The following is a 576,716-nucleotide window of genomic DNA, read 5'->3' as shown; positions in this document are numbered from 1 at the left end:
CCCTACAACACTTTGTGTTGGGGGTATTATAAGTTTGATTGGGCCAAAGATTATGTAACACCTCGAAATATTGGTTTCCCACATAGGAAAGTATATATGGATCTTCCTAGCTCGCCGAGCTGAGTCGATCTAGCTATGTATGTCCGTCCGTCCGACTGTCCATGTTAATTTGTAATCACTCTACAGGTCGCAATTATGGCCCTTCACGAAGTTTAGAATGGGGGTGGGGCTAAGGCCAGAATAGAACCCTATTGCTTTTGGAGTTGATCGCATAATATTTAGGGATTGAAATGGACCAAAAACTGAAAAAATTCTTAATTTTGCAGTTGCTCTACAGGTCGCAGTTATTGACCAATCGACGCGGAAGTTAGCATGGGACTAGAGCTTAGAGCTGGGAAGAAGCCTTCCAATTTTGATGGTCATCGGATAATATTTAGTGGGTAAAATAGACCATAACATTTGTGTTAAACAAAAGTCAAATTTTCCATTAAACCGTGAATATTTTAAATCCCGGCGAAATCACAAACAGACGAACAGGTCGATTCTGACCGTTACGTAGATGTCGATAGTAAATATATCGGATATATATAGCGAAATATATACAATTTGTACAAAGGAAGGGGATTTTAGGTAGAATGCTTATATCTCAAGAATGGCTGAGCCGATTTTGACAAATTTTGTCAATTCAGAATGCCTTCTTGGCATAAAGTACAAAATGTAAAAAAAATCGCATAAAAAGATGCCAATAAGGATACTAATATGGATTTTGAAGTATTTGGTTACATTTTTTTATTTATTTTTTTTTTTTTTTCATTTTTTTATCGCATGCGATTTTTTCAATTTGACAATATTTTGTAATATTTTTTCACCTTACAACACAGGTTAGGGTTATTATATACAGATTGCAATTATCGCCTGATCCTCACAAGGGTAGGGTTAGGCTCAGAAGGACTAAGACTATTATTTTCAAAGATGTCCACAATATATTTAGAAATGGAACAACAACTACAATTGTTCCTGAAGGTCACAAATAGTAACCAAAGGACATGCAATCTCGCATGAAATTAGAGTTTAGGACAGCGGGTAGAATGGACCACTACTTTTATGTGAAAAAAAATACCTACATTACTTACAGGCGATATCCGAAAAACACAAAATGCGAACTTCTGGCTTTTTATGCTGATTTCGTTGACGAATATAGCCAAATATCATAGGCAAGCAAATCATATAGATGAGTCTAAACTTTGAGAAACAGAGGGGCCTCTTGCTTTTGGAGACGATAGCAAAATAATTAGGGGTTCAAATGAATTGAAATTGAAACCAATCGACACGGCATTTTGCATGAGAAGAGAGGACAATGAAGAAGTCTAGCGTTTTGGATGACCATTGGATTATATTTAGCTGTAAAATGAACCACAACAACTAACAGCACGACGGAGTGCGTAAATATTGGGTAAATGTCCTTGGTTAAAATGCTAAGTGTAATATCTGGGCAGTGATCTATAACATAATTTCAAAAGCGAAATCTTCTGAAAGGGATTTGGACATAAGGACATTACATACATTTGGACATATTGTAGTGTTGTAGGGTATCACATGGTCGGCCCCGCACGACTATAGGCTTTGCTTACTTGTTTTTAAACTGTAATTTTCTAAAGGTTGGATGATATTAAAAGTTCGATGCAGCCGAACTTTGCTGATGTTTTACTATTTACTTCTTATACAATTTCGTTGACCTCGTGCAAGTTTTGGTACTTATTTCCGGATCAAATGTTCCCTAAATATTTTTCACACAAAATAGGCTCAGTCCTTTTGATCCGATGCAAATTGTGACAAATATTGAGTTTTTACTACTTCTAATTCAAATAGTTTCTTTGAAAATATCATGTTATACATGGACCACTCACTCCGTGCTACAGTATATAAATCTTGTATTCCAATATATCCAATAAATTTCCACTACGTTGTTTTACAAATTCCAAAAATGACAATCCTTTTACCATTAAAATTTCACAACAAAATTCCAAAAAAAAAAAAAATTTCTATTAACATAATTTATAATCATTTTCTTTTTTTCCCTTTCGTTACAGATTTGAACTGAAAATTGATGCACAACGAAAAAATACTAATTATTTACCATACCAAAAAAATCGGAACAAATTTTTGAAAGGTGACAACGACATTTCTCGAACACCTTCAGCCAAGCAAGGAAAGCCAGAATACAAAAAGAGTGGGGAAAGAGTGAGAAAAAACGGGCTATAAATTTATCAGCACCAAACATCAAAAGAATGCCAAAAATAGAGTTACATTTGAGATGAAGAGTGCCATTTAAGAAAGATTGATAGATTCTCGAAAACGGAGACGAAGAAAAAGTTCTTAATTAATAACAACATTTTTGGAAAAAGGGAGGCCAACAACAACAACCATCAAAACAAAACATTAAAAAGAAATCTGGTGACAATTTCTGGTGATCATTAGAGGGAAGACAGAGTTGGGAGTTTCCCCCCCCCAAAACGATAATAGGGAACGGCAGCAGCATCGTCATCATCATTACTTTTGACAATATTACAAAAACAAACACCAACAACAACTGAGCTATATTAACATCAAAACATCATTTGTGGTGGTTTTTGTTGTCATATCAATATTCCATCTATCATTCGAAGACATAGCCCAACCAGCCAGGGAGTCATTCATTTCCAATCTACTTCATTGATCTGTTTGCCTACCTTTCGCGTTAAGACTGAGGCACGGAAAGAGGAGTTTATCTATAATCAAGGGGCGGATGTAAATGGAAGCATATCAAGACGAAGAAAAAGGCGGCAAATGACATAGAAACATTTATGCTTTTTAATGATACTCGAGGAGCGGGTGCCGAACCAACAAAAACATCAATCGCTGCTGCTAGAATATTTAAATATAGATGAGAGGGAACGAACACATGTTGCCAAAGATCACAGCATAGAGGCAGCAGCAGCATCAGCATCCTAAATAACAACAACAACAAAGACATCTCCAACTGAAGCAACAGATCGCATCATAAATTTTGAGCAACTGCCAGAAGACGAAAGCAACAGAAAACGATTCTTTGGAGTGTGTCTTGATTTCTTTCGTTTCTTGCCTTTTGCTAAAGTGGATTTCCGGTGCATTACCCATTGGAAAAGAATAACACCACTACGATCTCCAACACCACCACCAAAGGAGCTAGCCAGGCGGTGAATGATCTCGCGAACAAGGGATCATTAAATGACAAGAAAACATACTTGCAACATATGTGGCATATGACGGAGCCCTCGTACACCCACACCAGCAACAACGCCACAAGAAACAAAACGACAAACAACAACAACAAACCACACAGTTGTCATTTGGAACAAAGGAGAAGGAGGCAGGGAGAGTCCAGCAGAAGTAACAACACAAAAAAAAACCACTTCAAATTAGAGTGAAATTTTGAAGAACAATAAGAACGCAGATCAAGCTGGAAAAGAAGAGGAGGAATAAGACTTCAAGTGGAATTTTTCATAAGGCAACAACAACAAAAGCAAAATATATTGAGGACTAGCATAAAGGACCTAGCAGTTGCAGGCAACCAAGAAAAAGGTTATTTTCCTATCGTAAAGAGCTAAGAGAGAGAAAGAGAACCTTGCGAACCTATTTTTGCAAGGAAATAGAAAATATAAAAAAGGTAAAATTTTCCCCTCGTACATGTCTCAGAGTAAGACGTAGTCTCTGCAAATCTCATTTTGCTCTGCAAACCTATTTTGCCGAGGAAATAAAAACAGATAAAAAGGCAAAATTTTCCTCTCAAAAAAGTCTCAGAACAAGAAGTATTCTCTGCAAATCTCAATTGTCTGTGAGAGAGAGCAAACATAAAGAAACACATTTGTTCTCCCAAAAGCCGCAAAGCGAGAGGAATTCTCTGAGAAATTAATTCGCCGAAAATAAAGCTAAAAAAGGAGCAAGGAGGTAAGGACAACTTAAGATACCAACAATAGAGGAAATATAGAAATAAAGGTCTAAGAGAGAGAGAGAGAGAGAGAGAGAGAGAGAAAGAGGAATTTTCTCATCGAATCTATTTTGCCAGGAAAGTAGAAACATAAAAAGGCAAAATTTCCTCCCATAAAAGTCTCAGATCAAGAGGTATTTTCTGCAAATCTCAATTGCCAGAGAGAGAGAAAGAGAGAATAAATAGAGCATAAATATTTTCTCTCAAAAGCTCCAAAACGAGAGGAATTATCTGAGAAATTAATTCACCAAAAGAAATAATTAAAACAATCAGAGCTCTAGGAAAAGGACAAACCGAGGTACCGAAAAATAGATAAATATAAAAGACCATAGAGTGATTGATGAAGAGACAAGAGAGAGAGAGAGAGAGAGAGCGCGAAGCATATCCTCATAAAAAACGATCAAACTAGCAACGATATTCAGAGTATTTCGCCCACAACCAGATAAGGATCTGTGCCTCTCAAACCCAAAAAGTGAAAATTGGATCCATCCGTGAAGAGAGTAAAAAAAGGATAGAGAAAAGGCGAAGGATAACTCTTATTCAGACTCACTTAAGGATATCTAAACATTGACTCTTTGATCGTGGCCAAAGCTGTCCTTAAATAATTGGTTTTTCTCTTTGAATTTCCTTGAATTCTTTTCTCGAATTTGCCGCACTGGTGTACGGAAAACCTTATTGGACAAATAAAAGAAAGTCAAAGAGTGCCAAAAAATCAGATAGTGAAAAAATATTAGTATTTGAATACCTGTCCTCTCTTCATGATAACCTCTTACTCTCTTTGAGTTTCTCACAGTGATTTACAAAAAAGTCCCGCTGTCAAAAAAAGAGAGAGAAATATAACTCACACCCACATTTATGGCGTCAATAAGGCCTAACAGTGCAAAATATTAATATACCAATACCTCTCATCTCCCTCTACTTAAGATCACTCAGATTCACTCTCAAAAAATTTCCACACAAAGAGAAATCTTTTCCCAGGCCAGAAAAGAGAGAGCTTAGATTTCCAGACAAGTAAACAAAAACACCCATTGTGTGTCCACCAAGGAAGCGAGCAGATCCTACCTGCCACACTCTCTCACAGAGTCTCTTACACTCACTCATTCTCTCCCTCACAAACACCACAGAGTTGCCTTGAGTGAAAAGTTAAAAATAAATCCAAAAAAATCACCTCCTGTGCCATTCAACTCCCTTGCGACCGACACACAATCAAACACTCTCTCGTCGCCCATCATGGCGTTAACAACAAAGTGTCACAGTGTCAAACAAACAACGAAAACGATGAAATTTTTCACTTCACAACGATGCCTGGTCTTTGGCATAGCACTGCTAGTGGGATTTCTGGCCCTGCACATACAATCGGTGGAGGCCATGGCCCGGCGAAACTATCAACCGGAACCCATTGACTACGATGACTATGGATATTCTTCGCCCAATATGGATATACAGAAACGCAGTGATTCGCTGCGTGATAACAAGGATAACAACGATGATGACGGTGGTGGCGGTGGCGGTGTTGCTTCTGCAGACGGGGAACGTGATGCTGTCAATGAGAATGGCGATTTTATGCCACGCTTTAAGAATCCCAAAAATCTTCGCAACATTTTCCCCAAACCCTCGGGTAGTTTTATACAACTCAGCTGTCCTGCCATTGGCCGACCGGAGCCCAACATCACCTGGTTATTGAATGGCACCAAAATAGCCCGCAATATGGGTCGTGTAAAGAAAACCAAATGGGCCATAAATATGGAAGATCTCGTGCCATCCGACTCGGGATTCTACACCTGCAAGGTCTGCAATCCCCTGGGTTGCATAAATCACACCACCAAACTGCACATCAGTGATCGTGTCAATCACAAGCCCATCATTTTAACCGCTCCCAAAAATCTCACGCTCTTCATCAATGAAAGTGGTGAAATGACTTGCAAATATCTCTCAGATCTGTTCAGTGTCAAGAGTTGGACATTTACACCCTGCAATGCCACGGCCTGTTCCCAGAATACCACGGTGGTGGATGGTGATGATGTTTTGAAATTTGAAAATGTCACTCAGGACCAGGAGGGTTGGTATACCTGTATGGAAATGAATGGTTTGGGTAAGTCGTGGAACAACGCCTATTTAAGGGTCTTGGATCCCACAGAAGCAATCGTCCCGAAAGTCATACGATCCCAGACACTGTGGGAGGTGGTGGTGGCCACTGTTATTCTGCTGATGTTACTCCTTCTGGCCATATTCATTTACTATGTCTGGCGTAAAATGAAACACGAAAAGCTGCTGAAACAACGCATTGAAACGGTGCATCAATGGACCAAGAAAGTTATTGTGCTAAAGCCGGCATCAGGTGATTCCTCCGGTTCCATGGATGCCATGATTATGCCGGTGGTGAAAATTGAAAAACAGCGCACCACAGTTCAACAAAGTTCCAACTCCGAACCGGCACCTTTTAATGAATATGAATTTCCCTTGGATTCCAATTGGGAAATACCCAGAAATACTCTCATATTGGGCGCCACCTTGGGTGAGGGTGCCTTTGGACGTGTCGTCATGGCTGAGGTGAATAATTCCATTGTGGCCGTGAAAATGGTTAAGGAAGGTCACACCGATGATGATATTGCCAGTTTGGTGCGCGAAATGGAGGTCATGAAAATCATTGGCAAACACATCAACATCATCAACCTGTTGGGTTGTTGTTCCCAAAATGGACCTCTCTATGTTATTGTGGAGTTTGCCCCACATGGCAATCTAAAGGATTTCCTTAATAAAAATCGCCCCATCAAGGATTATGACAAGGAGGGTAATCTCTCACCTCCCGAACACCATTTGACGGAGAAACATTTAATTTCGTTTGCCTTTCAAATTGCCCGTGGCATGGAGTACCTGGCCTCACGGCGTTGTATACACCGTGATTTGGCTGCCCGTAATGTGCTCGTCTCCGATGATTATGTTATGAAAATTGCCGATTTCGGTTTAGCCCGTGACATCCAAGACACAGACTACTATCGCAAAAACACCAATGGACGTTTGCCCATCAAATGGATGGCGCCCGAATCGCTGCAAGAGAAATTCTATGATTCGCAAAGTGATGTTTGGTCCTACGGCATTTTGTTGTGGGAAATTATGACATTTGGTGCCCAACCTTATCCCACAATTATGTCAGCCGAGGAACTGTATTCGTATTTAATGTCTGGCCAACGAATGGAGAAGCCAGCCAAATGTTCGCTCAACATTTACATGCTGATGCGCCAGTGTTGGCATTTCGATGGCAATGCCCGGCCAACATTTTCCGAAATTGTGGAGAATTTGGATAAGCTGCTGCTCAGCAATGAGGATTATTTGGATGTGGCAGTGGCGAATCTGGAGACACCGCCCTCATCGAGCGATGAAGAGGAATCGGATGCAGAGTCTATGCGTTATCATTATAAATGAGAAGCGGTGTGAGAAGGGGAGTGACTTGATAGCTACTAGGCCTTACCATGCCAGGCAAAAAAGGGTGAGAATTTAGATTTTAAGAGAAAAGAAAAAGAAAGTAAATATTTGTTTTTTTTTTTATATATATATTATATACTTATGGTTGTTTTTTATATATATTATATATTATGTACAATGTAAATACTCATAATTGTTAAACATATATTTTTAATAATTAATTTATTTTTTAAGAATTTTTTATAATTTTAAAAAATTGATACCGAAAGCAATGAGCGATAGAGCTAAGGGAAGAAACAAACCAAAAAATTAAAAAAAATAATTTAAATAATTTTTCAAATCAATTTTTAACGTATCGAATTTGAATCAAATATCATGGCAAAAAAATCCACCTTCAAAAATATAATTTAAAATTTTTTTATAAATATCTAGAACTAGACTTCTTACAAAATTTCCCTTAATGTATCTTGCCTCTCAGCAAAACTACTATGTATATATGTAATATTTTTTAACTGATTATATATCTACAATTGTAAATTCCATTTTATAGAAGCATAGGTCAAAAAAATGAGGACAAACACACAATTAGTTTATCTAATTGGGCGCCATATTCTGAGAATGGCATACATATCCTAATATGTGCACATTATTTTGTTTGGGCGCCATTTCAAAACAAAAATAATAAGAATTGTAACGTTTCTTTGCAAAATCTTCAAACATCAACTTTTCCATATTTGCCAGTTTGAAAACCAGAGCCGGTTTAGTCGGAAACCGGTTGAAAATGACTTTCTTTGACATCATGCCTCTACATACCTACCAATTTTTTTATTTTATTTATTTATTTTTTATTTATTTTTTATTTTTTTTATTATTTTTTTTTTTTTTGATTCAGAACAAAGCTTTCCCCTTGTCGACCTATGTCACTCATCATTATTTTTCTTAAATTTATTTTATATTTTTTTATGAACTGTATCTATACCAAAAAAAAAAGGAAGAAAATACCAAAATTTCAACAGCTAAACAATCCAAAGATTAGTGTTTTTAAGTATAATAGCCATCAATATAACTATTGAAAATCTGAAAAAGTCTGTACATGAATATTACTACTCAATATTTCCAAAGTTAAGAAAACCAAAAATATTATAAACAATTTCATATGCTAAGCCTATATTTATGATGTATTATAATAATTTAATTTTAATTTAATTTACTTTTTATAGTATTAAAAAATAGTTTTAAGCCTTTTTGTTGTAAGACCATAAAGTTATAAATAAACTACTTTTATATGTCTCGTATATAAATCAATGTAATGGAAATGACTTTGAAATATTGCAAAATTTGAGATTTGTGGATTTATTTGAGCTGCATATAATCATACTTTAGGGCCTAATTGGATAATGGGTGTTATGTTTTACTTGTGCTTATATCCATTCTGGACGATCTGAATAAAACCTGTAAAGAATAAAGAGTCCACATTTGTTTTTGGCATTTAGAATATGGGGAGAGAGTTCAGCCACTTGGGTGTCATAAGGTCTGAATAAAATATAAGGATTTGTGCCCATATTTAAATAAATACACTTGTCCTTGAATTTCGGTCGGGATTTAAAATTTTTCATCCTTGGTCGTGTTCAGAACAGACGCTGCCGTAATCATCCTTGGATGAGAGTTTAAGAAGATTAGAATATCTTCTTTCATTTTGGGTCTTATTACTGTGATTTGGGTTATTGGTCGTTATGCCATATTGATATGCTGAGATATTGAAAAATGCGTTCCAAACCTATTGTTGTTGCCTCAAAGAAGTTTCAGGCGACCAAAAAACTAGTTTCCACCTCTTCGTATTTGCAACTGCGGCCGTTATCATTGTATGGGACAGTCAGTCGATCCTGAGAAACATTTTGTCAAAACGTTTACGTTTGTTTGATAGGTATATCTTGATATGCGACATGTTTTTTTTCTATCCATTGCATGTAAAGGAAATGACATACGAACTGACAGCTTCCGGATTTCGTTAGAAGAAGATGCATGTCTTCCAACTTTGTCTTTTTTCCGACAAGACTTTTATGGTCGAGTATTCATGTGAGAACTACTGTTCTTTTAACTATCCATATTTCTAACCATCCTTTCCAATGCTAAGATATCCGCATAGATTTCGAAAAATATTTGGATAGAGTTAGATTTCCATAATGTTGAAGTAAAACGGCCTTACAACCTATAGCAGCTTAAAATTTACAGCTGTGTTACAAGGTACTATGCCTTTGCGCAATTTTTACTCCTTCAGCTATAGAGGGTATATATGGCTATAGAGGGTATATATCGTTGATTGATGATACGGTCTTTCTAGGTCTATTTGGACAAAATCCGTTTCAGGACACTTGGAGTCGATCTAAGCATGAAAACTCTCGAAGGGAGTATCTGATTTGTCCAAATTTGAATCATCGTAATGTTATTATCAAACTTAGTTCGAATTCAGAGATGGGCAATATCGGTCCAGTCCTTCCTCTAACTTTTCCAAAAAAGTTCAAATTTTTCACAGAAAATAATTTACCGTATAGAACAAGAAAGGATCACCCAATCTTGTGTAAACTTTGCAAATCATTATATTTAAATATGTCTTAGGTCAGGTGCGAAAATGGGCAATCTCGGCCTATTCCATCAAGTACCTCCTCCAAGAAATTCTTATAAAATGTGAAATAAGAGTCCGATTATCTTCATATTTAGCACTTCCCAATTTTTTTACTAAAGCAAGATCTGGGGTAAAGATGGAATATATCGGACGACTCCTTCTAGTAGCACCCCCACAACGGGTAACAATTTTGAATAACCATGAAGCTCATAAAACATGAAATGTGCATCCGATTTCTTTCAAGCTAGGCGCTTTCGTCTTGCTTAAAATGTATTGCGCATAAATATGTAAGACGGGACGAAACAAGCTATATTTTAGCTCAAGGTGAGGTACTTGATGGAGTACGCCGAGATTGTCCATTTTCGCACCTGACTTAAAACAGATTAGTATAGGTCAACAAATGAGGACAATATATCAATGAGTTTATCTAATTGGGCGCCATATTCTCAAAAAAAAAACATACATTTCTCAATTCTTGCACATTATTTTGTTGGTCGCGATTTTCTGATGTTATTTATGGCTGAACATGTGGATTTTCTGATCTAAATTTTGTAAAAAAAATTGTTAATAGCACAACAAAAGAGGAGAAGTAGTCAATCAGTACATCTAATTGGGCGCCATATTTTCAAAATTGCAAATCTCATTTTGTTGGGCGCCAGATTGTTTCATCATATATGGCTAGAATTTTGTAAAAAATCATAACGAAAATGATGAGAACAAATCTGTTCACCAAGTTGGGCGCTAAATACCAAGAATTTCGCAATACCTGCACCCCTTTTTGCATTATTTTATTGGGCGCCATATAAATACTTGATTTAAAGGTGTAACAAAAGTTTGTAGATATTTTAATATGTACACTCTTTTCAAACCTCATTTTGTTGGGCGCCAATAGTTATATTTTATATTAGTAGAATTTTGTAAAAAAAAATCTAATAGGACGAGATATGTGGAAAAAAATCAGTTCACCAAATTGGGCGCCACATTATGAGAATAGCACACATAGCCTTATATTTGCAAATCAAACATTATGTTATTGGGCGCCATATATATGGGCAGAGTTTTGAAATTGAAATTGGATAAAATGTGAGGGGAAATAATTAGTTCAACAAATTGGGGCCATGTTCTAAGAATCCCCCAATATCTGCATAATTTTAGCATTATTTTATTGGGCGCGTTATAAAAAACTATAGATTTGGTCTGGGAAAAAATTATACTCAGGAGGTTTCTTCTTATGAGGGTCATCTCCTGTGAGTGGAGTTTCAAACACTCCCAGATCCCAGACCCAAGTTAAAACAACTCATTTTTGTAAAAATTGAAATTCAATTTTTTCCAAATTCTTCCAATAGCCTTATTTGTTAATCTCATATTTCTCTTGGAGTGGAAGTTGCTAAGAGGATAAGACTGATAATTACTCCACAACGGCAAAACGGCAACGTAAGAAATTTCAGTTCAGCCTTATAATAGACTCATGCTCATGTTTGAAATTAGTGAAGGACAAAGTAGGAGTGATGGGCAGATATTGTCTATCTTTGAACTTAATGACTGTCAGGATTATCGTATTGTTTATTTCAATTCACAAACGGTGAATTCTTATTGCGTTTAAGAATACATTCATTAGTGGAGCGTTGCTTAATGTTATATCATTTATTTTTTTGCAAATAAGATACTTGATGATATAAGGAACTATTTAAAAAATACTTCATCTAATTATAGACTTTTAGGTACAGGGAAGACATATCTGCAGTAAATCCCAATTTTTTAAGAGTACATATTTCAAAGTTTTTTTCTCTTGCACACAAGAAATACTTGACTTTTAACTTGTCTTCGAATTTATGAACGCCAACGAATATACAAACATATCAATGATTAGACTTAAGTTAAACATTCTAATGTTTTTTTGTTATATGCTAAAATAATTTATATATATTTTTATTATAAGTTCTAATTTTTATATTTAAATGCTATCGTTAATTACAAGGCTATTTTTAATGAGGTCTTTCGCAAGAAATATGAATTTAATAAGTATTATAACAATTAAAAACTATATATTTTAGGAGTTCGATAAATATAAGTGCCTTATATTGTTAAGTGATAAAACAATGAGATTAAAAACAAAAACTATTTTTTAAAAAATATATTATTCGATATTTAAAAAATAATATTTTTAAAAGAAAAAATATAAATTATTAAATACAAACTAAAAAAAATAAAATAAAAATTCAAACCCAATGTGTATAATTTGAAAGGAATAAGAATGGTAAGCAAAATTTGTGTAGCGTTGGAAATGTTAGAATTCACGATAAACGATTTAAAGGCCAATTGATTAGTATCAGGTCCAGGATGTTTACAAAATATATCTTGCTTGCCGAAAGTTAAGCTTCAATTTTTTTTAGTGCTCAGAATGTACAATTTTTTCAGCATGAATATTTCCTTTTTCGAAAAGAATAATGGAACACTGCTTACCATTTACACCAAAAAGTCTTCAACATCTTTAATCTTGAAATTTATGGAAGAGAATATAAGTAAAACCATTGTACAGTGGACCCACAAATACAAGTTTTCAGTTCAAAACTATTTCAATGTCTCCATATATAACCCTTGAACGCAAGAGTAACCTCAATATTAAATGTCATCTCTAGCCGTTCGCTAAACACAAAATATAGTACTAATATCCAAAAAATCTACATGTCCATCCTAGGCACCAAGAGTGATCCGAAACTAGTACCACATTTGCACAACCAACACCATATCTCAACAAGAGACACAGACGGAGACTTCAATACCAAATTTAGTAACATTTTGTACTTTTCAAAGAACTATAGTATTTATTTCCATACCCGCCTCCAAATCATAACCACAGACACCAAGAGTGGCATATATATCAAATTTCAGGATTTCTGCTCTATTTCTTGGCCCAATATACCTAATTTTGTACTATTTAGCATTTTTCGTACAATTACACAAATCATAGATATCATCAGTAATATAGATATCAATGTTCAGCATTTAAGCTCTATCTCTTCACCCAATATCCAAATTTGTACCACTCTGTACTTTTCAAAGAATTATAGTACACATTTCTAAAACCAACTCTATCATCAGCAATAAAAATATCAAATTTAACAATATTATCTCCATCTCATCACCCAATACCTTAGATGGAACTATTCAGCACTTTTCGTAAAATTGTTGTGATCAATCCAAATTGTAACAAATTTAGTACGTATAAATACAAATGGTCAAAACTGCCTCCATATCCCAATCCTACACTCCGTCATTAATATTATTTCCTAATACCAGCTCAAATTTCAGGATTCCAGCTCATTAGGTTCCTCCAAATTCGAATTGTACAAAGTTTAGTACCGTTTAGTACTTTTGGTATACATGGGTACACCCAATACCAAAAGGTTCACATAATACCAAAAGGTATCAAATGTAGTACATTTTAGTACTTTTCGTACCGTTCTAGCATGAATTCCCAAAAACCCAGCTTTATCTGACTCCTACGGACTAAAATGTTCGGATTTTCCAAAAACCATTTGATGATCCATCATACACTTCTCATTCTAAATTCCAAAAAAAAAACTCTGGTACATCCATTATACGCTCCATTACACACTCTATCAGTGAGTTCTAGTGGTTCGTCAAACATTAAGGCTTCCATATCTAGTACCTTTTAGTAGTTTTTGTAACAATCTAGTGCCAGCCAAATAGATTGTTACGAAAATACCTTGCCTTATCTGATGAATTCGGTTCAAGAGTCACCCTCATCCAAAACAGCGTTACCTGAACAAGAGGGTATATATATTGGCTAATCGAAATTATAGTTTTAGACCCTAGGTCCCTTTGGACCAAATCCGATTCGCGGCATTTGGAGTCGATCCAGCGGGGTCCATCCGTCTGGCTGGCTGGCTGGTGCACACGATAACTCTCCAAGGGAGTATCCAATTTGATCCAAACCTTATACATCGTCATGTTATTGTCGAACTTAGATTGAGTTCCAAGATTGAGGGCAATGTATGTCCACGCCTTTAAAATCTTCACAGAAAATAATATACCGTATAGAACAAAAAAGGATCATGCAATTTACCACAAACTTTGCCAATTCCAATATTTTTATTAGTGCTATCTCAAGTGCGAAAGTGGAAAATATCGGTCCACTCTATCAAGTACCTCCCCCAACAAAGGGTCAACATTTTGAATAATTAGAACTCTTATAAAATGTGATGTAAGAGCCCGATTGTCTTTAAATTTGATATATCGCAGTATTTTTATTAACCCAAGGTCTGCTGAAAATAATATGATTATGTGTTAAGAAATTGTTGAGGAGGTAATAAAAGGGAGGTAAGTGGTGTGGGATTGTGCGGAAAAGGGGTCATCAGGACAAGGAAACTAAAAGGTAATCGAAGGTTGGGAGGGCGGCTAAATGTGCTATAAGCCGACAGGCGATGTAGATTTGAATGGAGTCCTATAAGTTATAGTAGTATTCTTTTTTGTTGAATTCTTGTAGGTTATTGTTGTTGTTCATGAGGCGGATGTTGGGATGGGACCCACAACAATGGGGGTCGGCGGAGATATCACTGACAGCCTTAGAGGGACACATAACACACATCTCAATATTTTCATCAACACATGATATGTTATAAAGATTGTAGTGATCGGACCATTCCTTCTGTTACCTCCCCCATATTGAGTTCATGATTTAAAAAACAAAACCCTCAAAGAAAGTGAAATAAGCATTTAAGTCTATTCGAATTTCACACATACAAACATTTTTGCTAACACAAAATCCTTCTGGTACCTCACCCACAATCGCAATTTTCAATACATATTATCTGGCATAACTTGCGAAACAAGTCAGTGATTCTTTACAACTTGCTATATCTAAATAACATAATATGCAATATAATTTGAGTTCAAAATATTAAACCATACTTGCTAAAAATTATCATAAAAAGATATCCTCTGATCTCGTCCATCTTCATAATAGGTATATATTTTGGTATCGTTCCCATATAGCGGTATCTCCCAGGTCCACACATATGAGCCAAATCTGTGAATTATTATGCTTAAAAAAATATGCATTAATGACTAAAACTACGGTCCGGGGTCAGCTACATCCAAAAATATTTGCCTATATTTATGAAATATATATGTCTTGTTACTCTCCCATAGAAGTTCAAAAATATTGCAAACAAGTAAAAAAGCAGTAAGTTCGGCCGGGCCGAACTTTAAATACCCTCCACCATTTGGAACGAATTAGAAAATTTTCAAAAAAATAAAATCCATTGAAAATTCTGTTAAAATCTTTAAAATACCTAATATCGGAAGGTGCCAATATATATGGGGGGATAAACGATATTGTATACATACACAAGGAACTCCTTGTGTGGAATTTCAGACAATTCAATTGAAAAATGTGGCTTAAATCATCAAAATACCGAATATTGGGGGGGGGGGGGGTACCGAATATTGAGGCTATTCGATATAGTGGACATATATAGATAATTCTCTTTCAAGGGATAAAGTTCTCACGAGGAACTCCTTGTGTGAATTTTCAGACCATTCCATTAGAAAATGTGGCTAAAATCATCATCATATCGGGGGGTTCCGTTATATGGGGTCTATACAATATTGTGGACCTATATAGACAATTCTCTTTCAGAGGGTAAGGTACTCACAAACAACTCCTTGCGTGGATTTTCAGACAATTCCTTTAAAAATGTGGCAAAAATCATAAAAATACCGAATATCGGGGGTACCGTTATGTGAGGACCATACGATATCGTGAGCCTATATAGATAATTCTCTTTCAGAGGATAAAGTACTCACAAGGAACTCCTTATGTGGATTTTTTTTGTGGCTAAAAACATCAAAATACCGAATATCGGGGGTACCGTTGTATGGGAGATATACGATACCGTAGACAATTCTCTGTCAAGGGGTAAAGTACTTACAAAGAACTTCTTGTGTAGAATTTCCACTGAAAAATGTGGCTAAAATCATCAAAATACCGAATATCGGGAGATGCCGTTATATGGGGCTATACGATATCTTGAACCGATATGGCCCATCTTCGAACTTGACCTGCCTGCAGACAAAAGACATATCTGTGCAAATTTTTAGCTTCCGATCTTAATTCGTTTTGACTGTAGCGTGTTTACAACAGACCGACAAACGGATGGACGGACAGGGTTAAATCGTCTTAGAATTTTACGCTGATCAAGAATATATATACTTTCTTGGGTCGAAAATTACTATTTCGATAAGTCACAAACGGAATGACGAACTTAGCCTCCATACTATGTATGGTGGAGGGTATAAAAATGTAAGATCTGATGTGATGATGAATTGATAGAAGAGAGTAGCCGATATGGTTCAACCTTGATACATGCTAAGATTTTGAAAAAAACCTTCCTCTTTCCTTCTTTTACCTCCCCTATAAAATTTTGAATAATTGTAATTCTCTTAAACTAGGAAATATATTTCCGATTTTCATAAAATGTTTTATATTCCAATAATATCTCGTGAATATGGTGCCAACACTACAAAATTCATATAAAACGAATTGAGTATCCGATATGCTCCAAACATGATCTTTGGTAAAATTTATATCAAACTTAGGTCGGGACCGATCATTAGCGATGTTGGCCCTTTGCTTCCAACTTGATAATAAAGAGATGAGATCTAGGTATTTTTACTTTGTTTCAAAAATGTATTTTCCTCTGCCCTTTAACTATTGCCACCATAAATATCATATTTCTTAAATATGGAACAACATTTTGTTGGCTACGAGCAATTGCACGTATATGTGGCATTTGGATAAGGTATATACCTATGTTTATTTGTATTTACTGCCTCTAACATCTAATCCGCCAATTCGTGTTTATATCTATATTTTCTCTGTCATATATTCCATTGTTTAAAATTTATATATGACTCCAGCGTGTCTAAAACTCATTAACACATCTAAAAGTGTATCTGGTAAAAAAAATACAAAAAAAAACCATATCATAAAAACCGATTGACCAACTCCACCCACAGTTGACATGCAATGTTTGGCGGGTTGGAGACCCATTTAAGTCAATGTTGCTAAATAAATAAATAAATAAGCAATTACAATTTCATTAATTTATTTATTAACCATACAAATATATGTTGTTGTAGTTCGTGTTATGCTGATGGTGTTGCAGTGGCTATCGTTGCAATTGTTGTTATTGTTATGGCTAATAACAACAGTAAACAAGAACGACAAAAAAGTGCCGACACTCGGTGTAGAACAACAACTAACTGTGAACAGAGGGATGGACTGTCTAGCAGAGAGACGGACGGACATTTAGACAGACAGACAAATGGATAGATAGATATTTCACAGGCTATATGGCTGACTGAATGAATGACTGACTGCCTGACTGACTGGACAAATGAGTGAAGGGAATGAAAGCTTCGATTGTTTGACTCCGTGATGTTTTCCAGCGATTACTTCAAAAGCTGCTGACGGCTTGTTGATGGCGGTTTCGATTACCGCAACAGACATAGTTGTTGTTGTTGTTGTTACTGTTGTCTTTATGGCACTGCTGCTTCTGATTTAACTCGTGTTGCATGCAATGCCCGTCCGGCGGTTGGGTCCACTGTTAATGACTCCATCATGCCATGGCATTGTTTTAATTTCTCGAATTTGAATCAGCATCCCAGCTGAATTGTTTTCCTTATGGCTCGTGCTGCTGCTGCTGCCGCTGCCGTCGTTGTTGTTGCTATCTCCTCAACTGGTCACATTAAATGGACTCCAATGTAAAGCTAATATTCAAGCTTCATAAAGTTTGCTGCTTTGTTGTTATTGAAATTCGAAACGGAAAACGTTTTGATATTGAGTCGAGTGATCCATGTGGAGGATAGGGATTTACATTATCGAAGATGTTTTTATACCCTCCACCATACTATGGAGTGTATATTAACTTTGTCATTCCATTTGTAACTCCTCGAAAAACTCATGTCAAACCCAACAAAGTATATATATTCTTGATCAGCGTAAAATTCTAAGTCGATTTGGCCATGTCCGTCAGTCTGTCTGTTGTAATCACGCTATCTTTCGAACGAATTGATATAGAAGGCTAAAATTTTGCACACATTTGCATTTACACCATAGAACGGTACCTCCCGATATTCGGTATTTTGATGATTTTAGCGACATTATTCACGGGAATCGTTTCAAATTTGGTATTTGAAGTTCGAAATGGATACTACAGCCTAAGACAGAAAATTGTCTATGAAAGTCCAGGTCTTCGTATAGGCCCCACATACCAGTACCACCCTATATTCGGTATTTTGACGAGTTTAGGTACAACAACCACCGAAATTGTTTGAGACGCTTATTTGAAGTTCGTAATGGATGCTACAGCCTATGGCAGAAAATTGTCTATGCTGGTTCAGGTCTTCATTCTACATTATTCACCATTTATTTCAAGTTTCGAATTCGAATTTCAAGTTTTGAATATGGTAATGACTTATGACAAACAATGCCCATGTAGGTCCACGAACTTACTGCTTTTTAACTTGTTATTGTTAGGATGTTTGAGGGTCTGTCTTGGTTCGAAGGTGTCAGATAAGGCTGGGTGTTGGAAATTCGTACTAGAACGGTACGAAACGTACTAAAAGGTACTAAATATGGTACCCTCTCTATTTGACGATCCGATGGAGCTGGAACTATTTAATTTGTAATGAGCCTCACTGATAAAGTACAGGGTGGATGTACCAAAGGGGATTTAGAAATTCTAAAGGTGTTTTTCTTTGAATCTCGCACTATAAGTGCTTAAATGTACTACATTTGGTACCATTTCGTAGCATATGAACGGTTAGAGCTAAAAACTTAAAATCTGGAATTAGAATCAAGGTTAAGGAGAAGGGTCGATACAAGAAGGAAGTGTGTATTCATGTATACGAAAAATACTAAATGGTACTAAATTTAGTTTGGTATTGGTGAACCAATAGTGCAGGTATCCTGAAATTTGGAAATAAGATTACTGTGGGACTGTGGTATTGCGATATGTAAAAATCTTTGGTACGAAGTACAGGGTGAGATGAAAAAACTGCAACCAATTTCAGACTGATGTCATTTCTAAGTCACTTGTCCGACAGCTGTTAAAATTACTCCAGTGACAGTTCATTATATTGTTTACAAGCGTACAAAGGCATTTTGGTGAGAATTTGCCAGAAAAAAATTTTGTTCGTCATGGAATTCAAGCGTGATAGTATGATTTCTTTATATTTGGCTGGAAAATTACAAGTGGCTATCGTTAGAGCACTCCAGCATTTAAATGTGAATAAATCTTTTGTGTCTCGTACCATCGTTACCGTGTTACTAGCAGCGTAGCCCGAAGTCAAGGAAGTGGACGGAAGAAAACAGCAACATCAGCAGAAATGGTTCGAAAAGTAAAGAAGCGACGAGATCGAAAACCGCGTCTGAGTGGCCGAAAAATTGCTCGTGAGCTGAACATAACGCAATATTCCATTCGACAAATATTTAAAAATGAGCTACCCCGAGCCATTGAAATTCTAAAAAGTGCAAGAACTTACACCGCAAGAGAAAGAAAATAGACTCAAAAGAGCTAAATAGTTGCTTCGCTTGGCCGAAAGTGGTTTCCTCCGGTGAGAAAACATTTGTTGTCCAGCAGCAGTGCATCTTCGGTTGGCCATTATAACTCAAGCGGCGAAAATGGTGATTATAAAAATGAGGTTCCTCGTTTCATTTCCAACGCACAATGGCCAACAAAATCTCCGAATACCAATCCGTTGGACAATTTTGTGTGGAGTATTTTTGGAAGCAAGGTTGGCACTAAAAAATTCCAAAGTGTCGATCACCACAAGCATGCGCTTCGTCGGGAATGGACCAAACTACCACAGAGCAACATTCAGGCAGCTTGTGACGGTTTCTTTGGCCGTTTGAAGAATTGAAGAATTCGTGCCAAAGGTGATCAATTCGAACAAATCTAAACTTATCCTAAAATTTGATGTTTTTTCCGAAATTTTTTGCTTTCATTCAATAAAATTTTAAAAAATATGTAAAAATTATGGCGTTTGACTTTGTTGTAGTTTTTTTTTCTCACCCTGTATGTGCACTAAATTTTGGTAGAATGTGGATTTTGGAAACCGTTTGGGATCTTGAAATCAGGAAATAAGATTTCAACGGATTATATGATGCAGGTTGTTATGGAAATTTGTACTTATGTGTACTAGATGGTACTAAATTTGGTACAAATTGGAATTGTGGGGAACCTATAGAACTGGAATTCTGAAATTTGGAAATAAGATTATTATTTTAGGATTGGGGCATTGACGTAGTTTTAGAAATTTCGAGTATACATAAATTGGTGCATGTAGGAAGTTTTGGAAATTCGTACTTATGGTAATAAATTTGGCACAATTTGTGTTTGGGCAAACTGATACTGGTGGAATCCTAAAATTTTAGAATTGGAATTACTGTGGGAAACTGGGATTGGGGTATGTAGGAAGTTTTGGAAATTCGCACTTATGTGTGCGAAATGGTAGTAAATTTGGTATGATATTGATTTGGGTGACCCGATAGAGCTGGGATCCTGAAATTTTGAAATAAGATTGTGTTCGGAGTGCAGTAATATGAGTAATATGTACCAAAATGTACTAAATTTGAATACTTTGGATTTGAGTGATCTGATAGAGTTGGAATTCTAAAATTTGGAATTACTGTGGGACTGTTGGATTGGGTTATGTAGGAAGCTTTGGGAAATTCGTACTAATGTGTACTAAGTAATACTAAATTTGGTAGAATTTGGATTTGGGTGAACCGATAGGGCTGGAATCCTTCAATTGGGACATAAGATTTCTATGGGATTGAGGAATTGAAGTAGTTGTGGAAATTTGGAGTATATGATTGGAAGTTTTAAAAATTCATACATATGTGTAATAAATTTAGATTTGTGTGAACCGACAGAAATTTAGAGTGTAGGGTTGAGATTTGGAGGTGGTTTTGGAAATACGTACTAAATAGTAAGAAAAGTCGTAAATAGTATTAACATTGTTTTTTGCGGAAGAATTAAAAATGGGTTGATGTAAGGAAGAAATGTGTACTTAGCGTAAATCTGTACTAAATAGTACCAAATTCGGTGGAATTTACTTTTGGGTGAACGAAGGAAGCTGGTATGGAATGTTGGTATTGAGTTTAATGCTGATGGGTAGGCTACAGATAAAGAGTTGGAAATTCGTTCAACAGGCGTACGAAAGGTACTAAATGGTACTGATATTGCTTGAAATCTGAAATTTGGCAATAGGGGCACTGTTGTAAATACGTACCGAAAAGTACTAAATGGTACTAAATTAGGAATTTGGGGAAACATTGAGTAGTAAGTTTACAATTTGCCATTTGGATCACCTTTTGTACAGTTTGATACAGAGTTGATACATGAAGAATCCGAATTTAAACTTTGGAATGAAGTTTTTGATGATGTGAAGAATAAATAAACTAAACGGTTTTTGGATTTTCGAACAATAAATGAGCCAAATAAATAAAAAAGCGCTAAATTTGGTACCATTTGGAATTTTGTGAATGGATAGAGGCAAAACTCAAGAAATCTTAGAACTACCTAATAACCTGCAGAGAAGCGTTCTTTCCGTATCTATATATCCTGGCTCCTTCAACGCCCGAAAAGTGTGGTTTTGCTGCAAAATCGACAGTCTCTAGGCATTTTTTGAACAATAGATTTCGAGGTCAATTCAGAAATATCGCTTCGAAATTCTTCGACTGTAAGCGTTTTTTTATACCCTCAGCCATATGGCTACAGAGGGTATATATAATTTGATACGGTCAAAACATGCCTAGTCAAAATAACGGTTTTAGACCCTAGGTCTCTTTGGACCAAATCCGTTTCAGAACATTTGGAATCGATCTACCGATGTCCGTCCGTCTATCTCTCTGGCTGGCTAGTGCGCACGATAACTCTCGAAGAGGGTATCCGATGTGATCCAAACTGAGCACATCATGAGCAATATTTGCGTCAGTGCTAGGCCAGGTGTGAAAATGGACAATATCGGTCCACTCCATCAAGTACCTCCACCACAAATGGTCAAAATTTTGAATAATTATAACTCTTATAAAATGTGATGTAAGTATCCGAACGTCTTAAAATTTCAAAGATCCCAATATTTAAATAAGCCCAAGATCTGGTGTTAGCATGGAATACATCGGTCCACCATTCTGGTACCTCTCCCACAAAATGTCGAAATTTAGACATGGCACATCTGAATATATCTATAAACACAAGATCTATTATAAAGATGGGATAGATCGAACCATTTCTTTTGATACCTCCCCCATACATAGGGTTCATGATTTTGAAAAACAAAACGCTCAAGTAAAGCGAAACAAGCATCCGACTCTCTGCAAATTTCACACACACAAAAATTTTTGCTAACACCGATCTGTTGTGAAGTTGATATATATATGTGAACCCCTTCTGGCACCTCACCAACAAAGGGTCACAATGTCCAATAATTTTATCTGTCATAACTTTTGAAACAATTTAGAAATTCTTTACTACTTGATATGCCCTAATATTTCTCTCAATCAGAAGCCTGATATGTATATGAAATTTATCGGAATTTATGATTTTCCATAAAATTGGACTTAAATATCCTTTCTTGTAATTTATATTAAATTTTAAACAATCGGACTGAATTTTTTTTGTCAGATTAAAATTTATATATTTTTAAAATTTTAAAATATCTTAAAATTTCCCCACCAGATTTCAGCAATAGTCATCTCTATATAGCAATACCAATGATTAGTCACCTGAATGTGTTGAGTTGGAATTGATGTTAGCTGCAATATTTGTTGTTTTTGTTGTCAATCTCAAGTCACGACAATTGTTTACAATTGTTGTTTTTTCTTTATTTTTTAAAAAGACATTCAAATCCCGTTTAGCTTCACTTAACGTGTTAATATTTTCACCAATTCTATGAGGGGTTGGAGCTAAATATGAAGTCATTCGTTCATTTAAACGCTTCAAATACGTTACAAATTTGTGATAATTGACAGACGTTATCGTTATTAATAATCAAGCGCCTCTCGCAGAGACATCAAAAGATGTCATTGACTAAGCCGACAAATTTCAGTGGAAAACTTATTTTATAATTTTGCCTTTTTTTTTTTTTTTTTGTTTTTTTTTTTTTTTTTGAATACTAAAATCTTTAAAACATATAATAGATATTTAAATGCAATTAATTGAATTTAAATGAAAAGCTAAATTTTACTTTGAAAATTGAAGAGGAATTGGATTGCTATTGGAAAAAAATGATAGCAATTATTTTTTACAAATGCTTGCTCAAAAAAATCTTATTTTCAAAAAACCATTGCAACGACACTCACTTAAATATGCGATAAAAATGTGAATGTGAAAAATAAACATTATTCAAAATATGTGTTTTAAAATTTTCGATTTAACAAGAAAAGCAAATTTTCGTATTCTTCTTCGAAAGAAACAGACCTAATAGTTTTAAAATAAATAACTGACTTACTGATCTAGAATCGACACCCAGACTAAAAGACTGAAGCTAGAATCGTGAAATTCTTGTTGCGCAAGCGTGTGATAAGGCTGTGTTTCGTACTAACAAAGTACGAAATGAATTGAAAGGTACTAAAAATGTAATACTTTGGAATTTGGAGCGAGTGTCACTGATGAAGAGCATGATAGATCTACCAGAGGGATTTGGAAATTCTATCCTTAAGCTTACGTATAGTTCCAAAATGTTAATAAACTTCTAAAATGGTACAATTTAACATAACATATGGTAGATTGTACCATATACAATTAAATCAAATTTAATAAAATTTATTAAAATTAACATATAGAGATAAAAATTTGAATGAGCTACATTCTAAAATATGGGATGGGTGTAACGGTTGCAGGGCATGTAGATGTACCAAAAAGTTTTTGAAAACTTCTAAAATAGCTCCATTTGTTATTATGTGAACAGATGGAGATAAAAACTTGAAATTTCGTATGAGAATTGAAGTTGGAAAGCAAGCTTGATATAATAAGGTGGTTTTGGATATGTGTACAGGAAGTGTACAAACTGTACTAAATGATACTAAATTTGGAAAAGTCTGGTTTGGGTGGACGGTTGAAGCTGGAATTTTGAAATTTTGTATTGTGGTCCCCTATGGTGGAAGGTTTGTGATGTAGAGGTGATTTTGGCAAAATTGTAATATATTTGGTAAAATTTGGTATTGGGTGTTTGAAATCTAAAATGTGGGTTTACGAACTCTGTCCATGTATAATGTGTACGTGAAATGTGTACCGTAATTGTTCGAAAAGTACTAAATGGTATTAAATTTGGTATTGTGTAAAGGGATAAAAATAAAATTCTAAAATTTGATCTTTAGGTCACTGTTGGTATCTGGAATTGAGATACAGAGGTGGTTTGGAAAATGTGTACTACATTTACGAAAAGTATTGCGTGAAGGAATAGAGCTGAACTTCTGAAATTTGATATAGACGCCTGTCTGTGGTAAGATAGGAGGTGGTTTTGGAAATGTGTACCATGATTTTTCGAAAAGTAAAAAATGGTACTAAATTTGGTATTTGGACAAGGGAAAGAGCTGGAATCCCGAAATTTTATATTGAGGTCTTTGTATACACTAAAACGCTGTGTGTTGGGGGTATTATAAGTTTGATTGGGCCAAAAATTATGTAACACCTCGAAATATTGGTTTCCCACATTGGAAAGTATATGTAGATCTTCCTATCTTGCCGATCTGAGTCGATTAAGTTATGTATGTCCGTCCGTCCGTCCGTCTGTCCATGTTAATTTGTAATCACTTTACAGGTCGCAATTATTTCCCGATCTTCACGAAATTTAGAATGGAGGTGGGGCCAGAATAGAAGCCTATTGCTTTTGGAGATGATCGCATAATCGCTGAAAATTTCCTGATTCTGCAGTTGTTCTACAGGTCGCAATTATAGACCAAACGACGCGAAAGTTAGCATGGGACTAGAGCTTAGGGCTGGGTAGAAGTCTTCCCATTTTGATGGTCATCGAGTAATATTTAGTGAGTGAAATAGACCATAACATTTGTGTTAAATAAAAGTCAAATTTTCCAGTAAACTGCGAATGTTTCTAATCCCGGCCAAATCACAAATAGACGAACAGGTCAATTCTGACCGTTACGTAGATGCCCATAATAAATATATCGGATATATGTAGGGAAATAAATACAATGTTCATATACAATAGAAGGGAATGTTAGCTAGAATGCATATGTCTCAAGAATTGCTGGACCGATTTTAAAAAATTTTGTCAATTCAGAATGCCTTCTTGGCTTAGAAGTATAAAATCTTAAAAAGATGCTAATAATGATGTTAATATAGATTTTGAAGTATTTTGTGACGTATTTTTTCATATTTTTTATCGCATGGGGTTTTTTCAATTTGACTTACAATATTGAAGTGTACATTTTGTAAAATTTTTTACTTTGCAACACAGGTTGGGGTTATAACATACATATTGCACTTATCGTAATATCCTAACGAAAATTTTCACAAGGGTAGGGTAAGGTTTTGTAGTGGCCTTTTGCATTTGGAGATGATCGCATAATATTTAGTGGATTAAATGAACCAAAAATAGAAAATTTTTCCTGATCACACAATTGAGATCAATTAGAAGATAGTTAAGACCAGGGAAGAAGTCTAGCATTTTGGATGACCATTGGATTATATTTAGCTGTAACTAACAGCACGACGGAGTGCGTAAATATTGACCAAATGTCTCTGTCAAAAAGCTAAGGCTAATATCTGGGGAGTGCTCTATGACATAGTTTCAAAAGCGAAATCTTCAAAAAGGGATTTGGACATAAGCGTATTGTATGTAGGGTATCACATGGTCGGCCCTGCACGACTATCGCCTTACTTGTTTGGTATCTGAAATTGAGATATGAATGTGGTTTTAAAAATATTGTACTATAATTGTAGGAAAAATACTAACTAGTACTATATTTGGTACTGGGTGAATATATAGAGCTAAAATCCTGAAATTTGATATAAACGTCACTGTTAGTGTCTGTGCTTAAGATATGGGGTTGCTATTGAAAATGCGTAGTATAATGGTTCGAAAAGTACTAAGTGGTACTAAATTGGGCATTGGGTGGTGGGATGGAGGTGGAATCCCGAAATTTAATATTAAGGTTTCTGCTGAGATATGGGATTGAGATGTGAATATAGTTTTGGAAATATGTACTGTACTATACTGAATACTATACTGTTGGTGTTTGTAGTGAGAAAAGAGCTTGGTTTGAATGTATGTGAACTTTCAACATTTTGTGGGGGAGGGGACAAATACTCCCTTCGAGAGTTATCGTGCGCACCATCCAGCCAGACAGACAGACAGGCGGATGAACGGACGTCGCTGGATCGACTCAAAATATCCTGAAACGGATTTGGTCCAAAGCATCCATATATCAAATGAATATACCCCCACTAGCCATACGGCTGAGGGTATAATGAATTTGGCTGAATGGATAAAGATGGGATGTTGAAATTTAGTATACAAGAAGATCGAGGAGTACTAAATGGTACTAAATTTGATCCAGAGTAAAAAAATGAATCGGAATTATGAATTGTGGTATTAAGATTACTGATTAGATTAGGGGACACATTTTGATATACGTACTATAACGTCTACAAAAATCACAAAAAGGTACTGAATACAATATAGAGTACACTAAAAGAGCCAGAATTATGAATATTGGTATAGAAAACACTGTGAAAGTATGGCGTTTAGTTAGGTAAGTGAATTTGGAAATCCATACTATAACGTATACGAAACCGTACTAAATTGGATATTATTATATGCTTACCTTTTATTTAATTCCATATTCTACTACAAAAATTTAAATTCCGATTTCAAAACAAATCAAAAATCTCCAGCAAAAACCTTCCACTTGACATATTATCTTTAAATACACCTGTCACAACGCCAAGCAATTTTTCAATTGTAAGACTATATTTTTCACAAAAAAAAAAAAAAAAAAAAAAAAAAAAAAAACACCAAAACAATTAATTGTATTTTGCTAATTGTCCAATTAATTAAAAAACGAAACGGTCCATTTAAATGTTTTTTGTATTTGGATTAACAAATTGTTACAATTGGCTGTGTTGGTGTGTGCCATGTGGCGTTTTCCCTCCAGCCAATTATTGTGACGTTATTAATGGCTTTTGATATCGTATTGTTGGGCTCGATATATGCAAAAACTGCTCTACATGCAATCCATTTTCATGTGTATATATATTTATATGTTTTGTTGAGTATGTAATATATATATAATTGCAGTTGTCTGTAATCAAAGTAATTTTTATTGTAACTGCATCGAGAACACTTGTTCGCTGTCGAGGAAATTATATTTTATAATAAACCAATTTTTTTTTTTCGAATATATAATCTTAAATATGATGCAATAAAGTTTCGAGATTTGTAGATCGAAATATCGGAATGAAAAAATTATGTATGCAAAAAGCTATCAATGCAAACGGAAAAAGTCACAGTTTTGTACGATTTTTGGGCGGGTGGCATCATGGGACTACTATATCCTACTTTTCAGCACAAAATGCAAGGCGGTGCTACATACCATACAATGGTAACAATGGTCTTCTTGAGAGGCTAGTTCGGTGATTTAACGCCTCTAGATTTTTTTAAGGGCTGTATTAAAGCACATATCTGTGCAGACGAGCCCGCTTAAATTCACGCCTTGGACTATGCAAAAATTGGACTAAGAGGACGGTCCATTTGTATCGCAGTCCCGGTCTACATTTGCATGAAATAATCTTGAAAATTAAATTTTATGGACCGTACAATCGCTTCAAATAAAGACATCATGAATTTTTCTAAATTTTTATGTATTTATACCCTCCCTCGTATATCCCCCATACAACGGTACCCCCGATATTCGGTATTTTGGTGATTTTAGCTACATTTTTCAACGAAATTATCTAAAAAGTTCTTTCTAAGGACTTTACTTCTTGGAAGAGACATGTCTAAATAGGTCCACGATATCGTATAGCCACATACAACAGTACCATTCGATATTTCGATGCTTTTAGCCATATAATTCACCGGAATGTTCCAAATTTCGTATTTACGGTTCGTAATGGAAACTACAGTCTATGACAGAAAATTGTTATGCAGGTCAAGGTTTGCGTATAGGGCCCATATATCACAAACTCCCTAAATTCGGTATTTGGACGATTTTAGATACAATATTCACCGAAATTGTTTCAATTTTCGTATTTGAAGTTCCTAATAAGTACTACTGTAGTAGAAAATTGGTACCTCCCAATATTCGGTATTCTGATGATTTTAGCGACATTATTCTCCGGACTTTTTTCAAGTTTCGTATTTGAATATTGTAATGGCTTATGGCAAAAGCGTCATCGTTATACCCCAATATAACGGCTATATTCGGTATTTCTAAGATCTAGCAGAATTTTTAACAGATTTTATTTTTTTGAAAATTTCAAATTCGTTCCAAATGGCGGAGGGTATTTAAAGTTTGGTTCGGTCGAACTTACTGCTCTTTAACGTGCTTATTTTTTTCTGTAGCTCTTAAAAAATCACCCCTTTTATTCATTGTACATGATCTATGTTTAGTTGAAAATTTTTATATTTTGGTCCTATAGTATGGAGGGTATATTGAGTTTGTCATTCCGTTTTTAACACCTCGAAATATACATTTAAGACCCCATAAAGTATATCTATTTTTGATCAGCATAAAATTCTATGTCGATTTAGCGATCTCCGTCTGTGGAAATCACTCTAGCTTCCGAACAAAATGAAGTAGTTTGATAAAATTTTACTCAAATGTATATTATGTCCGCAAGTATTGAAAATGGGTCATGTTTTGGTATGACCCCCATATAATGGTACCTCTTGGTAAACATTGCCATCGTTCTCTACTAATAAACAAACGTTGCTTTAATAAAGACAACAATAATGGGGTTAAGCCTGACCATTTTGCAACATAAAAAGGTTTCTAAATCTTTCATTCAAGTTTTGCGTTGTGGATATTAGTAAAATCATTGCACAATGAACCCACATCTAATTTTCTGTCCAAAAACTATGTGGATGTCCAAAAACAAACATTAACCTTAGCATCAAATTTCAGGATTTCAGCTCTATTACTTCACCCAATACCAAAATTAGTAACATTTAGTATGCATGTCCAAACCAATCTACATCTCTTCTTCGTAAACACCAACAGTGAATCAAAATCAGTACTTTTCGAAATATTATATTACGACAACGCAAAACCACCACCAGAGTCCTCAATATTAAATTTCAGGATTTAGGTTGCTTAAACATTCACTCAACGGCAAATTTATTACCCTTTAGTACTTTTCGCATTCTCAAGTCTACCTTCTTATCTCAAAACTATGTACCAACAGAGGCCTCAATGCCAAATTTCAGAATTTCCTGATACCCAATCCCATATTTAATTTATTACCATACCTTTCGTGCAGTCATACTACGCATGTCCAAAACCAGCGCCTTCTCCCGACGTTAGATACCAACACATTTCCAAAACCACCTCCATTCCTCAATATCAAATTTCGGAATTCCAACCCTATCACATTTGAGGATGAGGAGATTTAGGACTCATTTCCTAACCACCACCACATCTCAAATACACATACTATCAGTAATGTAAAAATCAAATTTTAGAACTGTATCTCTATCTCTTCACCCGATACCATATTATTTAAAGCTGGAAACTAATAGTTATCGCAATATCAAATTTCAGGATCTCAAATATATCCATTTAGTTCATTGTACCAACTATAGTACTATTTAGTACTTTTGGTGCACTATACATTTCGAAAACCACCTCCATAACTCAATTCCAGGTACCAACAGAGACGTTAATATAATATAGTACCAAATTTAGTACTTTTCGTGCACTTGTAGTACACATTTCCAAAATCACATCTTTATCACAAACCTACCACTAATAAGGATCCCAATACAAAATTCAGTTCATTGGTTCACCTTTAACCAAACTGTTCGAAATTAAGTCCCATTTAGTTCAGTTTGAACACTTAGTACACATCTCGAAAACCCTTTCGTACATCGATCCTGCACATCGCCAGAAACTTCTCATTCCAAATTTCAGAATTCTAGCTCATTCCGTTAGTCCAATACAATGTATTCGATTTTTAGTACTTTTCGTATCCTTCTTGTACGAATTCTTAAAACCCATGACTGAACCTCGTGTAGAATTTCAAGATTATAAGTTTATGAATTCTCAGGCCAGTTTGTCAGTCAGTTATTTCACTACTCTTTTACATATTTAGATTTGTGTGGGTGTGTTTTGATAAAAATGATTGGGAGCGCTTGTAGGTGCGATAGGCTGTGAATTCATAGCGTTCTTTTTTCCACCAAGTCAAAATTTGAGACACGCAGAATTAAAGAAATGATATTCCAATAATTTTTTATTATTTGTGCGGTAGCCATACGTTTTGCGTTTAGAACCTAATGTTAATTTTATAAAAAATATTATTGAAAATTGTTTCTTTTTACTGAACTTCAACGCTATTAAATTCAGTGTTAGCTGTAGACGATCGTACTAAAATTCTATCGTTCGTGTCAATGTGATATTTAAATTAACCATCGATTCAATGAAACACTTACTATGGCCATAAAAATGGCATTATTACTTAAATGGAAATATTACCAGACAAGACAGGCAAAATTCAAAACGATCTCTAGAAATTACAGCTGAAATCTGCATTTAACTAAAGTCGCCACAGAGCGATTTGTAGGCAATTTCACGCCAAAGGGGAGTTGTTGGCAAATCAAAACGTATAAAACACGAACATTATTCTTAATTCTCAGTTCATGTGGGTTTGTTTATTTTTTTTTTGTGTTTTGTTTTGTTAATTAATTAATGTCTACTGAATTGATTTGAACGTTTCATGAATGAAATGTTTCAGAAAAACATGAATGCTGTACAGCAGTGTAGTAAAACTTGATTTCATTCATGGCTAGCGTGTAAAATTCGTAAAAGTAAACATAAAGATAATATCGTGTCTGATAGTAATTTTGTAAACATCTTATGAAGAGAAGCGTTCATCAATGGGTCATATGATATATTTACAACTGTTTTGTATTACAAACTTGACGAAAATAAGAAAAAATTTCCAATTTTATTGGACATCATAATTGTGGTGCTTGAATTTGGCCACAAGTTAAAGTATAAGTCGTTCTTGCCAACAGATATATACCCTCACCTGTCTCAGTTTATAAAATATGTTTTGACTTACATTGTGATTATTCAAAATATTAAGCCTTTATGGAGGAAATACCGAATAAGTGGACCAATATTATACACTTCTCATCTGAACTAATTCTGATTACAACGTGTCCAATTTTGAACGATATCGATGTGGGTTAAATATGTGTGTGGTACCAGATATGGTGAACCTAATCGTTATAAAAATATCTGGATGTTAAAATTTTGAAGAAAATCAGACATCTATAATAAGTTTTTGCGATCTATATTATCTGCACAACGGATATTGTATTAGCAAAAATGTTTGTATGTGTGAAATTTGAAGAGTGTTGAATGCTTATTTCGCTTTCTTTGAACGTTTTGTTTTTCAAAATTCGGAACACTATGTGGGAATGATACCAGAAGAAATGGTGCGATTCCTATCCATATAATAGATGTTGTGCTGATCAAAATATTGAGATGTATCAAGTCTGAATAGAATCGGATGTTAATTTCGCGTTTTATGAGCTGCTTGGGTATTCAAAATTTTGACCCCTTGTGGGAGAGGTACCAGAAGGAGTGGACCGATATATCCCATCATCACAACAAATCGTTTGTTAGTGGAAATAATGGGATGTGTGAAATATAAAGAGAACCTGATGCTTTTATAAACGTTTTGGTTATTCAAAACTTTGACCCTTTGCAGGGGAGGCACCTGAAGGAATGGTCCGATCTCTACCATCTCTTCAACATATCCTGTGTTGACAGAAACATTGAGATGAGCCAAGTCTAAATGGAATGATATGATGAGCTTCATAATTATTTAAAGTTTTGACACTTTTGTGAGGGAGGCACCCGAAGGAGTTGACCGATATATTCCATCTTCATACCAGACTTTGGACTTACTATTGTGATGTGTGTACATCATTTCCATTATAATTATAACTATTCAAAATTTTGATCCTTTGGGGGGAGGTACTTGATGGAGTGGTCCGATTTCGTATATTTTCGCACCTGACCTAGTGCTAATGCAAATATTAGGAATTGAAAAGTTGGACTTGGGGGAGGTACCAGATGAAGTGAATCCATATTGCCCATCTCTGAACTCGATCTAAGTTTGATAATAATATAACCATGTACCAAGTTCGGACCAAATCGGATACTCTCTTCAAGAGATTTCGTGCGCACCCGCCAGCAGACAGACATCGCTAGATCGACTCCAAATGTCCTGAAACTGATTGGTTCAAAGATACCAATGGTCTAAAACTGTTATTACAATGAGGCACTTTTTGCCCGTTTCAAATAATATATACCCTCTTTAGCCATATGGCTGAAGCTATAACCAGTAAAGAGAGGCCCAAAGCCAGGCGAGGCCGACATTATGAACCCTACACCAATTTGTATGTTAAGTAGAAAACGTTTTTATGGGGAATTTATGAATATATGGGAGCTATATCCAAATCTGAACCGACCTCTATAAAATTTAGCAGAGGTGCTGCATCTGATAGCTGAGACCAAATATCGTTGTTGTGGAGAGGATTTTACGGGTGTGAGGAACTTACATACATAATCGGATGAAACTTATATATGGGACCTAGAGTTATATCTTAACGGATTTTCACCAAATTAAATAAACTTTAATCCAGGCTTAATTCGTTCGTACGTGTCAGAATCCAAACCAAAATTGAAATCGAGTAAAGAAATATATATGGAGCTATATCTAAATCTGAACAGATCTCGATAAATTAAAACAGGGGGCTGTATCTGATTTCTGGTACCAAACATAATACTTGTGGAGTGCCTATTACGAATGTGAGGGACATAAACTCCAAATCGGAAGAAACTTATATATGGGAGCTATAGCTACATCAGAAGAGAACCAAATTTGACACACTTTTGCCAAGGCTGAAATCGTTCGTATGTGCCATAATCCATTCAATTCGGACTGATATTAACCCTTTGGCCCGTAATAAACTTAAAATCGATTAAATATATGATTATGGGAGCTATATCCAAGTCTTAACTGATCTCGATAAAATTTGTTAACGAACGCACAATAAAAGGCAAATCGGACGAAGATATATATATAGCAGTCAATCTGAATTTTGACCTCCAATTCAAATAGGGTTCGTCTTGGGCGAAACAAATAATTTGTGCAAAATTTCATATCGAACGAACAATAAATGCGACCTGTACCTTATTTACAAAAATACATGTACAATCAGACATCCGGACGGACATGGATAAATCGACTCAGAATGTGATTCTATGCAGATCATTAAAAGAAAATATGAATCTATCTCGCTTCCCTCTCCATGTTACAAACAAATGCACAAAATCACAATAACCTGACCACAGTGTAGTGTAAAAATTCCGAAAAATACAACTTAAAATGAAAATGAATGAATATGGGGGCTACACGAAGACGTAATTTTTTGTGATAGGCTGTAGTACCCGCTACTAACAGCGAACCATCTGTTCTTCTTAGGAAATCACTCTAACTTCTGAACAAAATAAAGTAGGTTGATAAAATTTTACTCAAATTTATATTATGTCTGCATGACTTTTAGTATTGAAAATCGGCTATACAGGTCCACGTTTTGGTATAGCCCCCATATAATGGTATCTCCCTATTTTCGGTATTTTGGGGATTTTGCCGACATTGTTCACCGGAATTGTTTCAAATTTGGCGTTTGAAGTTCGTAATAGATACTACAGCATATGACAGGATTTTGTCTGTGCAGGTCCACGTATTCGTATAACCCCCATAAAACGGTACCTCCTAAGACAGAAAATGAGCCATGCAGGTCCATATCTTCGTATAGCCCCCATATAACGGTACCTCCCGATATTCGGTATTTTAATGACTTTATGGACATTTTTTACCAGAATTGTTTCAAATTTGGTATTTGAAGTTCGTAATGGATACTACAGCCTATGACAGACAATTGTCCGTGCAGTTCCACGAATTCGTATAGCCCCCATAAAACGGTACCATCCGCTATTCAATATTTTAATGACTTTAGCTACATTATTCGTCAAATTTGTTTTCAAGTTTCGCATTTGAATATTGTAATGGGTTATTACAAAAGTTTCCTATTCAGGTCCACGTCGTCGTATATACGGCTACATTCGGTATTTTTAAGATTGCAACAGAATTTTTAACGGATTTTTTTCTTTTTTTTTTGAAAATTGTTAAATTTTTACCAAATGGTGGAGGGAATTCAAAGTTCGGCTCGGCCGAACTTACAGCTTTTTTACTTGTTTGTGATAAGCTGTAGTACCCGCTACGATCAGCGAACCTGTCCGAGTCCTTCTGTGGAAATCACTCTAGCTTCCGAACGAAATGAAGTAGGTTGATATAATTTTACTCAAAATTATATTATGTCTGCACGACTTTTGGTATTGAAAATCGGTCCTCCCTATTTTCGGAATTTTGGTGATTTTAGCGACATTATTCACCGGAAATGTTTCAAATTTGGTACTTGAAGTTCTTTATCGATACTACAGTCTATGACGGAAAATTGTCTGTGCAGGTCCAAGTACAGGTATAAAGGTACCTCCCTATATTTGGTATTTTGATGATTTAAGCTACATTATTCACCTTTTTTCAAGTTTCGCATTTGAAGGTCCACGTCGTCGTATAGACCCTAATATAAGGGCTACATTCGGTATTTTTAAGATCATAACAGAATTTTTAACGGATTGTATTTTTTTGGAAAGTGCCAAATTCGTTCCAAATGGTAGAGGTACCCAAAGTCCGGCCCGACCGGACAAAAAAAAATAAATCAAACCAAAAACAAATATTTTTGAAAATAACTTGTTATTACCCACTCTTTCAGCAAATATTTTTAAATGCCAACGATGCTGTTTCCTCAATATTAAATAACTGGCTTGGTTGTGACAATGGATATCGAGAAAATTAAAAAGAGTTAAAAACAATTGTATCTACATTTATTTAACACAAATGTAGGAGTTAAATTTGACGCAGAATCGGCCAGATTAAAATTTTATATTACAAAATGGTACCATTTTGTGTAAACAGATCACTTGATAAGAATCCATCCATTAAAATCCATTAAAACTGTGTAACTAAAGCTTAAATCGATTATTGGGCTGTTATACGAATTTAAATTATTTCTCGCCCATAGCACGCCCTAGTTTTGAAACTGTGAAACCCAATGACACATTAACATTCTTGTAAGGTAGCCCTAGATAATTTCGAGATTAAAAAAATCAACATTAACAAAACGTTTTCTGTGATGGAAAGCTGTCAGTAATAAAACCTCAAATTCCAATGATCACTGACTGACTGAACATCAATTAAATCCATATCAATTTAAAGCTACTTTTCAAATCAATTAAAATTAAATTTATATTTATTTACATTTTCAAATATCCAAACAACTAACGACTCGGTATGGAGCATTTATGGGTTTTAGCATCAAGCGAAGCAACTTAAAACGCCATCTCTGATGATTTTCTCCCCATATAAAGACTTACATTTTTTTAACAGCAAAGGTGTTGAATTTAATTGAACATTTCGTTATAATGCTCATTTCATCCTTATCTGATTAACCAGTAGACCACCCAGCCACCAGTGGTTATTGCCAAGCGTCTCCATTTAAGTGGAGTTTTCCTTTTAGTTTATTTGTTTTGCTAAAAAAAACGTCTAAAACCCGAAGAAAGCAAACATAGAAAACCCCGAAAACAAGTACTGTTTAAGCCAAGGCTGTCGTATTAAATTTCAATAACAACAGCAACTGCTCTTCGGCGATGATGCCTAACACAGTTTCATTGGCCAAAGTTGGGCTTAGAATTTAATGCTGTGTGTGTAATAAAACAATTTTAATCAGCTTCGAAGGCTACTCAAACTGTTTAATTTTTTTGAACGAAGATGAGTCGGATGATAGGTTACGTTACGTTGCGTTTGTTTAATTTGATTTTTTTGATGACCATTAGGCGTCCAGAGCATTGTATGCGAGATAAATCGCCAGACCTGTAAATTTCTTTGAGTTTTTAGGTTAATGGGTAAAAAATACAATTTGGGTAAGAAAATCTAATTTAAAGTGTGTGATGTGCCAGGAGAAAGAGTTTACGGATTAAATAACTTGAATGAGAAGGGAAAATCAAACAATTGGGAAATCTTTGATACCCTAAAACCAAATTATAATATATACGAACGAGTTCGGTTTAAAACTATTGCAAGTCTCCATAGGTAAGCCCTAGAAACCAACACTGACCTCAATATCAAAACCACCAGCATGTCTCAATCCCAGATACCAACAGAGAGCTCAATACCAAATTTGAGGATTTCTGTCTTATCCCTTCTCCCAATATCATTTAATACTTTTCGTAGAAATGTGGTACACATTTCCAAACCACCGCCACATTTCAAACAGAGATACCATCAGTAATCTAAATATGGAATTTCAGATGTTTATCTCTATCTCTTTACCCAATACAAAATAAAATACCATTCAATATTTTTCGTACAATTATAGTTCACATTTCCTAAGCCACATCCTTTTTTACAGACACCAAGAGTGACATACATATTAAATTTCAGGTCTTCAGCGCTATGCCTTTAGTAATACTAAATTTTGTACTGTGAGATGAAAAAAGTGCAACCAACTTAAAACTGTTAAAATTATAGCTCACTATATTGTTTACAAGCGTAAAAAAAATTTTTGGTGAGAATTTTCCAGAAAAAAGTTATTCGTGATGGAATTAACTCGATATAGCACTCTAGAATTTAAATGTGAATAAAACTTTTGTGTCTCGTACCATCGCTCGTTACCGCTGCGTTGTCCGACGTCAAGGATGTGGGCGGAAGAAAACAGCAACATCAGCTGAAATGGTTCGAAAAGTAAAGAAGCGACTAGATCGAAACCCTCGTCGCAGTGGCCGAAAAATGGCTCGTGAGCTGAACATATCGCAATATTCCATTCGGCAAATATTGAAAAATGAGCTTGGGGTAAAGCAATTGAAATTCCAAAAATTACAAGAACTTACACCGCAACTGAAAGGAAATAGACTCAAAAGAGCTATAGAGTTGCTTCCCTTGACCGAAAGTGGTGAACTGCCGAATTTGGTTTCCTCCGATGAGAAAACATTCACTGTCCAGCAGTTTGTAAACAAACAAAATGATCGTGTTTACTTGCCAAAGAGGTCATCTGAAAACGTGCACCTTTGGTTGGCCACCAGAACTCAAGCGCCGGCCATGGTGATGGTGTGGGCCGCCATAACAGTCGATGTTCGCTCTCCGTTTGTATTAATCGACTGTGGCATCAGAATAAATGTAGAATATTATCGTGAAAATATTCTGGATTCGTGTATTAAAGCTTTGGGCACGCAAACATTTTGGTCGCAGACCTTGGACATTCCAACAGAACTTACCACGCGTCACACAAGAATGATTACAAAATGAGGTTCCTCTCTTCAATTGCGAACAATGGCCACAAAAATTTCCGGATACCAATCCGCTGGACTATTGTGTCTGGAGTATTTTGAAAAACAAGGTTGGCACTAAAAAATATCAAAGTGTCGATCACCTCAAGCAAGCGCTTCGCCGGGAATGGTCCAAAATACCGCAGAGCAACATTCGGGCAGCGTATAACGTGTGGTTTCTTTTGCAGTTTAAAGGCAAATCTAAACTCAATCTAAAATTTGATGCTATTCCCGACATGTTTTGCTTTCATTCAATAAAATTAAAAAAATAAAAAGTGAAAAAACATTAAGTTCGGCCGGACCAAACTTTTAATACCCTCCACCTTAGGGTAAAGGAAACATTAGAAGAAATGTGGCGAAAACCATCAAAATACCGAATATCGGGAGGTACCGTTATATGGGGGCTATATCAAATCATGGACCCATACATTCAATGTTTCGCCGCCGGAGCTGGAACCCATTATGACCAACAAATACCAATTTTTAGACAAATCCGTGAAAAAATGTGGCAAAAAAATTAAAATACCGAATATCGGGAGGTACCTTTATATGGGGACTATACCAAAACGTGGACCCAAAGATGCAATGTTTTGCCACACGCGCAGGTACCCATTATGACCTACAAGTACCAATTTTCAGACAAATCCGTAAAAAAATGTGGCATAAATAATCAAAATACCGAATATCGGAAGGTACCGTTACATGGGGACTATACCAGAACGTAGACCGATATATCTCATTTTTAATACCAACCATCCTAGACGCAATACACATAGCTCTGCTAGATTTTGACACTCTACGTCAAATAAAGTGGGCTGTATCGTGATTTCAACAGACGGACAGACAGACAGACGGACATCGTTAAATCGACTTAGAATTTTATGCTGATTATGAATATATACTTTATGGGGTCTACGACGAATATTTAAGGATGTTACCAACGGAATGACAAAGTTAATATACCCTCCGTTCCAAGGTGGAGGGTAGAAAAAGTAAAAATTATGACATGTGACTTCGTTGCAGTTTTTTATACCCTACACCACAACGTGGTCAGGGTATTATGTCCTTGTGCATTTGTTTGTAACAGGCAAAAGGAAACGAGACAGACCCATAGTTCCTTTTAATGATCTGCATAGAATCACATTCTGAGTCCGTCTGTCCATGTATTTTTGTAAACAAAGCTCAGTTCGCATTTATTGCCCGATTTTGATGAAATTTTGCACAATTCATTTGTTTGGCAAATTTGTTTAGGTATATCTCCCATATATAAATTCGTCCGATTTGCATTTTATTGTGCACCAAACGTGTAATATCAGCCCGAATAGTATGGAATTTTGCACATACGACCAAATTAGGCCTAAAAATAGGTATGCCAAATTTGATCGAAATCGGTTCAGATATAGCTATAGCTCCCACATATATATATTTCATCCGATTTGTTATTTTTGTCCTCCTCTGCTGTAATACGTACTCTGCAACAACAATATTTGGGGAAATATATCAAATGCAGCCCAGAAATAAATTTTAAATTTTATCGAGATCAGTTCGGATTGGGATATAGCTCCCATATATAACTTCGTCTGATTTATCTTTTATTATGCACAAAACGCCTAAATGGGATGAAATTTGGCACATATGACGGAATTGAGTCTAGATGCTAGTATGCTAAATTTGGTGAAGATCGGTTCAGATATAGCTATAGCTCCCATATATATTGTTCATCCGATTTGTTGCATTTGTTACCCACAGCCGTAATATGCACTCCGTAACAACGATATTCAGGGAAATATATCAAATACAGCTCAGAAATATCTTTTCCAAATTTTATCGTGATCGGTTCAGATCTGGATATAGCTCCCATATATATCTTTATCCGATTTCAAATTAATTGTGCACCAAATGGGCAATACAATTCCGAATTTAAAAGATACAAATGCTTCGGCATATTTAGTCCTTTGAACTTTAAATTATAATCATAGCGTGTATGATTGAATTCTCCCATAAAAACTTTTAATTGTTATGTGGAGCTCTACGAAATTAGCAAAGTGGTCTATGGTATCATAAAGTCGGCCTAGCCCGACTTTAAGACATTCTTTACTTGTTTCTTTCTGTTGCGGTGTAATTTCTATATACCTTCATACAAAACTTTTACAATAATCCAAAACCAAATTTCAAATATAGGAAGCATATACAAACCACAGCCAAATCTCTAAAACACATACCATTAATAATCTTAATATCAAATTTCAGAATTTTATCTCTATCCCTTCACCCAATACCAAATATAGAACCTAATAGTACTTTTTGTACCAATGTAGTACACATTTCCTAAGCCACATCCTTTTTTCAAGGAGAGACACCAACAGTGACATCCATATCAAATTTCAAGTTTTCAGCTCTATACCTTTACTTATATCAAATTTAGTACTAGTTAGTACTGTTCGTACATTAATAGTTCACATTTTGGAAACCACCGTCATATGTCAATTTCCTTCATCCAAAACCAAATTTAGTACCATTTTGTAATTTTCGTACAAATATAGGAATCATTTCCAAACCAAGGCCAAATCTCAACACAGATATATCCCTTCACCCAATGCCAAATATAGTACCGTTCAGTACATTTCGTACAATTATAGTACACATTTCCAGAACCACCTCCAAAAGTCCAGGCCACATATGTACTACCCTAATACCAAATTCCAGATTTCAAACAATAAGTTCGCCCAATTTCAAATTGAACCAAATATAGTACTATTTAGTACTTTTCATGCAGATATGGCATTTCCAAAAACACCTCTTTATCTAAACCTACCACCAACAGGGAGCCCAACCCAAAATTTCCAAATTCCTGCTTCATTCATTCTAAACAAAACTGTTCCAAATTTATTACCTTTTAGTTCAGTTCGCATACTTAGTACATATTTCCAAAAACGATCTTCGTATACATTCATACTTCATATACTTACTTTCCAACATTCACTCCCATACTAAATTCAAGTTGTTATCTCCATCACATAATACCAAATGGGACCATTTTAGACATTTAGTACCATTTTAGAACTTTTTCGTAACCAAAAATATAGAATTTACAAAAAACCCTTTGGTACATCTACACCACTACTACACCATTGACTCTCCTTCCAAATTTCAGGATTGTAGCTCTCTCGGTTCAACACAATTCCAATTTGTGCCTCATTTAGTACCATTTAGTACACATAATTACAAATTTCCAAAACTACATCTACATCTAACAATCAAATAGAAATCTTATTTTCAAATTTCAGGATTCCAAATTCCAAATTGGTTCACCCAAAATCTAAATTGTACCACATTTATTACCATTTAGTACACATTAGTACAAGTTATGTATCCGAATCCTACATTCCAACAGTAATATTATTTCCAATTTTCAAGATACCTGATCCATCAGTTATCCCAAATCCGTTTAGTACCGTACCGTTAGTACACTTTTCCACAACTACCTATACCATAAAATCCAATAGAAATCTCATTTCAAAATTTCAGGATTCCTACTCTAACAGTTCTACTAAAAGTTCCATTTTAACAAATTGTGTACCATTTAGTACACAATTTTTTATCAAATTTAGTAAACATTCCTAAGAATATCCAAAACCTCCCACATATCCCAATCCAATACTCCGACAGTAATCTTACTTCCAAATTTAAGTATTCCAGAACTATCGGTGCACCCAAATCCAAATAGTACCGAATTTAGTACCATTTAGTACACTTAAGTACAAATTTCCATATCTACCTACATCTAACAATAAAATAGACATCTTATTTTAAAATTTCAGGATTCCAAATCCTTCTACCAAAATTAAAATTGTACCAAATTTAGAACCATTTAGTACACATAACTACCCATTTTCAAAACTTCCCACATACCTCAGTCTTATATTCCAACAGTAATCTTCTTTCCAAATTTAGAGTTTCCGCCCTGTCGGTTCAATAAAAATCAAATTATACCAAGTTTAGTACTATTTAGTACACAATCGTACGAATATCCAAAACTTGCCAGTAATCTAACTTCCAAATTTCAGGATTTCAGCTCTATCTAAATTATATCAAATTTAGTATCATTTAGTACACATAAGTTCCGAAGTTCCGAAATTTGGTAATCTTATTTCCAAATTTCAGGATTCCAGCTCTATGGACTCACCCAAAACGAAATTCTACCAAATTTAGTACCATTTAGTACTCTTCATGCTCATAAGCACCAATTTAAAAAACTACCTCCATATCCCAAACCTACACTCCAACAGTAATTTTAATTTCAAATTGTAGGATTTCAGCTCCATCCGTTCCTACAAATTCAAATTATACCGTTTAGTATTTTCGTATACATGAGTATTCACATTCAAAACTAATTCCCTGCTCCTCAACCTTGATTCCCATTCCAAATATCAAGTTTTAAGCTCTAACCATTCACATGATTAAAAAAATGGTACCAAATGTAGTACATTTTAGTACTTTTCGTACACTTATCATATTTAGTACCTGTTAGGACTTCCCGTACAGATTTAGTACGGATTTTCAGAAACCCTTATCTGACATACATGAGTACAGACTTCCAAAACGGTCCCCTTACATCAAACCAACTCCTCAACCTTGATTCCCAATTTCAAGCAAAGATCTAAAATGGTAAAGACTAGACAAAATGTATTTTGAGCAACTTGTTTGTGTCTATACTATCTAGATAACAGCTCATGACAGGACCATGTTAATATAAAAACCCCATTTATAGAAAAATAAGACAAACAAGAATTTGAAATATCCAAAAATTGGGTTTCAAAATTTTACTCCATAGACTTTCCCAGTTAATAGCATTTTGCCTAAGCGGTTTTAATCACTTAACATTGCTAACTATGTTGTTACGATATCATAACAACAGAGGTATTTTCCCAGGGTTGCCATATCTTGACTCTGTCTTGTCCCATCTTTACACTTCTATGTCTTTGTTTCAAGTTGTTAGCTCTAATCGTTCGCATGAAAAGAAATGGTACCAAATGTTGCACATTTTAGTACTTTCCGTACACTTATCATATTTATCATATTTCGTAACTTTTAGTACTTCTCGTACCGTTCTAGTTCAAATTTCCAAAAGCAATGCCTAATCTAACACATTCCGACCAAGAGCGACCGTCACCCAAAATTTCAAGAATCCGAATTCAGTCCCGTTTAGTACTTTTCGTATACATGAGTACATACTTCCAAAACTCTCCCACGTACATCAACCCTACTCCTCAACCTTGATTCCCTTTCCAAATTTCATGATCTTAGCTCTAATCGTGCACATGATAAGAAATGGTACCCAAAGTAGTATATAATACTACTTTTTGTACACTTTCTACACAAAAACCCAGCCATATCTAGCCCCTTCGACCAAGAGTGAGGCTCACCCAAAATTTCTCTATTCTAGCTTCAGCCGTTTCATTAAGTCCGTCAGTCAATCACACTACTCTTTTATTAATATAGAGTTATTTCGAAAACTCTGTTTCCTTCAATATTTTAATTATCAAATTCGTAATCCACCTTCTCGCTCAAAATGAATTATTTCAAACACAACACTCATATCAGTTGACCATCAATCATTTAAATGCTTCATCGATCGCAAATCACAGCTGACGGACGGCATTCGGGACCCGTTGCAGACAGGTACAACACACGTGGCTTCTTAGTCAAAAACAATTCCAATGAAATTCATTTAAATAATATTATTTAATGTATACAAAAATTAAAAAGAAAACTACAACAACAAAAAATCAAATCAAATAAACAATGTACCGATACCCACATTTTGCACCGTTTAATTTTATTTTTAACATTAGATGTGAGTCACTTCCGATTGAAATCGTAAGTACATGTGTATGTGTATGCTGTAGACCGCGTATCATATGGAAATTTTGTTTAGAAATTTCAATCAAAACTACGATCAGTACAAAAGTGTTTTTAAGCAAAAAGAAACAACAACACGTTTCTAATAGTACAATACAGTGTCATAATACAATGAAATGAATGAAATGGAACGGAAAATAATTTTTTTGCAATAATCACACAGGTTATTGGTTGGTTGTTCAGAAAATATTACACCCAAGAAAAATGGTTAGCCATAAAACGAGAAGCAATGGCAGCGTTAAAAATGGAATGGAATTAAAAAATTAATAAGTAAAAATGTGCTAGGATCGAACTTTAGAGACCCTCTACCATGTGGAAAGAACCTTTTAAGGTGAGAGTATGGAAATTTAATATTCGAGAGAGTTAACCGGTAAACTGGAAATTCTAATGAAATCGGTTGGAGAATGCAGTTAGGGTCTTCCAAATACCATACACGACGGTCGAACTCAATCCAAACTCAAAATACCAAATTGGAATTAACTTCGTGGAAAAAATGATTAAAAGCACCTTATTTTCAATGCCAGTCATTCCAGACACAATTCAAACTATTATGCCAAATTTCAAATACATCAAAAATTATGGGCTGCACCTTGAATTCAATTGACGGGCAGATGCACAAATAGAGAGGTAGACTTAGAATTTAATGGTGGTCATGAATATAAATTCTTTATGGGATCTCCGACCAATAGTTTGAGATGTTCATAGGGTACAAAAATTCACCATGAATCCATATTGAGAAAATAGTCTAAAAAATCAAAGAAAATCTTCTTAAAAATCCACAAACAGATTATCAAAAACAAATATCTTAAAAATCGAAAATCTTCCTTATCGACTGTTAACGAATTTTTATTTAAAAATCTGCAAATCTTCCATTAAAAATACAAAGTTTTTATTCCAAAAATCTCCTAAAAATCCACGAATGAATTACCAAAACTCTTCTTAAAAATTAACCAATTTTCATTACGAAAATATTCCTAAAAATCTATGAATAGATCTTTAAAAATCTTCTACAATTTTATAAATTTTGATTTGAAAATTTCGAGTAATCTTTTTTATTAAAATATTTCTTAAAATCAACGAAAATTCCTTCAGAAAATTTTCTTGAAAATTTACGAGAAGATTTTTAAAAATACATTCCTAAATATCCAGGACTCTTACTTCAGAAATTTTTTTGGAAACCGTTTTACACTAAGAAATTATTTATTTATTTATTTTTTTTTTTTTTGGAAAACCTTGGGTAGAATTTTCATTCAGAAAGTACTCTTAACAAATAAAAAGGCAGCTACTACGAACTTATTATACCATCCACCATTCAGAAGGAACATAAAAAATTTGAAGAAAAAAAACCGTCGAAAAATACTTTTCAAACGAAGTCGTGGGGCTGCATAAGTAATTTTTTGTCCGAACTTCAAATATGAAATTTGAAATAAATCCGGTTAATTATCATCAAAATACCGAATATCGAGAGGTACCGTTATATGGGGCCATACGATATCGTGGACCGATATAGCCAATCTTCGAACTTTATGTGAGATTCCTATCTTTATTCCTTTTGACTATAGCGTGAATACAACATACGGACGGACAGAGCTAAATAGTCTTAGAATTTTACGCTGATCAAGAATATATGTACTTGGTTGGGTTTAAAATTATTAGTTCGATGAGTTACAAACAGAATGACGAACTTAATATACCCTCCATATTGTGTATGGTGGATAAAAATCTACAAATATTTTTCTTTAGAAAATATTCTAAAAACTCCACCAATCTTCTTTTATCTTATTTAAAAAAAAAAATCCGCGATTAGACTTTTAGAAAAATTTAAAAAAATAAAAACAATTAAAAAACAGCTTTGTTAGACCGGGCCAAAATAAGTTTAAAAATTCCGCTGTAATTCAAAAAGGGCCCTATAGGACTTTTTTAAACAAAGTCCATACGAAAGCCTTCAGAAATTTATCTTATTCTTAAAAGTCCACGAATATTTTCAGAAAATCTCTTTACAAATGTACTACTCTTAGGAGTTCACGAAGTTTATTTCAGTTTAAATCAATTACTAGATCTTAAAAAATAAATATTCTTTAATTAAACAAATTGTCACTTAAAACCTATTCTATATTCGGGCGGGTCGACCACTTGATAACCAACAATACTACAATTTGCGGTAAAGTTTCTCCAGATATGAAATCCTTTTGACTAGAATGACTATTAACATAAGAAACATCCGCATGTCTACTATAAAATACAAGCAAATATTGAACCTAATTATCTCATATAAAATTCAATGTCTATAGGTCCTTAGTTGACAACATCTTCGAAAACATTAGGATTCTATTCTGATCCTTACCCTATCCTCATGTAAAATTTGGTGAGGATCGGACGATAATTGCGACCTGTATAAAACACCCCCCAACACATCGTATTGTTTGGTGGATAAATTTTACCAAATTTAATATTGTAAGTCAAATTGTTCGGCCCTTCCTAACTTTTCATAATCCTCTCCATTTTAAAGGAACTTGAAAATTTTCAAAAACAAATTCGTTGGAAAATACCTCTAAAATTATACCCCTTGCATGGGGGCTATACAAAGACGTGTTGCTTCATAAGTATTTTTGTCATAGGCTGTAGTACCCATTACTGGTGAAAAATAGCGCTGAAACTATCAAAATACCGAATATCGAAGACGTGGAACTTCATACACAATTTTTTTGTCACAGGCTGTAGTACCCATTACGAACTTTAATGTAAAATCATAAAAATACCGGATTGGGAGGTACCGTTATATGGGGGCTATACGAAAACGTGGACCGAAATGACACATTTACGAACATAATTATTATTCGATAACCATCCGAATTTGCAGACTTCTTACCAGCCCTAAACTCTAGGCCAAGCAAAATTCCGAGTACATTGGTATATTATTGTGGCCCGTAGAGCAACTGCAAAATCAGGAAAGTTTTTTGTTTTGACCTATTTCAACACCTAATTTTTTTTTTCCAAAAACCTCCCATAAAAATATGATTCTATTTTGACCTTAACCCTCCTCCATGCTAAATTTCATAAGGTCATAATTGTGCCCCCTAGATTGATTACAATTTAACATAGACAGACGGACATACATAGGTAGATCGACTCAGCTCAGCGAAATACGAGTACCCATATACAACATACTATGCGAAGGACCAATATTTCGAGGTGTTACATAATTTTTGGCCCTATCAATCTTATCATAGCCCAGACACTTAGTGTCTTGCCACAAAATAGTTTAGCGACGTTCTAGTTCAGGTTATCTCTTGACATTATAAGAGAGTTACAAGAAAGATTGCACCGATATATTATATTTTCACATGTCGTATTGGCGCTAAGTGGAATCTAAATCGGACCCTGTGTGGGGAGGTACAAGTTGACCCTGTGTTGGGTAGGTACAAGAAGGAGTGAGCCGTAGTTGTACATTTTCGCACTTGATCTGAGTCTGATTCAAAAATTATGATGTAGGATGCCTTATCCAAATTAGGGTAGGGTGGAACCAGAAGGATGGGCGTACACCAGGTAGGTGCCCAGGCAGACCGGAATTGATTATTTTGTGCCATATTTTGTATATTTTACGTGGAAAAGTAATTTTTTCCGAATCGGTCCCTAAAATATTAAATTAATTTAATAAATTGTTTTTCTACGTCCCTAGAAGGAGCAGATCGATATGTCCCACCACCGAATAGAAGTATTTAAATGTACAAAGTTTAAAGAAAATCGTTTATTCATTTCGAAATTTATAAGAGTTATGAGCATTCCGATTTGCGTATTTTCTCACCTAAACTATACCTTAAAAATGTGATAATTTTGTTCATTTTTGTCTTCTACAGGAAGGAGTGGACCGATATAACCCTTCTTCGAACTTAATCTAAGTTTGACAAAAATATAAGAGTGCACCAAGCTTGGACCGAATCGATACACCAGAGATGACAGATACATAAACCCTCATTACCCATCCACCTCTGGGTATAAACATTTAAATCTCTAGAATTTTTCCGATTAATGTCAATGATTCCATATTTAGTATTTTTGATTATACTAAAAGTATATAAATTAACTTATTCACAAAATTTCAAGATTCTAGCTTCAAGCCTCAGTCAGTCATTGTCACGCAACTCACTCACATATATAAATGTATACTCTGTTGTGGGCTCGTTGCAGTGTGCAACATTAGTTTTATTTTAACAAATTTGCAGTTGCATTTATTACATACTTCTTATCTTTCCATTATACTTTGTAATTATCATGAATGCTGTGAAAAATCAGATATCCAAATGTATTTTCCAACTGCAACAGACAATCAATCAAGATAATCAATCTCTGAAATATGTTTTTGGCTTCTGTAATTGTCCCGGACCAGTGAATATTAGCCACGCATGCGCTGTCGACTACCAGTGTTGTAATGCGTATCGCATCATCATCATCGACATGGAGTCATGCATCCTGCCACCGTCACTTACTGCGGCGTAACTGAGCTACCACCATTGAGTGCTACTGGAATGAACTACTGTTGTTTCGAACGGCCCAACCGACCGACATATTAACAACATTACTCTACTTTCAAGATTACACGATTCTGATAAATGATAATAAATCATTTTGCCAAAATATTTTTGCGAATTTTCGCAGAGCAAAAAAAAGAGGTTGGCTAAGCCATGCCAAAACAAAAAATCATTATTTATTTCTAATTATGTGATTATTTGGGTCTTAATGTGCGATTTAGCGTTGAGATATAGCCATTCCGCATTATTCGTTCATTCATTATGACCGTTTGACATGCAACATGAAAAAATATTGTTTCAGGTGATCACATCAGCGGCAGCATCTAGTCGCGGTCGTGGTTGTGGTGGTGGTGCTGCTGGTGGAACATTGCATTGGATACTTGTCGATCTGGTGACCAGGTGTTTATAACCTAATTTAGTTGGACATAAACAGCGATTGATTTGATAGCTGAAAGATATATGATTTCGTTATTCGGTTTAACTTTAACATTTTTTGGGGTGGATAGATTAAATTTGCCAGCCTGTTTGGTAGTTGCTGATCGAACAGGATATTGTGGATGGCATATCCTTGACCTAAAAAGCAAAACATATATATGTATATTTATTAATAGTATACTCGTATTTTATGATAGAAAATTGTTAGAAATAAGTTAAGTTATGAATTTTAAAATATGAAAATAATACCAACTATGGACTGCTAGAAATACCACGCAAAGCTAAACACAAAATTGCAATATTGTCGTTTGGGGTTATAACCAGGAATAGGGGTTATGAACAGATGTTGACTAAATTTGACAAAGATATTTATACCCTACAACACTATGTGTTGGGGGTATTATAAGTTTGATTGGGCCAGAATTTATGTAACACCTCGAAATATTGGTTTCTCATATAGGAAAGTATATATGGATCTTCCTAGCTCGCCGAGCTGAGTCGATCTAGCTATGTATGTCAGTCCGTCCGTCTGTCCGTCTGTCCGTCTGTCCATGTTAATTTGGAATCACGCTACAGGTCGCAATTATGGCCCGATCCTAACGAAATTTTGAACGAAGGTGGGGTTAGGGTCAGAATAGAAGCCTATTGGAGATGATCGCCAAATGTTTAGGGGTTGAAATGGACCAAATACTGAAAAAATGTCGGATTTTGCAGTAGCTATACAGGTCGCAATTATAGACCAATCGACGCGGAATTTCGCATGTAGCTAGAGTTTGGCCGGGGAAGAAGCCTACCAATTTAGGTGGTCATCGGATAATATTTAGCGGGTAAAATAGACCATATCTTTTTTGTTGAAAATTTTTTCATTAAACCGTGAATATTTTAAATCCCGGCGAAATCACAAAGCCATGACAAGGTTACTTCTGATCTTTATATTGATGTTAAGATCCAACAAATCGAATATATAGCAAAATATGCGATATATATGTCTATAAAAGAAGATATGTTTGAAAGATCTCATATATGTCGAGAACGGCTGAACTGATTTCGACAGTTCTCATTAATTCAGAATGACCTCTTGGCAAGAAAGAAAATACGTCTAAAATTTTAATTATCGTAATTATCTCCCGATCCTAACGCACATTTGAATGGGGGTTACCGGACATTGCAAAAGGCAAGCAGTTTCGGATGGCCATCCAAAAATATTCAATGTGTGAAAGATTTTGCCATCTTTTGTAGACAAAATACGAAAATGTCTATTCCAGTAACTTTTTGGAGAATTCACAAATACAGGAAAGAGACACTTCTGACTATTTCGTTTATTATAGTGTTGTAGGGTATTCAACGGTCGGCCCCGCTCGACTGTAGCCTTTGCTTACTTGTTTTTTGATGTATCTGAGAACCTTTACTGAAAAATTATTGTTAAGGAGTGCTTATTCTGAGTTGGGATAGGTCAAATATCAAATCGGATGATACATATATCTGAATCAAAGTTCAGAATTTAATCTATATATCTTCAGCCAATACCAATTTTAGTAACATTTAGCACACATATCTAAAACAATCTACATCCTTCCATTTTACACACCAATAGTGATCAAAAAGAAGTACCATTGCGCAATAATCACCAGATACCAAGAGAGGCCTAAACATCAATCCAATCAAAAAAAAATACCTATGAAGCATTAGGTTCTCTTCGTACAATCAAGGTACACACTTTTAAAACAATCCATATCTCAACCGCAGATAGCAATATTGACCTTAATATCAAATTTCAGAATTTCAACTCTATATTTTCACCACATTTAGTACCATTCAGTAAAATTATGGTGTGCATATTCAAACCAAGTTCCTTCTCTCAACCACAGAAACAAACTGTGACATCTATATAACATTTCAGGATTCCTGCTCTATCTGTCCACCCTTTCCCAAATTTAGTACTATTTAGTAATTTTCGTACAACTAAAGTACGCATTTGCAAAATTATTCAAAACAAAATGATATCAAAATAAGATACCAACAGAGACCTCCGTATCAAATTTAAGGATTTCAACCCTATCCCTTCACCCAATACCAAATTTAGTACTTTTCGAACAATTATAGTGCGCATTTTCAAAATAATCTACATATCTCAACCTCTGATACCAACAGTTAAAGCTCTGCAATTTCCTCCGTTGCCAAATTTAGTACCATTTAGTAAAACTATAGTACATATTTCCAAAACCACCTCCATATCTCAATAGATACCAAGAGAGATACCTCAATATTAAAGTTCGGGATTCCAGCAGTACTTTTCGTACAAGAAAAGTAGACATTTTCAAAACAAGTTCCACATCTCAATTCCATATACCAACGGAGACCTAAATATACCAAATTCAGTACATTTTAGTACTTTTCGTAAAATAATAGTACACATTTCCAAAACCTCTATCATATCTCAATCCCAGACACCATCACAGATGACAAAATAAAATTTCGGTATTCGCTATCACCCTATCACTTCAACGAATACCAAATTTAGTACCATTTCGTATTTTTCGTACAACTTTTGGACGAATTTCCAAGTCACCGCCAAATTTCAAATGCTAATGCCAACGTTACAATTAAAGTGCAAATTTCCGCAATCACTTCCATATGTCTAGATTAAACCTATACAGCGACCCTAAGAAAAAATTTTAGATTTCAAGCACTATTTGTTTACCCGATACTAAATTGTTAAATATAGTACTATTTAGTACTTTTGGTGCACTTGTGGTACACATATCCAAAACTTCTCTTTATCACAAACCTACCACCAACAGGGACCCCAATAAAAAATCCAGATTCATCCGTTCACTATTAATCAAACTGTTTCAATATTTATACAATTGAGTACAGTTCTCATACTTGGTACACATTTCCAAGACCATATCCTAATTTCATATACCAACAGAGTTCTTAATATTAAAGTTGAGGATACCAGTCTTATCCCTACACTTAATAACAAATTTTGTACCATTTAGTACCTTTCGTACAATTATCGTACACATTTCCGAAACCTCATCCATATGTCCTGGCTACATATGAACAGCGATCCTAATATCAAATTTCAGATTTCAAGCACTATCTGTACCCAATACCAATTTTTGAAAATATATTACTATTTAGTACTTTTCGTGCACTTGGAGTACAAGCTTCCAAAATCACCTATCCGTTTACCCAATACTAAATTGTAGCAAATATAGTACTATTTAGTACTTTCCGTGCTCTCGTAGTAAACATTACCCAAATCACATTTTTTCACAAATCAGCCACCAACTGGAACCCCAATACAAAATTTCGAAATTCCAGCGTCATCTGTTCACCATAAACCAAACTGTCCCAATATTAAGTATTCGTAAGTTCGAATTTCCAATAATCCTTTGGTGCACATATCCTGCACTACATCAGTGACTCTCATCCCAATTTCAGAATTGCAGCTCCATCGGTTCATCACAATTCCTGTTTGTACCTAATTTAGCACCATTTAGTACACATAAGTACGAAATTCCAATGCTTCCTACATACCACAATCCTACACTCCCACAGTAATCCCAATTCCAAATTTTAGGATTCCAACCTTGTTGGTTCTCCCAAATACAAATTGTACTTTATTTTGTACATATAAGTACATATTTCCAAAACTGCCTATATTTTCCAATCATACACTCCGAGAGTAATCTTATTTCCAATTTTCAGAATACATACTCTATTGGTTCACCCAAATCCAAGTTGTACCAAATTTGGTACCATTTAATACACTTAAGTAAAAATTTTCATAACTACCTACATTATACAGTCCAATGGAAATCCCGTTTTCAAATTTCAGAATTCCAACTCTACCGGTTCACAAAAAATTTGAATTGTACCAAATTTAGTACCATTTAGAAAACATAAGTACGAATTTCCAAAACTACCTACATACCTCAGTCCTAGAATGTAATAGTAATCTTATTTCCAAATTTCAGGATTCCAACTCTATCGGTTCACTCAAATCGGAATTATATCAAATTTAGTACAATTTTCGTGCACATAATCGAAATCTTATCAAATTTTAGGATTCCAGCTCCATCAGTTCCTGCAAATTCAAATTGAACCAAATTTAGTGCCGTTTAATACTTTTCGTATACACGGGTACACACTTCCAAACTACCTCCATACTCGATACTGCTTCACAACCTAGATTTCCATTCCAAATTTCAAGGTTTTTGCTATAATCGTAATGAAATGGTACAAAATTTAGTACTTTCTAGTACTTTTCGTACACTTATAGTGGGAATTCAGATTTAAAATTTTTTCAAAAATTCCAAATTAAGTTTCACCATTGAGTCTATCGTATTCACTTAAAATTCGTAACAACAAACATAAATGCATCTACATGTTTGTGGATAAAAGCATCACCATTCTGTTGAACATACAAACACATACCATCAATATTCGTCTACCCAGCTTACTTCGTTAAAAACGTTCCACTGGTGTCAGGATGAGGTGTAAATGTTGCCATTAACTTTATGGTAAATCGTGTTTTTCGTTACAGTTTCATTGTTATTAGGAGCACCAACTACCGCCGACATCGACATCCTTCTTAGTCACAGATACACACATATACACATGTATGTTAAACTATCATAAACATTAGAGAGAAGATTGATTGGTTGCATCTCAGAGGACACAGTGGTTGCAATGACTTTTTTGATGATGTGATGTATTGCCGGGATTTTTGATGTATAGCCTGGATTTAATTACCATTATTTCCTTAAGACTTTTCTATTTTTGACAAATTTCAATTTATAACCCAGACAACAAATTTAGAATGGCTCTAACATGTCGTGGTCCATAATTCAAATCATGAGGTAATGTAATTTTATAAAAGCTGATTTGTCTCCAAATATCACCTGGAATTTCGACAATTATGCCCCTTGCTACCACAGTGCAATGTTAATAACTAATATTTCAAATTTAAAAGCAGTGCTCTAAAGCTGCTGAAATTACGAACAAAAAACAACAAGACTACGTGCTGATTGCCAACAATAACTTTTAACACAAATTCTGTAACAAATTTTCAAAGAAGGAAATATTAGCAGAAACCGGCAATAAGTGTGAACGGATAATTGTGGATGTGAAGTAATTAGACTTAAATACAATGTAGCCACCTGAAAGTGGCTTTATTTTGTTTGTGGCAGATTATACATTAAAGTCAATACATTGCCAAATAACTGCAAAAATAAAGTACGTTACATTAGTCCGATTTGGTTACTAATTAACAATAGAAAGAACAAACATTGCCAATAAATTTGAATTTCAGACAATTCTAACCGAAAATATTATTCAAATAATTTAGTTTATGAATATAAAATGTTATACTTTCCATGACTCTGTGGAAAGGGTATGATTCCAATTTAATTACAGGTCGTAATTATGGACCCATCTTCACGAAATTTTACCTCCGGCCGGGACTAGAGGCAGAATAGAAGCCAATAACTTTGGAGATGATCACAAATTTTTTACCAGTAAGGAAAAGTCAAAAGTCGGGCGGGACCGACATATGATACCCTACAGAACTATGCATAATTGGGCTGATATTAGAAATTATTTGCACAATAAACCTAAAATCGGATCAAGGATATATATGGGACCTATATCCAAATTTTAGCCGTTCTCCATAAAAGTTGGCAAAGGTATTCCCGAGCTTTATAAGATATCTGTTACCAAACATCATTTTTGACATCATATTACGAATGTAAGCCCCTTAATATTTGGTTCACAATTCGCCCGAAATCGGTTGAGGTTATATATGGGAGCTATATCCAAATCTGAACCTATCTTGACATCCGCTATCAACGATCATTGTTGTGAAATATATGGAAACTATATCCAAATCCGATTTTCAACAAAAAAAATGCAGCACTTGCTTCTGGGCTGAATCCGGTCGGAAGTGCCAGTCCATATGGGCTGATATTAGCTATTTGGTGCACAATAAACCTGATATCGGATAAAGATATATATGGCAGCTATACCCCAATCTGATTCCATCTCCATAAATTTTGACACAGGTATTTCTGTGGAGCGCATATTTCTCATGTGAGGGACTTAAAACCCAAAATGGATGAAACATACAGTGTGAGTTAAAAAAAAAAACTGCAACCAATCTCAGACTGTTGTCATTTCTAAGCGACTGCTGTCCGACAGCTGTTAAATTTTTTCCAGTGACAGCTCATTACATTTTTTACAAACGTACAAAAACATTTCGTGAAATATTAAAAAATGAGCTCGGAGTAAAGCCATTGAAATTCCAAAAAGTGCAAGAACTTATACCGTAACTGAAAGAAAGTAGACTCAAAAGAGCTAAAGAGTTGCTTCGCTTGGCCAATGGTGAACTGCCCAATTTGGATTTCTCCGCTCTCCGATGAGAAAACATTCGTTGTCCAGCAGTTTGTAAACAAACAAAATGATCGTGTTTACTTGCCAAAGAAGTCAGCTGAAAATGTGCACCTTCGGTTGGCCCCCAGAACTCAAGCGCCGGGCATGGTGATGGTGTGGGCCGCCACAACAGCCGATGGTCGTTCTCCGTTCGTATTAATCAACCGTGGCATCAGAATAAATGCCGAATATTATCGTGAAAATATTATGGAGGTTGCATTAAAGCCTAGGACACGCAAACATTTTGGCTGCAGACCTTGGTCATTCCAACAGGACTCAGCACAATCGCACTCAGCACGCGCCACCCAAGAATGGTTAGAAAATGTGGTACCTCACTTCATTTCTAGCGAACAATGGCCACCAAAATCTCCGGATACCAATCAGTTGGACTATTTTGGAAAACAAGGTTGGCACTAAAAAATACCAAAGTGTCGATCACCTCAGGCAAGCGCTATACGAAGACATGGACTTGCACAGACAATTTTCTGTACCAGGATGTAGTATCCATTTCGATTTTCAAATGCCAAATTTGAATTCAAAATACCGAATATCGGGATGTACCGTTATATGGGGGCTATACGAAGACGTGAACCTGCAAAGACAATTTTCTGCCTTAGGCTGTAGTATCCATTTCGAACTTCAAACACCAAATTTGAAACAATTCCGGTGAATAATGTCGCTATAATCATCAAAATACCGAATATTGGGAGGTACCTTTATATGGGGGCTATATGACTTACGAAATTAACCTGTCTACTAGAAAAATAAACATGTGTGCAAAATTTTAGCCTTCTATCTCAATTCGTTCAAAAGATAGCGTGATTACAACAGACAGACAGACAGACGGACATTGCTAAATCGACTTAGAATTTTACGCTGATCAAGAATATACAGTGGGGAGCAAAAGTGATTCCATGTTTAGCATAAGCATGTTCATCAGCTCATAGAACGTAAGCCAATGAACCAAATGAAACAAACTTTTTTTCTCTCGATTACTTATTCAATTTGTAAGAAAAAACCTAAATACTACAGTAATACAAGAAGAAATATAAGAGATAGAAAAAAAAATCAAAAAACAAAAGGCATGTACTCAGTTTTGCACCTTCCGTTATTCGCACTTGTTTTTGCTCTCCCTGTTTTCTTATCAGCAAAATACTTCCAGATTTACCGTTTTATGCCTTTTTCATTCATTATTCGTTGTCATAATTCAGAAAGTCGCACATTTCTTATAGTTCGAAGTAGATTTCATGAATTAAGAAATTAGTCTTCAACTTATATCTTTAAAATGAAGAAGCTATCGCCAGATACCGAAAATAGTATTGTTTCCATGACTAAAAGTGGTTGTTCGACACGCACAATTGCTGAGAAGCTGAAAATTAGTCAGTCAGTGGTGGTCAAGGTGAAAAAAGACAAAATGTTTGTTCCGAAAGCGTGTTGAATGGTCGCCGCCGCCTTCTAACGGACTCTGATGCTCGACTTAAGATGTCCAACATGAAGAAGGATAATCTTTTAATACCAAAAGAGGCTTCTAAGGAGTTAAATAAAACCGTAAGTCGATGGACAGCTAGAAGAGCACTGGGTAGAATTGGATATGTTGCCTCTGTTAAAAAAAATAAACCAGCTCTATCCGAGAAAAATGTTAGAGCTCGGTTACAATTTGCAAAGACGCACAAGAACTGGACTATAGAAGACTGGAAACGTGTTAACTGGTCGGACGAATCCAAATTTAACCGTTTCCAGTCGGATGGCAAGCAGTATTATTGGCATAGACCCGGTGACAAGCTTCAGAGACATCATGTTAAGCAAACCGTAAAGCATGGAGGAGGAAATATAATGGCTTGGGGTGCTTCACATGGTGGCACGTTGGGCCGTTGCACAAAATTGATGGGATAATGCGAAAAGAGGACTATTTAAACATTTTAAAAACCCGTCTTCACAATTTTCTCGATAAGAGTGCCTATCCTGAAGGAGAAATCACTTTCCAACAGGATGGGGATCCAAAGCATACAGCGAAAATTGTCAAAGAAAATTTTAAGGTCATGGAGTGGCCAGCTCAAAGTCCCGACCTCAATCCAATTGAAAACTTATGGTCAATTGTGAAGCGACGGCTCGGGCAGTATCAACTGGCCCCATGCAATCTTGACGATCTCTGGAGACGCGTGGAGATTGAATGGAACCAAATTCCGAAAGAAATTATGCAAAACCTAGTTGAGAGTATGCCAAAGCGCATAAAAAATGTAATAGAGAATAAGGGTATTTGGACCAAATATTAATTTGGTATTTCTTTATAATTTTTCATAAAAGGTGCAAAACTGAGTACATGCCTTCTGTTTTTGTTTTTTAGTTCTATCTCTTACATTTCTTGTTGCATTATTGTAGTATTTAAGTATATTTGTTACTAATGAAATAAGTATTTCGGGAAAAAAGTTTGTTTCATTTGGTTCATTGGTTTACGTTTTATGAGCGGTCAAACATACATATGCTGAACATGGAATCACTTTTGCTCCCCACTGTATATACTTTGTTGGGTCTAATATCATTATTTCGATGAGTTACAAACGGAATGACAAAATGAATACACCCTCCATAGTATGGTGGAGGGTATAAAAAAAGAAAGGATCATCCAATTTGGTACAAACTTTGCAAATTCCCATATTTGTGTCAGGTCAGAAATTGGACAATATCAGTCCACTTCAGGTACCTCCCCCACAAAGGGTCAAATTTTTTGAATAATTGCAACTTTTATAAAATGCGAAATAAGCACCCAATCCTCTTCAAATTTCACACTTCCCAAAATTGTTGATTATACATGATCTGGTGTGAAGTACCATAAAGGTACCAACATTTTGAATAACAAAACTCTCATAAAATGTGAAATAAGCATCCGATCCTCTCAATATATTTATCAACAATAGATTCGGTGAGAGATCTGAAACTCATAAAACCCGAAACTAGCATCCGATTATTTTAAAAATTATCACATCTCAATATTTCATCAACACAAGATCAGGTGTGAAAATAAAATATATCGGTACACTCCTTCTGGTATACTGTGGTTACTTTTCGAGTTTAACTTACAAAACGCCGATTAACGAGTCTTGTAGTTTTAACTCTTCTGTCATAATCTACTTGATTTTCCCTCTAATTATTGAAAAAAAATAATTTTGGATACGGATGCAGGGAGATAGTCAACAGTGGAATATTCAGGGGTTTCCTAGCAGAAATCTATACAATCAAAAGCCTTTGGATCATTTGACATAAAAAATCACTGAACTTGATGACCCTGGACTATTTATGTCAATAGTTCGGCGGCGGCCTTAAAAGTACTGAAATCCTATACCATTCAATTGAAGAAAATTTTAGAATGCAGACACGCCTTGGATCCGTAAAAATCCTTCTAAAATTGGTTGGTTCCAAGTCCATTGCAATATGTTTAGAAACGAAACAGCGAACGAACTGACCCATAGAAATACCAATTCTACTTGCTCAGTGGATCAAGGTCTGGCAACATATTCTGAGGCTATTATTTATAGCCTTTAGTTCTCATCTCCATTTTCAAGATTGTAAGATCTCTATTGCAGAAATAGGAGAATGATAAATTAAATAAAGATTATTTTTGGCCTCAAATTTTTCGCAAATTTTAAAGTTTTTACCTCCTAATTTGAAAATTTTCAGAAATGGAAATTTAAAATTTCGATTATCTTCAGCATCCCTTTTACATCCGTTACTTTCCTCTTAGGTCTGATTTTGGTGACTTTTTTATTCCAAAAATCTGGCATCATCGCATACATAGCTTCAGCATTACACCTATCGAACAAAGTAAGAATAATAACAACTAAATGCCATCAATCTTGGCACTATGACCAACTTACACCTGTTCGTAACAAGATCTATGGCTGGACTCAAACCCCGCTCAGGTTACAGCGCCAGACGAAAACGTGTGTGAACAATTACCTACGAAATGCCACATAATCGCTCAGGCAAATGATTGTGGCGTTTAGCAGGCAACGCCAATGAAAGGAACTCAAATTTCAAGTGAAATTGAAACGCTTACAAAATACATAAAGCATATAAACAAAGTGTGTGTGTCCGTGTATGTTTTGCAAAGATCCAATTTTGAAGCCTTCACTAAATTGCAGAAATAAATTAAAAACTCAATAAACTACTGGTTTTTAACTATGTCGAATAGGAGAAAAATAAAAGGAAGAAAACTCTGTGGAAAACAAATCAGCAAGCTCCTCCAATCGATTAGAAGAAGCACCAATACTCCATACAAAGAAAAACACCGCCACTCTGTCTCATAGGCCTAACTTATGAATGGCCAGAGGCCATTTAGCCATGGTCATCGTTAGAGATGCAATTGTTGTTCTTCTTTTTTGAGATGGTAATCGCTTTTGATTTTTCTTTTTTTCGATTTTTTTTTCTAATCTGAAATGTATAATAAAGACATAGATTTTATATGGAAATAATCATGTTTGCCAATACTACCGCAGGGCATAGAAGGCCCATTCAATATTGGAGGAAACTGTAGGAAATATTTGTAGTTGTTATAAAATACATATGGATGTATACATATTGCTGGAGGTACCAGGAATACGGTCAAAAGGCCGTTAACAATGTACATAAATTGTGAAAACATGCCAAAAAGAATAAACGAATTAATGCGGCGCTCAGGTCTGTAATAGTCAAATATGAGATTTTGATTTGTTTTTTGCAAATAATTGGGGGAAGAAATTTGATTTTTTATATCAAAATTGTATTAGAGTGTTTTTATGAACTACGAAAACAAAAGACTTAAGAACACGAACGCATTTTTGATTCTTATGACGTGGCATTTATGATTCTTGATGGCATGTCCTACAATTCATCTCCCGATATTTATTTTTATGAACCCAATTATTGTTATATAGTTGCGGAAAATTATAAATCCAATTTTTTATACCCTCCACCATTCAAAGTATGGAGTGTATATCAAGTTCGTCATTCCATTTGTAACTCATCGAAGTAATAATATTAGACCCAACAAAGTATTTATATTCTTTATTAGCGTAAAACTCTAAGACGATTTAGCCCTGTCTGTTCGTCCGTTGTAATTACGCTAGAGTCAAAACGAATAAAAATAGCAAGCTAAAGTTTTGCAGGAAGATCAAGTTCGAAGATGGGCTATATCGGGACAGGATATGTTTCAATGGAATTGTCTAAAATTCTGCGGAGGAGGAGTTCGTCGTGACTACTATACCCCCTGAAAAAGAATTGTCTATATTTCCACGATATCGTATAGAACCGTACCTTCCGATATTCGGTATATTGATCATTTTAACCACATTTTTATGGAATTGTCTGAAATTCTACACAAGGGGTTCTTTGCGAGCACTTTACCGCCTGAAAGAGAATTTTCTATATTGGTCCAGGATATCATATACCATACAATGGTACAACCGATTATTGAAAATTTTTAATCTTTGTGGGGGACGTACCAGAAGGAGTGGGCCCATATATTCCATCTTCACAGCCTATCTTGTATTAGTAGAAGTAATGGGATGTGTGACATATGAAGGGAACCGGGTGCTTATTTTGGATTTTAAAATCGTTTTGGCTATTCAAAACATTGATTCTTTATGGGGCAGGTACCAGAATGAATGGTCTGATCTTTATAACAGATCTTGTGTTAATGGAAATATTGCAATGTGCCAAATCTGAATGGAATCAGATATTTATTTCGCATTTTATGAGGTCCATGGATATTTAAAATGTTGAACCTTTGTAGGGGAGGTACCAGAAGGATTGGACCGATATATTCCATCTTCACAGCATATCTTGTAATGGGATGTGTGATATATAATGAAAACCGGATGCTTATTTTGGTATTTTTCAAATCGTTTTGGTTATTCAAAACATCGATTCTTTATGGGGGAAGTACCAGAAAGAATGGTCCGATCTCTTCCATTTTTTTAACAGATCTTGTTTTGATGGAAATATTGAGATGTACCAAGTCTGGAACGGAATCGGATGTTGATTTCGCTTTTTATGAGCTCTTCGGATATTCAAAATTTTGACCAGAAGGAGTGAACTGATATATCCCATCTTCACTCCAGATCATGGGTTAATAAAAATATTGGGATGGGATTCAAAATGTTGACCCGATGAAAAAACTGCAACCAACTTCAGGCTGATGTCATTTCTAAGCCACTCGTCCGACACTCGTTATTTAAATTAATCAAGTGACAGCTCATTTACAAGCGTACAAAAGAGATTTTTCCAGAAAACAAGTTATTCGTGATGGAACTCAAGCGGGATAATGTGATTTCTTTATATTTGGCTGGAAAACCACAGGTGGCTATCGTTAGAGCACTCCAGCATTCTTTTGTGTCTCGTTCCATCGCTCGTTACCGTGATACTGGTAGCGTAGCCCGACGTCAAGGTAGTGGATGGAAGAAAACAGCAACATCAATAGAAATGGTTCGAGAAGTAAAGAAGCGACTTGTCGAAACCCGCGTCGCAGTGGACGAAAAATGGCTCGTGAGCTGAATATATTGCAATATTCAATTCGGCAAATATTGAAAAATAAGCTCGGGGTAAAGCCATTGAAATTCCAAAAAGTGCAAGAACTTACACCGCAACAGAAAGAAAATAGACTCAAAAGAGCTAAAGAGTTGCTTCGCTTGGCCGAAAGTGGTGAACTGCCGACTTTGGTCTGCTACGATTCGTTGTCCAGCAGTTTGTAAACAAACGCTGATGGTGTGAGCCGACATAACAGCCGATGGTGGCTCTCCGCTCTTATTATTCGACCGTGGCATCAGAATAAATGCCGAATATTATCGCGAAAATATCTTGGAGGGCGTATTAAAACCTTGGGCACGCAAACACCTTGAAAATTACAACATGTCCTGAGTTCACGCGTCACCCAAGAATGGTAAAAAAATGAGGTTCCTCGCTGCATTTCCAGCGCATAATGGCCACCAAAATTTCGGGATACCAATCCGCTGGACTATTGTGTCTGGAGGATTTTGGAAAGCAAGGTTGGCATTAAACGAGTAAAGATACCCTACACCACTTTAAAGTTCAAAGGACTAAACATGCCGAAACATTCGTATCTTTTAAATTCGGACTTGTATTGCCCATTTGGTGCAAAATTAATTTGAAATCAGATAAAAATATATATGGGAGCTATATCCAAATCGGAACCGATCTCGATAAAATTTGGCAAACATATTTCTGAGCTGTATTTGATATATTTCCCCGAATATCGTTGTTACGGAGTACATATTACGGCTTTGAGTAATTAATACAACAAATCGGATGAACAATATATATGGGAGCTATAGCTATATCTGAAACGATCTTCACCAAATTTTGCATACTAGCTTCTTGACTCAATTCGGTCGTATGTGCCAAATTCCATCCCATTTCGGATGTTTGTTTGGTATACAATAAAAGGTAAATCGGACGAAGTTATATATGGGAGCTATATCCAAATCTGAACCGATCTCGATAAAATTTGGCAAAGGTATTTCTGGGCTGTATTTGATATATTTCCCCAAATATTGTTGTTACAGACTGCGAAGGACAAAAATAACAAATCGGATGAACAATATATATGGGAGCTATAGCTATATCTGAACCGATTTCGATCAAATTTGGCATACTTATTTTCAGGCCTAATTTGGTTATATGTGCAAATTTCCATACTATTCTGGCTGATATTACACGTTTGGTGCACAATAAAAGGAAATTGGACTAAGATATATATGGGAGCTATATCTAATTTTTTACCGATTATCTCCAAATCAATAGGGTTCGTCCTTGGGCCAAACAAATGATTTGGTGCAAATTTCATCTGGATCGGGTTATAAATGCGAACTGTACGTTGTTCACAAAAATACATGGACAAACGGACGGACATGCATAAATCGACTCAGAATGTGATTCTATGCAGATCATCAAAAGAAACTATGGGTCTATCTCGTTTCCTTTTGCCTGTTACAAACAAATGCACAAAGACATAATACCCTGACCGCCTTGTGGTGTAGGGTATAAAAATACTAATACATGCCTTGTTTGAAAAGAATCGTTGAATTGTTTGGCAACTTATCAGGGATATAAGTATTGAAAATTGTGCCCCTTTATGGTGGAGGTACCAGAAGGGGTGTTCCGATATCTATCATCTTCATACCAAATGGGATACTCCCTTCGAAAGTCCGCCCAACCAGACAGATGGCCGGACGGACTCCTCTGGTTCGACTTCATATGTACTGAAATGGATTTGGTCCAAAGAGACCTAGGATCTAAAACCGTCATTTCGATTAGGCACGTAACCCTCTGTAGCCATATGGCTGAGGGTATACAAATGAGGTCTTGTGGTCCATTTTAATCCCTATGTATATTCAACCATATAATACCCACTACACAAAGAGGTGTAGAATCGAGTTTAAAATGCTGGACATTTGCCCAGCCTGTGATGTAAGGCTACTAATTTAAATTCCATCAACGTTTTGCGAGCAGATTGGAGCAACGATATAAATAATGTCGATGTTGTTGCTATTCATTTCGTTTTGTTGACACATAGGCGCCACATACTTAACATTCACTTAGCATTGTTCTTCTCAAATTAACTGTCATATAATTTGTTGGTAATGTTAAAATTACACTTGTTAAATTAACATTACAACAACAACAACAACGATGACAAAGACAACAACAGCAACAATTGCCATCCAACTTGTTGTAACAAATTTGTTTGCTGACATTCCTGCTGCATTGAACAAACAATGACTGCCAAGCGACGAGATATGCATCGCCAACTTCGTCTATACTCCAGGGTAATGCCACTTGTGCACTTGCGCACAGCATCAACGAATCATTCACCGTTTGTGGTTGTCTAGTCAAGATCTTTTTACCATTTTAGTCAATTGCTGGTGGTGGTAGACAAAAAGTCAGTCAAGCTATGCTGCCAGGCTGCCAGGTATTCAGCCAGTCTGACAATAGCATTGAGATTTCCATACAAATGGAAATGGAATATTTGCTGGCATGCAAATGTAATCGAATAACTTTGACAGACTACAGGCCATAGAGCCTGTGGAGATATCTAAAATTTCGTTAGCTCCTTTTGGCAGAGAATAGTTTTAGACGAGCTTTCCATGTTAGCAATGGCTTTGCTGACTATATCTCCCCAACTGTTGCCCGTATTCCATCATCAATCAGTTAACCTTAAATGGCAACTATAATGACATAATTTGTACACATGGAATCGCAAATATTCCACAATTTAAATTGGTTATATATCAGACGAAAGACAACAACAAAAACAACTCAAACACGACAGATATGTAGTCAAATGTTGGAAGTGGTGGTAAAAGAGTGCGCGTTTAGATAGATACAATGAGCCTTTGTAGGCCTTCAAGTTAACAAATGGTATTTGACAAAGTGGATAAAAATCTGCTACTCGCAAAAGAGAGTAACATATGCTTCCTTGCCTTCCTTTTTTGGGGGAACTCAAACAAAGCCAAACAATGGAACATAGATATTTCATAATAAAATATTTTATTTTTGGAATATATTTCCAAAGTTTAGTTTTTTTGAGATTATGAAATTATGCAAAATTATAGACATGCAATGTTTTGAATGGAATATGTCGTAATATTTTAATATGGTTTATATTTCTGAAAACAAATTCCAAATTGTATTCCAACGTATCATATTTTAATTTTTGAGTTTCGACAAGAGGAGCTTAATGATCTGACATGCTTGCTGTGAAAAGGAAAGTCAAAGAGACACTATCACACACTCACCACTATGCGATGCTTTTCGCATTATTATTTGGATGTAGTGGACGATGGAAGGGGAGAATATATTAGGTACAGTTGTGTACAAAATATTTTCATATGTAAGTTCGGTATGTTGAAACGACGAAGATAACCAACGGTCAGGGCAGTGTTTACTCAGAATTTAACAACGAGAAAGAGAGGGAGGTAGCAGAGAAGCAAATTCAATTTGACGCGGCAAAACAAGGGTTCCACATTCAGTGTAATATTTCAACATCCGAACTCCTACGCAATTTAAATAAAAGGGCCGATCGGTCTCTAAATCGCAGTTAGTTTTCGAGAGGGCTTAAAGGTCCCAATGGATATTGATATCAAAAGGGACGAGAGGTCTCATGTCATCAGTTCCAATTAGTTAAAGTGGGCATTTCAGACTCTTATTCTAAGTTTTCGTCAAAGAGAGAGAGAGAGAGAGAGAGTGATCGAATTACTGACTACATCTCTATACCCTACACCACATAGTGGTAAGGGCGTTATGTCTTTGTGTATTTGTTGGTAACATGGAGAAGGAAGCGAGATAGACCCATATATACTATTAAGGATCTTCACAGAATCACTTTTTGTGTCGATTTATGCATGTCAGTCCGTCCGTCTGCCTATGTATTTTTGTGAACAAAATGCAGGTCGCATTTATTATCCGATTGAGATGATATTTTTAAAAAAACATTTGTTTGGGCGAAGGATGAACCCTATTGAAATTGGTTAGAATCGGTTCAAATTTAGATATAGCTCCCATATATGTCTTCAACCGATTTCGGGTAAATTGTGCACAAATTGTGCACACTCCAACCAAATTCAGACTAGAAACAAAAAAATCAAATATGGTGAACATCGGTTCAGATATAGTTGTAGCTCCCATACACTGGTGAGATGAAAAAACTGCAACAAACTTCAGACTGCTGTTATTTCTAAGCCACTCGTCCGACAACTTTTAAAATTGTTCCAGTGACAGCTCACTATTTCAGGCGTACAAATGCATTTTGATGAGAATTTTCCAGAAAAAAAGTTATTCGTGATGGAATTCAAGCGTGATAGTGTTATTTGGCTGGAAAACCACAGGTGGCTATCGTTAGAGCACTCCAGCATTTAAATGTGAATAAATATTTTGTGTCTTGTACCATCGCTCGTTACCGTGAACTGGTACCGTAGATCGACGTCAAGAAAGTGGAAGGAAGAAAACAGCAACATCGGCAGAAATGATTCGAAAATTAAAGTAGCGACTTGATCGAAGCCCGCGACGGAGTGGCCGAAAAATGGCTCGTGAGCTGAACATATCGCAATATTCCATTCGGCAAATATTGAAAAATGAGCTCGGAGCAAAGCCTTCGGTTGGCCACTAGATCTCAAGCGCCGGCCATGGTGATGGTGTAGGCCGCCATAACAGCCGATGGTCGCTCTCCGCTCGTATTAATCGACCGTGGCATCAGAATAAATGCCGAATATTATCGTGAAAATATTCTGGCAGCAGACCATGGACATTCCAACACGACTCAGCACCATCGCACTCAGCACGCGTCACGCAAGAATGATTACAAAATGAGATTCCTCGCTTCATTTCCAGTGCACAATGGCCACTAAAATCTACGGATACCAATCCGTTGGACGATTGTGTCTGGAGTATTTTGGAAAATTTTGGTTGGCACTAAAAAATACCAAAGTGTCGATCACCTCAAGCAAGAGCTTCGCCGGGAATGGGCCAAAATACCGCAGAGCAACATTCGGGCATCGTGTGACGTGTGGTTTCATTGGCCATTTGAAGGCCATAATTCGTGCCAAAGGTGACCAATTCGAACAAAACTAAACTTATTCTAAAATTTGATTATATTTCCGACATTTTTGGCCTACATTCAAAATTTAAAGAAAAAAATTCATGCAATAAAATTTAAAAAAAATATGTAAAAATTATTGATTTTGACTTTGTTGCAGTTTTTTTATGTCACCCTGTATATAAGTACGAATTCCCAAAACTACCTACATTCCTAAGTCCTAGAACGCAGTAGTAATCTTATTTCTAATTTCTGCGTTTCAGCTCTATCGGTTCAAACAAATCAAAGTTGTACCCAATTCAGTAATATTTCTCGTGCACATAAGTACAAATTTCGAAAACTTCTTCCATATCCCAATCGTACACTCGACAGTAATGTTAATCTCAAATATCAGGATTCCAACTACATCCGTTCCTCGAAATTGTACCAAATTTACCGTTTAGTACTTTTTGTATACCCACTTCCAAAGCTACCTCTGATTTTAATGTTTTTAGCTCTAACCTTTAAAATGATAGGAAATGGTAACAAATGTAGTACATTAAAGTACTTTTCGTACACTTACAGTGCGAATTTCCAAAAACCTTTTGGTACATCTATCATACATTCCATCACTGATCTTCGTTCCAAATTTAAGAGTTTTAGCTCTACGACTTTTTCAAATACAAAGGGTGTCATATTTAGTACCCTTTAATACTTTTCGTATCGTTCAAGAACGTATTTTCTAAAACACAGATTTATCTGAGACCTTCGGACCAAGAGTGACCCCCACCCAAAATTTCAAGATTCCAGCTGTTTCGTCTGGGCGTTGAAGAACCGTTAAGTCTGTCAGTCAGTCATTTAAACAGCCTTATATGACCCCTTCAGACCAAGAGTGACCCCCACCCAAAATTTCAAGATTCCAGATTCGGCTGTTTCGTCTGGGCGTTGAAGAACCAGAAAGTCAGTCAGTCATTTATATTACTCTTTTCAACACAAATCTGTGCAACTTACATTGCTCTTAAAACTTTGGTTGACATCTCAATAAAGTATATGAAATTGATTTTGATTCTTCTAGACCAGATCCTTGTAAATGTATATTCCTATTGAGTAAAACCACCACTCTTATCAACTAATCCCCGCAAGACACAAAATCGTAGTTGCCACTGTTTCCTTTCTTGTCTTCAGCGGAGATGTCACACATGGGCAACTGTCATTAAAATAATTTAAGTCTAAATTAGACATGGCTTAAATGTGTCGAAAATCATGAGCATACAACGTTCCGATCTGGCCATTAAGTGTAGCTGTAGACGAAAACAAAAATGCATTTACATTTGCCGCTGATTCAAGTCTAGCGTTTTTAGTTGTTTACTAGCCCGGAGATCAGGAGTAAAACTGGACAGCCGCTAGCAGCAGCAGCAGCAATTGGCTGCCAATGCACCTCATCATCAGCTGGATCAACAACGGCAGGTTGTTAAAATGCAACAAGGAAACCATTGAAAAAAGTAATGAAACCAAAAAAAAAGGAAAACAAATTAAAGCATAACAAACCGGTAGAGTAGTTACAACAACTAGCTTAACGTCTGTCCGCAAAGCCTGCCTTTTGTAGTATGCAGATATGCTTATCGACTGCGGCATGGAGTGTTGAGCACCAAGAAGAGTTATTGTTGTGAAAACTACCGAAAATAATATTGGACACATTTAGAGCACACAGAGCGAACAGCAATAAAAACCAATCGTGTATTTTGGCCAAAGCCAATAACCAAGAATTTTTGTGTTACACAAATGCAAGTTAAGTACAAGTGAAATTGGCTCTAAACTGCTTACTAGGCCATGAAAATAAACGTTAATAGTTATCAATTTGAAAAAACGTTTCGAGAGCCAATGACATAAATTTTATTAAAATTCTGGAGCAAGGGAAATCATTTTTATCCGATAATGTAACAGAAGGTCTATGAAAACTCCATTTTATTTATTTATTTCTTTTATATTTTTATGTGAAAATTAAAAAAAAATTATAAAAAATACACGATTTTATGTCGGAAGGTCCTTAAAAATGTGATTGAATGATACTTAAGCTTTGTCTACAAGGAATTTTTGTATAATATTCTCTTTAGAGTTCCAATGAAGCGCTTTTATTTCAAAACGCTTTGTTAGAAAAATCCCTTTGTCAAAAAAAAATTTAAAAACCCTACGATTTTCGGTCAGGAGGACCCTAATTTTCATACCCTCCACCATAGTATGAAGTTTGTCATTCCGTTTGTAACACTTCGAAATATGCATTTTAGACCCCACAAAGTATATATATTCTATAAATTCTATGCCGATTTAGCGATGTCCGTCTGTCTATCAGTTTGTAGAAATCACTCCAGGTTCCGAACGAAATAAAGTAGGTTTATAAAATTTTATTCAAATGTATATTATTTCTACTGGACTTTTAGCATTGAAAATGGATCATGTAGGTCCATGATCCATGTATAGCCCCTATATAATGGTACCTCCATTTTTTGGTATTTTGGTGATTTAAGCGACATTATTCACCGGAAATGTTTCAAATTTGGTATTTGAAGTTCGTAATGGATAGTACAGCCTAAGACAGAAAATTGTCAGTGCAAGTTCACGTCTTCGTGTAGCCCCCATACATCAGTTCCTCCCGATATTTGATATTTCGACGATTTTAGCGACATTATTACCCGGAATTGTTTCATATTTGGTATTTGAAGTTCGTAATGGATACTACAGCCTATGACAGAAAATTGTCTGTACAGGTCCATGTCTTCGTATAGCCCCAATATAACGGTACCTCCATATATTCGGTATTTTGATGATCTTAGGTACATTATTCAACGATTTTTTTTTTTCAAGTTTCGCATTTGAATATTCTAACGGCCTCGCATAGACCCTAATATAACGGCTACATTCGGTATTTTTAAGATTTTTAACAAATTTTATTGTATTTATTTATTATTATTATTTTTTTTTTTCTTTTTTTTTTTTGAAAATTGCCAAATTCGTTCCAAATATTCACCATTCAAAGCTCGGCCCGTATATTCAAAGATCGGCCCGGCCGAACTTACAGCTTTTTTACTTGAAATTTTTTGAAAATTGCCAAATTCGTTCTAAATGGTGGAGGGTATACAAAGTTCAAAGTAACTCATAGCTTTTTTACTTGTTTATTTTGAGAATTTTCTTTTTCTTTCCAAATGATGAAAGGTATTAAAATTTCGGCCCGGCCAAACTCAGTTGCTTTTCTTATTTTTTTTTTTTTTTAAATACAGGAATTTCGTTCAGGTGTACATGAACAAATATTCGTAAAATATCCACTATATCCAAGATTTTTGGTTAGAAAGTCCTGTACATAATATTGTTGAAAAATCCTTGAATAAAAAAAAACACAATTTCTGTCCATAAGATTCTTGAAAAACTATTTTCTCAGATTTCTGGCTCCTTAAAAAACATTTATAACCAGTAAGGAAAAGTCAAAAGTCGGGCAGTGCCGACTATACGCATGCATATTACGTGATATGATATGTGAGAGATCTAAACACCAAATCAGATGAAACATATATATGGGAGCTATAGCTATATCTGAACCATTTTCCCCGTTTTAATGTACTTGCTTCCAGTCTGAATCCGGTCGGATATGCCAAAATTCAGATCATTTGGACAGATATTGGCCATTTGGTGCACAATTAACCCGAAATCGTTTGAGGATATATATGGGAGCTATATCCAAATCTAAACCGATCTTGACAAAATTTGATGCACTTTTTTCCGAACTGTATCTGACATTTGGTACCAAAGGTCATTGTGTTGGAATGCATATTACGCTTGTGAGGGACTTTAAATCCCAAATCGGACAAAACATATATATGGGAGTTGTAGATATTTTTGAACCGATTGACACCAAATTCTAATTGCTGGTTTCAAGGATGAATTCAGTAGTAATTGCCAAATTTCAGTCCCTTTTTGGGCGGATATTAGACTTTAGGTGTACAATAAACCCAATATCGGATAAACATATGTATGGGAGCTATATCATAATCTGAACCGATCTCGAAAAATTTGAAAATAAATGAAATTTTGACAGAGGTATTTTCGAGAAGTATCTGATGTCCGGTACCAAATATCGTATTTCTGGAGTGCATATTACATGTGAGGGATTTAAAACCCCAAATTGGATGAAACATATATATTGGAGCTATAGCTATATCTGAACTGGTTTTCCCCAAATTTGATTTACTTGCTTCTAGACTGAATTCGGTGTGATGTACCAAAATACATGTTATTTGGACTTATATTAGCCATTAGGTGCACAATTAATCCGAAATTGGTCGAAGATATATGGGAGTTATATCGAAATCTGATCCGACTATCACCAATGTTTGCAAAACTTCACCTCAATCGGATAATAAATGCGACCTGCATTTTGTTCACAAGAATACATGGACGGACGGACGGACTGACATGCAAAGATCGACTCAGAATGTGATTCTATGAAGATCCTTAAAAATAACTGTGGGTCGTTCTCGCTTCCTTCTCCATGATACAAGCAAATGCACAAAGACATAAACCCGCTATGTGGTGTAGGGTATACATATCAGCTTTTAGCCAATGCCCGTTTTTTTGTATCCTCAGACATATGATATTTGATACGGTCAAAAAATGGTACATCGTAATATTATTATCAAACTTGATCGAGTTCGTAGATAGGCAGTATCGGTTCACTCTTCTGGTACATCCACCACTAAAGGTCAAAATTATAAAAAAAAATAGTTTTCTTCATTGAAAGCGAAAGGATCATTCGATTTTGATCATGCATTGCGATTTAATTTTTATCTATGGCAATGGTAATCAGGTACAAATATGGACGATATCAGTCCACTCCATCAAGTACCTCCCTTATAAAGTGTAACAATGTTGAATAACTCTATAAAATGCGAAAAAAGAGTCAGACTGTCTTCAAATTTCGTATATCTAAACATCACCCAACATCTACAACACAAGATCTGGAATAAAGAAGAGATAAAACGGGTCAAATTTTTGAATAACCATGAAGCTCATAAAAAGCGAAATGAACATCCGATTCCATTCAAACTGGGCACATACCAATATTTCTATCACATCCCAATTTCTGTGAAGATGGAATATATCGGCACACTTTATGGTACCTCCCCCACAGAGGGTCAAAGTTTTGAATAACTTAAACTATTATAAAATCAGAAATAAGCTTCCGGTTCTCTTCGTATTTCACACATCCCACTATTTCTACAAACACCAAATGGGAAGATGAGATATATCGATCCACTCCATCAAGTACTTCCCCCACAAACAGTCAAAATTTCGAATAACTATGTATCTCATTAAACGCGAAATTAACATCCGGTTCCATTCAGACTTGGTGCATCTCAATATTTCCATCAACACAAGATTTGTTATAAAGATAGGCTTATTTGTTCTGGTATCTCTCCCATACATAGGGTTCAAGATTTTGAAAAACAAACGCCCAAAGAAAGAGTAGTAAGCATCGAACTTTCTTCAAATTTCACACATACAAACATTTCTGCTAACACAAGATCTCTTGTAGAGATGATATATATCTGCGAACGCCTTCTGGTACCTCACCCATAAAAAGGGTCACAATTTTCAATACTTTTATCTATGATAAGTCAGCAATTCTTTACATCTTCCTGTATCTAAATATTTCTCTCAACCACAAACCTGAGATGAATATGGTATTTCGGATTTCGCATAAAATTGGAGATAAATGTTAGATTTTCTTATAATTATGAACATACCAATATTTTTATCTGTATTACATGAGGTATGGAAATGGATTTTTTAACATTTTCTAAAAATTATCACGTACCTCACATGAAGTGAAGAAAGTAGTCGATATAGTCCAAATCTGGCAGGTCGCAATATTTATATAATATTTATTTTCGTCCGATACAAAATGGAAAATATTGGCCCATTCCTGCCGAACCTACTCCATAGAGGGTCAACAATTTGAAAAATTATAACAGAAATAAAAATATAAATAATCTAACACTGGCTGAGGTTATATATCTGACAGCAAAACCGACTGATATTTTCTAACTTGTTTTGTCGTATAACTATATATATTCAGCCAGCATTTGCCATCATCTCACACCATAAAAACAGAACTTGAATTCTTCGTTTACTTCCAAGAAAAATATTATAACACCCCCAAAAATACCATGACCAAAAATGCCAAACATACAAAGTTTCAACCTAAAGTGGCCCGGCATAAATACCACTTCCTTTTTGACCACCAGTCATTAGCAACAGCAAAACAACAACAACAAAAATTACATTTACCAAAAAAGTAAGTATTTCTAGGTTACGACTTTGTCTTGAAGTAAAAGGTGAGATATTTAGCACAAATGCATGCGTGTCATGACATTTGGCATAAAATGCCGAACTGAACAGCACTATTTTGGCCAGGGTTCAGTTTTCAGACGGTCTACGAACATTAGCACACACAACATCCAGCTAATACATCTTACATTAAGCGAGACACAGACACACACGTACGAAAAATTATCGGTGGCACAAGGCAATGGAATGAAGTCATTAGCTGTTTTTTGAAAAAAAAAAGTGTCGGATGGTCATAGATGAATGAACGGACGAGCGAACCGAACATACGAACGGACGGACGTACATGCAGACAGTCATAGACATAGTTGTCCAGCGAAACAAATGAGTGGAGTCTTAAGTTGAGGTGTCAAAAGCAACACATTTACAAGTAATAACCAAACAACAACATAATATTCGCTGCCAACAACCAGAAAAGGAAAAAAAATGGAGGCTACAACAAGTTGAGGTTGCACTTAAACCGATTTGCTTAGTATAAATGTCCGATTGTTTAACCCATGTAGGGGTGAGATTCAAATAAACTGTGCTAAGAGGGGATGAAGAAATATTTGAGGAGAAGAGGGAACCTCTACACTAGACTTTTGAAAAGGATGTCAAAGTGATTTTGAAATAAATCGATCTCAAAGATGTTGGCCAGTTCTATTTTTCATTGATAATGAAGGTGTAACGTTCGGGGTGAAAAAATAGGTGGTCTTCTGAAGAAGAAATAAATCGATGCAAGAGAAATTACGATTATCATTTCTTGTTAGACTAAGTCAATGTTGGTGGGTTGGTGTGAATTAAGGCTGGGTTTTTGGAAATTCGTAGTGTATTAAAAGTTATAAGTTATATTTTGTACTGGACAAACAGGATGAATTCAAATTTGGAGTGATAGTCACAATTGGAGGGCAGGATGCCAAAAAGCTTTCAAAGTTTCGAACATGAGGATTACAGAAAGTTCTAAAATGGTATTAAACTTCTAAAATGGTACCAGTTGGTATTACGTGAAATGATAAAGCCAAAAACATGATTTTTTTGTTCATACCCACGCCCCTGTCGACCGAGGGGGCACCCCCTTATGCGTAGAGAGCGCGTACACCGCAAAGTCTTGTTTTTGGAAATTTGGACTAGAAGTGTATTAAAAGTTATATTTTGTACTGGACAAACGGGATGAGTTCAAATTTGGAATTAGAGTCAATATTGGAGGGCAGGATGCCAAAAAGTTTTCAAAGATTCGAACATAAGGATTACAGAAAGCTCTATAATGGTACCAGTTGCTGTTACGTGAAAGGAGAGAGCCAAAAACTCTATACATATATTTATTTATTATTTTTTTTTTTTTTTTTCATACGCACGCCCCTGCCGACTGAGGGGGTCACCTCCCTTTTAGTAGAGAGCGCGTACACCCCAAAGTCTGGACCAAGACGGGTTAGCTATGTTATGAGAATCAAGGTTGAAAAGTAAGCTTGTAGTTTAGGAAATGTGTACTAAGTTGGCGAACTGTACAAAATTGTACTAAGTTTGGAACACTTTGATTTTGGGTGAACGGATGAAGCTGAAATTTTGTATTTGAATCCCTGTTGGTGGTAGGTTTGTGATAAAGCAATGTATACTGCAAGCACACGAAAAGTACTAAATAGTACTATATTTTGTACAATTTGGCATTGGATGAAAAATAGAGCTTTAAAATCTGAAATTTTTCATTAGGTTTGCCGGTTAAGTGCAGCCTTGACATATGGACTTGGTTTTGGAAATGTGTACTATAATTGTACGAAAAGCTCTAAAATGATATCATTTGGTATTATGTGAACGGATAGAGCTAAAAGCTTGAAATTTGGTATGAGAATCCAAGTTGGATAATAAGTTTGATATATGAAAGTGTTTTTTGGAAATGTGTTTTAAATGGGCGAACTGTACTAAATGGTACTAAATTTGGTTTAGGGTGAACGGATGAAGCTGGAACTTCGAAATTTTATATTGAGGTCCTTGATGGCGATAGATTTGTGATAAAGAAGTGGTTTTGGAAATGTGTACTGAAGTGCACCAAAAGTACTAAACAGTACTATATTTGGTACAATTTGTTATTGGGTGAACAGATAGTGCTAAAAATCTGAAATTTGGTATTAGGGTCGCTCTTCATGTGTAATCTGGACAAATGGAGGTGGTTTCAGAAATGTGTACCATATGGTTACGAAAAGTTCTAAAATGGTACTAAATTTCTAAAATGTTACCTTTCGGTATTATGTGAACGGATAGAGCCAAAAACTTGAGATTTGTTATAAGAATCAAGGTTCGAAAGTAAGTTTGATACATCATGGTGGTTTTGAAGATGTTTACTAAGTAGGCGTACTGTACTGTAATTGGTACCAAAATTGGTAGTATTCGTTATTGAGTGAACAGATAGAGCTGGAAAGTTGAAATTTGGTATTAATGTCGGTGTTCATGTGTATCCTAGACATATGAAGGTGATTTCAATAATTATACGAGAAGTACTAAATGGTATTAAATCTGGTATTTTGTGATGTTATGGAGCTGGAATCCTCAAATGTGGTATAAATGTCACTGTTGGTGTCTGTGGTTAGGATATGGAGGTGTTTTTGGAATTGTGTACTATAACTGTTTGAAAAGTACCAAGTGGTACTAAATTGGGTATTGGGTGAAGGGAAAGAGATGGAACCACGAAATGTGATATTGAGGTCCCCGTTGGTATATCGAACTGAGTTATAGAGGTGATTTTGGAGGAGTTATAGAAGTGATTTTCGAAAAGTACTAAGTGGTACTAAATTGGATATTGGGTGAAAGAATAGAGCTGGAATCACAAAATATCTGAACTGAGATATATATGCGGTTTTGGAAATGTGTACTACAAGTACTAAGTACTAAATAGTATTATATTTGATACAATTTGGAATTGGGTGAACAGATATTGCTTGAAACCTGAAATTTGGGATAAGAGTCGTTGTGTAGCCGGGGCATATTAAGGTGGTTTCGAAAATGTGTGCTATAGTACTATTACTATTTTTGGTATTGGGTGAAAGAACAGAGCTGAAATCCTGAAATTTGATATTTAGATTTCTGGTGACATCTGTGTTTGAGAAATTCGTACTATATTTATACAAAAAGTACTAAATGGTACTAAATTTGCTATTTTGTGAAGTTATGGGACTAGAATCCTCAAATTTGATATAAATGTCACTGTTGGTGTCTGTGGTTAAGGAGGTGATTTTTGGAAATGTGTACTATCATTTTTTCGAAAAGTACTAAATTGGGTATTGTGTGAAGGGAAGGACCTGGAATCCCGATGTTTTACATTAAGGCCTCTGTTGGTATCTAGGACTGAGATATAGAGGTGGTTTTGGAAATATGTACCATAATTGCACAAAAAGTACTAAATAGTACTCAATTTGGCCTTAGGTAAAGGAATAGAGCTGAAATTCGATATGTATGTCACGGTTGGTGTCTTCAGTTGAGAGAAGAATCATATTGTACTAAATGGTACTATTTTGGTAATGGAAGCAATTATAGAGAAATTTGATATTAAGTCGTATCTGAAGTTGAGATATGGAGATTGTTTTGAAAATGCGTACATTAATTGTACGAAAATTATTAAATGCTACTAAATTTGGAATTAGGAGAAGGAATAGAGGTGAAATCTTGAAATTTGATATGGATGTCACTGGTGGTGCATCTGGTTGAGAGAAGGAGCTGGTTTTAGAAATGCGTACTATAATTGGACTCAATGGTACTAGATTTGGGAATGGTGGAAATTTCAGAGCTGAAATCCTGAAATTTGATGATGTACTTGAGAGAAGTAGGTGGTTTTGGAAATGCCACAAAATGTGCCGTTGGACATTGGGATAGACATGGAATTGTGAAATGTTGTATCGAGGTCACTCTTGGTGTCTAGGGAGGAGAGAAGGAGGTTTTTTTAGACATGTGTAGTATAACTATACGAAAAATATGGCAATAAATTTTGAGTGGTAGATAGAACTGGAATTCCGAAATTTGATATGGAGGCCATTGTTAGTATATAATATTGAGAGAAGGAGGTAGATTTGGGAAATGCGTACTATGATTATTCGAAATGTACTAAATCGTACTAAATTTGCCATTGAGTGAATGGATAGAGCTTGAATTCCGAAATTTGATGTTGAAGTCACTGGTAGGATTTAAATATGGTGGTTGCCAATTTTTGACTAATATAATTTTAACCAGAAAAATTGAATGTGGAACCATTGTGCAAGGGTCTAGTCCTTTTATAAGGAAAAGAAATGTAAAATGAAAAGATAATAAATAGAAAACATTCTTTCGTTTCATATTTTCATAGAACTCCGTCCGTCCCAAGTGTCAGACAAATTCTGATCTCCTGCATTTGTTCCTGGCCTACTAACTCATCCATATTAAATTTGTGAACTTGTGACCCCAACCTGAGCAAACCCGACATCCGTTGTTTTCTCAAAAAGGATGATCTCATTAGCCAATTAACAATTTCGATTCCTCAATGGGTTAACGTGTTAAATCATTAATTTTGGAGATTTTTTCTGTTTTGTTTTTTTTTTCTACCCGGTTCACCAAAAATGGGGATTTTGTGTTTTTTTTTTCTTTTGGCTACTCACAGCTTTTTGTACCATACAACTGAACATATGTAAGTGGACTACAGATTGTCATGATAAATTACCATAAGCGAAAATTTTGACTTTGTGTCGCTAATTGCGTAAAGTTTTGTTGTTGTTATCCCCCCGCTGTTGTAGCACACTAAACAACATTAACTTGTTAGACAAAATGTTCAACATGCGAATGAGAGGAGACAAATAGGTGGACATTCGGACAGACGGACGGACAGACAAATAAACAAATGTTTGGTCAACTTGGGAAAACAAGAACTCTACGTGATATGTTGTTAATATTGACAATATCAGTATTGTTGCTCACTTATATAGCTCGAAAAATGGTCGGAAATGTATTTTATTTGTAGATCGTTGGAGGTATTATTTGGTAACTCTGTAAAAATTCAGGATTACAATTACGCTGGTCCTCGAAAAAAATATTATTAAGCTAGTTAATAAATCTATTGAATTTTATGCATGTTTATACCCTACACCACATAATGGTAAAGGTATGCATTTGTTTGTAAAATGGAGGATGAAGCGAGATGCACCCATAGTTACTTTGGAGGATCTTCATAGAATCACTTTCTGAGTCGATTTAAGCAAGTCGGTCCGTCTGTCTATCCGTCAGTCTGTCAATTTATTTTTGTGAACAAAATGCAGGTCGCATTTTTTATCCCATTGAGATGAAATTTTCCAAACAATATTTTTTTGGCCCAAGGACGAACTCTCTTGACATTGGTGAGCATCGGTTCAAATTTCGATAATACCTTCAACCAATTTCGGGTTAATTGTGTGCCAAATGCCCATTATCAGTCCAATTGACCTGAATTTTCGCACATCCGACCAAATTTAGCATAGTATGAAATACATTAAATTGGAAAATCGGTTTAGATAAAGATATAGCTCCCTTAAATATATGTTTCATCCGATTTTGGGGGATTTGGGGTATTAAGTCCCTCATATGCGTAATATGCGCTCAACAAAAATGATCTACTGCTCTGAAAAAAGTGCCTATAATTTTGTCAAGAACGGTTCAAATTTAGACATAGCTCTCTAATGTGCACCAAATGACTATTATCAGCCCAAACGGATTGAATTTGGCACTTCCGACGGAATTCAGCCCAGAAGCAAGTACTTCAAATTTCGGTGATTATCGCTTCAGATATAGCTATAGTTCCAAAACATATGTTTCATCCGATTTGGTGTAAAAGTCCCTCACATCCGTAATATGCATAATACCTCTGGCAAACTTAATCGAGATCGTATGAGATTTTACGGTTATAGCTCACCATATATGTAATATTAGCCCAAATTGGAGATTTTTTCATATTCTACCGAATTTATAATTTGGTGAAACTCGGTCCAGTGCAGCAGCTCTGCTAAATATACATAGTGGTGTAGGGTATCATATAGTCGGTCTCGCCCGACTTTTGTCCTTGCCTTACTGGCTTTAGCTATGAGTTTGGACAAATTCGGTTGTAAAGCAGAAAGATGTTTCTAGGCTGAATTCAATTCGATGTGCCGAAATACATCCTATTTGGACCGATTATCACCAATTTCAATAGGGTTCGTTCTTCGGCAAATGTCTCGCAACCAGAGTGAACTGTATTTGAAATTTAAAGATGTTAGCTCTAAATGAATCGAACTTTATTCCAAATCCAACCTTTTATGTTGAACTGGTACCCCGGTACTAAAACCAATTTAAACACGAATTTATATCAAAAATAAATCATTTTAAAAAAATTCACGTTGTATTGCTTCTTAAAACAATTTTCGTATTTCCACATTATGCTTGTCCCTGAAATTCCTAAAAATATTGAAAAATAATTTCTCTTATGGAGTTAAAAAAATATTTTTAAACCATCATGGAATGTCATTCTGTTTGCAGTCCATAAAGCTCTGTTGGTTCTTCAAAAAATCTTAACAAAAAAAATACGAAAAAAACTGTTACTAACTTCAGACTGCTGTCATTTCTAAGCCACTGGTCCAAAATCTGTTAAAATTATTCCAGTGACAGCTCATTATATTGTTTACAAGCGTACCAAAGCATTTTGGTGAGAATTTCCCAGAAAAAAGTTATTCGTGATGGAATTCAAGCGTAACTTCTTTATATTTGGCTGAAAAACCACAAGTGGCTATAGTTAGAGGACTCCAGCATTTAAATGTGAATAAATCTTTTGTGTCTCGTACCATCGCTCGTTACCGTGATACTGGTAGCGTAGCCCAACGTCAAGGAAGTGGACGGAAGAAAACAGCAACCTCAGCAAAAATGGTTCGAAAAGTAAAAAAGCGACTTGATCGAAACCCGCGTCGCAGAGGTCGAAAAATGGCTCGTGAGCTGAACATATCGGAAATATTGAAAAATTAGCTCGGGGTAAAGCCGTGGAAATTCCAAAAAGTGCAAGAAACCAACACCACAATAGAAAGAAAATAGATTCAAAAGAGCTAAAGAGTTGCTTCGCTTGGTCGAAAGTGGTGAACTACCGAATTTGGGTTTCTCCGATGAGAAACCCATTCGTTATCCAGCAGTTTCTAAACAAACAAAATGATCGTGTTTACTTTCCAAAGAGGTCAGCTGACAATGTGCACCTTCAGTTGGACACCAGAACTCAAGCGCCGGCTATGGTGATGGTAGCCGTAACGGCCGATGGTCGCTCTCCGCTCGTATTTTGTCGACCGTGGCATCAGAATAAATGCCGAATATTATCGCGAAAATATTCTGGAGGGTGTATTAAAGCCTTGGGCGCGCAAGCATTTTGGCCGCAGACCTTGGACATTCCAACAGGACTCAGCACCATCGCACTCAGCACGCGCCACCCAAGAAGAATGATTACAAAATGAGGTTCCTCGCATCATTGCCAGCGCACAATGGACACCAAAATCTCCGGATACCAATCCCTTGGACTATTGTGTCTGGAGTATTTTGGAAAGCAAGGTTGGCACTAAAAAATACCAAAGTGTCGATCACCTCAAGCAAACGCTTCGCCGGGAATGGGCAAAAATGCCGCAGAGCAACATTCGGGCAGCGTGTGATGTGCGGTTTCATTGGCCGTTTGAAGGCCATAATTCGTGCCAAAGGTGACCAATTTAAACAAATCAAAACTTATTCTAAACTTTGATGATACTTCCGACATTATTTGCCTTCATTGAATAAAATTTAAAAAAATGTAAAAATTATGGCGTTTGACACTGTTGAAGGAGATATAACTTTGTAGAGAAGTTGAAAGGTTTGACTTTCGCGCGTTGGTATAGATTTTGTTGTTTTTCGAAGCTCTTTGATCTTTTTACCGCACAGGTTTGGAGTTTTAACGGGGGAAATATGTCGTAAGGCTTTTGATCCTTTTTCAGTCAGTCCTTCTTCGATTCGCATAGGGTTTTTTTGAATAATCGCATCAAAAGGAAATTGGATATATATCTTTTTTGGTCCCAAAAAGTAGCATACTTCAGATGCCTTCCAGTTCCTTATTAGGGAGTTGTCCATGGTTGTTAGAGTGAGATCAATGACCTCTTCTCTGGTTCTGGTCTTAAAGCTTCGAACATATTAACAGATTAGATTATTATTCGATTAGGCATATTGATCGAGAATATCAGAGTGGCTCCTTGGAGCCTTTCTCGAGCCCCATTGTCGCCCTGTCGACATTGCTAGAGTTGGGAAGATACATTAAATTAAGCTCCTTTCCTTATCACCACTTCATGAAGCCAGTGTAATTTATATTCCTCAGGAATATATTTATATTCCTCAGAAACCTTTTTATTGTAAATCCAGCACAATAGCTCTGTTAATGCTACAATGTATGCTGATAAAATTCAAGTGGCACCTTTGAGTCTGAAAAAAAAAAAATATGCAGAATTTGGTAAGAAAAAATATTACTATGACAATCCCCATTTCATATACATACAAACAAATTTATTTAAATAACTATATATTAAAAAATATCACCCCAAAAATATTTCGATTAATCCAATAAAATAATCAAAAAACTCCAAATGCAGTTTTGTACAAAATTTTGTCTCAGATGGTCGTAGTTTTTTCCATGGACAGTTCAATTCTTTTTTTTTTCAATTTTGCCAATAAATGAGTAAAACTCATTAGATTATTGTCGTGAGATATCGTCAATGTTGTGTTTTTTTCTTGGTTTTTGTTCGACGACTTTGTTATTTGCAACAAATTGCTTTTCAGTTTGGATTTAAAACGACGTTTGAAAATAAAGACGACGACAGCGGCGCTGTTGGTTTTTCTTGCATTCAATGGAGCTTTTCAATTGAATTCTTTTTTTTTGCTTTTGTTGTTATTTGTGTATGCTTGGCCAGATCCCAGCTCATGTTGTATATAATTCCATTTATGTCAGTGGAGAATTTGTAGATTAATTGCATTCAGCCACACAGTTGGACATTTTGGACGCGATAGCGAAACAGGAGATAGATAGCCAGCCAATGAATGCCGCTAGATGCGGTAAATATCAACCAGGGTATGGTGGTAACTCTCTGGCTGGTGTGTGTGTGTGTGCACTTTATTGACTTCGGTTGACAGGGAGCCGATCGAGTGTTCTTGATGGAGAGCTATTGAGGTAAGGAACAGTGTTTGGAGGAAATTCATTACAATTGGTTGAAGTTTATTCTCTCCATGAGAGGCTTTTAAAAAATGTCCCTCAAAAATAATTACTTAATGAGCCTCCTTTTTTTTAATAAAATAAATTGTTCCTCTTCTATTGAGCTTACGATCTCGTCACTTGGGTAAAAAATGTTTTTTGTCATAGAAGTTATTTTTAAAATAACTTCTGGGGAGAATATCCCAGACAAGAAACAAGGGAACTGATGAGGATTGGTGGCTCTTTCCGAAACCTAGGTATTCCCTGCCTTACCCCCTGGTAAACATTACCATCGTTCTCCACTCATAAACAAACGTTGTTTTTATAAAAACAACAATAATGGGATTTTGCCTGACGATTTTGCAACAATAAAATAAAAATTATATTAAAATAGTTTGAAGAACAATTCTTATTAAAAAAAAACATAATTTATCTCACCACTGTTACCCTGCCGAGGTTTTGCAATGGATAATGGCAAGGTTTCAAACTACAAAAGTTGGTCATATTGCAGTGGTTATTTATTCGGTTAATTAAAAATTATTTTTATTTTCGACGATAAAAGAGAGACATACTCGCTCAAGACAAAACAAGCGGACAACAATTTTGAATTTAAAAAAAAAAAATAACTTTTATTGCGATGACGTCATTTGACCTTAGAAATGCAATAAAGAAGAATCTGTATTAATAAACCAGTAAGGAAGATCAAAAGTCGAGTGGAGCCGACAATATGATACCCTACACAATTTGGGAACTGAATCGAATTCTGAACCGATTTTCAACAAATTTGACGGAGGCTTTTGTACCTCTAGTACCAAATATCATTGCTGTATAGTGCATGATATGCCTTCGATAAGGATTATATTGAAAACTATTTGTTGGAATAATAAATATACCGAACCGAGCTTCACTAAATCGAAAACTTCGGTTGAATAAAAATCGTTGACCGTAAAATCGAATGAAGATGTCTACAGAAGTTATAAAAAATCTGAAACGATCTCAATAAAACTTGGCAGCGCCATTCTCGAGCTGTATCTAATGTCCGGTATTAAATATCATTGTTGTGGTGTACATATTATGAAAGAGAGGTGTACATATAATGATATGGAACTATAGCTATATCTGCACCTATTTTCACCAAATTTGATGTACTTGCTTCTAGGCTGAAGTCGGTGTGAAGTGCCATAATTCACTCCATTTAGGCTGATATTAGCCTTTTATTGCAAGGGTATTTCCGAGCTCATAATATATCTGGTACCAAATATCATTGTTGCCGAGTGCATATTACGAATGTGAGGGACTTAAACAGCAAATCGGATGAAATATATATATAGGAGCTGCAGCTATATCTGAACCAATTTTCACCAAAATTTTGATGTACTTGCTTCTAGACCGAATTCGACCGAATGTGTCAAAATTCACATCATTTGGACTGATAATTTACATGATATTGGACTGATGAAAAAACTGCAACCAATTTCAGACTGCTGTCATTTCTAAGGCAAACGCATTTTGGTGAAAATTTTCCAGAAAAAATTTATTCGTGATGGAATTCAAGCGGGATAGTGGGATTTCTTTATATTTGGCTGGAAAACAACAAGTGGCTATCATTAGAGCACAACAGCATTTAAAATATGAGTAAATATTTTGTGTCTCGTACCATCGCTCGTTACCGTGATACTGGTAGCGTAGCCTGACGTCAAGGAAGTGGACGGAAGAAAACAGCAACACCAGCAGAAATGGTTTGAAAAGTAAAGAAGCGACTTGATCGAAACCCGCGTCGCAGTGGCCGTAAGCTCGTAAGCTGAACATATGGCAATATTCCATTCGGCAAATGTTAAAAAATGAGCTCGGGATAAAATCATTGAAATTCCAAAAGGTGCAAGAATTTACACCGAAACAGAAAGAAAATAGACTCAAAAGAGTTAAGAGTTGCTCCGCTTGGGCGGAAGTTGTGAACTGCCGAATTTGGTTTTCTTCGACGAGAAAACATTCGTTGTCCAGTAGTTTGTAAACAAACAAAATGATGGTGTTTGTTTGCCAAAGAGGTCTGCTGAAAATGTGCACCTTCGGTTGGCCACGAGAACCCATGCGACGGCCATGGTGATGGTGTGGGCCGCCATAACAGCCGAAGGTCGCTCTCCGCTCGTATTATTCCACCGTGGCATCAGAATAAATGCCGAATATTATCGCGAAAATATCCTGGAGGGTGTATTAAAGCCTTGAGCACGCAAATATTTTGGCCGCAGACCTTAGATATTCCAACAGGACTCAGCACCATCGCACTCAGCACGCGCCACCCTAGAATGGTTACAAAATGAGGTTCCTTGCTTCATTTCCAGCGTAAAATGGCCACCAAAATCTCTGGATACCAATCCGTTGGGCTATTGTCTGGAGTCTGGAATATTTTGGAAAGTAAGGTTGGAACTAAAACCTACCAAGGTGTCGATCTCCTCAAGCAAGCGCTTCGCCGGGAATGGGCCAAAATACCGCAGAATAACATTCGGGCAGCGTGTGACGTGTGGTTTCATTGGCCGTTTGAAGGCCATAATTCGTGCCAAAGGTGACCAATCTAAACTTATTTGATGCTATTTCAGACATGATTTGCTTTCATTCAATAAAATTAAAAAAAAAAAAACAGTGAAGAAAGTCCTAAAGTCGGGCGGGGCCGACTTTATGATACCCTACACCACTTTGCTAATTTAATAGAGCTCCACATAACAATTAAAAGTTTTTATGGGAGAATTCAATTATCCACGCTATGATTATAATTATAATTTAAAGTTGGACTAAACATGCCGAAGCATTTGTGTCTTTTAAATTCGGACTTGCATTGCCCATTTGATACATATGGGAGCTATATCCAAATCTGAAACGATCTCGATAAAATTTGGCAAATACATTTCTGATATTGTTGTTACAGAGAGCATATTACGGCTGCGGAGGACTAAAATAACAAATCGGATGAACAATATATATTGGAGCTATATTTGAACTGATTTCGATCAAATTTGGCATACTTTTTTGTAGGCCTAATTTGGTTGTATGTGCAAAATTCCATACTATTCGGACATATATTACAAGTTTGGTGCACAATAAAAGGCAAATCGGACGAAGATATATATGGGAGCTATATCCAAATTTTAACCGATTAATTTAACCAATTTCAATAGGATTCGTCCTTGGGTCAAACAAATGAATTGTGCAAAATTTCATCTGGATCGGGTGATTCTATGCATATCATCAAAAGAAACTATGAGTCTATTTCGTTTCCTTTTTCCTGTTACAAACAAATGCACAAAGACATAATACCCTGACCACCTTGTGGTGTAGGGTATAATTAAAAATCTAAAAAGTAAAAAATGGGGCCTATACGAAGGCCTGGATCTGCATAGTCAATTTTCAGTCATAGACTGTAGTACTCATTACGAATTATAAATACGAAATTTAAACAATTTTACGCTGATCAAGAATATATATGTTTTGTTATGTCTAAAATTATTATTTTGATGAGTTACAAACGGAATGGCGAACTAAATATATAACTAAAATATATATAAATTTAAAGGTGGATTTTTGCTGACGCAGTAGCGGACATTTGCTAGTTATAACTATAAATAAATACCTTGAAAATCCGATGTTTCAAAAATTTTCTGATGGATTTTCAAAGCTTTTAACAATGTGGTTTTTAAAAAATATTTTTGAAAGTCCAATTAATCGTGGATTTTTAAAGAAACATTTCTAAATAACAACTACCTAGTGGTGTATTTTGCTCCTGAATATGCTTGTTTTATGGACTATCGGAATGCTACGCCCAGGACTTTGTGTATGGTAGGCATATATGGTCGTCCTGGGGACCATTCAAAGTCAATCCCTATTTTCCTTCCTTAACAACCTAAAGGTGCTTTAAAAAAGATTTGTTAAAATTAGTTTCCCTTACAAGTATACAACCTCTTTATTGGACAACATCCTCGGAAGTTAAGTAAATTTCCTCTTACCAAATAAATTGAACACACATGTGCGTTGCCTTTAGCCGTCACAAAACAAAACTTGCATTTGCATTTTCCCAATATTTCCACTGAATTGCAAAACCCAAAAATAAAATACAATTTTAGAAAACATAAACTATCTTCTATGGCAAATATATTTATATATATATATATATATATATTTTTTTTTTTTTGGCTGTTATGACCAAAAAAAGCTTCTTCTTCGATTTTGGCAACACCTTCAAAAACTGTCTAAACGGAATATTTACCTCATCTATTTTTCGGCAAATTTCTGTCTGTCCATTAGGTGTTTTTTTTTTTTTTTTTTCAACTGCAGCATGGACTTGCTTTCGGGATCACTATTCATAAATATCATTGCAGTGGTCTCACCGTTGGAAATGGTGGGCAGTTAGGTTGTGAGCATTTGACCAGATGACTGGCCATCATTGTGCGGTGTTACAATGTTTGACCGGACACCACAACCTTCGGTTAACCAATTCATAAAAACAACCTGCTGCTGTGACTTTGGGGTATGAGAGCTACACCGTTTTGGGTGGTCATGATCGAAAAGGTATGTCAATCATGGTCCATATTATTGTCTTGACGAAGGTCCTAGATTTGTGAAAAGTAGCCTTAATTTTTTTTGGCTACACATCTCAAAAAATAACCATTGATTTTTACTAACAATGTTCAAAGCACATCCAAGGCAATAAATGTGATTTTTTTACAAATTATTTTTTGAGGAATTTCAAGTCAATAATTAGGAATTTTCACAGAAGGATGAGGGGTTTAAAGGCAACAATCATGGATTTCCTTCATATAATTTTGATCCTCCGGGCAATAATAGGGGATTTCATAAAGTTAATTTTTAACGGGTCCTTTGGATAATAATCGTGGATGCCTTGCAAAGACGTCCTAAAAGATGATGATTTTACAAATCAATTCTTCCCCCAAAAAGGTCCATAAAATATATTTTAGTACATGCACACAATTTTTGTGTTGAAGGACCTTCGAGGATATAATGGTAATTTTTACAAATAATATTTGAAGGACTCTCAGGGCAATATATCATGGATTTTAACACATAATTTTTGAGAACCCTTCATGGTAGCATTCATTAATCCATATTAATTAGTTTTGAAGGACTTTCGAGGCAATAATCGTAGAAATCACAAATAGATGAATAGGTCAATTCTGACCGTTACCTAGATGCCGATAGTAAATATATCGGATATATATTGCGAAATATACAATGTGTATATAAAAAGGAGGGGATGTTAGCTAGAATGCCTATATCTCAAAAACGGCTGGACCGATTTTGACAAATTTTGTCAATTTAGAATGTATTCTTGACATAAAAGTATAACGTCTAAAAAAATCGCAGAAAAATATGCCAATAATGATGTTAATATAAATTTTGTAGTATTTTGTGGCTTTTTTTATTTTTTCATATTTTCTATCGCATGCGATTTTTTCAATTTGACTTATAATATTTTATAATATTTTTTCACCTTACAATACAGGTTGGGTTATTATATAAAGATTGCAAATATCGAACCTCACAAAAATTTTCACAAGGGTAGGGTTAGCCTCAGAAGGGCTGTCTGCAATATATTTAGGGGTTGAAATGGATCAACAACTAAAAATGTTCCTGATTTTGCAGCCGTTATAAAGGTCACAAATAGAAACCAAAGGACACGAAATCTCGCATGAAGTTAGCGTTTAGGACATCGGGTAGGGACCACTACTTTTGTGTGAAAAAATACCAACATTACTTACAGGCGATATTCGAAATACACAAAAGACGAACTTTTGGCTCTTTTACGCTGATTTCGTTGACGAATATAGTCAAATATCGCAGATATGGAGATGATCGCAAAATATTTAGGGGTTCAAATGAACCAATATTGAAAAAAATTCCTGATCACACAATTGAAACCAATCGACACGCTTGAGAAGAGAGTTAAGGCAGGGAAAAATTCTAGCATTTTGGATGACCATTGGATTATATTTAGCTGTAAAATGGACCACAACAACTAACAGCACGACGGAGTGCGTAAATATTGGACAAATGTCCCTGGTCAAAATGCCAAGGTTAATATCTAAGCAGTGCTCCATGACATAATTTCAAAAGCGATATCTTCCAAAATGGATTTGGACATAACGGGGCTTCTGTAGGGTATCACATGGTGGGCCCTGCAATAGCCTTTGCTTACTCGTTTTTAAGTCAATTTTAAGGGATCTCCAGGGGCAAAATCGTAGGTTTTAGGTCAATAATCGTATACCCAATCGTATACTACAATGGTGCCATTTCATTTGCAACACCTTCAAAATATTCGCCGAACACCCCAACAAGTACATACATTCCTGATCAAAATTATTATTATTTATAAGGCGATTTTGCGATATCCGTCTCTCTGTTGAAATCACGATCGAGTCCACTTTATTTAATCTAGAATTGTGAAATTTGGCACAAAGGTTTCTATTATATGCAGGCTGATTTCTACTGAAAATGGGCTATAACAGGGTGAGGTAAAAATAAAACTGCGACAAAGTTCAACGCCATAGTTTTTACATTTTTTTTTTTAATTTTATTGACGGAAAGCAAAAAAAGTAGGAAATAGCATCAAATTTTAGAATAAGTTTAGATTTGTTCGAATTTGTCACCTTTGGCACGGATTATAGCCTTCAAACGGCCAATGAACAAACTGCCCGAATGTTTCTCTGCTGTATTTTGGTCCATTCCGGGCGATGCGATTGCTTGAGGTGATCGACACTTTGGTATTTTATAAGGCCAACCTTGCTTTCCAAAATACTCCAGACACAATAGTCCAACGGATTGGTATCCGGAGATTTTGGTGGCCATTGTGCGCTGGAAATGAAGCGAGGAATCTCATTCTGTAACCATTCTTGGGTGGCGCGTGCTGAGTGCGACGGTGCTGAGTCTTGTTGGAATGCCCAAACGATTGCGTGCCCAAAGCTGTAATACACCCTCCAGAATATTTTCGCGATAATATTCGGCATTTTTCTGATGCCACGGTCGATTAATACGAGCGGAGAGCGACCATCGGCTGCTATGGCCGGCGCTTGAGTTCTGGTGGTCAACCGAAGCTGCACATTTTCAGCTGACCTCTTTGGCAAGTAAACACGATAACTTTGTTTTTGTTTAAAACTGCTGGACAACGAATGTTTTTTCATCGGAGAAAATCAAATTCGCCAGTTCACTACTTTCGGCCAAGCGAAGCCACCCTTTAGCTCTTTTGAGTCCATTTTCTTTCTGTGGCGGCTTAAGTTCTTGCACTTTTGGAATTTCAATGACTTCACCCTGAGCTCATTTTTCAATATTTGACGAATGAAATATTGCGATATGTTCAGCTCACGAGCCATTTTTCGGCTACTGCGACGCGGGTTTCGATCAAGTTGCTTCTTTACTTTTCAAACCATTTTGCTGATGTTGCTGTTTTTTTTCCGTCCACTTCCTTGACGTCGGGCTACGCTACCAGTACCAGTACCACGGTAACGAGCGATGGTACGAGATACGAAAGATTTATTCACATTTAAACGCTGGAGTGCTCTAACGATAGCCACTTGTGGTTTTCCAGCCAAATATAACTAACACGCTTGAATTCCATCACGAATAAGTTTTTTCTGGAAAATTCTCACCAAAATGCTTTTGTACGCTTGTCACAGGAATAATTTTAACAGCTGTCGGACGAGTGGCTTAAAAATTACAGCAGTCTGAAATTGGTTGCAGTTTTTTCATCTCACCCTGTATTTGTCTACATTTAGGTACAGGCTCCACATAACGGTATCTCCAGATTTTCGGTATTTGGAGGTTACTGTCACAATTTCGAACCAAATTAAATGAAACTTGGTAATTGAGGCTCTCGGTATTTATGTTCTCCCCTTGCAGAAAAATATTCCATTCAGGTCCACTAAGTCGTTGACCCCCCATATAATATTTATCTTCCGATTTTCGGTATTTTGAAGGTTTATGCCACAATCTATAACCAAATCAGCTGAAACTTGACATAAGGGGTTCTTGAAAGGTCTGTTCTCAACTCGAACTCAAAACAAGTTCGATTAAGGTCCACTAATTTGTATTGCCTATTCATTGATATTATTGGAATTTGTATACTTTTAGTGCATTCTCCAGATACTTTTATTTAAAAAGTTTTATTTTTACCAAATGTTGGAGGCTATTAAAAGGGAACTTAATGGATGTGTGAAATTTCCAGAGAATCAGATTTGTTCTTCGCATTTTATGGGCGTTTTGGTTATTCACAAATTTTACCCTTTGTGGGGGAAGTACCAGAGGAAGTGAGCCGATATCTACGATTTTTATGACAGACATTATATTAGTAATAAAAATATTGAAATTTTTGTGAGATATAATAAATAAAAATTTTGGCCCAGTGTGGGGGGAGGTACCAGAAGGAATGGTCTGACATATTCCAGCTTCACACCAGATTTTGTGTTAGTAAAAATTTTGGGTCATGCGAAACTTGAGGTGTATCGGATGCTAATTTTACATTTTAGGAAAGTTATAATTATTACAATTTGTAACCCTTTCTTGGTGAGGTATATGATGGGTTTGGCCGATATTGTCTATCGTCGCCTGACATACTGCAAATATAAGGCTTTAAAAAGTTGAATCATACTTTCGGGTTTTATACGGTAAATTACTTTTGGTGAAATTTTTGACCTTTTGTGTGGACCGATATTGCCCATCACCGAACTCGACCAAAGTTGGACAGTTATGACATTTTCTCAAGGACTTTCAGTTTTTTTGCATACTATTCTGAGTATTTTTTTTTTCAAAGTCGTAATTGTGTATTCATTTTTATTCTCCTTATTAACAAAGACAATCGCATAGTGTGTCTCCCGAAACCATCATTGTCCAAACGCTTTTTTTGGTTCCCCAAAATAAAATTAGAAATAATTTTTCTTGCCAAAAATTGTAAACTTTCTTCTTCGTCGTCGTCGTCGTCATAGACGCCTTGGTCGTCAGCATATTTATGTGGTTTATTTGAAACACTTCAAAATCATTTTTTTTTTTCTCTCCAGCTCGCCAAGTGTTTCGATTTATGTTTGCTGAGGCACAACACATTACTCCGAACAATTTCAGTTCGCTACAAGGCATCCATGCGCTCGAACATACAGAACGACACCTAATGTGCGGTTGTTGTTGTTGCTTATTAGCAAAACTGTTTAGTTGTATTCAGCAACGCAACATTTACGCCCAACTTTCCGGGAGAGACCCAAGGCATTTCTTGTTACTGACGAATGCACCACCATCAACAACAACAAGTCCATCTGTACAAATATGTGAATGAAAGACAATTCTATGATTACCAGCGATCGGCGGAGAGAAAATCGCTTTGCTCTGCCTGAAAAACTTTTCGACCATTTGTTCCATCTATTGACCGGACTGCCAGCTATTTCTGGCGGTGTGTATGGCCTGTCCGCCTGTTCATCCATTACCGACCACTTGTTGCTCTTTTATTCATTCAATTTGTCAGTTTTTTTGAGGAGTTTTTTTCTCATTGCATCTATTTTTTCTTTTTTTTTCTGCATGCACCAACAACAGCAATGGCAACACCTTTAACTAGGAAAAATGTTGCAAATGAAGTGCATTTTCAAGAAGATGAGACATTAAAAATTATGGGTTGAGGTAATAAAAGAACCCACTTCTTGAGGAAGATTATGGTACTTTAATTCATATGGAGACTAAATTTAGAACTATTTTAGTAGTAACGTTCAAGGACAGATTTCTAGACCCTTGCGACTAGTTTTTGTGAGACCTCTGGTAAATTGCTTCTCTAATATTTAAAACATATTTCTCCCGAAACAATGTATACAAGGTGAGATGAAAAAACTGCAATCAACTTCAAACTCCTGTCATTTCTAAGCTACTTGTCCGACAGCTGTTACAATTATTCCAGTGACAGCTCATTATATTGTTTACAAGCAAACAGAAGCATTTTGGTGAGAATTTTCCAGAAAAAAAGTTATTCGTGATTAAATTCAGTCGTGATTTCTTTATATTTGCCTGGAAAACCACAAGTGGTTATAGTTAGAGCACTCCAGCATTTAAATGTGAAAAAAGCTTTTGGGTCCCATACCATCGCTCGTTACCGTGATACTGGTAGCGTAGCCCGACGTCAAGGAAGTGGACAGAAGAAAACAGCAACATCAGCAGAAATAGTTCGAAAAGTAAAGAAGCGCCTTCTTCGAAACCCGCGTCACAGTGGCCGAAAAATGGCTCGTGAGCTGAACATATTACATTATATTCCATTCGGCAAATATTGAAAAATGAGCTCGGGGTAAAGGTATTGAAATTGCAAAAAGTGCAAGTACTCACAATGCAACAGAATGAAAATAGATTCAAAAGAGCTAAGAGTTGCTTTTTCCGATGAGAAAACATTACTTGTCCAGCAGATTGTAAACAAACAAAATGATCGTGTTTACTTGCCAACGAGGTCAGCTGAAAATGTGCACCTTCGGTTGGCCAACAGAACTCAAGCGCCGGCCATGGTGATAGTGTGGGCCGCTATCACATCCGATGGTCGCTCTCCGCTCGTATTAATCGACCGTGGCATCAGAATAAATGCCGAATATTATCGCAAAAATATTCTGGAGGGTGTATTAAAGCCTTGGGCACGCAACATTTGGACATTCCAACAGGACTCAGCACCATTGCACTCAGCACGCGCCACCCAAGAATGGTTACAAAATGAGGTTCCTCGCTTCATTTCCAGCGCACAATAGCCACCAAAATCTCCGTATACCAATCCGTTGGACTATTGTGTCTGGAGTATTTTGGAAAGCAAGGTTGGCACTAAAAAATACCAAAGTGTCGATCACCTCAAGCAAGAGTTTCGCCGGGAATGGGCCAAAATACCACAGAGCAACATTCGGGTAGTGTGTGACGGTTTCATTGGCCGCTAAGGCCATAATTCGTGCCAAAGGTGACCAATTCGAACAAATTTGAACTTTTCCTAAAATGTGATGCTATTTCCGACATTTTTCGCTTTCATTCAATAAAATTAAAAAAAAGTGTAAAAACTAGCATACCACCCCTCGTCATCACAAATATCATTGTGCTGACCAAAAAAAAAAAAAACAACAAAACAAAACACTTGTTGCAATTGTGCCGATATACATTGCTACAAGTCAAAAGGTTATCGTTCAATATTTGAACATTCATGGCACACACAGCATCCAAAAACAGTATCAATGGTCATCAGACTTCCACAACGGCAGTCTGGGCGCATCCGCAACCAAACAAGGCAACTGGACAAATTGAACGAACAGACAGACAGCTCATAAAAGGATGAAGTTGAATTTGCCTTTTTTTCTCTCTTTCTTTCTCTTTTCTTTATTGAGTAGTTATTGAGTGAAGATGCCATACAAGTTGGAGCTGTGTTGCAAAGTCAATTGATCAACAGCAACAACAACTGAAATAACAAAAACAACAAAATTATTAGCCATACTATTTTGTGAAATATTTGTTTTCTAATCTGTAAACACCAATCATATTAGCAATTTGAATATGACAGTCGATGCAATAACAATGCCAAAGCAACAATAACAACAAAAGCAACAACTATAGTTTATAGAATTTAAATAACATAGACACAAGTGCCATATGTGCCACAGTATAGCAATCATATTGAGTTTCATCTTTAGTTATAATGGACAGTGTTTTACTGGGATATGAGAAGAAAATTTTGCCATTACAGTTCAGTGCAGGCTTTCTAACTGAATATTTTTTAGGGAATTTTTAATTAAACATCGTTGGCTTTTTTTGAGATACCGTAGTTATTTTGTTGTTGCAAAATTGTTAAACTTAACTCCATTATTTTTAAATAACTCATTGGGAGAACATCCCCATACAAAAACCAAGGGAACATATGAGGATAGGTTGCTTTTTTCGAAACGATGATATTCCCTGCCTTACCCCCTGGTAAATATTGCCATTTTCTCCACAAATAAATATAAGTGATAAAAAAGTCTTAAAGTCGAGCGGGCCGACTTTATGATGCCCTCAACACTTTGCATATTTAGTGTAGTTTCACATAACAAATAAAAGTTTTTATGGGGAATTTGTGAGAATTAAATCATAGTTATAATTTAAAGTCCAAAGGAATAAATATATGAGAGATAAATTTGAGATAAATATAAATAGAGATAAATATAAATAATATAAAATAAATAGAGATAAATATGGGAGCTATATCCGAATTTTAACCGAACTTGATAAAATTCGGCAATGTATTTCTGAGCTGTTTTTGATATATTTCCCCGAATATCGTTACTACGAAGTGCGTATTGCGGCTGTGCAGGACAAATTCAACAAATCGGATGAACAATATGTATGGGAGGAGTAGCTATATCTGAATCGTTTTTCACCAAATTTGACATACTTGTTTCTAGGCTCAATTTGATCGTAAGTGCCAAATTCCATCCTATTGGGGCTAGTATTAAACGTTTGGTGCACAATAAAAGGCAAATTGAACGAAGATATATATGGGAGCTATATCCAAATCTGAACCGATCTCGATGAAACTTAGCAAAGGCATTTATGAGTTGTATTTGGTATTCTTCCCCAAATATCGTTGTTGAAGAGTGCATATATGGCTGTGGAGGACAAAAATAACAAATCGGATGAATAATATATATGGAAGCTATAGCTGTATTTGAAGCAATCTCGATTAAATTTGGCATACTTATTTTCAGGCCTAATCAGAATTAATGCAGAATTCCATAATATTTTAGTTAATATTACACGTTTGGTGCACAACAAAAGGCAAATCGGACGAAGATATATATGGGAGCTGTATATAAATTTTGACCGATTATCTCCAATTTCAAAAGGGTTCGTCCTTGGCCCAAGGACCTTGGGTCAAACAAATTATTTTTGCAAAATTTCATCTGGATAGGACAATAAATGCGACCTGTACTTTGTTTACAAAAATGGACAGACGGACGGACATGCACAAATCGACTCAGGAAGTGATTCTATGCAGATCATCAAAAGTAACTATGGGTATATCTCGTATCCTTTTGCCTGTTACAAACAAATGCACAAAGACATAATACCCTGACCACCTTGTGGTGTAGGGTATAAATAGTAAGTTCGGTCGGGCCGAATTTTGAATACCCTCCAACATTGGAAACGAATTTGGAAATTTTCAAAAAAAATAACATTCGCCAAAAATTCTGTTAAAATCTTAAAAATACCGAATATAGTCGTTATATTGGGGTCCATACGAAGACGTGGAACTGCATAGGTAACTTGAAAAGAAAACATAAATAATCTAGCTAAAATCATGTATGTAGGCGATATCTTGAACCTATAAAGATATTCCTCTTCCAGGAAGTAAAGTGCTTGGAAAGAACTTCTAGTATGGATTGTTAGATAATTCCATTGAAAAATGTTGCTAAAATCATCAAAATGCCGAATATATGGAGGTACCGTTATATTGGGGATAAACCATATCGTGGACCTATATATAGACAATAATTTTCCAGGGGATGAAGTACTCAGAAGGAAATCCTTTTGTGTACTTTTCAGAAAATTTTATTGAAAAATTTGGCTACAATCATCAAAATGCCGAATATCGGAGGTACCGTTGTAAGGGGGCTATACGATATCGTAGTCTTATATAGATAATTCTCTTTCAGGGGGTAAAGTACTCAAAAGATACTCCTTGTGTTTATTTTGAGAAAATTTCATTAAAAAATGTGGCTAAAATCATGAAAAACCCGAATACAGGGGGGGGGGGGGGGGGGTAACGTTGTATGCGGACTATACGATATCGTGAACCTATGTAAACAATTATCTTTCAGAGGGGGCTATACGAAGACCTGGACCTGCATAGACAATTTTGTGTCACCTATTATTATTACCTAGTATGAACTTCAAATACGAAATTTGAAACAATTCCGGTGAATAATGTCACTAAAATCATCAAAATACCGAATATAGGGAGGTACCGTCTCTTTAGGTCCGAATTTCATTGGAATCGGACATATATATGGCGTGGGTGCATCAAATATATAAAATCGGTCAAAAATATATATGGGAGCTATATTCAAATCTAAACCGATTTGAATATAATTTGACAAATTTGTTTTTGTATCAAATTTAATCACTCATGCCGAATTTCATTGGAATCGGACATACGTATCGTGTTTGGTGCATCAAATATTTGAAATCGAGTGAAAATATATGGGAGCTATATCCAAATCTGAAAAGATTTCAATATAATTTGACATATTTATTTTCTGATCAAATCCCGTCACTAATTCCAAATGTCATTACAATAGAACATACGTTTCGTGTTTGGTGCATCAAATAAACGAAATCTGTGGAAAATATATTAGGGAGCTATATTCAAATCTGAACCGATTCGAATATAATTTGACCAATATATTTTTATACCAAATTTAGTCGCTCATGCCGAATTTCATTGGAATCGAACATACATATCGAGTTTTGTGCGTCAAATATATGACATCGAACGAAAATATATATGGGAGCTATATTCAAATCTGAACCGATATCAATATAATTTGACAAATGTATATTCGTTTTAAATTTCGTTTCACATTCCAAATTTCATTGAAATTAGAGATAAATAGCGTGCTTGGTTCATCAAATACATGAAATCGACCAAAAATGTATATTGGAGCTATATCCAAATCTGAAACGATTTCAAGATAATTTGGCAAATTTATTTTTGTTCCGAATTCCGTTACGCATTCCAAATCTGTAATCGATCAAGAGATATGCGCATTTAAAATCTACACTTTGGGATGTATCTCCGTTTCTGATACTACATCTCCAGTTTCAAGTGGAATTTCACAAATTGGTATAGCCTATGTCACTTTCAGGCGATGTTGTAGTATACTTGAAAATATTTAGGAAAATCTGTTCAGCGGTTTTCGAGTCCATAAATTATAAGCAAACAAACATACAAACATTTTCATCTTTTTATAGATATAGAAGAAGATATAATTATTCCATATTTCGACCCGTTGTGGGGGAGGTAGCAGAAGAAGTGGTCCGATGTATGCTGTCTTCGCACCAAATCTTGTGTTAGTAGAAATATTCGGATGTGTGAAATTTGAAGACAATCGGGCTCTCATTTTACATTTTATAACAGTTATAGCATTTGCAAATTTTGAACCTTTGTGTGGGAAATACTTAATGGAGTGGGCCGATATTGCCCATTATGGCACTCAACCTAGCATTGATAAAAATATTACGATTCGCCAATTTTGAACCAAATTGGATGATCCTTGCTGTTCTATTTGGTAAATTATTTTCTGTGAAAATGTTGACCTTTTATGGGGGAGTTATCAGAAAGAGGCGACCGATATTGTCCATCTCCGAACTCATCTAAGTTTGACAATCGAATACTCCCAAATCGGATTCTCCCTTCGAGCGTTATCGCGCTCACCAGCGAGACAGACAAACGGACGGACATACACCCCTGGATCGACTTCAAATGTCCTGAAACTGATTTGGCCCGATGATGATATATACCCTCTGTAGTTATGAGGCTGAAATTTTAACTAAAATATCAAAATGCCCAATATCAGAAGATATCATAATATGGGTGCTATAGACTATATTCAGATACCACTGGTGGAACCCGTTATAAACGCATAATACCAAATTTGAAATAATTCCGTTTAAAATTGGGTCTAGTTCATCGAAATCTCAAATATCGGAAGTTACCATTATATGGGAGCTATACAAAAAGGTGAACCGATATATCTCATTTCAATACCAACCATCCTAGACACTTTACACATACTTATGCCAAATGTACGTCAAATATTGTGGACTGTATCGTGATTTCAACAGGCATAAAGACAGACAAGCAAAGGGACATCGATAAATCGAATTAGAACTGTAACTTCCTCGTTTATAAACAGGAGGATTCGCGACGGCTTTTTGTGGGTACGAGTCTCCTAGCTGTCGGACGTCTGGAACGCTAGGCTCAATTTGCATTTGCCTGTTGCTAATATGAGAAGCCGCGGTGCATGTCCGCACATTATTGTTGGTGGACGTCAAAACTACGTTCAACCCAAATTAGACTCAATACTCGGAAAAAAGGGCGTTAAAAAGATGCGGCTGTCTCGACCAAGAGGTCTAGTAGCACTCGTAACTTAACGGGAGATTCGATTCTTCCGGGATTACGAAGGAATACTTCAGATGTCATTTTCATCCAGTATTTTGCCACATTAAAGGGTGGTGTGGCGTTAATATTTAAAAAGGATAAAGTTGAATATTTTCGACCAAAATAATCCTAGTATTGTTATTAGCAATTCCACAAAAAACACTATATTCCTAAAATTTAAGGATTATTAATCCGAAAGTTAAAAAAGAAAAGTGGAAGATGCGGAATCTGCTGTCAATACCACTGTGTGATTTGTATCGATTTATAAATGCCTTGTTTTACACATACGAACACACAAATACACCCCCACGGCTGTTATCTATGCTCATGATGTAGTGTAAATATGAATACGCCCTAGTCGCTAAGTGCGGCCACATATGCGAATGTGCCAGGTTGAGGCATCTTATATTACACGAATCTGCATATTACCATATCGGTCATCAGTATCAGTGCATCCATAAGCAACTTCTTTCCTTTGCAATTTTGAGATTGCGTTAAATTACATTGCTCAAACACTCCCCCAGAGATGCCGCTATGTTTGCCCACCATTCGCCAAAAAAAAAAGAGAAAACCTGCGCATATTTATTGAAAATCAGTTTTGAAGTTCTATTTCGGGTTTTCTGTTGTTTTAGCGGCATTCTTCGTTTGGATCCTTAAGGCGACATGAAAAATAAAAGAAAAAAACCACCAAATGGCAAAACCATTTGGCCAACTTGGAATAGATAATCACAAATCGCAAATGTTAACCGATGAACACACTGACTGACTGCAGCACATGTGAAGGTGGGGCGTGAATTATTATCTATTCAATTGTTAAATTTAAAGTGCGGTTTTTCATAGATGCAGACGCTCGTTCATTCATACAAATGTGCAACACCCGCTCATAATTGTAATCGGAGGATATTGGGGTGGGGAGGGAAAATGAGAGGAGATTTGAAAATTAAATAAAATTTGTTGGACATTGCTGATTATTTGGGTGATATTTAGGGATGGAGGGAGTGATTTTTCATAGGCCACCAAAGTAATATAGGCGTGTCTTACTGCCGATCTTATTGAAATAGATTACAGTGTACTTCTTAAAGGTATTGGTCTCGGTAACCCATGCCCTCCAATCGTGCCAGTTTATGGGGGCTAGTGGCTCTCTCACTCTCTTCCTCTTTCTCTCTCTCTCTTTCTCTCTCTCTCTCTCTAAGCCGTTTCCTTTGAACTGCATTTTATACTCTCTCCCTCTCTCTACCATATCCCTTGAACCGCATAAGTCATAGATTAAACAAAGTATAAAAAAGCTTCGTTCCGCCCTAACACACCTGCAATGGTTGAATATTCCTTTAGTCTGTGTTGTAAACGAATTGGACTTGGGAAATGTTTTTGGGGGATTTTCATGCGATTGCTTATTTTCTTCGATTCTATTGTTTGTTTTCTTATTCGGAAACTCTTCTCCAAATCGGAGGTTGGCATTATTAATTGGATAATGTCGCTTGTGGTTCTATTTTGAAAATTTAGTAGTTTTTTAGTAGTCATAGATTTTGCATTAACCGTTGCGATCCCATCATTATTCATGCTTAAAATTATGTTAGGGGAAATAAGATAATTTGATATCCTGTCGGGAAGAATGCATAACAATGCGATATTTTCTAAAGAATGTTAGATTTTCAGGTGTTACAAACCGATGTTGAAACTTTTCATACCCTCAGCCATAAGGCTAAAGAGGGTATACATCATTTGATACGACCATCGAAATACCGAGCTTAGACCCTTGGTCTCTTTGGACCAAATCCGTTTCAAGACATTTGGAGCCGATCAAGCGATGCCCGTCCATCCGTCTGTCTGTCTGGTTGGTCCGCATGATAACTCTCGAAGGGAGTATTCGATTTGCTCCCAAACTTTGTAAATCGTAATATGATTATCAAACTTAGATCGAGTTTGGAGATGGGCAATATCGGTCTACTCCTTCAGGTACATTCGCATAGAAGGCCGAAAATTTCAAAAAAATATTTTACTGCACAGAAAGAGAAATGAATATCCGATTTTGAAGCAAATCCTAATATTTGAATCAGTGCTAGACCCTCCCCCACAAGGGATCAACATTTTGAATAATTAAAACTCTTATAAAATCTGATGTAAAAGACTCATTGTCTTCAAATTACACACTTCACAATATTTTTATTTACCCAAGGTCTCGTGTGAAAAAAGGATATCTTGGTCCACATCTTCAGGTACCTTCCTCACAAAGGGTCAAAATTTTGAGTATACATGGAGCTCATAAAACGCGAAACTAACATCCCATTCCATTCGGACTTGCTACATCTCAATATATCCACCAACACAAGATCTGTTATAAAGATGGTAGAGATCGGACGATTTCATCTGGTACCTTCCCCACAAAGTGTCAAAGTTTTGCATAACCAAAACGTTCTTAAAATGCAAAACAAGCATCCAAATCTCTTCAAAACTCACACATCACAATATTTTTATTAACCGAAGGTCTGGCATGACGATTGGATATGTCGGTTCACTCCTTCTGGTATCTCCCCCGCAAAGAGCCAAAATTTCGAATATCCCTGAACCTCATAAAACGCGAAATTAAAATCCGGTTCCATTCAGACTTGGTACATTTAAATATTTCCATCATCACAAGATCTGTTATAAGATGGGAGTGATCGGACCATCGGGTCAACGTTTTGAACAACCACAATGATCATGAAATCCAAAATAAGCATCCATCTCTCTCTAAATTTCACACATACAAATATTTTTACTAACACAAGATCTGCTATGAAGATGGAATACAGGGTAAGATAAAAAACTACAACAAAGTCAAACGCCATACTTTTTACATTTTTTTTTTTAAATTTTATTAAATGAAAGCAAAAAATGTCGAAAATAGCATCAAATTTCAGAATAAGTTTAGATTTGTTCGAAATGGTAACCTTTGGCACGAATTATGGCCTTCAAATGGCCAATGAAACCACACGTCACACGCTGTCCGAATGTTGTTCTGTGGTATTTAGGCCCATTCCCCGTGAAGCGCTTGCTTGAGGTGATCGGCACTTTGGTATTTTTTACTGCCAACCTTGCTTTGCAAAATACTCCAGACACAATAGTCCAACGGATTGGTATCCGGAGATTTTGGTGGCCATTGTGCGCTGGAAATGAAGCGAAGAACCTCATTTTGTAAGCATTCGTGGGTGGCGCATGCTGAGTGCGATGGTGCTGAGTCCTGTTAGAATGTCCAAGGACTGTGGCCAAAATGTTTGCATGCCCAAGGCTTTAATACACCCTCCAGAATATTTTCGCGATAATGTTCGGCATTTATTCTGATGTCACGGTCGATTAATACGAGCGGAGAGCGACCATCGGCTGTTATGGCGGCCCACACCATCACCATGGCGGCGCTTGAGTTCTGGTGGCCAACCGAAGGTGCACATATTCAGCTGGCCTCTTTGGCAAAGAAACACGATTGTTTTGTTTGTTTACAAACTACTGGACAACGAATGTTTCCTCATCGGAGAAAACCAAATTCGGCAGTTCACCACTTTCGGCCAAACGAAGCAACTCTTCTGGTTTTTTGGGTCTATTTTCTTTGTGTTGCGTTGTAAGTTATTGCACTTTTTGGAATCGATCGATAGCTTTGCCCCGAACTCATTTTTCAATAATTGCCGAATGGAATATTATGAGCCATTTTTCGGCCACTGCAACGCCGGTTTCGATCAAGTCGCTTCTTTACTTTTCGAACTATTTCTGCTGATGTTGCCGTTTTCTTCCATCCACTTCCTTGGCATCGGGCTACGCTACCAGTTTCACCGTAACGAGCGATGGTACGAGACACAAACGATTTATTCACATATAAATGCTGGAGTACTCTAACGATAACCACTTGTGGTTTTCCAGCCAAATATAAAGAAATCACACTATCAGGCTTGAACTCCATCACGAATAACGTTTTTTTTTTTCTGGAAAATTCTCACCAAAATGCTTTTGAACGCTCGTAAAAAATATAATGAGCTGTCACTGGAAAAATTTTAACAGCTGTCGGACGAGTGGCCTAGAAATGACAGCAGTCTGAAGTTGGTTGCAGTTTTTCCATCTCACGCTGCACAGCAATGTTATTTGCATCATAGTTGGTATGATCTACTTCACCTAAATTCCCAAAATAAACTTTCTTGTTACAGGATCTCTACTAAATACCGACCGACTTTGGACATTTCCTTACTGGTTTTATATCAAAAAAATTGCAAAACTAGAAGATTCTTGCAGGTTCTGGAATATAGCAAATATTGGAATTGTGTATAATTTCTAGGTCCATGTGAACTGAGTCTCTAAAATCCACTTTTATCCACCCTCAAGCATAAATACGTACTTAATTGAAAATCAAAAACTTTCTCAGCGCTCTGCAACATTATTTGTTTTCATGTATGGCCAACCAGAATCCATGCGACTCCATCCATACATTCAATGCAACCTCCTGGCTCCAGGCGTTATTGAAACGAACTTCCAATTACAACGCAACCCATAATTTGCCACACTTAAGTACAAAAGGTAAATAAAACAATAAAATAAATTGCTTCATTTCATCAGCGATGATGGTTGTGTGAAAATCTGAAACTGCGTCACAAAGTGCCACATCTCAACGCCTCACCTCCAATGAAGTATTGATTTCGTTTTATTTGCCAAAGGATAACGGCATAATTGTGATAATAGCGTGAAAATAATAACTTTATCGTGGCGAGGAGATACAGATATGTCTCTACACGCGCTGCAAGTACTCACCCGCCAATGTTCATATGTTATATGATTATTAAGCAAGATTGATCGAACACCATCCAGTGTTGACGACCGAAATATGAATGTTGACGCATGGCATCTGGTCAAGAATTTATTATGACATGGGTCAATATTTGTTTATAACAAGTTGAAAAGTAACAGTCGGTTTGGTCGACAGATGTTTACCCTTGCTTTATGATTGTTCAAACTGTTGACCCTTTATGGGAGTGGTTCCGAATGAGTTGGCCAATACTGGCCATTTTGTATCTGATCTTTATCTGATATAAATATTACAACGTGCCAGGTTTGGGAAATATCGACTACATCCTTCACATTTTATGAAATATGTGACAATTTTTGTAAAATGTTGAATTATGCGAGAGGTATTATATATAGCGGATCAAAATATTCCACTCTACCAATACTGATAAAATTAAGTAAATCGAACACTTATTTCCAATTTTATGTAAAAATGGTAAATACTCTCAATTTTTTTTCCTGAGGTAGGTATTTTTACCCTGATTCTGGGAAAATATTTTTTTCTTAGAGGACGGACACGAATTTTGAACAAAAAGTCCGGGTTCAGGACACGGGTTCGATCCAATATGAACAATCGGTTCACCAGAGTTCAAAGACCCATATATGTGGGCCCAAGAGAGCTAATAACAAATATTGTAGTATTTTGAAAAGGTTATAGTGTCAATAACAATCTGGCCCAACATAGGGACTTTTAGAAAAATCCGGGTCCAAAAAACTCCACTCCAATGGCCACATGTGTGATAGGTATTTACATTAGCCATACTGTCCATATCGGTTTAGTAGGTCCGAGTCTATCCCAGGTCTATGACCCGCACTTTCGAGTATCCGGGTCCGTCCCCAAGCCAAAAATATACTCTCCCGGAATCGGGGTGCGAATACCTATTTCTGGAAAATATTTCAAATCAATCCGAGAGTTTTTACCAAACTTGAGCTAAGCCCAGATCTCGGATTAAGTTAAATATTTAGATAAAACTAAGTTTGAAAATTATCGCCGACTTATTTCGCATGCTATGAGAAACATAATTATTCAAAATTATGGGGGAGGTACCAAAAAGAATTGGGTCAATACAGGGTGAGATGAAAAAACTGCAACCAAGTTCAGACTGGTGTCATTTCCAAGCCACTCGTCCGAAAGCTGTTAAAATTTTTCCGGTGATAGCTCACTATATTGTTTACAAGCGTACAAAAGCATTTTGGTGTGAATTTTACAGAAAAAAGTTATTCGTGATCGAATTCAAGCGTGATAGTGTGAATTCTTTATATTTGGCTAGAAAACCACAAGTGGTTATCGTTAGAGCACTCAAGCATTTAAATGTGATTAAATCTTTTGTGTCTCGTACCATCGCTCGTTACTGTGATACTGGCCCGACGTCCATGGAAGTGGACAGAAGAAGACAGCAACATCAGCAGGAATGTTTCGAAAAGTAAAGAAGCGACTTGAACGAAAACCCGCGTCGCAGTGGCCGAAAAATGCTTCATGATCTGATCATATCTCAATATTCCATTCGGCCATTGAAATTCGAAAAAGTGCAAGAACTTACACCGCAACAGAAAGAAAATAGACTCAAAAGAGCTAAAGAGTTGATTCGCTTGGCCGAAAGTGGTGAACTGCCGAATTTGGATTTCTCCGATGAGAAAACATTCGCTGCCCAGCAGTTTGTAAACAAACAAAATGATCGTGTTTACTTGCCAAAGAGGTCAGCTGAAAATGTGCACTTGGTGATGGTGTGGGCCGCTAAAACAGCCGATGATCGTTCTCTGATCGTATTAATCGACCGTGGCATCAGAATAAATGCCGAATAATATCGCGGAAATACTCTGGAGGGTGTATAAAAGCCTGGGGCAATCAGACATTTTGGCAGCAGACCTTGGACATTCCAACAAGACTCAGCACCATCGCACTTAGCACGCGCAACCCAAGAATGGTTACAAAATGAGGTTCATTTCCAGCGCACAATGGCCACCAAAATCTCCGGATACCAATTCTTTGGACTAGAGTGTCTGGAATATTTTGGAAAGCAAGGTTCGCACTAAAAAATACCAAAGTGTTGATCATGTCAAGCAAGCGTTGCACCGGGAATAGGCCAAAAAGCCGCAGAGCAACATATGGGCAGCGTGTGACGGTTTTGTTGGCCGTTTGAAGACCATAATTCGTCCCAAAGGTGACCTATTCAATAAAATTAGAAAAAAAGGTGAAATTAATGTGTTGGACTATGTTGCAGTTTTTTTTTATCTCACCTTGTGTATAACCTCCGACATACTTCCTTAGAGTACTTAAGGTAGTCCCAGAATCTTTGAAATGTACTTGGAATCCTTGTATATCCTAGTAGCTTAGATTGGATACTTATTGCAGTAGTACCCTAGAATAACCTAGCGCCCTTTCATATGCTTGTGGATACATCCCTAAATATCTGTTAAGGCCTCTCGAAGCAGTATCCTTGCATGTCCTTAATCGAGTATCTTTCCAAGTCTCTATCTGTAGAATTCATTACTCGTAATTAAGATCGTTCCCTTGTAAGAACCAAAGTAATTAGCTTGGATCCTAATTCGCCCATCCGTTATCGAGAAATTTCCTTTTCCAAGACAAAGGCATACAAAAAAAATTGAAGTAGATTGGATATTTTGGTATTTTTTGCTCAAAAATTATGTTTTATTTGACCCGCTACATGTTATGTTATGACCATTCCAAATAGAACACTCGCTTCCTGCAAAATTTCGTAAGGATCGCTAGATTGACACGATCGGGGTAATAGTCAGATCGATAGATACCACAAGAAAACATATTTCGATGTGTTACAAACTTTTAGTGCCAATCAAATACATAATACCCTAATAGGTGATACTATGACATCTAGTTGTTGAACCACTTAATTCCTTAAAAATAGTCTTCTCGAACTAAGTTCGTTTCCTAAGTCTTTTGTCTTCAAAGTAAAAACTCCCCACCTCATCAATTTTGAAATTGAACATCTCAACGATTTTGTTGTTTGTTCTCTATTTACTGAAATATTTATGGCATTAGTTTCCCAATGTCTGTTAACAATTTGTTTAGTTTCGTCATTTGTCATTTGACATCTATGACTGGCAACAACAACAACAACAAGAAAGACCACAACAACTTTTGCAGACATTTATGACCGGTGTTTTGCCAACCATCTCATCCATGCGTTTGACTGCAAGTAACCCCCCATTGTTTTTCGCTCCGACAATGTTTGCTTTATTTGCACTGGGCACCCCCTATACTCCACGCAGTATGTTCGTGTGTGTGTGTGTCCGTGTGTTCAATTGCACATTTGGCACAGTGGGATACCATGTCCGAATGCCGACAAATATGCTGTAATAAATTTTCCCTCTAATAAGTGGAGAAATGTTACAAAGATAGCGTCTGTCGTACGATAGCAAGCCAAGGCAGAATTATGATATGATGATCGTCACAGTTAAATGTGTAAAATATTAATTTTTATTACTCTAACAAATTCTGTTATTTAAATGTATATTTGGATGAGGATAGCTGTGGAAGGGGTAGTAAATATTGAACCATGAAGGTTAAGGTGAAATGCACATATGTTTGAAGTTGAATTGTGTTTGTGTGAAATATTGATGGGTAATGTGATAGTTTTCGGAAACTAGGCATTAATATGGGAAGAGAGGTTCCTGAAGAGGAGTATGGCCATAGGGAATAGAGAGGAACATATTTCGCTTGCAGAGGGTAAATTCTCCAAAATTTGGTTACAAACAAGAAATAGATTTTCATAAAATTTCATTCTAGGGTATCCGTAATGGGCTCAAAACTCATCTGCATTATATCGAGGTATATCCATTAAGGAAGATTTTGATTCAGAATCGAAACACATAATTTTCGCTAAAAATGGTAAAAAAATAAGTAACTGACTAACTGATTCATCAACACTCAGGCGAAACGGCTGAAGCTAGAATCTTAGTGTGTTGGGGTGATATAAGACGGGCTTTTTAGAAATTCGGACTAGAAGTTTACTAAAAAGCACTAAATATCGTCCCTCTTAGAATTTTGTGAAGGTATACAGCTAAAATCTTGACATTTGGTAAAAAATTAAATTTGGGAAGTGTTGTTAATAAAGGCAAGTGTTTTTTTTTTTTTGTAAATGTGTTCGAGGTGTAAAAACTGATAAATGGTACTAAATTCGGCACAATATAGTTTTGGTTCAACGTGTTGATTTGAAAATTCAAAATCTTTGTATTGATGTAGGGTAGGGTTAAGATACAAAATTACGTTTGGAAATAGGTTCAGCAAACGTACGAAAGGTACTAAATTTGGTATTACGTGAGCGATTCTGTCCGAGATCTGAAATTTGGCATTAGCATCACTGTTAGTGTGTAGGGTTGAGATATAGAGGTGATTCTGGAAATACTTAATAAAAAGTACCAAATGGTACTAAATTTTATATTTGGGTAAGGAATTGAGTTGCAACTCTAAAAGTTGGCATTAGGATCATCACTTGAGAGGTTTGGTTCATATATAACGGGAGATTTGAAATTGTGAACCAAAAAGTACAAGAAATACATAATAGTATTAACCTTTGAGATTGAAATCCGAAATTCGGAGTATATGATGTTGTGTAGGATAACAATACGTACACCAAAATTACTAAAATGCACTTAATTTGGTACCATTTGGAAATATGTGAACGGATAGTAGTAAAATCTTGAAATTTGGTATTAGAATCAATTTATGAATATGTGTACTAAGTGTAAGAATTTCAATAAATTGTACTAAATATGGTACTATTCCGTTTTGGGTGGATGGAAGAAGTTAATAATTTAAATTTTTGGTATTGGAGTCACTGTTGGTGATGGCAATGTGATAAAGAGGTAGTCTTAGAAATGTACTAAAAGTGTACCGAAAATACTAAATAGTACTAATTGTTCAATAATTGTTACAATTTGGTATTGGCTGAACAGAAAGTGCTTGAAATCTGCAATTTAGTGTTTGGGTGTGCTCTTCATGTGTGGTCGGACATATGGAGGTGGTTTCGGAAATGTGTACTATAATTGTACGAAAAGTACTAATTAGTACTAAATTTGGTATTGGGTGGAGGAACAGAACTGAAATCTTGAAATTTGATATCGAGGTCACTAGGTCTCGGTTGGTATATGGAATTGAGATATCAAGGTGGTTTTTATAAGGTGTACTATAATGGTGCGAAAAGTACCAAATAGTACTAAATTTGGTATTTGGTGAAGGAGTTGAGCTGAAATCCTGAAATTTGATATAGATGTCATAGTTGGTGTCTGTGGTTAAGATATAAAGGGGGTTTGGGAAATGTGTAATATAACTGTACGAAAAGTACTAAGTGGTACTAAATTTGATATTGGGTGAAGGGATAGGTCTGGAATCCTCAAATTTGATATTAAGGTCTCTGTTGGTATCTGGAGGTGGTTTTGAAAATGTTTACTGTAATTGTACAAAAAGTACTAAATAGTACTAAATTTGATATTTGGTAAATCAATTGAGCCGAAATCCAGATTTTAATATTTATATTAAATATATATATTTTGAATGTAGAGAGAGTGTTGGTGTATGTGGTAAGGATATAAAGTGGTTTTTGAAATGAGGTCTATATTTGTTCGAAAAGTACTAAATGCTACTAAATTTGTTAAGGGGGGGGGGGTGGGAATTTCAGATCTGAAATTTGATATTGCGTTATACTTTGGTATTTTAAATTAAGATATGTGGATTGTTTTGAAAATGCGTCCTATATTTGTTGAATTTAAATTCAATTTTGGTACTAGGTGCTGGAATAGAGCTGGAACCCTGATATTTAATTTGGGGGTCACTATTGATGTCTGTGAGAGAAGGAGCTGGTTTTGGGTATGCATATTATAAATGGTACTAAATTTGGTAATGGGGGAATTATAGAGTTGAAATCCTGAAATTTTGATAAGTCTCTTTTGGTTTCTAGGGATTACAACTTTAAGGTAGACTATTCGCTGTCGAAGTAGCGAGCACTTGCTAGTAATATATAAATTTCGGATGTAATTTTCTAAGATACTGTAAACCTAGATATACAATTTATTCTTAGACATATAGTTAAATGTTGTCTTCTTTTGACATTTTCCGCTTAAAACAAAATTTTATGTTACTTTCATGGATCGACTCAAAAAAAGGTCGAATAAAAATGCATTATTTTTTTTTTATTTTTTTTTTTAAATATTTTCAGTTATTTTTTTTTTCTTTTTTTTTGGCCATATTTATACAAATATCTTCTTGGTATATAATGAAAATAGAGCTTTCTTTTCTTTGGGAAGTTGTAGGGAAATTAGCTGAAGAATTTAGTTGTTTTTGACATCATCCTTTTAAAATGATGCTTTGTATAAGTATTTTGAATAAACTCACATGAAGTACGGTTTTAACCCAAAAATGTATTGTTAATGTCTATTAATTCCTGTCGTTTAGGTAAGAATTAGACTTTCGATGTATTCTGGGACCAATAGTAGAATTTTATATCAAATAATTTTGTAGAATATTTTGATTTACTACAATCCCTTTTAAGCGGAGTTTTTAACCATATTTTGAAAAAAGGACCAAAAAACCCCTTTGGTGACTCGCTTGAGGATAGAGTTTCAACCAAAATAATCGTGTTATTGTTTTCAAAAATTTTGCCGAAGTCATTATATAATGCCCGGATTCCAAGTAATCTTAATCCGAAATTTTAAAAAAAAAAACTGGAACTTAGCCTCATGATTTTGGTTACTTTGCAATGCAAAATATCAAAACGCCATTACACGTGTTTTCTATTTTTAGCTCTACTTTCATAATCTACTGAGGCTTTCGGATAATTACTTATTACTTACTTATTTTCTTGCTGCACGTAAAAAAAACATTATTACCACAAAGTTCATTGACCCATTCCCCCACCAAAAAATATTTCATTGTTTTGGCCAAACAACAATTTTGGCTAACCGAAATAAATATTTCATTTCACAAAATTGCTTAATTTTCCCCCCATTCGAACACGTTGGGCAATCATAACTTTTGGTATTGTCGACATCTCACCATTCAACTGTTTGATGGTGGTCCATGCACGCAATTGTCATAAAAACTCCCTCGATTGTGCGTATCATCGCACCAATCAGGGAGTAACCGAACAAAGACGTAGTATCGAGACGCAACATTGCGGAGCATTGGCTCATTAGCACTTCAGTGTGTTCAGAGCCAAAAATGAAAAATCAATGCGAGGAAAGGACAGCATTTATCGCCAAAGAAGAAAAGGAACACACGCATTGGTTCTCACGATTTTGAAAGAAAAAAACTTCAACACGGCGACGATATTACTGGGTGATGATAAAATCGTACGATAGCACATATTATGGTATGATATCGAAAAAAAAAATAAAATAATATTTTTTTAACAAAAATTACTTGATTTAGCTTAACAGTAAAGTGTTTCAAAACCAGGATTAAAGCAAAGGATTTTTAAAACAAAGAAATTTGCTGGTTTACATTGGATGTATGAAATTATATGCGCGAACACGTCGTCGCGGTGATGATGGTCCGTCGACGATTTAAGTATTGTAGCATTTTTATTTTCCATTAAAGAAAAAAATATTACACAAGTCTACAACACTCTACTGACTATTGTCCCTTTAAGACATAATTCAAAAAAAACTATCGAGGGTTAGTTACAGACATTTTAAGAGAATTTAAAAAGTGAGTATTTAAAGAATATTTAATTTGAGAGTGCAAAAAAACATACTAACACTTGAATACTTTGTATTCGACAAATTGAATGAGGTAGAATCCTGAAATTTGGAATGAAAGTCACTGATGGGGCGCGGGATAGATGTACCAAAGCGTATTTAGAAATCGGAATTTTAAGGTATCAGTATTATGGGAACGGATGGAGCTAAAAACTTGAAATGTGTTATCAGTGGTTTTGGAAATGTGTACTAAGTGTCCGAACTGCACCAAATAGTACGAAATTTGGTTTAGAGTGAAATTTTTGAAATTATGTATTGGGGTTCCTGTTTGTGGTAGGTTTGCGATATTGCGATATTTTTGAAATGTGTGCTGCAAATATGCGAAACGTACTAAATAGTACTTAGTTAGTTCTTAGATACAATTTAATATTTGGTAAGCACATAGTGCTCATGTGTAGCCTGAACATATGGTGATGGTTTCGGAAATGTGTACTATAATGGTACGAAAAGTACTAAATGGTACAAAATTAGGTATCGGGTGAAGGGATAGGGCTGGAATCCTCTAGTTGGATATTTAGGTTTCTGTTGGTATCTGGAATTTATATATGGTACTAAATTTGAAACAGTTTGGTTTAGGTTGAACGGATGAAGATGGAATTTTCAAATATCTTATTGGGGTCCCTGCTTGTGGTAAGTTTATGATAAAGAGGTGGTTTTTCAAAATCTGTACTACAAGCGCACGAAAACTACTAAGAAGTGCTACATTTGGTACAATTTGGTATTGGGTAGCAGATAGTGTTTGTAGATTGAATTTATGTATTAGGATCGCCGTTCATGTATAGGAATAGAGATAAAATTCTGAAACTTGATATTTAGATTACTGACGATATCTGTGCTTGAGATTTGGTGGTGGTTTGGAAATGGGTCTTTTATTTGTACGAAAATGGTACTAAATTTGATATTGGGTGAAGGGATGGGGCAGTAATTCTCAAATTTTAAATTGAGATCACTGTTGGTATCTGTGATTGAAATATAAAGGTGGTTTTGGAAGTGTGTATAATAATTGTACGAAAAGTACTAAATTTGGTATTGGGTGATGGAATTGAGCTGAAATCCTGAAATTCGATATAATTCTCACTGTTAGTGGTTGTGTTTGAGATATAGAGTACGAAAAGTACTATGTGTTACTAAATAGGAAATTCTGTAAAAGGGATAGAACTGAAATCCCGAAATTTGATATTGATGTCTCTGCAGGTATCTAGGGCTGAAATATGGAGGCTGTTTTTAAAATGTGTACAATAATTGTACGAAAAGTACTAAATGGTACTACATTTGGTATTTGGTGGAGTGATAGGGAATCCTCAAATTTAATATTGAGGAATATTGGTATCTTGAATTGAGATATTGAGGTGGTTTTGGAAATGCGTACTACAATCGTATGGAAGGTACTAAAGGGTACTCAATTTTATAATGGGTGAGGTGGGTGAGTAGAGATCAAATTAAGATCTGGTGGTGGTTTTGCAAAAGTGTATCATAATTGTTCGGAAAGTACTAAATGGTACTCAATTTGGATAGTTTGATTGTACCTATATCCAAATAGGTACTAAATGTTACTAAATTGGGTAGTTGGTGATAATGATATGGGATTAAGATATGGAGGTGGTTATGGAAATGCCTACTATAGTTGTTCGAAAGGTACTTAATTGAACTTAATCTGGTATTGGGTGCAGGGATAGAGCTGAAACCGTAAAATTTGATATTCCGACAATTCTTGGTGTCTAGGATCGAGATATTGAACTGTTTTGCTAATTAGTACCAAAATTATACGAAATGTACTAAATGGTACTTAATTTGCCGTTGAGTGAATAAACCGAGCTTGAATCCTGAAATTTGATAGATTTGGTGGTGCTTTTGCAAATGCCTACTATAATTTCCCGAAAAGTACTACATGGTACCAACTTTGGATCACGGTTGGTATCTTGGATGTAGAGATGTACATTGTTTTTTATATACGTACTAAATGTTACTAAATTTGGAATTGGGTGATAGTGACGAAATTTTAAATTTTTATATTGATGTCACTTTTGGTCCCTAGGGTTTACATATAGAGACGTTGAAAATTTTTTGGCCAGAAAAATTGGATTTGGATCCACCGTGTAATGGTATCACTAATATCCTTCTGGGTAAACTTCAAAATTAAAGATTTTGAAAAATTTTTGGTCGCAATCTAACATATCTCCAGCACCTCTTTTTGAAATGTCTTTTTGATAATGTTCAATTTCGATCATTTCTACCTTTATTTACGATTATAGATGACGGCAAGTGTAAGCTTTTTATGGCCATTATATCCCGAATGTTGGCAAATCATCTGACTCCATTGTTTTATAAATCGAACATCATTATCGTCTGCAAAAAAAAAAAAACAAGAAACAAGAAACAAGGAAAGTAACACCATAGCTGCTCTGGAGATATTTTGCGAAGTAAGAAGGGCGACCAGAGATTACTTTGAGAGATCACAGATCTGTGATTAAGGCAAAAAACAGCAAAAAAAAAAAAATTGAAAACAATAGTATGTAGCATGGTGCATGGACAATTATTATGAGTTGATATTAACCAAGGGCAAGGTCTTTCTTTTTTGTTCCCAGATGTTGCACTTTTTTACGAAGACACACGATTGCTTTTATTTTGTTCGTACACATGTTGGCACTTTACTCTAGACTGCTAAATTTTATTTTAGAATTGTCTTAGACTAAATCTTTAAAATGACCATAACCTCCATCAGTACATGGAGGATATATTGAGATTGTCATTCATTTAGATTGATTTTTATTTGAGATCTGCAAAGCAACTGGAAAATCAGGAAAATTTTTAGATTTTGGTCCATTTCAACCGCGAAATATTTTGCGGTGATCCTCAAAAACAATAGGATTTTATTCTGACCCTAACCCAAGCCTCATGAAAAAGAGAAAAAAATATTAAAGAATGAAACAAAAATAAACTTATATTAGATTAATAAACCTTTTAATTGGCATATTTCTACGTGATTTTTTAATATTTTTTTCCTTTTCTGCCAAGATGTCATTCTGCATTGTTGAGAATTGTTAAAATCAGTCCAGCTATTCTTGTGTTATGAGCGTTATTATTAACTTAAATTTCTTTTATATGTATAGACTAGCAAATACCCACTACATGGTCAGCCAAAAGTCCATCTTAAATATTAGATTTGTTCAACCAGTTCGCCTTAGGTCTTTTTATGACTCCATATGTAAACCCCAGAAACCAACAGTGACCTCAATATCAAATTTTTGAAATTCGGCTCTATCACTTCACCCAATACCAAATTTAGTAACATTCCGTACGCATATCCAAAACAATCGACCTCTCTTCATCCTAGACACCAGAAGTAATCCAAAATTAGTACCATGTAGTACGCATTTGCAAAACCACCACCAGATACCAAAATTTAGTACAATTTAGTACTTTGCTTACAATTTTAGCACACATTTCCAAAACCACCTCCACATCTCAATCCCAGATACTAACAGAGAACTCAATATCAAATTTGAGGATTCCAGCGATTTTCCTTCCCCCAATACCAAATTTTGTACAATTGGTACTATATTATACACTTTTCCGAAACACCTACAGGGTTGCCCATATTCGACGGACCCATCTGGCAACGCCATAACTTTTGACAGAGATGTCACATCGCTTAATGACATACCGCGTTTGAAGCGTCAGTCCAAGCAGATTTATTTATCGCTATATACAATTTCATGAACCAATACACGCAACGAGAGCGCTTACATCCAACAGAAGAAGTCAATTGTGAAAACTCAACGTGCTTTTAAAACATTAAAAAATGTGAGAAGTGCGCCTTCTAAGAACACCATTAAGCGTTTATACGAAAAATTTTCGACTGGTAAGGCTCTTTCTAATCCGAAGAGGCCATATAAAAGTCGACCAAGGCGATCGGCCGAGAATATCGCTGCCGTACGAGCCAGTGTTGAGAGGTCCCCAAGAACATCCCAAAAACGCCGTTCTCAGCAGTTGGGCATGGCTCGGTCCACTTTACAACGGATTGTTCGCATTGATTTGCATTTGTTCCCGTACAAAATTCAATTGATGTGGACAAGCCTCGTCGATTGGAATGGGCCGTCAAATATTGGCAACCCTGTACATACCTTAACCGCCGACACCAACCGTGACATACATATCAAATTTGAGGATTCCAGTCCTATACACCACCCAATGCCAAATTCAGTACTATTTGGTGCTTTTAGTACGTTCATAGCACACATCTCCAAAATCACCTCAATATCTCAATCCTAGATTCCAACAGATACCTCAATATCAAATTTGAGGATTTCAGCGTTATACCTTCCCCAATAAACTGGGTTAGAACCACTTTTTACTTTTCTACAATTATACACAAATATCCGAAACCACTTCCATATCTCAATTCCAGATACCAACATCAAATTTAAGGATTCCAGCCTTTCCCCTTCACCCAATACCGAAATTAGTATCTTTGTTCTTTTCGTTCACATATAGAACACATTTCCAAACCACCGCCAAATCTCAACTTCAGTAATTTAAATATAAAAGTTCAAAATTTTATATCTATCCCTTCACCCGATACCAAATATACTAATCAAAACTTTTCATACAATTATAGTACACATTTCCGAAACGTCCTCCATATGTCCAGACTTCACGCGAGCAGCGATCCTACTACCAAATTTCCGATTTCAAGCACTATCTATATCAATTTGTACCAAATATAGTACTATTTAGTACTTTTCGTGTATGTGTGATACCCATTTCCAAACCCACCTCTTTATCACAAACCAACCACTAACAGGGACCCCAATACAAAATTCCAGCTTCATCCGTTCACCCAAACCATACTTTCCAAATGTAGTACCATTTAGTACAGCTCATACACTTAGTACATATTTCCAAAAGTAACCTCATATATCAAACTTACTATCCAACCTTGATTCTCACACCAAACTTCAAGTTAGCTCCAGCCGTTCACATAATAACAAATGGTATAATTTTTGAAGTTTAGTACCATTTTTTAAAATTTTTGTAACCTTAAAGTTCCAATTTTCAAAAACCCTTTGGTGCATCCATTCTGCACTCCATCAGTGACTCTCATTCCAAATTTCAGAATATTAGCTCATTCCGTTGGTCCAATACAATGTGTCAATACATTTGAGTACATTTTAGTCCTTTCATACACCCGTCTAAGCACCAAGTCTGGCCCTCGTGCAAAATTTCAAGATTCTAGCTTCTGCCGTTATTTCATTATTATTTTATATGTATAGATTCCGAACACCTATACCATTTTGTCCTGCCTCTAGCATAACATTTTTCTTCATATCTGTTCAAAATGCCCAATATTATTGAATATTAATTTTTTCCCTTATTTTAACCAAAGTTAATCTATTTGCTGTATAAATTTTTAAGCAAATTGAATGTGAGAAAACGCCTATGGACATTAAATGGAGCGTTAAAGAAATTTTCATCACATATTACAATGAAGAGTCAACACAACATGTTCACACAGACGAACACACACATCAAAACAATTGCATTGCACTGGACATCCATCGATCGCCAGTACTGCAAACGAAGGGGCGTTACAACTCTTTCCACAAAATCATTTCTTACACACAATATAAGCTTCGGTTTTTTTTTTGCTTTGTTATAAATTTATGTGCGTAAAAATGAGGGTGTGGTTGTCATTTCTTTTATCCACCTCGTGAGAGAGACATATGTTTGGAGGAATATGTGGCAGAAAAAATTTGCTCTACAACCGGTATGAAGACGGTTTAAACTGGTATGATGATACATGTAAGAACATAGAATGGAAGAACATATATGTTATTAAACCGTGCTCCATTGAAAACGGGGTACATTAATTCTTTCCAACATCTCAATACCCAATTCTGCAGGTATAAGGTCTAATATGGAACATATCGGTCCATAACTTCTGGTACCACCCCTACGAGTGATATTGTGCAGCACAAAAGATAATAATAACGGGGAAAATTCAACAGATTATGAAGGTAGAGCTAAAAAAAGAAGACACATGTATCGGCGTTTTGAAAGTTTACATCGCAAAGTAACCTAACTAGAGGGGGGAAGTTCCCCACTTCCACACTTTTCTAAAATTTCAGATTAAGATTCCTCGACATCCCTGCACTTTACGAAAAAATATTTTGGGGGACAATTTTAACCTCCAAGCGCGTCAACAAAATGGTCTTTTTGGCCCTTTTTATAAAATATGATTAAAAACTCCTTTTAGACGGGACCGTTGCAAGTAAAAATATTCCACAAAATTACTTTTCATACTACTATATGTTGTAGAAGACATTAAATGTCTAAATCTTACCTAAATGCCAGGAATACATTTATATTAAAAACACATTTTAGGGTTAAAGCCGTACTTTGTATGAGTCTGTGCAACGTTCTCATACATAACATCATTCTAGAAGGATAACGTCAAAAACAGATTTTTCCTCTACAAAATTTACCTATAAGTCACTAAAGGTAAGAAATCTCCTAAAATACTTTGTATTTTTTTAATTTTTCTGCCATTTTCGATTTTATCTATGAAAGTAGCATAAAATTTCGTTAATACTAAATTTAGTAACATTAAGTACTCTTCGTATTGATGTAGTACATCTTTTCAAAACCACCTTCTTACATCAACCTTATTTCCAAGACCTGATTCTCTTTACCAACTTCAGACTGCTGTCATATCTAAGCCCTTCGTCCAACAGCTGTTAAAATTATTCCAGTGACAGCTCATTATATTGTTTACAATCCCACAAAAGCATTTCAGTGAAAATTTTCCAAAATAAAAGTTATTCGTGATGGAATTCAAGCGTGATGAAGTGATTTATTTATATTTGGCTGGAAAACCACAAGTGGCTATCATTAGAGTACTCCAGCATTTAAATGTGATTAAATCTTTTGTGTCCCCTACCATCGCTCGTTACCGTGATATTTGTAGCGTAGCCCGACGTCAAGGAAGAGAAAACATCAGCAGAAATGTTTCGAAAAGTAAAGAAGCGTCTAAATCGAAACCCGCGTCGCAGTGGCCGAAGAATGGCTCGTGAGCTAAACACATCGCCAAATATTGAAAAATGAGTTCGGGGTGGAGCCACTGAAATTCCAAAAAGAATAAAAAACGTATACTCAAAGGAGCTAAATAGTGGTGAACTGCCGAATTTGGTTTTCTCCCATGAAAAAACATTCGTTGTCCAGCAGTTTGTTAAAAAAAAATGATAGTGTTTACTTGCCAAAGAGGTCAACTGAAAATGTGCACCTTCGGTTGGCCACCAGAACTCAAGCACCGGCCATGGGGATGGTGTGGACCGCCATAACAGCCTTGGCCACGCAAACATTTGGGCAGCAGACCTTGAACATTCCAACAGGACTCAACACCATCGCACTCAGCACGCGCCACCCTAGAATGGTTACAAAATTTCCAGCGCACAATGGCCAACAAAATCTGCGGATACCAATCCGTTAGACACTGGTCTGGAGTATTTTGGAAAGCAAGATTGGCACTAAAAACTACCAAAGTATCGATCACCTCAAGCAAGCGCTTCGCCGGGAATGGGACAAAATAACGCAAAGAAACATTCGGGCAGCGTGTGACGGTTTCATTAACCGTTTGAAGGCCACAATTCGTACCAAAGTAGACCTATTCCAAAAAATCTAAACTTATTCTAAAATTTGATGTTATCTCCGACATTTTTTGCTTTCATTCAAAAAAAATTTAAAAAAAATGTAAAAATTATGGGTTTGACTTTGTTGCAGTTTTTTTTTATCACACTCTGTACACTTCAACCTTGATTCCTATTCCAAATCTCAAGTTTTAAGCTCTAACCGTTCACACGATACGAAATGGTACCGAATGTAGTACATTTATTGTGCGAATTTACAAAAGTGCGAATTTCCACATGTAAATCCCATTCCCGCGACCCAAACAGCGCCCCCGTATCAAATTTTATCTCAGGTCTATCCCTTCACCCAATACCACATTTAGTAATATTTACTACTTTTCGTACACTTATAGTACATATTTACAAAACCATTTCCATTCCAGATACCAACAGAGACCTCAATAGACCCTTTTTCCTCACCCAAAACCAAATTTAGTTAAATTAAGTACTTTTCGAACAAAATTAGAAATACATTTCCAAACCTGCTACATATTTCAAGTACCGATAACAACACTAATCTAAATATCAAATTTCAGAATTTTATCTATATCCGTTCACCGAATGCCACCATATTTCCAGACTACACATGAACAGCGACCCTAATACCAAATTTCAGATTTCAAACATTATGTGTTTACCAAACACCTCCACACCTCATTTCCAGATATCAGCAGAAACCTCAATATCAGATTAAAGAATTCCAGGAGTTTTCCTTTACCCAATACCAAATTATTTACCATTATATAATCATAATTAATTAATGTCCCAAAGATTTTAAGCCTACAGACACCCATTAACTTGTGCCACAATATTATACGGCAGGACAAGAACTTCTTATTCTTCTCACAATGCCAATGGATAGTAGGCTTCAAAAGCTTTCCTTTGGTACCCACATTGTACCGTCATAACTGTCCTGAAAGGCATAGTTGGTTGTAAACTTGTCCCGCCATATAATATTGTGGTATGAGTTAATGGGTGCCTGTAGCCTTACAATCTTTAGAACATTAATTAATTATGATTATATAATGCATTTTGTTAGCCTTTTTATATGAAAGTAATTAAAAATCAATAATTTTAGGGAAAACGGTTTTCATGTAGCCCTGCTAACGTTAATATAGCTATGTTATTTTCTATGTAAAATTTATGGTTTGTGTCTTAGCTAGTTAAATTCGGAATTTATCGTAATGGACCTAAGATTTATATGTAATTGTTACTCGCATAAAATATGAAATTATTTCTCAGTTCTCTTTAATATTCGAATATTGCAAATATTTCTACAAGTCCAACTTTTATACTACTTCCCCCCCTTCCACCAAAAAAAAGAGTTAAATACTGAGATGTTATAAATGTGAGAATACCGTCTTAAACTTTTAAACTTATTTTCCATTCTTTTGGAACCGACTTTCTAAATTTCCGACTAACTCTCAGTACCTATTTATTATCCGACAATATTGGTTGTATCATCATTGGATAATTGGAAGATTTTCTACCATTTTCCAAAAGACACACCTTCCACTCCCATTTATTGTTCTCACACATTTTCATTTCCCATGACGTCAACTTTGTCTTGCTTCACTGGAGATTTTGTTTGGAAAATTGTTAAACAGTTTTATTGGCAATCATCAATTGATGATCCACTTGTCTTCAGCGTATGATTACTTTTTGTCAGACATCCTCAATTTGCATAAATTTACAATTTTAAAGTTAATGTTTATTTGCCTGCCATGCCATGCCACAACACATCCACTGTTCTCTCCAATGTGTAACATGAACCAAAGTTTTATGATTGTTGGTGGTTGTGTAGATTTGAATTGAATTCCATTTCGAATATAAAAAACAATTTAACATTTAATTTACCATTTCATTATGCCATTTTGATCGACAATGATATGCTTGAGTAAATACATGGTCTCGTTTAATTTGTAGCTTTCTTCGGTGCTGATGTTTTGTTTAAATAACCCAATGCAGGTTATACATTTAAGAAGGAGAAAAAAAAAATTAAAATAACATTTCAAGTTGAACTTGAATCGGTTTAATGGTCGCTCAACAGAGATGTATAATGTAGGTTTTGGTTTGAAACGAACCTATAAAAGACTAAGTGGTTTGACGTCAGTGGATAATAGATCGAGTTTGTGTCTTAAGTCTTTTGTTTTTAAAGGCATGTTTTGCTTGCATTCGACTTATTAAAACAAAAATTTACAAAAAAATTTTATACCCTCAGCTAGAGAGGGTATATATATTTTGATAAGGCCGTTTCAGGACATTTGGAGTCAATCTAGCGATATCCGTCCATCTGTCTGCCTGGATAGCTTGCTGATGCGCACGATAACTCTTGATGGGAGTATCCGATTCGATCAAAACTTGGTACATCGCAATATCATTATCAAACTTTGATCAATTTCGGAGTTGGGCAATATCGGACCACTCCTTCTGATACATCCCCCACAAAAGCTCGAAATTTTCAAAAAAATAAATGTTTAACTGCACAGAAAGAGAAAGGATAATCCGTATTCGCTCCAACTTTGCAAATCTTTATATTTGCATCAGTTCTAGGTGAGGCGCACAATATTTTTATTAATCCACGGTTTGGTGTAAAGATGGAATATATCGGTTTACTCCTTCTGGTACCTCCCCACAAAGGGTCAAAATTGTGAATATCCATGAAGCATATAAAACGCGAAATTAATATCTGATTCCATTTAGTCTTGGTACATATTAATGTTTTCATCAACACAAGATTTTTTATAAAGATGATAGAGATTGGACGATTCCTTCTGGTACTTCCCCCACATAGGATTTAAGCGATTTCTTCTGGTACCTCCCTCACATAGGGTTTAAGATTTGAAAAGCAAAACGCTCAAAAAAGCGAAATAAAGATCGAACTCTCTTCAAATTTGACACATTCAAACATTTTTCCTAACACATGATCTCTTGAGAAGATGACATACAGGATGAGATGAAAAAACTGGAAAAACAACTTCAGACTGCTGTCATTTCTAAGCCACTCGCCCGACAGCTGTTAAAATTATTACAGTGACAGTTCATTATATTGTTTACAAGCGTACAAAAACATTTTGGTGAGAATTTTCCAGAAAAAAAGTTATTCGTGATGGGATACAAGCGTGATGGTGTGATTCCTTAATATTTAGCTGGAAAACTAAAAGTGGCTATTGTTAGAGCACTCCAGCATTAAAATGTGAATATATTTTTTGTGTCTCGTACCATCGCTCGTTACCGTGATACTGGCAGCGTAGCCCGACGTCAAGGAAGTGGACGGAAGAAAACAGCAACATCAGCAGAAAGGGTTCAAAATGTAAAGAAGCGACTTGATCGCAACCCGCGTCGCAGTGGCCGAAAAATGGCTCGTGAGCTGAACATATCGCAATATTCCATTCGGCAAATATTGAAAAATGAGCCATTGGAATTCCAAAAAGTGTAAGAACTTACACCGCAACAGAAAGAAAATATACTCAAAAGAGCTAAAGAGTTGCTTCGCTTGGCCGAAAGTGGTGAACGGCCGAATTTCCTTTTTCTCCAATGAGAAAACATTCGTTGTCCAGCAGTATGTAAACAAACAAAATGATCGTGTTTACTTGCCAAAGAGGTCAGCTAAAAAAGAGGCACCTTCGGTTGGCCATCAGAATTCAAGCGCCGGCCATGGTGATGGTGTGGGCCGCCATAACAGCCGATGGTCGTTCTCCGCTCGTAATAATCGACCGTGGCATCAGAATAAATGCCGAATATTATCACGAAAATATTCCGGAGGGTGTATTAAAGTTTTGAGCACGCAAACATTTTGGCCGCAGACCTTGAACATTCCAACAGGACTCAGCTCCATCGTACTCAGCCCGCGCCACCCAAGAATGGTTACAAAATGAGGTCCCTCGCTTCATTTCCAGCGCACAATGGCCAACAAAATCTCCGGATTCCAATCCGTTAGACTATTGTGTCTGGATTATATAGGAGAGCAAGGTGGGGACCTAAAAATAACAAAGCATCGATCACCTCAAGCAAGCGCTTCGCTGGGAATGGGCCAAAATACCGCAGAGCAACATTCGGGTGGCGTGTGACGGTTTCATTGGCCGTTTGAAGACCATAATTCGTGGCAAATTTGACCAATTCGAACAAATCTATTTCCGAAATTTTCATTCAATAAAATTAAAAAAAAAATGTAAAAATAATGGAGTTTGTCTTTGCTGCAGTTTTTTTATCTCACCCTGTAAGTCACACTCCATATGTTTTTTAGGATTTGGAATTTTGATAGAAGTAATACAATTGCCATCAGTTTTATACCCTCAACCTTTAAGTTTGTTATTCCATTTGTAATATCTCGAAGTATACATTTTAGACCCCAAAAGATTATATATTCTGGATCAGCATTAAATTCTATGTGGATTTTGTCCGTCTGTCTGAGGATATCGCTCTATCTTCCGAACAAAATAAAGACCAAAGTGTCGATCACCTCAAGCAAGCGCTTCGCCAGAAATTTTCTGGCAGCGTCTGACGGTTTCATTGGCCGTTTTAAGGCCATAATTCGTGCCTAGGGTGACCAATTCGAGCAAATCTAAACTTAGTTTAAAATTTGATGCTATTTCCGACATTTTTGCTTTCATTCAATAAAATTAAAAAAAAATGAAAAAATTATGGCATTTGACTTCGTTGCAGTTTTTTTATCTCTCCCTGTATATCTACGAACCATTTCTAGTCACAATTGTTTCACAAGTTATCTGTCGTAACTTGTGAAACAAGTCAACGATTCTTTACAACAAAATATTTCTCTCAACCTGAGATGAATATAGAAGTTATGATTTCTTATAAAATTGGATATAAGTTTTCGATTTTCTTGTAATTTTGCCCATATCAATATTTTTATTTTCTTTAGATGAAGTATGAAAAAGGAATACTTCGGTCGACTATACCTGGTGCCTCACGCCCATTTAAAATTGTCTTAAAATTATCACATATCTCATATTAAGTGAAGGAAGTAGCCAATATATTCCAAATCTGGTACGTCGCAATATTTATATTATCTTTAATTAGATCCAATACGAAATTGGCAATATTTGCCCATTTCTTCAGAACCCACTACATACATGGTCGACAACTTGAATAATCATAACATAAGACAAAATATATTTAAATAATCGAACATTATGTATACTTTTTAACTTTTTTTTTTAAAAATTATCAAGAGCTTATGTAAGCTTTATTTCTTACAATTATAATTTCAGAATGAAGAACATGAGTTGCTTATTTTACCTATGATTCACCCATATCCAAGAAATTAGTTTTTAAGTTCTAAAAAAAATCCTTTCCTAATCCCATTAAAACCCCCTTCCCTAAAATGCAATTATTCTTCGAAAATTTCTCTATTAAACCAATAACAAAATTAACAACAACAGCAATCCAATTACAGCGCCAACTGCATATTTGCATTTTTACAACATTATTTTTTGAAGCTGAAATGTCTGCACTTCCTCTCAATTTAATGGCATTAACATTCAAACGTTTACACACACACATGCACACGCATATAAACATACCCAGCAAGCATTTTTTTGTCGCTAACATAACTAAAAAGTCACCAACAGGCGATGAAAACCCTCGACGGCGATCTCGAATCTTTAACCAAAAAGTTAAACCGTTCGGGAAAAAATGAACCACGCACTCGTTACTTCTTAACATTGACTTTTAAGTGGTGGATGAAATTGACGACTAAGTAACTTTCAGTCGTTACAATAAAGGTAATTTAAGGAAGTAACGAGAGCGTGGTTCATTTCTTCCCGAACGGTTTACCTTTTTGGTTAAAGATTCGAGAATGAGGGCGTGGGTTTTCATCGACTGTTGGTGACTTTATTGATTTGTATGCGATATGCAATGTCTTCAGAACGTAAAGAAGAGCTGGAAATCTTTCAATTAAAATTATTATTTGTATAACTTTATTAATATAATTTCAAATAAATAAGCGTAATTAAATAATATGTAAAACGCATACAAAAGCATAAGTAAAACACAGTTATTAACACAAAATTAAATTTTATTTTTTCGCTAAATAATATTAATTTTTTTTTATTTTTGTATATCACTTCTTTTTTAATTTTAAAAAAAAATTATTTGAACACATACACTGGAAAATACTAAAAAAAGGCACAATTATTTTTCACTAAATAATTTAAATATATTTTTTCATTTAATAGATTTTGTTCACTCGTGCACCAATGCCGATCTCCGACAAACTAAACTCGTTTAATTTTGTTCTCCGTTTTGGGAGTAAAACAAAACAATCGGTCTTTAATCTACGGGAAGGGCCAAAAAAGTTACTATTGGAGATGAAAATTAGTTGACTGTAGTGGGGCAATAGAATTGTTATTGCAAATCGACCAACTATCGACGTTTCACCAGCAGGAAGCGACAAAGTAGTGTAATATTAGGTGATGGAGTTAAAAACTCACATCCAAATGCTTGCAGGGTGTATGCGAATAATTCACAAGTCAAGTGTGTATGCGTGTCTGTGCGAGTGAGCGTGTGTCAACGTTTATGTTATTCAAGCTCAGTGTATAAATAATTTATAACATTGTAAAAAAATTTACGATCTCGAAAAATTGTTAACAATTGACAAAACAAACAAAAAAATGCCAAGCTAGAAATGAACTGCTAAGCCACCAAGGCAAAAAGACACAAAGAGAGGGAGAGGAGGAGGGAGGGAGAGTAATGAAAACCCCCCAAAAACAATAACAGCAACAAGGTTATATTTGGTCTTGTCATTTTAATGCAATAATCTGTAACGAAATGCAGAATATGGAAACAAATAAATAACGAATCCTAGAGGAACTTAAGGGAGTGGTATGATAATTAAGGGGAAAATGGGTTAATTGGACTGAATCCAATTATAAATTAATCACAAAAAAACATGTTATTAACTACAAATACATAAATCAAGGCCAACATTTAGTGGAACTAAAGGGAAAATATGACTTAAACTTAAAAAAAATCATGAAATCTGGCATTACCCTTATGTAGGGACTATACCTAGAAGTGGATCGACATAAACCAGTTTTTTATATCAATGGTTCTCGTAGTAATCCAAAGATCTCTATAAACTTTCAAAGCTCTATTTTAATGTTTCGAAACATATATTAATTAAAGAGTAAGGTGATTGACTGACTGACTGACTTAATGATTCAACAACGCACAGACGAAACGACTGAATGTAGAATCTTGAAATTTTGGATAAAGGTACCTCTTGTTCCGAAGATGTCAGAGTTCCGAAAATCGGACTAGAATGGTATGAAAACTATTAAAAGTTACTAAATATGTTACCCTTTGTAACTGGCGAACCAGTAGAGCTAGAACTCTAAGGAGCAAAATTCGGAAAAAATGCCACTAACGGCTGAGTCTAGAATCTTGAAATTTAGAGTAAGGGTTCCTCTTGGTCCAAATGTGTAAGATAATGCTGCGTCTTTTTTCGTACTAAATATGGTATCCTTTGTATTTGACGAACCAGTAGATCTAGAAGCATAAAACTTAATTTGGAATGAGGCTCACTGTTGGAGTGTGTGATGGATGTAGTACATGGTTTTTGAAAACTCGCACTATAAGTGTATAAAAAGTACTAAAATGTACTACGTTTGGTACCATTCCATATCATGTGAACGGTTAGAGTTAAAAACTTGATATTTGGAATGGAAATCAAAGTTGAACAGCAGAGCAGATGCAAGGAGGTAGTTTTGAAAATGTGTACTCATGTATATGAAAAGTACTAAACGGTACTAAATTTGGTGCAACTTGAATATTGAGGAACGGATGGAGCTGGATTCCTGAAATTTTAAATTAACATTACTGGCAGAGTTTAAGATTGGGATATGGAGGTAGTTTTCGAAATTTGCTCCTATGTTTACGGAAAGTTCTAAATGGTACGAAATTTGGTGCAATTTAAATTTTAGGTAAACGGATAAAATTTCTATTGGATTATATGTAATAGATAGTTACGGAAATGTGAACATTTATGTACTAAATAGTACTAAAGTTGGTACAACTTTTGTTTGTGCGAAACAATAGGGGTAAAATCCTGAAAATTGGAAGTAAGATAACTGTGGAGGAGTTGGATTTAGGTATGTAGGAATTTTTGGAAATGTATACTAAATGGTACTAAATATGGTACAGTTAGAATCTTGAAATTTGGAAATAAAATGTATCTTGGATTGCATGATTTAGGTAATTACGATGCAATTTATATTTGAATGAAAGAAAATATGGGGCTAGAATGCTGAAATTTGGAATTGGGATAATGTGAGACTGCAGGACTGGAGTATGTAGTACTTAATTTGTTGCAACGAGTACTGAATTTGGTAGAATTTGGATTTGGGTAAGCCGATAGAGCTAGAATTTTCAAATTTTGAAATAAGATTTCTATTGGATTGTATAATGCAGGATGTTGTGGAACTTTGTACTTATATATACTAAATTGTACTAAATTTGGAAAATATTCGTTTGAGCAAACCGATAGGGGTGTAATCCTAAAATTTGGAATCAAGATAACTGTAGGAGTGTAGGATTTAGGCATGTAGGAAGTTTTGGAAATTCGTGTGTACTAAATGGTACTAAATTTGGTAAAATTTGGATTTGTATGAACCGATGTAGCTGGAAAGCTGAAATTGGTAACAATATTTCTATTGGATTGTATGATGCAGGTTGTTGTGGAAATTTGTACTTATGTATAAAAAATTTAATGAAATATCTAACTGACAATTCCGTTGAAAAATGTGGGTAAAATCATTAAAATACCGAATATCGGGGGGTACCGTTAAATGGGGGCTATACGATATCGTAGACCTATATAGATAATTCTCTGCCGAGGTATAAAGTACCCACAAGGAACTCCTTGTGTGGATTTTCAGACAATTCCGTTGAAAAATGTGGGTAAAGTTATCAAAATACCGAATACCGAGGGGTACCGTTATATGAGGGCTATACGATATTAGCTAGATAATTCTCTGCCGAGGTATAAAGTACTCACAAGGTGTACAAAATTCTTTGTACATACTTTTGAGTGCGATTGAGGCGCTGGGAAAATGTAGCAATAAAAAATAAATGTTCTAAAATTAAATATTTCCCAGCCGCCATAAAACATCACATGTGAACAATTCGGTGATCTTGTGCGCTGACGCATACGATAATGTGTCAGATAATAAAGGTTATGACCCACACGCACAGATATCGATGCGCTCAGTAGATGCACAAGACCACTAGAATGAAATTACAAGCAGCCCTGCAATGTTCTCCATTCAATATTAGAATAGATAAGAACAATTGTGTGGCTGCGACTAGGTTAAGTTAGATTAGTTTCAGTAGTACGTAAGGAACATGAATTTTAAATAAAATCAGAATTGAAACTACAGCCAAACCATTCGGTTGGTTTTCTTTTCTCACTCATTGATCCTCCGAGCAGGATCCAAAACAGAATTGAAATAACACCCTAACGAAGCGGTCGGTTTTCTTTTCTCATTCATTGGTCCTTCGAGCCGGATACAAAGAATTGAATCAACAGCCAAACCATTCGGTTGGTTTTCTCTTCTCATTCATTGGTCCTTCGAGCCGGATACTCAGAATTGAATCAACAGCCAAACCGTTCGGTTGGTTTTCTCTTCTCAATCATTGGTCCTTCGAAAAATAAAGAATCGACGACCTAAAATTAAATTGGTTTGAGTTATCCCCCACCAGTGGTAAGAAACTCAAAATAACCAAAAAAGAAGTAGCTATTTTTCAAAAAAGAGGAGAACAGCTACAAAACAAAAGTCTGCTGAGACATTTTAAAAAATAGTCGAAGGGATTAAAGTGTTTGAAAAAGCCATAGTGCAAAAATAAAAAAGCCATAGAGGCAGAATTAAAAAAAAAATAAAAACATATTACAAAAAAGACCCGAAGGTCAAAAATTACAAAACACGCCATAGGGGCAAAACCAAAAAAGAAAAAAAAAACTAATTAAAAAAAAGAGATAAGAGGACAACAAAGTCCCAAATAAAAGAAAAACATACAATTTTGAAAAGAGGACATCAAAGTCCCAACTGGAAAAAAGCAAAAAAATAGAAAAAAGCCAAGAAGGCAATATAAAAAAATTTTTAAAAGAGGACAAATAGTCCCATCTAAAACATTTAAATAAAAAATGAATAAAAAAATGGAAGAAAATATCACCACTTTGGCAGACTATTTCCAGCTATTAACGTCGACGTCAGCCTTTGAAAAGGTGAAACACGTCGCGGCATGGAAGGTACTGGTAGAAAACACATATTACCAGTTACGACGGTACTTGAGGGTACACCAAAAATATCTTCCAACCCATATGAAGACATTGTCCTGTGATGTGGATATGTGTATGTTATCAGCAATGAAGCCTTTAGCAACCCGGAGTCGCAATTACACAGGCTTGGACATCGATGAAGAAATCGAAGATTCGATGAAACCTCCATCACGATGGATACTCTCGCTGAAATATGACCATTTAACTTGGGAAGAGCAAGTGGAAGAAAACAGACAACTCAACTATGTCGAAACAAAGGAAGATTACGACAGAGAATTGGAAGATGGTTTGCACGAACAAATGCAAGCCTATGAAAATAATTTACAATCTCTGCAGGGACAAACAATCGAATTGCGTTCTCAAATAATAATCGAAGTGGAAAAAAGTGAAATGATATTGAGAAATGCGAAGGCCCACGAAAAATATCTGCTCGTCAAATCTGAAGAAAACCTGCGGGCCAAAGATGAACAATTCGAAGAAAAACATCGTGTTCAGAAAGATAAAGTGCGACATCTGAAAATGAAGTTAGAGAAAGTCAATGAAAAATTGGCTAGCTCGGAAAGAGGGCGGCAAGTCTTGGAAGCTGAGAGAGATGACATGTCTAAACAAGTGGAAAATTTAGGAATAAAATATAATGCTGTTCAACGAAAACAGATTCCAGTCTTGGAAAATAATTCTGGGAATTTTTTCCCGCCGGCAAGTCCTCATTTTGAGGAACGGAAAAAAGAAGAAGAAATTTCCGCCCTGACCAATGAAGAAACCGAAAAACAAAATGATATTGGAGAAAAGGAAAAAGGAATAAAGGCGCTAAGCACAGAATGTCCCATCATTCCCAACATGTTCGGCGGATGCGGGGAAGATGAGTACGACAACGTTTCTAGAGGAAAAGAATTAATCGAAGAAGTGGTAAAAGACAAACAAAGTTCTCTGTTTCCAGTTCCTGAGGGGTATTGCCTTAGAGAAATCAATACCAAACCTCCAATGGCCGTTAGAACAGAAGACGACAAAGCAGAGCGTACCACGGAGCCAATGGTAATCCTTTCCGACGTAAATGATGGCGGTCTGCATCGATGGACTATGAATGCGGTATGGAGAATGAAGCCGGCAGATAAAGGTGGTGGCATTGGCAAGAAGGATTGGGCAAAGAAATGTAGTCGTTTCCTGGAAGCAGTTACTTAATTGAATATTTATATTGTTTAAGCATATATAGTTAGTTTTCTTTTAATATTTTTATATTTAAATATTTTATAGTATACATTTATTCAACTTTATAAAAATACAGTCCACTATTAACATACGCATTTAAGCCGCCCGGGAGAATGTACAAAATTCTTTGTACATACTTTTGAGTGCGATTGAGGCGCTGGGAAAATGTAGCAATAAAAAATAAATGTTCTAAAATTAAATATTTCCCAGCCGCCATAAAACATCACATGTGAACAATTCGGTGATCTTGTGCGCTGACGCATACGATAATGTGTCAGATAATAAAGGTTATGACCCACACGCACAGATATCGATGCGCTCAGTAGATGCACAAGACCACTAGAATGAAATTACAAGCAGCCCTGCAATGTTCTCCATTCAATATTAGAATAGATAAGAACAATTGTGTGGCTGCGACTAGGTTAAGTTAGATTAGTTTCAGTAGTACGTAAGGAACATGAATTTTAAATAAAATCAGAATTGAAACTACAGCCAAACCATTCGGTTGGTTTTCTTTTCTCACTCATTGATCCTCCGAGCAGGATCCAAAACAGAATTGAAATAACACCCTAACGAAGCGGTCGGTTTTCTTTTCTCATTCATTGGTCCTTCGAGCCGGATACAAAGAATTGAATCAACAGCCAAACCTTTCGGTTGGTTTTCTCTTCTCATTCACAAGGAACTACTTGTGTGAATTTTCAGACAATTCCATTTAAAAAATGTGGCTAACATCTTCAAAATACCGAATATCGGGGGGTACCGTTATATGGGGGCTATACGATATCGTGGACCGGTATAGCCCATCTTCGAACTTGAACTGCCTGCAGACAAAAGAGAGATCTGTGCAAAATTTTAGCTTCCTATCTTAATTCGTTTAGACTGTAGCGTGATTACAACAGATGGACGTGCAGGGCTAAATCGTATTAGAATTTTACGCTGATCAAGAATATATATACTTTGTTGGGTCTAAAATGATTATTTCGATGAGTTACAAACGGAATGACGAACTTAATATACCCTCCGTACTATGTATGGTGGAGGGTATAACAAAAAATTTGATATAACAATCAAGGTAAAAAAGTTTGATATATGAAGGTGATTTTGGAAATGTGTACAAAGCGAATGTACAAAATGGTACTAAATTTGAAACAGTTTGGTTTACGGTGAACGCATGAAGCTGGAATTTTGAAATTTTATATTAGTGTCCCTGTTGAAGGTAGTATTGTGTTATAGAGATGGTTTTGTAAATATGTACAACAAGTGCACAAGAAGTACTAAATAGTACAATATTTGGTATTTTGTGAACATATAGTGCTTGCAGTTAACGATTTGTAGTGGGTCCTAAAATTTAAAATTGAGGTCTGTGTTCATTTGGTATTGAAATATGGAGATGGTTTTGGAAATGAATACTGTAACTGTACGAAAAGTACTAAATATGGTATTTGGGGGAGCAATTGATCTGAAATTTTGAAATTTCATATATATGTCATTGTTGGTGTCTGTGGTTTAGATATGCTTCCCATATTTGTAGGAAAAATTCTAATGGTATTAAATTTGATTATGGGGTCTCCGTCGGCGTTTGTGGTTGAAAGGAGATGGTTTTGGATATGTGCACTATAATTGTTCAAAAATATACTAAAAATCGGATCCTCATGGAGATGGAGCTGGGATCCTGATATTTAATATGGATGTCACTGTTTGTGTCTGTAGTTAAGAGAAAAAGCTGGGTTTGGAAATGCGTACTATAATTGTTCGAAAAGTACTAAATGATACTAAATTGGGTGTTGGGTGAAGAAATAGATATAAAGTTCTGAAATATGATATTTGATAACGGTTGGTATATGAGGTTGGGTTGTTTAGAACGTGGGTTTGAAAATAGTTGATTGAAAGGTACCCAATTGAACCAAATTTGGTATTGGCATCTTTGTTGATGTCTGGTGTTGAGATCTGGAGGCGGTTTTGCTAATTTTGGATCACTGTTGGTGTCTGGGATGGAGACACGTAGATTGTTTCGGAAATGCGTACTGAAAGTTACTAAATTTGCCAATTTCCCTTACATGCGCAATATTCACTCTCCAACAACGATATTTGATACCGGAGATCATATACAGCTTCGATATTTCCACTTGGTAAATCTCTGTCCGTTACATCTATGGACCCAATAAATATTTTTATACCCTACAACACTATGTGTTGGGGGTATTATAAGTTTGATTGGGCCAAAAATTATGTAACACCTCGAAATGTTGGTTTCCCACATAGGAAAGTATATATGGATCTTCCTATCTCGCCGAGCTGAGTCGATCTAGCTATGTATGTCCGTCCGTCCGTCTGTCCATGTCACTCTACAGGTCGCAATTATGGTCCGATCTTCACGACATTTGGAATGGAGGTGGGGTTTGGGCCAGAATAGAACCATATTTCTTTTGGAGATGATCGCATAATATTTAGGGGTTGAAACGGACCAAATACTGAAAAATTTCCTGAGTTTGCAGTTGCTCTACAGGTCGCAGTTATAGACCAATCGACGCGGAAGTTAGCATGGGTCTAGATCCTGGGGCTGGGCAGAAGTCTTTCAATTTTAAACCGCGAATATTTTTAATCCCGGCAAAATCACAAATAGATGAACAGGTCAATCCTGACCGTTACGTAGATGCCGATAGTAAATATATCGGATATATATAGCGAAATATGTACAATACATATATACAAAGGAAGGGGATGTTAGCTAAAATGCTTATATCTCAAGAATGACTGGACCGATTTTGACAAATTTTGTCAATTCAGAATGCCCTCATGGCATAAGAGAATAAAATAGGTAGAATGGACCACAAAGGCGATCTCTGCTTTTTTATGCTGATTTCGTTGATGAATATAGCCAAATATCGTAGACAAGCAAATCATATAGATGAGTCTAAATTTGTAGATGCAGAACGGCTTCTTGCTTTTGGAAATGATCGCAAAATATTAAAGGGCTCAAATGAACTAAAACAGAAAAAATTACTGATCACACAATTGAAGCCAAACGACATGCCTGAGAAGAGAGTTAAGGATAGGGAAGAATTCTAGCTTTTTGGATGACCATTGGATTATATTTAGCTGTAAAATCGACCACAACAACTAACAGCACGACGGAATGCACAAATGTCCCTGGTTAAAATGGTAAGGGCAATATCTGGGCAGTGCTCCATGACAAAATTTCAAAAGCGAAATCGTCCAAAATGGACTTGGACATAAGGGTGCTTCTAACATATTTTAGTGTTGTAGGGTATCACATGGTCGGCCCCGCACGACTGTAGCCTTTGCTTACTTGTTTAATATAATGCTTATCGAAGTCATATCCGCACCATATAGCAATGTTATTTGGTACTAGAAGTCAAAAAATCTCCGTCAAATTTGTCGAAAATCTATTCAGAGTTGGATATAGTTCCAAAATTGTGGCTACTCTAAAGCCACGTTTCGCATTCAACTAAGGTTCATAATTGGTAAAATTTGTAATATTTTTTTTTTAGTGGTGTAGAGTATCATATAGTCGGACCCGCCCGACTTTTGACCTCACATATATGCCTACTGGCATTTTATCTGCAATATTGCAGAAGACACTGTTTACCCAAAAGTTGTAGGATAACAATCTATTTTAGTCCGAAAATTTCAAAGAATTTTTAAGATGGGGGAATCTTGCCCCCTCTATGTTGTTACTTTGCGATGCAAACTTTCAAAAAGGCGATTTTTTATTTATAGCTCAACTGGATTTTTTCTGTGATCATTTTTTTTTATTATATTTTTTGTAGTACTTGAAATCTCTAATCCTAGATTCTTACACTACTCTTCCAAGTAATGTGATAGCTGCAAAGATTTTTTTGCTTCTTCCCCAATTTATCACACCACCCCTCCAATATCTCTGAAATTGAATTATCCTAGGCTCGCCAAAATTCTAAACAACTGGGCAGGGTGCATTATAACATTTCCTATGAAATGCCATGGAGTGAATTGAGTCAACACTAGGCAGGCGCAATGAGACAACAACAACAACAACACCAGCCAGAACAAAGGTAACGCGACACACTCGAACTCGCACTCAGTGCCAAACGACCCAGCGCCAGCACCAGCACTTTGTGGAAAGTACAACCAAGTCGATCTTATGGATTTCATAATATTTTACTTTTTTTGATTTATGAGAGCAATCGGAACAGCAAGTAAATCTGGGGAATATTATGTCGTCGTTATGCCATCACAACAAAAAAAAAACAACAAATTCTTCAAGAAAAAAATTATGTTGCCAAACTTATGGCATTGTGTGGCACGCTAGCCAATTTGATTCTTGTTACAGGCCATTGACAAGACTCATGAAGTTGGTTCGTTGTTGTAGATATGTATTGTTTTTGTTGTTGGAGTTACAATGTCATTGGGTTTTTGTTGGCATAGTCACCATCAGTTTTTTGTCTCTCCTGTTACTGGTGCGTTGAGTTGTCTCACCACCTTGAAACCATTTTTCATATTTTTCGCAACTTTTTTCTCCTTTCGGTTGTCTATTTGGTCTGCAAAGTGATTTGGTTGCACACCATTACTCCCGCCGGACAGTGGGTCTTAGCGGGAGTATCGATGGCTGATTTATTTTTGGAGTATTCTTGTATCGTCGAGAAATGGGAAATTTGATACAAAATTATTAGTGCTTAGCTTTAAAAGAAATGAGAGGGTTTGATACCATCATTGCTAGGAACCTTATAACAGTTTGTGTGGTCAGATCCAATAGTTTGATAAAGGATGCAATAAATCCTTATCAGGGTACCTGTAATGGACAAATTACATACTACCGAGCTTTCTAGATCCGTATTTAATCGAAAATTTCAAACAACAGTTACCTCAAAAATTATTAGTTAATTTAAAAAAAAATACTTGAACCCACTTTGCAAAATTCCGAAAATGAATGACTTAATGTTGTTCTCCAATGACAGAGAATCGAAATTGATATGTTGAAATCTATTCATTCGTTTTATGCCTTTTTTTTACTTTCCAGGTACTCTAAAAGGTTTACATTTTGTAAAAAAAAACCCACCATGCAATGGAGGGTATTTTAACTTTGTCATTTGGTTTATAACTCCTCGTAATATTTGTCCAAGACATAGGACGATATGGATCTTCCTATCTGGCCGACCTAAGTGGATCTAGTTATGTGTGTCCGTCCGTCTGTCCATGTCAATTTGTAATCTAGCTACAGGTCGCAATTACGAAATTTTGCATGGAGATGGGGTATAGGTCAGAAGGAAGCCTATTGCTTGGATGGCCATTGAACAGAATTCAAACATTTCCAGTAAACCGCGAATTTTTTCAATCGCGACGAAATCACAAATACACGAAAAGGTCACTTCTGACCTTTACCCTCATGATGATAGCCAAGATTTCGCATATATAGCAAAATATATAAAATAATATGTATCAAATAAAAGTAAGTAGGTTGGTTAACTCAAAGATGACTGGACAGATTTTGACAATTCTCGTCAAGTCAGAATGGCCTATTGGCAAAATAGATTAAAATCCAAAAAATCGCATAAAAATATAAATATTTTTCCGTAATATTTTGTGATATTTTTTAGATTTTTTCAATTTTCCTTACAATTTTGAATTGTATATTTTGTAATAACGTTGTAAGGTGAACACTATGTGTTGGGGGTATTATATTCAGGTCGCAATTATCATTCGATTTTCACGAAATATTGAATGGGAGTAGGGTTTGGATCAAAATAGACGCCTTTTGTTTTGGAAGATATTCGCAAAATATTTAGAGTTTAATATGGATCAAAAACCTAAAAATTGTCTAGATTTTTGAGAGCCCTATAGTTCTCAACTAAGGACCAATAGACATGGAACTTTTTATGAGGTTGGAGTTTAGGACAGCGATGAATCCTAACATTTTGGATGGACATCGGATAATATTCAGCTGCATGGAAAAAAATGAATGTGAAATGTCTGTTCTTTCCGAAAGAGAGAATTAGATACTTAAGGTAGAAATAACATCTGCTTCGTCAAATACCAAGGTTTTATTTTAAGAAATGGTATGTTTTTAGAAAATATTTATTCCAGATCTATGATGATTATTCAAAAATAGGAGCAATTGGCTTCAACATTTGCGTTTATTATGTAAACCCTTTTGGTTGTAATGAAGATCCCTTAAAAAACAAACTCGTAGATATATTTTTGGGGGGATCATCATTCCAATCGAATGGGTTTCAAATCGACAGAAATTTTATCGTAAATTCTGGCGTTGTATGGTATCAAGTGATCGGCGTGCGCGTCCATAGCCTTTGCTTACTGGGTTTTATTGAACATTTTTAATTTTTTTGAAACTAGACCAAATCAGTGTTGTGATGCCCATTTTCATACTAGATTGTACATTGGAAAATAAAATTTTATTGTATGAATTCTGAGGAAATTCGGGCACTGAGTTATTTTTCCAAAAGTTGACCTTTTGAAGGTGAGATATGATTTTTCTTTATTTACCATTTCCTCTAGATCTAGTGTTGAGAATATTAGGAGAATTATGCTGGTAAGAGTGAGCCGATATGGCTTACTTACCTAAATCTTAAAACTATTACGATCTACGAAGTTTCACCAAATTAAATTCTCCTTAAGAGATTTTTGACTTTTTTCTTTTTTTATTACTTTCCCGTTTTGGAAGACCTTTTTTAGTCGATTGAATTTTGCATAAGCGGTAAAATAGCTTATGTAACAACAGCAGTATATTCAAGTTATATACCAGGTACACTGTAGATCTAGTGATGTCAGATATATTGGTATATGTATGAGAGAGGAAGACCAAAAGCCAATATTTACCCTGACCAAATGCCGATTTCGGACCCTTATGCCTAATTACTTACTATTCACTTGCGAAATTATTAATGAAAAGTTTGGATGAATTGATTTTCAGAGACTATTTCATTCCCATTTCCAAACAGGCTCTACTACTCATATATTGTACCTGAATCGATCAATAGATATGTGCATACGAAATCTCTTTTTTTTTTTTTTTGAAAAAATTCTTATGCTATAATTCCCGTTCCAACATGAATTTGAAAAATATTCATAGCCCATGTTCAGCAAAATCAGTGAAGCGGTTTTGAGTCCATAAACGACATACGAACATTTTCCTCATTTATAGATATAGAAAAGAAATGTAATTTGGCATTTCTAATCCTTGAAGGCTAGGGATCTAGGGTTATTAAGAGCCTGTTTCTGCACGATTATTCGAAAGACACATAGTTCCTTTTGATGATCTGCATAGAATAACATTCTGAGTCGATTTATGCATGTCCGTCCGTCCGTCTGTCCATGTATTTTTCTAAACAAAGAACAGTTCGCATTTGTTGCTCGATCTAGATTAAATTTTGCACAAATCATTTGTTTGACCCAAGGACGAACCCTATTAAAATTGGAGATAATCGTTCAAAATTGTAGATATAGCTCCCATATATATCTTAGTCCGATTTGCCTTTTATTGTGCACCAAACGTTTAATATCAGCCCGAATAGTACGGAATTTTGCACATACAACCAAATTAAGCCTGAAAATAAGTATACAAAATTTGATTGAAATCGGTTCAGATATAGCTATAGCTCCCATATATATTGTTCATCCGATTTGTAATTTTTGTCCTCCGCGGCCGTACTATGCACTCTGTAACAACAATATTTGGGGTAATATATCAAATAAAGCTCAGAAGTACATTGCTAAATTTTATCGAGATCGGTTCAGATTTGTATATAGCTCCCACATATATCTTCGTCCGATTTACACTTTATTGTGCACCAAACGTCTAATATTTGCCCAAATGGGATGGAATTTGGCACTTACGACCGAATTGAGCCTAGGAGCTAGTATGTCAAATTTGGTGAAGATCGGTTCAGATACAGCTATAGTTTCCATATATATTGTTCATCCGATATGTTATATCTGTTACCCACAGCCGTAATATGCACTTCATAACAACGATATTCAGGGATATATATATAAAATTCAGCTTAGAAATACCTTTGCCAAATTTTATCGGGATCGGTTCCGATTTGCATATAGCTCCCATATATATCTTTATCCGATTTCAAATTAATTGTGCACCAAATGGGAAATACAATTCCGAATTTAAAAGATACAAATGCTTCGGTATATTTAGTCATTTGAACTTTACATAATAATTATAATCATAGCGTGTATGATTCAATTCTCCCATAAGAACTTTTAATTGTTATGTGGAGCTCTACTAAATTAGCAAAGTGATGTATGGTATCATAAAGTCGGCCCGCCCGACTTTAGGATTTTCTTTACTGGTTTTTATATGTTACTTACCATTTTGTTTTATTCTATAACTTACTTACCACTTGGGTATGTGTTGAAGTTGGTTTTCTTTGTTTCTCTTTTCGTTGAAGTCAGACACAACAGGAAATGCAATATCAACGGTTGTGACGATTTGTCAAATTGGGACTTTATTATTTCCATTTTTTTCGTTCTACAAAAACATTAGCGTTTTCGTCAAAGACAAAAAATTGAAACACAAAAACCAGTCGCTGAACTTCTCCCTATGGCGGCATACAAACGCATGTATTTACAAAACAGTATTACAAGACAAAAGACTTAGAAAACAAACTTGAATGAATGCAGCTGGAATATGTTAAAAAAATAATTGGTTATTAAATAATGGAGATAGGGCTAATAATTGAATTAATTAGTAAAAACTTCTTCAATTCTACATTTTTAATAGCTCCTCAAGAGCATAATATCATTACACTGAAAAACAAACATAAGGAACTGATTGGTGGCTCTCCCAGACTATGACCTGTTCAACACAGCTCTTCAATAAAATAGGGAACTGTACAATTATTGTGCACTTCCAAAAGAACTTAATATTCGAATATAGTAACAGTAGATTTAAGAATTTACTTTGTATTGAGTGCTAAATAACCCTTTTTTGCAATAAACTTTAAACTTCCCTTAGTCAGCGGTTTAAGAAAAAAATGTGTCTCAATGCTGTCTAATTGTTCAATTTAATTGTTGGTATTATTAAACACCATGAAAAATTGACGTAAATGAAAAGAAGTAAATCAAAATTCTTTCATAACTATATCCGATATCATAGATATAATTACTATATGACAATTATGAACTTAATATGGAAACAAATAAAATCAGATTGACAGAACTTTACCTTGAAAGCCAGACAGTTTTATCGTTTGTATACGTTTGACATAAACGTAAGTGGTAAGCGGAACACGTAAACCGACGACGATCGAAATTACATCTATATAAATAAAAGAGTAGTGAAATATCTGACTCACTGGGAATCAACGATCAGACGAAAGGGCTGAAGCTAGAATCTTGGTCCAAAGGTGTCAGATAAGGTTGGATTTTTGACATTTGTACTGGAATGATATGAAAAGTACTAAAAGGTACTAAATATGGTATGGTACTAGAAGGTAATTTATATATGACGAGCCAGTATAGTTAAATTTGTATGATGGATGTACCAAAAGGGTTTTTGAAATATAGCACTATTAGTAAAATTTCGTATCATGTGAACAGTTAGAGCTAAAAACTTGCTGCTTGAAATGGATATTTAATTGGAAGAGTAAGGAGGGCCGATGTAAGGAGGTAGTTTTGAAAGAAGGTACTCATGTATACAAATAGTATTAAACGGTACTATATATGGTACAATTAGAATTTGGAGGAACGTATGGACCTGGAATCCAAGAAATTGTAGATTTGCGATATAGAGATAGTTTTCGAAATTTGTACGTGCATGAAAAGTACTAAATGGTACTAAATAGAGCTGGAATGCTGACATTTGGATATAGTACTTAATTTGGTACAAATTAAATTTTAAGCGTAACGATAGATTTGGAATCTTGAAATTTAAAAAGAAGATTTCTATTGGATTGTATGATTAAGGTAGTTAAAAAAATTTGAACTTATTTCAAATTTAAATTTTGGGAGAACAAATAGAATTGAAATTCCGAAATTTGAAAATACTAATATTTCTATTCGACAGATAGTTGTGGAAATTTTGTGCTTATATGTACTAAAATATATTAAATGTGGTACAATTTGGATTTGTGTTAACCGATAAATTTGGTATTAAGATTACTGTTGGACTATAGGATTGGGTAACGTATGAACTTTTGAAAATTCGTACTTATGTGCACTGAATGGTACTATATTTGGTACTGGGTGAGCAAATAGTGCCTGAAATATGAAATTTGAAATTTGGTATTGAGGTCTCTTTCTGGAATTAAAAGTATTGGGTTTGTTTAGAGCTGAAATGCTCACTAAGTGTGCAAGCTGTACTAAATGGTACTAAATTCGATACAGTTTGGTTTAGAATGAACGGATGAAGCTAGAATTTTGAAAATTTGCATTGGAGTCCCAGTTGGTAGTAGATTTGTGATAAAAATGTGATTTTGGTAATGTTTACAACGAGAGCACGGAAAGTACTAAATAGTGCTATATTTGGTACAATTAGGTATTGGGTAAACAGATAGTACTTGTAGTTTGAAATTTTGTATTAGGGTCACTGTTCACGTGTCGGCTGAACATATGGAGGTGTTTTGGGCAATGTGTACTATAATTGTAAGAAAAGTACTGAATGCTACTTTATTTAGAATAGGGTAAAGATATAGAGATACATTTCTGAAATTTGATATTTAGATTACTGATGGTATTTGTGTTTGAGATTTGGCAGTGGTCTGGAAATACTTCGTATACATATATTTACAAAAAGTACTATATAGTACTATATTTGGTATTGGGTAAATGAATTGATCTGAAATCCAGAATTTTAATATAGATGTCATTGTTGATGTCTGTGGCTGAGAGAAGGAAATGGTTTTGGGAATGCATACTATAATTGTATTAGAAAATATTTATTGGAGCAATCAATTTACTGGACCGAATTTCACATAATGGCAAAATTCAATTGCATATGAAAAAATATATCTAATTTTGGCTGATATTACATATATGGTGAACAATAATCGTAGAATCGGATGAAGATGCATATCGAAGCTACAAAAATTCTGAACCGATCTCGATAAAATTTGTCCGAGAAATTTTCGAGCAGTATCTGATGTCCGGTGTCAAATATCATTGTTGTGGAGTGCATATTACTCATGTGAGGGGCTTTAACACCAAACCAAATTTGATGAACTTGCTTCTAGACTGAATTAGGTCGGATCTGCTAAAAGTCAGATCATTTGGAGTGATTTTGGCCATTTAGTACACAATTAACTCGAAATCAGTTGAAGATATATATGGGAGCTACGTCCAAATTTGAACCGATTCTCACCAATTTCAACAGAGTTCGTCCTTGGGCCAAACAAATATTGTTTGGAAAATTTCCTCTCAATCGGATAATGCATGGACAGACGGACGGACTGACATACATAAATCGGACACTAAATAAAAATAAAATATAACTTTGTTCATGAATTTACGTAGTTCCCCGTTACAAACTGCTATATAAGGTCAGACGTCCACGACTTGCATTCTCAATAGAAAAAAGTTCAGCTTTGTCTCCAAGAACGCAATTTATTTTCAAAATAATATAGATCATTCATCTGAGCTCATTACGAACACTTCTTATCCGATAATTAAAGAAACAATTAATCCAATTATAGTTGGTGCATATTTGCAGAATATTTAAAACAGTCATTTGCAAGAACATTGGTCCACTTGCGCGAATAAGTTCGAAGTATTAAGACTGGTGTTTTTATTACCAAATCAGTTTGTAGAAAAATATGTTACTCTGGTATTTATGTGTTATCGTGTGTTTCTGGCTATATTGGCTGTGGAGTCGACGAAAATACTATGCATTGATGTTGAAAATACCTGGTCGCATGGGTTATCCATTTCTGGGAATATCATTGGATATGAGTGATCGAATGAAAGGTGAGTGTTCATATAAGTGTATCTGTGTGTATACAGGGTGAGATAAAAAAACTGCAACAAAGTCAAAAGACATAATTTTCACTTTTTTTAAATTTTATTGAATGAAAGCAAAAAATGTCGGAAATACCATCAACTTTAAGAATAAGTTTAGATTTGTTCGTATTGGTCACCTTTGGCACGAATTATGGCCTTCAAACGGCCAATGAAACCACACGTCACACGCTGCTCGAATGTTGCTCTGCGGTATTTTGGCCATTCCAGACGAAGCGCTCGCTTGAGGTGATCAACACTTTGGTATTTTTTAGTGCCAACCTTGCGCTTCAAAATACTCCAGACACAATAGTACAACGGATTGGTATCTGGAGATTTTGGCGGCCATTGTGCGCTGGAAATGAAGCGAGGAACCTCATTTTATAACCATTCTTGGGTGGCGCGTGCTGAGTGCGATGGTGCTGAGTCCTGTTGGAATGTCCAAGGTCTGCGGCCAAAATGTTTGCGTGCCCAAGGCGATAATATTCGTAATTTATTCTAATGCCACGGTCGATTAATACGAGCGGAGAGCGACCATCGGCTGTTATGGCGGCCCACACCATAACCATAGCCGGCTCTTGAGTTATGGTGACCAACCGAAGGTACACATTTTCAGCTGACCTCTTAGGCAAGTAAACACGATCATTTTGTTTGTTTACAAACTGCTGGACAACGAATTTTTTCTCATCGGATAAAACCAAATTCGGCAGTTCACCACTTTCGGCCAAGCGAAGCAACTCTTTAGCTCTTTCGAGTCTATTTTCTTTCGTTTGAGGTGTAACTTCTTGTACTTTTTTAAATTTCAATGGCTTTACCCCGAGCTCATTTTTCAATATTTGCCGAATGAAATATTGTGATATGTTCAACTCACGAGCCATTTTTCGGCAACTGCGACGCGCGCTTCGGTCAAGTCGCTTCATTACTTTACGAACCATTTCTGCTGATGTTGCTGTTTTCTTCTGTCCACTTCCTTGACGTCGGGCTACCTCTGCTGAATGTTATAGAGATTATATCTATATATATTCACCCGATCTCACGCTTATTCGGTATTATGGTGATTTTAGTGACATTTTTCACCGGAATTGTTTCAAATTTGTATTTCAAATTTGTATTTATATTTGAAGTTCCAAAGAGATACTACAACCTATGACAGAAAATTTTCTGTGCAGGTCTACGTCTTCGTATAACCCCCATATAACTGTTCCTCCCCATATTCGGTATTTTGGTGATTTTAGTGACATTTTTCACCGGAATTGTTTCAAATTTGTATTTCAAATTTGTATTTATATTTGAAGTTCCAAAGAGATACTACAACCTATGACAGAAAATTTTCTGTGCAGGTCTACGTCTTCGCATAACCCCCATATAACTGTTCCTCCCCATATTCGGTATTTTGATGATTTTAACCAAATTATTCACCGGAATTGATTCAAATTTGGTATTTGAAGTTCGTAATGGATACTACAGCCTATGAAAGTTGTCTATGCATGTCCAGGTCTTCTTATAGGCCCCATATATCACAACCTTCCTATGTACGGGATTTTGATGATTTTAGCTTATGGCAAACAAAGCCTATGTAGGTTCACGTCGTAGAGACCCCAATGTATCGGCTATATTTGGTATTTTTAAAGTTTTAACAGAATTTTTAACGGATTTTATTTTTTGAAAATTTTCAAATTCGTTGCAAATTTCAAATTCAAAGTTCGGCCCGGCCGAACTTACTGCTTTTTAACTTGTTACATATGTGTTGTTAATAAATATATCCATTGGGGTACGTCTATTCTGTCAAATTTATCGACAGCCTTAAAGTATGCCACAAAATGCAGACAAAGATTTGATAGCATTACAATTGAAATAATGATTATCTGGCCGGGCATTGCTTGACCTTACAAAATCTAACATTTATCTCAAAGGGAAAATGTTGTCATCAGAGATAGTAAACCCATTCCTGGCGAAGACATTTTTCTTTTGATAATTCTTACACCCTCGAATTTTGACCATCTGAATTCCATGATTAAAACATTTCTTCTTTATCTCTTTTGTGTGTTTAAACACACATTTGACTTTATTTTATCTCTTTTCGGTATAATAAGCATATCCAGCTCTGCATGTTCTGTAATTTACCTCGCCAAAATTCACGGCATCGAAAAAAGTTTCGCATCTTGATGCAATGGCTACCAATTTTGACAATTAAATTTTGTCGTTGTTCGGCTAACAACTTAACCTCCAGCTATTTATCTTCCTATGTGATATCTTAGGATTAATAATGTGAAATTTTTTACATTTCTAGATCCAATGGATGTTGTTAACGATATCACCGAAATATATGGTCCCTTGGCTTACACATGGTTGGCGCACTATCCGATTTTTGTTGTAACCGAACCGGATATTATTCGGGACATTTTAACTTCACCGCACTGTACAAATAAAAGTGTTGTTTACAAGCCATTTGAAAAGGGAATTGGAGTTGGTATTTTAACTTCACCAGGTAAATGCATTAAGTCGACCTATATGTCCCTAATCTCCAGCTATTCATCTACTAATACGTTACCTTAAGATTAACGAATTTTCTCACTTACAGATCCAGAATGGAGTGCTCATAGAAAATTTTTAAATCCCGCATTTGACCATAAAGTATTGCTTAGCTTTATTCCGATATTCAATCGAGAGGTGAATAAACTCTTAAAAGTTTTCACTGAAATGACCGAATGCCAGGATGTTATAAATGTATTGCAAGACTATGCATTGAATACAGCTTTGAGTAAGTACGGTTGCGAGTTAAGATCTTGATAGAGTCGTTTTTAAAAACCACTCACTTAAAGGAACAACTATGGGAATCGAAGAGGATGGAGGCAACAAATTTCTTCAAATAAAAACTAATTTCCAAATGTAAGGAAAAAAGACATATGACATGACAAATTTAACGTTTGTGTCTTATTCTCACATCCCCTTTAGAATTATCCCAAGTATAACTGAAATGGTATTCTCGCCATGGTTGGCCATTGATTGGGTTCGGAAAATATTGGGTGTGTACGAACCTTTGAACACTGTCCAGAAACAAAATTATGGAATTATTCGGGAGGTAAGTGAGAAGACTGTATATGTAGTAAAATAGTACCAGTAAAATCGTATCAGTCGGTTTCGCCGATAGATGTATACCCCCAGCCTTTAGTTGTGATCCTGTGTCAGCAAAAATATTTGGAGCTTTTTGTTTTTCAGAATCTTGAACCCTTTTTGTAGGAGGTACCAGAAGAAATGATCCGATCTCTACCATCTTTATAACAGATCTTGTGTTGATGGAAATATTGAGATGTACCAAGTCCAAATAGAATCGGATGTTAATTTCCCGTTTTATAAGTTTCATGGAAAAATGTTAAACCTTTGTCAGGGAGGTGCCAGAAGGGAACCGATATATACCATCTTCACATCAGACATAGGCTTAATAAAAATATTGTGAGGCGAGTAGTTTGAAGAGACTATTTCGGATTTTATAATCGTTTTTGTTATGCAAAACTTTGACCCTTTGTGGGGGAGGTACCAGAATAAACGGTCCGATCTCTACCATCTTTATAGAAATATTGATATGTGCCAAGTCTGAATGGAATCGGATGTCGATTTCGTGTTTTATGAGCTTCAAGAATATTCAAAATTGTGACCTTTTGTGGGGGCGTTACCAGAAGGTGTGATATATTCCATCTTCATACCAGACATTGAGTTAATAAAAATATTACGATGTGCGTAATTTGAAGACATTCGGACACTAACATCACTTTTTTAAGAGTTAAAAATTTTCAAAATTTTGACCCTTTGTGGCAGAGGTACTGGGATGGAGTGGACCGATATTGCCCATCTCTGAACTCGATCTAATATACTCCCCTCGAGAGTTATCGTGCGCAGCAGCCTGACAGACGGACATCGCTAGATCGACCCCAAATTTCCTGAAACGGATTTGGTCCAAAGGGACCTAGGGTCTAAAACCGTAATTTCGATGAGGCACATTTTGGCCGTATCAAATGACATATACCCTCTCTGGTCGTATGGCTGAGGGTATAAAAAGAGTAGTGAAATAACTGACACAATCAACACCCAGACAAATAGGATGAGCCTAGAAATTTTGGACGTGGATCAGTCTTGGTGAGTAGGCGTATGATAAGGCTGGGATTTTTGGAAATTCTTACTAAAAGGGTACGAATAGTACCAAAATGTACCAAATATTAAATTCTTGGTTTTAAACAGAAGGAATGAATTAGAATTCTAAAATCTGATGGAGTGCGGAATATATGTACCAAAGAGTTCTTGGAAATTCTAACTTTATAGTTACGAAAAATTCTAAAATGACACCAGATAGAGCAAACAACTGAGATCTGATATGCGAATCAAGGTTGGAAGGTAAATTTGATACATGAAGTTCATTTTGGAAATGTGTGCGAACCGTACTAAATGGTACCACATTCGGAACAGTTTAGTTTATCATGAACGGATGAAGCTGGAATTTTGAAATTTTGTATTGCGGTCCGTCTTGTGGTAGGTTTGTGATAAAAAAGTGGTTTTGGAAAGGTGTACTACAAGGGCATGAAAAGTACTAAATGGTACTATATTTGGTATTGGGTGAAGGGATAGGACTGGAATCCTCAAATTTCATATTGAGCCTTCTAGTTCGTATCAGGAATTGAGATATGGAGATGATTTGGGAAATGTGTACTCTAATTGTTCAAGAAATTCTAAGTGGTACTAAGTTTGGTATTGGGTAAAGGAATAGGTTTGGAGTTCTCAAATTTGATGTTAAGGTATCTGTTGATATCTGAAATTGAGTTGTGGAGGTGGTTTTGGAAATGTGTACTATAATTGTTCGAAAAGTACTAAATAGTACTAAGCTTAGCTTTGGATGAAGGAGTAGAGCTAAAATCCTGAAATTTGATATAGATGTCACTGTTGGTGCCTATAATTGTTCGAAATGTACTAAATGGTACTAAATTGGATATTGGGTGAAAAAATAAAGCGTAAGTCCTGAAATTTAATAAAGACGCCACTGTTGGTGCCTATAATTGTTCGAAAGGTACTAAATTTGGTATTGGATGAAGGAAAAGGACTGGAGTTCTCAAATTTGATGAAGTATCTGTTGGTATCTGGAATTGAGTTATGGAGGTGGTTTTGGAAATGTGTACTATAATTGTTCGAAAAGTACTAAATAGTACTAAGCTTAGCTTTGGATGTCACTGTTGGTGTCTGTGTTTGAGAGTTGAAAGTGGGTTTAGAAATTTGTACAATATTTGTACGAAAAGTACTAAATAGTACTAAATTGGGTATTGGGTGAAAAAAATAGAGCGAAAATCCTGAAATTTGGTATAGATGTCATTGTTGGTCACTGTCACTGTTGTCAGTTAAGATAAGGAGGTGGCTTTGGAAATGTCTACTTTAATTGAACGACAAGTACTAAGTTGTACTAAATTGGGATAAATTAGGATATAGATGTCACTGTTGGTGTCTATAATTTTTCGAAAAGTACTAAATGGTACCAAATTTGGTATTGGATGAAGGAATAGGGCTGGAATTCTCAAATTTGATGTTGAGGTTTCTGTTAGTATCTGAGATTGAGATATAGAGATCAGTTTGGAAGTTTGTACTATATTTACACGAAAAGTACTAAATTTGGTGCAAGGTAAAGGAATAGAGCTGAAATCCTGAAATTTGATGTAGGTGGCTGTTGGTGTCTGTGGATAAGGTATGGAGAAGGTTTTGGAAATTTTTACAATAATTGTACGAAAAGTACTAAATGAAACTAAATTGGATATAGGGTGAAGGGATAAGGGCGGAATATGGTAGTGGGTTGAGAAAAGAGTACTATATTTGTACAAAAAGTACTAAATGGTAGTAAATTTGGTATTGGTTGAAATTTGTAATTGAATGAAGGGATAGAGCTCTCTGTTAGTATCTAAGATATTGAGATCTCTGTTAGTATCTAAGATTGAGATATGGAGATGGGTTTGGAAATTTGTACTTTTGGTATTGGATGAAGGAATAGAGCTGAACTACTGAAATTTGGTATAGATGTCTCGGTTGCTATCTGGAATCGAGATATTGAGTTCATTTTGGAAATGTGTACCACAATTGTTCGAAAAGAACTAAGTGATACTAAACTGTGTATTTGGTAAAAGGGGTTGAGCTGAAATCCTCCAATTTGATATTGAGGTCTCTGCTGGTATTTGGAATTGAGATATGAAGGTGGTTTTGAAAAATTGTACTATGAACTTTCGAAAAGTTCAAAATGCCACAAAACGTGCCGTTGGTCAAAGGAATATAGTTGAAATTCTAAAATTTCATATTAAGGTTACTTTTGGCCCATTGTGCAATGGTTTTACTAATAACCTCCTCGGTAAACTTCAAAATGAAGGATTTTAAAGACTTTTTGGTATCAATGGTAAACATTTCCCCATTATTCTTCCTGACATAAGAAAAACTTGAATAGTATATAAAACCTTGGGAGTCTTATAGCAGATTTGAGGCTTATTCAATTAATTAATATTTTATTTTTATACCCTACACCACATAGTGGTAAGGGTATTATGTCTTTGTGCATTTGTTTGTAACATGGAGAAGGAAACGAGATAGACCCATAGTTACTTTTGAGAACCTTCATAGAATCACTTTCTGAGTCGATTTATGCATGTCAGTCCGTCTGTCCGTCCGTCCGTCCGTCCGTCCGTCCGTCCGTCTGTCCATGTATTCTTGTGAACAAAATGCAGGTCGCATTTATTATCCGATTGAGATGAAATTCTCCAAACAATATTTTTTTGGCCCAAGGACGAACCCTATTGAAATTGGTGAGAATCGGATCAAATTTAGATATAGCTCCCATATATATCTTCATCCGATTTCGGGTTAAATGTGCACCAAATGTCCACTATCAGTCCAAATTACCTGAATTTTGGCTCACCCAACCGAGTTCGGCCTAGAAGCAAGTATATCAAATTTGGAGAAAATCGGTTGAGATATAGCTATAGCTCCCATATATATCTTTCATCCGATTTGATCTTTAAGTCCCTCACATTCCTACTATGCACTCCACAACCGTGATATTTGGTACCAGGTATTAGATGAAGCACAGAAATAGCTGTTTTAAATTTTATCGAAATCGGTTCAGATTTGGATATAGCTCCCATATATATCTTCATCCGATTTCGGGTTAAATGTGCACCAAATGTCCACTATCAGTCCAAATTACCTGAATTTTGGCACACCCAACCGAGTTCGGCCTAGAAGCAAGTATATCAAATTTGGAGAAAATCGGTTCAGATATAGCTATAGCTCCCATATATATCTTTCATCCGATTTGATCTTAAGTCCCTCACATTCCTACTATGCACTCCACAACCGTGATATTTGGTACCAGGTATTAGATGAAGCACAGAAATAGCTGTTTTAAATTTTATCGAAATCGGTTCAGATTTGGATATAGCTCCCATATATATCTTCATCCGATTTCGGGTTAATTGACCACCAAATGGCCAATATCAGCCCAAATGGCCCGAACCTTGGCACATGTGACCGAGATTAGCCTTGAAGCAAATACAACAAATTTGGAGAAAATCGGTTCAGAAACAGCTATAGCTCCCATATATATGTTTTATCCGATTTGGTGTTTAAGCCTCTCACATTCGTAATATGCACTCCACAAGAATGATATTTGGTACCAGATATAAGATGCAGCCCAGAAATAGCTGTTTGTAATTTTATCGAAATCGGTTCAGATTTGGATATAGCTCCCATATATATCTTCATCCGATTTCGGGTGATTGACCACCAAATGGCCGTAATAGCATCAATTTTGGCAAATCCGACCGAAACCAGCTTAGAAGCAAGTACACAAATTTTAGTAAAAATCGGGTCAGATATAGCTCTAGCTCCCATATATATATGTTTCATCCGATTTGCTCTTTAACTCCCTTACATTCGTAATATACTCTTCACAGGAATGATATTTGGTACCAGATATCAGATAAAGCCCAAAAATAGTCGATTTTAATTTTATCAAAATCTGTTCAGATTTGGATATAGCACCCATATGTATCTTCATCCGATTTCGTGTTAATTGTGCAACAAATGGCCAATATCAGCCCAAATCACCTGAATTTTTGTACATAAGACCGAATTCAGTCTAGAAGCTAATACGTCAAATTTGGAGAAACCCGGTTCAAAGATAGCTATAGTTCGTAAAATGCACGATAGATTTTGATTTTGTACCAAATATCTCATAGAGCTCTGAAATGCCCTGTATTAACCTTTTTACGAGAGCTCTACTAAATATGCATAGTGGTGTAGGGTATCATATAGTCGGCCCCGCCCGACTTTTGAGCTTTCCTTACTGTTTTTTTATTTATTATTTTATTATGTATTTATTTTTATTTTATTTCTTTATTTTTTTATTTTACTTTTTTGACAGATAATAGGAAAGAAATTGAGTGAAACAAATAATGCCAGCAAACGAGATAGCGGACACAAGAATATTTTCATCGATCAAGTTGTTGAACTTCTAAGAAAAGACATTTTTACAATGAAACATGTGGAAGACGAATCGAATACCATCATTGCCGGAGTAATTATAATTGTTTCCACCCCTCCCAAAAAAAATCTTTCAATAATTTGAAATAATTCCAGGCCATAGAAACAACAGCTAATACAATTGGATTTGCACTAATTCTACTTGCCATGTTTCCGAATACCAACAAAAAGCCTACGAAGAGTTACTCGCCATGTTTCCTGAGGCGGGAGAGTTCGAGGTGACCTATGCTGATATTCAAGATATGGTCTACATTGATTTGGTGCTTAATGAAAGTATGCGAATTATTTCACCGATACCTTTACTCGCGCGCCAAAATACCCAAGATATACGACTATCGAATGGCATGGTTTTACCGGCCGGTATGGAAATTGTCATCAATATGTTTGCCTTACATCGACGTAAAGATATTTGGGGACCAGATGCTGCAAAGTTTAATCCGGATAATTTTCTACCCAGTAATATGGAGGGTAAACATCCGTATGCATTTATTCCATTTACGAAGGGGATAAGAACTTGTATAGGTATGTTGGTAATTTTGAGTGGAAAAAGAAATAATACATTTATTTATTTTCACAGGACAAAAATATGGCATTTTGTCTACCAAAATGGCTTTGGCAAAATTGTTGAGAAATTTTAAATTTTCTACGGATTTCAAATACATTGATCTAGAGTTTCGCAATACACTTGTTATGAGTCTGAAACGTGTGCCAGTTTTGAAAATCACCAAAAGATAAAAGCACCAAACCCGACCAAAATATTTAGAAGTAAATAATTTTTGACGATTATTTCAAAGCAAATGGTATATTTATAAAAAACTGCCGTAAAAATTTGGTAAAGAAAAATAAATAAAGTTGTTCTTGCAAAATGTATATGAAGGCCCGTCATTTTACTTTTTTTATTTTGTAACCATAACGTGGACCGATATGATCATTTTCTGTACCAAAGATTCTGGATGTAATCCAAAGATCACTATCAAATTTCAAACCCCTATCTTAAAAACTCGAAATATAAATTTTAGACCCCATAAAGTATATATTCTTGATCAGCATGAAATTCTATGTCGATTTAGCGGTGTTTTTGGTACAGCCCCCATATAACGGAACCTCCCGATATTCGGTATTTTGATGATTTTAGCGACATTATTCACCGAAATTGTTTCAAATTTGGTATTTGAAGTTCGTAATAGATACTACAGCCTAAGACAGAAAATTGCCCCCATATAACGGAACCTCCCTCTATTCGGTATTTTGATGATTGCAGCGACGTTATTCACCGGAATTGTTTTAAATTTGATATTTGAAGTTCGTAACGGATACTACAGTCTATGACAGAAAATTGTCTGTGCAGGTTCACGTCTTCGTATAGCCCCTATATAACGGAACCTCCCGATATTCGGTATTTTGATGATTTTAATGATATTAGACACCAAATTGTTTCAAATTTGGTATTTGAAGTTCGCAATCGATACTGCAGCCTAAGACAGAAAATTGCAGCTCCACGTTTTCGTCCCATAACAACGTTTCCTCCCGACATTCGATATTTTGAATATTTAACGGCATTATTCACCGGAATTGTTTCAAATTTGATATTTGAAGTCCCTAAGGGATACTACAGCCTAAGACAGAAAATTGACTGTGCAGGCCCACGTCTTCGTATAGCCCCCGTATAACGGTACCTCCCAATATTCGGTAATTTGATAATTTTAACGTCATTATTTCCGGCGAATAGTTTCAAACTACGTATTTAGAGTTCGTAATGGGAACCACAGTCTGTGACAGAAAATTGTCTATGCAGGTCCATGTCTCATATATCAGTACCTCCCAATATTCGGTATTTTGACAATTTTAGGTACAATACCCACTGAAATTGTTTGAAATGTCGTATTTGAAGCCTGTGACAGAGAATTGTCTATGCAGGTCAGATATGAAGGTACAACCCTATATACGGTATTTTGATGATTTTAGCTACATTATTCACCGTTTATTTCACGTTTCAAATTTGAATAGTGTAATAGCTTATGGCAAACAATGGTTATGTAGGTCCACTTATAGACCCCAATTCGGCTATATTCGGTGTGTTTAAGTTTTAAAGATAATTTTTAACGGATTTTATTTTTTGAAAATTTCCAAATTCGTTCCAAATGGTAGAGGGTATTCAAAGCTCGGCCCGGCCGAACTTACTGCTTTTTAACTTGTTTGGGATAAAAGATGAAAATATCTCCGTAAAATTTAGTGAAAATCGATTCAGAATTGGAAATGCCTTCCACATATCCTCCAGAACAGCCGATGGTCGCTCTCCGCTCGTATTAATCGATCGTGGCATCAGAATTAATGCCGAATATTATCGCGAAAATATTCTGGAGGGTGTATTAAAGCCTTGGGCATGCAAACATTTTTGCCGCAGACCTTGGACATTTCAACAGGACTCAGCACGCGCCACCCAAGAATGGTTACAAAATGAGGTTCCTCGCTTTATTTCCAGTGGACAATGGCCACCAAAATCTCCGGATACCAATCCGTTGGACTATTGTGTCTGGAGTATTTTGGAGCGCAAGGTTGGCACTAAAAAATACCAAAGTGTCGATCACCTCAAGCAAGCGCTTCGGCGGGAATGTGCCAAAATACCGCAGAGCAACATTCGGGCAGCGTGTGACGGTTTCATTAGCAGTTTAAAGGCCATAATTCGTTCCAAAGGTGACCAATTCGAACAAATCTAAACTCATACTAAAATTTTATGCTAGTTCCGACATGACTTGCTTTCATTCAATAAAATAAAAAAAATGTAAAAATTATGGCATTTGACTTTGTTGCAGTTTTTTTTTATCTCACCCCATATATGTTTCATCCGATTAGGGGTTTTAAGTCCCCCACATTCGTAATATGTATTAGACATCAATGATATTTGTTACCTGATATCTTATAGAGCTCGATACTAACTTTGTCAAGTTTTATTGAGATCGGCTAAGATTTGGATATAGCTCCCATATATATACTTAATCCGATTTCTAATTTATTGTGCAAATAATGACTAATTAAATAAATTTTGGGACGTAGGTTGCCAGTTGGTGGCAAAAATATCTCCGTCAAATTTAGTGAAAATCGATTCAGAATTGGATATGCCTTCCAAATATCAGTACCCTCTGAAACCAAACTTTAATTTTACCGGACAAAAAACACGTTCCCATCTCTGATATGAATACATACAATGTATTTATGGATATAAATCAAATGTTAATGGGTTTCTTGTAAAAAAAAGTTATGACCGTATTTCTCAGGACAAAATATATAAATCATAGATAAAATATTGGAAAAATGTCACATCAATATCACTGAACTTACAACCACACAAGAGTAATGTTACGTCCCAAACGTTCGAGCAATAAACAAAGTTATTTATGCGCTTTGTAGGGTATTGTAATTAAAGGTAATTATGAAGATTAATTAATCTGTTAATGTACGGAGGTAAAACTTCTTTAAATAGTTGTTTCAACTTACTGCACAGCAATCGCATGTATCATTTCGTTCTACTTAGACGTGTTCGCTCGATTCTTGATTTCGGAAATGTTCTTCTGGTTTTTGTGTGTAATCTTGTGTTTCTGGCTGCACTGGCTGTGGACGCGGCGAAAATATTATGCATTGATGTTTAAATTACCAGGACGCATTGGATATCCTTTGCTGGGAATAGCCTTGGATCTAACTGGCACCAAGAAGGGTTTGTAGTTATGAATGATTAAATATATGAATGTATGTGTGAATAAAATAAAACGTAACAAAAGAATAAAACTGCAATATCCATGGCTTAATTAAGATGCTAGATTCTAAAATTGAAAGCCTGGATATGGCACATTGTAATATTTATATCAGTCTTAGGTCAGATGATCAAGTGCTTCGGATCCTCCCCCCATAAAGGGTCAACAGTTTGAATAATCATAACTCAAGGCTGGGGTATACATTTGTCGGCAAAACCTACTAATACTATTTTACTTGTTTCATTCTTACATGTGTGCTTTTAATAAATGTATCCATTAAGGTTTTGCTATTTTGTCAAATTTATCGACAGCCTCAAAGTATGCCACATATAGTGAAGATAAAGATTTGATAACATTACAATTGAAATAATGGTTATCTGGCCGAGCATTGCTTGACTTAACAAAAGCTAACATTTATCTCAAAAGAAAAATGTCATCAGAGAGAGTTAATCCATTCCATAGACAAATTAAGATATAGACAACGAAAAGTTAGTTTTGTCTTTTTATCCAGATGGCGCTCATCATGTTTTCCATAGTCAACATGCTTATTTACGCGTTCAAGCCACTCGACTTCGAAAACACATTTTATCGGTTTTCAAGATTTTTACTTGATTATTCCTGAATTTTTCGATGTCATCACGTACTTTTCACATTTCTTTTATTATGAGACAATTATCAACTGACAAATATCCTACAGTTTTTGTTATTTTTAACATTTTACAATGGAGTGACTTCAAAATGCCCACTCAAACCCCTGAAACGACATATACGACATCTGCTGACCCGATTTTTTTCGAAGATGAACGGTAAGAGCATTTCGTTGTATATATTTTCATTTGTCTATGGTTAATATACCCTTCTTTCCAAAGTGGAGGGTTTCAAAATGACCAAAATATTCGTCAAAGACCTCATAAAGTACATATATATATATATATATATATATATATATATATATATATATATATATATATATATATATATATACAATACAATACGAAAATAAAAGTAATTTGAGTAGTCATCACACAATTTAAAAAATCGGAAGTGTATGTATGCGGTTAAATATTACAAGAAAAAAGCATCTATGTTCGGCAAGGTCGAACTTTTAATACCCTTCACCATTTCGAAGAAACTTGAAAAATTTCCAAAAAAAATTGTCAAAAAATGCCGCTAAAACGAAAAGTGTTACATGTTTGCTATGCGAAGACGTGTTTCTGCGTTAGTAATTTATCATCATAGGCTGTATTATCGATTCAGAACCTTCAATACGAGATTTGAAACAACGCCGTTGAATACTGTCGCTAAAATCATCCGGTGGTGTTGTTATATGGGAGCTACACGAAGACGTGGATTTGCACAGACAATTTTCCGTCATAGATCGTAGTATGATATCATTGATCTGTATAGAAAATTCTCTAATATATACAGGGTAAGATGAAAAAACTGCAATCATCTTCAGACTGCTGTCATTTCTAAGCCACTCGTCCGACAGCTGTTAAAATTATTCCAGTGATAGCTCATTATATTATTTACAAGCGTACAAAAGCATTTTTGAGAATTTTCCAGAAAAAAAGTTATTCATGATGGAGTTCAAGGGTGATAGTGTGATTTTTTTTATATTTGCTGGAAAACCACAAATGGCTATCGTAAGAGCACTCCAGCATTGAAATGTGAATAAATCTTTTGTGCCTCGCACCATCGCTCGTTACCGAGATACTGGTGGCACAGCCCGACGTCAAGGAAATGAACGGAAAAAACCACAGTAAAGAAGCGACTTGATCGAAACCCGTGTCGCAGTAGCCGAAAATGGCTCGAGAGCTAAAAATATAGCAATATTCCATTCGACAAATATTGAAAAATGAGCTTGGGGTAAAGCCATTGAAATTCCAAAAAGTGCAAGAACTTACACCGCAACAGAAAGAAAATAGACTCAAAAGAGCTAAAGAGTTGCTTCGCTTGGCCGAAAGTGGTGAACCGCCGAATTTGGTTTTCGAAGATGAAAAAACATTCGTTGTCCAGATGTTTGTAAACAAAGAGGTCAGCTGAAAATGTGTACCTTCGATTAGCCACCAGAACTCAAGCGCCGATCATGGTGATGGTGGGCCGCCATAACAGTCAATAGTCGCTCACCGCTCGTATTATTTATGTATTATTTATTAACGCGAAAATATTCTGAAGGGTGTATTAAAGCCTTGGGTACGCAAACATTTTGACCACAGGCCTTGGACATTCCCACAGGACTCAGCACCATCGCACTCACTACGTGCCACCCAAGAATGGTTACAAAATGAGGTTCCTCTCTTCATTTCCAGTGCACAATGGCCACCAAAATCTCCGGATACCAGTCCGTTGGACTATTGTGTCTGGAGTATTTTGGAAATCAAGGTTGGCTTTAAAAACTACCAAGATGTCGATCACCTCAAGCAATCGCTTCGCCGGGAATTTGCCAAAATACCGCAGAGCAACATTTGGACAGCGTGTGACGGTTTCATTGGCCGTTTCAAGGCCATAATTCGTCCAAAGGTGTGGACTTCGAACAAATCTAAACTTATACTAAAATGTTTTGCTAGTTCCGACATGATTTGCTTTCGTTCAATTAAATAAAAAAAAATGAAAAAATTATGGCGTTTGACTTTGTTACAATTTTTTATTCCACTTTCATCCGATTTGGGGTTTTAGTCCCTCACATTCGTAATATGTATTCGACATCAATGATATTTTTTACCAGATATCTTATAGAGCTCGGTAATACCTTTGCCAACCGGAAATACCTTTTATCGAGATCGGCTAAAATTTGGATATAGCTCCCATATATACATAATCCGATTTCTAATTTATTGTGCAAATAATTACTAATATCAGCCCAAATTAAATGAATTTTGGGACGTAAGTTGCTATTTGGTGGAACTCGTCTCCGAAATATTTTTTTTATTATAATCCTTCTCGTAGTATTACCATGCACCATTACCATTACTCTATAGCAATGTTTTCTTTGGTATATAAAATAATAATATCTTTGTCAAATTTAGTGAATATCGATTCAGAATTGGATATGCCTTCCAAATATCAGTTCCCTCTGAAACCAAACTATAATTTTACCGGAGAAAAAACACGTTCCCATCTCTGATATGAATACATTCAATGTATTTATGGATATAAATCAAATGTTAATGGGTTTCTTGTAAAAAAAAGTTATGACCGTATTTCTCAGGACAAAATATATAAATCATAGATAAAATATTGGAAAAATGTTACATCAATATCACTGAACTTACAACCACACAAGAGTAATGTTACGTCCCATACCCATTTGAGCAATAAACAAAGTTATTTATGCATTTTGTAGGGTATTGTAATTAAATGTAATTATGAAGAGTAATTAATTTGTTAATGTGCGGAGGTTAAACTTCTTTAAATAGTTGTTTCAACTAACCGCAAAGCAATCGCATGTATCATTTCGTTCTACTTAGACGTATTCGCTCGATTCTTGGTTTCGGAAATGTTGTACTGGTTTTTGTGTGTAATCGTGTGTTTCTGGCTGCACTGGCTGTGGACTCGGCGAAAATATTATGCATTGATGTTTAAATTACCAGGACGCATGGGATATCCTTTGCTGGGAATAGCCTTGGATCTAACTGGAACCAAGAAGGGTTTGTAGTTATGAGTGCTATTGTATGAATAAATATATGAGTGTGTGTGTGAATAAAAGAAAACGTAAAAAAGAATAAAACTGCAATATCTATGGCTTAATAAATCTACTATATTCTGAAACTGAAAGCCTGGATATGGCACATTGTAATATTTATATCAATCATAGGTAAGATGACCAAGTGCTTTGGAACCTCCCCATAAAGGGTTAACAGTTTGAATAATCATAACCCAAGGCTTGGGGTATACATCTGTCGGCAAAACCGACTGATACTAATTTACTTGTTTCATTCTTACATGTGTGTGTGTATCCATTAAGGTTTTGCTATTTTGTCAAAATTATCGACAGCCTGAAAGTATACCACAAATAATGCAGATAAAGATTTGATAGCATAACATTATCTGGTTATATGGCCGGGCATTGCTTGACTTAACAAAAGCTAACATTTATCTCAAAGGGAAAATGTTGTCATCAGAGATAGTTAACCCATTCTGTTTAAAATTCTCACTCGAATTTTGATCTCCCAAATCTTAAAATTAAAGTAATTTGAGAAATCTACTTCTCAAATTCTCCGTTTGAATATGGCCACAGAAAATCCATCACACAATTTAAACATTTTGTAAGTGTATGTATACGGTCGAATATTACAATTCAAGAAATCAAGTAAAAGAGCAGCTATGTTCGGCCAGGTCGAACTTTTAATACCCTTCACCATTTCGAAGAAACTTGAAAAATTTCCAAAAAAAAAATTGTCAAAAAATGCCGCTAAAACGAAAAGTGTTACATGTTTGCTATGCGAAGACGTGTTTCTGCGTTAGTAATTTATCAATCATAGGCTGTATTATCGATTCAGAACCTTCAATACGAGATTTGAAACAACGCCGTTGAATACTGTCGCTAAAATCATCCGATGGTGTTGTTATATGGGAGCTACACGAAGACGTGGATTTGCACAGACAATTTTCCGTCATAGATCGTAGTATGATATCATTGATCTGTATAGAAAATTCTCTAATATATACAGGGTAAGATGAAAAAACTGCAATCATCTTCAGACTGCTGTCATTTCTAAGCCACTCGTCCGACAGCTGTTAAAATTATTCCAGTGATAGCTCATTATATTATTTACAAGCGTACAAAAGCATTTTTGAGAATTTTCTAGAAAAAAAGTTATTCATGATGGAGTTCAAGGGTGATAGTGTGATTTTTTTTATATTTGCTGGAAAACCACAAATGGCTATCGTAAGAGCACTCCAGCATTGAAATGTGAATAAATCTTTTGTGCCTCGCACCATCGCTCGTTACCGAGATACTGGTGGCACAGCCCGACGTCAAGGAAATGAACGGAAAAAACCACAGTAAAGAAGCGACTTGATCGAAACCCGTGTCGCAGTAGCCGAAAATGGCTCGTGAGCTAAAAATATAGCAATATTCCATTCGGCAAATATTGAAAAATGAGCTCGGGGTAAAGCCATTGAAATTCCAAAAAGTGCAATAGAAAAACAAAAAGAAAAAAGAATCAATAGAGCACAAGAGTTTCTTCGCTTGGCCGAAAATGGTGAACCGCCGAATTTGGTTTTCTCCGATGAGAAAACATTCGTTGTCCAGCAGTTTGTGAACAAACAAAATTATCGCGTGTACTTGCCAAAGAGGTCAGCTGAAAATATGCACCATCGTTTGGCCACCAGAACTCAAGCGCCGGCCATGGTGATGGTGTGGGCCGCCATAACAGCCGATGGTCGCTCTCCGCTCGTATTAATCGACAGTGGCATCAGAATAAATTCCGAATGTTATCGCGAAAATACTCTGGAGGGTGTATTAAAGCCTTGGGTACGTAAACATTTTGACCGCAGGCCTTGGACATTCCCACAGGGCTCACCATCATCGCACTCAGTACGCGCTACCCAAGAATGGTTACAAAATGAGGTTCCTCACTTCATTTCCAGCGCACAATGGCAACCAAAATCTCCGGTACCAATCCTTTGAACTATTGTGTCTATAGTATTTTAGAATGCAAGGTTGGCACTAACAAATACCAAAGTGTTGATCACCTCAAGAAAGCACTTCGTCGGGAATGGGTCAAAATACTGCAGAGAAACATTTGGGCAGCGTGTGACGTGTGGTTTTATTGGCCGTTTGAAGGCCATAATTCGTGCCTAAGGTGACCATTTCGAATAAATCTAAACTTATTCTAAAATTTGATGTTATTTCCTACACATTTTGCTTTCATTAAATAAAATGTAAAAAAAAATTAAAAATTATGACATTTGACTTTGTTGGAGTTTTTTTTATCTCACCCTGTATATACAGAATTGGATATTAATTACTCTCAAATGGAATATGGTTCAATCGTACATTTTTTTTAATTTTTATTACACTGAAAATATATGAAAGCTATATTTTAAATATTTCTTAATGTAATTGCATTGACCTAAATTCTAAAACTTTATTACCTGTCTTCCGTTTTTTATTTTCATCTATAAAATCTTCATTTTATGTCTATGTTTGAACTTTAAGCTTTTAAAATAGTCACATATATTTAAATCAACACATTTAATACATTAAATACGTCACAATTACTTATTTTTTGTACCCTCTACCATAATATGGAGGATATTTTAAGTTTGTCATTTCGGTAGTAACACCTCAACCAGTAGAGCTAGAAATCTTAAATTTGCAATTAGTCCACCATAGATTTTATGATGGATGTATCAAAGGATTTTTGGAAATTTTTACTATAAGTGTACAAAAAGTACTAAAGTCATGTGTACGTTTAGAGCTAAAAACTTTGGAATGGGAATCAAGGTTGAAGTGTAGAGTCAATGTAAGGAGATAGTTTTGGAACTGTGTATGAAAGAAACCAAACCGTACTAAATTTGATACAATTTGAATTTCGAGGAACGGAAAAAGCTGGAATCGTGAAATTTGAAATTAGCATTACTGGCGAAGTGTAGGATTGAGATATGGAGGTAATTTAGAAATTTGTGTATGAAAAGTACTAAATGCTATAATTGGTACAATTTCGATTTGGATGAGCTGGAATTCTGAAATTTGGAAATAAAAATACTATTGCATTCTAGGACAGAGGAATGTAGGTTGTTTTGAAAATTCGTTTTTATGTGTACCAAATAGTATAAAATTTAGTACAACTTAAATTTTTGGATAACCAATGGAGTTGGAATCTTGAAATTTAAAAATAAGATTTTTATTAGACTTGTTGATGCAGGTTGTGTGGGAATTTGTACTTATGTGTACTAAATGGAACTAAATTATGTAAACAATGGAATTGTGGTGAACCGATAGAAATTTGGAATGAGAGTCACTGGTGGAGTGTAGCAAATATGTACCAAAGGGTTTTGTGGAAATTCGAACTTTAAGGTTACAAAAAGTTCTAAAATGGTACTAGACTTCTAAAATGATACAATTTGCTATTATGTGAACGGATAAAGCTAAAAACTTGAATTTAGTATGGGAATCAAGGTTGAAAAGTGAGTTTGATACATGAAGAGATATTTTTTTTTAGAAATGAGTACTAAATGTGTGAGAACTGTACTAATTGGTATTAAATGTGGAACAATTTGGTTTAGAATGAACGGTTGAAGCATAAATTTTGAAATTTTGTATTGGTTTCCATGTTGCTGGTAGGTTCGACATAAAGAAGTGTTTTTGGAAATGTGTACTACACAGGTATGAAAAGAACTAAATAACACTATATTTGGTACCATTTGGTATTAGGTGAACAAATATTGCTTGAAATCTAAAATTTGGTATGTTCATGTGTGGCCTGGACATTTGGATTTTGGTTTTGGAAATGTGTACCATAGTTGTACGAAAAGTATTGAATGATACTAAATTTGGTATTGGGTGAAGGAATAAAGATACAATTTTGAAGCTTGATATTAATGTTAGGTGATGGTATATGTGATTGAGATTTAACGTTGTTTTGGAAATGCTTCCCATATTTGTACGAAAAGTACTAAATGGTACTATATTTGGTTTTGGGTAAAGGGATATAGCTGGAATTCTCCAATTTAATATTGAGGGTCGGTTATTATCTAGAATTAAGTATGCTGTAGGTGTTGTAAATGTGTACTATATTTGTACGAAAATTGCTAAATGGTACTAAAATTGATATAGTGTTAAAGCAAAGGCCTGGAATCCCCAAAATTTTATATTGTGGACTCTGTCGATATCTGTAACTAGCTGAACCCGGTGTGCTTCACTACCCCTTTTGATGTTATATGCATTAAAAATTTTATTTACGAATATATGTTGGATAAAAAAACAAATTTAAAAATTAAAAAACAATATTGCACTTCTTTAATGCGTTAATTAACAAAACCATTAGAAAAGCAGTAACATGACATGCATACACGAAGGGTTTGTCCTTTGGATTTATTTATTTATTTATTTCAAATACCAAGCGTGCAGAAAACTGCAATTTTCTGAAGTTGAGTGGCATTTCTATTGCAATTAGTGAATTCGATGTAGCAACATACTTCCCTGTAATAAGCGTATTTCAAATTAATTGTTGTGTTGTTTTTTAGTGTTAGCCTAAGGCGTTGTGTGACAATTATTATTAAACATAATTTATTATTAAATATAATTTAAAAAAAATTACTTTTACATCAAATTCCGCCACAAGTTTCATATTTCATTGAAATTGGTGCGTCAAATATGTAAAATCGGCCGAGAATATATATGGGAGCTATATCCAAATCTTAACTAATTTCCAATTAATTTGTCACATTTATTATTGTAACCAAATTCTGCCACACATTCTGAATTTCAATGGAATCGGTCATATATATCGTGTTTGGTACATAACATGTATGAAGTCGGCCGAAATATATATGTTAGCTATACCCTAACCTCAACCGATTTCAATATAATTTGGCAATTTTTTTCTGGTGCCAGATTTTGTCTCTCTCGCTTTGGGTGCATCAAATATTTGAAATCGGCCTAAAATATATATGGGAGCTATAATCAAATCTGAGCGAATTTTGATATAATTCGTGAAATTTATTTTTGTGCCAAATTTAGTCACTCATGGCGAATTTCATTGGAATCGGAAATACGTATCGTGTTTTGTGGATCAAATATGTGAAATCGGCGGAAAATATATATGAGAGCTATATCCAAATCTGAAGCGATTTTAATATAATTTGACTAATTTATCATCAAATCAAAATCCCGTCACACATTCCCAATTTCATTGGAATCGAACAAACATATCGTGTTTGGTGCATCAAATAATCGAAATCGGTTGAAGTTATATATGGAAGCTATATCCAAATCTGAACAGATTTCAATATAATTTGACAAATGTATATTCGTTTTAATTTCCGCTAAACATTCCAAATTTCATTGAAATTAGAGACACAAAGCGTGTTTGGTGCATCAAATACATGAAATCGGTCGTAAAGATATATAGGAGCTATATCCAAATCTGAACCGATTTCAATATAATTTGGGAAATCAATTTTTTAGACAAAATCCATCACATGTTTCAAATTTCATTGAAATTTGGGATACATAGCGTGCTTGGTGCATCAAATGCTTGAAATCGGCCGAAAATATATATGGGAGCTATATCCAAATCTAAACCGATTTCAATATAATTTGGCAAATTTATTTTTGTTCCAAATTCCGTTACGCATTCCACATTTGGAGACTGTATCTGTAATCGATCAATAGATATGTGCATACAAAATCTAAATTTTTGGGAGGTACCTCCGATTCTGATGCTATATCTCCACTTCCAAGTGGAATTTGAAAAATGTATATAGCCTATGTTACTTTCAGGCGATGTTGAAGTATACATGTAAATTTTCAGGAATATCTGTTCAGCGGTTTTCGAGTCCATAAATTACAAACAAACAAACAAACATACAAACATTTTCCTCTTTTATAGATATAGATTGAGATGTGGAGGTGGTTTTGGAAATGTGTACTACAATTGTACGAAAAGTACGAAATGCTACTTAATTTGGTTCTGAAATTTGATGTTTAAATAACTGTTGGTATCTGAGGTTGAGATTTAAAGGTGGGTTCGGAGTTGGGTGCTCAATTTGGTATTGGATGAAGGGATAGGACTGAAATTTTCAAATTTGATATTGAGATCTCTGTTGGTACTATAATTGATGTTGTTTTGGAAATGTGAACTATAATTGGAAGTACTAAATTTGGTATTGGATAAAGGAATAGAGATGAAATCTTGAAATTTGATTTAGATATCACTTTTGATGTCTGTATCTGAAAAAAGGAGGTGCCTTTAGAAGTGCGTAGAAACGTACGAAAAGCGCAAAGTGCCACAAAATGTGCCGTTGGCTGTTAGGATAGAGATGGAATTCTGAAATTTGGTATTGTGTTCACTGTTGGTGTCTAGGGTGGAGAAAAGGAGATGGATTTGGGAAAATTTGGAGGGTCATTCCGTTTGTAAAACCTCGAAATATTCTTGATCAGCATAAAATTCTATGTCGATTTATCAATGTCCGTCCGTCTGTGGAAATCACTCTAGCTTCCGAATGTAATGAAATAGGTTGATAAAATTTTACTCAAATGTATATTATGTCTGCAGGACTTTTGGTATTGAAAATGGGCCATGTAGGTCCACGTCTTCGTATAGCCCCCATATAACGGTACCTCCCGATATTCGGTATTCTGATGATTATAGCGATATTATTTACCGGAATTGTTTCAAATTTCGCATTTGAAGTTCGTAATGAATACTACAGACTGTGGCAAAACATTGTCTGTGCAGGTCCACGTTTTACAACTCCCATGGTTCCTCCCTATATTCGGAATTTTCATGATTTTAGCTACATTATAAACAGATTTTTTCCAGTTTTGCATTTGAATATTGTAATAGTTTGTGACAAAAGTTGCCTATGCAGGTCCACGTCGTCGTACAGACCCTAATATACGGCTACATTCGGATTTTTTAAGATTTTAAGATTTTTAAGATTTTAACGAATTTTATATTTTTGAAAATTGCCAAATTTGTACCATATGGTGGAGGTTATTCAAAGTTCGGCCCCGCCGAACTTACAGCTTTTTATTTTTTTGGATTATGGGATATGATCTTCCATACTAAAATACAAAATTACAATTTTAGGACCTACTCGATATTATTATTTTTAAACTCCATATACTTTTCAGATATGGCGAAAATATGGACTTATTTTGATTTAATTTTTAAAACGTTTCTTGTTCTAAAACACTGGTGACTACCTGTAGTCGAAGTTCCCATTTTAAAAAATTATGACTAAATAATAACACCTTAGAAAAAGCATTCCACAACTGTGAAATTTGAAAACCACACAAAGTTTGACTTTGAAATTTTGGGTACGGAAGTTGAACTTTGTGTTATATAATAGTTTAGAAACATTTATTTCAGTGCTGGATCTCGGCACTTGTCAAAATATGTTCAAGACTGTTACTTCACAATTGGCATGGAGGGTATTAAAAGTTCATCGCATCAAACTTAAAACATTTTACTTGTTCTAAGTTCAAAGTTTTATTTATAATTTAAATGAATTTATTTTTATTAAAATATTCGAATAAAATGTTATACAAATATATTTTATTCAAAATTATGTTCATGTTCTACTTGAGAAAAACGATTTAGGCCGTCCTTCTCGACTGTGATTGTCACACATTTATATTTGATCTCTTTCGAACATTTACAGTTGATGAATATATTTATAGTACGTCATACAAGTTGCGCTGAATCAGTCGCGTTTATCGATTAAATCTATTAAGACGTGTGCATAGTTGTTTTTGTTTTCTTTTTTTTTTTTAAATGAAATGAAATAAAGAAAAAAGAATCAATAGAGCACAAGAGTTTCTTCGCTTGGCCGAAAATGGTGAACCGCCGAATTTGGTTTTCTCCGATGAGAAAACATTCGTTGTCCAGCAGTTTGTGAACAAACAAAATTATCGCGTGTACTTGCCAAAGAGGTCAGCTGAAAATATGCACCATCGTTTGGCCACCAGAACTCAAGCGCCGGCCATGGTGATGGTGTGGGCCGCCATAACAGCCGATGGTCGCTCTCCGCTCGTATTAATCGACAGTGGCATCAGAATAAATTCCGAATGTTATCGCGAAAATACTCTGGAGGGTGTATTAAAGCCTTGGGTACGTAAACATTTTGACCGCAGGCCTTGGACATTCCCACAGGGCTCACCATCATCGCACTCAGTACGCGCTACCCAAGAATGATTACAAAATGAGGTTCCTCACTTCATTTCCAGCGCACAATGGCAACCAAAATCTCCGGTACCAATCCTTTGAACTATTGTGTCTATAGTATTTTAGAATGCAAGGTTGGCACTAACAAATACCAAAGTGTTGATCACCTCAAGAAAGCACTTCGTCGGGAATGGGTCAAAATACTGCAGAGAAACATTTGGGCAGCGTGTGACGTGTGGTTTTATTGGCCGTTTGAAGGCCATAATTCGTGCCTAAGGTGACCATTTCGAATAAATCTAAACTTATTCTAAAATTTGATGTTATTTCCTACACATTTTGCTTTCATTAAATAAAATGTAAAAAAAAATTAAAAATTATGACATTTGACTTTGTTGGAGTTTTTTTTATCTCACCCTGTATATACAGAATTGGATATTAATTACTCTCAAATGGAATATGGTTCAATCGTACATTTTTTTTAATTTTTATTACACTGAAAATATATGAAAGCTATATTTTAAATATTTCTTAATGTAATTGCATTGACCTGAATTCTAAAACTTTATTACCTGTCTTCCGTTTTTTATTTTCATCTATAAAATCTTCATTTTATGTCTATGTTTGAACTTTAAGCTTTTAAAATAGTCACATATATTTAAATCAACACATTTAATACATTAAATACGTCACAATTACTTATTTTTTGTACCCTCTACCATAATATGGAGGATATTTTAAGTTTGTCATTTCGGTAGTAACACCTCAACCAGTAGAGCTAGAAATCTTAAATTTGCAATTAGTCCACCATAGATTTTATGATGGATGTATCAAAGGATTTTTGGAAATTTTTACTATAAGTGTACAAAAAGTACTAAAGTCATGTGTACGTTTAGAGCTAAAAACTTTGGAATGGGAATCAAGGTTGAAGTGTAGAGTCAATGTAAGGAGATAGTTTTGGAACTGTGTATGAAAGAAACCAAACCGTACTAAATTTGATACAATTTGAATTTCGAGGAACGGAAAAAGCTGGAATCGTGAAATTTGAAATTAGCATTACTGGCGAAGTGTAGGATTGAGATATGGAGGTAATTTAGAAATTTGTGTATGAAAAGTACTAAATGCTATAATTGGTACAATTTCGATTTGGATGAGCTGGAATTCTGAAATTTGGAAATAAAAATACTATTGCATTCTAGGACAGAGGAATGTAGGTTGTTTTGAAAATTCGTTTTTATGTGTACCAAATAGTATAAAATTTAGTACAACTTAAATTTTTGGATAACCAATGGAGTTGGAATCTTGAAATTTAAAAATAAGATTTTTATTAGACTTGTTGATGCAGGTTGTGTGGGAATTTGTACTTATGTGTACTAAATGGAACTAAATTATGTAAACAATGGAATTGTGGTGAACCGATAGAAATTTGGAATGAGAGTCACTGGTGGAGTGTAGCAAATATGTACCAAAGGGTTTTGTGGAAATTCGAACTTTAAGGTTACAAAAAGTTCTAAAATGGTACTAGACTTCTAAAATGATACAATTTGCTATTATGTGAACGGATAAAGCTAAAAACTTGAATTTAGTATGGGAATCAAGGTTGAAAAGTGAGTTTGATACATGAAGAGATATTTTTTTTTAGAAATGAGTACTAAATGTGTGAGAACTGTACTAATTGGTATTAAATGTGGAACAATTTGGTTTAGAATGAACGGTTGAAGCATAAATTTTGAAATTTTGTATTGGTTTCCATGTTGCTGGTAGGTTCGACATAAAGAAGTGTTTTTGGAAATGTGTACTACACAGGCATGAAAAGTACTAAATAACACTATATTTGGTACCATTTGGTATTAGGTGAACAAATATTGCTTGAAATCTAAAATTTGGTATGTTCATGTGTGGCCTGGACATTTGGATTTTGGTTTTGGAAATGTGTACCATAGTTGTACGAAAAGTATTGAATGATACTAAATTTGGTATTGGGTGAAGGAATAAAGATACAATTTTGAAGCTTGATATTAATGTTAGGTGATGGTATATGTGATTGAGATTTAACGTTGTTTTGGAAATGCTTCCCATATTTGTACGAAAAGTACTAAATGGTACTATATTTGGTTTTGGGTAAAGGGATATAGCTGGAATTCTCCAATTTAATATTGAGGGTCGGTTATTATCTAGAATTAAGTATGCTGTAGGTGTTGTAAATGTGTACTATATTTGTACGAAAATTGCTAAATGGTACTAAAATTGATATAGTGTTAAAGCAAAGGCCTGGAATCCCCAAAATTTTATATTGTGGACTCTGTCGATATCTGTAACTAGCTGAACCCGGTGTGCTTCACTACCCCTTTTGATGTTATATGCATTAAAAATTTTATTTACGAATATATGTTGGATAAAAAAACAAATTTAAAAATTAAAAAACAATATTGCACTTCTTTAATGCGTTAATTAACAAAACCATTAGAAAAGCAGTAACATGACATGCATACACGAAGGGTTTGTCCTTTGGATTTATTTATTTATTTATTTCAAATACCAAGCGTGCAGAAAACTGCAATTTTCTGAAGTTGAGTGGCATTTCTATTGCAATTAGTGAATTCGATGTAGCAACATACTTCCCTGTAATAAGCGTATTTCAAATTAATTGTTGTGTTGTTTTTTAGTGTTAGCCTAAGGCGTTGTGTGACAATTATTATTAAACATAATTTATTATTAAATATAATTTAAAAAAAATTACTTTTACATCAAATTCCGCCACAAGTTTCATATTTCATTGAAATTGGTGCGTCAAATATGTAAAATCGGCCGAGAATATATATGGGAGCTATATCCAAATCTTAACTAATTTCCAATTAATTTGTCACATTTATTATTGTAACCAAATTCTGCCACACATTCTGAATTTCAATGGAATCGGTCATATATATCGTGTTTGGTACATAACATGTATGAAGTCGGCCGAAATATATATGTTAGCTATACCCTAACCTCAACCGATTTCAATATAATTTGGCAATTTTTTTCTGGTGCCAGATTTTGTCTCTCTCGCTTTGGGTGCATCAAATATTTGAAATCGGCCTAAAATATATATGGGAGCTATAATCAAATCTGAGCGAATTTTGATATAATTCGTGAAATTTATTTTTGTGCCAAATTTAGTCACTCATGGCGAATTTCATTGGAATCGGAAATACGTATCGTGTTTTGTGGATCAAATATGTGAAATCGGCGGAAAATATATATGAGAGCTATATCCAAATCTGAAGCGATTTTAATATAATTTGACTAATTTATCATCAAATCAAAATCCCGTCACACATTCCCAATTTCATTGGAATCGAACAAACATATCGTGTTTGGTGCATCAAATAATCGAAATCGGTTGAAGTTATATATGGAAGCTATATCCAAATCTGAACAGATTTCAATATAATTTGACAAATGTATATTCGTTTTAATTTCCGCTAAACATTCCAAATTTCATTGAAATTAGAGACACAAAGCGTGTTTGGTGCATCAAATACATGAAATCGGTCGTAAAGATATATAGGAGCTATATCCAAATCTGAACCGATTTCAATATAATTTGGGAAATCAATTTTTTAGACAAAATCCATCACATGTTTCAAATTTCATTGAAATTTGGGATACATAGCGTGCTTGGTGCATCAAATGCTTGAAATCGGCCGAAAATATATATGGGAGCTATATCCAAATCTAAACCGATTTCAATATAATTTGGCAAATTTATTTTTGTTCCAAATTCCGTTACGCATTCCACATTTGGAGACTGTATCTGTAATCGATCAATAGATATGTGCATACAAAATCTAAATTTTTGGGAGGTACCTCCGATTCTGATGCTATATCTCCACTTCCAAGTGGAATTTGAAAAATGTATATAGCCTATGTTACTTTCAGGCGATGTTGAAGTATACATGTAAATTTTCAGGAATATCTGTTCAGCGGTTTTCGAGTCCATAAATTACAAACAAACAAACAAACATACAAACATTTTCCTCTTTTATAGATATAGATTGAGATGTGGAGGTGGTTTTGGAAATGTGTACTACAATTGTACGAAAAGTACGAAATGCTACTTAATTTGGTTCTGAAATTTGATGTTTAAATAACTGTTGGTATCTGAGGTTGAGATTTAAAGGTGGGTTCGGAGTTGGGTGCTCAATTTGGTATTGGATGAAGGGATAGGACTGAAATTTTCAAATTTGATATTGAGATCTCTGTTGGTACTATAATTGATGTTGTTTTGGAAATGTGAACTATAATTGGAAGTACTAAATTTGGTATTGGATAAAGGAATAGAGATGAAATCTTGAAATTTGATTTAGATATCACTTTTGATGTCTGTATCTGAAAAAAGGAGGTGCCTTTAGAAGTGCGTAGAAACGTACGAAAAGCGCAAAGTGCCACAAAATGTGCCGTTGGCTGTTAGGATAGAGATGGAATTCTGAAATTTGGTATTGTGTTCACTGTTGGTGTCTAGGGTGGAGAAAAGGAGATGGATTTGGGAAAATTTGGAGGGTCATTCCGTTTGTAAAACCTCGAAATATTCTTGATCAGCATAAAATTCTATGTCGATTTATCAATGTCCGTCCGTCTGTGGAAATCACTCTAGCTTCCGAATGTAATGAAATAGGTTGATAAAATTTTACTCAAATGTATATTATGTCTGCAGGACTTTTGGTATTGAAAATGGGCCATGTAGGTCCACGTCTTCGTATAGCCCCCATATAACGGTACCTCCCGATATTCGGTATTCTGATGATTATAGCGATATTATTTACCGGAATTGTTTCAAATTTCGCATTTGAAGTTCGTAATGAATACTACAGACTGTGGCAAAACATTGTCTGTGCAGGTCCACGTTTTACAACTCCCATGGTTCCTCCCTATATTCGGAATTTTCATGATTTTAGCTACATTATAAACAGATTTTTTCCAGTTTTGCATTTGAATATTGTAATAGTTTGTGACAAAAGTTGCCTATGCAGGTCCACGTCGTCGTACAGACCCTAATATACGGCTACATTCGGATTTTTTAAGATTTTAAGATTTTTAAGATTTTAACGAATTTTATATTTTTGAAAATTGCCAAATTTGTACCATATGGTGGAGGTTATTCAAAGTTCGGCCCCGCCGAACTTACAGCTTTTTATTTTTTTGGATTATGGGATATGATCTTCCATACTAAAATACAAAATTACAATTTTAGGACCTACTCGATATTATTATTTTTAAACTCCATATACTTTTCAGATATGGCGAAAATATGGACTTATTTTGATTTAATTTTTAAAACGTTTCTTGTTCTAAAACACTGGTGACTACCTGTAGTCGAAGTTCCCATTTTAAAAAATTATGACTAAATAATAACACCTTAGAAAAAGCATTCCACAACTGTGAAATTTGAAAACCACACAAAGTTTGACTTTGAAATTTTGGGTACGGAAGTTGAACTTTGTGTTATATAATAGTTTAGAAACATTTATTTCAGTGCTGGATCTCGGCACTTGTCAAAATATGTTCAAGACTGTTACTTCACAATTGGCATGGAGGGTATTAAAAGTTCATCGCATCAAACTTAAAACATTTTACTTGTTCTAAGTTCAAAGTTTTATTTATAATTTAAATGAATTTATTTTTATTAAAATATTCGAATAAAATGTTATACAAATATATTTTATTCAAAATTATGTTCATGTTCTACTTGAGAAAAACGATTTAGGCCGTCCTTCTCGACTGTGATTGTCACACATTTATATTTGATCTCTTTCGAACATTTACAGTTGATGAATATATTTATAGTACGTCATACAAGTTGCGCTGAATCAGTCGCGTTTATCGATTAAATCTATTAAGACGTGTGCATAGTTGTTTTTGTTTTCTTTTTTTTTTTTTAAATGCTTCATTGGTTTTGGTGTGTAATCGGTTGTGTTTGGTTATACTGGCTGTGGAGCAGGAGAAAATATTATGCATTAATGTTGAAACTACCTGGACGAATGGGTTATCCTTTATTGGGTATAGCCCTGGATTTACGTGGAAGCAGAAAGGGTTTGTAATAAAAAAAAAACAAGTAAAAATGAAGCTAATTTCGGCAAGGCCGAAATTTTAGTACCCTCCACCATTTTTAAGGAATTTAAAAAATTTCCAAAAAAAAAAAATTGAATGAAAAACGTTATATGGGGACCAGCATAGACAATTTTCCGTCATAGGCTATAGTACCTATTAATAAGTTCAAATAAAAAAATTGAAACAATTCGGGGGAATAATGCCGCAAAAACATCAAAATACCAAATTTCGAAAGGTATTGTTATATGTGAGCTATACGAAAGTGTAGACCTCTATAGGCAATTTGGTGCTATAGACTGTACTACCCAACACGAACCTTAAATAGGAAATTTGAAATAATTCCTATAAAAAAAGTTAGCTAAAAACATGAAAATACTGAATATCGGGGGATATCGTTGTATGGGGGCTATACGAAGACGTAGACCGGCATATGTATTTTTTTGTCAAAGGCTGTAGTACCCTTTACGAAGTATTAGTATGACATTTGAAAGAATTCAGGTGAATAATTTCGCTAAAATCATCAAAATACCGAAAATAGGAAGTTGCCGATATATGGGGGCTATACGAAGATGTCGACCTGCATAGTCTGTTATAGCTTGCAGTTCCCATCAGGAACTTCAAAACCGAAATTTGAAACGATTCCGACTAATAATGCCGCTAAAATCATAAAAATATCGAATTTAGGAGGGCACCGTTATATGGGGGCTATACGAAGACTTGGACCTGCATAGACAATTTTCTATCATAGACTGCAGTACCCATAAGTAACTTCAAATACACAATTTTTAACAATTCCGGTGAATAAAATCATCAAAATACCGAATATATAGAGGTGCTGTTATAGGGGGGCTATACGAAAACCTGGACCTGCATAATAATTGTTCTGTCACAGGCTGTTGAACTCGTTACGAAGAAGCAAATACGAAATTTGAAAGAATTCCGCTGAATAATGTCGCTAAAATCATCCAAATACCAATTATAAGAAGGAACAGTTATATGGGGACTATACCTAAACGTGGACCTATATAGTCCATTTCAATACCAAAAGTCCTGCAGACCAAAACATATTTGAGTAATATTTTATCAACCTACTTCAATTCGTTCGGAAGCTAAAGTTGTTGTTGTTGCAAAAATTTTTGTATGCTCTGTTGTGTATATGTAAACTGTTAATCCGATTCTTCTTCGATGTCGAGATTAAAGAATTCTGCACCTTTATGGGCTGTAGCCAGAGATCCTCTGGACGGAGTTGAGTAGGCTTGGCTGGACAATTGAGTAGATGCAACGTATTGGACGGGCATGTGTCGCACGCTGGGCAGGCGTTCCTTAAATCTTTCGTCAATTCGTACCCAATATGAATTGAAACGACTGTACCATCCTGAACGTAGTTGGGCCAAAACTACCCTGGTTTGCCTAGGCAGCCGACGTTCTTCAGCTGCAATGGATGGGGGGGGGGGTGAACTCCGAGGTTGGCATTCATTTTGTAGTTATTAACTACGTCTCCGACTGCAATAAATTGAATGCTATTCACACCCACTTGATAGGCTTCATGATCTAGAGGCTCTCTCTTCATGATCTAGAGCCTCTCTCTCTCTCTCTAGATCATGCAGGTCCTTCCTGAAATTCCTGGGTGGGGGAGTTCTGTCCACCATATGGTGGTTAAGATGACTCCCACGATAACACCCAAGCAGGTACTGCAACGAAAGCATGTGGTTATGCTCACATTAAAAAATAATCTTCGTCTCCTTATGTAAAGGGAGGTGGCAAGCTGTTGCACTTCTCAGGGCGGCATTCTGGCAGGTCTGAATACTTTTCCACTGAGTTGCACTCGGATTCGCAGGCCACACTGTAGCCGCATAGCTAACCACAGACCGACATATCGCTTTATAAGAGGTCAACGCGGTTTTCTTCTCCGCGCCCCAAGTGCTGCCGGCTAGCGCATTAAGAACCTTGTTCCTACTTTTCAATTTATCGAAGATAGCTGTGGCTTGCGAGGACGACTTGAACATGCTGTCGAATGTGACCCCAAGGATGTTTGGGTAGTTAGTGGTCGGAATTATGTGCCCCTCGACCTGCACATTCAGTTGTGTTCTTCTCTCCGCAGTCCATGTGGTAAATAGTGTGGCCGTTGATTTGGTGGCGGATATGTTCATATGGAAGAAGACTGTAAGCTTCCCGAGATAGCTGTTCATCCTGACACATATGTCATCAACTACAGGACCCGACGCCATGATCGTACCCTCATCCGCATATGTTACGATCTCGGTGCCGTCTGGAGCTGAATTCCGGAAAGTTAGAGGTTAAACAGTTCCGGAGATATTACCTCACCTTTGGGAACTCCATATTTCACTCTACGGAGCTTGGATTTCTTGTTCCGGGATTCCACGTACGACTGGCGTCCACACATATAACTGACTATCCAACGTTCCAAACATGGCCGGAGGGTAGTATTCTCAACGTTCTCGAAAAGCGTGGCATGGTTCACCGTATCAAAGGCCTTTAATACTATTCTATTACACGGCCTGTTCTGGTTGATTCTTCGACTGATATGTGTGAATATGGCGTGCAATGCTATTGTGGTACTATGTAATGGGCGGAAACCATGTTGATGGTTAGCAACTGAATAACTCCCTCTGATGCTGGGGAGGAGTAAAGCTTCGAGAGCCTTTACTACTGGCGACAAAGCGAAATTGGCCTGTATGTTCGCCTTTGCTGGCATCCGGGATTGAGGAAGCTAGAGTGATTTCCACACATGGACAGACGGACGAACAGACAGACAGATAGCGGATACTTTGTGGGGTCTAAAATGTATATTTCAAGGTATTACAAACGGAAGGACAAAGTTAGTATACCCTCCATAGTATGTGTATATTTTTACGCAGTGGCCGAAAAATGGCTTGTGAGCTGAACATATCGCAATATTCCATTCAGCAAATATTGAAAAATAAGCTCGGGGTAAAGCCATTGAAATTCCAAAAAGTGTAAGAACTTACACCGCAACAGAAAGAAAATAGACTCAAAAGAGCTAAAGAGTTACTTCGCTTGGCCGAAAGTAGTGAACTGCCGAATTTGGTTTTCTCCGACATTCGTTGTCCAGCTGTTTGTAAACAAAATGATCGTGTTTACTTGCCAAAGAGGTTAGCTGAAAATGTGCACCTTCGGTTGGCCACCAGAACTCAAGCGCCTGCCATGGTGATGGTGGGGGCCGCCATAACAGCAGATGATCGCTCTCTGGTCGTATTAATCGAATGATGCCGTGGCAATAGAATAAATGCCGAATATTATCGCGAAAATACTCTGGAGTATTAAAACCTTAGGCACGCAAACATTTTGGCCGCAGACCTTGGACATTCCAACAGGACTCAGCACCATCGCACTCAGCACGCGCCAACCAAGAATGGTTGCAAAATGAGGTTCCTCGCTTCATTTCCAGCGCCAATGGGTATCAAAATCTCCGGATACCAATCCGTTGGACTATTGTGTCCGGAGTATTTTGGAAAGAAAGGTTGGCACAAAAAAATACCAAAGTGTCGATCACCTCAAGCAAGCGCTTCGCTAGGAATGGGCCAAATTACCGCAGAGCAACATTCGGGCAGCGTGTGACGGTTTCATTGGCCGTTTGAAGGTCATAATTCGTGGCAAATGTGACCAATTCGAACTTATTCTAAAATTTGATGCCATTTCCGACGTTATTTGCTTTCATTCAATAAAATTAAAAAAAATGTAAAAATTATGGCATTTGTCTTTGTTGCAGTTTTTTATCTCACCCTGTATATTATATATGAAACCTAACAAGGTCTACAATTTAATAAACTCCATTTCTTCCCAGACCCAATGCATGTTTTTAACGACATAACAGATAGATATGGTTCCCTAGCATACACATGGTTTGCGCACAATCCGACATTACTGACCACTGAACCGGATGTTATAAAGGACATTTTAAATTCACCGCATTGCACAAATAAAAGTATTATCTATGATCCATTTAAACAGGGTCTTGGAATTGGTCTATTATCTGCAGGAGGTAAACGATGGCCCATTTTAATGAATTTGATATCCCATACATTTAGTCCTTTTTTATAGACCCACTTTGGAAAGTTCATAGAAAGAATTTAAATCCGGCATTTGCCCAAAAAATATTGCTGAGCTTTGTTCCGGTCTTCAATCAAGGGGTGGGCAATCTCTTAAAAGTATTTCAAGAGATGAAGGAATGCCACGATGTGTTTAATGTGTTGCAAGACTTTACAATGAAAACAGCATTGAGTAAGTTCTAATGCGGAATTATTTGGAAATCGATTGAAAATTGTTTTTTTAATTTAAGAGACAACAATGGGAATTGAGGACAACGCAGACAATTCGGCAGCTGCTCAGCTCAGAAATAACATGCATTTGTAAGTGGAAATGGAAACATCTTTAACAGGTCTATGAAAAATAATTATTTTATATTTTGTATATTTTAAGCATGGTCAAAAGCGTTACCAAAATGGTGTTCTCTCCATGGCTAGCGCATGATTTGATTCGCAGATTTTTAGGTGTTTTCGAACCATTCAACACATATAAGAACCAAAACAATGCATTTATTCAAGAGGTAAGTGAAAACGAGAGCAAGTTCTTTGAATTTAACTAACAGAGGGAGATAAAAAAGCCAGTAAAGTTAGTCCTAAAGTCGGGCGGGGCCGACTTTATGATATTCTACACCACTTTGCTAATTTAGTAGAGCTCCACATAATATTTAAAAGGTTTTATGGGAGAATCCAATCATACACGCTATGATTATAATTATTATTTAAAGTTCAAAGGAATAAATGTGCCGAAGCATTTTTATCATATAAATTCGGACTTGTGTTACCCATTTGGTGCACAAATAATTTAAAATCGGATAAAATTATATATGGGAGCTATATCCAAATCGCAACCGATCTCGATAAAATTTCGCAAAGATATCTCTGAGCTGTATTTCACATATTTCCCTGAATATCCTTGGTACGGAGTGCATATTACTGCTGTGGGTAACAAATGTAACTAATCGGATGAACAATATATATGGGAGCTATAGCTATATCTGAACCGATCTTCACCATATTTGGCATACTAGCTTCTAGACTCAATTCGGTCACATGTGCCAAATTCCATCTCATTTGGACAAATATTTTGGTGCACAATCAAAGGTAAATCGGACGAAGTTATATATGGGAGATATATCGAAATCCGAACCGATCTCGATAACATTAATATTCTTGTTACAGAGTATATATTACGGCTGCGTAGGACTAAAATAACAAATCGTATGCACAATATATATTGGAGCTATAGCTATATCTGAACCGATTTCGATCAAAGTTGGCATACTTATTTTCAGTCTTAATTTGGTTGTATGTGCAAAATTCCATATTATTCGGGCTGATATTACACGTTTAGTGCACAATAAAAGGCAAACCGGACGAAGTTATATATGGGAGCTATATCTAAATTTTGACCGATTATCTGCAATTTCAATAGGGTTCGTCCTTGGGCCAAACAAATGATTTGGCCAAAATTTCATCTGGATCGGGTAATAAATGCGAGCTGTACTTTGTTCATAAAAATACATGGACATACGGACAGACGGGCGGATATGCATGAATCTACTCAGAATGTGATGCACAAAGACGTAATACCCTGACCACTTTGTAGGGTATAAATATTGGTATGAGCAATATTATATCATAAATTCCGATAAATTACATATTCATATCAGACTTCTGGTTAAGAGAAATATTTAGATATAGCAAGTTATAAAAAATCGCCGATTTTATCGCAAGTTATGGCAGACATAAGTATTGGAAATTGTGACTCTTTGTGGGTGATGTTCCAGAAGGGGTTGGCAGACGTATATCATCTTTACAACAGATCTTGTGTTGGCAAAAATGTTTGTATGTGGCAGATTTGAGGTGATGGATGGATTTGGATGAGCGATTTTTTCGTTGAGCGTTTTGTTTTTCAAAAATGTGAACCCAATGTTGGGGAGGTACCAGAAAGGAGGTCCGATCTTTATAAAAGACCTTTATTAATGGAAATACTGAGATGTACTAAGACTGAATGGAATCGGATGTTAATTTTGTTTTTTATGAGCTCCAAGGGTTTTCGAAGTGTTGACCCTTTGTGGGGAAGATACCAGAAGGATGGACCAATATATCCCATTTTCACAGAAGATCTTGTGTTAGTAGAAATAATGGGATGTGTAAAATATGAAGAGAATCGGATGCTTATTTCGGATTTTAAAATCGTTTTGATTACTCAAAACGTTGTAGGTGTGGTACTAGAAGCAATGGTCCAATCTCTACCATCTTTTTTAACAGATCTTGTGTTGATAGTAATATTGGGATATGTCAAGTATGGAATGGAATGTTATTTTCTTCTTTTATGAGCTTCTCGGATATTCAAAATTTTGACCCTTTGTGGGGGAGGTACCAGAAAGAGTCGACCAATATATTCCATCTTCACACCAGACCTTGAATTAATAAAAATATTATGATGTGTGTAATTTAAAGACAATCGGACTCTTATATTACATTTTTGTGGAAGAGGTACTTGATGGAGTGGACCGATATTGTCTATTTTTGCATATGACCTAGCACTAATGAATATTATAATTTGCAATATTAAAACAAAATCAGAGTATATTTTTCTTTCTGTGCAGTAAAATTGAGTTTTTTTAACATTTCGAACTTTTGTGGGGGAGGTACCTGTAGGAGTGAACAGATATTGCTCATCTCCGAAGTCGAACTAAGTTTGATAATAATATTACAATGTACCAAGTTTGAACCAATCGGATACTCCCTTCGAGAGTTATCATGCACTAGTATCGCCCTAGGCAGCTAGACACGCAGGCACGATTTGGCCATATCAAATAATGTATACCCTCTCTAATCGTATGACTGAGGGTATAATCTGAATCTGATACTAACTGTATCCAACACTGTTTTCGCAGAAAATATGTCCCATTTTATGAAATGTTTAAACACATTCGAGTCTTTCTTGATCCTGCTGGGCGATTAATAAACTGGAATATTAACGCATTTTCGGTACATAAAAAAAATCTTGTCGAGAGAAAAAAAACGTGACCTCCCTTGAATAAATCATATATGAGTCTTCCCTTAGACTAGTTATTAAGATATATCTTCGGCAATTTTCTAATAGTTTATCAAATCTTTTTCGAATCGCGTTTCAATCATTTATTGCGCTTTTTTAATTTGTTTTTAATCCTTCTACATTCCTTGGATTTGTGCCCTACTTAGGACTATTCGCTGTCGGTTGAGCAAATTTCATGTTCGTCACTCACTGTCATCAAAAATGTCATATCAAAATCTGAACCGATCTTGATACAATTTGGCAGAAGTATTTCTGTATTGTATCCGATATCTGGTACCAAATATCATTCTTGTGGAGTGCATATTACGAATGTAAGTCCCAAACCCCAAATCGGATGAAACATATACATGGGAGCTATAGCTATATCTAAACCGATTTTCACCAAATTTGATGCACTTGGACTGATATTGGCCATTTGGTACACAATTAACCCGAAATCGGTTGAAGATATATATGGGAGCTATATCTAAGTTTGATCCGATTCTCACCAATTTTATTTGGGTTCGTCCTTAGAACAAACAAATATTGTTTGGAAACTTTCATCTCAATCGGATAATAAATGCGACCTGCATTTTGTTCACAAAAATGCATGGACAGACGGACTGACATGCATAAATCGACTCTGACAGTGATTCTATGAAGATCCTCAAAAGTAACTATGGGTCTATCTCGCTTCCTTCTCCATGTTACAAATAAATGCGTAAAGACATAATACCCTTACCACTATGTGGTGTAGGGTATAAAAAGACTCGAAGAAAACTCAGCAAAAATATTTTTAACAGCAAATCTTCCAAATGCTCGCTGGGTTTTACTAATTTTACATAGCTATTTATCCCCATTTTTACCCCCATATTAGTTTTCACCACATCCGGGACCTTGCTAATTTTCTTAGAACAATTATATGAAAGATCTTTTCTTTTACAGCTAATAAAAAATAAGCTGAGCGAAGCTAATAATCCCAGTGCCCAAGAAAATGGATTAAAGAATATCTTCATCGATCAAGCCGTTGAACTTGTGCGAAAAGGTATTTTCGACATAAAGGAGGTGCAAAACGAATCGAATACAATTATTGTCGGAGTAAATATATGGATAACGAAATTCTTGGACATGGATAATTACTATATCCTCACTTTTTCTTTAGGCTTTAGAAACAACAGCCTATACAATTGGATTTGTACTATTTCTGCTGGCTATGTTTCCCGAATGCCAAGAAAGGGCATACGAAGAGCTAGAGGCCATGTTTCCTGAGACCGGCGATTTCGAGGTGACCTATGGCGATACTCAAGATATGGTCTACCTTGATTTAGTTATTAATGAAACTATGCGTGTCCTGGCACCGGCACCGCAAGTAGCAAGAGAAAATACTCAAGATATACAACTCTCCAATGGCATAGTCGTACCGGCTGGTATGCAAATTATCATTAATATGTTTGCCCTACACCGCCGTAAGGATATTTGGGGTCCCGATGCTGATATGTTTAATCCGGAAAATTTTCTACCCAGTAACATGGAAGGCAAACATCCGTATGCGTATATACCATTCACCAAGGGTATACGAACTTGTATAGGTATGTGTGTAGCATGGATTGGAGGAAAATACATGAAAAATATAATTTCCTTATTTTTGCGTATTTTCAGGAAGAAAATATGGTCTGATATCATCAAAACTAGCTTTGGCAAAATTGTTGAGAAATTTCAAATTTTCTACGGACTTTAAATATCAAGATCTGGAGTTTTGCAGTTCACTTGTTTTGAGCCTTAAACACGTGCCAGTGCTGAAAATTGCCAAGAGATGAATACAGTTTGTCATATATTACTTTACACACTTCAAAAAAAAACTCTTATTTTTGCCACCTGAAAAATTAAGTAGTTTTATTTCTATTACAATTAACCACCTGTTCCACGATATTGAAAGAAAATTTTTGCGAGCGAAAGCTAGTCACTCACTTTCGTATTAGAATGCGTTCCACTAACATCCATTCGTTTATTCGCATAGCCTTACGTGATTCAGTGTTGCTAAATACACCTTTGAAAAATTAATCGCGAAATTAAACAAAACAAGTAAGTCGGCAGGCCGGACTATATACTATATACCCTGCACCCTATCCAATTCTGAATAGATTTTCACTAATTTTGACGGATACATTTTTATTCGTCATAGCAAATAACATTGCTATAGAGTGCATATCACTTCGAGAAGGATTATATTAAACAATGGATACAATAAATACCCTCCACCATTTGGGACGAATTAGAAAATTTTCAAAAAATAAAATCCATTAAAAATTCTGTGGAAATCTTAAAAATACCGAATTGGGGCTATACGATATCGTGGACCTATATAGATAATTCTCTTCCAGGGTATACAGTACTCACAAGGAACTCCTTGTGTGAATTTTCAGACAATTCCATTGGAAAATGTGGCTAAAATGATAAAAATACCGAATATGGGGGGAGGGGTTACGGTTGTATGGGGGCTATATGATATTGTAGACAATTCTCTTCCAGAGGGCAAAGTACTCAGAAAGAACTACTTGTGTGGATTTTCAGACAATTCCATTGGAAAATGTGGCTAAAATCATCAAAATACCGAATATCGGGGGGTACCGTTGTATGGGGGCTATACGACATCGTGGAGCGATATAGCCCATCTTCGAACTTGACCTGCCTACAGACAAAAGACAGATCTGTGCAAATTCTTAGCTTCCTATCTCAATTCGTTTTGACTCTAGCGTGATTATAACAGACGGACAGGCGGACTGATGGGTAGGGCTACATCGTCTTAGATCAAGAATATATACACTTTGTTGGTTGTAAAGACATTATTTTGCTTAGTTACAAACGGATGTATGGTGGAGGGCGATTTTCACCAAATACTGAAGTGCTTGTTTCTACGATGAATTTATTCGGAATTGCCATGATTCAGTTCTGTTGGGGTGATATTAGACATTTCGTTCACAATAAACCTGATATGGAATAAAGATATATATATATATATATATATATATATATATATATATATATATATATATATGTATATATATATATATATATATATATATATATATATATATATATATATATATATATATATATATATACATATATACATGCGTAATATGCACTCCACTAGAATGGTATTTGATACTAGATAACTTATAGATCTCTTATGGAGATATGGGTGCTATATATATATATATATATATATATATATATATATATATATATATATATATATATATATATAGCTCCCATATCTCCATAAGAGATCTATAAGTTATCTACCATTCTAGTGGAGTGCATATTACGCATGTGTGGGATTCTAACCCCCAAATCGGATGAAACATATATAAGGGAGCTATAGCTATATAAGAACCGATTTTCACCAAATTTGATATACTTGCTTCTAGACTTAATTCGATTTGGATGTGCCAAAATTCAAGTAATTTGGACTAATATTGGCCATTTCGGACACCATTAACCCAAAATCGGTTGAAGATATATGTGGTAGCTATATCCAAATCTGAACCGATCTTGATAAAATTTGGCAAAGTTATTTCTGGGCTGTATCTGATATCTGGTACCAAAAACAAATCTTGTAGCGTGCATATTACGCATGCGAGGGACTTAAACCCCTAATAGGATGGAACATATATATGGGATCTATAGCTATATATGAACCGATTTTCACCAAATTTGATGTACTTAATTGTAGACTGAATTCAGTCGGAAGTGCCAAAATTTATTCTATTTGGGTTGATATTAGCCGTTTGATGCACAATAAACATTATATCGGATAAAGATATATATTGGTACCAAAGATCTTTGTTGTGAAGTACATATTACGCATGTGAGGGACTTAAAACCCCAAATCGGATGAAATATATATATGGGAGTTATAGCTATATCCGAACCTATTTTCACAAAATTGTACCGATTTTCACGAGGTACTTGCTTCTAGACTTAGTTCTGTTGGATTTGCCAAAATTCAGGATGACATTGACCATTTGGTGCACAATAAACCCGAAATCGGTTGAAAAAATATATGGAAACTATATGTAAATTTGAAACGATTCTCACCAATTTCAATGGAGTTCGTCCTTAGACCAAACTAATATAGTTTGGAAATTTTCATCTCAATCGGATAATAAATGCGACCAGCATTTTGTTCACAAAAATACATGGACAGACGGACTGACATGCATAAATCCAATCAGAAAGTGATTCTATGAAGATCCTCAAAAGTAATTATGGGTCTATCTCGCTTCCTTCTCCATGTTACAACAAACAAATGCACAAAGACATAATACCCTATTCCACTATGTGGCGTAGGGTATAAAAACAGTGGTGCATTACGATTGGATATAGATTCCGCATTGGATTTCAAAATAAATCCGGTACTAAAGAGAAATAAGTTACAAGTTTACTCATTGCGCTCTCAAGCAAGACTAATTATGTGATCTCAACATTTCGGTACCCTACCCCATTTCGGTATATGTTACTGACCTTTTGTGTAAAAAGCCAACATCTATGTAGATGTGCCAACATATAATGCTGTAACAATTGGTACCAACAAATCTAGTAAAACCCATCATAAAATATAAACATATATTTACAATGGTCATAAAGCAATATTGAAACTGGTGAATCAGTGGTTCATAAAGGTTCATATAGACATTGACCAATAGATCACGAGGTTCATATGGAGACATTTGATTTAAAAAGTCAGTAGATCATGAATGTTATCGAAAAAACGTTGGGGCTTAAGGTTAATTGTTCACATTTCATTCGACTTTTGAAACTTTTTACTAAATTTTAAAACCAAAAAAAAAAAAAAAACAAAATTTTAAATTTTTATAAAAATTGTAAACGGCGTAAATTCTTACAGCCTTTGAAAAAGATCTAAGAAATGTAAATTTCTGCATACCAAATCAAATATTGTTATTAATCACCAAAGCAAAAATGGCTAACTAATGATATTGTAATACAACAGAGATCGATTGCATAAAAAGTACCGCAATAGCTAAAATGAGGCAAATGAAAAGATTAATAAAACTTTCAACAATCAACTGAATACGGACATAGTTTTTGAAAAAAAATTGTTAGCTTATTCAATGCAGATAAAAAATGCAAAAAAATATATGAAACGGTCAAAGTAAGCTTTACTAACCAGAATATTTTCGAAGTAGCAGAAAGTTTCGCTCAAATATATAAAACGAATGAAAAAAAGTTAACCCGGCAAAAAGCTCGTACGTAGACAGACATAGATGTCATGCGTGCAATTGATATTAAAAACAAGTAAAAAAGTATCGGTCGGTTTTGCCGATAGATGTATACCCTCAGCCCTCTTCACCCTCTATGGAGTGGGTTTTGAAAGAATGGGTCAATATTGTTCATTTCGAATCGGACCTAAATAAATATGATATAAATATTATTATAGCAGATGGATAAATCAATTGTAAAGAATCGCTGAGTTGTTTCGCAGTTTATGACAGATGAAAATATTGACAATTGTGTCCCTTTGTGGGTGAGGTACCAGCAGGTGTTCGCAGATATATAGCATCTTCACAACAGATCTGGTGTTAGGAAAAATGCTTTTATGTGTGAAATTTGAAGAGAGTTGGATCCTTATTTCGCTTTCTTTGAACGTTATGTTTTTCAAAATTAGATTATTGCTTCCCTTTCTGTGCAGAAAATATATATATTTGTGGGGGAGGTACCAGAAGAAGTGGACCGATATACTCCATCTTTACAAAATGATTAGGATGTGTGAAATTTTAAGACAATCCGACTCTTACATCACATTTATGAGAGTTGTAATTATTCAAAATTTTGACCAATTTGTTGTCCACTTTCGCACCAGACCTAGCACTGATGCAAATATTACGACTTGCAAAGTTGGAGCAAAATCGGATCATCGTTTCTCTTTCTGTGCAAAAAATGTGTATTTTTTGAGAATTTCGACCATTTGTGGGGGAGGTACCAGAAGGAGGGGACGGATATATTCCATCTTAACACCAGAGCTTGGATTAAAATAAATATTGGGATGGCCGACATTTGAAGACAATCGGACTCTTACATCACATTTTATGAGAGTTGGAACTCTTCAAAATTTTGACCATTTGTGGGGGAGGTACTTGAAGGAGTGAACCGATATTGTCCATTTTTACACCTAACGTAGAACTGATGCAAATATTAGGATTTGCAAAGTTGGGGCAAAATCGGATTATCCTTTCTCTTTCTGTGCAAAAAATATATTTTTTGCAAATTTCGGCCTTTTGTGGGGGAGGTACCAGTAGGAGTGGACCGATATGGCTCATCTTAACACCAGACCTTGGGTTAACATAAATATTGGGATGTGTGAAATTTGAGACAATCGGATTCGTACATCACATTTTATGAGAGTTGTAATTATTCAAAATTTTGACCATTTGTGGGGGAGGTACTTGATGGAGTGGACTGACATTGTCCATTTTCACACCTGACCGAGTACTGACGCAAATATTAGGATTTGCAAAGTTGGAACAAAATCGGATTAACCTTTCTCTTTCTGTGCAAAGAATATTTTTTTTTTGCAAATTCCAACCTTTTGTGGGGGAGGTACCAGAAGGAGTGGACCGATATTGCCCATCTCCGAACTCGATCTAAGTTTGACAAAGATATTACGATGTACCAAGTTTGGACCAAATCGGATACTCCCTTCGAGAGTTATCGTGCGCACCAGCCAGCCAGACAGACAGACAGACGGACGGACGGACATCGCTAGATCGACTCCAAATGTTCTGAAACGGATTTGGTTCAAAGAGACCTAGTGTCTAAAACCGTTATTTCGACTAGGCACGTTTTGGCCGTATCAAATGATATATACCCTCTGTAGCCAAATGGCTGAGGGTATAACAACGCCTAATAAATATTTTCAATGCCGACAGAGCTTATTTTCGATGTCGATTTAGCGATGTCCTTCCGTCTGTGGAAATCACTCTAGTTTCCAAACGAATTGAAGTAGATTGATAAACTTTTACTTAAATGTATGTTGTGCATGCAGGATTTTTGGTATTGAAAATGGGCCATGCAGGACCACGTTTTGGTATAGCCCCCATATAACGGTACCTTCCGATATTCGGTATTTTCACGATTTTAGCGAATTTATTCACCGGAGTTATTTCAAATTTGGTATTTGAAGTTCGTAATGGATATTACAGCCTACGACAGAAAATTGTCTGCTCAGGTCCACGTCTTCGTATAGCCCCCATATAACGGTACCTCCCGATATTCGGTATTTTGATGATTTTAGCGAATTTATTCACCGGAATTGTTTCAAATTTGGTATTTGAAGTATGTAATGGATACTACAATCTAAACCAGAAAATTGTCTGTGCAGGTCCACGCCTTCGTGTAGCCCCCATATAACGGTACCTCCCGATATTCGATATTTTGATGATTTTAGCGAAACTATTCACCGGAATTGTTTCAAATTTGGTATTTGAAGTTCGTAATGGATATTACAGCCTACTACAGAAAATTGTCTGTGCAGGTCCACGTCTTCGTGTAGCCCCCATAAAACGGTACCTCCCTATATTCGGTATTTTGATGATTTTAGCGACTTTATTCACCGGAATTGTTTAAAATTTGGTATTTGAAGTTCGTAATGGGAACTACAATCTGTGACAGAAAATTGTCTATTCAGGTCCAGGACTTCGTATAGGCCCCATGTATCAGTACCTCCCTATATTCGGTATTTTGACGAAATGTCAAAAAAATAAAATGTGTGTTTAGGCTACATTGGGGGTAGGGAACCATCTTACATGGGCCTATTATAAACTGTTAATGTATACTTTTTTAATATATATATGTTATATTATTTAGGTTTTTAACACTCAAACTAAAACCTCTTACTGGAAAATAGGATCAGGTTTTTTGAAAGACGTATTTATTTCTATTTAATCGAGTCATCATTTATACTAAAAATTGTGCCACTGATGTAAGCCAGATTTGTGGATTATTTTGCTTTGAAAACTATGCATTAAAGACTAAAACTACGGGCCGGCAACGCGTACTGAGCCAGCTAGTAGCTTAAATAAATTAATACCGAATTTTAATAACATTCGTATTATCTTCTTATCTTATCCTATTATCTATGTACGAAACATGTATTAATTAACCGACTGACGACATGATGTCATAGCCGCAAAGTTCTTTATTGGCAATAAAATTTATGTGGAATGTGTAATTATGTAAACTAATGAAGAAATAATAACGCGATAATACCACTACATATACATCTTAATCATTATCATTAACAATTTATAGACATCTATGTTAACTAAAAATTTTACAATAATTGTATAATATTATCATTGCAATGATCGTCATCACTTAACACTAATTGATCGGATAATTCACAATATACCGTAATTGTAAGACTTTGTATTGTTCTGCAGGTATTTCAATTAATGTAGCTTTCTGCAGCATAGAAATAATAATCCATTCCGGAAATTTCACTGACGTTTTTATACCCTACAACACTATGTGTTGGGGCTATTATAAGTTTGATTGGGCCAGAATTTATGTAACACCTCGAAATATTGGTTTCCCATATAGGAAAGTATATATGGATCTTCCCAGCTCGCCGAGCTGAGTCGATCTAGCTATGTATGTCCGTCCGTCCGTCTGTCCGTCTGTCCATGTTAATTTGTAATCACGCTACAGGTCGCAATTATGGCCCGATCCTTACGAAATTTTGCACGAAGGTGGGGTTAAGGTCAGAATAGAAGCCTATTTCTTCTGGAGATGATCGCCAAATGTTTAGAGGTTGAAATGGACCAAATACTGAAAAAATGTCGGATTTTGCAGTAGCTATGCAGGTCGCAATTATAGACCAATCGACGCGGAATTTCGCATGTAGCTAGAGTAGGGCAGGGAAGAAGCCTACCAATTTGGGTGGTCATCGGATAATATTTAGCGGGTAAAATAGACCATATCTTTTGTGTTGAAAAAATTCAAAATTTTTCATTAAACCACGAATATTTTAAATCCCGGCGAAATCACAAAGCCATGACAAGGCTACTTCTGATCTTTACATTGATGTTAACATCCATCAAATCGGATATATAGCAAAAAATGTTTGACATATATGTCTATCAAAGAAGATATGCTTGAAAGATCTCTTATATGTCGAGAACGGCTGAACTGATTTCGACAGTTCTCATTAATTCAAAATGGCCTCTTGGCAGGAAAGAAAAAACGTCAAAAAATTGCATAAAAATATCTCTCTAAAGATGAAAATATTGATTTTGTAATATTTTCTCATATTTTTTTCAATTTTGTCATATTTTTAGCATATTTTCATTTTGAATTAAACATTTGGTAATATTTCTACAGCTAACAAAACTAAGTAGTTATGACATCAGAATATCATATACAGATCGCATTTATGTCCCGATCCTTATGAAATTTTGCATGGGGACAAGATGAGGGTCAGAATAGAAGTCTACTCTTTTTGGAGATAATCGGCATATATTTAGGGGTTGAAATGGACAAAAAAACTGCAAAATTGTCAGCAAGTCCTAATTATCGCCCGATCCTCACGCGCATTTGATTGGAGGTTACCGGACATTGCAAAAGCCAAGCAGTTTTGCATGGCCATCCAAAAATATTCAATGTGTGAAATAGTTTGCCAACTTTTGTAGACAAAATACGAAAATGTCCATTCCGGTGACTTTTTGGAGAATTCACAAATACAGGAAAGACGCACTTCTGACTATTTTTTTAACGCTGATTTCGTTAAAGAATATAGTCAAATGTCTGTATCTCATATCGATGCGTTTTAGTCAAAAACCAATAATAAATGTTAATCTTTTGCCACTTCTGAGAGATTATAGGTCTTTGGGAAATATTGGTTCCAGATCTAGGAAGACCATTCACGTGCAACATCTACCAATAAATTGGAAATGAGCAAATTAGTTTAAGTTGTTATTATTCGAAAATTAGGGAACGAAACCTGATGGTTTTCTTTTATTATTTGTAACAATATCTTGTGGAATTCTTTCGAGTATCTCGCCTATATAAACGGTATCGTTTATTATAGTGTTGTTGGGTATTCAACGGTCGGCCCCGCTCGACTGTAGCCTTTGCTTACTTGTTTTTATTATACCCTACACCACAATGTGGTCAGGATATTATGTCTTTGTGCATTTGTTTGTAACAGGCAAAAGGAAACGAGATAGACCCATAGTTCCTTTTGATTCTGAGTCGATTTATGCATTCTGAGTCGATTCATGCATGTCCGTCCGTCTGTCCATGTATATTTGAAAACAAAGTACAGTTCGCATTTATTGCTCTATCCAAATTAAATTTTGCACAAATCATTTGTTTGGCCCAAGGACGAACCCTATTAAAATTGTAGATAATCGGTAAAAATTTAGATATAGCTCCCATATATATCTTCGTCCGATTTGCCTTTTATTGTGCATCAAACGTGTAATATCAGTCCGAATAGTATGGAATATTATGGAATAAACGTACGATCAGATTGGACCTGAAAATAAGTATGCCAAATTTGATCGAAATCAGTTCAGACACAGCTATAGCTCCCATATATATTGTTCATCCGATTTGTTATTTTTGTCCTCCGCAGCCGCAATATGCACTCTGTAACAACAAATTTGGGGAAATATATCAAATACAGCTCAGAAATACATTTGCTGAATTTCATCGAGATCGGTTCAGATTTGGATATAGCTCCCATATATAACTTCGTCCGATTACCAAACGTCACCAAAGCAAAGCAAAGCACCAAACGTCTAATATTTTCCCAAATTGGATGAAATTTGGCACTTACGACCGAATTGAGTCTAGAAGCTAGTATGTCAAACTTGGTGAAGATCGGTTCAGATATAGCTATAGCTCCCACATATACTGTTCATCCGACTTGTCATATTTGTTACCCACAGCCGTAATATGCACTCCGTAACAATATATCAAATACATCTCGGAAATATCTTTGCCAAATTTTATCAAGATCGGTTCCGATTTGGATATAGCTCCCATATATATATATATATATATATATATATATATATATATATATATATATATATATATATATATATATATATATATATATATATATATATATATATATATATATATATATATATATATATATATATATATATATAATATATATATATATATATATATATATAGATTTATACGATTTCAAATTAATTGTGCACCAAATGGGCAATGCAAGTCCGAATTTAAAAGATACAAATGCTTAGGCATATTTAGTCCTTTGAACTTTAAACAATAATTATAATCATAGCGTGTATGGTTGAATTCTCCCATAAAAACTTTTCATTGTTATGCGCAGCTCTACTAAATTAGCAAAGTGGTGTAGGGTATCATAAAGTCAGCCCCGCCCGACTTTAAGACTTTCTTTACTGGTTTCTTGTTTATTTTATTTCACTGACGTTTTATTTTTTCTTGATTATTTTTAGATTGGTCAACTTGTCTGCACGAACATTTTAATAGCTCAAAATTGGTTCCCAATGCTTTGTCCGATAATGATCTGTCTCAATTGGTATAACTTTTATGGGGCTAAAAACAGAAACAGCACGTTGTGCCCTTTCACCCTTAGAAGCGTAATTTTATTCGAGTTGCTTTAATTAAAATATGGTTTACATAATTTTTAAAGTTTGCAATTTTAATTTCACTTCGTAAAGATGTATTTATAGTGACCCTTGGTTATTGACGTTGTGTGTTGTCTGTTTCTAATAGATCCACATGTTTTACGTTAGAAAACGCTTAGTTGTTATTCTCAGCTCATTACAAAAAAAATTATGATTAAACAAGTAAGAAGGGCTACAGTCGGTAGTGGTCGCCAATGGGATACCACTACATACTCATCAATCAGATTCTGTGAAAATAGACTTATAGTACGTTAACATACAAAATGTCCACGAGGTTTAAATTCGGCAAAAGAAAATATACATTAAATTTACTGTGATACGTAAATTATCAGCCTTAAACTTGGTAGAGATTTTCATTTCAAAATTATACCTTTGACAATATCACGGAGTGTTCACTTTTATTTTAAAACAATGCATTTTATGCTTTGCGGGTAAATACAACAACTTACTTTATTTGACAATTCATTTTTTAATTTTATTTTCTTTTTTTATCATTTGATACGGCCAAAACGTGCCTCATCGAAACAACAGTTTTAGACACTAGGTCTCTTTGGACCAAAATCTGTTTCAAGACATTTGGAGTCGATCTAGCGTCCGTCCGTCAGTTTGTCTGTATGGCTGTTGCCCACTATAACTATCAAAGGAAGTAGCCGATTTGATCGAAACTTGGTACATCGTGATATTGTTGTCAAACTTAGATCGCGTTCGGAAATGCTCAAGATGGGTCCACTCCTCCTCTAACCTCCCCCACAAAATCTCAACATTTTCAAGAAAACAATCTACGGCACAGATAGAAAAGCGATAATTTCATTTTTCTCCAACTTTGCAAATCCTAATATTTCCATCAGCGCTAGGTCCATCCAGTATCTCCCCCACAAAGGGTCAACATTATGAATTATTATAACTCTTGTAAAAGGTGGTGTAAGTGTCCGATTGTTTTCACATTACACACATCATAATATTTTTATTAACCTAAGGTCTGGTGTGAAGATGGAATATATCAGTTCACTCCTTCTGGCACCTCCCCCACAAAGAATCAACATTTTGAATATTCGTGAATCTCATAAAACACGATATTACCATCCGATTCCTTTCAAACTTGGCACATGTCAATATTTCCATCAACACAAAATCTGATATGAAGATAGTAGGGATCGGACCATTCCTACTGGTACCTCCACCACAAAGGGTCAAAGTTTTGAAAAACAAAACGCTCAAAGAAAGGAAACAAGATAGACCCATAGTTACTTTTGAAGATCTTCATAGAATCACTTTCTGAGTCCGTCTGTCTATGTATTTTTATGAACACAGTGCAGGTCGCACTTATTATCCGATTGAGATGAAATTTTTCAAATAATATTTGTTTGGCCCAAGGACGAACCTAATTAAAATTGGTGATAATCGAATCAGATTTAGATATAGCTCCCATATATCGTCAACCGATTTCGTGTTATTTGTGCACCAAATGGCCAATATCAGTTCCAATGACCCGAATTTTGGCACATCCAACCGAATTCAGTCTAGAAGCAAATACAGGGTGAGATGAAAAAACTGCAACCAACTTCAGACTGCTGTCATTTCTAAGCGACTCCTCCGAAAGCTGTTAAAATTATTCCAATGACAGCTCATTATATTGTTTGCAGAATTTTCCGGAAAAAATGTTATTCGTGATGGAATTCAAGCTTGATAGTATGATTTCTTTAAATTTAAAGGTGAATAAATCTTTTGCGTCTCGTACCATCGCTCGTTACCGTGATACTGGTAGCGTAGCCCGACGTCAAGGAAGTGGACGAAAGAAAACAGCAACATCAGCAGAAATGGTTCGAAAAGTAAAGAAGCCACTTGATTGAAACCCGCGTCGCAGTGGCCGAAAAATGGCTCGTGAGTTGAACATATCGCAATATTCCATTCGAAAAATATTGGAAAATGAGCTTGGGAGGAGCTCCGATGAGAAAATAATCTTCTTCCAGCAGTTTTTAAACAAAAAAAAATAATCATGTTTACTTGCCAAAGGGGTCAGCTGAAAATGGCCACCAGAACTCAAGCGCCGACCATGGTGATGGTGTGAGCCGCCATAACATCCGGTGGTCACTCTGCTCGTATTAATCGACCGTGGCATCAGAATAAATGCCAAATATAATCGCGACAATATTCTGGCACGCAAACATTTTGGCCACATACCTTGGACATTTCAACAGGACCCAGCACAATCACACTCAGCACGCGCCACCCATAAATGGTTACAAGATGAGGTTCCTCGCTTCATTTCCAGCACACAATGGCCACCAAAATCTCCGGATACCAATCCGTTGGACTATTATGTCTGGAATATTTTGGAAAGCAAGGTTGGCACTAAAAAAGACCCAAGTGTCGATCACATCAAGCAAGCGCTTCGCCGGGAATGGGCCAAATTACCGCAGAGCAACATTCGGGAAGCGTGTGACGGTTTCATTGGCAGTTTGAACGCCATATTTCGTGCCAAAGGTGACCAATTCGAAGAAATCTAAACTTATTCTAAAATTTAATGCTATTTCCGACATTGCTCGCTTTCATACAATAAAATTAAAAAAAAGTAAAAATTATGGCTTTTGACTTTGTTGCAGTTTTTTATCTCACCCTGTATAAATCAGAGATTAAATATTGCACATATTACAAATGTTTGTATGAAATATAAACATTTGTATGTATGAAAAATTTTGCATCAATATCACTAAAGTTACAACCACCCAAGAGTCAAGTTATGTTACATACGTTCGAGCAAAATAAACAAAGGTATTTATGCGTTTTGTAGGGTATTGTAATTATATGTAATTATGAAGATTAATTAATTTGTTAATGTACGGAGGTAGAACTATTTAAATAGTTGTTTCAACTTACTGCACAGCAATCGTATGTATCATTTCGTTCTACTTAGACGTGTTCGCTAAATTCTTTTGTTTCGGAAATGTTCTACTGGTTTTTGTGTGTAATCGTGTGTTTCTGGCTGCACTGGGTGTGGACGCGACGAAAGTATTATGCATTGATGTTTAAATTACCAGGACGCATTGGATATCCTTTGCTGGGAATAGCCTTGGATCTAACTGGAATCAAGAAGGGTTTGTAGTTTTGAGTGCAATTGAATTAATAAATAAATTTATTAGCGCGTGTGAACAAAATAAAACGTAACAAAAGGATAAAAAAGGATAATTAAACTGCTAGATTTTAACCGAAATCCTGGATATGCTTAAACGTTTTAAAACGGATGTATAAAATACGAGGTCACCTTAATTATGAGTTTTTTTTTTTTTTTTGAAATGCTACGTATAATAATCAAAGGACAATATAAATATCGCGATTTACGAAAATATCTTCGATGTTGATAATATTCGCGTTTTTTAAAAGTTGAAAATTTACGATAATTTCGAAAAAGATTTCAAAGTTTTTAAATGCAATACATCCCAACCTCGGGAAATTTCTTCATCGAAGAGGCTAAAACACTAAGCTTGTAAAGTTAAATAATAACAGTTATTGTTTCGATAATAACGTCATAGTTCTTACCGAAACTTGGCTTAAATATGATTTTAATAATACTGAAGTGTTTTGCCATAATTTTCAAGTGCATAGAAAGGATAGGCTAAATAGTTAGTCCAAAGTCCAAAAGTTATGACAGATAAAAATATTGAAAATTGTGACCCTTTGTGGGTGAAGTACCAGAGAAGGTTCGCAGATATATATCAACTTCACAACAGACCTTGTGTTGATATATATATAATAAGTTTGAATGAAATCGGATGTCAATTTCGCGTTTTATGAGCTTCATGGTTATTAAAAATTTCATGTTCAGCCATATGGCTACAGAGGGTATATATAATTTGATACGGTCAAAACGTGCCTTGTCGAAATAACGGTTTTAGACCCTGGGTCTCTTTGGACATTTGGTGCGCACGATAACTCTCGAAGGGAGTATCCGATTTGGTCCAAACTGGGTATATCGTAATATTTTTGTCAAACTTAGATCGAGTTGGGAGATGGGCAATATCGGTCCACTCCTTCTGGTACCTCCCCCACAAAAGGTCGAAATTAAAAAAAATATATATATTTTTTGCACAGATAGATAAAGGATAATCCGATTTTTCCCCCACTTTGCAAATCCTAATATTTGCATCAGTGCTAGATCAGGAGTGAAAATGGACAATATCAGTCCACTCCATCAAGTAACTCCCACAAAAATAGTCAACATTTTGAATAATTACAACTCTCATAAAATGTCATGTAAGGGTCCGATTGTCTTCAAACTTCACACATACTAATATCTACATTAACCCAAGATCTGGTGTTAAGATGGGCAAAATCGGTCTACTCCTTCTGATACCTCCCCCACAAAAGGTGGAAATTTTCAAAAAATATATTTGTTCCGATTTTGCTCCAACTTTGAAAATTCTAATATTTGCGTCAGTGCTAGATCAGGTGTAAAAATGAACAATATCGGTCCACTCCATCAAGTAGTAAGGGTCCGATTGTCTTCAAATTTCACACATACCAATATCTATATTAACCCAAAATCTGGTATTAAGATGGGCAAAATCGGTCCACTCCTTCTGGTACCTCCCCCACAAAAGGTCGAAATTTTCAAAAAATATATTTTTGCACAGAAAGAGAAACGATTATCCGATTTTGTTCCAACTTTGCAAATCCTAATATTTGCGTCAGTGCTAGATCAGGTGTAAAAATGGACAATATCGGTCCACTCCATCAAGTACCTCCCCCACAAATGGTCAAAATTTTAAATAATTACAACTCTCATAAAATGTGATGTAAGGGTCCGATTGTCTTCAAATTTCACACATAGCAATATCTATATTAACCCAAGGTCTGGTCTTAAGATGGTCAAAATCGGTCCATTCCTTCTGATACCACCCCCACAAAAAGTCGAAATATTCAAAAAATATATTTTTTGCACAGAAAGAGAAAGGATATTCGGATTTTGATCCAACTTTGCAAACCCTTGTATTTGCGTCCGTGCTAGATCAGGTGTGAAAATGGACAATATCGGTCCACTCCATCAAGTACCTCCTCCACAAATGGTCAAAATTTTGAATAATTACAACTCTCATTAAATGTGATGTAAGAGTACGATTGTCTTCAAATTTCACATATCCAAATATTTGTATAAACCCAAGGTCTGGTGTTAAGATGGGCAAAATCGGTCCACTCCTTCTGGTACCTCCCCCACAAAAGGTCGAAATTTTCAAAAAATATATTTTTGCACAGAAGGAGAAGGGATATTTGGATTTTGTTCCAGCTTTGCAAATTCTAGTATTTGCATCAATGCTAGGTCAGGTGTGAAAATGGACAATATCGGTCCATTCCATCAAGTACCTCTCCCACATAAGGTTCAACATCTTGAAAAACATAACGATCAAAGAAAGCGAAATAAGCATCCCACTCTCTTTAAATTTCACACATACAAACATTTTTGCTAACACAAGATTTGTTGTGAAGATGCTATATATCTGCGAACCCCTTCTGGTACCTCACCCACGAAGGGACAAAATATTCAATACTTTTATGTGTCATAACTTATCAGCGATTCTTTATAACTTCCCATGTCTAAATACTTCTCTCAACCAGAAACCTGAGATGAATATGAAATTTATGATATCGCATAAAATTGGAAACAAATATTCGATTGTCTTGTAACATGGGAACATGCCAATATTTATACCCTACACCACAAGGTGGTCTGGGTATTATGTCTTTGTGCATTTGTTTGTAACAGACAAAAGGAAACGAGATAGACCCATAGTTCCTTTTGATGATCTGGATAGAATCACATTCTGAGTAGATTTATGCATGTCCGTCCGACTGTCCATGGATTCTTGTGAACAAAATGCAGGTCGCATTTATTATTTGGCCCAAGGACGAACCCTATTGAAATTGGTCAAAATCGGTCAAAATTTAGACATAGCTCCCATATATATCTTCGTCCGATTTGCCTTTTATTGTGCACCAAACATGTAATATCAGCCCGAATAGTATGGAATTTGGAACAAACAACCAAATTAGGCCTGAAAATAAGTGTGCCAAATTTGATCGAAATCGGTTCAGATATAGCTATAGCTCCCATATATATTGTTCATCCGATTTGTTATTTTTATCCTCCGCAGCCGTAATATGCACTCTGTAACAACAATATTCGGGAAAATATACCGAATTCATCTCAGAAATTCCTTTGTCAAATTGTATCGAGATCGGTTCAGATTTGGATATAGCTCCCATATATAACTTCGTCCGATTTACTTTTTATTGTACACCAAACGTCTAATATTTGTCCAAATGGGATGGAATTTGGCACATGCGACCGAATTGAATCTAGAAGCTAGTATGTCAAATTTGGTGAAGATCGGTTCAGATATAGCTATAGCTCCCATATATATTGTTCATCCGATATGTTGTATATGTTACCCACAGCCGTAATATGCACTCCGTAACAACGATATTCAGGGAAATATATCAAATACAACTCAGAAATATCTTTGCTTAATTTTATCGATTTTCAGATTTCAGATTTGGATATAGCTCCCATATATATCTTTATCTGATTTCAAATTAATTTTGGACCAAATGCGCAATACAAGTCCGAATTTAAAAGATTCAAATGCTTCGGCATATTTAGGGTGGAAATACATAAAGCGGCTGGCTTCTTCGGAAATGAACAAAGGACCCTAAGGCCAAAATCGAACTAAATCAACCTAAACCTCCTTTGTTCATCTACGAAGAAGCCAGACGATGACTTAAGCCAGCCAGATAAGCGCTTTATGTATTTCCAGCCTTAGTCCTTTGAACTTTAAATAATAATTATAATCATAGCGTGTATGATGGAATTCTCCCATAAAAACTTTTAATTGTTATATGGAGCTCTACTAAATTAGCAAAGTGTTGTAGGGTATCATAAAGTCGGCCCCGCCCGACTTTAGGACTTTCTTTACTGGTTCAATTTTTGCTGTCGGACCAGTGGCTTAGAAATGACAGCTGTCTGAAATTGGTTGCAGTTCAGTTCATCTCACCCTGTATTATACATGGGAGATATATTTTAAACCGATATTCATAAAATATGACAGACTTGCTGTTAGCCTTAATTACTACTGTTTGGGCTATTATTACGCATTTGGTACATAATCAAGACATAACACCTTGTAACAAACAGTGTGGTACAGTAGCGTATAATTACCACAATTTTCGAACCCATTAAATCGTTTTAAAGAATCTAAATCCATAATTAGAATCCCGTGTGTTTATTTTTTCACGTTAATTTAGACATTTGCTAGTTAGAATAATTAACACTATAATTATAGACAGTTGTATGCAACTGCGGCAAAACACAATTACATTATGAAACTCAAGAAATAATGTTAATTGCAATTAAAAGAAAAGCATGTTAGTCATTCGGACATTAAATAAACGTGTTGGGATTGATGTTAATAGACAATTAACTTGAAGTGATTTTAAATGTTAGTAAATAAATGATGCTGGTTATGTGCTTGTTTGGCACATGCTATAGCAGACGAGCTGGACTCATTGCTGTTTTTGATCATTTTTTATAAGGTAACGTTCTGTGTCGAAAATGCATGTGTTCGTCCGTACGTCTGACCATGGTAGTATCTTCGGTTATCCACATGGTAGAAGAAACCAGGTAGATGATTCAACGCTTGGGAACATTGATATGACAAAAAAAATTAAAATGTTCTTTTAAATATAAGTAGATTTTTATATGTTTTTTTTTATTCGACGTTATTCTGAGTTTATAATAATTCGCGTTTTCAACCATTTTTACAAATTTAAATAATTTTTCATTCAACATTTTCAATTCCAAAATATGTTTGACAGTTCCGCAGTTGTGTCCATGCATCTACCTTTATTCTTCTACCATGGTTATCCCAAAAATGTTTAACAATTCTCGTCATCTTCTTCAAGCAGCTGTTTAAGAAATCAACTGATTGAAAAAGACAATTATTATTATTATATTATTATTATTATTATTATTATTATTATTATTATTATTATTAGTATTATTATTATTATTATTATTATTATTATTATTATTATGATATTATTAGTATTATTATTATTATTATTATTATTATTATTATTATTATTATTATTATTATTATTATTATTATTATTATTATTATTAATTATTATTATTATTATTATTATTATTAGTATTATTATTATTATTATTATTATTATTATTAGTATTATGATTATTATTATTATTATTATTAGTATTATTATTATTATTATTATTATTATTATTATTATTATATTAGTATTATTATTATTATTATTATTATTATTATTATTATTATTATTATTATTATTATTATTATTATTATTATATTATTATTATTATTATTATTAGTATTATTATTATTATTATTATTATTATTATTATTATTATTATTATTATTATTATTATTATTATTATTATTATTATTATTATTATTATTATTATTATTATTATTATATTATTATTATTATTATTATTATTATTATTATTATTATTATTATTATTATTATTATTATTATTATTATTATTATTATATTATTATTATTATTATTATTATTATTATTATTATTATTATTATTATTATATTATTATTATTATGATTATTATTATTATTATTATTAGTATTATATTATTATTATTATTATTAGTATTATTATTATTATTATTATTATTATTATTATTATTATTATTATTATTATTATTATTATTATTATTATTATTATTATTATTATTATTATTATTATTATTATTATTATTATTATTATTATTATTATTATTATTATTATTATTATTATTATTATTTTATTATTATTATTATTATTATTATTATTATTATTATTATTATATTATTATTATTATTATTATTATTATTATTATTATTATTATTATTATTATTATTATTATTATTATTATTATTATTATTATTATTATTATTATTATTATTATTATTATTATTATTATTATTATTATTATTATTATTATTATTATTATTATTATTATATGGGGGCCGTTATATGGGGGCTATACGAAGGCGTGGATCTGCACGGACAATTTTCAGTATCAGATACTACACATTATACCAAAACGGGGACCTACATGGCCCATTGTCAATACCAAAAGTTCTGCAGACATAATATACATTTCAGTAAAATTTTATTAACCTACTTCATTTCGTTCGGAAGCTAGGGTAATTTCCACGGACAGACCGACATCGTTAAATAGATTTTGAATTTTACGCTGATCAAGAATATACAAGGTGAGATGAAAAAGCTGCAAACAACTTCAGACAGCTGTCATTTCTAAGCCACTCGTCCGACAGCTGTTAAAATTATTCCAGTGACACTTCATTATATTTTTCACAAGCGTACAAAATCATTTTGGTGAGAATTTTCCAGAAAAAAAGTTATTCGTGATAGAATTCAAGCGTGTGTGTGTGATGGTAGCGTAGCCCGACGTCAAGGAAGTGAAAACATCAGCAGAAATAGTTTGAAAAGTGAAGAAGCGATTTAATCGAAACCCGCGTTGCAGTGGCCGAAAAATGACTCGTGAGCTGAACATATCGCAATATTACATTCGGCACATATTGAAAAATCAGCTCGGGATAAAACCACTAAAATTCCAAAAAGTCCAGCAGTTTGTTAACAAACAAAATAATCGTGTTTACTTGTCAAAGAGGTCAGCTGAAAATGTGCACCTTTGGTTGGCCACCAGAACTCAAGAGCCGGCCATGGTGATGGTGTTGGCCGCCATAACAGCCGATGGTCGTTCTTCGCTCGTGGCATCAGAAGAAATGCCAAATATTATCACGAAAATATTCTGGAGTGTGTATTAAAGTCTTGGGCACTCAAACATTTGGCCGCAGACCTTGGACATTCCAACAGGACTCAGCACCATTGCACTCAGCACGCGCCACCCAAGAATGGTTACAAAATGAGGTTCCTCGCTTCATTTCCAGCCCACAATGGCCACCAAAATCTTCGGTTACCAATCCGTTGGACTATTGTGTCTGGAATATTTTGGAAAGCAAGGTTGGCACTAAAAAATACCAAAGTGTTGATCAAGCGCTTCGCAGGGAATGGGCAAAAATACCGCAGAGCAATATTCGGGCAGCGTGCGACGTGTGGTTTCATTGGCCATTTGAAGGCCATAATTCGTGAAAAAGGTGACCAAATCGAATAAATCTAAACTTATTCTAAAATTCGATGCTATTTCCGACAAAAAATGTAAAAATTATTACGTATGATTTTGTTGTAGTTTTTTTTATCACGCTGTACTCTAAACAAGTAAAAAACGTTAAGTTGGGCCTGGCCGAACTTTTAATACACACCACCATTGAGTGAGAAATTTGACCTGGATGGTCTACAGAAGAAATCGGGTTAAGAACCATAGACCCGAGGCCGCTAGCTAACTGGAAGGTCGCCTCTAGTGTCGCCCAACAGGAAACATAACATATTTTAAAGTGACTCTTGGAATAACTCATATTGACCTCCAAAGCAATTAGCCGCTGCGATATTCCCCATCTCTGATTTGGGTATATACTATAGAATTATTAGTATTCAATTTGGTGGAGGGTAAAAAAAACACATCTTTAATTTCAAATTTTTAATACAATTCCACACTTATTTTTTTTTTTTTTTCATTTTACAGACCCTCTTGAAGTAATGAACGATATCAACGTAAAATATGGTTCCGTGGCGCTCACATGGTTGCTTCACTATCCGCTATTTATTGTCACTGACCCGGATATTATACGGGACATTCTAATGTCGCCACATTGTATAAATAAAAGCAAAGTCTACAGGCCATTCAAAAAGGCAATTGGAGTTGGTCTATTGTCTTCGGGAAGTATGTGAATTTACCTAACATTTAATGAACTTTCCGCTACATACTTTCATTGACTTACAGATCCCGAATGGAGCGTTCATCGGAAACACCTAAATCCCACATTTTCACATAAAATACTGCTTAGTTTTATACCGGTCTTCAATGAAGAGGTAAATAAACTTCTAGAACAATTTCAACAAATGGACGAATGTCCGGATGTTATAAGTGTGTTGCAGGAGTTTACATTGACCACAGGTTTGAGTAAGTACTGTGTTATTTAGTGGCATTAGCGAACAATTGATTTAAATGGCATTTTTTTTTTTGTTTTTGGCATTTAAGGGACAACAATGGGTATTGAGGCCAGTGAACGCGCCATCAGTGCTCGTCTAAAGGCTAATTTCAATGTGTAAGTGAATATGATTATGTTAATGGCATCTTAATAATGTTTTACTTATTTTTCTCTCATTCCCTTTTTAGTCTGGCCAAAGGTTTAATCCAAATGGTGTTCTCACCATGGTTGGCCCATGATCTGATCCGCAAGCTGTATGGTATATATGAGCCATTTAACACACACAGAAAGGATAATGAAAAAATAATTCAAAATGTAAGTGGGAAATGTCATGAAGGCTGTTGTTGCTGTAATTTATAGGTAAAAGCGAGTAAAAACCAGTAAGGAAAAGTCAAAAGTCAGGCGCGACCGTATATATGATACCCTACACCAATATGCGTATTAAGTAGAGCTCCCGTAACAGAAGATTTTATTTGAAATAGATCATACCACCTATCAACATTTGGCTTTAGAGCAGTTATAGTTTGGTTTCAGAGGGAACTATTATATGGGAGGCGTATGCAATTCTGAATCGATTTTTACTGACGGGGGTATTTTTATCCTTAATACCAAATAACATTGCTTCGAGAAGGATTAATAAAGAAAGTCCTAAAGTCGGGCGGGGCCGATTTTATGATACCCTACACCACTTTGCTAATTTAGTTGAGCTCCACATAACAATTAAAAGTTTTATGGGAGAATTCCATCATACACGCTATGATTATAATTATAATTTAAAATTCAAAGGACTAAATATGCCGATGCATTTGTATCTTTTAAAATCGGGCTAGTATTGCCCATTTGGTGCAAAATTAATTTGAAATCAGATAAAGATATATATGGGAGCTATATTCAAATCTGAACCAATCTCGATATAATTTGGCAAAGATATTTCTGAGCTGTTTTTGATATATTTTCCTGGATATCGTTGTTACGGGATGCATATTACGGCTGTGGGTAACAAATATAACAAATCGGATGAACAGAATATATGGGAGCTATGGCTATATCTGAACCGATTTCGATCAAATTTGGCATACTTATTTTCAGAAGTAATTTGGCTGTATGTAATTCCATACTATTCGGGCCAATATTACACGTTTGGTGCACAATAAAAGGCAAAGCGGACGAAGATATATATGGGAGCTATATCTAAATTTTTACCGATTATCATCAATTTCAATAGGGTTCGTCCTTGAGCCAAACAAATATTGTTTGGAAATTTTCATCTCAATCGGATAATCAATGCGACCTGCACTTTGTTCACAAAAACACATGGACAGACGACGGACGGACGGACACATGGATTGACATGCATAAATCGACTCAGAAAGTGATTCTATGAAGATCCTCAAAAATAACTATGGGTCTAACTCGCTTCCTTCTCCATGTTACAAACAAATGCACAAAGACATAATACCCTTACCACTATGTGGTGTAGGGTATAAAAAGTAGCTAAGTTTAGCTAATAGCTAGGCCAGCCCGAACTTTTAACATATGGAAGGAACTTGCAAAATGTAAAGAAAAAAATCTAATATAAAGTGTTACGGTTATATGGAGCCATATAAAAACGTGGAACTTTAATTATATGCCAAAGGGGGAGGTGCCTATTACAAACTCCAAACACCAGGTTTGTAGTTGAAAAGTGTAGCTAAAATCATGAAAATACCGAATATTGGAAGGTAACGTAATATGGAGGCTACACGAAGGTTTGAATTTTGTATGGACAATTTTCTGTATAGGAAGCAGTGCCCACTGCGAACTCCAAATTTCGAATTTGAAAGAATTCCGGTGAATAATGTCGCTAACATCATTAAAATGCCGAATATGGGGAGGTACCTTTATATGGGGGCTTAACGAAGACCTGGACCTGCATTGGAAATTTTCTGTCACAGCCTGTAGCACCTATTAGGAACTTCAAATACGAAATTTGAAACAATTCCGATTAAAATACCGAATATGGGGAGGTACCGTTATATGAAGACGTGGGCCTGTATAAGTATTTTTTTGTCATAGGTTGCAGTACCCATTAGGAACCTCAAATACGAAATTTGAAACAATTCCGGTGAATGATGTCGCTAAAATCATCAAAATTCGGAATATAGGGGGGCTATACGAAGACGTTGGCCTATATGAGAAATTTTCTGTCGTAGGATGTAGTACCCATTGGGGACTTCAAATTCCAAATTTGAAACACAAATTATCAAAATACCGAATATCTGGAGGCAAAGTTGTAAGGGGTCTATACCAAATCATGGACCTATTTGTAAAGTTCTTTGCAATCATGTTTTTTACATCCTGACAACACATACTACCAATTTACAGCTACATCGGTTTAAAAATGTGACTAAGACACCCAAAAAAACATCAATCTGTTGGTAGAGTTATATGAACCCTTTACCAAAACGTGGTTCAATATAGTCCATTTGCAATACCAAAAGCCCTGCTGACCTAAAACACATCTGAGTAAAATTGTATCAACCTACTTTATTTGGTTCGGAAGCTAGAGTGATTTCCCCAGACAGAGCGATATCCCCAGCCAGAGCGATATCCCCTGACAGACGGGCAAAATCGCGATAATATTCTATATGCTGATCAAAAATATATACCCTTTTGTGGTCTAAAATGTATACTTCGAGATATTACAAACGAAATGAAAACTTAAAGGTGGAGGGTAGAAAACTGATTGCAATTGTATTGCTTCTAGCAAACTTTTAAAAACCTATGGACTGTGACTTACAGGTTAAGGAGGAGTGCTCTAACGACAGCCATTTTTCATTTCACCCTGTATAACCTTTAGACCCAAAAGGTTATACTTCGAGGTTTTACAAACGGAATGACAAACTTAATATACCCTTAATACTATAATGGAGTTTATAGAAATGATGCCAATTTTATTGCTTCCACCAAAATTCCAAAACCCCCAAAAATAGGAGATACATGATGGAATATTTTTGTATTTTTTACCCCTCTCTATGCACGTACCTTCTTACTAAACATTAACTTCGTACTAAAGTTAAAGATCAATTACATACACAGATGCTCAATAAAATAATATATCATTAATATTTCAGCTTATAAAAAAGAAATTAGACAAAGCCAACAGTGGAAGCAAGATCTTCATCGATCAAGCCGTTGAACTTTTGAGAAAGGATATTTTTTCAATGCAAGAAGTGGAAGATGAATCGAATACCATGGTTGTTGGGGTAATTATTAAATTTCACACATTCATATTCCAGTTCTTCAACTCTTATTTCATTGTTTTCATATTTTCGTCTAGGCCTTGGAAACAACCACCAATACCATTGGATATGGACTCATGTTACTAGCAATGTTTCCCGAATACCAAGAAAGAGCATACGAGGAGCTATTGGCCATGTTTCCGGAAGGCGGGGCTTTCGATGTGACCTATGCCAACATTCAAGACATGGCCTACCTTGATTTGATTGTCAATGAAACGATGCGTCTAATGGCACCGGGACCTTTAGTGGCTCGTGAAAATACCCAAGATTTACAGCTGTCCAATGGCCTCGTTTTGCCGGCTGGTGTGCAATGTGTCATCAATATGTTTGCCCTGCACCGGCGAAAAGATATTTGGGGCCCCTATGCTGATAAGTTTAATCCGGATCATTTTCTACCCAGCAACATTGAAGACAAACATCCGTTTGCATTCATACCATTTACAAAAGGTGTTCGAAGTTGTATAGGTAAGGCAATATTAAGTGGCAAATTAAAATTTTTAAGGACTCATATTTTGCTTTTTTATTTTTCGCAGGCCGAAAATATGGTCTGATGTCGACGAAGATAACACTGGCGAAATTGTTGAGAAATTTTAAATTTTCAACGGACTTCAAGTTCGAAGATCTGGAGTATTGTGATACCCTTGTATTGACCCTTAAGCGTGTACCGGCATTGAAAATTGAGAAAAGACAAAAAATACATTAATTAATGATAGTGGAAAACCTCATCACACACACTCAATTCAGAAACAGGCACATATAAATTTATCAAAAGTGAAAACATAAAGTACAAAGTGGCAACAATTTTAAAATGTTTATAAATTGATTTTTTGAAATTCCCAAAAAAAATTAAGAAACCTAAATGAAAATCTATAAATATTACAACGGCATTGCTTTTACCAAGGTACCGTATAACAGCAATTGCTGGCAATAAATAAATAAATAAATTAAGAATTATCAATTACTTGCAACTTGTTTTCTTCAAAATTTTACCTTTGACAACATCTCATTGTCAAAAGCTATGTACCCAGATCCTTTTTTGTATTTCGAAAATAAGAACGAACAATAATTAAAATTACACTTTTCTTTATCTCCTAAAATCTTAAACTTTTTCAACTTTTTCCGTAGACGAATTTTCCATTTTTATAACTTTTGCCATTTTGAAAAGTAATATCCCGTTTAGACCAGTCATTTTAAACCGACTGGACTTCGGCCGGTCTGAACTTTTAATAACCTCCAAAATGTTCTGCAGGGCCGAACTTTTAATTTCGAAGAAACTTGAAAAATGTAAAAAAAAAATCGAAAACTACCACCTAAATGAAAACCGTTATATGGGACTATACGAAGACGTAGACCTGCATACGATTTTTTTTTGCCATAAGTTGTAGTACCCATTAAGATCTTTCAATTCGATATTTGGAACGATTCCGGTGAATAAAGTTGCTGAAATCGTTAAAATACCGACTATCGGGAGGTACCGTTATATGGGGCTATACAAAGTCGTAGACCTGCATACAAAATTTTTGGTTACAGACTGTAATACCCATTACTAACTTTAAATACGAAATATGAAATAATTGCGATAAATAATATCGCTAAAATCATGAAAATATCGAATATCGGTAGATACCCTTATATGAGGGCTATACGAAGATCTGGACATGCATACAACATTTTTTGCCATAGGTTGTAGTACCTATTAGGATCTTCAGTGCGAAATTTAAAACGATTCCGGTGAATATTTTTGCTGAAATCATCAAAATACCAAATATCGGAAGGTACCGTTATAAGGAGGCTATACGAAGACTTGGACCTGCATACAAAAATTTTTGTCATAGGCTGTAGTATCTATTACGAACTTCAAATACGAAATTTGAAATAATTCCGGAAAATAACGTCGCTAAAATCATGAAAATGGGGGCTATACGAAAACGTGGACCGACATGGTTCATTTATAAACTTAACCTGCCTACTGGTAAACTATGCATGTATACAAAAAAATTATGTCAATTCGTTTGAAAGATAGCGTGATTATAACAGACGCACAGGCAGGCAGACGGACAGACAGACGGACATCGCTAGATCGTCTTAGAATTTTACGCTGATCCAGAATATATATACTTTGTAGGGTCTATTATGGATATTTCGAGGAGTTACAAGCGGAATGACCAAGTTAATATACCCTGCATAAAATGGTGGAGGGTATAAAAACATTCCATCGAAAAATATAGCTTAAATAAAAACCGTTATATAGGGGGAAATTTGTGCACCTGCAATTTTTTTATAGGCTGTAGTACCGATTCCGAACTTCAAATACGAAATTATAGATAATTCCGGTTAATAACATACTCAGACTCAGGGCTGCATTTCTGTAGTTTTGCTGAGCTGTTCTACCTCCTTATTGTACCATAGTCGCTAATATCATCAAAATACCGAATATGGGGAAGTACCGTAATAAACTTCAAATACAAAATTTGAAACAATTCCGGTGAATCATCAAAAGAGCGAATACAGAGTGAGATGAAAAAATTGTAACCAAATTCAGGCTGCTGTCATTTCTAAACCACTCGTCCGACAGCTGTTAAAATTATTCCAGTGACAGCTCATTATATTGTTTACAAGCGTACAAAAGCATTTTGGTGAGAATTTTCCAGAAAATAAGTTATTCGTGATGGGATTCTAGCGTAATAATGTGATTTCTATATATTTGGCTGAAAAATCACATGTGGCTATCGTTAGAGCACTCCTGCATTTAAATGTGAATAAATCTTTTGTGTCTTGTACCATCGCTCGTCACGGTAATACTGGTAGCGTAGCCCGACGTCAAGGAAGTGGACAGAAGAAAACAGCAACATCAGCAGAAATGGTTCGAAAAGTAAAGAAGCGACTTGATCGAAACCCGCGTCACAGTGGCAGAAAAATGGCTCGTGAAAAATGAGCCCCGGGGTAAAGCAATTGAAATTCCATGAAGTGCAAGAACTTACACCGCAACAGAAAAGAAATAGACTGAAAAGAGGTAAAGAGTTGTTTCGCTTGGCCGAAAGTGGTGAACTGCCGAATTTGGTTTTCTCCGATGAGAAAACACTCGTTGTCCTGCAGTTTGTAAACAAACAAAATTATAGTGTTTACTTGCCAAAGAGGTCAGCTGAAAATGTACACTTTCGATTGGCTACCAGAATTCAAGCGCCGGCCATGGTGATGGTATGGGCCGCCATAACAGACGATGGTCGCTCTCCGCTCGCATTAATCGACCGTGGCATCAGAATAAATGCCAAATATTATCACCAAAATATTCTGGAGGGTGTATAAAAGTCTTGGGCACGCAAACATTTTGGCCGCAGACCTTGGACATTCCAACAGGACTCAGCACCACCGCACTCAGCACTCGCCACCCAAGCATGGTTACAAATAGAGGTTCCTCGCTTCATTTTCAGCGCACAATGGCCACCAAAATCTCCGAATACCAATCCGATGTACTATTGTGTCTGGAAATTTTGGAAAGCAAGGTTGGCACTAAAAAATGTCGATCAAAGTGTCGATCACATCAAGCAAGCGCTTCTCCGGGAATGGTCCAAAATAACGCAGAGCAACATTCGGGCAGCGTGTGACGTGTGGTTTCATTGGTCGTTTGAAGGTCATAATTAGTGTCAAAGGTGACCAATTCGAACAAATCTTAAAGTTATTCTAAAATTTAATGCTATATCCGACATTTTTTGCTTTCATTCAATAGAATGAAAAAAATGTAAAATCTATGGCGTTTGACTTTGTTGCAATTTTTTCATCTCACCCTGTATACGTGTCTGGAGCACTGACAAAATCTTTATTTTTTCTTAGCACGAATGTAATTTTCTTGAATATACTTCACCAACCGGTCTTGTGTCAGTCCAAGAAAACGATTTTAAGTAATTATATCATGTTTTTATACCCTACACCACATAGTGGTAAGGGTATTATGTCTTTGTGCATTTGTTTGTAACATGGAGAAGGAAACGAGATAGACCCATAGTTACTTTTGAGAACCTTCATAGAATCACTTTCTGAGTCGATTTATGCATGTCAGTCCGTCTGTCCGTCCGTCCGTCCGTCTGTCCATGTATTCTTGTGAACAAAATGCAGGTCGCATTTATTATCCGATTGAGATGAAATTTTCCAAACAATATTTTTTTGGCCCAAGGACGAACCCTATTGAAATTGGTGAGAATCGGATCAAATTTAGATATAGCTCCCATATATATCTTCATCCGATTTCGGGTTAAATGTGCACCAAATATCCACTATCAGTCCAAATTACCTGAATTTTGGCACACCCAACCGAGTTCGGCCTAGAAGCAAGTATATCAAATTTGGAGGAAATCGGTTCAGATATAGCTATAGCTCCCATATATATCTTTCATCCGATTTGATTTTTAAGTCCCTCACATTCCTACTATGCACTCCACAACCGTGATATTTGGTACCAGGTATTAGATGGAGCACAAAAATAGCTGTTTTAAATTTTATCGAAATCGGTTCAGATTTGGATATAGCTCCCATATATATCTTCATCCGATTTCGGGTTAATTGACCACCAAATGGCCAATATCAGCCCAAATGGCCCGAATTTTGGCAAATGTGACCAAGATTAGCCTTAAAGCAAATACAACAAATTTGAAGAAAATCGGTTCAGAAACAGCTATAGCTCCCATATATATCTTCATCCGATTTCGGGTTAAATGTGCACCAAATGTCCACTATCAGTCCAAATTACCTGAATTTTGGCACACCCAACCGAGTTCGGCCTAGAAGCAAGTATATCAAATTCAGTGAAAATCGGTTCAGATATAGCTATAGCTCCCATATATATCTTTCATCCGATTTGGTGTTTAAGCCTCTCACATTCGTAATATGCACTCCACAAGAATGATATTTGGTACCAGATATAAGATACAGCCCAGAAATAGCTGTTTGTAATTTTATCGAAATCGGTTCAGATTTGGATATAGCTCCCATATATATCTTCATCCGATTTCGCGTTAATTGTGCACCAAATGGCCAATATAAGTCCAAATGGACTGAATTTTAGTACATCGGACCAAATTCAGCCTAGAAGAAAGTATATCAAATTTAGTGAAAATCGGTTCAGATATAGATATAGCAACCATATATATGTTTCATCCGATTTAGAGTTTTAGTCCCATATATTCGTAATATTCACTCTACAACCGTGATATTTGGTACCAGGTATTAGATGGAGCATAGGAATAGCTGTTTTAAATTTTATCGAAATCGGTTCAGATTTGGATATAGCTCTCATATATATCTTCATCCGATTTCGGGTTAAATGTGCACTAAATGGTCAATATCAGCCCAAATCACCAGTCTAGAAGCTAATACGTAAAATTTGGAGAAACCCGGTTCAGAGATAGCTATAGTTCGTAAAATGCACGATAGAATTAGATAGATTTTGATTTTGTACCAAATATCTCATAGAGCTCTGAAATGCCCTGTATAAACCTTTTTACGAGAGCTCTACTAAATATGCATAGTGGTGTAGGGTATCATATAGTCGGCCCCGCCCGACTTTTGAACTTTCCTTACTGGTTAAGACTGAAATGGACTCGTACTCACATTCTTTGACATATCCATGTTAAGGTAAGAAGCTATTTTGTAAGTAGTTACTGGTGTCAAAATTTAACCCCTTTTTGACTGATGCGATTTTTGACTGGGTAATACCTTCGTCCATAATTTCCTTGATGTGGCTGTTTCAAGAATCAATCAATATCTTATGTGGCATTGTTTCAATAACAATCATTCCGGCGAATAAAATGTTTTGAATATTTGTAGTTGCTTTTTTTGCAACAAAATGAAGGTAGGGCTATGATATACCATATGATTTTATTTTTTTTTTTTACTTTCTCGGCTTATATATAATATACCAGTAAGGAAAAGTCAAAAATAGGGCGGGGCCGACTATATGATACCCTACACCACCATGCATATTTAGTAGAGCTTCCGTAACAAAGAATTTATATTTATTAATTCTAAACCTAAACCTGAAATCGGATGAAGGATATGTATGAGAGGTATATCCAAAACCGAGCCGATCTCGATAAAATTTGCAAAGGCATTTCCGAGGTATATAAGATATCTGGTAGCAAATATAAATGTTGTGAAGTGCATGTTATGGATGTAAGGGACTTAAAATCGGATGAAACATTTATATTAGAGCTATAGCTATATCCGAAACAAATTTTATGTACTTGCTTCTAGACTGAATTCGATCGAATATACTAAAATGCAGGTCATTTGGGCTAATATTGACCATTTGATGCACAATTAACCCGAAATCGGTTGAAGATATATGTATGGGATCTATATCTAATTTTGAACCGATTATTAGCAATTTCAATAGCGTTCGTCCTTGGGCCAAACAAATATTGTTTGGAAAATTTCATCTCAATCGGATAATAAATGCGACCTACATTTTGTTTACAGAAATACATAGACAGATGGACGGACTGACATGCATAAATCGACTCAGAAAGTGATTCTATAAAGATCGTCAAAGGTAACTATGGGTCTATCTTGCTTCCTTCTCCATGTTACAAATAAATGAACAAAGACACAATATCCTTACCAATATGTGGTGTAGGGTATTATGATCACATATTATTACTTCCACTGAAAATATTATCACTTTCAATGACTGACATTTTCCATTAAAAAATACAACTTAAAGTAAGCGATCATAAACATGTCAACGTTTTGTATTACAAGTAGATATAACCCCTTTTTAAATACTTAATAAATACAAGCCGAAATTTATTTAATTAAAATACATTTTATTAAATTAGAATATAACAAAATGCCAAATAAGAAATTTGGTTTTTGCATATTGTGGTGTGGTGTGATAGATGTTTCTAAAATTGAGGATAATTTAACAATAATTCATATAGTAATTCTAAATACAAGTTCATATAGACTAAATTCATACATAATCCTATAAAATAACAACAGAATTCCAGTACATAATAAATTAAATTAGTATTTTAGTAATTTTTCAATTTGTTCTTAGTTTGAAAACTTAATTCAAAACTGTCCCAATGTTTTGCCATTTCTCTTTAAAATAAAAATTAGAACCGGGAGAGTGTGTGGAATTGCGGGCCGCGAAACCGATTGATTGATTTATTGATTCTATGTATAAGGTACTATTTTCATGTGCTTTCATGGTTGCATGTACAAATATATGTTTTATTTCTTAATTCCCTAATTATTTCATTGAATATGGTTACTATTGGATTTGAGGTTTTGTGTGGAGGTCTTAAATTAATATTTGTGATGATGAAAATATTACTTCTCATATCTAGACATTTTCATTTTTTTGTTTTTTGTTAAAAGAAAATCTAATTGATAAAGAATAATGTTTACAAAATAACCTAAACTACTAAAGCTTCTAAATTGCAAAGAGAGCTTGTTGGTTGGTATGTGGGATCCATTAAAAATCGTATAGATTCCATTTTTACTTCGACAAATATTTGTTTCTGGAATAGTTTCCATTGTTACCAAGCTCCCCTTGTTCTCTAAACTATGTATACTCATCATTACCAATCTAAATTCATCCTTTCTAGTCCTTCTTCTCTCTCGAGCAGATTTCCCTAAAGATCAGCAGCATCAGCGTCTGATGCCTCAGAAGAACTGTCAGATGAATGTTTAGATTTTTTATTCTTTGGTGGCGCTGTCTCATCGTCTTCATCCTCTGAACTGCTTGATGAACTATCCGAACTGGAACTACCCGATGCACCAGTGTCACTTGAACTATCAGATTCACTGTCCGATGAAGAACTGGAATCGCTGGATGAGCCTGAACTTGATGAGCCAGTGCCATCTTCATCATCTGACGAAGAATCAGATTCACTGTCCGAACTAGAGGACGAATCACTGGATGAACTTGAAGAAGATTTACGCCGTTTTTGTTTATCTTTCTTTTTCGTGACGGTTACTTCCGTTGTTGAGACTACACCATTGGCCTGGATCTCTGTCGTCTTTTCATGCAATTTCTTTTTCAATTGCTTCGTCCGTGATGTGCGATGTACATATTTACGCTTCTCCTTGCACTCATAGGACCAATGGCCAAATTCCAAACACTTCTGACAGCGTACACCATTTGGAAAAGCTGCCGCTAGCTTGGCATTTCTGCAACGAAGAAACATTCAGTAGATTTTTAACACATGTTTTGAAATAGCTTACCTCTTTTTAATGGAGAGTTTTCTGGCCGCCAACCCCACCAGCGTCATAATCAATAATCTGCGAAAACGTCTGTGGGAGTAAATTTTGCCGGTTTTTTATTTGTTTACTGTATTGCAATCACTGCGACGATATGAACGCGCAGCAGAAAGTTGTTTTGTTTATTGTTTTTATTGCAATTTTGATGAATTTTACAAACTTTAATATCTGATGGTGTATCTTCTGTATATTCGGCGAATAACTTTTCCCAAAAGGGGTAAGATGTATCGAATTATCGATAAATTAATCGAATTATCGTGATACACAACATAATGGGTCTGTCTCTCCACCTTGTTTTCTCAAAGAGTAATAACATGTTCTCAGTGCATTGTTAGGTCTCAAAAATACTTACATGAGTTAAGGGTGAAACAGACAACAAATTCCTTGCTTCGTTGAAGCCAAATTATAAAAAGCAACGACGTAAAAATTCCCGAGTGGGTCTGACATTTCTTAAAAATTTGGCATTTGCGAAGCAAGAAAATAAGCGCTGCTGGCTTTTAAAACTTCTTTAAGACACAATTCGTAATTCATAGTAACATAATTCCTCTCTTTATAGCCTCCTTGGCTTAGTTGTCAAGTCTGCTTTTCTTAAGTATGTGGAGAACCTAAGAGGCCGGGCTATGGTCAGTAACTACATATCACCTAGGCAAAGCTTCGAACCACTAGATATCCATTTACCCAACAGGGATAGACTCTTATGTCACTTCTTTCAAGTACTAAACAACCATTACATTGGAAGATTTAAACAGAACTTGTTAATTGGAAGGTTTTTTGGCTAGAGCCATTTTTTATTGAAACATATCTTAAAACATAAACAGAATGACTTACTGCTAGATAATTAATAAAATAAACTTGCGACATGACGCCACCTTCAACATTAGCGTTAATTGGAAGGGGATGTAATGCCTCAAAGACAATATGGCCGGTGATTTCAGAACGGAGATCAAGGTCGCTCATCTTCATAACGAAATTTGGCCTAAAGCTCGTGGTAGGTTTAATCACAGGTCACTGTATCATAAGGGCAATGACTTCCAGGTGGCGGGGGCGACAACACTGAATACTGCAGGCTTTGTCAGGACGAGGAGGAAACCGGGACGGTGGAGCACTTACTCTGCCGCTGTCCAACTTTTTTCGGAGAAAGAAAGAGGCTATTGGGTAAGTAAATTCTGCCAGACTTGTCCTCCCTCTCCGACATCGATCCAGCGGCCATTCTTCAGTTAGCCAGACGACTAAAATGGCTAAGGACGGCACGCTGAATACACCGTGGATGCAAACCTACTAACTTCTTTACTCTTTATTCAGATTTTTGCTATCCGCTATTCATTTCCTTCTCTTTTCTTTATTATACCCTCCACCATAGTATGGAGGGTACATTAAATTTGTCATTCCGTTTGTAAAACCTCGAAATACACATTTTGGACCCGACAAAGTATATATGTTCTTGATCAGCATAAAATTCTATGTCGATTTAGCGATGTCCGTCCGTCTATCCGTCTGTGGAAATCACTCTAGCTTCCGAACGAATTGAAGCAGATAGATAAAATTTTGCTCAAATGTATGTTATGTCTGCAGGACTTTTGGTATTGAAAATGGGACATGTATGTTCACGTTTTGTTATAGCCCCCATATAACTGTTCGTCCCGATATTCGGTATTTTGATGATTTTAGCGGCATTTTTCACCAAAATAGTTTCAAATTTGGTTTTTGAAGTTCGTAATGGATACTACAGCCTTCGTATAGCCCCCATATTACTGTACCTCCCGATATTCGGTATTTTGATGATTTTAGCGAATTTCTTCACCGGAATTATTTCAAATTTGGTATTTAAAGTTCGTAATGGATACTACAACCTAAGACAGTAAATTGTCTTTGCAGTTCCACGTCTTCGTAGAGCCCCATATAACAGTACCTCTCGATTTTCGGTATTTTGATGATTTTAGCGAATTTATTCACCGGAATTGTTTTAACTTTGGTATTTAAAGTTCGTAATGGATACTACATATAACGGTACCTCCTGATATTCGGTATTTTAATGATTTTGGGGACATTTTTCACCAGAATTGTTTCAAATTTAATATTTGAAATTCGTAATGGGTACTGCAGCCTACGACAGAAAATTGTCTGTGCAGGTCCACGTCTTCGTATAGCCCCCATATAAGGGTACCTCCCGATATTCGGTATTTTGATTTTATCGACATTATAACCGATTTTTTTTAGTTTCGCATTTGAATATTGTAATGGCTTATGACAAATGTTACCTACGCAGGTTCATGTCGTCGTAAAGACCCTAATCTAATAGCTACATTCGGTAAGATTTTAACAGAAGTTTTATCGGATTTTATTATTTTTGATAATTGCTAAATTCGTTCCAAATGGTGGAGGGTATTCAAATTCCGGCCCGGCCGAACTTACAGCTTTTTTGCTTGTTCTGTTCTCATATCTTCTTTAAATTATGATAAACACAATGGACCAATAGGTCTCAAGAGGAGTGGTTTGTTTGTACAAACGCGCAACCTTTAACCTTACCTAACTTCGCAAATTCGAGAAAAATTATCTTTTTCGTATTTCATTTTGAATTCATAATTGATATACACCTAAGTCTGTTTTTACATGGTCTTTTTGTACCCGGTTTTGATATAACACGGTTTGAAAATTGAATATTTTTAATTTATTTACACGATTTTATTCCATTTAGCAAGATTTGAAATTTTATGTACTTAAATTTTTTTGTCAAATTTAATTTTTGCGAAGTATGTTCATATCACAAAAAAGTATTTATGAAAGAAAAAAGTCTGAAACCATCGATAGTTTGCGAACACTAGCTTAAAGTTTTAAGGAATTCCCCTTTAGCGCGTACAAACAATTTTTACTGGTCAAAGCAAATGTGAATAGCACTATGTGCATTCAATAAAATTTACTGGTCAGAGCAATTGAAACGTGTTAATATTTTGTGAACTGTTAATGCAATAAGACGTGTTTGGTAAAGAAAAAAATAAAAATTCTTGTTTCTCACTAATTTTAATAGGTTTTAGAGATTAGGAACAAATCACCCATTTTTTGTATAAGATCAATGTCTTTTTTACAAGTGTAAAAACAGACTTAGGTGTATTCCATGGCAGAAGAATACAGGTAGATGCATCAACGTTTGGGAGCATTGATATGTCAAAAAAATTTAAATGTTTTTTCAAATATAAGTAGATCTTCATATGTTTTCTTATTCGTCATTCGGAGGTTATTATAATTCGCGTTTTTCAACAATTTTTACAAATTTAAATACATTTTCATTCAACATTTTCAATTCCAAAATTGGTTTGACAGTTCATTGTCCCAACAGCTGTGTCGATGCGTCTACCTATTACTTCTACCATGGTGTATTCTTAAGATATAGGAGAAAATTGTACTAATTAGTACCAATATGCCAATTGCGAAAGATAGTATATTTTTGTAAAATAATTCGATTAGTGACTTATCGATAATTCAATTCGATATTTATTTGCAAAACAAACAGATTGGTGAATTCAGCTGATAAATAATTAAGACAAATATATAAAAAAGTATTCAATTAAACTTACAAAAAATAACAAAAACAAAGGAAAATGTTCTGTTGCCTACGGTCTTGTTTAAATGGCAGTATACACCAGTCAAATAAAACCGTGGTGAATCGAGTTAAAGAGCCTGAAATTCATTTGGATGTTGCAAATGCTGGTATGAAAGAAAAAAATAATGAATGATAAGAAAATATCCATTATAAATGCAACAACAATGTTATCTCCCAACAGGCACTGAAGTCATACTGCTGTCCAATTATCTACGGATTACGGGTACTGGAGGTGCTTTGGGCACAGCTCCATTGGTCCAATCGAAATCATATTTCGAAGTGAAAATCCAACAGAAGGGAATTTGGTCCGTTGGTTTGGCGACACGCCAAGCAGATTTAGATAAAAAATACGGTGGTCTGGATAAGGAAAGTTGGTGCCTATGTTCCGATAATGTCACGCGTCACAATGGTGAAGAATATGGTCCGGTTGTGGCCACAACAAATGAACCAACAAAAACCATTGGTAATGGCGGTGATGTTATAATAAATGGTACCTCAGTACCGGGTCTAATAGGTATTGAGGACATCAATGAAGATTTGCTGCTGACAACCGGTCGCAGTGATGGCGGTGTAGAAATAAAAGATTCAACTCAGGAAGGTAGCAGTATACCGAACAAGGAACGAACAAATGAAAACCAATTTCCCGATGAAGGTGATATTGTTGGAGTGTCATTCGATCATATTGAGCTGAATTTCTATTTTAATGGTAAAAAATTGGAGGCACCATTTCAAAATGTCAAAGCCAGTACTGTTTTTCCGGTTATATATGGTAAGTATTGGTGGTATAATTTTCGAAATGAAATTGGTAACGTTAGAGTAATCTATCTCAGTCTGTGAACGAAAGTAGGTTGGTCTGGTTACTTTTGAGCAGGGATTGTCCGGGAGCTTCTTTTTGAGAAAAGTAAACATATGGAAGGAACTCCTATAAAAACATTATTTGACAAAACGAAGTAATTTGTCCGCCATAAAATGAAATGAAACACGTACAAAATTAAAATGAGAGGAAAAACAAAAGAACTTGGCTACCGGTTTTCAAAAAAAGATTTTTTTAAAATTGCTTGTTCAAATATAAATCACTGGAAGAAAGATGCAAGAAGAAATTTGTACAGCAAAAATTGTCGAAAGCCCTATACTTAATCGTTCTTATATGTTTAACTTTAGCGTTATCAGACGACTTCAAAGTTAAAAATTTGCAACAATTATTACAAATTTGCGATAACCAGACACACCTATTACTAATACCAAAGTAAAGAAATGCTCTAGCTTAACGAATCTCACCTACTGAAAATCTGGGACTTCAGAATTTGATCAGATGGCCAAATTACCGTGAAGCCACAAGCCTTTATTTTGCAATATATGGTAGTGAAGATGATGTACCTAGATTAATCTCTTATTTCTTCGACTTTCACACTGTCTTGTGCTGCGAAACATATTTTAGGTGCTTACTTGACTAACATAGGGAATAGGAAATTTTATGCAAATTTTTGCAGGGTTCTACCTTTTATGGTGCACATCGATTGAGTTGAGTATTTCCCTTTACAAATATTCTCTAAAACATATTATTCAATAGATATCCTTTACAAGGAGATTTTTTAAGTTATGATTAGGCAAGAACTTACTTCGAACCTCTTGATATCATCATAACGATAAACAAGTAAAAAAGCAGTAACTTCGACAGGGCCGAACTTTAAATACCCTAACAAATTTGAAACAAATTTGAATATTTTCAAAAAATAAAATCCGGTAAAAATTCTGTTCAAATCTTAAAATAACCGTTATATCGAATATAGCCGTTATATCGGGGCCTATAAGAAGATATGGACCTGAGTAGACAACTTTTGTCATAAGCCATTACAATATTTACATAAAAAACTTGAAAAAATAAGGTGAATAAAGTAGCTAATATCATCAAAATATCAAATATAGGGAGGTATCGTTATCTGGCGACTATACCAAAACGTGGACCTGCACAGACAATTTTCTGTCATAGGCTGTTTTCTCCATTACGAACTTCAAATACCAAATTGTTGTTGTTGTTGTTGTTGTTGTAGCAGTAGTACATGTATGTGTTTGCGTTCTGCTAATCTGGTTCCAGCTCCAGGTTTAGAAATTCGGCTACTTTAACGGGCTGTATCCAGAGATCTTCTGGAGTGAGTTGGGTAGGTTTGGCTGAGCAATTAAAAAGGTGTAGCGTATTGTGCGGGCCTGTATCGCACGCCGGGCAGGCGTCACGCACATCTTCATCAATTCGTGCCCAATACGAATTGAGACGACTACACCATCCTGAACGTAATTGCGCCAAAACTACCCTGTTTTGTCTAGGCAGCTGACGTTCTTCGGCTGCAATGGATGGGGAGTGGACTCCGAGGACGGCATTCACTTTATAACTGCTAATAGCATCCGCGACTGCATGTGTGAATGCCACTCAGACCTGCCTGATAGGCTTCTTGATCTAGAGGCTCTCTCTTGTAGCGCTGGACCTCCCTCTCTAGATCATGTATGTCCTTCCTGACACGCCTGGGTGGGGGAGAGTTATCCACCATATGATGGTTGGGATGACTCTCACGGTAACACCCAAGCAGGTACTGCAACGAAAGCATATGATTATGCTGTAATCCCAAATTGTAAATAATCCCGGTGAATAATGTCGCTAAAATCATAAAAATACCGAATATCGAGAGTCACCGTTGTATGTGGGCTATACGAAGACGGGGACCTGCACATACAATTTTCTGTCTTGGGCTGTAGTATCCATTTCGAACTTCAAATAGCAAATTTGAAACAATTCCGTTGAATAATGTCGCTAAAATCATCAACATACCAAATATCGGGAGGTACCATCATATGGGAGCTATACGAAGACGTGGACCTGCACAGACAATTTTCTGCTATAGGCTGTAGTACCTATTACGAACTTAGCATCCATTACGACCTTCAAATACCAAATTTGAAACAATTCCGGTCAATAATGGTAAAATCACCAAAATACCGAATATAGGGAAGTACTGATATATGGGACCTATTCGAAGTCCTGGAGCTGTTTAGACAATTTTCTGTCATAGGCTGTAGTATCGATTACGAACTTCAAATACCAAATTTAAAACAATTCCGGTGAATAATGTCGCTAAAATCATCAAAATACAGAATATCGGAAGGTACCATTATGTGGGGGCTATACCAAAACGTGGACCTACATAGCCCATTTTCAATAACATTCGGAAAATCTTGAAAAATGAGCCTTTGAAATTCCAAAAAGTGCAAGAACTTGCAACGCAACAGAAAGAAAATAGACTCAAAAGAGCTAAAGAGTTGCTTCGCTTGGCCGAAAGTGGTGAACTGCCGAATTTGGTTTTCTCCGATGAGAAAAAAATTGTTGTCCAGCAGTTTGTAAACAAACCAAATGATCATGTTGGCCACCAGAACTCAAGCACCAGCTATGGTGATAGTGTGGGCCGTCATAACAGCCGATGGTCGCTCTCCGCTCTGGAGGGTGTATTAAAGCCATGGCTACGCAAACATTTTGGCCGCAGACCTTGGACATTCCAACAGGACTCAGCACCATCGCTCTCAGCAAGCGCCACCCAAGAATGGTTACAAAATGAGGTTCCTCGCTTCATTTCCAGCGCACAATGGCCACCAAAATCTCCGGATACCAATCCGTTGGACTATTGTGTCTGGAGTATTTTGGAAAGCAAGGTTGGCACTAAAAAATACCAAAGTGTCGATCACCTCAAGCAAGCGCTTCGCCAGAATGGGCCAAAATACCGCAGAGCAACTTTCGTGCAGCGAACTTGACCAATTAGAACAAATCTAAATTTATTCTAAAATTTGAAGCTATTTCAGAATTAAGATCTTTTCTTTAAAAAATATTTAATCACTTTATTTAACTTATTTTTTATTAATTTAATATTTTTTAAATATATTAATAAACGCGTTCTATTTCTTTATCTTTCAGTTGGTAATGGTGCTATTTTGGACATAATTTTAGATAATTTCCATTATCCTCCACCAAATGGTTTTGAGAGAATAATGCTGGAACAATCTCTATTATAAAACTAAAATTTGCTGACCTCTTTATTTCTTTACTTTATCAATGTGAATAATTAAAAAAAAAAAAAACAAAAACATGGAGAATAATGGACAATTAATCTTAACCATATATTATATTGATCTACAATTCTATCTAGTCTATAGTATTTATTATTATTTTTAAAGAATTCTATATTAATGTATTTATCTGCGCCATAGATTGGTGGTAGTGAGAGTTAGACATTCCGAAAATAACCACGAAGCCGTTCCAATGTCTTTAGAGTTGAAAAAGTTAAGCTATACAACGGTTGCTAATGTTTGCATTCAAATTCCATAAAATTGGTAGATGAGATTCAGTATTTTTATTTTACAACCGATGAAATTGTACAAACCAATATTTAACGTATTCATTTAATTATAAGTTATCCCTGTTATCTCGAAACAATAAGTTATAAATACAATTTAGCCAGTCCATTTCAATCCTATGAGATTCCCGAACACTAACTTTTGGCGAAAACAAAACTTATTCTGATCTCTACTTGCCTTTTTTGTTTATTCTGATCTCTACTTGCCTTTTAACCATATATTTGTGTAAATTTCCGATTCAATTCCCCAATGGAAACATAATGAACAAATTTGCATTTTTTTTCTACCAAAGTTTTATTTAACATTTCCTTTAGTATTTATTTCATGATTGTAAAATAGTGTATTTAGTAGGTAACCTAAATATTATTGTAAATTATGACAACTAAAGTGTTGGTTTATACCATTTTTTTATTATTATTAAAATACAAAAGTTAACAAAATAATGATTTATAAAATATTAATCTTAATAAAATGTATTACTTATAGAAATAACCGAAAACTACTTTTTCGTATTATTATTTAAAAAAATATTCCTTTTTCAAATTATCCAAAATTACTTTACTTAAAATTTGATCTCCTTTTGGCATATTCTTTGTATTTTTTTTGCTATTTATTTTATGATTGTATGTAATACGTTCACTTTTTAATAAATAACGCTTTGTAATTATATACTTATAAATACACATGTCCTTATATTGTATACCTTACTCGCAATAATGACTATAATAAATAAATATATATTATTATAACAACAGTCTCAGTTATTTGGATATTTTGGAGGTTTTCATAGTGTTACTCCAATTTAGATCCATACGCAAACACTGGGTCACTATGATGATGTCTTATCAGTCATGGGGGACGTAAAATAAAAGCAAAATTTCTGTGAAAAAACCCTAGAAGAAACCTTTGTGATGGAGGTACCAGAAAGAGTGTACCGATATATTCCATCTTAACAGCAAATCTTGTGTTAGTAGAATAAATGGGATGTGTGAAATATAAAGAGAACCGGATGGTTATTTCAGATTTTATAATTGTTTTCATTATTCAAAATTGTTTACCATTTGTGGGGGTGATACTTGATGGGGTGGGCCGATATTGTCCATTTTTTCAACAGACCTAGAACTTTCTCTTTCTGTGCAGTAAACTATTTTATTATTTTCGACCTTTGTGGGGGAGGTACCTGATATAGTGGACCGTATTGTCCATTTTCGCACATGACCTAAACTGATGAAAATTTTTGGATTCGCAAAGTTGGAGCAAAATCGGATTATCCTTTCTCTTTCTGTGCAATAAATTATTTTCTTTGAAAATTTTGACATTTTGTGTAGGAGGTAACAGAAGGAGTGGACCGATAGTGCCCATCTCCGAACTCGATCAAAGTTTGACAATAATATTACGAAGTACCAACTTTGGATCAAATCGGATACTACCTTCGAGAGTTATCGAGCGCACCAGCCAGACGTACGACGGACATCGCTAGATCGGTTCTATAGATTTGGTCTAAAGAGACCTAGGGCCTTAAACCCTTATTAAACGGTGTATACAAATTTGAACGAGAATTTTGGTAAATATATTAAAAGATTGCTTTCCTTATTCAAACAGTGTGCCTGAGGTGAAGTTTTGGCCGTTAATTTGGTTATCCTTAAAATATCGAAATTACTTTCATTGCATTTCAAACAAGTTTCAATTCTAAACTTTCTACATTATATTTCTATTAGTACAGCGATATTACTCCATGGAAATACAGGTCTTGTCCCTCCAATATATTAATTTTTTTGGCCTAAGTCAAACCGAAAACTTGATTTAGACTCTTGGTGGGCCTTAGAAGCAATGAGAAAAAAGGGTCTATTTTCGGAGTTTAGAAGCCCATGAATTGAGAAATTTGGGCTTCGGTATGTGCAAGGACTGTATGTGGTTCCATTTTCAAAACGGTTCTCAATATGCCCTTCGCAATCTAAGCGCCAATTTTTCAATTTAGGCTTTATGTACTTTTATATGCAAACTTTTCTAAATTATTCCACCACAAATTCTTCATCGTCCATAATTTCTTCGGAGTCAGTGTCTTCATTGCCACCCTCTTATATATACACAAAAATATGTATATTTCTACATACATTTCCAAATTATTCCATCACAAATTCTTCATCCTCCATATCCTCTTCGGTATCAGTGTCATCTTCTTCCTCCTCCTCTTCTTCACTGTCTGCTACAGCTTTTCTTTTCATAGGCACTAACAACGATTCCAAATCCAATAATTGCTTATTGATACCATCGTCTATGGCAACCTGTTCCGACATGGAATCAATGGGTAAAGTTGAAAATATAGCTGATGGGGTGTCAATTTTAGTTGTTGCAAGGGCCTGCGACGATGTTGTAGGATTCCCATTTTCACGAGAGGAGGTGTAGAGCTCAACTAAATTGGATTTCAATTGTAATTCTTCCACCTAAAGATATGAATTTTAAAACAAATCTTAATTGTCTTCATCTGTGTCCTTACCTTCAAGGTGTTAATTGATTCATTGATGTTTCCCAATAGCTCTTCCAGCGTCTTTTCTATTTTAACCAATTGCATTTGCTCCTTTTGTATGACTTGGATTTTTAATTTCTGGGCTCGTCTCATTTTGATTTTGTTTGGAAAAACAACGACGAATGTAAGATATATATATATATTTGGCTATCCAGCGAACTCCTTCTTATTGTAGAGAGCTAATTTGGCGATCATCAGAATACAAAAGGTCAGGTTGTACCCCAAATTGAAATGAATTATTGATAATAATTCTAAGTAATTTCCAATGTGATTTTTTTAGGAAATTGATTGATATAAACAGAGTTAAATTTAATTTTGGTTCAAAAAAAAAAAGAACGTAGAAGAAGAATCAAAACAAACCGGCTGGTAAAGATAGGGATTTGAAGGTGGAATCCTAACGTATGCTAGGTTTATATAAATCGAGTTTAAAAAGCAGGGTGTGTCAAAACCAATGATCTTGTAGTACGTTTACTCTGCGTTTACACAGGACCAGACAATAGAAAGACAAAGAGAGATGGGTTTTTTCATGGCAGATTTACAAAAGGTAGAACAAAGCTACCCCCTGAATACATTTTTCTTTCTTTTGGTGCCCTTATTCTGTCAAAACATATACAAATTTTGTGTATGTGTGTGTATTGTTTTCAATAAAAAATACAAAAATTTGAAATTATTTCAAATTTGGTTGGAAAATAAATGCATACTTTCGATGTTAATGGGCAACACATTGCACAATATTGGGATAAAACTGTATTGTCCTACTTTTGTAGAATCAATCTTGTAAAATTATCCCAAAGTTCCATTCTTGTTTCGCGAATATAAGAATTTTTTTAAAAAAAAAATTAAAAATAAACAAAACCAACTATTGCATATTTAAAAGTCTATTTGACACTATAACCCCCAGCACAGAGTTGCATTTTTCTTGTTTCTTTGAAGTTGAGCAACCTTTCTTATTGAGCCATGGGCTTTATTAAATTGAATCCTCGATCTAAAACGTGATATGACCGAATACTTCCAAGATATAACCTGTTTCTCTACCCTTCTCAATGAATTCGACCTAAAATATGGGCCCTGGCCTTGTTGTGCTATTGTTATAGGCTTATTAATTAAAGCCTTGAAGTCATGATACATAAGCAGCATGGCATCATAGCATGACATAGTAATATCATATTATTAGCAAATAAGAAGCCAGGATATGAGTGTGGCTCTGATATCCCTTTATGATGTCACAAAATATGACATGTCATGTTTCCAAGGTGCTTGTGCATCATCACTTTCAGGCTAATGAAAATCTTTATATCCTTCTCCTCTGAATCGGTACAATAAAAAGGTATGCTAAAGTTTCCAGATAATTACATTTTTTCTGAATTGGTCCGACTTAATTGTTTTCAAAAACAAAATATTATCCAAACCATTAAAAAAACTTCATAGTGTGCCCGTACTATGGAAGTGAATTATAAAACATTTGGATCCAATTTTTGAAAGAAGTGCAGGAAATTCTTTCATCTTTCACGCGTTTTAACTTATTCAAATAAATGTGAACAACTTTTCGAATAATTCGGATCCACATCCTTGAGCTGTATTTTATTAGTTTTAAGCATGGTACAATCATGGTACAATGAAGAGAAGGTAGGCCAACTTGTCTGCCTGTTTGGCTTGTAATGTCAGAATTAGTATCAAAACAAAAAAACAAAAAATCAAACAACTTGTTGCATTAATTTTGAATAAATAATTGAAAACCGCGAAAACTGAATGAAAGGTCAACACTTTTTTTCAAAACCAGGTTCTATATACCCCTAAAGGATTATATCGCTACAAAAACTCTAGATTTTGTCAATGCATACGATGAAATAAGCATTTTGAAAACATCCGAATTTGAATATTTTCTAAACAAACTTTTTGTTATTGAAAAGAAAACGAATACATAATCAAATCATCTTTATTTGATTATGTATTCGTTTTCTTGCACATTAAGCCAAGAAAATAAAAAAATTAAAATCATATGATGTCATAGCCCTACCTTGATATCATTGTACCCATGGTACAATTCGGGTCTTTTCAAAATGTTTATTTCAACGTATGCATCGACAAAATCTTGAGTTTTTGTAGCGAAATAATCCTTTAGAGATATATAGTACATGATTTTGAAAAGAAGTGTTGACCTTTCATTCAGTTATCGCGTTTTTCAATTATTTATTCAAAATATATGCAACAAGTTGTTTGATTTTCAATTGTTTTGATACTAATTCTGACATTACAAGCCAAACAGGTAGACCTCAATACTTGCAATTTTTTCAAAGTTGGTGTATCGGCGTTTTGAAAGTTTACATAGAAAAGTAACAAAAATAAAGGTGGCAAGTTCCCCTCTCTTCAACGCTTTCGTAAATTTTCGGATGAAGATTCCTCGGAATCCGTACAAAGGTTTATAGGTTACACAAAATTGCAGAGAAAAGTACTAGCCATGGTAGAACTAAAAAAGTAAAGTCATTTTCAAATTTATACATTTGACAACATTTCATTGTCAAAATCTATATTCATAAATCCATTGTATACACACAAAATCAGAGATGGGAACTGTTTTTCATGCATAGAAATTTGACGAGGTAATTTACAGAAAATGCGGGGATGGGAATGCTTATTTGAAATGACTTTAATAGTGGATAGTGACTGGAAATAGTGAATTACGAAAAAAATCACGGATCCTGTATGATTGCAGAGGCATAAACACAACTAAGACTACAAGAAGGGGTTGCAGTTTTTCAGAAGCTCAATGTCAGCACAGATTATAAAATTTTAAGCAATATACAGGGTGATATATAAAAAATTTAACAAAGTCAAATGCCATAATTTTTACATTTTATTGAAATAGCATCTGCGTAATTTGGGCTATTCCCGGCGAAGCGCTTGCTTGAAGTGAACAACACATTGGCATTTTTTAGTGCCAACCTTGCTTTCCAAAATACTCCAGACACAATAGTCCAATGAATTGGTATCCGGAGATTCTGGTGGTCATTGTGCGCTGGAAATGAAGCGAGGAACCTCATTTTGTAACCATTCTTGGGTACTGAGTGCGATGGTGCTGAGTCCTGTTGGAATGTCCAAGGTCTGCGGCCAAAATGTTTGCGTGCCCAAGGCTTAATTGCACCCTCCAGAACATTTTCGCAATAATATTCGGCATTTATTCTGATGTCAAGGTCGATTAATACGAGCGGACAGCCACCATCGGCTGTTATGGCGGCCCACACCATTACCATGGCCGGTGCTTGAGTTCTGGTGGCCAACCGAAGTTGCACATTTTCAGCTGACCTCTTTGGCAAGTAAACACGATCATTTTGTTTGTTTACAAACTGCTGGACAACGAATGTTTTCTCATCGGAGAAAACCAAATTCGGCAGTTCACCACTTTCGGCCAAGCGAAGCAACTCTTTAGCCCTTTTGAGTCTACTTTCTTTCTTTTGTGGTATAAGATCTTGCACATTTTGGAATTTCAATGTCTTTATCCCGAGCTCATTTTTAAATACTTGCCGAATGGAATATGGCGACATGTTCAGCTCACGAGCCATTTTTCGGCCACTGCGACGCCGGTTTCGATTAAGTCGCTTCTTTACTTTTCGAACCATTTCTGCTGATGTTGCTGTTTTCTGAAGTCCACTTCCTTGACGTCGGACTACGCTACCAGTAACACGGTAACGAGCGATGGTACGAGACACAAAAGATTTATTCACATTTTAATGGTGGAGTGCTCTAACGATAGTCACTTGTGGTTTTCCAGCCAAATATAAAGAAATCACACTATCACGCTTGAATTCCATCACGAATAACTATTTTTCTGGAAAATTCTAACCAAAATGCTTTTGTACGCTTGTAAACAAACTGTCACTGGAAGAATTTTAACAGCTGTCGGACGACTGGCTTAGAAATGACAGCAGTCTGAAGTTGGTTGCAGTTTTTTCATCCCACCCTGTATAAGTAATTAAATCTGGATGAATCAGAGCTGATCTTGCAGTCATGGAAGTCGTCGATTTTACCTTGTTCAGCTATGACAAGCTGTTCAGGCAGTTTTAATAGTTCAGTTTACTAATAAGCTTCACCCCGTTTGCAATTTATAAAAATAAAACAGTATTTTCTCTTTTTTCCTTTTAAATTTTTAATTTTATTAAAAAATTATTTTCTATTTTACAATACATTATTACCAATTTAAATTAAAATAAATGTAGAAAAATAAATATATAAACGTTTATAGAAAATATTGCCAAGAAATAATTAAATTGAATACATAAATACATACATTATATATATCTATAGAAAATGGCAAGAAGACGAAGGGGAAAAGAAATATAGATAATATTTATTTATTCTAAAGAAAAATCCATTAACACTTTTAAACGTTGTGGGATATTTTTTATTTTTATTAAAACATATATGTAATTACAACTTATTAATTATAGCAAAGTAGCTGGTAGTTTTTTTCTTTTCTGTTTTTTTTTTTCTATGTTGGTAAAATTAATTTAACAACTGGCAAAAACTAATTCTTTTTTTGCAACACAATTTTTTTTAATTTATTTAAACTTTGCCTCCATTTATATATGTAATTGGTTTTTAATTATTTTGTAAACAGTCTTAGTTTTAAACAACATATATAGTTATGTTTAGTAATTGTTGGTTTCGTTTTGTTAATTTTTTATTTTATTTTTCTACACATAAACCAATTGCTCGAAGTTTAGAAGGAGAAATAGTATATAGGATTTGTTTGTTTGCTTATTTTTAAATTTAATAGTTCAAAAAGGTTCTTTGAATGTGTGTGTGTGGAAAATTATGAATTAATGCCAATTAATATTACATATTTTGAAATCGTTTGAAAATTCTAAACCAGGGGTAGTTAAATTGTTTTTCATTACATTTTCATATTTTAGTGTTGTTTTTTTATTAAGCATAATTTAGTTACTTTAGTTGTTAATATAGAGCATGTTATATGTATGTTTATATATAGAGATTAGAGTAAGACGTTATTTGTAGGAGAGATATGCGTTAGTTGTTACGCATAAGCCTGCAAAGGAGTTGTATCCTTAAAATAGCTTTCAACTACAAGTTGCAATGGCAGATCAACAATTATTATTGTTGTAATTCCTGTTTAATTACAGAGACTAATAAGCAGTTCGGAATAATGTGGGATTTGGTTTCAGGAGTTATACGAAAAGATATCATGAGATATATGTCACACAACCCAATGTAGATAAAATATACTCCCAAATTTATTAAATTATCCAGACATGAGGATAAGTTTTCCAACGTGGAACAATTATCCAGGAATATGCATAAATTATCAATCAGTGGGGATAATTATCATCCATTGGGAATAAGCTCGTCTATACAGACTGCCTGGCCACCAGCTCGTCTATACAGACTCCCTGGACACCAGCTCGTCTATTGAGACCCCCGGGCCTTCAGCTCGTCTATTGAGACCCCCGGGCCTTAAGCTCGTCTATTGAGACTCCTGGGCCTTCAGCTCGTCTATTAAGACTTTCTGACCTTCAGCTCGTCTATTGAGACTCTTTGACCTTCACCTCGTCTATTAAGACTTTCTGACCTTCAGCTCGTCTATTGAGACTCTTTGACCTTCAGCTCGTCTATTAAGACTCCCTGGCCCTTCAGCTCGTCTATTGAGACTCTTTGACCTTCAGCTCGTCTATTGAGACTCCTCGTCTGTTGACACTCCCTCACTTTCAGCTCGTCTATTGACACTCCCTGACCTTCAGGTCGTCTGTTGACACTCCCTGACCATCAGCTCATCAATAGAGACTCGCTAGGCTCCAGCTCATCTATAGAGACTCGCTGGGCTCCAGCTCATCTGTAGAGACTCCCTGGGCTCCAGCTCATCTGTAGAGACTCCCTGGGCTCCAACTCGTCTATACAGACTCCAGCTTGTCTATAAAGATTCCCTGGGCTTCAGCTAGTCTATAGAGACTCCCTGGGCTCCAGCTCATCTATAGAGACTCCCTGGGCCAGAGCTCATCTATAGAGACTCCCTGGGCTGCTGCTCGTCTATAGAGACTCACTGGGCTCCAGCTTATCTATACAGACTCCTCTCTTAGCTCTTTCATAAAGACTCCCTTCAGCTCGACTTACGAAAGTCTAAAAGACTCCCTTCAGTTCGTCTTCTGAAAGTCTAAGAGACTCCCTTCTCATCATATCCTTTCGTATAACACCACCTAACTACCGATTAGCTTAATTATGAATTATAGGTTATGTTTATCTTTATGTTTTCCGATTTCATTAGGTTATCTAACAACAACAATAATAGTAAATTATTTAATGTTTGACGGTTTTGTTTAGAAGAGAAATAGAGAGAGATAGAGATATGCAGTTGGCGGATATGTTGTTGAGAGGAGCGTTGTTTTTCTTCTCTAAATTATTTAATTTTTTGTTTTTAATTTTTCTAATAATTAATGAGCATATACATACTTATAATTTTTGTTCGTATATATTACTACATATATAAATAATTTCGAATTTTCGTTAATATCATTTCAAACTTTGTTGATTTTCATTTGAGCGGACGTCTTGTTTGGTTTGTTTTTTTTTTCTTTAATGGGAATGAATTTTGTTTGTGGTGGGACAATAAAGGCATCATGACCATCCATAAACGAAGCTATATACGAATCTTTAGGCAAATATTTTTAATAATTTTGTATTCGATTTGAAAATTGTGGAATTTTAAATTTTTTTTAAGGATTATCTATCTATCGCAACTAAAACACTTCAGGTTTTGAATTTCCATGTCCCTAAAATGTTTTGATCCTTTGCATAGCTGCTCATAATGCCTGCATCGTCCCAGAGTAGATCGATCATAGATTTTTTTTTTTTTTTTGGTTCACTTTTGCTTTGCCTAAATAACGCGCATAATTTTTTTGCTTTTCTTGTTAACTTATAAATATTCTAATGACAAAATTTGTTTTGGATAATTGGTTGGTTATTTTTTTTTGTTTCAAAAAATATTTTTTTAAGGAATTCACAATTTAAATACTTAACTACAGGCTTAATTCGGGTAATGTGGTCATAGGTTGCTGTTGGGACTGTTGTTGATGCTGCTGTTGGTTTTTCTGAATTCTTAAAAACTCAGCTGCATCGTCCATCTGGTCTTCGCCACTTAATGTCTGCAGGGATGATGATGCTGCAGCAGCTGCTGCCACAGAATCGGATGATGGCACTGGTGTTGACGAAGAAGAAGACGATGACATCCAATTGGAATTGTTACCATCAGCGGCAACAGTTTCTGAATATGAAGTTGTATTACTATTATTATTGTTGTCGTTTTTGTGGCCACCACCCACACTAATATCCTTGGCCTCTTTCATTTGTTGCCCTGTCGTTGTTGTGTTGACTGCTGATGCCAGCGCCTTTTTAACTTCAACATTGTGTGGATAGTTTTGTTGCTGGTATTGTGTGTCCTCTTCATGATAACGATTTCTGCGAATACTATTACCCCGCTCCGATGCTATAGATTGTGGTGACTGTCGCTGCTGCGGCTGCTGCTGTGGATGATGGTGTTGCTGTTGTTGTTGTTGATGTATCATCCTATTGTGGTGATTGGTATTGTAGGCTGGTGGTCTTAAATGTTGACCCATCTGATGAGGATTATAATAGGAATGATGCTGATGATTTACATGTTGCAATTTCCATTTGTTGCGTCGTATATTATTGTTGTTGTTGTTTATGGTGGTACTTGGTGGCCAGCGACTGAAAAGAGAAGAGAATTTTAAATAGATTATTTAAAAATATTTATAAATACAGATTTAAAAAATATGTATTATTTTAGGAGCTTTTGGGATATATGTCTATTTCAACGAATTAAAAACAAACAAGTAAAACAGCTGAAACTTCAGCCGAGCCGAACTTTGAATACCCTCCAGCATTTGGAAAATCCGTTAAAAAATTATTTTAAAATCTTAAAAATACCGAATGTATCCGTTATATTAGGGTCTATACGACGACGTGGACCTGCATAGGCAACTTTTGTCATAAGCGAATGTCGGGAGATACCGTTATATGGGGGCTATACGAAGACGTTGACTTGCACATACAATAATGTCGCTAAAATCATCAAAGTACCGAATATCGGGAGGTACTGTTATATGAGGGTTATATGAAGACGTATACCTGCACAGACAATTTTCTGTCGTAGGCTGTAGAATCCAATACGAATTTCAAATACCAAACTTGAAAAAATTCTGGTGAATAATGTCGCTAAAATCATCAAAGTACCGAATATCGGGAGGTACCGATATATGAGGGTTATACGAAGACGTGGACCTGCAAAGACAATTTTCTGTCATAGGCTGTAATATCCATTACGAACTTCAAATAAAAAAAAAATTGAAACAATTCCGGTGATAATGTCGCTAAAATCATCAAAATATCGAATATCAGGAGTTGCCGTTATATGGGGGCTATACGAGGTCGTGGACATTTACGGACAATTTTCTGTCATAGGCTGTAGTATCCACTTTGAATTTCAAATACCAAATTTGGAACAATTCCGGTGAAAAATGTCGCTAAAATCGCCAAAATACCGAAAGAGGGAGGTACCATTATATGGGGGCTAGACCAAAACGTGGACCTACATGACCCAGTTTTAAATACCAAAAGTCCTGCAGACATAATACACATTTGAGTAAAGTTTTATCAATCTACTTCAATTCGTTCGGAAGCTAGAGTGATTTTCACAGACGGACGGATGCTTTGGGGGGTACAAAATGTATATTTCGAGGTGTTACAAACGGAATGACAAACTTAATATACCCTCCATACTATGGTGGAGGGTATAAAAATATATATCGGAGACAAGTTCCACCAAATGGAAACGTATTGCTGATACGCTGATATTAGTCATTACTTGCACAATAAACCTTAAATCGGATTAAGAATACATATATGGGAGCCATATCCAAAACTGAGTCGATCTCGATAAAATTTGGCAAATGTATTTCCGAGCTCCATAAGATATCTGGTACCAAATATCATTATTGTGGAGAGCATATTTGGACTTAAAAACCAAATCGGATGAAACTTATATATGGGAGCTATAGTTATAACTGAACCAAATTTGATGTACTTGCTTCTAGACGGAATTCGGTCGGATGTGCCAAAATTCAGGTCATTTGGACTGATATTGGCCATTTGGTGACCAATAAACCATATATCGGAAATATATATATATGGGATCTATATCTAAATCTGAACCCATCTTGAAAAAAAATGTAGGCATTCCTTACGGAATTCCTGGCATTTAGGTAAGATTTACAATTTTGACGTCTTCTACAACCTATATTTTATTTGCAATATTGCCCAAAAACACTATATGACTAAAATGCACGGATTCCGAGGAATCTTGATCCGAAAATTTCCAAAAGTGTGGAAGAGGGAGGAACTTTCCCCTTTTTTGAAAACTTGTATACAATTTTGTGGATGTTCTTTTCTAACAATATTTATGAATTACTTTCGTAGCCTATCGGGAGGTTTTCTAATATTTTGCAAAACCTCAAACCATCAATTATACCTTATATTTCTATTATTCATTTTATTAAATCAAAAATACTTTGCTGCAAATTCCTCTACTTACCTTGACAACTTCCTACGTTTCGCCTGGGATCCTTCATAGTCCATGCGATTAGAAATGAAATCGGAATTACCATTTAGCGATGAGGATATCAAACTGGAAACTAAAAATCAAGATACAAACATTAAAAAATATTACAATTAAAATAACACCTCCCCAAGAACATACCATGTTTGCGTTTTGTGCCTCGTGGTAACACGGCATTATTACTTGTCGCATTGGCAGCGTTAACCACTACCGTTGTACGTTTTATTGTACAACTTTTACCTTTACAATTTTTAAGTTTAGCCAAAGTGTCATGCATATACGATTTCTCGGCTTGACTTAGGGAAGTGGCGCGATTCAAGGTTTCAAATGGATCTACAAAATGGAGAAAAACAAAAGAGTGATATTTGATTTACAGGATTTTTTCCACTATGTATTACAAATTGGGTTATCACCGTCTCCCATTTAACACTACCACTCGCTTTATTATCTCTCTCTCTCTCTCTCTCTCTCTTAATAATCTACACTCTTTACTAATTTTCTCTTATTTCTCTTTTTTGTATTCATTATTCATCACATTACTAATTTAAGTTCTGTTGAAGTTTAGAGTTTAACGGCCATAAATTTGTAATGTTTGTGAAAAAATTATTTAAATGGATAAATTAAATAAAAAACATGTGTTTTAATCAACATAGCCCTTAAGGGCTAAGTACATAAGAAGCTTGAAGTCATGGCACGGCCTATTTTGTGACATTTCACAAAGGAATTACAGAGCCGCACTAAAATCCTGCCATCGTTTTTCATTATAATTTGGCATTAATATGCCTAGCCATGACTTCAAGCTTTTTATGCATTTGCAGCCTTAAGTTTTCCATGTCCATACAAAAGTACCTATTTAATTGACGATTAAAAGAATACATTTTGTGTTCGTCATGTCCTTGTTAAAATAATGGATTGGAAACCCTATTTGTAACGAAAATTTGTTTCTATGCTCTTACCAATTTTCAAATCATAAAACGTTATCAATCCGGTGGTAAATTCACAATACAAATAATTGTGGGTGGCATTTATGGTCCTCAGACAGGAGTAGGTGTTATTATTGGCATTCATGCAGAAACAGAATGGACTGTCATTCCACAGGGGGGCGGTACGCCAATGGCTATTGTCATGTGAGAAACAATTCATTTTCTCCGACAAGCATTCCTTTTCAAGACGGGCCTTCTTGATGCGTTTTCTTTCCTTTTTGCGTTGCCTCTCCTCTTTCAATTTACGTCTGGCCTCTCGGGCAATTTCTTTGGAATCTGGATAGCTGCAAGGAAGCATAATACAGGATTATGTAAGAGTCCAATTTTTTTTGGAAATTAAAACCTACTCTGTATCCGGTTCACAATAACACTCTGCAGGTCCTGAAAACTGTGTATTGCCAGTGTCATGCCTGGAATTGTAATAGGTCTCCTTGACCTCTTCCTTTTGGCCTCGGTGTTTGGGTTTGGTCCTTTGACCCATTTCAGAGCTGGATGTTATGCTTTCCAGGGTTGAGCTTGGATAAGCAGACTCCTCATAACTGCCTTGAGAAACTGCAAATATAAACGATTTAGTTAATGTTATCACCCAAAACACTTTAAAACCTCACCTTCCTCCGATGCACCCCGCCATGGTGTGCTTTTCTTTGGAGATTCTGGCAGATTTGTGGTCGAATATGAATTTGGCACTAGCTGCTGGCTGCGATGCTTATTTTTCTGTGTCGAGGTCATTAGGTCCTCATAATTGGTTCTTCTTGACGTTGTTGTGAAATAGTTCATATCAAATTCTGGATGTTCAACATTTGCCTCAATTATTCTTCTCCTACCGCCAGAACTGGCCGGATTACCCATAACTCCGGCATTGTTGTAATGCCGATTATAGCCAGGCTGTTGTCCACGATGACGACCTTTCTGATGGCGATATCCTGTGCCATAGCCATTCGTATTTCCATCGCCAGTATTGTAGCTCTCTCCTCTATTGTTGTTGACAAATTCATTGTTCCAATGGCTACCCTGTTGTTGCTGTTGCTTACTTTCCCTAAGCTGCTTCTTGATATCCTTCAGATGGGTGATTTTATCCTTCAGCACCTTGATGAGCATATCAATTTGTGATCGCGATTTACGCCATGTCTTCTCGTCATCATAAATGACATCGGAACAATTGACCTTGCCGCTCTGAGATTCAATATAACATCGGGTGCCAACACGACCACCTACTTTGGGGAACTTTCCACCCCTTACAAATCCGGCAGAGGTCATCCTCGTAGCTGCAGTCTTGGAGGTACTGTTCACCGTCCAATCATGTTCGACAAATTTCAGTTCTAGAGTTTCCAGGGTATCCTGAATTTCTTGTATTACCTTGGATATGGCATCATTAGAGGCATTGTTCTTCTTGTTCTCTTCACTGTTCAAGGTTTCGGGAGGCTCAAATAGATTTGCAGTCAGTTCCCGTTTGGGTCGGGAGAGCGTTTCTGCCTTCTTCTTGTGCTGTTCCAACAAATGCTGCTCAAGATTATGCAGATTTTTATGGATATCCAGTAGCTCCTCCATTTCATAGGGTAACTCGGAGTGATAGAGCTCTTCAATGTCAAAATTCTCGGTATCTCTTTTGTGGCGACGAGAGTTTTTACCAAAGTTTTGGTTTCTGGAAAAAAATAAAAATTCTAAAATCTAAAAAAAATATTAATATCCTCACACCTACCTCTTCCGAACTTCGGGTTTAATATAGACCACACCATCCGGTGTAAAACAGGCACAATTCCGTTTATTTTGACCCTTAGGATATTTGGAAATTTCTGCCAAATGGTGCTGTAATTGTAACTGTAAGAAACCAAGTCATTACCCTCGAAGAATCTGTCTGGGTCCATAGAACTTACATGGAATTTACACTTGTGTTTCCGCCATCGTCCATTTTCATTCACACATTTCCATTTTTGTCCGGCTCGACAATCTTCCAAAAGACTTGGATCCGAACATTCAGAATTCAGACGCATCATTTTTGTGGTATATGGAGTCAGAGGTAAATTATTATCGAATTTGTCCTGTTGTTCCAGCTCATCATCTGTTGCCTCGTTTTCGTCATCCTCTTCATTTATGGCAGCTGAAGTATCCGTCTCTTCGTCATCAGTCTCAAATTCAAAGTCATCATCGGTGAGATCTTCGTTATCAGTTTCTGGAATAAATAGATAGGGGAAGCTTAAAGGAAGTGTTTGAAAGGGAGGGAGACCTTCACAGCTCGTCTATGAAGAGACGACCTGCACAGATGCCTATAAAAAGACTCCCTGGCCCTTCATCTCTTCTATTGAGACTCCCTGGATTCAGCTCCTATGTAAAGACTCCCTGGCCCTTCAGCTCGTCTATAAAGACTCCCTGGCCTTCAGCTGGTCTATAAAGACTCCCTGGCCTTCAGCTGGTCTATAAAGACTCCCTGGCCTTCAGCTCGTCAATTGAGACTCCCTGGCCTTCAGCTCGTCAATTGAGACTCCCTGACCTACAGCTCGTCTATAAAGACTCCCTGGCCTTCAGCTGGTCTATAAAGACTCCCTGGCCTTCAGCTCGTCAATTGAGACTCCCTGGCCTTCAGCTCGTCTATTGAGACTCCCTGGTCCATCAGCTCGTCTATTGAGACTCCCTGGTCCATCAGCTCGTCTATTGAGACTCTCTGGTCCATCAGCTCGTCTATTGGGACTCCCTGGTCCATCAGCTCGTCTATTGAGACTCTCTGGCCCATCAGCTAGTCTATTAAGACTCCCTAGCCCATCAGCTCGTCTATTGAGACTCCCTTACCCATCAGCTCGTCTATTGAGACTCCCTGGCCATTCAGCTCGTCTATAAAGACTCCCTGACCTTCAGCTCATCAATTGAGACTCCAAGACCTTCAGCTCGTCAATTGAGACTCCCTGACCTTCAACTCGTCAATTGAGACTCCTTGGAACATCAGCACGTTATTTGAGACTCCCTGGAACATCAGCTCGTCTATTGAGACTCCCTGGCCTTTCAGCTTACCTATTGAGACCCCCTGGTCCTTCAGCTCGCCTATTGAGAGTCCCTGGGTTTTCAGCTCGCTTTTTGAGACTCCCTGACCTTCAGCTCGCATATTAAGACTGCCTTCACCTTATCTATAAAGACTCCCTATCTTTTAACTCGTCTATAAAGACTACCTGGGCTCCAGTTCGTCTTCCTGGCCATCAGGTCGTCAATAAAGTATTCTGGACTCTATCAAGATTCTTTCTCCAGCAGGCCTATGAAGATTCCCTCCCCTTCGTCTATAAAGACTCGCTTTAACTCATCTATAAAGACTCCCGTGTATTAAAGACTCCCTTCATCTTGTCTATATTCCCTCCAATGCTCTATAATTACATGTTACCTTTACCATGTTCTCCGAATTGATCCTCCTCCCTTGACTCCATTTCCATGATATCCATGCGTGGCGGTGTTGTTGTCGATGATGATGTTACATTCTCTACGAGATCCTCGAGCAGTGTACTATTCGCCAGTTTCATATTGCTACGTTCGGCCTGCAAACGGGCTCGGGCCTCAGCAATTTGATCGGGTGTTTCACGACGACCGGAACTTTCAATGAGAAATGAATCCGGCCAGGGTTCTTTCATGAATTTCTGTTTATTTAAAAGCAATGGCAGAATGCTGCGGCCATCCATATGGGAGGGTGTTGGAACACCGCCCATATCCAGGAAGGTGGGAGCCAAGTCCACATTTAAAACGATTTCTTCAACCCTAGAAAAGGAATCTCTCTGAATAAAATATATCTCAACACACATTTCCTTTATACTTACACCTTTGAGGGTTGTATTCCGGGACCACGAACCAAAAATGGTACTCTCACATCAAATTCAAAGGGAAAACTTTTACCCTTGATCAAACCGAACTGGCCCAAATGATAACCATGATCGGAGGTATAGATGATGTAGGTATTATCCAATTCTCCCAGCGATTTCAGTTCATTGTAGACTCTTTCCACGGCAACATCTACACTTTGTAGAGTCTGCAGACGTTTGGTCATTAGAAGATTTGTAAAACGTTTATGTACCGGTTCCATGGGTTGGGTAACCCTTAAAATCCATTGTTTATCGGGGTTGGGTGCCAAGTCATAGGATGGCGTGCTGGAAAATGGAAAGGATATTTGTATTATTTTTATATCAGATAAAAGCTGCGCAAAGACTTACTGGTGTGTGGTAACATTGAAAAATAAATGACTATACTGGGGCGCCGAGTCTTCGGGACCATGCGGTGCTGGAAAACTCATTGTTAACATCACAGGTTTTCTTTGGTTTTGTTGTTTTGATGATCTCAAAAATGCTATAGAATCGTTGGCTATTAAATTCGGGTAGTAGTCCTGGTTTGAAAGAAGAGAGAAAGAGTATTAATAGAGATGCACATAGAAAAATATACAGTGAAAAAGAATCATCTGTACGACAAATATAAACATCCACCAGTGATAGGAACTCAGTCAATTCAAATAGCTTTGTTAATCCTCTAATATTTTTTTATGGGAAAAATACGAAATACCTTCCAGTATTACAATAGTGATATTAGGAAAGACCTAATGTTAAATGCAGACACGCTTTTGAAGTATAGAAGTCTTTACAAAAAACATCGACAGTTGACATAATTTTGACCAGTGGATCGAAGAACATTATTCTGGCAAGCTCGGCTAAAATCGGCTCAGTGAGTCTCGAAACCAATATTACAACGTTTATAATCTCTCTAACGAAATCTGAAACAGCTGAACATACGGGTCACGACTTGTCAATGGAGAGGAGGTTTCGTGAGAAGGAACAATATCGATAGGACAGGATAGGACAAAAAACTCGGACTTTTAGCAGTTCACAGGAGTAAACTTACGGTTATCTTAGATCTTTAAGTCGAGTAGTTAGCAGATATCGGCCATTTTATGACCTTCACCCTCAAATAACTTAAATGGCGCCCAACATGTGTCGCTTATTGGAGTTTAAATTCGAGCGTCATTTAAAAATACCTTTCTCCAATGTTTTTTTTTTTTTTTTGAACTAACGATTATTTTATGATCCCAATGGACCACAATATCTCCAAGACGAGTAGTTAGTACATATCGGCCATTCCATGACCTTCAACCTAAAATAACTTAAATGGCGCCCAACATGTGTCTACAATTGAATGTCCCTTACAAAAACCATTGCTTTTTTGAACTAACGCTTATCTTAGATCTTCAAGTCGAGTAGTTAGCACATATTGGCCATTCCATGGCTTTCAAACTAAAATAACTTAAATGGCGCCCGACATGTGTGGCTTATAGGAGTTAAAATTTGAGCGTCCTTTAAAAATACCATTGCGTTTATCTTGAACTAACACTTATCTTATGATCACAATTGCCCACAAGATCTCCAAGTCGAGTAGTTAGCAAATATTGGCAAAAATCTTAAATGGCGCCCAACATGTGTTGCTTATAGGAGCTTAAATTTATGCGTCCCTTACAAATGTCTTTTGACAATGTTTTTTTTTGAACTATCATTTTTTATGATCAGAATGGATCCACAAGATCTCCAAGTCGAGCAGGTAGCAAATATTGGCAACTGCATGACCTTCAATCCAAAATAACTTAAATGGCGCCCAACATGTGTCGTTTATAGGAGTTTAAATTTGACCTCGATTTCAATTTTTTTTGACTAACGCTAATCTTATCCTCACAATGGACGACAAGATCTCCACGTCGATCACATATAGGAAATTACATGGCGTTCAACCTAATATAACTTAAATGACGCCCAACATGTGTCGCTTATAGGAGTTTAAATTTGAGAGTCTCTTATAAATACTCCATTTATTTTTTTGTTTGGTAACTACTCCAAGTCGAGTGACTACCAAATATAGGCAAACACATGGCCTTCAACCTAATGTTGGCGCCCAACATGTGACGTTTTTAGGAGATTAAATTTTACCTTCCCTACAAAATGTCAACATTTTCAAAGAAAATCATTTATTGCACAAAAAGAGAAATGATAATCCGATTTTGCTCCAACTTTGCAAATCCTAATATTTGCATCAGTGCTAGGCCAGGGACGAAAATGGACAATATCGGTCCATTCCGGCAAGTACCTCCCACACAAAGGGTCAAAATTTGGAATAATTATAACACTTATGAATAATTATAACACTTATATCGTCTTAAAATTAAACACATCACAATATTTTTACTAATCCAAGGTCTGGTGTGAAGGTGGAATATATCGGGCCATTCTTTCTGGTACCTCCCCCACAAAAGGTCAAAATTTTGAATAACCAAAACGATCATAAAATCCGAAATAAGCATCCTGTTCTCTACATATTTCACACATCCCATTTTTTCTACTAACAAAAGATCTGCTGTGAAGGTGAGACGTATCGGCCCGATATAATCCAAACCTGGCACGTCGCAACATTTATTTCAAAATTTTTTGATTCCGATACGAAATTATCAATATTGGCCCAATCCTTCGGAACATACATAGAGGGTCAACAATTAGAATAATCATAACAAAAGTCAAATTATATTTAAATCATCGAACATTGGCTGAGGGTATACATTTGTCGGCAAAACCGACTGATAACCCATAACTTGTTTTTTTTTTAATTCTTAAATTTCACCCACACATATTTCGAACTTACCTTTTCATAATCAAATCCATGCTTAATCTTCTGCCCGTTCATGTTGATACTATAATTATAGTATTTCGAATTCATGATGAGTCCACCCCATTCTCGCCAACCCGGTGGTATATAGGAACCATTGTATTTATTGAGATATTTACCAAAATAACCGGTTCTATAGCCGGCATTCGATAGATATGTGGCAAAGGAGCGGGTCTCATGTGTGGCCTGCCACTGGGGACTGGAACAGTTGTCGTTGTTGGTGAAGACCATGTGATTGTGGACATACATGCCAGTCAGCAGCGATGATCTGGCTGGACAACACATTGGCGTTGTGGTATAGGCATGACGGAACTCTGCCCCACCATCACGTAAGATACGCAGAGTGCGTGGCATAAAATTCAACGAACCCAATTCAACATCCTGATCATCGGTGAGAATTAGAATTATATTGGGTTTACGACTAGATGCCTGAGAGTCGCGAGAGAAACGTTTGGAGGTTTGTGGGCCAGGACCCGAGTTACGTTGTCGCGGCTGGCGTTGATGGCTGTCATGATGTGTTGCCGTTTGTGATTGATGATGTTTTTGATGTTGTTGTTGGTGTTGCTGTGGCTGATAATGATGCTGCCTTTGTGGCTGGTGCCGTTGATGGTGTTGTTGTTGCTCTTGATAGTGATGTGCAGTTTTCTGTTGATGATTCTGATGACTTTGTCTCTGATGATGTTGTTCCGTAGCGCGGGAACCAGTTCTTTCCTCCTTTTCCGGTTCATGGTATGTTGGTATGTTTTCTTTGGCCGCATTTGCTGTTGTCGACAACAACAATAAATTCAGCGTAAACAGCAGACATAAGCTGACGCTAATTGCTAACTTATTTATATTGTGGAGTCGCATTTTGTTTTTCTTCTTTCAATTACTCCTGTCTTCTAATTTTTTATCACAGTATCCTTTTTTATTCTAAATTCTCCACGTTATGAGAATAGAAGTTTACATTTCGTATGTTGAGGTTATGTCATTTTTTATGAATAATTGTTTTCCTCTAAGTTAAATGGCAAGTTATCTGCAAAGAAAAAAGAAGATGAAAATTTTATTTGTAAAGAAAATTTTTATTCAAAGACTATCAGTGATTTAAAAATGAATTTTTTAAGAATATTTTTTAGGACTATTAAAGCTATAAACGTAATTTTTTTAAAATATTTTTTAAGGAAATATAAATATTCGCAATTACATGACCTTCAACCTGAATTACATTAAATGGCACCTAACATGTGTCGTTTAAATTTGAGCGTCCCTTACAAATATTTTTCTTCATTGTTTTTTTAACTAAATAATATCTTAGATCACAATAGACCACAAGATATCCTAGTCGAGCACTTAGCAGATATTGACGACATCATGGCCTTCAACCTAAAATAACACAAATGGCGCCCAACATGAGTCGTTTGTAGGAGTAAAAATTTAAGCGTCCCCTACCAATAACTTTTTCGTTATTTTTTTTTTTTTGATTTATTACAATTCCTATACACATATTTCGATCTTACCTATTAGAGCTATAAGCGTTGATTTTTTAAAAAATATTTTTTAAAAACTATAAGAGCTATCAACGTGAATTTTTCAAGAATATTTTTAAAATTCCATCAGAGCTATAAAGGTGGATTTTTTAAGAATATTTTTTAAAAGAGTATCAGAGCTATAAACGTGGATTTTTTAAGAATATTTTTCAAAGACCATTAGATCTAGGACTATCAGAAATATAAACGTGAAACGGACTATCAGAAATATAAACGTGAATTTTTAAGCATATTTCTTGAAGAGCTACAAACGTGGATTTTATAAGAATATTTTTTGAAGGATTATCAGAGCTAAATACGTGATTTTTTAAGAATATTTTTTGAAGGACTATCAGAGTTATAAACGTGGATTTTATAAAAATATTTATATAGGCTATCAGAGCTATAAGGGCTATCAGAGCTAAATACGTGATTTTTAAGAATATTTTTGAAGGACTATTAGAGTTATAAATTTGGATTTTCAAGAATATTTTTTCAAAGACTTTTAGAGCTATAAACGTGGATTTTTTAAGAACATTCCTTCAAAGGACTATCGGAGATATAAACGTGAATTTTTAAGCATATTTCTTGAATGACTATCAGATCTATAATCGCCGATATTTTAAGAATAACTTTTGAAGGAGTACCAGAGATATAAGGAAGGACTATCAAATTATAAATTTGGGGTTTTCAAGAATATTTTGAAAGGTCTATCCGAGCTATTTACGGGGACTTTTTAAGAATATTTTTGTAAAGGCTATCAAAGCTATCAACGAGGATTTTTTAAGAATATTATCAGAGCTGTCAACTAGGATTTTTTAAGAATACATTTTCAAAGACTATCAGAGCCATAAACGAGGATTGTTTTAAGATTATTTTTTAAGGACTATCGAAGCTATAAACGTGTATTTTTTAAAAATATTTTTGAAGGGCTATCAGAGCTATAAACATGGTTTTTTAAGAATAAATATTTAAGGACTATCAGAGCTATAAACATGGATATTTTAACAATATTTTTTCAAAGACTATCAGAGCTGTAAATGAGATTTTTTTTCGGATTATTTTTTAAGGACTGTCATAGCTATAAACGTGGACTTTTAAGAATATTTTTTCAAAGACTGCCAGAGCTATAAACTTGGATTTTTTAAGAATATTTTTTAAAGAGCATCAGAGCAATATAAAATCCGATATTTTAAGAATAACTTTGAAGGACTACCAGAGATATAAACGTGAATTTTTCAGCATATTTCTTGAAGGACTATCAGATCTATAAACGCCGATATTTAAGAATAATTTTTGAAGGACTATCAGAGCTAAAAACGTGGATTTTTTAAGAATATTTTTTTAAGGACTATCAGAGCTATAAATATGGATTTTTTTAAGAATATTTTTTCAAAGGCTATCAGAGCTGTAAATTTAAATTTTGTTAAGATTATTTTTTAAGGACTATTGAAGCTATTAACGTGGATTTTTTAAGATTAAATATTTAAGGACTATCAGAGCTATAAACGTGGATTTTTTAAAAATAAATTATTAAGGACTATCAGAGCTATAAACGTGGATTTTTTAAAAATAAATTATTAAGGACTATCAGAGCTATAAACGTGGATTTTTTAAAAATAAATTATTAAGGACTATCAGAGCTTTTAAGGTGGATTTTTTAAGAATAATTTTTTCAAAGACTATCACTATAAACGTGGATTTTTTTTTGAGAATAAATATTTAAGGACTAAACCAATATTTGGTATAAATTTTATATCCGATTGAGATGAAATTTTCCAAACACTATTTGTTTGGCCCGAGGACGAACCCTACTGGGAATTGGTGAAAATCGGTTAAAATTTAGATATAGCTCCCACATAAATCTTCAACCGATTTCGGGTTAATTGTGCAGCAAATGGCTAATAACAGTCGAAATGAACTGAATTTTGGCACATCCGACTAAATTCTGTGTAGAAGCAAGTATATCAAATTTAATGAAAATCGGTTCAGATATAGCTATAGCTCCCATTTATATATTTCATCCGATTTGGTGTTTAAGTCTTCACATTCCTTATATGCACTGCATAAAAATGATATTTGGTACCAGATATCTTATAGAGCTCAGAAATACCTCTGCCAAATTTTATCAAGATCGGTTCAGATCTAGATATAGGTCCCATATATATGTTTCATCTGATATGGTGTTTAAATCCCTCACATTCGTAACATGCATCCGACAACAATGATATTTGGTACCAGATATCAGATACAGCCCAGAAATACCTCTGTCAAATTGTATCAAGATAGCTTCAGATTAGGGATATAGTTCCCACATATATCTTAAACCGCTTTCGGGTTAATTGTGCACCAAATGGCCAATATCAGTCCAAATGACCTGAGTTTTGGCACATCCAACCGAATTGAGTCTGGAAGCAAGTATATCAAATTTGGTGAAAATCGGTTTAGATACAGCATTAGCTCCCATATATATTTTTTTATCCGATTTGGCCTTTAAGTCCCTCACATTCGTAATGTACATTCGACATGATATTTGGCACCAGATGTCTTATAGAACTCGGAAATACCTTTGGAAAATTTTTCGAGATAGGCTAGGATGTGGAAAAGCTCCTATATATATCCTTAATCCGATTTCTAGTTTATTGTGCAAATAATGGCTAATATCAGCCTAAAATGGAGTGAGTTTCGGGACGTACGTTCCCATTTGGTGGAACCCGGCTCCGATATATTTTATTTCTAATATAATCCTAACATCATGCATCGATTCAGAATTGGATATGCCTCCCATATATTAGTTTCCTCCGAAACCTAATTAGAGTAGCCATTCTAAAGCCAAATGTTGATAGGTGGTATGATCTACTTCAAATATATTCCCAATATAAATACTTTTGTTACGGGAGCTCTACTAAATATGCAAAGTGGTGTAGAGGATCATATAGTCGGTCCCGTCCGGCTTTTGACTATTCCTTACTAGTTTACGAATATTTTTAGAAACATTTGTCACAATATTTTTGATTAAAATAAATCTTTATTATTTAGGGGATATTTTTATTAAAAACTATAAATGATTCAATTGTGAATTTTAAAAATATTTTTACAGCATTTTTTTTTTTTTTTTGAAGAGAAGTTTGCTCCCTCCCCCGTATTTTCAGTAGACAGTCAAAATTGAAAATTTTCCCTTTCAAATTCCTAACTATTTAAGTAAACAGCTTACCAAAGTGACAAGATCTACCCTCAGATTTAATTCTTTAGAAATATTCAAAGGATTTCCGTCCAATGTTAATGTCTACAACAAACTTACAACATACACATGTTCGAAGGAATATTTTTGTGTACACATGTTGTCCTTTCAGTTTTGATTTCATGTTTAAGGGATAAATAGTTTTTCGTTTTTTGAGGAAACCTCAATTTCAAAACAAATTGTACATGAAAGAATCTTGTTTGTAAGTTCTTGTTTCTTGTTCTTGTTTCAGCAAATGTGTCAATAGCAATACATTACTGATATTCGTTCTTACTGGCACACACACATACAGACATACCAACATTTAAGCATCATGTTCATAACGACCTTGAACTGAAATATTATTTCCTTATAAATGTGAACATTGAAAGGATACATATTTATATGTATTTAGTTTTAAATGTTTACAAGAAATTGTGGTGATGGTGAGGAGGGTGAGTTTTATACTTATACGACACGAAAGGCACTTGGTGTTTTTAATTAGGGTCTATTTTCTTGATAGTTTCTTCATTAGATAAGGACAAATGTATTTATGAAAAGGATACTTATCGTTTGGGAACATGAAATTTTGGGAAAAAATTCGATTCACGTCTAAAGGATGCATATTTCATAAAAAAACCAGGTAGTCTCAATAGACGGTCTGAAGGTCAGAGAGTCTCAATTAATGAGTCGGAGGCCAGGAAGTCTTCATAAGCCAACTGAAGGCCTGGAACTTCCCATAGGCGAGCTGAAGGCCAGGTCAAAAGACAAGCCTGACGGCCAGGGAGTCTCCATATACGGCTGAAGGCCTGGGAGCCACTATAGACGAGCTGAAGGTCAGGTCGTCTCCATACATGAGCTGATGTTAGGGAGTCTCCATAGTTAAGCGGAAGGTCAGATAGTCTCCAGAGACGACCTAAAGACCAGGGAGTCTCTATAGACGAGCTTAAGGTCAGGGAGTCTCCATAGACGAGCTTAAGGCCTGGGAGTCACTATAGACGAGCTAAAGGCCAGGAACTCACAATGGATGAACTGAATGGCAATATAAGAACTGAAGTTTCAAGAGACGATCTGTAGGCCAGGAAGTCTAAGTAGACGAGCTTAAGGCCAGGAAGTCTTCATAGGCGAGTTGAAAGTCAAGTAGTCTCTGTAGACGAGCTGACGGCGAGCTGGAGGATAGGAAACGACATAGACGAGCTGAAGGCTGGGAAGCCTCCAAAGACGAGCTGAAGCTTTGGAGTCTCCATAGACGAGCTGAAGGCGAGAGAGTCTTAAGAGACCAGCTGATGGCCGGGGAGTCACCATAGAAGAGCTAAAGGGAAGAGAGTCTGAATAGACGAGCCAAAGGCCAGGGAGTCCAAATAGACGATCTGAAGGCGAGCTGGAGGGCAGGGAGTCAACATAGACGACCTGAAGGTGAGCAAGACTCCAAAGGGGAGGCAGGGAGATGCGCTGAATGTCGGGAGTCGCTATAGATGAGCCGGAGTTCAAGGAGTAGCCACATACAAGGGTGTGTCAACAGACGAGCTAAGACTCATCCCATAGACGAGATAAAACTAATCTCCACAGACGAGCTGAAATTCGTCTCCATAGGCGAGCTGGAGGTTAGGAAGTCTCCATAGACGAGCTGAAGGCAAGGGAGTCTCAATAGACGAGCTAAAGGTCATGGAGTCGCCATAGACGAGCTGAAAGAGGGGGATTCTCAATAGAAGATCTAAAAACCAGTGAGTTTCAATAGGCGATCTGAAGGCCAGGGAGTCAAGTTAGATCTGAAGGTGAGCTTGAGGCCAGAAAGTCACCGTAGACGGTCTGGAGCAAAGGTATTACCCATGGGCGAGCTGGAGGCCGCGGAAAGTCAATGGACAATCGGGAGGCCAGCGAGACCCCAAAGGCGAGGCAAGGAGACGAACTGAAGGTCTGGGTGTCGCCATAAAAGAGCTGATGGTCAGAACGTCGCAATAGACGCGCTGAAGGTCGGGCGTCGCCATAGATGACCCGGAGTTGTGTCAAAAGACGAGCTAAAACTCAACTCCACAGACGAGCTGAAATTCGTCGTCATAGGCGAGCTTCATAGGCGAACGGAAACTCGTCTCCATAGACAAGCTGAACTGAAACTCGTCTCCATAGTCGAGCTGAACCAAAACTCGCCTTCATAGACTAGCTGAACTGAAACTCGTCTCCATAGGCGAGTTGAACTGAAACTCGTCTCCATAGGCGAGTTGAACTGAAACTCGTCTCCATAGGCGAGTTGAACTGAAACTCGTCTCCATAGGCGAGTTGAACTGAAACTTGTCTCCATAGGCGAGCTGAACTGAAACTCGTCCCTCCGTAGGCGAGCTGAACTGAAACTCGTCTCCATAGATGAGTTGAACTGAAACTCGTCTTCATAGACTAGCTGAACTGAAACTCGTCTTCATAGACTAGCTGAACTGAAACTCGTCTTCATGGGCGAGCTGAACTGAAACTCGTCTTCATGGGCGAGCTGATCTGAAACTCGTCTCCATAGGCGAGTTGAATGGAAACTCGTCTCCATAGGCGAGTTGAACTGAAACTCGTCTCCATAGGCGAGTTGAACTGAAACTCGTCTTCATAGACTAGCTGAACTGAAACTCGTCTTCATGGGCGAGCTGAACTGAAACTCGTCTTCATGGGCGAGCTGATCTGAAACCCGTCTCTCCATAGGCATTTTGATCTGAAACTCGTCTCTCCATAGGCGAGTTGAACTGAAACTGGTCTCCATAGACGAGCTGAACTGAACCTCGTCTTTCCATTGGCAAGCTGAACCGAAACTCATCTCCATAGGCGAGCTGAACTGAAACTCGTCCCCATAGCGAGCTGAACTGAAACTTGTCTCTATAGACGAGTTGGACCCAAACTCGTCTTCATAGGCGATCTGAACTGAAACTTGTCTCTCCGTAGGCGAGTTGACCTGAAACTCGTCTCTCCATAGGCGAGTTGATCGGAAACTCGTCTCACCAAGGCGAGTTGATCGGAAACTCGTCTCACCGTAGGCGAGTTGAACTGAAACTCGTCTTCAAGGGCGAGCTGAATTCAGTCTCTATGGACGAGCTGTCGCACAAGCCCCACAATTTTGACAATTCCCATTTCCTCTAGAACCCACCCAATTTTGGCAACTCCTATTTCCCCTACAACCCACCTCGTATTTACTCCAGCTATTTTGCGGTTATGTGAAAGTGATTGCCGATAATTAGTGGTTAGGGAACTTCTGTTAAAATATTCATAGCAAAGTACATTTGTAAAATTATTAGCTGATTACTATTCACCTGACTGTGGGGTTCTCTGCTGATTTTCCCATTTACCCCAAACCAAATCTTATGACGACTGGTTTGCTTCACACACAACACACAGCACTCATCATCGCATTATCATCTTCTATTTGCAGCTTTATTTAAAAGATTTTTCATGGAAATTTTCGTGTTAATAAACAAAACGCTGGAGGCGGTGTTGGTATTTACAAAAGTTATAAGCAAACATGTGTTAAGTAAATTGTTTACCTTCTATCAAGCGGCAGCAATAACAACGACAAGAACAACAACAACGATGATACCAAAACTTTAAATATAATGGACGTGATGCCACCAAATAACCGCAAACAAGGTAGTGGCAACACAACTACATTGTGTAATCATCATCGTCATGCTCATCATCCATGACAGAAGCCAAAAGGCTGGCAGAATTGCCGCAGCCCACACACACTCACACATATACATCCCAAAAGGTCATATGACACCTGTTGGTTGGATGGTTGCAAATGCATTTGATATTTATTATGATGGCTTTGCGCGATCAGTGCCAAGATGCGATAAGGGTTTTTTTGCGGGAAGCTTGGGGGAGCTGTATCGAGTGGCCACATAAATAAAGCCATTGTGCAGTGTGGCGCTTTTTTGGGGTTATGGGATTTCGGTAAACAAAACTGCATCATTGTTTGCCCTTTTTATGTTGGCATTCTCTTTTTTTGTGGCTGCCAATTGACACTCACCTCGCCACACGTATCCTTTTGTATGCCTGCCGTAGTTTTTTGGCAATTTATGTGATTGCTTGCCCAGGGTACAACTATGCTGTGAAATGTCAATTTGGGGTTTTGGAATTTTCAATTTATTTTGTACATGAGTCAAATATTCGTGGTGGCCTGAGAGCATGCCACGGAGGTGAAAAAAATTTAGAGGGGAGACTTTTTATTGCAGCAAATTTCAGGGATTGAATGTAAAATGGACTAAGGATAAATTGGACTTAAAAGGAGAACATCTAAAACTCTCTATAGACGGTATGAGTAGGTCAGCCGAATAAAGCTCTGTGAGATGAGCTAGAGGTGGTCTTTATGAGGCGAATTTCTGAGTGTACAATTTCAGAAATGGGCAGAAGAAACCATCAGGTACTACAGGGCTATGATTGGTGAAAATTAGAAAAAAATAATCCTGATTCACTCATCCAATCATATTTGAAAAAAAAAACTTATTTGATTTGAAATTTGTTTTTCTGAGTTATTATCAGATTTCTTTTCACATTTCTTTTCCCATCTCCGCTTAACTGTCACTTATGCCATTTGGCATTTTACCTGTAACTGACATTCACATATGAAACTTTCTCTAAATGCATTTGGCATTTCAACTTTTGAACTTTGGAATAGAGGAAATTGTAAAACTGCTGCTATGTTCAGAGGCGATGAGTATTTGAAATTTTAACACCCCGCAACCCCTTCCACAAAACTAACTGCATACCTTTGTATGACAGCAAAAGCCATGTGGCAGGCAGCGAGTAATAAAAATTGGCATAACTTGATATTTCACTTTTCAAAATATTGATTTCAATTTGAAATATTTTGTGGGATTTCACTGGCATGTCCTTTTTGTTCGGAAGGAAATGGAAAAAAGTTTGAAATAAACTGAGGAAAAGTAAGGTCTTCATTGAGAAGTTGCAGCCGGGATTCTTGATAAAGGAGCTGGGGCAGGGAAATTTTTAAAAAGAACTGAAGATAGTCTTAAGATGTCAGTCTGAATGGGGTCTAGATGAGCTGCAGTAGGGAGTCTTTCAATAGAATAGAGCTGCAGCAGAGGGTATTTCTATAGACGGAGCTGCAGCAGGATGTATTTCTATAGACGGAGCTGCAGCAGGGAGTCTTTCTATGGACGGAGCTGCAGCAGGGAGTCTTTCTATAGAGGGAGCTGCAACAGGGAGTCTTTCTGTAGACGAGATTCAGCAGCCGAGGGTCCTTCTATAGACGAGCTGCAGCATCCGAGAGTCTTTCTATAGACGAGCTGCAGCAGGGAGTCTTTCTATAGACGTAGTTGCAGCAGGGAGTCATTGCTATAGACGTAGCTGCAGCAGTGAGCCTTCCTATACTGGATGAGATGAAAAAACTGCAACCAACTTCAGACTGCTGTCATCTCTAAGCCTCTCGTCCGACAGCTGTTAAAATTATTAAGTGACAGCTCATTATATTTTTTACAAGCGTACAAAAGCATTTTGGTGAACATTTTCCAGAAAAAATGTTATTTGTGATGGAATTCAAGCGTTATAGTGTCATTTCTTTATATTTTTGGCTGGAAAACCACAAGTGACTATCGTTAGAGCACTCCAGCATTTAAATGTGAATAAATCTCTTGTGTCTCGTACCATCGCTCGTTGCCGTGATACTGGTAGCGTAGCTCGATGTCAAGGAAGTGGACTGAAGAAAACAGCAACATCAGCAAAAATGGTTCGAAAAGTAAAGAAGCGACTTGATCGAAACCCTCGTCACAGTGACCGAAAAATGGCTCGTGAGCTAAACATATCGCAATATTCCATTCGGCAAATTTTAAAAAATAAGCTCGGGGTAAAGCCATTGGAATTCCAAAAAGTGCAAGAACATACACCGCAACAGAAAGAAAATAGACTCAAAAGAATTAAAAAATTGCTTCGCTTGGCCGAAAGTGATGAACTGCCGAATTTGTTTTTCTCCAATGAGAAAAAATTCGTTGTCCAGCAGTTTATAAACAAACCAAATGATCGTGTTTACTTGCCAAAGAGTTCAGCTGAAAATGTGCACCTTCGGTTGGCCACTAGAACTCAAGCGACGGCCATGGTGCTGATGTGGGCCGCCATAACAGCCGATGATCGCTCTCCGCTCGCGAAAATATTCTGGAGTGTGTATTAAAGCCTTGGGCACGCAAAAATTTCGCCGCAGACCTTGGATATTCCAACAGGACTCATTACCATCGCACTCAGCATGCGCCACCCAAGAATGATTACAAAATGAGGTTTCTCGCTTCATTTCCAGCGAACAATGGCCACCAAAATCTCTGGATACCAATCCGTTGGACTATTATGTCTGGAGTATTTTGGAAAGCAAGGTTGGTACTAAAAAATACCAAAGTGTCGATCACCTCAAGCAAGCGCTTCGCCGGGAATGGGCCAAAATACCGCAGAGCAACATTCGGGCGAGTGACGGTTTCATTGGCCATTTGAAGGCCATAATTCGTGCCAACGGTGACCAATTCGAAAAAATCTGAACTATTCTAAAATTTGATGCTCTTTCCGTCATTTTTTGATTTCATTCAATGAAATTTAAAAAAAGGAAAAATTATGCCGTTTGACTTTGTTGCAGTTTTTTTATATCTTACTTGTAGATGCTTGTCTGAATGCAGCCAGGGAGTCATTATAAAGTATTTCTGGATAAAGTGGATTTCTTAAAAATATTTTTTCAAAAAAAAAAAAAATCCACGTTTATTATAGTCCTTGAAAAAAAATTAAAAAACTTACGTTTGCAGTAGCCCCTGAAGAAATATTTTTAAAAAATCCACGTTTATTATAGTCCTTGAAAAAAAAAAAAATTAAAAAACTTACGTTTGCAGTAGCCCCTGAAGAAATATTTTTAAAAAATCCACGTTTATTATAGTCCTTGAAAAAAAAAAAAAATTAAAAAACTTACGTTTGCAGTAGCCCCTGAAAAAATATTTAAAAAAAAAACACGTTTATTATAGTCCTTGAAAAAAAAAAAAAAATTAAAAAACTTACGTTTGCAGTAGCCCCTGAAAAAATATTTTTAAAAAAATCCACGTTTGTTATAGTCCATGAAAAAATATTTTTCAAAAAATCCACGTTTGTTATAGTCCATGAAAAAATATTTTTCAAAAAATCCACGTTTGTTATAGTCCATGAAAAAATATTTTTAAAAAAAAATCCACGTTTGTTATAGTCCATGAAAAAATATTTAAAAAAAAATCCACGTTTGTTATAGTCCATGAAAAAATATTTTTAAAAAAATCCACGTTTGTTATAGTCCATGAAAAAATATTTTTAAAAAATCCACGTTTATTATAGTCCATGAAAAAATATTTTTAAAAAAAATCCACCATTATTATAGTCCATGAAAAAATATTTTTAAAAAATCCACGTTAATTATAGTCCTTGAAAAAATACTTTTAAAAAGATCTACGTTTGTAGTAGCCCCTGAAAAAAATATTTTTAAAAAATCCACGTTAATTATAGTCCTTGAAAAAATACTTTTAAAAAGATCTACGTTTGTAGTAGCCCCTGAAAAAAATATTTTTAAAAAATCCAGGTTTATTATAGTCCTTGAAAAAATATTTTTAAAAAATCCACTTTTATTATAGTCCTTGAAAAAATATTTTTAAAAAATCCACGTTTATTATAGTCCTTGAAAAAATATTTTTTAAAAAATCCACGTTTATTATAGTCCTTGAAAAAATATTTTTAAAAAAATCCACGTTTATTATAGTCCTTGAAAAAATCCACGTTTGTAAGAATACTTGAAAAAATATTTTAAAAAATCCTCGTTTCTAATGGTTTTTGAAAAATTCTTAAAAAATCTTCGTTTGTGAAGTTCCTGGAAAAATATTTAAAAAAAAATACAGGTTTATGAATCGCCCTTGGAAAAATATTTAAGAAAACCCCCATTTTGTCAGAGTCCTTTGATTTTTATATTCTTAATTTTACTTAGTATTTTTATTATTGTTGTCCTAAAAGAACTCTCTAAAAAACTTCCCTCCCATACCTCGTTGAAGAACAAAAAAGCTGCAAAACTTGCATCCTCCAAGTAAAAGTAGTCTGTCTAAGGAGATATCAACAAAAAAGCAAAACAAAAATGACTAAAAAAACGACGACTAAGTGCAGCATTTGAAAGTCTTCCCTTTTTGGACAAGGATGTGGTGGCATCAACCAACAACTATTCTGCAGCTCTTGTTATTGTTGTTGCTATTATTTCGCAGACACATATAAATAAACTTAAAAATCTAAAGTGTTCTTCTCTCCTCCATCTCTACTCCTCGGGACAAGATTCGTGGCAACATGTTGCATTGTAAAGTAAGTTTTTGTTTTGGCCTCTTCGTCGTCATCATCATCTTGTAAAGGAAACCCGAAAAAAAAAACTACCGAAACTAGTTTTTCCAGCTACGTTTTGTTTTTGTTGTAAGTGGACATATAACTCCTGGAGCACATTGTAGAAACATGTTTGCTGTAAAAAGAAACAAGACTGGCAAGAATTAAAAAAGGCATCGCTCAACTACCACCACATGCGGCATTTTGTAGACATATCAAACTGAATGCGTTTAAAGTTTAGGAAAATAAATAAACAAAAGAAAAATAAAAAATAGGAAGACGTTTTACAACAACATTAACAGGAACTAGTCAATAGTTTTTGTTGGTTCGCTTCTAGATTACATGATGGAAGATGTTGTTCGAAGAGAGCCCACAAGGATAGACCGATCATAAAACTAGAAGACCGGTAAAAAAGTCAAGACCATTTTAATGGCTGCCCAGTTATATATTCTGCGAAGGTGGTAGGCCGTTAAGAGAGGAATGTAAGTGGAAACTGAAGAAAAATCACAATGAAAACAGTCGGTGTTATAGGCAATATCAAAGTCGCCTTTATGGACGAGTTCGAACTCGTCTCCATTGACACCAAAGTTGTCTTTATAGGAAAGTTGAAACTCGCCTTTATAGGCGAGCTGAAATTCGCCTTTATAAGCGAGCTGAAATTCGCCTTTATAGGCGAGCTGAAACTCGTCTTCATAGGCGAGCTGAACTGAAACTCGTCTCCATAGGCCAGCTGAACTGAAACTCGTCTTCATAGGCAAGCTGAACTGAAACTCGTCTCCATAGGCCAGCTGATCGGAAACTCGTCTCATAGGACAGCTGAGCGGAAACTCGTCTCATAGGCCAGCTGAGCGGAAACTCGTCTCATAGGCCAGCTGAGCGGAAACTCGTCTCCATAGGCCAGCTTAGAGGAAACTCGTCTCCATAGGCCAGCTGAGCGGAAACTTGTCTCCATAGGCCAACTGAGCGGAAACTCGTCTCTATAGGCCAGCTGAGTTGAAACTCGTCTCCATAGGCCAGCTGAGCTGAAACTCGTCTCCATAGGCCAGGTGAGCGGAAGCTCGTCTCCATAGGCCAGCTAAGCGGAATCTCGTCTCCATAGGCCAGCTTAGCGGAAACTCGCCTCCATAGACCAGCTAAACGGAAACTCGTCTCCATAGGAAATCTGAGCGGAAACTCGTCTCCATAGCCGAGCTGAAACTTATCTCCATAGGCGAGCTGAAACTTATCACCATAGGCGAGCTGAAACTCATCTCCATAGGCGAGCTGAAACTCATTTCTATAGGCGAGCTGAAACTCATCTCCATAGGCGAGCTGAAACTCATCTCTATGGGCGAGCTGAAACTCATCTCCATAGGCGAGCTGAAACTCATCTCCATAGGCGACCTGAAACGCATCTCCATAGGCGAGCTGAAACTCATCTCCATAGGCGAGCTGAAACTCATCTCCATAGTCGAGCTGAAACTCATCTCCACAGGCGAGCTGAAACTCATCTCCATAGGCGAGCTGAAACTCATCTCCATAGGCGAGCTGAAACTCATCTCCATAGGCGAGCTGAAACTCATCTCCATAGGCGAGCTGAAACTCATCTCCATAGGCAAGCTGAAACTCATCTCCATAGGCGAGCTGAAACTCATCTCCATAGGCGAGCTGAAACTCATCTCCATAGGCGAGCTGAAACTCATCTCCATAGGCGAGCTGAAACTTGTTTCTATAGACGTGTTGAGAAACGTCTCTATAGACGACGTTGAAAGTCGTCTCTATTGACGACGTTGAAAGCCGTCTCTATTGACGACGTTGAAAGCCGTCTCTATAGACGACGTTGAAAGCCGTCTCTATAGACGAGCAGAAAGTCGTCTCTCTAGACGACCGGAAAGTTGTCTCTCTAGACGACCGGGAAGACGTCTTTCTAGACGGCTGAAAGTTGTCTCTCTAGATGACCTCAAAATCGTCTTTTTAGACGACCTAAAAGTCGTCTCTCTAGACGACCTCAATGCCTCAATGTCTCTATAGACGACCTCAAAGTCGTCTCTCAAGACGAACTCGAAGTCGCCTCTCTAAACGACCGGATAATCGTCTCTCTAGATAACGGGAGAGTTATCTTTGCATGACCTGAAAGTCGTCATAAAAGTTTCACTTTTTTCCAAAATGTGAAGTGCCTTAAAACCGCATTGCATTTTATTGCTACCGGTTCAGATCCTTATCTCAAGCTGCTGCAGTAGACATGTGTCTGATGTCTGGTGCGTTTTTTTTCTTGCAATTTTAATGTCTGCCATGGATATCATTTGTTATTTGTTGCACTGGCTGTCTTCCGAAATGTTACTTCGTCTGCAACGAGACCCGTCTGCAATTCTTGTTTTTTATTTGTTTTTTTTTTTTTTGGGAAATTAGCCAAAAACCTTTGGGGAAACAAGGATACAAAAAAAAAAAAAAAAAGCAGCCGACGAAGATGCATCATGAAACATACATGATTTTCTGATTTCATTCATGATTGTTAAGCGTTTTGTTTTGTTTTTTTGTCTCATTCGGGCTCTCATTTGTTACCCGTCTGGTAGCTGCTGCTGCTGGAGTTATGCACCGACTGCAACAGGAATATCCCGACAGATTTTCGAAGCTGCCTTTCGATTACTTTAATGTTTTCTGTTGCTTCCTTTATAAGCAAGATGTTGTTGCTTTTGTTGTTGTCATTGTCTTGGCCATTTAAGGTAGTTGTCTAAAAGTTATGACCACAAGTTGGTTCATCTATCCGCTTGCCAATTGCAGTTTTTTAAGGTCAATCTTACATTTATGGTCAAGTTTTATGATTTTGTGGCGGCGGCGATGGTGGCGGCATAGAGTCATTGGCATGGGATGACTATTCGAACAGAAACTGGTAGTTGCCATGTGGAAGCAATGACTGCCTTTTTCTATGGGATACCTTTTACTTTTCGTTTCGTTTGAAGTCATCATTGAAAAATCGACGCGATTGTTTAACAAGCTAGATTTAGAGGGTATATATCATTTGATACGGAAACAAAGTGCCTCATCGAAATAACGCTTTTAGACCCTAGCTCTCTTTGGACCAAATCCGTTTCAGGACATTTGGAGTCCATCTAGGGGTGTTCGTCCGTCTGTCTGGCTGGCTGGCTGGAACGTACAATAACTCTCAAAGGCGGTATCCGACTAGGTCCAAACGTGGTACATCGGAATATTATTATCAAACTTAAATCGAGTTCGGAGATGGACAATATCGTTCCATTGCTTCTGGTAATTTCTATCAACAAAAAACTGTTATAAACATGGTAGAAGTCGGAACATTCCTTCAGGTACCTCCCCCACAAAAGGCTTTATGTTTTGAATAACCAAAAATTTTACAAAATCCCAAATAAGCTTCCAGTTCTCTTCATATTTTACACCTCCCATTATTTCTGCTACCACAAGATCTGGTGTGAAGATGGAATGCTTCGGTCCACTGCTTCTAGTACCTCCCCCACAAAGGGTCACAATTTTTAATGTCTATGAAGCTCATAAAACGCTAAATTAACAGTCGAATCCATTCAGACTTGGCAAATATCAATATTTTTATGAACACAAGATCTGTTATAAAGATGGGTGAGATCGGACCATTTCTTCTGGTACCAAACCCCCTCCCCCCCAAAAAAAAAAAACAAAACGGTGATAATTTTGAATAACCAAAACGACCATTGAGTCCAAAATAAAAATCCAGTTCTCCTCAAATTTTAAACATTCCATTATTTTTACTAACACAAGATCTGCTGTGAAATGGCATATATCGGCGCACTCCTTCTGGTACTTTCCCCACAAAGGGGAATATCCATGAAGCTCATAAAACGCGAAATTATCATCCATTCATACTTGGTACATCTAAATATTTCCATCAACACAAGATCTGTCATAGAGATGGTAGAGATAGGACCATATCTTCTGGTACCTTCCCCACAAATGGTCAACATTTTGAATAATCAAAACGATTATAAGATTCGAAATAAGCATCTAATTCTCTTCAAATTTCACACATGCCATTATTTTGATGAAAACAAGATCTGCTGTGAATATTGGATATATCGGCGCACTACTTCTGGTACTTTCTCCACAAATGGTTCTACATTTTGAAAAACAAAACGCTCATAATGTGCACTTTCGGTTGGCCACCAGAACTCAAGCGCCGGCCATGGTGAGGGTGTGGGTCGCCATAACAGCCGGTGGTCGATCTTTGCTCGTATTAATCGTATTAACTGTGGCATCAGAATAAATGCGGAATATTATCGCGAAAGTATCCTGGAGGGTGTATTAAAGCTTTGGGCACGCAAACATTTTGTCCGCAGACCTTGGACATTTCCAGAGGACTCAGCACACGCCGCCCAAGAACGGTTACAAATGAGGTTGATTTCCAGCGCACAATGACCACCAAAATCTCCGGATACTAATCCGTTGGACTATTGTGTCTGGAGTATTTTGGAAAGCAAGGTGGTACTAAAAATACCAAAGGGTCGATCACCTCAAGCAAGCGCTTCACGGTTTCAGCAGCGTTTCATTGGCCGTTTGAAGGCCATAATTCGTGCCAAAGGTGACCAATTCGAACAAATCTAAACTTATTCTAAAATTTGATGCTATTTCCGACATTTTTTCTTCCATCCAACCCAACTCGTTAGGCCGTTGATTTTGTGTTTTTTTAGATAAAATCCGAGAAAATTAGGATAACAAATAATTTCAAACGTTTTTTTTTAATTCCTTGGATTCCTTCAATTTTTATTCTATAATCCCGTTAAAATATTTCTCCAAATCTTAAAAACCAATTTAGCTTTTAAGTTTCAAGAATCTCATCAATGTTTCGAGTATTGTCAAATTTTGGCAAAGTATGATGACAATGACATTGAATGACTTTAAAATCCTTCAAAGGATTTGGTTGAAATTTCCAAAATAATTTCCCAAAAACTATTGTTGTTATTATTGTTCATTTGCTTAGCTATGTGTTTCAACCAGATAATAGACTTTTGTTCATGTTCTTGGCAGTTGTAAGTATATGAGGGAGAGGATTTTCTTGGATTTCCATGCAATAAGGCAAAGGAGTAAATTCTAAAAACTACTAACAACTACAAAAAGGCTTAAATGAGTTACGAAATATTACCAAGTAAAAGTTTGTTTTCTATGTTTCTCCCCCTCCTCTCCTCCATCATTAAAGTTCTAATGGAAGTCCTTAGCAATGCTGATTCAACACAATTCAAATTAAGGCCTTTATAACAAGTTTTAAGGATGGCCATCACTGAACATCATTTCGATGTTCATAACCATACTGGCCGATTGTTTATGGCTAATGAAGGAAGAAGAGAATGTAGTTGGTTCAGTTCTTTGTTTGATCAATTTTTCAATTTGTTCCGATAACAAAAGCTAAATACATTGTGTTTTTGTGAATTTTCATACAAAGGAAAATTAAGTCTTTTGTGAAAAGTAAAAGAGAATTTTAAAATTGGTTATGAGGCTTATGAGGGGATTAGAAAGGCTCCTATTAAATGGTCATCAAATTGGCAGTATTGGCGATTAAACATAAATTGGCGGAATACATATTTTGATATAAAGAAAGAAATTGAAAATAAAAAGAATGTTTTTTCAATATAAGAACATGCATTCAAGTGGCACACTGTTAAGGTTTTTTAGGAAAACAATTTCTAGGACTATCAGAGCTTTAAACGTAGAATTATGTAGAAAACCTTTTCAAGAACTATCAGAGTTTCAAATGTGGATTTTGAAAGAACAAAATTTCGAGGATTTTCAGAGCTACAAACGTGGATTTTGAAAGAAAAAAATTTCAAGGACTATCAGTGCTTCAAAGGCGAATTTTTAAAGAAAAAATGCAAGGACTATAAGAAAGCAAGGACTATCAAACGTGGGTTTTTAAAAAAATATTTTCAAGGACTATCAAACGTGGATTTTTAAAGAAAATATTTTCAAGGACTATAAAAAGTAGAATTTGAAAGAAAATATTTTCAAGGACTATACATCGTGGATTTTTTAGGAAAATATTTTTAAGGACTTTCAAACGTGAATTTTTTAAGAAAACTTTTTCAAGGACTATAAAATTTGGATTTTTTTAAGGACTATCAGAGCGTTAAACTTCGATTTTAAAAATAAAATTTTTAAGGACTGTAAAAGCTTCATACGTGAATTTTTAAAGAAAAAAAATGCTGCAGGACTATAAGACCCACATTCGAGGATTTTTAATTTTTTTTAAGGATTATCACAGCTTCAAACGTGGCTTTTTAAAGAAAATATTTTCAAGGACTATCACAGCTTCAAAGGTGGATTTTTGAAGAAAATATTTTCAAAGACTATCACAGCTTCAAACCCGGATTTTTAAAGAAAATATTTTCAAGGACTATCAGAGCGTCAAGCGTAAATTTTTAAAGACAATTTTTTTTAAAACGTGGTTTTTTAAGGAAAATGTTTTCAAGGACTATCAAAGCTTCCAACGTGGATTTTTAAAGAAAAAATTTTCAAGGACTATCAGAGCTTCAAATGTGGGTCTTTAAAGAAAAATTTTTCAAGGAATATCAGAGCTTCAAACGTAGGTCTTTAAAGAAAAATGTTTCAAGGGCTTCAAACGTGGATTTTTAAAGAAAATATTTTCAAGGACTATCAGAGCTTCAAACGTGGATTTTTAAAGAAAATATTTTCAAAAACTATCAAATGTGGATTTTTAAAGAAAATATTTTCAAGGACTATCAAACGTGGATTTTTAAAGAAAATATTTTCAAGGACTATCAAACGTGGATTTTTAAAGAAAATATTTTTAAGGACTATCAAACGTGGATTTTTAAAGAAAATATTTTAAAGGACTATCACAGCTTCAAACGTGGATTTTTTAAGAAAATATTTTTAAGGACTATCACAGCTTCAAACGTGGATTTTTAAAGAAAATTTTTTCAAGAATTATCATAGCTTCAAACGTGGATTTTTTAAGAAAATATTTTTAAGGACTATCACAGCTTCAAACGTGGATCTTTAAAGAAAGAAATCAAGGATTATCAGAGCAATATAATGAACAATTTTCAATCACTATCAGAGCTTCATATGTGGATTTTTAAAGAAAACATTTTCGAGGACTATCAGAGCTTCATATGTGGATTTTTAAAGAAAAACATTTCCGAGGACTATCAGAGCTTCATACGTGGATTTTAAAAGAAAAACATTTCCGAGGACTATCAGAGCTTCATACGTGGATTTTAAAAGAAAAACATTTCCGAGGACTATCAGAGCTTCATACGTGGATTTTAAAAGAAAAACATTTCCGAGGACTATCAGAGCTTCATACGTGGATTTTAAAAGAAAAACATTTCCGAGGACTATCAGAGCTTCATACGTGGATTTTAAAAGAAAAAAATGTTCCAGAAGTATCAGACCTAAAATTTTTTTAAGAATTATCAGAACCACAAATTTGGAATGAGAGTCACTGATGAGGCCTCCGTTGGTGTTTGGAATGTACGAAAAGTACTAAATAGTACTAAATTTGGTATTGAGTTAGGAATTCTGAAATTTGATCAATGTTGGTGACTAGGATGGAGAGATGTAGATTGTTTTTGATTTGCGTACTAGATTTTAGAAAATTCGGTTTTGGATGAACTCAAACTCACAACCTTGATTTTCACATTTCTATCGTTCACATATAGAGAAGTTGCAATAGTTTGGACAGAAAAATAGGATGTGGATTCATTGTGCAATGGCTTTGCTAATATCCTCTCTTCGGTCAACTTCATTTTCCTATTATTCTTTCCGAAATAGGAAAATATGAAGGCTTGATTTCAAACTTTTGTCAAACGGAACATATTGTGAATTTTGAGTATTAAAACGCTCACACACGAATTGCTGGAGCGAATCTAAAACTTTGGTGGACTTTCCGCTTTTCTTTTCTTTTTTCCTCCTGCCGGTGAAAGTTACATCTTTATTAAAAATCAACAGCACAAAAGTTTCGGAAAAGCTTATCCCAAACTCATTTTTCATTGCAGTTTTAATCTGTACGCGAAAAAAGAGAAAACCCATTCAACACTTTATCTCCATTGCATAACAATCCCCCCTAAAGAAAAACCAATGAAAAATCTAGTCAATTCATCCAAAGTAATTAGCCATTTTATGATGTATGTGGTGAGGTTCGTGCAGCATTAAATAGCATCGCAGCCATCACTGCCATCATCATCAACTGCCATTTGATTATCACAACAAAACGTCAATGATAGGTAATGATAGATCCATTATTGCAAATTTCCGACTATCGCTCTCTGCATAAAAATAATATTAATCTTATGATTGGCTTGGAGTTTTCATTTACGCTTTGCTATTTCCCAAGCGTTGATTGTGGGCTATTATTTTAATATGACTGGATAGCTGGTTGGCTTTCTGGCTGTCTGACTGGCAAATGACCAATTGTCCAGCCAAGAGATGGGATGAAAAAACGATAACATTTTTTGTTGGGCGGAAAATCGTGGGCAATACACTGCAGAGAAGAAGATAAAGATAAACAAAAAGTATGGAAAGAAACATCTCATGGTCATTTGATATCGGCCAACTAGACCATCCAGCCAATCGTCATCCTTTGAAGGCAGATAAATGAGTGGCGTAGAGTCTAATAAGCGATTTTGAGAAAGACAGTGGTAAAAATAATTTTTAAAAATATTTTCAAGGACTACCAGAGCCACAAACGTGGATTTTTTAATATTTTTTTAAAGGACTATTTTAGGGCCTTAATTTGTTTAAAAGGTTTTTTTTTAAGAAAAACCTTTCAAGGAATATCTTAGCTTCAAACTTGGATTTTTAAAGAAAAAAAATTAAAGGACTATCAGAGCCTCTAACGTGGACTTAAAAAAGAAAAAATTTTCAAGGACTGCATGTCTTCAAAGGTGGATTTTTAGAGAAAGAAGTTTTAAGGACAATCAGGTTTTAAACGAAAAAAAATAAAGGATTATCAGAGCTTCAAACGTGGATTTTGTAAGAAAAAAATGTCAAGGACTATTAGAGCTTCAAATGTAGATTAAAAAAAAATGTCAAGGAATATCAAAGCTTCAGACGTGGATTTTTAAAGAATTTTCCAAGGGACTACCAGAGCTACAAACGTGAATTTTTAAGAAAGTTTTTCAAAGGACTATCAGAGTCGCAAATGTGAATTTGCAAAAAATATTTTTCAAGGACTTATCTTAGCTTCAAACTTGGATTTTTAAAGAAAAAAATTTAAAGGACTATCAGAGCCTCTAACGTGGACTTAAAAAGATAAAATTTTCAAGGACTGCATGTCTTCAAAGGAGGATTTTTAGAGAAAGAAGTTTTAAGGACTATCAGGTTTTAAACGAAAAAAATTAAAGGATTATCGGAGCTTCAAACGTGGATTTTGGAAGAAAAAAATGTCAAGGACTATTAGTGCTTCAAATGAAGATTAAAAAAAATGTCAAGGAATATCAGAGCTTCAAATGTGGATTTTTAAAGAATTTTCCAAGGGACTACCAGAGCCACAAACGTGAATTTTTAAGGAAGTTTTTCAAAGGACTATCAGAGTCGCAAATGTAAATTTTCAAAGAATATTTTTCAAGGACTATAGGAGCCACAAAAGTGGATTTTTAAAGGGTATTTTTTCAAAGGACTATCAGAGCCACAAATGTGAATTTTCAAAGAAAATTTTTCAAGGACTATAAGAGCCACCAAAGTGGATTTTAAAGGATATTTTTTAAAGACCATCAGTTTAACAAACATGTGGTTTTAAAGAATATTTTTCAAGGATTATCAGTACCAAATATTTTTTCAAGGACTATAATAAACGTGGATTTTTTTAAATATTTTTCAAAGACTATAATAAACGTAGTTTTTTTTTAAATTTTTTTAAGGACTATAATAAACGTGGATTTTTTTAAATATTTTTCAAGGACTATAAACGTGGATTTTTTAAATTTTTTTTAAGGACTATAATAAACGTGGATTTTTTTTTAATATTTTTCAAGGACTATAATAAACGTGGATTTTTTAAAAAAAAAATTTGAGGACTATTTTAAACGTGGATTTTTTTTTTAATATTTTTCACGGACTATAATAAACGTGGATTTTTTTAAAAAAAAAAATTGAGGACTATTTTAAACGTGGATTTTTTTTTAATATTTTTCAAGGACTATAATAAACGTGGATTTTTAAAAAAAAAATTTGAGGACTATTTTAAACGTGGATTTTTTAAAAAAAATTTTAAGGACTATAATAAACGTGGATTTTTTTAAATATTTTTTAAGGACTTATTGTGAGCCTTTGGATTTTTTTAAATATTTTTTCAAGGACTATAATAAACGTGGATTTTTTAAAAATATTTTTTCAAGGACTATAATAAACGTGGATTTTTTAAAAATATTTTTTCAAGGACTATAATAAACGTGGATTTTTTAAAATATTTTTTAAGGACTTATTGTGAGCCTTTGGATTTTTTAAAATACTTTTTCAAGGACTATAATAAACGTGGATTTTTTAAAAATATTTTTTCAAGGACTATAATAAACGTGGATTTTTTAAAAATATTTTTTCAAGGGATATAATAAACGTGGATTTTTTAAAAATATTTTTTCAAGGACTATAATAAACGTGGATTTTTTAAAAATATTTTTTCAAGGGATATAATAAACGTGGATTTTTTAAAAATATTTTTTCAAGGACTATAATAAACGCGAATTTTTTTAAAATATTTTTTTAAGGACTTATTGTGAGCCTTTGGTTTTTTTTTAAATATTTTTTCAAGGACTATAATAAACGTGGATTTTTTAAAAATATTTTTTTCAAGGACTATAATAAACGTGGATTTTTTAAAATATTTTTTTAAGGTCTTATTGTGAGCCCTTGGATTTTTTAAATATATTTTTTCAAGGACTATAATAAACGTAGATTTTTTAAAATATTTTTTTAAGGACTTATTGTGAGCCCTAGGATTTTTTAAATATACTTTTTAAAGGACTATAATAAACGTGGATTTTTTAAAATATTTTTTTAAGGACTTATTGTGAGCCCTTGGATTTTTTAAATATATTTTTTCAAGGACTATAATAAACGTGGATTTTTTAAATACATTTTTTCAAGGACTATAATAAACGTGGATTTTTTAAATATATTTTTTCAAGGACTATAATAAACGTGGATTTTTTAAAAATATTTTTTCAAGGACTATTAAAAACGTGGATTTTTTAAATATATTTTTTCAAGGACTATAATAAACTTGGATTACTTAAATATATTTTTTTAAGGACTATAATAAACCAACCACTAATCCCCTGTATCCCATTACCTGCCCTAAAGTGTTGATAACATCCAATTCCATTCCATCATCTTAACAAACGAAATTGTAATAGACTTAATATGTTGATATTACGTAGAAGCTTTTCCACTTCACTTAAATTTAAGCCATTTTTTTATGAAAATGCCAACGCGTGGCATGTCGTCTTCTTCATTTAGCCAATTTGAAAAATACACTTTAAATAAATTGGACAGTTTGCAGACAAGTAAGTCATGCTGCATGATATCATGCACAACAGAACTTGTTGCATTCAACATTTCCAACAGAGACCATTAACTCTAAGCGTCTTGGCAATATCCGGGGCAGATGATATGTAAGCAACAAAATGGAAAAAAGTAGATGAAGTCATTTTCACTGTAATCTGTAAATACGAGTACAATTGTCAGTTTTAATCATGGCGTGTAATAAATCATAATAATTATTTGCAATTTGTTGTTGTTGGGGTTTTTCCTTGTTTTTCGTTTGGCAACTAAAGTCAGAAAATGCCATTTCAACTTCATTTGAAATGAAGCAAAAGACACAGCATGAAATTGGCTGGTGGTAATGTATGTGGAAAGGATCAAAGACAGTGTTTTTCGAAGACAATGAAACTAGCAGATATTTTTCAAAAGTCGAGGTTTTTATACACCTTAATAAATATTTTTAAAAAATGCATGTTTGTGATAGTCCTTGGAAAAATATGTTAAAAAAACCAAGGATGTGAAGAAATCCATTTTTGTTATAGCCCTTGAAAAAATATTAAAACAATCGACTTTTAGTTATATTTTTAAAAAATCCACGTTTATTATAGTCCTTGAAAAAAATATTTTTGAAAAATATTTTTAAAAAATCGACGTTTCTTATGGTCCTTGAAAAAATATTTTTAAAAAATCCACGTTTATTAAAGTCATTGAAAAAATATTTTTAAAAAATCCACGTTTATTATAGTCCTTGAAAAAATATTTTTAAAAAATCCACGTTGCTGTGAAAAAATATTTTTAAAAAATCCGTTTATTATAGTCCATGAAAAAACAATATTTAAAAAAAAATCCACTTTTCCACGTTCATGTATGTCAATGAAAAATATTTTTAAAAAATCCAAGTTTGCGATAGTCCTTGAAAAATATTTTTAAAAAATCCAAGTTTGCGATAGTCCTTGAAAAAATATTTCTAGAAAATCCAAGTTTACTGTGAGTCCTGAATAAAAATAAATTTTAAAAATCCACGTTTATGTGAGTCTTTGAAAACAAAATTTTTAAAAATCCACGTTTAGGTGAGTCCTTGAAAAAATATTTTTTAAAAAATCCACGTTTAGGCGAGTCCTTGGAATTTTTGTTAATTCACGTTTATGTGCGTCCATATAATTTAGTCTAAAAAAACCAACTTTGTTATGGTCCTTGAAAAAAGATTTTTTAAAAAATCCACGTTTAGGTGAGTCCTTGGTATTTTTGTTAATTCACGTTTATGTGCGTCCATAAAATTTAGTTCTAAAAAAGCCAACTTTGTTATGGTCCTTGAAAAAAAGATTTTTAAAAAATTCACGTTTATATGAGTCTTTGTTAATTTTTTCTAAAAATCCCAAAAAAATATTTTCAAAAGATCTACGTTTAGTACAGGGTCAGACAAAAAACTGCAACAAAGACAAACGCCATAATTTTTAAATTTTTTAAATTTTATCGAATGAAAGCAGAAAATGTCGGAAATAGCATCAAATTTTAGAATAAGTTTAGAATTGTACGAATTGATCACCTTTTGCACGAATTATGGCTTTCGAACGGCCAATGAAATGAAAATCGCACGCTCCCTAAATGCTGCTCTGCGATATTTTGATCCATTCCTGGCGAAGCGCTTGCTTGAGGTGATCGACACTTTGGTATTTTTTAGTGCCAACCTTGCTTTCCAAAATACTCCAAACACAATAGTCCAACGGATTGGTATCCGGGGATTTTGGTGGCTATTGTGCGCTGGAAATGAAGCGAGGAACCTCATTTTGTAACCATTCTTGGGTGGCGCGTGCTGAGTCCTGTTGGAATGTCCAAGGCCAAAATGTTTGCATGCCCAAGGCTTTAATACACCCTCCAGAATATTTTCGCGATAATATTCGTCATTTATTCTGATGCCACGGTCGATTAATACGAGTGGCTGTTATGGTGGCCCACACCATCACCATGGTCGGAGCTTGAAATCTGGTGGCTGGTGGCCAACTGAGGGTGCACATTTTGTTTGTTTACAAACTGCTGGACCACGAATGTTTTCTCATCGGAGGAAACCAAATTCGGCAGTTCACCACTTTCGGCTAAGCGAAGTAACTCTTTAGGTCTTTTGAGTTTAGTTTCTTTCTGTTGCGGTGTAAGTTCTTTTACTTTTTGGAATTTCAATGGCTTTACCCCGAGCTCATTTTCAATATTTGCCGAATGGAATATTGCGATATGATCCATTTTATGGCTACTGCGACGCGGGTTTCGATCAAGTCGCTTCTTTACTTTTCGAGCATTTCTGCTGATGTTGCTGTTTTCTTCCGTCCACTTCCTTGATGTCGGGCTACGCTAACAGTATCACGATAACGAGCGATGGTACGAGACACAAAAGATTTATTCACATTTAAATGCTGGAGTGCTCTAACGATAGCCACTTGTGGTTTTCCAGCGAAATATAAAGAAATCACCTTATTACGCTTGAATTCGACCACGACTAACTTTTTTTCTGGAAAATTCTCACCAAAATGCTTTTGTACGCTTTTAAACAATATAATGGAATGTCACTGGAATAATTTTAACAGTTATCGGACGAGTGGTTTAGAAATGACAGCAGTCTGAACTTGGTTGCAGTTTTTTCATCTGACCCTGTCTAGTCTTTGAAACAGTATTTAAAAAGTGAATCCTAACCACTGTCCCACTCCACTTCATATTGCAACAGTTGCAATTCCAAATGATCTTCATTACATTGCTCTTGATTCCACCAACTTAAATACTCCGGCAGACAGCAGAAATCAACTGGAATTGGAGTTGTTGCACTGATAGCTATAGCGAGCTAGCTAGCCGGCTGATTACTACTAATTGGCTAAATGTTATGAGAGCGCGTGGGTTGTATTTGGTTGGTATGTGCCGCCACAAAAGTTAATTGCCAATCTAAGAGACATCATTCATCCTCCAATGGCTGGAAAGTATCATAGCGTCAATGTGATTCCGCCGTTAATTTACTGCTGCCACACCATTATCCCGGTCTTTGTTTGCGCAAGACATTTATTTCAATTTAGTTCGTCATGTCGAAATTGCCAATTCGACATCCTTTTAATTGTTTACTTGATATAATTTGCGCACCGAAATAGTAGTAATCGCCTTCATTAACATCGATGTTGGCAAAATCAAAGTTCATTAAATATCGACTAAGCTTTTGTTGGTCGGACGGTCGGTCGGTATTATGTCGTCAATGAACAGTTCATGTTCAGTGATATTCGATGACTGACTTGGGTGTTGTCGGGTGGGTGGTTGCTTCCGTTTTCAAGGTTAAATGTGAACAAGACCCCGAAAATAATGTAAACTAAAGTTTTACACTACGACAAGGATGGAAAGTTATTTTTCCTCATTTTCTGGTTATTTTTTGCGGGTTGGAGAGGGAGTCACATTTATTTGCCATTCATACGCTCCGTTTAGCCGTGAAAATGTAACAGCACCACGCCAGCAGACAAAAGGTCAAAGGAAAAATCGGTGAAAATAAATGTTAGCAGAGAGAGCGAGAGGGTGTCAGTTTGGAATATTATAGTTGGCTGATTGGCATTGTGCGGCGACAATAGTTGGTTGCAAAGTTGGAGCTGCCTGTGCGTCAAGTTCAAGCAGGAAACGGCCAACATTGAACATTGACATTCAAAATTTTAGGAAAAAAAACTTGGCTAAACACACTTGTGACTGGAAGGACGATGAAAATTAATATTTGAAGAATTATTCATGGATATGTAAGAATAGAGGGTATATTAGCTTTGTCATTGTAACTCCTCGAAATATTCATGTTAGATCCAAAAAGGTTTATATATTATTGATCGGCGTAAAATTCTAAGTCGACTTTGCATCTCCGGGTGTCCGTCTGTCTGTTGCAATCTTTCGAACGAATTGAGTAGGGTAGTAGTAGTACTATACAGGGTGAGATGAACAAACTGCAACCAACTTCAGACTGCTGTCATTTCTAAGCCACTCGTCCGACAGTTGCTAAATTTTTTCCAGTGACAGCTCATTATATTGTTTGTGAGCGTACAAAAGCATTTTGGTGAGAATTTTCCAGAAAAAAAGTTATTCGTGATGGAATTCAAGCGTGATAGTGGGATTTCTTTATATTTGGCTGGCGAACCACAAGTGGCTATCGATAGAGTACTCCAGCATTTAAATGTGAATAAATCCTTTGTGTCTCGTACCATCGCTCGTTACCGTGATACTGTTAGGGTAGCCAGACATCAAGGAAGTGGGCGGAAGAAAACAGCAACATCAGCAGAAATGGTTCGAAAAGTAAAAAGCGACTTGATCGAAACCCGCGTCGCAGTGGCCGAAAAATCGCTCGTGAGCTGAACATATCGCAATATTCCGTTCGGAAATATTGAAAAATGAGCTCGGGGTAAAGACATTGAAATTCCAAAAAGTGCAAGAACTTACACCGCAACAGAAAGAAAATAGATCCAAAAGAGTTAAAGATTTGCTTCGCTTGGCCGAAAGAGGTGAACTGTCGAATTTGGTTTTCTCCGATGAGAAAACATTCGTTGTCCAGCGGTTTGTAAACAAACAAAGTTATCGTTTTTACTTAGCATAGAGGTCAGCTGAAAATGTGCACCTATGGTTGATCACCAGAACTCATATTATCGCGAAAATATTCTGGAGGGTGTATTAAAGCCTTGGGCACGCAAACATTTTGGCCACAGTCCTTGGATATTCCAACAGGACTCAGCACCATCGCTCTCAGCACGCGCAACCCAAGAATGGTTGCAAAATGAGGTTCGTCGTTTCATTTCCAGCGCTATTTCCGACATTTTTTGATTTCATTCAATAAAATTTAAAAAAATGTAAAAATTGTGGCGTTTGACTTTGTTGCAGTTTTTTTTATCTTACCCTGTATTGCCCATATATTTCAATACTTGCCGATACTAAATATTCTGATGGTTGGATCAAGTTGAGTTTGGGCCTATGCTCGGATCATTTTCAAATTTTCCTGACTCGAAGGTATTTTCATTCTGATTACGCAAATAATTTTTTTTTTCATGGGGGAAATACCCGGTTACCCGGTTATTCGACCCGAAAATTTGGATACAAAATCCGGTTGTTAACTGGTTCTACAAAATCGATTTGTACAAAATGGATATAATTTAAAACCTCATGGAAATACCAAGGCAAAGTATTTTTTTCATGGGGGAAACAATCGGTCATTCGATCCGAAAGTTCGGGCACAAAATCCGGTTTTTATCCGGTTCTACAAAATTGATATGTACAAAATGAGTATAATTTAAAAGCTTATGGAAATACCAAGGCAAAGTATTTTTTCGTAGGGAAATACCCGGTTATTCGACCCGAAAGGATATAATTTAAAAACATATGGAAAGGCAAGAGTGCAGGCTATAATATAGTGTATAGACCTTAATACCTTCTAACGGGTCCATTTTCGATTTTTTAGGGTTTTTTTCGAAAAGATCCTTTACAGAAATAATACTTGTACATGATACCCATTTTGTAGAACCGGATAAAATCCGGATTTTGTATCCGAACTTTCGTGCGAATATCCGGGCATTTCCTCCACGAAAAAATTATATTGCCATAATTAGGTTGAAGATACCTACATGTGATAAAAATGTCAGGTCATTCCGAGCATAGCCTCTAAACTCTACTTAAGCTAAAGGCTACTTGAATATGCTGATTATTTCTTATATCACTCATAAAGCCCTTCTTCCGAATATTTTGCCTTTTGGGAATTTAAGCCAAATGTTTTTAACAGAATATTTTCGAATTTGTTATTTGAAACTCGCAAAAGATGACAACTTCTGTGTCATCGACTTTAGGGTATTTCTAAGACTTTTTACCAAAAATTTCACTGCCGAAATTAAGTCGTTTTTATATCCTCAGCCATTTGGCTACAGAGAGTACATTTGATACGGCCAAAACGCGCCTCATAGAAATAAAGGTTTAAGACTCTAGGTCTCAAATCCGTTTAAGGATATTTAAGAGTCGATTTAATGGTGTACGTCCGTCCGAGTCTGCTGGCTGGTGCGCACGATAACTCTCGAAGGGAGTATCCAATTTTTCCAAACTTGGTACATCGCAATATTATTATCAAACTTAGATCGAGTTCGAAGATGGGCAACATCGGTCCACTCGTTCTGAGAACTCTCCCACAAAGGCCGAATTTGTGAAAAAAAAAATATTTTGCAAATCCACGTATTCTTCTTGTACCTCCCTCACAAAGGGGTCAAAGTTTTAAATAACCAAAACTATTATAAAATCCGAAATAAGCATCCGGTTATCTTCATATTTCACACATTTCATTATTTTTGTCAATACTTTCATCTGTCATAACTTGCGAAACAAGCCAGTGATTCTTTACAACTTGCTATATCTTAACATTTCTCTCAACCAGAAACCTGAGATGATATGGAATATATGCATGGAGAATATATGGAGAATATGGAACGCAAACATTTTGGCCACAGTCCTTGGACATTCCAACAGGATTCAGCACCATCGCTCTCAGCACGCGCCACCCAAGAATAGTTGTAAAATGAGGTTCGTCGTTTCATTTCCAGCGCTATTTCCGACATTTCGCATAAAATTGGATATAAATATTAGATTTTCTCGTCATGTTGCCCACACCAATATTTTTATCTGTATTAGATGAAAAATGAAAATGGAATACTTTGGCTATATCTGGTACCTCAGCATTTTCTAAAAATTATCACATATCTTATATGAAATGAAGAAAGTAGTTGTCGGATCATATTTAATTAGGTCCGATACGAAATGGATAATATTGGCCCATTCCGCCATAACCTAATCCATAAAGGATCAACAATTTCAAAAATCATAACAGTAGCCAATATATATTAAAATAATCCAACACTGGCTGAGAGTATACATCTGTCGGCAAAACCGACTAATATTTTTCAACTTGTTTTAATTTCATATCTTTTTTATATGAGTACAGGACACGTAAAACAAGGCTCGAGTGTATCCAAATAAAATAACAATTTTGCCTCAATGCGTTAAATGACTTTGATTGAAGGCACTGATTTATCTTTTCTCCATTTTCCTTTGGCAAAACAAACATAGCATTGACCTTTTCTTTTTTCGCGCCAGGCAGATAACCACCCAGCCACCTAACCGACCAACCACCCTCAAGCGAATAACAAATTTGGCACGTATTTTTAGCGTTAAGTGAATTTAAAATTAAAATTTAAGCACAACAAATAAATTGACTCCATTTAGACGAGCTGATATTACATCAAAGTAAAGGAGAAGAACGAAAATAAGCCAAATGTTAGAGATTAAATAGCTATTAATGGACTGGTGATTTTCGGAATTAAAATAATGAAAAAAAAAAACTGGACTTTGACAAAAGAAGGTCAATGTGACAAAGTCTTAAGTGACAATGTTCGATTATTTAAATATATTTTGACTTCTGTGATGATTATTCAAATTGTTGACACTCTATGGATAGGTTCCGAATATTGTCCTTTTCGCATCGGACCTAAATAAATATGATATAAATATTGCGATGTGCCAGATTTGGAGTATATTGGTTAGTTTCTTCACTTTATATGAGATATGTGCATTAGGTACCAGATATAGTCGACGAGAAGTATTTCATTTTCATACTTCATCTAATACCGATAAAAATATTGGTATGGGCAAAATTACAAGAGAATCGAACATTTATATCCACTTTTATGCGAAATCATAAATTCCATATTCATCTCAGGTTTCTGGTTGAGAGAAATATTTAGATATAGGAAGTTGTAGAGAATCGCTGAATTGTTTCTCAATTTATGACAGATAAAAGTATTGAAAATTGTTACCATTTGTGGGTTAGGTACCGGAAGGGGTTCGCAGATATATATCATCTTCACAACAGATTTTGTGTGAGCAAAAATGTCTGTATGTGAGAAATTTAAAGAGATTCGGATGCTTATTTCGCTTTCTTTGGGCGTTTGGTTTTCCAAAATCTTATGGGGGAGGTTCAAGAAAAAATGTTCCGTTCTCTACCACCTTTAAAACAAATCTTGTGTTGATCTAAATATTGAGATGTACTAAGTCCGAATGTTATCGGATGTTAATTTCGCGTTTTATGAGCTTCATGGATATTCCATATGTCGACCCTTTGTGGGGGAGGTACCAAAAAGAGTAGACCGACATATCCCATCTTCACAATAGATCTTCTGTTAGTGGAAATAATGGGATGTGTGAAATACGAAGCGAACCGTATGCTTATGTCGAATTTTATAGTCGTTTTGTTTTTTTTAAACCTTTGACACTTTGTGTGGGAGGTACCAGAAGAAATGGCCCGATCTCTACTATCTTTACAACATATCTTGTGTTAATAGAAATATTGTCTAAAGTCTGAATGGGATCGGATGTTTATTTCGCGTTTTATGGGCTTCATGGATATTCAAAATTTTGACCCTTTGTGGGGAAGGTACCAGAAAAAGTGGACCGATATATCCCATCTTAACACCTAGCCTTGGGTTAATAAAAATATTGGGATGTGTGAAATTTGAAGACAATCGGACTCTTACATCAAATTTTATACGGGTTGGAATTATTCAAAATTTTGACCATTTGTGGGGTAGGTACTTGATGGAGAGGACCATTTTCTCACCTGTACCTACCCACAAATGGTCAAAATTTTGAATAATTCCAACCATAATTCCATTTTCTCACCTGACCCAGAACTGACCAAAATATTAGGATTTGCAGAGTTGGAGCAAAATCGGATTATCGTTTCTCTTTCTGTGCAGAAAATATATTTTGTTTTGATAATTTCGATCATTTGTGGGGGGAGGTACAAGAAGAAGTGGACCGATACTTCCCATCTCCGAACTCGATCTAAGTTTACAAAAAATATTACTATATACCAAGTTTGGACCAAATCGGATACTCCCTTTGAGAGTTATCGCGCCAGCAAGACAAACAGACAGGCGGACGGATGGAAACAGATTTGGTCCAAAGAGACCTAGGGCCTAAAACCGTTATTTTGACTAGGCACTAGAAAATCTATTTTTATACCCTAGCCAAATGTCTGAAGGTATAAAAATGGATATTATCCACCTTAAATGGGGAGAAAATAAACAGTATTCGCGAAGCTGGTATGTACAAAAAATAATTTCTGGAGTTTTAAATTTTTTTTTTTCAATCCAACATGTTGGGAGAATTGGTTTAGGTAGGGCCTTTCTCGATCATTTCATTTATTCGATTATTTTTATAGCTTTTATGGCCACTCCAAATTTTAATTATTTTTACAGCTTTTATTTTGGTTTCAAGTTCGAAAGGCGACATTAAAATCCTGAGTTTAATTTAAGAAGATTGGTTAAGTTTGAAAGTGATATATTGTAGATTAAATTATTTAAATTTTGGAAAAAAATATTTATTCTTCATTTTAATTTCCTTATTAACGTAAATTTTATTTTCCTCATTAATGGCGATATTGATAATCGGGAATTTATTGAGCCGCTGAGATGTATAAATTCACTCAATAAAAAAATCTTAATTGATTAACAACTTTTCGATATCATTTAGTTTTGAATTTCAGTACACTGAATATATCCTTTTTTCTATGAAGATGAGTTTTGAATACAAAAAAATCCACTCTCATCACTAATCCCTCGCCATTTGCAATTCAATATCCGCACATATTTATTTATTTGTATTTTTTTTTTTTGCACTGTCGCAATATAAAGTGTTATTTCTCGAACATATTGTTTTCAATTATTTTAATTGCTTTTATTTTAGTTGCGAGTTGAGAAACTGACTTAAAAAAAGTTTATTTATTTGAGGGTGGTAGAGCGTGTATGGATGAAGGCCATATCCATGAAAGAAACTTTACTAATAATGTGGGATTAAATAAAACAACAAAAATAAAAGTTTTAAGTTTTTTCTCTACACACATCAACAATGCAATTCTAAAAAAAAAAAAAAACAAACATGAGTTGCATATCCCGCATTGTAATGAGTTGAGAGAAAAATAAAGTTCATTTCCCAGAGCAACAATTAAAATGAGGATTAAAGTTTTACAATTGCGTTTGAGTTGTAGTGAAACATATGTTAAATCAAATGGGGATATAAAATTATCTTTTGATACCCTTTGGAAATTAGGGGGTAAAGGGATATAGGTTTGCATATATATTTCCTCCCCAAAGTAAACCCCTGGATGGGAAGAGCGGGAGGGCTTGAAGAGCACGGGTTTTACACGAAGTTTACTCTCTACTCTTTTGTTTTACATGGCATTGCGCTCACAAGTATTCCTGATTGGAAAATATGAGAGGAATGGAAAAAATAGTGGAGAATTTAATTTATTTTCTAGGCTAATCTATTTTATAGGACACTCTGGCCTTCAGTTCATCTGAAAGGACTCTCTGGCCTTCAGCTCGTCTGAAAGGTCTCTCTGGCCTTCAGCTTATCTGAAATGACTTTCTGGCCTTCAGTTCGTCTCAAAGGACTCTCTGGCCTTCAGCTCGTTTGAAAGGACTCTCTGGCCTTCAGCTCGTCTGAAATGACTCTCTGGCCTTCAGCTCGTCTGAAAGGACTCTATGGCCTTCAGCTCGTCTGAAAGGACTCTCTGGCCTTCAGCTCGTCTGAAAGGACTCTCTGGCCTTCAGCTCGTCTGAAAGGACTCTCTGGCCTACAGCTAGTCTGAAATGACTCTCTGGCCTTCAGCTCGTCTAAAAGGACTCTCTGGCCTTCAGCTCGTCTATAAAGACTCCTAGCCTTCAGCTCGGCTATAACGACACCCTGGCCTTCAGCTCGTCTATGAAGCCTCCCTGGCGAACCATCTTGTCTATAAAGACTCTCTGGCCTTCAGCCCGTCTATAAGGACTTCTTGATCTTCAGCTCGTATATAAGGATTACCTGGCCCTTAGCTCGCCTATAAGGACTCCCTGACCTCCAGCTCGTCTGTAAGGACTCCCTGAGCTTCAGCTCGTCTATAAGGACTCCCTGAGCTTCAGCTCGTCTATAAGAACTCCCTGGCCTGCAGCTCGTCTATAAAGACTCCCTGGCCTACAGCTCGTCTATAAAGACTCCCTGGCCTACAGCTGGTCTATGGAGACTCCATAGCCTTCAGCTGGTGTATGGAGGCCCCAATCCTTCAGCTGGTCCATCGAGACTCCCTAACTTTTAGCTCTTATATAAAGACTCCCTGACCTCCAGATCGTCTATAAGAACTCTGTGGAGACTCCCTAGCCTTCAGCTGGTCAATGGAGACTCCTTAGCCTTCAACCGGTCTATGGAGACTCCATTGCCTTCACCTAGCCTATGGAGACTAACTGGCCTTTAGATACTTACGGAGACTTCCTGGTGTTAGCTCTCCCTAACCTTCACCTCCTTTATGAAACCTCCTGTCCTAGATTTTTCTTAATTTAATTTTGCGTAAAATTTTGTCTTCCAGCAATTTTCACTTTTCTCTTCAATAACAAAGAAATCAATTTAATGATGGTCTTAGTTTCAATGCTGTCCTCTTACATGTAAGTTCCATTATAGCTTTATGTCATGTTGACTAACATATTTATTTAATCTCTAACAGTGACAAATATAATATCCTTAAAGAAAAGATTTTCAATTATTATTTCTTGGAAATTGGGCACAAGAAGAAGAAGAAAGATAGGTAGAGCCAGCAACTGAAGTAGAAGGGAGAAAAAGGGTATTTGAAGAATATTTACCAAAAGGATTTTCTTGTAAATTCTACTTGATATGGCAATCTTCCATCGAATGACCATGGTAATGACACAGACTACATATTAAACAACTTTAGTAGTCCAGTCATCGTAGCTGCTGTTGTTGTCGTTCTTGTTGTTAATTATGACCGGGGGGTAAGAAGGTAAGGCGATATCAGATTTCCATCCCCTTCAAACATGAATGTAATTCTGAAGTGTCTCATTCATCGTTGTCGTAATCGCCATGACTAATTTGGGACGGTACTTAACTTTTATTAATTAAGTTTTGTAACCACAAAATATAAACGCAAATTGAGATTATTCACAGTAAGCTATTGATGATGACCTACAACTACTGTAGGTCATAATAAATTCATTTGTAATTGAGAAAATAATTAAAAAGGGGAAATGTATTTTATTCTTACCTTTATTTCGAATTAGAGATGCAGAACACCTGAAAGAGATAAAAAAAATTGTTTTAGAAAGAAAGGGAAACATTTATAAATAAATTGTGATGGAAGTCTGTAAGGTAATAATTGAGTTGAAGACCAGGGCATAACTGAAGATGAGCTGAGGATTTGTGAGTCACTGAAGACGAGCTGAGGGTTTGGAAGCCTCTACGAGCCAAGAATTAGGGAGGCATTGTGGACGTCTTTATACACCAGCTGAAGGTCGTCTTTATAAACGAGCTGAAGCCCGTCTTTATAGGCGAGCTGAAGACCGTCAGAATAGACGAGTTGAAGGCCAGACAGTTTTTACAGAGAGCTGCTGGTGGGCCAGGGAGTCTTTATAGACGAGCTGGTGGGCCAGGGAGTCTTTATAGACGAGCTGGTGGGCCAGGGAGTCTTTATAGACGAGCTGGTGGGCCAGGGAGTCTTTATAGACGAGCTGGTGGGCCAGGGAGTCTTTATAGACGAGCTGGTGGGCCAGGGAGTCTTTATAGACGAGCTGGTGGGCCAGGGAGTCTTTATAGACGAGCTGGTGGGCCAGGGAGTCTTTATAGACGAGCTGGTGGGCAAGGGAGTCTTTATAGACGAGCTGGTGGGCAAGGCAGTCTTTATAGACGAGCTGGTGGGCAAGGGAGTTTTTATAGACGAGCTGGTGGGCAAGGGAGTCTTTATAGACGAGCTGGTGGGCCAGGGAGTCTCTAAAGACGGCTGAAGGGCCAGGGAGTCTCTATAGACGAGCTGGTGGGCCAGGGGGTCTCAATAGACGAGCTGAAGGCCAGGGAGTCTCAATAGACGAGCTGAAGGCCAGGGAGTCTCAATAGACGAGCTGAAGGCCAGGGAGTCTCAATAGATGAACTGAAGGGCCAGGGAGTCTCAATAGACGAGCTGAAGGGCCAGGGAGTCTCTAAAGACGGCTGAAGGGCCAGGGAGTCTCTAAAGACGAGTTGAAGGGCCAGGGAGTCTCTATAGACGAGTTGAAGGGCCAGGGAGTCTCTATAGACGAGTTGAAGGGCCAAGGAGTCTCTATAGACGAGCTGAAGGGCCAGGGACACTCAATAGACGAGCAGAAGGGCCAGGGACACTCAATAGACGAGCTGAAGGGCCATGGAGTCTCGATAGACGAGCTGAAGGGCCATGGAGTCTCGATAGACGAGCTGGTGGACCAAGGAGTCTCAATAGACGAGCTGGTGGGCCAAGGAGTCTCAATAGACGAGCTGGTGGGCCAAAGAGTCTCAATAGACGAGCTGGTGGGCCAAAGAGTCTCAATAGACGAGCGGAAGGCCAGGGGGTCTCAATAGACGAGCTGAAGGCCAGGGAGTCTCAATAGATGAACTGAAGGGCCAGGGAGTCTCAATAGACGAGCTGAAGGCCCAGGGAGTCTAAGTAGACGAGCTGAAGGGCCAGGGAGTCTCAGTAGACGATCTGAAGGACCAGGGAGTCTCAGTAGACGATCTGAAGGACCAGGGAGTCTCAATAGACGAGCTGAAGGGCCAGGGAGGTTTCATAGCTGAGCTGGTGGACAAGAGAGGCTTCATAGCTGAGCTGGTAGACAAGAGAGGCTTCATAGCTGAGCTGGTGGACAAGAGAGGCTTCATAGCCGAGCTGGTGTACGAGAGACGCTTCATAGCCGAGCTTGTGGACCAGAGAGGCTTTATAGCCGAGCTGGTGGACCAGAGAGGCTTCATAGCCGAGCTGGTGGACCAGAAAGGCTTCATAGCCGAGCTCGTGGACCAGAGAGGCTTCATAGCCGAGCTGGTGGACCAGAGAGGCTTCATAGGCGAGCTGGTGGACCAGAGAGGCTTCATAGCCGAGCTGGTGGACCAGAGAGGCTTCATAGCCGAGCTGAAGGCTATATACCCAATTTTTTTAATTTTAATAATATTCAATATCCTTGATATGTCACCTCCAAATCCTCTTATCCATAATTTTTTTTCAAATTTCCATCGCCATTGCAATCCAAATGGAAATCATTAATAATTGTTTTTCTATAAATGTCAATTGTGGCAATTGTATAATCTGTCATCACTTCGATGGTTCAAGGTCTATGTCGCTCCCCCTCCCACCCCCATGTAGCCACACATATAAAATCACTACATTTACTCTCATTCCATAAAAGGATGCCTGATGGCATCAATTACGTCTAATGGCATTTTTATTTGCACAATATAGCTGCTGCCACCACTGCCACTGCTGCTGATGATGGCATAAATTCGACCTTAAATCAAACAATAATTTCTCATTTGCCTAAGTGTTGGGCGGGGGTGTTGGAGAAAAACAAACAAACTGATTGGTTTAGATTTTATTTGTAATAAAAACTATTTATGACTTACAACATTTTGTGATGTGCCAAAACGAAATTTTGCCAAAATGTTTATATTCTTTATATGTGGCTTATGTGCTGAATATACAGTCGGAGTGAAAAGGAGGTATGCAAATTAAAATATTTAAAATTCCGTAAACAATGAATGCAGAAAATCCAATAACCAATATTTTGTTATTTTTTATACAAAAGAAAACATGTACCCAATTTATGCACTTACTGTATATAAGAATTTCTATCACAGCAATTTTCTTAAAGAAAATTCGAGCAAAACGTCAATGAAAATTAATTAAAATTCTTTCTTTCTTCATGACTAACAATTGAAGATCTTTACTTTATTTTCTAAAATTATGTACCATATATTGGCACTAACTGTAAATCCATTTAATTTGAGGCAAGAAATTTATATTAGATATGTATATTATTCAGAACTGTGTGCTAAAGTTTATCAAGGTTTCCAAATACATTTTGTCCTTAAAGTATACATTTCTTAATTATATGTTCTTTTCTTTTGCTCTTACTGTATGCTCTTACTATAGGCAAATCATCTCGTTTTTCCAAATTAAAAGAATGTACTTTATTTGCACCCTCTCTGTAAATATATGTATTTTTTCTTTTGAAGACCCATGCAATTTTCTCGACTCGACAGATTTTGCATTCATGTTTACAATCTGCCAGTGATGAGTATCGTTATGTTGTTTACATCGTCTTCTTCAAACACAATGTTGTTGCATTGTCGACAGATGGCATAGAGCTTGTAACATTTCAGTTTTTCAGTTTTGATTTCAAAGGAAAACTAACAAATGTTTATTGTAATGTAAAAATTAACAAAATAATAATAATATTGAATCAATTTTAAATGGAAAACATAAAGCTATTTATTGAAACGTATTCACATGAATATAAATATGTTTGTTTACAAAATATTACATACATAAAACCGAGCACGGGTCTCTATAGCTGTGTCTTAAATAAATGAAAAAAAAAAAAAAACAATAAAAAAACATTTTATTCAATTAAAATCCAAAACACCAAATTACGGTTTGAAATTGTAGTGGGAAACCTTGATATTCTTAATTTATGTTAGTAATGTTGCAGTCTTTTATTGGAAACAAATTTGCAAGAAATGTCAGACCTCTCCCGAAAAGTGGAGAGATTAAATAAGAGAAACATATAGGTTGGATTTTCGACATTTAAAATTTTCGATGTCGATGTCTTCAGAGGGTATATATCATTAGATACGTCCCAAACGTGCCTTATCGAAAGAAATGTTTTAGACCCTAGGTCTCTTTGGACCAAATTCGTTTCAGGACATTTGAAGTCGATCTAGGAGTGTTCTTCCGTCTGTCTGGCTGGTGCGCACGATATATCTCGAAGGGAGTATCCGATTTGCTCTAAACCTGACAACTGGCAATATTATTATCAAACTTAGATCAAATTCGGAGATGGGCAATATTGGTCCACTCCTCCTGGTACCTCCACAGAAGGTCAAAATTTATACAAAAAATAATTTACAATACAGAACAAGAAAGGATTGTCAAATTTTGAGCAAACTTTGCAAATCTCAATATTTTTCTCCGTGTAGGTCAGGTACGAAAATGGACAATATCGACTTACTCCATCAAGTACCTCCCCCACAAAGGGTCAACATTTTGAATGGTTATAACTCAATTACTTTACCAACACAACATCTGGTATCAAGAAAGAATAGGACAAAATGAGCATCCGATTCTTTTCAAACGTGGCAAATCTTAATATTTTCATCAATACCCGATCTAGTTTGGAGATGGGATACATCCGCCTACTCCTTCTGGTACCTCTCCCACAAAGGGTCAAAATTTTTAATAATTATAACTCCTATAAAGTTATAAATTAGAGTCCGATTATGTTCGAATAGTTTTGCACATCTCAGTATTTTTACCAACACAAGATCTAGTATGAAAATGAAATATTTAGGACTACTTTTCGGTACCTCTTCCACAACGGTTCAAAATTTTGAATTATTATAACTCTCATAAACTGCGAAATAAACACCCGATTCTCTCCAATTTCACACATGCCAATATCCAAAAATATATGGCATAAAGATGGTATATATCAGTGCCCTCCTTCATGTATCTCACAAAAAAACGTTTTGAAATTTCGAATAATTATATTTCCTATAAAATAATCACAACGCAAGGTTGAGGATATACATTTGTCGGCAAAACAGACATCAATACCAAAAATTCAACTAACAATATCAATATCTTCTAGTGTAGAATCCACAATACAAATAATGTTGACGGTAAAAGCCAAGTAAAAATACCCTCCACCATATGAAATATATGAAAGAATTTGCATATAAAATATTCATTGAAAGATACTGCTAAAATCATAAAAATACCAAATATTGGAAGTTACCATTTTATTAGAGACTTTGCGAAAGGGGTGGACCAGTATATACAATTTTTTCGTAGGCCATTACAATATTCAAATACGAAGCTTAAAACAATTCCGGTGAATAATGTTGCTAAAATCATGAAAAAAGCGAATATAGGGAAGTACCGAGGGCTATACGAAAACTTAGACCTGCATATGAAATTTTCGGTGACAGACTGTAATATCCATGAGGCACTTCAAATAAAAATCATCAAAATACCGAGGTTACGTCATATGCGGGATATACAAAGACGTGAACCTGTGTAGTCAATTTTACGTCACAGACTATAGTACCGATTACGAACTATTATTACGAAGTTTAAAACAATTCCGATGAATAATGTCGCTAAAATCATCAAAATACCGGATATAGAGAGATACCATTATATGGGGGCTATATGAAGACGTGCACCTGCGCAGACAATTTTCACTGTTAGGCTGTAGTATCCATTACGAACATCAAATACCAAATTTGAAACATTTTCGGTGAATAATGTCGCTTAAATCGCCAAAATACCGAAAACAGGGAGGTACCATTATATAGGTACCAAAACGTGGACCTACATGGCCCATATTCAATACCAAAAGTCATGCAGACATAAAATACATTTAAGTAAAATTTTATCAACCTACTTCATTTCGTTCGGAAGCTAGAGTGATTTCCTCAGGTATAAAAAATCCCACATAAGCCCGAGGCATTGCCTTGGCAATGGAAGAGGACATTATTTCAACAAAATTCTGAAACTTCATCCGAAAATTGTAGAAGACATGACCAAAAATAAAAACCTGGGGTAACTTTTTCGAAGGAGAGACATCATTATACTAACGGAATAGAGTCAAAGTCTTCAAGACGCTAGTTGAGTTCATAGTCTATACTGGGAAGGGTGAAAATGGCGATGAAAACAAAACGTCATTAACTTACAAAAGCTATGGTCTAGTAAGAGGATCGGGCATTGGGAGCCTGTTTCAGATCTTAAGATTTTGGATTGGTGTTCGGGGTTGTGGCTCCAGAACAAGATACTACTTAAGAATGGTAGTCAATAACAAGGTAGAGAGAGAGACGATTGTGCTCTCCTTACAGCAGACTCTGACAAGTCCTTGCAATATATTACCTCAAAACCAATGGCATTTAACAATTATTGGCCATTTTGACAAAATATTGGTTATTCCCATTTGCTCTGAAAACCACTCAACTTTGCACAGACCAGTGCATAAATAGTTTATCATAATTTTTCAGCGAAAAATTATCCATTGACAATGCAAACAGATTTATTTGATGCTGTTGGGTGCAAACACCAACCAACAACATAGAATTTGCACCCAACCAATACTCAAACCCCACCAATCGAAAAGTTGAATCTATCCGTGCACATTTTGTTCGGTGTCTGATAAATTTTGTGAACGGAAGTTTGGTAATACTTTAAGCTTTATTACAATAAACAGATTTTGAATTATTGCTGTGACAAGGCAAGCCAAAATGTTTCCTATGGCTGCATGCATTGGTGTAGGTGATGGCAAGTGGGGAGTTTTAGTAAAAAATTGAATGATTTTTGTTATTGGTGGGGTGTCTTGAAAATGTATAACATTTGTTGCAAGGATATTTTATATTTAATATTGTTGGGCAATATCGGTCCACTCCTTATGATATCTCCCCCACAAAAGGTCGATATTTAAAATAGAAAATATTTTACTGCACGGAGAGGGAATGAGTAATCCGATTTTGTCCCAACTTTCCAAATCCTAATATTTGCATCAGTACTAGGTCAGGTGCGAAAAATTTAGAATAATAATAACTCTTATAAAATGTTATTAAAGAGTCCCATTATCTTCAAATTACACAAATCACAATATTTTTATTAACCTAAAGTCTTGTGTGAAGATGGAATATATCGGTCCACTCCTTCTGGTATCTCCCCCACAAAGGATTAAAATTGTGAATATTCATGAAGCTCATAAAAAGCGAAATTAGCATCCAATTCCGTTCAAACTTGGTGCATCTCAATATTTCTGTAAACCCAAGATCTGTTATAGAGATGGTAGAGATCGGACTATTCCTTCTGGTACCTCCGCCGCAAAGGATCAAAGTATTGAATAACCAAAACTATTTTAAAATCTGAAATAGACATCCGGTTCTCCTCATATTTTACAAATTCTATTATTTCTGCTAACACAAGATCTGCTGTAAAGATGGAATATATCGGTCCACTCCTACTGGTACCTCCACCACAAAGGGTTAAAATTTTGAATCTCATAAAACGAGAAATTAGCATCCGATTCCATTCAAACTTGGTACATCTCAATATTTCCATCAACACAAGATCTGTTATAATGATGGTAGAGATCGAACCATTTCTTCTGGATACTTTTTAACTTGTTAACATTTAGATTGATTAAGAAACAAACTGACAGACGGACATGTCCTGAAACCGATTTGCTCATACATACAGAAAGCAGGACTGACGAATATGGTTTGTAGTTTTTCATGTGAATGTCGTAATATTTTCCTAGGTGAATTTTCAGTTTTTCCAGTAATTAACCACTTCTTTTTTTTGTTGTAAATAAACGACTAATTTAATAGCTGTCATAAATGACATAACCTGAAGCAATGTTTAGTTATTAATTTTCATATTTTTTAATTTTTCCAATTTTCCCATTATCTAATATTTACTTCCATATTACGTCCGCCATTTCCCTTTATTTATTAATTTACATAAAATAATTGAAAATTTTTAAATTATTTTTGTCATTTAAATTGCAAAATATCCACAGCGTTTTAGTTTTGACCACTCACCCGGGGGTGGCTCTTTGTTTTGACAGCTACTGACCTTATTCATAATTTGTTTATCAAAAATTTCCCACATTCACAACCACACAAAACATAAATTTCATTAGCATGGAGTGGCTATGACAAACAGTGATGCTAATGATATTAGAAGCCATCATTGTTGTTGGAAACTACCTGCTGTTTTGATTTTAAATAGAGCAGAGTGGGGAGATGTAATAAATTGAATACCAGGGAGTTGGTCAGATTAGCCAAAGGGCCAGGATGTGGTCATTCGGACAATTTTGTGAAATATTAGAGATTTGTATTTGTTTAACATATATTCCCCTTGTTTCATAACACGCTTATCCATTCTATAACCATCAGTATGTAATATGGCAAATTAACTTGTTTTCACTCGACATTTTCAGTTCCCATAACTGATTTCAGGTATTTTAAAAGTATGAGCTAAGTACATTTGCTAATTAATGCAGAGTTTTGAAATGCTAGTTTCCATCTCTACTCTAATTCGATAGGGAATACTCCTGCAAGTAGAAAATGGAAAACGAGCAGATTCCAATCTTGTGGAGTAATCTTTTTGTCATACTATTTTTTTTTTTTTTTGATTTGTTAGTAGATTTGTGCATTTCCTCAAACCACCACAAAAATAAGATAAGAGGAAAAATCTGCAACCAACTTCAGACTGTTGTCATTTTTAAGCCACTCGTCCGACAGCTGTTAAAATTATTCCAGCGACAGCTCATTATATTTTTACAGGAGTACAAAAGCCTTTTGGTGAGAATTTTCCAGAAAAAAAAATTATTAGTGATGGAATTCAATCGGGATAGTGTGATTTCTTTATATTTGGCTGGAAACCCACAAGTGGCTATCGTCAGAGCACTCCAGCATATAACTGTGCATAAATTTTTTGTGTCTCGTACGATCGCTCGTTACCGTGATACTAGTAGCGTAGCCCCACGTTAAGGAAGTGGACGGAAGAAAACAGCAACATCAGCAGAAATAGTTCGAAAAGTAAAGAAGCGACTTGATCGCAACCCGCGTCCCAGTGGCCAAAAATATGGCTCGTGAGCTGAACATATAGCAATAGTCCATTCGGAAAATATTGAAAAATGAGCTCGGGGTAAAGCCATTGAAATTCCAACAATTTAAAAAGCAGTAAGTTCGGCCGGGCCGAACTTTGAACACCCTCCACCATTTGAAACCAATTTGGAAATTTTCAAAAAATAAAATCAGTTAAAAATGCTGTTAAAATCTTAAAAATATAGCCGTTAAATTGAGGTCTAAACGACGTGGATCTACATAGGCATTGTTGTCATAAGCCATTACCATATTCAAATTCGAAACTTGAAATAAACGGTGAACAATGTAGCTAAAATCGTCAAAATACAGACTGATGTTGTATGTATTTTCTGTCACGGACTGTAGTTCCCATTACGAACTCTGAAAACGTAATTTGAAACTACTCCCGTGAATAATGACGTTAAAATCATAAAAATACCGAATATTGGGAGGTACCGTTATATGGGGGGCTATATGAAAACGTGGACCTACATGGCCCATTTACGAACTCATTTACTATCTCAGTTAGTTCGAAAGATAGCGTGGTTGCAACAGACAGACAGTCGGACAGACAGACGGACATCACTAAGTCGGCTTAGAATTTTATGCTGATCAAGAATATACTTTGTTGGGTCTGACATGAGTATTTCGAGGAGTTACAAACGGAATGACAAAGTTAACATACCCTTCATAATATGGAGGAATAGGCCAAAATACCGCAGAGCAACATTCGGGCAGCTTGTGACGGTTTCATTGGCCCTTTGAAGGCCATAATTCGTGGCAAAGGTGACAAATTCGAACAATTCTAAATTTATTCTAAAATTTTTTAGAGATCGGTTCAGATTTGGATGCAGGTTCCATATATATCTTTGTTCTATTTCATGTATATTGTTCGCCGAGTGTACCCAAATGGAATGAATTTTGGAAGAAACTAGCAAATGTCGCCTAGAACCAAGTGTGACAAATGTCCGTTCCGATATAGCTATAGCTCCCATATATATGTTCATCCGAATTTATACCAAAGTCAAGCAAATCTTTATAATACGTTCCATAACATGTTTTGAAGTAGAAATCAACTGGTAACTGACTGATAGTGACATTACAACACAATCTTATATAGGACAACTGTAGTTAAATGCCTAATAATCATATATACATAAAAATATTGATAAGCCTTTAATATATATTAGTGTTTTTTTTTTTACATTTTATTACCAAACATATTATGACCTCTTGGGAGAAATCAACACCAAAAGCAATAAAACCTCAATCAAAATCTCGTCTCGTTTTGGACAACAGGTCCATCTATACACAATTTGGCTAAGTACGTGATGCATTCAATAGTTCATATAAAAATTTGATGTTTATGTCGTCTGGCTGTATAATTTCCATCGCACTTACTTGTGGCTGGTTCGTGTCACGATATAATCATAAGAAACGAAATTTATTATTATTTTTTTTTGTATGGCAATAAAAATATCTTTTGCAAACATCTGTTTTTGGCAAGGGGGTTGGTTATTTAGTTGCAAATTAACAGCTTCATAAACATTAATTGTAGATTATGGTGTTTATATGTGTCTTTAGTTGTTTATTTATTTTTAGTCTTAATCTTGACTCAGCATTTTAGGGGGATATATTTCACGTCGACGTCAGTTTGTTCAAACATGCCGGATGGGGTGAGTAATTAGGTAATTAGAGAATTTTATGAAAGATTGCACATATTGACATAGGTTTATCTATAAAATGTTGTGGTTTTTTATTTTTAATCTGAGACAAGCTGAGTGGATTTTGAAAGGTAATTGGAGCGGCATGTCTAGTGAGTATACATAACATAAGGGTAGTAAAGAAATATTTTCCAAAATCTTATATGCATAAATGATTGCTGTTTACTACTCCACTCCAGGAATGTTTGCTCAATTTGCTATTTCTAGGCCAAATTCCACATATGGCGAATTATTATTTCTAAAGGTCAAAAAGTATTAAGTATATGTTTCACAGGGAGAAAGCTGATGATATCGCCTTTGAATTTAATTATTTTATTCTGATAAAAGCATAGGTAAGGTTTCATACAGATCTAAATATTTTAATACCCTAAGGCATATGGCTAGAGAGGTTATATATCATTTGATACGGCCAAAAAGTGCCCCAACGAAATAACGGTTTTAGACACTAGGTCTGTTAGAACCAAATCCGTTTCAGGACATTTGGAGTCGATCTAACGATGTCCGTCCGTCCGTATGTCTTCCAGCTGGAGTGCACGATAACTCTCGAAGGAATTATCCAAATTGGTCCAAACTTGGTACATAGTAATATTATAATCAAACTTAGATTGAGTTCGGAGATGGGCAATATCGGTGCACTCCCTCTGAAAACCTTCCCCAAAAAAGGTCAACATTTTCAAAGAAAATATCTAAATTGATAGAAAGGGTCAAAATTTGGAATAATTATAAGTTTTATAAAAATGTGGAATAAAAATCCGATTGTCTTCAAATTTCACACATCCAAAGATCTCGTGTAATGATGGAATATATCGGTCTACTCCTTATTGTACCTCTTCCACAACTGGTCAACATTTTGAATAACCATGAAGCTCATAAACAACAAATGAACATCCAATTGCTTTTAAACTCTTAAACATTTTGAATAAGCAAAACGATCATAAAATCCGGAATAAGCTTCCGATTCTCTTTAAAATTCACACATCCCAACAGTTTTTAATAAAACAAGATCTTCGGTAAATATGATGGATATTAGCCGGCCCCTTCTTCCCCACAATTTCTTAAAATTTGAAATACTTATATCTCGCATATCTTCCTCAGCGATTCTTGACCATTTGGTCGATCTAAATATTTACAGGGTTGCCCATATTCGACGGACCCATCTGGCAACGCCATAACTTTTGACAGAGATGTCACATCGCTTAATGACATACCGCGCTTGAAGCGTCAGTCCAAGCAGATTTTTACCATGAACCAATACACGCCACGCGAGCGCTCTGAAATAGTTGAAATTTACATTAAACACTTCTTCTGTTGTGAAAAAAATGTGAGTAGTGCGCCTTCTAAGAACACCATTAAGCGTTTATACGAAAAATGTTCGACTGGTAAGGCTCTTTCTAATCCGAAGAGGCCATATAAAAGTCGACCAAGGCGATCGGCCGAGAATATCGTTGCCGTACGAGTCAGTGTTGAGAGGTCCCCAAGAACATCCTTGCCTGCGGACAAGCATCGTCGATTGAAATGGGCCCAAATGTATTTCAACCTGAGGTCTGATGCCCTCTCCTAGTACCTTCCATACAAAAGTTAAAAATTTTGAATAAAAAATTATTCGCATAAAATGGGAAATATATGTTTTTGAATGATTTTCTTTAAAGTTTGTACATCTCATAAGCATTGGACGAAGTGGAATGCTTCAGTCCACTTCTATCTACCTATCTCGAATGAAGCAAAAGTGGTAGTATATAGTCCAAATCTGAATTTGCAATATTTTTATCAGTCTTAGGTCTGATACAAAATTGACCAATCCTTTGGAACTGCCCCATAAAGGGTCAACAGTAATTATAGCAAAAGTCAAAATATGTATTTAAATAAATGAAAATTGGCCAACAAAATCGACTGATACTTTTTAACTTGTTTATCATGACTTTGAATTCAAAGCACCCCAAAGTATGAATACATAGAAGGACCATTGCAAATGCATAAACATATTACATCAACAAGGAAAATATTTGAAAAATTCTCTTATTGATTGCTTTCGATTTTTTATGCAAATGAGAAAAACATTCTTTGCTGAAACCCCGCCCGCTGACCACAAAAACATAGTTGTATTGAATAATTAAAAAAATATTGAAATAAATCTTTGTCTTACGAAACATATTCTTTGTGGGGCAATAAATATCGTGGGTATGACAATTATTACGCAGACTGCAGAATGGTATACGGTGGGGAAGAACCGTTCGAGTTAGGTTCCATCGGACATTTGATGTATTTGACAATGAATAATAGCACCATACATTACACCTTTATTCTTGATCCAGCTCCTACCCGTTACTTCATCAGCGAAAAGTACACTTTAAAATTTGGGATTCGTTCCAACCGTTGGTGTTAGAACACCAAATACCTTAATATCAAATTTCGGGATTTTACCTTCATCCCTTCACCGAATATCCAATATAGTACCACGTAGTACTTTTCGAGTGCACATTTCCAAGACCACCTCCTTATCTTACCCATAGACACCAACAGTTTCGGAATTCCATTTCACAAAAATCTAAATTGTATAAAATTTAGCACACATACAGGGTGAGATAAAAAAAGGGCAACAAAGTCAAACGCCATAACATTTAATTGAATGAGAGCAAAAAATGTCGAAAAAAAACATCAAATATTAGAATAAGTTTAGATTTGTTCGAATTGGTCACTTTTGGCACGAATTATGGCCTTCAAACGGCCAATGAAACCGTCACACGAATGTTGCTCTGCGGTATTTTGGCCCATTCCCGGCGAAGCGCTTGCTTGAGGTGATCGACACTTTGGTATATTTTAGTGCCAACTTTGCTTTCCAAAATACTCCAGACACAATAGTCCAACGGATTGGTATCCGGAGATTTTGGTGGCCATTGCGCGCTGGAAATGAAGCGAGGAATATCATTTTGTAACCATTCTTGGGTGGCGCGTCTTGAGTCCTGTTGGAATGTCCAAGGTCTGCGGCTAAAATATTTGCGTGTTCAAGTCTTTAATACACCCTCCAGAATATTTTCGCGATAATATTCGGCATTTATTCTGATGCCACGATCGATTAATACGAGCGGAGAGCGACCATCGGCTCTTATGGCGATCCACACCATTACCATGGCCGGCGCTTGAGTTCTGGTGGTCAACCGAAGGTGCACATTCTCATCTGACCACTTTGGCAAGTAAACACGATCATTTTGTTTGTTTACAAACTGCTGGACAACGAATGTTTTTCTCATCGGAGAAGACCAAATTTAGCAGTTCACCACTTTCGGCTAAGCGAAGCAACTCTTTAGCTCTTTTGAGTCTATTTTCTTTCTGTTACGGTGTAAGTTCTTGCACTTTTTGGAATTTCAATGGCTTTACTCCGAGCTCATTTTTCAATACTTGCGAATGAAATATTACGATATGTTCAGCTCACGAGCCACTTTTTTCCGCCACAGCGACGCGGTTTTCGAACAAGTCACTTCTTTACTTTTCGAACCATTTCTGCTGATGTTGCTGTTTTCTTCCGTCCACTTCCTTGACGTCGAGCAATGAAACCAGTATCGCGGTCATGAGCGATGGTAGGAGACACAAAAGATTTATACACATTTAAATGCTAGAGTGCTCTAACGATAGCCATTTGTGGTTTTCCAGCCAAATATAAAGTAATCATCCAATCACGCTTGAATTCCATCACGAATAACTTTTTTTCTGGAAAATTCTCACCAAAATGCTTTTGTACGCTTGTAAACAATATAATGAGCTGTCACTGAAACAATTTTAACAACTGTCGGACAAGTGGCTTAGAAATGACAGCAGTCTGAAGTTGGTTGCAGTTTTTTCATCTTACCCCGTAAAGACAGAATATATATAATCATGTAGCTCATAAAACACGAAATTTACATCCGATTATATTCAGATTTGGCACATATCAAAATTTCCATCAACACAAGATCTGTTATAAATATGGTAAAGATTGGACCATTCCTTCTGGTACCGCCCCACAAAATGTCAACATTTTCAAAGAAAATAATTTACTGCACAGAAAGAGAGAGGATAATCCAATTTTGCTCCAACTTTACGAATCCTAATATTTACATCTGTGCCAGGTCAGATGCGAAAATGGAAAATAGCGGTCCACTCCATCAATAATTACAACTCTTATGAAATGTGATGTAAGTCTCCGAATGTCTTTAAATTACATACATCACAACATCATATCATCATGTGATCGGACCATTTCTTCTGATACCTCCACATAGGGTTCAAGATTTTAAGAAACAAAACGCTCAACGAAACGGAAACGGATTTGGTCCAAAGAGACTTAGGGTCTAAAACCCACTTCACTCCCACTTAGGTTACTGTGCGGTGTAAAATTTCTAAACGCCGATATATGTTTCCTTTATTTTGAGTTCTACTTTCATAATCTGCAATTTATTTTGTGTGATTATTATTTTTTTGTTGCCCAGTGTAATAAAAAATATGCTTTAAATTACAAAAAAATATTGTACACCCCAAAAATTATCACATCCGAAATTGTTGTAATAATTGTTCCATGGAAATAAATCACAATAACACTAAATCACCAAGTGTGCTAAACTAAATTATTTCCACAATTTTTGTGCGGTTGAACATGTATGACGGACACATGGTCGTGTGTTGTAAAGTTCAATGAATGCGGTTTTGTTGGAAGGTGCGAAGAAATAAAAATGAATTCCAAAAATAACCGATTTTCTGGTTTGTTGGTATCTTGTCGAGTGTCATAAATTGACACATTCATAATTTTCATAAGAAGTTGATTGCAGCAGCAGCTGCTGCTGGTGGTGGTCATTGGAACGACAGACAACACAGAAAACGTTCAATGGCCCGAACAAAAAATATTCATGACATTTTGCTTAATAATAAAACATTATTTATATTTTACGGAATTTAAATGTTAATACGAAGGAATGTGGGTTATTTTTGTCAAATGAAAAAAACAAATTATTTATTAATGTGAGTTTTTGTCAGAGAAAAGTGAAGATGACCAGAAATTACAACAACGTAAGTGAAGTGACACAAAAATACAACAACATAAGACTCTACATACACCCAGAAAAAATGTTATAGAATTTTTGTCGGTCATAACCCCCATAGTGGAGTGGGGGTTATGTCCAAAAGAAATCGGTCATAATTTCCAGAAAGTATCGGACTAAATCCCCATTATGGGGTAGGTATTTTTAACCTTATTACGGCAAATTAATTTTTTGGTGGAAGAAACACCCGGTAATTCGAGCCGAAAATTGGGATAAAAATCCGGGTTTTATTCGCGTCTATAAAACTTATATGTACGAAATTTATGTATTTAATTTTCTCCTCTGGGATATGTCCAATTTTTGTAAAGAGCGGGCCTTCAATTTTAAAGTAAATGCTTTCGGAAGTACAAAAGATATCAACACATATTGCTCCATTTTGGAAAGGCAAGAGTCTAGGCTATAATGTAGTATGTAGATCTTAATATCCCATAATGGGGGGAGGGGGATTTGAACAGGACCCTATTCAAACAACTCCATCATATAACCACTTGTTAGATAGGTATTTCCATAAGCTTTCAAATGATACCAATTTTACCAATAAACCCTGATAAAACCAGGATTTTGTATCCGAATTTGTAGCATGTTTTCCCAAGAAACATCCTTGCATATAATTGTCAATATAGGTCTGAGTTTTGGTATAGTCCCCATATAAATGTACCTCTGGACATTCGGAATTTTAATGACTTGTGCCACATTTTTCACCGGATTTATTTCAAATTTGGAGTTCGCAATGGATAATAGTTTTTGTGACAGAAAATAGCCTGTACTGATCCACACCTTCGTATAGCCCCAGTAGTCGGCATTTTTATGATTTTATTACATTATTCACCAGAATTGTTTCAGATTTCGTATTTGAAGTTCACATAATGGACACTACAGCCTATGGCAGAAAATTGAATATGCAGGTCCAGGTTTTCGTGTAGTACCCATATAACGATATCTCCCGATATTCGGTATTTTCATGGTTTTAACAACATTATTCACCAGAATTGTTTTAAGATCCATATTTGAGTATCGTAATACATTATGACAAAACCTGCCAATGAAGATCGACGTCGTCGTATAGGTCCCAATACACCGGTGACTTCCTATATTCGCTATTTTTATGATTTTACCAGAACTTTTCAATGGATTTTAGAAATTTAGAAGTTCAATCATTCTACCCTCAGTCAAAATGTGCCTCATCGATACGGCCAAACGCATCTCATCATTGCTAGGTCAGATACGAAAATGGACAATATCGATTCACTCCATCAAGACCTCCTCCACAAAATGTATTTTTTTTTTAAATTATGCCTCTAAAATGTGATGTAAGGGGCTGATTGTCTTCAAATTACACACATCCCAATATTTTTATTAATCCACGGCCTGGCGTGAAAAAGGAATATATCGGTCCCCTCCTTCTGGTACCTTCCCCACAAAGGATCAAAATTTTGATAATTCATGAATCTCATAAAACGCGAAATTAACAACCGATTCCATTTAGAATTGGTACATCTCAATATTTCCATCAACACAATATCTTTTATAAAGATGGTATAGATCGGATCATTTCTTTTGGTACCTCCCCCACTAAGGGTCCAAATTTTAAATAACCAAAACGATTATAAAATCCGAAATAAGCATCCGGTGCTTTTCATATTTCACATATCCCATTACTTCTACTAACACAAGATGCGCTTTGAAGATGGGATAGATCGGTCCCCTCCTTCCGGTACCTCCCCCACAAAGGGTCACAATTTTGAATGTCCATTAGGCTCATAATAAATTAGTATTCGATTTCAATCAGACATGGCACATGTAAATATTTCCATCAAGACAAGACGTGTTATAAAGATGAAATATATGGGTCCACTAATTCTGGTACCTCACCCACAACGGGCCCACATTTTGAATGCCATGAAGCTCATAAAACGCGGAATTGACATCCAATTCTATTCAGACTTGGTACATCTCAATATTTCCATCAACAAAAGATCTGTTATAAAGATGGTAGAAATCTTACCAACTCTTCTGGTACCTCCCTCACACAGGGTTCAAGAGTTTGAAAAACAAAACACTCAAAGAAAAGAAAGCGAAATAAGCATCCAACTCTCTTCAAATGTTTCATACAAATATTCTTGCTAAAATAAGATCTGTTGTGAAGATGAAATGTATCTGCGAACCGCTTCTGGTATTTAGCCCACAAAGGGTCACAACTTTGAATACTTTAATCTGTAATAACATTCGACTCTTTACAACTCGCTATATCTAAATATTGTTTTTAACCAGAAATGTGATATAAATATGTGGTTTATCGGAATTTATGATTTCGCATATAAGTGGATATAAATGTTCATTTTCCTTCAAAACTTGCAGACACCGAAAATTTTATCTGTGTTAGATGAAATATAAAAATGGAGTAATTCGGTCAGCTATATCTGATATTAGGCATATTTTGCATATTTTGCATATAAAGTATAGGAAGTAGTCGATATATTCCAAATCTGGCACGTTTCAATATTTATATCAGCCTTAGGTCAGATGCGGATTGGTCAATATTGGCCAACTGCTTCGGAACCTCCTATGCAGAGGATCAACAGTTTGAATAATCGTAACTCAAGGTTTGGGGGTATACATCTATCGGAAAAACAGACTGCTACTGTTTTGCATGTTTTAACTGTATTAGATGAAGTGTGAAAAATGGAATACTTCGGTCGACTATATCTGGTACCTCACGTACATTTTAACATTGTCTAAAAATTATCACATAAAGGAAGGAAATAACCAAAGGGGTCCCAACGTGGCACGTAGCAATATTTATATCATATTTATATAGGTCCGATGGAGCCTACTCCATAGGGGGTCAACAATTTGAATAATCATAACAGAAGTCAAAATTTATTCAAACAATCGAACATTGACTGAGGGTAAACATCTGTCGTCAAAACCGAATGAAACTTTTTAACTTGTTTTTTTACCATTTTGCCAATTAGCTTTTTATACCCTACACCACAAGGTGGTCAGGGTATTATGTCTTTGTGCATTTGTTTGTAACAAAAGGAAACGAGATAGACCCAAAGTTCCTTTTGATGATCTGCATAGAATCACATTCTGAGTCGATTTTTGCATATCCGTCCGTCCGTCTGTCCATGTAATTTGTAAACAAAGTACAGATCGCAATTATTGCCCTATCCAGATGAAATTTTGCACAAATCATTTGTTTGGCCCAAGTACGAACCCTATTGAAATTGGAGATAATCGGTCAAAATTTAGGTATAGCTCCCATATATATCTTCGTCCGATTTGCTTTTTATTGTGCACCAAACGTGTAATATCAGCCCGAATAGTATGGAATTTTGCACATAAAACCCAATTAGGCCTGAAAACAACTATGCCAAATTTGATCGAAATCGGTTCGGATATAGCAATATCTCCCATATATATTGTTCATCCGATTTGTTATTTTTGTCCTTCGCAGCCGTAATATGCAATCTGTAACAACAATATTTGGGGAAATATATCAAATACAGCCCAGAAATACATGTACCAAATTTTATCGAGATCGGTTCAGATTTGGATATAGCTTCCATATATAACATCGTCCAATTTACTTTATATTGTGCACCAAACGTTTAATATTTGACCAAATGGGAATTTGGCACTTAGGACCGAATTTAGTCTAGAAGCTAGTATGTTAAATTTGGTGAAGATCGGTTCAGATATAGCTATAGCTCCCATATATACTGTTCATCCGATTTGTTATTTACCCACAGCCGTAATACACACTCCGTAACAACGATATTCAGGGAAATATATCAAATACAGCTCAGAAATATCTTTGCAAAATTTATGGAGATCGGTTCGGATTTGGATATAGCTCCCATATATATCTTTATCCGATTTCAAATTAATTATGCACCAAATGTGCAATACAAGTCCCAATTTAAATGATACAAATGCTTCGGCTTATTTAGTCCTTTGAACTTTAAATTACAATTATAATCATAGCGTGTATGATTGAATTCTCCCATAAAAACTTTTAATTTTTATGCGGAGCTCTACTAAATTAGCAAAGTGGTGAAGGGTATCATAAAGTCGGCCCCGCCCGATTTTAAGATTTTCTTTACTGGTTTTAATTAAGGGAGATTAATCTACCATTAACTCTCTCTCTCGTTCTCCCATATTACGAGACACTCATAAAGCTGACCTCCTTCTGTTTTCCTACAGATTTTACTGGTATTTTTAGTTTTGAATGGAACTCGTTCGAACACCGAGCCGATATTTTCAAAGGGCTTCTTTTCCCACCTGGCGGAGAGATTATGTTTAAAGCTATCAAAGCGCGAGAACTTTTTACCTAATGACACATTGTCACACTTTACTGCACATTATTTTTTCAATACAATTTAAGATTCAAAACAAACAGCTTTTTTACTTCCCAACAACATGCAAATTCCCGTCGTTAGTCAATGTAAATGGCAAAAGCCAGCAAAAAAAAAAAAAACTAATAAAGCAAATCCAATGATTGACATATGTGTAAACCTCAGTTGGCAGGTGACAATGTTGACTTCTATGATAGAAAAAAAGAAGAAGAAAAAAAGAACATCGAACAACATAAGGTATGGACCGCAGGTCAATCAGAGCAGAAAAAAATCATAACACTATCGAAGTGGTCGGGAAAAAAACTAAGAACAATGAAATATTATATAACAGCCGTTTTTGCCAACAGATATGACTATTTACAGATAGACAAATACAAAGAGCTGAGCGGAGTCTCTATCGACGAGCTGAGCAAAGACTTTGTCGACGAGCTGGGCAAAGTCTTTATACATGTGCTGAGCGAAGTCTCTATAGATGAGCTGAGCGAAGTCTCTATAGACGAGCTGAGCGAAGTCTCTATAGACGAGCTGAGCGAAGTCTCTATAGACGACCTGAGCGAAGTCTCTATAGACGACCTGAGCGAAGTCTCTATAGACGACCTGAGCGAAGTCTCTATAGACGACGTAAGCGGAGTCTCTATAGACGAGCCGAGCGAAGTCTCTATAGACGAGCCGAGCAAAGTCTCTATAGACGAGCCGAGCGAAGTCTCTATAGACGAGCTGAGTGAAGTCTCTATAGACGAGCTGAGTGAAGTCTCTATAGACGAGCTGAGCGAAGTCTCTATAGGCGAGCTGAGCAAAGTCTCTAGAGACGAGCTGAGCAAAGTCTCTAGAGACGAGCTGAGCAAAGTCTCTAGAGACGAGCTGAGCAAAGTCTCTAGAGACGAGCTGAGCAAAGTCTCTAGAGACGAGCTGAGCAAAGTCTCTAGAGACGAGCTGAGCAAAGTCTCTAGAGACGAGCTGAGCAAAGTCTCTAGAGACGAGCTGAGCAAAGTCTCTAGAGACGAGCTGAGCAAAGTCTCTAGAGACGAGCTGAGCAAAGTCTCTAGAGACGAACTGAACGAAGTTTCTATAGACGAGTTGAGTGAAGTCTCTATAGATGAGCTGAGCGAAGTCTCTATAGACAAGCTGAACAAAGTCTCCATAGACAACCTGAGCGAAGTCTCTATAGACGAGCTGAAATGAGTACTGAGAGGCCTAATGAAAGATAGTATTTATAGACGACCAGAAGATAGTCATCCTCTATTAAAATCGACCTATCAAGTCGAATTGTAACGTCTAAAAATTTTCATAGATAAGAAGTTTTTTCTTCAATTTCCCTTAATTATCATACTGACCATCCTTTTAGCCACTCTGTTCTCACACAAGCGGGCCGGCCAGTGATCAGCAAACACCTATACTGGAGATAGAATTTCGCACACCTTGCAAAAATCGCTAACACAAGTATGTCTATGTGTGTGTTGTGAATGCACGAGTTTTGTTTCTTCTTTCATGATTTGATACTTTTCTTGGGGAGAACCAAAAAAGAAACCTCTGCTGATACAACAAAGAACAAACACCATGGCAACAACAATGTCATGGCCCGTAAGGAAAGGTAACAAATTAAGAAGATTTTTAGCCGACATTTCAAATGGCCAGACAGGCAGCATTTCTTCCAAAAAACAGCAGCAACAACAACAACGACGACAATATAAGAAACATAAAAATGCAGCTGCCTTGACGATTTAAAGTGAAATTTGTCCGGTTCGAAGTTGTAGCAGTTGTTGTTTTTATGGGTTTGTTTCGATATATGCTGCTATTGAATATAGCATGAAATTTCAAACGGAAGTGATTTAGCAAAAAATGGCTTGCACGTTTCACTATTGAAAATAATTCATATTGAATTTTTCCCATCGAACAACGAGATTTCTTCTTAATCTGATTCGGCAAAATTTTTGAATTTTTTGCCACTCGATTTTCAATTTTCTATAGTGTATGGAGTATATGTACATATATTTTATGGCGTGTGATAAAATGTTTCAAATATGGCAGCAAACTTTTTGTTTTGTTTCACACAACATATTGGGGTATCAGAGGAACAAATATTTGGTCTGATCCAGAACCTGCAAGAATCTATTATTTTTGCAAGTGACAAAGTCTCCAAGCGGAGTCTCAGTAGACGAGCTGAGTCTCTATAGGCGAGCTGAGCGGAGTCTCTATAGACGAGCTGAGCGGAGTCTCTATAGACGAGCTGAGTGGAGTCTCTATAGACGAGCTGAGCGGAGTCTTTATAGATGAGCTGAGCGGAGTCTCAGTAGACGAGCTGAGTCTCTATAGAGGAGCTAAGCGGAGTCTTTATAGACGAGCTGAGCGGAGTCTTATAGACGAGCTGAGCGGAGTCTTTATAGACGAGCTGAGCGGAGTCTTTATAGACGAGCTGAGCGGAGTCTCTATAGACGAGCTGAGCGGAGTCTCTATAGACGAGCTGAGCGGAGTCTCTATAGACGAGCTAAGCGGAGTCTCTATAGTCAGCTCGTCTATTGAGACTCCCTGGCCCACCAGCTCGTCTATTGAGACTACCTGGCCCACCCGGCCGTCTACTGAGACTACCTGGCCCACCAGCTCGTCTACTGAGACTACATGGACCACTTGCTCGTCTATGGAGACTACATGGACCACCAGCTCGTCTATGGAGACTACATGGACCACCAGCTCGTCTATGGAGACTACCTGGCCCACCAGATCGTCTATTGAGACTCCCTGTCCCTCCAGCTCGTCTATTGAGACTATCTGGCCCACCAGCTCGTCTATTGAGATTATCTGGCCCACCAGCTCGTCTATTGAGACTCCCTGGTGCATCAGCTCGACCACTGGGACTCCCTGGGGCTTCAGCTGGGCTATGAAGACTCCCTGGCTCCCAGCTCGTCTATGTAGACTCTCCGGCACCAGCTCGTCTATTGAGACTATCTGACCCTTCAGCTCGCCTAGTGAGACTCCCTGGTGCTTCAGCTCGCCTGTGAAGACTCCCTGGCAACCAACTCGCATGTAAAGACTCCCTGGACAACACCTCGCCTATGAAGACTCCCTGGCCAACAGCTCGTCTACTGAGACTTTCGGCTCGTTTGTAGCGACTGCTTGTAATGTAGCTCGTTTATTGAGACTTCCTGGCATCGAGCTCGTCCATAAAGACTCCCTGGCCCTCCAGCTCACCTACAAAAAGTCTCTGGCCTTTCAGCTCGTCTCTTGAGGCTCCCTGGCATTCAGCTCGTCTATTGAGACTCCCTGACCTTTAGGTCGCATAGTGAGACTTCATAGCCTTCAGCTCAACTATTGAGACACCCTTCCGCTCAACTATAAAAAATTCCCTTGTAGTCTTTTTAAGTTATATCGTCCCATTCTAATATTCTATATTTTTACAAAAATGTCAGTATGTAGTTCGAAATTGTTGGCACTAGTTCAATTCTTTTACAAGCAATTTTGTTTAAATGGCTATAAATTATGGCAATACGTGACAAAAAAAGTTTGTGAATAGTTTACATATATCATATATACCAAGCAAAACAACAACAATAACAATTGTGAAAACAAAATTTTTTTCTCCGGCGCAATATGTGATTTGTTAACGACTTGGGTATAACATGACTTTCGCCAATTTTTGTTTTTGAAAAGTAAAAATTTTTAAGCGTCGAAATGTTAAGAATTTTTGGAACCAACTTTCATGGGGTCTCAAGTGTATCCCCAAGAGCCTCTAAAAATTTTATAGGTAAATATTTAAAATGCGGTTGAGAAAATTTTGGAGTTGGTTTATATAGTCTTGATTTACTGATGATAATTCAATTTTTATTTTCAAATGGAAAATTTTATATTCTAATACTTACGAATCAAGTTATATTTTGTAGCATCAAAAGTTGGCCTAACGTACCTGAAAGGAATAAAAAATTATATAGATTAAAAAGTTGTGTTGCAATCTGAAATATATCAATAGATGTTAATGTAAAGTTATAAAAATCACGAGGGTTCTCCAAAAGAATAGTGAAATTGTGGGAGATGTATAAGCACTTATATTTTTTTTTTATCAAAAGACATTATCTAGGGCAATCTACCAATATAAATGATAATTCCCAGATTTTTCTTGAAGGATAGCCCTTTGATGATGATTCTTCTCTGAATATTTCATTCATATTTTCGTTTCCCAAAAAAATTACCGGTTATGGCTTTGTTGTAAACTACCTCTCAAATATGATATATGGTCAAGGGTATGAGTGTGTGTTTTTATGATGATACCAATCTGGCTACCGGTCTACGCATGAAAGTCAAGATAACAACAAAACCCAAAAAAAGATGAAAAATAACTAGGGCCAAAAATCAAAATGCCAGACACACACGTAACACAGACCGTCCGTTCGTCCATCCATCCTTTCTTCCACCACGAAAACCATGGCGATTTTTTCCATTGAAAATCATCACATTTATCATAAATAAACTTTATCATTGCCAGTCATCAGCAGTGTCTTCATCGTCGTATGCTGGCAGCTGCCGATGCTGCAAAAAAAAAAAAACCAAGAAAACTTGAAACTGCACTAGGGCCAGGGACAATATCATCATTACGGTATTATAACCTCAAAAAATATTTATTTGAGTTTGTGTGCGTGGTGTTTCTGGCTGGTGTTGTATTGCTGCTAATATCAATTTGCCAAATTGATTTCATTCTTCTTCGTCGTTTTTCTAAAGTTTCATTCATGTTTTATTTACTGATATTGTTCTGTGTCCCCTCAATCAGTTAGAAAAAATTGCCTTGGCATGAAAGGAGTCATTTTTTTAAATACAATATTATAGTTATGAATAATAAGTTAGATTTGTTGTTCATAGCGAGATAGTCCTTAAAAATGAAAGAAAATTAATCATTAGGAAGGAAGTCCATATAAACAAGCTGCAGGCTAAGGAGATTTTATAAATGAGGTCAAGGGAAGGCCAGTGAGTCTCTGTAGACTAGCTGAAAGATCCGGGAGTCTCTATAGACGAGCTGGAGGTCAGGGAGTCTCCATAGACGAGCTGATAGGCCAAAGAGTCTTCATAGATGAGGTGGTGTCCACGGAGTTTCAATAGAGGAGCTTGAGGGCCAAGGAGTCTCAATAGACGAGCTGATGGCCAGGAAGTCTCAATAGACGAGGTGGTGGGTCATGGAGCTTCAATAGAGGAGCTAGTGGGCCAGGGAGTCTCAATAGAGGAGCTGGAGGGCCAGGGAGTCTCAATAGACAAACTAGTGGGACAGGGAGTCTCAATAGACGAACTAGTGGGACAGGGAGTCTCAATATACAAGCTGGGTGCCAGGGAGTCTCAATAGACGAGCTGGAGGGCCAGGGAGTCTCAATAGACGAGCTGGTGGGCCAGGAAGTCTCAATAGACGAGCTGGAGGGTCAGGAAGTCTTAATAGACGGGCTGGAGGGCCAGGAAGTCTCAATAGACGAGCTGGAGACGCAGGAAGTCTCAATAGACGAGCTGGAGACGCAGGAAGTCTCAATAGACGAGCTGGTGGGCCAGGAAGTCTCAATAGACGAGGTGGTGGGCCAGGGAGTCTCAATAGACGAGGTGGTGGGCCAGGGAGTCTCAATAGACGAGGTGGTGGGCCAGGGAGTCTCAATAGACGAGGTGGTGGGCCAGGGAGTCTCAATAGACGAGGTGGTGGGCCAGGGAGTCTCAATAGACGAGGTGGTGGGCCAGGGAGTCTCAATAGAAGAGCTGGAGGGCCAGGGAGTCTCAATAGACGAGGTGGTGGGCCAGGGAGTCTCAATAGACGAACTGGTGGGCCAGGGAGTCTCAATAGACGAACTGGTGGGCCAGGGAGTCTCAATAGACGAGCTGGAGGGTCAGGAAGTCTTAATAGACGGGCTGGAGGGCCAGGAAGTCTCAATAGACGAGCTGGAGAGCCAGGAAGTCTCAATATACAAGCTGGGTGCCAGGGAGTCTCAATAGACGAGCTGAAAGTTCAGGAAGCCAGGAAGAACTGAAAAGTCAGGGAGTCTAAATAGAAAAGCTGAAGATTCAGGGAGTCTTCATAGACGAGCTGAAAGGTCAGGGAGTTTCATTAGACAAGCTGAAGCAGCAGGGAGTCTCTATAGACGAGCTGAAGAAGCAGGGAGTCTCAATAGACGGACTAAAGCAGCAGGGGGACTCAATAAACGAGCTAGAAGCCAGAGAGTCTCAACAGGCGAGCTGAAAGTCAGGGAGTCTCAAACGGCGATCTGAGGGTCAGGGGGTCTCAATGCCAGGGAGTCTCTATAGACGAGCTGAAGCAGCAGGGAGCCTCTATAGACGAACTAAAGCAGCATTGAGCCTCAATAGACGAGCTGAAGCAGCAGGATGTATTCATAGGCGAACTGAAGCAGCGAGGAGCCTTCATAGATGAGCAGAAGCAGCGGGGATTCTTCATAGTCGAGCTGAAGGGCCAAGGAGTCTTTATAGACAAGCTTCCCGCCAGGTAGTCTTAGTAGACTAGTTGCCCCCCAGGCAGTTTTAATAGGCTAACTGCCTGCCAGGGATGCTTTTTACACAACTTGGCCGCCAGAGAGTCTTTATAGACGAGCTAAAGGCCCACCGAGTCTCTATAGCTGAGCTGTAGGGCCACCGAGTCTCTTTAGGTGAGCTGAAGACCCACCGAGTCTCGATAGGTGAGCTGAAGGCCCACCGAGTCTCGATAGGTGAGCTGAAGGCCCACCGAGTCTCGATAGGTGAGCTGAAGGCCTGCCGAGTCTCTATAGGTGAGCTGAAGGCCTGCCGAGTCTGGGAGAGAAATGGAGCCAAGAAAGAAATCGGGCTGGTTAAAAACTACGTCTAAAAATCCATTCGTGAAGTTGTTGCCTAGCTGCAGCCTGCAATGTATTGAAATTATCATAGTTTCCATTACCTGCTTATTACATCTTATTCGACTACCAAGCAAAGAAAAAGGGACACCTGTTTGCGACCCTATTAAAACCCCTCTAAACACCTGTTATGGACAATAATATATTTTAATCTTTATTAGGAATAGGTAGGCGAATTATTTTGAGAGATTATAGCCGTATTAGGCGTAGACCCAAAGATGTGTTACGTTTACCATTAAACGACAAGGAATCAAGAGAATGACACCAAGGTGTTTGTGAATGGATTACGAATCAGTAGTTACAGAAGAGTTCCAACCTCACTTTCCAAGCTGGCATTTAAGACACATAATAAAATTTCGGACTAACGAAAGTGTCTTTGCCAATGTTGAAATTGAGAAAATTTGGGTGAGCGTTCACAAAACCAACCTAGCAACAAAACAATTTTTGAGAATTTTTATGTTGGGCGCCATTAAAACACACATCTCTACTCAAAATCTTACCACCAGATACGAGAAAGTCTAGTCATCTCAGTTTCAAGCCGTTTGATTTTTTTTCAATGGAATGTGTTGATGATGTTGGCAGAAAATTTTATGAATTATTTCGAGAAATGCTTACGATTTTTACGTTTGAAACAAAAGAAGATACTTAAGAGCGACATTAAAAAGGTATTAAACGCTACATATGGGTGAATCCATTATTGCTTAGGATTTAAAAAGGGATAAAACTATTAGAAGAATTTTGTAATCCAAAAGAGATAAAAAACAAAAAACATTGGAAAGAGAACATCAGATTGCACAGGTCTCATTTCAGACGATATGCAATGAAAAAGTTGGTAACTTCTTCGACCTCATCCGAAATGATGCTGACGTACAAACAGAAACGCCGACCTACATAGAGAACCATCTCAACAGACCAATCCCGGAGTGTCCCATATGTGAGAAAGCGGAGATACTCAACAGAAAAAAAAATAATACCTAAAACCCATAATTATCATGCACAATAACAACAAAAAAACGTTGCAAGTCTGGAGACAAATACAATAGCAACAATAACAACATTAACCAAAACAACAAAAGCAAGCTCCCAAAAAAATGAAAAAAAATCCAAGCTGGAAATCGTTAAGTGTTCGCATCCATCCATAAAGAATCTGACTAAAGGATGGCAGCATCACCAACCAACCAACCAACACCAGCTGCTGCTGCTGCAATGGCAAGCAGAAAAAAGTCTCAAATTTAGTCCAAGGTAAGCAACTTTTTTTCGAAGATGTTCTAGAGAAAGAGAGAGAGATGAAGAGCTTAGGTTACAGTGGGAGAAATTATGTGAAAGTTTGATATAAGGTAGAACATTGTGGTGGAGGATAAATAAAATACTTGCGAAAAAGTTGAATCGCATCCTTAAGGGGATAGAAGGACCTTATGCCAAGTTAAGACAATCGCTGCGACGCACAATGGGGTGAGATGCTCAAAAACGGAGATTAATTCAGGCAAGCACCCTATCGGGATGATGTTAAAAATGGGACATATCGGTCCACGTTTCGGTATAGCCCCCATATAGCGTTACTTTCTGATTTTCGGTATTTTGAATGTTCCGACAACAATTTTAAACCAAATCGTTTGTAACTTGACATTTTAAGTTCTGAGTCAATATAATCTCTTTATACTAAAAATTTTCAAGATTGCTCTAATATTTTGTATAGGCCCTATATTACTGTACCTCCTAATATTTGGTTTCGAACATGGTACAATAAGGAGGTAGAACAGCTTCGTAAAACTACAGAAATACAACCCTGAGGCTATGCCCGCTTCCAGTCAGAATTATTCAAAATTATAGGCAACGAGTTGTTTTCATGTATTTGATATTTTTTTGTTAATTTTTAAATTGAATCAAATAGCGCGAAAGATGAATGAAATGCCTGGATGTTCTCTCAAGAATATGATCCTAAGAGTTCAGTCTTTCAATTCCCTGGCAAATCTGGTTAATATTATTAATGCGCGCCCCGCAATTTAAGTTTCTTCCAATCATTGTTTTTCAAAATATTTTGTTTTTATTTTTCAAAACAACAAATAACAACACAAAATTGGCAGAAGTCGGGCACACTTAGAAAAAAATTGTAATCAGCTGGGAGCTCTACCTTACCTTTTTATTGTACCATGGTTTCGACCGCAATTCTAAACTCACTTGAAATTTGCAGTTCTGAACTGGCTGAATCTCTCTCTACTAAATTTTGTAAAGGTAGGTCCACTATTGAATATTGATCATATATAAGAACCGTTGTATTATTTTAAAATTTTAGATATTTTAAGAATGTCTCCCTACAAAATTGTGTGCACTCTTATATGTAGGCCCAGTATAACTGTACTTCCTAATTTAAGGTATTTTGAGTGTTTTAGACAGAGTTTTTTTTACCGACGTATAATTAGGTTTTTGCTTTCTCAGTGGATAACAACTACAAAAATTGCCAATATAGATCCACCCTTTAACAAAGGAGTCTGTAGCTCCCAAATGGGGTTGGATCCCCAAAAAACAGATATTAATTCGAAGAAAGCCTTTCCTTGCTCCAATAGGAGGTATATATAATTTGATACGGCAACAACGTACCTCATCAAAATAATGGTTTTAAACCCTTTGGACATTTGGAGTGGATCCATCTGACTGGCTGTCTAGCTAGTGCGCACGATAAATCTCGAAGGGAGTATCCGAATTGGTCCAATCTTGGTACATTTTAATATTATTATCAAACTTCGACCGAATTCAGGGATGGCAATATCGGTGCACTCCTTCAGGTACACCCCCCCCCCCTTCAAAAGACCTAAATGTAAGGATAAACCGATTTTTCCCCAACTTCGCAAATCTTAATATTTGCATCAGCACTAGGTCAGGTGCGAAAATAGACAATATCGGTTCACTCTTTTTGGTACCTCCCCCGCTAAGGGTAAATTTTTTGAATAATTATAGCTCTTATAAAATGTCATGTGAGAGTCCGATTGTCATCAAATTACACACATCCCATTATTTTTAGTAACCCAAGGTCTGGTCCGCGAAGATGGAATATATCGGTCAACTCCTTTTGGTACCCACCCCGACAAAGGGTCAACATTTTAAATGTCCATGAAGATCTTAAAACGCGAAATTAACATCCGATTCCATTCATAAGATTTGTTATAAAGATGGTAAAGATTGATTGGTCAAAGTTTTAAATAAACAAAACTATTATAAAATCTGAAATAAGCATCCGGTTCTCTTCATACTACTACTAACACAAGATCTGCTGTCCACTCCTTCTAGTACCTCCCCCACAAAGGTTTCAAAATTTGAATATCCATGAAGCTTATAAAATGCGAAATTAACATCCATTCAGACTTGGCACATCTCAATATTTCTATCAACACAAGATCCGTTATATAAAATCTGTCTGTTGAGATCGAACCATTTCTTCGGATACCTCCCCCACATAGGGTTTAAAATTTTAAAAAAAGAAAGAAAGCGAAGAAGAAACTTTGAATTTCAAATTTTACATATACACGCATTTTTGCTTATACAAGGGCTGTTATGAAGACTATATATACATATCTGCGAACCCCTTCTGAATATGGAGTTCATGATTTCGCATAAAATTGTATATAAATGTTCGATTTTCTTGTTATTTTGCCCATACCAATATTTTTGTCAGTATTCCACGAAGTATTTAACGATGTCCGTTCGTCTGTGGAAATCTCTCTAGCTTTCGAACGAAATTAAGTAGGTTGATAAAATTTTACTCAAATGTGTGTTAGGTCTGGAAGACTTTTGGTATTGAATTGTTTGGTATAACTGTACCGAGATATTTAAAGTTTTTTGGGTGTTTCAGTCACAAATTGACCGAATTGATTTGCTGTACATAATGGGAAAACGTTCTTCTTATTATGTAAGGAACATAGAACTGTCAATATAGGTCTAAGTTGTGGTATAGTCCTCCTCCAGATATTTGGTATTTTGATAATTTATGTCACACTTTTCATCATAATTGTTTTAAATTTGGTATTATAGCTATTATATCTTATGACAGAAAGTTGCTCATACAGGTCTACGTCTTCGCACTTCCCCATATTCGGTATTTTTATATGTTGATGATTTTAGCGACATTATTCACCGGAATTATTTAAAATTTCGCATTTAAATTTCTTAATGGTAGTACCCATCTGTGACAGAAAATTGCCTATGCAGGTCCACATCTTCGTATAGCTCCCATATAACGATAATACTCTACATTTTGTAGTTTTATGATTTCAGAAGTATTTTTTTACCGTTTTTTTTTTTTTTTTTTTTTTTTTGTAAATTTGTAAACTTCTCCCAGATGGCTGAGGTTTGATAGTTAAATTCAATATTTCAAAAATCTATTTAATATTGACTTTGTCTTAATTTTTACCAGTGTTTCCTCTATCAGTCAAAATGATGAATTACATTTCACATTTGTGGCCAAAATAAAATGCGTTTTACAATTCAAAAGGGTTTCCTATGACGTATTCGCATATATTTGTATATATGTCAACGTATGAAGATACAGCCTAAAAGTATTCATTATACTAAGTGTAGTCGAGCATAACATTTTAAAATATATGAAAGCGATAATAAAATTAAAAAAAAAGAAAAAACAGCCCTATTTTTTTCTTGTAAGGTGGTAAAATTAAGTTGTGCTGGATCCGAACCAAATAATGTTAAAAATCCTTAAAGAGGTAAGCAAAAGCTATAGACGGACGGGCGGACCATAAGAGATATATTGATGCAGTATAAGTATATAAGTTTAGTATAAGTATAATTATATATTGATGTAGTATAAGTGTATAATAATTTCGAAAAAATAGCATTCAAAATTTTGATTCGACAATTATCCAAAATCCTGGGCTTCTTACTCTAAGCTTCTGCAAAGCCTAAAATTTTTTATCCACCTCATCACTAAATATTATCGGAAAATCTCTAAAAAATATTGTACCCTATTCTGACGCCAACCCTGAATATATGCAACAATTTTGATAGTATCGGGCAATAATTGCGACTTGCAGAACTAGATCGACTCAACTCATTTTTATACCCTACACCACAAGGTGGTTAAGGTATTATGTCTTTGTGCATTTGTTTGTAACAGGCAAAAGGAAACGAGAAAGACCCATAGTTCCTTTTGATGATCTGCATAGAATCACATTCTTAGTCGATTTATGCATGTCCGTCCGTCCGTCTGTCCATGTATTTTTGTAAACAAAGTACAGTTCGCATTTATTGCCCTATCCAGATGAAATTTTGCACAAATCATTTGTTTGGCCCAAGGACGAACCCTATTGAAATTGGAGATAATCGGTCAAAATTTAGATATAGCTCCCATATATATCTTCGTCCGATTTGCCTTTTATTGAGCACCAAACGTATAATATCAGCTCGAATAGTATGGTATTTTGCACATACAACCAAATTAGGCCTGAAAATAAGTATGCCGAATCGAAATCGGTTCAGATATAGCTATAGCTCCCATATATTTTGTTTATCCGATTTGTTATTTTTGTCCTCCGCAGCGGTAATATCCACTCTGTAACAACAATATTTGAGAAGATATATCAAATACAGCTCAGAAATACATTTGCTAAATTTCATCGAGATCGGTTCAGATTTGGATATAGCTCCCATACATAACTTCGTCCGATTTACCTTTTATTGTGCACCAAACGTCTAATATTTGTCCAAATGGGATGGAATTCGGCACTTACCACCGAATTGAGTCTAGAAGCTAGTATGTCAAATTTGGAGAAGATCGGTTCAGATATAGCTATAGCTCCCATATATATTGTTCATCCGATTTGTTATATTTGTTACCCACAGCCGTAATATGCACTTCGTAACAACGATATTCAGGGAAATATATGAAATACAGCACGGAGATATCTTTGCTAATTCTTATCAAGATCGGTTCAGATTTGGATATAGCTCCCACATATATAACTTCGTCCGATTTACTTTTTATTGTACACCAAACGTCTAATATTTGGAATTTGGCACATGCGACCGAATTGAGTCTAGAAGCTAGTATGCCAAATTTGGTGAAGATCGGTTCAGATATAGTTATAGCTCCCATATATATCTTTATCTGATTTCAAATTAATTTAAAAGATACAAATGCTTCGGCATATTTAGTCCTTTGAACTTTAAATTATATTTACATTCATAGTGCGAATGTTATGCGAAGCTCTACTTAATTAGCAAAGTGGTTAGGGTACCATAAAGTCGGCCCCGTCCGAATTTAAGACTTTCTTTACTGGTTTTATTATGATTATGATAATCAATATTTCGGGGAATTACAAACAAACTCCTAGGCCAATTCAAACTTATAATCAAACCTTTTCACAGAGTAGTAAAGGGTATGATTAATTTAGTTATTCAATAATGGAAGGTTTTTGTTAAATAAGGCTCATGGGAAGTAAGTTAAATGCAAATGAACCCAAGAATATATTCTTTTATTAAAAGATTATTATAAGATCTTCATCCAAAAGAAGTCTTATAAAAAATCTTCATAAAAGTTAAACATTTTTATAGAAATAATTTACCTCATAGAACAAGAAAGGATCATCTAATTTCTGCAAACTTGGCAAATTATAATATTTGGATGAGTGATAGGTCAAAAAAGGATAATTTCGGTTTACTCAATCAAGTACCTTTCCCTCAAAGGGGTAAAAGTTTGAATAATTATAACTCTTATAAAATGTGAAATAAAAGTTTGATAGTCTTCAATATATTCTTATTACATATCTTTATATCTGGTGTGAATATGGAATGTATCGGAGCACTCCCACTGGTATCTTTCCCACAGAGGGTAAACAATTTGGCTACTCATAACCCTTATAAGATGCGAAACAGGTCAGTGTTTCTCTGTAAACAAAGTATATCTCATGTTTTACTAAACTCGTGATCTGATGTGAATAAATGGGCCGTGTCGGTCCACGTTTTCTTATAGTCTCCATATAAAGGTACCTCCCGATATTCGGTATTTTCATGACATTTAGCGACATTATTTACAGGAATTATTTCAAATTTCGAATTTGAAGTTTGTAATGAGTCCTACAGTCTAAAACAAAAAATTTTGTACGAAGGTCCACGTCTTCGTATAGCCCCCCTATATAGGTAACTCCCGATATTCGGTATTTTGATGATTTTAGTAACATTATTCGCCGGAATCGTTTCAAATTTCGTATTCGGAAAATATTAATGGGTACTACAACATATGGCAATAAATTTCGTATGCAGGTCCACGACTTTGTATAGCCCCCATATGACGGTACATCCCGATAGTCGGTATTTTCATAATTTTTTGTGACATTATTCACCGGAATTGTAACAAATTTCGTATTTAAAGTTCGTAAAGGGTACTACAGCCTATGACAAAAAATTTCGTATGCATCTTCACGTTTTCGTATATCCCCTATATAACGATACCTCCCGATATTTGGTATTTTCATGATTTTAGCGACATCATTCACTGGAATTGTTTCAAATTACGTATTTGAAGTTCGTAATAGGAACTACTGCACATGACAAAAAAAATCGTATGCGGGTCTACGTCTTCGTATAGTACCCATATAACGGTTTTCATTTAAGTGGTAGTTTTCGGAATTTTTTTGAAATTGGTAAAGTTTCTTCCAAATGGTGGAGGATTTTATAAGTTCGGCCCATATTAATGGCCTTCTTTCCAAATGCTGTATTTTCGTAAATATCCCATATAACGGTGCCTCCCGATATTCGATTTCAATAGAACTGTTTCTATGACTATGACATTTCTTAAGCAGGTCCATGTCTTCGTATAGTCGCAATATAACGGTTTTGGCAGAGGGTATTAAAAGTTCGGAACGGCAGAACTTAGCTGCTTTTTGAATTGTTGTTTTTTTTAAGATTTGTATCACAGTTTTGTTATTATGACCAGGCCCATCAAAACAATTAAAATCTATTGTTATGTCAAACAATTGAAAGCCCAAATTTCAATAAAATATAAAATTTGGTTGACAATAGGAGCTAAAATTTAATTTGTGGCAATTTTCCCAATATCTCAATATGAAAAGGATGTGTAATTGAGTTTGGACCACAATTTAGTTAACTCCTCGATACATTGGTCAAGACCACTTTTGGCATATGAATAGTCGTATCTCGATGAGATAAAAAGAACGAACGAACACTTTGGTTCGTTTTCTATCCGTTTATCAATTATCATCTATATTCCCATCAATACCGCAATTATAAACCAATTCTCACGACATTTGCAATATGGGTGGGTGCTGTCTAGAATATAAGTCTTTTGTTCTTGCTGATCACAAAGGGGGTGGATATGGACAAGAAACATAGTATAGTTATATAGGATTGAAGAAAACTGGGACTTTGGTCCGGCCAATCTTCGTACTTTTCGTTTATGTTCATTCGTACACACCTCGATCAGAACGATTCGTTGATTAAGCGGCCTGATGTTGATTTTCACAAGAATTTTTTATTATTAAATGTTACACAATTTTTTTTATATATTTTAGCATTTAAATATATCATCTGCAATCACCATTAAAAATATTTCTATTTTAATATTTTCTTATTTTTTTAATTAAAAAAATTTTAACGATAAAACCTTAAATGACCGTTTCTTTTCTATTGAAACTTCATATTTTTTTTGCCAAGACAGGCAGGCAGAGCACTTGAAAGAAATATTAACTTTTATGGCTCATAAATTTCACTGCACCGTAATTAAGTAAATCCGTTTACATTCGCCACTTACACCTGGATTTTGTTCTGTAATTTTATTTATTGGTTGCTTTTGGTGTTGTTGCAATTTGTTTTTCTTCTCTTGATGGCACAGAACACAGAAAAGAAACACTCTTTTGGTTTAGCACTCATAAATCTATCACAGATATCAGCTCATATTCATGCCACATGCGGCATAATTATTGCACTGCACTGTTTTGCTCTGTGGCAGGGCAGGCAGCATGCAAATCACAATTAATTTGTGGCACAATAGCCGTGGTGGTAGTAGCAGCAGCAGTTCCTTATTGCAACCAAAATGGAAATATTTATGGACACTTGGCTGTTGGCCAATGGGCAAACCCAACCACGAAATGCAATATATTTCACTTATTTTTTTCTTTTTTTGTTGTTGTAATATTTACAAATACAATTTACATTAATTTATTGTGATTTTTACACGAGTCGAGTGAATTTGAAATTTTTGAAACACACACACACACTTGCACGAAAATAAAAACATCAACGCATTACCGGCCATCCGCCGAAAAGAACATGCCGGAGACGCTGTATGGGATTTTTCTGTTTCTGTGATGAAGGCGCAATTTTTTCTGTTTGTTTTTATTATTTTTTTTATTTTGTTTTGCTCCGCACAGCAACAGCGACTGACTGCACCAAACGACCGGTACTCAGTGCAGAAGACGACTACGACAGTGATGTTGTCTTGCCTGTTTGCCTGCCGTTCATGATAGTGTTGTGGCGGCGTTGCCACAGGGATTTGAATGGAAGTAAACGGAAAGTATTTTCATAAAATCCCCAATGTTGAAATAATGGTAAATAAATTCAACTAATTTCTAATCGGGCGCCATTTTATTTTTACAGCTTTCTAATTTTTTCAGACCGGCTAGGTAATTACTAATTGTATATATATTTCTTCAATAAAACTCACAACAAATTATGTTGGGCGCCGCTGAGATTAGGTTTTTTGATTCATTAATAAAAAGCGTCTCGAATGGAATTTCCAAATGATTAGAAGGGCAATCTTTGAGTGAAAATAATCTGACTTGAAATTTTTGATGTGAAATCGTTCAAAACATAACTGCATTATTCCTGATTTATACCCCAGAGCGACAGATGAGTGGAAAATTAAAGGACACATTGCTACCATGAAAAAAATTTACAGGTGACAATGGGAGAATCTGTGGAAAATTTGTATAGGATCGGATAATTGTAGCTGTCTCATGTGAAACATTAATTCCTATCAGAGACTCGTGGATCGACGGATTCCTATCGCAAATGCCGACTCTGGAAACTGTTGTTACACAGACGGCTCAGTGATAGGGATAGAGCGGGACTGGGAGTTTTTATTGATGAACAAAATACTGGGTCGATCATAATACAATCATTCAAACGGAGGTCCGGGCGATTGCATTGTGTCTGAACTGACTTAATGCTAACACGAGACTGGCTACGTAAACGTCCTAACGGACAGTAAAATCGCTATAAAAGCTATAACATCCAAAACAGTTAATTCAAAAACTGTATTGAAATGTATAAACTCAATCAACAACTATTCTCAACACGGCTCAGTACGCATTATATGGGTACCAGGTCATGCGGGAGTAAGAGGTAAAGAGATAGCAAACTCTATCGCCGAAACAGGCAGGGAATTAGTAACCGTAAACTTAGACAATCCAGTGCTGCTCAACTGCAAAAATCCTATGGGGCACCGCAATGAGATAAAAACGAAGAATTATTTGTTACTAGAGAAGAGATTAGTTGGGTAACAAACCTCCTTATGGGGCATCTGGGCCCACAAGCTCATCTGTATAAGATAGAATGTGCAGATAACAGCATATGCAGGGCATACGGGGAAGATGACGAAACATTAAAGCATTTTCTCTGCCAATGCCCAGCGTTTGCAGATCGCAATTCATACCAGACCTTAATCAGATGATGGCAAATTAAATGAAACAGTTAAGGAATTTTGTTAGGGCAACAGAATTTCAAATATAATAGACTGTACACTGCCGGTCTTCTTTCAACAACATGTTAGTCTAGAGCGCACAACAGGACCCTATTGGTGCATCGGGACATGTGGCGATTGTTTCACCACTTAACCTTTCGCCACTTAACCCTACGAAATGTAAGCCGAACAAAACACATATATTTTTTAAAACAAAATAAAGTGGGATCTACCTCCTGTGACAGAACGTTTAACACAATAAAGTAGATATATAAAGGCTCATGTCGATTCACATGTTTCCGATATTCGACATTTTAACGATTCCTTTAACATTTCGTAAAGAATTTGTTAAAATCTGTATTTATAGTTTGAAGTAGAATCTTCCTTCTGTAACAGAACGTTGGATATATTAGTGCAGGTGTTCCTATGGCCCTATATATCCGATATTCGTCTTTTGCCTTATTTTCAACGAAATGTCGAATTTGAAACTCGCAATAGGTATGACCACTTTAGTAGAAAATGATCTATGAAGGATCACGTTTCGCTAAAGACTTGATTTCACTCTATGATATTTTAAAAACTTTAACTGCATTCTCCAATAGATTTGGCTAGAAATTATTTGAATATTTATCTACAAATGGACTCCGTTTGAATATTGACTCCCTATATTTTTATTTTAAAAGTTCTCTCCCTGGAAGGTGTTAAGATTTTTCGTCTGCGCTAACTTAACGCTTTTTCATGTTAAAACTGACTTACAATTACCATGAATTACAATTTTTTAATTGTTTTTTGTACCGAAAGGCTGACGTTCTTAAAATTTCCACAATTCTCACTTATTTTAAGAAATATTGGTGAGAGTATAATAGAATGGTTATTATGGACTCACCGTTGGGCGCCATTTAATTAAAAAAATACATTTTTTCAAGCCAATTTCCGTTTTTGTATTGTTTCACAGTTCGGACCACACTTTTGCCACCACTTCATTATTGTAATCTCTAAATTCATTAATTCTTATGTCTTTATTATTGTCAATAAGAAGAAATGACACGTTGGCTTCAGAATCGTAAATTTGAATCTCACGTTGCATGTTGAGGTGTGGAACATTACATTACCTAAAAACCGCTGGTGTGTGATGTATGAAAGAGGTTGAATAGTCACAACATGAATGAGAATAACACCAAACTCAAAACAATTATTTTAAGATGAAATGATGTACCAAACCTCAATATGCAACATGGAAATTTATGAAGATTTTCGATATAATTTACCTTCCTTCCGGATCACCTTTTTGACACTGTGTTGTTCATGTTCCACATAAGGATGGAGAAACTCCTTTATTCCAGAATATTATATTTAAGTTTCCATGACCGTTATTGAATCACGTTGTACTAATTATGTTTTTTAGTTAATTTAAAGGTAATGAGGATATTTTTTGTGCTAATCAGTTTGAAAAACTTTTTTATATATTTTGACAATTGTAAAATCTAAGTTAATATTTTTTGAAGTATAGAATCAAGGTATCTAGATATAAAACTTTAATATTTTGTACTAAAAATGGCTAAGATGTTCACAAAAGTATATGTTTGACCTCCGATTCTATCAAGTCTTATTTAGATATTAATGAAAAAACTTTATATAACCAATGTACTAGGAATAAGGAAACGTGCATACTGCTAAATCTGAAATTCCATTATTTCGACAATGGTATATCTGCTTCTAGGCTAAGTTCGGTCAGATGTTCCAGAATTCAGGACTTTTGGGCAGATATTCACCATTTGGTGCACAATTAACCCGAAATCGGTTGAAAATATATATGAGAGCTATATCCAAATCTGAACTGATCTTGATAAAATTTGGCAGATATATTTCTGGACTGTATCTGATATCTGGTACAAAATATCATTGATGTGGAGTGCATATTACGCATATGAGGGACTTAAACACCAAATCGAAAGAAACATACATATGGGAGTCATAGCTATATTTGAAACGATTTTCACCAAATTAGATGTACATGCTTCTAGACTGAATTCGTTTGGATGTACCAAAATTCAGGACTTTTGGGCAGATATTCGCCATTTGGTGCACAATTGACCCGAACTCTATTGTAGATATACAGGGTGAGATGAAAAAACTGCAACCAACTTCAGACTGCTGTCATTTCTAAGCCACTCGTCCGACAGCTATTAAAATTATTCCAGTGACAGCTCATTATATTGTTTTACAAGCGTACAAAATCATTTTGGTGGGAATTTTCCAGAAAAAAAGATATTCGTGATGGAATTCATGCGTGAAAGTCGGATTTCTTTATATTTGGCTGGAAAACAACATGTGCCTATCATTAGAGCACTTCAGCATTTAAATATGAATAAATTTTTATGTCCCGTTCATTCGCTCGTTACCGTGATACTAGTAGCGTAGACCGACGTCAAGGAAGTGGATGGAAGAAAACAGCCACATCAGCAGAAAGGGTTCGAAAAGTAAAGAACCGACTTGATCGAAACCCGTGTCGCAGTGGCCGAAAAAAGGCTCGTGAGCTGAACATATCGCAATATTGAAAAATGAGCTCGGGGTAATGCCATTGAAATTCAAAAAAGTGCCAGAACTTACACCGCAATAGAAAGAAAATAGTCTCAAAAGAGCTAAAGAGTTGCTTCTATTGGCCGAATTTGGTTTTCTCCGATGAAAAACAATCGTTGTCCAGCAGTTTGTAAACAAACAAAATGATCGTGTTCACTTGCCAAAGAGGTCAGCTAAAAATGTGGACCTTCGGTAGGCCACCAGAACTCAAGCGCCGGCCTGGTGATTGTGTGGTCGCCATAACAGCCTATGGTTGCTCTCCGCTCGTATTAATCGACCGTGGCATCAGAATATATGCCGAATATATGCCGCGAAAATATTCTGGAGGATGTATTAAAGCCTTGGGCACGCAAATATTTTAGCCGCAGACTTTGGACATTTCAACAGGAAAAATAAGGTTCCTCGCTTCATCTCCAGCGCACAATTGTCACAAAAAACTCCGGATACCAATCCGTTGGACTTTTGTGTCTGGAGTAGTTTGGAAAGCAAGGTTGGCACTAAAAAATACCAAAGTGTCGATCACATCAAGCTAGCGCTTCGCCGGGAATGGGCTTAACTTAACCCTTAATATATATTTAAAAAAATTAAAATACAGCAACTTCCACTAATGTCAACTATATATATGTAGGATATGATATAGTCGGCCCTAACAAACCTTTGTCTTTTTCTCACAATTTTTATATCCTCCTTTATCTTGTTATTCCATTAGACACAACAAAGTATATATATTCTTGATCAGAGTAAAATTCTAAGTCGATTTAGCGATGTCATCTGTCTGTCTGTTGTGATCACAGTAGAGTCAAAATGAATTAAGATAGGAAGCTCTAATTTCGCACAGATCAGTTTTTGTCTGCAGGCAGGTCGAAGATGGGCTATATCTGCCCACTATATCGAATAATCCCATATAACGGTACCTCCTGGTATTCAGTATTTTGATGATTTTAGCCACATTGTTTAATGGAGTTGTCTCAAAATCCACACCAGGAGTTTCTTCTGAGTACCTTATTCCCTGGGAGATAATGGTCTACATAGGTCCACGATATCGTATATCCCCCATATAACGGTACCCCTCGATATTCGGTATTTTTATGATTGTAGCCACATTCTTCAATGGAATTGTCTCAAAATCCACGCAAGGATTTTTTTCTGAGTACCTTACCTCCTGGAAGAGAATTGTCTGAATAAGTAAACGATATTAAATATCCTCCATATAACGGTACCTCCCGATATTCGATAGTTTGATGATTTTATAAACATTATTCAATGGAATTGTTTCAAATTTCGTATTTGAAGTTCGTAATGGGTACTACAACCTATGATAAAAAAATCACGTATGCAGGTCCATGTTTTCGATAGCCCCCATGTTATACGAATAGTACCTGCCAATATTCGGTATTTTTATGATATTAGAGACATTATGGACCGGAATTGTTTCAAATTTCGAATTTAAAGTGTGTGTAATGGGTACTACAGCCTACGACAAATTGCGTATGCAGGTCCATGTCTTCGTATAGCCCCCATATAACGGTACCTCCCGATATTCGTCATTTTGATGATATTAGCGACATTATTCATTGAAATTGTTTCAAATGTCGTATGTATTTGAAGTTTGTAATGGGAACTATATCCTATGATTGAAAATTGCCTATCGAAATTTACCAAAGTTTGACAGATATAAATTGAAATCGGGAAAATATATATATGGGAGGTTTATTGAAATCAGAACCAATTACGCCCAAATTCAATGAGTTTCGTCCTCGAGCCAAACAAATGAGCTCTGCAAAGGTTTGTTGAAGTCGGGAAATAAATATATGGACAGGCGTATGATATAAATATTGCTCTGAGAACTTTAGATGATCCAACACATCACCTCGGGACTTAAGTACAGTCCCCATTTCTCCGAAATATAATACAGAAATTTCGATTAGGAATTCAGACTTGAGATATGTTTAGCAGGAAAATTGTTCGCCCCATTTTTTCTTGATCACACTTCGTACATATAAATTTGACGGATTCTCAGTATTAGTAGAAGATATATATATTTTTGGAATTCTTCCTCCTGAAATTTTGCTCATGAGATTTTGTAAAATAATGTCAGAAAATCCCAAATCGTATGGAAGACACGTCCATCTGGCAACACCATTTCAAGGCGCTCAATACCCATGTCATTGTTGTTGCTGCTTTTTGGCTCAGTTGACGTTGCTGTCATGTTTCATAGGGCGATGTACAAAATTTCAGAAGAATGAACAAAGGCGAACGAACAATTTAACAGAACGAATAATGAGGTGTGAGTGAGTTCATCTAAATGAATTATAAAAAAAGTGAGGCAGAACAAAAGCGGCAGCAACAACAACAGCCATCGGACGACCACTAACAACAATGACGAAACAATTATCAACGCCACAAGCCAGCCAACAGCAGCGGCGAACAGTTAAAAAGTTAGTTTGTTTCAATTACAACCGAAATATAAAACAAAACACAACCGGTGAACAATCCCAGAACATCACGACAACAGCAACAACACAACAACAGCGTGATTTAATTGCAACCAACCAAAACAAAAAAAAAATAACAATAACAAGTTAAACACACTTACAACGCCCACCCACGCCAGTTGTAGTTGCGACGTAACAATAAATGTTGGAATCTCTTGATGCACTCGTTGTTGCAACAACAGCAACAACAAGTGTTGTTGCACCAAATTCGTAACAATATCAGCCAGCTAGCAAAAACGAACTTAATACACACTTACACACACACACACCTTGGTACTTATTATGACTGTCATTCTTTCAGGTACAAAACATAATCTCTGTCGGATTCATGGGAGTTTACTGCTGTTAACAGCGCCGCTGCTACAGCCAACCAGGCATTGTTGTTGTTGTTGCCACTTCTAAGTTTATTGTTTTGTGGGTTAATGTGCTAAAAGTAAATCTAATTGTTGTCGCAGTTCGACTTTGCTACAACACACACACCGGCAGGCACAAGCACACACACTCACACCGAGTTATTGTGGTTGGTTGTAGGATCCTGTATTCAGCCAAACAGTCAGTTCTTCAGCACTTCAAACTACCACCGAAACAATATAAAATGCAAAGTCCTTGGCTACTGTCTCTCTCACTCGTTGATTTACAATGTCGTCTTGCCAGTAATCATACGGATCCAAACACACACACACGTACATGATATTCAAACCCAACTAAATGTTAGTTGCCAGATATGTATGTGTCTGTGTGAATAGTTTTCGTTTTTTTGAAGAGATGTAATTAGAACGGTCACAGTTCACATTCCGCCGCAAACATGCATGTCATGTTAGACAAGAAAATTTTTCAACTAAGGGTTGGAGCCTGAAGTTTCGGTTAAGGTCTTCCCAAGTTTTCCGCATGTAACAATCCCAGGATTATTTGGATAAAATATGGTTTTCTATGAAGTTGTCATTTTTATTGGGCGAACTGCAACTTATTATGCAAATTTTTGTTAATCCCTGTGAAACTTTCTCACGTTACCCAAAACCACCCTCCTATCACAAAGCGAATTACCCGAAAGCCCCTTCTAAATTGTAGGTCTCTGGTAAAAAAAATTGTCATCAGCATATGATATGTTGTGCAGCATTGGGAGCAAGACATTACCATTTTCAACGTCCATGAATTACATGCAACAACATGTTTCAACATTTTGTATGGATCAATTTACAATTATTTTACCCTCCACCATACTATGGTTTATCTAAACTAACAAGTTTGGTCCGATAGTCACGAAAATTTGCATGGAATTGGGATTAGAGTGAGAATAGAAGCCTATTGTTGGGCAGATGATCGCCCAATATTAAAGGCATAAAATTGACCAAAAGATGATTTATTTCTGATTTTTCAGTCGCTTAATGGGTTAAGGGTTAAGGGCATAACAGAAGCTTACCATTTTGAGTGGTCCTTTGACAAAATTAAGCGGGTGAGAGGAAGAATAATTTTTGTATGAAAATTACTGAAAGTCTCTTTCCGACAAAATCTCTAGTACATAAAAGTGGCACAACTGACCTTTATATTTTCTTATTTTGTAGACTTATTTATTTTTTTCTACAGGGTGAGATGAAAAATCTGCAACAAAGTCAAACGACATAACTTTTACATTTTTTTAAATTTTATTGAATGAAAGCAAAAAATTTCGATATAGCATCAAATTTTAGAAAAAGTTTCGATTTTTTCGAATTGGTCACGAATTGTGGCCTTCAAACGGCCAATAAAACCGTCACACGCTGCCCGAATGTTGCTCTGCGGTATTTTGGCTCATTCCCGGCGAAGCGCTTGCTTGTGGTGATCGACAATTTGGTATTATTTAGTGCCAACCTTGCTTTCCAAAATACTCCAGACACAATAGTCCAGCGAATTGGTATCCGGAGATTTTGGTGGCCATTGCGCGCTGGAAAGGAAGCGAGGAACCTCATTTTGTAACCATTCTTGGGTGGCGCGTGCTGAGTCCTCTTGGAAAGTCCAAGGTCTGAGGCCAAAATGTTTGCGTGCCCAAGCCTTTAATACACCCTCCAGAATATTTTCGCGATAATATTCGGCATTTATTCTGATGCCACGATCGATTAATACGAGCGGAGAGCGACCATCGGCTGTTACGGCGGCCCACACCATCACCATGGCCGGCGCTTGAGTTCTGTTGGCCAACCGAATGTGCACATTTTCAGCTGACCTCTTTGGCAAGTAAGCACGATCATTTTTTTTTTTTTTTTGTTTACAAACTATTGGACAATGAATGTTTTCTCATCGGAGAAAACCAAATTCGACAGTTCACCACTTTCGGGCAAGCGAAGCAACTCTTTAGCTCTATTGAGTCTATTTTTCTTCTGTTGAGGTGTAAGTTCTTGCAATTTTTGGAATTTCAACGGTTTTACTCCGAGCTCAGTTTTCAATATTTGCCGAATGGAATATCGCGATATGTTCAACTCACTAGCCATTTTTGGGCCACTGCGACGATCAAGTTCGATCAAGTTGCTTCTTTACTTTTCGAACCATTCCCGCTGATGTTGCTATTATCTTCCGTCCACTTCCTTGACGTCGGGCTACGCTACCAGTATCACGGTAACGAGCGATGGTACGAGACACAAAAGATTTGTTCACATTTAAATGCTGGAGTGCTCTAACGATGGCCATTTGTGGTTCTCCAGCCAAAAATAAGGAAATCACACTATCACGCTTGAATTCCATCACGAATAATTTTTTTCTGGAAAATTCTCACAAAAATGCTTTTCTACGCTTGTAAATAATGTAATAAGCTGTCATTGGAATAATTTTAACAGCTGTCGGACGAGCAGCTTACCGAAGATGACGAGCAATTTTGGAGCAAAATTATCATGTCCAATGAAGCCCATTTCACATTGAATGGGACCGTAAATAAGCAAAATTGCCGTTTTTACGCCACTGAAAATCCTCAGGAGATTCAAGAAGTGCCTCTTCATGACGAAAAAGCCACAGTTTGGTGCGGCGTTAGTGCAAAAACGGTCATTGTGCCGTTTTTCTTCCAAAATGAAAATGGCCATGCTGTTACCATCAATCAGGAGCGTTACCGTGACATGGTGACCAATTTTGTGATGCCAATTATTCGTCGAAAGCGTATGAGACAGTTCTGCTTTCAATAAGATGGCGCTCCACCGCACACAAGTCGCAAAACAATCGATTTTCTGAAGAATTTGTTTCCGGGCCGTTTGATGTCGAAAAGTGGTGATTTGGACTGGCCACCGCGTTCGCCCGACTTGACGCCGCCTGACTTCTTCTTGTGGGGATATTTGAAGTCAAAAGTTTACGTTAACAAGCCAAGGACCGTAGAAGAGCTCAAGGACAACATTCGTGAAGAAATAGCCGCTATTACGGCCGAAATGTTGGCAAAAACGATGGAAAATGCAGCAAAAATGACACAATACGTCATCAACGCCAGAGGCGGCCATTTGAGAGATATCATATTCAAAAATTGATGTAAACAAATCTACTTGGAACAAATTAAATGGTTAAACATTGTGTGTATACGTCCACGCCCCCATATAACGGTATCTCCCGATATTCGGTGTTTTGATGATTTTTGTGACATTTTTTCACGGATTTGTTCCCTGTGGAGGAACATAGTAATATAGGTCCACTTTTTGGTATGGCCCCCATATAACGGTGCCTTCCGATATTTGGCCTTTTTATGATGTTTGCATCAAAACGCATTTTTCCACGGATTTGTCCAAAAATTGGCATAAACAGGGTGAGATGAAAAAACTGCAACCAACTTCATACTGCAGTCATTACTGAACCACTCGTCCGACAGCTGTTAAAATTAGACAGCATACAAAAGCATTTTGGTGAGAATTTACCAGAGAGAAAGTTGTTCGTGATGGAATTCGAGCGTGATAGTGTGATTTCTTTATATTTGGCTGGAAAACCACAAGTGGCTATCGTTAGAGCACTCCAGCATTTAAATGTGAATAAATCTAGCGTAGCCCGACGTCACGGAAGTGGACTTAAGAAAATAGCAACATCAGCAGAAATGGTTCGAAAAGTAAAGAAACGACCCGCGTCGCAGTGGCCGAAAAAAAGGCTCGTGAACTGAACATATCGCAATATTCCATTCGGCAAAATTTTGAAAAATGAGCTCGGGGTAAAGCCATTGAAATTCCAAAAAGTGCAAGAACTTGCACCGCAACGGAAAGAAATTTGACTCAAAAGAGCTAAAGAGATGCTTCGCTTAGCCGAAAATGGCAAACAGCCGAATTTGGTTTTCTCCGATGAGGAAACATTCGTTTTCCAGCAGTTTCTAAACAAACAAAATGATCGTGTTTACTTGCCGAAGAGGTCAGCTAAAAATGTGCACCTTCGTTTGGCCACCAGATCTTAAGCGCCGGCCATGGTGATGGTGTGAGCCGCCATAACAGCCAATGGTCACTCTCCGATCATATTAATCGACCGTGGCATCAGAATAAATGCCGAATATTATCGCGAATACGCCGAATATTGGCTGCAGATCTTGAACATTCCAACAGGACTCAGCACCATCGCACTCAGCACGCGCCACCCAAGAATGGTTACAAAATGAGGTTCCTCGCTTTCCAGAGTACAATGGCACAAAAATCTCCGGATACCAATCCGTTAGACTATTATGTCTGGAGTATTTTGGAAATCAAGGTTGGCACTAAAAACTACCAAAATGTCGATCACCTCAAGCAAGCGCTTCGCCGAGAATGGGCCAAAATACCGCAGAGCAACATTCGGGCAGCGTGTGATACTATTTCCGTCATTTTTTGCTTTTATTTAATTAAATTTAAAAAAAAAATGTAAAAATTATTGTGTTTTCTATATAGCCCCTTTTTAATCCCAAATGTCCTGCAGGCCTAATGTTCGGAAGCGAGTGATTTTTACAGACGGGCGGACATCACTAGATCGGCATACAATTTTAAGCTGATCAAGAATATATACTTTGCGGGGTCTAAAATTTATATTTTGAGGTACTACAAACGGAATGACAAATTAATATACCTTCCATATTGTTAGGTCAATAATCCTGAGACATCCAAAAGATTTCATTGAGTTTTTAGCTCAAGAATCTAGTGAAGTCTGAGGTTCGTTCAGCTAATTTTTGGACGATATACATGTATTATTTAACATCGGAAGGGCATTGATGGCGGAAGAAGAATAGTATTAAGCCTATCCTAACAAAAGCCCTTGGCAATATGGAAAAATATGGCCTGCAGAGGGCAAGAAGTTGCCATCTCGTCAAAGGTACCAAAATTAGATGATGAATACAAATAGTACTCCCGTCAATATCAAGAAGGCAAGTCTAGCCAGCTCAAGGCATTCACTTGCTAATATTGAATCCTTTGTGTCGGACAGAATGACTCCAACACCGTATAAAACTGTTGCTGTACTAATGGTTCTTGACTAGTGGAAAGGTCCGAACTGGAACCCTTAACAAAAAAAATTTATTCAGGCCGAGAAGTTTAAATTAACATTACCACGGACATTCGAATCGGTATAAGGCCAATAACCTACAGTAATATAGGAATAGGTGGTAATAAGAAATATGAAGTAAATTTTAACGATATTTGTAGGAAGAGATATTCTCCCCGTGTGTCTAGGCAAATGCCCTTTACCTAACATGAAACGGCTCATATTCTGCACATCAACCCCAATTGTAGTGGTATTTAGTAATTGCTGTTGGTCGTACTTGTGAATACTTAATTTGACAATGTCCTTTGCAGGCGCACATAAATACCCTGTGTACCGTGTCATCGCACAGGCCACCATCGAGCCAACAACGAAGCTAACACAATCATGCATATTCCCACACACATACACACAAACCGAAATTTGAATATTCTTCGTACGTGATATGTTGTTAGGAAAGAAGGTAATAGAATTGCAACGAAATGCTATTGCAACATAACTAAAAACGACGGCTGGCTGGCCGAACAGGAGGACAATTCTTAACCGCATTGCAATGCAGAATGTTAAGTCATTTCGTCAAAACAGACACACATACAGAGACACCGAAATACACACATACACATCATATGCTATCTGTGTTTTTGTAAAAGGATTTGCGGATGTCATTCACAAAATTGAATTGCTTTTGTTTTGTCAGCCAGCCAGTCTACCCGCCTGCCTGACTTGCTGGCATAATGTCCTTCTCGTCATTACACACACAAAGACATGGAAAGAAGAATTATAATCGTTTAGTATCATCGTCATAATCGTCGTCGTCGTCCTCGTCATCATCAAACCGCACACAATCATAATGAAGTTGTAAATTATCCTGACTTAATGAGATTCGAGAGTTCAAAACTGTTGCGGTTTTTGAAAATCTATGACCACATGTCACAAAAATCCAACGTACGCTAATGTGGTGGTATCTACGTGGGTTTCAAGTCCATTATCCTGTAATACAAAGATGGTTAAAAATATGTGTGGTTTATAATACCACACGTGTATGGGGGGAAACTTTTATAAGGGGTATTTTTCAAAATTCGACCCACTTACAAAAGGGACAAGAAAAAATGTTAAAAAGTATCAGTCGATTTTGCCGACAGATGTCTACCTTCAGTCGATGTCTGTTTTTTTACATATACAGGATGAGATAAAAAAACTATAACAAAGTCAAATGCCGTAAGTTTTACATTTTTATACCCTCCACTATAATATGGAGGGTATATTAAGTTTGTCATTCTGTTTGTAACACCTCGAAATATACATTTTAAACCCGACAAAGTATCAGCATCGGCATAAAATTCTATGTCCATCTCCTATCCGGCTATCCGTCTGTGGAAATCACTGTAGCTTGCGAACGAATTGAAGTAGACTGATAAAATTTTAGTCAAATTTATATTATGTCTGCAAGACTTTTGGTATTGAAAATGGACCATGTAGGTCCACGTTTTGCTATAGCCCTCATTGAACGGTACTTCCCGATATTCGGTATCTTGATGATTGTGACAATATTCATCGGAATTGTTTCAAATTTGTTATTTGAAGTTCGAAATGGATGCTAGAGCCTATGACAAACAAGTAAAAAAACATTAAGTTCGGCCAGCCAAACTTTCAATACCCTCCTACCCTAAGGTGGAGGAAACATTAGAAGAAATGTGGCAAAAACCATTAAAATGCCGAATATCGTGGACCTATACATGCAATGTTTTGCCACACGCACAGGGACCCGTTATGACCTACAAATACCAATTTACACACAAATCCGTGAAAAAATGTTGCATAAATCATCAAAATACCGAATATCGGAAGGTACCGTTATATGGGGCTATGCCAGAACGTGGACCGATATACCTCATTTTCAATACCAACCATCCTAGACACAATACAAATTGCTCTGCTAATTTTCGGCGCTCTACGTCAAATAATGTGGGCTGTATCGTGATTTCAACAGACTGACAGACAGAGAGACAGACGGACATAATTCAATCGACTTGGAATTTTATGCTGATTATGAATATATATACTTATTGGGGTCTACGACAAATATTTAAGGATGTTACAAACGGAATGACAAAGTTAATATACCCTCCTTTCCAAGGTGGAGGGTATAAAAGTGTCTGTGCAAGTCCACGTCTTCGTATAGCCCCCATACGACCGTACCCCCAATATACCGAATTTTTGCCACAATATTCATCGGAATTGTTTCAAATTTGTTATATGAAGTTCGAAATGGATGCTACAACCTATGACAAAAAAGTGTCTGGGCAGGTCCACGTCTTCGTATAGCCCCCATATAACCGTACCCCCGATATTCGGTATTTTGATGATTTTAGCGACATTATTCACCGCAATTGTTTCAAATTTGATATTTGAAGTTCGTAATGGATACTACAACCTAAGACAGAAAATTGTCTTTGCTGGTCCACGTATTCGTATAGCCCCTATATAACGGTACCTCCCAATATTCGGTATTTAGATGATTTTAGCTTCACCGATTTTATTTTTAAGTTTCGCATATGAATATTAATGGCATATGACAAGAGTTACCTATGCAGGTCCATGTCGTCGTATAGACCCTAATGTAACAGCTACATTCGGTATTTTTAAGATTTTAACAATATGTTTAATTTTAAATTGTTTTTGAGATTTGCCAAATTCGTTCCAAATGGTGAAGGATATTCAACGTTCGGCCCGGAACTTACAGCTTTTACACTTGTTTTGTTTTTTAATTTTTATTGAATGAAAGCAAAAAATGTCGGAAACAGCATCAAATTTTAGGATAAGTTTAGATTTGTTCGAATTGGTCACCTTTGGCGCGAATTATGTCGGCTAATGAAACTATTACACGCTGCCCGAATATTACGCTGCGGTATTTTGGCTCATTCCCGGCGAAGTGCTTGCTTGAGGTGATAGACACTTTGGTATTTTTTAGTGCCAACCTCGCTTTCTAAAATATTCCAGACACAATAGTCCAACGGATTGGTATCCGTAGATTTTGGTGGCCATTGTGTGCTGGAAATGAAGCGAGGAACCTCATTTTGTAACCATTCTTGGGTGGCGCGAGTTGAGTGCGATGGTGCTGAGTCCTGTTGGAATCTCCAAGGTCTGCGAACAAAATTTGTGCATGCCCAAGGCTATAATACACCCTCCAGAATATTTTCGCGATAATATTCGGAATTTATTCTAATGGCACGGTCGATTAATACAAGCGGAGAACGATCACCGGCTGTTATGGCGGCCCACACCATCACCATGGCCGGCGCTTGAGTTCTGGTGGCCAACCGAAGGTCCACATTTTCAGCTGACCTCTTTGGCAAGTAAACACCACCATTTTGTTTGTTTACAAACTGCTGGACAACAAATGTTTTCTCATCGGAGAAAACCAAGTTCGGCAGTTCACCACTTTCGACCAAGCGAAGCAACTCTTTACCTCTTTTGAGTCTTTCATTTTGCGGTGTAAGTTCTTGCACTTTGTGGAATTTCAATGGCTTTACCCCGACCTCATTTTTTAATATTTGCCGAATGGAATATTGCGATATGTTCAGCTCACGAGCCATTTTTCGGCCACTGCGACGCGGGTTTCGATCAAGTCGCTTCTTTACTTTTCGAACCATTTCTACTGATTTAAAAATGGTCTCGACGGTCTTATTCCACGATAATTGGTTAGCACTGGCACCGTAGGCTACTACACCACACGATACAGATCATCAAATAGTACTCTTTCCTGAGATAATGTCTCTGGCACCTTTCGAACCCAAAAATTCGGAGCAATGCGAACATCGCACACAAACAGTTGGTAATTTGAAGGGAAGACGTTTAAGGATTATAAATTCGGAAACGAAAGTTAAATCAGAATAATTGTCTCAGATTATTCGAAACATAGCAAGTTGGAAAAGATCGTGGCAGATGTGAGTAGCATTCTCTGCCACAAAGCCACAAAAACGGCCCAAAGAAGAATTTGGATTGTTAAGGATATATATTTCCAACTAAGAATCTGGATAACTTAAAAAAAAAGATAAAGTTTTTATAGAGCCCGAAAAAAAGAGTTTTCACACGCAAATAAAACTTTAGAGAAGAAAAATCATAGTTGCTTAGAAGCTGCTCACCCTGTATATCATTTGATATGGCCTACACGTGCCTCCTCGAAATAACTGTTTTAGGCCGTAGGTCTCTTTTGACCATATCCGTTTCTGGATATTTGAAGTCAATCTCCGTAAATCGTCCGATAACTTTCGAAGTAAGTATCAAAGTCGGTTCAAGCTTGGTACATCTTAATATTTTTACCAAACTTAGATTTGGTTCGGATATGGGCAATATCCACTCCTTCTGGTGGAAGATGTAAAACACTCTACCTTATAGGACATGAAACGATTCATCCAATGTTGTTCAAATTTTGAAAAAAAAAAAAACTCAATATTTTTATCAGTCCTAGATAAGGTATGAAAATGCAATATATCGGCTCACCCCTTTCAGTACCTCCAGGAGTCAACATTTTGAATAATCATAACTCTTACAAAATGCGAAATTAGAGTTCGAATGTTTTCAAATTTCGTGCATCTCAATATTTCTTCCAAGACCAGATCTTGTATGAAGAACGAACCACTACTTCGGGTATCTTCCCCACAACTGGTCCAAATTTTGAAAAATCTTGAAGCTCGCAAAACGCGAAATGAACATTTGATTCGTTTCAAACTCGACACGTCCCAATATTCCTATCAAGATAAGATGAGGGGTGAAGATAAAATATATCGCACCACTCCTTCTGGCCCATCTGTTATGAAGGTGGGATATATAGGTCTACTTGTTATGTTTCCTCATGAAATGCGAAATAAGTATTGGATTTTTTCAATATTTCACACACTCGAATATTTCTTCCAACACTACAAGATCTGCTGTGAACTTGATAGATATCGACCCACCCCTTCTGGTACCTCCCCCGCAAAGGTCAAAATTTTAATATTTAGATCTGTCTTAGTTTGAGAAATAACTCATAGGTTTTTTTTTAGAACTTGGTATATCAAAATATTTCTTTTAATCAGAGATATGATATGAATATGGAATATATCGGCCACTACTTATTGTTCCTATCCCACCAAAGGTTAACATTTTGAGTAACAGTATGGATATATATTAATTTATGATGATTCTGCCATTCAAATATTATTGATTTCAGAATTGGATTTTTGACGATATTTATTATTTAATCGAACTGCGGTCCATAGCATTTACATTGGCGATTTTTTAGTTCATTTCGACCCACCCCAAAGTATTAGCAATTATTATGAAAATACAATTGCACCCTTGTGCTCTACCATACATCTCATCCTGTCACGGACAATAATAGTCAAACTAAATGAAGTAGAGAATTGTTGCAAAAAACGTAAATTGTTAGTTATTTATTCGACATTGATTCGAAACACGGTGGTCTCAAAGCAAGTATTCACTGAAAAATTCCCTCATAGAACACGAATAAAATGACCCACATTCAAAGCAGAACATCAATTACCACTGTGTTTTACAACACAACTTAAAACAATGACAACGTTATAGAGAGAAAATCCATTGTAAAATGTCCTTACCAATCGATGACACACAGTTGGACATCCTCCCAACCAACCATCCATACCAGCAGAGTAGAGCTCGGCATCGTTGGACAATAAATTGCTGCACTTGCTCTTCTTAATTTACCTGCAATATCGCAAATGGTTATAAATTGTCTTTTTGGTCATTGCAATTATTCGTCTCTGTCCGTCGTTGTTGTTGAGATGTGCAAGGACATTCAAAGGGAAATAAAAAAAAGTTCTTTGGAGATCGACTGAGAGAAAAAAGATAAAATAAAAGAAAAATATCATTGGACATCGACTGATTTTATTCGAAGGTAAGGACGTGCTCATTTGTCAAGTAAGAATTGTAACAAGAAAAAGAACCCCCCCTGAAATGAAGCAAACTGAAATCTCTCAACTATTGAGGTGGAAAAAGGTTCAATTTGTAAAATGGATTTCGGAGAAAATATCACACAAAACAAAATCAAGTAACAGAAAAGAAAAGTTAAAAAAAAATAACTCTAGCTAAGGATGTCGCGAGCTTAATTAAAACGATGCAGGAGGAATCAATGTCATTTACTAATTACTGGCTACTCTCGGGTTGGTTAGTGGTTTAATGAGACTGCCAAGACGTGGGTGGGGGGAATTAAAGGTGTCGTGGTGTTTAGAATAGGAGATGTAGGGAATATGTAATTCAATTAAAGTTTGATGGAGAAATAACATTGCTAGGCGAAAAAGTGGACGTAAATTAAATTTTTATAAAAATGGGGCTCAACGTGAAATTTTTTACATACAGGGTTGCCCATATTCGATGAACCCATGACTCTTTGGGCCCATTCCAATCGACGAGGCTTGTCCGCAGGCAACATTCTTTGCGTCAATTGAATTTTGTACGGGAACAAATGCAAATCAATGCGAATAATCCGTTGTAAAGTGGACCGAGCCATGCCCAATTGCTGAGAACGGCGTTTTTGTGATGTTCTTGGGGACCTCTCAACACTGGCTCGTACGGCAGCGATATTCTCGGCCGATCGTCTTGGTCGACTTTTATATGGCCTCTTCGGATTAAAAGCCTTGCCAGTCGAAAATTTTTCGTATAAACGCTTAATGGTGTTCATAGAAGGCGCACTTCTCATATTTTTTTCACAATTGAGTTCTTCTGTTGAATGTAAATTTCAACTATTTCAGAGCGCTCGCGTGGCGTGTATTGGCTCATGGTAAAAATCTGCTTGGACTGACGCTTCACACGCGGTATGTCATTAAGCGATGTGAAATCTCTGTCAAAAGTTATGGCGTTGCCAGATGGGTCCGTCGAATATGGACAACCCTGTACAGGGCGAGATGAAAAAACTTGTCCGACAGCTGTTAAAATTATTCTAATGGCAGCTCATTGTTTACGAGCGTTCAAAAGCATTTTGGTGAGAACTTTCCAGAAAAAAAGTTATTCGTGATGGAATTCAAGCGTCATAGTGTGATTTATTTATATTTGACTGGAAAAACACAACTGGCTATCGATAGAGCACTCCAGCATTTAAATATGTATAAATCATTTGTGTCTCGTACCACCGCTCGTTATCGTGATACTGGTAGCGTAGCCCGACCTCAAGGAAGTGGACGAAAGAAAACAGCAACATCAGCAGAAATGGTTCAGAAAGTAAAGAAGCGACTTAATCGAAACCCGCGCCGCAGTGACCGAAAAATGGCTCGTGAGCTGAACATATCGCAATATTCCATTCGGCAAATATTGAAAAATGAGCTCGGCGTAAAACCATTGAAATTTCAAAAAAGTGCAAGAATTTACACCGCAACTGAAGGAAAATAGACTCAAAAAAGGTAAAAAATTGCTTTGCTTGGCGGAAAGTGGTGAACTGCCGAATTTGGTTTTCTCCGATGAGAAAACATTCGTTGTCCAGCAGTTTGTAAACAAACAAAATGATCGTGTTTAATTGCGAAAGAGGTCAGCTGAAAATGTGCACCTTCGGTTGGCCACCAGAACGCAAGCGCCGGCCATGGTGATGGTGTGGACAGCCATAATAGCCGATGGTCGCTCTCTGCTCGTATTAATCGACCGTGGCATCCAAATAAATGTCGAATATTGTCACGAAAATATTCTGGAGGGTGTATGAATGCCTTGGGCACGCAAGCATTTTGCCGCAGACCTTGGACATTCCAACAGGACTCAGCACCATCGCACTCAGCACGCGCCACCCAAGAATGGTTATAAAATGAGGTTCCTCGCTTCATTTCTAGCTCACAATGGCCACTAAAATCTCCGGATACCAATCCATTGGACTATTGTGTCTGGAGTATTTTGGAAAGCATGGTTAGCACTAAAAAATATCAAAGTTTCGATCACCTCAAGCCAGCGCTTCGCCGGGAATGGGCCAAAAGGTCTTGTGTTGACAGAATTTTTGGGATGTGCCGAGTTGATCTTGTCCCGTATTTGAGCTTCAGAGTTATTCAAAGTTTTGACCCCTTTATGAGGGTGCTACGAGAAGGAGTGAGCCGATAAAATCCATAAAAGTAAAACCAGATCTCTGATTGAGAGTATATGTAGATATACCAACTTTGGATAGAATCGCTGACTTGTTTCGCAGGTTATTAGATATAAATATTGAAAATAGTGAACCTTATGGTGGAGTTACCAGAACGGGTAGGCCGATGTCTACCACCTTCATAACAGATCTTGTATTAGTAGAAATATTGGAATGTGTGAAATTTGTTGAGAATCGGATGCTTATTTCGCATTTTATGAGATTTATAATTATTAAAAATTTTGACCCTTTGTGGGGGAGGTAAATGATGTCAATTTTCGCACCACTCATAGCACTAATACAGATATTGGGATTTGTAAAATTAGATAATCCTTTCTTGTTCTATATTGCAAATTATTTAATACGAAAATTTTGATCTTTTGTAAGGGAGGTACCAGAAAGAAAGGATCGATGTTCCCATCTCCGAACTCGATTTAAGTTTGATATTAGTATGGGGCTAGTTTCGATTAAATTGGATACTTCCTTCTATAACTCTGCTCACCAGTCAGTCAGACAGACCGACGGACGAACGAACAGCCCAAGATCGAAATAGCTTTACAAAGAGCAAGAGTCAATAATCGTATTTGTAATGATTTTTTTTTTTTTGCTTTGTACCCTGAATTTTCCCTTTTAGTGGCCTTAAAATGAACTACTTCTAATATAATTATATCCTTTTTCGATTGGCATGCCCTTTAATTAATAATGTATTATTTTGGAATTTGGGTTATTGGTGGGTAGTACCCCAAATTCTCAATTTACATCCACCGACTCGGGTCACTGCAATAAATTGCAAATGCAATAAATTTCCATATAAATCGTTAAATACCTTTGTATATGTCTTTCTTTCTTAACCCGTCATGTTATGGTATCCACAATAAAACCTCTAACAAATCAACACTTTTTTTTATCAAATAAAAAAAGTAAAATCTACATGACCTCAAGGTTTTGTTGTGAACAAAATATACAGCACACGTAAAACACACACACCCACATACTTTGCATTGCATCCTTTTCATGTTTGTGTTGTTTTTTTTTTTTCAAAGGATTCAACATTATTTGCAAGGTATATGTTCACAGTTTCTCATTCCTTTTTTATTTATTTTTATATTTTTTTTTGTTAAATACAAATATTTACTTGAAGTACTGTCAGTGTACGAATGGGTGGGCGGTTGTGTGTGACATCCGTATTGTTTGTTAAACAATGCAAGAGAGAGACACATCGTCCTTATGTGGAATGCAATGAAAATTAAATTAAAATAATTTTCATGAAAACTTTACAAGGGCAAAAAACTACTGCCTTTCCCTTATATACGTATACATGTTCGTATATATGTGCGTGGTACATAGATGACAAATCTCCACACAAAACACGTTTGACAATATGTTAAAAACCTAAAAAATTAAAAAATTAAAATTGAATTAAATGTTTAGGAATTGTTGAACAAATCATAGAGTGCTGTAAGTGTTAAAGGTCATGATATACAAATGTAACGATAAACGGAAATATTTGTGGAATGTATTTAAAAGGAAAATGCTAAAATTCAGATTAACAGAACATAAGAGATAGTAAATGGAAATTCGCGCCACACAAAATTTGTTAATTTTAAGTGGGATGTGTTCTCCCATTAAAACTTTAAAATTTAAAAACATGTCGAAAAATGTTCGTTGGAAAAAATTGAATTAAAATTAATCAAAATACCAAATGTATAACAATTCAGTTTATCAATATTGAAAATTTTCAACAGGGCAGGTGTTAATCCTTTGGAGGCCGGACTTGAAAAATCAATTTGAATTGAACTCTCGATGGGATGACAAGAGTGTTTTACCACAATATTGTAAAATTTTTTCACCAATAATGTCGAATAATGTTTAAGAGGTTACTTGTTTCTACTTCTTGCTATAGACTCTAGACGTCGGTCAATACATACATACACTGATAAATATTTTGAGGTGTTACTAACGAAATAATATACGAGTTTCGCAGTATTCTTATACCAAAGCCAGAGTCGAGTAGGGAATATTACAGGAGTCGAAATATGCTTTTGTTTTACGATTCATGTTTTAGACGCCCAGATTGTGTTATTTAACACTGGGTTATATATGGTATTTCAAAAAACAAAAAAAAAAAAAAAAAAAAACACAGTAAGGAAAGATCAAAAGCCGACTATATGATACCCTATGCGTATTAAGAAGAGTTCCCGTAACAGAAAAGTTTATATTAGGAATTAATGTGAAGTAAATCATACCAACAAAGGTTCATAGTTGATATGATCTACTTTGAATGAATGCGTATCATGGCTTTAGAGTGGTCACAATTTGGGAACTATATCCAACTCTGAATCGATTTTCAAGTAATTTGACGGAGACCTTTTGTGGTGGACACTTCCACATAGATCATTCCTTATTCATTCATAACACTTAACATTAACCATAATTTGTGTACAAAGCAAAATAATTTTGTCATTGAAACTTATGACTTAGTTCCTTTTGGTTTTACAACGGCACATTTTATTTCTATGTATGTCGGTTTTGATATTTTTTCGGAATCTTTGCAAAATCCTCCATAGGGCAAATTCCACCGATAATTAGAACACTGTATCAACTAATGCCGCAGACCATCTTCAGGAAAATATTAAACTCTTTCACATAATATTCTAAAAAATCCGACTTTTTTCGTTTCTTATGTTATGCATATTTTACACTTTTTCTCCTTAGGCTGCAAAAAAACTGTGAATTGTGGAACTTTTTATTTGTTTTGTTTTGATTGATAGGCCACATCACATACTGCTCTCATTAAGTTCCAACAGAGTTGTTTTATAAATATCGTATGGGCCAGGGTTTGTACTGTACAAACATAATGACACTATCAGAATATAACAAGTACCCTTCGACCAAAGAATACAATATATTTTATGAAAAAAATACTTTCCTTTGTAAATATTTCTAAAATAATATAATGGAATTTTTTAATTTGTTTCGTGCAAACCCAAAATCCATTCGGAAGATTTTTCGATCATTTTTCTTGTGGCACCTATATGTTGGCAACTCGCTTAATTTTTACATTCCCTTTTTTTTCCTTCTTCACAATGGCAAACAAAGGTCTAATCTTCCGCAGCCAAATTAATAAGCTTTCTTTTTTACTGAAACTTCAAGAAGTAAAGATCAGAAAACAGTTCCCGATATCCAAATAAATTTGAAACCATCCAAGTGATTAAAATTTAATTTTACATCCAATCCAATTTCTACCATCTTGCATCACATAAAAGTTATCATATTTCAGAAGGGTAAGGTTAATCAAATGAGAAAAGTGCAAATATTTACAGACATTTTTTTAGAGACTTCGGTACACCCAGTCCTACGTCATTAATCCGGAAAAAGTGATACCGAACCCTTATTTGGCTTAAAAAACTAAAGGCAATTTCCAAAGGCTTGCAAATACTAGCATTTGTTGTAGCCCAAAGGAAACAAACACCATTCCGGAAGAATCTGAAATTCACCCTACATAAAATCTGCATAGGTACTAAAACACGCTTAGATCGTAGTCTACCCACCGGGTAGACAAGGAACTCCAGATTTTGCCATAAGTTCACCGGTTTGATCACTAACTTCACAACATAACCTACAACATTAAACCTTCAATAGGAGAATCGAAGCCACGTGAAATCTTCGGATCCTAGTTTTGCCATACCTCAAAAATTCACAATTTCAAGTACAAACTTCGCATATTGGCTGTGATACTATTTGGAAATGCGGGCTTAAATACCACCCAAAACCAATACAAATCGATTGCTAATGTTGCACAATTACCTGGCGATTACTGGCATTCCATGTATATTTAATCATAAACCCAGTACAGCCTCCATAGCCTGTAAAAATAGTATCCCAGCATGGAAAATAGGATATCAACATGGGAAACTAGCAACTCATTCTAAATATACATCAGGATCCCAACACGAGTCCATTTCAAACAAAACCCCGATCTATAATCCAGCCTTGACATCAGGAATCCATCACCTAAGATAGTAAAATTATATTTAAGTACACAACTTTATATAACAAATTATTTTGCTTTATTATCTAAACATATTCAATGATATATACCTTCGTTGAGTAAATATTTTCTTGAATGGATGTTTGTATTGACGCCTATACGACCTAATGTAAAAAAATGTTTAGATAATATTGCAAAATAATTCTTATAATAATCCATACCCATTTTTGCCTCTTACTGTATGATCGATATTAGAAATAGTTCATATTGAGAAGCAAAAAGAATCTTATTAAAACAGGTTTACATGAATGCAACAACAACATACGCATGGATTGGAGGCCTTCATGACAAGCAGAGTATGTTGGTAAGTTTTTAATAATTTGTTTTTATTGTATTTCTTATGTCGATCAGCTTTCTGTAAGAGAGATAATATGTTCTGTATTCCCATCATTGACCTATTACCCCTCAATTGTGTATCCCCCCTCTTTTCTATAAGCATATAATCTCTCTATGAATGCGATAGTAAGATATTAACCCTTTGAAGATAAAAAAATAATTTTGTACATTAATTACTTTGTATTTGAAAATGGATTGAACTCTACATATTTTAAACGTAGAAATTGAATTCTATATATATGTTTATATATTATCATGAATAAATCTAGATAAATTTTGAAATGAATCCTTAAATATAATCAACAGACGTTTCTTACAATATGGTATAGGGTCTTAATTTTGGATTGATTCATTTTTTAGGGGTCCTAAAAATATATGCCGTTAGGACATAGGATGGTGTGGGTTTAGAGGCACGACTCTGCTAACATCAAGAGTCCTCATTTTTTTTACCAGATGAAAAGCATTCTATATGTCCGGTGATTTGTTTGTATTATTTTTTTTCAAATAACAACCATAAATTTCAAACTTAATATTTAAGGGGTAAATTGTAATTTTTTTTGATCCATTATTTTGTAAAGTAAATAAAAAGGGAGTCTACAATATTTTTGTAATGATAAACATGGCTTGTGAAGAGCAGGACACGAACCCCGCAACCGACTGAAGCTAGGCTTTAATGGCTCCCGAAGTCCTAACTCTACACCAGTTCAACGATGCCTAAGTATCATATTTCGAAATAGCATCTACCACAATTATAATGATGGTGTACATTACAGAATTGGCGCCCAACGTGGGGCCAGAAGGACAACGACTATACCCTTTTGGCTCTATCTGATAGTATTTTTGTTTTATGTAAATTCCATTTTTTATGAAATTTTCTATATAGATATTGTTTTATGGATTCTTGGCGGCAATCAATCGTAAGAGGCCTTTAGGATACTCGGCAAGTTGAGGTTTACTTCGATATTCTGACCATTGGCCTACTGCATTTGGTTTGTCTCGAAGGATGTATAGATGAAAGATATATGTTAAATTTCAGAACATATTCATATTTTTTTTTTGAACTAACATTTTAAAGACTTAGATACTAGCCCTGTTTCAGGTCTGGAATTCAATAACTTCTGCATAAGCGTATTATTGACCGTTTTGAAAAAAGGAAAAGCTTACAAGCAGTAAAAGCTTCGCTGGTTTGTCTTAAGAACATTATTCTCTAAAATATTGATATGCCATAGCCCATTTTATTTTATCCTTTGTTATTTGAAAATCCAAGTTTCAAACCATTTTAAGTATCCATAACCATGTAAGAAACGTCGAATATTAGATTTTAATTGAATATTAAAAATAAACAACATAAATTTAAGTTTGAGTAAGTAAACAAATAAGACATATTTTTAGTTTACAATGGCTTCAGAGGAACCATTACCCTCGGAGTTACCACCACCTTCAACAACTGCATCAAATAATTCGATACATATATGTGATATATGTCGACAACCTTTGACAGATGGTCAGGATTGTCTTATAATTAATGAATGTTCGCATCCTTTCCACAGGACCTGCATCAAAGTTCATCTTGCTACTTCAACAGAGTGTCCAGTGTGCAAGAGAGTGTGCGATCTAAGCGAGCTCAGAACATATTCTTTGGCTTCAAAGCCTCCTCCAGCCCCAAAAGCTGCTAACTTTAGAGGTAAAGGTAGAGGTGCTATGAGCAAGCACTATAACACACGAAGTGTTTCCAAAAATCTGTTTCAGGATAATACAAATCCTCCATGCCCTCAAACCGAGACTCTTCAAACTCCGCGACGAAATCAGGATGTATCACTTACATTTTCTACTACTTCCCCTAATAATAATAATAATAGTAATAATATTCCAATTGCAGGAAATGTAGACTACAATGAACTTAATAAAATTATTGAAAACCAATTAAATAAGTTTTTTCAAAACTTAAATTTTCCACAACCGTCAACAGCCCCTACGTTACCACCAGCTCAACACATCCCAGCACACATTGCTAACCCACTTCAACATACTGTAAATCCAAACAGAACTCCAAAAAATAATGTATGTCCTTCTAATTATGCTTTTATGAATGCCCAGAATTTTAATAACAATTTACCAGAAAATTGTTATCCTCAGAATCCGCCAATAAATCGATATTCGCCAGCTGCGAATACAAGTCCAAATGTAGCAGGCAATTTCAATGTCATCGACCGAAACGCAGATAAAATAACTTCCATAATTAACAACTGGAACTTGAAATTTGATGGGTCTTCAACGGGATTAAGTATAGAAGAATTCCTATACAGAGTAAATACTCTTACAAAGGAAACATTTAATAATGATTTCTCTATTATATGTAGAAATTTAAATACTTTACTCACTGGAAAGGCTAGGGAATGGTATTGGCGTTACCATAAAACGGTACCAGTCATCAGGTGGGAAGATTTCTGTTCCGAAATCCGTAGCCAATATAAAGTTATGAAGTCCTCATTCGACCTTAAAGAGGAAATGAGGAATAGGAAACAAAAGTCTGGTGAGTCATATGACTCATTTTTCGATTCTCTGCAAACGATTGCAGATAGATTGTCCATTCCTATGAACGAGGCCGAGTTTATTGAAATTATTGTACGGAATTTACGACCTGATATTCGCCAGGATTTATTGTACGTCCCAATTCGTTCACTCTCGCATCTTCGGAAACTTGTTCAGATGCGAGAAAATTTTCTTAATGACGAATATGTCCGAAGAACTCTGGTACCTCGAAACCAAGTAATGGGCTTTCATCAACGAAAACAGGTGGCTGAAGTAGAAGAAGAGATTGATGAACCTGGACTAGATCCTATGGTCAATGCTGTCCATAAATCTGAGTCCACATTTAAATGTTGGAATTGCGACAATAATGGTCACTCTTGGCAGGACTGTCTTGAAGACAGGACCATCTTCTGCTACGGATGTGGCACCAAGAATGTCTATAAACCGCAATGTCCGAAATGTTTGTCCCGAACTTCAACTTTATCAAAAAACTACCGACAAATGGGCCCTCAAAAGGACCAAGCCTAAATGTTGACCCATCTTCTAAGCCTGAAACTTCAGACAATGGTTTACCCTCCATAAACCAAACGATACCAACAAACAATTTGAAAACAATAACAATATTAAAAAGACCTACCACACTGACTACTGACTCTTCTGAGGAACTTTCTCGCATGATTTATCCCAAATTACCCCTTCATAAGCGTTGGGAAATTTATGTACAAAAACGCAATGAGATTTTTAAGGTTTCAGATATTTCTAGCATTAAATCACCTAAGCGTTCCACAATCCGCCTACGGAGATATTTTCGACTTCGAAAAATCTGTGGAAAAATACAAATATCTACTATCATCTCAAATCCGAAAGATTCGAGATATTATGCTCGGGTTTCTTTTTTAAATTTTCAAGAATTCGGCTTATTGGACACCGGAGCTAATGTTAGCTGTATCGGTGGTGACCTAGCTCAGCAAGACTTTTCAAAGTATCCCAACTTTTCACACTGTAAGTCATATGTTAAAACCGCAGACGGGAAAAGTCAAAGCATTTTGGGTTGGATCAAAGTCAACATTACCTTTAAAGACAAAACTCACGAGATTAGACTGTTTATTATACCTACAATTTCACAAAGATTGATACTTGGTATTGATTTTTGGCAAAGTTTTAATCTTCTGAATAATCTCCTAGTTCCGAACGACATTGTTTCCTTCAACAATAATAACATTTGTGTTCCAAATGTCCAAGAACTCAACCTCCCAACTAAGACAAATGGTGAAGATGCCCATCTTAATTTGACTCCCAATGAAGCAAAACAACTGGAAGCTGTAATTGCACTATTTCCGTGTTTCGAGAAAAAGGGACTTGGCAGAACCTCATTAATTAAACACTCAATTGATGTAGGTGATGCCAAGCCCATTAAACAAAGATTTTACCCAGTCTCCCCTGCAGTAGAAAAACTCATGTTTGGGGAAATTGATCGAATGCTGGAGCTAGGTGTTATTGAGCCATCGACTTCCGCATGGAGTTCTCCTATGAGGCTCGTGGTAAAGCCGAATAAGGTTAGATTGTGTTTGGATGCGCGGAAGCTGAATTCTGTGACTAAGAAGGATGCTTACCCGCTCCCAAACATTGAAGGTATATTCTCGAGACTCCCAAAGGCCAACTTTATATCAAAATTAGACCTTAAAGATGCCTTTTGGCAAATCGGTCTTGATGAGCCATCTAAACAGCTGACTGCATTCACAGTCCCGGGTAGGCCACTCTACCAATTTGTGGTTATGCCATTCGGGCTGTGCAATGCGCCACAAACCATGTGTCGGCTAATGGATGAGCTCATCCCCCCAGATTTGAGACATACTGTGTTTGGCTACCTCGATGATATGGTAATTGTGTCGGAAGATTTTGACAACCACATCCAAATTCTTATGAGGATTGCAACACAGTTTCGAAAAGCCAATCTTACGCTTAATGTTGCCAAAAGTAAATTTTTTGTATCTAAAACCAACTACCTTGGATACGTTATAGGCAACGGCGGTATTACGACGGACCCAGATAAAATATCGGCCATTATCAACTGGCCAGAGCCCAAAAATATAAAACAAGTGCGTGGCTTTCTTGGAATCTGTGGTTGGTATCGTCGATTTATAAAAAACTTTTCAACCGAAACTTTCCCCATCACCGAAGTTGTATCGACAAAGCGAAAATTCAAATGGACACCCGAAGCTCAACAAGCGTTCGAACGAATAAAGTCTCTTCTAACATCAGCACCTGTGCTAAATAACCCAGATTTTTCGAAGAAATTTTATTTGCACTGTGATGCTAGTGACTTCGGCATCGGCGCAGTGCTCGTGCAGATCGATGGTGAGGGGAATGAAAAACCAATAGCTTTCATGAGTAAAAAGCTAAACACCTCGCAAAGAAATTACAGTGTGACTGAGCGTGAATGTTTAGCTGCTTTGGAAGCTATAAAGAAATTTCGTTGTTACTTGGAGCTTCAGGAATTCGAGGTGGTAACAGACCACTCAAGTCTAATGTGGCTTATGCGGCAGCCCGACTTAAGCGGGAGACTTGCGAGGTGGGTTTTTAAATTACAGCCCTACCGCTTTAGTATCAGCCATAGAAAAGGGAAAGACCACATCGTTCCTGATGCGCTCTCCAGAATACCAAACGACGAAATTTCAGCATTGGAAATATGTGAGCCAGGAGTAAATTTAGATTCACCATATTTTGACGACGAAGATTATTGCCGTCTAAAGAAACAAATCAGAGCCGACCAAAATAAATACCCTGATATCAAAATCATTGATAGATTTATATATTATCGCACTGAAAATTATTCAGGCGATGAAATTCAGGAGCAAAATAGTTGGAAACTTTGGATTCCTAGTAAGCTTCGTAAAGATATCATTTCAAACGCTCACGATGTGCCTGTTGCGGCGCATGGTGGAATGGCTAAGACATTAGAGCTTTTACGACGTACATTTTTCTGGCCAGGAATGGTCCGGGATGTGCGCGAATATATCCGAAATTGCGAAGTCTGCAAGATGACAAAAGCTTCCAATATTATTTTAAAACCTCCTATGGGACAGCTAATGGAATCTGTACGTCCTTTTCAGCGACTATACGTTGATCTTCTCGGTCCGTATCCGCGGAGTAAAAGTGGTCATATTGGTCTCCTTATAGTTCTTGACCACCTCTCAAAATTCCATTGGCTTTGCCCTTTGAGGAAATTCACTGCCACTCCAATAAAAGATTTTCTATTGCAACACATATTTCACGTTTATGGGGTCCCCGAGTGCATTGTCAGCGACAACGGCAGCCAATTCAGGTCGAACGAATTGAATGCATTTCTTACGGAACTGGGAATAAATCATATATACACAGCTTTGTACAGCCCACAGTCGAATGCGTCTGAACGGGTTAACCGCTCCTTGATTGCCGGCATTAGGGCTTATTTGAAAAATGACCACAAACAGTGGGACCAAAACTTATCATCCATTAGCTGTGCCCTTCGAAATGCTTACCATCAGACTATTAATTGTTCACCCTACCATGCCCTTTATGGTTTCGACATGATAACCCACGGCAGCTCATATGAATTGCTGAGGAAACTACAGCTTTTAGAGGAACCCTCAGTGAAAATAAATAAAGATGATAGCCTTCAGCTTATTAGGAAAGACTTACGCCAACACATCAAAGACGCTTATGAGAAGAACCAACACAATTATAACCTCAGAACAAGAATCCAAAACTTTGCAGTGGGACAAGTAGTCTACCGTAGGAATTTCGCACAAAGCTCTGCTGAAAAATCGTTCAACTCCAAGCTATCACCGGTTTTTGTAAAATCACGAATTAAAGAAAAACTGGGCAACCACTACTACTTATTAGAAGACGTAGAAGGAAAAACCATTGGTACTTACCACGGAAAGGATATTCGCATGTAGCGTCCTATTTCCGGCTAATTCGACTTCGTATAACTCGTAGAATTATCAGGTTTGTGGTGGACACTTCCACATAGATCATTCCTTATTCATTCATAACACTTAACATTAACCATAATTTGTGTACAAAGCAAAATAATTTTGTCATTGAAACTTATGACTTAGTTCCTTTTGGTTTTACAACGGCACATTTTATTTCTATGTATGTCGGTTTTGATATTTTTTCGGAATCTTTGCAAAATCCTCCATAGGGCAAATTCCACCGATAATTAGAACACTGTATCAACTAATGCCGCAGACCATCTTCAGGAAAATATTAAACTCTTTCACATAATATTCTAAAAAATCCGACTTTTTTCGTTTCTTATGTTATGCATATTTTACACTTTTTCTCCTTAGGCTGCAAAAAAACTGTGAATTGTGGAACTTTTTATTTGTTTTGTTTTGATTGATAGGCCACATCACATACTGCTCTCATTAAGTTCCAACAGAGTTGTTTTATAAATATCGTATGGGCCAGGGTTTGTACTGTACAAACATAATGACACTATCAGAATATAACAAGTACCCTTCGACCAAAGAATACAATATATTTTATGAAAAAAATACTTTCCTTTGTAAATATTTCTAAAATAATATAATGGAATTTTTTAATTTGTTTCGTGCAAACCCAAAATCCATTCGGAAGATTTTTCGATCATTTTTCTTGTGGCACCTATATGTTGGCAACTCGCTTAATTTTTACATTCCCTTTTTTTTCCTTCTTCACAATGGCAAACAAAGGTCTAATCTTCCGCAGCCAAATTAATAAGCTTTCTTTTTTACTGAAACTTCAAGAAGTAAAGATCAGAAAACAGTTCCCGATATCCAAATAAATTTGAAACCATCCAAGTGATTAAAATTTAATTTTACATCCAATCCAATTTCTACCATCTTGCATCACATAAAAGTTATCATATTTCAGAAGGGTAAGGTTAATCAAATGAGAAAAGTGCAAATATTTACAGACATTTTTTTAGAGACTTCGGTACACCCAGTCCTACGTCATTAATCCGGAAAAAGTGATACCGAACCCTTATTTGGCTTAAAAAACTAAAGGCAATTTCCAAAGGCTTGCAAATACTAGCATTTGTTGTAGCCCAAAGGAAACAAACACCATTCCGGAAGAATCTGAAATTCACCCTACATAAAATCTGCATAGGTACTAAAACACGCTTAGATCGTAGTCTACCCACCGGGTAGACAAGGAACTCCAGATTTTGCCATAAGTTCACCGGTTTGATCACTAACTTCACAACATAACCTACAACATTAAACCTTCAATAGGAGAATCGAAGCCACGTGAAATCTTCGGATCCTAGTTTTGCCATACCTCAAAAATTCACAATTTCAAGTACAAACTTCGCATATTGGCTGTGATACTATTTGGAAATGCGGGCTTAAATACCACCCAAAACCAATACAAATCGATTGCTAATGTTGCACAATTACCTGGCGATTACTGGCATTCCATGTATATTTAATCATAAACCCAGTACAGCCTCCATAGCCTGTAAAAATAGTATCCCAGCATGGAAAATAGGATATCAACATGGGAAACTAGCAACTCATTCTAAATATACATCAGGATCCCAACACGAGTCCATTTCAAACAAAACCCCGATCTATAATCCAGCCTTGACATCAGGAATCCATCACCTAAGATAGTAAAATTATATTTAAGTACACAACTTTATATAACAAATTATTTTGCTTTATTATCTAAACATATTCAATGATATATACCTTCGTTGAGTAAATATTTTCTTGAATGGATGTTTGTATTGACGCCTATACGACCTAATGTAAAAAAATGTTTAGATAATATTGCAAAATAATTCTTATAATAATCCATACCCATTTTTGCCTCTTACTGTATGATCGATATTAGAAATAGTTCATATTGAGAAGCAAAAAGAATCTTATTAAAACAGGTTTACATGAATGCAACAACAACATACGCATGGATTGGAGGCCTTCATGACAAGCAGAGTATGTTGGTAAGTTTTTAATAATTTGTTTTTATTGTATTTCTTATGTCGATCAGCTTTCTGTAAGAGAGATAATATGTTCTGTATTCCCATCATTGACCTATTACCCCTCAATTGTGTATCCCCCCTCTTTTCTATAAGCATATAATCTCTCTATGAATGCGATAGTAAGATATTAACCCTTTGAAGATAAAAAAATAATTTTGTACATTAATTACTTTGTATTTGAAAATGGATTGAACTCTACATATTTTAAACGTAGAAATTGAATTCTATATATATGTTTATATATTATCATGAATAAATCTAGATAAATTTTGAAATGAATCCTTAAATATAATCAACAGACGTTTCTTACAATATGGTATAGGGTCTTAATTTTGGATTGATTCATTTTTTAGGGGTCCTAAAAATATATGCCGTTAGGACATAGGATGGTGTGGGTTTAGAGGCACGACTCTGCTAACATCAAGAGTCCTCATTTTTTTTACCAGATGAAAAGCATTCTATATGTCCGGTGATTTGTTTGTATTATTTTTTTTCAAATAACAACCATAAATTTCAAACTTAATATTTAAGGGGTAAATTGTAATTTTTTTTGATCCATTATTTTGTAAAGTAAATAAAAAGGGAGTCTACAATATTTTTGTAATGATAAACATGGCTTGTGAAGAGCAGGACACGAACCCCGCAACCGACTGAAGCTAGGCTTTAATGGCTCCCGAAGTCCTAACTCTACACCAGTTCAACGATGCCTAAGTATCATATTTCGAAATAGCATCTACCACAATTATAATGATGGTGTACATTACACTTTGTACCTCTTGTGTCAAAAAACATTGCTGCATAGTGTATTATATAACTTCGATAAGAATTAAAGGGTGATATAAAAAACTGCAACAAAGTCAAACGCCATAAGTTTTACATTTTGTTTTTTAAATTTTATAGAATGCAAGCAAAAAATGTCGGAAATAGCATCAAATTTTAGAATAAGTTTAGATTTGTTCGAATTGGTCACCATTGGCACGAATTATGGTCTTTAAACGGCCAATGAAACCGTCACACTCTGCCCGAATGTTGCTTTGCGGTATTTTGGCCCATTCCCGGCGAAGCACTTACTTGAGGTGATCGACACTTTTTTTATTTTTTAGTGCCAACCTTGCTTTCCAAAATATTCCAGACACAATAGTCCAACGGATTGGTATCCGGAGATTTTGGTGGCCATTGTACGCTGGAAATGAAGCTAGGAACCTGATTTTGTAACCACTCTTGGGTGTCGCGTGCTGAGTGCGATGGTGCTGAGTCCTGTTGAAATGTCTAAGGGCTGTTTGTGTGCCCAAGGCCTTAATACACCCTCCAGCATATTTTCGCGATAAATTCGGCATTTATTCTGATGCCACGGTCGATTAACATGAGCGTAAAGCGACCATCGGCTGTAATGGCGGCCCACACCATCACCATGGCTGGCGCTTGAGTTCTGGTGGCCAACCGAAGGTGCTCATTTTCAGCTGACCTCTTTGGCAAGTCAACACGATAATTTTGGTTGTTTACAAACTGCTGAACAAAGAATGTTTTCTCATCGGAGAAAACCAAATGCGGCAGTTCACAACTTTCGGCCAAGCGAAGCAACACTTTAGCTCTTTTGAGTCTATTTTCTTTCTGTAGCGGTGTAAGTTCTTCCATTTTTTACCCCGAGCTCATTTTTCAATATTTGCGAATGGAATATGGCGACATGTTCTGCTTACGAGCCATTTTTCGGTCACTGGTACGTGGGTTTCGATTAAGTCGCTTCTTTACTGTTCCAACCATTTCTGCTGATGTGGCTCTTTTCTTCCGTCCACTTCCTTAACGTCGGGCTACGCTACCAGTATGACGATAACGAGCGATGGTACGAGACACAAAAGATTTATTCACATTTAAATGCTGGAGAGCTCTAACGATAGCCACTTGTGGTTTTTTAGTCAAATATAAAGAAATCACATTATCACGCTTGAATCACAATCACGAATAATTTTTTTCTGAAAAATTCTCACCAAAATCCTTTTGTACGCTTGTAAACATGTCACTGGAGTAATTTTAACAGCTGTCGGACGAGTGGCTTACATATGACAGCAGTCTAAAGTTGGTTGCAGTTTTTTCATCTCACCCTGTATATGTTTCATCCGATTTGGTCTTTAAGTCCCTCATATTCATAATATGCATTCGACAACAATGATATTTGTTACCAGCTATCTTATAGAGCTCGAGAATACCTTTGTCAGATTTTATCGAGATCGGCTCAGATTTGGATGTAGCTCCCATATATCCCTAATCCGATTTCAGATTTATTATGCAAATAACGGCTAATATCAGCCCAAATGGAGCGAATTTCGGGACGTAGGTTTCTAGTTGGTAGAACTCCGCCCCGATATATATTTTTTTAATATAATCCTTCTCGAAGTGATATCAGGCACTCTATAGCATTGTTATTTGGCATAAAAGATTAAAATGTCTCCGTCAAATTTAGTGAAAATCGATTAAGAATTGGTTATGCCTCCCATATATAAGTTCCCCTGAGACCAAATTATAACTGCTCTAAACCCAAATGTTGATAGGTGGTATGATCTACTTCAAATAAATGCTTTTGTTACGGGAGATCTACTAAGTAGGAATAGTGGTGTAGGGTATCATATAATCGGTGCCACCCGACTTTTGACTTTTAATTACTGGTTTAATTAAAAATTGTTGATAATTATGATGAAATTGCTAAACTTTCTCATATTTGTTAAAAGAGAAGAATACTTAGTACAACCAAGACGTCATTCGTTTACGCAAACTTTTAGATATAAACCTTAATTTAATAATCTAAAGCCTTTAAAAAACGCTTATTGATTTAACAAATTTCAAAAGGAACCCCCATAAGCCGAAATAGCTCAGTTGGGAGAGCGTTAGACTGAAGATCTAAAGGTCCCCGGTTCAATCCCGGGTTTCGGCATAACCATCCTAATCGAAACTTTTTGTAACCGGCGTTTGTTTGTTTGCTTTTGTTTTCACTTTTAAAAAGGCATGGCATGGCATTGCTCCTTTTTTGATTTGTTGTTGTTTTGTTTTTCATTTCGAACTTTCACTTGTCTGGCGCATGTTCATGGCGTATAACTTGTGTGTTTGGATGTGTGGTTGCCCTGTTGTCGACTGTGTGTCTGCAGTGGCTGTGCTATATTTAGGTTCATGTGAAAAGTAATGGCAAAGCTTTTGTATAGTGTGTAGGGAAGCTTTTGTGCTTACTGTTAGTTGCTTTGGTTGCTATGACTATATGTTTCCGTGGTGTAGTGGTTATCACATCCGCCTAACACGCGGAAGGCCCCCGGTTCGATCCCGGGCGGAAACAATTAATTTTTTTTTTATATTTTATATTATTTTTTTATTTTGATATTTAATTTTTAATTTATTTTTAAATTGGAGATACATTTTTAGTTTATTTTTTTTAACTAAGATTATTTGTTTATATTTTATTGTAGTTTATATTATTATTTGTTTAATTTTAACTTAATTTTATTTTAAAATGTTTTTTTTAAGGATTTTGATTTTTTTAGCTGATTCGTTTTTGAGTTTTATTCTCTAAAAAATTATTATCTGCAAAGTTAATTATTGTACATAATTTTTATTATTATTCTTCTAATATTATTGATAAAATAAGAATTGCTTTATATTATTTCGTTCGTAAGCAAAAGTAAAAAAAACTAAATAAAAAAGACTTAAGATCTCAAAATTGAAAATCAGGTAGAAAAGGCGATTTTGGTATTTAGATTTGGATTTTGCAAAACAAAAAGTCGAGGTTATTCAAAATTCCCAAGTAGGTACGGTTATGTCTGCCGAAAACAATGCAATTATTTTACGATAGTCTTGACCATCGTCGTGTTGAAGAATTTAATTTAAATGTCGCACTCATATGGCAAAAGCTGTAAAATTTTCCAATTGACCTTCAAATCACCCATAATTTAAAATATCTCAATTTTGACCGCAAATCTGCCGATATATCTAGATGAAGTTTTTGTCAAAACTTTTTTTTAAAAGGTGAAATTTCTTTTCGTTAGATCCCTTTCTCTATAAAACTATTGTCTCTTGATGGCATGTGATCGTAGATCACAACTCTGGCATATGGTCCCAGATCCTAACTCTTACTTCAATATTAATCCGTATTAGCTGATCAAACACCACCATCTTCTAATAATCAAAATGGTAACTTTTAAAGCTAATTTTAAAAGTTCCTTGAGTATTTCTTTTATCAAAGCAGTGAGGGGCCTCTACAGAGTGAACTTTTTAAATTCGCACAAAAAAGGTACAAAAATGTAATAAAAATTGAGTAATAAACGGAATGAGCTAGAATTCTGAAATTTGGAATGAGAGTCACTAAGGGAATGCAGGATAGATACACCAAAGAGGTTTTGGAAAGTCGAACTTTAAGTTTTCGAAAAGTTCCGAAATTATACGAAACTTTTAAAATGGTACTATTTGGTATTTTGTGAACGGATGGAGCTAAAACTTGAAATTTGGTATGAGAATCAAAGTTGAAAAGTAAGTTTGATATGTGAAGGTAGTTTTGGAAATGTGTGCTAAGAACTGTACTAAATAGTACTAAATTTGGTTAAGGGTGAACACATGAAGCTGGAATTTTGAAATTTTGATGTGGGGTCCCTGTTGGTGGTTTGTGATAAAGAGGTGGTTTTGGAAGTGTGTCCTGTAAGTGTACGAAAAGTACTAAATAGTATTATATTTCCTACAAATTGGTATTGCTTGCAATCTAAAAATTGGTATTAGGGTCGCTGTTCCTGGACATATGGAGGTGGTTTCGGAAATGTGTACTATAATTGTACGAAAAGTACTAAATTTGATATTAGATGATGGGATAGGGCTGGAATCCTTGAATTTGATATTGAGGTCTCTGTTGGTATCTGGAGTTGATTTTGGAAATGTGTGCTATAATTGTATGAAAAGTACTAAATGGTACTAAATTTTGTATAGTGTGAAAGTATAGGGCTGGAATCCTCAAATTTGATATTAAGCTGTCTGTTGGTATCTAAAATCGAGATATGGGGATTGTTTTGAAAAAGTGTACCATAATTGTACGAAAAGTTCTAAATTGTACGAAAAGTACTAAATAAATGCTCAAAAAAATTTAAAAAAATACATATGTTATTAAAAGTGAGGAACTTCCCCTCTGGTAGCCCTATAAATGTTCAGAATTGGATATCTCACAGAGAGCGAAGAGAGTATCCGATTTTGCTCAAACTTGACATATCGTTTCATTTTCATAATCCTTAGGCTAGATGGGAAATTGGAAAATTCGTGTACCTCTCACATATATGGAGAACATTTCAAATTGTAATACCTCTTATAAAAGTTAAATAAGAGTATAATTTTCTTCAAAATTAGCATATCTCAATATTTCTGACAACTCTTGACCTGGTAAAAGTTTTGAATAAACATGAGGCGACTATTTCTACCAACACAAAATCTGATGTGATATTGGAAACCACTAATTCTACCAATTTCCCCACAAAATATTGATTAATATTAACTCTAACAAAATTCAAAATATTACAAAGATTTGTTCAAACATGGTTCATCTCAATATATTCCGACTAAAGGCCTAGTGTGAATATGGGACTTATCGGAACACTCTTTCTAATACCTCTCTCACAAAGCGTTAAACCTTTGAGCAAAAAAAAACATGGAAAATATGGCCCTCCATTCCTCGAAACTCTCCCCAAAAGGTCAGAAATGTTCGCACGAATATATGTGGCTCCGCAAACAAAAGTCAGTATGCCGCAAACAGTAAACAAATTAGCAAAATCCGCCCAACTCACTTTCGGCAAATCTGCTGGGTACGACAACTCTTTAAAGAAAATGTCGAAATAGTTTAAAGTTTTTGTATTACCCCATATAATTGATCGGCACGACTTCATTCATTTTGAATATTTTTCGACAAAGTTTGCTATAATTCTACGAAGATATAATTGGATCTGTTGTTTTAAAGGATTTGAGCACATTTTCCCCTGGAATAATATTATATTTGGGGTTCTCATTAAGAACATCAATATTTGCCGATATTAGGCATTTCGAAAAGATTGACCCTTTTTTCCCTGTGATATGAGGGGTTATCATGCGTAAAATAGATCACTATCTGTTCATGTTTTGGTATAGCCCTCCTATAACTCTTCTTATGGTTCATTCTGACATATTTTCCAATGTTTTTAATTCCTTATGGTTGAGGATATCAAAAGCTTCAAATTTCATGCCCATTTTACCTGTTATAATTAAAAGACTTTCTGGTGGTCGATTTTATTGGTTAATTCACTTTCACCAACAAGACCTAATAAATAACCTACTTCAGATAAGTTAATTATTATCGTTAATTATACATACTCCTTCTGTAATAAATTAAGAAAAATTATAATTTATATAAATATTCATAAATACTTTAATGAACAAACAGTGGAAATTCAAAAATCTCAATCACAGATCATTTACAAAATGCACCGTTATCTGGACATATATATACATTATGACCAACATTTGGTCAACATTTACATTAAAGGCCGATTGGCCACCATTTGTAGGAAAGACCATGACACAAACGCACCAGTTTATGACAGTTTATAATGGATTTAATATGCATTCGATTGCTTTTGTTGAAGTGTCTTTTTTTCGAAAACAAAATCCAGCAGCATTAATTAATGAGACTTTTTCTCGCTCTCTTTCTCTCTCTCTCGACATGAAACAAAAGCACCCGGAAAACTGGCCATAAATTAACAAGTTTGGTGTAGTAAATGACAGCGGAATGTGTAGATCAGAAGAAAATTAAGATAAACTTAATTAACACGCTGGCATAATGGAAATTGAATTACATATGCTAACGATACACACACACATTCTCGCTCACGGTGGCACGCGGTGGCATGAGTGAAAAACATCACATGTCAAAAACACTCGCCAGGGAGTCGCTATATTTAATGAATTAGTTATAGGTTATTGAAGATATGCTTGGGATTTTATGATGTTTGGTGTGAGGAAATTATGAAATAAAAATAATCGAAGAAGTTGTCAATAAATAAATATGGTATAGGCAGTAAAAATGTTAGAAGAGTATAAATCTTAGTCGGAGTCGACTTCTAGATTTGTTTTCATACTAATGAAGGAGGTTCGATATAATTTTTGAATTTAAGAATGCTCAGCCCCCGAAAAAAATCCCAATTAATTGCTATCAGAGATAATCGATAGTTGTGTACTTGTCTTCTAAACATATGTATATAAGAACTGCGAGTATAGTCTAACTATAGAACGCCTTCAAAATTTATTATATCCATGGAATACCTGTGAACTCAAATAAATTTTGTTTCAGAGACACATACGCCTCACAAAAAAAAAAAAAAAAATAAATAAAAAAAATAATAATAATAATAAATAAATAACTAATAAATAAATGATTAAAAAATTAAATAAAAACAGGTTTCAAAGTACCACTCGGTTTTGCCGACAGATGCCCCCAGCCTAAGTCACTTTTTATACCCTCCAACATATAGCGTATGGAGGTTATATTAAGTTCATCAATCCGTTTGTAACTCATCGAAAACATAATTTTAGACCCAACAAAGTATATGTACTCTTGATCAGAGTCCCCGTTCGCCCGTCCGTCTGCTGTAATAACACTAGAGTCAAAATGAATTAAGATGGGAAGCTAAAATTTTGCACAGGCATGTCAAGTTCGAAGATGGGCTATATCGGTCCATCGGTCGGTTTTCTCGGGTGAGAAAAAATTCGTTGTCCAGCAGTTTGTAAACAAACAAAATGATCGTGTTTACATGCCAAGGAGGCTAGCTGAAAATGTGCACCTTCGGTTGGACACCAGAACTCAAGCACCGGCCATGTTGATGGTGTGCACCGCCATAACAGCCCATGGTCGCTATCCTCTCGTATTAATCGAACGTGGCATCGGAATAAATGTCGAATATTATGGCGAAAATATTCTGTAGGGTGTATTATAGCCTTGGGCACGCAAACATGTTGGCCGCAGACCTTGGACATCCATCGCTCTTAGCACGCGCCACCCAAGAATTGTTACAAAATGAGGTTCCTCGCTTCATTTCCAGCCCATAATGGCCACCAAAATCTCCGGATACCAATCCGTTGGACTATTGTGTCGCCTGGAATGGGCAAAAATACCGCAGAGCAAAATTCGGGCAGCATGTGACGGTTTCATTGGCCGTTTGAAGGCCATAATTCGTGCCAAAGGTGGCCAATTCGAACAAATCTAAACTTATACTAAAATTTGATGCTATTTACCACATTTTTTGCTTTCAGTCGATGAAATTAAAAAAAATGTAAAAATTGTGGCGCTTGACTTAGTTGCAGTTTTTTTATCTTACCCTGTATTCCCTCGGTAGCCTGAGGCTGAGCGTAAAAATATACAGCTAATAGAATGTAGTACCCATTACAAATGTTAAATTCCAAATTTGAAACAAGTCCGGTTAATAATGGCGATAAAATTGTCAAAATACCGAATATAAGAAGGTACAGGAACCTATACGAAGACTTCGACCTGCGTGAGCAATTTTCTGCCATAGGATGCAGTACCCATTTGGAAGTTCAAATTCCAAATTTGAAGTATTTACGGTTAAAATTGTAACAAAAATCATTAAAATATAGAATATCTTGAGCTACAGCTATATGGGAATACAACAAAATTCAGACCCATATTGACAGTTCCATGGAAGGATGTTTCTTATAGAATGGGAACACATATTGCCAATTTACTGCGAATTCAGACTAAAGCTGTGACTATAACAATCAAAACACCTTAAATCTGGCGGTACAGTTAATACGGTAATACTAAAACGTGGACCTACTTGAACAATCAAAAGTGGATTTTTAAAGAATATTTTTTCAAGAACTAACAAAACGTGGATTTTTGAAAGAATATATATATTTTTTTAAAAACTAGCTAAACATGGATTTTTTAAAGACTAATTAAACGTGGATTTTTTAAAGAATAATTTTTCAAACACTAATTAACGTGGATTTTTTTAAGTATAATTTTTCAAAGACTAATTAAACGAGGATTTTTTAAAGAATAATTTTCAAAGACTAATTAAACGAGGATTTTTTAAAGAATAATTTTTCAAAGACTAATTAAATGAGGATTTTTAAAGAATAATTTTTAAGGACCAATCAAACGTGGATTTTTTAAAGAATAATTTTTTAAGGACCAATCAATCGTGGATTTTTTAAAGAATAATTTTTCAAAGACTAATTAAACGAGGATTTTTTAAGGAATAATTTTTTAAGGGCCAATCAAACGTGAATTTTTTAAAGAATAATTTTTCAAAGACTAATTAAACGTGGATTTTTTAAGAATAATTTTTCAAAGAGTAATTAAACGTGGATTTTTTAAGAATAATTTTTCAAAGACTTATTAAACGAGGATTTTTTAAAGAATAATTTTTCAAAGACTAATTAAAGAAGGATTTTTAAAAAATAATTTTTTAAGGGCCAATCAAACGTGGATTTTTTAAAGAATAATTTTTTCAAGGACCAACTAAACGGGGATTTTTTTAAAAAGATTTTTTTCAAGAACCAACTAAACGGGGATTTTTTTAAAAAGATTTTTTCAAGGACCAACTAAGCGGGGATTTTTTTAAAAAGATTTTTTCAAGGACCAACTAAACGGGGATTTTTTTAAAAATATTTTTTCAAGGACCAATCAAACGTGAATTTTTAAAAATATTTTTTCAAGGACCAATTAAACGTGAATTTTTTAAAGAATATTTTTCAAGGCATTACAAACGGAATGATACGGAATGATAATATACCCTCCATACTATAATTCAGGGTATAAAAAAACTACCTCTGCAGTCAGAGTTCCTAGCATTAGGTTTCGTAAATATTTTTTTAGCTTCCCTTAGCATTTATGGCCATTGTACATTTCTTTCAGCTTAAAAATATGTAGATTAAAAATGTAAATGAAATCGAAAACAACATTTCCAATCAAATAACAGCTCCAGATTTTGACAAGACAATTTTGTTCATTCAAATCTCACGGCCATTGAGTGGACCACACAATGAAATCTATTCTCCCTCTCATTTAAAATCCCCTCCACTTCTGCTTTACAACAAAAACAAAAATTAACGGCAGCTATCAACCTCTGAACTTTACAACACGTACCTTCATAAAGAACAACATGACAAACAATCACGGTGATAACGTGATTAAAATTTTAAATAAATAACAAATCGATTTGACATCCGAGATTTTCAAACAGAAATGCATTTTACAACAAAACGAGAAGTAAAAGAAAAATTCACATAATCCAATAATAAAAAACTGAAATAAAAACTTGTTTGTTTTAAAAATAAACAACAACAACAATCTGATACCTTACATGTCAGCCGAGTAGAAGAAAACCAAAAAAAAAATTGAGGGAAATTCATAAACTCATCCAACGCCACAAAGGCAAACATAAAACGATGAAACGCTTCATTCACACCACATAAAACAAAAACAACTACACTGTTGGAATCAGAAAAACTCGGGAAAATTTATGAAGAAAAAAACTTGAGAGAAAATAAAAAAAATCAAAAACAATAAAATAAATCTCAAAAAACAGAACAGAACACAACGGACCAGAACATATGTAAACTGAAGACCTAAACCGAAATTATGTCGACGATGATCAAAGGAAGAAGATAGCCATCGTTTGAAATAAAAAGAAAATGTGTTAGGATTTTTGTTGAATAATGATTTTTATAACCGGGAGAGCAGTGTGTAAGAGGGGTGTTATAAAAAATGGAACATGGTGTTAGAAATTTTTTTTTTTTAAAATTGAAATATTGGTAACAAATTCATAGCCTTTTTTTACTGACATTTAAAATTAAATTCATTTTTTTAGACATCGTGAAATGTTTATACGCTACACCACACTGTGGTCAGGGTATTATGTCTTTCTGCATTTGTTTGTAACGTAGAGAAGGATACGAGTTAGACCCATAGTTCCTTTTGATGATCCGTCCGTCTGTACGTCCGTTCGTCTGTCCATGTATTTTTGCAAAAAAGTATATAAGTATAGTATGGGAAAATTTGCACAAATCATTTGTTTGGCATAAGGACGAACCCTATTGAAATTGGAGATTATCGGTCAACATTTAGATATAGCTCCCATATATATCTTCGTCCGATTTGCCTTTTATTGTGCACCAAATGTGAAATATTAGTCGAAATTGGATGAAATTTGGCCATATACGACCAAATTGGATCTAGAAATAAGTATGACGAATTTGGTGGAAATTGGTTCAGATATAGCTGTAGCTCCATTATACATCCGATTTATTATTTTTGTCGTCCATAGCTATAATATGCACTCCACAACAATGATATTCGGTGAAATATATCAATACAGCTCAGTAATGTTTTTGCCAAATTTTATCGACATTGGGTCAGATTTGGATATAACTCCTATATATGTCTTCTTCCGATTTCATGTTCATTGTGCTTATAAATGGAATATCGCCTCAAATAGAATCGATTTTCAATGGGCGTAATATTGTTAATTTAGTTTTAGATTACATAAAAGTTTCGCACAGCTGCCTTTGAAAGCAACTACAATGCACTGAAGATTTTTCGGTTTTTATACCCTCAGCCACATGGCTACATATTTGATACTACCAAAACATGTCTCATCGAAATAACGGTTTCCCAGCCAGACTGACTTAGACCCTAAGTCTCTTTGGACCAAATCCGTTTCAGGATATTTGTGGTTAATACGATAACTCTGGAAGGGAGTATCCCATTTGGCTCAAGCTTGGTACTCTGTAAAATTATTGTCAATCTTAGATCGAGTTCGGAGATGGGCAATATCGATCCACTCCTCCTGGTACCTCCCCCAAAAAAGTGTAAATTTTTCAAAAAAAAAAAAAAAATATTTTTGAACCAATTTTGCAAATCCTAATAGATCTAGTATTCAGATGGAATATATCGGTCCACTCTTTCTGGTACCTCCCCCAAAACAGGGTCAAAATTTTCAATATCCATTAAGCTTATAAAACGCGGAATTAACACCCAATTCCATTCAGACTTGGCACATCTCAATATTTCTATCAGTGCAAAATATTTTATAAAGATGGTAAAGATCGAACCATTTCTTCTTGTACCTCCCCTACAGAGGGGGTGGTTTTAATAACCAAAATGATTATAAAATCCGAAATAAGCATTCATTTTTCTTTATATTACACACATCCCGTTATTTCTGCTTATACAAGATCTGCTGTGAAGATATATCGACCCACTCCTTCTAGTACCTCCCCCACATAGGTCGAAATTATAAATATATATTTCTCTGCACAGAAAGAGAAAGAATAATCCGATTTCGCTCTTACTTTGCAAATCCTAATATTTGTATTAGTGCTAAGTCAGGTCAATATCGATTGACTCCGTCAAGTACTTCCCACACACAGGGTCAACATTTTGAATATCCATGAAGCTCATAAAACGCGAAATTAATACCCGATTTCATTCAGACATGGTACATCTCGATATTCCCATCAGCACAAAATTTGTTATAAAGATTCTTCTGCTGCCTCCCCCACATAGGGTTCAAGATTTTGAAACGCTCAAAGAAAGCAAAATAAGCATCCAACTCCCTTCGAATTTCACACATACAAACGTTTTTGTTAACCCAAAATCTTTTGTAAAAAGATATATATCTGCGAAGAGTCACAATTTTCAATACTTTTATCGGTCATAACTTGCGAAATAAGAGAGTGATTCTTTACAATTTGCTATATCTAAATATTTATCTCAACCAGAAACCTGATTTGAAAATAGAACTTATGATTTCGCATAAAATTTGATATAAATGTACGATTTTCTTCCAATTTTGTCAATACCAATATTTTTATCTGCATTAGAGGAAGTATGAAAAAAATTAGGTGGGTTTTTCTAGTACCCCACTCACATTTTAATATTTTTCAAAAATGATCACAGATGTCATATAAAGTGAAGGAAGTAGTCTATATAGTCATAACCTGGCAAGACGGAAGATTTATATCATATTTATTTAGGCCCAATATGAAATAGGCAATATTGGCTTATTCCTTCGGAACCTTTCGGAAGAGGTTTGAATTATCATAACAAAAGTCAAAATATATTAAAATAATCGAACGCTGCCTGAGGGTACACATCTGTCGGCAAAATCGACTGATATTTGTAGCATGTTTTTTGTTTTTAATTTTTCTATAACACTCTTAGGAAATATATTCTAAAACTTACCTTTTCAGTGCAACGGATAAAAATCTGAAATTAAATTAAAACAAATAATGTTTATATCTCAATTACATAATTTAATTGGAAGAAATCCTTCAAAAAGGTAGAGCATAAAATTTGGAAATGGCTTACTTTTTATTATGGCATCCATACACGGGTAAATCTCATTTTGAATATTTTTATGCCCTCCACGGTATGGAGGATATATTAAGTTTGACATTCCGTTTATAACACCTCGAAATATAAATATGAGACCACATATGATTAGCATAAAATTCTATGTCGATTTAGCGATGTCAGTCCGTCTGTGGAAATCGCTATAGCTTCCGCACGAAATAAATAAAGTAAGGTTGATGAAATTCCACTCCGATGTGGTATGTAGGATTTTTTGTATTAAAATTCCATATAGGGTCATATTTTGTTAGCCGCCATATAATTGTACCGACATATTTAAGGTTTTTTATGGGATGTTTTAGTCACAATTTTAACCCGAATTTGCTATAAATTGGCATCATATATTCCCATTATGTTAGAAACATCCTTGCATAGAACTGTCAATATATAGGTTTTGGTATAGTCCCCATATAACTGTACCTCCATATATTCGGCATTTGGATGATTTGTCACACTTTTCACGGGAAATATTTCTAATTAGGAATTTGAAGATCCAAATGGGTACTACATCCAATTGCTCAAACCGGTCCACGTGTCTGTATAGCCCAAAATATAACTCCACCTCCTTATATTCAGTATTTTGTGTTTCGTACTGAGTATCAAAAACTGCATAAGCAGGACCACGACTCCTTAAAGGCTCCAACTTGATGGAACTCCTTAAATTCGGTATTTTCTGATTCAGCAGTTTTTCAATGTTTTTTTTTTCTGGCAATAGATCAGCAGATGAATTGGCAAGACATGGATTCGGGTATCAAAAACTGCATATGCAGGACCGCGCCTTCGTATAGGCTCCAATATGACGGAACTGTCTATATCCCGTATTTTCTGGTTCAGCAGTATTTTTCAATGGTTTTTTTTTTTTGGTTCCAGCCTGTAACCTATCTGGCAATAGATCAGCAGATGAATTGGCAAGACATAGATTCGGGTCAATTGAACGAAGATGAAATTTTGAAATTTTGTATTGTATTAAGAGGTGGCTTTGAAAACGAAAAGTACTAAATAGTACTATTTTTGGAACAATTTTGTATTCGGTGAAGATATAGTGCTTGCAAATCTGAAATATGGTATTAAGTCGCTGTTCATGTGTACCCAGGACATATGGAGGAGTTTTGGGAAATATGTACTATAATTATACAAAAACTACTAAATATGATATTGGGTGAAGGAATAGGATTGGAATCCAGAAATTTGATATTGAGGTCTCGTTTGGTATGAAGCGTAAATTTAATATACCCTCCATACTATGTTGGAGAGTATAATAAAACTCTTGGTCTTCTATGGAAAAATGTGACTTTTATTTATATGTAAAAGTCTTCTAATGGGGCCTTCTTTTTTCAGAAGACCTCAAAGGTGCCTCTTTTTTTTTTTTTTGTTGAAAAATATATATTTTTGGGACTTCAATTTAAAGAAGGCATTAAAGTATCTTCTGTGAACATGAAGCTTCTAAGGGGTAACGATCTAAAGAAGATCCCAAACTGCCTTTTTTAAATAAAATTGATGGTATTTAATTTATAGAAAATCTGAACTATCTATAGAGCACCTTAAAGGTCTTCTATCAATCAGAAAAAGGTCTTCCAAGCCAATTTTCATAAAAAACTTCAACTGTGTGCTAAGCTAAGAGCATTCAGCCAATTCACGCAATTTATGTTGCCTAAACATCCTTACCACACACATCTTAAATGTCCTCCATGAATTAAATGTCAAACTTAAGAACAAATTAAAAATGTTTTAATTATTATTTTAGCTATAACTGAAAATAGCCACCCCTCATTATTATTCTCCACAAAATCGTCCATTATTTTGCATTAAAAACCAGCTGTTGATGCATAATTTAGGATTTCATTCATTCATGTACTCGCTGTTTGGCTTCAAGAAGTAGAAGTATCATAAAATGAAAAGAAATCATAAATTTGAATTTTCGGAATATTTATGACAATCCCAGTGAAAAGAGTTGAACTCCAGAATCCATTTGTGCATCCCATCATCCAGTCAGACGTTCGTTCATTCGTGGCCCCAAAAATAGAAGCAAACGTTCCGCTCTTTGTCTGTGATCTGGCTGTTAGCAGTAGTAGTTGATGGCCATTAGTTGAGCATATAATGAGTGCAATGTGTTAATACCACCCCCATCCCCACCTCCATCGCAACATCTTTTATGGATCGTTTATGGGGCCGGCGTTTTTTTCGTTTTTTTTTTGTTTTTTAATGCCTGTCTACAAAATTCTGTCCAAAACAAAAGCGACCTAGCTGGCGAAAAACGCATAATTTTCGTTTCAAGTGTAAATGCATTCCGTTTACGAGCATTTAATTAAAGCCAACATAATTATGCTGTAATTTATGTTGTTGCCGTTGGCGTTGTTTAAAGGTTCGTCTTGTTCTGAATTGAGTGTAAGGAAATGGAGGGGGAGGAAGTGAGAACACAACATTTAATGTAGTTTGACTTTGTAGGTCCCCGGTATAACCACCAAAATTGAAAAATTGATTTAAAATCAGATTGGATATTCATTGAATATTGACAAGGTGACTGACATGTGTCCGCTACATCGACAGCGACAAGTCCACCTTAAAATTTTAGATTCGTTCCAACAGTTCATGTTAGGCCTTTTAATTATTAAATTAGCACAATTTGTTCAGTTTAACAAATGTTTTAAATCAAAACATCATACATCGTTCTACTTTCAAATATTTACAGGGTGAGAAGAAAAAACTGCAACCTAATTCAGACTGCTGTCATTTCTAGGCCAATCATCCGATAGCTGTTAAAATTATTTAAGTGACAGCTCATAATATTGTTTACAAGCGTACAAAAGCATTTTGGTGAGACTTTTCCAGAAAAAAAGTTATTCGTGATGGAATTCAAGCGTGATTTCTTTATATTTGGCTGGAAAACCACAAGTGGCTATCGTTAGAGCACTCCAGCATTTAAATGTAAATAAATCTTTTGTCTCTCGTACCATAGCTCGATATCGTGATACTGGTAGCGTAGCCCGATGTTAAGGAAGTGGAGGGAAGAAAACAGCAACATCAGCAGAAATGGTTCGAAAAATGACTCGTGAGCTGAACATATCGCAATATTCCATTCGGCAAATATTGAAAAATGAGCACGGGGTAAAGCCATTGAAATTTCAAAAAGTGCAAGGACTTACACCGCAATAGAAAGAAAATAGACTAAATAGAGCTAAAGAGTTGCTTCACTTGGCCGAAAGTGGTGAGGAAACATTCGTTGTCCAGCAGTTTGTAAACAAACAAAATGATCTTATTTACTTGCCAAAGAGGTCAGCTGAAAATGTGCACCTTCGGTTGGCCACCAGCGCCGGCCATTGGAATGGTGTGGGCCGTCTTAACAGCCGATGGTCGCTCTCCGCTCGTATTAGTCGGCCGTGGCATCAGAATAAATGCCAATTATTATCGCGAAAATAATCTGGAGAGTAGCTGCAGACCGTGGACAGTCCAACAGGACTCAGCGCCATCGCACTCAGCACGTGCCACACAAGAATGGCAACAAAATGAGGTTCCTCGCTTCATTTCCAGCGCACAATGCCACCAAAATCTCAGGATACCAATCCGCTGGACTATTGTGTCTGGAATATTTTGGAACGCAAGGTTGGCACTAAAAAATACCAAAGTGTCGATCACCTCAAGCAAGCGCTTCGCCGGGAAAGGGGCCAAAATACCGCAGAGCAACATTTGGGCATCGTGTGACGGTTTCATTGGCCGTTTGAAGGCCATAATTCGTGCCAAAGGTGACCAATTCGAACAAATCTAAACTTATTCTAATATTTGATGCTTTTTCCGAAATTTTTTTGCTTTTATTCAATAAAATTTAAAACAAGTAAAAAAGCTGTAAGTTCGGCCGGACGAACTTTGAATGCCGTCCACCATTTGGAACGAATTTGGCAATTCTCAAAAACAATAAAATCCATTAAAATTTTTGTTAAAATCTTAAATATACCGAATGTAGCTTTTTATTATTTATACGACAACATGGACCTTCCTAGGTAACATTTGTCATAAGCCATTACTATATTCCAATGCGAAACTTAAAAAAAATCGGTAGTAATGTAAAATCATTAAAATGCCAAATATCGGGAGGTACAATTATATGGGGGCAATACGAAGACGTGGACCCGCACAGACAATTTTCTGTCTTAGGCTGCAGTATCCATTACGAACATCAAATACCAACTTTGAAACAATTCCGGTGGATAATGTCGCTAAAATTATCAAAAGACAGAATTTCGAGACATGGGGGCTATACGATGACGCGAACCTGCACAGACAATTCTCTGTCATAGGCTGTAGTATCCAAAATGAAGTTTAAATACAAAATTTACGAAATAATTCCGGTAAATAATGTCGCTAAAATCATGAAAATTGAGAATATCGGGAGGTACCGCTATATTGGAGCTATACGAAAACGTGGACCGACATGGCCCACTTACGAACTTAAACTACCTACGGGTAAACTATGCATGTATGCAAAATTTTGGCCTTCTATCTCAATTCGTTCGAAAGATAGCGGGATTACAACAGACAGACAGAGGCACACACAGACAGGCGGACATCGCTAGATCGTCTTAGAAATTTAGGCTGATCTAGAATATATATACTTTGTAGGGTCTATTATGAATATTTAGATGAGCTACAAACGGAATGACAAAGTGTGACGGTTTCATTGGCCGTTTGAAGGCCATAATTCGTGCCTAAGGTGACCAATTCGAACAAATCTAAACTTATTCAAAATTTGATGCTATTTCCGACATTTTTTGCTTTAATTGAATAAAATTAAAAATATATATAAAAATTATGCTGTTTGACTTTGTTGCTGTGTTTTATATTTCACCCTGTATATTTCTTGGCATTTTTCGACATTTGGATTTTTTTTAAATCCAGGTTCAAAAAATCCTTAATATTGCTATAACTCCCGTACCGTTTCACATAACTTCACTTCAAATGGTATCTATATTTTCCGCATCGGTTTTGTAGATCCGGGTCTAAAACGTGACTTGGGCTCGGACTTTCGAGTCAAATATCCGGGGATCCGTGCCCATCCACCAAGAATCGTATGATTTACTTATCATGAGTTCCCAATATAAACGTATATTTGTTACGGGTATTTTAATCAAAATGTTAACTTTGAAAATAAGTCCAAAATGTTATTGAAGATTTTGGAAATCTTGGTGGTAATATAATTCTCGACTTTTAGTTTCCTTATTTTAACAATATTATTGCATTAACAGATTTCTTATGACACATTGTATATTTCTCAATTTTTTTGGGATAAGTTACCAACCCCTTTCTTATATTCATATCAATTCAAATGTAATTGCAACATCATGACATTGTCAAATTGCAAAATCGAATATTAAAGTATTTACAGCTCTCCACTTCAGTTGTGCTTTTCATTCCCCACAAAAGAGACAAATTTATTTGGACAAGTGTCAAAGTGGTGCAGCAGTCGATTCAAACAGAAAATGTATTAAAAAGTGCATGTATGTGGCAACAGACACACTTCATCCAACCATTAATTGAATGGATTAGATGTGTTAAAGGCAAAATGGTCGGAGATCGCATTGTATGGCATTCATGTGGATGGTGTCTCAACATTTAAGAGATTGTGCCACCAAAAACAAAACAACAAAAATTAAAAACAACAAACATTCAATTGCGGATAAGTACAACAACCTCTTGAAGTAATGAACTCCGAACATAGAGTCATGAAACACATTAACCATGTTAATGTTGCTGCTGCCATTTTGTTGTTGTTATTGTTGCGGCCAAACAGTACTAGGAGAAATTTCATGTTGTGATGAGACATTTGCTTTTGGGTGAACACCAAAAAGGGCTCTGTCATGTGGTGTACTGAAGTGTTAGAAAGTCATTAAACCATGTGTTGCCTAATGATATTCTTCTGTTATTTCGACGTCTCAAATTAAATCATAAAGAAAATGCCGAACAGTTAAGTGTCGCATGACACAGTTTATGGTGGCTCGGTTGGGGTGGGTCATCTGAAGTGTGTGATGGCCAACATGGATTAAAGAGGTATTCGAGGTATTCTAATTTTAAATTCAAGGATTTCAATGTAATTCTGCAAAAGGATAATGATCATTTTCTCCTTTTTTTTTACTAGAAATGAAATTAGTTTAGAGACCTCCCATACAATAAGTTTTTCAACAGATTTCACTCACCGATGATGTGTAGAGAAAGTTTTTTTCTGAGAAGAATGAGATCCAAATAACAAGTAAGAGAAAGAAGGGCCTTTTAGATGAGCTCGGGAGGGAGCTGATGTGTGTCTCTATAGAAGAGAGAAAGGAATACTTTTAAGAGTAGATTTACGACCCGCTTATTGGGAGCCTTTATAGACCTCCTAAGAGTATTAATAGACTGTCCGAAATCACTTAACATTGTTCGACTGCCTTGATAGCTGTGCAGAAAAAATGTTCACCAAGAAAGACGAGTTTAATTTATTTGCGGTAGAGGTATAATATGGCTATTGGATCAGGGAGTCTCAATAGATGATCTGATGGGCCAGGGGGTCTCTTTAAACTAGTTGAGAGTCAGGGAGACGAGTTGAAGATCTGGGAGTCGAGCTAAATGTCAAGGGGTTTTCATAGATCAGCTGAAGGTCAGGGAGCCTCCACAGGCTTGCTGAAGGCCGGGGAGTCTCCAAATGTGACTTGAGAGCCAGGGAGTCTCCAGAGACGAACTGAAGGTCAGGGAGTCTTAATAGATGAGCTAAAGATCAAGGAGTCTCTACAGGAGATCTGAAGGGCCAAAGAGTCTCTACAGACGAGCTCAAGTGACAGGTAGTCCTGGGAGTCTGTATAACAAGCAGAAGGGCCAGCGAGTCTCCATGGGCGAGCTGATGGCCAGGGTGCCTCTATATGAGGGTGGAAGACCAGGAAGTATCCATAGACGAGCTGAAGGTTAGGTTAGGAAGTCTCCATAGGTGAGCTGAAGAGCTAGGCAGAGTCTCCATAGGCGAGTTGTAGACCAGGGCGTTACCAGTGACATGTTGAGGGTTAGGAAGTCTCTATACGCAAGCTGAAGGTTAGGGAGTCTCCACAGTCTTCATAGGCGAGCTGATGGGCCAGAGAGTCTTTAGAGAAGAGCTGGTTGGCCAGAGAGTCTTCATAGACGAGCTGGTTGGCCAGAGAGTCTTTATAGACGAGCTGGTGGGCCAGAGGATCTTTATAGACGAGCTGGTGGGCCAGAGAGTCTTTATAGACGAGCTGGTGGGCCAGAGAGTCTTTATAGACGAGCTGGTGGGCCAGAGAGTCTTTATAGACGAGCTGGTGGGCCAGAGAGTCTTTATAGACGAGCTGGTGGGCCAGAGAGTCTTTATAGACGAGCTGGTGGGCCAGAGAGTCTTCGTAGACGAGCTGGTGGGCCAGAGAGTCTTCATAGGCGAGCTGATGGGCCAGAGAGTCTTTATAGACGAGCTGGTGGGCCAGAGAGTCTTTATAGACGAGCTGGTGGGCCAGAGAGTCTTTATAGACGAGCTGGTGGGCCAGAGAGTCTTTATAGACGAGCTGGTGGGCCAGAGAGTCTTTATAGACGAGCTGGTGGGCCAGAGAGTCTTTATAGACGAGCTGGTGGGCCAGAGAGTCTTTATAGACGAGCTGGTGGGCCAGAGAGTCTTTATAGACGAGCTGGTGGGCCAGAGAGTCTTTATAGACGAGCTGGTGGGCCAGAGAGTCTTCATAGACGAGCTGGTGGGCCAGAGAGTCTTTATAGATGAGCTGGTGGGCCAGAGAGTCTTTATAGATGAGCTGGTGGGCCAGAGAGTCTTTATAGACGAGCTGGTGGGCCAGAGAGTCTTTATAGACAAGCTGGTGGGCCAGAGAGCCTTTATAGACGAGCTGGTGGGCCAGAGAGCCTTTATAGACGAGCTGGTGGGCCAGGGAGTCTTTATAGACAAGCTGGTGGGCCAGGGAGTCTTTATAGACAAGCTGGTGGGCCAGGGAGTCTTTATAGACAAGCTGGTGGGCCAGAGAACCTTTATAGGCGAGCTGGTGGACCAGAGAATCTTTATAGACGAGCTGGTGGGCCAGAGAGTCTTTATAGACGAGCTGGTGGGCCAGAGAGTCTTTATAGACGAGCTGGTGGGCCAGAAAGTATTTATAGACGAGCTGGTGGGCCAAAGAGTCTTTATAGACGAGCTGGTGGGCCAGAAAGTCTTTATAGACGAGCTGGTGGGCCAAGAGAGTCTTTATAGACGAGCTGATGGGCCAGAGAGTCTTTATAGACGAGCTGGTGGGCCAGAGAGTCTTTATAGACGAGCTGGTGGGCCAGAGAGTCTTTATAGACGAGCTGGTGGCCAGAGAGTCTTATAGACGAGCTGGTGGGCCAGAGAGTCTTTATAGACGAGCTGGTGGGCCAGAGAGTCTTTATAGACGAGCTGGTGGGCCAGAGAGTCTTTATAGACGAGCTGGTGGGCCAGAGAGTCTTTATAGACGAGCTGGTGGGCCAGAGAGTCTTTATAGACGAGCTGGTGGGCCAGAGAGTCTTTATAGACGAGCTGGTGGGCCAGAGAGTCTTTATAGACGAGCTGGTGGGCCAGAGAGTCTTTATAGACGAGCTGGTGGGCCAGAGAGTCTTTATAGACGAGCTGGTGGGCCAGAGAGTCTTTATAGACGAGCTGGTGGGCCAGAGAGTCTTTATAGACGAGCTGGTGGGCCAGAGAGTCTTTATAGACGAGCTGGTGGGCCAGAGAGTCTTTATAGACGAGCTGGTGGGCCAGAGAGTCTTTATAGACGAGCTGGTGGGCCAGAGAGTCTTTATAGACGAGCTGGTGGGCCAGAGAGTCTTTATAGACGAGCTGGTGGGCCAGAGAGTCTTTATAGACGAGCTGGTGGGCCAGAGAGTCTTTATAGACGAGCTGGTGGGCCAGAGAGTCTTTATAGACGAGCTGGTGGGCCAGAGAGTCTTTATAGACGAGCTGGTGGGCCAGAGAGTCTTTATAGACGAGCTGGTGGGCCAGAGAGTCTTTATAGACGAGCTGGTGGGCCAGAGAGTCTTTATAGACGAGCTGGTGGGCCAGAGAGTCTTTATAGACGAGCTGGTGGGCCAGAGAGTCTTTATAGACGAGCTGGTGGGCCAGAGAGTCTTTATAGACGAGCTGGTGGGCCAGAGAGTCTTTATAGGACGAGCTGGTGGGCCAGAGAGTCTTTATAGACGAGCTGGTGGGCCAGAGAGTCTTTATAGACGAGCTGGTGGGCCAGAGAGTCTTTATAGACGAGCTGGTGGGCCAGAGAGTCTTTATAGACGAGCTGGTGGGCCAGAGAGTCTTTATAGACGAGCTGGTGGGCCAGAGAGTCTTTATAGACGAGCTGGTGGGCCAGAGAGTCTTTATAGACGAGCTGGTGGGCCAGAGAGTCTTTAAAGACTGGCTGGTGGGCCAGAGAGTCTTTAAAGACTGGCTGATGGGCCAGAGAGTCTTTAAAGACTGGCTGGTGGGCCAGAGAGTCTTTAAAGACTGGCTGGTGGGCCAGAGAGTCTTTAAAGACTGGCTGGTGGGCCAGAGAGTCTTTAAAGACTGGCTGGTGGGCCAGAGAGTCTTTAAAGACTGGCTGGTGGGCCAGAGAGTTTTTAAAGACTGGCTGGTGGGCCAGAGAGTCTTTAAAGACTGGCTGGTGGGCCAGAGAGTCTTTAAAGACTGGCTGGTGGGCCAGAGTGTCTTTAAAGACTGGCTGGTGGGCCAGAGAGTCTTTAAAGACTGGCTGGTGGGCCAGTGAGTCTTTAAAGACTGGCTGGTGGGCCAGTGAGTCTTTAAAGACTGGCTGGTGGGCCAGTGAGTCTTTAAAGACTGGCTGGTGGGCCAGTGAGTCCTTATAGAAGAGCTAGTGGGCCAGAGAGTCTTTAAAGACTGGCTGGTGGGCCAGAGAGTCTTTATAGATGATCTGGTGGCCCAGTGAGTCTCTATATATGATCTGGTGGCCCAGTGAGTCTCTATAGATGATCTGGTGGCCCAGTGAGTCTCTATAGACGAGCTGAAGGGCCAGGGAATCTCTACAGTCGAGCCGATGGGCCAGGGAATCTCTATAGACGAGCCGAAGGGCCAGGCAGTCTCTATAGATGAGCTGGTGGGTCATGGGATCTCTTTTAACGAGCTTGTGGGCCTGGGAGTCTCTATCCACGAGCTGAAGGTCAGGGTTTCTCCATAGACGAGCTGATGATCAGAGAATCTCTATGGACAAGAGATGGGCTATGGAGTCTCTATAGACAAGCTGATGGGCCATGAAGTCTCTATATCCGAGCTGATGGGCCTTGGAGTCTCTATAGACTCTAGGCCAGGGGATCTCCATAGACGAGCTGATGCGGCAGGGAGTCTCCATAGCCTCCCCAGACGAGGTGAAGTTCACCGAGTCGCCATAGACGATCTGAAGATCACCGAGTCTACATAGTCGGGCTGAAGATCACTGAGTCTAGATAAACGGGCTGAATGTCAGGGCGTATCAATAGATGTTCTTTGAGTTAGAGAGCCAAATTTTTCTTAAGCTCGGCACTTCCTTGCAGTCGTCTATAGAAACTGCCTTACGCTCTTCTATATGAACTCACTTGGTCCCTTCTAGGGGGACTCCCTGTATCCCTTCAGACCGCATGGATGGACTCCGCCTAATACACGACGCTACCACAAATCGCATTCGCTGAGTCACAACAGTATCGCAGTAGCGACCGTTTATGTGTTCGACATACACCATTTGTTTGCCCTCCTGACAAACTGACAAAACTACGATTATTTGTCATTTTGGCATTTTGGATAATTTGTGCATAAATGGCTGTGTTGCATCTCGACATCTTGGCATTTGGCAACAGCGACGGCAGCACTACCACATTTCACATTTGAAGTCAATTCAAAACTTTTGCGAAAGCAAATAGACTCAGTTTAGGGTCCAGCCGTATATGTGCCTTGCTAGCTGGCTGGTTGGCTAAGGCAACATGCCTTAGTTGCATTTTTCAAGTTGATTTCATTGGATTGGATGGTATTTCTGGTCCACCAAATCCCATGCCAATGCAACGTCATGACAACACAAGACCAACTATGGAATAAGTGAAACGAAAAAGAAACAAAAACAACAAAAAATACGACATACTGTCAGCCAACATTAGGCAATTTATCTCGACATTATAGCAAATAACAGCTACAGCAGCAACAACAACTATTTTTGGTACATGCATCAATAGCCAGCAAATCAGGCAACCAGCCTGCCATGTAGCTACTCATGATGTCGTATGTCGGAAACTCCATGTATGTTATTATACATCACACACACTCTCTATGGCCATGTCGCTGCAGCGGAGTCTTATGAAATTTTGAAATAATCCTTCCACCAGTACGGAAAGCGGCTGTCAAACAGTTGTTGTTATTGTTGTTTGTTTTTGGTCATACTGGTGGCAACGACGACACGTAACATTTCAGCCAGTTCGAAATAAATGTCTAGTTTTGCGGCCAATGCAGATGAAGGGGACGGGCTGAAGATGATGGAACTGCAGCGGCATGTCGTGTCATTCACTTATTTCCCAATATCATCAGGCATTTCTTTCTACCCCAAAATGCCAGGGTGATGAGAGAAAATTTATTCAAACAAATGACAAAGAAATGATGGCACACAGCTCCAATGGTACGTGCGGTCAAGGTAACATACCTTACATTTTGCCAAGACAAAAACAACTGTAGTTTGAGAATTTGGAAAAACAATGGCCAGCGTGTTGACACTTAAGATGGACGTTTTCTATTGGATAAACGAAAAAAAAAACAATTTCTGGTAATTTGAGAATATTTCATATTCCAATATCCCACAATGGGCGTTGTTCCTTCAGATTGTTGGTAGAAAAATTTATTAATTAGATGAAACTAATAGAGACAATTCTGATCAGATTAATAATTTATGTAAGCAACTTAACGCTTTATCTAAATGAACTTTTTCTAAAATCCTTTTGTAATTGGTTGTTTTTAAAACTCTAGCACTCGTCGAGCAATGGGCGTAATTTGATAACTTAAACCAGCTACACACCTGAAAAATCAATCGATCTTAATAATGGGTGTAAACACCCAACATTGCACGCCCTTTCTCAACACTTGGGTGTAGTAGGCAAATCGGCATTCCACTGAAGTATTATCTCTCCACGACCACGACGTTAGCATTTGACACGCCAGCGACTATTAAATGTCAGCTTCAATCTGTCTTATCGCTTAGAAAAATCTTTGCAGCTGATTAAAACAAAAAGCCTGAACAAATGAAAATTGTCAAATGATATTCAAATAGGAAGAAAAAATAATTAACAATTTTTAACAAAAGAAACAAAGGCTGTAGTTGAGATAATACAATACCCTACGTAAAGCTAATCATAAGGAAGGAACGGGCTGAAGGTCAGGGAGCCGTTATAAGCGGGCAGGAGTCCAGGGAGTCTTTATAGAAGCTAGGAAGTCTTTATAGACGAACTGATGGGCCAGCGAGTCTCTATAGACGAGCTGATGCGACAGGGAGTCTCTATAGACGAGCTGATGCGACAGGGAGTCTCTATAGACGAGCGGGTGCGACAGGGAGTCTCTATAGACGAGCTGATGGGCCAGAGAGTCTCTATAGACGAGCTGATGGGGCAGAGAGTCTCTATAGACGAGCTGATGGGGCAGAGAGTCTCTATAGACGAGCTGATGGGGCAGAGAGTCTCTATAGGCGAGCGGATGGGCCAGGGAGTCTCTAAAGACGAGCTGATGGGCCAGAGAGTCTCTAAAGACGAGCTGATGGGGCAGAGAGTCTCTATAGACGAGCTGATGGGGCAGAGAGTCTCTATAGACGAGCTGATGGTGCAGAGAGTCTCTATAGACGAGCTGATGGGGCAGATAGTCTCTATAGACGAGCTGATGGGGCAGAGAGTTTCTATAGACAAGCTGATGGGGCACAGAGTCTCTATAGACGAGCTGATGGGGCAGAGAGTCTCTATAGACGAGCTGATGGGGCAGAGAGTCTCTATAGACGAGCTGATGGGGCAGAGAGTCTCTATAGGCGAGCGGATGGGCCAGGGAGTCTCTAAAGACGAGCTGATGGGCCAGAGAGTCTCTAAAGACGAGCTGATGGGCCAGAGAGTCTCTATAGACGAGCTGATGGGCCAGAGAGTCTCTATAGACGAGCTGATGGGCCAGAGAGTCTCTATAGACGAGCTGATGGGCCAGAGAGTTTCTATAGACGAGCCGATGGGGCAGAGAGTCTCTATAGACGAGCTGATGGGGCAGAGAGTCTCTATAGACGAGCTGATGGGGCAGAGAGTCTCTATAGACGAGCTGATGGGGCAGAGAGTCTCTATAGACGAGCTGATGGGGCAGAGAGTCTCTATAGACGAGCTGATGGGGCAGAGAGTCTCTATAGACGAGCTGATGGGGCAGAGAGTCTCTATAGACGAGCTGAAGGGGCAGAGAGTCTCTATAGACGAGCTGAAGGGGCAGAGAGTCTCTATAGACGAGCTGATGGGTTAGTGAGTCTCAACGGACGAGCTGATGGGCTAGTGAGTCTCAACGGACGAGCTGATGGGGCAGAAAAACTCTACGGACGAGCTGATGGGCTAGCGAGTCTCTACGGACGAGCCTCTATAAACGAGCTTAAGAAAAGGAACACCAGAAGTTCATCACAGATGAGCTTAGGGTCAGGAAGTCGTGATAGAAACATTGAATGCATGATGATGTAAAGGCCATGCAATCTTTAAAGCCGAACTGAAAGCCAGGTCGTAATATAGATGACCTGAAGGCCAGGGGGTCTTTATAGGCAAGCTGAAGACTAGTGGTTCGTGCTATAGTTGAGCCGGCTGTTAAGTATTCGCAATAGAGGATCGGATGGTGGTGGTCTCTGAGGTCAGGGAAAATAAATATTTTCACAATTATTCTTTTCAAACTTACAGTCTTAAAAATCCATGCTTACAGCCCCGAAAGACCTTCCCAAAATGGTCCTTTAAGATATTTCCAAAATCCAGCTATTGCTCTGCTAGTCCTCTGCTAGCTACTGCTCTGCTACTTTTACCAAATACATCCATTGTCATCTGAAATACACCTTTCTTAAATAGTCCAAACCCAAAAATGCCAGGTTAATTACTCTGATAGTCCTTCCAAAAATACTTTGACAAAATCCACGCTCTTTACTCTGATAGACCTTTTAAAAATCGACGATGACTGCTCTGATAGTCATTTCAAATATTTATTCATAAAAATCACTCGTATTACCCTGATAGCCCTTTCAAAAGTAGCAATAAAGAGCCCTCACTTATAGCTCCAGTAGTTCTTCCAAACAATGTTATTAAAAAGTCAGCACCTTTTACTCGGAAAGTCCTGCCAAAACTCTTCAAAAAATCCAAGTTTATGACTTGACAAAAAAGTCAACGCTTATTGCAATGGTAGTCCTTACAAAATATTCCTATAATCCACGCCTATTACCCCGAGAGTAGTTCCAAAAATATTCTTAAATTTTCCACGCTTTCTACTTTGATAGCCCTTCCAATCCACGATAATTTCAAATAGTCCTTCCAAAAATATTATTGAAGAATTTTTCCTAATTGCTCTAATAGTCTTTCTAAAAATATTCATAAAGAATCCTCACTTATTGCTCTAGTAGGCCTTTCGAAAAAATATTAATAAAAAGTCAACATCTTTTAATAGAGTAGTCCTGCCAGTACTCTTCTTAAAAAATCCAAGTTTATTATTCTGACAGGATATCCAAAAATATTCTTCAAAAATCCGTTTATTACTCTGATAATCCTTTCAAAAACCACTTCCTTTTGTTTGGAAAGTTCTGCCGAAACTATTATTTAAAAGTCTACGATTATTGCTCTAAGTATATACTTAAAAAATCACCCCTACATACTTAAAACATCCACGATTTCTACTCTGATAGTCCTTCCAAAAATATTCTCGCAAAACCCACGCAAATTCCCCCGATAGACCTTTTAAGAAAACACAATATTTGCTCTAATAGTCATTACCTCATAGTCCTGCCAAAACTATTCTAAAAAAATCCCTATTTATTACCCTGACAGGATTTCCAATTATATTCTTAAAGAATCCTCACTTATTGATTTGATAATTCTTTCAAAAATATTCATAAAAAAAACTTTTTTCCTTTTGTTTGGATTGTCCTGCCGAAACTATTCTTTAAAAATCTACGCTCATTTCTCTGAAAGTCCTTAAAGTATATCCTTGAGAGTCCTTTCGAAAAAATATTCCCACAAAATCCTCGATGATTGCTCTGATAGTCATTTCAAAAATATTTATAAATTACCTCTCTTATCAGGGCAACGATAGTCCTTTCAAAAATAGTATTGATGAATTATAGGTGATTGCTCTAATAGTCCTTTAAAATATATTCCTAAAGAATCTTCACATATTGCTCCAGTAGTCCTTAAAAATGTTCATAAAAAACCCTCACCTTATTCACAGATAGTCATGTCAAAAGTCTTCTTAAAACTCAAACTTTATTGTTCTGACAGGACTTCCAAAAATATTATAAAAAAATCCACGAATTCAAAAACCCCCTCTCCCTTTGGTCGTATAGTCCTGCCAAAACTATTCTTTAAAAATCTACGTTTATTACTCTAATAGTCCTTTAAAAATATTCTTTAAAATTTTTTTCTTAATACTCTGATAGTCCTTTCTATCACCTGGAGAGTCCTTCCGAAAATATTCTTAAAATATCCACTCCTATTGCACTGATAGTCAATCCAAAAAGACTCTTTAAAAATTCATCCTTATTGCCGTGAATGTTTTGAATTTGTGTATACGATGAAGTACCAAGACCATATACCTTGGTCCTGATAAATACTCCCCTAATTGTAATTACAACTCATATGACCAAGCCTCCAGCCACCTCTCCAAATTGAGTAGGGTATTGTAATTAATATTTGTAAACTACTAAAAGACAATAGCTTACCACTTAATTTTCACCATTCACCGCAAGACTTGTTGTCGGCACTCACGTTTGCTTATCTGATGAAATGTTGTTGTTTTTGCTGTTTTAATCCTGCAAATAATAGAAATTAAATACTGGCATAAGTTAAGCATTCCCTCTTTCAATTAAAAAAAAATAAAACTAAATAAATTGAAAATTTGCATACATTGTGCACGCGTCGTCACAATGCATTTTGTGACAATACGCCATACGCTTTACAAAGAACGATAAATATTTAAAAATATATCCCCAACCAACCAGCCGACCGCATCGACATTCGTATTTGCTTTCACGTCCGGCGAGTGAATAAACATAAATATGACTATTTGATTAAGAAATATGTGTGTAAATGCACTATTAAAGTCACCTATTAAAAATGTATAAATTATAAATGTTAATGTTGTTAAAGACAGGGCGATTGGCAGCGGCACCTCTGCTCCTCCTCCTTAAACACGACAGGCCTCTGACAATATGAGAGCATTAACACGAAACGAACAAGTACAGAACGGAACAAAAATTGCCACTGATTATAATGATTATGAATAACATTTTAATCCAATGTTCTCCCCTCCCTGCCAACCAATAAAGATATCAGACTGCAGGTCATACAATCCAGCCAGCTAGCTATTAAACCAGCTTCAAATAAGCGTGCAATTGTATGTGTGCATTTAATTAAGAATTAAAATAAATTCGAATTAAACAAGACAAACTTTCACACTCGTACGCACATTTGCACACACACACACAGATTAACCGATTGCAAAGAAAGTGACAATTGGATGCGGGTTACTAAGAAGAATACTTGTAAAATGGACAATTAAAGACTGGGGACATTCAAAATGTTCTTTAGTCATGAATGTTTTTGGAAGGACCCACTTTTTTAAATATTTCTAGAAGGACTACCAAATTTTGAGAGGGATATCTGAGCAATAAACAAAGTTTCTAAAACATCTTGGAAGGACTATCTGAACAAGAATATATTTGAAAAGGATTTTAGAGCAATAAGCCTGTATCTTTAGATTATTTTTGAAAGCATTATCAGAACAATGTGGAAGGATTTTTAAAAAGATTTTTGGAAGGACTATCAGAGCAATAAGCGTAGGTTTTACGAATATTATTAGAAGGACTATTAGTATTATAGTTCATGGTTTTGTTTTACTTATATTATTGGAAATCATGAGCGTTATAAGTGTTGACTTCTTAAAGACATTTTTTGAAGAACATAGAAAGCACTAAACTTGGATTTTTCGAGAATTTTTTGGAAGGACCTTAATTTTTTAGAATATTTTTGAAAGGACAATCTGTGGAATAGAAATGTATTTTTAAGACAATTTTAGAAAAGATTTTTTGGAATAATTTTTAAAGTACTTTCAGAGCAATAACCATGGATGTTTAAGAATATTTTTCAAAGGACTATTAGAGCTGCAAGCGTGGATTTTTTAAGAATATTTATGGAAGACCTCTCAGAGTAAAAAACGTGGATTTTTTTAAGAATATTTATGGAAGACCTCTCAGAGTAAAAAACGTGATTTTTTTTAAGAATATAGAAAGTACTAAGCAAAGGCTTAAAAAAATATTTTTTTAAATCTTTTTAAAGAAATAAGCGTGGATTTTTAATAATATTTATGGAAGACCTCTCACAGTAAAAAGCGTGAATTTTTGAAGATTATAGAAAGTAATAAGCATAGGCTTTAAAAATATTTTTTTTTAAATCCTTTTAAAGAAAAAAACGTGGAATTTTATTAATATTTTTGGAAGTCCTCTCAAGTAGTAAGCGTGGATATTTTAAGAATATTTTTGGAAGATCTATCAGAGTAATAAGCGTGGATATTTTATGAATATTTTTGGAAGATCTATCAGAGTAATAAGCGTGGATATTTTATGAATATTTTTGGAAGGTCTATCAGAGTAATAATATTTACGGAAGTCCTCTGAGTAAGAAGCGTGAAATTTCTAAAAATATGTACTGAAGTCCTCTCAGAGTACATATAAACCATGAATTTTTAAGAATATTTTTTAAAGTCCTGACAAAGTAAATCGGTGTAGATTTTTTAAGAGAATTTTTGGAAGTGCTCTCAGAGTAATTATTGTCTATTTCTTAAGAATATTTTTGGAAATTCTCTCAGAGTAAAAAGCGTGGATTTTTTTAAGAATATTCATGGAAGTCCTCTCAGACTACTAAACATTGATCCTCTACGAATATTTTTGGAAATCCTCTTAGAGTAATAAGTTTGTATTTTTTGAAAATATTTTTGGAAGCCCTCACAAAAAAATAATCGAGGATGAATTTTTTAATAATAATTATGGAAGTCCTCTGAGAGTAATAAGCGTGAATTTTTTAAAGAATATTTTTGGAAGGACTGTCGAAGAAAAAGGCATGGATTTTACGAGTATTTTTGGATTTTTTAAGAATAGTTTTAGCAGGACTATCCGATGTGTAGGTTTTTATTAATATTTTAGAAAGGAGCCAAAAGCAAGGAGTCTTAAAGAATATTTTCGGAAATCCTCTCAGAGCAATAAACGTGAGTTTTCTTCTTTTCTATTCTTCAAGAATAGTTTTGGCAGGTCAATCAGAGTAGAAAACGTGGATTTTTTAGAAATGAGTGTTTCTAAAGACCGTCAGATTACCCGGTGTTATGTCCTGTTGAACTGATTCCTAAGGAATAGTAGAACAATAGACATACATTTTTTGGGAAATATTCTGAAGGAATACCAGAGGAAATGGTGAGGATATGTAGGACCGTTTTGGGAAGGTCATTCGGGGCAATAAGCATGGATTTTTAAGACAGTAAGTTTTAAAATAATAATTGATGACTATCATTCTCTAGAGATAACCATTCGGTCATATATTGATACTTCACTTTGGCTCGTTGCCAGAGAAGGGACCCTCTCTTTTTCCATGAAAACTCCCTGGATTCCACCCCTCTATTGCCATCAAATTATCTATAAAGATTTCCTGGCATTCACTTGGGCTTTGAAGATTACCGGGATTTCAGGTCATCTATAAAGGCTTTTGGCATTTCGTTGGTCTTTATATATTCTCAAGCTCGTCTATTGAGACTCCCTGACCCACCAGCTCGTCTATTGAGACCTTCTTTCTGAAGACTCTCTTGACTCCCTCTCGTCTATAAGGACTTCCTTGACTACACATTATGTTTAAGGATTCTCTATACAACAACTTGTCTATAAAGATTCTCTAGACTCCAGCTCCTCCATACACTCTCTGGACTCCAGTTCGTCTATAAAGACTACTTGGACTCCAGCTGACCTATAAAGACTTTCTGAACCCCAGCTCGTCTATAAAGTCTTTTTGCACTTCAACTAGTTTACAAAGACTCGCTGATCTCCAACTCATCTATAAAGACTCTCTGGACTCCATCACGTCTGTAAAGACTTCAGCTAGTCAATGAAGATTCTCTGGACTCTAAGGACTCCCTGCACTCCAGCTCGTCTTTAAAGAATCCCTGAACTTCAGCTCGTCTATTGAGACCCTGGCCTCCAACTGATCTATAAGAGCTCCCTGGCATTCAACTCGTCTATAAAGGTTCGCTGACTTCTCACTGGCAATTCAGTTCTTCTATAGGGACTCCCTGACCATCAGCTCTTCAATAGGGACTCCCAGAACTTCAACTCGTCTATGGACAATCCTTGACCTCTAGCTTGTCTGAAGAGACTCCTTGGCTATTCAGTTCATCTGTAGAATGTTTCTGGGTCTCTTATAGAGAGAGATCTGTACAGAATTCCTGGTCTTCAAATCGTCGATGAACTTCATCATAAGGGCTTCCAAACCTTCATTTTGTGCATATAGTTTTCCTTGCTTTTAGTCGGATTTTTAAACTTCCTGGGCTTTAGCTTGACCAGTTTTCCCAGTTTCCCGCTGGTATAAAATGGCTTTCTTTCTCTTCTCTATAATAACTCCATGTTGCTTAGTATTCATCTCCTCCATATGCTTCAGCACGCCTGGAGATATTTTTTTAGCCTTTTCCGGACCTTCTTGTCTATAACTATTTTTTGAACATATTTTTCTATTTCCGTACACCAAGAAAAAAACATTTTTACAGTTGCTTTTCCCTTCCCTGTTTCTCAAAGATTGGAATGTTCACGTCGCTCTGAAAACTTCTTTTAAGATCATCTAAAGACTTCATTCAAGCTCGTTATTAAATCCAACATTTCAAATCGCCTCTGCTCCTCTATAGCTGTTCGCTATAGCTTCCTCTCAATTTTGGGTAGTTCCTCGCCCAAGTGAATGTAATCCTATGCATCCTATGCGCATCCATTTAGCATGCAATTTTCTTTGAAATTCTCTTTTCGCCGGAGGTTTCAATGCAGCGTTGTGGTACGCATAATTTGAAACTTAAGCTCTGTAGAAACGTAATAGCGTTAAGAAGTATAGATATAATAATTTATAATTTAAATGTAATTAAAAAGTTTAAGTTCGCTTTAATAGAATGTGACGGCAAAACGCTTGTTAATTATTAATGAAATATTAATATTATCATCGAAGTTAATAAGTTGAAGATTATGGAGGAAAATACATTGAATATATTGGAGACATGCTCTTTTTTTTCGTAGTAGGATAAATTTTCAATTTATAAAATGAAATCAGTATAAAAATTAAAAAGAGGATTTAAATATTTTTGTTAGTTAAAATAATTATTAAAGTGGCGCCCAACATGAATACTAGTAATATTCTTATGAATGAGCAGAATATCACAGATATTATTTGTGTGACTCATCCTTGTTTGAGTCAATATTTCAAAAACAATTCTCGCGACCTTTAAATGGTTTAAAACTTTTATAATTAATACGGATTTGTACTTTTCATTTATCGTAATTATCACTTGTATGTCGTACCATAAAATTCGTCCTTGCTGCCATAATAACAAACGGAACTCATTGCCACGACTCACACCACGATAGACAGCAGCAGTACCCCAAAATTTTACATTTCGCAGAACAAGAAATTCTTTTGTTTCTACAAAATTACGCAATTTGTAATGCTTTAAAAACTTGTTTCCTTCATTGACATCTTCCTGGTAGAGCCGAACAAAAGAACAATCATCTCAAAATTGTTTCGCAAATATAAATGGGCCAAGTTACAAAACGCTGTACATTTAAACACTTGAAAGCTACAAATGGGGGAACAAAAAACAAAACTTGAAAACTTTTTGGTATTTACAGCTAAAACCAAGTACCTCTCAAATGGGATAAGTGTGAGGAAATTTTTTAAAAGAAGAGGAGAAATCATTCTTTAATTTTTAACAAAATTATGCCTGCTGAGAACTGAAGGTCAGAAAGTGTCAAAAGACGACCTGATGGCCAGGGAGTCTCCATAGGCGAGCTGAGAGAGCAGAAGGTCAGGGAGTACCAATAGACGAGCTGAAGCCCTAGGAGTCTTCATAGAAGCACAGCTAGTCTTCATAGACGATCTGAATGCTGAAGGTCAGGTAGTCTTTATAGACAAACTGAAGGTCAAGGAGTCCTTATATATGAGCTGAAGGTCAGGCAGTCTCAATAGACGAGCTGAAGCGGCAGGGAGTCTCAATAGACGAGCTGAAGCGGCAGGGAGTCTGAATAGACGAGCTGAAGCGGCAGGGAGTCTCAATAGACGAGCTAAAGAGGCAGGGAGTCTCAATAGACGAGCTGAAGAGGCAGGAAGTCTCAATATGCGAGCTGAAGGTTAGGGAGTATTAATAGACGAGCTGACGTGACGGTCAGTGAGTCTCCATAGACGAGCTGACATGACGGTCAGTGAGTCTCCATAGACGAGCTGACGTGACGGTCAGGGAGTCTCTATAGACGAGCTGATGGGCCAAGGAGTCGCTATTGACGAGCTGATGGGCCAGGAAGTCTCTATAGACGAGCGGATGGGCCAGGGAGTCTCTATAGACGAGCTGATGGGCCAGGGAATCTCTATAGACGAGCTGCTGGGCCAGGGAGTCTCTATAGACAAGCTGCTGGGCCAGGGAGTCTCTATAGACGAGCTGCTGGGCCAGGGAGTCTCTATAGACGAGCTGCTGGGCCAGGGAGTCTCTATAGACGAGCTGCTGGGCCAGGGAGTCTCTATAGACGAGCTGCTGGGCCAGGGAGTCTCTATAGACGAGCTGCTGGGCCAGGGAGTCTCTATAGACGAGCTGCTGGGCCAGGGAGTCTCTATAGACGAGCTGCTGGGCCAGGGAGTCTCTATAGAGGAGCTGCTACCCGCAAGGGTATTCTCGAAAGAGAAAACGGGCGTAACGACCCCGCGGACCCCAGTTTGGCTTGCAGCCAGATTCTGCAACAAAAAATCCAGCAGCGTCTGACCCATAGTGGGCGGCTCGCTGGTCTGCGTCTGACTCCAGGAGGAGCGGCAGTAACTTAAATTATCCGTCATTGTTGGCATTAAGATCGAGACCAGTAAGATCTTAATTATGGCATACTGGAACACATTATTCGAACTAATTATACCCTGGCCTGACAGTGGTTGTATTCTGGAACCTCAGTACGTAGAGTGACATCTTACCGAAATGGCTTCTAGGCTAATGCTACCCCTGCCTCCGTCCTATTAAAACTTGGGAAGTCTTGAAGTACGCTCTCAGTTTCGTCATCATTAGGTTGTTGGTGTAGGTTCAGTTGACTTTGTCCTGATTTATACGGGTCCGGCTCTGAACGCAATTTCCCATAAGGACTTTGCGTCAACCCTTGCATGGCCTCCCTGCTTGCAAAGACAACCATGGGACCAGATAACGTAACTACACATCGAACTGAGATAACGACTTCAAGTTTGGACCCACTAACCAAACCATGAGCAACAATAACAACATAATTATAAATGATGAAGCAGAAGTGAACGTAGCGCTTTTTAACCCATTTAAACCTAGCGCGACTGTCAAGAGAACCCCGCCAAAAACAGCGGCTGTGGCAACGCGAAAACCTTCTAGCTCTACAATTAATGCAGATGACGATGCGGGTTACATCGGGCGTCTGAAAATAGCAGAAGAACAAGCGTTTGTGAAACTTGGAAGCAAATTGAGCACAATGAACAGCATAGTTAGTGAAGCGAAAAATATTCACAAAACTATTCGCGACAACCTGATGCAAGCAGTCGCTTTGTACCAACAGCTCAGAGAAAATCGAGAAGCGATAGCATTGAGCAATGTTATAGGTGACTCACAGAAATATAGTGATATACAAACGGAAAACAAAGAGGTCCAAACCGAGATAGAGGTAATACCAAAAGCCAAACAAAAAAGGACTGCGTCCATCTCTCCCGAGAAAAGTAAAATAAATAAAAAAGTGCGTACTGGAGAAACAGAAAGAAAAGAAACAAAAGAAAAGGAATCAGAAATAAGTGAAAATAAATATGAAAGTAACTCTCAATGGTCAATGGTAGAACGCAGAAAGGCAAAAGTTAAAAAAAAGAGTGAAAGGAACAGTATTAGACGAAAAGGAGATTCCATTACAATTCATAGCGGCAATTCCACCTATGCAGATATTGTTAAGAAAATGAAAACTTCGATAAAACCTGAAGAAATTGGATTTGGAATCCAAAAAATCCGTAAAACCAAGGAAGGAGACGTCCAGATAGTGGTAGGAAACAGAGACGGAAATGTCAAAAAGCTAGAAAATATCATTAAGTCATCACTTGGCGAAGAGGTCAGAATACAAACCCGAGTTGAAAAATTTTTCATCGATATAAGGGATATGGAAGAAACGACCGACGAAGAAGAAATCATTAGCAGTATAGTGGAAGCTGTCAATGATACAGAGGCTAGGAGTAATATCCAAGTGCGCAATATCCGGAACTTTTATGGAGGAACTAAGCAAGCATTAGTAGAAATACCAGCCAATATTGCTGCTACACTCTTAAAAAGTACAAAGATTAGAGTGGGACTGGTCCAATGCCGTATACGGCAAAAAATTTTTGCCAAACATTGTTATAGATGTCTAGAACAAGGTCATATTGCTCGAAACTGCCAAGGTAAAGACCGTAGCAAGATGTGTAGAAAATGTGGGATTGATGGCCACAAGTCAAACTCATGTCCAAACCAGATGAGATGTGTTATATGCCTTGAGGCTAAACAAGAGAATACACATCACTATATGGGAACAGGCTCATATTGTAGATATGCGATTTAAAATCCTACAAATTAACTTAGGAAGAGGACGGCAAGCTCAAGATCTAATGATAAAAAATGCCTCTGAAATGGAAGCTGATATCATTCTAATCAGCGAGCAATACAAGAAATGTGAAGGTAAACTGTGGTACCAAGACGTCAGTACAAAGGCGTCGATATATGTCAGAAATTCAGGAATAATTATACAAAGCGTTGAGGAGAACAATGAAAATTTCGTTGTCATACACACAAAGGAATTGAGCATATATAGTTGTTATTATTCGCCAAACATGGAGCTACAAGAGTTTTTAAAAAAAATCTGTGAACTGGAAAGGCACATAAAATTACAGCATACACCCGTCTTAATTGCTGGAGATTTTAACAGCAAATCGTCCGAATGGTACTCACGGATAACTGACAAAAGAGGTTTAGCAGTCAGAGAGATGATAGCATCACTTGGGCTAGCTATACTCAATAAAGGTAATACTCCTACTTTTATGAGAGGCAACGCCACTTCAATCATCGACATTTCATTGGTCTCAACAACAGTTGCACCGGCAGTACTAAACTGGAAAGTTTTAAGTGACGAATCACTAAGTGACCACCAATACATATCGTTTGAAATGGACCATACGATGTCTGCGACAAACACTACTAGGCCCAGGTGGAACATAAGGAAACTAAACACTTCCAAATGCAAGAACAAAATTATTGATTTAAAGGGTAGTGTCAATCTCAATGAATACGATGCTGTGAACAGTGCAAGCAAATTGCTTGTAAAGGTTCTCACACAAGCATGCGATAATGGGATGATAGAAACAAAGCCAGTAGTTAACAACAAAAAGCATGTCTACTGGTGGAATAACGATATTGCTGATTTGCGAAAAAAATGCATCAAAGCAAAAAGGGTAGCAACGAGAAAAAAAGGAGACATAGAAGCTGCAGGCCTATATAAAGTCGCTAGGAAAAATCTTCGCTTAGCAATAAAAAATGCAAAGAAAAAATCGTGGGAGTCACTAATTAATGAAGTGCAAAATGACCCTTGGGGTCTCCCATATAAGATTATCACAAAGAAAATTGGAAATAGAAGTGCTATACCAGGGATAAGAGATCCACAGTGGGCTTTAACAATAGTTGAAACTCTTTTTCCGAAGTATAACAACAGAAGGGAAATATTTCCCGAACAACAGGAGAGAAACTATGAGTCCCTTACCACCGCAGAAATCATAGAGACATGTCAAAAATTAAAGAAAAGGAAAGCACCAGGACCTGATAGAATCCCAAACGAAATAATATCTCTTGTTGGAACAACGTGGCCAGAAATATTCCAACATGTTTTCAATCAATGTTTAAGGAAGGGCGAGTTTCCACCAGTTTGGAAAATGCAGCAGTTAGTGTTGCTACGTAAGAACGACAAACCGTTAGACAATCCGTCGTCGTACAGACCACTTTGCATGCTAGACACATGTGGCAAATTCCTAGAAAAATTGTTGTTAAACAGGCTAGAACAAGAAGTACAAATAAGCGGTGGTTTCTCGCCAATGCAGTTCGGTTTCATCAAAGGAAAATCCACCATAGATGCTATAAGGGAAGTCGTTGATTGTGCAAAAATGTGTTTGAATCAAATGAGATACTGTGCGATAATCACCTTAGATATCAAGAACGCATTCAATTCTGCGGACTGGGATGTCATAAAACACACAATAAGGATGCGTAACATATCAGGATACCTGATCAATATTATCGATAGCTACCTGGAAAATAGAACTCTGTTGTATGATACAGAAGAGGGTATCAAGCACTATAAAATAACATCTGGGGTCCCTCAAGGTTCCATCTTGGGTCCCTTCCTGTGGAACCTCATGTATGATGGCTTGCTAAACATAATATTACCAAAAGGCGCAAAAATAGTTGGGTATGCTGACGATATAGCTCTTATCGTCGACCAACCATCAACAGAACTAGTCGAAATTACAGCAAACGACAGTTTGTCAAGGATCTCAAGGTGGCTTGTATCTAAAAAGCTATCCCTTGCCCCCCATAAAACTGAGGCGATTCTCATAACTCGAAGGAGAAATTTTAATCTTCCAAAGCTATTAGTTGACGGATATGATATTAAAATAGAAAACTCACTAAAATATCTAGGAGTAATTCTCGACAATAGGTTGTCTTTTACACAACACGTCAAAACAGTATCTGAGAAAGCAGTTATAACTGCAAACAAGCTAGTTAGAATAATGCCCAACATTAATGGTCCAAACCAACTAACCAGGAGATTAATTGCTTCTGTAGCGTACGCTCAAGTTACGTATGCCGCACCAATCCTAAGCGATTTCATAGCAAGAAGCAAGAATTTACGTGGGCACCTAGAAAAGGTGCACCGTTTGTGTGCATTACGAATTGCATCCGCTTATCGCACTACGTCCACAGCAGCGTTGGCTATCCTAGCTGGAGTGCCTCCTATTACTCTAACGTTAGACGAAAGGAGATACATATATGAAAAGAGAAAATTATTACCAATCGGATACACAAAAAGAGATGTGTCTCAAATAAAACGACAAGCCAGAGATATACTATTTGCACAGTGGCAATCTATATGGAATAACTGTGAAAAAGGTAGATGGACTTTCAAGATAATACCTCAATTGGAAAGGTGGATAAATAGAAAACATGGAGAACTAAATTTCTATTTAACTCAAGTTCTCAGTAGCCATGGAAACTTCGGTAGTTACCTATATCGCTTTCATTTAAAAAATGAAGCAACCTGTGAAATATGTCACGAAAGCGAAGACAACGTGGAACACACACTTTTCTGGTGCAAACGCTGGGAGAACGAAAGAAGCGTCTATAATATATCGACTCAATGGTCCGTTGAGGATCTAGTTAAAAACATGTTGGAAAGTAAGGAAAGATGGTCGCAGTGCTCAATGTTCATTGAAAAAGTATTGACCGAAAAGGTGAAGTACCTGAACAGATATGAATCGAACCCCTAATCACAATCGAATGGACGGGGGAATAGAAATAAGCTGAAAGCCGTATGATCGGTTCACGAACACCACCTCGAAGTAATGCGAAAGCGGTCCCGGGTGGTTGTTCCGGTGTAGGACCACTATTGGTAGTGCGCTTTCATTACGTCCAAAAAAAAAAAAAAAAAAAAAAAGACAAGCTGCTGGGCCAGGGAGTCTCTATAGACGAGCTGCTGGGCCAGGGAGTCTCTATAGACGAGCTGCTGGGCCAGGGAGTCTCTATAGACGAGCTGCTGGGCCAGGGAGTCTCTATAGACGAGCTGCTGGGCCAGGGAGTCTCTATAGACGAGCTGCTGGGCCAGGGAGTCTCCATAGACGAGCTGAAGGGCCAGGGAGTCTCTATAGACGAGCTGAAGGGTCAGGGAGTCGCTCTATAGACGAGCTGAAGGGCCAGGGAGTCGCTCTATAGACGAGCTGAAGGGCCAGGGAGTCGCTCTATAGACGAGCTGAAGGGCCAGGGAGTCGCTCTATAGACGAGCTGAAGGGCCAGGGAGTCGCTCTATAGACGAGCTGAAGGGCCAGGGAGTCGCTCTATAGACGAGCTGAAGAGGCAGGAAGTCTCAATATGCGAGCTGAAGGTTAGGGAGTATTAATAGACGAGCTGACGTGACGGTCAGTGAGTCTCCATAGACGAGCTGACATGACGGTCAGTGAGTCTCCATAGACGAGCTGACGTGACGGTCAGGGAGTCTCTATAGACGAGCTGATGGGCCAAGGAGTCGCTATTGACGAGCTGATGGGCCAGGAAGTCTCTATAGACGAGCTGAAGGGTCAGGGAGTCGCTCTATAGACGAGCTGAAGGGCCAGGGAGTCGCTCTATAGACGAGCTGAAGGGCCAGGGAGTCGCTCTATAGACGAGCTGATGGGCCAAGGAGTCGCTATTGACGAGCTGATGGGCCAGGAAGTCTCTATAGACGAGCGGATGGGCCAGGGAGTCTCTATAGACGAGCTGATGGGCCAGGGAATCTCTATAGACGAGCTGCTGGGCCAGGGAGTCTCTATAGACAAGCTGCTGGGCCAGGGAGTCTCTATAGACGAGCTGCTGGGCCAGGGAGTCTCTATAGACGAGCTGCTGGGCCAGGGAGTCTCTATAGACGAGCTGCTGGGCCAGGGAGTCTCTATAGACGAGCTGCTGGGCCAGGGAGTCTCTATAGACGAGCTGCTGGGCCAGGGAGTCTCTATAGACGAGCTGCTGGGCCAGGGAGTCTCTATAGACGAGCTGCTGGGCCAGGGAGTCTCTATAGACGAGCTGCTGGGCCAGTGAGTCTCTTTAGACGAGCTGCTGGGCCAGGGAGTCTCTATAGACGAGCTGCTGGGCCAGGGAGTCTCTATAGACGAGCTGCTGGGCCAGGGAGTCTCTATAGACGAGCTGCTGGGCCAGGGAGTCTCTATAGACGAGCTGCTGGGCCAGGGAGTCTCTATAGACGAGCTGAAGGGTCAGGGAGTCGCTCTATAGACGAGCTGAAGGGCCAGGGAGTCTCTATAGACGAGCTGAAGGGTCAGGGAGTCGCTCTATAGACGAGCTGAAGGGCCAGGGAGTCGCTCTATAGACGAGCTGAAGGGCCAGGGAGTCGCTCTATAGACGAGCTGAAGGGCCAGGGAGTCGCTCTATAGACGAGCTGAAGGGCCAGGGAGTCGCTCTATAGACGAGCTGAAGGGCCAGGGAGTCGCTCTATAGACGAGCTGAAGGGCCAGGGAGTCGCTCTATAGACGAGCTGAAGGGCCAGGGAGTCGCTCTATAGACGAGCTGAAGGGCCAGCGAGTCGCTCTATAGACGAGCTGAAGAGGCAGGAAGTCTCAATATGCGAGCTGAAGGTTAGGGAGTATTAATAGACGAGCTGACGTGACGGTCAGTGAGTCTCCATAGACGAGCTGACATGACGGTCAGTGAGTCTCCATAGACGAGCTGACGTGACGGTCAGGGAGTCTCTATAGACGAGCTGATGGGCCAAGGAGTCGCTATTGACGAGCTGATGGGCCAGGAAGTCTCTATAGACGAGCTGAAGGGTCAGGGAGTCGCTCTATAGACGAGCTGAAGGGCCAGGGAGTCGCTCTATAGACGAGCTGAAGGGCCAGGGAGTCGCTCTATAGACGAGCTGATGGGCCAAGGAGTCGCTATTGACGAGCTGATGGGCCAGGAAGTCTCTATAGACGAGCGGATGGGCCAGGGAGTCTCTATAGACGAGCTGATGGGCCAGGGAATCTCTATAGACGAGCTGCTGGGCCAGGGAGTCTCTATAGACAAGCTGCTGGGCCAGGGAGTCTCTATAGACGAGCTGCTGGGCCAGGGAGTCTCTATAGACGAGCTGCTGGGCCAGGGAGTCTCTATAGACGAGCTGCTGGGCCAGGGAGTCTCTATAGACGAGCTGCTGGGCCAGGGAGTCTCTATAGACGAGCTGCTGGGCCAGGGAGTCTCTATAGACGAGCTGCTGGGCCAGGGAGTCTCTATAGACGAGCTGCTGGGCCAGGGAGTCTCTATAGACGAGCTGCTGGGCCAGGGAGTCTCTATAGACGAGCTGCTGGGCCAGGGAGTCTCTATAGACGAGCTGCTGGGCCAGGGAGTCTCTATAGACGAGCTGCTGGGCCAGGGAGTCTCTATAGACGAGCTGCTGGGCCAGGGAGTCTCTATAGACGAGCTGCTGGGCCAGGGAGTCTCTATAGACGAGCTGCTGGGCCAGGGAGTCTCTATAGACGAGCTGAAGGGTCAGGGAGTCGCTCTATAGACGAGCTGAAGGGCCAGGGAGTCTCTATAGACGAGCTGAAGGGTCAGGGAGTCGCTCTATAGACGAGCTGAAGGGCCAGGGAGTCGCTCTATAGACGAGCTGAAGGGCCAGGGAGTCGCTCTATAGACGAGCTGAAGGGCCAGGGAGTCGCTCTATAGACGAGCTGAAGGGCCAGGGAGTCGCTCTATAGACGAGCTGAAGGGCCAGGGAGTCGCTCTATAGACGAGCTGAAGGGCCAGGGAGTCGCTCTATAGACGAGCTGAAGGGCCAGGGAGTCGCTCTATAGACGAGCTGAAGGGCCAGCGAGTCTCTATAGACGTGGGAGTCTCTATAGAGCTGGAGAGTCAGGGAGTATCCATAGTCTGGCTGATGGGTCAGAGAGTGTCCATGGACGAGGAAAGACGTTTTTCTCTTTAAAGAGCCGTATGATGAGCCCCACTGAACTCGGTGTAAGGCATTCATGATTTGTTACATACGCTTGTATATATTTACGACAACATATTTTTATGCTACACTAAACCTACTCGCACAACAAGACGTTAATAATTAGCAACTAATTACAAATTAACTTCTACCAAACAATAAATTATAATTAATACTCAGATATTAATGATACACCAAATATGGCTTTCGAGAGAGTCGAGAAAGTGAGAAAGTTGCAGACAACAAAGATAAGATAAATTGCCAAATATGTTCTAACGAAATTCCAAATTCAATGTTTGAATGAATTACAATTAACTGGTGTCAGTGCGCCGCCATGCCCTTTGCAAGATAGCTACCGACATTAGCAGCAACAGCAACAACAATGACAACACGATGACTACGATAATTAGGCTTATATTTTAGCAATTCTAGGAACTTCAATTAATCTCATAAGCAGTTGCATTAAAAAGTTTTTTTCTTTATGTTTTTTTGTTAACTTTTATGTAGGTTCATTAAACTTGTACATTATTTATTACCACAGATACACATTGTAGAAATACTAAGAATTTCTGCATATACCGCAAAATACATGGCATTCATTCATTAGCAACAGCAAAAGCAACAAGTGTTACTTGTTGAAGGTTAATTGGGAGAACAAAAAGTTGTGCTTCAGAGTTCAAATTTTTGGCAAATAATTGATGTTTAGGTTTGAAGGGTTCTAAATATAAATTTTCTATTTTATTTGTTATATGAAAATATATTAGCAGGCTTTTGTTTTTAAGAATTATTTTTTTAACTTATTTAATTTGTATTAGAGTAAAATGGGTTAAAATTATATCATTTCTTTAATTAAAAATATCTTAGCAGAGATCAAAAAGGATCTTTTTGAAAATAGAACGGCAGAGAGTGAACACAAAATATGACTACAAAATCTTAGATCACTGGCACAAATCTCATCGCCAAGAAAAAAAGTAAAGAAAATATGAATACGAATTTTACTTTGCATTTCGGCCGATTTCATGTATTTGATGCACCAAACACGATATGTATGTCCAATTTTAATGAAATTTAAAATAAGTAACGGAATTGGGAGCAAAAATGAATTTGTTAAATTATATTGAAAGCGGTTCAGATTTGGATATATCTCCCATATACATTTTCGACCGAATTCATGTATTTGATGCACGAAACACGCTATGTATCTATAACTTTAATGAAATTTAGAATGTGTCGCGGAAATTAAAACGAATATACATTTGTCAAATTATATTGAAAACGGTTCAGATTTGGATATAGCTCCCATATATATTTTCAACCGATTTCGTTTATTTGATGCACCAAACACGATATGTATGTTCGATTCCAATGAAATTGGGAACGTGTGACGGGATTTTGATTAGAAAAGAAATTAGTCAAATTATATTAAAATCGGTTCAGATTTGGATATAGCTCCTATATATATTTTTCACCTATTTCACATATTTGATGCACAAAACACGATATGTATTTCCGATTCAATGAAATTTGTCATGAGTGACTAAATTTGGTACAAAAATTAATTTGACAAATTTTATGTCTTCAAATTCGCTCAGATTTGATTATAGCTCCCATATATATTCCCGGCCGATTTCACATATATGATGCACCCAAAGCGAGAGAGACGAAATCTGGCACCAGAAAAAAATTGTCAAATTATATTGAAATCAGTTGAGGTTTGGGTATATCTAACATATATATTTCGGCCGATTTCATAATTCCAATTCCGATTTCATAATTCGATTCCAATGAAATTCAGAATGTGTGGCGAAATTTGGTTACAATAATAAATGAGACAAATAAATTGGAAATAAGTTAAGAGTTGGATATAGCTCCCTTATATACATTCTCCCGATTTCACATATTTGACGAACCAATTTCAATGAAATATGAAAGGTGTGACGGAATTTTGTGTAAAAGTATTTTTGTTTTTAAATTATATTTAAATTGGATCAGATTGGGGTATGATTATAATATGAACCATTGACCCACAACGTCTTACTCTAATAGTAAAAAACTACACAACAATTAATTTGAAATACGCTTATTACGGGAAGTATGTTGCTACCTCGAATTCACTAAATGCAATAGAAATGCCACTCAACTTCAAAAGATTGCAGTTTCCTGCACATTTGGTATTGCATATAAAATCAAAAGGGGTAGCGAAGCGCACCGGGTTCAGCTAGTATGTCTATATATGTGAATAATTGTTAATCATAATTTTTAACTTTTGTGGGTGATGTGCGAGAAGGAATGAGCCGATAAATTTCATATTTACATCAGATATCTGGTTGACAGAAATATTTAAATACACCAAATTTGAATAGAATCGCTGACCTGTTTCGCAAGTTTTGAAAGATATGGGTAGTTAAAATTGTAACCCTTTGTGGGAGAGTTACTAGAAGGGTAGGTCGATACTTATCATTTTCACATCAGAACATGCGTTGGTAAAAATATTGGGATATGTGAGACTTGAGAAGAAACGGATGCGTATTTTGAATTTTATGAGAGATAAAATTATTCAAAATTGTGGGAGGTATAAGAAGAAGTGGTCCGACATAATCCATTTTCACACATAACCTTGTGTTGATAGAAATATTGAGATTAGGTAAGTTTGAAAATCATCGGATGGTCATTTCGCGTTCTATGAACTTCATGGTTATTCAAAATGTTGGCACCTTTGTGGGGATGGTAACAGAACACAGTAGACCCATATATCCCATGTTTACGTAAGATCTTTTGTTTTTTTAAATATTAGGATGTGTGAAATTTGAAGACAATCGTATGCTCATTTCGCATTTTATGATATATATTATTATCCCCAATTTTGACTCTTTGTGGGGGAGGTATTTGATGGTGTGGACCCTCTTGCACCTGATTTACCAATGATATTGGAATTTTCAAAGTTTGCTCAAAATCAAATGATCCTACTTTTTCTATCATGTTAATTATTTTCTTTGAACATTTCAACCACTTGTGTGAGAGGTACCAGAAGGAGTGGACGATGTACCACGTTTGGACCAAATCGGATACTCCCTTCGAGAGTTCTCGTGAGCACCAGCCAGCCAGATACACAGACGGACGAACGGACATCGACTCCAAATGTCTGGAATCGGATTTGGTCCAATGAGACTTAGGGTCTAAGACAGTTATTTCGATGAGGCACGTTTTTAGGAAAAAATGCAACCAAATTCAGACTGCTGTTATTTCAAAACCACTCTTCCGACAGCTGTTAAAATTATTCCAGTGACAGCTCATTATATTGTTTACAAGCGTACAAAAGCATTTTCGTGAGAATTTTGCAGAAAAAAAGTTATTCGTGATGGAATTCAAGCATGATAGTGTGATTTCTTTATATTTGGCTGGAAAACGACGTTAGAGCACTCCAGCATTAAAATGTGAATCAATCTTTTGTGCCTCGTACCATCGCTCGTTACCGTGATACTGGTAGCGTAGCCCGATGTCAAGGAAGTGGAAGGAAGAAAACAGCAACATCAGCAGAAATGGTTCGAAAAGTAAAGCACCTTGATCGAAACCCGCGTCGCAGTGACCGAATGGCTCGTGAGCTGAACATATCGCAATATTCCATTCGGCAAATATTAAAAAATAAGCTCGGGGTAAAGCCATTGAAATTTCAAACAGTGCAAAAACTTATACCGCAACAGAAAGAAAATAGACTCAAAAGAGCTAAAGAGTTGCCTCGCTTGGCCGAAAGTGGTGAACTGCCGAATTTGGTTTTCTCCGATGAGAAAACATTCGTTGTTCAGCAGTTTGTAGACAAACAAAATGTTTGTGTTTACTTGCCAAAGAGGTCAGCTGAAAATGAGCACCTACGGTTGGCCACCAGAATTCAAGCGCCGGCCATGGCGATGGTGTGGGCCTCCATAACAGCCGATGGTCGCTCTCCGCTTGTATTAATCGACCGCAACATCAAAATAAATGATGAATATTATCGCGAAAATATGCTAGAGGGTGTATTAAGGCCTTGGGCACACAAACAGCCCTTGGACATTCCAACAGGACTCAGTACCATCGTACTCAGCACGCGACACCCAAGAGTGGTTACAAAATGAGGTTCCTCGCTTCATTTCCAGTGCACAATGGCCACCAAAATCTCCGGATACAAATCCGTTGGTCTAATGTGTCTGGAGTATTTTGGAAAGCAAGATTGACACTAAAAAATACCAAAGTGTCGATCACCTCAAGTAAGCGCTTCGGCGGAAATGGACCAAAATACCGCAGAGCAACATTCGGGCAGCGTGTGACGGTTTCATTGGCCGTTTGATAGCCATAATTCGCCTTTTGTGGAGGAGGTACCAGAACTCCCCCACAAAAGGGGCAACATTTTGAGTAGCACAACGCTCATAAACGCGAAATAAGCATCCGGTTCTCCCAATCTCAATATTTTCAATGACGGAAGATCTGCTGTGAATATGGGATGTATTCGCCCACACATTCTGGTAACTCCCCACAAAGGGGTCAACATTTTGAATAATTATCTCTCATAAAAAGCGTGGAAACAGAAGGAATCATATGATTACTATATGATTTTTCCTGTTCCCACTCCTTCTGGTACCTCCCCACAAAGGGTCACTGTTTTCAATTCTTATATCTCTCATAACTTACGAAACATGACAACGATTATTTTCAAACTTGGCATATCTCAATATTTTCTCAACCAGAGATCTGATTTGAATATGGGAGTTATCGGCCAACTCCTTACAAAAGTTATCATTTATTAGCATAAAATGAGAAATAAATGTTCGATTATCTTTAAGTTTTGCACATACCAATATTGTTTATCAGTATTGGATGAAGTGGAATACTTCAGATTTTCAGATATAGCTGTAGCTCCCATATATACGTTTCTACCGATTTTGTGTTAAAATCACCCACATCTGTAATATGCACTCCACAACAAGGGTATTTGATTCCGGACATCAGATGCCGCTCGAAAATTCCTCTGCCAAATATTATCGAGATCGATTCAGATTTTTACATACCTTCGATATACAGCTTCATCCGATTTTACAGTTATTTTTCACCATATATGTAATATCAGTCCATATTGAATAGATTTTTTCATGTTTAACCGAATTTTTCAATTTGGAGAAACTCGGTTCGGCATACCTTTTGCTTCAATAAATATTTTTTAATATAATTCTTATCAAAGTTTTTGGTACTAGAGGTACAAAAGCCTCGGACAAATTTGTTGAAAATAGATTCAGAGTTGGATATAGTTCGCAAATTGTGATTACTCTAGAGCCATAATACTCATTCATCTGAGGTTCATAGTTGGTATGATCTGCTTCACATATATCCCCAATATAAACATATTTTGTTACGGAAGTTCTACCAAATACGCATAGTTGTGTAGGGTATTATATATGGTAGGTCTCGTCCGACTTTTGACCTTTTCTCACTGTTTTCTTTTTATTAATTCGGTATCCATACCATACACGTATCCAAAACTCTATTGTTTCCAATGGCATATGTTCACGGCAAGACCATGCCAAAATGAGTGAAATTCACAATTTGTTTTAACAATACCCAAATTATTTTTTAAAAAGGTCTTAAAGGTCATTGTTAAATAAAACCCAAGTTTTCATTCTTTTATATTAAATACAATATTTTCCATTGCAAATATGATTTTATTGTGCATTTTTTAAAAAATAAATACAAATAAAAGAAATGAAATGAAAATGTGAAAAAATGAAGTATTGAAACATGTTTCCAATATTTAATTAAAGTTTCGTTAGGGAAGCAAACAAAAAACTCAGATCTCAACTACTTTCGTCTTCATTGCTGTTTGGTTTCTTTTCTTGGCATTGGAAAAAGCAACACTTAAACAACAAATGGAGAACAAAGTAAAACAAACAAAACTTTCATTTCATTTTCCGTTTCGTCCCATACGTGCTGCATGCAACCAAGAACACTTGCAGGCCCAAGTACAAATGGGGAACATAAGTAGTCCAGTAGTTTTTCTGTGGAAGTTATGGAGAAAAAAACGTAAAGGACAAAACTACTTATTTGAAAGTTATTTTGTTTGGCAAATACCAACATGATATCGTGTTAAATAGTTTTTTTTTTTTTTTTTTTTTTTTTTTTTTTTTTTTTGAAAGAACATTTGTAAAGAATTTAGAGCGAGAATTCAAGGAATTGTTTTAGTTGGATTAATATTAAGTTTGGAAAAGGGGAAACTTATGAATCACTAGATTGGCTATGTGTTCTGAATAAAGTGTTAATCTATATTAATTAATTAACTTAAAGATTCATGAACGCCCAGACTAAGTGGCTGAAGCTAGAATCTTGCAATTTTGGGTAAGTGTCACTCTAGATCCGAAGGGGTCAGGTAAGGCTGGGTTTTTGGAAAATCGCACTAGAACGCACTACTATTAAAATCTACTAAATATGGTACCCTTTGTAGTTGAGGAAGCAGTAGAGCCAGAACTCTTATGTGGAACGAGGGTCACTGATGGAGTGTATGAGATATGTATTAAAGATTTTTTGAAAATTCGCACTATAAATGTACGAAAAGTACTAAAATGTACTACATTTGGCTCAATTTCATATCATATGGACGGTTATGGCTAAAAATTTGAAATTTAAAGAGTAGATTATATGGAAGGAGGTGGTTTTGGAAGTGTGTACTCATGTATTCGACAAGTACTAAACGGTACTAAACTTAGTACAATTCGGATTTGGAAGAACGGATGGAACTGAAATCCTGACATTTGAAATTAACATTACTGGCGGAGTTTTGGGAAAACCAATGGAGTTGGAAACCGGTTAGAGTTAAAAACTTGAAATTCGGAATGGGAATCCAGGTTGAGGAGTAGACACGATGTAAGGAGGTAGTTTTGGAAGTGTGTAGTCATGAATTCGACAAATACTAAACGTTAATAAATTTAGTACAATTCGAATTTGGAAGAACGGATGGAGCTGAAATTCTGAAATTTGGCGATGTGTAGGATTGGGGTATGGATGCAGTTTTCAAAATTTGTACTTATTTGCCGAAAAGTACTAAATGGTACTAAATTTGGTACAATTTAAATTTTGGGAGAACCAATAGAGCTGGAATTCTGAAATTTAGAAATAAGATTAATATTGCATTCTAGGACTGAGGAATGTAGGTAGTATTGGAAATTCGTACTTATGTGTACCAAATGGTACTTTGGTGCAATTTAATTTTTGGGTGAACCGGTAGAGTTGGAATCCTGAAATTTGGAATTAAGATTTCTATTGGATTGTTAGATGTAGGTAGTTATGGAAATGTGTACTTATGTGTACTAAATTGTACAATTTCGATTTGGATGAACCGATAGAGCTGGAATTCTGAAATTTAGAAATGAGATTACTATAGTATTCTAGGACTGAAAAATGTAGCAAGTTTTGGTAATTCGCACTTATGTGTAACAAATGGTACTAAATTTGGTACAATTTAAATTTTGGGAGAACAAATAGAGTTGGAATCCTGAAATTTGGAAATAAGATTACTTTTACATTTTATGACTGAGGCATGTAGGTAGTTTTGGAAATTCGCACTTATGTATACTAAATGGTACTTAATTTGGTGTAATTTAAATTTTGGGTGAAAGAGTATAGTTGGAATCCTGAAATTTTGGAAATAAGATTCCTATTGTATTGTTAGATGTAGGTAGTTATGGAAATCTGTACTTATGTGTATTAAATGGTATTAAAGTAGGTATAATTTAAATGTTGCAATTTGAAATGAGAATCTCTGATGGAGTGGAGGATAAATGTATCAAAGGGTTTTTGAAAATTACTTAAAAGTACTAAATAGTAAAGGGTAACAGATAGTGCTTGCAATCTAAAATTTGGTATTGTGGTCGCTACAATTGTTCGAAAAGTACTAAGAGGTACTAGATTGGTATTGGGTGAAGGGACAGAGCTGGAATCCCGAAATTTGATGTTGCGGTCTCTGCTGGTGTCTGGAATTGAGATATGGATGTGGTTTTGGAAATGAATACTATATTGGTATTAAATTGTACATAATTTGGCATTGGGGGAAATTACAGAGCTGAAATCGTGAAATTTTATAGTAAGGTCACTGTTGGTTTTTGAGGTTGAGTTATGGAGATTGTTTTAAAAATTCGTACTATAATTGCACGTAAAGTACTGAATGGTACTGAAATCCTGAAATTTGATATATATGTCACTGTTGGTGTCTGAGATGGAGATTATTGTGAAAATACCTACTATAATTGTTCGAAAAGTACTAAGTGATACTAAATTGGGTATTGGGTGAAGGGAAAGAGATGGAATTCCGAAATTTGTTATTGAAGTCTATGTTGGTATCTGGGATTGAGATATGGAGGTGGTTTTGGAAATATGTACTACAATTGTAACAAAAGTAGTAAATTTGGTATTGGGCGAAGGAATAGAGCTGAAATTCTAAATTTGTATATAGATGTCACCCTTGGCGTCTGTGGCTAAGTTATAGAGGTGGGTGGTATTGAAAATGTGTACTACAAACGAAATGGTACTTAATTCGGTGTTGGATGAAGGGATAGGGCTGAAACCTTGAAATTTGATGTTAAGGTCTCTGTTGCTATCTGAGGTTGAGATAGGAAGATTGTTTTGTAAATGTGCACAATAATTGTACTAAAAGGTACTAAGCTGGGGATCGGGTGCAAGTATAGAGCTGGAATCCCGAAATGAATTATTGAAATCTCTTTTGGTATCGGGATTTAGATGTGGAGTTTGTTTTGGAAATGTACACTTTAATTATATGAAAAGTACTAAATAGTACTAAATTTGGAATTGAGTTAAAGAATAGAGCAGAAATTCTGAAATGTCCCTCTTGGTATCTAAGTTTGCGACATGGATATTGTCTTGGAACTGCGTACAATAATTATCAAAAAAGTACTTAATGCCACAAAATTTTGTATTGGACAATGCAAATTTAATTCTGAAATTTTATATGAAGACCAATATTGGTATATCGTTTTGAGAGAAGGAATGGATTTGGGAATGAGTACTATAATTGTTCGAAAAATACGAAATGGTGGCTAAAGGGTAATTTAGTTACCCTTGAGTGAATGGATATAGCTTGAATGCTGAAAATTGAATGTGGAACCATTATGCAAGGGTTTCACAAATATTTTTCATTTTCAATTATCTTTTTCGGTAAAAAAAATCCTGGTACCGTTCGTAACAAATATATTAAAATAACACTTTCTATTTTACCACCACTTAATCAAGAATGAATTTCCCGGGCAAAGTGCATAACCATTCAATTGATTTTATTTCAATACGATTTACTTCATGATCTTCCCATTCGACCTCAAACTTGTGGCAGACACTTCAATAAAAATAACTTTCGACAAGACTTAATGAACTTTCCATGTAATCCTTTTTGGGAAAGAGTTCAGTTACATCTTTAGCAATCAATTCAATTACGGCAGGTGTGCCAAATGCAATTATTCATACTATCTATGATTAAGGTGGCCAGATATGAAGAAAAAAATCCAATATGAAATATAAATCTTAAAAAAATGAAAATTTCAATATGTTCATATTTCCATAGAAGATTGCCAAAATGTCTTCTAAATAAAAAACCCTTTTTGGAAACTTTTTATCTGCAGAAGATTTTTTCAGGTCTTTAGCTCCAGAAATTATTTAGAAGGTACTTTTATTGGATTTTTATAAATAGAAAATTTTCCATGAAAGTCCGAAGGATAGTGTCGGTATACAGGTAGGATTCTATATATAGGAGATCCTCTTCCATAAATATCTGAAATATTTAAGTGGACCTTCAGTTGAAATTTTAGATAATAACAAACTTTAAACTTAAGATCCAAGGAAATATTCGGCAGATCTTCCCTCTAAAGAAGACCTTCACGAGTTTTTCGATATAGTCGTCTTAAAGATAGATATCTTAAAGATAGGTCCATAGACAGCTACTAACGAAAATGTTTTATTTCATATAAAGGACTCTCAATCACATATTCTCCACCCAGGAAATATAGGGTGAGATGAAAAAAAGCTGCAACAAAGTCATAGGCCATATTGTTTACATTTTTGAATGAAAGCAAAAAATGTCTGAAATAGCATTAAATTTTAGAATAAGTTTAGATTTGTTCGAATTGGTCACCTTTGGTCTTTACATGGTCATAAACACATTTCCACATTGCTAAACATTTTCTCCAATTTATTCTGAAATATTTATTAATTTCAAATATTCGCAACATAAAATGTCAGTCAGCCATAATGAACTGCAGCTATTCAACTACCTCAATTTGCAATAAATATTTTATCAATCACTGAACACGTTCACCGCAGCTAGCTGGTCACATTCATAAACGAGAAAAACAAACGCTAATTGAAATTGTTAAAGAGAGAACGATAACGATGTCCACCCCCCTCCCCCCTTCACCAAAAAAGCTATCCAAGGAATCTATAAAATGCTCTTGAAAACTGAAAAGTTTTTTGCTATTTTACTCCACAAACACTCTAGAAGAACAAGTGGAATAAATGTGCCAGAGCATCTGTAGTTTATAACCCACAGTCATAAAAAAGGCAAACGAATGGAACATAAGCTAACAAAAAAAGCAAACTCTTTCAATTTTAGTCATAACGGGGACGAATGTGGTTGTGTTTGTGTGAGGGAGAAATAAAGAGAAAATAGGAGTTAATCGATTCTGATGTACACTTCATTTCAACAACATAGGAAATTTAAAATGATAGACCTTTAGGATATTTTACGAAAAACAAAACGTCCACTTTTCTGATCCTAATATTTATTTAGATAAATATCTTAAAGAATCACGATTATAGCTCTGATAGCCCTTTGACTTTGGCATCCCTACATTTTAGGTGTATAATGTCTTCAGTAATATGGCGATAAATGAAAACCCTTATATGGGCGACCTGCATACATAATTTTTTATACCCTCAGCCATATGGCTACAGAGGGTATATATCATTTGATACGGTCAAAACGTGCCCAGTCGAAATAATGGTTTTATACCCTAGGTCTCTTTGGACCAAATCCGTTTCAGAACGTTTGGAGTCGATCTACCGATGTCCGTCCGTCTGTCTGTCTGACTGGCTGGTGCGCACGATAACTCTCGAAGGGAGTATCCGATTTGATTCAAACTTGGTACATCGTAATATTTTTGTCAAACTTAGATCGAGTTCGGAGATGAGCAATATCGGTCCAGTCCTTCTGGTACCTCCCACACACAATGTCAAAATTTTCAAAGAAAATAATTTATTGCACAGAAAGAGAAAGGATAATCCGATTTTGCTCGAACTTTGCGAATCCTCATATTTTCATCAGGGTATATATCTGTCGGCAATACCGACTGATACTTTTTAACTTGTTGTAATAGGCTGTAGTTCCCATTATGAATTTAAATATGAAATTTCAAACAATTCCGGTAAATAACACGCTAAAATCGGTATTTTGATACGGAATATTGGGATGTACCTTTGTATGGGGGCTATGGGAAAATGTGGAGTGACTCAGCCCATTCATGAAATTTTTTAACCTTCTATCTCAATTTGATCCAAAGATAGCGTGACTACAGCAGAAGGAGAGACAGGCATACCAAAGGAGATCGCCTATTTGTCTTTACACTGATCCAGAATATACAGGGTGAGATAAAAAAACTGCCACAAAGTCAAACCTCATAATTTTTACTTTTTTTTAAATTCGCAAAATAGCATCAAATTTTAGAATAAGTTTATATTTGTTCGAATTGGTCACCTTTGTCACGAATTATGGAGTTCAAACAGCCAATGAAACTGTCACACGCTGCAGGAATGTTGCTCTGCGGTATTTTGGCCCATTCCCGGCGAAGCGCTTGCTTGAGGTGATCGACACTTTGGTATTTTTTTAGTCCCAACCTTGCTTTCCAAGATACACCAGACACAATAGTCCAACGGACTGGTATCCAGAGATTTTGATGGTCATTGTGCGCTGGAAATGAAGCTGGAAAGGAACCTTTGTAACCATTCTTGGGTGGCGCGTGATGAGTGCGATGGTGCTGAGTCCTGTTGGAATGTCCAAGATCTCCAGAAAATTCGGCATTTATTCTGATTCCACGGTCGATTAATACGACCGGAGAGCGATCATCGGCTGTTATGGCGGCCCACACCATCATCACGGCGGGCGTTTGAGTTCTGGTGGCCAACCGAAGGTGCACATTTTCAGCTGACCTCTTTGGCAAGTAAACACGATCATTTTGTTTGTTTACAAACTGCTGGACAACCATTGTTTTCTCATCGGGGAAAACCAATTTCGGCAGTTGATCACTTTCGGCCAAGCGAAGCAACTCTTTCGACTCTATTTTCTTTCTGTTGCGATCTATTTTTTTTCAGTGGCGGTGTAAGTTCTTGCACTTTTTGGAATTTAAATGGCTTTACAACGAGCTCATTTTTCAATATTTGCCGAATGGAATATTGCGATATGTTCAGCTCACGAGCCTTAGAAATGACAGCAGTCTGAAGTTGGTTGCAGTTTGTTCATCTCACCCTGTAAATCTATCAGAAAAAATTATCAATACTTTTTAACTTGTTTCTTAAAAAAAGTTCCGCAAATCGTTTCACGTCCACGTCGTCGTATAGACCATAATACATTCGCTATTTTTAAGATTTTAACAGAATTTTTAACGAATTTTATTTTTTTGAAAATTGGCAAAATCGCTCCAAATGGTGAAGGGTATTCAAAGATCGGTCTGGCCGAACTTACTTCTTTTTTACTTGTTCTTTTTCGGAGAGAATAATAGGAAAACGTTTACCTCGTTCACCAAAAATTCTTCAAAATTTTTCATTTTGAAGTTTACAGAGGACATTTTAATACACATATTCAAAACAAGCTCCATCTTTCAACCACAGACATTAACAGTGACATCCATACCAAATTTCGGGATGCTAAATCTATCCGTAGTACACATTTTCAAAACCACCTACGAATGTCTACCTCAGATACCAACGGTGAAATCTATATCACATTTCAGGATTATAATTAGCTATATTCCCTCACTCAATACCAAATTCGGCACTATTTGGTACTTTTCGTACAATAATACAACTCATTTCCAAAACCACCTGCATATTTTAATCGGAGATACCAACAAATCCCTCAAGTATCAAATTTGTGGATTCCTACCCTTCCCTAACATCAAAGTACTATTTAGTACTTTTCTTACAAATATAGGACGCATTTCAGAAAAAACAATCAAGCACAGATATCATCAGTAATCTAAATATGAAATTTCGGAATTTTATCCCTATCTCCTACCCCAATACCCAATTTGGTATCACTTAGTACTTTTCGTACAATTATGGTAAACATTTCCGAAACCACCTCCAAATCTCAACCTCAGATACCAACAGAGACCTGAATATCAAATTTAGAGATTCCCTTGACCCAATTCCCAATTTAATACCACTTAGTACTTTTCGAATAATTATAGTACGCATTCCCTAATCAACCTCCAGATCTCTATTCCAGATACCAATAGAGAATTCAATATCAAATTTCTGAATATCAAATTTCAGAATCTTACCTTTATCCCTTCACCCAATACCAAATAACTATTCTGTACTTTTCGTTCAATCCTTTAGAAATATTTCCAAATAATCAACAGGGAAGTGTAGATAATCCTTTAAAAATCCATTTTAGGGCTTAAATTTTTCTTCCAACATTAAAAACAATTTTCTAAAAAATTCTTCCTAAAAATTCACTTTTGTGTTCCCGGAAGTCCTCTAGAAAATATTCTTAAAAATTTTCCTTAAAAAACATCGTCTCTAATACAGGGTTGCCCATATTCGACGGACCCATCTAGCAACGCCATAACTTTTGACAGAGATGTCACATCGCTTAATAACATACCGCGTTTGAAGCGTCAGTCCAAGCAGATTTTTACCATGAACCAATATACGCCACGCGAGCGCTCTGAAATAGTTGAAATTTACAATTAACAGAAGAAGTCAATTGTGAAAAAAAATGTGGGAAGTGCGCCTTCTAAGAACACCATTAAGCGTTTATACGAAAAATTTTCGACTGGTAAGGCTCTTTCTAATCCGAAGAGGCCATATAAAAGTCGACCAAGGCGATCGGCCGAGAATATCGCTGCCGTACGAGCCAGTGTTGAGAGGTCCCCCAAAAACGCCGTTCTCAGCAGTTGGGCATGGCTCGGTCCACTTTACAACAGATTATTCGCATTGATTTCCATTTATTCCCGTACAAAATTCAATTGACGCAAAGAATGTTGCCTGCGGACAAGCCTCGTCGATTGGAATGGGCCCAAAGGTCCGTCGAATATGGGCAACCCTGTAGTCCTTCAAAAAATTACTTAAAAAATCACTGTTATTTTCCTTCAAAAAAAAATCACATTTATGTCTCTAATAGTCTTTTACAACTATTGTACAAAATACTTTGTACATCCTTTTGTGTGCGGTTGAGGCGCTGGGAAAATCCAAAAATTAAAAATAAATATTTAAACATTATCAGTTTCCCAGCGGTCATAAAATACCACATGTGTACAATTCAGTGATCTTGTGCGCTGTCGCATATGGTAATGTGTAAAATAATAAAGTCCATGACCCACACACACACAATTATCGATGCGCCAGTAGGTAGCCAAGACCACTTGAATGAAGGGACAAACAGCTATGCAATGGTTCATTGTAAATCTAAAAATAGATAAGGACAATTGTGTGGCTGCGAATAGGTTAAGTTAGATCAGTTTTTGTAGCAGTTAAGAACAATATTTTTGAAAATAAAATCAGATTTAAACCAGCAACCCAAACGAGCGGTTGTGTTTTATTTCTCAGGAGTGAGATTTGGAACTGATCTCAACACAGAGTGTTTGGTGTCTCTTCTCATTCAACTATTTTTAAAATAATTTCTTTTGATGCACCACAGTAATCCATGTATATGGTCTGATAGTCCCTTAGAAAAAACTCTACAAAATCCATATTCTCAATTCTCCGATGGCTCAAGCAGTTCTTTTAAAATTCCTGTAAAAAATCACGTTTATGGCTCGAAGGCAGCTTTAAAAAATATCCTTAAAAGGTCCACAAACCAAATGATTTTGTATAACATTTTGAATTGCTAAGATCACGTTTAAAGAGAGTTTTGTTAACTTTCAAAACGCCGATAGACGTGTCCTAATCTGCTGGATTTTACTGATAAATATTGGAAAATTGAATTTTGTCGCACAGAGTTATCAAAAAACAAGGGCTACCAAAATAATATTCGTAGGGCATACAAACCCCACAACACATAGATGCATCCAGTGACTTAGTCACAGCAATGATATGCGTTGATGTTGCCCCATGACGACGATGATGATGATTTGTTCCATGGTTTGGAATTTTTGCCATTATGATGGTGGTGGTGGCTCTCCGGCAACCCCAAATGGAATGTGGTTTCAAGTGCAATGCATGTAGCGGCAGTTACTCCACAGAAACTCAATTTCACGCTTCCTATTTTAATTGGCCAAATTTCCGTTTTTAACATTTACTACAGACATAAAATATCCTTTAAGAGAGAGACAGAGAGGGAGGGAGACAAAGACACTCACATAGTGCAGTGCACTGTTGGCGGTGGTCGCCGTGGTGTGTGTGTGAGTTTGTCTTCTTGTTCTTACGTTTTGCAAGCATCGTTTTAAGTATGACATGGAATGGCGCCCAACTGCACAAGAAAAACTATAGTGGGTTTTTTGGTCGTATGCCGTTGAGGTGGAGCCAAAGTTCAAAGGAATTTATGGTTCTTTGTGCGGTTGAAATTTTAAAATTAAAATTCCTGCATAAGAAAAAAACAACTGCAAAGCACTTTGGTATTGGTTGTGTGTTGGTATTTTATTGAATATCTTTGGGAAAGTTCGTTTTTTATTTTTATTTATAAAAAAATCAAATTAAAATAAAGTATTTGCCTAATTGGGCAGGCAGCCAAAAATTGGAAGAAATGGCTTTTAAGAGAACGTAGATAATAACATGAAAGGAGGTCAATTAGGATGGTGAATAATAATGAGATATATTTGAATAGGTAATAACACATTTAGTTAAATTGACAGGACCTGCTATAGAAATTGAATCCCTTTTGTGGGCCCTTCTTTGGGTCTTCTGGGCATAGACAGCCATCTATGGGTATTATATGCATAGAAGCTCTTATACCGGCTTTCTATACATGGGAGAACTTCTATTGGTCTTTTATGCACAGAGGACCTTCTATATGTCTTTCATTCATAGAGGACCTTCTATTCATAAAAGACATGCAGAATTCAAAAAACTGTTTTTACACCCTACACCACATGGATGTAAGGGTATTATGATTTCGAGCATTTGTTTGTAATATGGAGAAAGAAGCGAATTACTTTTAAGGATCTTCATAGAATCACCTTCTGAGTCGATTTATGCATGTCAGTCTATCCGTCAGTCTATCAAACCGTCCGTCGGTCCATGCATTTTTGTGGACAAAATGCAGGTCGCATTTGTTATTTTTGAGATGAATTTTTTCACACAATATTTGTTTGGACAAATCCTATTGAAATTGGTGAGGATCGGTTCAAATTTAGATATAGCTCCCATATATATCTTTAACCGATTTCGGGTTAATTGTGCACCAAATGACCAATATCAATCCAAATTACCTGAATTTTGTCACGTCCAACCGAATTCAGTCTAGAAGCAAGTACATCAAATTTGGAGAAAATCGGTTCAGATATAGCTATAGCTCCCATACATATGTTTCATCCGATTTTGGGTTTTAAGTCCCTCACATGTAATGTGCACTCCACAAGACTGATATTTGGTACCAGATAACTTATGGCGCACAAAAATACCTCTGTCAAATTTTATTGAGATCGGATCATATGGATACAGCCCCCATATACATGGTGGGATAAAAAAAACTGCAACAAAATCAAACGACATAATTCTTACATTTTTTTTTTTAAAATTTTATTGAATGAAAACAAAAAATGTCGGAAATAGCATCAAATTTTAGAATAAGTTTAGATTTGATCGAATTGGTCTCCTTTGGCACGAATTATGGCCCTCAAACGGCCAATGAAACCGTCACACGCTGCCCCAATGTTGCTCTGCGGTATTTTGGCCCATTCCCGGCAAAGTGCTTGCTTGAGGTGATCGACAATTTGGTATTTTTTAGTGCCAACCTTGCCTTCTAAAATACTCCAGACACAATAGTCCATCGGATTGGTATCCGGAGATTTTGGTGGCCATTATGCGTTGGAAATGAACAGAGGAACCTCAGATTGTAACCATTCTTGGGTGATGTCCAAGGTCTGCGGCTAAAATGTTTGCGTGATCAAGGCTTTAATACACCCTCCAGAATATTTTCGCGATAATATTCGGCATTTATTCTGATGCTATGGTCGATTAATACGAGCGGAGAGCGATCATCGGCTGTTATGGCAGTCCACACCATCACCATGGCCGACGCTTGAGTTCTGGTGGCCAACCGAAGGTGTACATTATCTGCTGACCCCTTTGGCTTACCATACCCATGATCACGATAATTTTGTTTGCTTACAAACTGCTGGACAACGAATGTTTTCTCATCGGAGAAAATCAAATTCAGCAAATCTTTAACTCTTTTGAGTCAATTTTCTCTCTGTTGCGGTGTAAGTTCTTGCGCTTTTTGGAATTTCAATGCCTTAACCCCGAGCTCATTGTTCAATATTTGCTGAATGGAATATTGCGATATGTTCAGCTCACGAGCCATTCTTCGGACACTGCGACGCGGGTTTCGATCAAGTCGCTTCTTTACTTTTCGGACCATTTCTGCTGATGTTGCTGGTTTCTTCCGTCCACTTCCTTGACATCGAGCTACGCTACCAGTACCACGGCAACGAGCAATGGTACAAGACACAAATGATTTATTCACATTTAAATGCTGAAGAGCTCTAACGATAATCACTTGTGGTTTTCCAGCCAAATATAAAGAAATCACATAATCACGCGCAAATTCCATTACGAATAACTTTTTTCTGGAAAATTCACACCAAAATGCTTTTGTACGCTTGTAAACAATATAATGAGCTGTCACTGGAATAATTTTAAGAGCTGTCGGACGAGTGACTTAGAAATGACAGCAGTCTTAAGTTGGTTGCAATTTTTCATCTCACCCTGTAGAAGACCTACTATAGATCTTCTATACATAGAAGACCTTCGATAAGTCTTCAATATATAGAAGACTTTCGGTAAGTCTTCCAAACTTTTTTACAAAGAAGAATTTCTATTTGAATAGAAATTCATAGTGGGTCTACTATTCATAGAGGACATTCAGAATTCAAAAAATTGTTTTTCTTTTCCTTACGCAAGTCAGCATCAGAAAAGAGGCCACACCAACATAAACAGCCTACTATCACAAACATAAATTTTACAAAATTCCTACAAATCATGAAATAGTTATGCGGAACCTGACTATGGTAAACGGAAAAGGTTACATTTCAAATGCAAAAGCTCCCGAAAAAATGTTACCCACATTTCAAAGCAAAAAAAAAAAAAGCACAGAAAAATGTAAGCACCACAAATGGAACAAATTGTGGCGAAAGAAGAAATGGCAAATGTAGGCAAATATCATTTGTGGCCTATTTCTGGCAAAAAAAGGAAATGTTTCACCCACAAACCGGATATCCTGCACACAATGTTTTTGCATAGAACACTTAGTTTTCATTCACTTTTAGTTTGTCTTTTTTTCTATTTTTGCCACAAACGAGGCAATGAGTATCACATTACATAAAAGTGGCTGATAAAAAGGGTCAACCCTTTTACAAATCATAAAAAATTGTTTTTAAATGAAAAGGACAAATGCCACAAGGGCAAAAAAACTCTCTAAAGAATATTAGAAATGTTTTAAATTGAAAATCCTAATTTTTTGTAGAGTAAATTGAAATTTTAGAGTTTTTAGTTACTCTTTTCTGTATATTTTTGAATTTCTTTTTATTATATAGATGGCTTTGAGTATGTCTGGGGTTTTTTTGGCAACTCAAATTCCATTAATGTCATAACTCATAATTGCACTGACAGTTTGTATAAGCCAAATATGCCCTGAGGAGGCCCCCAGAGAGTGTATGAACAAATGAGTGTGTTTATTTCTGGTCTCTCAAAAAATTACAATCTACTTAAAACCATTAATAACTGCCATCAAGTTGTTGTTTTTGTTTTGTTTTCCTTTGATAGAGCGACCAAATTATATAAAAAAACACTCAACGCTATTGACTTACATTTTAAGTGCATGGCTCATTACAGTGAAAGAAATGCTGATACGTGAAATATTATTTTACAAAAAATTTAAGAAAATATGTACACTGGTGGCCAAAACTAAAGATAGCATATGCGATGCTGCACACCTACGAGACATTGAATCTATATCACGCTCAATTTGAACCTTGGGTATGCTTTCCGAGGCACCCTGAATTCTTTGGGAAATGTTGTGTTTATTTGTTTCCGAATCTCGCTTGATCTTTTCTATGGGGTTGATTGTGTCGGCCATGACAAAACACCGACTTTTGACTCCCGCAACCAATCATTGACAAATTTTGGGATCATTATCATGCTGAAACACCTAAATAAGCCGAATATTTTCCTCAGCGAAAGGGAACAACGTGAGGTCCAACACATTTTTGTAAACAAACCGATCCATAACTTCCTTTATTTCATGGATAGGGCCAAGTCCATAGAAAGAAAAACAGAGCCACACCATTTTTCACCCTCCCTCATGCTTCACTGTACCCTTGCACCACTGCGGCTTAAGTCTTTCATTTTTGGCCTTCTCGCCGTAAGTTTTTGTGTGTCTGAGCCTTTAATATTAAAAGTAGACTCATCCCAGAATAAAATGTTCTTCCATTGAGCTGAGCTGAATTCCAATTTCCTAAAGCCATCCTGGCTTTCCGATTTTTTCAGATATAAATGGCTTTTTTGATGGCTTCCGGGCATGTAGACCAGCTGCCACTACTCGTCTACGCACTGATCTCGAGCTTATATCCAATGAAAGCTCTCACCAATTCAGTTGAACTCTTAAATGGCTGCTTTTTTATTTCTCTCACAATTTATTGATCAGTACGGGCTGAAGTTTTGCACGGCCTTCATCCGTTAAAGACAGTTACTACTGATCCAGTTTCATAAAGTCACTGAAAATTTGCTGTTTTATTCATGTACTGTATTTGCTTCTAGCCATTTTTAAACTTTTCTGGGCAGTACTTAAAAAACGAAAAAAAACTTCTCAAAAATGATTTTTGACATGCGAAATTGTTGAAATATTTAAAAAAGTTACAGGGCATTCATTCTCCTTGTAATTTCAGTTGCTTTAGTTTTGACCACCAGTGTATATTTAAAAATCATATACCAACAGATGTATACCCTCAGCCAATGTTTGATCATATAAATACGAGTATGTTTTGACTTCTGTTATGATTATTCAAATTATTGACCCTCTATGGAGTAGGTTCCGAAGGAATGGGCCAATGTCCATATCGTAACGGACTTAAATAAATATGATATAAATATCGAAAAGTTATTTAAATCAAAATTTTAACTTTTTTGTGAGGCAGGCATCGAAAGAAGGGGGAGAAAAATTCATTCACATAAGATCTCTTGCTGAAGAAAATATCACAATAAAATGTGTTGAATGGAATCTCTGAATTCTTTCGTAAGTTATGAGAGACTTAGGTGTTAAACATTGTGATCGTTTGTGGGGGGGTACCAAAAGGGGTAGGCCGATATCTATCATCTTCACACCACACCTTGTGTTAGTAGAAACATTAGGAGATATAATTATTCAAAATTTTGACCGGTTGTGGGAGAGGTACCAGAAATTGAAGTCCGATATATTCCATCTTCAGACCAGATCTTGTGTTAGTAGAAATATTGAGATGTGTGAAGATTGAAAATATTCGGATGTTTATTTAGCATTATTATGACGTTTTGTTTTTAAAAATGCAATCCTTCTGTGGGGGTGGTGCCAGAAGGAGTTAACCGATTTATCTCATCTTTACACCAGATCTTGTGTTAGTAGAAATAAAGGGGATGTGTGAAATATGAAGAGAATCGGATGTTTGTTTCAGATTTTATAATCGTTTTGGTTATTCAAAGTTTTGGCGCTTTGTGGGGAAGGTACCAGAAGAAATGATCCGATCTCTACCATCCTTATAACAGATCTTGCCTTGATGGAAATATTGAGATGTACCAAATCTGAATGGAATTGGTTGTAAATTTCATGTTTTTTGAGCTTCATAGATACTCAAAATGTTGACCCTTTGGGGGGAGGTACCCGAAGCAGTGGACCGATATATTCCATCTTCGTAGCAGATATTGTGCTAGTAGAAATAATGGGATGTGTGAAATATGAAGAGAATATAATGCTTGTTTCAGATTTTATAATCACTTTGGTTATTCAAAACATTGACCCTTTGTGGGCGAAGTACCAGAATGAATGGTCCGAACTCTACCATCTATATAATAGATCTTGTGTTAAGGGGAAATACTGAGATGCACCAAGTTTGAACAGAATCGAAAGATAATTTCGCGTTTTATGAGCTTCATGGATATTCAAAATTTTGACCCGTTTTGGGGGGATGTGCCAGAAGGAGTAAACCGATATATTCCATCTTCAGACCATACCTTGAATTAATAAAAATATTGTGATGTGTGAAATTGGAAGACAATCGGACCTTTACATCACATTTTATAAGAGTTATAATTATTCAAAATTTTGACCTTTTAGGGGCAGGGGGTGTTAGATGCTTGATGGCACCTCACCTAGAATTGATTTAAATATTGGGATTTGCAAAGTTAGAGCAAAATCGGATTATGCTTTCTCTCTCTGTGATGTAAAACCTTTTTTTTTTTTTTTTTTTTTTTTTTTTGAAAATTTCGACCTTTTTTGGTGGAGGTACCAGAAGGGGTGGACCGATATTGCCGTCTCCGAACTCAATCTAAATTTAATAATAATATTGCGAAGGACTACGTTTGCACCAAGTCGGATAATCCCTTCGTGAGTTATCGTGCGCACCAAACAACCAGACAGACAGACGGACGGGCGAACATCACTAGATCGACTCCAAATTTTCCGAAACTGATTTGGTGCAAGAAGGTCTGGGGACTAAAATTTTTATTTCAATGAGGCACGTTATGGCCATATCAAAACCCCTCTCCAGCCATATGGCTGAGGTTATAAATATTACAACGTGCCAGATTTAGACTATTTAAGATCAATTTGGACTATGGGAAAAGTTCAAATGTGCGTGAGTAGAGCACTTTATTCCATCGTCACACAAGATCTTCTGCTTATAAAAGTATTGGGATGTGCGAAATTTGAAGAGAATCGGACATTTATTTCACGTCTTATAAGAGTAATAATTATTTCAAATTTTGACCCGTTGTGGTACTTGGTGGAGTGGGCCGATATTGTCCATTTTCGCATTATATTTGGCACAACAACAAATATTCGGATTTGCAAATTTTGCACAAAATCGAATAATTCTTTTTCGGATTCTATATGGTACATTTTTTTTTCCAGAGGGTAAATTTTTTTCCAGAAGGAGTGGGTCGATATTGTCCACTTTCAAAACAACCTTTGTTCGTTTCCAAATGTCCTGAAACTGATTTGGTCCAAGGAGACATAGGGTCTAAAATCGTTCTTTCAATGAGGCACATTTTTACCGAATCAAGTGGTAATACCCTCTGTAGCCTAATGGCTGAGGGTATAAAAAACGGATAATAGTTACCGAGAGTAAAAAAATATTGTGGTAGACCTGATTCTGTTTATCTCCCGAAACCGTTTTGATTTACTAAAATTTCTTCTACATACAATTTTGAATAGAAATGTGCATGACATTTAAAGCGGCAGGTTGAGTTTTTATTAAATTACACTTGATGGAGTCCAAATGTTAAGATACAAAAATTTAGTTAACTATCAAAATAACAATTTTTCTTCCTCAGTGTATGTCATGACAGAATATTCTGGTATTCGTTAATGCTTCAAAAGCCATTCTAATGCGTCAGATACCCTGTGTGAATAAAAAATACCTTTTCCTCACTTACTGTGCAAAAATGTTGCTGGCCACATGTGTTGCTTTTTCAAAACAAAATTCTTGCCACACGCTTCGAAATATTTTCCTTTTCTCATGATTATTAAGCAAAAAAAAAAAGAAAAAGTAAAAACGCTCAATGAAAAATGAAGCAAATTACATTCCAATGGTGTTAGCTTATGGTGGTGGCATTGCCACATGGCCATGACTGTCGAGAATAAACTTGTGACTGCACAAAACGAACGAGAAAAAAATCAAAATCATAGCCAATCTCTTAACAATTAAATGATGATGACGACGACGATGATGATGATGATGATATTCATGGAAAACAGATAAAAATTTGGTGTGAAAAATCTCTAAAAGATGGTAATTATACGATTATGTCCTTATGGCCGGTTGGCCACCAACGTATAGCTGGCTGGCTGGCGATGACATAATTTATTACATTTAATAAATTCTTATTGTCCTTCTAATACTTTATGGCTGTTAGTTTTAAAGTTTGTTTTCGTGTTCGTGATAAAGACAGTGGTTGAAAGGCAATTTTATTGAATTTTTTTATTTCTGTTCTCTGCGAAATAGGTCACTTCTGATTTTAAGCCCACTTTCTTAATTTTGAAATTAAAATACATATGTAAATCCAATTTCCTGATGGAATCTACGTTGGGCGCAACTTTGACATATTTAGGTAACTTTTGCTTTTGGAATTCAAGCGGTGAAAGTTATATAATCACCCTTGGAAAATGACCCCACGTTGGGCGCCATGGATTTATTTATACATTTTTGCTGCAATTTCGGCGATTTGATTTTGACTTCCAATTTTTATATCTTTCAAAAGTCTCTTAATGATTGTCTAAAAATAGAAGAAGTTCTATTGACCTCATACAAATAACAAATCGCTTGTGCCTAAAAAACCATTCACAGTATCTTTTATTATACTCCTAAGGGGAGAAGACATTCCACAGGTCTTGTATTGATACGAAGCTTTCTATAAGCCTTCTATAGATAGAAGACCTTCCGCTGTTCTCATACGAAACTCCTTCCATTATATGGCCCTATAAATGACGAACCGTCAATAAATCTCATTCAAGAAAAGGTCAACAGGTGGTTCGACGGATCTTCTATTCCTCTGTTTTCAAAATGATAATAGGAATTCCGTAGTTTTTCTTAGATAGAAGACCTTCCATAGGCCTTCTTTAGATAAATTTCCTTTCACAAGAATTTAAGAGTTTCATGACACTATTTTGGTCTAATGGCGGGTCTATAGTTCGTTTATAAGAGAAGATATCTTCTGACTTTAAAATAACTTCCACCGGATTTCTAAAAAATATATGACAATTTATGGGTCTATTATACGCTACAGAAGATAGTACAGAAGATTTTTCACATGTCTTTTGTAGAATGGCGACCTACAATAGATATTTCATATGTCTTTTATAGATTAGAGACTAGCAATAGGTCTTCTATAACAAGAAGACATTTCACTAGCCTTTGTAAATCGCAGACCTTTTACAGATTCTCTATGGCAAGAAGATCTTTAACTCGTTTCCTGAGACTTCAATACATGTATAAACTTATTGGTTGGGATTATGGAAACCATTATATTAATTATTCTAATGGACCCCACGTTGGGCGCCATGAAAATCTTTTAAACGTTTGTGGATTTCTATGGATATCAGAACTTCAATAGGTTTCTCAAGAGAGCTTTTCATTTTATAGCTTGATAATTAAAGATGCTGCTCGTTGGGCGCCATTTCAATTTAATTTCAACACATTTGCATTATAATTTAAAATTTCTTCATATGGAATAAATTCTCAAATTATTCTATCTATTTCATTGCGATAGCCATGGTTTTAATCAGTGCAAGAGACCCCACATTGGGCGCCATAGAAATCTATTCAACGTTTGCGGACTTCTATGCATGCAGAACTTCAACAAGTTTCCTATGATATCTGTAATAACTTGATTCTTAAAATTGCTGTGGTCATGACTCCTTTCATTCTATTGAACACGTTGGGCGCCATTTCAATTTATGAAAATATTTGAATTGTAATTTCAAATATTAATATATGGAATACATTCTCCACATATTTTAAATATTTTACTACAGTAGCCATGGGTTTAGCATTCCAATGGATCCCACGTTGGGCGCCATAGGAATTGATTAATCATCTGTGGGCTTCTAGGGATAAGGGGCCTTCTACAACTTTCTTTCTATAAAACATTTCTGGGTCTCGATGGATAGCAGGCCTTCCACAGGTCTCCTAAAATGTCTGTATACGTTATAACTTCATTCCAATGGGCCCCATGTTGGGCGCCATGTTAGTTTATAAAAATATTTGCATTATAATTTCAAATTTCCTTACATGAAATACATTCTTAACTTATTTTAGCTTTTTTATTTAATAGCCATGGCTTAAATTATTTCAATGTGCCCCACGTTAGGCGCCATGAATTTTGTTAAACCTTTGTTGGATTTTATGGATAACAGACCTTCGTTGGTCATGGGACTCCACGTTTGGCGTCATTTGGATTTATGAAATTATTTGCAAAAAAATTTAAAACTATTTCATGGAATTTTAAAAATATTTTACCGGTCTCATTCCTTACTGATAGCCATGAGTTTTTTTTTTAAAATTGACCCCACGTTGGGCGCCATCAGAATCTTTTGTTAGTTTCTATGGATAGCAGGCCAAAAGTCTCAATGGCTGCTGTGGCCATGACACATTTAATTACACAAGAGCCCACGTTGGGCGCCATTTCAAAGTTGTGACTTTTTGTAATAAAATATACTATTATTTTCACCAAGAATCCTTTTATATCTTACCCATTTTATTTTCTTTTCTCCACATAACAGTAACGTTGCACTGTCCTCACCTTACCGTTGGTTCATAAGAACGAGAGAAATCCCACTTAAAACCATTAAAGTGAGAGAAACGTAATTGGATTAGAAGAAGATGAAGATATTAAAGAACTCTATTAGCAGAGATCCTTGAAAAAAACACACACAATTAAAATGACTGCGACAAAAAACCTCAAGCTCTCTTCGCCAAGGCACCGCAAGGCCACTCTTAGTAAAACGTCCAAAACAGATTCATTTTGTCGTGGCACAGAAAATAGTCATGTTCGCTGGCGTTGCAGTAAACAGCATATTATGAAGGAAAGCACAGATGGAACTTTGCTGAGATGGAAACAGCTAACCCATCACACGACACACACCGCACCACACTAGTAAGGCGACACCAAAGAACCACTTTCATGCTCTATACACCAAAGTGTGTTTGTGGGTTGAGGAGTAGGTTTGCACCCTTTTCACAGGAAATGGACCTCCCCCTTCCCCCTTGTTCAAGTGTGTTTTCTTTCCTCTCAATCAACTTTGAATGATTCCTAATTTAAAATTGAATTGTTCAAAGACATCATTAGCGCGAAGTATCGATATCATGTTTGATTGTTTCGTGGAAACTCAGCGACCGAATGCAAGTAGCTCTCATTCTCATTTTAATCTAATTAAATGCGATTCTTTTGCATTTTATTTACATATCAATTGCTGTTTGATATTTACTCAATTATTTGAATGCAAACAAAGAAGCAAATTAGATATTCAAAAGTGTCATGGCATATTCGAAAGGGTATGTGAGTGAGAGTGGGCGAAAGTTATGCATTTTTTTAAAGAAATGAGTTGGAAGGATTGTGGGCAAGCAAAGTCACGGAGGTTGGCCCCCAATATCAGGAGACAAGAGTTATGTTTTAAGTGATTAGCGACAGATTTGGAGTGAGTAGAACTTTTGAAGATCTAACCCGAAGATTTTTAGCGTGTAATCCTGGAGCGCACCTTGAGATGTTTCATCCGATTTGGGTTTTATGTCCCTTACATGCGTAATATGCAGTCCACAAGATTGATATTTGATACGAGATAACTCATCAAATATCATTTTTGTGGAGAGCATATTACGCAGATCAGGGACTTAAGCATCAAATCGGATGACACATATATATTGGAGCTATGGCTATATCGGAACTGATTTTATCCAAATTTGAAGTACTTGATTCCAGGATAAATTCAGATGGAATTGTCAAAATTCAACAATGATATTTAATACCGGGCGTCAGATACAGCTCGAAAATACCTCTGCCAAATTTTATCGAGATCGGTTCAGATTTTTATATAACTTCGATATACACTTTCATCCGATTTTTTCCGTTATTGTTCACCACACATGCAATATCGCCCAAAATTGGATGGATTTTTATACCCTCCACCATAATATAGAAGGCATATTAAGTTTGTCAATCCGTTTGTAACACCTCGAAATATACATATTAGACTTTACAAAGTGTGTATATTCTTGATTTAGCGATGCCCGTCGGTCTGTCCGTTTGTGGAAATCACTCTAGCTTCCGAACGAAATGAAGTGCGTTGATAAATTTTCACTCAAATATATATTATGTCAAATTTATATTATGCAGGACTTTTGATACTGAGAATGGGCCATATAGGTCCACGTTTTGGTATAGCCTCCATAAAAGGATACCTCCCGATATTCGGTATTTTGATGATTTTAGAGACATTGTTCACCGGAAATGTTGCAAATTTGGCATTTGAAGTTTGTAGTGGATACTTCAGCCTAAGACAAAAAATTGTACGTGCAGGTCCACGTCTTCGTATAGCCCCATATAACGGTACCTCTTGATATTCGGTACTTTGTTGATTTTAGCTACATTATTCGCCAGAATTGTATCAAATTTGGTATTTTAATTCGTAATGGATATTACAGCCTATGACAGAAAATTGTCTGTGCAGGTCCACGTCTTCATATAGCCCCCACATAATGGTACCTCCCTCTATTCCGTATTTTGATGATTTTAGCGACATTATTCACCGGAATTGTTTCAAATTTGGTATTTGATATTCGTAATGGATACTACAGCCTATGACAGAAAATTGTCTGTGCAGATCCGTATTTTGATGATTTTAGCTATATTATTCACCGATTTTTTTTTTTAAGTTTCGCATTTGAATATTGTAACGGCTTATGACAAGGTCCGTGCAGGTCCGTGCAGGTCGTATAGACCCTAATATAACAGCTTCATTCGTTTTTTTTTTTTTCTAAAATTTTAACAGAATTTTTAACGGATTATATTTTTTTGAAAATTGCCAAATTTGTTCCAAATGGTGGAGGGTATTCGGCCCGAACTTATAGCTTTCTTTCTCTTGTTTCATATTCAACAGAACCTTTCCATGTGGTGAAACTCTGTCCGGTATATATATTGCTCCGATAAATATTTTTATATAATTCTTGTCGAAGTCATATCATGTACCATAAAGCAATGTTATTTGTTACAAGAGGTTCAGAAGCCTCCGTCAAATATGTTAAAAATCGATTTGGAGTTGGATATAGGTCCGAAATTGTAAGTACTCTAAAGCCATGATACGCATTCAAATAATGTTCATGGTTGGTATGATGCACCTATATAAATTTCCAATTTATGCATAATGGTGTAGGTTATCATATAGTAGGGTATCATATAGTATTGGTTTGTAACATTACCTCCCACTTAATTCATTTTTTGGCTTATTACAACAGACAAACAATATCTTCACTTTCATGAATGTAATTGCAGTCAAATCAACAAAGAAATAAACAAATACTCCTTCAAATTCACATGTGGGCAATGACAAACGACAATTTAATTTCGAAGATAAAGCATGTTTTATAAGAAAAGAAAAAAAACTAAGAAAAAAAAAAATAAAACAAGTTTTAATTGAAATTGAAAATAAGAAAAGGATGTGCAAATTCAAAAAAAAGTATTCTCCTCAAGGTTATTGTTGCCTTCTTAGCATTCTTCTTCTTTTATCTAAATCCACAAAACATGTCCTTGAGAAGTTTTCAAATCAAACTTAAATCTCTTTATCGAATGATATCTTTGAAAACAGCCATCAATCTTAATCACTCCTGGGGCCCAATGACAATACAATGACATTGGAAAATATCTGTCACTTGGAGCTTAATATCAAATCAATTCATTTGCTTTTCTTTCGTATTTCCACAGATGAGATTGAGTTATTGTTTGAAGAAAACTCAATCCATTCGAGATTTTTCATGACATCAATGGTTCTGTAGTTTTCATCAACCAGCCATGAAATGCCAACAACTAAAGGGTCTAATGAAGGGGTACTACACAAGTTAAATTAAAAGTTAAGAAGATGACTAGGATGGTATAAAAGGTGTTTAAAGGCAATATTTAGCATTCTTGTGTGCCACATATTCCCAAAACAAATTAATAGAAAACACAACTTAAACTTTAATAAAAACTTTGCGACAAATTCAATAATTACAGGAAAAGACCAGTAGATTATGAAAGTAGAGCTAAAAATAGAAGGCACGTGGGCTGTCCTTTTGAAAGTTTACAGCATGGTAGAATTAAAAAGGTAAAGTCATGCAATCACATGTTTACAATTTTTTAAAACAATTTATTTGTTTTCTATGCAGTCAAATTTATCTTCTTAGTTTTACTAAACTAAATTGAAACATAAAAACATTTTTTTGAAAACCGATTTAGATTCCTTGGAATCTTTGAATGTTAAGTATACAGGGTGAGATAAAAAAAGCTGCAAACAACTTCAGTCGACTCTCATTTGTAAGCCATTCGTCCGACAGCTGTTAAAATTATTCCAGTGACAGCTCATTATATTGTTTACAAGCGTACAAAAACATTTCATTGAGAATTTTCCAGCAGAAAAATTTATTCGTGATGGAATTCAAGCGTGATAGTGTGATTTCCTTATATTTGGCTTAAAAACCACAAGTGACTATCGTTCGAGCACTCCAGCATTTAAATGTGAATAAATCTTTTGTGTCTCGTACCATCGCTCGTTGCCGTAATACTGGTAGCGTAGCCCGAGGTAAAGGAAGAGGACGGAAGAAAACAGCAGCATCAGCAGAAATGGTTCGAAAAGTAAAGAAGCGACTTGATCGAAACCCGCGTCGCAGTGGTCGAAAAATGGCTCGTGAGCTGAACATATCGCAATATTCCATTCGGCAAATATTAAAAAATGAGCTCGGGGTAAACCCATTGAAATTCCAAATAGTGCAAGAACTTACACCCCAACAGAAAGAAAATAGACTTAAAAGAGCTAAAGAGTTGCCTCGCTTGGCCGAAAGTGGTGAACTGCCGAATTTGGTTTTCTCCAATGATAAACGAACAAAATGATCGTGTTTACTTGCCAAAGAGGTCAGCTGAAAATGTGCACCTTCGGTTGGCCACCAGAACTCCAGCGCCGGCCATGGTGATGGTGTGGGCCGCCATAACAGTGGTCGCTCTCGTCTCTCGTCTGAATATAATACCAAATATTATCGCGAAAATATTCCGGAGGATGTATTAATGCCTTGGGCACGCAAACATTTTGGCCGCAGGCCTTGAACATTCCAACAGGATTCAGCACCATCAAACTCAGCACGCGCCTCCCAAGAATTGTTACAAAATGAGGTTCCTCGCTTCATTTCCAACGCACAATGGCCACCAAAATCTCTGGATACCAATCCGTTGATCTATGGTGGCCTGAGTATTTTGGAAAGCAAGTTTGGCACTAAAAAATACCAAAGTGTCGATCACCTCAAGCAAGCGCTTCGCCGGGAATGGGCCAAAATACCGAAGAGCAACATTCGGTCAGCGTGTGACGGTTTCATTGACCGTTTGAAGGACATAATTCGTGCCTAAGGTGACCAATTCGAACAAATCTTAACTTATCCTAAAATTTGATGATGAAATTAAAAATGACGTATTGCCGAAAGCTGAATTGTTCGTTTCGTGGCCAATAAATACTGGGGTGGTTGGTTCCAAAATATATTTGAAAATATTGTTAAAAGATATACGATTACAGGTCGCAAGACCCTTGCAAAACACTTCAAAAATATTTTTGAATAATACTCGGGACAAATTCATGTGGGCCCTTCCAAATCTTACCTAAAATATATCTAAAAAAAACAATGTTTTTAAATATATTTCTTAAATATAAGCACGATTTGTGGTTCAGATGATTCTAAAATTTAAGCCAAAAATATTCAAAATATTTCATAAACTCTTTAAAAATTATTTTTAAAAAAACCAAGTTTATGGCTCTAATGTCATTCAAAAATTACTTTAAAAAAATCCACGTTTATATCTCTGATTGTCCTTCAAAAATATTCTTTAAAAATCCAAGTTTGTGCCTATAATAGTCATTTAAAAATTATTTCTAACAAGTCCAATTTTATTTCTGTAATATTACTTCAAAAATTATTTAAAAACATTCACGTTAATGGCTGTAATAGTCTTTCAACATTTGGTTTTGAAAAATCCATGTCTATGGCTTTAAGAGTCCTTCAAAAATGATTTTGAAAAAATCTACGATTATAACTCCAATATCGCTTCAAAAATTATTTTTAAAAAATTCACATTTATGGCTCTAATAATCCTTTAAACAATATATTACAAAAGTTCACGTTTAGGCTCAAATAGTCCTTAAAAAATAGTCCAAGTATGAGACTCTGGTAGACCTTTAAAAATAATTTTTAAAAAATCCAGATTTGAGATGCTAATAGTCCTTAAAACTTATTTTTAATAAATTCACATTGATTGATTTAATAGTCCTTTAAAAAAAAGTCCACGCACATTGATCTTATAGTCCTTCAAAAATAATTTTTAAAAAAAAAATACATTTATGTCTCTAATAGACTTCAAAAATTTTTAAAAATCCACAATGGCTCCAAAATTCCTTCGAAAAATGTTTTAAAACGTTTATGTCTCTAATAGTCCTTCAAGAAGTAACTTTAAGAAATCCTCCTTTATAATTCTTATATCCCTCCAAAGTAATTTTCAAAAATCTTCGTATTTTGCTCTTCAAACATGATTCTTGTGTGGTACTAACAGTCCTAGAATTTAATTTTTAAAAAATTCAAATTTAGGTTTGTTGGTCTTTTTGAACTGTGTTTTTGTTTTGGGTGTAACTTTCTCCCCATCCCATGTTCACCAACATCTCCAAATCATCGAAACTGGATCAATGAAAGGAAAACAAACTCTTCAATAATTTTCATTGAATTTCTTTCATGCTATCGGAAGAAAATTCCGTGAAAAGAGGAAATCAGTTCGTTGAATTAGGATAAACGTGCAAACATTTATCCGCACACTCACATGTACACATTCACTCTTTCACACACACAAACGCACACATGAAGAACGTGTTGAAAATCTTAACGATTTTATCGTTGGTTGAATGGATGCCTTCAAACATTCACCCTTCCCAACGCAAATAGTTTCTCTATGGAGGGGATTCGTTGCAAAGAATTTGAAAAATATGTTTGAGGTTAGGGCATGTATTTATATTGGTCGTTCTGCTTGGGTTATAAAGTAAAGCATTTTAACACCCATATATCACCTCATAAACGTATAGCACACACAGATTTCCGGTCGTAAGTGGATTTTTTTTATTTGACTTTTTTTTTGGAGAATGTAATAAAGTGACCTATGTGGGCAACATGGAATGTTTGAAAAGTCATGTCATGAATTGATGAAATCTTGGACAGGATATTAGGTAAATTGTGGCGGATGTAAAATGGGACATTAGTTTTTTTTTTTTGTGGGGTATTTAAAGTAATTTTCTAATTATTATACCCCTAGACATATGACTAGAGAGTTTATATATAATTTGATACGGCCGAAACGTGCCTCATCGAAATAGCGATTTTAGACCCTAGGTCTCTTTGGACCAAATACATTTCAGGACATTTGGTGTTGATAAAGCGATGTCCGTCCATCTGGCTGGTTGGTACGATAACTATCGAATAGAGTATCCGATTTAGTCCAAACTTGGTACATCGTAATATTATTATTAAACTTAGATCGAGTACGGAGATTTGCTACATCGGTCGACTCCTTCTGGTACCTCATCCAAAAAAGGTTGACATTTTCAAAAAAAAAAAATATATTACTGCGCTGAAAGAGAATTGATAACTTAATTTTGCTCCGACTTTGCAAATCCTAATATTTGCATCAATGCTACATCAGGTGCAAAAATAGCCAATATCGGTCCACTCCATCAAGTATCTCCACCGCAATGGGTCAAAATGTTGAATAATTATAACTCTTATAAAATACGTTTTAAGAGTCCCGTTTTCTTCAAATTTCACAGATTCAAATATTTTTATTAACCCAAGGTCTGGTGTTAAGATGGAATATATTGGCCCACTCCTTCTGGTACCTCCCCTACAAATGGTCGAAATTTTCAAAAACTATATTTTCTACACAGAAAGGGAAACGACAATCCGATTTTGATCCAACTTTGCTAATCCTAATATTTGCGTCAGTGCCAGGACAGGAGCGAAAATGAAGAATATCGGTCCATTCTATTAAGTACCTGCCCTACAAAGGATCAAAATTTTGAATAATAACAATTATAAAATGTTGTGTAAGAGTCCGATTGTCTTCAAATTTCGCACATCCCAATATTTTTATCAACCCAAGATCTGGTGTTAAGATGGAATATATCGGATCATTCCTTCTTGTACCTCTCCCACAAAGGGTCAAAGTTTTGAATAACCAAAACAAAATCCGAAATAAGCATCAGGTTCTCCTTATATTTCGCGTATCCCATTATTTCTACGAACACAAGATCTGTTGTGAAGATGGAATATATCGGTCTACTCCTTCTGGTACCTCCCCCACAAGGGATCAAACATTTGAATGTCCATGAAGCTGGTGATAGGACCTTTTCTTCTAGTACCTCCCCCATAAAGGCGCAAAATTTTAAATAACCAATACGATCATAAAATCCGAAATAAGACTTCAGTTCTCATCAAATTTCACCCATTTCAATATTTATATTAACACAAGATCGACTGTGAAAATGGGATATATTGGTACTTCCCCCACTAAGGGTTCAAAATTATGAATTAAAAACCGAAATAAGCATTAACTCTCTTTCTTTAAATTTCATAACACAAGATCTGTTGAATATGATATATATCTGCGAACCCCTTCTGTGCAGGGTTGCCCATATTCGACGGACACATGTTTTTTTTTGGGCCCATTCCAATCGACTAGGCTTGTCCGCAGGCAACATTCTTTGCGTCAATTTAATTTTGTACGGGAACAAATGCAAATCAATGCGAATAATCCGTTGTAAAGTGGGCCGAGCCATGGCCAAGTGCTGAGAACGGCGTTTTTGGGATGTTCTTGGGGACCTCTCAACACTGGCTCGTACGGCAGCGATATTCTCGGGCGATCGCCTTGGTCGACTTTTATATGGCCTCTTCGAATTAAATAAAGCCTTACCGGTCGAAAATTTTTCGTATAAACGCTTAATGGTGTTCTTAGAAGGCGCACTTCTCACATTTTTTATTGTTTTAAAAGCACGTTGAGTTTTCACAATTGACTTCTTCTGTTAAATGTAAGTTTCAACTATTTCAGAGCGCTCGCGTGGCGTGTATTGCACTCAATTGCAGATTTGCATGCTCGAACAACATTAAGAACGAAAATAACTATTTAATTCAATTCCAATATTTTCCACATTATTATTTATTACAAAAGAAACTCTACAACAAATTAAAGCATTTGAAGTGCACTTGGCGGTACCAGCCAGCACTTCTTCATTCCCCTCCAACCTTTCAACAAATTTCCAAATCGATTATATCCACTTAAGATATGTTCTTTACGCTATTCAGTTGATAATTCATTAACAAGCAATTGATAATTGTCTGTTTATCAAATTGAATTTTCACACAAAACAAGTACAGTCAGACCTGAATATGACGAACATGAACGTAAGTTTTACGTTCTTTTTGTTTCCAGAAATTTAGAAAATTTGACTTTCTCGGAATTTTCAAATTCAACGTTTTGAAATAATTTTGTTGGAAGTCCGCTATAGCCAAGTTCTACTGTATGTTGTACATCTTAAATACTCTGAGACCGATTCCCGTATTTCGAAAGATGTTACCCACACTTCATACCATATGACATGTGAATTGGGAAACTCAATTTACTTCCCCCTGGATGCTAAGTTCCCATCGTAAATGGGCCATGTAATTGTGACACATGTGTTGCCAGCGCATCGTTTTAAAGAATTATTTTCAAAAAACTTACAGACGCCTTAAATGCCGTGTTGTATTCTCATAAACTTAATTTTATGCAAAACATAATCGTTTAAGGAGATCTATATGTGTGCATATGTATGTCAACAAGATAACCTTTGACAGCTACCTTAATAAGTGTTTATCGCTGAGGGATGGTGGGATGCTTGTTCATTAAAATTTAAATTTAGTAAACAGAGTGTTGGGTTTGAGTTCTACTTAGAGAATATACAATAGGGTGTTTCGAAATGTGGAAAATCTCGATTTTCTAAAGTATCCAAATCCAAATTCGAAAAATGTGGTTTTTGAAAATTATTTTTTGGATCTTTAAGATTTTTTTTTATTTATTTACTTTTTTTTTGAGGAACTATCAAGGCCACAAACGCAATCATTAATGAAAACCGGAGCCATTTACTTATATTTTTAGAAATATTTTGTTAAAGGAACTTCAGAACCCCATAGGTAAATTTGTTCACATATAATTATGGATCTATTAGTCCTTCAAAAAAAATGTATGGCCCTATTAGTCTTTGAAAAATTATTTTGAAAAAATGTACGCTTTTGGATTTGATGTGGCTCAGAAGGTCCTTCAAAAATTATTGTTGAAATCATGATAGAGCCCACATTATTTAATCTAGTGTTTGAAATTCAGCACAAAGCATTATATTATATGAAGGCTGATTGTAATTAAAAATGGGCTATATTGGTCCACGTTTCGGTTCCTATAACGGAGCATTCCGACTTTCGGTATTTTGAAGGTTTCTCTAACCAAATCAGCCGAAACTTGGCATTTAGAGTTGTTGGATGATTTGTTCTTTTCTTACGAACGACGTTCTCTTCAGGTCTACTAATTGGTATAGCCCCCATATAACGGTACCTCCAGATTACGGTTTTTTCCCAACCAAATTAGCTAAAACTTGACATTTGGGGCTCTTGGTAAGTCTGTTTTCTATGTACGCTAGAGTTCCACCGATAGGTATAGTCCCTGTTATAGGGGGGGTATCCCTCGACTTTCAGTATTTTGAAGGTTTCTGCCACAATTTCCAATCAAATCAGCCGAAACTTGACAGTTAGAGTTGTTGGAAGGTGTGTTCTCTTCTTGCGAAAGATGTTCTATTTAGGCCTACTAATTGGTATAGCCCCATTAAACGGTACCTCTAGATTTTCGGTATTTTGAAGGTTTCTGCCACAATTTCCAACCATTTTACATGAAACTTGACATTTGCGGTTCCCGTTCACCATAAACGATACTGTTCCAAATTTAGTACCATTTAGTACTGTTCGCACCCTTAGGATACATTTCCAAGACCACCTTCATATATCAAACTTACTTTCCAATATTGATTCTCATACCAAATTTTTTTTTTTTTTTGTGTAAAAAATAAATAAAAATAATATATTTAGTTTTTCTTTTATAAATTTGATGAGTACTATTTTGTTTAAGATTTACAAACAATTATTGTTTAACTAAATTGATTGATTAAAAACAAAAAAAAAATTTGCAAATTGAAAAAAAAAATATAAAAACCACTGATAATTAATCAAATATATTTGTATGTTTAATGGTATCGATTTTTTTTTAAATATTAAGAATCAAAGGACACTTCTTGTATACATTCGATTTCGATATCAATAATACAACTCTTAAAAAAGTTATTGGAAAATAAATGCTATTTATAAGTTCCTTCGATTCTGTATTTTTAACTCCCGAAATTGTATCAAAAATTCCTACTTGATTTTGATTCTGAGATTGTTACAATAAATTTTTAAATTTATAAATAAAAATAGAGGTATTTAAAAAAAATAGAGATAAAGAAAAAAATGTATAAAACAAAATAAATCTTCTGCAATTAAATATTACATAAAATATATGAACTTCTATTCTATTTCACTAGACTCTAATACGAAAAAGAGCAGGCAAATAGCAATACAAAATAGAACATTATCTTTGGAACATAATTAACAAAGATAAGATAGAATTAAAAAAAGAGCGAAAATAAAAACGATAATTAATAAATATAATATTAAATTTCTAAATTTTTTCTCCATTTTGTTATATATATATATATATATATATATATATATATATATATATATATATATATATATATATATATATATATATATATATATATATATATATATTCTATTCATATAATTTTGTTGTTACTACAAAACAAAGGAAACAGAGTTTTATATAAAAATAAAGGCACTGTTTCGTTTAGAGAAAATATTCTTAAAAAGATCATGCAGGATTTTCTTAATTATGTAGTTGCGGTAGATGTGGTTCTTCTTAAAGATATCTTACAAAAAGCGTGCACAATGTAGTTGTTTTGAATACATAAAACATTTTGTTAAAAAAATAATAGATGTTGTTATATTTTTTGTCTTGATATTGCTATGTGCAAGTTTATATATATATATATATATATATATATATATATATATATATATATGTAATTTAAACTCCAGAGATATTCCACTAACAATAGTTAGGGAGCAGTTATATAAACAACACAAAAAAGCTTCTCAAAATTAAGTGTCTTTTTTTTTCTTCTTCCACTTCTTCAATAATAATATTCTAAAAAATAGCATTTTGCACCAAATACTAGATTCATTTTGTAAATAACATCTTTGCTTTCTTACAACTTTGGAGTTTTCGGGTTTTCTTATGATATTCCACCAGCAACTGGTGCTGCACTCGTATCATCTGAATACAATTTCATAATATCAGCAATGGCACTATTCGAGCCGAATACTAAGGCAGCAATGCCACACAAAAAGATGACAATATTTTTCCATACAATCCAGTTGTATGCACCAAATCCAGTGTCCCAATGTGTGACCATCTCAATGAAAACGGGGAATATTAGACCAAGAATGGAGAAGCAGAAGGCACCGATAAGACCCATAAATGGAGCTATTGTAGGTACTGACACAGCCAAAACAACAGCAGCGGTTACCAAAACAGTTCTTAAAACATAGTTAACTAATATTGGACGTTTGGTACATTTTTCCTTAATACTATCCCATACAATTTCCAGACAAACATAGAACTGTAGACCAAATGTACAGAATACAGCCAAAGCAATCAAAACCTTAACAGCTTGGGCAGGCCATTCATGAACGGGCAGATTCAAGGTAATACTTTCTTCGGTACCTTCACCATAACGTAAATAGCCCAAGAAACCCAAAAACATGTAGATCAAGGTGACCCCAGACATACCCTGACTGAGAACACCGCAAATGCCCAAGAAATGACGTGGATTTTCCATATTATTTTCCAATGGCATAACAACACCAATGGCTTCCATGGCGAAAATGGTTATCGAGAAGAATGCCGGCAGTGTTGACATTTGGAAATAATTTCTGGTTTCAATGGAGGGTAAATCCTGTACCAAATAGTAGAAGGTAATGCCCAGACCCAAACCCATAAAAACATTGGCAATCATAGAAACGGGTGCCAAATATTTCAAGTTGGGTATCCATGAGAGCAAAATCAAGGGTATGAGTAAACAAGAGATGAGCATGCGTAGCGAAACCTCAGTTCCGGTCCAGTGATTTAAGACCTGTTCGAAATTCTTAGCCACAATGACAGTGTACACTGAACAGGTACCGAAATAGGTTAGGAACAAGCCAAACAAAATAGAGAATTTTGCTACCGGTGCAAAACCACGACACCATTTGGGACCATTTTGAAATGAAACTTCAGCGATTTCGGCAAAACTCATTTGTGAACGCCGTGTCTTGTAATACAGTTTGTGGCCACATTTCACCAAAATATAAGTGCAATGTGTACAGATGAAGGCGGTTATTATTGTTGCAAAAATACCCATTATAATACCGGAGTACATAAAAGCAATGGGCATGGATAAAATGCCAGTACCCAAAGAGGCTTTCAGCAAATGCGTTAACGTTTCGCTGTCAGTTGTGGGATGTTCATTTTGTCTGTCAGCAAATGGATCATAATCTGTTTGATTCAAGGCAGCCTGTTCAGCATCTTTACGCGGCTGGATTTTGTATTTTGTATTTCCGGCCAAGCCATCGCCGGGCAAGAATTGTTCCATTTCTTGGGGTGCATGTTTGCCACCGCTATCAGTTATGTTCACCATTTTTGCTGTTGTTGTTGTAGTTTTTCTTCAGTGGGTTTTGTAACTGGAAATATCCGGTTGAAAGAAATAAATGCTCTCACACAATTCTATTAAATGTTTCTTTTCGAATATTGATTGGTGATTTAATTGGTGGTGGCGTTGTATTGTTTTTTCCGCTATTTTAATAAGTTCCCAGAGTAGAACTTTTACTTTTTGTCAAGGTTTAAGGGCTGTTGTTTATTGGGAAAATTTGCCTATTTGATCAACAAATATTGTAGATATTTATGCAATGACAATTTGCACGTGGCCAGTCTGTTATGTCCCAAAGCAAATGTCTCTGTTTTCCAAAAATGGCCGATAGTATTTTTAGAGGAACACTAAATGGGGTTGCAACGTTTTTGTTCTTTCCTAAATTTGATTCTTACGACACTCGCCTTTTATTTTACACAACACGAATAGAATCGCTCTCTTCTCTGTGCTATTTATATTTAATTTGTTTGTTTGAGAAAAAAATTTAGACGGTTTCTTTACTTCTTCGTTGACTGGCGAATAAAATGTTCTAACCAAAATAAATTCGATTTTGTTTCTTCACTTTCGGCAATCAAAAGGAGAACGAAGGTTGGGTTATTGGATCACAAGAAACACATGTGCAAATTAAACCGAAAAATTAACTCAATATTCCGAGCACCGTGCCGTAAAGCGTAGAAAGGAACTACCCGTTAGGGGAACCGTCATTTTAGCTTTATTCGTTTTTACCTTTATCCGTTCACTTAATATCAAATGCTATCATTTTAGAAGTCTAGTACCATTTTAGAACTTTTCGTAACATTTAAGACAGGATTTCCAAAATTCGTTGCTGCACTCCATCAGGGGCTCCTATTTCTTTAATTCTGTTTGGTATTCATTTTTAGTATATTTTAGTACTTTCGTACACTTTTAGTAAAAAAACACGCCTGCGCACCAAAACCGACTCATCTCAAGATTCTAGCTTCAGCTTCAACCAGTGAGTCTGCAAGACAGTTATTTCACTACTTTTTTATATCTATAGATAAGGATCAAAAAGGCCCCTATGTAGACTCTCTTAGGGGTTAAAATCTTCTTGTTTTTTGTCTGCAATACACCATTACCAAAAATGAACGGATTCCAAGGAATCCTCATCAAAAAATTTCAAAATATTAAAAGACCAACTTTGAGAAATTTCGTTGGAAAATTTAGATCGGAATATACAATTATTTAGGGTCTACACCTCAATTTGGATCTATATGGGTAGTTATGTGTAAGTATATTTTCTGTCCGCTCGGAACACAAACTGCCAATTTACAACAATTCCGGTTGAAAAATATGTCTAAACCCCTAAAATTGCTTTAATCGTGCGGTAAAGTAACATGGGGCCATACAAATTCGTGAACCTATCTGTCCCCTTTTTAATACCAACTACGCACCTGAAATATATTTCAGCCAAAGTTTGTCCATCTAATAAATTGTTCTACAGACGAACGGATAGGCGGACGATTAAAATGGCTCAGTTGATCAAGAATTTATATCCTTTATGGGCTTTTAATTGGTTACTTCGAGGAGATATTAAATTAATATACACTCTATAGTAGGGTGTAAGAAATTTCAATATTAATCATAAATACCCAAAAACCAAGTTTTCCGAAAACCAATTCTTGATGGATTACTAGAGCTAAATTAGAGGATTTTACGACATTGTTTGGAATATTTTTAAATAATAATCATTTTTTATTTTTTTGCATAATTTTATACAATTTATTTTAGATTCTATTCCATCTATAATCACAAATTATCTCAGACAAATTCTAAAGGATTTTTATAGCTATTCCTGATAAAAAATGTCTACATGTCATATTAAAGCTAGTTTATCTTTAGAGAATTTTTTTCTCAGAAGCCTTTAATATCTCGCATTTGTCAACACATCTTGATAAATATCCATAGAATAATGTTTAAACAAGCGTTTGTGCGTACATAAGTGGATGGATGCTCTTGTTCGAGGAGCACGTCATGCGTACGATATGTTCACCAGGTTATTTCCATAATGTTTTTGTATCGCATTTTTTTATACACAATCTACCTCCGTCCCAGTGGGGAGGTTCATTTACCGAGAGGATCTTTGTTTGTATAAAAGTATACATGAATTACATTGTTTATCATTTAGTCAAGTTTGTTGTAGAAAACAAAAAAAAAGCAACATGAAAAAAATAATGCGAGGGATGTTGGAGAAGGATAGGAATTTTGACATAATAAGGATATTCCTAATAAGAGGAACAGAAACTGGATCGAAACCCGCGTCGCAGTGACCGAAAAATGGCTCGTGAGCTGAACATATCGCAATATTCCATTCGGCAAATATTGAAAAATGAGCTCGGGGTAAAGCCATTAACATTCCAAAAATGGCCAGAACTTACACCGGAACAGAAAGAAAATAGACTCAAAAAGCTAAAGATTTGCTTCGCTTGGCCGAAAGTGGTGAACTGCTGAATTAGGTTTTCTCCGATGAGAAAACATTCGTTTCCAGCAGTTTGTAAACAATGAAAATAATTGTGTTTACTTGCCAAAGAGGTCAGCTGAAAATGTGTACCTTCGGTTGGTCACCAGAACTCAAGCACAGGTCAAAGTGATGTTGCGGGCCGCCATAACAGCCGATGGTCATTCTACGCTCGTAATTATCGACCTTGGCATCAGAATAAGTGCCGAATATTATCGCGAAAATATTCTGGAGGATGTATAAAAGCCTTGGGAACGCAAACATTTTGGCCGCAGACGTTGGACATTCCAACAGGACTCATCACCATCGCACTCAGTACGCGCCACCCAAGAATGGTTATGGATACCAATCCCTTGAACTATTGTGTCTGGAGTATTTTAAAAAGTACCAAAGTGTCGATCACCTCAATCAAGCGCTTCGCCGGGAATGGGCCAAAATATGGAAAGCAGAGCAACATTCGGGCAGCGTGTGACGGTTTCATTGACCGTTTAAAGGCCATAATTCGTGCCAAAGGTGACCAATTCGAACAATTCTAAACTTATAAAATTTGATGCTATTTCCGGCATTTTTACTTTCATTAAAATTTAAATTAAAAAAAATTTAAAAGTTATTGCGTTTGATTTTGTTGCAGTTTTTTATCTCTCCCTTCTTGATCAGCATAAAATACTATGTCGATTTAGCGATGTCCGTACGTCTGTCTGTATGTAGATATCACTCTAGCTTCCGAACGAAATGAAGTAGGTTGATAAAATTTAACTCAAATCTATGAAGGACTTTTGGTATGAACGATACCTTCCTATTTTCGGTATTTTGGTGATTTAAGCGACATTATTCACCGGAAATGTTTCAAAATTAGTACTTGAAGTTCGTTATGGATACTTTAGCCTATGGCAAAAAATTGTCCGTGCAGGTCAACGCCTTCGTGTAGCCCTCATACAACGGTACCTCCCGATAGTCGGAATTTTAATGATTTTAGCGACATTGTTTACAGCCTAAGACAGAAAATTGTCTGTGCAGGTCCACGTCTTCGTATAGCCCTCATATAACGGCACCGATAATCGGAATATTGGTGATTTTAGCGAAATTGTTCACCGGAATTGTTTCAAATTTTGTATTTGAAGTTCGTAATGGATACTACAGCCTATGACAGAAAATTGCCTATGCACGTTCGGATGTTCCTATAGACCCCAATATAACGCTAACTCCCTATATTCGGTATTTTTAAGATTTTAACAGAACTTGTGACGGATGTGTTTGTACATTTGTTTGTAACAGGCCAAAGGAAACGAGATAGACACATAGTTTCTTTTGATGATCTGCATAGAATCACATTCTGAGTCGATTTATGCATGTCCGTCCGTCTGTCCATGTATTTTTGTGAACAAAATACAGTTCGCATTTATAACCCATCCATTTGATGAAATTTTGATGAAATTTTGCACAAATCATTTGTTTGGCCCAAGGACGAACCCTGTTAAAATTGGAGATAATCGGTAAAATATATATCTTCGTCCGATTTGCCTTTTATTGTGCACCAAACGTGTAATATAAGCCCGAATAGTATGGAATTTTGCAAATTAGGCCTGAAAATAAGTATGGCAAATTTGATCGAAATCGGTTCAGATATAGCTATAGCTCCAATATATATTGTTCATCCGATTTGTTATTTTAGTCCTCCGCAGCCGTAATATGCTCTCTGTAACAACAATATTTGGTAAAATATATCAAATACAGCTCAGAAATACCTTTGCTAAATTTTATCGAGATCGGTTCGGATTTGGATATATCCCCCACATATAACTTCGTCCGATTTACTTTTTATTGTGCTCCAAACGTCTAATATTTGCCTAAATGGGATGAAATTTGGTACCTACGACCGAATTGAGTCTAGAAGCTAGTATGTCAAATTTGGTGAAGATCGGTTAAGATATAGCTATAGCTCCCAAATATTTTGTTCATCCGATTTGTTATATTTGTTACCCACAGCCGTAATATGCACTCCGTAACAACTATATTCAGGGAAATATATAAAATACAGCTCAGAAATATCTTTGCAAAATTTTATCAAGATCGGTTCAGATTTGGATATAGCTCCCATAAATATCAAATGGGCAATACCAGTCCGAATTTAAAAGATACTAATGCTTCGGCACATTTAGTCCTTTGAATTCTAAATTATAATTATAATCATAGCGTGTATGATTGAATTCTCCCATAAAAACTTGTAATGGTTATGTGGAGCTCTACTAAATTAGCAAAGTGGTGTAGGGTATCATAAAGTCGGCCCCGCCCGGACTTTCTTTACTGTTTTTTTTTTTTTTTTGAAAATTTACAAATTCGTTCCAAATTGTGAAGGTTATTCGCTGCTTTATTACTCGTTTTATTTAAGTAACTTTTAACAAATAATGTTGCTGCCCCATTTACTAAAAGAATACAAGATTTTCGAAATTTGTAGCTTTATTTAATATTTAATTTAAATATCCACTTCAAAACTTCCCAAACCCTCCTCCATTATGTTTTTCACTCAACTGAAAAAACATGCTGATAAATCTGCTTCTACACACACTGCCAACGTTTCTTGCGCCTATTCCACTCTCCTTTGTGGCTGGATGGAGGTAATGATGTTGACAATGATGATGTTGTGTTGATGACATTGATAAGTGTCAACATGTTGTTGTTGTTGCTGCTGTTGTTGTTCACTTTTTCTTTTGCTCTCTATAAATTTTACTTTTATTTTCACTTTTCATAGTTCATTTTATCACGATGACGACAGCGATTATAATGATTAGGCCTAGTATCCGGGTGGTTGGCATTTTTTTATTTATCAATTCCATGTAAATGGAGAAAGGCCAAGGTTGACAGGTCGGTGTGTGTGTCCGTATGTTCCTGTGTTGGTTTTTAATAGTTAAACTTTGTGTAAAATAAAGGTAAAATTATGCTGGCATATTTTCCGCTTGAAAGGAGCCTTCGATTAAAAAGTTTATGCATGAATAGAAAGAGAGGAGTATTTAATTTAAGTATCCTTTAAAATGTTCAACGTCGATACTTACGCAAAGGAATTTCCTCTGTTGTGGCTAAATGTCGACAAAATTTTAATAACTGACCTGAAAGTAGAGATAAGAAAAAAAGACAATTTATTAAAATTTGAACAATTTGTAATATCTTTTGAAATGTTTTTAGATAAGAAGCAAACAAATTTAAATGAGTGACATTGGGCTAAATATTTTTGCTGGAATATTTTTTAAGGGAGAACATGTGAAAAAGCTGTAAGTTCGGCCCGGCCGTATACCCTCCACCATTTGGTACAAATTTTGCAATTTTCAAAAAAAAAATAAAATTCGTTAAAAATTATGTTAAAATCTGAAAAATACCGAATGTAGACGTCATATTAGGGTCTATACGACGACGGAGACCTGCATAGGGAGGTTCTATTATTTGGAAGCTATACCGAAATGTGAACCTGCACAGACAATTTTCTGCCTAGGCTGCAGTATCCATTACGAACTTCAAATATCAAATTTGAAAGAATTCCGGTGAATAATGTCGCTAAAATCATCAAAATACCGAATAAATGGAGGTACCATTATTGGGGGCTATACGAAGACGTGGACCTGCACAGACAATTTTCTGTCATAGGAACATCAAATATCAAATTTGAAACAATTTCGGTAAATAACATCGCCAAAATTGACAAAGTACCGAATATCGGGAGGTACCGTTACATGGGGGCTAAGGAAGGCGTAGACCTGAACAGACAATTTTCTGCCTTAGGATGTAGTATTCATTACGAACATCAAGTACCAAATTTCAAACAATTCCGGTGAATAATGTCGCTAAAATAATTAAAATACCGAATAAAAGGAGGTACCATTATATGGGGACTATGCGAAGACGTGAACCTGCACAGACAATTTTATGTCTTAGGCTGTAGTATCCATTACGAACTTCAAATACCAAATTTGAAACAATTCCGGTAAATAGTGTCGCTAAAATCAGCAAAATACCGCATATCGGGAGGTATGGGGGTTATACCAAAACGTTGACATACATGGCCCATTTTCAATACCAAAAGTCCTGCAGACATAACACACATTTCAGTAAAATTTTATCAATCTACTTAAATTTGTTCGGAAGCTAGAGTAATTTCCACAGACAGACAGACGGATAGACGAACATCGCTAAATCGACATAGAATTTTATGCTGATCAAGAATATATATACCTTGTGGGGTCTCCATACTACGGTGGAGGGTATAAAAATGTCTTAAAGAAACAACCTCAAAATGTAACCTCTGATGATGCCCTATACTGATTATTGTAGAGTAACTATTGTCCTTTGGTCATATACCTTAGCTAAATGAGTCATTTTGCCGAATTTTCAAATAGCTTATGATAGTAAGCTAAAGCACAAAACAGCCTTTTGGTCTGCAGACAGGTCAAGTTCAAAAATGTTCTATATATCGGTATAGGATATCGTTAAGCCATATATTACGTTATCCCCAAATATCTGGTATATTAATGATTTAAGCCACATTTGTCCAATGGGAATGACTGAAATTCGGTATTTGAAATCAGTAGAGTGTTATACCTCTACCAGAAAACTGTCTATATATGTTAACGTTTCAATGTAGAGGAATTCGGTATTTTATTGAGTACAGTCCGGTTTTTCAATGAAATGGTCTGGAATTTGGTATGTAAACTTCATAATAGATGCTTATCCCTCTCCGATACACATATCTTTAAATGGTATTGTCTGGAACTCAATATATGTAGTTCTGAATTTGTCTATTTTGATGATTGTAACCACATTTTTCAATAGAAATAGGTTAATATAGGTCCCCTTTTTAAAATAGCCCCCATACCACGGTATCTCCGGATATTCGGTATTTTCATGAATTTTTCCGAATTCTTTCAAAATTTGGTATTTAAGCCTCGCAATACAAAGCGAACCCTTCAGCAGAAAATTAAGCCAAAATAAGAAAAAAACAACTATACAGTATAGGAAACGTGTGGTCCTACCGGTTCTGACTTAGCTGCAGACACCATTTTAAGGTGCCTCTTAATATTTGTCTTTTTGAAGGTTTCTAACACAATAGTGGTCTTTTTAAGATCATTGGCAGCGGAAGTGGCTGTAATTTGATATTTTGAAATCTTAATGAGTAAGAAACGTTCTCATATAAATTGCTGAATATACAGGGTGAGATAAAACAAACTGCAACAAAGTCAAATGATATAATTTTTATTTTTTTTTAATTTTATTGAATAAAAGCAAAAAAGGTCGGAAATAGCATCAAATTTTAGAATAAGTTTAGATTTGTCACCTTTGGCACGAATTATGGCGGCAAAGAAACCGCCACACTCAGGCCGAATGTTGGTCTGCGGTATTTTGACCCATTCCCGGCGAAGCGCTTGCTTGAGGTGATCGACACTTTGGTATTTTTTAGTGCCAACCTTGCTTTCCAAAATACTCCAGACACAATAGTCCAACGGATTGGTATCCGGAGATTTTGGTGGCCATTGTGCGCTGGAAATGAAACGAGGAACCTCATTTTGTAACCATTCTTGGATGGCGCGTGCTGAGGGCGATGGTGCTGAGTCCTGTTCGAATGTCCAAGGTCTGCGGCCAAATGTTAGCGTGTCCAAGGCTTTAATATATCCTCCAAAATATTTACGCGATAATATTTGGCATTTATTATGATGCCACGATCGATTAATGCGAGCGGAGAGCGACCGTCGGCGCTTATGGCGGCCCACACCATCACCATGGTCGGCGTTTGAGTTCTGGTGACAAACCGAAGGTGCACATTTTCAGCTGACCTCTTTGGCAAGTAAACACGACCATTTTGTTTGTTTACAAACTGCTGGTCAGCGAATGTTTTCTCATCGGAGAAAACCAAACCAGTTAACCACTTTCGGCCAAGCGAAGCAACTCTTAAGACCTTCTGAGTATATTTTCTTTCTGAAGCGGTTTAAGTTCTTGCACTTTTTGGAATTTCAATGCCTTTACCCCGAGCTTATTTTTCAATATTTGCCGAATGAAATATTGCGATGTGCTCAGTTCACGAGCCATTTTCGGCCACTGCGACGCGGATTTTGATCAAGTCGCTTCTTTACTTTTCGAACAATTTCTTCTGATGTTGCTGTTTTCTTCCGTCTGCTTCCTTGACGTCGGGCTACGCTACCAGTATCATGGTAACGAACGGTGGTACGAGACACAAAATATTTATTCACATTTAAATGCTGGAGTGCTCTAACGATAGCCACTTGTGGTTTTCCAGCCAAATATAAAGAAATCACCCTATCACGCTTAAATTCCATCACGAATAACCTGTTTTCCGGAAAATTATCACCAAAATGCTTTTGTACGCTTGTAAACAATATAATGAGCTGTCACTGAAATAATTTTAACAACTGTCGGACGAGTGGCTTAGAAATGAATATTTCAATGAGTTACAAACGGAATTTCAAACCTAATATACCCTCCATACTATGTTTGGTGGAGGATATAAAAATGCGTCGCACAGTATTAAAATGTATCGGATAAAGAATATCCTTTGTTGAATTTAGACCAAATCGATAGAATTTAATGAAAATCCCAATATGCACACAATTTCTTATGGAAATCATCTCCTTAAAATCTCAAGGGTTGTCACCCAAGCTCTGCCGGAAGTTTTTCCCTTTCCTTAATAATTGTATTTTAATGTCCATTCAAACACAAAAAATAAAATACCTGCCCTATACTTTAATGCAATTTTAAGTACTCGTATTGTACTCGATTTATTTCCAAATAAACTAAATAATTTATTGCAGGCTTTTTTTGTTTAAATTTTTAATTCACTTTCCATTCATTGATATCTCGGTGAAATATTCAAATGATACCTGAGGCAGATATATTTTTTTCTTTTCTTTTGTTGAAATTTCCCGTTAGTTTGATGTGTTAGAATTGATGTAGAAGTTCAGTTCCTAATGAATATTTAATTATATGTATATGTTCATCATATAATAGGCTGAAGAAGATGAATGGCTGGATGAATGTGTGTGTGTGTGTCTTGAGCCCACATCTCGGCAGACAACCAGGCCAGACCAAACAAACATTTTCGTAAAACATAATGTGATAATCTTTCCCCTGGCAATTTTCACAACTTTTCAACGAACAAAAATAACGGATGGACGGACGGACGAGAAAAAAACATGAATTTCGGCTTAAGGTTAATGTATTATACAAGGACAGTGGTTCGGGTTCAAAAAAATATAATATTGATTGCATCACAGGAGAAATAAGTGCCACGGGTGTCAGATGTTGATACACCTAAATAAAAACCACTGAAATATGGACATGTACGAGCTGTCTTCATCGACACATCATGGCAAAAAAAATGGGGAATCTTTCATCCCCTAGAGCCCAAAATGGTAGGTAAATTATGCTATATTTCAAAGCGTATCAAAAACAAGATAATAAGTATCAGTCCGTTTTGCCGACAGATATATACACTCAGCCAAAGTTCTATTATTTAAATATATTTTGACTTCTATTATGATTATTCAAATTGTTAGCCCTCTATGGAGTAGGTTCCGAAGGAATGGGTCAATATTGTACATTTCGTATCGGAACTAAATATTATATAAATATTGCAGCGTGTCAGGTTTGGACTATATCGATATGTGTATTATATTAGATATGTGTATAAGTTAAAGAAAATGTTAAAATGTGCGTAAGGTACCAGATATAGTCGACAGAAATATTCCATACAGATAAAAAATTTTGTGTGCAAAATTACCAGAAAATCGAACATTTATATCAAATTTTATACGAAATCATAATCAAAAATACGGAATTTATCTCAGGTTCCTGGTGGAGAGAAATATTTAGATATAGCAAGTTGTAAAGAATCGCTGACTTGTTTCGCAACTTATGACAATTGAAATTATTGAAAACTGCTACCCTTTTGTGGATGAGGTACCAGAAGGGATTGGCAGATATATATCATCTTCACAACAGATTTTGCGTTAGCAATTATATTTGGATGTATGATATTTGAGGAGAGTTGGATATTTATTTCTTGAACCCTATGTGGGGGAGGTACCAGAAGGAATGGTCCGATCTCTACCATCTTTATAACAAATCTTGTGTTGATGGAAATATTGAAATGTACCAAGCCTGAATGGAATCTTATGTTAATTTCGCGTTTTATGAGCTTTATGGATATTCCAAATCTTGACCCTTTGTAGGGAAGGTACCAGAAGGAGTTGACCCATATATCCCATTTTCACAACAGATTTTGTATTAGTAGAAATAATGGAATGTCTGAAATATGAAGAGAACTGGATAATTATTTCAGACTTTATAATCGCTTTGGTTATTCAAAATGTTGACTACTTGTGGCGGAGATACCAGAAGAAAGGGTCCAATCTCTACCATCTTTATAACAGAGCTTGTGTTGATAGAAATATTGAGATGTACCAAGTCTGAATGGAATTGGATGTTAATTTTGCGTTATATGAGATTCATGGATATTCAAAAATTTAACACTTTTGTGGGTGAGGTACCAGAAGGAGTAGACCGATATATCTCGTCTACACAGCAGATTTTGTATTAGTAATAATAATGGGATGTGTAAAATATGAAGAGAACCTGATGATTATTTCGGATTTTATAATCGTTTTTTTCTCTTCAAAATATTTATCCTTCGTGGGGGAGGTACCAGAAGGAATGGTCCGATCTCTACCATCTTTATAAAAAATCTTGCGATGTATTGAGCTGTGCCAAGTCTGAATGGAATCGGCTGTTGATTTCGCGTTTTATGCCCTTCAGGGATATTCAAAATTTGACCCTTTGTGGGGGAGATACCAGAAGGAGCGGACCCATATATGCCATCTTCATAGCAGATTTTGTATTGAAGTAGAAATAATGGGATGCGTTAAATATGAAGAGAACTGGATGCTTATTTCGGATTTTATAATCGCTTTAGTTATTCAAAACTTTGACCGCTTGTGGGGGAGGTACCAGAAGGAACGGTCCAATCCCTACCATCTTTATAACAGATCTTGTGTTAATGGAAATATTAAGATGCTCCAAATCTAAATAGAATCGGATGTTAGTTTCGCGTATTATGAGCTTCATGGAAGTTCAAAATGTTGATCCTTTGTGGGGGAGATACCAGAAGGAGAGGACCGATATATCCCATTTTCACAGCAGATTTTGTATTAGTATAGACAATGGGAATTGTTAAATAGGAAGAGAACTGGAAGCTTATTTCGGATTTTATAATCGTTTAAGTTATATAAAATGTTGACCCTTTGTTGGGGGAGATACTTGAAGGAATGGTCCGATCTCTATCATCTTTATAGCAGATATTGTGTTAATGGAAATATTGAAATGCGCCAAGTCTACTAGGTATTGGACGTTAATTTCGCGTTCTACGACCATCATGGATATTTAAAATTTTGAGCCTTTGTGAGGGAGGTACCAGGAGGACATATCCCATCTTCACAGAAGATCTTGTGTTAGTAGAAATAATGGGATGTGTGAAATATGAAGAGAACCGGTTGCTTATTTCGGATTTCATAATCATAGTTTTTCAAAACTTTGGACCTTTGTGGAGAGGTACCACAAATATTGAGATGTACCAAGTCTGAATGGGATCGGGTGTTAACTTCGCATTTTATGAAATCGATAGATATTCAATATGTTGACCCTTTGTGGGGGAGGTACCAATAGGAGTAGACCTATATATTACATCTTTACACCAGACCTTTGGTTAATGATAATATTGTGATGTGTGAAATTTGAAGACAATAGGATACTTACATCACATTTTCTAAGAGTTATACTTATTCGAAATGTTGACCTTTTGTTGGGAAGGTACCTGATGGAGTGGATTGATATTGTCCAGATCTATCATTGATGGGAATATTAGAATTTGCAAAGTTGGAGCAAAATCGGTTTATCCTTTCTCTTTTTGTGCACTAAATTATTTTCTTTGAAAATGTTGACATTTTGTGGGGGAGGTACCAGAAGGTGTGGACCGATAGATATTGTCCATCTCCGAACTCGAATTAAGTTTAAATCAAATCGGATACTCCCTTCAAGAGTTATCGTGCACAGTTATCGGAAACGTATTTGGTCCAAAGAGACCTAGGGTCTAAAACCGTTATTTCGATGAGGCACGGTTTGGACGTATCAAATGATATATACCCTCTCTAGCCATATGTCTGAGGCAATGCAGGGACATTTTTTATTGATTGAAGAGCTAAAGTTCTCCATACTCTCAAAATCTACATTCAAATAGGGACTCGACTTTGACTTTGAATTTTCACCGATCAGAAAAATATACAACCTATTGGGTCTCAAAATACTGCAAGTTGTGTATCTTCGACAAGCGATTTTTTTTTCAAATTGTTCCCCAAAGCTACTAAATTTTCCCACTGTTCCTAATTTCCACAAGCATTTTCATCAAAAGTTGTTCGCAAAGAAAGCACACCTATGCGGTTATACACATATACAAATGTATGTTGTCGCCGTATGAACGGAACATATGTTTTAAGCCTCTAATTAATTGTGGCTGAGGTGGTTTATGTTCTCTTCTTGTTGTTGTGGTTGTTGTTGGCTATGTTTTTGGTTGTTGGCCAAAGACTTGGTTGGGTTGCTTGGCTCACATACACAACCATTTTTTTTCTATACGGGCGGGATACCTTGGTGTTAAAGGCTTTTGTTTGCTGTCGCTTTGCCACAATTTCTCCCGAATGTATGGAGAAGAAGACGGCATCATGACTACTTCTATAGCTAGCTGCTCCCATATCCATTTTTTCCATTATCGTCATTGTTATGAGAGATGAATGATGTTATTATTATATGGAGCTTGTTGTATTTTTTTTCGGTATATTGTTTAAATATTTATTTTGTGAAAATTAGGAAAGGAGTGAGTGAAAACAAAGAAAAGAAAACAAAATGAGGCTTTTGCAACAAAAATTTAGAACAAAACAGCTGGAGAGGTGTGTGTGTGTGTGCACATGGGTGTAGGGTATCGGAGGTGTGTGTGACCAGGTGATGAAGAGGACGTTTATTAAATTTATGGAAATTATGCATAATTTTAATAAGATGAGATGTTTACCCTTTTCGGAAAAAGGGAAAAGGAGTATGTGTCAGTTGTAAATTCACGAAAATTACTAATTTTGGTACCATTGACATATCGAGTTTTCAAAAGTATTTTCATATTTAAAACCCAACCAACAGTTAACCTAGTAGCAGATTTCTAGCATTATAGGTTAGCTTTTGGTTGGGATTAAAATATGAAAATGGTTGTGAAAACAAATTTAACAAAATTGCGTACAATTCATAATTACAATTTGTATTGTATGGATTTTGAAGCCTGTAGCCTTATCAGTCGGTAGTGCTGACAGATGTATACCCTCAGCCAATGACCCGATACTTCGTCAGCGAAAATTTCATCTTAAAATTTAAGATCTGTTCTATCAGTTCGCCTTTTTTCAAATTTTTCAGTTCGACAACATTTTTCAATCGAAATTATTTTCCGACTTTCAAGGTTTTATATATTATTCCAGTTTTTCCGTTTTCGGAAAGATGATTATCTTTTCAAATTCTTTCATTTTGAAATTTTTCGAGGAATATAATAACACAATTGCACAATGGACATACATCCAATTTTTATGCCCAAAACTATTTCAATATCTATTGGTAAACCCTAGAAACCAAAAGTTACCTCAATAACAAATTTCAGGATTTCAGCCCTATACCTTCACCCAATACCATTCTTGGGTGGCGGGTGCTGGGTGCGATGATGTTGAGTCCTGTTGGAATGACAAAGGTCTGCGGGCAAAATCTTTGCGTGCCCAAGGCTTTAATACACCCTCCAGAATATTTTCGCGATAATATTTGTCGTTTATTCTGATGCCACGGCGATTAATACGAGCGGAGACCATCGGCTGTTATGACGGCCCATACCATCACCATGGCCGGCGATGAAGTTCTGTTTGCCAACCGAAGGTGCACATTTTCAGCAGACCTCTTTGGCAAGTAAACACGACCACTTTCGGCCAAGCGAAGCAACTTTTTAGCTCTTTTGAGTCTTTTTTCTTCCTGTTTCGGTGTAATTTCTTGCACTTTTTGGAATTTCAATGGCTTTATACCAAGTATCAAAGTTTAGATGTTATGCCTGGTCGTTGGTAAATCAGCCAGTCACTCAATACTCAGTCATATGGCTACAGAGGATATATTTGTATTGATGCGGCAAAAACGTGCCTCATCGAAATAATGGCTTTAGACCCTTGGTGCCTTTGGACAAAATCCATTTCAGGACGTTTGACGACGATCTAGGGGTGTCCGTCATTCTGTCTGTCTTGTTGGCTAGTACGCCATATTGCTCCCAAAGAAGTGTCCGATTTGGTCTAAACATGGCACATTGTAATATTTTTGTCTAACTTGCATGGAATTCGGAGATGAGAAATAATGGTCCACTCCTTCTGGTACCTCCCCCACAAAATGTCGAAATTTTTAAAACAAAAATATATTTTCTGCACAGAAAGAGAAACGATAATCCGATTTTGCTCCAACTTTGAAAATCCGAATATTTGCGTCAATGCTAGGTCAGGTGCGAAAATGGACAATATCGGTGCTCCCCCACAAAGGGTCAACATTTAGAATAATTACAACTCTTATACAATGTGATGTAATAGTCCGATTGTTTTCAAATTTCACACATCTCAATAATTTTATTAGCCCAAGATATGGTATTAAGACGGAATACATCGGTCCGCTCCTTCTGGAAACCCCCTCACAAAAGGTCGAAATTAAAAAAAAGATATATATTTTGCGATAATCCGAATTTGCTCCTACTTTGCAAATCCTAATATTTGACAATATCGGTCCACTCCGTCAAGTACCTCCCCCACAAAGGGTAAATATTTTGAATAATTATAACTATTAAAAATGTGATGTAAGCGTCCGATCGTCTTCAAATTTCACACATCCCAATAATTTTATTAACCCAAGGTCTGGCGTTAAGATAGAATACATCAGTCCACTCATTCCGGTACCTCCCCCACAAATGGTCAAAATTTGAAGAATCCGTGAAGCTCATAAAACGTGAAATTAACATCCGATTCTGTACAGACTTGTTTCATCTCAATATTCCATCAACACAACACAATCTGTTATAAAAACGGTAGAGATCGGATAATTCCTTCTGGTACCTTCCCCACAAATGTCAAAGTTTTGAATAACCGAAACGTTTATAAAATCCGAAATAACCATCAGATTCTCTTTATATTTCACACATCCCATTATTTCCACTAACAAACGATCTGTTGTGAAGATGGGATATATGGGTCGAATCCTACTGGTACTTCCCGCACAAAGGCTTAAAATGTTGAATATCTATGAAGCCCATAAAAAGCGAAATTAACATCCGATTTCATTCAAGACTTGGTACATCTCAATATTTTCTGGTACCAAAAAGATTATAAAATCCCAAAAAATATATATGGTTCTCTTCAAATTTTACACATGCCATTATTTTTACTATCACAAGATCTGCTGTGAAAATGCGATATATCGGACACTCCTTCTGGTAACTCCCCCATAAAATGACAAAATTTTGCTTCTTAGAAGGAGAAGGGATCATCCGGTTTTGCCACAACTTTGCAAATCCTAATATATTCATCAGTGCTAGGTTCGGCGCGAAAATGGTCCACTCCATCAAGTACCTCCCCCACAAAGGGTCAAAATTTTGAATTATTATAACTCTTATAAAATATGAAGTAAGAGTCGGACTATCTTCAAATTTGACACATCCCAATATTTCTATCAACACAAGATCTGGTGCCAAGATGGGATATATCGGACCACTCCTTCTTGTACCTCCCCCACAACAGGTCAACATTTTCAATATCGCGAAATGAGCATCAGATTCCTTTCAAATTCGGCACATCTCAATATTTCTATCAGTACTAGATATGTTGTGAAGATGGAATATAAATCAAAATTTATCAGTCTACTCCGCTTTGCAGTGCCTTCAAAACGGGTCAATATTTTGAATAATTTTAACTTTCATAAAACGCGAAATTAGCTTCCGATTCCCTTCAAATTTCACACATCCAAATATCTCTTCCAACATAAGATATGGTATAAAGATTATAGATATAGGCCCACTACTTCTGATATCTCTTCCACCAAGGGTAACAATTTTCACTTTCTGAACCTCTCCTATGAAGGGTCAAAAATTTGGATAATCAGCAACAAGAAGTTGATATATATTTAAATAAACGAACATAGGCTGAAGGCTTGCAGCTGTCGGCAAAACCAACCTATTTAACTTTAAATGACAAAGAACCATAAATCCGAAGTACATGACATTGGGAAAACTGGGTGAAACGGATCAATTTAGTGCCAGTCAATAATTACAAAATATGATCCCAGGGTCCGCCGATAGTTATATTTCCACGGCAAAATAATACACAGTGTTACTTTAGAAATTTCTGCTAAAGATTATATTATTAGCTTCATTCAGAATACCTTCCATTGTAAACGTAACGCACATCCTGTTACTCTGAATAATTCTGCTGTATAGCTAATATTGTAGGGCATTTATTAGACAACTTATGTCAATACATTAAGAAATGTTTCAAATTTTCTTCTATTTTTTGTGAATTTTTTTCTTTTCTTTTATTTTTGGTACTCTACTCCAGATTTCTATTCACTGCAATTCTATTCAAATCCTAATGAAAGGTAAAAAGCAGGAAAATATTCATGGCTCACATCATCGTCATTAGCAGCAGCAGCAGCAACATTGGGCTGGCAGGCCAACCTCATTTTCCAAATATACAACCTAATAATCGTAAAGAACAAAAGGCTGACAGAATGAATGGGCCCGTGAATGAATAAATGAATCGGGTGCAAGAAGGCCATAATCAAGAAAATAAACATGGCATAAAAGATACATAGACACAATTTACCTTTCATGATTGCCACGAAAGTGCAAGAAGGAGGAGAGAGAAAGGAGGAGCTGTGGAATATGTGAACAAAAGCCACACAAAAAAATGGACACATACCTCCACCTCTTCCTCCTCATCTCCTCCCATTTTCAAAACGATTCTAACATCAAATTGTAAATTACGAAATGATGATGATCTAGCCATGGGATGGGCTAGTTAAAAAAGTGGCATCATTAGATTAACATTAACATCGATAGCATCGATGCAGGGTAAGAGCATCAAACATCAACAAGATGGAACATCCAACCATAGCCATTGGGCATCATGATGGGCCTCATTATACCATACATACATATCGTCTTCGTTGTGGTCCCCTCATTCGGTTATTAAATCGTTTGGCAGAATATGCCATTATGATGATGATGGTTTCGTTGAATAGACATTTAACCCTTAGAAGGCGGGAAATGTTCAATTTGGATACCTTCGAAATCCAATTGTATTACAACATGATCTCTCCAAAAAATTTAATTATGGCATAGAAAATGATAACGAGAATGAAGCTCAAAAATGAATGCCTTATAAGCTTTGTTGGTCGCTTATGGGTTAATTTCTCATCATCTTATATGCTTTGGCCATGTTCTTCGTGGTATCTTGGCTATCATTAATTGATCTGTCCAAAGCATAATCATCGAATTGATTGAATGTGAGTAATTGCTCAAGACATGGCACAAGTGTCAAGTGTCTGTGAAGAGTCCAGTTATAAATTAATTGGGAGGGGAAATGTGAGGGAAAGCTTTGAAAAATGAGAAGAAATGACCAATTTTTAATAGAAATTAGTTAAAAAGAATCAGTCGGTTTTTGACGACGAATGTATACACTCAGCTATTGTCCGTTTATTTAAACTAATTTTGGCCACCGTTTTTAATATTCATCATGTTGAGCCTTTATGGGGGAGGTTCCGAAGGAGTTGGCCAATATTATCCAATTCCTCTCTGATATATGTCTGACAGAAATATACTATGATATTATTTGATATGAGATAGGTGATATTTTTTAGAAAATGTGCATGAGGTGCCAGATATAGCTTATCGAAGTATTCCACTTCAGCTAATACTAATAAAAATATTGGGACCAGCAAAATGTAAAGAAAATCGAATATTTATTTTCAATTTTATGCGAATAATTGTAAATCAAAATTGAAGGGAGGGGAGGAGGTGTCAGAGGAAGTGGACAGAAAATGCATTTACATCAGAACTCTTATTGAGGGAAATGGAATGGAATCCGCTGACGTGTTTTTCAAGTTTTGAGGGATATAAAAATTTAAAATTGTGATCGTGTGTGGGGGAGGTACCACAAGGGGTAGGCCGATATCTATCATCTTCACACCACAACTTGTGTTCGTATAAATATAAGTTTGAAAAGAATTGGGCGCTTATTCCTCATTTTAAGAGCGTTTTGTTATTAAAAATTTGATCCCTCTGTGGGGGAGGTGCCAAAAGGAGTAGATCGACATTTTCACACCAGATCTTGTTTTAATATAAATATTAGGATGTGTGAAATGTTAAGAGAGTCGGATGCTTATTTCACTTTTTATGAGAAATATAATTATTCTAAATTTTGACCAGGGGAGGTACCAGCAGGAGTGGTCCGATCTCTACCATCTCTATAACAGATATTGTATTGAGAGAAATATTGAGATGTGCCAAGTCTGAATGGAATCGGATATTAATTTCGCGTTTAAATAGCTTCATGGAAGGAGTGGACGAATTTATTCCACCCTCACATCAGACCTTGGGTAAATAAAAATATTGTCATATGTGCAATTTGGACACAATCGGAATCTAACATCACATTTAATAAGAGTTATAATTATTCTAAATTTAGACCCTTTGTGGGGAAGGTCAAGTACCTCTAGTAGACTGATATTGTTCATTTTCTCACCTGAGCTGGCACTGATGAGAAACTGGGAATATTAGGATTTGCTAAGTTGAAGCAAAATAGGATCATCTATATATATATATATATATATATATATATATATATATATATATATATATATATATATATATATATATATATGTATATATATAAAATATCTCAAAAAAGGGAAGACTCCCAAGCAAAATGATTTAACGTCCAATTTTTTCTATCTCAGGCATATGGCTATAGGGGTTATATATCATTTGTTACGGCCAAAACGTGCCTCATCGAAATAACGGTTTTAGACCCTAATCTCTTTCTCGATATAGCACTCTTCGATCTAGCGATGTCCGTCCGTCCGTCTGTCTGGCTGGTGCGCACGATAACTCTTAAAGGGAGTATCCGATTTCATCCAAACTTGGTACATCGTATTATTATTGTCAAACTTAAAACTAGCTCTGAGATGGGTAATATCGGTGCACTCCTTTTGGTATCTCCCCTACAACATTTTCAACATTTTAAGTACCTCTAGTAGACTGATATTGTCCATATATATATATATGTATATATATATATATATATATATATATATATATATATATATATATATATATATATATATATATATATATATATATATATATATATATATATATATATATATATATATATATATATATATATATATATATATATATATATATATATATATATATATATATATATATATATATATATATTTGGACAATATCAGTCTACTAGAGGTACTTAAAATGTTGAAAATGTTGTAGGGGAGATACCAAAAGGAGTGCACCGATATTACCCATCTCAGAGCTAGTTTTAAGTTTGACAATAATAATACGATGTACCAAGTTTGGATGAAATCGGATACTCCCTTTAAGAGTTATCGTGCGCACCAGCCAGACAGACGGACGGACGGACATCGCTAGATCGAAGAGTGCTATATCGAGAAAGAGATTAGGGTCTAAAACCGTTATTTCGATGAGGCACGTTTTGGCCGTAACAAATGATATATAACCCCTATTGCCATATGCCTGAGGGTAGAAAAAATTGGACGTTAAATCATTTTGCTTGGGAGTCTTCCCTTTTTTGAGATATTTTATGAGGTTTTCTGCTGAAGCCTTCTCTACATATATAAATGCTACGGATGTCAGAATCTTATTAGACTTTTTGGGATTTATACTGCATTAAACCCCCTAAGGTCCCTATCTTCCATGGATAAACTATATTTTTACGAAGAGAACTTTAATATTTTGAATTTATTATGACTTTTGACTTAACGATTCTTCATCGACCAGACGAAACGGCTGAAGCTTGGTCCGAATGGGTCAGACAAGGCTGGGCCTTAAAAGGTACTAAATATGGTATCCTTTGAATTTGTGGAAGCAGTAGAGCTAGAACTCTTAAATTTGGTATGAGGGTCACTGATGGAGAGTATGATAAATGTACCAAAGAATTTTTTTAAATAACTGTACTAAAAGCACTGAAGTACATTTGATACCATTAATGGCTGAATTTAGAATATGAAGGAAGTTTTCGAAATGTGTACTTATGTGCACGAAAAATACTAAATGTTACTAAATTTGGTACAATTTCAATTTGGGTGAACCGTAGAGCTTGAATGCAGAAATTTAGAAATAAGATTTCTATGGCATTCTAGGACTGAGGAATGTAGGTAGTTTTGGAAATTCGTACTTATGTGTACTAAACAGTAATAAATTTGGTAAAATTTCGATTTTGGGAGAACCAATAGAGTTGGAATCCTGAAATTGGGAAATAATATTTCTATTGGACTGTACGATGTAAGTAGTTATGAAAATTTGTACTTAAGTGTAATAAATGGTTCTAAATTTGGTACAATTTCGATTTGTATGAACCGATAGAGCTGGAATTCTGAAATTTACTCATGTGTACTAAAAGGTACTAAATTTTGTACAATTTAAATTTTTGTGAACCGGTAGAGTTGGAATCGTAAAATTTGAAACTGGGATTACTGTGGGAGTGTAGGATTGGAGTATGTAGAAAGCTTTATAAATTCCTTACACTAAATTCTTTCCTTACTTTTGTGTACCAATTGGTATTAAATATGGTACAAATTGGAATTGTGATGAACCGATGGAGCTGGAATTCTGAAATTCTGAATGAGAGTCGCCGGCGGAGCGCCGGATAGATGCACCAAAGAGTAATCGAAAACTCAAACTTTAAATTTAAGAAAAGTTCGAAAATGTTACTAAACTTCTGAAATGGTACCACTTAGTATTATGTGAACGGATAATGCTAAAACTTGAAATTTTGTATGAATGTGTACTTAGCGTGCGAGATGTATTAAACTGTACTAAATTTGGAGCAGTTTGGTTTAGAGTAAATAGATGAAGCTGGAATTTTAAAATTTTGTATTGGCGACTCTGTTGGTGCTAGGTTTGTGGTAAAGAAGTGGTTTGGTTTCTGTACTGCAATTGTACAAAAAGTACTAATTAGTACCATATTTGGTGCAATTTGGCATTAGTTGAACAGATTGTGCTTGAAATCTGAAATTTGACGTCGGGCCACTGTTCATGTGTAGCATGGATAATTGGAGGTACTTTCGGGAATGTGTAGTATAATTGTACGAAATGTACTGAATGGTACTATGTTTGGTATTGGGTGAAGGGATCGAGATAGAATTCTGAAATTTGATATTTAGATTACTGATGATATCTGTGTTTGAGATTTGTCGTCCTATATTAGTACAAAAGTACTAAATTTAGCATTCGGTGAAGGGACAGGGCTGGAATCTCGAAATTTGATATTGAGGCCATTGTTAGTATCTGGGATAAGGATATGATCTGGGATAAGTCTGGGATTTCACTGGCGTCCTATATTTGTACTAAAAGTACTAAATGGTACTAAATTTTGTATTGGGTGAAAGGATAGGACTGCAATCCTTAAATATGATATTGAGGTCTCTGTTGCTATCTGGAATTGAGATATGGAAATTATTCTGAAAATGTGTACTATAATTGTACGAAAAGTACTGAATGTTGCTATATTTATTATTGAGTGAATCTATAGAGCTGGGATCCCGAAATTAGATACTGAGACATCTCTCTTGGTATCTGGTGTTAAAATATAGGAGTGATTTTGTAAATATGTAGTATAGTTGTACTGAATGGTACTAAATTTGGCTAAGCGGGAAATTACAAAGCTGAAATCCTGAAATATGATGTTAAGGTCACTTTTGGTGAACTAAAATATATGAAAATAGTTAAATGGTACTAAATTTGGTATTGGGTGAAGGGAATGGGGTGGGAATCCTCAAATTCGATATTGAGGTCCCTGTTGGTATCTGGTTTTGAGATATCGGGGGTAATTTTGGAACTGTGTACTATAGTTGTTCGAACAGTACTAAATGTTTCTATTTTTGAATCACTGTAGGTGTCTTGGATGGAGAGGTGAGGATTATTTTGGATATGCGTACTAAATGCTTGTAAATTTTGTAACTGGGATGAGCTGAAATTTTAAAATTCAGTATTGAGGTCACTGTTGGTCTCTTGGGTTTGCATATGGAGACGTTGAAATTCTTTTGGGTAGAAAATTTAGGTGTGGGTCCTCTGAAATGGTTTTACAAATATCCTCTTCGATCAAGTTCAAAACCAAAAATTTTGATGATTTTTTGCTGAAGAAAATAACAATTTTCCTATAATTCTTTCCAAAAAGAGAAATACTTGAATAATATAGAAAACCTGGAATGTCGGAAAATTAAGTACGATGTATGAAGTTTTGATTATTTTTTTACAAACTGAACAAATTGTGAATTTTAAGTACTCAAAGAATTTTCAGTAACAAAAAGGCCTAGCACAAACTGTCGAAATCAATTTAAAAATTTTAAGGTGGACTATTGGTTGACGAAGTAGTGGGCACTTGCTAGTGAACTATATTTCTGATCGAATTATTTGTTTTCAAATGTTTAATTTGTTTTATAACAATATTATCTTTAATTTAATCTACCTCAAAAGACAAATCAATTCCCCCAATTGTTCGCCTCATTTATATGCAAGCACATATGCTATTTTGCTTATTCCCAGAAGTTCATGGTTAAGGCTATTTGCCTGCGGAACTATGACACTGATTGCGTGTCAGTAATATATGCGTATGCGTACATATGTACGTATGTATGTATGTTAGTGAAAGCAAAGCAAAACAGTTGCATGAACCGATTGGTTATCATTGATGGGTTGACTGGTTGATCGAAATGTCTCCAGTTTGATTGAGAGCTTCAATCAGACCACCAAACGCTCGACAATATCAATCAATCTAATGTCGCAAACAATGAATCCTTGATTATTTAACGAATCATAGTAGATAAACATACGCACGAAATTATGCATATTTTGGTATAATAGGGTGTAATATAACCTCATTTCAAAATATTATACAGCAAGACCAATAAAGCAAGAATCAAAGGACGGGTGGGCCGACCACCACTAAGCTAAAGCTGAAAGTAAAAAATGTATATTTTTTAGGGAAATAATCAGTGCCCGCTACTTCGACAGCGAATAATACACCTTTAAATTTCATATTCATTTCAACAGTTTCCCCAGAAACCAAATTTCAAGATTCCAGGTATATCCCTTCAACCAATACCAAATTTAGTAACATTTAGTATTTTACGTAAAATTTTACTCCTTAGCAAAATCGTTCCATATCTCAATTCGAGACACCATCAGTTATCGCAATACACAATTCCACGGTTTCTGCTCTATCCCTTTACCTAACACCAAATTTAGTTCAATTTAATGCTTCTCCAACAACAATATAGTACATATTTAAAAACCAATTCCTCTCCACTTTTCAAGCAATTGTGCCGCGCATTGGGGAAACCGATACCAAAAGAGACCACAATACCAAATTTTCGGATTCCAGCTTTATCCCTTCACCCAATGCCCAATTTAGTACCACTTAGTACTTTTCTAACAATTATAGTACAAATTTCTAAAAATCACCTCCATTTCGTAACCACAGACACCAACAGTGGCATCTATATGAAATTTTAGGGTCTATGCTCTATTCCTTCACACAATACCAAATGTAGTACTATTTAGCACTTTTCGTACAAAACCACCACACATTTTCCAAAACCAACTCCATCTGCCAATTACAGATAACAACAGAGAGCCCAATATTCAATTTGAGAATTCCAGTTCTATCCCTTACTCCAATACCATATTTAGTACTTTTCGTGCAATTATAGCACACATACCAAATGGTACTTAATGTAGTAAATTTTAGTTCTTTTCATACATTTATAGTTGGAATTTCCAAAAACCCTTTAGTACATCCATCACACACTCCATCCGTGACTCTCTAGTACGACTTTCAAAACACCAAGCCTTATCTGAGAACCCCTGGGACCCAGAGTGAAACTCACACAAAATTTCAAGATTCTAGAGCTAAAAACTTGTAATTTGGAATTGGAATCATGGTTGAGGAAAGTACTAAACGGTACTAAATTTAGTACTATTTGAATTTTGAGGAACGAATGGAGCTAGAATTTTGAAATTTGAAATTAACATTACTGGCCGAGTGTAGGATTGGGATGTGGAGGTATTTTTGTACTTATGTGCACGGAAAGTCTAAATGATACTAACAATTTGCTACAATTTTGATTTGGGTGAACCGATAGAGCTGGTATCCTGAAATTTAGAAGATTTGGGAATTCATATTTATGTGTACTAAATGGTCCTGAATTTGGTATAATTTAAATTTTGGGTGAGCCGATAGGGAAAAAAGATTTTTATTGGATTGTGTGATGTAGGTTGTTATAAAAATATGAAGTAAAAGGTACAAAATTTGACTGAATAAGGTAATGTGAATGTATGGAATTGAAATCCCGAAATATGATATTGAGATTTCTGTTTGTATCTGGGATGGGGATACGGAGGGCTTTTCGAAATGTGTTCTACAATTGTACGAAAAGTAGTAAATGGTACTAATTTTACATTAATGTTTGTGGGTAGGATGGAGAGATATAGATTGTTTTGTATATGCGTACTAAACGCATTTTAAGTACAAAAAAGGCCTAACACGAACTTTTGGAACTAATCTAAAATGTTAAAGTGGATTTTTCTCAGACGAAGTAGCGGGCCATTTGCTTTTCTGTAATATTTTTTCATACCCTCAGGCTTATGGCTACAGAAGGTAAACATTAATACGCAAAATTGTATGTCTGTGTACATGACAACTCTGCAGGAGCATCCAATTTGTCCCGTAATATTCTTACTACATTTAGCTCGATTTAGAAAATGGGCTATATTTACTCACTCCTTCTGGTAACTTCCCAAAAGGTTGAACGTTTTTTGATAAAAATATACATTTCATAATGACCGATGGAAGTATCCGATATAGATCAAACCTCGCAGATCGTAATATCTGGATAAGGTGAAGTGTGAAAATTGACTGTATTGATCCACTTCTTATGTGAAATCGAAGTGCTCATCCGAATATTTTAGTCTGCGTTAGAGCATGACTTCAAAAAATCTCCACTAAAAGCATGTCATATTGAAGTAGAGGCTAACCTGGGATCTAGGTTGGGATCAAAAGTGTACCTCCACCATAAAGCGCAACATTTTGAATAATAGTAAACCTCTTAAATTGGGAAATTAATATACGATATTCTCCAAACTAACATGGCAAATATTGGTCCACTGCTTTCCGCACCATCATGAAAAAATTTAAATAATAGTAAAATGAGAAACCTGGAATCCCCGGTTCTCAACATTGTATCGACTGTAAAGTTGGGTTTTGTAGGTCCAACTTTCTGCTACACCCCCAAAAAGGATATTTATAAACAGGCTATAAATTGCTGAGGGTACATACATATCTGTAAGAATAAGGTCTCAAAATAGTACTTCAGCTAGTAATTTTCATAAGACCCTGTTAAACATTTAATGTTGGGTTATAAATTAAAATATACACACGCACACACATAGATGTACACACACGCACACACTTCTTTCAATTAACATTATCAATTGAAGCCACCAGCATTGGTGTTGTATTGACAAACGGATGAACAATCAATAAAAGTGCAAAACAATTATTCCTATGTAAATTTATTGTTGTTGGTGTTGTTATTGCTGTTGCTGTCGATATTGTTTGATTTAATAAATTTTATTTACCCACAGTTGACATTTCCATTGGCAATTTGTGCTAATTGAGATCATGTATCTATTGTCGTTAAAATTTTAACTTATGTGACGTAAATTTCAGAAAGTGTCACATCGACCCAAGGGCAATAGATAGTCAATGGAATAATTTTGGGAGAAATATGTGTGAAACCTCATTTCTGGGGGTATGCTGAGGCACTGGACCCACCTGTGCATGTTTCTGACAAGAGCTACTTATATTGCATTTATTCCCTAACTTTGAGAAAAAAAGTCTGACTTTTCAGAAATTTGTTTCCGATTCCGTTCCATTCTTACACACAGGAGAAGCGTTCTTTGTAAAAATCCTTTTTACACCATCAGATATTTGGCTACAGAGGTTATATAGGGTGAGAAGAGAAAACTCTAACCAATTTCAGCCTGTTGTCATTTCTAAGCCACTCGTCCGACAGCTGCTAAAGTTATTCCAGTGACAGCTCATTATATTGTTTACAAGCGTACAAAAGCATTTTGGTAAGAACTTTCCAGAAAAAAGTTATTCGTGATGGAATTCAAGCGTGATAGTGTGATTTCTTTATATTTGGCTGGAAAACAACAAGTGGCTATTATTAGAGCACTCCAGCATTTAAATGTGAATAAATCTTTTGTGTCTCGTACCATCGCTCGTTACCGTGGTAGTGGTAGCGTAGCCCGATGTCAAAGAAGTGGACGGAAGAAAACAGCAACATCAGCAGAAACGGTTCGAAAAATAAGGAAGCGACTTGATCGACCCGCATCGCAGTGGCAGTGGCGAAAAATGGCTCTTGTGCTGAACATATGGCAATCTTCCATTCGGCAAATATTGTAAAATGAGCTCGGGGTAAAGCCATTGAAATTCCAAAAAAGTGCAAGAACTAACACCGCAACAGAAAGAACATAGACTCAAAAGAGCTAAAGAGTTGCTTCGCTTGCCCGGAAGTGGTGAACTGCCGAATTTGGTTTTCTCCGATGAGAAAACATTCGTTGTCCAGCAGTTTGTAAAGAAACAAAATGATCGTGTTTACTTGCCAAAGAGGTCAGCTGAAAATGTGCACCTTCGGTTGGCCACCAGAACTCAAGCGCCAGCCATGGTGATGGTGTGGGCGCCCATAACAGCCGATGTTCGCTCTCCGTTCGTATTAATCGACCGTGGCATCAGAATGAAAGCCAAATATTATCACGAAAATGTGCTGGAGGGTGTATTAAAGTCTTGGGCACGCAAACATTTTGGACGCAGACCTTGGACATTCCAATAGGACTCAACACCATCGCCCTCATCACGCGCCACCCAAGAATGGTTACAAATGAGGTTCCTCGCTCCATTTCCAGCTCACAATGGCCACCAAAAATCTCCGGAAACCAATTCGTTCGACTATTGTGTGTGGAGTATTTTGGAAAGCAAGGTTGGCACTAAAAAATACCAAAGTGTCGATCACCTCAAGCAAGCGCTTCGCCGGATGGGGCCAAAATACCGCAGAGGGATCAAAACACCGCAGAGCAACATTCGGGCAGCGTGTGACGGTTTCATTGGCCGTTTGAAGGCCCTAATTCGAGCCAAAGGTGACCAATTCGAACAAATCTAAACATATTCTAAAATTTGATGCTATTTCCGACATTTAAAAAAATTAAAAATTATGGCATTTGACTTTGTTGCTGACATATATGTGGTTTTAATTCTGCTGCCAGTAGTTACCAAGGATAATGTTCTATATACTGGTATTATGAATCCCCATGTTGGGCGCCACTTTTTATAGGATGCTAAAACATTGAGAATTCCATGATATATATTTGCAAAATATTAAGATAGGATATATCGGCTTACTCCTCCTGGTAGCTCCCATACAACGGGTCACAATTTTGAATAATTATAGTTCTTATATAATGGGAAATAAGCGCCTAATTCATTCTACACATCACACATTCCAAAATTTCTACTTACACAAGATCTAGTGGAGAGATGATACACATCGGCCCTCCCCTTCTAGTAACTCACCATCAAAGTGTCACAATTGTCAGCATTTATGTATCTCATAACTTGCAAAAAAAGTCAGCGATTCTTTTAAAACTTGTTACATCTAAATATCTCTATCAACCAGAAACCTGAGACGAATATGGAACATATTCTGGAAGATAATATAATGGTATGTGAAACCACATGTTGGGCGCCACTTTGGAAGGTCATTAAAAGGCTGAAAAGTCCAAGATAATGCTAGAATTTTATACGAAATGTCTGTGTTTTTAATTCTTCTGTCATTAGTGGCCAACGATAAATGTTCTATGTTATGGTATGACGAATCCCCATTTTGGGCGCCACTTTTTATATGATGGTAGAACATTGAGAATTCCAAGATATATATTTAAATATGAAGATGGGATATATCCTCCGGATATCTCCCACACAAAGGGTCAACATTTTGAATAATTCTAGTTCTCATTCTAAACTTAACTTGGAATAATACATCAGACTAAGGTCAGATACGAAATGGACAATATTGGCCAACTTTTTCGGAACTTCCCCCATAAAGGGTCAACAGTGTGAATTACCATAGCGCAAGGCTGAGGGTATACATCTGTCGGCAAAACTGACTGTTCCTAGTTAACTTGTTAATACATATAAGAACTTCAAATGTTGTTATTATCCTCTAAATTAGAATTCTCTTGAATTGTGTACTCAAACATAAATCGAGATGTTTGCAGAAATTCTCAAGACATTATATTTTTAACCCCTTCACCTAAATCTTTGTAGATAGTCTTTATTTTCCAGAATATTTTCTTAATAAACAGGTTAGCAATCTTTAAAACACCTTCCCAACTTTGTTGGAATTACTCCCATTTTTGCCTTTTATTCTCCTATATACAGCAGCATACCTTCCAATGTACTGATACACATATACTTCAGTAATAGGTAAACATCTCCAGGGGGGGGTTAACCCTACTCAATGTAAACATCCTCATTACAATGTGCGCTGATACACACACACTCATTCCTACCTGTTCATGTGCAAATAGATATTCAAATTCGTGGCACAATGGCAACGTTTGCCATTATACCTTACAAATCAAACGTGAATTAAGGTATTCGGTTGGGAACGGGGGGAGGGGCCGTTGAGATAAATGTGTCAATATTTGTAATGTTATCGATGCGTTACACATCGATGCCTGAGATATGCCCCGTTGACTTTGTGGCATGTGTTACAAGTCGTCTGTAACCTATTCCGAACGAACAATAACTGACGCTGATGAAGGTGTTGGTGCTTTGTCAGTCGTTATCAATTATTTCCGAGATATCTTCGACTCATTTCAATTGGCAAATGACAAAAAAAGCATCGCATTGCAAATTCACTTAAAATTAATGAAGCATTAAATAAATGTCCCTTTTCCCAATTAACAAAAGTCAAGAGAGGGTAGATATCTGCACTCGGTTCGATTTCCGGCATTTGTTTTTATTGAATTGAAATGTTCTTTTGCATATCTTTATTCAATTCTGATTGACTGACAATCAATTAACGAAAAACAATAACCATAGAAGGGTACAAATTGTTATGGAATTTGATGGGCAATTGTGTTGAATTGTTGGCCATACTTACTATGGGGGGAAGGGGCATAAGAACATACCTGGAAATAAAAACAAAACATGTGAGTTAAATTTTGAAAAAAAAAAAAATATTGAATTTATATATAAAACAAGTTGGAAAATAATAGTTGGCTTACCAACAGATATGTCGGAGAGGTATTAAAAGGATTGGATATATACAGGGTGAGATAAAAAAATCTGCAACAAAGTCAAACGCCATAATTTTTACATTTTTTTTTAAATTTTATTGAATGAAAGCAAACAAGTAAAAAAACATTAAGTTAGGCCGGACCAAACTTTTTTTTTTTTTTATTAAAATATTCGTCTATCAGTATACAATTAAACAATATTTAATACATAACAATTTATGAGATAAAACTAAAAGTATTGCAGCAAATAGGATCTTTGTAAATTTTATAAGGAAACATTTTCTTAATAGTTATATACAAATTTAAGGCAAAAAGATAGGTAAAAACCTTTTAGAATGCAAATAGCCAAGATTTTAAATGTATTTTTACATTAATATTAATTTCTCAATCATGCAATTTTTTTAGCAATGTGAAATTTGAAGATCTATTACGCATTTCAAAATTGTTTGTAATTTTTTCGATGAATGGGATGATCATATCCTCTTGGTGCCGTTGATGGAGAAGTTCTGTGGAATATCGTCTATTAAGACCATATATAATTTTAAGATTTTTATTTTGAATTGTTTGTAACTTTTTGATGTGAGTTTTTGCACACAAACCATACCATACCGGACAGCCATAACACATAATTGGGCGAATGCACATTTTATAAAGTAACAACTTGTTTTTTATATCAAGTTTGGATTTGCGGTTAAGTAGTGGAAATAGAGCTCGACCACATTTGACTGCTTTTTCTGATGAAGTTATAACGTGATCTCTAAATGTGAGATTTTTATCTAATTGTATTCCGAGATACTTTACAGATGTTTGCAGATTTATATTGTTGCTGCAAAATATAAAGGGTTGATTTGGAATGCGTTTCGGGGATTTGTTGAAGGGAAAAATTATTGCCTGGGTTTTCGCTTCGTTTATTTTTATTTTCCACTTGTCAAAATACTTTTTAATATGATTTAATGACAATTGCAGTTTCCTGATTATTGAATTGGAAACCTTTCCATTGGTAATGATAGCCGTGTCATCAGCATACAATGCGACATCTTGTTGTTTAAGAAGTTTTAAATCTGATGTATATATCGAATATAGGATGGGGGACAACACAGATCCTTGTGGTAAACCTGCAGTAATTTCTTTTTGATCTGAATGCTCATCATCAATATGTACAACGAATTGTCTCTCTTTCAGAAAACTGTGTATAATCTTTTGTAGGTAAACAGGATAACCAAACTTGTAAAGTTTAAAAATCAAACCATTGTGCCATATAGAATCGAATGCCTTCTCAATGTCTAAGAATACTGCACCTGTACTTTTACGATCTCTTTTATTTGTTTTAATAATGTTTACTATTCGTTTAACCTGATGGACAGTCGAGTGTTGTTTGCGAAATCCAAATTGTTCTTCTTTGATTATATTGTGGTTTTCTGCGAATTCTTTAATTCTATGCAAAATTGATTTTTCAAAAACCTTATCCAAACAGTTTAGCATACTTATTGGTCTATAGCTATTAGGATTTTGTGCATTTTTTCCATTTTTTAGCACTGGTAATATTTTAGCCTTCTTAAATACAGTTGGAAAATAACCATTTCTTATACACCACGTAAACACCTTTGAAACAATCATGAAAAAAGAGTTTGGCATATTTTTAAGGAGTACGGGTTTTATACCATCTAGACCCGGGGCTTTAGAATTTTTAAGGTTTTTGGTGAACCATTTGACTTCTTCAACTGATATTGAGTCAACATTCTCTGCTATTATATTTTGTTTATCAAGCCACCGAATATGTCGTTCAACAGGCCGATCCTTTGATGATACCACATTTGCAGTAATGTTGTGAGATTCTTCAAATACTTTTGCAATAATGTTAGCCTTTTCACGACTGTTGCTTACATCAACGCCATCTACCGCTAAGGTCCCAACACTTGTTCGAGTTCCCCTTATAGTCCTGGACAACAACCAAAATTTCTTGCTTCCACGTGGCAACGATTTCAAGAAGTTACTCCAGCTGACATTTCTATCTTTTAACACGTGGAATTCTATCAGCTGATCTAGCTGCTTTAGTAAACCAATGAGTGTTGTTCTCTCCGATACCACGTAACATCTTTGAAGTTTTCGGCGGAATCTTCTTCGTTGTCCAATTAAATATAAAGTTAGTTGAGAGAGCCTTTTTTGCCAGCTGACTTTCTCACACTTTGGAACCATTTTCTCAGCAGTTTGCATTATTGTTGTAATTTCATTAAGAATTCTATCGACATTTAAAGAGGTCACCACTGGATTTTCAAGGTGTTTTTGGAGTATTGCGCCTTCAACATATCTATGGATAGACCTCCAGTTTGCCTTATGATAGAGACGAGTTTGCATGGCTTTCACATTAAAGGAACCAGAAATTGTACAGGTCATCGGAATATGGTCCGATTTTAAAATATTTGGATGTGTCACTAGTTGCGAAAATTGAAGTCCAGAATTCGTGAGCATAATATCGACAACAGAGGGCAGTTGTGGTGATTGACGCTGTGTATATCGCGTAAAACCATCGGGATAGTGAATGTAAAAATTGGAGCTCAGTTGATGATGGTATAAACGTTGTCCAGCCGTATTATTTTGTGTACAATGCCAACTGGTATGATGAGCATTAAAATCTCCGAAAATAAAAAAGTCACTTGAAGTGTTTGTTAGACTTTTTATATCATTAATAAAATGCGCTGTATATTTGGGGCAATAGGCTGCCGTCAGCCTGACTGGTTTTCTATTAATGTTAATAATTATAGAAATGTTTTCTATAGAATGGGTAGGAATTTTGGGCAATTTCTGATGAGGAATGTTGGTTTTTATTGCGATAAGAACTCCCCCACCATGTCCTGGTCTGTCTTCTCTATATATTATGAAATTTCGCAGTTTCATTTTATGATTTGCTTTCAAAAATGTTTCATTCAGGAGTAAAATATCTATATTCCTTTCATTTATTGTGTGCTCTAACTCTAAAATGGATGCTGGTTTTGTTATGCCTTGGACATTAAAATGCATAACATTTATATCATGCTGAATTAATTGGTTATATGACATGTCTGAGCATCATTCCAAGAACTCGCATTTTGTCATATTTGTTTTGACATTTCTGTAGGGCATCTATAGCCTCAAAATAAATTTGAAGGATTTTTTCATTTGATAAATCATCATCCTTTTTTTCATCATTATTTTTAACTTTTGAAGCATATGATGTTGACAAATTTGGCATTATAAAAGGGTCACTAGAAAGTCCATTATGCACCCTTTGCTGGTTATTATCTGGTCCAATATTTTGCACAGGGAAGGCTCTTTTCAATTTATTAGAATTATGTTTTGAAGTAACTTTTGCTCTTATTTGAAGGTACTCGTTTCGCTGTGGGCAATTTTTGTCATCTGCTCTGTGATTAACATTGCTTAGACCTTTTGCAATGCAATTATAGCACTTATATATCACGGGCCCATTATTAGCAGTTTTGTTTAACTGACAAGTGGAGTAGTCGTGGTTCCCTGCACAAAGCAAGCACACCTCCTTTCGGTAACAATTTGTGGAACCATGTCCATGCATCGCACATTTGGAGCAATGAGTTGGACCTCGTTTCTTTCTAAGAGGATTCCTCCAGTGCACTACAACATCACAGAGAAACCTTATTTTCCTTACTTCATTTTTACTTACATGGTTCTTGTCAAATTCGATCATATATAAAGCGTCGTCTGGGTTACTTCGTTTAGTTGGAATTTCCTTTAAGTCTACAGGTTCAATGTTGAAGGTATTCTTAAATTCATCCTGAAGGGTTCCGATACTTATTCTGGGCAATCCAAACAGAACAAGCTTAAATTTCTTCTGATCGACCAAGGAATGGGTGAAGAATTTCATGCCATTGGCTTTTAGTTTTTCAACCGCCTCGTAGAAGTTCGCTATTGTTTCTGGAAATACTTTGGTTCCAATTGACATTCTTTTGTATTTGGAGCTGTGTCCAAGAAGTATCATAACTTTTGTTAGGCTGTGTTGGCTGTCAACTACTATCGACGGAACCTTAATTTTGCTTTCCGGAATCTCGCCACCCTCAATACTACCATCATCATCATCTAGGTCAGATAAATCCTGGTATCTGTTGAAACTCACCGCTTCGCCTGGCTTTGGTTGTTTAAACCTAGGGCTATTACCCCAATGCTTCTTTCTTTTTTGAGACATTTTTACAAATTTTTTAAAAAATTGTTGTTTGAGTTTTACTTTTTAGTCAGAGTGAAAAACAGCTGATTTTATACGTCTTGTTGCTTCAACTGATACTTCTAATCTGGACCAAACTTTTAATACCCTCCACCTTAGGGTAAAGGAAACATTAGAAGAAATGTGGCAAAACCCATTAAAATGCCGAATATCGGGAGGTACCGTTATATGGGGGCTATACCAAATCGTGGACCTACACATGCAATATTTCGCCAAAGGAGCTAGAACCCATTATGACCTACAAATACCAATTTTCAGACAAATCCGTGAAAAAATGTGGCAAAAATCATCAAATTACCGAATATCGGGAGGTACCGTTATATGAGGCCTATACCAAAACGTGGACCTATAATTACAATGACTCGCCACACGAACTGGGACCATTATGATCTACAACTACCAATTTTTAGACATATCCGTGAAGAAATGTGTCAAAAATCATCATAATACCGAATATTGGGAGGTACCGTTATATGGGGACTATACCAAAACGTGGCCCTATACATAGAATGTTTCGCCACACGAACTAGGACCCATTCTGGCCCACAAATACCATTTTTAAGACAAATCCGTGAAAAAATGCGGCAAAAATAATCGAAATACCGAATATCGGAAGGTACCTTTATATGGGGGCTATACCAAAACGTGGACCTATACATGCAATGTTTTGCTACACGCACAGGGACTCGTTATGACCTACAAATACCAATTTTCAGACAAATCCGTGAAAAAATGTGGCATAAATCATCAAAATACCCAATATCGGGAGGTACCGTTGTATGGGGACTATACCAGAACGTGGACCGATATATCTCATTTTCAATACCAACCATCCTAGACACAATAAAAATTGATCTGCTAAATTTTGGCGCTCTACGTCAAATTATGTGGGCTGTATCGTGATTTCAACATACAGACACATGGACAGACAGACGAACAGACGGACAGATAGACGGACATCGTTAAATCGACTTAGAATTTTATGCTGATTATGAATATATATACTTTATGGGGTCTACGACGAATATTTAAGGATGTTACAAACGGAATGACAAAGTTAATATACCCTCCTTTCCAAGGTGGAGGGTATAAAAATGACGGAAATAGCATCAAATTTTAGAATAAGTTTAGATTTGTTCGAATTAGTCCGCTTGGGCAGGAATTATGGCCTTCAAACCGTCACACGCTGCCCGAATGTTGCTCTGCGGTATTTTGTCCCATTCCCGGCGAAGCGCTTGCTTGAGGTAATCGATACTTTGGTATTTTTAGTGCCAACCATGCTCTCCAAAATATTGATATCCGGAGATTTTGGTGGCCACATTTGGTGGAACCTCATTTTGTAACCATTCTTGGGTGGAGCGTGCTGAGTGCGATGGTGCTGAGTCCTGTTGGAATATCCAAGGTCTGCGGCTGAAATGTTTGAGTGCCTTAGGCTTGAATACACCCTCCAGAATATTTCCGCGATAATATTCGGAATTTATTCTGATGTCACGGTCGATTAATACAAGCGAAGAGCAATCATCGGCTGTTATGGCGGCCCTCACCATCACCATAGCCGACGCTTGAGTTCTGGTGGCCAACCGAAGGTGCACATTTTCAGCCGACCTCTTTGGCAAGTAAATACGATCATTTTGTTTGTTTACCATCTGCTGGACAACGAATGTTTTCTCTTCGGAGAAAAGCAAATTCGACAGTTCACCACTTTCGGCCAAGCGAAGCAACGCCTTTAGCTCTTTTGAGTCTATTTTCTTTCTGTTGCAGTGTAAGTTCTTGCACTTTTTGGAATTACAACGGCTTAACCCCGAGCTCATTTTTCAATATTTTCCGAATGGAATATTGCGATATGTTCAGCTCACGAACCATTTTTCGGCCACTGCGAAGCGGTAATTTTAACAGCTGTCGGACAAGGGCTTCGAAATGACAGCAGTCTGAAATTGGTTGCAGTTGTTTTCATTTCACCCTGTAGCTCACCCTGGGAACTATAGCTATATCTAAGTCGATTTTCACCAAATTTTATGTACTTGCTTCTAGACTGAATTCGGTCAGACTTGCCAAAATTCAGGTCATTTGGACCATTTGTCGGTTTGTCGGTAACCCGAAGTCGGTTGAAGATATATATGGGAGCTATATTTAAATTTTAACCGATTCTCACCAATTTCAATAGGCTTCGTCCTTGGGCCAAACAAATATTGTTTGCAAAATTTCATCTCTATCGGATAATAAATGCGACCTGTATTTTGTTCACAAAAAACATGGAAAGACGGGCGGACAGGCGGACAGACGGACTGACATGCATACATCGACTCAGAAAGTGATTCTATGAAGATCGGCAAAAGTAACAATGGGTCCAACTCGCTTCCTTCTCCCTGTTACATACAAATGCCCAAAGACATAATACCCTTACCACTACAGGGTTGCCCATATTCCACAGGCAACATTCTTTGCGTCAATTGAATTTTGTACGGGAACAAATGCAAATCAATGCGAATAATCCGTTGTAAAGTGGACCGAGCCATGCCCAACTGCTGAGAACGGCGTTTTTGGGATGTTCTTGGGGACCTCTCAACACTGGCTCGTACGACAGCTATATTCGGCCGATCGCCTTGGTCGACTTTTATATGGCCTCTTCGGATTAGAAAGAGCCTTACCAGTCGAAAATTTTTCATATAAACGCTTAATGGTGTTCTTAGACGGCGCACTTCTCACATTTTTTAATGTTTTAAAAGCACGTTGAGTTTTCACAATAGACTTCTTGTAAATTTCAACTATTTCATGGAAAAAATCTGCTTGGACTGACGCTTCAAACGCGGTATGTCATTAAGCGATGTGACATCTCTGTCAAAAGTTATGGCGTTGCCAGATGGTCCGTCGAATATGGGCATCCCTGTATGTGGCGTAGGGTATAAAATTGAGCAATACGACCTCTTTGGTCACACGCTTGAGAATTAAAATTTTCAATTCAAATAATCCTCGTATTTCTATCTAAATTACTGAGTTTTTATTAATTATTTTTGCGCATTGTTATATCTATTCTACTTGAGATGATAATTTTTTGGCGAATCTTTCTCATTCCTCTCTGCAGAAAAAATAAACATTTGCAAAAAAATTATATAATAAGATTAAAATATACCCAACCCGGCACTCCACCTCAATTTCATGACAATGTGACAAGAATTTTGTATTACAAAATTCTAATCCCATGAAACTTTTAATATCCTCTTAACATAATTCATTGTTGTTCAGAAGTTTAAAATTATTTGTTGCACATAATTTCTTGGCTTCTTGTCAATAATTGGATATTGATTTTTTTTTTCAACAAAAAAAAGCATTTTCCAATTTAACTTCAGTTTTAATCCTTTGCCCTTAAGTCGTCGTCATCATCGTTGTCGCATTTTATGGAAATTTCCATGCGTGCGCTTTGCTGTTCCTGGTTGCTTAAGTATCTGGTGTTTGACTTTTTCCTCTCCATGGCTCACGACCACAACAACACAACGACGTTGATGACAGAACAGAACTGTTTGTAACAAAGTTAAGTATTCCAGCTTTTAATTCCTCTACCATTCAGTTGGGAACTCTTTCTATTGCCCCCTACCCCACGCCTTTGGTAAGTACATAAAGAAGTCATTGCAAGTGCATGCCAGGTAAACGCACCACTTATGCTTTCGAGTATGATTAAGTGCGGATTACTTGACATTTGACACTTGAGGCATACTTTTCGCCCAGCTTGGACACCATAACACGGCAACAATGTTGGGATGTCGTCAATGTTGTTAAAGTTATAACGGCGAGCAATAATAGGGAGAGTCGTGAAGAAGAAAATATAGGAAATTGGTGTGAGAAAATGGGATTCTATTGGAAGAGAAGGAGAGTCTTCTCTCTCGCAAATTGAAAATAGGACCGAATTTAAAAAGAGCTTGAAACGTATTGGGTATTCAAAAGTTAAAAAAGCATTACATTTTTAGAAAACCCCAAAAAGGTCATATGTCTGCATAGGACGTAAATTTTTTTTATAGAGCTTACTCTTCTTTATATGGAGCCCAAACTGGTATTCCATATATAGAAGACGATCTAGAATCTACTGAAGACCCTACAAAGGTTATCATGATGGATTTCATCCGTAGAAAACCTTCATCTATAAAATCGCTCAAAATTGTTCATAATTACATAAAAGACGCAAAGAAGACTTCTCTGTGTAGAAAAGACCCCTTAAAGGTATTCCATCTAAAAAAATATTTGTCCAAAACAAAAAAAAATCAAGTGGTTTAAAAAAATCCAATTTATATTTATTCCGGAGAAGAATCCTAACAGGACTTCAATCTATAGAAAATCCTAAAAAGGTCCTATATCTAAAGGGGCCTTAAAAATTGTATCTACATATATTAATAAAAGAGTAGATTTACTGGGTGACTGACTGACTTAACGATGAAACGTCTGAAGCTAGAATATTGCAATTAAGAGATATGGGTCTTGGTTCAAAGGTGTCAGATAAGGCTGGGTCTTTTGGGAATACGTGCTAGAACGATACGAAAAGTGCTAAAAGGTACATACTTAAGGTACTTAGTACCATTTGTATTTGATGAACCAGTAGAGCTAGAACTCTTATATTTGGAATGAGCGTCACTAATGGTGTGTATGATAGATGTACCAAACGGTTTCTCACCATAGGGAAAAGTACTACATTTGGTACCATTTCGTATCTTGTGGAGTGTAGGATTTTCGAAATTTGTACTTATGTGCACGAAAAGTACTAAATGTTATTAAATTTGGTACAATTTCGATTTTGGGTAAACCAATAGAGCTGGAACGCTGAAATTTGTAAATAGGATTGCTATAGCATGTAGAATTGGAGTGTGTAGGAAGTTTTTGAAATTCGTACTTATGAGTAATAAATGGCTAAATGATTTTGGGAGTACCAAGAGAGCTGGAATCCTGAAATTTTGTAAATAAGATTAAAATAAGTAAACTGTCGGAGTGTAGTATTGGGATATGGAGATAGTTCTGTGAATTCGTATTAAAATGTACTAAATTTGGTAGAATTTCGATCTGGTTAAATGGTGACATTTGGAATTAAGATTACTGTTGAAGTACACGATTGGGGTATGGAGATAGTTTTCGAAACGTGTACTTATGTGCGCGAAAGGTACTCAATGGTACTATATTTGGTATTGCGTGAACGAATACCGCTTGAAATCTGAAATTCGGCATTGGGATCACTGATAGTCTGTAGGGTTGAGATTTTAATATGTTTTTGGAAATACGTACTAAGAAGTACAAATTGGTAATAAATTAGGTATTTGGATAGGGGTTGAGTTGGAAGTCTAAAATTTGGCCTTAGAATCGGATGGAGCTAGAATCCTGAAATTTTAAATTAACATTACTGGAGGAGTGTAGGATTTTTCGCAGTTTGTACTTATGTGCACGAAAAGTACTAAATGGTACTAAATTTGGAACAATTTCGATTTGAGTGAACCGGTAGAGCTGGAATGCTGAAATGTGAAAATATGATTATTTTTGTAGGATGAAGGAATGTAGGTAGGTTAGGAAATTCGTATTTATGTATACTATATGGTTCTAAATTTCGTATAATTTAAATTTTGGGAGAACCCAAAGACTTGGTATCCAAAAATTTGGAAATAGCATTTCTATTGGATTGTATGATGTAGGTAGTCAGAAAATTTATACTTATGTGTACTAACAGGAACTAAATCTGGTATGACAAAAAATTGGAAATAGCATTCCTATTGCATTGTAGGATTGGTTTTTGTATGAAGTTTTGGAATTTCGTACTTATTTGTACTAAATACTACTAAATTTGGAGCAAGATTACTGTCGTAGTGTAGGATTTGGATATGGAGACAGTTTTGGAAATATTTACTTATATGTACTAAAATGTACTAAATTTTGGAACAATTTGGATTTGGATGAACCGATCCTGAAATTTAGAATTTAGATTACTGTCGGAGAGTGGGATTGAGAAATGCACTTCAATTTTGCAATAGGATCACTTTCGTAAGGTTTTTTAGACACCTGGCTGAGTGAAAGTCTTTGATTAAAGGGGTTTTCGGAGTTCGAACAATACGTGGTAAAAACTTGAAATTTCATATATGAGACTCAGTTCGGATAATAGAACGCCTAAAATATTTCCCTAAAGAGTCACGTTCCGATAGAAGACTTTATCAAAATCATAAAAATGACCTCCAGGTATTAAATTACTCTAAACGGCCTTGCATCCGTAGAAGAGCTAAACCAATGTCCTAAACCGACGTTCACCTATGTAAGATCTCAAAAAAGCCTTCATTTTCACAGAAAAATCTCAAAAAAAGTTCCCATCAACGGAAAACGTTAAAAATTGTCATCGGAAAGATCTAAAAAATATCTTAAATCTATTTGGAAAATTTACTTGGGATTCCTATATTTGAAAGACCTCAAAAAAGTCTAAAGAAGATCCCCAAGAAGGCCTCAAAATCATCTACGGAATTTAAAAAAACTCAAAAAAATGATCATCTATTGCAGACCTCAAACATCTCCGCGCTCTGAAATTATTTTGAAGAAATTTTCTCAGACCTCCCCTAATATTGCCCAGCAAATGACCAATGACTTCAGTGTGTGATATGTTCGTTGGATGCCTTTAGGTCTCGTTAAGATGTTGTAAACATGACAAACCTAGTGAATTTTAAATGGTCTTGGGTGCACTAAAAACCAATCAAAAGAATTACAGCATAAAAATTAAAGAGGAATTCCACCATACACTTCGTACCGCACAACCCCCTTTTTATCCAGCACCAGATACGGGAAAACAAATGAATTCCAATATCGAAAACACACACGAGCTTCCCAATTAACTTCATCTCATTTGTGTTTTGTTTTCTTGCTGTTTTCCCCAGTTTTCTTTTTGGTCAATCCGCATGAAATCTCCCATTGCTGGGACAATTTATACAAAGACCGACAACAGTTGGCCAGTCAGTCAGTCAATCAGCCAGTCGTGCGCATTTTACTGCCAGACAACAAAGGGGATCAACAATTGCTTAGTGGGATTCATGTACCGATTCATGTAATTGATTAAAATCAATCAAAATGATATCAGAGGAAATAAATTACAACAACAGTAAGCATGCTCATTGTGAATGGAGGGGGGGAAAACGGTAGAGACTTAGGGTTGACTTACAAAAGCGATTACAAGATTTTTTTATGGCCATTCGATATGATTTCAGTGAACGACAATTCGTCGTCTTTACAAAACTGAATGCTTAATGTGTGTGTGTGTGTGTGTGTGTGTGTGTGGGAGATTATTTATTGTCATGTAGCGAGCGGGTTAATGGCTCTACCCCCTCGCCAATGATTCTACTGGCGTTTATTGTCAATTTATTACAACATTTAAATTAAATGTTTCAAATGTTTTTTTCGCATATTTATGGCATTTACATTTATGGCAATATCTTGCTCACGATTACAGTTGTAAAGTTAAGAAAAAATAAATATTTAAATGCGAACATTTATTGTCTAGTTCCGAACACATTTCTGCATAAATTAAAATCGTATTGCAGAACATTTAATTAATTGTTTATTACAAACAATTAATTTTAATAATCGGAATGTGTTTACACGAATCAAATAAATTGTAGCCTTTGGAGTTGCTGTCTGACCATACATGTTTGATTGTGGCATGCGGAAAATAGACCGTGGGATTTAAATTTAAAAAAAATATTGTCAAAAGACAAGTTTTCTTAAAAGGGGAAGAGGATACGAAATTTGTTAGAGGAATTCTATTATGAGAATGCTTTAGAAAAGAAACTCTTGGGGGTATTTTTATGAAGAGAAGACTTTTTGAGATCTCCCTATTGAATATCAATGTTCGATCGGAGCCGCCATCCAAAACTTCTATAAGAAAGGATGGAATTGATCTGGCTTGTGCTTATGTCTCGCATCTTTATCTGCACTATTATCAGCACCTGCCACTTTCGTCGGTCCCAATTATGTCGGATGAGGGGATGTTGAAGAAATCGGCTTCCCCTCTCGTGGCTGCAAGTAGTCCTCTCCACCTTTGTCCACGGCCACTCAGATGTCGAGTCTTCCATTCTAATGATGGTCCTGTGCGCAGTTTCGGATTTTGCAACACTTGCATATTCGGAATGAGTTCATTTTCCACTTCTGGAGGTGGAAACCGCCGATATGATTTTTATGGATACGACTTCGACAAAGTCGTTAACTGCTCATTCAAGGAAATGTTAAGCTTTTTTTTTTTTTTTTGTTTACGCTGCTGATGACTTTGACACCCTTGTATACAAAGGCACCGCCAAACTACTTGTATCATGCTTTGTTTCACGTGTCCGAAATAATGGAATCCGTTAGGATCCCTTCCAATGACAACCAATGACTATCACTGTTTTTTTCTTCCCGGCCATCTCTGCCAGTGATTGCAAGTCAGAGGGTATCTTTGGGTGCTATTGGAGCCGTTCTCCCGTGTGTGGGCTTTCCCTCTTTGGACCGGCGGGTTTAAAATCAGACTTTCCTGAAGTAGCCTTGACTTTTAGTTCTATGAAGATAAGACCACGCTGAGATTTTCTCATTCTTTTTTTTAGGTCTTCTATTGCGAGAAAATCTTTTTCAGGTCTCTCTATTGAAGTACGACCAGTTTGAGGTCTTCTGTTTACAAAAGTCCTTCTTATCAAAGAAAACTCCGGAAGAGGTCTGCAGTAGGTACAGGTTGACATATAAAAACGGCAACAAAGTCAAACGCCATAATTTTTACATTTTTTTAATTTGATTGAATGAAAGCTAAAAAATGTCGGAAATAGCATAAAATGTTAGCATAAGTTTAGATTTGTTAGAATTTGTCACCTTTGGCACGAATTGACTTTCAAACCGCCAATGAAACCGACACACGCTGCCCGAATGTTGCTCTGCGGTATTTTGGCGCATTCCGGGCGAAGCAGTTGCTTGAGGTGATCTACACTTTCCAAAATACTCCAAAAACAATAGTCCAACGGATTGGTATCCGGAGATTTAGGTTTCCATTGTGGGCTAGAAATAAAGTGAAGAACTTCATTTTGTAACCATTCTTGGGTGGCGCGTGTTGAGTGCGATGGTGCTAAGTCCTGCTGGAATGTCCAAGGTCTGCGGCCAAAGTGTTTGCATGCCCAAGGCTTTAATACACCCTCCAGAATATTTTCGTGATAATATTCGACATTTATTCTGATGCCACGGTCGATTAATACGAGCGGAGAGCGACCATCGGCTGTTACGGCGGCCCACAACATCACCATGGCCGGCGCTTGAGTTCTGGTGGCCAACCGAAGGTGCACATTTTCAGCTGACCTCTTTGGCAAGTAAACACGATCATTTTGTTTGCTTACAAACTGCTGAACAACGAATGTTTTCTCAACGGAGACACAAAATATTTATTCACATTTAAATGTTGGAGTGCTCTAACGATAGCCACTTGTGGTATTCCAGCCAAATATAAAAAAATGACACTATCACGCTTGAATTTTATCACGAATATTTTTTTTGACACCAAAATGCTTTTGTACACTCATACAAAAAATGTAATAAGCTGTCACTGGAATCATTTTAACAACTGTCGGACGAGTGACTTAGAAATGACAGCAGTCTTAAGTTGGTTGCAGTTTGTTCATCTCACCTGTGCTGTCTCTTTTTGGAATGATATCAAAATAATCGATTTTTTCTACTCCCGAAATCGAGCTTGATTCACTCTACTAGAATTCTGGCGAGTATTTCGAATATTTGATTTAGACCTTTCTGAGGTACTCTATCGAGAGAGTGACTCTTGTGGGAACGTTTTCTTGAGGTTTTCTCATGATAGTTTTGGGGTCAAGCGCTCAATGAGGGGTAGGTCTCTTTAAGCTATCTTTTATAGAGAGGATGTTTTTCATAGAGAAAAGTCCATTTAGAAAATGCCTATTTCGCTTTTCTATGTAGAGAGGAGACGTTTTCCTATTCAGTGAAGAACATTTTAAGGATATTTTTAAGGTATTCTACCGGCCTTCAAAAAAAATCTAGGATTATGTCTATGTCATCACTTTTGGTTCTCCCTTGAATATGCGATCCGAAGGAATCCCGATCCATCTTAGAAGACCTGGACAGCGGCTACCGAGTATTTCTACAGAAAACTGGAGTCCCCTAACGATTATACCACGAGTTCCCAACCCGTCCCTAAATTACCTCAAAATCGTTAACTTCCCGAACGCAATATCCTGATTCCCGCAATAATCAACACCAGACAATCATCCACAATTTCCCGATTACTTTCAAATCGTCAACTTCCCAAACGGCAGCGTCATCCGAAAACGAACATCGTAATTCCTTATCTTCTTATCTCCCTCATGTCACCCACGAGTACCTTCGAATCGCCGGCTAAGTACACATCACATCAACCATCACAGTTCCCAATTGTCCACGAGTCTTCGACAAAATAAATTTTGCTTTAATTTAAGAACAAATTATTAATTCTTAATTCATTTGTTTCAATTTCAAAAGATAATCTCCAACTTCTTTCTCCTTCACTCTCCTCCAACCTTCTAAGCATAAAACTTGAATAAGTTACCAATTTAACTTTTCGCATCCTTTTGGGAACTTTGCTCGTTAAAAAAAATACAAAGCGGCAATTTGAAATCATGAATACGTAATAAGGGTTAACCATGATTCATTATTAAATTTCCCCACTGTGTCCGTCCGCCCATTCGTTCGTTGGCCCGTTTGTTAGCCGCCCGCGGTTGTGGCAAAATTAATTTGTATCTTTTTCAAACCGCAATTAAAATGTTTTTCATATTTTTCATACCAAATAACTCTGTAATGACGGTTTCAAGGGCATGCCCATGCTCAAACCATTTGCAGTACTTGTGCCTAAATCATGTAAACCTTCTTTTGTTGTATTTTTTCGTGGTTGGCCAAAATGACTTTGAAATAAAACAAATGGCTCAAAAAAAAACAACAAAAGCACCAGCAATCTTATCTCGAAGTCGATTTTCCCTAGAAAAACGAGAACAAAAGCTGACAAAGAATAATTTCGCACCACAATGGTGTGCCGTCGTTTATGGGATCATTTAAATGAAGCCTTCAAAGGCTGCTGCCAAAATAACAAGAATATAAACCAAAACACCAGAAAAATATTTTCAATGGCCATAATGTGCGCTGACGTTTTTTGGCTTGGCTGCTGCTGCTCCTGCCAAACCAGATCTCGGTCCAAACAACAGTTCTCTAATCATTGTAAAATGCAAATAATGGTGGGTGGCTTCTCAATTGGGAGAAAAAAAGAAATATCAAAGCAATGGCATCCATGACATCCTCTGCCCCTTGGAATTGCCTAACCCCCAAAGAAAGATAGGCGAGAGGAAGTCCCCACAAAACAAGGAAACTTAAAAATGTAAATGAACATTGAACATATTCATGGCCTGGTAGAACAGCTTTTTGTAATCTACGTTTTTGTTTCTTTCTTTCCTTCTCGTTGTGTTTTACTTTTGCCAGCAGAACAACTAGGAAGAAACTCAAACGCAGCAAAAAAAGAAACAGGAAATATTGTTGAAATAAGAAAAGTTTGTTGGGACAAATATCGTCACTATGGGATGAGGACTTCTAATGGAGGACTTATTTTTAAGATTTCTTTCAAAGAACAAACTTAATTCTAATAAAGCGAACTCTAAAATAGTCCACAACATGCATTGCCGTGCCTAAGCGACTAAAAGGATTTCTATGTATAAACAAGACTTCAGAAGTTCTGAATTGAGCTTGGAAGCTTTGTAAAATATATTTCGGAAGAGAAAAAAGGGGCTTTCAACGGTCTTCTGTTTAAAGAATTTTTTTTGCAAAGGTATAAGACGGTTTTTTCGTCGGCTCAGGTAAGCTCTGCTATATTCAGGGTCCTCATAAGGACCCACTAAAACTTACAAAATAAGAAGAGTTGATTTTTCCCTTTCCTGGGTTTGTAAAACGGGTGTTTTTTGATTTAAGTACTAAATTACAAAATACTCGTGTTTAAATACGATAAGTTGGAATATAAAATATAGGAGGACGAATTGATTTCGGAGGTGCCGGGAATTCGAAGTAGAGATGTTCAGTTTATGATTGGGTATTCGATGTTTACAATGTCTCGTAGGCAAGAGGGTGAACGACTCGTGGACAATCGGGATGTGATGAAGCGAGTGTTGGGTGGTTCGCGATTGGTACTCGGGTGGTTAATGTGAAGTGTGATTAGCCGAATATAAATACTCGGGGGTGACCGTCGGATGTTGGCTATTGAGGAAGATCAGGAATTACGATGTTTGTGTTTGGGTGACTCTGGCGTTTGGAATGTTGACGATTTGAAGGTAATCGGGAACTTGTGGATGGTCGCCATGTTGCCATGTTTATGTTCGGATGACGTTGGCGTTCGAGACGGTAATGGGTAACTTGTGGATTGTCGCCAGTATAGATTGTTGCGGGAAATCTGGAATTAGGATGTTGCATTTGGGATGTTGACAACTTGATGATAATCGGGAATTTTGATTTATTACCGTCGGTTGTCGACGGATTGAATGTAATCAGGAATTTCGATGTTTGTGTTCGGGAAGGCGTCGGCGTACTGAATGTTAATGTTTTATAGGTAATTGGGAACTTCAGTGAATGGTCATCGGGCTAACGTTTGGTGGTTCATAAACCCCGGCTTATGATGTAGGTGGTTTGGATATCGATTTTTCTCCTGATTTTCGGAGACGGGTTGTGTACTAGAAATACTAGGGAGCTGTGTCCAGGTCTTCTAAGATGGATCGGGATTCGTTCAGCTTCGGCTACTTACAGGGGATACACTCGGTAGTCGTTGCCCAGGATTTTACAAATGGATGGATGCCTAGGTTTTTACAAATGGGTCGGGGATCGTTCGTGTTCGGCAGCTCACTGTAGAAATAGTCGGGAACTGCTATCCAGGTTTTCGGAGACGAACTAGAGTTTATTCGGGTTCGGCAGCTTACTGCGGATATGCTGTGGAGTCCATGTCTTGGCCTTCGCAAATGAACCGGGGCTCGTTCGGATTCGGCTGCTCGTTGAAGACACACTCAGCAACAGGTGTCTAGGCCTTAGCAGGTGGAACGGAACCTGTTCGGGTTTAGCACCTCACTGTGGATATGCTCAAGGGCCTGTGTCTAGGCTTTCGTAGATAGATTGGGTTCGGAAATTCACTGTGGGTATGTTCGGGCTAAGCTATTTGAATCGTTTACAATGGATAGGAAACTATTCTAGCTAGCACTACGGTTTATGACCACCTATAATCCACTACCAATGTTTGAACTACAATACGGAACAGCGAGCCGAAGCTCTTGGGAAGCATCGAGCCAAAGCTCGCTCACTTAATCTTTTGTTAGAAGAAATATTGGAATGTGCGAAGTTTGGAAAGAATCAGATGGTTACTTCGCATTTTATGAGAGATATAATTATTCAAAATTTTAACATATTGTAGGGAAGGTCACAGAAGGAGTGGACCTATATATCCCATATTCATCCCAGATATGTTATTAATAAAAATATTGAGATTTGTCAAATTTGAAGAAAATCAGGTGTTAATTTCGCCGAGTTCCCGATGTCTCATAATTTTGACCCGTTGTGAAAGAGGTACCAGAAGGAGTTGTCTTATAATTTTCACATCTTCACACAAGATCATGTTTTGGTAAAAATATTGAGATGTGCGAAACATGAAGACAATTGGACACTTATTTCACATTTTATAGAAGTTATAATTATTCACAATTTTGAACCGTTTTGGGGGAGGTACCAGAAGGAATAGACGGATATATCCCATCTCCATACTATATCTTGTGTTGGTAGAAATATTCGAATGTATCGCGTATTAATGAGCGTCAGGGATATTCAAAATTTTGAACCGTTGTGACGGAGGTACCATACAGAGTGATCCGTTCTTGATACCGAATCTTTTGTTGGTAAAACCATTGAGATGTGTGCAATTTGGGGAAAACGGTATTCTTATTTCCAAATTTTATAAGAGAGAAGATTTTTCAAATTCTGACCCTTTGTGGGGGCGTTACCAAAAGGACTATTCCGATGTTGTCCATCTCTGAACTCGATCTAAGTTGGACAATAATAGCGTTCGGATACTCCTTCGAGAGTTACCGCCCTCACCAGCCAGCCAGACAGACGGACGGATGGACACTCTTAGATAGACTCCAAATGTCCTGAAACCGATTTAATCCAAATAGACCCATCTAAGGCCGTTATTTCGATGAGATACGATTTGGACGTATCAAATGATATATACCCTCTATCCAGCCATATGGCTGAGGTAATAAAAAGAAGAGGAATAAATGTTTACATCGAAAAGTTCCAAAGTAGAGGGGTTTAAGATTACTCGGAATCCACGCATTTTAGGTACATAATGTCTTCAGCAATATTGTAGATAAAAATACGAGAAACAATGGGGCCTTTTGAGCCATTTTAAATATGGCTTAAAACTTATTTAAAAAAATCAAAGCAAGTCAAAATATTATAGAAAATTATTTGTCATAAAATTCTTCTATGGATTTTAGAAGACATTAGGAGTCAAAATCCTACATACACACCAGGGCTTCATATATATTTATAACACATTTTATGGTTAAAGCCGTACCTCTATTTTTTATAATTTTTTTTCTTTTTTGGGACTTTTTCCGAGTTGATGTCTGAAAGTAGCATAAAACTTCATTTTAGGTCGAAAGAAAGAAATATTCTACACAAAATTTCATTATAAATCTCAGAAGAAAGCATGTATCTAGGTACAATATATTTTATGAAATTTACATTCAAAATTTATATACTAAAAGTGAAAATTATCTCATTTTTTAATTTAATACGTTTCCAACCGGAATCAAAATCTACCTTTATGCTTCATTTTGAGGCAAAAACGTCAAAGTAAGAATTATTCTAGAAGTGTCAAAATAAGAATTATTTTGGAATAAAGAAATTTGGATACTTAAAACGTACCATGAAAATTGGCAAACATTTTTATACCCTACACCACAAAGTGGTCAGGGTATTATGTCTTTGTGCATTTGTTTGTAACCGGCAAAAGGAAACGGAAATAGACCCATAGTTCCTCTTAATGATCTGCATAGAATCACAATCTGAGTTGATTTCTGCATGTCAGTCCGTCCGTCCGTCTGTCCGTTCGTCTGTCTGTCCATGTATTTTTGTAAACAAAGTACAGTTCGCATTTATTGCCCTATCCAGATGAAATTTTTGTACAAATCATTTGTTTGGCCTAAGGACGAACCGTACTGAAATTGGAGATAATCGGTCAAAATTTAGATATAGCTCCAATATATATCTTCGTCCGATTTGCTTTTTATTGTGCACTAAACTTGTAATATCAGCCCGAATAGTATGGAATTTTGTACATAAATCCAAATTAGGCCTAAAAATAAGTATGCCAAATTTTATCGAATTCGGGTCAGATATAGCTATAGCTCCCATATACATTGTTTATCCGATTTGTTATTTTTGTCCTCCGCTGCCGTAATATGCACTCTGTAACAACAATATTTGGGGAAATATAGCAAATACAGCTCAGAAATACATTTGCTAAATTTTATCGAGATCGGTTCGGATTTATAACTTCGTCCGATTTACCTTTTATTGTGCACCAAACGTCTAATATTTTATCCAAATGGGATGGAATTTGGCACTTACGACCGAATTGAATCTAGAAGCTAGTATGTCAAATTTGGTGAAGATCGGTTCAGATATAGCTATAGCTCCCATATATATTGTTCATCCGATTTGTTATATTTGTTACCCACAACCGTAATATGCACTCCGTAACAACGATATTCAGGGAAATATATAAAATACAGCTCAGACATATCTTTGCCAAATTTTATCGAGATCGGTTCCCATATATATCTTTATCCGATTTCAAATTAATTGTGCACCTAATGGTCAATACAAGTCCGAATTTAAAAGATACAAATGCTTCGGCATATTTAGTCCTTTGAACTTTAAATTATAATTATAATCAAAGCGTGTATGATTGAATTCTGCCATAAACACTTTTAATTGTTATGTGGAGCTCTACTAAATCATAAAGTATCATAAAGTCGGCCCGCCCGATTTTAAGACTTTCTTTACTGGTTTCTTTATTTCTAAAAAAATAGCATTTATCTCAATTCGCTGCAAATTTTCTTATAATTTTACTGTACCAGTCTGGGTTTTGGAAAATGTCAAGTGGACATTCCAATACATTGTTTTTAATTAAAACACTAAATGTGTTCCGGGTCCTTATACCAAATGTTGTTGAGGCCCTTATATAGTATTGACAATATACAAAAGGTCCCCTATAGTTTGAGATACATTTCGCAATACTTAAGATATAGAATTACACCCAGAATCATTGGAACAGAAATTGTAAGGATGACTCCGATTTCAAGTATTTTTCAAGTTTTGGCAATTTTTTCCATTTAATTTAATCAAATTTTGGAATTTTGAGTTCCTATTATGGGGAATAATAATTCAAAATAGTGAACCTTTATGAAGAAGACACCGAAGGAGTCGATCCACATATTGATCGACTCCTTCGGTGTCATCGATTACTTCCTCCACATTACAAAACATTTATATATTCATTTTATTTTTTTGGAAAAATGTTGAGAAAGGAAGGATCAGCACATTCAATACTTACATTGGATAACGAAACTTTAAGCAAATCGCTGATTTTTTTAATTTTTAATGAGCCTTATAATTATTCAAAAATTTGATTTTTTTAATTCTTACTTTTTAATGGGTTCGCAAGGTTTTTAGCAAGTACTTCAATATACCACCTATATATACCATCCATGTTTGGAATTGAGATTTTTTGCATATCTGTTTATTCATACTTTAGTCCCACATCAACCCTTCAAAGAGGTGTGGCTGCCGCACTGGCTAGGTAAGGTCTTAAGAAATTCAATGAAAAAGTATTCTCCTTAAAAATAAAATGTGAAGCTAAAATACACGAATATTTAAAAAAAATCTATGGAAAAAATCGTGTTCTATTGAATTCTCTTTGAGATATATCTTTCACATCAGTACTATTCAAAAAGGATTTATATTCTTAAAATAGTATTCATATTAAATTGAAATCTTCCATTCTCAATTCCCGCCCACTGTTTAATACTTTTCTTCAATTTACCATTTACTTGTGTTGTTTTGTATTTTTTCAAATTAAGTTGGAAAATCTTATAAATAAATTTCCGTTTCTTTAGGTATTATTTGTTTATGTTGCTGTATTTGTTGTTCTTGGCCTTGCAAACAAACGAAAAAAAACTGAGAGAGGAGGAAGAAAACGGATTATCATCTGGTGTCGTTGTGGTAACATTATTCCACACCTCCGTTCTTACGTTGGATCATTCAAAAACTTTTTCTTCCGCTATTGCCAACAATCGAGACGAAGAAGAAGAAGTTTTCCATTTCTTCTCCTCCTCCCCATGCTTCATCTTCTCTGATACGTCTCTCCTGGTAATGCATTCATAGATATATAGATAATGTGGTGGTGGCAATTGTAGATGACACTCCCTGCAGTTGCATAAAAAAGGCAAAACTTTCAGCAGCTGTTTTAAAGGTTCCGCTATATTCATTCACACAAAAAAGTAACAAACTAAAATGCCAAAGATACAACAAAAAAAGTTAAGTGCTGTTGAACATTGGATTTTGTTGTTTATCTTTGTAGTTATTTTTACTTCATTGCTTATGGAAATTAATGTAAATATAAGAATATTTTCAAAAATCCTTGTTGCCAGAAAATAGCTTAAGAGTTTTCCGTTTTTTTTTTTTCGTTGATGAAATGTTAAGGAAAGGATATAATCTGATCGGCGCCATGTACATTTTTATGATTAAATAGAGTGCTTTGGGAGACTTAACTGAAATTCATGGAACGGAGGAGAATTGACAACATTTCCGGGTAAATTCACTAAAAGTGTGCATCTCAGAAGTAGACCTTTTTCATTCGAAAACAAATTCACTTGACGGTAAACTGACGAAGGCTCCAAAATCTTATAGAAAGCAGTCTCTAAAGAAATAGAATAGGTCCTCTCCTTGCCATTTTTTACCCTCATTCATATGGCTAGAGAGGGTATATATATCATTTGATACGGCCAAAACGTGCATCATCGAAATAACGGTTTAAGACCCTAAGTCTTTTGGTATAAAACTTGGTACATTGTAATATTATTATCAAACTTAGATCAATTTCTGGGATGGGTTATATCGGTCCACTCCTTCTGGTACCTCCCCGACAAAAGGTCGAAATTATCAAAGAAAATATTTTGCTGCACAGAAAGAGAAAGAATAATCCAATTTTGCTCCAACTTTTTATCGGAATGTATCGATCCACTCCTTCCGATACCTCCCACCACATAGGGTCAAATTTTTGAATATCTATGAAGCTCATAAAATGTTCCATTCTGACTTGGCACATCTCAATATTTCCATCAACTCAATACCTGTTAAAAAGATGGTAGAGACCGGACCATTCCTTCTGGTATCTCCCCCACAAAGGGTCAAAGTTTTGAATAGCCGAAACGATTATAAAATGCGAAACAAAATTCCGGTTCTCTTTATGTGGAATATATCGCATTATTTCTACTGACACAAGATCTGCTGTGAAAACGGAATATATCGGTCCACTCCTTCTGGTGCCTCCCCCACAAAGGGTCAACATTTTGAATAAACATGAAATGGTTCGAAAAGTAAAAAAGCGACTTGATCGAAACCCGCAGTGGACGAAAAATGGCTCGTGAGCTGAACATATCGCAATATTCCATTCGGCAAATATTGAAAAATGAGCTCGTGGTTAAGCCATTAAAATTCCAAAAAGTGCAAGAACTTATACCGCAACAGAAAGAAAATAGACCAATTCTTCGCTTGGCCGAAAGTGTTGAACTGAACTGTCGATGCCCAGCAGTTTGTAAACAAACAAAATGATCGTGTTTACTGGCCAAAGAGGTCAGCTGACAATGTGCACCTTCGGTTGGCCATCAGAACGCCGCCATAACAGCCGATGGTCGCTCTCCGCTCGTATTAATCGACCGTGGCATCAGGATAAATGCCGAAAATTATCGCGAAAATATTCTGGAGGGTGTATTAAAGCCTTGGGCACGCAAACATTTTGGCCGCAGACATTGGACATTCCAACAGGACTCAGCACGCGCCACCCAAGAATGGTTACAAAATGAGGCTTCTCCCTTAATTTCTAGCGCACAATGGCCACCAAAATCTCCGGACGTTAATCCATTGGACTATTGTGTCTGGAGTATTTTGGAAAGCAAGGTTGGCACTAAAAAATAACACAGTGTCGATCACCTCAAGCAAGCGCTTCACCGGGAATGGGCCAAAATACGGCAGAGCAACATTCGGACATAGTTTGACGGTTTTATTGGCCGTTTGAAGGTCATAATTCGTGCCAAAGGTGACCAATTCGAACAAATCTAAACTTATTCTAAAATTTGATACTATTTCCGACATTATTTGCTGCCATTTAATAAAATTAAAAAAAAAATGTAAAAATTATGACGTTTGAATTTGTTGCAGTTTTTTTATCTCACCCTGTTTTTGGTACCTCACGCACATTTTACAAATTTCCAAAAATTATCACATTTCTCATATAAAGCGGAGAAAGTTGACAAAGCTGGCACTTCCCAATAATTGTATCATATTTATTTGGGTCCGATACGAAATGGACAATATTCGCCCATTTCTTGGGAACCTACTTCATAGGGAGTCAGATATTTGAATAATCATAACAAAAGTCAAAATATATTTAAATAATCGAACATTGCATGAGGGTATACATCTGTCGGCAAACCCGACTGATAGTTTTTAACATGTTTTCGTTGAGGAAATTTTAAGGAAAGGATATAATGTGGACGGCGCCATCTACCTTTTTAATGATTAAGTAGTGTTTTTGGCAGACTTTATTGAAATTCATGGAACTGGTTAAATTCACTGAAATTATTTGTAACAGAAGTAGATATTTTTCAATCGGACTGATTGATGAAAAAATATTTATGATGGTAAATTGGTAGCCAAGAGGAATCTTAAAAAATCTTAAAATTTGAAAATATCCTAAGAACGAATTAAAATTTTCTTACCAAATTTTAAATAATTATTGGAAAAATATTATTTTCCATATACTCTTATCCATTTATAACAAAGGAATTAGCTAACTGTCAAACCCGTCCATTACTAACCCATTCTAAGCTCACATTCAATTACTTTCCAAAAATTGCTTTTCACTTACTCCCATTTCTAAACGATAAGCCATGTCAAATGAGTTCACTTTCTTTCTATTTTCCCTCTCTAGCCTGCCGTTGAAGTGTTGTTTATCTATTTGACAGTCCACACTCAATAAAGAAATTTCTTCGAAACAAAAAAAAAAAACAAAACTTTTTAAATTAAAATTCCATATAAAAGCCAAAATGTCTGGTTGGTTGGATGGATGGATACATTTACGTAATGAAATTGTCTAATTTACATTCCGACCACTTAACCCCCGCACAGGAAGATTGTTTTCGTCTTCTTCTTCGTCTTTTTTGTGTAAAATAATAAACTTGAACAACAGTAACAATAAACAGATTATTGGCAACAGAGAATACCTTATTTCATACATTTGCTTGCCTTTTACCCTCCATACCGCATGGTATTTCTACGTAACAGATTTACCATTATTATTGTAATAATCTTCTACAAAATTCTATTTTACACCATTTCAAAGATGATTTAGAGGAGAACAACAAGCAGACAATAAAACGTGTTAGGAAATATTATGAAGCATTTTAAGAAGAAGTTTGAAGTTATTTATGGGACTCCTTAGAAAAATAATTACACTCTGCGACAAATTTCAATTTTGTCAATAATTAAGGGTGGAATTCAGCAGATTATGAAAGTAGAGCTAAAACAAGTTAAAAGTATCAGTCGGTTTTGTCGAGAGATGTATACCCTCACCCAATGTTCGATTATTTAAATATATTTTGAATTCTGTTATGATTATTCAAATAGCTGATCCTCTATGGAGTAGGTTCCGAAGGAATCCATTTTGTATCGGACCTAAATAAATATGATATAAATATTGTGACGTGCCAGGTTTGGACTATATTGGTTGAGATATGTGATAATTTATAGAAAATGTTAAAATGTGCGTGAGGTGCCAGATATAATGGACCGAAGTATTCCATTTTCATACTTCATCTAATACAGATAAAAATATTGATATGGACAAAATCACAAGAAAATCGAACATTTATATCCAATTTTATGCGAAATCATAAATTCAATATTCCGCTCAGGTTTCTGCTTGACATAAATATTTAAATATAACAAGTTTTAAAGAATCGCTGACTTGTTTCGTAAGTTATGACAGATAAAAGTATTGAAAATGATGACCCATTGTGGGTGCGGTACCATAAGGGGTTCGCAAAAATATATCATCTTCACAACAGATCTTGTGTTAACAAAAATGTTTGTATGTGTGAAATTTGAAGGGAGTTGGATGCTTAATTACCTTTCTTTGATTGCTTTACTTTTAAAAATGTCGAACCCTATGTGGGGGAGGTAACAGAAAAAATGGTCCGATTTCTATGATCTTTATAACATATCTTGTATTGATGGAAATATTGAGATGTAGCAAGTCTGATTAGAATCGAATGTTAATTTCTCGTTTTATGAGCTTCATCGATATTCAACATTTTTACCCTTTTGTGGAGGAGATATCAGATGGAAGAGACCGGTATATCCCACCCCAGCACGAGTGGACCGATATATCCCATCTTTACAGTAGATTTTGTGTTAGTAGAAATAATGGGATGTGTGAAATATGAACGGAACCGTATGCTTATTTCGGATCTTATAACAATTTTGGTTATTCAAAACTTTGACCCTTTAAGGGGGAGTCACAAGAAGGAATGTTCCAATCTCTACCATATTCATAATATATTTTGTGTTGATAGAAATACAGATATGTGCCAAGTCTGAATGAAATCGGATGTTTATTTCGCGTTCTATGAGTTTCATGGTTATGTAAAATTTTGACCCTTTGTGGGGGAGGTACTACAAGGAGTGAACCGATATATCCCATTTTCAGGGCAAATCCTGTGTTTGTAAAAATAATGGCATGGGTTAAATATGAAGAGAATCAGATGTTTATTTCGGATTTTCTGATCGTTTTGGTTATTCAAAACGTTGACCCTTTGTGGGGATGGTAACAGAAGGAATGGTTCGATCCCTACAATCTTCATAACATATCTTGTGACGTTAGAAATATCGAGATGTGCCAAAGACTGAATGTAATTTCATGCTGATTTTGCGTTTCATGAGCTTCATGGATATTGAAAATGTTGAACCTTTTGTGGGGGAGGTACCAGAAGGAGTGAACCTATATATCACATTTACGCACCAGACCTTGGGTTAATAAAAAATACTGTGATATATGTAATTTGAAGATAATCGAACTCTTACATCACATTTTATAAGAGTTATAATTTGGCAACATTTTGACCCTTTGTGGAGGAGGTACCAGAATAAGTGAACCGATATTGTCAATTTCCGCACCTGACGTAGCAATGATGGAAATATTAGGATTTGCAAAGTTGCCAAATCGGATCATCCTTTCTCTTACTGTGCAGTAAAATATTTGATTGAAAATTTCGACCTTTTGTGGGGAGTGGTGCCAGATGAAGTAGACCGATATTGTCCAACTCCAAACTCGATCTTACTTTGATAATACTACTACGATGTACCAAGTTTGGACCAAATCAGGTACTCCCTTCGAGAGTTATCGTGTATATCAGGCACATAGACAGACGGACGGGCACCTCGAAATCGACTCCGAATATTCTGAAACGCATTTGGTGCATAGAGATATGCCATATCTGAGGGTATAATGTATTCTGTTAGAAATTGAATCGTTTTTGTAAACTTTACATGAAAATTGCAGTCAATAAAATTTCAAATGAGAGCCACACATGCTTCTTGGAAATTCTGTACACTATGAGTGTACTAAAAGCGGAGCGCAGATTTGCTCATTTTTTACTCTGGAGCGAAACTTGCTCGCGAGCAGGATTGCTCCAGGAGTGTGAATTTTTTCACGGAATCTACTCGTCACTCTGTTTTTTTGTGGAAGCACTTCTGAGTCACTCCTATTTGAGAAATTAGAGTAGGAGCTGAATCGCTCAAAATAGAGCAAGGCTAATAAATAACTGAAGAAGTGGGAGCAAAGATGGGGAAGAGGCGGAATATGGGGAGAAGATGCAAGGAGGGTGATCTTTTACAGAAAAAAACACATAAATAAAAAATGCAGCGACAATATGACAAAAACTAAGAGAGTGCTCGGAAACTTATACTAAGTGTGCGAAGTGTACTAAATGGTACTAAATTTGGTACAGTTTAGCTTAAGGGGAACAGATAAAAGTGGAATTTTGAAATTTCGTATTGGCATCCCTGATCGTGGTTGGATTGTGATGAAGAGGTGATTTTAGAAATGTGTTCTGTTCTGTTAAATCTGAAATTTTGGGTCGCTGTCCTTGTGTTGCCTGTACATATGGAAATGGTTTCGGAAATTTGATACAGAAGTCTCTGTTGGTACCTGGGATAGAGATACGGAGGTGGTTTTGAAAATACGTTATATAATTGTACTAAATATGTTAAAGGGAGAAATTGCAAGATTAAAATCCTGTCGGTTCTAGGGTTTAAATATGTAGATGTTGAAACAGTTTTAAACAGAAAAAGTGGGCGTGGATCCATTGTGCAATGATTTTACTAATATCCTCCTCAGTAAACTTCAAAATAAGACATTTTAAAGACTTTTTGGTGTAAAAGGGTAAATATTTTCCAATTATTCTTTCCGAAAAAAAGGAAAAAATTGAATAATATGTAAAACCTTAAAAGTCTGAAAATTTAGTACGATGTATGAAGTCATCGTAACTGTTGACAAAATGTTGTCAAACTGATGAAATTGTTCATTTTAAGTACTAAACAGGTCTAACACGAATTTTTGGAACGAATCTAAAATTTTAAGGTGGACTTTTTGCCGACGAAGAAGCGGGCACATCGTGGTATAGTATATTCTATCAGAATTATGTCAAAAGCGAACAAGGAAAATATTATCTAACAATTTCGCTCTCGAAGGTGTGATGCGACGGGTAACTCCATCCGGTATCTGTCCCACAAACGGGCTAAGTTTGTAATGATCATAACTCGCATAAAATGCTAGAAGTATTTACTCACAAAGGTCATCAATTGCACATGATCGAATTTCTTCGAATAACCCCATCAATGTTTAAGGTCCTCCATTACAGACGGCTCGATTAAGAAGTTTCTACAAACCCATTTCATAGAGATTAGATATGACCATTGGATCAGTGTAGCTCCTTAGAATATAAAAAAATATTTTCTTTACAAAAACTCGGCCTTTCACGGCAGCATTCATGAGGCAGGCCGGTTGAAAGAACGATTCACATCATCATTATCGTCGCCATCGTCATCAATAATGCCACACAAAAGCCTTTCGATAAATAGATTTTCGTGGGGAGGATACATGTGGAGATTATGGCGGTGGTTCGTTCTGTTAATGACATTGATATATCGTTGAATTTTTTAGGATTCCAGAAAGTGTGTGTCTGGTCAGACAATGGAGAAAGACTCACAGAAAATAACCAACCAATCGTTGCCACAAAAATGTCTAATGTATTCCAACCTAGAATCCAGGAGATACATTCATTCACTCTCCTTCGGTGGCACACGACCACCAACCACAAGCTCATTGACTGACAATATTATTCTCTCTGCAAGCTATCCTCTTCTTTTTTCTCAACATCCCACATTTTTCCCTTTTTGCTATGGAAAACTTTAAGCCACAAAAGTAAAAAATTACTATAAAATAACAACAACAACAGCAAAATAAATGTGGAAAATCCTGTCTGACAGCGTTACATTTTCATCGAAAACAATATGAGAAATGAAATAAAACAAAAAGAATGAGCGAAACCACACCGCCAATGAACACAACATGAATTGATGTGCAATTGTAAAAAAACAAGAACAACAACAACAACAGCTACAAAATACCATTGCACAATTCATAAGTCGGATATCAGAAATATATCTGTGTTCTGTGTTTTTTGTTTTAATATCTTCTCCACTTGCCTTTGGATATGAAACGATACGCCAACATTACTTGTCAATTTTACTGAACGATTTCATAGCTGCCATGAACTCATCTTTCCTGGGTGGTCGGTCGGTCGTTCAATGCTGGTGCAAAAAGCGAATAGGAGGTGAATGTCATGTGCAATGATTACAGCCGGATAAATAAATACAACACTTTCAATGCAATTCCATCAATACAAGTGGGTATATCGGATTCCGAGGCAGCGCCAAATGGGAAATGTTACATAAAGTAGTATTTAATAACAATAATGGGGAATGTTATGGATCACTGTAAACCATTGAGGAACAGTGGGCAGAAATTTGGAAGATTTTCACAAAATATCCATCGCTGGCCTCCTATACAGAGAAGACCCTCAAAAGACCTCCACCAGATCTTCCATGAGAAGACATTCTCATGTCCTCTATGAGAAAACCACCTCAGGTTCTTTATGAGAAAACCATCTCTGGTCCTCCTTGAGAAGACCATCCCTGGTCTTCTTCTATGAGAAAACCATCTGGTCTGGTCTGATCTTCTATGAGAAGACCATCATCGACCAGCTCTTCTATGAGAAGACCATCATCGACCAGCTCTTCTATGAGAAGACCATCATCGACCAGCTCTTCTATGAGAAGACAATCATCGACCAGCTCTTCTATGAGAAGACCTCGACCAGCTCTTCTATGAGAAGACCATCATCGACCAGCTCTTCTATGAGAAGACCATCATCGACCAGCTCTTCTATGAGAAGACCATCATCGACCAGCTCTTCTATGAGAAGACCATCATCGATCAGCTCTTCTATGAGAAGACCATCATCGATCAGCTCTTCTATGAGAAGACCATCATCGACCAGCTCTTCTATGAGAAGACCATCATCGACCAGCTCTTCTATGAGATGACCACCATCGACCAGCTCTTCTATAAGAAGACCATCATCGACCAGCTATTCTATAAGAAGACCATCATCGACCAGCTCTTCTATGAGAAGACCATCATCGACCAGCTCTTCTATGAGAAGAGCACCATCGACCAGCTCTTCTATGAGAAGAGCATCATCGACCAGCTCTTCTATGGGAAGACCTCGACCAGCTCTTCTATGGGAAGACCTCGACCAGCTCTTCTATGGGAAGACTTCGACCAGCTCTTCTATGGGAAGACCTCGACCAGCTCTTCTATGAGAAGATCTCGACCACCTTTTCTATGAGAAGACCTCGACCAGCTCTTCTATGGGAAGACCTCGACCAGCTCTTCTATGGGAAGACCTCGACCAGCTCTTCTATGGGAAGACCTCGACCAGCTCTTCTATGGGAAGACCTCGACCAGCTCTTCTATGGGAAGACCTCGACCAGCTCTTCTATGGGAAGACCTCGACCAGCTCTTCTATGGGAAGACCTCGACCAGCTCTTCTATGGGAAGACCTCGACCAGCTCTTCTATGAGAAGACCTCGACCAGCTCTTCTATGAGAAGACCTCGACCAGCTCTTCTATGAGAAGACCTCGACCAGCTCTTCTATGAGAAGACCTCTACTAGCACTTCTATGAGAAGACCTCGACCATCTCTTCTATGAGAAGACCTCCAGCTCTTTGATGAGGAGATCTCTAGCTCCTCGATGAGAAGATCTCCAGCTCTTCGATGAGAAGATCTCCAGCTCTTCTGTGAGAAGACCTACTTGGTCTTCTGTGAGAAGACCTACTTGGTCTTCTATAAGAAGACCACCTCTGGTCTGCTATGAAAAGACCTTCTCCGGCCACCTGCAGAAAGATCTTCCCTGGTTTTCTACGGAAAGAATTTCTCTAGTTTTTTATGAAAAGACCTTCGGGTCTTCTATGAGAAGACAATTTCTGGTCTTCAATGAGAAGACCTTAAGCTCTACTTTAAGAAGACGACTAGTCTTTTATGAGGAAACATTCTTCTGGTCTCCAATGAGAAGACCACCTCCGGTTTCTATGAGAAGACTATCTCTGATCTTCTATGAGAAGAGACCTCCAGCTCTTCTATGAGAAGAGACCTCCAGCTCTCCTATGAGAAGAGACCTCCAGCTCTTCTATGAGAAGAGACCTCCAGCTCTTCTATGAGAAGAGACCTCCAGCTCTTCTATGAGAAGAGACCTCCAGCTCTTCTATGAGAAGAGACCTCCAGCTCTTCTATGAGAAGAGACCTCCAGCTCTTCTATGAGAAGAGACCTCCAGCTCTCCTATGAGAAGAGACCTCCAGCTCTTCTATGAGAAGAGACCTCCAGCTCTTCTATGAGAAGAGACCTCCAGCTCTCCTATGAGAAGAGACCTCCAGCTCTCCTATGAGAAGAGACCTCCAGCTCTCCTATGAGAAGAGACCTCCAGCTCTCCTATGAGAAGAGACCTCCAGCTCTCCTATGAGAAGAGACCTCCAGCTCTCCTATGAGAAGAGACCTCCAGCTCTCCTATGAGAAGAGACCTCCAGCTCTCCTATGAGAAGAGACCTCCAGCTCTCCTATGAGAAGAGACCTCCAGCTCTCCTATGAGAAGAGACCTCCAGCTCTCCTATGAGAAGAGACCTCCAGCTCTCCTATGAGAAGAGACCTCCAGCTCTTCTATAAGAAGAGACCTCCGGCTCTTCTATGAGAAGAGACCTCCGGCTCTTCTATGAGAAGAGACCTCCGGCTCTTCTATGAGAAGAGACCTCCGGCTCTTCTATGAGAAGAGACCTTAGGCTCTTCTATGAGAAGAGACCTCCGGCTCTTCTATGAGAAGAGACCTCCGGCTCTTCTATGAGAAGAGACCTTCAGGCTCTTCTATGAGAAGAGACCTCCGGCTCTTCTATGAGAAGAGACCTCCGGCTCTTCTATGAGAAGAGACCTCCGGCTCTTCTATGAGAAGAGACCTCCGGCTCTTCTATGAGAAGAGACCTCCGGCTCTTCTATGAGAAGAGACCTCCGGCTCTTCTATGAGAAGAGACCTCCGGCTCTTCTATGAGAAGAGAACTCCGGCTCTTCCATGAGAAGATCTCTAGCTTTTCTATGAGTTCTATAAAAAGTCCTAAAATCTGGAAAAGACCTCCTCATCTGTCCTTGACCCACTGTCCATAATCATAGCCCATAAGGATTGTCAATATTTCCAGAGTTGCAATCATTGATGGAATTGATAGCCCGATAAGGATATCATTCGATCAAGCGGCAATTTCGATTACATTTCTTCCTTTTTAATAATGCTGCAATTCCACTTGAACCTTTATCTTTGGATGTCGGTCGTATTGACAGGGCCAGAGCTACAATAACAGCGAATGCAATAAATGGCATACAACACCGTTGGCAGCCAAATGAAATTGAGTGTAACATTGAAAACAGAGAAGCACCAGCAACAACAACAGCTACGAACAAGAAGTAAAATTACAGCGAAATGATTGCAGCAGCAACCATCAACAGCCAAACAGCAGCTTCCAGCTGCAATTTCGAACATGAAAGCTGAGAGCGCATCATCATAAAAATTGCAAAAACCAAAACGGAAACCCATAAAAAATGGATAATATTATTTGCCCTTAGGCTCGCGTAACAACAATGTAACCATGCATGGGTTGAGGGGAAGTGAAGGTATGGCTGCATTGGGTAAGCGGGGTAATAAGAAAATTAGGGATGTCGTCGGGAAGATGATTTTAATGAATCTGGGAGTTGATATTTTGAAAAGGTACTGGATACTCCACAATATAGGCTTAGATTTCAATCCCCTTCAGCTATTTTCTGAAATTTTCCTAAAGTGGCATATTATCAAGAAACTCTTTGGAATTCAAAAAATCCAAAATTTCCCACCCCTACAATAGAAAATCTCATATTGTCATCCCTACTGCCCCAATACAAAGCGCCACCACTTCAATTCATCCATAATAGCCCAACAAGAGCTTTTGCAGTGGCATTCACTGGAATTATTCCTAGAGGAATCATTATTGATAGGAATTTGTAATTTGTGTTCTGAGCGTAGGAGAGCACGCCAGGAGAAGACGGACAGGGTAGAAGGAACATTGTTAGTTTGTTTATACAGGGATATTTTTTTCTCTATAATATGATTGCCTGGAATCAAGAACCAATTTTCATTTTGAAAACACACAAACAATTACATCAACCAACAATGCCAGATATTGTATAAACTATTGAGGAGAGGAAGGATGAGGAATTTTTTCATTGCCATTTCGATGTTCAGTTCATTATATTTATTTCCAAAACAATGCAACTCTTTTAATAAAGAAATCATGGACACGAAATTAAATGAAATTAGACTAGCAGTCATTTTATGGCAAAGAGCACGTAAATGTTACAGCATGAGAGCGTATTTCAGTATTTCATTTTCACACTTCATCTTTATCGATATCAATCGAACATTGGAGGGTATATTAATCATACTATGGAGGGTATATTAATTTTGTCATTCCGTTTGTAACTCCTCGAAATACTCATGTCAGACCCAACAAAGTATATATATTCTTGATCAGCGTAAAATTCTAAGACGATTTAGCCATGTCCGTCTGTCTGTCTGTGTGTCTGTCTGTCTGTCTTTGTAATCACGCTATCTTTCGAACAAATTGAGATAGAAGGCTAAAATTTTGCACACATGTATATTTTGCCAGTAGGCAGGTTAAGTTGGTAAATGGGCCATGTAGGTCCAAGTTATCATATAGCCCACATATAATGGTACCTCCCGATATTCGGTATTTTGATGATTTTAGCGACATTATTCACCGGAATTGTTTCCAATTTGGCATTTGAAGTTCGTAGTGGACACTTCAGCCTAAGACAGAAAATTATCTGTACAGGTCCACGTCTCCGTATAGCCCCCATATAACGGTACCCCCCGATATTCGGTATTTTGGTGATTTTAACAACAGTATTTACCGGAATCGTTTCAAATTTGCCATTTGAAGTTCGTAATGGATACTACATCCTAAGTCAAAAACTGAGCCATGTAGGTCCACGTCTTCATATAGCCCCGATATAACGGTACCTCCCGATATTCGGTATTTTGATGATTTTAGCGACATTATTTAACGGAATCGTTCCAAATTTGGTATTTGAAGTTCGTAATAGATACCTCCGCATAAAACAGAAAATGGACCACGTAGGTCCACGTATTCGTATAGCCCCCATATACCGTACCCCCGATATTCGGTATTTTGATGATTTTGGCGACATTATTTTCCGGGATTGTTTCAAATTTCGCATGTGAAGTTCGTAATGGATACTTAAGCCCATGCCAGAAAATTGTCTGTGCAGGTCCACGCCTTCGTATAGCCCCATATAACGGTACCCCCTATATTCAGTATTTTGATGATTTTAGCTACATTATAAACAGATTTTTCTTCAAGTTTCGCATTTAAATATTGTAATAACTTATAACAAAAGTTGCCTATGCAGGTCTACGTCGCCGTATAGGCATTCGGTATTTTTAAGATTTTAACAGAATTTTAAACGGATTTTTTTTTTTGGAAATTGCCAAATTTGTACCAAATGGTGGAGGGTATTAAAAGTTCGGCCCGGCCGAACTTACAGCTTTTTTACTTGTTTTTTATTTACTTATTATTATTGGGAGAGGTTTCAGAAGAAGTGGATCGATAAATTCCATATTCACCTCAGATCTCTGGTTAAGAGAAATATTAGGTATATCAAGTTTAAAAATAATTGCTGCCTTTTTTGAACGATTCATTATGAGACTTTAGAAATGGTGATCTTTTTGTGGGGGGGTTATCAGAAGGATTGGTCCGTTCTTCATACAAGATCTTATGAGATATGCGAAATTTTAAGACAATCGGACTCCCATTTCCCATTTTATAAGACTTATAATTATTAAAAATGTTGACCCTTTGTGAGGGAGGTACTTGATGGAATGGGTCGATATTGTCCATTCACGCACCTAGCGTAGCACTGATGCAAATATTAGGGTTTCCAATGTGTGAACAAAAGTGGATGATCCTTTCTCTTTAGATGAAAATATTTTCTTTGAAAATGTTAACCCTTTGCGTGGGAGGTACCGGAAGAAGCTGACTGATATTGTCCGTCTCCGAAGTCGATCTAAGTTTGATAACAGTATTACGATACACCAAGTTTGGACCACGTCGGATTCTTCGTACGAGAGTTATTGTGCCCACCAGCAACCAGACTAACAGGCAGTCGGACGGACGGACACTCCTAGATCGGCTCCAAATGTTCTGAAACGGGTTTGGTCCTAAGAGACCTAGTGTCTAAAACTGTTATTCGATGAGGAGCGTTTTGGCCGTATCAAATAAAATAACCTTCGAAACACCGAAAAGGAGGTAGGAAGTAGAACCAAACATTTTCCAAAAACCTACGATCTTTAAAAATTAAAAATTTGAAGCATAGGTATTTAATATCTACTTTGTGAAACATTTGTAACGTGGGCCAGTCTAGGCTCGTAGGAGTGTGATGTGTTTTTTGAAATGTGTACTAAAAGGGTACGAAGGGTACTAAAATGTACTAGAAATTTAATAATTTGTATTTCACAAATGAAATGAGCTAAAATTCTACAAATTGGAATGAAAGCTGCACCAAAGGGTTTTTTAGAATTCCGAACTTTACGAAAAGTTCTAAAATGGTGTACAAAGTGTGCGAACTGTACTAAATGGTACTAATTTTGAAACAGCTTGGTTTAGGTTAAACGGATGAAGCTGGAATTTCTCAATTTTGTATTGGGTTTCCCGTTGGTGGTAGGTTTGTAATAAAGAGGTGGCATTGGAAATGTGTACTTCACAAATGAACAGATAGTACAAGCTAAAATTATGTGTAGCCTAGACATATTAAGATGGATTCTAGTACTAAATGGTACTAAATTTGGTATTGTGTGAAATTTGATATTAATATAACTGTTGGTATTTGAGGTTGAGATTTGGAGATGGTTCTGGAAATGCATACTATATTTTTACGAACAGTTCTAAATGGTACAAATTTTAGATCGGGGTCAATTTTGATATTGTGGTCTCTCTTGGTATCAGTAATTGAGATATGGAGGTGGTTTTGGAAATGTGTACTATAACATTTCAAAAAATACTGAATGGTACTAAATTTGGTCTTTGTTGAAGGACAAATGTAAAATTCTGAAATTTCACATTTAGATTACTGATGGTATCGGTGTTTGAGATTTGGCGAAGGTTTGGAAATGCGTCCTATATTTGTAAGAAAAGTACTAAAATGATACTAAATTTGGATGGGACTGGAGCCCTCAAAGTTTTTTTTATTGGGGTCTCTGTTGCTATCTGGAATTGAGATGTTCAGGTGGTTTTGGTTTGTAATACAATTGTACGGAGAGTACTAAATAGTACTAAATTTGGTATTGGGTGGGGGAATAGAGCTGAAATTTGATGTAGATGTCAGTGTTGTTGTTCTGTGGCTAAAATATGGAGGTTGTTTCGGAAATGTGTACTAAAATTGTTTGAAAAATACTAAATGTTACTAAATTTGACATTGGGTGAAGCTATTGGCCTAGAATCCTCAAATTTGATATTGAGGTCTCTGTTGGTATCTGGAATTGAGATATGTAGATGGTTTTACAAATGAGTACTAAAATTATACGAAAAGTACTAAATATGGTAATGAGTGAATCTATAGAGCTGGAATCCCGAAATTTGATTTTGAGGTCTCTGTTGGTATCTGATGTTGAGATCATCTGGTTGTGATTTTACACATGCACATTTGTACCAACTTGGTTCGAAAAGTACTAAATGATACTAGTTTTAGATCACTGTTCTTGTCTAGGTTAGAGAGATATAGATTGTTTTAAATATGCGTAGTAGATGTTACTAAATTTGAAACTGGGTAAAGTTATAGAGGTGAAGTTCTGAAATTTGATATTGAGTTCACTGTCTATTTTTAGGGTTAACATATTCAGACGTTGAAATTGTTTTGCCCAGAAAAATTGGATGTGGGTCCACTTTGCAATCGTTTTGTCAATATCCTCTTCGGTAAACATCAAAAGTAAAGAGTTTTGTGTACGAGGACTGTTCGGAAACTTCTTAGCCTATCAATGAAAGAGAATGGTTAGTTTTTCAAAAATATTTATATTTTTCAATATAATCTCCTGAAATTTCAATACACTTAGTCCAACGCGGGTCTTGGACCCGAACTTTCTTGTCAATATCCGGATTTCCGGGTCGTCCCCTAAGAAAAAAATTAAAAAAAAAAAATCGAGAACTTTTCTAAGCTAGAGTTGTTCCGCAAAATACAACCACTCTCTAATTAAGTCTTACATCTCATGAACATTTTTAAGGAAATACCTTGATAAATACATTGTAGACCCTATATCAAATGGTCAGGTCGAAATAAATACTTACCCATATTCTGAATAAAAATTTAATAAACTGAATGGTTATCACTTAAAGACATAACATATTAGAGAGGCAGGGCATATACCCTTGAGTATATAAAAATTACGTGTGCTATGTACCTCATTCTTGGACCGTGAGACTCATACCTCTATGCATGTATCATACCTTCAAGCAGTACCGTGATAATAATTAAACCTTATGACATATCTTGTAAACACATACAATCCTGGTTCATATCTGACACAAAATATATCTGAGCCAAAATTTTTAAAATTTTTAATGAACGAGAAACGTGTAATTCATAATTCCCCGTAATTTTCATACAAACCTCATAAGCCTTTAATTTATGTCATTGAGTTTATCATGTCGACACAAATTATCGTCATTCCAAGCACACACTCACACACAAAATTAACAAATTGACCAATTTCATAATTGTCACAACATAGACGTCCATCATAAATCAATGAACGAGACGAAGAAGCGAGAACTGTTATTAAGCGGACTTCCCAAAAAAAAAAGAAAAAAACTGTTAACAAATAAATAACAAAGTCGACGAAAAATCGCCACGAAAGATAAGGAAAAAGATTTGTCATAGAAATGTCCAATGGCAAATAAATCGAAGCATAACATAACTCATTTTTGCCATTCCCTCTGTCCCCCACAATCAAAGTCGTCAGTCACTTGGTCCGTCTATTGAGAAGCTAATTTTGTGAACAAAGCAAATCATTTAAACAAATTAATTCGCTCATTAAAATGATCATAAATTTTGATTACCACGATTTGTTGCTGTTTTTTTTTTTTTGCTGCCTTCATGCGATTTATGGCCGATAAGCCAAGTTGACCGATAACCATTTTTGTATTCGTTCGAGAGGGAGGGGCGAGATGAGGGCTGTGCCATTTGGCGCCACATAATTAATATGCAAATTCATTGATTCGTTAAATACAAATGTTTTAATCAATCTAAATATATATATATATTTTTTTGTTCAAACCAATTCCAAACCGATTGTGGAATTGGAACGGTAGGCGATGAATGCTTGTGTGTTTTGCATGAATTAAAGTACTTTAAAGCGGTCCGTTTGTCTTGTCGTTTTTTTATATTGTTGTTTTGTTTGTTGTGTTTACATTTCAAAAATGTTTAACAACTTTAAAGCTTAATTTAATTCACAAGAGATGGAATTTAACGCAAATTAGTATGTTTTGACTTTGTGTGTATTTCATATTAGCATGCCTCGTGTCATATGAAGCCAGGGATGGGATTTTTGTAAGATCTAATTTGAAGGGGATATGGTTTTGATAGTTCAAGCCAGCCCAGAATAATCTTAATTTAAATCGAAAAAAAGATAGTCGCAGAGATTACACCTGCAGAAAATAAAGGTCCTGTCAAACCCATTCAAAATGTCGTAAAACTTTTAAAAACAAACCTGCTAGGTCAGCAAAAATTTTGAGGGCTATTTACAATTACAATGTTAAAACCACAGGTTCTGACATTGTGTTTAACCCCATTAGTTACCCATACGACTAGTGTAACGACAGGATTTCTCCCATTGATCTGGAATAGCTCGTCGGGATCGAAGGGTTCGTACCGAAATTTATTTCCCACAGTTGTTTTCGTTTGATATTACGTTTTACTGTTAAATGAACTTAAATTATACTTCATGTATCCTACTCCACTTGATCCGGAATTGGAAAAGGTTCCTTGTATCGAGACCTGGGTAAATACTCGAGACAGGATTTAGTACTCAGGATTTGGGATGGCTATTCAAATCTATCGGATGGATTTTATGAGAGAGACCTCGATAAGTACGCCAGCAGGACCCACGAGGGCGTGAAAGGCTACGCATACAAGATATTTGATACGGACGACTACAGGAATGTTCAAAGCTATGGCTGCGAGAGGTCTTAATAAGTAATCAAACAAACTACAAGGATATTCAATGATACGGTTGCAAGAGAAATCCTCAAACAGACAACAGGGATATTCAACGATACGGTTGCGAGAGACCTTAATAAGTACTTACGCAGACTAGAACGATACGATTGCAATAAGTATTCCAGCAACCTACGGGGATTTTCAATGATACGGCCGATACGGCGAGAGGCCTTAATAAGTACCCAAGCAGTCTACAAGGATATTCGAAGCTACGGTGGCAAGAGACCTTAATAAGTTCTCAAGCAGAATACAAGGATATTCAAAGCTACGGTTCTAAGTTACCTTAATAAGTTCTCAAGCAGTCTGCAAGGATATTCAAGTCTCCGGTTTCAAGAGACCTTAATAAGTAATCAAGCAGCCTACAGGGATATCCAAGGACACGGTTGCGAGAGACCTTAATAAGTATTCAAGCGGATTACAAGGATATTCAAGGATGCGGTTGCGAGAGGCCTTAATAAGTACTCAAGCAGTCTACAAGGACATTCAAAGCTCCGGTTTCGAGAGAACTTTATAAGTACTCAAGCAGACTCCAAGGTATGGCTGCAATATACCTTAATAAGTACTCAAACAGACTACAAGGGGTTTCAAGGCTACAGTTACGAGAGACCTTTATATATACTCAAGCAGATTACAAGAATATTAAATTTTACAGTTTCAAGATACCTTAATACGTACTTAAGCAGACTACGAGAATATTCAAATCTGTGGTTGCAAGATTTATTAATAAGTACTCAAGCAGACTACAGGGACATTCAACGATACGACTGCAAGAGGCTACCAGGATAATCATATCTACGGTTGCGAAATAACTTAATTATATAATATTCAAAGCTATGATTTCGAGAGATCATACTTAAGTAGATTTCTTAATAAGTACTTAAGAGGACTGCAGGGATATTCAAGGCTACGGTTGCAAGAAACCATAATAAGTACTCAAACAGACTAAAGGGCATTCAAGGCTACGGTTGCAAGAGGCCTTTATAAGTTCTCAAGCAGATACCTTAATAATACTCCAGCCGACTGCAGGGATATTCAAGGATACGACTGCAAGAGACCTTAATAAGTACTCAAGCTGAATACAAGGATATTCAATGATAAAGAAATGACATACAGGCCATACAAAGAATGTCTAAGGACAGGATTTTTCAAGGAAGTCTTCAGGGTATGCAAGGATGTTCTACGATGTCCAAGGATTCTATTAAGTGTTGAATCACTGACCGAGGTCGATGTTGCTGATTCGCTGGTCTAGTGTTGACTGTCCCAATTCTGCCGTCATCCACACTTTTATACACGACTCCACCACGTGTTCACGGTGGAGTAACGGGAACTTGTTTACCAAACTTTGGTAATCACATCAACATTACATGTCCTCATCACAACAGGGGGTTTGTTCGCTAGAATAAAGCTTTGTTTGAGAAAAAAGGACAAAGGATCCATTCCGTCGCAGTACATTTCGTCCAGCTTAGCCGGAATTTTCAATGCTTGCCTAAAATTTGAAAAAAGACTGGTAGGAGGCGAGGTTTTTTTTACCAAACCTAGTAAGGCAAATTACGCAATACCGAAGTCTTATCGACCGATCTACGTCTAACATCATTCATACTCAAAAGTATGGAACGAAAAACCGACTCCATGATTAAGAGCAAGATCTCAAACGATATTTTCAAAAATAAACAACATGCTTGCACATTAGAGGACGTTCAGTGGAATCCGCTTTACATGAGGTTGTACACCATATTGAGAGCATTTCAGATCAAAAAAAGATTTATACACTGACAGTATGCATTGATATTGACACTTATCCAATCCTTAGATAATTTTCCATATTCTAAACTATAGTTGGAGAAGTTGCGGGGTACATGACGTAAGCGTAAGGGGACAAAGTTGGTCAAGGAACACCATAGGTAGGGATTTTATTAGGACTTTAACCAACGAAGGATTTGAACCAGTCTAATATGCAGACGACGTTATAATACTTCTGAGGGAAAAGAACCCGAGCCAAGTTGGCTTTGAAACTTGCATACAACTGGGCTAGACCAAGAGGTCTCAACGTAAGCCCGGAAGAAACAGAGATATGTCTTTTCACAAGAAAAACAAAATTGAGACACTCCGATGAACCAGTCTTCCTTAATCAAACAATCCATATTTCCAATGAGGTTAAATATATGGCTGTGATTCTTGATAGGAAATTTAATTGGAGAGACCACATCCAAGAAAGAGATCCTATGGAGAGATCCCCAATAAGGTAGAAACGAAGTACCTTTTATTATTAGCTAAGAAAAAGGATCAGTGGGGTAACAGGCATCCTTAGAGGGCATCTGGGCCTACAAACTCTTCGTACAAGATATGATGTGCAGATAACAGCATATGCTGGGCATGCGGGGAAGATGATATACCGTTGGAGCATTTCATCTGTCAACGCCTAGGGTCTGCAAATATCAGATCCCGATTCTTAGGGAACGACTCCATACCAGACCTTAATCATACCATGGTAAACAAAATAAAACAGCTAAGGAATTTTATCTTCTTTCAATAACTTAAGTCTAGAGCGAACAACAGGCCTATACTGGCCTCAGTATATGTCCATCAATACATGTAGCGATTTTTCAGCCCTCTAACATAACTTACCTATACGATTACAGCTAACTTTGAAAATACTTACCCATTACCTACATTTGAGACAACATCCAAATTTGTTTATAACCGAAAGGCAAAACGAGCTCTTCTTAAGGAAGCTAGAAAAGCTCTCATAGCAAGTATATTTTTTTCATGATATCTTCGAAATTGTTTTTTTGTTACAAACCTTCATACTTATTTATATAAATAGATTTCTACATCTAGACATCTGACTTTTTTAAACTTCTGCACTTTGAATTGAATAGAAATCTCACTTTCTTTGCACAAAATAAATTACACTTGTTTCTGGCTTCTCTCCCGCCAGACCTTTACCCATTTAATTGGTGTAACCTTATAGGTATTTGTGTATTGTTGTAAGCGCGCACAAATTATTCCCAAAACAATACACAAATCGATTTTCTACTAAATCATCCATCCATCTGTCCGTCCATCCATCCATCCATTCACAATGCCTGATTTCGAAGGTAGGCATGATTTAGGGCATAACAAAATTAAAAATAAAATCCAAACACGAAACAGCACCAATTTCTTTTTGGCAAAATTGTTTTCGGGTCTGTTCTTTTGTAGTTCATAGTCTTGCGGTTTTTGTTGTTGCTGTTTAGAAGCAAATTTAGATTTCGAACGGGCGGCTTTTGGCAGGGTCTGTCCACATGCAAATTTTGTTTTTTTTTTTTGTTCACGAACAGTGTTTAGGAAACCAGCAAAAATAAAGGTGATGATAATCAGCTGCTTGGCATCATGGTATGGTATATTTATTGACATAGTATAAAGGCCTGTCAGAGCCACACTCGAATCCTTTATAATTTGATGTTAATATACCATGCTACGACACCAAGATGTTTATGAATTATCACCCTTAAAAAAGCTACCAAAATCATTGCAAGGAAGGAAGCAAAAATTCCTTCTGTGCATTTGCTTCTATTTTTATATTCTTACATACCTCTAGGAAAATCCAGAAAGGTCCTTCTGCCCATAGTAGAAAGATCTTCCGAAAGAAGACTAAAAAGATCGATCAATAGAGGGTCAGAACAGTCCTGTGTTTACTTTTTATAGCAGAACAAAAAGCTCTTCCTATCGAAGAGAAGATAGGACCTGTCATAGATGACAAAAAATAAATTTTACAGAAGGTCAACATGATAGAATGTGGATGGATTAATCAGATGGTAGCAACATAACTTCAATGGATGAGTGAGCTGCAACTACTAAATCAGAAGAACTCGCGACGGTAGCAGTGTCATTGAAAACTCTGCTATCGATATAATGCCGTTTACTGAAAAGGGTAAACAATTCTCGTATACTTGGTGATGTCTGTCACATATAGTAATCACTTTGTTTTGTTGTTCGGGTTGTTCGGGATTTTAAAACGTTCACTTAACTCTAACCAAAAAAATGTTTTGCAAGGTATACATTTTTGAGTCAGCTCTCTTTAAGTTGGGTAGCCGTTAAGTCAGTTGCTGTGCTTCGGTTCGTTGTTCTACGCTCGTGGTTCCACAGGACCTTCGGGTCATTTTTTCACAGGGGCCTTTGGCTCGTTTTCCACATGATATTTTTTATATATCCATAGTCAACGTCTTTGGCTCATTGTTCCATAGGAATTTCACAGGAGGTTCGGTTTATTATCCCGCACATAGCTCAAATATTGAGAGTGAATTCGAGGTAGTCATATACGGTAGTGGTGGCAAGTTATATAACCAGTTAATAGCGACGACTTAAACAGCTACACTCGAACATCGCCACAGTGAGTTGCTGCTTCAAACCCGAGCAATTATACAAAGAGTTCCAGATTTATCTTAAGAGACATGGGCATCTGCTCCCAAAATACACACAGCGAGCTGCCGAACGCCATCGGTTATCTGACCACGAATTATCCCAAGTTGGTAGGGGTCACATTTAATAGCTTCTTTAAGTCGTCCGCCAATATTACAACTATCGCCCAGTGAAGGTTTTATCGGTACGACAGCATAACAAAATGCCATCAGTAGGGTATTTATGATGGCACAGAATAGATTAAATAAATTACCTTTGCCACCTTTCTGACCTTTTAGAGGTTTGTCCTTGATAAAGCCTGGGTTGTCCCAGTTTATTGACCAGCTTCTGTATGTCTAAGCATATGTTTGTGTGTCCATCTAGATTTTATTGGCTTCACGTGTCGGCAATTGTTGGAGAATGTGAGGGTTGGCCTTGTTAGAGTTGAGATTAGGCTAGTTTTTAGTCGAGATTGGCCTATTTTTTAAGCCGAGTTGGTCCAGTTTATTGACCCGCTTCTGTATGTCTAAGCATATGTTTGTGTGTCCATCCAGACTTTATTGCTTACACGCGCCGTCATTTGTTGGTAAGTGTGAAGAAAAAAAAAAAAAAAAAAAAAAAAAAAAAAAAAAAAACTTTTTCGTTTTGGTCTGTAATGGTCTCCCTCTCTCTCTTGCCCCCACCCCTTCTCCCTATTCAGCACCGTCTTCCACTATCCCCCTTCTTTCTAATCAGTGCCGAATTCCACTGTCCCCCATCTCCCTATTCAGTGCCGCCTTCCAATGTCCCCCCTCCCCCCCCCTTCTTTGCACCGTCCTCCAACTCCCTATTCAGAATCGTTCTCCACTATCCCCCTCCCCCCACCCCCTCTTCCACATACTTTCCTATCTTCCCATTGCTTTATACCGGCCCCTCTTCCATAGCATTGAAACAATCTCCCTGTTCCACAGAGCACTCTTCTTCATTAGACAATGATGCTCTTATCAGTACAAATTATTTTAGAATTGTGTGTCGATCTGTCGAGATGTAAGTCCGACCACTTACATGCTGTGACGAAATTGGTGATAGAAGTAAATTGTAACAGAAACATTGTTTTTATTTTGTTATTCGTTTGGGCGCATTATTGAATATTGACATGTTTTGTCAGTATTTGTATGGGACAAACTTGTTTTAATTAGTCATAAGTTTTTTCTTTGAATTCAAAGTTTTGAAAACTAGGAAAGAAAAAAATGTATTTAGTTCTATAGACTATTTGACGCCCTATATGTTTAATAAATATTGTATGTATGTGTGTGTGTGTATATCAACACACGATGATTTTGGCTATGTAAGGTTTTAATATGAATAGAGATTCATAAGACATGCAATGTGATGCGTTTAGATCCATGAGCACCAATGATTTTTTTTTTTTTTTTACAATATATCGCTCTGAAAGCAAAAAATAAATTTCAGTTCTAAATAACTATTTGATTCAAAAACATCAATTTTTTAAAGACAATTTTTTATATAAAAATGGCACCACATACATGTGATATTTGCGGATTGGTTTTTTATATTAAACGTGAATATGTGAGACACGCAAAAAATCATTGTAATGTTTGCAAATTATATTTTAAAAACCCATACCAGCTAAAATTTCACCAAAAAAATCATGGTTATGTTCCTGGTGATCATATGTCTAGAACAAGTTATTTTACGTCACCTGATTTCAGTAATCAGCCAACATCTTTACCCAACGCTATAATGCAGCAAATCAACAATAAAAATAAAATTGAGAGCAGTTACTGCAAGGAGTGTGATGTAGCGGTTCAAAACATCGCTATACATTCACGTAGCGAAGGACATCGACGCGTTGTTCGTCAATTGCTAGAGGACAACATAAAAATCGTGAAAAGTGCATACAATAATAATATTATTACATACGAGTATGAAAACTCTAAAAACATTTTGCTGCCAAACGAACTTTTGATAGATGCGAAAGAACGCCTTGTTACTCTAATAAATACGAATTTACACAAAAAGACAACAATTAAGTTCAATATTGAGCTTCAAGGAGAATACATTAAGCCTACAAATGAACAAGATGGTCCATCAACATCAAAGGATGCTGCTGTAAGCACTAAAGTGTTTACTCATATGTCCAAGATGACCTTGCTAACTTTGGCGGATGATGTAAATGAAGTCTTCCTTAACCATGCTGACCATATTCTTAACAATATGTCAGAATTTCAGGAGAGAGATTCTGGCTGGGCTTTACAGAAAATTCTTAAAATTGATGTTAACATTAATAAAGCCAGTTTGACACGCGGTTCCCAGTATATTGAAACACCATTTTCATTAGCAAAAAAGAAAGCCTGTTTGAACATTAGAAATAATGATGAATTCTGTTTTAAATGGTGTGTGGTGTCCGCACTCGGTGAACCAGCAAATGGAAGCCGAATCTATACATCATCCTACAACATTGATATAAGACAGGAAGTCTTGTATCTCCAAACGGGGATAGTTGTGGATTTTAGAGGATTGACATTCCCGTTGCCACTTAAAAGCATAAAAATTTTCGAAGAAAATAATAATAACATCAGTGTTAACGTGTTTGGCTACGAAAATGGGGAAGTTGTTGGTCCTTACTACCTTACCAAAAAGAATAAGCATCATCATATCAACTTGTTGTTATTACATAATGGAGAACAATTTCATTACATACATATTTTAGATATGTCACGGTAATATAAAAGCACGATAATACAAAACATGTTTTGGTTAACTTATTTATTATTTTTCATTTAAGGTTATTGAGAAACCAGCTAACAAAACATATGAATGCAACTCATATTTGTGATGGATGCCTACAACATTTTACCACACATAAAATCCTTGAAGGACACAAGAAGGAATGCGGAGGTGTTGTGACAATTTTACCCGAAAAGGACAACAGCACATTGAAATTTAAAAATTTTCATAAAAAGGAGAGAGTGCCCTTTGTTGTATATGCTGATGCAGAAAGTATTTTGGAGGACGTTAGTTGGGGTACCATTAACGGGAAAAAAACGGTAACGGTAAAAAAACATATACCATGTGCATTTAGTTATAGTATACATTGTAGTTTAGATAATAATTTAAATAAGTTCAAATCTTTTAGTGGTCCCAATGCAGCCAATGACTTCTTAGAAAATCTTATTAAAGATTCTAAATATATTTATAATAATTATTTAACGAAGACTAGACCAATGAATCGTTTGACACCCTTAGAATTAGAGGACTTTGATAGCAGTAGACTATGTCACATATGTGAAAAAGAGTTAGGAAATGATAGAGTTAAAGACCATTGCCATTTAACAGGTAAATATCGAGGGGCTGCACACAATAGTTGCAATTTAGAATATCGTGTTGCCCGTTTTGTCCCAATTCTTTTTCATAATTTCTCATCATACGACTGTCATCTTTTCATCAAAGAGTTAGTCAGATTTGGAGGTGATATCAGCGTTATTCCTCTAAATAAAGAAAAATACGTGTCCATGTCATATTTTGTTAAAACGAAAGAGTTCGCAAGCACTTTAGATGACAATTCTATTCATTCTGAAAAAAGAGAGAAAAATGCACCTAACCTAGAATTAAGATTCTTAGACAGTTTTAGGTTTATGTCAGCAAGTTTGGATAGTTTAGCGAAAAATCTTCCGCCCTCTGAATTTAAGGCAGTGAGAACACAATTTCCAAATGATGCCGACTTTAACCTCATGACTAGAAAGGGTGTTTTTCCGTATGAATATATATCTTCTTTCAACAAATTATTAGAAAATCAATTGCCCTCCAGAGAAGAATTTCATAATAAGTTGACAGATAGTGAGTGTTCATTAGAGGACTATGAACATGCATTGCGTGTTTGGAACCACTTTAATTGTCAGACTCTTAAAGATTATTTAGAATTGTATCTAAAAACAGATGTTTTGCTTTTGGCTGACATATTCGAAAATTTCCGTGATCTATGCATACGAGTTCATAAACTTGATCCATGCCAATATATAACAGCTCCTTCACTGTCTTGGGATGCCATGCTGCTTTGTACTGGGGTTGAACTTGAGCTTTTTACAGACATTAATATGTATAATTTTTGTAAAAATGGTATTAGAGGAGGGCTAACTCAATGTTCAACTAGACACTCTGTCGCCAATAACCCTAGTATGTCAAATTATGATCAGAGTAAACCTGACGTTAATATTTACTACTTAGATGTTAATAATTTGTATGGAATGGCTATGACTCAATATCTCCCAATAAAGGATTTTAAGTGGGTAGAAGAGGAAGAACTGGAAAAGTTTAATGACATTAATAAAATATTATCAATTCCGGATGATTCTCCAACTGGTTTCATTTTCGATGTAGAAATCGAATATCCAGCCAATCTTCATGATATACATAATGATTTACCCTTTTGCCCTGAAAACAAATGTATTGGGGGATCCAAGACCAAAAAACTAATTGCAGATTTTTCAGACAAAAAGTCTTACACCATTCATTATAGAGTTTTAAAGCAGTGTTTGAAACATAACTTAATACTTAAAAAAGTAAATAGATGTTTATCATTCACTCAATCTAATTGGCTGGAAAAATATATTATGAAAAATAATAATCTTCGAGCCAAAGCTACAAATGCTTTTGAAAAAGATTTATACAAATTATTCAATAATTCAGTTTACGGAAAAACAATGGAAAATGTTGACAAAAGGAAAATTGTTCAGATTAGAACTCATTGGGAGTCACATGGAAAACGATTGGGTGCTAGAGATTTTATTTCAAAACCAAATTTCCATAGTTTATCACAATTTTCGGAAGATATGGTGGCGATTGAAATGAATAAGGTCAAAGTAAAGTATGATAAACCCATTTATTTAGGATTCTGCGTTTTAGAGATATCCAAATGGGTGATGTATGATTTCCTATACGACTTTTTAAAAGTAAAGTTTGGAAATGATTTCATACTGAACTATATGGATACCGATTCGTTTATATTAACATTTTTTGGTCGAGACCTTTATCGAGAACTAACACTAGACGACATAAAGGCACGATTCGATACATCTGATTTCTCTCCATCTAACGTTTATAAACTACCGCTTCTTAATAAAAAGGTTATAGGTATGATGAAAGATGAGAACGCAGGTAAAACTATGATTGAGTTTGTCGGTCTTCGACCAAAAATGTATGCCATTAAAGTGAGTGATAGCGAAGAAGTAAAAAAATCTAAGGGTGTCAAAAAATGTGTATTAAAGAAATATACAATTGATACGTACAGAGATTGTCTGTATAATAAACAAAATTATTTTAATAGCATGTACACATTTAGATCAAGGAAACATGATGTATATACAGATAGGATAACCAAAGTTTGTCTCAGTTTTCAAGATGACAAACGGTTTATTAGGGAAGATGGTATACATACGTATGCTTGGGGACACTACAGGATTAACGAGGACTTTACAGATCTAAGCAATTTACATTCAACAATCCCAATGGATGTAGATTTGGACCTCAATGAATTACAAAATTCAAACTTAGGTACAATAGATGAGGTTTTAGACTTTGCTAGTAACAATGGGAATACATCTCCCATGAATGTAGAAAATATATTATCAAATTTTGGCGCATTAAACTCATTAGACTTAGCACATATACCACTATTAGATTTGAATTTAAATATTAATGATATACATAACATAGAATTACCTTCGCCAATAGAAGAACAATCTATTTTTAATATGCTAAATTAAAACATACGTTTGTATTTTTTTTTTATTTACTTTATTAAATAAAGAACAATACATTTTTATTTTTGTATGCTTACAACTAAAATATAATAAAATGTGTTTTATTTCCTGGAGGGGAGGGATGGGCTTACATAACTTTTCGCACATTGCCTGTCAATGGTATGTACTCCACCATACGATCGTGAATAATAAGACAATACGATGAAGTATTTTGTGGAATTTGTGTATTTGTTTCAAATTCGATCTTTAAATCAATTGGACCATTTTTTACTGTTTCATTTTGACTGCTTATGTCAATAACAGCAACTGAATTGTCTTTAAAACTAGAATAGGTTAGAAGCGGTTGTGGTTCCCTCATATAATATGTCTGTTGAAACTTGCTATACATATCATAAAGTATTGCATAACGATTCTCAGAGAATTTTAGATTTAAATCATCATAGGGATAAGTCTCCGAATTCAAATGAACTTTAATGTTTTGAAGATCACAATGAAGAAACTTGTTGTCCTTTTCGAATACTAAAGCGACATATCGTGGTCTCTCATGATTTGTTGACAATTTGACATTCCATGTATGTTTCCTTCCACCAACAAATGTTGGATTAAAATAGCAATCCCAACTTCGAAATGCTATAGGTAGCATCTTTCCATCTTTAATAGTTTTCAAGAAACTAATTTTTCTATAGTCAGACAAATGAATGTGTTGAACTTTCCACGTAATGTTTGTGATTGTTAGACGAATATCTTCTTTTGAGTCAGTTGAATAACACACATTTGTGTCATTAGCACTCCGCAAGAGAATCAAATCATGTTTGCTGTTACAAATTACTTTGTTGAAGTTTTCCGCAAATCCAAGCAATCGATTTAATGGTACACAAAAGTTAAAAGAGTTAGTAGTAAACTCAGCACCTACATTCCATCCCGCATTACTCATAACATTACTTTCTGATGCATTCAGGGAAAGCAAATTTTTAATTTTTGTTGCCATGCCAAGATAGCGTGTGCGATCAATCTCAACACCATTTAGTTCATATCGAATTTCATCAAACATATAACCCACACAATTATTCCTAAGTCTTGAATTTGGGGAAATTTCCCCATTTGCTTTTCTCAAATAACCTTCAATGTACAAAAAGCTTTCCGACGGTAATATGTAAAGATCTTGATTTTGTATGCTTATGCGTATTTCATCATTATTTTTAAAAGATTGAATATATGGGACATAGCTATGATAATCGCGTTTTACAATATTCTCATCGGAAAAAGGCCGATCATTTATATTAAGTATTTCAGACATTGGGTTTTACTTTTAATTTAAGTAATTTTAAAAATTCTTTATTTTCTTTGGTTAGAAAAGGTCTTGTCGGTTTGACAACTTGATGTTGAATGTTTTTAGAGGATTGTTTATTATTATATTTATTGTAGATAATCATGTTTGTCTTGGTCTTATATGAATTCTAAGTGTAATTTCTTCTCCTCGAAAGTTTATTAATCGCCCTTCTTGATCTAGTATTATTATTTCAAGACGAGTAATTTCCTTGACGTTCACCGGCAAATAAATAAGGTTCAACGGCCTCTCATCTATTTTATAGCCTGGTGGAACATCTAGAGAAAATTCATGCAGAATATGTGCAGGTGAATTATTCATAAATGACCCCGTTACAATATTACATTGTATTTGTATAGCATTCACCTTCATAATATTTACAGGAAGGGTTGAGATATGCTTCTTTCCCGGATCTAAAATTGTTTCCGTGAAACCAAATAGCTTAGATATAGATTTTTCCTTGTTGAAATAAATAGCATCATGAGAAGATGTAATTTCTACTTGTAATGTATTATTATTAGCTTTAATGTCAATAGATTTGTTTATATGAATAGCTCTGTACTCTGATTCCAAAAAGTCTGCTATATCTTGTAATTCATAGGATCCAATTGGTATTTTTATAATATCATCCCCGATATGAAATAAATTATTATCATCATCCACATTAGGAATTGAGTTATATGATTGGAAATCAATTAAAGCACACTCATATTCAACATCACCTAATGATATAGGTGGTGAATAATTCGAGCATAAACTTGAATTTCTCCCCGTCAAAGTAAATGTTCTTGACATTGCAAGATTCTAATTTGTAGTAAGTAAAAAACAATATGGACTTGAATTTTTATACTTTTTATTTCCAATAAAAAAAAAAAAAAAAAAAAGAAAATATTTTACAATACGTCATTCTTATTTATCCATGAATTATGTTGATTTGAAAATCCTAACCATTTTACAAAAACTTTTGTGCCCTTTGTTTTTAGAATTTTCTCGACTAAATATATATTCGGATGTTTTGTAGGTAAAAGTTCTTCTCTGTAGAAACAGCCTTGTATTGGGTTTCCTGCTAAATCTTCTAGCAAGTATGTTGTAGGGTTTGTTATTCTTATGGTTTTTATTTTAAATATTTCAGTTGTCCAGTTCGGTGTGTAACCCTTTTCAAACTGATGTTTATATTTGCTGATGCGAACATGATCACCAACATGCAGCTGCGATTTTCTAAATATTTTTAAATGATTATAAACAGTTTTAAGCAGTGACTTCTCATTTGAGGAATTAACTTGTATTGGTGCCATTTTTATAGTTCTATGAGGTGTTCTATTATATTTATTTAACAAGTCTTTATAGAGTTTAATCCAATGATAATTTCCATTATAACTAAACTCTTTCCACATCATTCCTTTTAGGGTTCTATTGAAACGTTCAACTATTGATGCTTTCAATACACTGTATGTGGAATAATGATTTATTCTATATTTATGCATGAGTTCCTTAAATGTTTTATTAAAAAATTCTTTCCCATCATCGGTTTGTAAATTCTTAGGAATTCGTCCGGCTTTCAATATTTTTTCAAATGCTGTACAAACTTCTAAGGCATTTTTAGTTTTAAGCGCTTCAGCCCATGCATATTTTGAAAAGGTATCTATAACTGTTAGCATAAACTTGTATCCCTTGTTTGCTTTAGAATAGTTGCCCATTTCAACTAAATCAGCTTGCCATAGGTCGTCAATCCCCTTTATAATAACCCTCCGCCTCTTAAATTTTTTTCTTGCCTGAGTGTGGAGTTCATTCACTAATCCCCGTTTTTCCATTTTATTCAGTGTAATATTTTACAGTGGAGTGAGTAAATGTGTTTTTCGATAAAATACCATAGAGGTCGTTAAGCGAGTGTTTCAAACGCGATATTTCTTCTCTTATATCGGAACACTCTTGAAATATGTTTTTCTTTAATATTTCTTGTAGGTTCTTGTTTTGCGTATGTACGTATGCTTGGTTGACCGCATCTGATCCTCCCGCCGGGGGCGCCAGGTTTTTAATTCTCTTATTTTGTATGTCCAGATTCTTATCTTCATCAATATTGATTCCCAGCACTCTCGAAACATTCCCCTTTAGTGTGGCTGAAGTATATTTTAGATGATAATGATGACCAAACTTATCCACTGTCATTGATTTTGTAATTCAGGTGATTAATATATAATATTTCCCTCTCTTAGTTCTTCAATAATAGAAACAATCTCATTTGTATGATTATTGTTTCCGGCTTGTTGTGATGCCAGCAACAGCTTTAATCGTTCTATCAATTCATTGGGATCATCCCAGTATATATAGTTGGGTTTATCTAGATGTACTCTCATTAGACCTTTACCACTGTGAGTATCCTCCATCAAGTGTTTAATAATATGTTTATATTTATATCCTCTGTTGGATTTGATTCGTTCATTATGTCTATAATTTACTTTATGAGCATTGGAGTCTAGCAAAATTTTTTTATATATTTCTAATTCTGAGGCATCATAATTTTTAGGGTTTTGATAAAAGAGAAGTTCAAATAGTCCTGGTGTAAATGCCCAATGTTGATTACCAACAATTATTTTCTGATCATCAACTCTTAATGGTTTATCCCCAAATCTCCATTCACCATGAATATCTTTGTGCGGTCCATATACTGTATCCAATTTTTTATTTTTATTCAAAAGGGAAAGATTAACGGTATCATCAACATCAGAATAGAATGTATCATCTATTGAATTGTTAGCAAGTGTATCCTCAGTCTCCGGTTCTGGCTTAATATCATGTTTAAATTTCTTAACCGGTGTACTCATAGCAAAAGAATTCTTATATGACTCAATACCACCTTTCTTAGGTACTAGGAAATTGGAGGCATTTTCATTCGACAATTTTAATAGTTTATGAATTGGCTCTGTTATGGGTTTGAAAGTATTTTTCAATTCGTTTGTTTTATCTTCCTCCCCCCTTTTAATGCTTTGTAATTTTCTTTTCAATGCCTTTCTGGATCTTACAAGACGTTTCAACATTTCTTCTTCCATGGTTGTGTTTGTACTAATAGAAGTAGTTACAAAAGAAGTGACTTAAATATATCTATGGTTGTATAAATATATGAAACCCCTTTCTATATCTTCCAGAGTTAATATCATCATCTTTGCTGATTGTTAGAAATCCATATTTTTCCTTCCAACATTCATGACATATTTCTTTAAATTTCTCAAAACTCATATCACTTCCAACGTGATCATTGTATATATGTTTTAAATTTAAATTATCTTGCTTGAACAATATAATCATATTTGCATTATCACGCAATAAATGTTTTGGAATCCGCGTATATGTTTGACATAAATAAAATGAATCAACATTCTTATGACGACCCATACTGAAGTAGATTTTAATATTATTTTGTTTATCACAAGCCACATCATCGAATATCATTACAGAGTTATGTCTTACTTCTTCTGGTTGCACGACATCCTCGTTATTACTGAATGTAAACAACCGCAAACCTTTGATAGAGGAAATAAGTTTCTTGAGATATTCATATTTCGGTTGATACAGAGATTTGGAATAAATATAAACATTTTCGAATTTAAGTCCATTTGGGCTTTCGATCAAACTTATCATTACGTTAGTTTTTCCACAATTCGAAGGGCCAACTATTATACATCGTATACTATTCGGTAATAAAATGCTATGTCTAGGGGACTTCTTTTGTATGAAATCCACGTTTCCAACTGGAAGTTTAGCTTGTTGTTCAACTAACCTCATTTCACAACTAATGAATGATTTTATTGGCAATGCTTATTTATCTTATTCTCTTGTTTACAGTGAGTATAAAATGATTGTTTATAACAACATCAATGTTAATCGAAAGAAGCACGTTAAAGGAAGAGGACTTGTAAACAAATTAATCGATTCTTTACCAGTGGAACTTCATCTACCTGGCTATCAATTTTGTGGCCCTGGAACTAAGCTTAGAAAAAGATTGGAGAGAGGGGATAAAGGTGTTAATCCCTTGGATGCAGCTTGTAAAGAACACGATATCGCTTATTCACAAAACGAAAATATTAAGCAACGACACGTTGCAGATCGTAAACTAGCTGAAAAAGCGTGGGAACGAGTAAAAGCAAAAGATAGCAGTATTGGGGAAAAAATTAATGCATATCTCGTTACTAATATAATGAAAGCAAAATCCAAGCTTGGCATGGGTTTGAAAAATAAAAAACCCAAACATGTTACTGGTCAACAGATTTTTAATAATGCTCTCAAAAATGCAACAATTAAACTTAAAAGTAGCAAACCAACCGAAATTGATGACGCCATAAAGATAGCAAGAAAAGAGATTCAAAAAACATTCCGTGGAAGAAAATCAAAGGTTGTTATACCTCGAGTTATTAAGCTTCCAAAAACAGGCGGATTTCTCCCCCTTATACCCATTCTAACAGGTTTAGGAGCTTTGGGCGCTTTAGCGTCGGGTAGCTCAGCAATTGCTAATGCTGTTATGAATGCCAAAAAAGCTAAACAACAATTGGAAGAACAAACCAGACATAATAGAACTATAGAAGCTATAGCAATGGGAAAAGGGCTATATTTAAAACCATACAAAAAAGGCTATGGTATATTTATGAACGACAATTCAAAAAACTAATAAAGCAACTCCCTAAAGGCCCACTTACTGATAAACAAATATATACATTTGGAAAAAAATATATACCAGATTTTAGAGGTGTTTATATGCGTGATACATTACCTAAAATACCATATAAAAAAGAATGTGGAATAATAAATTTAGATAGTGAGAGGGGGGCTGGTACGCACTGGGTTGCATATTACAAGAATAAGAATAGAATTGAATATTATGATAGTTTCGGAAATCTCCAACCTCCCCTAGAAGTATTACACTACTTGGGGCCGAATATCACTTATAATTATAAAAGGGATCAACAGTTCAACACATATAATTGTGGTCATCTCTGTTTAAAATTCTTGATGGGATTAGAGCAATAAATATGAAATTCAAACCGCAAAATTCACTAGTTCAATTTAACACTTCCACCAAGATGCATTCAATTGATCGATCGGATATTGCTATTGTGGACTTCCAATTTTGTCATGGAAACCACAAGTGTATATTTATGAAGGAGCTTGCGTTTATGTGTGGTATTTCTGTAGTTCCAAATCATTTTGTGTTTCGTCCACCTTTTAATATAAAAGAACTTACGGACGAGGCATGTAGAACAAATGTATACTGCAAGAACTATGTAAACGGATTAGATTGGAAGGATGGAGATGTTGACTACAACGACGTTGAGAGCGTACTTGCACCATTAAACGAATACAAATATATTTTTGTTGTTGGAAGAGATAAAAAAAGATTTTTAGAGAAATATATTAATACAAATATTGTAAATTTAGAAGATAAAATTAAACTAAGAACATGTCGAAATTATTTTACTAACTGTTCTATACATTCAGAATTTGGATTTAAATGCGCCATAAATAATGTATTTAAAATATTTGTATTTATAGAACAAAATTGGAATAAGAATTTAGACATAATATATGACGAAATAAAATAATAAAATTTAATGAAACAAAAATATAAGTTTATTTTTTAAAAATTTTATTAATGGAATAAAATGTAATGAATGTAGAGAATATAAAGAAAATCGATGAAAGGGGTTTTTCTGTTGTACTGCCACAAACATCTGAACCTAATTCAGGAATTAATAGATCTAAAATGTTTGGCTCAATCGGGATATTTCTTGTGAAAGATCTTCTCATCAAGGGACAATTGTATGACAAACGAAAATGCTCCTCAATTGGACAGTCAGTGTGTTTCCACCGATAGATGTCCACTTTGCAAAAATAACACCTAGTTATGTCTTCTACTCCAGTATAAAAAAGCCCTGTTGCTGCCATTGTTTTGGGATTTGGATATTTTAATGGCCAACTTTTGAACGTTTTCAAACGTTCTATTTCTCTATTAAGATGAACCCACATCTTTCCTTCTATAGCTTTAATCACAGACTGCGAAATATAAAATGACAATCAGTAGCCAATACATCAGAAAAAAATATTTATTGAATATACATATTCATTCTTTATTCCACAATTCTTTCAAAATATATGTTTTCTATTTATATTTTATTATATTAAGTCACAAAAACCATGGATCATTCTCATCTAAATCTCGCAAGGATTGTCCTTCGGTTAAATACGAATATTCCTTTTCATTAGCTCCACTTCCCATAGGTGGTTGATACATAAGAGATTCCTCGTCCTTTAAGACATTCATAACATAGTATCTCTCCAGTTCTGATGCCTTCATCATCAGATATCTTTCAATTTCTTGATCATTCCATTCAGCATCCTTTTCAAAAGTGTTACCAGTATGTCTTTCTGTGTCCATATTGTTTGCTTTCGGCTGTAACTTTTAGATTGAATGATTTTCCACAACTGGTTCTCTATTTTATACTCCGACAAGACAAAAATGTAATTTTTAGTGACTAAAATTTCCCATAAAAAAAAAACACACACAAAAATTGATTTTCTTTTTTAAATATTCATTTATTAATGTTTAGTAGGGTGTATAGAAAAATGGTTTATTTTTTCTTAATTCCAATTTGTAGCCTGTATTTTCATCTTCGTCTCGCAATGGTAATCTTACTATGGAATAGATGCCACTCCCCAACTCTTTCACATCTCCTTCTCCCAGCGATAGAAACCTCGATGGCAAGTAAAGTATAGCATCATCTAATTTAAGAACAATCCTTTCTCCATATTTAGTTTGCGTCCTGTATGCTCCACAGATTATATACTCCTCGTTCTCATTCATTTCCTTCACCCTCATAATTTTTTTAAAGCTGAAGGAGTTGAATACATTTATTAAATTGGAATTGGACATATTCACGTTAAGTTTGTTTTCATACTATTTGTTGAACACATATTTTTTCACTATTTATACGAAATTATATTCAAGAAAGTAGAGGTTTACCCTCTCCCCCTCATCTCCCTTAATTTATACCCCAATATAAAATGAAGACAGGTTTTTTGTTTGTTTTTGATTCAATATTGCTTAATTTTATTTTTTATGATATTTAACAAAAAAATCTTTTAGTTCTTTATTTTCTATGCTATTTTCTAAATTCTTTACCATTTTAACTAACTGTAAATAATTATTATCTATGCATTCTTCAATTGCATTGCATAGGGGCACGAAAGCATCTCCTAAATATTCATCAGAAATTATAACAGGATTCTCGGGAAGATTATTTCGTATCGCCTCCACTTCATCCTCGGTGTCCGATAAAGTCGTTGATTCGGTGTCTTCGCTTGAACAGTCATCAGAATTCAGCTCTACGTCATCATTTTCCTCCCTTCTTGCTGCAATATCGTCCTGTAGAATGTAGGAAACGTGCTCGCAAAACGCGGCTTCGTCCTCCACATCTTCCATGAGAATGGGATGCACTCCTTCATACTTTAAATTTTGTCCTTCCATTTTTGTTTTTTAATTTTTGAGAGTTCTTTAGAAACTGAATGCATTTTCCAAATTTTTTCTGCTTTTATATATTTAACATTCAGCCAAATATAATTGATAATGAAAGTGCATTCTTATATAATCAATGATATTTTCTGGGTCTGCTAACATAAAATAGATTATGTTATTATGGGAAAGTTTGTAAACTTCATGATGACTTTCTCAACTCTTACAACGATATCACCATTACAAACACATACGCCTAGAAATGCATCTAAATTATGACAACACTTCAAACTACACATCTTATGAATCTATACTCATATTAAAATATTACATAACCAAAAGAATCAATACCCGCACACAGACATACACACATTATTTATTAAACATATAGGGCGTCAAATAGTCTATAGAACTAAATACATTTTTTCTTTCCTAGTTTTCGTTATCTTGAAAGAAAAAATTGATGACTAATTAAAACAAGTTTGTCTTAAATTCTATGCCCACTTTTTAATCTGAAAAATAATTATTCATACAAATTCAAAGCATGCCTTCAACTTCTAGGCTGACAAAACATGTCAATATTCAATAATGCATCTGAAATATGACCAAAACGAAAAACAAAATAAAAACAATGTTTCTGTTACAATTTACTTCTATCACCAATTTCGTCACAGCATGTAAGTGGTCGGACTTACATCTCGACAGATCGACACACAATTCTAAAATAATTTGTACTGATAAGAGCATCATTGTCTAATGAAGAAGAGTGCTCTGTGGAACAGGGAGATTGTTTCAATGCAATGGTAGAGGGGCCGGTATAAAGCAATGGGAAGATAGGAAAGTATGTGGAAGAGGGGGTGGGGGGAGGGGGATAGTGGAGAACGATTCTGAATAGGGAGTTGGAGGACGGTGCAAAGAAGGGGGGGGGGGGAGGGGGGACATTGGAAGGCGGCACTGAATAGGGAGATGGGGGACAGTGGAATTCGGCACTGATTAGAAAGAAGGGGGATAGTGGAAGACGGTGCTGAATAGGGAGAAGGGGTGGGGGCAAGAGAGAGAGGGAGACCATTACAGACCAAAACGAAAAAGTTTTTTTTTTTTTTTTTTTTTTTTTTTTTTTTTTTTTTTTTTTTTTTTTTTCTTCACACTTACCAACAAATGACGGCGCGTGTAAGCAATAAAGTCTGGATGGACACACAAACATATGCTTAGACATACAGAAGCGGGTCAATAAACTGGACCAACTCGGCTTAAAAAATAGGCCAATCTCGACTAAAAACTAGCCTAATCTCAACTCTAACAAGGCCAACCCTCACATTCTCCAACAATTGCCGACACGTGAAGCCAATAAAATCTAGATGGACACACAAACATATGCTTAGACATACAGAAGCTGGTCAATAAACTGGGACAACCCAGGCTTTATCAAGGACAAACCTCTAAAAGGTCAGAAAGGTGGCAAAGGTAATTTATTTAATCTATTCTGTGCCATCATAAATACCCTACTGCCATCGATGCAATACTTGCCTGGGTGTTATAATCCGAGCCATACCAATCATCATCTGGAGAAAAGGCAATCTCCGCCCAGGCACGTAAGGAAATACCTACATGATTTAGCGATAGATGTATAGAGGTATAAGAGAGAGTCTCTCAATGGGCCTATCGAGCAGGACTGAATGGCATTAACTCCGACGCGATCACTGAAGTCATAGAGGAACACAGAATGAATGCTGTACTCGGAGATCACCCCCTCTCATTGAAATTTAAGAACGAGACCTGGAACTAGTTTTGGCATAATTGCGATCCAGATGGTTCAGCCGCTTCAATTCGTTTAGGACTTGAATTGACAGCCGTGAGCAGAGCACCTAACCAGCATATAGCGTAGGGCTACATGACACGCTTTACCTATTCAACTAACTCCATTGTCGCCTGATAGCCTCTTTAAGTCGTCTGCCCATCAAGAGAGAGATGTATACAGGTATAAGAGAGAGCATCGCAATTGGTGTATCAAGCAGGAATGATTGGTATTAACTCGGACGCGATTACTGAAGTCGTGGAGAAACACAGAATGAATTCTGTACTCGGAGATCACCCCTTCCATCGCATCTTAACGACCAGGCCTGGCACGACAAACTACGGTAGTTTTGGCATAATATAAATCCGGATGGTGCAGCCGCCAGTATTCGTATTGGGCTTGAATTGGCAACCGTAAGCAATGCACCGGTTCAGCACTTGGCACATGACACCTATTTCGCACACCAGCCAAACCTATTCAACTAACTCCATTTAAGTTGTGGACCCAACACATACAGGTTGCATCCTTCTTGAGGCTGGAACTAAAAGAGGATCTAGATTGAGATGAATCAGAACGAACACAGCAGTAGAAACTACTACAACAACAGTGAGCCGGCGATCCGAACCCTAGTAAGTTTACAAAAAGTTCCTGATTGATCTCAAGGGATCTGCTGCGTAATATCCCGGCAGTGAACGTCCTTCCTGGGCAATACAAAATGTTTTCTTCCTCCTGATCTTATCTGCGAAGACCTTCTGATTTTCTCTGCGACGACATTCTGGCCTTCTCTGAGAAGAACTACTAGTCTTCTCTGAAAAGATCTTCCGGTCTCCTATAAAAAGATCTTCTGATCTCCTAAGAGAAGACTTTCTGGTCTTCTACGAGAAACCTTCTGATCTTCTCTGCGAAGGACTTCTTCTCTGAGGAGACCTTCTGCTCCTCTATGAGATGGCCTTCTGCTTCTCTCTGAGAAGACCTTCTGCTCTTCTCTGAGAAGACCTTCTGCTTCTCTCTGAGAAGACCTTCTGCTCTTCTCTGAGAAGACCTTCTGCTCTTCTCTGAGAAGACCTTCTGCTCTTCTCTGAGAAGACCTTCTGCTCTTCTCTGAGAAGACCTTCTGCTCTTCTCTGAGAAGACCTTCTGCTCTTCTCTGAGAAGACCTTCTGCTCTTCTCTAAGAAGACCTTCTGCTCTTCTCTAAGAAGACCTTCTGCTCTTCTCTGAGAAGACCTTTTGCTCTTCTCTGAGAAGACCTTCTGCTCTTCTCTGAGGAGACCTTTTGCTCTTTTCTGAGGAGACCTATTGCTCTTCTCTGAGGAGACCTTTTGCTCTTCTCTGAGGAGACCTTTTGCTCTTCTCTGAGGAGACCCTTTGCTCTTCTTTGAGAAGACCTTTTTTTTAAAACACACCAACATAATCTTCACACCGAATACCATTGAGGCCTATCATAAAAAACCAAATGGCTCTTTCTAGAAAAATGCCACTGTACAAAAAACTTATTTATAACTTCAAGTACTAATCCATTACCCATTCGCATTTTCCCAAAAATGATTTTCACGTTCATGGTAGTGGTGGTGATGGTGGTACGCACAACAGCATGAGAAGAGTAAACTCCTGCCTCTGTGTCGACGACCAATTTCATTCCCATGGTTTTGATTATTTCAAATTCAATGCTTTTTTCCCAATTGGCAGTGTTTGTTGTTGTTATTTCGATGATGATTCAATATTTAGTCTATTTTAGTCAAACTAAATAACGTTTCCCCCACACTCCGCCATGGAAATTTATAATCAGAATTTTTTTTATTTATTTATTTAGTTTTGATTTACCAACAAACAACTGACAACCTCTCCAACTACCCATTGAAGTTGACTCACTGATGAATGTCATCATGTCTACGGTTCTACGTTCCATCACATATATCCAATTTATATTGGATTCCATCAAATATTTATAATTTCGTAACGATGAGTTTTTGACAAATTCCTTTACAGCCTGGGTTTTTTCTTCTGCTGTTTAGTTATTCATCCCGAACCAAAACCCATATATCCATTCATTCATCCACCACCCTCTTCTTTTCCTTTCCATCCCAATTCTATGGTCGAATGGATAAACAAAAACATGATCATGTCATTTTTGCGTGCCATTGTCTTTGAAATGTCAGTTATTTGGATATTTCTGTTGCTGTTGTTGTTATTGGCTTTCTGGAATGAAGCCCAATTCAAGTCAAGTGCCGTAAAAGTACTCGTATGAAGGGTATCTACCATAAAAGGAATTTAGACAGCTGCTGTTGCTTGCCGCTGCAATAATAACAGACATGAAACATGACATACACGTAAAAATAAACAGAAGACGATGATGGCGACGGTGAAGGAGAAGAAGGCGAACAAGAAGAAAGTCGGAGTGTATGAGACATATTTTTACAACAGGAATCCATTTGTTTCGATTATTTTTAATGCTGTTGACATTGATTTAGTGACATGACTTGTACGGGTGGTACCACGTCGGCAGAAAAATAGGTAGGGTACATCGCACGCAGGCAGCAGCGACAACGGTTCCAGTTCAACTTATAAATATCTAATGTTTTGAAAGGTTATTTTCGGAATTTTCGTGTTAGCTGTTTGGTTATTTCTCACACTATTCATAATAGAATTTGATTTTTATTCTAGAAAAGCAGCGACCAGGAAGTCTGTTTATGGAAGACCAGAAAGGTATGTAGAGACGAAGTCGAGAATGGAACTCATTTTGAAAACCAAAAGTGCCTACATCTGAAATCTAAATTCTAGGTACTTATGGTCCTTAACAAGAATTTGTATTTAGAAACATTATACAAAGCAAAAAAACGTTTTACTTAAAAGTAAATACGATTCTTAAAATCTGAAATAATAAACAAGTAAAATAGCTTATTTGAAAAATCTCAAAAAAAAAACGTTTTTAAGAGTGCGGCTAAGATTATTAAAATACTTAATATCGGGTGGGGTGTTTGAGTGGGAAACGCTACAGCAGCATCACTGTAGTTTTTACTGAACATACCCCACATAAACACTGTTACTTGTTATTCTCTTCCCTCTATTAATCTCTTTCTCGTGTTGTGTTAATTGTAGAAAAATCGTAGTCCCTAGCTTAAATATCCACAGAGCAAGAATGGTAACAATCACACAGCAGAGAGAGAGAGAGAGAGTAAAATTGTGAACTTTAAGAGAACTAGAATTTGAGATTAAAAACCAGTATTGTAATAAAAGGAAGCGTCAGTGAGATAAAATGGGTTCTGTTTACTGTTGCAAATTTGTCATTCCATTTTTGCAGCTAAAAGAAGAAGTTCATTGGAACCTCAATAATTAATTTATTGCATCAAACAATATAAATTGATCATTTATTTCGAGTAATATACCCGAGCAAGTGGAGGATAAGTAAAAAACTAATATTACCCGTGGAAAAACATTGCAGACCGTTGGATTATTACTCGTGGAGAATATTCGATTAATAAGTGGAGCCATTATATAACTTTGATGTAAATTATTGTCGTGTAGCATCACTTTTATCAATTAATACAAAGCTGTGTCATTTTTCTATTGTAGAAGCAATTGAAGCAAGTTTTATTAACAATCGGGAAAAGATCAATTACACCCACGATAGAGAAATGCAGTGTTCGTTGGTGTCCCTCGGGCAAGAAGTTTTAGTTGCTTATTAAGAACATTGAAAGGTGTCTGCATAGCCAGAGACGGCAATTGTTGCAAAGGGAATTCGTTGGTGGCAGAAAGGTTGACCAAAAATTATGTATACAGGGTGAGATGAAAAACTGCAACAAACTTCAGACTGCAACCACTCGTCCCACAGTTGTTAAAATTATTCCAGTGACAGCTCATTACATTGTTTACAACCGTACAAAAGCATTTTGGTGAGAATTTTCCAGAAAAAAAAAGATATTCGTGATTGAATTCAAGCGTGATAGTGTGATTTCTTTATATTTGGCTGGAAAACCACAAGAGGCTATCGTTAGAGCACTACAGCATTTAAATGTGTCTCGTACCATCGCTCGTTACCGTGATAATGGTAGCGTAGCACGATGTCAAGGAGGTGCACGGAAGAAAACAGCAACATCAGCAGAAATGGTTCGAAAAGTGGCTCGTGAGCTGAACATAATGCAATATTCCATTCGGCAAATATTGAAAACTTAGCTTGGGTAAAGCCATTGAAATTCCAAAAAGTGCAAGAACTTACACCGCAACAGTAAGAAAATAGTCTCAAAAGAGCTTAAGAGTTTCTTAGCTTGGCCGAAAGTGGTGATCTGCCGAATTTGGTTTTCTCCGATGAGAAAACATTCATTGTAATCAAGCAAAATGATCGTGTTTACTTGCCAAAGAGGTCAGATGAAAGTGTGGACCTTCGGTTGGCCACCTGAACTCAAGCACCGGCCATGGTGATGGTGTGGACCGCCATAACAGACGATGGTCGCTCTCCGCTCGTATTAATCAGAATAAATGCCGAATATTATCGCGAAAATATTCTGGAGGGTGTATTAAAGCCTTGGGAACGCATACATTTTGGCTACAGACATGGGACATTACAACAGGACTCAGCACCATCGCACTCAGCACGCTCCGCCCAAGAATGGTTACAAAATGAGGTTTCCCGCTTAATTTCCAGCGGACAATGGCCACCAAAATCTCCAATCCGTTGGACTATTGTGTCTGGAGTATTTTGGAAAGCAGGGTTGACACAAAAAAAATACCAAAGTGTCGAACACCTCAAGCAAGCGCTTCGCTGGGAATGGACCAAAATACCGCAGAGCAACATTCGGGCAGCGTGTGACGGTTTCAATGGTCATTTGAAGGCCATACTTCATGTCAAAGGTGACCAATTCGAACAAATTACACTTTATTCTAAAATTTTATGCTATTTCCGACATTTTTATCCTCCATCATAGTATGGAGGGTATAAGTTTGTCATTCCGTTGGTAACACCTCGAAATATACATTTTAAACCCCACAAAGTATATATATTCTTGATCAGCATAAAATTCTATGTCGATTTAGCTATGTCCGTCCGTCTGGACGATGGGCCATGTAGGTCCACGTTTTGGTATAGCCCCCATACAACGGTATCTGGCGATATTCGGTATTTTGATGATTTTAGCCACATTATTCATCGGAATTGTTTCAAAATTGGTATTTGAAGTTCGTAATGGATACTACAGCCTAAAACAGAAAATCGTTTGTCCAGGTTCACGTCTACGTATAGCCCCTATACAACGGTACCTCCCGATATTCGGTATTTTGATGTTTTTAGCGACATTATTCACCGGAATTGTTTCAAATTTGGTATTTAAAGTTCGTAATAGATACTACTGCCTACAACAGAAAATTGTCTGTGGAGGTCCACGTCTTCGTATAACCCCTATATAACGGTACCTCCCGATATTCGGTATTTTGATGTTTTTAGCGGCATTATTCACCGGAATTGTTTAAAATTTGGTATTTGAAGTTCGTAATGGATACTACAGCCTAGACAGAAAATTGTCTGTGCAGGTTCAGGTCTTCGTATAGCCCCAATATAACGGTACATTATTCACCGAATTTTTTTAATTCAAGTTTCGCATTTGAATTTTGTAATGGTTTATGACAAAAGTTGACTATGCAGATCCACGTCGTCGTATTGACTCTAGTATAACGGCTACATTCGGTATTTTTAAGATTTTAACTGAATTTTTAAGGGATTTTTTTTTTTTTGAAAATGAAAATTGCCAAAATCGTTCCAAATGGTGGAGGGTATTCAAAGATCGGCCCGGCCGAACTTACAGTTTTTTTGTTTGCTTTCATTCAATAGAATTTAAAAATATGTACAGTGAGTCACAGTGAAAATGGTCCACCTCACACAAATCACTTTAAACAATAAAAAGCCTTCGAAATAAATCAAAATATTAAACAAAAGAGGCGTAAATAATTAGTTCATATTCTTTAAGAAATGAATATGAAATTAAAGTTTATTAATTCCACATAATTTGGCGAAAATTTTTACATTTACAAAAAAAGAAAAAAAATTCATGTCACAGTGAAAATGGTCCACTTAAACTTAAACTAAATAAAGAGTAATAAAACTAATTTTTAATATTTTGTTGGGTATCCTTTTTGACGAATAACTGATTTAAGGCGATTGGGAATAGATTCCACTAGGGTTTTGGTATATTCTGGACTTATTTTTTCCCACTCCTCCAAAAGAACCATTTTTAAGTCATTTTTGCTTGAAATATCGTGTTTTCGAATTTCTGTTTCCAGTTTCTGCCACAAATTTTCAATTATATTCAAATCTGGTGACTGGGGGGGAGTTTTGATTACTCTGGGACAATTATACAACAGCCATTCTTTTACAATAAGAGCTGTATGTTTTGGATCATTGTCCTGATAAAAATGAAAGGAGTCTTCTATGCCGAGTTTTTCAGCACTTTGTTTAAGGTTGGCTTTCAAAATGTTTAAATATTGTATTTTGTCCATATTTCCTTCAACAAAGTGCAATTTACCAACACCACCGGCGGAACAAGCACCCCAAACCATCACATGACCCCCACCGTGTTTAACCGTCGGACGCAAATGCTTCGGATTCATCTCCTGATTGGGTTTTCTCCAAACGTTAACTCTGCCATCAGACCCAAATAAGTTAAATTTGCTCTCATCCGTAAATAAAACGTTTTTCCAGAATGAAAAATCTTTCCCAGCATAGCTGTGAGCAAACTGCAATCGAATTTTTTTGTTCTTTGAACTTACAAACGGCTTCTTACGTGCGATTCTGCCATTTAGACCATTATTTCGAAGGACTCTCCGCACTGTCTCGGCATTACAGCTTATATTAAAATGTTTCTCAACCATATCGCGTAGCTTCGGTGCACTCAATCTTGGATTGATCTTGATTTGGTTGACAATCCACCTTTCCTGACGTTCGCTGAAAAGCTTTTTTGGGCTAATTTTTGGCTTATTTATAACACGCCCTTCATTTTTAAACCGTTTAATGATGTTTGCAACTGTTGTTCGAGGTTTATTAACGATAGCCGCGATTTCTCTTTGGCTTTTTCCTTTTTTATAGTGGTCAATAATTAAATTTCGAAGCTCGACCGTAGTATGACGACCCATCGTGAAAATGAAATGAAAAGAACCAGTAGATCGATCTAAACTAATTTCGTGTCAATGCATAAGTATAAGCAAAGGCAAAGAATACAAAACATAACAAGAATATGAAAAACAACCGTTATTTATCGTTGATCTACACTGTGGACCATTTTCACTGTGACATGCATTTTTTTCTTTTTTTGCTGAATGTTAAATGTTGCCCAAAATAATGTATAATTATTAAAGTTTATTTTCCTATTTATTATTACAAGAACATAATCTAACTAATTACTCCTCTTTTGTTTTATATTTTTATTGATTTCGAAGACTTTTTAATGTTTAAAGTGTTCTGTCACAGGTGGACCATTTTCACTGTGACTCACTGTATATATACTTTGCTATGTCCGAAATGATTATTTTGATGAGTTACGAACGGATTGACGAATGGTGGAGGGTATAAAAACGGAGAACACTCGGGTATTCACGGAGAACACTCGTGTATTCACTGATAGCAATCGTATCAGCTCTTGACAGTTTAGCTGCCGACAGAATATCTATGGCTTCAATGCCCTTCATACGTGTCCTAAACTATTGATCCGCAATATCTTCCAAAGGGGGAAGAAGTAATTAAAATAAAATTCAACTTCTTGTCTACACGATGTTTCTCTTTAACGAAAATGTTGAAAAACTCTTGAGATTCTTGAGGTTCTGGAACACAGCATTTATGTTAATAAAACTTGGAGCAAACAAGTTTTCCTTTTCGTATTCAAAACAAAAAGTTTTTCAAGAACAACAAGGGAGACTTAAATTAAACTTAGACATAAGACTGAGACGATCTGAAGGAACTAGATGAACGTAAAAGTTGAAAATAGTTTCCTTCATGCAGTGGTTGCTTCGAAATAGTTTGTTTCGGAAAGACACTTTTACATTGACAATGGTCTCGTCTTCGTGCATTTTTCTAGATATTAGATATAGTTACCATCTTAACACCAGCCTTCTAGTTGCATTCCTCATATAAATTAATAAAAAAAATTATACAAACTTATATAATGTATAATGCTTTATTTATTATTTTTTTACATTATCCATTAAAACGTTCCAGAAGTGAGCCTCCCTTCTTGGCTAACTTTAGCCCTGGTTGCAGTTATCATTGGCTTTACCTTAATTGTTGGTATCCGGGAATCCATGCTCTCATCCGGAAACGTCAAAGTCATCCGGAAACGTTGCCTAATATTATTATTCATGAACATATTTTTTTAAATCAAGATTTTGAAATGCTACAGCAAATAACCTTGAAAAAAGAATTGAAGATGGAAAGCCGCCCTTGTGTCTCTCTCCTCCTCATCGATGTTGATTTCAACTACATGAAGCTTTATAAATAATTTAGGGGAAAAGTTGCTTAGTGTTTAGATTACGATGTCCATTAAAAAAATGTGGTAAAGGTATTTCAGGAGCTAAGGCGTGGATATTAAATACAGGATGTCATCGGTACAAAAAAATGTCTTGCAGCCAAACTTTCTGAGAATTTTTATTTTCTAACACTTCTCCTCAAGTGGCAACGCTCTACGTTTGGCATACCCCTCAGACTCTGCTTAAGGAACAACGTATCATATCAGTTGCCTAAATTATGGCGGTGCAGCCCTCGTGAACGTCAGAGAAGTTCCCCTTGTGGCTCCTGGGATGTTTGTTGAATTATTATTGGGTATATCCAAGAATACAAATAATATCCATCGACTTCATATGAATAAAAAATGACAGAATATTTTGTTATAACAAATAATTACAAAAACCACAATAAAACTTACATCCAACTAAATCTTACAAAATTCCGTCTTATAATTACAAAATATTACAACAGAGTATTTCAGACACTTCTAGTTTATTTCAGATTGCAAATCAATTAAAAATACATTCTATAATTAATGATAATTATGTGACAAATGTGTAATATTTTTGTTTTTAATATTAAATTAGGTTAGGTTGAACATGATAACCTTACTAAGGTATCGTTAAATACCTCCTTATCGGATCAATAAGGATCTTAAAAAATAAAAACCAATATCAATGCTTTTTCTTTTGCTTTCAATTTTAGTTCAAAATTTTGATTTTGGTTTTATTAACTCTGCCAGAGTTTCTGATAGACTTTTCTGTTTTGTTGCTGTGGGGTTGCCTGAACTGCTTCTGGAAGCTGGGGTATAATTTGAAGTGCCAGCAGGATTGCCACCATAATGGGCAATCAAATTGAAGTCAGACATTTGCCGCTTCTTGGGCATGCAATCGGCTTCGTCATCATCAAAGCTTGTGGCGGGAGATAGACGCCTTTTACCCGGGTTGCCACCCCATTCATTGGCAGCAGCACCCACTTTGGTATTTGGTTTTGTTACATTCGATAGATTTAAACCTAATGCATCGCGTGTTTTTTGCTTAATACTTTCTACTTCTAGATTATAGATTTCCTCCAGACGTATTTTAACAAATTTCACCCATTCCGGTTGAAAGTTGTAGGAACGGTGATCTAAGCCCAGAGCTTTGAGTTCTTCCTTGCGTCGCTTCCAGAACTTTTGCCACTCCTCCGAGTAGTCTGGATAGGTTTCGGGATCTTTGCGATACTTTTCGAATTTCCTCTTCAGATCGCCAATGCGTTTGTCCACAATTTTATGATACATTTCAACGTTTTCAATGAAACGATCCTCTTCGGTAAGATAGCTGGCCCGCTTTTGGCGATCACGTTCCTTGCAAGTTTTGAGGAAATCTTCAACCATGGACTCATAGTTGTGATTTGGACCCGCATCTCTAAGATCCAAGTCCATGGAGGATCCATTAAAGTTACTGGTGGGACTTCGCAACGGCGGTGCAGAAGGTCCTGTAAATGTGGACATATCATTTACAGGTTGTCTTCTATAACCGCCGCCTGGAGCCATTACAGGATTAAATGATTCAAAACTATTGGGATCGGGTAGATCTTCTGGGGGAAACATGCGTCGATCACTGGGTATGGGATTTGGAAATTCTTGATAATTTCCCATGTTAGGGTGGTTGGTATCCATAAAGTCACCACCTCTATCCGGCATTGGGGGATTGTATTGACTATAATTTCCACTGTTGAGATCGAGGAAGTTATTTGGAACCTGGGGCATCAGGCTAGCCGGATTGCCACCGGCATAAAGCATATTGCCCCCGGTTGATATCGAACTGTACTGATCACAAATGTTGATGGGATTCGGATTCAGATTCGGATTTGGGATCATGGGATTGGGACCTCCTCTTGGTGCCAGCATGGGACTTGGACCATTATACATTGGTCCATTCCCAAACTGTCTGACGTTCGGAAAGGATGATGTTATGGCAGCACTGTATGGCCCTGTTTGACTATCAAATATTGGACCCTCCTGGCCAATGGAGGGAACAGCCTTCGCAATCTGTAGTTCATTTTTGAATTGATTGATTTCCGTTGCCTCAATGACATGCGTAAATGTGGGTCCATATTGTTCCGAGGCATGGCGACACGAAAATGCCTTGGCCAATATGGAATGACGGTTCATGCTGAAGTCCCGCTCATAGCATTCATAGGGCAAATTACGTCCATGATATTTTTCAATGGCACGGGCCAACTTGGCCAGGACCTTGGTCATCACCTTCAGCTCTTCGGTCACGGTCAGTCCATGCATGTACTGGCGATAGTGACGTATGGCGGTGGGAAAATGTTTCTCACAAAATTTCAAACGATGATTGTAGCCCTCCAAATGCCTTTGCATTGCAAACCCGTCCAGTACCAGTTCACAGAGTCCGCATTCATAGCGTGGCGATGTGTCCTTGGATGATCTCAGCATTTTGATGACATACTCCACACCCAAGAGGCCTGGCACATCCGATGAGTCTGGTTTAAGGCTAAACTCTTTGGTACTAAAGGTGGGTGCGTTCTGGGCAGGTTTCTGGGGTTGATTTTTCTTTGGAGGTTTTTTGTTCTTCTCCTCTGCAATATTTCCAGAACGTACCGGTATGGGCTTTGCTGTAGATTCTGTAGGCGAAGGACCATTTTTATTTTTTAATTTTGTTGGTATAATAATTTTATTTGTTGTATATTGAGGTCTTTGTGGTTTCTCCAACTCGTTTGCCACGGTGGTTGCAGATGCTGGGGATTTGTTTTCCGTCTTGGGCTCTACCTTGGATTTGGTTTCGGCTGCCACCTTTGCTGCTGGATTTACAACTTTCTTATCTTCGGCTGCTGTTGCCACTTTTCCCGCTGCTGGATTTACCAACTGCTTCTCCTTCTGCCCGGCTGCCGAAACTTTTGCTGCAGTATTTGCCATCTGTTTCTCTTTCTCCCCTCCAGATCCTGCTGCTGCTGCTGCTGCTGCTTTTGCACACGGATTTACAACCAGACTCTCCTTTGCGGCTGCCGCCTTTGCCACGGGATTTAACACAATTTTACGTTTTGCCACTGCAACAATCCCGGACGCATTCCCGCCGCCATTGCCTTTATTATTATTTTTTTGTTTTACAAGCACCGATTTTGGTTGCGTATACTCCGGATGATATAATTCCACAACATTATCAATATTCGATTGATGTTTCCGTCCATCAACGTGTTCTAAGAGATTTTTAAAAGACGACGCTTCGACATTGCAAAGTTTACAATTTATTGGCGCTAAATTGGGATTTTTACGCTGAAAAAGTTTACACCAATTATTTCTATTATAAAATTCAGTTAAAAGTAATTCGTTTAAGGGCAGATGCGGTATCAGATGTATAAAGTCCAGTTTCGTTAGACGATCTTCTTGTCCATTTCTCGCGCTCATTTTGTTGGCATAGATATGGAGTGTTCTCACTCTCAATATATGTGGATGATGTGATGAAATATTTAACAATATTGTGCAAGAAGAACTTACTATTTTCTTCTTCTAGTAAGATGGGATAATGTTATCGATAGGGGACTGAGCGTTATTTTATTTTAGGTACCTGAAATGAGAAAAAGATTTCAAATATTAATTTATTTTATTAAAAAATTATGAAAAATTAAAAATTCTTTTAATTTTAGCAATTAAATCAAGAATGGCGCCCAACGGCAAATCGTTAATGGCGCTTAGGAATAGCTTCTTTCTTGATAAGGAGAAAACATATCTTCCCTTGAACATATTTTCCGAAAGTGATAATAATTCAAGCTTACTTACTTCCCAAAGAAATCCTATCCGAATCAAAAGAAAGGCCCGACTAAGTATAAGAAAAATCTGAAATTGCCAAATTGATAAGTCAGCAAAATTAGGTTTAATCAGCAAAATTAAAATAAACCAATGAACTGCCCATAATCGAATTCAATTATTGTTATTATTTATTAATTATTTTGAATAATATTAATTTAATTTATTTAAATTAAATGGTAACTGTGGGAACATTCAATATTTTAGTTACACATTTGCTGCTTATAATTCCAATTTTAAGCAGTATAAGAATGGCGCCCAACGTACAATGTGGACAATATACACAAATTCATATATACCGAAGAGAACAGCAGCCTTTATTACTGCGTAGCAGTTGCTCCCTACAACCAACTGCCGACACTCCACAAGCCGACACGTAAAGAACGATCGCCAATGAACAATCCATCGAAGTGATCAACGAGACGTCAGGCATTTAACTCACGTAACAAAATTGTGTAGCCATATGTGCCACTTTCAGTATATCTAATATGGACAACCACAAAGTCTTAAGTATACTTTTGGCCTGGTCGACCCTTGCAACGATTAACCTTAAAAGTATATATAAAGTCATAAACTAAGGGAACTCAATAAGCAAAGGCGTTGGAGCATTGATTAGCTCATTCCGCCATAATTTTTAAATTTTATTGAATGAAAGCAAAAAATGTCGGAAATAGCATTAAATTTTAGAATAAGTTTAGATTTGCTCGAATTGGTCACCTTTGGCACGAATTATGACTTTCAAACGGCTAATGAAACCGTCACACGCTGCCCGAATGTTGCTGTGCGGTATTTTGGCCCATTCCCGGCGAAGCGCTTGCTTGAGGTGATCGACACTTTGCTATTTTTTAGTGCCAACCTTGCTTCCAAAATACTGCAGACACAATAGTCCAAAGGATTGGTATCCGGAGATTTTGGTGGCTATTGTGCGCTAGATATGAAGCGAAGAACCTCATTTTGTAAAAATTATTGGGTGGCGCGTGCTGAGTGCGATGGTGCTGAGTCCTGTTGGAATGTCCAAGGTCTGCGACCAAAATGTTTGCGTGCCCAAGGCTTTAATACACCCTCCAGAATATTTTCGCGATAATATTCGGCATTTATTCTGATGCCACGGTCGATTAATACGAGCGGAGAGCGACCATCGACTGTTATGGCGACCCACACCATCACCATGGCCGGCGCTTGAGTTCTGGTAGCCAACCGTAGGTGTACATTTTCATTTGACCTCTTTGGCAAGTAAACACGATCATTTTGCTTGTTTACAAACTGCTAGACAACGAATGTTTTTTCAAAGGAGAAACCCAAATTCGGCAGTTCCACCACTTTCGGTGAAGCAACTCTTTAGCTCTTTTGAGTCTAATTTTTTCCGTTGCGGTGTAAGTCCTTGCACCGCTTTGGAATTTCAATGGCTTTACCCCGAGCTTATTTTTCAATATTTGCCGAATGGAATATTGCAATATGTTCAGCTTACGAGCCATTCTACGGCCACTGCGACGCACGATCAAGTCGCTTCTTTACTTTTCGAACCATTTCTGCTGATGTTGCTGTTCTCTTCCGTCCACTTCCTTCACGTCAGCCTACGCTACCAGTATCACGGCAACTAGCGATGGTACGAGAAACAAAAGATTTATTCACATTTAAATGCTGGAGTGCTCTAACAATAGCCACTTGTGATTTTCTATCCAAATATAAAGAAATCACAGTATCACGCTTGAATTCCATCACGTATAACTTTTTTTCTGGAAAAATCTCACCAAAATGGTTTTGTACGCTTGTAAACAATATAATGAGCTGTCACTGGGTAATTTTAACAGCTGTCGGACGAATGGTTTAGAATTTACAGCAGTCTGAACTTGGTTGCAGTTTTTTCATCTCACGGTGTATATATTCTAGATCATTATATAAAGTTCTATGTCGATTTAGCGTCTGTGTCCGTCTGTGGAAATCACTCTAGCTTCCGAACGAAATGAAGTAGGTTGATAAAATGGATACTACAGCCTATGACAGAAAATTGTCCGTGCCTATGACCTATGCCTACGAAAATTGTCTGTGCCCACGTCTTCGTATATCCACCCTATAACGGTACCCTCCAATATTCGGATTTTTGATGATTTTAGCAACATTATTTACCGGAATCGTTTCAAATTTGGTGTTTGAAGTTCGTAATGAATACTACAGCCTAAGACAGAAAATTGTCTGTGTAGGTCCACGTCTTCGTATAACCCCAAAAAACCGTACCTCCATATATTCGGTATTTGATGATTTTAGCTACATTATTCACTGATTTTTTTTTTCAATTTTCGCATTTGAACATTCTAATGGCTTATGTCAAATGTTGCCTATGCTGGTCCACGTCGTCGTATAGACCCTAATATAACGGCTACAATTTGTATTTTTAAGATTTTAACAGAATCTTTAACGAATCCTTTATTTATATCCTACACCACAAGGTGGTCAGGGTATTATGTCTTTGTGCATTTGTTTGTAACAGGCAAAGGGAAACGAGATAGACCCATAGTTCCTTTTGATGATCTGCATAGAATCACTTTCTGAGTTGATTTATGCATGTCAGTCCGTCTGTCCGTCCGTCTGTCCATGTATTCTTGTGAACAAAATGCAGGTCGCATTTATTATCCGATTGAGATGAAATTTTGCAAACAACATTTGTTTGGCCCAAGGACGAACCCTATTGAAATTGGAGATAATCGGTAAAAATTTAGATATAGCTCCCATATATATCTTCGTCCGATTTGCCTTTTATTGAGCACCAAACGTGTAATATCAGCCCGAATAGTATGGAATTTTGCTCATACAACAAAATTAGGCCTGAAAATAAGTATGCTAAATTCGGATTCGAAATCGGTTCAGATATAGCTATAGCTCCCATATATATATATTGTTCATCCGATTTGTTATTTTTATCCTCCGCAGCCGTAATATGCACTCTGTAACAACAATATTTGGGGAAATATATCAAATGCAGCTCAGAAATACCTTTGCTAAATTTTATCGAGATCGGTTCAGATTTGGATATAGCTCCCATATATAACTTCGTCCGATTTACCTTTTATTGTGCACCAAACGTCTAATATTTGTCCAAATGGGATGGAATTTGGCACATACGACAGAATTTAGTCTAGAAGGTAGTATGCCAAATTTGGTGAAGATCGGTTCAGATATAGTTATAGCTTCCATATATATTGTTCATCCGATTTATTGTATTTGTTACCCACAGCCGTAATATGCAATCCAAATTTTATCGAGATCGGTTCAGATTTGGATATAGTTCCCATATATATTTTTATCCGATTTCAAATTAATTTCGCACAAAATGGACAATACAAGTCCGAATTTAAAAGATACAAATGCTTCGGCATATTTAGTCCTTTGAATTTTAAATTATAATTATAATTATAATTATAATTATAGCGTGTATGATTGAATTCTACCATAAAAACTTTTAATTATTAAGTGGAGCTCAACTAAATTAGCAAAGTGGTGTAAGGTATCATAAAATCGGCCCCTGACTTTAGGACTTTCTTTACTGTTTTTTTTTTTTTTTTTTTTTTTTTGAATATTGCTAAATTCGTTCCAAATGGTGGAGGGTATTTAAGGATCGGCCCGGCCGAACTTACAGCTTCTTGTTTTAGATTTAATATTTTAGATTTACGAAGCATTGATAATTTTATTGAATCAGCTGTACAAATTTTACAAAATTAATGGAATGGCGGTCCTTCCTTGGTCGATAAAAACTCGGTTCTGGTCTAGAAGGGACAGACAAAACCCCACGTCACATTTGGTTTAATATTAACCCATTCTAAACGAACTTCTTACCTCCCCCAAAACCTAAAAAAACGAAAGTTCTACCATAACAAATAACATTACGTGTACGGATTTTGCCATGACGCCAGGAAGTTTTGTTTTATTACATTTCATATTAATAAAAATATTTTGTTATGAACTCACACGGTTTGGTTATCATCTGAACCAAAGGCTAAAACAATTTGTTTGTTGCGTGCAAGTGTTAAATTATTTTCTTTTTCTGTTCTGCTCTGTTCCCCTCTTTAACATGTTTTTGTACAAAACTAAACGTCATCATATAGACACTCTGGAGACCATATTATTATACGGATTGTTCAGGAGTGGTGGTGGTTTAATGTAAAATTTCACAAAAAGGAAAGTAAACTAGTTTGTTTATCATCCTGTCGCATTAGGTAATATCTACAGGATATGTTAATGTAAATGACTGACAAATGGTAATGCATGGCAAGGATATGAACAATAATTTACTTTATTCTTACTTCATTGTTGTTTGATTTCATGGAGGTTCATTTTGATTGTAAATTCTTCAATTCCTGCTGACATTTTTCAAACATTAAATGTCAATTAAGTTTTTGACATTTCCCTTTATTCGATTTTTATTTCAAAATATTTTTTAATATACACCAATTGCCAGTGAGTTTAATTGAAGGGTGTTGATGTCGGACCGACCATGTCCTTTTCGAACAAAATGCCTTTCAACTAGCCAAGTCAAGCCATTTGTAATTGACATCGTCGTTCACAGTTGGTGGTAATTTAAATATTCATCATTATTTATTTAAAAAAAAAAGAAAAAAATCGAAAAGCATGAAGTAGGCGTACGCTTTGCTACGGTGCTTTGTGGGTCATTTACTATTGTTAGGGGTGATATTTTTAGTACAAACACGTAAATTGATTTTTTTTTTTTGTAAAATGGGTTAAAGCATTTAAAATTGTTAGAGTGAGTGAAAGCCTCCATTTTCAAACGTGGGCCCATGAGGACAATTTTATACTGTTGGCCAATTCAAAAATTAGACTACATTTTCGGCTGAAACTAAGAAAAAGTTATTACAATGCATCAGAAGGGGTACAAAAAAAATTAAGGAAAGATTGACACCCTTGCATGTGAGCTATGACCAAATGTTCTGGTTTGCTAGAGTTATCCAGGCAGGACACAAGAAAAATCTTTGAATAAAAGCAATTGCTTTCGTTAAATTTAATAGTTTTGAAGAAATGCCACAACATTTATTTTAAACTGTACTAAAATCAAGTTAAATCATGAAAGGAAATAATTTTCATTAACTTCATAGTATCAGATGGATAAGGGGTTTCCTTTTACACACTCCAATATACATAGTATGGAGGGTATATTAAGTTCGCCATTCCGTTTCCAGCTCATCGAAATAATAATTTTAGACCAGGGGTGCTCAAGTCAAATTTTTTTGTTTTCAGTCAAATTTCTCTTTGCTTATTTAAATCAAGAACAAAACGGTGTTAAGTCATTATTTATACAAATATTTGTTATCCATTTGCTTTATAAACTATTTTGGCAAACATTCGTGTTTAAAAACAATTAAATAGAACAGTAAAATATAAAGAAAAACAGAATTTTAATTTTCTCTTAAATTATCTCTTTTTTCTCTTCATGTTCTAGAACACGGTTTTGAGCACCCCTGTTTTAGACCCAACAAAGAATATACAGGGTGAGATAAAAACAACTACAACAAAGTCAAACGTCATAAGTTTCACATTTTTTTTTTAATTTTATTGAATGAAAGCAAAAAATGTCGGAAATAGCATCAAATTTTAGTTTAAATTTTTTCGAATTGGTTACCTTTGGCACGAATTATGGCCTTCAAACGGCCAATGAACCCGTCACACACTGCCCAAATGTTGCTCTGCGGTACTTTGGCCCATTCCCGGGAAGCGCTTGCTTGAGGTGATCGACACATTGGTACTTTTTAGTGCCAACCTTGTTTTCCAAAATATTGCAGACACAATAGCCCAACTGATTGGTATCCGGAAATTTTGTAACCATCCTGGGGTGGCGCGTGCTGAATGCGATAGTGATGAGTGCAGTTGCAATGTCCAAGGTCTGCGGCCAAAATGTTTGCGTGCCCAGTGCTTTAATACACCCTCCAAAATACTTTCGCAATAATATTCGGCATTTATTCCGATACCACGGGCGATTAATACGAGCGGAGAGCGACCATCGGCTGTTATGGCGGCCCACACCATCACCATGGCCGGCGCTTTAGTTCTGTGGCCAACCGAAGGTGCACATTATCAGCTGACCTCTTTGGCAAGTAAACATGATCATTTTGTTTGTTTACAAACTGCTGGACAACGAATGTTTTCTCATCGGAGAAAACCAAATTCAGCAGTTCACTACTTTCGGCCAAGCGAAGCAACTCTTTAGTTCTTTTAAGTCTATTTACTTTCTGTTGCGCTGTAAGTTCTGACACTTTTTGGAATTTCAATAGCTTTACCCCGAGCTCATTTTTCAATATTAGCCGAATGGAATATTTCGATATGTTCATCTCACGAGCCATTTTTCGGCCACTGCAACGCGGGTTTCAATCAAGTAGCTTCTTTATGAAGGGTATATTAAGTTCGTCATTCCGTTTGCCTTTTGTCTACAGGCGTATTTAGAATTCGTAATGGGTACTACAGCCTACGACAAAAAAATTGCGTATCAGTCCTACGACTTCTTAATGTCTATATAGGTCCACAATATCGTAATATACCTCCATATACTTCCCAATATTTGGTATTTTGATGATTTTAGCGACATTATTCATTTGTTTCGAAATTCGTATTTAGAGTTTGTAATGGGACATGACACGTAGATTTTCTATGTAGGCCCAGGTCTTCGTATAGGCCCCATATTTCATTACCTCCCTTTGTTCGGTATTTTGACGATTTTAGGTACAATATTCACCGAAATTGTTAGAAAGTTCGCATTTGAAGTTCTGAATATGGCTCTACAGGTCCAGGTTTTTGTATAGGACCCATATATCAGTACCTCCCTATATTCGGTATTTCGATGATTTTAGCTGCATTATTCATCGGATTCTTTTTTCAACTTTCGTATTTGAATATTGTAATGGCTTATGACAAAAGTTAAATATGCTCACTGACTCACTGGTCCACGTCTTCGTATAGACCCCAATGTAATGGCTATAATCGATATTTTTTGGCGGATTTTTTTATAATTTTCAAATTCATTCCAAATATTGAAGGCTATTCAAAGTTCGGCCCGGCCGAACTTACTGCTTTTTTAATTGTTAATTTCCATGAACTACGTTAAGATTTTCTTTGTTCAATATACAATTGGCTCACATTTACAAGTCTTTTTTGAAGTAACTTCACAATACAATTCAATTAGCTATGAAATTTACTAAATAGTTCATCAAATGCGGATTAAAGAGTAAAAAATAAACTCTAAACTACCAACTCACTGGTTCCAATGACTCCATATGACCTCTCATGAACTACTGACTCACTGGTTCCAATGTCTCCATATGACCCCTCATGGACTGATGTCTCACTGGTTCCAATGTTTCCATATAGCCCCGTAAGAACTACAGACTTGTCTAAACCTAATCAGTAGTACTGACGACAAAGTCAATAGCAAGTCAGTAGTTATTCACCATTGACGATCCCTACAGGGAAGCTATTGACTAACTGAGATTGAGATGGAGTTGTGAAGTCCGAGCAAAATCAATTCTTACATTTATCGATTGTTCCAATAAAATAGTATGTAAAAATAGACAAAAATTCAAATATGTTTGTTTTTGAAAATCAGCATTTTACAATTTATTTTCAATCCTCTTAAGTCGACAAACCCACACTAAGAAACCCTCTAATCTGAATCCACATAATGCTACCCTGCCAACCGATCACTCCTCGTAGTCGTCGTCTTTGTCGTTACATTGTTATAAATTATGATATTGCCACATTGTTAAATTTAAATTACCATTTACATGTGTCATAATCACCCTGTCATAAATTACAATTTACAATGAAAGCCCACAAAAAAGCTGAACAGCAGCAGCAAGACAAGTGGCAAAAAGCTAACGAAAAATGCAAAGACAAAATAGCAACGAGCAAGTGAAAAAATGACACTGGAGTTGGCCAAAGCGAACTTTTTACGCCCTGCTCCAAAAAAAACAATATGGAATCAAAAATGTCAAATCTGGAGTGAATATTTTTATGAGGCTATATATAGTCGTAGAGAATGATTAAACCGTCCCAGATTTTCGCTGATGTAGAAAATGTAAATGCATTCAAATTATATTGTCTCAAGGGAATATTTTGAGATGTTGCAAACACTTGGTACTTTCGACATACCCCATCTAATGGTGTAGCGTGTAAGAAAAGGTTCATAAAACATTTTGCATACAGCTTCAAGTAATGTTGAGTATTGAAAAAAAAAACAACTTTATGTGTGTGTTAATGTTTGCTTAAATGATAACATACATATATGGAGGGTACCTAAATAAATGGCATTTCAAATAAAATGTATGTACGTTTATAATCTACAATAAGTAATCGTAAATACGTTTTAAAGAGATCCAAAATCTCGTCAGATACATTTCACTTAGAATATCTAAGAAAATGATTTACAGAAAATATGTTGGCAAAGTTATATATATATATGGGGAACCTGTATTAGATCTTTAATCTGAGGTAGACCGAAAAGGGTTATTTAAAATTTAAAGGCCTTCAAAAAACATTGTGTATGTCGAAGACAAACTAAAAAATCGAAATAAAAATCCTTAGCATATAGAAAGCTTGCAAGGGAATTTTCTTTGTGTACAAGGACAACAGGAGGTCTCTTGGATAAATAGGATCAACAGGAGTACTTACAAGAGAGGATGTGCAGAAAACAGCATATGCAGGGCATGCGGGGTAAATGACGAAACATTGGAACATTTTCTCTGCCAATGCCCAGCGTTTGCAAATATCAGATCCCAATTCTTAGGGAACGACTCCATACCTGACCTTAATGTGACCATGGTAAGTGATATAAAAGAGTTAAGTAATTTCATAAAGCAACTGAATTTGAAATATAAGAGTTTGCCCGCCTTCTTCAAAAACCCTTAGTCTAGAGCGCACAACAGGCCTATACTGGCGTAAGTGTATGTCGAACAGGGCATGCGGCGTATTACTTTACCCCTCTTTTTATCCTAACCTACTTTTATAAAAAAACAAGTTAAAAAGTATCAGTCCGTTGTGTCAACAGATATGCCCTCAGTCAATTGTCGGTTATTTAATTATATTTTGACTACTGTTATGATTATTCAAATTGACGACCCTCTATGGAGTAGTTTTCAAAGGAACGAGTCAATACAGGGTGACTGCAACCAACTTCAGACTGCTATCATTTCTAAGCCACTCGTCCGACAGCTGTTTAAATTATTCCAGTGACAGCTTATTATATTGCTTACAAGCGTAAAAAAGCATTTTGGTGAGAATTGTCATAGTGTAATTTCTTTATATTTGGCTGGAAAACCACTAGCGGCTATCGTTAGATCACTCCAGAATTTAAATGTGAATACATCTTTTGTGCCTCGCACCATCGCCCGATGCCGTGATACTAGTAGCGTAGCCCGACGTCAAGGAAGTGGACGGAAGAAAACACCAACATCAGCAGAAATGGTTCGAAAAGTAAAGGAGCAACTTGATCGAAATCCGCGTCGTAGTGGCCGAAAAATGGCTCATGAGCTGAACATATCGCAATATTCCATTCGGCAAATATTGAAAAATGAGCTCTGAGTTAAGCCATTAAAATTCCAAAAAGTGCAAGAACTTACACCGCAACAGAAAGAAAATAGACTCAAAAGAGCTAAAGAGTTGCTTTCCCGAAAGTGGTGAACCGGCGAATTTGGGTTTCTCCGATGAGAAAACATTCGTTGTCCAGCAGTTTGTAAGCCAACAAAATGATCGTGTTTACTTGCCAAAGAGGTCAGCTGAAAATGTGCACCTTCTGTTGGCTACCAGAACTCAAGCGCCGACCATGGTGATGATGTGGGCCGCCATAACAGCCGGTGGTCGCTCTCCGTTGGTATTAATCGACCGTGGCATCAGAATAACTGAGAAATATGTATTAAAGCATTGGGCAAGCAAACATTTTGTCCGCATACCTTTGACATTCCAACAGGACTCAGCACCATTGCACTTAGCACGCGCCACCCAAGAACGGTTACAAAATGAGGTTCCTCTCTTCATTTCCAGCGCACAATAGCCACCAAAATCGCCGGATAGCAATCCATTGGACTATTGTGTCTGGAGTATTTTGGAAACCAAGGTTGGCACTAAAAAATACCAAAGTGTCGATCACCTCAAGCAAGCGCTTCGCCGGGAATGGGCCAAAATACCGCAGAGCAACATTCGGGCAGCGTGTGACGGTTTCATTGGCCGTTTGAGAGCCATAATTCGTGCCAAAGGTGACGACCAATTCGAACAAATCTAAACTTATTCAAAAATTTGATGCTATTTCCGACATTTTTTGCTTTTATTCAATAAAATTTAAAAAAAAATGTAAAAATTATGGAGTTTGAGTTTATTGCAGTTTTTCAATCTCACCCTGTATATCATCTTCATAACACATCTTGTATTTGTGAAATTTGAAGATAGTAGGATGCTTGTTTCACTTTCTTTGAGCGTTTTGTTCTTCAAAATCTTGAACCCCATGTGGGGGAGGTATCAGAAGAAACGATCCGACTATCGGACTTTTACATCACATTTTATAAGAGTTATAATTATTCAAAAATGTTATGCCTTTGTGGGGAGCTAGTTGATGGAGTGGACCGATAATGTCCATTTTAGCACCAGACCTAGTTCTGAAAAAAAATATTAATATCTGCAAAGTTTGCACAAAATCGAATGTTTTTTTTTTTTCTTTTTCAATGAGGCAATTTATTTTCTTTGAAAATGTGAATCTTCTGTGGGGAGGTACCAGAGGGAGTTACCGATGATGCCAATCTTGTCACTCAATCTAACCTTGATAATAATATTACGATGTACCAAGTTTGGGACAAATCGGATACTCCCTTCGAAAGTTATTGTGTGCATTAGCTAGACAGACGGAGAGACAATCCTAGATCGAATCCAAATGTCCTGAAACGGGTTTGTTCCATAGAGACCTTGGTTCTAAAACCTTTATTTCGATGAGGCACCTTTTGCAGAGCATATGTGAATATTTGTTTGGTATCATGTCAGCCTTTTATAATGTGAAATGATATTTAATTTCTACAACCCTTTCAAATCTAGAGTATGATACGCTTACAAAACACATCTTTCCGTTTCGTTTATGGCCCAGCAAAAATCCGTTAAAGTAATCAACCACAAAATGTCCATAAAAAAGTCTACAAAAAATATCAAGTGAAAAATGCACACTCGCCCATAAAAATCTATATTTGAATTTAAAAGCAGACACTTAACGACAACGCTCGTAAAATTTAATCCCTTGATTTGAATATTATAGAACCAGCCATACGGTTGGCTTTGCCAAGTAGGAGTTGGCAAAAAAAGAACAAACAAACAAGGGAGGGAATTGCTGGCTTTCCTTCCGAGTGCTCACATTGATGTTGTGGATAATAATTTGCAATGCAATATTGTTAAGTTGACAGTTAAAAAATATTAAAAAATTAATCATAAGTTAAACAATGTTGAAAAAAGTTAATTTTCAACTCCACTATTTGATATAAGGATATATCAATAGATGTTAATAAAAATTCCACGATTAGGTCCTTCAAAATATATTAACAAAATCATGAAGCAGCTTTAAAATATTCGTAAGAAATCCAAGATAATATCTTTAAAAACTTATTAATAAAAAATGGATGATTATAAATCGATCAAAAACTATTAAAAATCTTTCAATAATATGTTTATAAAATCTACAATCATATCCTTCAATAATATTATAATAAAATCCACGATTATATCCTTCAAAATATATTAATAAAAATCTACGAATATTTCATTCAATTAAAATTAAGGAAAAATCCACTTCGCTTAAAACTACCCTCCACCATTTAGAAGGAACTTTAAAAATGAGAAAAAAAAATTCCGTCAAAAAATACCACTTAAAGGAACTCCGTTATATGGGTTATATCCTTCAAGAATTACAGAAAATGTATATTCGGAATACCCTACAAGAAATATGAGTAAAAAATTCACAATCCCCCTTCAAAAACATTTTTAAAACAAGTTAAAAAGCAGTCGGCCGGGCCGCATTTAAATAACCTCCACCATTTGGAACGAATTTGGAAATTTTCAAAAAATAACATCCTTAAAAAAATCTGTTAAAATTTTAAAAATACCGAATATAGCCGTTACATTGGGGTATTTACGACGTGGACCTACATAGGCATTGTTTGTCATAAGCCATTACCATATTCACATTCGAAAGTTGGAATAAACGGTGAATAATGTAGCTAAATTCATTAAAATATCGTATGTAGAGAGGTACCGTTATATCGGAGCTGTGCGAAGACCTGGACCATCATAGAGATTTTTCCGTCACTGGCTATAGCATCCATTACGACCGTCAAATACGACATCTCAAACAATTTCGGGGGGATTGTACGTAAACTCGTCAAAATACTGAATATAGGGAGGTACTGGTATGTGAGGCCTATACGAAGACCTGGACCTACATAGATAATTTTCTGTCACAGACTGTATATACCATTACGAGCTCTAAATATGTAATTTGAAACAATTCCGGAGATTAATGATGCTAAAACCATGAAAATACCGAATACAGGGATGTACCGTTATATGGTGGCTATACGAATACGTGGACCTGCACAGACAATTTTCTGTCTTAGGCTGTAGTATCCATTACGAACTTCAAACACCAAATTTTAAACAATTCCGGTAAATAATGTCGCTAAAATCATCAAAATACCGAATATAGGGGGCACCGTTATATGGGGGCTCTACGAAGACGTGGATCTGGACAGACAAATTTCTGTCTTAGGCTGTAGTATCCATTTCGATCTTCAAATACTAAATTTGAAACAATTCCGGTTAATAATGTCGCTAAAATCATCAAAATACCGAATATCTGGAGGTACCGTTATATGGGGGCTATATGAAAACGTGGACCTACATGACCCATTTACAAACTTAACCTGCCTACTGGAAAAATAAACATGTGTGCAAAATTTTAGCCTTCTATCTCAATTCGTTCGAAAGATAGCGTGATTACAACAGACAGACGGACATGGCTAAATCGACATAGAATTTTACGCTGATCAAGAATATATATATATACCTTGTTGGGTCTGACATGAGTATTTCGAGGAGTTACAAACGGAATGACAAAGTTAATATACCCTCCATAGTATGGTGGAGGGCATAAAAAGATCTTAACTCTTCAAAAATATTCTGAACCAATCCTCCACTCTTTTGGTCCTCAATTTTTTATTCCTTTAGTCATAGCAGAAATAACGACTTAAGACCCTAGGTCCCTTTGGACCAAATCCATTTCAAAACTTTTAAAGTCGAACAAAGAGTGTCCGTTCGTCGCTGAGTCTGTTTGGCTGGTGCGCACGCAACTTGGTACATCGTAATATTATTAACAAACTTAGATCGAGTTCGGAGATGGGCAATATCGACCCACTTCCTCTGGGTCCTTTACAGAAAATAATTTACCTCATAGAACAAGAAAGGATCGTCCGATTTTGTTAAAATTTTGCTAGGTCAGGTGCGAAAATGGACAATATAGACCCACTCCTTGTACCGCCCTCACAATGGGTCAAAAATTTGAAAAATCTCAACGCTTATAAATTGTGAAATAAGAGACCAATAGTCTTGAAATTTCGCATATCTAACAACACTAGGTCTGGTATAAAGATGGGACAGGTCGGACCATTCCTTCTCATCGATGGCTCTTCGAATGCTAGTTCCAACCAATCGACGTTGTGTTGAAAATTTTTTTTGGGTAAAATCTTCACTGGATCTTCAAAAACGCCATGTGTTGTTGGTTCTTTATTTTTTTTAAATCTACTCTGGTTATTCAAAAATTTCCGAAAAAAAAATTGTTGTGTTGATCCCTATACGTTTTTTAAATCTTTTTCTTAATCCACTTTCTTCCTTGAAATTTCCTTTTTTGTTTGAAAAATCAATTTTGATCTGTATTTTTTTTAATAAACCCGTTGTGTTTAAAATTTAATTGTTAAACTTCCGCTTAAAATTTAGAATTTGTTGAAGAAATCTGTTTTTTTTTGTTTGATTTTTCAAAAAATATTCTAAAAAAAAGATCAGGTCCTTTACCAGTTTTTTTTGAAGAAACTCACGTCGTATTGGCCCTCAACAAATTTAACTGAGATAATCCAAACATTGAAATTAAGGATCCAAATTTGTGGATCTCAAAAAAATCTTAAAACTCTACGATGATGGTTCATTTGGGCCTTAAAAGATCTATGATAACAGCTTTTTTGATCGATCCAAAAAAAAGAATTATTCCTTCGAATTTCTTGTATCTAAGCCGGCCAATTACAATTCCACCCACAAAAGATTACAAAGTAATCTAACCTTGCTTTTTTTCGAAAAATACACCAGGCGTACAGTGTAAGTTTCTTTTACGCCGTTTAAAAACGAATTACATTAACGTTTAGATCTGCATAAAATATTAAAATGCGGCCAACCACATCAAGCAGCGGGAACAACAGTAGCAGCAGTGGCGGTATCCACTTGCTGTTTACAGTAACTGGCTGGGTGAAATGAGGCGCGGCAGTAAACTCATTCCGCTCTTGTCATCGTCATCATCATTTCGATTTTGTGTAGCTGTAGATGTGTCGTTACATGTGTCACGGCCAATTAAGGGAACTATTTTCGCTTGCTTTGTCGGTTCTCTTCGCGGATCATAGCGAATCTATCAGGTTAATCGCTGCCGTTACTACATTTACAGTAACAAAAATAACCGAACTTAAATGTCAAGCAATTTTATAACACGGCACCAATTGGCAGGCTGGCAGGCAAACGCTGCCAGGCAGACTGTGTTGCTTGACGGTTCGAAGGCAATACGCAAAAACGTAGAAAGACTTTCCAACAGCTGGCAAAAATAATTGTCTATGACTTTTCAAATACGTCGTTATTTAAAAAATGACATTGTTTTTACAGTTACCTCGTGATGAATGCTAGTCATTGGGCGTGATTGGGCCTCTTTCATTACACTAAATAAAGAGCATATTTTGGGGTCGATGAATATAAAACTTCTTTTTTGATTGAGTCTATGAAGGCGGAATCCAGATCTAATTAAGTTTATCTTCCGTGTCAGCCTTGGACATGGATGTGGTTTTCCATTATGACACCTAAGAACTTTGAACTTTTCGAAATAAAAGATTGTCGCCCACCTTCGTATCCTGGATACTAGAATTTACATAAGTTTCTACGTAAATAGAGTCTCAAAAATTCTATCCCAAAAGGAAAGACCCCTTGGCGTCAGTAACAGTCAACCACTCACGTTGTTGGAGGATGTCGAGAGAACTACCCTCCAACCAAGTTTGAAACTTGGGATAACGAACTTTAATGAGACCACGTGTTTCAAGGAGTGTTTCCTTGCAGTCAAGAGTGGCTCTCAATTTAAAAGTACTTGACTTGATAGCTTTGAGGGCCGTTTGACTCAATATAAGTAGTCACTGGACCTGTTATGCTACTGTAGAGTTCTGTTATCATTTCGGCAGCCTTCTTGATCCAATGACTGGAAGTTTAGCAGCACACCCAAGGTAGACTGGGGAGTGCTCTTGAGAGCTCCGATTGTCAGTAACGACACGGCTCTATGCATTGTGGTTACTTTGGACATGGGTGATCTGTATTCAATCGCATGCCAACAGACAAGGCACCCATATGTCAGAACAGGTAAGACCGCTGTAACATACATCGCGTGTACTACTTATGGTTAAGCTCCCAGCTCTTCCCTATGGCGCTCCTGCACGAATAGAGTGCAATGAGGGCCTTTTAAGTACGTTCCTCTATGTTCTTATTCCATTTTAATCGCTGGTCCACCCAGTACTGGCAGCGAAAATTGATGTATTTGGCGTTTCTTTGTGAATGGTACAAGTTCTGTCTTTGCAGGGTTTACGCCCAGATCATTGACCAGGGCCCAACTAGTGCATGTTGCATTAGGTCAGAAATATTTGGAAGAAATTTAGCACTTATAAGCACCAACACATCATCGGCATGTGCGACTGCCTTTATTCGAAGCTGGTCAAAACTCACAAGTATTTTTTTAATCGCCAGAAGCCAAAGACGGTGTGAACCTCTGTCTCTGATTGTTTTCCTAATAGAACTCACTCCAAAGCAGGAACTGATTATTCAGCTTTTTTTTATCATTCAATCAGGATTGAGAAAATACCCGAGGTAGAGAGAGCATTATGGATCGGTTCCAGCTTCGCACTGTTAAAAAGTCCTCTATATCGAGAAAAGCTGCCAAAGTAAAGTTGGTTTTTTCCATGTTTTTCTCAATGTATCCGACAAATTCGTGTAGATATGTCTCCACTGACCGAAACTTGACAGGGACCTGCTAACATTTAACATTTGAACGAATTTCCAGGTCCAGTAACCTTTCTAAGGTCCTCATTGGAGAGACTAGTTTTTCCAGTTTTGGGAATATAGGCCACCATTACTTCTTTCCACAGACCGGGCACAAAGGACAACATAAGACAAGCCTTAAAAATCTCCTGCAAGATGACCAACAACGGTTCAGATTCATTTTGCAACGTTGCTATCAGGACCAGAAAACTTGTGGGTAAGTGGCAAGAGATTTGGGAAGTGGGTAAGAGATCGAGAGTCTCTAGACCACAATTAGTCCATGTACCATCATATCACTGTATACTTGCCTATGGACTTGGAATCCAAAGACAGTATTTTACGAAATCTGGCAGAATTATCTAGCCCCTCTTTGGACTTACAAAAGCTTATCCAAGATCTACGTTTAGCCATCTTTAACACACTTTTGTACTTATTAAAGACTGCCTTATAGGAGTTCCCTGTTATAAGACCTCCTTGCTGTTTTCCAAAGAATGGCAAGGTCCTCCAAACCGGCTGGGATTTCCTCCCATGATAGATTGTTGGACAAGAATTATCATAGCTTGAACGTAGGACACTATTCACGGCACAAAGGACAACATTCACTGCTCTCTCGACTTTATTTGTTGATTTCAGACTTCGAGGATCTTGTTTCAACTTTGACGTAAGGGATTTGAATTTTCTCCAGTCTGTCCTTCTTGGGTTCTTATTTTTGTTGGTTAAACCCCACCCTGGTACCACATTTAGCCATCCACTGAAAAGTCAGAGTTTCACCCTTATTAAATATTCTAAGATTATTGTTGAGAATAACAATGATATGCATTCAGACCTACCAGAATACCACCCTGAGAACAACAACAGAGTGACACCAGTGGACAATCTACATGAGTACCTTCTTGGGTGTTATTGTGCGAATCATCTAAGCCATCATATGATGGATAAAACTACCTTATCCAGGCGTAGCAGCAAGGACCCACACGATCTAGAGAGTAGGTCCTATGCATGAAGAGGTAAGAGGTAGGTAAGACTGGCATTCATGCTGATGGAGTCACTACTGCCACTCCTACTGATACCTCCCCCTCAACAGGTAAAAACTAGAAATTAACATCCGATTTCTTTCAAACTCGACACATCTTAATATTTCCATCAATACAAGATCTGATGTTAAGATGGGATATATTGATCCACTCCTTCCGGTACCCATCTCCCCAAACGGGTCAACATTTTGAATAATTATTTCTCTCATAAAATGAGAAATAAGCTCCAGATTCTCTTCAAATTTTACTTGTCCCAATAGTTTAATTAACACGAGATCTGAAAATGGGATATATAGGGCAAGTCCTTCTGCCACCTCCCCCACAAAAGGGTAAAATGTTGATTTAGAAAACACTGTTAAAATGCGAAGACCCCGATTCTCTTCAAATTTTACACATCCCAATATTTTTATTCAGCACAAGATCTTGTCTGCAGATGGTAGATATCGATCCATCCCTTCTGGTATCTCCCTAACAAAGGGTCAAAATTCTTAACACATATATCTCTCATAATTTGCGAAAAAAAAACTTTTTTTCAAACTTGGTCTCTTTTAACCAGAAATCGGATATGAGCATAAAAATTATTGACACTCTCCTGCTGGTACCTCCATCACAAACAATTTTTCTCATAAAATTTGAAATAAATGTGAGATTTTCTTTAAAGTTTGGATATCTCAATCATGAAGAGGAATACATTTGTTCACTGTATCTGAAACCTCAACCACATTTTAACATTTTCCAAAAATTATAACATATCCCCAAAGAATGAGACGACGCACAATACTCCCGTCGAATAGAAAATAACAGAAGGCAAACAAGTTTTCAACTTCAAAGAGTGATGTTGATTTCAGACACCATACTGTGAGGGTACCCAGGTATCCTCGGTAAAGCATCTTTATAGTGGGATCCTAATCATTACAAGGACTTCTGAAACAGAATCTAATACTCAATATAATCCTCCAGAGTTGCCAACATCATCGAACGTCTGGAATGGATTTTTATACCCTCCACCATAGTATAGAGGGTATATTAAGTTTGTCATTCCGTTTGTAACACCTCGAAATATACATTTTAGACCCACAAAGTATATATATTCTTGATCAGCATAAAAATCTATGTCGATTTAACAATGTCCTTCCGTTTGTCCCCCTGTCCGTCTGTGGAAATCACTCTAGCTTCCGAACGAAATGAAGTAAGTTGATAAAAATTTAAGCAAATGTGTATTATGTCTGCAGGACTTTTGGTATTGAAAATGGGCCATGTAGATCCACGTCTTCGTATAGCGCCCATATAACAGTACCTCCCGATATTCGGTATTTTGATGATTTTAGCGACATTGTTTACCGAAATTGTTTTAAATTTGGTATTCGAAGTTTGTAATGGATACTACAGCCTAAGACAGAAAATATATCCCCCATATAACGGTTCGGCATTTTAATGATTTTGACGACATTATTTACCGGAACTATTTCAAATTTAGTATTTGAAGTTCGTAATGGATACTACAGCCTACTACAACCATACTACAGATACTACAGCCTATGCAGGTCCACGTCTTCGTATAGCCCCCTTATAACGGTTCGGCATTTTGATGATTTTAGCGACATTATTTACCGGAACTATTTCAAATTAGGTATTTGAAGTTCGTAATAAATGCTACAGCCTATGACAGAAAATTGGCCATGTAGGTCCACGTCTTCGTATAGCCCTATATAACGGTACCCCCTGATATTCTGTATTTTGATGATTTTAGCGACATTATTTACCGGAACTATTTCAAATTTAGTATTTGAAGTTCGTAATGAATACTACAGCCTATGACAGAAAATTATCTGTGCAGGTCCACGTCTTCGTATAGCCCCCATATAACGGTCCCTCCGATATTCGATATTTTGATGATTTTAGCGACATTATTTACCGGAATTTTTTCAAATTTCCCATTTAAAGTTCGAAATAGAATTACAGCCTATGCCAGAAAATTGTCTGTGCAGGCTTACGACAAAAGTTGCGTATGCAGGTCCACCTCGCCGCATAGACCCTAATATATGGTTACATTCGGTATTTTTAATATTTTAAGAGAATTTTTTTGAAAATTGCCCAATTTGTACCAAATGGTGAAGGTGATTTCAGAGTTCGGCCCGGCCGAACTTACAGCTTTTTTACTTGTGTTATCGTAATTTTTATGTTTTTTTTTACATTTGAGTAAAGCTAACTAATGCTCTAGCCTTTCATTTATGTGTGCGAACCAAAAAATAACTTGAAAATCGGAAAACAAAGAATATTTCTTTCTCAAAATAAAACCAGACCACATAAATTATTTATAGGTCTCGCTTTCATTCGGTTTAGCAATGAAACCATAACACGGCGTTGAGCATTTTTCAACTGTCCCTAAAAAATTTTCATTTTCTGTGGCGTTTTATTTTATTCCGTCATTTGTGTGTCTGTTTCTCCCCCCATTTTGTAATTCATTCAACAATATGTACTTAATTACATATCATTTGCATGTGTTCGTCTTCTAAATAACAAAAAAAAATCGAAACGAAACCCTCGACCTCCTGCAAGAGAAACTTGAATTTACATAAGGGATGGATTGTTGGCTGGATAACTGGTTGGATGGATGGATGGTTGACCTTTATATCACTCACTTCCATTTGATTGGCATATTCATTCACCACTATGCCCGAAATACCTTTCATGACAAATGATACGAGACCTGCCTTCGTTGAGCAGGATCAATGAAATGAGCAAAGGCAACCGTAAGGCACAAAAAAAGAACGACGGCAACGAAGGGATATGAAATGGTAACAATGCTCAAACAAAACGAAAATAAAAAACGGATATGAATAATTGAATTTGTAAATTATGTGGAACTGTGAAGATGTGTGTGAATATTTGTTATTGTGTTGCTTTTATTATTCCAGCGTATAATATTTCAAGTAAATTTTTATAACTTCCAGCGAAAGTAGCATTTTTGGGAATTTGTAAATTTAGAGGAATCCTGGAATGCAAATTTACTGTAAAACAGTTCTCAAAAATTCCACTCATAATTTTTCCAAATAAAACATTTCCCAATTAAAAGCGCATTATTTCCCACATAATAACGTTTTGCTGCAATCACAAAATATTTGGAAATTTTGTTCACTCACTTCTGGGATTTTCATAAAATTTACCAGATTTCCTAAAATCTCTAACGAATCTACATCTCTTTCACGATTACATCAGAGACATTTATGTTTAAAAATTATGGTTTGAATTGTTTTTTTTTTCTTTAATGCCCCATAATTTTTGCTTAGCATATGCGGCAATCAAATTCACAAACTGCATGACACAGTCAGCAGTTCACGTCCATAAAATACGCTCCGTTAACAACATTATGTCAACGTTGGCTCTTTATACGTCATTATGGCTCATAAATTGCATATTTACGCACTTAATGTCATTTGTAATTGTTAGCCGGTTAGTAGTTGAACAAAAGAAAACAAACCCGTTTGCGAAAGCTAAAAAGAGAAACATAATCCCTATTCCCGGTGTCCTTTTGTTTAATCTTTCTTTCTTCCGCTAGAGAAAAAAAACATAATTTCCCTGCATAACGGAGAAGGAGTGTAAAACGGGTGGTAAGGCGCTTGGGAATAAAGCAGCTGAGGTGCAGGATGAAGCGAGGGCAAAAAAAAAACAAAATATTACCTACAGATGTGAAGACCTATTGGTCCTCTATAAGAAGATCTACTGGCCTTTAATAGTTTCTAAAGGTTTCATATTGCCCTCCTAGAAGACTTCTACAAGAAGTCCAATTGAATTTGCATTAGAAGACATAAGAAAAAGCTCTTATAGAAGAGCTCGTGCTCTTCTATAAAACAGAGGGCTCGTGCTCTTCAATGAAGCAGTGAGCTCGTGCCCTTGTATAAAACAGAGAGCTCGTGCTCTTCTATAAAGCAGAGAGCCGATGATTTTCTATAAAGCAGAGATCTGGTGCTCTTCTATGAAGAGGAGATTTGGTGCTCTTCTATGAAGAGGATATTTGGTGCTCTTCTATGAAGAGGAGATTTGGTCCTCTTCTATGAAGAGGAGATTTGGTGCTCTTCTATGAAGAAGAGAGGTGGTGCTCTTCTATGAAGAAGAGAGGTGGTGCTCTTATATGAAGAAGAGAGGTGGTGCTCTTCTATGAAGAAGAGAGGTGGTGCTCTTCTATGAAGAAGAAAGGTGGTGCTCTTCTATGAAGAAGAAAGGTGGTGCTCTTTTATGAAGAAGAGAGGTGGTGCTCTTCTATGAAGAAGAAAGGTGGTGCTCTTCTATGAAGAAGAGAGGTGGTGCACTTCTGTAAAGAGAGATGGTACTTTTCTATGAAGAAGAGAGCTAGAGTTCTTCTATGGAGAAGAGAGCTGATGCCCTTCTATGAATAAGACAGGACGTGATCTTCTATGAAAAAGAGAGGTGGTGCCCTTCTCTGAAGAAGAGAGCCGGTGCTTTTCTATGAAGAAAAGAGCCGGTGCTTTTCTATGAAGCAAAGAGCTCGTGCTCTTCTATGAAGCAGAAAGCTCGTGCTCGAGAGGAAGACCTCATGGTCCTCTATGAGCAAAAATATCTCGTGGTCTTTTCTGAGGAGAAGACTCATTGGTCTGCTCTGTGTATAAGACCTACTGGTCTTCTCCGAGAAGAAGACCCATTGGTCTTCTCTGAGAAGAAGACCCATTGGTCTTCTCTGAAAAGAAGACCTATTGGTCTTCTCTGAGAAGAAGGCCTATTGGTCTTCTCTGAGAAGAAGACCCATTGGTATTATCTGACAAGAAAACTCATTGGTCTTCTCTAAAAAGAAGAAGACCTATTGGTCTTCTCAGAGCAGAAGACCTATTGGTCTTCTCCAAACAGAAGACCTATTGGTCTTCTCTGAGAAGCAGACCCATTGGTCTTCTCTGAGAAGAAGACACATTGGTCTTCTCTGAGAAGAAGACCTATTGGTCTTCTCTGAGAAGAAGACCTATTGGTCTTCTCTGAGAAGAAGACCTGTTGGTCTTCTCTGAGAAGAAGGTCTATTGGTCTTCTCTGAGAAGAAGGCCTATTGGTCTTCTCTGAGAAGAAGACCTATTGGTCTTCTCTGAGAAGAAGACCCATTGGTCTTCTCTGACAAGAAGACTCATTGGTCTTCTCTAAAAAGAAGAAGACCCATTGGTCTTCTCTGAGAAAAAGACCCATTGGTCTTCTCTGAGAAGAAGACACATTGGTCTTCTCTGAGAAGAAGGCCTATTGGTCTTCTCTGAAAAGAAGAAATGTTGCTCTTTTCGTTTTCTTCTATAAGATGACATATATCAATAATGGGATATATATTCCTCTCTCTTATTTTCGCTCTCCAACCCGCTGGCATCTTAGAAAGAACATTTTTAAAACAATTTTCATTAGAGATACCAACGAAATGTGATATCGCACGGCTTCGCTGTCTCTACTACTGCCATAAGAGAAAATAGTAAAATTTGCAACAACAACCATCTCTAATGCACAATCCATTGAAAGTTACGAGAAGCGCAAAAATGTCGCTGATGTTTTCTATGGCCACCAAAGGCGGCGGCATCGTTGGATATCCAAAGTCAGTTGTTTCCACTTTCTGGCTTTGCTTTCTTTCTTCGCTCTGTTGCAAATGGTGACAATGTCATAGCGCTAGTGTTTCTGACATTCGCTTTTGTCTAATGTTACTGTAGTGGGTTATGGTGGGATGGCGGGGGTGTTAGTGGTGATGGTGTTGAGAATGTTGGTTGTGATATCTTTGTTGGTTGTTTGGTGATGATGATATTGTCGCCCTGGTTTACAAGTGTTGCTTACAGAGAATCATTTGTTCGCCAGGGAATTTCAGCTTTATTGCGCGCTAAATCTATTATTTGTGCTCAAGCATTAATGAAGACTGGGGAGAGCGAACGAGAAGTGAAGAGAACGAGAGATTGCCAAGAATATAATCTTCTCGTGGGAGAGAGATTATTTTCTTGTCGATTTAATGGACCATGACACAATAGACGTGAAATTAGTTCACATTTGTTGAGGAATATCTATGGAGGGGATGGGGAAATTGCATTGAAAAGTCAAAATCGGCCAAATCACCCAAATCCATACCGAAGCCAAGAATCCATGAAGACATGAAATTTTTTGACAATATATGATGGACTCAGAAGGATGCTAAGTTTGAAGGGCTGTTTAAATCGGATGAGAAAATCCCGGGGGTCTGAATAGAACACAATGAGAAGAACTTGTCAAAAACCTCGTTGTCTCTATCGAAGGACCATCTGCTCTCTTATAAAATATAGTATTCTCATACTCAATATAATTATCCCTTCACAGTTTGTATATGAGAAGACCTTTCCATCTTTTATGCCAGAGTAAGTCTCCAACTCGATATCGCACCTCATCTCGTTCCACATAAATATAATTAACAACCCGAGATCCAAAAACAAAAAAACACAAAACTTATGCCACTACAATGTCAATGAAATTGAAGCTGGCCTGAGTGTGTGTGCCGCCGCACCGCTGCAATCTGATGCGACATGGTGCGGTTACTTTGTCACAGTTGTGACACTACAATAAAAATGCCGCTTCGAAACAAATAACGCCTACAACATTTTCAAAATCATCAGCACCACCGTCGTCGTTGTCGTCCTAGTCGTCATCATCATCATCTTCTTCTTCATTATAATCGGCATTTATAAATTGGGCGTTGTTACCAATTTGAGCGGCAGCAGCATCATCAGCACAGTTTCAATTCGTTTAACTTTACGACTTTGGTTTCGCCTTCTCCCCTAGTTCAAATTAAACGTACGTTAGAGCACAGAAATGATGGCTGGATGGAGGGCAAGGGCGGGCACCCACTGCAAAAAGGGGGTTAAGTGTATAATTTAAAGTGGTGCATAATTTGCAAAGCGATTATTTGTGAATACGACTTGGAATTATGTAAATTATACGATTGAGTAGTATGGGGTGGGGGAAAGCCAAGTGGGGGAGTGAAGAAGTGATGGATGGAGGGTGGTGAGGTGGCTAGGTTGAGGGGAATTTGCATTTTGTGCGGCTCATTGAAACTATGCTTTCTTATTAGTCTTCATCTGCTTCGTGCTGGCTGGGTGGGGTATATATGTGCTTGGAAGCTGTGTGGTCCGCCGTATTGTAGGAAATGTTCATCATGTATTCCCCCCCATCCCTCTCCTCACCCAAACACACATCCTAGAAACTGGAATAATTTATGTTAGCCAACGTTTCGAAGCTGCCGTCGTTGCTGCTGTTATCTTTGTGTGTGGCATTGCAAAAAAATAAAAGAAAGAAAATCGCAGAGAAGAACTAAAATGAAGTTAATTTTAGTTGAATGCATTCGAAGGTCATATCAAAATGTGTCATCTCCATGTAGTTTTTGTGCCACTCTGCCACTCTATGTTTGTGTGCGAATGTGTGTGTCCTCTGTAGATGGATGAATGCAGCAAAATGTGTAATGAACTATGGGTGGATTAAGCGAAGTAAAGATAAAAATATAGCGGGATTTAGAAATGATTTAGTTGGATAAATTTCAATGGGTTGTCACTACATAGAGAGAGATTAGAACTTACGAATGACTAAATTTTGTTGGCCGGAAGGGAAACAGTAAGATATGTTCTAGCTGAACTGCATTGCGACATAATTAGAAGCCCCACAGAGCTTATAAAAAGAGGCCAATATGGCCAATAAGAGCAGGAGGTCTTCGCATAGAAGAGCTTGAGGTCTACGCATAGAAGAGCTGGAGGTCTTCTCATAGAAGAGCTACGGGTCTTCTAATAGAAGACCTAGAGGTCTGTTCATAGCTGAGCCAAGGGTCTTCTCATAGAAGAGGTTAATTTCTTTCCATAGAAGAGATTTTATGGTCTTCTCATAGAAGAGCTTAAGGTCTTCTCATAAAAGGGCGTAAGGCCTTTTAACAGAAGAGCCGAAGGTCTTCCCATAGAAGAGCCGAAGGTCTTCTCATAGAAGAGCCGTAGGTCTTCTTATAGAAGGTCCGAATGTCTACCCTTAGAAGGGCCGAAGGTTTTTTCACAGAAGAGCTGAAGGTCTTCTCTTAGAAGAGCCGAAGAAGATCATAGAAGAATTCTTTGTAGAAGACCAAAGATGTCTTCTAATAAAAGTCCAGAGAGGTCTTCTAATAAAAATCCAAAGTATTTTTCTTATAACCAACAGGTCTTCTTGTAGAAGACCAAGATATCTTTCTATAGAATACCAAGAGGTATTCGTATATAAGACAAGACCCAGACCCAGAGGTCTTTAAAGAGAAGGACAAGAGTTCTTCGCATAGAAGACAAAGAGGTTCTCGTATAGAAGACCAAGATATCTTTCTATAGAATACCAAGAGGTCTTCGTATAGAAGGCCAAGCGGTCTTAGTATACAAGACCAAGAGGTCTTTATAGAGAAGGATAAGAGGTCTTCGTATAGAAGACCAAGAAGTCTTCGCATAGAAGACCAAGAGGTGTTTATAGAGAACGACAAGAGGCCTTCGCATAGAAGACCAAGAGTTTCTGGTATAGAAGACCAAGAGGTCTTCGTACAGACGACGAAGAGGTCTTCGCATAGAAGACCAAGAGGTCTTCGCATAGGAGACCCAAGAGGTCTTGGTATAGAAGACCAAGAAGTCTTCGTATAGAAGACCATCAGGTCTTCGTACAGAAAATGAAGAGGTCTTCGTATAGAAGACCCGAAGGTCTTCTCATAGTAGACCCGAAGGTGTTCACATAGAAGACCAAGAGGACTTTGTTTAGAAGACCAAGAGGTCTTCGTTTAGAAGACCAAGAGGTCTTCCTTTAGAAGACCAAGAGGTCTTCCTTTAGAAGACCGTGAGGTCTTCCTTTAGTAGACCGTGAGGTCTTGCTTTAGAAGACCGTGAGGTCTTCCTTTAGAAGACCAAGAGGTCTTCGTATAGAAGACCCAGAGGTCTTCGTATAGAAGACCCAGAGGTCTTCGTATAGAAGACCCAGAGGACTTCGTATAGAAGATCCAGAGGACTTCGTATAGAAGATCCAGAGGACTTCGTATAGAAGACCCAGAGGTCTTCGTATAGAAGACCAAGAGGTCTTCTCATTGAAGACCTAGAGGTCTTCTCATTCTCTCTTCTAGAGAAGACCTAAATAGAAGGTCTTCTCATAGAAGAACTAGATAAAAGGACTTCTCATAGAAGCCCTAGATAGAAAGTCTTCTCATAGAAGACCTAGATAGTAGGTCTTCTCATAGAAGACCTAGGTAGAAGGTCTTCTCATAGAAGACCTAGATAGAAGGTCTTCTCATAAAAGACCCAAAGGTCTTCTTGTAGAAGACGCACTCGTTCTGATTCGTGAGTGAGTTTCACCCATTGAACAAATTCGATCGAGTTTTTTCGGAACATCTTCTTCTTATAAAATGCCCTAGGACGACTCACAGAAGACCACTACGTTATCTCATAGACATCCGATTAGATTTGGTGATTGTTTCATGTGAATAATATTTTAATCCATGCTGACATTACTCTTTGCAGTTTTGAGGAAAGTCTTAATCCCATTGTCACACCCTCCTTTATCAACTTCATTGCGACCTACATAGAAGCCCCCAGTTGAGGGGCATTGTCAGAAAAATGACTGCCAACCAGTTGTTTTGTTTACATTCGCCACAACAACATTACGATAACCTAAAGCCCCAAAATATATTTATTTTCAAAACCTAAAAATAGCTTCAAAATATTTATTTTGGAACTTCCATCAATCATTAGATAGATGTACATTGAAAGGCTTTTGTTTGAGTATTTAATTTTGATAATCTCTCTAATCGTAACTACGTATTATTTATCAGCTGGAAATTTCTATAGATTATTAAAAATTACATATCAAAATTATTATTGTTGTTATTTTTTTAAATTTCTTATTGCCCCAACATTCTATTTGCCGAAGTGTTGAGTCAGAAAATAACCCAAGCAACAGCCACAACAAAATCAGGGTCAGATGTTGGCTTTTTTTTCGAAAAAATAAACAAGAAATTAACTTAGACATTTCGACGACAACAACGTCTAACAGCAATTAAGATCAAATGCCTTTCCTCTTCACTCCTCCTAACATTCACATGACCAAACGTACACATGGTCGGTCACACACAATCGTACAGACTCAAGTATTTCCCACAATACTTTTCGATATATGAACACATGAGTGTACCTACATACATACATATAAATATATGGAACCAATCATCGCCTGTCGAATTGCGAGAATTTCATTTAATTTAAAACAAAAACAAAAAAACCAAATAAATAAAAATTATTGCAAAAATAATATGACAGCCAGTAGACCGCACACTGAAATATCAGCCAGACCGAGCAACACACTACCCCATCAGCATCACCACAACAAACATTCGGTATTTCGCGCGCTTCTTCTGAAATACAACAAAACCGCCGAGCTTACATACATATATTGAATTTTTATTGATAGCACTGGCGATGCTGATAGTGATGATGAAAGACACATTTATTGGGTATCGATTTCTTGACTAGAAAAACTATAAAGCTTATCGCCGAACTTCATTTCTCTATTCGCAATCAAATCATTTACATATTTTATTTCAGCGCCAAGCAGATGTTCAAAATTATGTGTTGTTCTTGTTTTAAGAATTTCTTAGGAATTTCCTAGTTGTGATTCAGTTCATAATTGATAATTTTGAAGTGGTAGGAAAAAAATTTATTTTATGATAAACTCAACAATTAACGATGAGGGACACGGATCTTCGATGAGAAGAGTTTTGGCTCTCTGTTGAGAGAAAGTTCTGCTATTGGATAAAAGGAACTTAGGCTCTTTGATGAGAAAATATTCTTATCTTCGATGGAAAGACTTGATCATCGTCTTCTAACAGAGGACCTTCTGGTATTTTATGAGAAGGATTTAGCGTCTTCTAACAGAAGCGACTTCCGGAAATACGAAGAGAATAGAATCTAGGGCCGTGAGGTAGACACGGTATTTCCCTCCACACTCACATTCAAAACCAATAAAAAACCAGTAAGGAAAGACAAAAGTCGGGCGGTGCCGACACTACTTTTAATACTTAGTACATTTACCTGTAGCAAGTAAACGTGCGTATTTAGGCTAAACCGGTTTAAATTTTAAGTATGATAAAACCAACCTATAAAAGCTATATCTTAATCGATTTCCACTAAACTTGACTGTGTGTGAATTTATGTTGCATGTGACCAAAATTGTTGCTGTAGAGTGCATGTTATGACTTTTAACGACATATATAGCGTCCTTGATATAGTGTTTTCATCAAATTAAAGTAGCGCCCGCCAACATACTGCCCAAGGGAAATTCACCACACCTAGCACACAATCATAGTTTTGTGTATAAAACTCACCATCGATCGTTTAATTCAACACCACCAACAAAATTTGGCGTGCAGACAGACACTAGCTTTTCAGTTTCCAATGAAGTACGAGGTCGGGACGCTTGGTTTCATGATTTTCCATTTCGCCAAGAATTAACACACACGATGTTTACCGAGAGAGAAGATTTACTCTCTCGATTTCCCTGTGAAACATACACAATAAAAGCAAAAATTGGACAAGGTACTTTTGGGATGTACCCAATATATTGTACAGGAAATTCTTGTTATGAAGTATATAATACGGCCTTGAGTGACTTAGATATAAAGACGGATGAAACATATATATGGGAGCTATACCAGAGCCGAAATTTTGCATCCCATTTGGGCTAACATTACACATTTGGCGAACAATATACTTGAATTTGAACGAACATATATATGGGAGCTATATCCAAATCTGAACCGATCAGGCAGAGGTATTTCGGAGCTGTATCTGATATCTGGTACAAAATATCATTATTGTGGACTGCATATTACGAATATGCGGGACTTAAACTCCAAATTGCATGAAACTTATATATGGGAGCTATACAGGGTGAGAGGAAAAAACTGCAACCCAACTTCGGACTGCTGTCATTTCTAAGCCACTCGTCCGACAGCTGTTAAAATTATTCCAGTGACAGCTCATTATATTGTTTACAAGCGTACAAAAGCATTTTGGTGAGAATTTTCCAGAAAAAAAGTTATTCGCGATGGAATTCAAGCGTGATAGTGTGATTTCTTTATATTTGGCTGGAAAACCACAAGTGGCTATCCTTAGAGCACTTCAGCATTTAAATGTGAATAAATCTTTTGTGTCTTTACCATCGCTCATTACCGTGGTACTGGTAGCGTAGCCCGACGTCAGGAATTTGGGCAGAAGAAAACAGCAACATCAGCAGAAAAGTAAAGAAACGACTTCATCGAAACCCGCGTCGCAGTTGCCGAAAAATGGCTCGTGAGCTGCACATATCGCAATATTTCATTCGGCAAATATTGAAAAATAAGCTCGGGGTAAAGCCATTGAAATTCCAAAAAGTGCAAGAACCTACACCGAAACATAATAGACTCAAAAGAGCTAAAGAGTTTCTTCGCTTGGCCGAAAGTGGTGAACTGCCGAATTTGGTTTTCTACGATAAAAAAAAAACATTCGTTGTCCAGCAGTTTGTAAATAAACAAAATCATCGTGTTTACTTGATAAAGAGGTCAGCTGAAAATGTGCACCTTCGGTTGGCCACCAGAACTCAAGAGCCGGCCATAGTGATGGTGTAGGTCGCCATAACAGCCGATGGTCGCTTAATCGACCGTGGCATCAGAATAAATGCACCTTCATTTCCAGCGCACAATGGCCACCAAAATCTACGGATACCAATCCGTTGGACTATTGTGTCTGGAGTATTTTGGAAAGCAAGGTTGGCACTAAAAAATACCAAAGTATCGATCACCTCAAGCAAGCGCTTCGCCGGGAATGGGCCAAAACACCGCAGAGCAACATTGGGACAGCGTGTGACGGTTATATTGGCCGTTTGAAGGCCATAATTCGTGCCAAAGGTGACCAATTCGGAAAAATCTAAACTTATTCTAAAATTTGATGCTATTTCCTAATTTTTTTGCTTCCATTCAACAAAATTAAAAAAAATGTAAAATATATGGCGTTTAATCTTGTTGCAGTTTTTTTATCTCACCCTGTCGCTAATTTCAACCCATTTCCAACACATTTTATCATGTGATTCTATGAAGATCATCAAAAGGAACTGTGGGTCTATTGCGTTTCTTTTTGTCTGTTACAAATAAATGCACAGTGTGGCGTCGGATATAACAATTTAATTAGAAGATATCTAAATTGGGGGATTCAAAAACTGCAACTCTCTTCGCTTGCCCCAATCTAGTCTTAAGTAAAAATATAATCTGATATATGAGCACATATATTATGAGGAAGGTACCTTTTTCAGAGAATAGCATATTGTCGTCAATAAGAAAAACTACTTGTCTTCTATAGAAAGGCCGTTATATGAGAAGGCATTCAGTTCTTGTATGAGTAGACTCCTGAATACTAAGGGAAACCCTACTACTCTTCTTTGGGAAGCCCTACTACTTTTCTATGAGGAAACCTACTACTACTACGTGTCTTCTACGAAAAAAACATCAAGTTCCAGTGGGAAATCCATAGATCTTCAACGTATTTGTTCTTGTTTCGTTTGTAGCTGTATGTTACGAATAAAACATCGAAATAACAAAAACTAAAAGAGTAAAGTAGTAAAAGGAGCAAACGTAAAATCTGCTAGATTTGAATCGAATTTTACTCCCACTCGAAAAGGAGCCAAAAAGAGTTGTTCGTTCTTAATCGAGTGGCATAATAAAATAGAGTATACTCGATTACTTTTCTCTCTGAGGAGTACTTCCGCTCTTACTCGAGTGAGTATTTCTGAGCTCTGGTTTTTAGTAATAAGACCCGGTTCTTCTTTCTCTAAAAAGTCCTACTGCTCTTCAAACACAAACAACCCTACTATTTCCATATATTTCCCTGAGAACGGGCATATAATATTTGTGACACTTGATATATCCAAACCCATAGAGTGAAATAGGGTGTTTCTCATGGAAGGGTTACATTTTTGATTTGTTTTACCACTATATATTTAGAGTTACCCAATCTTCAGACGTCAAAGAGATCGTCATGCATCAAATTGTTGAGGCCAAGTGTCTCAGTTGAAGCACCGTGATTGAAGAAATGTCTGTTGCAAAGCCTCTCGATTGGAAAAGCTTAAATCAATTTGAGTAATTTTTTCTACATGCCACCTAATATAGCTAGGAGTCGTCTAAAAAATGCAATCACAACAAATTGCGTCACTCGTTTTCCGATAAGATTAAAGCGCAATGACAAAGAATGTTTGCGAACTCCGGCAAAATACACACTTGAATACAAACAATCAGAAGTGCTATAGTACTAAAGCAGATATAAATTCGTCATACGAGACTGACATAATGAGCGGTTGACATCAAACTCCATTTGGGCAAATAATGGCTAATTTATTTGCACAATAAACCTAAAATCGGATTAAGAATATACAGGGTGAGATGAAAAAACTACAACCAACTTCAGACTGCTGTCATTTCTAAGCCACTCGTCCGACAGCTGTTAAAATTATTCCAGTGACAGCTCATTATATTATTTACAAGCGTACAAAAGCATTTTGGTGAGAGTTTTCCAGAAAAAAAGTTATTCGTGATGGAATTGAAGCGTGATAGTGTGATTTCTTTATATTTGGCTGGAAAACCACAGGTGGCTATCGTTATAGCACTCCAGCATTTAAATGTGAATAAATCTTTTGTGTCTCGTACCATCGCTCGTTACCGTGATACTAGTAACGTAGCCTGACGTCAAGGAAGTGGACGGAAGAAAACAGCAATATCAGCAGAAATGGTTCGAAAAGTAATGAAGCGACTTGATCGAAACCCCCCGCGTCGCAGTGGCCGAAAAATGGCTCATGAGCTGAACATAACGCAATATTCCATTCGGCAAATATTGAAAAATAAGCTGGGGTAAAGCCATTGAAATTCCTAAAAAGTGCAAGAACTTATACCGCAGTAGGAATAAAATAGACTCAAAAGAGCTGAAGAGTTGCTTCGCTTGGCCGAAAGTGGTGAACTGTCGAATTTGAGTTTCGCCAATGAGAAAACATTTGTTGTCCAGCAGTTTTTAAAGAAACAAAATGATCGTGTTTACTTGCCAAAAAGGTCAGTTGAAAATGTGCACCTTCGGTTGGCCACCAGAACTCAAGCGCCGGCCATGGTGATGGTGTGGGTCGCCATAACAGCCGATGATCGCTCTCCGCTCGTATTAATCGACCGTGGCATCAGAATAAATGTCGAATATTATCGCGAAAATATTCTGGAGGGTGTATTAAAGCCTTGGGCACGCAAACATTTTGGCCGCAGGCCTTAGACATGTCAACATTACTCAGCACCATCACACTCAGCACGCGTCACCCAAGAATGTTTACAAAATGAGGTTCCTCGTTTTTCCAGCACACAATGGCCACCAAAATCTCCGGATACCAATCCGTTGGACTATTTGTCTGGAGTATTTTGGAAAGCAAGGTTGGCACTAAAAAAATACCAAAGTGTCGATCACCTCAAGCAAGCGCTTCGCCGAAAATGGCCCAAAATACCGCAGAGCAACATTCGGGCAGCGTGCGACGGTTTCATTGGCCATTTGAATGCCATAATTCGTGCCAAAGGTGACCAATTCAAACAAATCTAAACTTATTCCAAAAGTTGATGCTATTTCCGACATTTGTTGCTTTCATTCAATAAAATTAAAAAATGTAAAAATTATGGCCTTGACTTTGTTGCAGTTTTTTATTATCTCACCCTGTATATGAAAGCTATATCCAAATCTTACCTAATCTCGATAAAATTTGTCAAAGGTATTTCCGAGCTCATTCAGGTCATTTAGTGCACAATTAACCCGATATCGGTTGAATATATGAAGATCCTCAATAGTAACTGTGGGTCTATTTCGCTTCCTTCTCCAAATGCACAAAGACATAATACCCTTACCACTATGTAGTGTAGGGTATAAAAACGTATACTAGGTGCAATCGCCTAAAAGAACTTTTAAGCGCTCCCAACAATTTTTCAACTAAAAGACTCTATACTTTACTACACAAACATATATATATATATATACCATAAACATATTTTTTTATAAAATACTCTAAAGCTTCTCAATTTGGTACAAAATAAATCAAAACACGTTTTACATATGACTCTAACATAATATGTCAACTAGGCTCTATAACCTGTTCGAATGACAGATTTTGTCACCGATATATTTTAATTGAAGAAAACTCAATGCAGACAGATTGTTCTCTCTTTCTCCTCGTAAATCATTCAATAAACTTCCAATAATAGCTGTAGGTTGTAGAGTAAATTTAATTTAGAACATTTGATTAATCATTACACACCTGCCTAATCCATTCTAACCATTTGCGCGCTCTATTGAATTTTTGATTTTTTTCCCCTCCTTACATGTCATTACCCTGAACGAATTCTAGCTTTACAAGTGAAGCAGCAGCACCACCACGCTCGTTCACTTACTACGTAAAGCACATGCTGCGATTTTTGTTGTTTGTTTGGGCGAATATAAAAAAAGAAAGAAAAAGAGTTATGCAAAAATCAAATACAAGCAGATAACACGCGTATGCTCTTATTATGCGTACTCACGAGAATAAGGTAAAGTGACCATAAAACCATACGACAACAACAACGATAAAACTAACAACAACAATTGTGTTACCACGCACATTTACTTAGCCATAAAAAAAGTAAACAAAATTTAGGTAAGTGCGGTAAGTGAATGTGTGGTTGTGTCATGTTTGTTTAGTTTTTTTTTTTTTTTTGTGTACCCTACACTTGTTTTTGCCAAACATTTGACTTCGGCATATATAAAATAGCCAGTATCTGGAGTTCCAAATATTTTGTGCAATATATAGGATAGTGTCGGAAAGGGTTTTCCGATGAATACGTAATCGAGAGTAAAAATGTTTTATTCTCTACAAAAATCTACTTTTGGACTATTAATTTATTGCAATCAAAAATAAGCAAGGAAAGGTCAAAAAGTCGGACAGGGGCAACAATATAATACCCTACACGACTATGCGTATTTAGCCGAGCTCCCGTAACAAAAAAAGTTTCTATTCGGAATTTATGTGAAGTAGATCATACCAACTATGAATCTTATTTGAATGCGTATCATGGCTTTAGAGTAGTCCCAATTTGCGAACTATATCCAACTCTAAATCGATTTTCAAGAAATTTAACTCGTACCAAAAAACATTGCTCTATAGTGCATGATATGACTTCGATAAGAATTTTATTAAAAAATATTTATTGGAGCAATAGATATACCGGACCGGGGTTCACCAAATAAAAACAATTCGAACGAATAATGAAAAATCTAACCAATTGGTCCTGATATGACATATATGGTGGACGACAAGAACCTAAAATCGGATGAATATGTATATCGAAACTATATAAAAATCTGAATCGATCTCGATAAAATTTCCAGACGTATTTTCAAGCTGTCCGGTGTCAAATATCCTTGTTGTGCATTGCATATAACACAAGTGACGGACTTAAACACAAAATAGGATTGAACATATATATGGGAGCTATAGCTACATCTGAACAGTTGTTCACCAATATTTGAAACTCTTGCTTTTAGGCTGAATTTCGTCGGAAGTGCCAAAATTCAGTCCATTTTGGTTGATATTAGCCATTTGGTGTAGAAAAAAAAATCAAATCGAATGAAAGTATATATGGAAGCTATATCCAAATCTGAAGCGAATTTGACAAATTATTTTGAGCTGTATCTGACATCTGGTACCAACGATCATTGTTGTGGAGTACATATTACGCATGTGAGGGACTAAAAACCCAAAATCGGATACAACATATATATGGGAGCTATAGCTATATCAGAGTCTATTTTCAACAAATTTTATGCAACTGCTTCTAGACTGCATTCAGTCAAAATGCAGCTCATTTGGGCTGATATTTGTCTCTTGATGCACAATTAACCCAAAATCGGTAGAAGATATATATGAGAGCTATATTTAAATTTGAACCGATTTCCACCAATTTCAATAGGGCACGTCCTTGGGCCACTTAAATATTGTAAAGTTGTCAGAATGAGGTTTGGTATGGATGCCGTGCAGATGGCCGCCGCGACTTTGCTAGTACACACACGATCTTTTAATACAACTTTGAATGCTTTCCTATTTTAAGGATTGATTCGTCGTCGGCTTACTCGCGTAACCCCAAAAAAATCTGAAGGTTTAAAATCGGACGATCCAGGCAACCAATTCTGTGCCTCAATTCTCGTTTTATGGAGATGTGAAATGAAAAATATTATAAAGAAAACAAATGTCATAAGGAATATTATATAAAAAGAAATGTTTTTCATTTCATATTTTCATAGAACAAGAATCCAGCCCCTGATCTCCAAAATGCGAAATAACACGGCCGGAAAATGATGCAGCAATTGAATTATTTATCTGGCTGTATGACATGTGCCCTCCATTCCGTATTCGCGATACCGAATACAATTGATTGTTTGTGCTTGACTTGCCTCACTTTCATAAGAAAAAGGTTCAATGATTGCTCCAGCTCAAAATCTACACCACACAGTTAGGATGCATTTGCTTCTCACCACTTGAGGATTTTCTCCAACCAAATGCGACAATTCTATCTATTGACGAGGCCATCAAGGTGGAAATGTACCTCGCCACAGAAAATGATTTTATCGGCAAAATCAGCATTTTCAGGTTATCTTTCCAACACCCAATTAACGAACTTCCTTCGGTATCCTTTGTATGGATAAAGATGCAAAACTTCCATCAAAAAAATCGCTGCTTAGTGGATTTAGAGACACCAATTGGCTGAACTCGGTGTCGAATTGAGGTGGAATGGACCAGAAGGAGTGGACCATCTTCACAGCGAATCTTGTGTTAGTAGAGATAATGGGATGTGAGTATGTATGTATGCTTAATTCGGATTTTACAATCGGTTTGGTTACTAAAAACGTTGATCCTTTGTGGGGATGTATCAGAAGGAATGGTCCGATCTCTACCATCTAATAACGGATCTTGTGTTGATGGAAGTACAGAGTGAGATGAAAAAACTGCAACCAACTTTAGACTGCTGTCATTTCTAAGCCACTCGTCCGACAGCTGTTAAAACTATTCCAGTGACAGCTCTTTATATTGTTTACAATCGTACAAAAGCATTTTGGTGAGAATTTTACAGAAAAAATTATTAATTAGTTATTCGTGATGGAATTCAGGCGTGATAGTGTGATTTCTTTATCTTTGACTGGAAAACCACAAGTGGCTGGTAGCGTAGCCCGACATCAAGGAAGTGGACGGAAGAAAACAGCAACATCAGCAGAAATGGTTCGAAAAGTAATGAAGCGGCTTGATCGAAACCGGCGTCGCAGAGGTCGAAAAATGGCTCGTGAGCTGAACATGTCGCAATTTTATATTCGGCAAAAATTGAAAAATGAGCTCGGGGTAAAGTCATTGAAATTCCAAAAAGTGCAAGATCTTACACCGCAACAGAAAGAAAATAGACTCAAAAGAGCTAAAGAGTTGCTTTGGTTTTCTCCGATGAGAAAACATTCGTTGTCCAGCAGTTTGTAAACAAACAAAATGATTATGTTTACTTGCCAAAGAGGTTAGCTGAAAATGTGAACCTTCGGTTGGCCACCAGAACTTAAGTGCCGGCCATGGTGATGGTGTGGGCCGCCATAACATCCGATGGTCGCTCTCCGCTCGTATTAATCGACCGTGACATGATAAAAAATGTCGAATATTATCGCGAAAATATTCTGGAGGGTGTATTAAAGCCTTGGGCATGCAAACATTTTGGCCGCAGGCCTTGGACATTCCGGCATGACTCAGCACGCGCCACCCAAGAATGGTTACTAAATGAAGTTCCTCGCTTCATTTCCAGCGCACTTCGCCACCAAAATCTCCGGATACCAATCCATTGGACTATTGTGTCTGGAGTATTTTAAAAAGCAAGGTTGGCACTAAAAAATATCAAAGTGTCGATCACCTCAAGCAAGTTTTTTTATCTCACCCTGTATACCCTTTTTAGCCATATGGCTGAGGGTATAATGACATTACGTAAATAATAGTAATAGCAACAACCAATTATTCATGGCAGCCCCACTATAATCCTGATATGGCGCCCAATCATTCACTGCAAATTATGGTTCCTTAAACATCTAAACAATAAGTTATAAACAATAATAAATTTAAACTTCTACATGCCCAACACTTGAATGAACCTGTCGAAAGTTTACTTAGCTCTCAAAACCCTTTCGACCACTCCTTGTTATAGGGAAGACGTTTTACGTAGGTCACTATACATTCGGTTTTGTTTTTTTTTTTTTTTTTCCACCTCAGTTTGGTTCAAATTTAACATCCTTTGATACCGGTTTTAGCGCTTATGTATGATTTCTTTGTTTTTCTTGTAGTTTAATTTGTTTGTTGTTTTCTACACTTATTCTGTTGTTGTTTGGCTTTTTTGTTTTTGTTTTGTACAAACAAATAAAGCCAACTTGGCCGGTCGGTCGTTCAGTCGTTCGTTCGATCATACAAACATTCATTGTTGAGGTTTGAGGAAGCGACAACAAGCAGGAAAGAAAAATAAGAATGGGAAAATAAAAACACACAAAAATAAAACAGCAAAAAAGGCAAAACCAAAACAAACAATGAAAAAAAGTAACAACAATAATAAAAACAACGTGATTCAAACTTAAGGTGGTCGTCGGTTTTGTTGTTGTTATTATTTGGTGTATAATGCAGATAAGTTTTTTTTGGAGTTTTTGTTGCTGTTTTTGCTTGCTTGAAAATCACAAAAACACACACACACACAAATTACCTCAAATTTCCAGCAATGCAACTTGTGATGCGTTGATGATAGACTTCTTTTTTTATCGAACGAGGTTTGCTTTATTTGTTTTAAATCACTTTTTTTTATTATTTTTATTTATTCTTTATTTTTTATTCGATGATATTTTTATTCTTTTTTTGTGATATTTTTTTCAATGCCACTGCCACAGACAATATTAAAATTATTGTTGTCGTCTTCCACTTTAAAAAATTGATGTATGATTGGTCGATTGCTTTTTTTTTTTTTTTTTGAGAGGGGGAGGAGAACCCGAAAATTTTACACTCACTCTTCAAACTCCCCTTTCTTTTATTTTTTGGCAAGCCACCATTCACATGTTATGTGAACGTTTAGATAACGCGGTATTTTTGTTGTTATTATTATTTTTCTTCTTTTTTTTATATCCGAAACGCAACGTATACACGCAGCAGCACCGATCCTGACCAAATCCCGCACTCCGCCGCACAATGCAAAATGACTTCTTCAGTAGGTTCTTTGCTGGTGAACCAATTAATGCAGCACAACAAAAAAATGCAACTCGAATGTCGTATTTCGTTATTAAACAATTTCAATGATAAACATTTAATAATAATTACTCCGATTTGCCGATACGATACGTCCGTTACTCGCAAGAAACCAAACACTATTGAAAGTGGAACACAAGTAAAGTAACAAACGGCAGCACATCGGCCAGTGGAAACTGAGAGATGTTTTTGCTGCTGCTGCGACTACGGCTGCCGCTGTTGTTTTTGTTTTCAAAAAAAACACTCGAAGATAGGTTAGTAAAGCGGTTTCGATTTACTAACAGGTATCGATGTTTTGTGGTTTTAACTGTGTTATCGATAAATTTGTTCAAATAGGAAAACAAAGTGGAGACAATAACACAAGAGTTGAGGTTTTTGGAGAGACGAAGTAATGGTGGAGAGTTTCCTTGTTTTACACAGCGTTGCCAACTATATGGTGGGATGTGTGTCTAAACTATAATTAGCCATGATATAAACCGTATTGCCTGGAAATTGTCGATGTTTTCAACTAGATGTTGCTGTTATAGAAAAATATTCATAGAGCAGTAAATTTATCAATTTTTAAAAATAAGAGAGGAGTTACATCCCTTCACAATAAAAAAGCTAACATTCTAGGCACCCCATCTGAATAAAAAGGGTATATTAATTTTTCCATTTCATTTGTAACCCATAAAAATATTCATTGGAAACCCAATAATGTGTAAACACACATGATCTGCATAAAATCACGAGATGGAGTGTACCCACATTTGCTTATCTCCAAAGTCGGTCTTGATCGAAATTGGTAAAAACAAGTAAAATAGTTATGATTATTCAAACTTTTGACCCTTTATGGGGGAGGTTCAATTTCCTCTGGAAATTGTGACCCTTTGTGGTTAAGGTACCCGAAGGGGTTGGAAGATTCAGGGTGAGATGAAAAAACTGCAACCAACTTCAGACTGCTGTCATTTCTAAGCCACTCGTCCGAAAGCTGTTAAAATTATTCCAGTGACAACTCATTATATTGTTTACAAGGGTGCAAAAGAATTTTTGTGAGAATTTTCCAGAAAAAATGTCATTTGTGATGGAATTTAAGCGTGATATTGTGATTACTTTATATTTGGCAGGAAACCCAAAAGTGGCTATCGTTAGAGCACTCCAGCATTTAAACGTGAATAAATCTTTTGTGTCTCGTACCATCGCTCATGACCGTGATACTGGTAGCGTAACACGACGTCAAGGAAGTGAAGTGAAGTGAATTTGCTTTTCTCCGATGGGAAAACATTCGTTGTCCAGCAGTTTGTAAACAAACAAAATTATCGTGTCTACTTGCCAAAGAGGTCAACTGAAAATATGCACCTTCGGTTGGCCACCAGAACTCAAGCGCCGGCCATCACCATGGTGTGGGCCGCCATAACAGCCAATGGTCGCCCTACGCTCGTATTAATCGACCGTGGCATCATGATGAATGCCGAATATTATCGCGAAAATATTCTGGAGGGTGGCCGCAGACCTTGGACATTCCAACAGGACTCAGCAGCATTGCACTCAGTACGCACCACCCAAGAATGGTTGCAAAACGAAGTTCCTCGCTTCATTTCCAGCCACAATGGCCACCAAAATCTCCGGAATGGACCAAAATACCGCAGAGCAACATTCGGGCAGCGGGTGACGGTTTCATTGGCCGTTTGTAGGCCATAATTCGTGCCAAATCTAATTCGAATAAATCTAAACTTATGCTAAAATTCGATGCTATTTCCGACATTTTTTACTTCATTCAATAAATTAAAAAAAATGTGAAAATTATGGCGTTTGACTTTGTTGCATTTTTTTATCTCACCCTGTATATACTATCTTCACTACAGATCTTGCGTTAGCAAAAATATTTAAATGGGTGAAATTTGAAGAGATTTCGATGCTTATCACGCTTTCTTTGAGCATTTTGTTTTTCAAAAATCGTGAACCCCATGTGCGGAGGTACCAGAAGAAATGGTGCGATTTCTACCGTCTTTATAACCGATATTGTGTTGATGGAAATATTGATATATACCAAGTCTGAATAGAATCGGATGTTAATTTCGAGTTTTATGACCCTCATAAATATTCAAAATTTTAACCCCTTGTGGAGGAGATACCATATTCTCACCAGACCTTGGGTTAATAAAAAAATGCTTCGTTCAAAAGTAGAGGTTTGAGTAAAAAGTATTGCGACTCATGAATTAAATACAATTGTTAATTCAGTATTTCTTTTATTAAAGCCTGTAGAATTCTCTATACTTGCAATCGCAAAATTCAATTTTTCTCGGTGGTACAAAATTTTCTCATAGAATGCAGAATATGTGAAGTTAAGGTGTTTTTTCCCAGCTATTTCCAGTGCATGAAAATCAAGAGTTTTTGTCAAACATTGGTGCGATCGGTGGAGAATATTACATACAGAAAGTGTGCAATTACAGCAAAGAAATCCGCCATCAAAAAAACTCTCAGAACATAAGTTGATATTTTTTACCATTATAACGCACCAGAGGATGGATGTTAGCTAAAACAAATTTAGTTTTTAGTCAAATTTAATCTTAGTTTAGCCATTGTATATTGAATAGCCTTTGAATTGCAAAAATTAAAACTTTAAATCGATATTATGAATTCTTATGTTTTTATCCAACTCGATGCATAGAGGTTGCTAAGCGATTGTTTTCCCTTGATATTGTAGAATATATTTTAAAGCCCAAGATTCTCTTTTTAGAAAAATAAGTCTTCACTGAGAAAAGTCCACATTAAACCAAACTGCAATATGTCTGATCATTACAGACAGATCAACCTCGCTGCCTTCCTCCCAAATTATTGTGTGATCCAACCACACAGAGTTTTTCCTCCTCCACATAGACTAACAGCTCTTAGAGACACATAGAGTATGAATTTTTGGACCTCTAATTAAATGTGGAATTTACGTTGTTTGTTTCATGGTTTTAATTCGGAAATACAATGCTCAACATTAAGAACAATTGTCCTAATTCACTTTCCATCTCTAAGTTGTTTTCGCCTTAACCTAATATGATAAGAGGATGCAATAAGCAGACAAAAAATGATTGTTTATAGATACTTACCAACACGTTGTAGCTCAATTTGCTACAAATTCCATATCTATACCAATATCAGCAATGTCAACATCAGCTCGTAATTGGATGATTCTGTTAATTCCTTGTCAACTGATAACCTTATGATTATTCGAAGGAGATATCCCATTCGAAACAATATAAACAGGCCACAATAACGCCGCTTGCTCCCGGAGAATTGAATTCTCTCGTTAGATCTTCTTAATGTTCACAAAAACTAATTGCACTGAATCGGTGAACTTAAAACTTGGGAGTGGATGAACAAAACAATTCTATAAAATTATTTCACAACAATAAACTAACCGGCATAGCCAGGTTTTATTCAATTAAATAATAATTGTTTTGGTTTCTTTTGTTGTCGCCTGCTTCACTTGATTTATGAACTAGTTCAATTGTTGTATTCACTTAATGAGGGTATGGGAACTAGTGTTAGATTTTTTGACGTTCATTGCTGCAATTTACTTTAAATTTTTATTAATCGATCTAGGTGTCCCCAATCATTTGTATGTATTCTGTTATCTAACGTTTACACAAGGTTATATTGATCAACACATATTGCGTAGATTCGTAATGTTTTGGTCAAGTATATAGTCAAGGCTATTTAAGAGACTCAAAATGGTGCGACCTAGGAACCCGTAACTCTTCGGTGAATAAAGCTGTAAAGAATCGCGGACTTGTTTCACAAGTTATGACAGATAAGAGTATTGAAAATTGTGACCCTTCGTGGTGAGATACCAGAAGGGGTTCGCAAATATATACCATCTTCAAAACAGATCTTGTGCTAGCAAAAATGTTGGTATGTGTGAAGTTTGAAGAGAGTTGGATGCTTATTTCGCTTTCTTTGAGCGTTTTGTTTTTTTCAAATCTTGAACCCTATGTGGGGAAACTCCCCTTTCTTTTATTTTTTGGCAAGCCACCATTCACATGTTATGTGAACGTTTAGATAACGCGGTATTTTTGTTGTTATTATTATTTTTCTTCTTTTTTTTATATCCGAAACGCAACGTATACACGCAGCAGCACCGATCCGGACCAAATCCCGCACTCCGCCGCACAATGCAAAATGACTTCTTCAGTAGGTTCTTTGCTGGTGAACCAATTAATGCAGCACAACAAAAAAATGCAACTCGAATGTCGTATTTCGTTATTAAACAATTTCAATGATAAACATTTAATAATAATTACTCCGATTTGCCGATACGATACGTCCGTTACTCGCAAGAAACCAAACACTATTGAAAGTGGAACACAAGTAAAGTAACAAACGGCAGCACATCGGCCAGTGGAAACTGAGAGATGTTTTTGCTGCTGCTGCGACTACGGCTGCCGCTGTTGTTTTTGTTTTCAAAAAAAACACTCGAAGATAGGTTAGTAAAGCGGTTTCGATTTACTAACAGGTATCGATGTTTTGTGGTTTTAACTGTGTTATCGATAAATTTGTTCAAATAGGAAAACAAAGTGGAGACAATAACACAAGAGTTGAGGTTTTTGGAGAGACGAAGTAATGGTGGAGAGTTTCCTTGTTTTACACAGCGTTGCCAACTATATGGTGGGATGTGTGTCTAAACTATAATTAGCCATGATATAAACCGTATTGCCTGGAAATTGTCGATGTTTTCAACTAGATGTTGCTGTTATAGAAAAATATTCATAGAGCAGTAAATTTATCAATTTTTAAAAATAAGAGAGGAGTTACATCCCTTCACAATAAAAAAGCTAACATTCTAGGCACCCCATCTGAATAAAAAGGGTATATTAATTTTTCCATTTCATTTGTAACCCATAAAAATATTCATTGGAAACCCAATAATGTGTAAACACACATGATCTGCATAAAATCACGAGATGGAGTGTACCCACATTTGCTTATCTCCAAAGTCGGT

At 36.3% G+C, this 576,716-nt stretch overlaps 8 protein-coding genes, 2 non-coding genes and 1 pseudogene across 16 annotated transcripts; 7 read left to right on the top strand and 4 right to left on the bottom strand.

Moving 5' to 3' along the window:
- The first annotated feature begins 3,780 nt into the window (after nucleotides 1-3,780).
- Nucleotides 3,781-7,540, top strand: LOC131801193 (fibroblast growth factor receptor homolog 1-like). Its single transcript, XM_059119423.1, has one exon. The coding sequence runs from the start codon at nucleotides 5,237-5,239 to the stop codon at nucleotides 7,427-7,429; it is 2,193 nt and encodes a 730-aa protein (XP_058975406.1). The 5' UTR covers nucleotides 3,781-5,236; the 3' UTR covers nucleotides 7,430-7,540.
- A 134,394-nt stretch (nucleotides 7,541-141,934) lies between these two features.
- On the top strand, nucleotides 141,935-151,494 carry LOC109612402 (probable cytochrome P450 313a4; annotated as a pseudogene).
- Nucleotides 151,495-157,876: 6,382 nt separating this feature from the next.
- LOC101890728 (probable cytochrome P450 313a4) lies at nucleotides 157,877-206,584 on the top strand. Of its 2 annotated transcripts, none has more exons than XM_059119422.1 (8): nucleotides 157,877-158,073; nucleotides 201,877-202,074; nucleotides 202,135-202,314; nucleotides 202,393-202,459; nucleotides 202,531-202,657; nucleotides 205,456-205,587; nucleotides 205,662-206,088; nucleotides 206,157-206,584. In XM_059119422.1, the coding sequence occupies exons 1-8, from the start codon at nucleotides 157,923-157,925 to the stop codon at nucleotides 206,324-206,326; spliced, it is 1,452 nt and encodes a 483-aa protein (XP_058975405.1). In that variant the 5' UTR covers nucleotides 157,877-157,922; the 3' UTR covers nucleotides 206,327-206,584. The 2 variants fall into 2 exon arrangements, with proteins under 2 accessions (XP_058975405.1, XP_058975404.1); XM_059119421.1 differs by lacking the exon at nucleotides 157,877-158,073 and adding an exon at nucleotides 194,058-194,275.
- Nucleotides 206,585-212,420: 5,836 nt separating this feature from the next.
- On the bottom strand, nucleotides 212,421-214,106 carry LOC101890904 (zinc finger CCHC domain-containing protein 10). The gene is made up of 2 exons (XM_005189826.4): nucleotides 213,847-214,106; nucleotides 212,421-213,792 (listed from the first exon to the last, which is right to left on the bottom strand). The coding sequence occupies exons 1-2, from the start codon at nucleotides 213,891-213,893 to the stop codon at nucleotides 213,255-213,257; spliced, it is 585 nt and encodes a 194-aa protein (XP_005189883.1). The 5' UTR covers nucleotides 213,894-214,106; the 3' UTR covers nucleotides 212,421-213,254.
- A 3,250-nt stretch (nucleotides 214,107-217,356) lies between these two features.
- LOC101891079 (SPRY domain-containing protein 7) lies at nucleotides 217,357-221,605 on the top strand. Its single transcript, XM_005189827.4, has 3 exons — nucleotides 217,357-217,587; nucleotides 217,662-218,249; nucleotides 221,436-221,605. The coding sequence occupies exons 1-3, from the start codon at nucleotides 217,479-217,481 to the stop codon at nucleotides 221,531-221,533; spliced, it is 795 nt and encodes a 264-aa protein (XP_005189884.1). The 5' UTR covers nucleotides 217,357-217,478; the 3' UTR covers nucleotides 221,534-221,605.
- A 2,089-nt stretch (nucleotides 221,606-223,694) lies between these two features.
- On the bottom strand, nucleotides 223,695-224,787 carry LOC101891722 (uncharacterized). The gene is made up of 2 exons (XM_005189831.4): nucleotides 224,373-224,787; nucleotides 223,695-224,319 (listed from the first exon to the last, which is right to left on the bottom strand). The coding sequence occupies exons 1-2, from the start codon at nucleotides 224,493-224,495 to the stop codon at nucleotides 223,999-224,001; spliced, it is 444 nt and encodes a 147-aa protein (XP_005189888.1). The 5' UTR covers nucleotides 224,496-224,787; the 3' UTR covers nucleotides 223,695-223,998.
- Nucleotides 224,788-228,616: 3,829 nt separating this feature from the next.
- On the bottom strand, nucleotides 228,617-575,268 carry LOC101891252 (extracellular sulfatase SULF-1 homolog). 6 transcript variants are annotated; one of them, XM_059119415.1, is made up of 19 exons: nucleotides 574,825-575,268; nucleotides 532,707-532,776; nucleotides 460,216-460,243; nucleotides 435,630-435,683; nucleotides 376,526-376,615; nucleotides 360,447-360,470; nucleotides 278,344-278,372; nucleotides 241,665-242,703; nucleotides 239,207-239,376; nucleotides 238,817-239,143; nucleotides 238,390-238,757; nucleotides 236,900-237,195; nucleotides 236,725-236,843; nucleotides 235,634-236,667; nucleotides 235,373-235,577; nucleotides 234,999-235,309; nucleotides 234,184-234,375; nucleotides 234,019-234,118; nucleotides 228,617-232,136 (listed from the first exon to the last, which is right to left on the bottom strand). In XM_059119415.1, exons 8-19 carry the CDS (start codon nucleotides 242,535-242,537, stop codon nucleotides 231,428-231,430), a joined length of 4,704 nt encoding a protein of 1,567 aa, XP_058975398.1. In that variant the 5' UTR covers nucleotides 242,538-242,703; nucleotides 278,344-278,372; nucleotides 360,447-360,470; nucleotides 376,526-376,615; nucleotides 435,630-435,683; nucleotides 460,216-460,243; nucleotides 532,707-532,776; nucleotides 574,825-575,268; the 3' UTR covers nucleotides 228,617-231,427. The 6 variants fall into 6 exon arrangements, with proteins under 6 accessions (XP_058975398.1, XP_058975401.1, XP_058975400.1 ...); XM_059119418.1 differs by lacking the exons at nucleotides 460,216-460,243; nucleotides 532,707-532,776; XM_059119417.1 differs by lacking the exons at nucleotides 460,216-460,243; nucleotides 532,707-532,776; nucleotides 574,825-575,268 and adding an exon at nucleotides 571,212-571,969.
- TRNAF-GAA (transfer RNA phenylalanine (anticodon GAA)) lies at nucleotides 350,048-350,120 on the top strand. Its single transcript has one exon. It is a non-coding gene; the product is annotated as a tRNA-Phe (tRNA).
- On the top strand, nucleotides 350,441-350,513 carry TRNAV-AAC (transfer RNA valine (anticodon AAC)). Its single transcript has one exon. It is a non-coding gene; the product is annotated as a tRNA-Val (tRNA).
- LOC109613624 (proton-coupled amino acid transporter-like protein pathetic) lies at nucleotides 428,111-430,801 on the bottom strand. The gene has a single exon (XM_020038675.2). The coding sequence runs from the start codon at nucleotides 430,092-430,094 to the stop codon at nucleotides 428,652-428,654; it is 1,443 nt and encodes a 480-aa protein (XP_019894234.1). The 5' UTR covers nucleotides 430,095-430,801; the 3' UTR covers nucleotides 428,111-428,651.
- On the top strand, nucleotides 506,016-510,106 carry LOC131801194 (uncharacterized). Its single transcript, XM_059119425.1, has 2 exons — nucleotides 506,016-507,064; nucleotides 507,130-510,106. Exons 1-2 carry the CDS (start codon nucleotides 506,016-506,018, stop codon nucleotides 510,104-510,106), a joined length of 4,026 nt encoding a protein of 1,341 aa, XP_058975408.1.
- Nucleotides 575,269-576,716: the final 1,448 nt, after the last annotated feature.

The sequence above is a fragment of the Musca domestica genome, unplaced genomic scaffold, assembly GCF_030504385.1.
Source record: "Musca domestica strain aabys unplaced genomic scaffold, Musca_domestica.polishedcontigs.V.1.1 146, whole genome shotgun sequence".
Lineage (NCBI taxonomy): Eukaryota > Metazoa > Arthropoda > Insecta > Diptera > Muscidae > Musca > Musca domestica.
The sequence above is the reverse complement of the archived record's forward strand: the minus strand, read 5'-3'. Positions and strand labels throughout refer to the sequence as shown.

What these genes read in the sequence shown, in the direction of transcription:
- LOC101890904 (XM_005189826.4), bottom strand. Translation starts at nt 213,893, where the DNA reads ATGACGCTGGTGGGGTTGGCGGCCAGAAAACTCTCCATTAAAAAGAG. An exon ending in AAACTCTCCATTAAAAAGAG is followed by an intron (nt 213,793 to 213,846) that starts GTAAGCTATTTC and finishes TCTTCGTTGCAG; the next exon opens with AAATGCCAAGCTAGCGGCAG.
- LOC131801193 (XM_059119423.1), top strand. Translation starts at nt 5,237, where the DNA reads ATGGCGTTAACAACAAAGTGTCACAGTGTCAAACAAACAACGAAAACG.
- LOC101890728 (XM_059119422.1), top strand. Translation starts at nt 157,923, where the DNA reads ATGTTGTACTGGTTTTTGTGTGTAATCGTGTGTTTCTGGCTGCACTGG. An exon ending in TCTAACTGGAACCAAGAAGG is followed by an intron (nt 158,074 to 201,876) that starts GTTTGTAGTTAT and finishes TTCATTTTACAG; the next exon opens with ACCCTCTTGAAGTAATGAAC. An exon ending in CTAAAGGCTAATTTCAATGT is followed by an intron (nt 202,460 to 202,530) that starts GTAAGTGAATAT and finishes TTCCCTTTTTAG; the next exon opens with TCTGGCCAAAGGTTTAATCC.
- LOC101891079 (XM_005189827.4), top strand. Translation starts at nt 217,479, where the DNA reads ATGTTCTGTTGCCTACGGTCTTGTTTAAATGGCAGTATACACCAGTCA. An exon ending in TTTGGATGTTGCAAATGCTG is followed by an intron (nt 217,588 to 217,661) that starts GTATGAAAGAAA and finishes ATCTCCCAACAG; the next exon opens with GCACTGAAGTCATACTGCTG. An exon ending in TGTTTTTCCGGTTATATATG is followed by an intron (nt 218,250 to 221,435) that starts GTAAGTATTGGT and finishes TTTATCTTTCAG; the next exon opens with TTGGTAATGGTGCTATTTTG.
- LOC109613624 (XM_020038675.2), bottom strand. Translation starts at nt 430,094, where the DNA reads ATGGTGAACATAACTGATAGCGGTGGCAAACATGCACCCCAAGAAATG.
- LOC101891252 (XM_059119415.1), bottom strand. Translation starts at nt 242,537, where the DNA reads ATGCGACTCCACAATATAAATAAGTTAGCAATTAGCGTCAGCTTATGT. An exon ending in AAACCCGAAGTTCGGAAGAG is followed by an intron (nt 236,668 to 236,724) that starts GTAGGTGTGAGG and finishes ATTTTTTTCCAG; the next exon opens with AAACCAAAACTTTGGTAAAA. An exon ending in TATTGTGAACCGGATACAGA is followed by an intron (nt 235,310 to 235,372) that starts GTAGGTTTTAAT and finishes GCTTCCTTGCAG; the next exon opens with CTATCCAGATTCCAAAGAAA.
- LOC101891722 (XM_005189831.4), bottom strand. Translation starts at nt 224,495, where the DNA reads ATGAGACGAGCCCAGAAATTAAAAATCCAAGTCATACAAAAGGAGCAA. An exon ending in AATCAATTAACACCTTGAAG is followed by an intron (nt 224,320 to 224,372) that starts GTAAGGACACAG and finishes TCATATCTTTAG; the next exon opens with GTGGAAGAATTACAATTGAA.
- LOC131801194 (XM_059119425.1), top strand. Translation starts at nt 506,016, where the DNA reads ATGTCTAGAACAAGTTATTTTACGTCACCTGATTTCAGTAATCAGCCA. An exon ending in CATATTTTAGATATGTCACG is followed by an intron (nt 507,065 to 507,129) that starts GTAATATAAAAG and finishes TTTTCATTTAAG; the next exon opens with GTTATTGAGAAACCAGCTAA.